This window comes from Geotrypetes seraphini, chromosome 1 (genome assembly GCF_902459505.1).
Source record: "Geotrypetes seraphini chromosome 1, aGeoSer1.1, whole genome shotgun sequence".
Taxonomy (NCBI): Eukaryota; Metazoa; Chordata; class Amphibia; order Gymnophiona; family Dermophiidae; genus Geotrypetes; species Geotrypetes seraphini.
This window is the reverse complement of record NC_047084.1, coordinates 151,650,142-152,165,111: the sequence shown is the minus strand read 5'-3', so window position 1 is coordinate 152,165,111 and position 514,970 is coordinate 151,650,142. Positions and strand designations below refer to the sequence as shown.

Sequence of the window (514,970 nt, the reverse complement as noted above, 5' to 3'; positions counted from 1 at the left end):
TAATATGGTTCAAAGTTGGGATTGCTAATAAATTTTGCTCCAAAGAACGAAGAAAATGCGATGTGTACGGTATCAAAAATTTATTAATGAATTCTGGCTGTCCAGTGTTTCTTGTTTTAAAAGTCAATAACAGAGTTTTATAAATGACATGGTGATGAATGGGAGTGGGCTTTTATCAGAAGAGGAGTTACGTGGTCAAATTTTTTGGCCTTCTAAATGACTTACTGCTGTATTCTGGATTATTTGTAGACGTTTTAACTCTTTTTTGGTAATACCATGGTATAAGGCACAGCCATAATCCAGACAAGAAATGACTAATGAATGAATTAAAGTATTTAAAGCTGATATGTCAAGAAATTTAGTTAGAGAACGTATCATTCGTAAACGATATAAACATTTTCTTATAACTGTACTTATATGATCATGAAAAGTGAGAGATTCATCCAAAGCTTGATACTATGCACTGTCTGTATTGGAATAGATTTGATTTTAATAGGAGAGAGAGAACTATCTTTCTTGAAAGGAAAACCATTGTTTTGGTTTTAGTAACATTGAGAGATAATTTGTTCGAGTTTAACCAGTCATGAATCTTGTTGAGCTTTTTGTTGATGGTAAGAATATCGTTTGGATTATCTAAGTTGAGGGAATGTATTAATTAGCTATCGTCTGCATAAGCGTAGATGGTAAAACCAATTGATTGTCCTAGCATGATTAATGGAGCCAGAAAAATATTAAAGAGAAGTGGGGAGAGTATGGATCCTTGTGGTATGCCATAGTTGTTAGTGAATGTGAAAGATTTTAAGCCATTAAATGATACTTTTGAAGTATGTTCCTTGAAATATGAAATAAACCAATTAAGGATTTGGCCAATAATCCCTATTTCCTCTAGTCGATGAATTAGCAAAGGATGATCGATTGTATGAAAAGCAGAAGATAAGTCAAGAGAAATTAGTAAGCTAGAGTTATGGTGGTCCAGGTGGTAATTGATGTTAGTGAGAAGACCAATTAAAGAGAGTTCAGTTGAATGATGTTTTCTAGATCCAGTTTGATTTGGGTGTAAAGCATTGGTGCTTTCCACGAAATCGGATATGCGATTGAAGACGATCTTTTCAGTAACTTTTGATAAGAAGGGGATTTTAGAAATGGGGCAATAATTTTTACATTTGGCCACACTCATTTTCGAGTCTTTTATGATTGGATGGATAAGGGCTTCCTACCAGGATTTTGGAACAGACCTTGTTGTCAAACTAGTAGAAACGAATTTTAGAATATGGGGACCGAATGTTGCAAAGTATCGTTTAAGAATCGTTGGAGGAATTGAGTCGGTGCCTGTATTTTTTGTGTTCATGGAATTGATTATTTGCTGAAGTTCCAAAAGTGAGGGGAGTCTAAAGTTAGCACATTTTGAAAGAGGTACGCAGAAATCTTTCATGACGGAGCCAGAGGGAGTAGGTGATGTTTAATTTTTGGAGGGTTGAAATGTAGATCTGATGTTTCTGATTTTAAGAAGTAATCAGCCAAGTATTGAGCTGATGGAGCAATAGAGAGTTGGGGCGTTTTGAATGGTCTGTAGTTAATGATCGTACAATCTTATACAGGGTTGAAGTATTTTTGGCAGTGGAGATTTGTTTAGTGTAATACAAGGATTTGGCTTTAACTATTTTAGCTTTATAGTGGGAAGCATGGTCCCTATATTTGAGAAGGTCAGAGATAGATTTTGTAAGTCTCCATTTTCTCTCTAAGGAGTGAAGCTGTTTTTTAATTAGAGTAATTCAGGAGAGAACCAAGGACTTTTCTGATAACGATAAGAAATGAGTTGGGTTTGATAAGGTGCAAATTCATCAAGGAAAGTGAGTACTGAGTTCCACGCTGAAAGAAGATTGTCACTGTTAATGTCAAGGGGCGAGTCAGGACAGAATTTAAAATTAGTAGAGACAATGGTGGCTGTTAAATTAGAATAATTTTGGAATCTTATTGGTATGAGGTTCTGATTTGGTTTATTGAAAGACCAATGGTAATTAAAGGTTAGAAGCGAGTGGTCGGACCAAGGTACGGGATTAGACATCAATTAAAATTTGCATATTGAAGCTACTAACACAGTATCTAGAGCAGGGGTGTCAAAGTCCCTCCTCGAGGGCCGCAATCCAGTCGGGTTTTCAGGATTTCCCCAATTAATATGCATGAGATCTATTATCATACAATGAAAGCAGTGCATGCAAATAGATCTCATGCATATTCATTGGGGAAATCCTGAAAACCCGACTGGATTGCGGCCCTCGAGGAGGGACTTTGACACCCCTGATCTAGAGTATATCTAGCTCTGTGCGTGGATGACGGTATCAAGGAAGATAAGGTCATCGAGGAAGGATAGCATATCAGAGGTGAAAGGGTTGGTGAAATCTTCAAAATGAATATTAAAATCACCTAATATGATTGGATAAGAGGACGAAGTACAGAAATCAAAGATGGTAGATTGGAGCAAATTAATAAGAAAGAATATAAGAATAGCCTTACTAGGTCATACCGATGGACAATCTAACCCAGTATCCTGTCTTCACAGTGGCCAATCCAGGTCACTAGTATCTGGCAAAAATCCAAATAGTATCAACATACCATGATACTGATCCAGAGCAAGCAGTGGCTTCTGCAGTAAGATGGAACTGGAGTTACTCAAATCCTCAATCACATCACATAAAGACCTAGTTGAAATCGTAGCAAATGATCTGTCATCGAGAGGAAAAGGGTCTCTGAAACCTGCTCAAGACCAACTGCTTTCAAACAGGTCTGTGACGTAATGGTCACAGATTTCAATCACTGACCCTAAAAAACCTCTTCTGTAATCTAATGTACAAATTATTATAACATCTATTTTAGCAATATTTTAGTTCAAATCATTTCAAAATGCACATGTAATTTCTCTTAAATATCAATAGATAATCCAGAAGAAATCAACACTTATCTGATATACTGTTCACAGCCCAATCCCAATTCACTGGATGAACCAGCTTCATCAGGGGTTACAATTATGTAGGCTGCATCTATTAGATTAAGTGAAAATATAAATTAATTCTGGATACCCAAATAACACTCTATCATACTCTTTTGTACTCACTCACTGAGATCACGCCAGTTGCAGCTTTTAGCAAATAAGTATTTAATAATGGTGCTCAAATCTTCAGCACGTCTAGTCTGCGCATTGAATGCTCTGATGAAATACATCGGGCATGCGCACAAAATATCTGTGTCTCCATGATACCTAACTATCGACGCTTGCGCCTACTATTTACAAACAGCCAAGGCACTGCCTTGCTGGAGAACCAAACAAAGCAAACTGCTAAACATTTATTTAACAAAATTTCTCAACTGACTATTTTATATACCGCCCAATTGGCCTTCTAGGTGGTGAACATTGTCTTAAAAACATATATGAAATAACAATACATCATTTAAAACAATAATTATTATTAAAAACATTTAAAAACAAAAAAGGGAAAAAGGGTAGAACTACAATTTATAAAGTAAAAAGAGAGAACATATAGGGAAAAAACAAAAGGGAGGGTATCTAAAAGTAGAATAAAACTATGTAGCCCTAAAAAGGGCATTTAGGTCTTGAAAGCATCAAGAAAAAGAAATGTTTATAAATTTGTCTTAAATGGTGAAGAGAGTTGAATCTTCCCGTAAGTGGACCGGAATATTATTCCAAAGAGATGGAGCACTGGCAGAGAAAATAGTAGACCTCATTGTGTTGATAATCTTCAGAGATGGTACAGATAAAAGATTTTAGAAGAAGGTCTTAAAGTCTTAGAGGAACTATAGGGAATAAGAAGGTTATTAATAAATTCGGGTTGACTAGTTTGTCTAGTTTTAAAGGTTAGTAAAATAATTTTGTATGTGATTCTATGTTCCACTGGCAACCATTAAGCTTTATAAAGGAGGGGAGTAACATGGTCTAACTTCTTTGCATTAAATATAATCTTTACTGCAGTGTTCTGTATAATTTGGAGTCGTCTTATTTCTTTTTTTAGTTATGCCCTTATAGAGCACATTGCAGTAACCAATAAAGGAAATCAGGAGAGAGTGGATCAAGATATTCAGAGAAGTAGGCTCTAACAATTTGGATATAGATCTAATCATTCCTAGCTGTTAAAAACAGCGCTGAACCACTGTGCTGATATGAAGATGATGATTGAGCTTACTATCGAAAGTGATTCCTAATAGATTTAAAGAGGGCACAACTTGAAGAGATTGAGTTTTAAATGTAATGGGAGTTAATAGAGAAAGTCCTTCTTTGTTGGGAAAAATCATTAATTTGGACTTTTTGATGTTCAAAGAGAGCATGTGTAAATCTAACCAGGAGTTGATTTTTTCCAATTTTTTTGTTTATAAGATTTATTTCAGTTAAGTTGTTTAAATCTATTGGATGAGTTAATTGCACATCATCTGCATAGGCAAAACATTGCAAAACCAATGGATTGTCCTAATGTTAGAAGGGGTGCAAGGAAAATATTAAAAAGTAATCAGTTGTAAATGGGTCTGATGATGTTTTATTGAAAACTATCTTGGAAGAACGATCTGTAAAGAAAGATGAGAACCAATCCAAGACCTGGTCTGTGATTCCAATGTCGTACAGACGCGGGGAAAAAGGGAGAAAACAAATGTATATCCTGGTTGAAAACTTATCACGTGTGTGTTCATATTAAAGGTACTCTTAAACTGTCAACCAAAAATATGTCCAATAAGCAGTCGCTCTCAAAAACTACTAATGCACCCATACCCCACTCCGTTCAGTGTCATAACTAATAGCAATGCTCACATACACAGAACACCCCAAATCAGATAAGTAGACCCCCTAATCTTTCCCCTTAAGTTATAAGAAAACATATTTCTGAACACATAAATACTATGCATGCATGAAAATATTATAGAAAAGCACTCCATTTCAACTTAGTGTTCAGCCCTGAAGGTTTTAAAGATTTTTAACAATCTCTTCTTCTTGTCTTCTCCCCCCCTCACTTTTAACAGGCTCTTTGTCTATATTAATAGACTCTTGTATCCCAAATCCTGATAATGTTCCACCAATGGGTCTACAATTCTTCCACATTTGATGTTAGATTTATGTTCAAGCATGTGTGTACTGAGGGACCTAGTGGATATTTCAATGTACAGTTTTATACCACATAATCTGACCTACAACTCAAATGACTCTTGATAATGTATTTCTGACCATCCATTGGATTTATAAATTCTTTCAATTGAAGAACATTAAACAGATATTACAAGACAAACATTTAAAAAAACAAACAATAAGTAGGAGGGGACAACAGACTTTGTGCAATAGAAGGAGCCAAAAGGATAATGTTTCCAAGTTTATTTTGGTTTTGATATACTGCTCATTGAGTATCTGAGCAGTGTACAATTTAAAAATGGGGGGAAAAAATTAAAATGACTTATAAAAATAAGACAAAGATGACATATTCCTAAGGATACAGATAGGTAAGTATTGAAAGGAGCAAGGGATGAACTACAGAGGGGTCCTTTTACTAAGGTTCAAGTAAAGATGAAATCTTATTTTTAATTTAAATTGCAACAACTGAACTAATCTGATCGTGAAGGGTCAGTTGTTTGCAGAATACAATATAAAGCGGTAATGATCTGTCACCAATTCTTGTATGGAATCATACCAGAATTGTTTAAAAATAATATGCTTAGTTATTTACCAAGCAGATCATTACGTTCTGAGAATTTAGTTTTACTGAAAACAAATGCTAACCCGAGGTTGGTGGAAACTGGTAAAATGACTTTCTGTTGTGCAGGAGTTAAAATATGGAACTCCCTTGTGGGCCAAATTAAAAATTGTCATGAAAGGGGCCTGTTTAAAAAATTGCTAAAGAGACAATTATTTGTAGATGTTTTTTTCTAGTCTAATTTTCTCTGGTTTAGATGAAGAATTATTCATGATCTTTTTATTCAAGCTTTTGCTGCTATTTTGCAGATATATTTTTGATTGTTTGTTTTATTATATTCTTTTATAATTTACTAGCTTTATAGCCCGTTACATTAACGGGTGCTAGAATATATGTGTGTATCTGTCTTTATATTTTCCTCTCTCTGTCTCCTTAGCCGCTTTCTGTCTTTCTTTGTTTGGCTGTCCACCACCACCCCTTGCGTGCTCCCCCTGTACATTCTCCCTTCCTTTTCTCCCCTTCACTGCTCCCCTTATCCTGCAGCAGCCTTTCTCCCTTGTTTTACCTCCCCCCGTCCATCAGCACCTCTTCCTGCTCCCCCTGTCCAACAGTAGGCCTCCCTTGTTTTTTTCCCCCCCTAATCCATCAGCACCTCTTCCTGCTTCCCCTGTCCAGCAGTAGGCCTCCCTTCCTTCCCCCCCTGTCCATCAGCACCTCTTCCTGCTCCCCCTGTCCCCCTGTCCAGCAGTAGGTCTCCCTTTCTTTTCCCCCACCCTATCCATCAGCACCTCTTCCTGCTCCCCCTGTCCCCCTGTCCAGCAGTAGGCCTCCCTTCCTTCCCCCCCTGTCCATCAGCACCTCTTCCTGCTCCCCCTGCTCCCCCTGTCCAGCAGTAGGTCTCCCTTTCTTTTCCCCCACCCTATCCATCAGCACCTCTTCCTGCTCCCCTTGTGCAGCAGTAGGCCTCCCTTTCTTTCCCCACCCCCCACCAGAGCAGAATCTCCCATCTGTCTATGCCCCCAACAGTGCAGCATCTCCCATCAATCCATCCTCACCTCTTTCTCCTCCTGTCAGCCACTGCCGTTCGCCATGTGGTCGATCCGCTGCCGACAGGCGGGGTCCAGCTCCGGCGTGTCGCTCGCACACAGCAGCGGGAGCAGCGCCACCAGCAGCAGTGCCGCCATCGGGAGCCCTTCTCGAGGGAGCGGGACAGGCTGCTGAGGAGCTTTGGGGCCTGAGATGGCAGAGATGGAGCGGCCGAGCTGAACTGGCGTCCCCCACCCCTCCCCGGTGCCAGCGCCGCTCTCCCTCTCAGCGAGCCGGGCTGGAAAAAAAAGGAGACTGTGACGTATAAGCGCGCATGCGCACTCATGGCCACATCGCGACGGATCAGGGAACACGGCTTTAGAGTGCGCATGCGCGCTTACCATTTTATTATATATGATGTATGTAATTCATGCAAACTGCTTAGTTCTAAAGGTATAGAAAATTTTAAAATAGAATAAATAAAATAAACTTCCTATCAAAAATAACTCTAAGGATTTTTATGATTTTCACCAGAGGAATAGGATTACCCCTCGACAGTATTGGAGTTATCAAGTCTTCCTCCTCATTGCAACTAAAAAGAAGAGCTTTTGATTTAGTGGTGTTTAATGAGAATTTGCTCTCTTCTAACCATGTACTAATAGACTCTAGTTTTTTTTATTAATTTGTAGGATTTCTTGAGGATTCTGTGGATCTAGAGTGTGCAGTAATTGAATGTCATCAGCATATTCATAAACAGTGAATCCAGTGGATTTTGCCACAGTAAGAAATGGAGCTAGGATTAGATTAAAAAGTAGTGGAGATAGTAGTGAGCCTTGAGGACTCCAAAGTCTAAATTGTGTTGATTTGAGGTTGACTCTGGTAGAATTACTTGATAGGTACGATTTGAGAAATAAGACGTAAACCCTTCAAGACCTGTTCAGAGATTCCAGAAGCTTTTAATTGATAAACTAGTAGAGAATGATCCATAGTCTCAAATGCAGCAATAAAATCTAGTGAGATAAATAGAATGGAAATTCTGTGATCAATATAGTATTGAATATATGTGAGAAGGCCTATTAATAATGATTCAGTAGAATGATTCTGTCTTAATCCTGTTTGATTTGTAAAATAAACATTTATTATATCCATCCACAATGGTCTTGACACAACACAGCACTGCATGAAATACACCTGCTTCAAGGGTCACATATACTGAGTAAAAGTGTAATGAATGGAATAACATCAACATCGCTCTTGAAAGAGAGCCTTTGTGGATTGATGATGGGTTCAATACACATGAAATGTGCAAAAAACCCAAAATCAGCATAAATCAGCTGAGGGGCCTTAGACATTTGGGCCAATCAGGGCCTTAAGTCCCTTCCTAGTGCATCCCAAGATGCACCGGGGAGGGGATGGAGGGGCCTAAGACTGGCCCAGGTGGCTAAAGCCCCTCCCATAAGAGGAGATTTAGATGCCTGGAATAATTAGGGCCTTAGGCCCATCCCGGTGCATCCCAGGATACACCGGGAAGGGGAAGGCCTGCCATTTTGAAGAGGCGGGCCTGCTGGCAGAAGGAAGTGAGTATCCTTCCTGTCGGCCTTCTTAGAAAGGTGCAGGGGTGGATGGAGGAGGATGGCCCAGTAGATAACTAGGCTTGGTGTGGTGGGGGGCTATTGGGGGGGAGAGGATAGCATGCTGCCAGTGGGCACCGGGGGGGTCAGAGGAGGGATGGCCCACTAGACTGCCAAGCTTGGTGTGGTGGGGGGCTGTCAGGAGGGAAGCTTGCTGTGCCCATTAAAAGAAAGCATCCCCTACTCTCTCTGCTTGCTGGTTCAGGCAGGGAGAGCAGGGGCTGCTTTTTGTTTTGACAGGCAGGCACCGCTCCTCCCCCCTTTACCAGCGATTTTCTGCACACTTAGCATGCATATAATTTGCATGCTGTTATGCTGAGAATCACCAGTAAAACAAAAATCGCTCCCACTGTGATATTTTTTTTTACCATGGTGTCAGAGCTTAGAGAATTTGTCCCTCAGTCTCTTAGGATGACAACTCCTACACTTCAATAAAGTGTTCCTGTCAGTAGGTTTAATAAACAAACTAATGGGAAAACTAAAATATTCTTGTTTGATCACTAGATCCACAAATCTAATCTCATGCTGTGAATGATTCATAGTGAAATTCATTTATCACAGTTGTTCACCCACCTGCCGAAGGCAAACAGATGTTTTAATGGCCTTTTCCATAATAATAGAATGTCATCAATGTACCTGTGCACTGCTCATACAATGTGTGAATGGAGATTTGCTAATCCAGATTTTTTCAAAATGAGCCATATATAAGTTAGCTTCTGAGGGAGCAAATGTTGCTCCCATAGCAACCCCTGATTTTTGTAAATAAAACTTCTCATCGTAAAGGAATTCATTTTTTTTCATAGCCAAAGTTGCTAACTGCATCAAAAAATTTGTAGGAACTAGATGAGGCCTAATTCTAGTTTCTGAAACTTCCCTGATGATAAACAACAAAAGAGATCCAACAAGGTCTGCAGTGCAAATACAGCAAGCAAAAAACAAAAGAAAACTGCAGACTAATATGTACAAGATGCAGGCTATGTTTATTGTACCAAATATTTAATGCAGTTACTGATATCACCTTTTTACCTTTATGCCCACTTCACCAATTCGATTGTGGCTTATGCTGTGATTCATGTTGAGCATGCAGCACTTCCTTATATACACTTGAACAGATACCAGCACATCAGCACTTTTATTGCCCCTATATTCGTCACTCTTTCTTTTTTTTTCTTTGTTATGTACTTCATATCACTTATGTATTCCTGTTTACTTCCTATTTATTCCTATTGATTTATATATCATATCTTGATCTTATGTATGTTGCGAATGTTTTCATAGCACTTGCACCTACTCAAGTATAATATTATTTATATAATTTGTTCATCACCTCGTCACTCATGCACACCAACTTTGTATCTATGATGTATTATCTGCACTTTCTCAGTTTTACTACTTATATTGATTAGGACCCCTGAAGAAGGCGTGTTCTCCCAAACACGGATCATGTCGGGTCCTTTGGTCAGTAACTGCATTAAATATCTTGTACATATTAGTCTGCACTTCCCTAATGATATCCAGAGCTCCATTCTGTGGAATAGAAGTGTATAGAGATGTTTCATGAATGGAAAATCTTTTGGAATCCCTTCAAGGATCTCGATCATATGTCTAGAATCTTTAATAAATGAGGGAACTTTGAACACCTCAGGTCTAAAGAAACAATGTACAAAGCAAGACAAAAGTTCTAAAAGAGAAACATGGGATGCCATAATGGGGTGTCCAGGTGGATTTTCCAACCTTTTATATACTTTTGGTAAAATGTACAATACCAGTGTAATGGGATGTGGCCTCTTCCCGCTTTTCTCTCCTCTCAGAAAGAATCAAAATAAAAATTTATTGCCAGCATCATCCAACAATTCTGTATGTGGTGCAATAAAACACACAAAATTAACAAACAGACTAGAAACATATAAAATTTCAATTAAGAAAAAAATTCTCATACAGGAGAAATCAATAAACCAAATCTCAGCTGCTTAGTCCCCAAATATGAGGGAAACCAAAGAAATTTAGGACGAAAATATGAGTTACTTTATTAATTCTGTGTTTTTCCTTTTGTAACAGATTCCAAGCATATATACATCCTTAGCTTGAAAGTGCTTTTTAGCTACAGGGGTTTCAACCTTCAATTGAACAGGAAATGTGTTATTCAGAAAAGTTTGCAATTATTTAGGGTAAAAAAAAAAAAAAAAGACATCTCTAACATGATCAAATTTTAATAAATACTTTACAAGAAATCTTAAAAAGAAAACACCATTTTTTGGGGGGTCTCTCTTATTCAGCATTAAAAATTACTTATGCTTTACCACATTTGAGTCTCCCTAAGTATGTAGATTTAAAAAAATCATACATTACCTCCCTCCCCCAGAAAAGAAAATGAAACAGTTTAGCTCTTATGATTAAAAAAACATTCAAATATGATGCCTATCAGTCTTAAAAGCAAACACTACAAGTAGGAGTCACCTCCATGGAGGTCTCTAATAAGTCTGTAACATTCAAACTATCAAGTGAGACAGCTGAAAGACCATCACCTGATGATGGCTGATCCTTAGCTTGGCACTTTTTATAAGGCAAGTAAAAAACACTATTCAATGGGGGAAGAACTTCAACAGGAATTTTAAAAAAAATATTTCTAACATATATTTTTTAATAAGATCTCTAGATGGGACATTTTAGAAAAATTCAAGATTCTTAAATTGAACCTCGTCATCTTCATGTTTTTGATGCAAACTTGAAAAATCTTGAATTATTTTATGTTGTACACCTGATATTTCAATCAGTTTTTCCCCAAATTTTGGAAGATTAAAGAACATAAGAATTGCTGCTGCTGGGTCAGACCAGTGGTCCATCGTGCCCAGCAGTCCGCTCACACGGCGGCCCTTAGGTCAAAGACCAGTTCCCCGAGTCTAGCCTTACCTGTACGTACGTTTTGATTCAGCAGGAACTTGTCTAACTTTGTCTTGAATCCCTGGAGGGTGTTTTCCCCTATAACAGCCTCTGGAAGAGCATTCCAGTTTTCTACCACCCTCTAGGTGAAGAAGAACTTCCTTACGTTTGTATGGAATCTATCCCCTTTTAACTTTAGAGAGTGCCCTCTCGTTCTCTCTACCTTGGAGAGGGTGAACAACTTGTCTTTATCTACTAAGTCTATTCCCTTCATTATCTTGAATGTTTCGATTATGTCCCCTCTGTCTCCTCTTTTCAAGGGAGAACAGGCCCAGTTTCTCTAATCTCACTGTAAGGCAATTCCTCCAGCCCCTTAACCATTTTAGTCGCTCTTTTCTGGACTCCCAGAGAGCCAGTTTTGAAAGCAATCACTCTATTTTTAACACCATCCAAGTCTAAGCGATCATCTGCCAAATAGCTTCTAAAGTCTCTGGTGAAGATGGAAAGCTTCTCCCAGTTTCCAGCTCTCCAACCCCACTAGAGGCCCCATCCATGGGTTCAGAGAAAAGTCAAACTAGGGATCCTTTGAGGCATATAACTCACACCTACCAAAGAAACTTGTACAGCTGTCATGTTATCTCACTGCACTATGGGACTGGAGACAGGCTCTCTTCTCAGTAGTAGTGAGCTCATGGCAGCAAGCTGGGGAGGAATTCAGACAGGGGGACTTAGCGAACACCTTTCTGAAGGCATAGGAGACTTCTCCAGATACAGCAGCAAGGAAGCCCCCAGTACTCCCGAAGGAGCCAAAACTGGCATACTGAGTTACTGTTGTCTGACCAGGTGTTTGTGTACTGATTACGATTATTCCAGTATTCTCCCTATCCTTGCCAGTTGTGATCCAATTCAATATTAAAAACAAAGAAGAAAGAGAGGGCATAAGGTACTTAGCCTGATTTCATGCTATGGTGGCCATCTTGAATCTCCTTAAAGAGTAGTTTTAAGAGCCTCCCACCTAGTGTTGTTTAGTACTGTGACAATGTAAACTACAGCAAAAGCAATGAAAATATGAAAGCTAAAGAAATGTACAGCTTCTTGGGTGTAATTTTTCAGTGGCATTCAATATGGAATGAATAAGGATATAATTCCCTTTAATTGACTTCCAAAATGATAACATGCCAACACAATATTTAGAATAGTTGTCAATCATGTAGTGTGTGTTCTATGTGGGTGGGCTTACTGCTTTCTCAATCTTTTATATAATGCGCAACCCATTCTCTTTGTGTTCTTGGCTCACTCCTGAAACAGAGCAAGCACAGTGTCTGAACACCTTTCCATTTCATTTCAAATTGTTCTAGATCCCTTGAAGTCTACATTCCACTGAAGTCTCCAGGGACCTCCCTACGGCCAACTCCAAAGGCTAGAGAGCTGCATGGGTATAGAAGAAGTTCTATCAGATTCCTATGGGAGTGTAGTTAAAATAGAAACATGATGGCAAATAAAGGCCAGATGGCCCATCCACTCTGCGCATTTGCACTATCCACTATCAATTCTCCCTAAGAAATCCCATGGGCCTGTCCTATGCTTTTTTGAATTAAGACAGTCTTTGTCTCCATCACCTCTACCAGAAGACCATTCCATGCCTTACCACACTTTCTGTAAAAAATTATTTCTTTAGATTACGCTTAAGCCTATCACATCTTAATTTCATCCCATGTCCTCTCACTCTCTCTGGAGTTTCCTTTCAATTGAGACAGACCTTATGCATATTTATGCTACATAGGTATTTAAACATCTCTAACAATTAATAAATTGTAGTGACAGAAAAACAACAAATTATGAAAATGTCATTCACCAGCAGTTGACTCAATTTCTCAGATCCCTCATTCAGTCAAAAAGGTGGAGAAAAAGCCTCAATTACTTTATCACGTAGCAATCATCGATGATTTTTAAGCTAGCATTTTTTTTTGTCATTGGCAGAAAACTCACATCAAAAGGAATGTAGGGATCTAGAGTGATTCAAAAACCACTACTGTGCACAGTAAAAATAGTATATTTTTTAATTTTTTTTTTTTTTTTAAAAAGCCCATTTTTCTAAAGGCAACAAAGCAAAAATAGATGAAAGGTAGAAAAAGAGAAACTTAGCTCTGGCGCCAGAACACTTGCTGTTGCTTAACCAGCTCCGCCAATAGCAAACAACCTTTTCTTCTTTTCAACGGCGTTCAGGGTTACAGCTCAATCAACAGCGGCAGGCCAAAAACAACTCCTACAAGATCTTGTTTCACCAACAATCCGATGTTTTCTTCAGGGATTCAGAAAGCAACTCCAGCTTCCATCTGGGCAACACTTGAGCTTACAATACTCAAGCTTTAAGGTGCATGATGGCACAGGACGGCACATCGCAGAAATAGTAAGAGACGGATTTAATTCCGGGGGCAGTACTTCTGGTATGATGTCAGCCCACCAAAAATCAAAATCACAAAAGAATTGAAAAACTAGAAAAAATTGAAAATATCAAAAAAAAATTTAAAATCACACCACTCAATCTTCAGATTCAAACCTAATGGCCAGATTGTATTCTGAAAATAGATCCAACGCTGAATAAAGGTGCTGTAGTCACATAGTACAAGGAGTGTCCAGCTCTCAAAGACCAAAGTTAAGGTGCAGTCCTCTTTCAACATGGCTCGACCCAGCGGGGTTTCAGGGCAATAGCAACTTCCTCAGGAACTGAACAGGCCAACACAACTGTAGGTCAGTGGGTTAGGCATTTGGGGCATTGCAGGACAGTGAACTTTTTGTCTTCCACTTGACTTGCACTTTAAAGCACCCAGGAGCACCCAGGTGATGGTGTGCGGCTGGCAGTGAGTGGTAATCTCTGCTCAGTGTTTGCTGGCTTTGCTATTCTAAGCACCAGAGCTGCTCTTTGAGTGGCTCTTTAAAGCTTTCAAACTCGTGCTGAGGGTGCGCCTTATCTTAAAAATTTAGATTTGAGATTTATATATTTTTGGTGGAGTCTAGGGAGTTAACTTTCCTGCAGTGTCCTAGGCACACCCAACTTATATTTTGGTATCTTTTAAGAATATTTTGTTTTAGGGTTTTTGCTATAGTAATCCCTTATATATACTGACATTTTGTCAACATTTGCTTATTTCTGATCTGATATGTCTTGTTCTTAAAAAAAAAAACCCTGCAACTGTAAGATGCTAAAGATTCCGATTATTGTATTGTAAACTACTTTGTTATATCAGACTGACCATCAAAAGTGGTATATTAAATATTTATTTATTCATTCAATTTTCTATACCGTTCTCCCAGGGAAGCTCAGAATGGTTTACACAAATTTTATTCAGGTACTCAAGCATTTTTCCCTGTCTTTCCCAGCAGACTCACAATTTGTCTATTGTACCTGGGGCAATTGGGGGAGGGGGATTAAGTGACTTGCCCAGGGTCACAAAGAGCAATGGGGGTTTGAACCCACAACCTCAGGGTGTTGAGGTTGTAGCTTTAACCACTGCACCACAATTTTCTTTAAAATCGATAAGGACTCCTCAGACCCTATGTAATTGCCATGCTCAAAGAAAGACAAACTTTTAATCCAGTTCAAGAAGTCATAATTGGTACATACTCTTATGTGAAATATCAGTGGCTCTGGTTTCTGGGCCAACATAAGCCAGCCAAAAAGCAGCTGCCGGCAAACATTTGAAACAGAAATGTTATGGTTGGATTTTGTTTGCAGGGTGCACCAGGAGCAACTCTATAAACATGCTCCCCCAGATTCTGTATACCACAACTAAAATGTTGCATGTGCAAATCTGTGAGTATTACGATTTGCATTCGCAAGCCAGTCATCACTGATAATTGCCAAATAACCTGCAATTATTGGCACTAATTAGAATTTATGTGCCCAACTTTCTAAGTGTATTCTATAAAGTGGTGCATGTAAATTCTAATGCTTGGATCTCAAAAGGGGGCCATAGCCAGGGGAGAGGTTTGATAGGGTGTGGGTGTTCCTAAAAGTAAGATGTACAGAATATGCCTGATCCATGCACAATTTTAGGTTTTCAATGTAAAAGAGAAAAGGAGGTGCTACTTGGAATGGTCAGTGGTAAAAGGAAGCAGTGGAGACCAAAGACCTGTTGGCTGGATACCATCAAGAATGATAACGGTTATCGACTAAAGTGCTTGGTGCAATTCATTACAAAAAGACAGCCATTTCTGTGGCAGGTCCTCTGAAATGGAATACATTACCAGGATATTTAAGATTATGCAAAGATAAGATGTCTTTATAGAAAGCAACTAAAAACATTTGTTTGTGAAAGCTTTTTAGTAGGTAGCGGTGTTTTAGATTTGATCAACTGTTTTAGCTAAGTTTTATTAGCTATGTGCTAGTTTTAGTAGAAGTGGGATGAGTTGAGAGGATTTGGTAGGAAAATGTTATTGTTGACTATGTCTGTGTATACTTGATTGTGTATGTTTACGTTGTAAGCCGCTTAGGCACTAAGCGGAGAAGAAATTTTTAAAATAAATAAAGCAGTTAAAAGAAGCCGTGGAACACAGGGAAGCATGGTGAGGACTGGCCTTGGAGTATCCAAGGGTCAGACACGACTGAATGGAAGTAGTAGTAGTTTCAATGTAAATGGCCACGCCTAAATTTTAGTTGCGTGGATGGGTGCTACCTGCATTCTATTAACAACACTTAATTCTGGATGGGATTTATGGAATACTGCAAAGCACTGATTTTTTTCAGTGACATTCTTAGGGTCACTATACCTAAATATAATGCACTTTGAGCTACCCTGTAAAATCATCCACTAAGTCTTCTCTCCATATAGACAGCCATGGCCCTTCAATCAGTATGCTTATGTTTATTGGTATTTTGATATGCTGGTCTATCTTACACTGTTGACAAAAGGAACAAAATCAAAACCTCTTAACTCAATCTTAAATGCCATTGACTTTAACCTCTCAGCTTTGAGATGTCTCCTAGAAAGTTTCTGAACACAGGATTATATTCAAATAAATAACAGTAAGTGGAATAAAACAAAGCACTAAAACCTTCCATCTTTTAGCAATATTTGTAGCAGCCAACTTCCATTCTTTCTGCCAACTGTCTTCTCGCTGCTCCTCTGAGGCAGGCTTATGAAGGTTGCCAGCTCCACCTATTCCACAGCTAATTAGACTGAGAGCTTACAGCTGCTTTCTGGGCAGGGTAATCTGAGCCCTCTTTAATGACTTTGGCTGACATACCTACCTCTATCACTCACAAGTTTTAGAGCTGCAAAGCACAATCACTTACTTTAGTGATTCAGTGTACAATGACGAATGAAAGAAACTAGCTTAATGGGAAAAAAAAAAGTTCTTGAACAAACATCATTTAGTAAGTTAGGAGACCTGCTCTAGGGCAAAAAAAAAAATCTGTTACACAAAGCATATGAACTCTCAAGTGGGTTACATTCCCCAAATTACAAGCCAAGGAATCGATACTTTTTCTTCAGCTCTGACTCTCTTCGGCTTTTCCTTCTGCAAGAGAGCTGGAAGGTGTCTTTCTGATCTGTTCCTTTAAGTTTTTATTTTTTTCAGGGTTTAAAAAAAAAATCTGATTTTGAGGCTTGCAGTGCTCAAGAGGTCCCCAGTATCCCTGGGGCAACTCTGCCTGGCAGAGAATGCAGATCCTTGGACAAGCTGCCTGCTGCTGGCAGAGCAACCATAAAGAAACCTGTCTACCCAACCTACACTAACAGTTAAAGAGCTTGGGGATCATTCCCCCTGGGAGCAAGGTTTGCTCCTGATTTATCAGGGGCTTGAGTACAGGCTGTGAATATACTTTTGTAACCCGTTCTGGGTTCCTTTGGAAGGACAGGATAAATGAATAAATATATCAAATAGATTGTGAACCCACTGGGACAGACATGGAAAAATGCTTGAGTACCTGAATAAATTCATGTAAACTGTTCTGAGCTGTCCTAGGAGAACGGTATAGAAAAATGAATGAATAAATAAACTGTGTTAAACCCCTCCTCAAACAGGATAATTGTCTCCTTGTTTCACACCAAATTACTTTTAAAATCCTTACTGTTATTCATAAAATCCATTATTTAGGCATACCTCTTTGTCTTTCTTGGTATTTAATTCCATATAATCCCTCAAGGAGTTTACAATCATCTAAATCCAATCTGTTAGTTATCCCCTCCCTTCAGCGTTATAGGCCCCACTGTTTGGAATGCTTTACCTCTTCAATTATCAAGTTTCAAGTTTATTCATATATTTGATTAAATGCTTATCCTAGGATACTAAGCGTTGTACAATGAAAATAAAAACTTTATAGACAAACAAATAAGTCAGACAGTTTTCTTACTTAACTATTAAGACCTTAGTGGTACAGTGGGAGGGGAGGGAGGGGAGAACTACAATATTTATCAAGGAAAGATACATAAAAGGAAAGTACATTAGGGTAGGGAAAAGTTAACAAATTTGCTGGACTAAATAAAATAGTCAATTATAGGCATCTTTAAAAAGAAAGCATTTTAGATTGCTTTTGAACTTCTGTATATTTTGTTCGGATCTTATATATATATATATATATATATATATATATATAGGAAGAGAATTCCAAATCATAGGCGCAGTTACTGAGAAGATTGTGGTACGGCGAGTACCTATTATCCTTAGAGATGGGACACTAAGAGTATGTTGAGAAGTGGATCTAAGAGCTCTAGGTGGGTCATATGGGATTTCCCATACTTACTTCCATTCTGCTCTCAAAACCTTTTTCAGATGTTTATAAGTCTTAATCTATTATTTAATTCATAGTATAGTATAGCACTATAACACATCAGGCGACAACCACATGTCAAAGTATGCCAGCAATCTGTTACTTTTATCTCCTTATCTTCCTTGTCCTATACTAAATGGAGTTCCTCTTTTCTCACTTCTATCTTTTCCTATTTATATCTATTCTTCTAAAATGTTTTTGTTTTCTGTTTATTTTTATTATGTAAACTACCCTGAAGGTCTTGTTCTAGGGCAGTATATCAAATTTTTAACAAACTTGAAACTTCATGAAGATGGAACACCGGCACCAACTTAGCATGGAACCTAGGTTGTGTGCAGAGAACTATTCCGTTATGATGAAACTTTGTGTAAGGTGAATCAGCTATTTTAGGGCTTGCAGCTGCCTTTAGAATTCAAGACGGCCTGAGATAGGCACGTGGGATCTCTCGGAGAGAGTGAAAAAGATAATGGTTACTGTGGATGGGCAGACTAGATGGGCCATTTGGCCTTTATCTGCCGTCATGTTTCTATGTTTCTAAAAGGAGCTTTCATCAGCTGGATGAGGACGACATTCAGATCCCATGACAAAGTGGAAATTGTGATTGGAGGTTTTGTCAGAAGCAAACTTCACAGCATACCCTGAAGAATGCCACAGCATGATGGCCGAAATGTTGGTTCCAATTATTCAGATGTGGCAAGACCTGGACAACTACAACAATCATGCTACCAGCTGCAGGAGCCTAAGAGAGTTTGTCCTCGGGGGGGGAAAATGAAGTTACTCATCTGTAGCAGATGTTCTTCAAGGACAGCAGGACATACATTCTCAAATACCCTCCTACTTCCCCTATGCTTTTTTACCTAGCTGTGATCCCTTGTGACTGAAGCAGGCATGAAAACACTTGCACATTGAAGAAGCCGCTGCTCGCCCCTCCAGTGTATTTAAATGACCTCACACCGACAACCCAATTGCAGTATATAATATATGTTTAATAGTAAAAGTCAGCTTACATTGATGCATCCAAATAGGATATAGCAAACAGCAGTTAGGCTAACGGAAGAATAGTACAGAGTACCGGTAAGTCATGTGCCATCCAGTCCATTCTAAAGCTTAAGCCAGCAGGTATGCTACTTTTATACCCTAGTTTAGTAGCCTAGGGTTGAGTGTGCTACCTGGTTACTAAATACATACTTAGTTGCTATTGGATTGTTGTCAAACTTAGTCATTTTTGTTGATTGGATGGTATACAATTCTCTCAACTCTGGAATGATCTCTCCTTTTTTTAAGGAGTTCCAGTTCGTTTCAATTTTTCTGTAAATCTTTAAAAACTACTCTATTTGCCAAACATTTTGAAAATTAATTCTTTTGAAATTTTGCTATTATCTTCTATGTATCATTTGTAAATCATTCCCTGTTTATGTAATGGCTGTAAACCGAGTCGAGCCTTCTCAGAATGATGACTCGGTATACAAAGTTAAGCTTTAGTTAGTTTAGTTTACATAGTGGCAATTGAGTCATAATGAAGCATGGTGTCACTTGGTGTCAAATATGACTTCTCTATTTCCCCTGACAATGCATTCTTAATACTAAGGTCAATGATCCCTGAAGGTGGGCATCCTCACTCCCCCCACCCTACTAATCTTGCTTGTAGATTGCCAACAGCTTTATTTACAGATGATGTCATCTTGACCTGACATTGTGGCTTTCTTGTGGCCCAAGCATTTCTTGGAATGTCCCAGAATAGAACATCATTTGTCACAGTCAGCAGATGTTTGCCAGCTTCTAGGGCAAAGATGAAGTCCTCTTGCAAAAGTATTACTTATGCTGACAGGAAAATATGCACTTTTTGCACAGTTCATAGACCTTATGGTAGGTTTGATTCAGCAGCACAATGCCCCTCCTAAGGGTCTTTTTCCCTCTCAACATGTGAAGTAGGGGGCTTACCAAAGGCTTCTAGAAGTAATACAATGCTAGGCCTCATCCTTGCTGGGGCTTCATAGATAACATCACCCACATGTAAGAATGTATGTCCTGCTTTACTCATAGAACACCTGATACAGGTGCGTAACTGCGCACTGCACCCAGACTACGCCTACCTTGAAACTATATGCTGTTGCATTTAGATACCATTTTATGAAATAGCACATATGTAGAATATTGGCATTTATTTGGGTATGCGTACACATACATGTGTGCATATTCTGATATTCTTGTCAATGAGGTTCATTCTTAGCACCCTCTTTATAGAATTATCACCATAAAGCCTATAAAATATACCTTGAGCTATACTTTGTTACATTTCAAAATAATTTCAAGAATTCAGTTGAAAAGAAACCTGCATATTAACGCACACTAAATTATTTGATAATGTAAACCCCTACAAACTCTTTTTTAGGGGAAACAGCATGTCTCTCAATTCACAGAGAAGATCCAAGACTACAGAAAAATCTGAAAGAAACAGGGCACCAAATAAAGGAGTGCAATGGCCAAAGGAAGTAAGTCCACTTTTGCTGAAAAATAAATTATTTCCTATCAAAATAAATAGTGGACCTGCCTAGCCTCTTCAGGATCCCCAAAATTTAAGAGGCAAAAAAGCAATACATTTATTCTAGAGAGATCAAACATAAGTTGTTGGTTTTTTTTCTATTTCTCATATTTTTTCTGCTATTGCATGGCAGTCTAGTGGTTAGAAGGTTCAAAACCTCCTTTACTTACCCTATTTCTGATTTTGGTCAAGTCATTTTATTGACAAGCAAAAAGGAAACCCAACTAGTCCGCAGTAATGTGGTGTAACCAAAAAAACAAAAAGGAAATTGTGGAGCTGATGTTTGTGATGAAGGGATTTATTGAGTCAGCATAAAGTTGCAGATACATATGCAATCAACATTGACTAGCTGGGGCAGTTTTGTCCTGCCATAAGATTTTCTTCAAGCAGAATTTCCAGCAAATTTTGCTAGCTTCCACATTTGTCGTACTTTAACCCTTATACCTTAGGACCCCTGAGGAAGATAGTTAGTTGAAACACACAGCCCGTACTTTCCAAGTCAATGTGGATTCTGTTGATTGCTTATATATCTACATCTTAATGCTGACTCAATAAATTCCTGCATCGCGAATATCAACTCTGCAGTTTCCTTTTTGTTTTTAAGTCACTTTATTGCCTTTTGTCTCAGGCACCCTACTCATTTGGCTGCGAGTTCTGTGGTTTAGGGATGTATTGAACTTAAAAACTAACTAACTAGCTAAAATGTAATTTTATAGACCGGGTCTTCAACCAAAAGGTGCTCGACTTGGTTTACAATAATGTAAATATAGTACAGAAATTTAGAAGAAGAATGTAATCTAGAATGGCTTAATTTCCAAAATGTTTAGCAAAACAAAAAAGTTTTCAGAACTTTCCGAAATAAAACAAAGGGACCTAGACTTCTAAGTGAAAGCGGTAACTCATTCCAGAGCTCAGTTAGTTTGAAAACGAAAGAGTGTCTGAATCTCTTGAAAGTTCTGTTTTTACCCCTAAGGGAAGGAAATGTAAGTTTTAATTTATTTGAACTCCTAGCGAGATGAGATCTGTGTACATTCCAATCTAAAGGAACCACAGTAATAAAAATGCCAAAGAGAATTTTAAATGCAATACAAACGCACTTAAATTGAATTCGAAGATACACTGGAAGCCAATGTAATTCCTTGAGCAATGGGGTTATATGGTCGAATTTACTCTTAATTGGAAAAGAAAGTTTATATATTATACTTGGAAAGTGTTTAACAATAAATTATAGTTGAGTTTTAATGACTTTCAGAAGCATAAAGTTTCAATAGACTCTTAGCAAATGATCCTATTTGGATCAACTTCACACTTCATTAATTCATAACTTTATATTAATTCATCATTCAATTTCCATTAAATAAATAGAAAAAATGCTGGGCCCCTGATACCCCCAACACCCTCCCATACCTTCTACTGAAGATCAGCAGGAGGGATGTCCACTCCTTTGTGCCAGCAAGCCTGCCTCTTCAAAATGGTAGGCCTTCCCCTTCCTGGTGCATTCCTCCTGCTGATCTTCTTTTTAAAAAAAAAAAATATATATATATATATATCTTTATTAATTTTTACACGTAAAACAACACTTAATATCCTTACATGACTTATAAAGAGTTATAACCCTCCCTCCTACCCCACATTATCCATCAAATTATCCATTGGTTATCAGAGTTTATGATAAGTGCTCTATATCAAATATATCTTATCCACATATTAAACATTTACAAACCTTAAGAAACTTACATAATCCTTTCCCCCCCCTCTCAATCTCACAAGGAAGATAAGAATTCATGTAAAAACTTTATTCCCACCCTCTCCTTTCCCTGGATATGCAAATTAATATATCAACAAAAATCAAACTATAATAATTCTACAAAAGACATCAATGGGCCCCATATTAATTACTCCTGCTGATCTTCAATAGAAGGTATATAAGGGTGTCGAGCCTGGCATTGGTGGGTGACCCACCAGACCACAAGGCTTTGTTTTTGGACTCACCAGGTGAGGGGGAATCAGGGGAATTTTTTTGTGGTGTTGGGTCTGAACTGCTTTATCCTTATTTTCCTGTCAGTGCCTGAGCCAATCAGCACTCAGGCTCTGACAGGAACGTAAGGCTATGAAAGCTCAGACCCTGCCAGAAATTTTTGACCATAAAAAGCAGGCAAAAAGTTATTCCCCCCCCCCCCCATTACAAAACCGCTGAAACGGTTTTTAGCGCAGGCCGGTGCGCTGAATGCTCTGTGTTGCTCCTGTCACTCGGAGTTCCTACGAGCATTGGGAGCAGTGCAGAGCATTCAGCGCACCAGCTTGCGCTAAAAACCGCTTCCACGGTTTTGTAAAAGAGGGGAGAGGGGTTAGAGCATTACACAGAGTACTCGTTATAATACTAATGAGCTCCTTGTAATGCATTAGCTTAGGACTCTTGGTGGTTGCTACAAGGATTTTTCCCAGCACTTGCGTTCCAGTAAGGCAACAATAAAGATGTGTAGACCACAACATGTCCCAAGAGAGGCTCACTGGTTTGCAACTACCCAGCGAGCCTATCTTGGGACATTTTTTGGTCTTTGTTTCTTTATTGTTGCCTTACTAGAACGCGAATGCTGAGGAAAATTTACATGCCAGGGACCTTGAAATAGCTATAATGCGAAACAGAGCCACTGTCAGGTCTGGATGTTTAATATTCATTTGCTTCAGCTTTGGGGGTTTTCTTTCCTTTTTTCTTTTGTTTTTGCTGGTGGAATTTTTTGATTGGTGAAAAAGCGTTCTGGATTGTTTTTGCTTTGGATATTATTTTTATTATATCCTTTGTTTAAGAAGTGAAAAACTGCCTCAATGTATGTCTACATGAAGATGGATAGTTTGTAATTTAACTTTGTGGAGTTTTTTTCAGAGACCAGTGACTGTGACTGGCCCTAAATGCAGGACACTATTGTGCTGAAGTATGTTGTATACTGTAGGCATTTTCTCTGAGGTCTTTTTAGAGAATGACATGGGGACAACTTTGCCCCATTCCCCCAGGAACTCAATTTCCCCGTCCCTGTCGCTGTCCCTTTCCCTTTGAGCTTAACCGCACAAGCCTCAAACACTTATGATTTTAAAATGTTTGAGACTTGTGCAGATAAGGACAAAGCTTGCAGGAATAGGACCGAGAAAGGAAAAGAACTCGCCGGAATAGGACGGGAAATTGAATTCCCAGGAGGATGGGGTAAAATTTGTCCCTGTGTCATTCTTTAGGTCTTTTTTTCTCCACAAATTTTTATCAGGTGTAGTTATCTTAACTTGGAGATCTTTACTACATTTTCTTTTGTGGATTGTTATTTATCTATTGAAAAACTTGCACCAGTCAGGTAAAAGGATAAACATGTCACACATGGATATTTCTTGGCTAAAGCAAAACTCCATATGTGCACATTCTAGTATTCATCAAAACTCACCTGAGCTGAGAAAAGAAAGGAGAAGTATACACAAGGGTTCCAGTTTCCTGCTTTCATTATTTTGACATCCACCAGACAGGACTAAGGGCTAGATTCACTAAGCCTGCCGATTGTGACTCCCGACCACTTTGCGACCCCGACCCGATTCACTAACCTTCCTTCCGAGCGTATCTGTACCCGATCCCATCTGTGCATGCAAATAAGTGGATCCGCGCATGCAAAGTAGGAAGGACCTCGATTCACTATCGTACCCTCTTTGAAATCAATAAATACATTGCGATCCAATAACTTTGCTGTTACTGCTCCTACCTTATGGAATTCATTACCTAATTATCTGCGCAGTGAGCTCGATCAAAAGCAATTCAAAGTTCTGTTAAAAACATTTTTGTTTAAAAACGCTTTTGGTTAATAACTGTCCTTTTAAGGACACAGCCTGGCTAAAGCCAAGCTAAACTAATGCAAACTGTTACCCTCCCCTTGGGTTTTTCCCTTAAACGTAACACCTTTTCTATCACAAATGTAGTTCTTCCCTACTATCCTACAGTATGAAGTAAGTCCATATTTCTACTATGATATTAATTAGTCTGTGTTGTGATTCTGAATCCCTTATTTTTATCAGTTTTTATTTGCTTTTATGTAATTATCGATTATAATTTGTATCTTGGTTTTTACATGTTCTTAAGAAATTTTTAAATTGTAAGCCGCTTAGAAATTTGAATAAGAGGTTGAAAAAATATTTTTATAAACTTGAAACAAATTCAGGCACACCGGCTGGGCTGGCCGATACAAAACCAAGCGACTGCTGAGGACCAGTTGCTCACGTCCTTTCCTGCTCTCTGCCGCCCTTCCCCATAGAGTTTGCTTTCAAAGAGCAGCTGCGGGTGCCTGGCCTTCTGCGACTCCAGCTTCACCGCCACCTCCTCTCCATTGGTTATGTTAATGTCCCCGAAAGAGCCCGAGCCCATTTTCCTGACTTGTATTTCCTCCCGACTACGGCTTTGGAGCTGCTGCCGCTCACCATGGTCTCTGGGCTCCGACGGCGAGAGCCCCGACTCTCCACCGCCCTTCCCTGCAGTGCAAGCCCATGATTTTTACCCGCGGGTTTAAAGCGGGTCTGCACTGTTCCAGAACTCGCTGCAGTGCAGCCCCACTTTAAACCTGTGGGTTAAAACCACGGGCCGTGCTCATCCCCCTGCATGTTTATGCCAGCAAAGGCTGTCAAGCACTAACCTCCCCTCCCCAGCATTGCCAGCCAGTTAGGGCCTGTACTAGACTTGCAGGGCAGAAAAGTCATCTGTTCCTGTTTTTTTGGTACCATCTACACATGCGCAGACCATCTACAGCAGTGGTCTCAAACACGCGGCCTGGGGGCCACATACGGCCTGCCAGGTACTATCTTGAGGCCCTCAGTATGTTTATCATAATCACAAAAGTAAAATAAAACAGTTTCTTGATCATCTGTCTCTTTAGCTATAAATGACAATATTGTTATTAAGACATAGCCAAAAGGAAAGATTTATAAACTAGAGGGCACTCGGAAAAGTTGAAAGGGGACAGATTCAGAACGAATGCTAGGAAGTTCTTCTTTACCCAACGTGTGATGGACACCTGGAATGCGCTTCCAGAGGACGTAATAGGGCAGAGTACGGTATTGGGGTTCAAGAAAGGATTGGACAATTTCCTGCTGGAAAAGGGGATAGAGGGGTATAGATAGAGGGCTACTGCACAGGTCCTGGACCTGTTGGGCCACCGCGTGTGCGGACTGCTGGGCACGATGGACCTCTGGTCTGACCCAGCGGAGGCATTGCTTATGTTCTTATGCAAAATTGTCATTTCTTTAATAAGACATTAACTATTTATTTCTGAGGCCCTCCAAGTACCTACAAATCCAAAATGTGGCCCTGCAAAGGGTTTGAGTTTGAGACCACTGATCTACAGGCAAAGAAGATGGTCTGCACATGCATCAGGATCGCTCTACAGCGATCTGTGCAGTCGCTGTGGGGCGTGCCTCCGATTGAGATAATTTGCATATTGAGGCTTACTAAATCGGTCGGGGGGGGGGGGGGTTAGTGAATCTAGCCCTTAATAAAGACCTTGGTTTTCTATCACATTACATACCATGAAATTGTACTGCTTTGCTACCTTCTTATCACCCATCTATATCTCTCTGTCTCTCACCCACCAACCCTCCCTGTTTCTCACCTTACCCAACCCTCCCTCTTCCTATGAGACTACCATTGGAATGTTTTTATGTTTCATTTATACTGTACATATTGATATTCGTCAACATTTGCTTATCGGTATTTGTGATCTGAAAAAGAAGGATTATTTCCAAAAGCGAATCAAAAAATGCATTAAGGGCCCCTTTTACAAAGCCCCAGTAGCGATTCTCCTGCAGCAAATGCACCAAAGCCCATAGGAATTGAATGGACTTCAGTACATTTGACATGGGAGAAGGGGCCCTAAATTAGTCCAATAAAAAAAAGGTATCACCATATTTCTTTTATGTTTTATTTTGTTTCTATACTGTAGCAGAATGCTCAAGATTTTTGGCAGCTCAGTGATACATCTGCATAGTTTTGTATATGATTGTACCTTAATATGAAAATAAAAGCCAGTTCTCATACGGCTTCAAAGCAAAATAAAATAACAACTTTATTTTTATACTGCAATACCTTGACAGTTCAGTGCAGTTTACAACAAGAAAAACTGTGAAAACACAGTGATGATATATCAAGTTACATTATTAATAAAATCACAAATTTCTTGCAGTTGACAAGGCATTATACAAATTTACCAAACAGATAGATTGTCAATGATTTTCTAAAATCCTGGTAAGAAGGGGAAGTCATAATCAAACCACTTAAACTCATTCAATTTACCCACTTGAAAGGATAAAGTCCTTTCAAGGAATCTTTTATATATACAACCTTTTAAAGATGGAAAAGAAAACAAAGACATACCAGGGGTACGATGATTAGCTTCAGATAATTCAAAATGCTTTAGAACAGTGTCTTTCAACCTTTTTACACCCGTGGACCGGCAGAAATAAAATAATTATTTTGTGGACCAGCAAACTACTAAGACTGAAATTAAAAAAACACATTTCCACCCTGTCTCCGCAAGCTTGGTCCCCGCAAACCATCATCCCATCCGCACAAGCCTCAATTATGATTTTATATTGAACGTATTCCAGTACCTCCCCTCTTTTCCCCATCTTAATCCAGCAGATACCTTCCATTACCCTATTCCCTCCATTCCTTATTAAGCATCTTCTCCTTGTCTCCCTATTCCCCCTTCACCATGTCCAGCATATCCCCTCTGTCTCCCTACTCCCTCTAGCCATGTCCAACATCTTACTTCTATCTTCATACCCCACCCTCCTGTTCAGCATTTTCCATGTCTCTCTGCCCCCTGCAAGGTCCAGCATCTGTCTTTGTGTCCCTATTCTTCCAACTCCCACCTACTTCCAATAACTATCCTCCCCCAAGGGGATCCACCATCTCCCTTCTGTCACACCAATCCCCCCCCCTCCCCAGGTCTACTATCCCCTTCCCACAACACGTGGGAATCCAGCATCTCTTATTCCCTCCCTTGGCTTCTGGCCCCAGAGTGACTCCAGTGTCACAATGGCTGGTCTCACCATAATTGACACTAAATCGGAAGCAGCCTGGTTCTTAACTCGCATCAGTTTACTTACAGTTCCCTTGCCCAGAACTCTGGAAGCAACTTGAAAGGCTTGTTCTTCATTCAGAGTTAAGCCCAATAATGCTGCTGTCTGCCTCCCCTGCTCGCTGGGACTTGCCTCAGACAAGCGCTGAACTGCAGTGGCGGGGGAGCCACCCATTCCATGGGGTTTAGGGATGTCTCTCCCGAACTCGACTGCTATCAGCCCTGCCTTCAATTGTGGTCCTGCTAAATCAGACGGCTAGAACGAAGACAGAAGCCGCGGGACCTTTCCTCTTGCCTGCATTGCTATTCGCTATAAGTTCTGCTGGTCTCAATCCTGCCCCTCAAACACAGGAAGTCACTTCAGAGGGGGGCGGGATCAGGATCGGCAGAGCCTATAGCGATGCAGGTAAGAGGAAAAGTCCTGCGGCTTCTGTGTTTCTTTTTGCTGTCCGTTGTAGCAGTACCGCAGCCGATCCTAACGCCAGCCCTGGAAGGGAAAGGGGAAGAGATGCCCGACAGGAAATTTAATCACATTGATCTTGCCGGCCTTCCGCTGACCGGCAGGAATTTTCTGCAGACCGGCACCAGTCCGTGGACCAGCAGTTGAAGAACAGTGCTTTAGAAGATAGCTTGGAGCAAAACCAAGCAGTGTTTTATAACATAAGCAAGCAAATTTAAAAATTATTCTCGCTTCTATCGAGAGCCAGTGTAATTTTTGATAGTAAGGTGTTACATATTCAGATTTTTTTCAAATTAAAAATTAAACGCACTGCTGTGTTTTGAATAACTCATCCTTTTAATAGTTTTCTTATAAGAACCAAGATCCAATGTGCTTTCCCTTCTCTGTTTGTGTCTGAACTACACTTGCAATTTCAACTCCTTTACCATCTCCATTATATACACATGAATTTTCCTGTGGTTCTATTACAGTTAGATGGATTTTTCATATGTGCTTAACATATTCCATTTTACAGAACAGAAGAAATTGGTTCCCTGACTCAGGTCATCACTTGAATGAACTGGTGCCTAGAAATACACTTTTAAATAAATTGGAACATCTAAAAGCTTCAACAAGGTTTGATAAATGTAAACATTATGTGTAGGAAAAGCATGGGGATTATGGCCGATTCTCTAACTGCAACTCTCCAAATATTTTCAGTCGCCGATTGTTGCCTGCCCTTCCTCTCATCTCCTGGTCTTATGGCTTTAAATCTTCAGGCAGTTGCCACGCAGCATTGATGCTGTACTCCACTATCCAACTAGGATAATTCTTGATAAATGCCAGGAGGGAGGTCGGTTGATTGGAAGGTGTTGCGATCTCTTCGGAGAGGAATTGGTTAGTGGAGAGGGTCCTGCTTATATTGTGACTGAGTTGGTAGGAAGAGGGTCCTGCTCATATTGCTACTTGCCAATATATTTACCACGCAGTATAAAGGCAATTCCATAACTGAGCATGTGAAAGGTAGAGGAGGGTCATTGGGGTGGGCAGACTAGATGGGCCGTGGCCCTTATCTGCCGTCTATTTCTATGTTTCTATGTGCAGTTACACATATCCTCCGTACATATGATGTGGGCCATGCCGGGAAGGCCGTGCCAGGAGGGGGCGAGGGCCGAGCCGATCGGGGGGGGGGGGGGCGGCCGTGCTTGGGGGGGGGTCGCATTTGTGCGTGGGGATACATTTTTTTTTACAGACCTGCCTGTCTTTTTTATTTTATTTTTTTTATGGGGCAGATATTTTGCGTGTGTAACACCGACAGGTCTCAGCAGTCGGGTATGCTAATAGTAAACCTGATTAAAAATAGCTAAGCAATTGTTAGTGAATCAGTCGCTTGGTCATTTTGCATGGGAGGATCGCTAAAGGCTTTAGTGAATGGGGTTGGAGGGAAATTTGGTCGCAAAGGGCTCGCAAACCAATCGGTTAATGAATTTGGGCCTAAGTTGCCTAACTTGAGGTGCTAAGTTAGAGAAGTGTCTCCCCCTAAATGTGTGCAGGAGCCGGAGGGCAGATGCTGATCCCGCCTCCAGCAATTACTGCACAATTTTGCACTTCATGCAAAAACAAGCCACGCTTTAATAAACAGGCCCCTAAGTTCAAAGAAGTAATTCATCCATATTTTAGAGCAGTGTATATTGTGTTAGTTTTATTCGAGGAGGAGAACTGAGCACCAGCCTTTTTAAAATTGAATTGTGCTAGATGCAGTGTTTTCTGGCACTCTGTCAAATGATAATCTGAATTAAGTTTCAGAGACTAGGCTAAGCACTTTCTGACTGACTGAGACATTTCCTGTAGGGTACTTTAGTTTCAGGAAGCATTTTATGGATGTGCTCAGCTATAATATAATTTCAAGGCACGGTTGTTTTATCTATTCAGTCTTCTAAATGAGTAGACGGCAGACATCTCAGCTGAAATAATATTTCAGGTCATACTGGGGAATCCTGGCATTCTCATTACTGTCTTTATAAAAAGCCCAGTTCACATGCCTTGTACCTCCTGTACTTGATTTATCCCACAGGTGGCAGCATGGGCTGGGCTAGACGGAGCCTTGGTCCAGCCCGTAGTTGCCCAACACAGAATCAGAAAATAGCGAACTTGGGGATAAGACTGGAGATTGATTTGCTTAGCTCCTCCGGTCATAAAGGTGTTCCACTACCTCTGATTTATCCTGTTTAGCTCAAATCATGGGGGGTCAGCCTTACAATAAATAATAATTTCCAAAACTTCTTTTGTATGTTTTGTTTAAAGGCACTTATCCTCCCCAAATCCCCTTTGCACTGGCATGTGCATGCATCTGGAGATCAAGATGACAGCAGATCATTTCCTGTTGTTTAGTATCATTAAAATCCGTTCACTTACTGAGTTGCAAACTGTCCAGGAAACCAAAGCACCAAGCTTATGCAGCTGTTTGTTTTTCAAGTCTTTCGAGCCTGGTGAGGATCAACAGACCCATTTGCAGGATTTGATGTTTATTACATTTTATTGACTGCCTTTCATAATAAACAACAAAGCAAGTTACATGTCACTAAAATATCCAAAATAGAGAATGACATGGGGACAAATTTTTCCCCATCCCTGCGGTAACTCATTCTCCCATCCCCATCGAGTTCTTTTCTTGTCCCTGCCCCATTCCTATATATTCTGTCCTCATAAGAACATAAGAAATGCCTCCACCGAATCAGACCATTGGTCCATCCAATTCGGTGACCCGCACACGCGGAGGCCAATCCAGGTGTTCCCTGTTTATGTCCTAGGTGTTCCCTGATGAAGACCCTGTTTTCCCGTATCCCTCAATGTGATTTGCAAGCAGGTGTGCGTCCAACTTGCACTTGAATCCCATACACTTTAAAATCATAAGTAGCAACATTCTAGAGCTCAGATTATGATATCATAATGCCTCATTCCACCAATGCCTAAGTTCCGTCCTCATCTGCACAAGCCTCAAACACCTTAAAATCGGCACGTGTTTGAGGCTTGTGCGGTTAAGGCAGAGCTTACAGGAATGGGGCAGGGACAGCAACAAAAGTCCCGGGGATGGAACAAGGAAACATTTGCCCCCGTGTCATTCTCTAATCCAAAACAATAAAATACAAGTAGAGCCCCCCTCCCGAAACAGAAACACAGACTAGAGAAAAGAAGGTAGGAGTTGAGAGTATAATATCGTAAAAGAAGGGCTGGCCTTTGAGCATGGCAAGCTGAGTTCAAGTTTCAAGTTTATTAAAATATTTTTTAGACCACTTATTCTGGTTTCAAAGCGGTTAACAATATAAAATTACATAAAAACAAATAATAAATTGTATAAAAACGTATAAAAACAGGGATAATAAATAAAAGGCGAAGACATACAGACTACACAACAATGGGATAGTAGGGAAGAACTACAATTAATATAGAAAAGGTAAGACATAGAAGGATAAAACAATCGGTTAGGTAAAAAGTCATAGAAATTTAGATTTAAATTTAAATATTGCCCCTTAAAAGGGCAGTTATTATCCAAAAGCATCTTGAAATAGAAATGTTTTTAATTTAGTTTTAAATTGTTTTATATCAGATTCGTAGCGCAGATGAATCGGTAATGAATTCCACAGAGTGGGGGCAGTAACAGCAAAGTTATTGGAGCGCAACGTATTAATAGATTTTAGCAAAGGTATAACTAAAAGGTTTTGGGAAACTGAGCGGAGAAATTTTGGAACCAACTCCCCCCTCAACTCAGACAACAGAACTCATTATTGACATTCCGTAAAATGGTAAAGACCCTCCTCTTCAACTAAAGGTCACCCTCAGTCTACTCCCCCCTTAAGCCCCATCTCTCTCTTCTCTCCCCTGTCTATCTTCTCCCTAAATTTCAGTATAGTCCTCTCTTAGTCTGACAAATTGTATCTAAACTCAAATAACTTGTACTTAAACTAAACTACTTATACTTAAACTCTACTCTTAATTTGCTGTATACTCCCTGTATTTAAACTACTGCACAGTCTTGTATGTCCAAACATTTAAACCTATTGTACTTCTTATATGTCTAATTACTCTCCATTGTGTATGTTCACTTGTAGACCGTTCTGAGCTACTGGGAGGAGGGATAAAAATCTAAATAAATAAATAAATATACGGGATTAGAAGACTGTTAATGAAATTGGGTTGGTTGTTCAGTTTAGTTGTGAATGTTAAAAGTAAAATTTTATAGCTAATCCTGTGTTCGATAGGTAGCCAATGAGCCTTGATCAAGAGGGGGGAAGACATGATCATATTTTTTTGCCCCGCTAATGAGTTGCTGCATGATGAGGCATATTTAGGGAACTGCCACCAATGGCGTAGCCAGACAGCCAATTTGGGTAGACCTGAGCCCAAAGTGGGCAGGCATCTCTCTTTCCCTCCCCAGCCTTCCTCTCAGCTCGTTCAGCATTTTTGTTTCTCTTCAGGTCACTAGCAGCGGTTCCTACATGCTGCCAGCATCCTGTGGCTGCTGGTTGGGTGGGCCAAGCTCACCCAATGGCTACACCTCTGCTGCTAGCATCACCTGTTGTGATATTTAGCCAGTAGACCAGGTCACAGTGTTGCAGTCATCGGCACTCAGTTTGGGGCTTCAGGAAGCTAAAGCTTCGTGGGCTAGTTGGATCCACAATATACGTGAAGGATAATTCTGTAAATTAGGCACTAACATTTATGTCCATGTTAAACACATAAATGTTTAGAATTCTAGAATATATAATAAGTGTGTGTGTGCGCATGCACATAGGGTTACCAGACATCCGGATGCACTGTGGAGGGGCCTAAGGCTCTGATTGGCTCAGGTTGTTTAAGGCCCCTTCTATGGGCCAATCAGAGCCTTAGGAGGGGCCTTAAACAACATGGGCCAATCAGAGCCTTAATCCCTTTCCTGGCACATCCTAGGATGCACCGGGGAGAGGAAGGCCCACCATTTTGATGAGACAGACCTGCTGGCAAGAGGGAGTTGGCCTCCCTCCGGCCAGCCATCATAAACAAGGTAAGGGGGAGGTGGCATGGTGGGTGTCAGGGGACGTTGTTTGCGGTGGGAAGGAGTGAGTATCTCTCCTGTTGCCAGGGCTGTCAGGTGGGGCGAGGCTTGGAGGTGGGAGGGAGTGGACATCTCTCCCACTGCAGGGGTAGGGTGTCAGGGTTGCATGATAGCAACAAAATTTTCTGACAGATCTGATCAGGCACTGATCAGGAAGTGAGGCAACGACAGCCCAGACCTGTCAGAATACTTGGTGATTATTGAGAATCGCTCAGACTGCTCATTTTAATATTAATGACCTTGTTGTACTACATTTGCATGGCTGTATCGTAAACTGCTAGAAAGCTCGGAAAAGACCACGGTAAACCGTTTGAATAATTTGTCACTAAAATACATGCATGCTAAACTGGGTAAAACCGGTGTGGTGAGGATGTTAAAGGCACATTTTAGTTTTGAGAATCTGCCCCTGAGAGACAATGTTGGTAAGAAACAGAGAGATAGGGCAAGGAGGGATAGAAACAGAGAGATAGGGCAAGGAGGGATAAAAAAAAAATTAAAGATTTAAAGAAATGTCAAGTGTATAGAAAAGATGAGGATGGGAACTTGAAGAGGGAAGGTTGGAGAGAGAGTCAGCTTGGTTTAATGTCAGGTGGTGATGGGGGAGGGGGTACTGAACGCTCAGAAAGGAGACCGCTACTGAGGGTAAGGACAAAATATCCTGCCTATTTATTCACAAGTTATGTTTCCAGAATAAGTAACTCCTCATGCCTGTGGGAAAGCCTGTGGACATGGTTGATAAATAATAAAGGTTGCCTCCCACACTTGGCAAAAACAAGAAGGCAATCCAGGTGCAGAAATGTTAAAAGAGCACAAACTTGGGATCAATGATTTAAAATTAAACTGGCCACAACAGCACCACACACGGTGCTGTCCCCATTAATTTCCTATGACAAATAGCCTGACTAGGCCAAGTTTTGCCCTACCCTGGGCTGTGTCAAGGGCAAATTTTTTTAGACTGATTTTAGTCTGTTTCCTGTGTTGCTGATCTGGATTTTGCAGACTCATTTGCCTGCTTGTTTTCTGGCACCTCATTAATTTCCTGATAGCACTGGTTTGAGACACCAGAGCATCTCCATTGCTGGGAAACATTTTACCGATAAAAGGCATTCTGGTGGAGGGTTTTGAGTAGAGCTGTAGAGGGTTATAAGGAAATATAATTGTGAATGGCGCATAAAAAAGGGGGCTGTCAATTAATCTGCTATTAATCTTTTCTATAGTGCTAAGGTTACCATCTGGCTCCAGAAAAGGAGGACGGATTGAAACATCCGGGATTTACTGCCATTGCTTTCCATGGAAGTAAAACCCAGATGTCTCAGTCTGTTCTCCTTACTTCCATCTGAAAAACAAAGGCAAAAACTGCAGTGATGATGTACAAGATGCCAAGTCTTTAATGAACAATCATAAAAAATAAATATCGTTATAAAGCAGTTTGTATCCAAAAGGATTGATGAACCTGGACCGACGCGGTCCATGTTTCGATAATCATTGAAGTTGTAAATCGTAACAGCCGAGGAGGGGACTTTAGACGCTATCTGGCTCAGCACGAACAACACTGGATTGATCGTCTGGGTGCTTTAGCCCCAGACGGTCTTAATAAAAGTCTCGAGTGGCAACACTTTTACTAATGTGGCTTTAGGTAAGACTTGTTAGGCAGTAAAGGACCAATACTGTGGTCACAGCTTTCCCTTTAAGACTTGATTGTGCTTTAAGGGGAAGTTACGTCAGCACATAGAAAATGCACGCTGATGTTAGCTGATAAAATGAACGCCGGCGCCATTTTGCCGATGTCTGAGAATCTTTGGCAGTCGACAGTAAAACAGTGAGTAATACCCTGCTTAAGAATAGTAATACGGGGTGATATGTTACTAATTCGTCTTTATCTTATCTTATTTTATTATAGATGCTTTGATGCTTTTGCCACTGGCCCTGAAGCAGTGAACTAAGAGTAATATTCACGAAACGCTGGCCACGTCGGCAGCTTTCAGGCATCGCATTGCATATGGCACTATATAGACATCAGACGATTGATTAACAGCTGACTAATAACGGAAAATGTTGAGATAAGTGTTTCAGCTCTCAAATATTTTTCTAACCAAGGGAGGACCGTATCTATAAAAATTTATGAGATAGATTTTATAATTAAGTTATTACAAATGTTTAAATAAACTAAGTTATTATAAAAGTTAAAACAAAAATTTGATAAAAATTTAGATTAAGTATGGTATTAAGGAAGAACTTAGCATAATTAGTACAATGTCAGGTTTTTGCCGATGACTGGAGCATGGAGCAGAAAACACTACGCTGACTGTTCGGTCTGTGATAAGACTGTGCGTAGGCTCCAATTCTGAGGCTTTTTTCCAGAAAAATCAACTACTAATAGTTATGATATAATTGTGATATAGAATCTTGCTACTTCTAGTCAGGTAGAAACTAACGCTTCATCCATCATGATGTGGCTTTCTTCAGGATTCCCATTTTTTGCCCTGCATCACGTAGGAGCCCTTATGGTTGCTCAGCATTTACTGTTTTTAGCCAGTTGTTATCCATCAGGTTTTCTTGCATTGATACATCACAGATTAGAACCCCTGAGGAAGGAGTGTTTCTTTGAAACACGGACCGTGTCAGGTCCGCCCTTATCTGTCCTTTTGGATACAAACTGTTTTAAGATTTTATTTTTATGTTTGTCCAATAAAGACTTTGGCGTCCTATACACCATCACTGCAGTTTTTGCTTTTGTTTCGCGGCTTTTTTCAGAGCATGCAGTGAAGTGTGCAGTTTGTCTTTGTAAATGGTGGGTCCATTGCCCTGATTGGGAATAGGGCAATCCGTTGGTCATGGATTTGACACATCAGTTTCCACCGGACAAGATGCAGTGAGACCCGGAAACCTGCAACAAGCAAAATGCCAGCTGTGGAAACAATGAGCGAACAATTTTAATCCCAATTAATCTCATGATTAAAATAATTTCTTTCTTTATTGACTTTTGCGTTTAAGCATAGAGACATAGAAACATGATGTCAGATAAAAGCCAAATGGCCCATCTAATCTGCAGTAGCCATTATCTCTTTCTCTCTTTGAGAGAGCCCACGTGCCTATCCCACGCCTTCTTGAATTCAGGCACAGTCTCTGTCTCCACCATTTCTTCTGGGAAACTGTTCCACGCATCTACCACCCTTTCTGTAAAAAAGTATTTCCTTTGATTACTCTGGAGCCTATCAACTCTTAACGTCATCCTATGCCCTCTCATTCCAGAGCTTCCTTTCAATTGAAAGAGACTCAAATCATGCGCATTTACGCCATGTAGGTATTTAACATCTCTATCATATCTCTTCTTTCCCGACTTTCCTCTAAAGTATACATATTGAGATCTTTAAGTCTGTCCCCACACACCATTTTAGTAGCCTTCCTCTGGACTGACTCCTTCAATTTTATATCTTTTTGAAGATACGGTCTCCAGAATTGTACACAATTTTCTAAATGAGGTATCACTAGAGGCTTATACAGGGGCATCAATACCTCCTTTTTTCTACTGGCCATACCTCTTCCTATGCACCCTAGCATCCTTCTAGCTTTCGCCATCACCTTTTCAACCAGTTTGGCCGCCTTAAGATCATCACATACAATCACACCCAAGCCCCGCTCTTCTGTCGTGCACAAAAGTTCTTCACCCCTTAAACTGTACCGTTCCTTCGGGTTTTTACAGCCCAAATGCTTGACCTTGCATTTCTTAGCATTAAATTTTAGCTGCCAAATTTCAGACCATTCTTCAAGCTTTGTTAGGTCTTTCTTCATGTCATTCACACCATCTGGGGTGTCTACTCTATTGCAGATTTTGGTATCATCCACAAAGAGGCAAATCTTACCCGACAACCCTTCAGGAATATCGCTTATAAAAATGTTAAAAAGAACAGGCCCAAAAACAGAACCTAGAGGCACACCACTGGTAATATCCCTTTCCTCAGAGCGATCTCCATTGACCACTACTCTCTGTTGTCTTCCACTTAACCAGTTCCTGACCCAACCCGTCACTTTGGGGCCATCCCAAGAGCACTCAGTTTATTTATTAGCCATCTGTGTGATACACTGTCAAAGGCTTTGCTAAAATCTAAATACAGAACATCCAATTCTCTGGTCACCCAGTCAAAGAAATTTATCAGATTTGTCTGACAAGACCCACCTCTAGTGAATCCATGTTGCCTCTGGTCCTGTAATCCACCAGATTCCAGAAACTTCACTATTCTTTGTTTTAAAAGTGTTTCCATTAATTTGCTTACCACAGAAGTCGGACTTACTGGCCTGTAATTCCCTACTTCTTTTTTTTTTTTTTTTGAGAGGGACCACATCCGCCCTTCTCCAGTCTTCCGGTACCACTCCTGACTCTAGAGAAGCATTGAAAAGGTCAGTCAGCGGAGCCACCAGAACTTCCCCAAGTTCCTTCAGCACCCTCGGATGTACACCACAACATGACTCCCCATTATATAGCAGAAGATCTCCCCATCGATCACCCAACCAGACCACTCAGATCACTGCTGGAACGCCGACTATATCCCATTGGCTCATCAGCTTCAACTAGAAACTGCTCGGCAATGATCCTTCTCTCATTATGTGACAAAACAGTGGAACCAGCTTCCCCTGGACATTCGATACTGTTCTTGAATCATCGCATACCTGCTTTGAGACGTTAAAGGCCAGGCTATAGCTGTCTGCAACTGAAAATGACCACCAAAGGCTCATTGTTGATTACAACATACTGTTCTATACAGGTACCTTTCCAACACCTACCACGGCCCTATTAGTCTCAGGTCTCCAGTTTAACTGAGAATGTACCTCTGTCACCCTTTAATTCAGTGCCTCGAGTATATTGTGAATGTACTCTAATCAGATGACTCTGGTTCATTGTGAATGTACCTCTGTAACTTGTACTACTTCTAACACTTATCACGGTCTCATTAGTCTAATGTCTCCAGTCTAGTTGTAAATGTACCTCTATTTATTTATTTAAAAACTAGTGTTTTAGCCCGTTACATTCGTTACAGTAACGAGTGCTAGAATAGCCCCACCTATACCCTGATCCTGACTCTGACCCCACCCATGCCCCGGCTCTATCATGTCTGTACCCTGCCTCCCACTGATCCCTTGTCCCACCACCTCACCTTTCACCATTTCCTTTGTACCCTTTTGGCCCTCATAGATCCTCCATTGCATTTATCACCTGACAGGGTCTTTACTTACCCAAGGAGCAGCAGCAGTCCTGACGTACCAACCTTTCCTTCCTCAGTGCACAAAGCAGCAGTGGCCTACCATTTCCATCTCTCCCTTTCCCTCTTTCACACCCTCTACCATCTCTCTCTGGCCTTGTTTCACCCCTTTTGCCATTTTTCCCTTTCCTGTTCCCCTCTATCCCCTACCATCTCTCCTGGTTCCCCTAGTAGCCCCTCTGTCCTTCTCATCCATCTGTCTCTCTTTCCTTTCCTCACTTGAGTCCAACATCTCTCCCTGCTCCCACTCCCTCCCCCGAATCCATCACCGAATCCAGCCTCTGCGGAGCTCTCGTAGCTTCTCCTCGTCCTCCTCCAGCCAAGCTTCAGCCATCTACACTGGCTCTGGCTCGGGGGAGAGAGAGAGAGAGAGATTTGCACGCATGCACACTCCTACCTGCAGTGCCCTACAGCGCACGGAAAACAGAACATGCAGGTGGGAGTGCGCATGCGCGCTTAAAGTTTTATTATATTAGACACTTTTATCCCACATATCCAAACAATCTATGCGGGTTACAGAAGTACATGCACAAATCAATAAACAACACGATTTTTTATTTTTATTTTTAAACCAACAACGCTAAAATTGTATATATAAAAAAAGCAAAAGCTAATGATTCAACAGCTCAATTGAACAGATCTCTGTTTCCAAAAGCTTTCTGAAAAAAAAAATAAGCCTTCAACAACTTGAAGGATAATAGCACCAAAATCTGACAAATATTAATAAGTAAAGCATTCCATATACACGGTCCAGCAACACTAAAAATTCTCAAACATATTTTTGGTGACAGACTTCAATGAAGGAGTTCCCAACAAATATTGCAACTCCAGCCTAAGCGATCGAGAGGGCATAGATGTAGACACCAGAACACTGACTGCCTTTGGTAGAACGTTTTGAATGGCTTTATATACTAGTACCAGGATCTTGAACTGAATTCTCCAAGATACTGGAAGCCAGTGAAACTTGGCCAATAATGGAATTACATGCTCATAACCGGAAATGCCACCAATTACTCTCGCTACTGCATTTTGTGCAACTTGCAATGCCCTTAAAGTTTTCTTTGGAAGTCCACAAAAGAGGGCATTGCAATAATCCAGGTGCAGCTGTAACCCTTAATCCAATTCTCCCTTATTTTGTGAATGTTCCCTTAATCCACTGTCTCCAATATATTGTGAATGTACTGATATAACCTATTCTGGGCTCCTGGGGAAGACGGGCCAATGTTCTACAATCAGCATACCAAAAATATGTATCACTAGTGTGTATAATTCCACATCCCCTTGTGTCTGAGTAAAGTGGATTGTACGAATGGGGAGGTAACCTGCTCTGACATTGCAGAACAAGATGTTTCAATAAGTTTAATTTAGGTGGAATTAATATTCACATGATGGTAAAGTCCATGATGAAGACACCATAGCGAAACATGGGCCTACGTCAAACAGCAAGCTTGTGAGATATGTGCCAACATGAAAGCAGTTTAGGTTAGCGTCTTTTTGCATATGGATCATAAATCCTCAGTAGCAGCGAGAGGCTGCCAGATGTTTTTGACAACTGGATCACCTTCTCCTACTACACAAAGATGCTTTTGCACTGAATCAGTCAACTATATAACACTTTGGGACTTCAGTTTTGATTTATTGCACAGTTGGACTGCTGGCACACAGATTAGTGCAAATTTTACACATTTTATAAACATTTCATCAGTTTATTTTGTATATTATCAATTAGATTAGGCAGCAATTATTGAAATGCAGTGATGGAAACTCTTATTGTGGTTTCCATAGCAGGTTCTGCACGTTTTCACTGAGCACATTTATTTAAAGGTGGTAATATAATTTTTATAAACAGTCCCATTTTTTATTTCAGCATACTTTATTAAGGGACTAGGAGAGTTAAATTTTCCTCCTAGTAGTATATATAATTAAAATACAAGATACAAAATATAATTTTAAAAAAAACTCTGACAAAAAGTACCTATTTGTGTATATTAACTTCTTTCATAAAAGTGCAGTCTGATTTAAACTAATCCCAATTTGTACTTTTCCGTACTGTTAAAGACCTTCTTCTTCATAAATCCAACTCTATTACAACTCCTTACCACCTTTAAAGTACTTACCCCCTGAAGGGTTAAGTCTATACATATGCTTATTGAGAAATGTTGCTTTGTGTGCTACGTGCAGATTTCTGAGAACTGGCTCACCACAAACTGCCATACATCCTTTTTCATGAACTTACAGGGACGACTGAAGAAACAAGTTATACATTATTCTTCCCTTTACCTCACCCCCACAGTATTGTATGGTCTTATCTTTGTTCTGTGATTAATGTGTCTTTTCCGAGGACTGGCTCACCACAAAGACAGCTACATCCTGCTTTGAGAAATGCCAGTTTGCACGTATGCATGAGCCTCTGCTAAATAGCTACACCCCAGACAATGTATATAAGCCAAGAAAGAACGTAATAAACTTCAGTATGTTTTGGATACCTACTTTGTGTTGGTGTGTCTGATTCATGCTCCTGATATCAGTCTTTGTGTATCTCTGATAGAAGCCACCTAGACGAGTTAGCATCAGGGGGTCTTAAGAACATTCGCAAGGAAAACTCTCACTGGGAGTGTGAATTTTTCCTTTCAATTTGGGGGCTTCGTCCGGGATCGTGGGGTCACCCCCTCTGAGGTAAGGAATTTTCCTTATGGGCTCTGACCATACCACGATCCTATATTTAACGCGAATGCTAAACGGTTTACTTTTGTGTCAGGGACACGTTTGAATACTGCAGTATATACTTACCTCACTCTGTTCTGGGAACAGAGATGAGAAAACACGTCCGGGGGACGTGAGAAATAGATTTTTAGGAAAATAATAAGATCTAATTTATTCCCCGACTTCGTCCCGGCTTCTATCAGAACTGCATTCTCCTTTTTTTTTCTCTGTCATTTCCCTCTTTGTTTTATTCTATCGTCTGTCCTTTTCTCAACTGATTAGGACTAAGTGGGAGTTGGTAAGCCCCACTAATCCTTGTGTTTACTCTCGGAGACCGTGGTAAGTGGTCTCATTTAATTATATTTACTTATTGTCTATTTTATGGGGGCCCATAAATCTAAAGAGTTTCCCAAACCCTTTGATGGTGAAACCTGTATGGATTATGTTGCACGATGTAGTGACACAGGGTCATATTTGGTAGTCCCCTGGGTGGACAATATAGCCGGATGGACAGAGGGCATAGGCAGTGTTAATCCTTTTCCCCGTACGGGAGACAATGACCCCTTTCATATGGACATGGTTAAGGGTCTATGCCTAAAAGACACAGAAGTGTGGCCCTGGTATGGACCCGACCCCAATTGGGACAAGGATTATATGGAAAAGGGAGGAATTCACTGGTTAGAAATTGCACCGCACTGGTATGAGCGAAGCCGGGGACGATTAACGTCCAAAATGAGAAAGCAGGAAGCCGAACAATGTCATAGACTTGAAAGACAAAAATTTAAGTCCAACCCTACCCAAACGGGTCCTCCAGTGGGGAGGGTCCGACACACGGCTGGCTCCACTACCGTCCGTCCTCCTCCCTATGTCCCACGGGCGGCCGCCCAGACCAATACTCTATATCCGTCCCTTAACCAAGGGACTTTCTCAGATGAAGATGACCTTATTACGATTGCCGCCATTGCTGCCCAGCCCGATCCTCCCCCGGACCGCAAGGCTGAATCCTCAGAAAAAGTATCCCCAAAAGAGGAACACCAGCCTGACCCCGAGCATATACACCAAACTCCCCCCAGTCGTATACCGGTTGTCCATAAACCTGGGACCTCACGGTACGACCTCCGTCCACAGTTACCCTTTATGACGGTAGGGGATATAGTCGTAAAAAAGGCGCTAGACCTGACCGAACTTGACAAGATTATCAAACATTGCCCCAAACCTATCAATGCCCCACAGGGCACGGTCACCTACCTAAAAAAGGCATGCAAGGGTCGATACTTTACCCAAGAGGATATGCGTTTGATTATAGACGGTGTCATCGGTACCCATACTAGTTGGAATTGGGACCATGTTAAAACGATTAGTCAAATCTCCGGCGATCGAGTTACCGCTGGGGAATATGTAATGAATAATCCCACTGAACTCGACAATATGTGGACGGAAATAACCGTCGAGATGACAGCCGTTTTTAAGGCGAAATCATCTCTCCCCATTGCAGTAGCGTGCAAACAAAAACCAACCGAAACCGTCACCGATTTTTGGAAACGGTTTATCGATTGTTGGAAAATGGAGGCTGGACTCAGCGTTCAGAACGCGGACTCCCTTATCATTTCCACCTTCATCTCTAATTTGACTGACAAACACGGTCTGCCAGTGAAACAACTTATTTCCTCTTGGACCTCCGATACGATTATCGAGTTCGAAAAACATCTCTTTGAAAAAGAGGCAGCCGGGTGCTTCGAGGTCAGAAAGCCCACTGTTGTTGCTTTCCAGGCCTCCAAGCCCCCGGCCTACAGGAGATCCCAAGGACCCACCCCCGGACACCGTAATCAAACCCCAGCCCGGAGGAATGACAGGGATGAATGCTGTTTTAACTGTGGGAAAAGAGGCCACTGGGCTAGGGATTGCAGGGCACCCCCACGCCAACAAACCCCACGTCAACAAAAACCCCCCACCCATCACGACTATAATCATGCCGCCCCTGCTGATGGTTTCCGAATTCCACCCGAGGATCGCTCACAACCCCGTTTCCCCGTACAATGGGACCACCATCATAGTCGCTGATGTTGCCCTGAAGGACACACCCCGACTTTCACACAAATTACTGATGGCCATCTCGATCTCCCCTTTATTCTGCTCAAGGTCGGAACCCGTCTAGTCACTTTTATGGTAGACAGTGGAGCCACCTCGAGCGTAATAGGAGGAGACCTATACCGTGGCCCTCAGCGAAAGTCCACTCCTTCCATGGGAATTAATGGGGTTATTACCAAAACTTACAAGACCGATCCATTACCTGTCTCTGGTATCACCGGTCCCGTCCTGTTAGATCATTGTTTCTCACTGATCCCTGATTGCCCAGTCAACCTCCTCGGTCGGGACCTAATCATCGCCCTCGGCATCTCCATCCACACTAAGTCTCATGGCCTGGACATAACCTCAGACCTTGTCCAGATCGTATCCCCAGACCATTGTACCGCGCCAACTTATAGGTGGACGGTGACTGTTTTTCCCGTCTCACCCCCTCCACTCGAATTTTCAGAACTACCCCATGATCTCTGGTCATCTGGGGACTATGACACCGGATACATTGATTGCACTCCGTACAAAGCAACCCTCAAAGAGGGGGCATCCCCCGTTTACCAGAAACAATACCCCCTGTCTATGGAAAAGATAAAGGGGATTAAACCCATGGTTGAGGATTTTCTCCAACACGGCATCTTGCAACATACGGTATCTCCGTTTTGTACACCTATTAACCCCGTTGCCAAAGCTAATGGCCAAGTCCGCTTTGTGCAGGACTTGAGGGCCATTAATAATTTGATTGTACCCATAGCGCCTCTTGTACCAGATGTAAACACACTGCTTTCATCCATCCCTCATGCCGCGTCCTGTTTTTCGGTGATTGACCTGAAAAACGCCTTTTTCTCCATTCCAGTACATCAGGACACGAGACCTCTTTTTTCCTTTGTTTTTGAAGGGCAGCAACTGACCTGGACACGTATGCCGCAGGGCTTTGTTGATTCCCCCGTGGTCTTCAGCATAGTCCTGCAGGCTACACTGAAGTCCTGGAACCCCCGCCAGGGTTCCGTCCTTTTACAATATGTTGATGATCTTTTGTTGTGCAGCATGTCAAAGGAGGAGGGGGAAGTGGATGGTTTATCACTGTTACAATGGTTACATGAATGTGGACACAAGGTGTCGCTACAGAAGTTACAATGGTGTGCTGAAAGTGTTGAATATCTGGGTTTCGTCCTGTCCTGTGGCGAGAGGCAATTGAGCCCCTCACGGGTTAAATCCATTGCGGGCCTGGTCACCCCGCTTACCAAGAAGGACATGCTATCTTTCTTAGGTATGGTCAATTATTGTCGCCAATGGATACCCGATTGCTCCTATTATGACAACATTCTTAGGTCAGCCACCCTTCAGGACGAACCCGATCTTATCCGATGGAATACTGACATGTACAATGCATTTGATCAGTTGAAATGTTCTTTAATGAGAGGTCCTGCCTTGGGACTGCCTGATTATGCTAAGCCTTTTCACATGTTTGCCCGACAAAATTGTAAAACCATGGCGGGAGTTCTCGCTCAGGACCACGGTGGCAAATTGCGCCCCTGTGCCTTTTTTTCCAAGGTCATGCCCATCTCTGTCCAGGGAATGCCAAATTGTTTGCGCTCTTTAGCTGCTGCGGCCATGATGGTGGAGCTAGCAACCGTTGTTACCCTGGGACACGACACCGTTTTACATACCACACATAACGTTCTTTCTCTCCTCAAGGGTTTACATACCCAACACATGTCGGCCCAACGACTCTCAGGTTATGAGGTCATCCTCCTGTCCAACCCCTCCCTTCAGGTCAAGTACTCTTCTTGTACGACTGGACCTGCACCCATTCTCAATGCCCTCCTGGGCCTCAAATCCATTTCCGATGAAGTTTCACCGCCCCACGACTGTTTAGACACTCTTCAGTATGACACCTCGCCTCGCCCTGATTTGAGCTCCACACCTCTCCCACAGGCACCCTCGGTTTTTGTCGACGGTTCCTGTTTTCGGCCTAACGACCACACCTTTCTCGCTGCTTATTCCATTGTCCAGCTGCCTGATATTGTCCTTGAGTCACAGTCTTTGCCAGTGCAGTCAGCTCAAGCAGCGGAACTGGTTGCCCTAACTCGGGCCTGCCAACTTTTTTGTGGACAAGCTGTCAACATTTACACTGATAGCAAGTACGCTTATGGGGTAGTTTGGGATCATGGACGCATTTGGCAAAGAAGGGGATTCGTTACCGCCGATGGTAAATCCATCTCCCATTCCACCCTTATACATGACCTCATGTCCGCTGTTCTTTTGCCCTCCGAGTTAGCTATACTACATTGTAGGGCCCATTCCAATAAGACTGATGATATTTCCAGAGGCAACGCCCTCGCTGACACCGTTGCCAAGGACACTGCTCGCTCATCCCTCCCTTCTCCCACTACACTGTTTCCTGTTATACCTCCCTCATGCCCAAATACCCACATGCTCGTCGAACTTCAGGCCCATGCCTCCTCGGAGGAATTGCAGGACTGGATCTACCCTGTAATGCAGAAGAATCCATCTACTGGATTAATCTGCAAAGAGGGGAAACCATGTATACCACAGAACAGCTCCCCGATTATTATTGAACAATTTCACGGTATAGGTCATAGCAGCATCAAACATACCACAGACGACATTTCAAAACACTTCTACATTACTAACTTGAAAATGTTGGTTCGAGAGTACATCTCCAGGTGTTTGATCTGTCTAAGGGCAAACCCCACCGACCTACACAAGGCCCCTCACCAACATCTCCAATACCCAACTACCCCGTTTACCCACCTGCAAATTGACTACACTCATATTCCCAAAGGACAAGGTAAACAAGAGTATGCACTGGTCATTGTAGATATGTTTTCACGATGGCCCGAAGTTTTCCCCACCAAATCTGAGGACGCTAAGACCACTGCAAGAATTATCACAAAAGATGTCATTCCAAGGTGGGGATGCCCTTTAGTTATTGAATCTGACCAGGGCCCGGCCTTCACCTCAAAACTCTGTAAGGAAATTGCAAAAATGCTGCAAATACAGTGGAAATTTCACATACCTTATCACCCACAATCCTCGGGGGTAGTAGAAAGAATGAACAGAACAATCAAAGATAAATTAAGGAAAGCCACTGCAGGTACGTTTGAAAGATGGAAGGAAGTATTGCCTTTTATACTTGCCGAGATCAGAATGACACCCCACAAACATTTGAAATTATCACCCTTTGAGATATTGATGGGTAGACCTTTTCCCACTCCTTGGACAAATCAGCCCATGATAGTACAGGAAGGTGACCTTGATTCAATTAGAGAAAGATATGTCAGGGACCTACTGAAAATTATGGGTGACAATTCAGACAAAATTGCTCTCAAGTCTCTTTCTCCCCCACAGGAACCTACACACCCCTTCCAGACGGGAGACCTGGTGGTGATCCGACAACTGGGAAAGACTAAGAAACCTCAGGACCTTGCCTATGGTCCCCCTACTACGGTGATTGCAGTTACCAGGACAGCCGTGCTGACAGACGATTCCCCCGCGTGGATACATGCCAGCAGGATAAAGAGAGTCCCGCCCATTCCGGAACGAACAACAGAGGTACTAACGGGTGCAGACAGCACTGACCTCCAACGATCAGAAGAAGATGACATCTCTGACGTTGCGTTCCTGCATCAGCCCATGCCATATTAAGACCACTTTTCTGGCATACCTTCTCATTGTGACTATTGTACATATAAGGGCAGAAGTATCCATTACACAGGACAATAGCCATGTCACCACTCTGTGGTTTAACTCATCCAACACGCATGTGGCTACTTTCACTTTTGATTATTGTGACATAGTCTCTTGTCTCGCTACTCATTTGCAATGTACCATGTACCGTAGCCCCATATATGTGTGTGTGACCGATGATTACTGGGGACAGGATTGTGCATCATGGGGAGCTGTAGGGTGGAACACGGGAGTTGATTGGGAATATAAACCTCAGAGTGCTTTAGATAAAAGGGATAAGAATGGTAGAACACTCATTTCCCGGATGACCCTAACGGCACCAGGCACATGCCAACCCAATGGGAGAACAGGACATAATATGAAACTCGTATTAAATATAGAAAACCCCAGTGCTTCTGATGGGGGCTTATATATACTAGGATGTTTTTCCAACGCACTAGGGCTGTATCTTGGGGGGGATGCCGTGGGAGCCCGTGGAAAATTTCATATTAAGGATATGTTTAAATCTAGCGAATGGGCTACACTAAAACCAACCACTCCCGATGTGAATCCCCTCCAACCGCACATTCAGACTATCAACGGGATGGTGGCCATGGCAGATCCCACATTTAAAGATACCTATGCAGCTGAGACTGGGTACTCTGGGATTAATTTGTGGTTGGAATGGATGAGATATACGGCTGTGTCTCATAACAAATCAAACTGTTATGTTTGCGGGGCGGCCAAACCCCATCTAGGGACCGTTCCCCTAACCCTCCCTGACGACATTGCCCTCTGTCTTTTTGCCCTATACACCAATACCTCCTATAATAATACTATTTGTGCGTATTGGACGGATACATATCCACTTATCATCAAAACCCCTAGACCTAGCGAGAATCTTCAGTTCTATCCTGGGAATTATACTTGCTACAATGGTTCCACTACAGGTAAGGACCTTGGTATTCTGGGTCCCACATACTGCCACATTTACAGTAACCTCACCGGTCATGTCCTTCAAAATATGACCCAATCACTGGGTGATATTTATTGGATATGCGGGGATATGCGAATTCGCTCTAAATTGCCCACATCCTGGAAGGGGGAATGTGCCCTAGCCAAGGCCATAATGGGGGTCCATATATCCCCGGACATATCAGAATCTACGGATCCTGCCCACGCGCCTAAAAAAACCCCAGCATTGCGACGAAGAAGGGAACTTAAGGGAAATTTTGACCCCCACGTATACCTAGACGCTATCGGTGTACCAAGAGGGGTCCCCAACGAGTTTAAAGCACGAGATCAAGTGGCGGCAGGATTTGAGGCCCTCATTCCCATAATTACGGTCAGTAAAAATGTTGATTGGATTAACTACATCTACTACAATCAGCAACGGTTTGTTAACTATACTAGGGATGCCCTACAGGGCTTAGCAGAACAATTACAAGCTGACTCCACCATGACCTTCCAGAATAGAATGGCACTAGACATGCTCCTAGCCGAAAAGGGTGGTGTTTGCTCCGTCATTCCTAAGACAGACACATGTTGTACCTTCATCCCTGATAATACTGGACCTAACGGTAAAACTACCCTCGCCATCCGTAAACTTACTGACCTCTCTGAAGAATTGAAGCGTAATTCCGGTATCTCAAATCCATGGGACCAATACTTCGGATGGTTGGGAGGTTGGAAACAGGGCCTGGTCCAACTAGCCATTATCATATGTATCGTACTTGTACTCCTCTTTCTTTTCTGTGGGTGTGCAGTTCCTTTAGCTCGTAGATATTGTTTCAAGCCATTCGACATACAAGGAGCCATGTACACACCCCACCCCTCCTCATCTGATGATTATACCGCTTACCTCCTGTCTTATAAACAGCGCAAAAATAAATGTAAGAATCATATTATATAAGAATAAGATTCTTAAGAGGGGATTGAAGGGTTAAGTCTATACATATGCTTATTGAGAAATGTTGCTTTGTGTGCTACGTGCAGATTTCTGAGAACTGGCTCACCACAAACTGCCATACATCCTTTTTCATGAACTTACAGGGACGACTGAAGAAACAAGTTATACATTATTCTTCCCTTTACCTCACCCCCACAGTATTGTATGGTCTTATCTTTGTTCTGTGATTAATGTGTCTTTTCCGAGGACTGGCTCACCACAAAGACAGCTACATCCTGCTTTGAGAAATGCCAGTTTGCACGTATGCATGAGCCTCTGCTAAATAGCTACACCCCAGACAATGTATATAAGCCAAGAAAGAACGTAATAAACTTCAGTATGTTTTGGATACCTACTTTGTGTTGGTGTGTCTGATTCATGCTCCTGATATCAGTCTTTGTGTATCTCTGATAGAAGCCACCTAGACGAGTTAGCATCAGGGGGTCTTAAGAACATTCGCAAGGAAAACTCTCACTGGGAGTGTGAATTTTTCCTTTCACCCCCCTCTTCTACAAAACTGCAATAACAGTTTCTAGCACAGAAATTGTCAGGGAAGACATGAAGTCTGCAAATCAAGTGGAGCAAGCTTCGTCCAAAGCAAGGCAAATCATAGGTTGCATACGCAGGAGTTTCGTCAGCCGTAAACCTGAAGTCATTATGCCATTGTATAGATCCATGGTGAGACCACACCTGGAGTACTGTGTGCAATTCTGGAGGCCACATTACCGCAAGGATGTGTTGAGACTGGAATTGGTCCAGAGAATGGCCACCAGGATGGTCTCGGGACTCAAGGAGCTCCCATACGAGGAGCGGTTAGGGAAGTTGCAGCTCTACTCACTCGAGGAACGTAGAGAGAGGGGAGATATGATCGAGACATTCAAGTATCTCACGGGCCGCATCGAGGTGGAAGAAGATATCTTCTTTTTCAAGGGTCCCGCGGCAACAAGGGGGCATCAGTGGAAAATCAGGGGCGGGAAACTGCAAGGTGACACTAGGAAGTTCTTCACTGAAAGGGTGGTTGATCGCTGGAATAGTCTTCCACTTCAGGTTATTGAGGCCAGCAGCGTGCCAGATTTTAAGGCCAGATGGGACAGACATGTGGGATCTATCCGCAGAGATAGATAGGGAGGGTCATTGGAGTGGGCAGACTTGATGGGCCGTGGCCCTTATCTGCCGTCTATTTCTATGTTTCTATGTTTCTAAGAGAGCCACGCTGAATGGCCCGCACTGCTCCCGACGCTCATTAGTTTTGCTTCTTCATTAGTGTGTCTGGACCTTCTTTTTTGAAATTTGTGATTTTCCTGACCACTTCAGGAGTTTGCAGACATTTTATGGGAACACCTATTTAGGTATGAAGTGGTCATGATTTTTTTTTTTTTTTTGAAGAGCCTTGCTCCTGGAAAAATATTGATGGGCTAATAAAAAGTTTCACAGTCTACAAAATTCCAGTAGTCCTTTCTAGAGAAGTCATAAAGGGTATTATTTCTCTTCTATTGTCCTACTTTTGTCCTAGTTATCATTCACTCTATGTCATTCAGACTCATAAAGCCTTGTGTAGAAGGACTGCAGAGCCAGAGAGCTGATGGGGGAAAAGGTGGCAGAAATCCAGGATAATAAATTATTGAAGTGACACTATTGTCATTCAGAATCAGAATCACTGAGAATGGGCCTGAGTTAGCAGCTCAAGTCTAGTGAGTGAGGAAATAGCAATGAAATTCCAGACTACTAATGTAACCATAGTCTAAAAATATATAATGCCCAACAAACTGTGCATGAATGATTTTAAAATCCTATAAAAAGCTACATAAAATTCACTGGACATAGGAGAAGCCTATATTCTGTGATTCTTCTTCATACCAGCAATAAAGAGTTTGGAAGCGGCCACCTTCAGCAGTTATCCTTGAAAGGAAAGTCTGTATTCTACTGGTTCTACTCCAGTCATGTTCCAGGCCCTATTCTGGGCTCAATTTCTGAGGCTCATAAATAGCTGAATATCTAGAGGTGTGTGGCCCATAATATTTTCTCTCTCATTCTGCCAAAAATAAAATATATATATAATCTTGGCCACTCTGGGGACTGCATATAACTATCCCACAGAGATGACTTTCTGTGCTGTTTTTATTGTGTAACTCTAAAGTTTGAAGGCTTAAGGTTGTATCGGTGCTGCTCATGAGTATAAGTTGCCTCTGCAAGAGCTGCTGGGCTTAGTTGTTGCAATGAGTACTAGAGAATGACACGGGGAAAAAATCTGTCCCCGTCACCGCCCCATCACCGGCCCACCATCCTCTGCACCGCCCCGTCACCGCTGATCCCTTCACCGCCCCGTCACCGTCACCGCCATCCCTTTCACCGCCCCGTCACCGCCACTGCCATCCCATTCACCGCCCCGTCACCGTCCCCGCTGCATCCATATAAGCCTTTTTCCTTTCACTCCCTCCTTCCAATTTGAGCCGGGAACACTAGCGATCGCACGGTCCCCGCGGCCACTACCTGCCTGCCCGGTCGATCCTGGTGTTTGGCCGGCTCTCTCCCTTCTCCTCACCTTGGTTTGTGGGTTTTCTTTTTCGGCAACCTGTGCGCTTTCCCAGGGAGCCGCACACGCGCGGCTGCTCAGTGTTCGATCTTCTGCTCTGCTGCAACTTCCTGTTTCCGGTTGCGTCAGAGCAGAAGATCGAGGCTGAGCAGCGGCGGGTGTGCGCGGCTCTCTGGTAGCGTGCGGGTCGCCGAGGAGGAGGATCTGCGGACTGGGGTGAGGAGAGGGGAGAGAGCTGGCTGGACACTGGAATCGATTGGGCGGGCGGGTGTGAGCTGCGGGGACCGCGCGATCCTTCATGCCTCACTGCGGGGGACAAGACCATTCACCGCCCCGCGGGCGGTGAATGGCCTTGTCCCCGTCGCCGCAGCGACTGCTAGTTTTCTTCCCCGTTTTCGGCGGGTGACCCGCGGCTAAAATGCGGTGGCCGCGGGTAAACCGCCACCGTGTCATTCTCTAATGAGTACCTCTGTTTCCCCCTCCCCCGCCATCCCCCTCCCCCGCCATCCCCTCAAGCCTGGGTGATTTGATAGAGGTCTATAAAATAATGAGTGAAATGGAAAGGATAGATGTGAATCACTTTATTTAATTGTAGACTTACCAAACATGTTTGGATTATATATTTTCTGCATTAGTTGAACTTAATGGTTCGAGCAACAGGCTGAGAACCAGAGAAACCAGGGTTCAAATAGAACCGCTGCTCCTTCAGATCTTGGACAAGCGAGGGGAGTGTGTGGTGCAGTGGTTAGAGCCACAGCCTCAGCGCCCTGAGGTTATGGGTTCAAATCCCACACTGCTCCTTGTGACCCTGAGCAAGTCACTTAATCCCAAATCCAATACCTTTCTCAAATTTGTTTCAAAAGTCTTGAAATGGACCCAAATTCATTGAAAATTTCCTGCATCAAACTCTTTAAAGCACTTTCAAGTCACTTAATCCCCCCCATTGCCCCAGGTGCATTAGACAGATTGTGAGCCCACCAGGACAGACAGGGAAAAATGCTCGAGTACCTGAATGTAAACCACTTAGGCTATAAGTGGTATATAAATACTTAAATAATACAAATAAGTCACTTAACCCTTCATTGTCTCAGGTACAAAATTCAGTTGTAAGCCAAGAAAAAGTTTAGCACTGGGACTGTACATCGATTAAAAAAATTTTAATTGCACAATTAATCACAAAAATCTTTAATTGTGCGATTAATTGCATAAAGTGCCCCTTCACATTTCCTAAGATGTTCAGAAAAGAAATAAAGACTATACTCTTCAAGAAATCCCTGAAAAAGTCTTAACACCACGACTACCTTCTTCCCATCTCCTTCCTGTCTCCCCGATACAAACTCTTTACCTTCACTAGAAAATCCCGCCCTAGCCCCACCCCCAGCCCCGCTCTAGCCCATCTCTAATTTCTTCCATTCATTTTCATGTACACACAATATCTTATTAATTCATAATGGTAAACATAAAATATTTTTAAAAAACCACAAAGCACACTATAAGAGAAAATGTTAATTATCATTTACGAGTTTCAAGGTTTTTTCAAAGATGTCAAGGCAGATTACTTTAAAATATGCAATGTCACCTCAGAAACTATAGAAAAATAGACAAATATAGTGCAAAATATAGACAGCAGATATAAATTCTCAAAACAGACACATTTTGATCACTAAATTGATGATAAAATAATTTTCCTACCTTTGTTGTCTGGTGATTTCATGAGTCTCTGGTTGCACTTCCTTCTGACTGTGCATCCATTTTTTCTTTTGCATCCAACATTTCTTTCATAATCCAGCCCCATCCCCTTTGGGTCCAGGTGTCTCTCTCTTTTCCCTCTGTTACTCTCCCCAGATCCAGTGTCAGTTCTCCTTTCTACTTTTGTTCCAGGTCTTCCTCTCTCTCCCCCTCTGTCTGAACCTCCCATAGTCCTGCATCTGCCTCCTGTCTTTCTCCTTTTGTCCAAGCCTTTTTCTCTTTAGTCTTTCTAATATGCTTACAACCCCCTCTCCCTTTCTCTGCCTCTTTCTCTCCTTCTTTGCTTCCTCCCTCTTTCCCTCCCAGCAGATTTTAGCATATCTCTCTCCTCCTTTTTTCCCCTCAGATCTATTATCTGTCTTTTTCCTCCTTCCAGGTATGGTATCTGTCTTCTCTCCTTCCCCCCTGCTCTGGCATCTCTCTCTCCGCTCCCTTCCTCCTGTTCTTACCTGGTCTTCCTTCTCAATTTATTTTCTGCCTCTGTCTAAATTCTTTTTTACTATTCAGTCCTCAATTTCCCTTTTTCACTGTGTCTGCCTATAGCTTGCCACCTCTTTCCCTCACCCCTTCAAGAACTCTATCCTCTTCCCTCAATCCTGCATGTGCCACTTTTTCTTTCTCCTCCCCACTTCCTTCCAGCGTCTGCTCCCCATGTCCCTCACACTTCCATTCAGCGGCTGTCCCTCCTCCCCCACACTTCCATTCAGTGTCTGTTTCCCTCTCTCTACCCCTTACAACTACTGTTCACCCTCTGTCTCGCCCCTTCCATTCACTGCCCTCTCTGCTCTTTCCATCCAGTGTCTGCCCTCTCTCTCTCTTCCATATGGCATCTTCCCTTTTTCTATGCTCCTTCCATAAACTATCTATCCTGTACCCCTTCTTTCCTTTGTACATGATTGATTTCAGCTCTGTCACCTCTCCATTTTTCTCTCTCTGTCACCACCCCCTCCCCTATGCTCTGGAATCTCTCTCTTCTCCTTTCTTTCCTTCCCACCCCACGGTCTGGTATCATCCCTTCCCTGATTCCCTGGCATCTCTCTCCTTTCCTTTTCTTCCATCTCTCCCTCCCCCTCCATGCTCTGACATCTCCTCCTTCCTTTCCCCCTTCCTTTCCCCTTGGTCTGGCATACCTTCCTCCTTCCCTCCATGCCCTGGCATCTCTTCTTCCCTCCAAGCCCTGGCATCTCTTTCATTCCTTGCTTCATCTTTGTTCTCCCTCCAGTTGGGTACAGCAACACTCTCCCCAATTCTCTCCCCCTCTGCTCCCTTTCCTCCTTCTGTCACCCAAGGCCTGGTGTCCTGAACTTCATCAGGTAGCAGCAGTGTTTACAATTCACTGCTATTGCTGGCTTCTGGTCTTCCTCTCTGTCGGGTCCTGTCTTCATGAAAACAGGAAGTAGGCATGACCCGGCAGAGAGGAAGGCCTGAAGCCGGCAACAGCAGTGAATTGTAAACGCTGCTGCTGCCCGAAGAAGGTAATGGCACCAGGCCTTGGAGCGCCCGAGGCAGACCGCTTCTCCCCCCTCCCAGCCGAACCCCCACTGACCCTCCTATCTCTCCCTCCCATGCGAATCCTGCTGACCCTCCCAGCGAGATGACCGAGCAACAAACCTCCCTTCAGCTGTGTTGGCAGCCGCAGCACGCTAAACAGGAATTTATGCTGCATCAGTGGCAGCATCAACAACAAGCGTTGCAGAAATTGTTGGAGCTGCAAGAAAACTCTGGCTTATAATACCTGAATAGTACAGAGGCCAGTGCCTCAGGGAAACTCACTATTTCCGGTGTGATCAGAGATGACCCTGGAGGACATTCCTGATTATTTTTGTAGTGAACTTTGAAAGATCTGCTAGAATGGTTGACCAGCCAGAGATATCCTGAACCATGTACCTAGGGACCTCTTAATGTGTAGCAACCAAGCCATTTTCCCAGATGCCTTGGTGAGCTACATATGCCAAGATCAAAACCACCATTTTGTAGTGAGTGGGGTGTACTCCAGATGTGTATTGCCTGCAGTTCAAGAAGGGGTCCCTTTATCTCAGAGAAAGTCTCAGAAGCTTCTGTAGACTTAAGGATGTTCGCTGGAAATAGTTGCAGCCAGAGACGAAGATGGGAATGAAGATGGGGAAGATTGTTCTCCTGGAGCTGTTCATAGAGGGTGATATTGTTTTTGATACTATGATCACATTAGTTCATATTATCAAAAACTTCACTGGTTGCCGTTCGAGGCTAGAGTGTTGTTTAAATTTGGATGTATTTGTTATAAAGTTTTATTTGGGTTAGCTCCATCTTGTTGCTCGGTGTCAGGTCAAAAGCGCGCCGGGACAAAGGCGCGCCCAGACAATTGAGCACAGCGCGGAGGCACACGCCGCTCTAAATTACTGTTTTTAGGGCTCCGACGGGGGTGTGTGTGGGGGGGAACCCCCCCACACTTTACTTAATAGACATCGCGCCGCGTTGTGGGGACGTTGTGGGGGGTTTGGGGGGTTGTAACCTCCCACATTTTACTGAAAACTTCACTTTTTCCCTGTTTTTAGGGAAAAAATTAAGTTTACAGTAAAATATGGAGGGTTACAACCCCCCAAACCCCCCATAATGCCGGCACGATGTCTATTAAGTAAAGTGGGGGGGTTACCCCCCCATGCCCCCCCTTCGGAGCCCTAAAAACAGTAATTTAGAGCGGCATGCGCCTCCACGCTGCACTCAATTGTCCGGGCGCGCCTTTGTCTTTCGCGCCGTTGTCTATGAACCTTGTTGCTCATTTTAGATTTTTTACATGTAAAAAAAATATACTTAGATCCGGTTGGTTTTATTTTCTTTCAGCGAAAACATATCGCTTTAAGAATTCTTAGATAGGACTCTGGTGTTTCAAGCAGGAGTAATGAATTCATGTTTGAATGCTCTTATTTTGCCAGCCCTCACTTATGATCAATTTCCGAAAGATCTTAAAACGTATCTATTTAAACAATACAATATTTAATTGATAAGTGGATTTTTAAATTATTTTTATGGAATGTTTATAGTTTCTTATCTATTTTAGTATAAATAATTTGTATTGTGCATATCTTACTTTGAATAAGTTAGGGTCGCATTTTGTTAGTCAGTATCTTTTATTGAATTGTATTACTTTCTTTTATAAGACATTGTTATTTGGATCTGTATTTTAATTACTTGTTGTAATTACTATTGTGTAAACTGCCAAGGACTGATGGTTTGGCGGTATATAAAAATAAACTATTATTAGTATTATTATTTTCTGCACATGAGACAATGATTGTATTAGCTCCCCAAACTAACACTAGTGCTTGAACTGGCAGAGGTTATCTGGGACTCTCTAAGGAGAGGAAGCTGCCCGTGATTACTGGGAAATGGACGGGCAAGGCTGGCCCCAAAACTTTACAAGAGAAGGAACTAACACTGAGTCCAGGAAGATAAAAGGGGGAACTGGAATGCTTAGAACCACCTGCAGTAAAGACCCGAGTGTCAGCCTGAGTGGGGGACCTGGATCAATCCATGTATTTCAACTGTGTGGAAAGGGGGCATTTTGCCAGGGTGGGAGAAGATGCTATGGATGTGAGTCCAGGATGCACACTTCTGCAATTTTGTGGATTTTTCCCACCATGAGACACAAAACTTTGTACTTCAAGTGGAGCTGAAAGGGACTCCTGTCCAAGCATTAGTGGATTCAGGGAGTATGAAGGTTCACATTTGGAGGGGGATCATGGATTACTGGTTCTTTACAGTCTCTGACGGAGTCTCCACTCCTGTGATCCCATCTTGTAGAGCTTCAAAATTCTATAAAGTATTTAGGAGCCAATTTAGATACAGCTTTAACTTTTTCATCCTCAGTTGATCTCAGTAGTTAGGTCTTGTTTCTATTCTCTGTGTATGATACACTCTAAACGGCTATATATAGATACTTCCTGTTGCAAATCTCTCATTTAAGTGCTGGTTACGTCAAACTTGGACTACTGTAATACTATCTATTTGGGACTTCCTCAGGCTTCTCTTAAGAAATTACAGACAGTTGAAAACACAGCCATTAGAGTTATTACAAACGCTAATGGCTTTTCCTAAGGTGTGCTAGCGTTTTTAGCGCATGCAGGAAATTACCGCATGCTACACTTCTAGAACTAATGCCAGCTCAATGCTGGCATTAAGATCTAACGTGTGCGGCAATGTAGCGCGCATTATTCCACGTGTTAAAGCCCTAACGCAGCTTAGTAAAAGGAGCCCTAAGAGGTATTATCATGTAACTCCATTGTTTAGGAAATATCATTGGCTTCCAATACAATTTGGGCTGATGCATAAAGCACTAACTTTGGCTTTCAAGGTGTTGACCAGTAGGCAGCCTGTTTATTTTGCAAGATTACTTGTTCCATATAAACCTCCTCGATCACTGTGGTCGTCGACTTTGACTAGATTGACTCTTGTCTACTCATTTGGTTATATTAAAATCTACTCAAAACTCTGCCTTTTTCACATTGGTGCCATAATATATGGAACTCTTTCCCTAATGAACTTCACTGCGAACCTACCTCAACTAAATTTAGAGCTTCTTTAAAAACCTATTCATTTGAATTGGCATTTCTTACTTAGTTTTGTTTATATCATATGGTTTTAGGGCATTGGATCATACAGTAACTAAATGGATGGTTTTTGGGGTGTTTTTTTTCTTTGTTATCCCTTTTTATTGTACCTGTACTATGATTATTGGCGTTCTTTTCCTTTTTAAATGATGTACATCGCACTGATGTTGTAACAAAGAGCGGTATATAAATAATAATAAACATAAACATTTAAAGGCTTCAGGCTAAGTCTGAACAGACAGTGTTGTTACCTTTTGTTCAAGGGGACCAGAGGCAAAACCCACTTGCTCAAGTCACGATCATAATGCCAGTGGGACAAGCCACAATAAACGTTGCAGTGTTACCTTCGCTCCCTTACCAAATTGTATGCTCAGCTAACTGCTTCACCCGAAAAGCCAAGAAAGGAATCTTTATCCATGATCTTCCCATTGGAGGGTCCCAACCTATATGTGAAGAATTCTAAAATGTCCAACCAGGCAGCAACATTGTGTAGAAAGATTATGCTTTATCTAGAATTTAAGGGCTGCTGCGGATGGAAACTGCAATGCAGGTAGGCCACTCAAGAAACCCAGATCCCTTTGAGTGCAGATTTCAAGAGAGCCCACTTAAAAACTTGAGTTCTTTATAAAGGCCTGAGCTAAGGTGCAAGCAGTAGATGGGACACCTGTAGGCGACCAAGATCTTTATACAGGATGGCCAAGTGAACCCTAGAAGGGGAAGAGATAGAACAATTGTTAGTACCTCAGGTTGGTTTCTGCTGGATGGTAACCACAGTGGTACTACATGGATTGTTATAGGGCTTAATCGTGAGATATGGCATAGATGATGGGTAACAAATGGGTGATAAAATTTTTATATTCCCCTATCATGGAACTGTGAAGAGCTAAAAGAAGAAAACAATTAAAGATGATTCAATTATAAATGTCCTAATAAGCATTCAGGTTTCTGTAGCTGAAAGCTGGGAGATATCCATGGCAATGTAGACCAGAAAACATAACTGGGAAGACTGTATGAGCCAATTGGCTTTTGCCATCATCTGCTATGGTTACTATGGTACTATGTAATTTGCCCTTTCAGGCACTCCCAGCAGGTTTTCAACATCTCAAAGTCTGCTGGATCTCAGAACAGATTGGCCGAGTGCCTCCTCTTTTTAATCATAGAGATATTTATACTTTCCTTCAATATTTACTTCTGCTGAAGCAGTTGTTCTGCTGTCATTTTCTTAAAATTAAATATAAGTATGAGGTAATTGCCTAAATAAATGAAAGTACCCATAAAACATGGGCATATGAAGACCTCCAGGGGTTCTAGTCATCAGTACTGGGTGGTCCACTGTGGGTGAGGAGTACATACAGGATACTGTATTTAGGTCTACAAAGTGTTATTTTTCTTATGAGACTACATAAATGCTCATGAAATATTTCTATATACATAAAATAAACGTTAGGTAATCCTTAGTTTGAAATGTTAGCAGTAGGACCATTTTGTATCTTAAAATGTCTTTCAAATATAAACTTGATAATTATTAAGCTAACGGAAGGTATATTGTTTCAAGTTCTATGCTCTTTGCTTTCTAAAAGAAAAAGATTTAATGCTATCAAACCCTTTTCACCCTACTTATGGAATATCTTCCCCCCCCCCCCCCAGATAATGGTTCGAGTACAGAGTGCCTTAAAAATGACATTTTATGCAAACTACAAGGATGAAAAGGCATTGCTTATGTTTGACTTATTCTTGCTATACACCACCTTGAGTAAATTCCTTAAAAAAAGCATTATATAAACCCACCTAAATACATAAATCAAAGTGAGAAACATGACTACTTAAGACAAGCAGGAATGAGACAGGAAGCTTTCTATCAAGAGAGAAAGATGAGAGACCAAGAGCTATAAATTTGTGATTCCACCAACAGAGTCAGAAGTGAGAAAGAACAAAAGTGAGAGAAGGTATGTGTGTGAGTGTGTGTGTTTGTGTGTGGTGTAGGGGTGTGGTGCATACCTGGGAAAGGAATGAGATGACATTTAATGTGAGCAAGTGCAAAGGGATGCATGTGGGAAAGAGGAGCCCAAACTATGGCAATGTGATGCAGGATTCCACATTAGGAGTCATCTCTCAACATTACTGTGTGGTGGCATATCCAGTGTGAAGGGTTCTGGGATATTAAACAATCTGACCCTTGTGAATGCCACTGCAAGCAGACTAGATGACTCCTAAAGACCAGTACTTAAGACCAACAAAAGACCTTGCAGAGTATCCTCAAGCTTTGAACTTTCAAAAGATATGGTATTCTCCATGCAGGTAAACTGGGAAAATCACTTGTTTTCAAAATCACAGGTCTCTGGAATGACCTTACTATTAGAGGTCTGCACGGGAACGGGGATCGTGGGAATCCTGCAGGTCCCGTAGGAATCCCCCCCAACCCACGGGACTCCCACGGGGACGCCCCTCTAGCCAACGGGATTCCCACAGGGATGGAAGGCTTAGGAAGCAGGGTTTGTACATATAATATAATGGACAAGTCAGCCTTAGTAAAAGAAGGTTCCACCAAAGAGATTCCACAAGGAAAACATCAGCGCAAACACAAAAGAAACTGTGGAATTCATGATCCTGTCAGAAGTAATTGCTGCTTTTTATGGGGACAGGCAGGGATGGAGGTAATTTCTCGTGGGGATGGGTGGGGACGGGTGGGGACGGAGAGGATCCTGGCGGGGATGGGCGGGATTTCTGTCCCCGAGCAACTCTCTACTTACTATCCCGCTGCGGAACCTGAGCTCCTCCATTTATTCCGCAAGCAACTAAAAACCTGGCTCTTCTCTAACATGTAATTTCTTTTCCCTTACTTTTCCACTCGATTTATAAACTTATGTAAACCTTTTCCTACCCTTTCTCATTTTTAAGTTCTTGTAAACCGTGCCGAGCTCTACTTCGTGGAGATGATGCGGTATATAAACTTAAGGTTTAGTTTAGTTTAGTTAGTTTAAAGACAGGTGCTTAAGTATAACAAAGAAACTCAGACAGAATGGTTCCATCCACAAGAATCAAACCTTCTCAATTGAGGGCCATTGTTTTAAACAAATGCCAAATTATGACATATAAAGATACTGGAAAATACCAGACGCACACAATATTCAAATTAAATTCTATAAAAGACAGACTAAAACCTCCACTCTTTTCTCTTAAGAGCATAATAGTCTTACTGGTTTAGACCAGTGGTCCATCTAGCCCAGCATCCCGCCTTTACGGTGACCAACCCAGGTCACAAGTACCTGGCAAAAACCTATATAGTAGCAACATTCCATGCTACTGATCCAGGGCAAGCAGTGTCTTCCCCCATTTCTGTCTCAATAGCAGACTATGGATTTTTCCTCCAAGAACTTGTCCAAACTAAACCAAATTGACAAGTTAAAAAGTGATAAATCACCTGGACTGGATGGTATATATCCTAGGATACTAAAAGACCTGCTGTCAGAACAGTGGCTACCTGTCAACAAGCGCTGCATATTCAAAGCCCTGGTAATAGCATACAAAAGATCCTACCCACACTGTCACCCTTACTTACATCACATCCAAGTTACACCAGTTCACCCTTACCCACCCCCTCCACTCTGAAGCAGAAAGGCTACTAAGTATCCCCCCAGGAAGATCTCTCTAAAGGGAAACTGCATTTAAGTGTTCACACAGCTTTGGAACTAACTGCCTGTATAAATAAGATCTCAGGACTCATTGATGGCCTTCAGAAAAGCAGTGAAGTCCTTCCTCTTCAACTGAACAGACACCAACAAACAAACTCCTTCTTACTCCCTTCTTCCTATGAACACTTGTTCTGCATCCTGCCTTTTCTTAATTTACTGTGACTTCCTTTAATGTACTGTGGTTTTCCTTCTGCATCCATCCATGTGCTTATGATGATCTCGAAAATGTCTTTGTAACGTACTGTAATATATTATGAGTGTCATTTTGTATCCTGTTCTGAGCTCCCAGGAGGATGGGATAGAAATTGAAGCAAATAAGTCAATCAAATAAATAAATGCTGGTCTTATTTCAAGAAAGATATAGCGGCACTAAAAGAGGTTCAAAGAAAAGCGACCAAGATGTTAAAGGGGATGGAACTCCTCTCCTATGAAGAAAGACTAAAAAGGTTAGGGCTCTTCAGCTTAGAAAAGAGACGGCTGAGGGGAGATATGATCGAAGTCTACAAAATCCTGAGTGGAGTTCTAAAGGAAATATATTCTGTACTTTTTCATTTTGGTCAAAATTCTGCTATTAATCTCTGATATTTTGCAAGACTGAATAAATACATTTCCATACATCAATTAGTTTATTTAATACATAGAAACTTGATGGCAAATGAAGACCAAATGGCCCATCTAGTCTGCCCATCTGCAGTAACCATTATCTCTTTCTCTCCCCGAGAGATCCCACGTGCCTATCCCAGGCCCTTTTGAATTCAGACACGGTCTTCTGGGAGACTATTCCATGCATCTACCACCATTTCTGTAAAAAAAGGATTTCCTTACATTACTCCTGAGCCTATCACATCTTAACTTCATCCTATATCCTCTCATTGCAGAATTTCCTTTCAAATGAAAGAGACTTGGCTCATGCGCATTTATATTACATAGTTATTTAAACATTTCTATCAAATCTCCCCTCTCCCGACCTTCCTCCAAAGTATACAGATTGAGATCTATAAGTCTTTTCCCATACGCCTTATGATGAAGACCACACACCATTTTAGTAGCCTTCCTCTGGACCGACTCCATCCTTTTTATATTTTTTGAAGGTGCAGCCTGGAACCCTCCACAACTTACTTTTTAAAGTCTGGTGGTCTACTCTAGCGGTGAAGCAGGGCAGCAGTGATCTTTGCCCTGTGCAGAGCCGCAAACAAAAATGGCTGCCATGAGTTCCCGCTGTAGTCTCATGAGGGGACTTCAGAAGCCACATGTTGGAGACCATTACCCTGGCCTTTTATTTGTCCTCTTTGTGGGTTATTTTATAGTGATTTCCGATAGATTAATTAAAATCAAAATGACTTTTCATTGGTTGTTTCCTAATCAAATTCACATACTGCCCCCCCCCCTTTTTTTTTTAGTAAACTGCGGTAGAGGTGTCTACTGTGGCCCGGAATGCTAAATTCTCCGACGCTGATCTGACGCTCATGGAATTCCTATGAGCATCGAAGTTGTTTTGGAGCATTTAGCACCCTGAGCCGTGGTTAAAAGTAACCTCTACCATTGTTTAGCCACCTGCTGTTTTATTTTTATTTATTTATCGTTATACTTATGTTTTTATAGTGTGTTGAACCCTAGCGTTATTTATTGCTATATTTCATATGTGTGGCAATCTTCTATTGTGTTTGTTCTGGTATAATTTTATTTGATTTGAAAACACTTGTTACGTCTTTAGGCATTTGATGTTTTATACTTAGGCCTTCTTCTATCAAACTGCGATAGACGTTTTTAGCACAGGGAGCCGCACTTCTCCCGACACTCATAGGAACTCAAATGAGCATTGGGAGCAGCGCAGACCATTCAGCACGGCTCCCTGCGCTAAAAACTGCTATCACAGTTTGCTTGAAGAGGACCTTAGTTTATCATTCCGCTTAAGTTACCTAGTTTTCCAATCTAGTTTGCCTTTTGCAATATTGTTTACTGTTTCTTTTCCTTCATTCATTCACATATTTTACATGTTTGACAATCTTATGATTCTTTTACATTTCATCCCATATGTTTTCTTGATTTTACTTTCCCTATTGTTTTTATTTATTATTATTTTTTTAATAAAAGTATTTCTTATTGCGTCTGATATGTGTGTGTGTGTGTGTGCATATATATTTTTTTTCCAAAAGCATTTGCTATATTGTTTGACATGTTTTATTTTTATGTTCTTTTGTGATACTTTAGACCAGGGGTGGGCAAACCTTTTGACATGTGGGCCACAATGGGTTCTTAAATTTGACAGAGGAGCCAGACCAAGAGCATCTTTCTATCCCTCCATCCCTCCCATTCCCCAGTGCAGCAGAACCCTTGCCCATCTTCCATCCTTCCCTCCCTCCCATCCCTCATGCAGCAGAACCCTTGCCCAGCTTCCATCTTTCCCTCCCTCCCTCCTATCCCTTGTGCAGCAGAACCCTTGAGCACCCGCTCCCGCCATGCAGCCGAACCCCCGCTAACCCTCCATCCTTCCCTCCCATCTGAACCCCGCTGACTGCGAGCCCTACATACCTCCCTCCAGAGCAGTGTTGGGCCGGCAGCACTCTAAACAGACTGCTTCGAGGTCTTCTCTTGTCGGAGCCTTCCGTGTGCCACGTTACTAATGACATCATCAGTGATGTGGCAGAGGGAATTCCCCGATGAGAGAAGGCCGCGAAGCAGCCTATTTAGAGTGCTCCCGGTCCAACGCTGCTCTGGAGGGAGGTATATAGGGCTCGCGGTCGGCGGGGTTCAGATGGTCGGTGGGCCGGATTAAAAAACTAAATGGGCCATAGTTTGCCCATGTGTGCATTAGACTCTTGACAAAGGCAGAATAGCCGAAACACTCTCATTGTTGAGTCTATGCTGCTGACCAATGAAAGTTTGCTTTGGATTGCCTACTGCTGTATGGTTGACATATTTCCCTCATGACGCTTGTATCTGGCTCCTTAGTAAAACAGGGCCATAGTTTTAAATACCAGGATGCTGATTAGAACTTTCCTTACCAAATGGTGGCTTCTGAAATGTGTGATCTACAGTATACAGTATAATTCTCTCAAAATTGCTTTCTCCTGTGAACCTGCAGCCATATTTGTTACAGAGAACAATTTTTCCTAAGAAGTATGCCATCTATCATCATAAGCTATATTTCTCAGAAATTGCCTAATTTATTTTAAATATAAACCTATTCCTTTTTTTTTTTTTTTTTTTTGCAAACAGTTCCTATAGGAATAATTTTCCATAATGGATCCCACTCAAACAGTTTACTTCTCTCACTAAACCCAATTACATGACTAAAAGGAGCTGGCTTTTCCTGAAAAGATTGATATATGACCTGTCATATCTTACAGTATTTTTCCAGTTTGCATTAATTATAGATTTGACATTTCTTGTTGACAACAGTACTTTTCAAAACAGGACACCAGACAGCTCAGTTCATATAAATTACATAAAAAGGTATATGTTTTAAAAGAGAATCTCAAGCTCTATTGAACAACACTGGGTTTTAATTGTGCTTATTATACTTGCTGTGTGTGGCAAATCTCTGGAGGGGCCCTGCTCAATTTAAAATGGCTAAAGAGAGCAAGGATGCTAGCAGGACCATGATGCATGTGGTATCAGATCCCGAAGCGTTTTGTTATGAGTCATAGAATGCATCTGCTCTCTGGGATGTGCCAGGTAGCACCTGATGACCCAGATTTATCACTGTCAGAGACAGGATGCTGGGGTCAGTGGACCCATGGTCCAACCCAGCATAGCACCTCTTATGTTCTTATGACACTGATTTAAAGTGAAGGGAGGGTTCTGCGACTTTTCCCTCCCTTATGATGTCTCACTTCCAGCTCACCACACAATTATTTCCCACATACTCACCTTTATAGGACCCCCAGGGACCCCTGAAGAAGACTTTTTGTCGAAACACGGACCGTGTTGGGTCTTGTATCCCTAGCGGACTAGGTCCTTTAAGGCTCTTTTGTGGATGATTTCAGTGTACCTTTGGAACTTTGACACTTTCAAATAAAGTCCGTTTAGGAACATCGTCACTCCACAGAGGTTTTTTTTATTTTCTCTGGATTTTCTTCTTTGTGGATATTTTGGGGTCAATTCCTTTTGTTTTTTGGCTTATTGCTACTCTGTTGCAATTTGTGCTCATATATTTGAATGTCAGCATTACTGAACAGGATTCTGTTGTTCTTATGACGTGATCTGAGATCATCAAGATTTGCCTTTATGCACCTCAGTTGCTCTTTCTCCTGAGCAACTCAGTAGTACCCAATGCAAGAAAGCAGTGATACCAGTGAAAACAGACTTTTTATGAATACTTTATTTTTGTGTGCACATAAAGCTAAAACGTTCGATCAGGTCACACCCCTTTTAATTACACTGCTACCAATTTCCCACAGAATCACCTATAAAGCCCTACTGCTTACATTCAAAACAAAAATCTCACACACCCCAGGATTCATTGACAGATTACTTACCCCTACTACTCTTCCAAGAACACTTCGCTTCAGTAACCAATTTCCCCTACATGTCCCTTCTTTAAGACATACCGTATGTTCTATGATACCACTTGGAAACAAATATTCTGTTACCGCCCCGACCCTTTGGAAATCGCTTCCACTATATTTACGGGAAGAGACAAATCTAAAGCAAACTTTCTTATTTAAGGATGCTTAAGACCTTTGACATCCATACTTCTCCCGATTCCAACAAAGGAAGAGCCATCCATCCATTTCTGTTCTTCTATTTCAATTGTAGTTCAGCCCTCCTCTCCATTTGTTCCAGTATGTCGTGTTACGTCTTATGTCCTTGTTCTATCCGTCAAAAATTTTTAAACTTTTTATGTTGTAACTTTGTACACTGCGTAGACAGCTATTATAAGCGATATATCAAATTTCAATAAACTTGGAAACTTGAATGGGATTGAGAAACACTCTGATTTTAAGAGAGTCACCTAGTCAAATACTTACTTGCGGTTTTGGATATCATGGAATAAAGTTGGCATTAAGTTGAAAGGCATGACATGTTTATTTGAGGTTTGAATATTATCACTAACTATAATGGTGTCATCCATAAAAGTTGTTCTTTAGCCCCATCATTCACCTCTCTAACAGATGGTTCACTGAAGACCTGGCTGAAGATCTACCTAGAGTTTCAACCATACACTTTAATTTCAGTGAGAACCTATCTGCCTCAAAAATGTCCTTCTGAATGTTGTCTTACTTATCCAGACACTTTGTATCAGAGTTCTGAATATTTTTTGCTTGTACAGTATAGTAATATTGAATTTTAACTTATCAGGCATTAACAAAAGAAGTAGCATTTTCCATCCTGAGCTTCAAGTTACATCTCTACAGAACTCACAGCAGGTATTTGACCTTTAATACTGATGGTTCACATTATACAGCAACAGTCTCCTGCTTTTCTGTTTTTGCTGCCCATTCTCACTGGTGGTATGCTCCTCCTACCCCTTTGGGTTTAGAGGTGAGGGTGTGTGTGGGTGTGGAAGAAAGATCATCTGCTTCTAATTCTTACAGCTGGCTTGAATATGTAGAACATCAAATAGTGACCCTATCTTCAGGAAACATAGAAAGAAAAAAAAAAAAAGTGTGCGTAACTGGGTCTACATTTAGCTTGCAGTAACGGAAGTATTTAAAAAATTTTATGCTTGTTTTCATGAGAGAGCTAACTGTGACCTTATGAGGACAGCTTTCCGAGTAATTTACAGTGTGTAGGTGGAAAGCATTTTGCCCATTTAAGTTGGCTGCCAGAAAATTACTCTTCCTTAATACATAGAAACATAGAAACATGATGGCAGATAAAGGCCAAATGGCCCATCCAGTCTGCCCTGCAGTAACCATTATCTCTTGCTCTCTCTCTCTCTAAGAGATCCCACGTGCCTGCCTATCCTAGGCTTTCTTAAATTCAGACACAGTATCTGTCTCCACCACCTCTTCCAGGAGACTGTTCCATGCATCTACTACCCTATCACCTCTTAACTTCATCCTATGCCCTCTCATTGCAGAGCTTCCTTTCAAATGAAAGAGACTCGACTCATACGCATTTACACCACATAGGTATTTAAACATCTCTATGATATCTTCCCTCTCCCGCCTTTCCTCGAAAGTATACAGGTTGAGATCTTTAAGTCTGTCCCCATACGCCTTATGATGAAGACCACATACCATTTTAGTAGCCTTCCTCTGGACCGACTCCATCCTTTTTATATCTTTTTGTGGGTGCGGCCTCCAGAATTGTAAACAATATTCTAAATGAGGTCTCACCAGAGTCTTATACAGGAGCATCAATATCTCCTTTTTCCTACCGGCCCTATCTCTCCCTGTGCACCCTAGCATCCTTCTAGCTTTCACCGTCACCTTTTCAACCTGTTTGGCCACATGCAGCTGTTTGAGATGCGAATTTGGAAAGGGAAATGTTACTTGAATTTTGTTAATTCTCTCCACTACTTTGGATTTGTGAACCACTCTTATAGTCTTGGATTTGTGAACCACACGGGAATGTGTCACACAGCTATGAGTTGATTTTAATTAATTTTACTCCTCTTCTCTTCCTAATCATAACTGGTGAAACACAGTGGGCCTGATATTGAGAGTGTGAGAGGCAGTGGTTGGCGGTGATCCCGGATGTTCAATGTGAAGGCCAGATCTGGATACCAGTATTGAAGTTCCAGGGTAAAGTTCACCACTGCGGAGTTAGCCATCCAAGCCAATATCACAGGCCAACAAACAAGCAAAAAAAATTTTTCTTGATGCCTTGGGTTTTTTGACCTCTTCCTGGGGTTATTTGGGGTTCTAATTCAGAAAATTGCATTGGATAGACCCCATCAGCTCTAGTTTCTTAGATATGGTTGAATGTATTAATTTTGTTACCATTATTTAAAACAGCCAAACATGAATCTATATATATAAAATCGGAGGTATGTATGTGTGTATGTATGTGTGTATGTGCCACTACCTGGGATGATATGTTCTGGGGGTTTCGCGGCCCACCTGCACACGTGGACGGAGCTACAAACAGAAAATCAGATTTCACCCATTCAGGTCAATGGAAAAAATGTAAACAGCTGCCATTCTCACAGTAAATCAAAAACGGCTTGACCGCTTTAAACGAAACTTGGTATGCAGATCCCTCACTACCTGGGGTGATATGTTCTGGGGGTCTCGCGGCCTACCTGCACACGTGGGCGGAGCTACAAACAGAAAATCAGATTTCACCCATTCATCTCAATGGAAAAAATGTAAAAAGCTGCCATTCTCACAGTAATTCCAACTATAAAACACTTTCTATGACACAATAACCACTAGGGACATCGTTTCTATTCTACCACGGACACCATACATATAGAGTTTGTATGTTCTAACTGTGTTTGTAACTGTTTCCTTCATGCACCCCAGTTCATAATGTTATTACCTTACATGAGTACTCACATATGCTGAACTAGGAACACAGGTCTATGTTGCTTGCTCAAGGGTGGGTTCACCCAAGAATTTATATGTTCTTGCTCCTGGGGGTGAAACTAAAAATGTTGTTTATAATCAAGTTTTGTGTTAGTTGTATTTTATTCATTTTGTCAAATATTTCACATTATAATTTGAATATTGTACTTTTTATAAAGCTGTAAAAAAATAATTTCATTCACCACTATAAAGTATCTTTTTTTGAATCCATTTACACTGTTATTGCTATAATTAAATACCCATGCAACGCCGGGGCTTCAGCTAGTATTGCTATAAGATTCAGGGATGATAATTACAGACCTGAGGTCAGAAATAGGCTATGATATCAAATCATTCAACTGACCTGCATTGGTAACAAAATTCATGGAGAGTGATCAAAATAAAGTTTATAAAATTACTCAGAGATGTGGAACTCTGTAAGGAAGGCTCTGTAAGGAGCTCTTTATATTAGTTTCATTTTGTTGTGCTTCCTATTCCCTAGAGCTGTTGTAAGAACATGTTATTTTCAAGTCTCAGTGTGGATATTAGAGATTTGTTTCACCCACACCTGACTCTTGTTTTTACTGTTTGTTTCTTCACTAGAATCATTTTGTCAGTCACGAGAGCATTTTTCCAACTGCATTTCATCAGGAACCTATTTGAATTATACTACTCGGGTCCCCTGACGCAGGGAACGAAACGAGGCCACGTTGGGACCCCCAAGTCCTGCCTAAGCTAAGTGTTATTTCAGCACATATTACAACATACAGTGACTCTCAAATGCGTTAAAAATTTCTATCATAAAAGTTTTTTTGAGACTGAGCTAAGCAATATTCTGTGGAGTTAGTGATCAAAGTTTTTATAAAACAACAATGACTAGAAGGTGAACTCTTCGCCGAAGGGAGGTATTCAAGCCTTCCTTACAGAGTTCCACATCTCTGAGTAATTTTATAAACTTTATTTTGATCACTCTCCATGAATTTTGTTACCAAAACATGAACATTGGGCATAAAAAGATTGGCCTCTGAGGGAATATATGGTGGTTGGAGGACAAAATGTAATCAATGAACCTTTGGTAGCATGAGATAGAATCATACTGCCACGGTTACATATAAAGCTAGGCCTGATGAAACAATTTGTTTCCCATACTTCAAGCATTAGTATACCGTATACTGCTTTGCAGACATTGCCCCCTTTTCTCATCTCTGTAGAGGTATTCAGTGATTTACTTACCTGAGGGCTTATATTTACCCAGTTGAAAAAGAAGGATGCATTTATTTTGACCTGTTTCAAGCACATCCAGGGTACAAAAGGTTCTCTGATTGACCACTGGAGGGATTACGGCATGGGCCCTCATGAATCCCCCCTCTCTCGTCTAGTCTAGTCTAGTCTTCAGTTTATATACCGGGTCATCTCCTAACAGAGCTCGACTCGGTTCACACATAACTAAAACCAGAATACATAAAGAGATGCAAACATGAAAAAGAGAATGTTAAGATGCTATCAATTTGTCAGAAGGGGACACTAGGCTCCCTGATAACATCACCTATTATGGGCATTCTCAAAGCAGCAAAGCAAGCAGGTCTGAAGGATATCCTAGTGGTTAGGTTATAAACCAAGAGACTAGGTTCAAATCCTACTTCAACTCTTTTTTTAACCTTTAAATTGTGAGCCCTCCACAACCTACTGTACCTAAATATTACTCAAATTCTTAAAACCAGCTATTAAATATGTAATACAAACAAGTGTTATCTGAATCAATTCAATTTTAATCTTCTCTCCCACAGTTCATTTCATTAAAGTAGTTTTACAACTTACCAATACTTAATTTATTAATAAATATCAGAATAATTTAGTCAGTGAACATAATCCCCATCACTCACACTCACACTCACTTCCCAACTTTCACACACATACTACAGTCATTGTGATTACTTTTATCCAACACTGGATCTTGGTTAGTTCATGAGTTCATTAGTCCAGAATCATCTAGTCAGAGAGGCTTCAAAGTGAGAGTTGCACAACAGTCTAGCACATGAAAATTACAGTTTCTTAAACACAATCGGCAGGCCTCTCTGTCCTCATGATGGTCCTGTTCTTCAATTCGTAAAGCTTTCAGCTCAACACAAGACTGTGTTTCGCCACCTGTATCTTCAGGAGCTGTGTTTGCAAGGCACAACTTTACCTACAATACAAAAAAAATTCACATACATTCCCTTTCATTCATACTAAAATCTCACCAAAATCTTTAAAACACCTTTCACCTACCAGTAAACTAAGCATGACTCTAGCAGGGACCCAGGGTTCGGCACAAGCCGGGATCAGTTGACAAGCAGGAAACACACCGTCTACCAGGAAATCAAACTGCATGACCTCACTTACTCTCCATACACCTTATATCCCTGTTCAAACAACTCCTGTTCCAGTTATAACAACTTCCAGTCCACTTCTTTGTTGAATACAACCATATTCAGCCCCCATTCCTGTTACAGCAGATTCCATTCCACTTCTTTGTTGAGTCCATAAGGATCAATCGTATTCCACTCATAAATTAATCTGTTCCGTTCTAAGCAGTACCTCAGAAATATTACCACCACTTAGTAAAGACATTTGAATCAAAACCACAAACCACATATCCTCTACCTTATGAGCATTTGTTTGCCAATGCGGAACAAGAGGGGTTTCCTCCTTACCCAATGATGTTACCTAAGATGTTGAGCCACCCTAAATTTGATCTTTCATCGCGTTTGCCCCAGATACCATTTATCACATGGGTAAACAACCTGCTTAGTGTCACATTCCGTGTGTGCTCTTAAGAAAAATTCACGATCACTCCCAGGGACCACAACCCTGTCAGTTACCAAGGCAAACTGGCAATATACAGCCCCATATACAGTATTTTAAAGGGCTCCGACGGGGTGTGTGTGTGGGGGGGGAAACCCCCCCCACTTTACTTAACAGAGATCGCGCCGGCATTGTGGGGGGTTTGGGGGGTTGTAACCCCCCACATTATACTGAAAACTTCACTTTTTCCCTAAAAAAGAGGGAAAAAGTTAAGTTTCCAGTAAATGAGGGGGTTACAACCCCCCAAACCACCCACAATGCTGGCGCAATTTCTATTAAGTAATGTGGGGGGGTTCCCCACCAACACCCCCCGTTGGAGCCCTTTAAAATACTGTTTTTCTTCAGCGCGCTTCCGCCTTGCCTCAGTTGTCTGTTCTGGGTTGTCGTCGCGCGCTTTTGTCTATGAACCATCTAGGTGTCTGGACAGATTTTTTAAATGCAGCAGTTCGTGCGGGTTTTCAAGTTCGAGGTCGCATCTGGAGTGCCTCTGAGCATGCGTGGGTGTGATCAGTAGAGTGGGCAGACTTGATGGGCTATAGCCCTTTTCTGCCGTCATCTTTCTATGTTTCTATGTTTCTATTGTGTTACACCTTCGCATGCTCAGAGGCCCTCCAGACGCAGCTCCGGGCTCGAGGAGAAGAGGTTTGGGGTTGGGGCTAGGGCAGGGCTGGGGTGGGGCTGGGGGTAGGGCCATGTGTCCAGATTTTTGCCTTACAAAATCTGGTAACCCTATAGATGACACCTGTGTGGATAGATGTTCTGTCTAAGATGATCCATGATGTGTTTCCTTTACCCTGGCCTCTACATTTAATATTATTTTTTAACATATAATGCTCTTCCTCCACATTTTCTAGCACTGTGCTTGCCTTAAAGTCATCTATTTTTCTTCATTGGGGCTAAATCGCTAACAGCCCTATTACTAGGGTTACCAGATTTTCCATTTGGAAAATCCAGACCCCCCTAGACCCGCCCCCAGGCCTACCCAGTTCTACCCATCCCTGCCCCCTTATGCCCCAGTCCCACCCCAAATCCCGCCCTAGCCCCGTCCCCGCTGCCTGCTCTCATTGGGCAGGAGCGTGGATGCGATGTGATGACATCATGTGCACACAGTGATTTGCTCCAAGCTTTTCAAAACCCGGACAAAATGCCGGGGTTTGAAAAACCGTCTGAACCCCCAGACATGTCCTCAAAAGGAGAAAATATCCAGGGAAATCCAGACATCTGGTAACCCTGCCTATTACCAATCATGTTATTATGCTGACAGTGTCCTACACACAGAGTCATGCATCATTAGCCCCTGAGAGAAACATCGCACAGCCATAGTATTGCATGTTGATGTGTCGCTGTTCACACACTTCTGCTAATTCTAACTTTCTGGATCAGCCCCTCCAGTTAGTGTTCCAGTAGAAGAAAGTCGTTGTGGACTGCTATATGGGTGGGCTGCAGTTGACAAACCTGTTCCTAATTATTTTACAGTTTTTAGGAACAGAAGTTGGTGTTTGATGTATTATTCATAATAACATAGTACATGATGACAGATAAAGACCATATAAGAACATAAGAATTGCCACTGCTGGGTCAGACCAGTGGTCCATCATGCCCAGTAGTCCGCTCAAGCGGCAGCCCTCTGGTCCAAGACCAGCACCCTAACTGAGACTAGCCCTACCAGCACACGTTCTTGTTCACCAGAAACTTGTCTAACTTTGTCTTGAATCCTTGGAGGGTATTTTCCCATATAACAGCCTCTGGAAGAGCGTTCCAGCTTTCTACCACTCTCTGGGTGAAGAAGAACTTCCTTACGTTTGTACGGAATCTATCCCCTTTTAACTTCAGAGAGTGCCCTCTCGTTCTCTCTACCTTGGAGAGGGTGAACAACCTGTCCTTATCTACTAAGTCTATCCCCTTCAGTACCTTGAATGTTTCGATCATGTCCCCTCTCAATCTCCTATCTAGTCTGCTCATCCATATCAGCTGCTCAGCTTTACAATATCTTCCTTTCCCTTAGATATCCTTGGTGATAGCCCACAGTTTCTTGAATCCAGAGCTTCTATTCCACTGAATGAGGTCCACCTCTTCTGCTTTTTTTCTTAGAGACATTTTTATCTAAACAACCCAGATTATAAGTGAATATGAGGGGGGTGCTGAAAAGTTCTCACCCCAGCCAACCAACTTCCTATAAATGCTGAGCATTATTTTGCCACTGTAGCTGAAAAGAGTGTTATCTTATTTCGTTAAGTGCCAATTTGCAGAAACGAGATTCTGTGTTTTGACATTGTTTCAGATCATTGATTGAACCATATCCATGTCGTTCTCTGCTTGGTTGGGCTGAGAACGTTTCAGCATCCCCTCGTATTCTAGTAGAGGAGATTGCCATCTTTAAGACACGTAGGAACAGTGTTTCTTGTCTAAAAGTTTTTCACAAGTTTTGTAAGGGTTAATTTGGGATATGTTCCTCTCTTGTAAATGCCCATGAGTGGGGTGAAACCATTGCTTGGCCATGGTTAGGAGTGTACATGATTAAGGACATTTGAAATAGTTAAAGATTCCCTAGATTTGGATAAAAAGAATGATTTGAATAACTTATAGTAATCTGAGTTGTAACCCATTTGTTAGAATTACTTGGATGTGATGATGAATGTAGCTCCTACAGCTGTAATGGCCTGATTCTCAAAATAGTATCCCAATTGTAGGCGGCAGTAGGCATCCTACTACTGTCTAATGGACCAATTGGGACACATGTTAAAAAAAAAAAATCGATGTGGTAAGTGAGGCCTACAATGTAGGCACCTTGACTCATGCCTATGGAAACACCTAGGCACGCCAAAGGACACCTAAGGCCAGCATAGGCATGGTTTATGCTGGAAGTGGCCATAAGCATCCATATATAAGAATAACATAAAATATTTATGCATCAGTAATCTGTGTTCCATAGATGTATTGATTATTTTTCACAGATATTTCCTTATTTTTTGTACGTGGAATATGTAACACATCATATTTGTTCAAATCTTTTCAGAAAAAGGGAAATCATATTGAGAGTGGGAGGAGAAAAGCAGATGTGTGAAAGGAAAGAAATCATCTAAAAAAGATATTTTGCTCAATTTAAAATATATTTTATTTCTTAAAGTAGGCTTTAGCTAAGGGAAACTGAACAAAGTATGCAGTAAAAAGAAAAAGAAGTTGATTTCAAATAACAATCATTCAAAGAAGAGCTTGCAGTAATTGATGTCATCCCTACAAGCATTTCTGTTATTTCACGACTCAATAGTTGCATACTTTTCAATCATAGGAAAGTCAAAATAATATGTTTGTGACATTTTCTTAGCTGACTTTTGACTGAACATGATATTTTGCCAAGTTTCTGTCAATTACCCGACCGCTTTGTAACTCATTGCCAAATAGTTGTCAAGTCTTGGTCCCATCCATTGGCACCAACTTATTTTAGACATTATCTGCCAATGCATTACGAAGACATTGGCTGTGAAGTTCAAAGAAGTGCCAAGCTCAAGTTTTCCTAATTAGAGACCTCCGCTGGCATTGCCACACATTGCAGTGTGTATTGGCATCCAATCTAACCATAAATACACAGGTTCACACACGATGTTTCACATCAAACACCATCATAGAAAAAAAATACAAGATTGCACCATTGCTGAAAGAGTCAAAATCCGGGATGGCTGTGATGGTTTTAACCTCTTCTCTGAAAACAGAAATGCTCTCAGGAGTGCAATGGGTTTCCAAGTTTGTTTCTCAATTTACTGAATACCAATTATACCAACCAAACTGGCTATAATCTTAAAATACACTCGGCAGTTTCCTCTGGAATAATTATATCTATGGTAAACAAATGTTTTTGGTTAGCCTAAGAAAAGAGGTACAAGCTTTTGTGATGTACATACAAACTTCCCTTTGTTAGCGATTGTCCAACTGTTTCTTCAAATTTCAAAGATTTTTTGAATCAGTTTGAAAACCTTTCCTGAAGAGAAAGGATCAATGGGTAGCAAAATCAACAGCAGATCAAACTAAAATCTGCCATAGATTTCCAAGAGTGAAAGGCTTTTAAAACTTTTGTGTTTGTGATTTATCTTTAACAAGCTAAACCAGGACTCATATGAAAAGTCGATATGTAGCACTGGGTGAATAATATGCAATGGAGGTAAAAGATAGTGCATATATTCTCCATGACTGCAAGTAAATGGTGTAGAAGTTTGGAAATTTTGGAGTTTGCAGTTTAAAATTATCTGTGCTGTGTTTTACTGTGTTCTACAGTTGGAGTGTGAACTTCTGAACTCTGTGTGTGTGCTAATCTGCCTGCACCTGGGTTTCCAAGGGAACTGGAAGTTAGATGCAGACAGTTAGGCACCTTTGAAACTGCCTTTGGTTTCCAGCAGTTTCCAGAAGTCACAGGGCAATGTGAAAAGCCAAGTCAATTCTTGGGACTCCCTGGAGGGTGGTCTCAAAATTGTGACCTCATTTCAGAGGAGTCTTAAGCCCTGGCTCTGAGTGGGAAGTTTGTCGGTTGACAGAGCAAACCAATTGATCACATTAAGAACTAAATTAATTTTGGGCCTATCACCCACTAGTTGGACCTGGACTTTGGACTTGCAATAAGATCTATCCAACAAGGAGGATCCCAGTGTATCTAAACTATTTACATCTGATTGGGACTTAAATTCAAGCACTCCCTTAAAAGCTTTTTGTATAAGGACGCTTTCAATGCATAGAAAACATTACCTACAAGTACTAAATCCTAGTTTTTAATGAGTATTATGTGTAGGTCACCAAAATATTCTTTATTTTACTTATATTCTGGATTTGAGATCCTACCATATATGTTTTACACGACCCCACCATATGTGTTTTTCCTTAAATGTTTCTTTTTCTTTTCTTAAAAATTGTATTTCCCCCCCCCCATTTGCCTTTTGTACCAGTTTGTAACAGAATGCCAAAATTTGTTTATATTATCTTGTTTTGTCCTCCCCAATTTGTTAATTATTTTAAAAACAATTGTTATACGCATTGAAATATATGATATTGCGTAGATAACAAATCCTAATAAACTTGAAACTTGAAAAGGTTTGAGCTATTCAGCAACTTACTTGTGTGATCTAACATCATTGGGAGAGTGAGTGGAAGTCTGGTGCATGCTTGCTGTGGAATCCAACCGTGGAAGTTGGCTCCTGCTCTGGTCCTCAACAAATAAAATAACTTTCTGTGCCCTCTGCCAGCATTTAGGAGAAACAAGGGGTTACAGATATTTAACTCATTTACTTTTCCAGACTATTCTTGTACCCACTTGGACATTTTTTTAAATGATAAGAGAAAGCAAGAGTCATTAAAATACCATGTAAACCACGTTTTAAAAAGCATTCCCATAGGTAAAATAGTGCTTTGAGCAAACACTAAAACAGGAGACAAACAATTCTCACAGCAAACATCAGAAAAACAGTGGGAACCCCCCCCCCCCCTTTTTATGAAGTTGCATTAGGCTTTTTTATCACCATACACGGTGGTAAAAGCTCTGATGCTCATAGAATTTCAATGAGCATCGGAGCTAATATCGCTGAGACCTGGGTAAAAAAAAAAACTAGCACAGCTTAATAAAAGGGGGCTTCTATCTGAATGAAAAAAATAAAAATTGATTAATAAAGCAAAGTCTCAAATATGGATAACAGTGGTATGATCTTCTAGGACAGGTCCCAACCAGTGCCTTCCTCAGTCCTATTTTGTCACAATCAAAGCAAACACAGGACAGACTGCTGAAAAGTTCTCAGCCCAACCAACAAAGTTGGGATAGTCTCCATCGAGAGCTATACACATAGGCCCAGATTCTCTATAAGGTGCTATTGGCGGCTGCCTAAAAAATGGCCGCCGATTGCATGTCAATCACGCAAAGGCGCCATATAGAGAATTGCACCTCCAGGAAAGATAGGCACCGGAAATGTAGGCCAGGGTTTTGCCTTTCTTTCTTGTGAATCTCTCCTACATAGAGACATGATTGCAGATAAAGGCCAAATGGCCCATCCAGTCTACCCATTCACAGCGTCCATTATCTCCTCCTCTTCCTATTGGCTAAGGCTCTTAACATTTGCATCTCCTCTTCCTATAGGCTAAGGCTCTTTACACCTGCATTGTGATGTCATAGAACTTTAGAAACATAGTAACATAGAAACATGATGGCAGATAAAGGCCAAATGGCCCTCTTGAATTCAGACACAGTCTCTGTCTCCACCACCTCTTTCATGCATCTACCATCCTTTCTGTAAAAAAGTATTTCCTTAGATTACTCCAGCGCTTATGACCTCTTAACTTCATCTTATGCCCTCTCATTCCAGAGCTTCCTTTCAATTGAAAGAGACTCAACTCATGTGCATTTATGCCTCTATTATATCTTCCCTTTCCAGCCTTCCCTCCAAAGTATACAGATTGAGATCTTTAAGTTTGCCCCCATACGCCTTATGACGAAGACCACACACCATTTTAGTAGCCTTCCTCTGGACCGACTCCATTCTTTTTATATCTTTATGAAGGTGCGGCCTCCAGAATTGTATACCCGTCCAGCATTAGCCAAGCCCATAGTAGCATAAAGCACCATAAAGCTCCTACGTAGGTGCGATTCCGGTGCCTTTTATTTAGATGCCAGGAGGCACTTTAACTTTAATGTTTTTTTGCCATTTTAAACAGCATTTCTCAATCAACTTAGGCGGCAATAGGGCACCTACCAGAGCCTAAGTTTAAGCGCCATTTATAGAATTTCCCTTTAAGTCCAACGATTTTCAACGTTTTCATTCTCTGTTTTGCCAACGGAACAAAAACAGTGGAAAATCACTGGACTAAGGGCTTCTTTTATCAAGCCGCGCTAGCGGTTTAACATGTGTAATAGCACGCGTTAAACCGCCGGCCGCGCTAGCCGCTAACGCCTGCCTTGAGTTTTTTGGCCAGCGCGGGGGTTAGCACGTGATTAAAAGTCACGCGCGCTAACCGCGCTAGCGCGGCTTGATCAAAGGAGCCCTAACTGTTTAGCCCTCGATGGAGACTGCCCCAACTTTGATGGCTGGGCTGAGAGCTTTTCAGTGGCCCCTCATATGATGGGTCCTCTCCTAGATCATATCACTGCTTCATGAATAAATTTTTATTGTTTCATTCAGATACTATGGGGTTTTTTTTTTCCCTAAAAAGTGCTTTACCATTGGAAATGTGTTTTTATTAAATTGCCATTCCAATCAGTAGGCAAACCTAAGCAGGCAGTGTCTCTGCCAGGCGAGGACTGGCAGAGACACTGAGACTTTAAACATCAAATCAATTGCTCCTCCTGCAGTTAAGTAATTTTCACACCTGTGGTATTTAAAATTTTTTTGAAAAAGTCCGAATTATTTGAAGTGTCTGACTGTGGGTAGGAGGGGGGATCAAGATCAAGACCTTTCCCTTTATAGTGCGGCAGCAATTAATTGTTACGCACGGGGATCTGAGGCTCTCCCCTTATTATTTATTTAATGAGGTTTGATGTAAACAAAACTTTCAATGAATGAGTAGCGCAATTTAATTTATTTTGAACACAAGTGAGAAAGTTATTGGATTTGATATCTGTAATGTAGCCACTTGGTCCTCAGTTTACGCATTCATGCTCACTCCCGTTTGGAATCTTTGTCCAGAAGAGATGGTCACTTTGGCCAAGCAGCATTATAACATTTATTTCCTTCATTGGTCAACTCTCCCTCCATCCCATTTCAATAAACTAGGGAGTCCCATATGTGAGAATATGCTGCCTGTTTGTCCTAGGATAAAGCACAGTTACTTACCGTAACAGGCGTTATCTATAGACAGCAGGCAGATGTTCTCACATCCCACCCACCTCGCCTGGTTGACTTCTTAGATTGCTTACGGAACTGAGGTACCGTGAGCTGGCATCGGGCAGGAAGGCACTCACGCATGCAAGGTGCGGGCAGTTGTGAAGTTTCTTAAAATTTAAAATGACAGTTCATTTTTCATGCTTTCCGTACTGGGCTTTGTGGATGACGTCACCATATGTGAGAATATCTGCCTGCTGTCTCTGGATAACACCTATTACGGTAAGTAACTGTATTTTTTGTGTCCTTTTATATACCGTTCTGAGTCTAACTTTTCACTCATTTTTAAAACTAGATTGTTTTTGTAGTTGTACTCTCATACATCTTTTGGTCGTTTATTATTGTTACTTATATTCATTTAATTTTTGATTTTTTTATTCTTTGATCCATTATTTATTACCTATTGTTTTTATTTTTATTGCCCTCGAGAAATAAGGTTTTATCATGTTATGTTTGTTCATCAGATGTTATCATTTGAATTCTTATCCACTTTCTCACATTCGTCGAGTGGTTTCTTACCTGGTATGTATTTTCGTCTCTCAGATTCACTATGATATATGCACTCTCTCTAATTAGCTGGAAAGTCATGTTTTTCTTCATTGCTTCCCACTTTCTTCTCTTTTTATATACTCACTTTAGAAGCCCCATAATTAGCTCTTCTTTCACCATTTTTGAAGGTATCCTCAAGTCACACCGATTTCATTCATTTCTTACTCATGCTTTTTATGTAATATACCATGTCCACAGTGTTCTCCACACAGCTCAGCTGAAGTTTTCAAAGTCGTAACATCTCCTTGCAACATCTATCTTACCATGATAGCACTATGATGTCACTTTGGCAGCACTTCCATTTTTTCACCAGTTGTCCCTCACACTCTTAGGACCCCTGAGGAAGGCTTGCAAGCCAAAACATGGACTGTATTGGTTCAGCTGCTCCTTATAGCGGATGGACTTGCTTTTATCATTCTAATAAAGATCATTTCAAGAACATTGTATTCCACAGTCTGCCTTTTTTTGGAACAAGTCATACTCTGCATGTACTTCTAAACATAATAAAGACACGATGGGACAATATTATCAAGTAGAACAGTGAAATGGGTTGATCAAGATGCAGATAAACAAAGGAATTCTGAATGCGAAGAGAATAGAACCAAAGTTAGTGGTGCTTAGAAGGCAACCTCAAACAGTGCCTTGCAGACTTCTACAGTCTGTGCCCTTCCCCGTGTCCTTACCTCTTTTATGTTTTTCTGCCTGAGAAAATTGTAACTGTTTCCTCCTTTCCCTCTATATCATGTTTGTCACTAAGCCACATGTATAAAGAAATTTATAATGCGTTATAAGTATTTTAACTTTTTACTTGTGTCTTATTAGTGTTTGTTTTTAAAATGTTGTTTTAAAATTGCTTGTTCTCTAAAAAGTCTTTTTTTTTAATTGTTCATCGCTTAGAATGTTTTATATAGGCGATTCATCAAATAATAAACTTGAACTTGAACTTGAACTGATCGTGGTTGGACAGATTTGTATGGGCTGGAATGAAGTTTCGCTGATAGCTTCATTAGTTGGAGACGAAGGCTAGAGCTGGGCAGATGTCTGCAGTAGAAAATGACACGGTGACAAAATTCATCACCGTCCCCGTCCCCGCGGATAACCGCGGGAAATAATCCCATGTCATTTTCTAGTGTCTATTTCAACCTCGGTCCTTCTACACCAGCATTCTTCAAAGCAAAGCTTGCGGGTCAGTGGTTGTGGCAATTCATACTCTGATTCTTATGTGAGCCAAGGATAATGAAGCCATTGTGACATCACTGATGTGATTGGCTCTTAGACACTGGTGGAATGAGGCATTATGACATCACAATATCTGCTCTGGAATGTTGCTGCTTAATCTCAGCATTCTTCAAAGCAAAGCTTGCGGGTCAGTGGTTGTGGCCATTCATACTCTGATTCTTATGGAGCCAAGGATAATGAAGCCATTGTGACATCACTGATGTGATTGGCTCTTAGGCACTGGTGGAATGAGGCATTGTGACATCACAATATCTGCTCTGGATACCAGAGACTGTCATTCTGTAGTGTCTGTTTCAATCTCAGTCCTTCTACACCAGCATTCTTCAAAGCAAAGCTTGTGGGGCAGTGGTTGTGCCCAATTATACTCTGATTCTTCCCTCTCTCCTTAAAGAATGACATGAAGATGGTTTCCCGCGGTTATCCGCGGGGACGGGAACGGTGATGACATTTTTTCACCGTGCCATTCTCTAGTCTGCAGTCTGTGCTCTGAAAATGGCACGGGCAAATCGAGATCAAAGCGTGCATATCTAGTATCGCATCATACGCAAAAAAAGAATGGGATCCTTTTGTTTAATTCAAATAAAAATAATATTATTAATAAATATGAAAGTGCTCAGTCAAAACACCACGTCTACACCGGCAACAGCGTTTCAAGTAACTTTTGATACCCGAAATAAAAATAGCACTCACACTTATCTTTGCTGTGATGTTTCCTCTGGTGAGTAGTTGATCTCTAAGCAGCTTGAAATCAATATTGCTGTTGTCGGGATATCCCAGTGTGCAAATCAAGTTAAAAGTGAATGAGAATGCTCCTCACGCTCAACCCCCAAAATATGTGTATCTGCTAAGGACTCCTTTTACTAAGCTGCACTCACTACAATGCCGCACGCGCTAGACGCTAGCGCCTCCATTGAGCTGGCGTTAGTTTTTCCGCTTATCGCGGGGGATAGCATGCGCTTATCTGCAGCGCGCACTAAAAACGCTACCGCAGATTAGTAAAAGGAGCCCTAAATTCTTAAAAATAGCAACACTCCTAAAGTAGATTACAAACATTTTTTTCAGATTTACTCCAACTTCTAATATGCTTCAATAAATAACGTCATTATTCATCCATTTCTTGAGATTTTCGTATACTCTTCAATCATGACCTCAGGGCTGCACTCGAATGATCTATTTCAGTGTTCTTCAACCACCGGTCCATGGACCAGTGCCAGTCCACAGAAATTTCCTGCCGGTCCACAGGGCCAGCACGTGCATCAGGCCCAAAACAGTGTCCTGCACCTGAACTGGAAGACTGCAACGTCAGAGGGAAGACTTCCAGATGAGGCGCGGGACGCGCAAGGAGCCGCTGCCCGCAGCTTTGTGCACTGCATCAGTGAGGAAGAGGGAGCCGGCCTGAAGAAAACACTGGGGGCGGCATAAAATGGCCAGGCGGGGAGCAAGCCAGAAAGTAAGGCATAGCATGGAGGGAGGGAGACAACAAAGGTTAGGGGGGGGAATGATTTTATTTTTGAATTTAGTGATTGAATTATGTCAATTTTGAGAATTTACATCTGCTGTTAGTGTGCTTTGTGTAGTTTAATTTTGTGGTTAACCATTATGTGTTGTTAATAAGATTATATTGTGTATCTGTGAAAAATGAATGGAAAAAAATAATGTTACAATTAGTACTATTATGGGGGCGGGGTCTGGGGTGAAGATTGGGTAGAGATGGGCGGGGTCTGGCCCACGACTTAGCCCAGTGTTCTTCAACCGCCGGTCCACAAAATAATTCTTTTATTTCTGCTGGTCCATAGGTATAAAAAGGTTGAAGAACACTGATCTATTTCATGTACAATTCGAGTATACTGTAGCAAGCCTCCTCATTGGTCAAATTTATTCTTCCATTTTATAAACATCAATATCATGCCAGTAAGCACTTATCTTAGCAGCAAGGAGGGACTCCGACCTGAATTTGCGGGTGGGCTTTTCACGAGGAAGACTAATGATCTTCAGAACTCCAATAGGAATAGGAAAAGAATCATATTATACCGCATGCCAGTGGTGTGCTAATGGGGGGGCAGTCCGCCCTAGGTGCCGTCATGGTGAGGGCGCAGGCAATCGTTCTCCTCTTCACCACCCCCTCCACTACTGCACATATGCACCGCTTTCCTTTCCCATACCTCTGCAACGTTCCTGGGGCGAGTAGCAACCCCCCAACCTGCTGTCACGCCAGCCTCAGCTCTTCCTCTGACATTACTTCCTGGACAGAGGAAGAACCGACACTGGTGCGACTACAGGTTGTGCCAGAAATGTTACGGAGGTACGGGGGAAGGGAAGTGGCACACATGTGGCAGGAGGGAGTGGGGAGGGAGCATGGGGGAGGGGGACGGGCGTCTCTCACCCTTGGTACATCACTGTCTCATGCTATGAGTCATAGTACATCAAGCCTGTGGTGTGTCCCATTAAATCAGCCTGGTAGGCTGCATGCAAATACATCGCACTTCGCCAATCCTATCCCTCTGTCGGCAATTCCTCCACTCCAATAGTCATCAACAGACAGTCAGAAAACAGCTTTGCAAAAAAATACGATCACGTGTCCCCCCCCCCCCCCTTTCTTTGTAAAGCATATTGGCTACCGGTTGAATATAGAATTAATTATAAAATCCTCCTTCTAACATTTCTCACACTCTTAGGACTCCTGAGGAAGGATTGTATAAGACAAAACACAGACCGTATTGGGTCAGCTGCTCCTTATAGTGGATGGACTTGCTTTTATCATTCTTAATACCTTACTGTCCATCAAAAGCCCTCCGTTTGGTATCCCAAAACCTCCAAACAATCCCCTCCCTAAAACAAATTAATACACTTAGATCTAATAATTTTGCGGTGACCGCTCTTTCCACTTGGAATTCTATCCCTAATCATCTTCGCCGCCAAGAAGCATCTCTACCTAAATTTAAATCAAAGTTAAAAAACTTTCCTGTTTCAAGATGCTTTCAAGATATTTTATGGCCCTTAGGGCTAAAACCCTTACAGCTAATCCCTCCTCAGACCCCCTTCTTATTGTTTGTCCCTTTTTTATTCTCTTTACTTTGAATATTGTAGTTCTTGCCTTTCTCTCTGTAAGTCTTTTAATGTTTGTTTTAAGAGCATAAGAACATAAGATTTGCCGCTGCTGGGTCAGACCAGTGGTCCATTGTGCCCAGCAGTCCGTCTTAGGTCAAAGACCAGTGCCCTATTTGAGTTTACCCTTACCTGTGTACGTTCTGGTTCAGCAGGAACTCATCTAACCTTTTCTTGACTCCCTGGAAGGTGCTTTCTCCTATAACAGCCTCCAGGAGAGCGTTCCAGATTTCTACCACTTTCTATTAATACTCCTTAACGTCATTAAAAAAACAAAAAACATACACCCTGTCATCAATACTTGTCAGTTTTAACCAGTTGCATTTTTGCGATACAATGCTCCCCCGGTCATTATGGTCGGCAATTCACGGTCCCAGTCATTCACGGTATTTTCTGACTACAAATGACCGGGCAGGAGAGGGTAGCTGGAGCGCCAGCAAGTGAAGGAAATCACTCATGGTATGCTCCAACCACCTTTTCCTTCACTAAAGTCGGGCTTCACTAATCAGGAGCTGCGTATCAAAGCAGCTCCTGATTGGTGAGGCTTGACTTTAGTGCAGGAAGAGGCGGTCGGAGCATATCGCGAGTGATTTCCTTCACTCGTCGGTGCTCCGGCTGCTCTCTCCTGCCGCTCCAGCTGCCTTCTCCTGTCTCCCCAATGAAAACTGTATTCGCGGTTTTTCAAGATTCACGGGGGTTCCTGGAACGGAACCCCTACGAATATCGGGGGAGTACTGTACTGTAAAACTTTGAATTGCACACCGCTCAGAAGCCTAATTGAGCGGTATAAGAAATTTGTAATGAAACTTGAAATTCTGCACTTAGAACCAGCATTGCTGTTATCCAGGAGGCTGCTAATTTACCTGGTACACCACAGGGTTAAACCCTATAAGAAGTCTGTTACTGTACATTTGGCGGAGGTCACATAGCTCCAGCATTAGGTAGTTGCAGTTTATTTTATTTTGCAAGCAAGCTGGAGAGTCTGAGGCTACATTGTTCACCCTTCTGCAGACAGATGGCACATGTTATGTATCGCAGGTAACTGGTTTCTGCTGCCTTACTGGTTGCCACTGCTGAATCTATTGCATGTTCTTTTTACATCTTTAAGGCTCCTTTTTGCAAAGTCACACTAGATCTTTAACATGGGTTTTAACATGCAGATACTATAAACGGCATCCCAATTGTAAGTAGCGGTAGGCGTCCTATCGCTGTCTAACCAGCCAATTGGGACACATGTTTTCTATAAAAAAAAAAAAAAGAACCTGAGGCAGGCCACCTACACTGTAGGTGTCTCTCACAGGTGCAGGGAGTCACCTAGGGACGCTTAAGCTCACCCAAGGCTGGGCATGACCTTAGATGAGCTTAAGCGGTCCTAGGCATCTCCCTAGGGCTGCGATAGGTGTCTGAAATATAGGCCAGAAAAATGTACCCATGGAAGTGGCTTTAGGTATCTGGCCAATCTGAGTCTTAGGCCACACCCAGTGCATCCCTGCCATTTTTATGGGGTTCGGGGGGGCATTAGCTTGGGGGGTGCCTGGCGCAGGGCAGGCCATGGTGCAGGGGTGTTCTGCATGGAAGGAGGGATTGGGCATCCCTCCTGCCATTTTTGGGGGTTCATGTGGGGGCAGTGACTCGGGGGTGCCTGGCACAGGAGGGGCCATGGTGCAAGGGTGTTCTGCATGGAAGGAGGGATTGGACATCCCTCCTGCCATTTCTTTTGGGTTCGGGGGGGGGGCAGTGGCTTGGGGATTCCTGGTACGGGGGGTTATGGCGCAGGGGGAGGGCTTTTTTCTTTTTTTTTAATGGGACAGATTGTGCATTTGTAACACACACAACATCTGTGACTTAAAAAAAAAAAAGAAGCCCTAACAGCAGTGCCAGGAGGCTGCTTCCCCTGTCAATGCTGTTGGGGCTCTGAGCATGTGCCAATAGCTCACTGAGCGATTGATCGGTCACGTTTGCATGCAAACTTGATAGCGCATCAATCGCTACTGGAGAATCGGGCAACAGTGATCGAGTTGGTATCTGTAGTACATCTAGTCCTGAATCTCTTACCAAAGGAATCAAGCTGAGACCAAGATGCAATCGATAACTGGAACTTAGTTTGAACTTGATTACAGAGTTAATTCTCAAACTATTTACAGCTCACTCTCTTAGAATACTGACCCTGTTTTCAATTTAAGATAAAGTCAATTTTTATAAAAACCCTCACTTTCATTATGCTCCCCAATCTCTTCCTTCAATTCCTTTTTTGTATGCAGTGATCCGCTCCGGGTCTCATCCTCTTTTCTCAGCCCAGGACTACTCTACCTTTCCTGCTAAGCTGAAACACTCCACGCTGGCTCTGCAGTAAACAGGGTTGCTCACTCTCAGTTACCCTTGTCCTGTCCTATCCTGATGACACCCTTGGGAGAGCAAAGTCCCAATTATATTCCTTGGTGAGCCTCTTCAAGTCCCACTCCCACTCCTCACACATACAGCCACTTTGGGAAAATGTTAAAGACATATATTTTTTCTCTGTCATTCTTCTGATCGCTATTCAATTGTAAATCCAGATCCTTACTGTAATTGGGCTGGATTCCTGAAATAATCTTATTGTATGCCGCACTGAATCCTTGTAGAAATTTATGGGATATAAGAAATTGTATGGTATGATATGCTCTTCTGCCAAACCTACACGGACATTCCCTCTACATGCTGTCAACACTTTCAAGAGTCTCTCTTGGTACTAGGGCTCTGGCAGGAGAATCAGGATAATAATAATAATAATTTATTTCTTATATACCGCTATACCGTGAAGTTTGAAGCGGTTTACATTAAAGATTCATTTTGTCAGTACATGGGATACAAGTGGGTTACAATACAAGTGGTTTACTATCAAGGTGCATTTTGTCAGTGTAAGGGATCAAGTTTCAAGTTTATTAGGATTTTATATACCGCCTATCAAGGTTGTCTAAGCAGTTTTTACAATCAGGTACTCAAGCATTTTCCCTCTCTGTCCCGGTGGGCTCACAATCTATCTAACGTACCTGGGGCCATGGAGGATTAAGTGACTTGCCCAGAGTCACAAGGAGCAGCCCGGGGTTTGAACCCACAACCCCAGGGTGCTGAGGCTGTAGATCCAACCACTGCGCCACACACTCCTCCATACAGGTGGGTTACCATAAAGATACATTTAGTCAGTACATGGGTTACAATAAAGATACATTATGTCAGTACATGAGATTCAAGGTGGAAAGTATAATTAGTTTCGGGCCTTGGAATTAGGGGGCGAGGTGGAAGGGTCATGGCGAGGAAGAGTTGGGTATAGGAATTTAGAATTTGTTAAATAGTCGAGTTTTCAGGGATAACCAAAAGCCCTGTTCTCATTCATCTTCTCCCTTTTACACTAACTCCCTTTAATGGAATTCACTTCCTTATAATTTTAGACAAGCAACTGTTGATCTAGAGCAGGGGTAGGGAACTCCGGTCCTCAAGAGCTGTATTCCAGTCGGATTTTCAGGATTTCCACAATGAATATGCATGAGATCTATTTGCATGCACTGCTTTGAATGCATATTCATTGGGGAAATCCTGAAAACCCGACTGGAATATGGCTCTCGAGGACCGGAGTTCCCTACCCCTGATCTAGGGGATGCTTGGGGTCCACTATGTTGAAACTGTGGCAGGGCCATTCATTACCAGGAGTTCTATGATTGTGTAAGAACTTTTGAAGAGATTTGGTTTGTTTCGTCTTTGTTATAGTGTTTATGGTTTTTTATTAAGTAAAGTTTTTGTAATCCACCTCGGTTATAGGCAGACTATCCCCCCCTTTTTATGAAGCTGCGTTAGCCTTTTTTATCACCATCTGCGGTGGTAAAACTGCAGACGTTCATAGAATTCCTATGAGTGTCGGAGTTTATACTGTTGCGGCCAGCGATAAAAAGCCACCAATGCTTAAACATTAATAGCATGCAAATTATATGCACCCTAGCATTTGTCCAATTTTCTAATATTATGAGGGTAATTAGGAAAAGCCATCTTTTTCCTTATCAGGCTGTTCAGGTCTGGAATAATCTTCCTCTGAGTATAAGATGCTTAGAGTCATATGTCAGTTTTCGAAAGGAACTAAGATTTATTTTTTCTCCGATATGTGTTACTCTGAATAACATCATATTAATTCTATATAATTTTTTTTTTTTTTTTTGTAATCTGATGTAATTCCCCTTAATGTAGGGAACTCTTTATTGTAATCCACATTGAATCTGAATGGAAAAATAATGGAATAGAAGACTCTATTAGATTAAATTAATGGGATCGGAACTTCCTGAGACATGCCCACATGATCTGTACGATAGGTACAACTCTTGTCTGCATGTCTAGGGAACCCCTGATCCCACCTTAACTTTAAAAAAAATCTCTGGTGGTCCATTGGACCCCTGCCCGCCCTGATTCTGATGCGATCCTACCAACCTGACTGTGACCCCAATCACCTCTCAGTCAAAAAGAAAAAATACCTGGTGGTTCAATGGGCTAGATCTGACCCGGCCCTGATCTCTATCAGGTCAGGTTGGATTGGGTCAGGCTGGGTCCCAACTCAACAGGGCCCACTTCTTCAAAATAGTTGCACCCCGCTCCAACCCAGTGCATCCTGGGATTCACTGGGTGGGATCTAAGGGAAGGGCTTGGATTGGTTCTTTAGTTTGGAGGCCCCAACCCACATGGTCAAGGGGGGGTGGGATCTGTGGGGCCACCTTGACCCAACCACATTAGCATGGATTGGGATTTTTTTTGGCTGGGGGAAAGTGGTATTGGGGTTGGGTTGGGTGGGGGGTAAACTGGACCACCAGGGATTTTTGAGCTCAGGAGAATGGGACGGGGTTCTGATGGACCACCAGGGATTTTAAATTTTGGTTGGGGGTTTGGGGGGTGTGCTATAACTTTCCTGTCAGTGCCTGAGCCAATCAGGGTTTTTTTTGCAGCCCATTATTCTGGGCATTGTATGGAATCTGCAAATGAGCTAGTTTTAATACTAACAAGTTCATTAACATAGGACTTCTAATCACAGCTTTCCATGCACAGTAAAGTAGTGGCTGAAAGCCTCTGTGCACTGGCCTCAGAATAACGATTCATTTAGATTGGATAAAACAAGTCTAAATGAAGCGTTGCCAGTGTTGTGCACTTTGTGCACCTGCTCCCGAGTTTTTGGTGGGCTAATAACCTGGCAGAGCTGCTGACATGGAGTATACTGAGGCCTGAGGGGAGGGGAAGTAGATTTTGTTTTAGGTGGAGGGGGAATAGGGGGCAAGATGATAATGAGATGAGATAAGATGTGTTTGTGTGTTTTATTTAGGAAAGTAGGATATGTTAGGAATGCAGAAATTGTCCCCATCCCCATGGTTAACCATGTCATTCTTTAAGGAGAGAGGGAAGAATCAGAGTATAAATGGGCTCAGCCACTGACCCTTTAGCCTTGCATTGAAGAACTGATGTTGAAGGTAGAAGGACTGAGGTTGAGATAGACACTAGAGAATGACACCGGATGGTTAGAACATAAGACCATAAGCGTTGCCATACTGGGACAGACCAAAGGTCTATCAAGCCCAGTATCCTGTTTCCAACAGAGGCCAACCCAGGTCTCAAGTACCTGGCAGAAACCCAAAGAGTAATAACATTCCAGAGCTCAGATTGTGATGTCATAATGCCTCATTCCACCAATGCCTATGAGTCAGCCTCATCAGTGATGTCAGAATGGCTTGACTGTTCTATACTTGGCTCAAATAAGAATCAATGGGCACAGCCACTGACCCTAAAGCCCTGCATTGAAGAATGTTGGTGTAGAAGGACTGAGGTTGAGTTAGACACCAAAGAATGACACGGGATGGTTTACTGTGGTTATTCGTGGGGTTGAGGATAAATTCTGTCCATGTGTCATTCACTAGGTGGTAATAACCAAAGTAGTTTACATATATTATATGCGCTTTGTTCCTTGTGGGCTCACAATCCAAGGATTACTTTGTTGTACCTGGGGCAATGAAGGGTGAAATGACTTGCCCAGGATCAGAAGGAGCTGAGAATTGAACCTAGTTCTTCAGCCCACTGCATTAATCATTAGGCTACTCCTCCAATGAAGAGGTTAAGGGATAGGCAAAAGAACTGGCTGATGTGATTGGGAGGTGGTGTCTGGTCGGCGGGGTAGTCTCTGAGGGGAACAGTTTTGGTGGTTTGCTTCTTTCCATTGCTGTTGTGTGGTTGTGATGGGTTTGGTTGGGAGTGGGAGGTTACAGTTGGTGTGTTAGGAATGGAAGTATGCCCATGTGACCAATTTGTGGGGAGAAAAAGAGTGAAATGACATCAACTGGACTCTGAATGACAAATTAATATCATGCTCAACCTGCTATGCTTTAGCTGGTTCCGCAAACCTAGAAATTCAGTGTCAAAGCTTGGACATAGCCTGGCATTGAATTTCTGGGCAAAATTCCAGTGGAGGTGAGGAGTGGCCTAGTGGTAGAGCTGCTACCTGTGCACCCTGAGGTTGTGGGATCAATTCCCACCGCTGCTTCTTGTGACCCTGGGCAAATCACTTAATTCTCCATTTCACCAGGTACAAAATACGGAATATGTAGCCACAAAAAGGCAGTATACAAGTCCTATTCCCTTCCCCATATAAAAATAGCACTGAGGGAGAAGATCCTGCTGAATCAAACCTGCCATAAGGTCTATGAACTGTGCAAAAAGTGCATATTTTCCTGTCAGCGCAAATAATACTTTTGCAAGAGGACTTCATCTTTGCCCTAGAAGCTGACAATGATCTGCTGACTGTGACAAGTGATGGATGTTTTTATTAAAGGACATTCCAAGAAATGCATGGGCCACAAGAAAGCTATAATATCAGGTCAAGAAGATATGGTCAAAATGACATGAAGTGTAGTTAAAGCTGCTGACAATCTACGTGTCCACCCTCAGGGATCATTGACCTCAGTATTAAGAATGCATTGTCAGGGAAAATAGAGAAGCCATATTTGACAGCAAGTGACATCAAGCTTCATTATGACTCAACTGCAATTATATATCACCCAATCATTAAATATGATAAAGTGTAAAAATCCAATAGAAATTAAGTATGTAATTAGTAGCTACATAGAAAACATAGAAACATAGAAAGTGACGGCAGATAATAATAATAATAATAATTTTATTTCTTATATACCGCCAAAGCCATAGTAGTTCTAGGCGGTTTACAACGAAGAAGGGCTGGGCAATCAGCGAAAATGGTACAATGTTACAATCAGAGAAAATTAGGTGATAGAGAAAAAAAAAATGGTACAACAAAGAGAAAAAAATGGTACAACAGAGAGAAAAAAATGGTACAAACAGAAAGAAAGATGGGTACAATTATGGCAATGAAATGGTACAGTGAAGAAGGTCAAGACAATCTGCGTAAAGGACATATAGAGATAGAGGGCCAGGGTGGGCATAGGGTCTTAGGGTATGAATCGGGTGAAAAGATTAGTTTTTAATAGTTTCCTGAAGTTTAAGTAGGATGAAGAGCGTGAGATGATGTGGGCCAGCCAGTTATTGTGATGACCTGCTTGGAAGGCAAGAGTTCTATTTAGATATCTTTTGTAACGGCAGGTCCTTAGGGTAGGGTAGCTAAACAGCTAAACAGGCCGAAGCCCATCCAGTCTGCCCACACCAATGACCCTCCCTTACCTCTCTCTGTGAAGAGATCCCACGTGTTGATCCCATTTAGTCTTAAAATCAGGCACGCTGCTGGCCTCAATTACCTGTATTGGAAGACCATTCCATCGATCCACCACCCTCTTGGGTGCAAGACTCCGGACCCCAGGCTACTAAGCTTGGTTATAAAAGGTCCAGCTTAGTTCCTTAAAAGGTAGGACGGATCGGACATCACAGACTGCGGGCACTCTGTATGTTATCATCCATTGGCCTAACTGCTGTTACTAGTCTTGCTTGGATACAATTTATTCCATGTAAGCTGATTTTTGTTTATTACTGTTAAACATTATATACAGCAATTGGGTTGTCAGTGTGAGGTTGTTTAAATACATTGGAGGGGCTAACAGTGAGTGACCTCTTCAGCACCACCATTGATTTTTTTTTTTTTTTAGCTCGTCCTCCCAAAGGAGCTCAGAATGGGTTACAAATCAGGTACTCAAGCATTTTTCCTATCTGTCCTGATGGGCTCAAAATCTATCTAATGTACCTAGGTCATATCAACTCTATTACTTTTTATTTGCAGAGCCCTAGTGTTATGGCAATGTGCTCCATTTGTATGTTGTATTTTAGAAACATTTCTCAAATACAACATACAGTATATACCAGTGGTCTCAAACTCAAAACCTTTGAAGGCCAAATTTTGGATTTGTAGGTACTTGGAGGGCCGCAGAAAAAATAGTTAATGTCTTATTAAAGAAATGACAATTTTGCATGATGTAAAACTCTTTATAGTTTACTAGCTGATGCCCCGGCGTTGCACGGGTATTTAATTATAGCAATAACACTGTAAATGGATTCAAATAAAGATACTTTATAGTGGTGAATGAAATTATTTTTTAACAGCTTTATAAAAAGTACAATATTCAAATTATAATGTGAAATATTTGACAAAATGAATACAATACAACTAACACAAAACTTGATTATAAACAACATTTTTAGTTTCTCCTCCAGGAGCAAGAACATATAAATTCTTGGGTGAACCCACCCTTGAGCAAGCAACATAGAGTTGTCCATGGGAAAAACAGGGGGATCTTAAATCCACTCCACAGTATGTAATAGTCTGTCCCTGTGATTTGTTGATTGTGATAGAGAATGCAAGTCTCACTGGAATTTGCAATCTCTTAAACTGAAAAGGAAGATCTGTAGGAATAAGTGGCATCCAAAAGTTTCAGTATTGATTTAAACAACTCAATATGTGGAAACTCAGGTTGAAAAGAAACTCCATGCAGTTTTTTCCCGGTTCAGAATGGAACCTGTGTTCCTAGTTCAGCATATGTGAGTACTCATGTAATGTAATAACATTATGAACTGGGGTGCATGAAGGAAACAGTTACAAACACAGTTAGAACATACAAACTCTATATGTATGGTGTCCGTGGTAGAATAGAAAAGATGTCCCTAGTGGTTATAGTGTCATAGAAAGTGTTTTATAGTTGGAATTACTGTGAGAATGGCAGCTTTTTACATCCTTTCCATTGACATGAATGGGTGAAATATGATTTTCTGTTTGTAGCTCCGCCCACGTGTGCAGGTGGGCCACAAGACCCCCAGAACATATCACCCCAGGTAGTGAGGGATCTGCATACCAAGTTTCGGTCAAATCGGTCAAGCCGTTTTTGAATAACTGTGAGAATGGCAGCTTTTTACATTTTTTCCATTGACATGAATGGGTGAAATCTGATTTTATGTTTGTAGCTCCGCCCACGTGTGCAGGTGGGCCGCGAGACCCCCAGAACATATCACCCCAGGTAGTGAGGGATCTGCATACCAAGTTTCGGTCAAATCGGTCAAGCCGTTTTTGAATAACTGTGAGAATGGCAGCTTTTTACATTTTTTCCATTGACATGAATGGGTGAAATCTGATTTTATGTTTGTAGCTCCGCCCACGTGTCCAGGTGGGCCGTGAGACCCCCAGAACATATCACCCCAGGTACTGAGGGATCTGCATACCAAGTTTCGTTCAAATCGGGCAAGCCGTTTTTGCGTTGGCAGCTTTTTACATTTTTTCCATTGACATGAATGGGTGAAATCTGATTTTCTGTTTGTAGCTCCGCCCATGTGTGCAGGTGGGCCGCGAGACCCCCAGAACATATCACCCCAGGTAGTGAGGGATCTGAATACCAAGTTTCGTTCAAATCGGTCAAGCCGTTTTTGCGTGATCGCGGCACATACACACATACACATACACATACACACATACATACCTCCGATTTTATATAATAATAATAATAATAACTTTATTCTTATATACCACCAACAATCTTGCGACTTCTAGGCGGTTTACAATAAAGAGAAACTGTACATACAGCGAATTACAGAGTATAGCAGTGTATATCTGATAATGGGAACATTAATGATAATAACAACAGTTCGTATGCTGCAGGGCCTTGAAGTGCCATGCGGCTTACAAAGAATTAGAAAAATTCCATAAATTGAATGGGGTATTCATAGTTTGTGATTGGGGGTTAACAGTTTACAAATTCAGTTTGGGGAATGATATTGCGATATTACCTAGGTGATATTACCTAGGTGTTTCGAGAACAGATACGTTTTTAGGTGTTTTCTAAATTCTCCATAGTCATTTGTGTGAGTAATTAGTTTTTCTAAGTCTTTGCCCCATAAGGCTGCTTGATATGATAGAAGATGTTGGTGGTATCTCTTATATTTGCATCCTCTAGCCGGTGGGGAGACGAACTTCAGGTGTATACTTCTCTCATGTCTGTTGGATGGGAATGAGAAGAGGTCTGTTATGTATTTAGGGGCTAGACCATATAATACCTTGAAGCAGAGACATCCCAGCTTGAACTTCGTGCGTGCCTCCATTGGCAGCCAGTGCAGGAGTTGGTAGGAAGGGGTTATGTGATCGGACTTCTTCAGCCCGAAGATCAGCCTGACTGCTGCGTTTTGTATCAGTTGCAGTCTTTGCATTTGCTTCTGGGAGATTGTCAGATGGGTAATGTTGCAATAATCAAGGTGGCTTAGTATAAGGGATTGTACTAGAATTCTGAATGCTGGAGCGTGGAAGTATGCTCTAATGGACCTAAGTTTCCAGAGAGTGAAAAATCCTTTTTTGATTAGGGAGTCCACATGGTCTTTCATGGTTAGCCCTTGGTCTAGTATTACCCCGAGAATCTTCATCGTTGGTTGAATGGGGTAATTAAGATTGTTTATGAGTAATGATTTTGTCGTATTATGTGCATGTGGCGAGGCTATAAAGAATTTAGTTTTATCTGCATTGAGCTTCAGTTTGAATTCTGTGGTCCATTGTTCCATCAGGTTTAGTGCTTCTGTTGCTATGGGGGGTGATTTCGGAGGGTGACGCATTAAACGGGATAATGATTGTGAAGTCATCTGCATAACTGAATACTTTTATATCTCGCTTGGTCAGTTGCGTACCTAGTGAAGATATATAGACGTTGAAGAGTAGTGGGGATAGTGGGGACCCTTGTGGAACGCCTGATGGGTTTCTCCATGTTTTAGAGAGGTTGTGGTTGAAGCGCACTTGATAGGTGCGGGTCGTAAGGAATCCTCGGAACCAGTTAAGCACCTCACCTCCGATTCCGATTGCGTCTAAACATTGTAGCAGTTTTTTGTGATCCACCAAGTCGAAGGCTGAGCTCATGTCGAATTGCATGATTAAGGCATTATAGCCCTTGCTGAATAAGTTGCGTATGTATTCTAGGGTCGCTGCAATTACCGTCTCAGTGCTGAACAGAGGTCTGAAGCCAGATTGGGTTTCATGTAGCAGCGAGAACTGATCAAGGTAGTCCATCAATTGGGTGTGTACTAAACCTTCCATTAATTTTGCGAAAAATGGGATGGATGCTACCGGTCTATAGTTAGTTGCTGATGTTAGGGATTGTTTACGATTTTTTTGGGATGGGGTGATTATTATGTGACCGTTTTTCGATAGGAATTTTCCGTTTTTGAAGTTATTGGACATATGACTCCATAGTGTTAGTTTAAAGTCTAATGGGGCTGCTTTCATAATGTTGGGGGGACAAGGATCCAGGATACAGCTTGATTTGGTATATTTGTTGTAAAGCTTTTGTGAAGTTATTCCATTCTATTTCCTGAAAGGAGTTCCAAAACATGTCCACTGGTATTTTATTTTCATGTATATATATAGATAAATCTTTCCTTTTGGCTAAGTCTTAATTATAATATTGTCATTTATAGCTAAAGAGACATATGATCAAGAAACTTTTATTTTACTTTTGTGATTATGATAAACAAAGCGAGGGCCTCAAAATAGGACCTGGTGGGCCGCATGTGGCCCCTGGGCCACGAGTTTGAGACCACTGGTATAAACAATGTACTGTTAATATATGATGTGTGATATAAAAGTCTGAGAATGTGAAAGTTGTGAAATGTTCCTTGGAAGGGCTCATGTATGTATTTCTCAGGGGGGGGGAACTAGCCAAGGAGGAGCGGGGGAAGGGGGTGCTATGCAACCAATAATCTTTTACAATGGTTCTCTACCCTGTCCTAGGAGAGCACCAGAAGTCAGATGCTCACGCTTTCCACAATGAATATGCAGGAAATAGATTGCACATATGGGCTCCACTATATGCAAATCTATCTCATGCATATTCCTGGTGAAAAAAGCCCGACTGGTTGTTTCCCAAGGACATATTTGAAAATCATTGGTCATTTAGAATAGAGTACTTAGCTGGGGAAAGTATTGCTGATTCTAGTCTCTGCTATGATACAGTTCTTAAAAACTGCATGAAAAATGCAATTACAGGACATACGCCAATATATTTTTGGATCAAGTTTCACATGTTGTTTTCCACAGAATAACTAGCATATTTCTTTGCTTGGGTTCTCCTTAGAACGGAATACATTTGTTTCACTGAGTTGTTCCTTATTGTGTTAAGGTTAGTGACCTGTATATGTCTGAACAGTGAATCTCATACGCCCCAGCACTATATGAACCAACTTTGACCATGGGAAGGGGTAAAACACGGACCTTGCGGATCTCCACCGCAGGTCCTTAAAAATCTTCATTTATTGACAACTGAGGTTTCAGATTTCATGTCTGCAGGTCTGCGTTTTAGCCCCTCATTCCACCGCTGTAACTATTGCCGTTTCTGACCCCACGGATCTGTGCTTGACAATCTTATTAATAATAACTAATTTGAGGAAACACTTCAGCTAAGGGAGGTCTGCGTTTTACCCCAGAGCTGCAGCAGGAAAATGTATTTTTGGTTGGTTCAATCCGATCTTGAACTCAAATCAGCAGTTCCCAAGACAGCTGCCCTAACCTCTAGGCTACTTTCGTAGCTTGTGAAATGATAAAGTTTTGCCACTTTTAGTCTCAGCCTAGGTTATGGCTCTGATAGACCTCCTTGTAACTTTAGCTCTGACAGACCCTAATACTTCTTCCTCTCTATGCTGAGACTAAAGGTGGCAAAACTTTATTATTTCATAAGCTACATAGCCTAGAGCAGTGTTCTTCAACCACCGGTCTGTGGACCGGTACCGGTCCACAGAAATTTCCTGCCGGTCCACAGGGCTGGCTCGTGCATCAGGCCCAAAACAGTGTTCTTCAACCGCCAGTCCACAGTGCGCTCAGTGCAGCGTTATCTATGAGTCGGCTCCCTCTTCCTCACTGATTCAGTGCACAAAGCCACGGGCAGTGGCTCCTACGCGTGTCCTGCGCCTGAACTGGAAGCCTTCTCTCTGACATTGCAACGTCAGAGGGAAGGCTTCCAGGTGAGGCACGGGACGCGCAAGGAGCCACTGCCCACAGCTTTGTGCACTGCATCAGTGAGGAAGAGGGAGCTGGCCTGAAGATAATACCAGGCCAGCATAAAATGGCCAGGCGGGACCAGGCCAGAAGGTAAGGCATAGCATGGAGGGAGGGAGACAACAAAGGTAGGGGGAATGATTTTATTTTTTAATTTAGTGGTTGAATTATGTCAATTTTGAGAATTTACATCTGCTGTCAGTGTGCTTTGTGTAGTTTAATTTTGTGGTTAACCATTATGTGTTGTTAAAAAGATTATATTGTATATCAGTGGCGTACCAAGGGGGGGCGGTCCGCCCCGGGTACCAAGCCCTGAGGGGGTGCTCCCGGTCCGGTCCAGTTACCCCCCCCTGCGCCGGGTGTCGCGTCTGGAAACAGCCTGCAGCAAGATCGCGATGCCAGAGATCTTTGCCTGCTTCGACTGTTTCCTCCGCCACGGTCCTGCCCCTCCTCTGATGTCAGAGGAGGGGCGGGACCGCGGCGGAGGAAACAGCCGAAGCAGGCAAAAATCTCTGGCATCGCGCGATCTTGTTGCAGGCTGTTTCCCCAGGGCAGTAGCGTACCAAGGGGGGCGAGGGGGAGGTCCATCCCGGGTGCCGCCTTAGGGGGGGGGTGCACAGCTGGCCCGGTCCCTATCGCGCTCCTACCCTCCCAGCGAAAGCAGCATCGGCGCCATTATCGAAAAAGGTAATGGCGCCAGGCCTTGGAGCACCAAGGCAGACCGCTTCTCCCCCCTCCCAGCCGAAACCCCGCTGACCATCCTATCTCTCTCCCCCCCCCCAAGTGAACCTTTCTGACCCTCCCAGCGAAAGCAGCAAACCTCCCTCCAGTAGCGTCGGCTTTATCCTCCCTCTGCCGCATCACTGATGACGTCATCAGTAACGCGGCAGAGGGAGGAGAAAGCCGCGAAGGAGGTTTGCTGCTCTCGCTGGGAAGGTCGGAAAGGTTCACGGGGGGGGGGGGGAGATAGGAGGGTCAGCGGGGGTTCGGCTGGGAGGGGGGAGAAGCGGACTGCCTCGGTGCTCCATTACCTTCTTCGGGCAGCAGCAGCGTTTACAATTCGCTGCTGTTGCCGGCTTCAGGCCTTGTTCTCTGCCGGGTCCTGCCTACTTCCAGTTTTCATGAAGACAGGACCCGACAGAGAGGAAGGCCTGAAGCGGGCAACATCAGTGAATTGTGAATGCTGCTGCTGCCCGATGAAGTTCAGGACATCGGGGAAGGAGCAGGGAGAAATCGGCTGCTGGCTTGGGGGTGAGGGTAGGGAAAGAATCGTGGAAGTGGAGAAATCGGCACGATGGCTTTGTGCAGGCTAGGGGGAGAGAGAAAGAAAGGAAAAAATAAAGAGGGGGGCCAGGGGGAGAGAGAAAGAAAGGCAGAAAGAAAGAGGGGGACCAAGGGGAGAGAAAGAAAGGCAGAAATAAAGAGGGGGACCAAGGGGAGAGAAAGAAAGGCAGAAATAAAGAGGGGGTCAAGGGGGAGAGAAAGAAAGGCAGAAAGAAAGAGGAGGGCCAGGGGGAGAGAGAAAGAAAGGCAGAAAGAAAGAGGGGGACCAAGGGGAGAGAAAGAAAGGCAGAAATAAAGAGGGGGGTCAAGGGGGAGAGAAAGAAAGGCAGAAAGAAAGAGGGGGGCCAGGAGGAGAGAGAAAGAAAGGCAGAAATAAAGAGGGGAGCCAGGGGGAGAGAGAAAGAAGAAGGATCAGAAGAAGGACCAGAGACTCATGAAATCACCAGACAAAAAAGTAGGAAAAATGATTTTATTTTCAACTTAGTGATCAAAATGTGTCCGTTTTGAAAATTTATATCTGCTGTCTATATTTTGCACTATGGCCCCCTTTTACTAAACCGCAATAGAGTTTTTTAGCACAGGGAGCCTATGAGCATCGAGAGCAGCGTGGGGCATTCAGCGCAGCTCCCTACGCTAAAAACCGCTATCGCAGTTTAGTAAAAAGGGAGGGGGAATATTTGTCTATTTTTGTATAGTTGTTACTGAGGTGACATTGCATAAAGTCATCTGCCTTGACCTCTTTGAAAACCCGCGGAATATAAATGATAATTAACATTTTCTCTGCGTACAGCGTGCTTTGTGTTTTTAAAATTTTATTGTTGGTAGATCATTTTGACTTGGCCACAAAGGTAAGGGGGAGGGAGGGAGGGGAACTGCTGAAAGACATCTAATAATCCTTGCAGGCTTGACTGCAGGGAATTATTTTTGTAAAATCATGTTTTGTTATGTGACTGGCATTATCTAGACTTTAATTTCTATGAATGAATAGAATGAAAATGATATAAAATTACTTGCTTGTTTTTATGTGCGTGCGCTGAAGGAAAGTGGAGAGAGAGTGGGCTGAGGATGCTGAAGGGAAATGGGGAAGAGAGTGGGGAGAAGACGCTGATTTATAAATTGACAATTGTACAGAATATTGTTTCTTTTTATACTTTAATATAAACAATTCAAGGCTTGTGTGGATGGAATCAGGTGGTTTGCGGGGATGGGGACCGAGCTTACGGGGATTAGTCCAATAAAATTGTATTTTTTTATATCTCATTATTTGTTTTATTTTTATTTGTTAATTTATAAAGTGGTGATTGTTATGTATCAGTTTTTTCAAATTTACATCTACTGTCTTTATATTTTGCACTGTATTAGAGGACATGTGTTACTGTTTTTTGTGGTGTTGCATTGTATCCAGGGTCTGGTTTCTTGGCGGATCAGTTTAACTTTTGTCTACATATTTCTATTTTTAGTTTGTGATTATTCCATTTTGGGCGAGGGTGTATCTCTGTTCTGTGTGTATGAAAAAGACATAGTTTTCAGTTGGCATTGACTACAGGACCAATTGACTGTGCGGGATCTGGCTTGTTTAGTTTTACAATGTATGTGTTGGTGTTCTAGTGCTCACTGCAGTGTTTAAGATGCAGCCTTTTCCTAGGTACACTCTTGTGGTGCGATATGTAGATTGGTACTAAAAATCATATTTTTCATATAGATGGGGGGGTGTCAAAAAATGATGGGCCCTGGGTGCCACATACCCTAAGTACGCCACTGCCTGCAACTACTCCATATGTACTTCTAATGTCATGACAATTTAGACATAATTTATGTTTTGTTATGTTTGGAATAATGGTTACATATATGAGGTTCAATAAAAGAAAATTTTCACTGCCTGTTTCTATTCTGACCATTTATTCCAATTCATGGTTATTGCAAAAAAAAAAAAAAAAAAAATTTTTACATGGGGGGGGGGGGGGTGTCAAAAAATGATGGGCCCCGGGTGCCACATACCCTAGGTACGCCACTGTTGTATATCTTTGAAAAATGAATGGAAAAAATAGTGTTACAATTAGTACTATTATGGGGGCGGGGTCTGGGGTGGAGATTGGGTAGAGATGGGCGGGGTCTGGCCCACAACTTAGCCCAGTGTTCTTCAACCTGATGCCGGTCCACAGAATAATTCTTTTATTTCTGCCGGTCCATAGGTGTAAAAAGGTTGAAAAACACTGGCCTAGAGGTTAGGGCAGCTGTCTTGGGCCCAGCTGATCTGGGTTAAAGACCGGGTTAAACCAAGCAAAAATACATTTTCCTGCCGCAGCTCTGGTGTACAACGCAGACCTCCCTTAGCTGAAGTGTTTCCTCAAATGAATTATTATTAATAAGACTGTCAGCACAGATCCGTGGGGTCAGATACTGCAACAGTTACAGCGGTGGAATGAGGGGCTACAACGTGGACCTGCAGACATGAAATCTGAAACCTCAGCTGTCAATAAATGAAGATTTTTAAGGACATGCGGTTGAGATCCACAAGGTCCGTCAGATCCACATTTTACCCTTTCCGTTTGACCAGCAACTTCTCTGCATCTCATGTGAAGCAGCAGATTGCAGTTGGTTGCCAGTTTAGACACTGTGCAGTCCCTCTTTTCTGCTCTCTCATTAGTGCTCTTAAAACACAAGTGCTGGAGGGAGCTCAAGGCCAGCTGACATGCTTCCAGGGGAACTTGACATCTCCCCGCAGGACCTGTCAAGCTGAACGTGGGTGGGGTGAGCTCGCGCACATCTGCAGGCTGATGACTGGAACTGAACTGCTAAGTAAACTACAGGAAAAGTTTTTTATTTGACCCACCCCAGGGTACGAGACTGAGGTCATAGGATAGATTAATATTACTACAATTATGAAATCTCGTATCAAATGTTTGTCTAAGGACAAAAAGATCTGACCTACCCGTGTGGGTTGCCAAGCATTTCAGGAAGTTCTACACAAAACCCTCGTTAGCCTCCTATTAGTTTAACAAGTTCTGGCGTGCAGCATAGCTGTGTGTAGTGGATTGCTATCCTGATTTGTGGTTTGTGGTTTGCCACCCATGTTTGCTTGAAGCAAATGCATTTTATTTTATGAATGGTTAAGAATGCTGGAGAACTCTTTAGCAAAGATACTGCATTATGAAGGATTTTTGTGCTGTAGTTGGGGTAGTTTGATTAAAAACAGTTTCTTGATAGCATACAGTACTTGATTCAGAAATGTATTGACTTTTGCGGAAGGTGCAATGCACTTTTGACACAATTGAATAAGAAATACATGCCACAGTCCAGCAGGTATGTTGTTAAATCTCCTTCTGAGTGCATAGCTAGTGAATCTGTGGGCTAGGGTTAAACTCATTTTCGGCTTGAAAAAATATGACTCTATCTCAGCACACCTCAAACAACTCCACTGGCTACCCATTCCGACCCGAATAAAATTCAAAACATCCTGCATCATGCATCATATAATCTATGGAAATTCAGCTGCCCCTCTCATTGAACTCCTATCTGGTGCATGGTCGGCCTCTTGCAGACTACTTAACAGGATCCAACTGAATCTCCCCTCAACGGAAAATCTCCAGTACAGAATTTTCCAATCCATGTTCACCTTCCTGGGAATCAAAATCTGGAATGATCTCACAGAGACAATAAAAACAGAAGCTAACCACGACCAATTCCGGAAAAAAATGAAAACTCTTCTCTTTGACATACGCACCTGTATTGTATAAGATCTCCACCTATATTTCTATGTGATCTCCATACGCACCTGTTCTTCTACTTAGTACGACTAGGTTTTCTCACTCTCTCTCCCCCTTCTCCCCTTTCTTCCCATTTCAAGTCGCCTAGAGCTTGTTTAGGTTTGTGCAACTCACAAATATTAGATTAGATTAGATTCCCCAGCTAGCTACTCTCTTTGGATTGGCTGTGAATCATTCACAGCCCATTAGGCACAGGGAGTCCCAACCATCATGCAAGGGTGATACCTAGAGGCTAATAATCAAAGTTGCTTGGACAGATCTTAGGCCTGATGTTCAGCAGGACGTATCCAGATAGTAGCAATACCAAATTACTTGTTGACAGGGATAATTTGCAATCTTTAATCTTTATTCTGCTCTTCCTTACTTTTGCCTTTGTTGTAACCTCTCTATCAGGAAGTCTAAGTTCCATGCAGTGGCATAGTGAGAGTAGGAGGCGATCCCCGCACCCTCCTCTCTGCCCCTCTCCGCTCCTTCCTCGCCCCCATGCCACACTTGCACCATCCCTGCCTCCCCATGCCTCTTTAAATCTTCACCAGTGTGAGCAGCTTCTCAGGCTTGCTGCTCGCGCTGGTGTTGGCTTTCCCTATGATGTCACTTCCTGGCCCTGTGACCCAGAAGTGATTTCAGAGGGAAGCCAGGCTAGCGTGAGCAGCAAGCCGGTGAAGTTCCTCAAGCTGGTGAAGATTTAAAGAGGTCCTGGGTTGGAGGGAAGGGAGGGCGTGAGCATAGCATTGGGGGCGGAGAGGTGCCCATGCCCCCCCCCAAGACAGCACCTGAGGCAGTCCACTCCCACTTACTATGCCACTGCTTCCCAATTTTCATAGTATCCTTCAAAGATGCCTCTCTCTGGACTATGCACTGCTGAGAGGCTGCTGGCTTTTCCCCAGCTTGTAATTTAAAAGTAGCTCTATCTCCATTTGAAATGTTAGAATCATCATTCTGGTTCTATCTCAATTAAGGTGGAGCCAGTGGCGTACCTAGCATATGTGACACCCAGGGTCCATCATTTTTTGACCCCCCCCCTCCATCTGTATGAAAAACATGATTTTTAGTAACAATCCACACGTCACACATGAATACCTAGGAAAAGGCAGCATCTTTACATACTGCAGTGAGCATTACAACATCAATACACCCATTGTAAAACTATACAAGCCAGATTAGTACAGATCAATCCTACACAGTCAATCCTAACAGAAAACCATGTCTTTTTGAACACATAGAACATAGAAAACACCTTTGCCCAGTATGTAATCACAAACTAACCCCTCCCCCTTTTACAAAACTGTAGTATGGATTTTAGCCACAGTGGTAACAGCTCAGGTGCCAATGCTAAAAAACGCTCTACAGTTTTGTAAATGGGGAGATAGAATAAAAATATGTAGACAAGGTTAAACTGAAGCACCAAGAAGCTGGACTCTGTATACAATGCAACATCACAGAAACAGCGATGTATCTCACCTAAAGCAAAAAATAAATAAATAAATATAATTTTTTTTCTACCTTGTCTTCTCTGGTTTCTGCTTTCCTTATCTTTTTGTCACTCTCTTCCTTTCATCCACTGTCTACCCTCTCTCTGCCCTTCTATATGGCATCTTCTCTCTTTCTATTCCCGTTCTAGAAACTTTATGCAACCCCCTTCCATTTCTCCCTTCACCCCCCATTAGTCTGGTATCCATCTTCTTCCCTTCCCTCCTCCAATGGTCTGGTATCTCTCCTCTCCTCTTCTTCCCTTCCCTCTCCCACACCCACATGGTCTGGCATTTCACTCTAAACTAAACCTTCCCCCCACTTCCATCAGAATCTTCCCCCTTTCTCTCCCTCCAACCCAATTCCTTTATGTCTCTTTCCCCGCAATTCCATCAGCATTTGCCTCTTTCTCTCCCTTCACCACGCTTCCATACTACCCTGACCCCCCTTTCTCACCCTTCACCACGATTCCATACCACCCTAACACCCTTTCTCACCCTTCACCATGATTCCATACCATCCTGACCCCCTTTCTCACCCTTCACCATATTTCCATACCACCCTGACCCCCCTTTCTCATCCTACACACCCTTCCATAACACCCTGAACCCCTTTCTCACCCTTCACCATATTTCCATACCACTCTGACCCCTTTCTCACTCTTCACCATGATTCCATACCACCCTGACTCCCTTTCTCACCCTCCACACCCTTCCATACCACCCTGACCCCCTTTCTCACCCTTCACCATGATTCCATACCACCCTGACCCCCTTTCTCACCCTTCACCATGTTTCCATACCACCTTGACCCCCTTTCTCACCGTTCATCATGATTCCATACCACCCTGACCCCCCTTTCTCACCAACACCCTGCCCCCTTTCTCACCCTTCACCATGTTTCCATACCACCCTGACCCCCTTTCTCACCCTTCACCATGATTCCATACCACCCTGACCCCCCTTTCTCACCCTCCACACCCTTCTATAACACCCTCACCTCCTTTCTCTCCCTTCACCACCCTATTATGCTCCTTTCTTTCTCCATCCCAAATCAGCAAGGTCCCACAATGACTGCTTCTGCTCCGGATGGAAGAGGTAAGTGATGTCGGAGGGGACTTGGCCGGCAGACGCAGGGAGTTGCAGCAAGATCCCGCGATGACTGCGGCCGGTACACCCCCCCCCCCCCCGACATCACTTACCTCTTCCGGAACAGAAGCGGTAGACGGCGCAGTCATCGCGGAACCTTCGTTCACTTTAGCGCGGCTGCCGACTCTGCTCTGTTATAAGTACGGCAGCCGTGCTGAGGTGCCGATTGGAGCAGCGCGGGAGGTTCCGGATCCGGCTGTCTGTGCACCCCCTTGGAGCGTGCACCCGGGTGGACCACCCCCCTCCCGCCCCCCCTTGGTACGCCACTGGGTGGAGCCCATCTTTTTGGAATAGGCTTCCTCTTCTGCTGAAGGTTGTCCTGTTCTTCACAAATCTAAATCCCTCATTTTTGCACCATTGGCTCATCTATGCACTAAGACTAAAGCTCTTCAGGCCTTTTGGCTTCTGTGCATGAAAGAGAGAGTTCTACTGAAAATGCTGCTCTTGAGGTTCTGGATTGCAACTTTCTTTCTAGTAGTGTCAGAACTTTTACTGCAGCGGCCGGTGATAAAAAAAACCCTAACGCGGCTTGATAAAAGAGGGCCTAAATTTGGCTTCCGTAACCTCCCCCAACATTTTCCTACATCATTGATACCAAAATGAACTAAGACAGCCAGCATCTTCTTAGCACTGGTAAAATCTTACATAGGTGAGTTGTGATGTCTGCTACCTGGCAGGCAAGTGACCAAGCGATCCTCGTACTCACCAGCTACCTAAATGCTTAATAATCAAGTCTGCAACTAAAATGGCTGTTTTAACTCTTCCCTCTTTGGCAGAAGCCTCTGGAGATACCTCCTCAGTGTAGAATAATATTGTGTCCCTTGGAGGGCAAGTGCTGGATACAGGTCCCCATCCTGCTTCATTAAAGTTATGGCCTCCTTTTAGGTCACCTTCCTCCTCTAAGGTAGGACTTTTTTTTACCATGTTTCTGTAGGTCTCCTCTATACACCTCTCTGTCTGCCTCAGCTCTTCCAAGTTTTGTACTCTAGTCTCAAGAGATTGAACTTGTTTTCTGAGAGCTACTCGTAGTAGTAACATATGACCGCTCACCAAATGGGAGGTAATCATACATGTTTATGTTTTTATTTATTTATTTTATAATTTGCTCCATCTGGAAATGTTAAGACAGATTACAAAATTAAAGCATACACAATAAAATAAAGACAGTACCAACAAAAAAAGTCTCAGAAATATAGACCGTAAGTAAAATATCAACAAACAATACACCCCAAAATTATAAGATCTTTATAAACAAAATATTCAAAAACTGGAAGGCTTTCTGAAAAAGAAATATCCTCAATGATTTTCTAAAAGCCAAATAATTAGTCCATGATCTCAGCACAGTTTGTAATCAATTCCACAATGTTGGCCTAGGTGGTGGCCAGGTAACAAATTGAATACTGAGATTCTTCAAGATGCATTTGTTTAAAAGATGACACTTCAAGACCTTCCTGTGTTGACCTTAAGGACCTAACTGGACAATAAAGACTCGGTGTAGCAGCAAGAGAGGTAGCTAGTTTACCACGCATAGGGTTACCAGATTTCCTCTTTAAAAATAGGAGGACACCTGGCCCCATGCTGTTGTGCCCCAGCCCCTCCCCACTCTGCCCCCAGCTCCACCCCATTTTACCCTCAGCCCCGCCCTCACACTAACTGTGTGTCTCCTTCCCTGAGCTCAGGGCCATGTCTAGATGTCCTCTTTGCAAAATATGCACATGGGCTTTCCCTTTGCAATTCAGCACAAAGGACTCATGGACTTTGCAACTGGACAAGCTCAGGTCTGCAGAGATGTTTTCAGACCACGGGCCGGGGGAAACAGTTGCCAGCTGTCATCATTGGCATTCTGTTCTTTTTTCCATTCTAGGGTTCCAATAGGCTGAATGAGGCACTGCTAAAAAATATCAATGACGCCCGAAAAATCCATCTTGTTCCGTGTCACCTGGGAGACAAATTTGTGCTGCGCTTTGCTGTTTGCTCGCGTATTGTAGAGTCCCGCCACATTCAGGATGCTTGGGCCCACATTACCAAGACTGCAGTCAAGCTGCTGAGACACGAGGTGCTACAGCAAAAGTGACAGTCTGTATACAGGCAGGTGACAGCAACTCACTGAAGGATAGATTTGCTAATTGTGTGTTAACATGCATTAAATCAGGTTTGTCCAACCTATTTTGTAGGCAAGAAGGGCTCCTGCACTAATCCTGCACTAATCAGTCAGCGTACACCAATGTCCATGTGCTAACCGATTAGCACAGGGAATGCCTACTCTCCATCCCCAAACATGCCCCCATGCTAAAAAATAAAATGTGTTTTTTAGCACATGGGTGGTACACACACAGTCTCCAGTTAGTGTGCAGCTCCTGAGCATTGCCCGCTAACAACATTTTTAAGGAGCAGTAAGCACTCATTAGTGTTTACCACCACTTAGTAAAAGGGCCCTTAAATGAAGTCAATGTAAAATGTGAATAGATCTATGTGAGTGACAAACCTTGTTGTTGGTCTGAGCACAGGTAAAACTTGTTCTATACTATTTGGATTTGTATGTGCATAGCTATTTAACATATCAGGATCTGTCTATGACATGAGATCTTTGAACTCCAACTGAACAGCAGGGCTAACTATAAGAACCATGTCAAAATGCAGAAACCAAACCAATCTTGTCTCTTCCCCATTGCATGCATGAACATGAAGTTCTAATTATCTTATGAAAAATTGTATTATATTGCAGATGTCACATGTGTGAGCAGAGGACATCCAGACATGGCCCTGAGCTCAAAACCTGGACAAACTGCCAGGTTTTGGAAATTCCTCCGGACACCCGGACAGTCCTTTAAAGACAGACTCTCCATATAATGCAGCTCCACAGAAACAGAAACAGTGACCCGTCCCCTAATATTGTGCAAAATATAAACAGGTAAATTTGAAAAAAACTGACATAGCAACAATCATCACTGTACAAATTAAAAAATAGAAATAAAATAAAAAATGGAAAATACCATTTTATTGGACTAATACATTTTTCAATTAGCTTTCAGAGGCCAAAACCTCTTTCAATACAGTATACCATTGTTACGGTATCCCACCCTGACCCGAGGAAGAGGATTTTGATCTCCAAAAGTTAGTAAAAAATGTATTAAAATTAGTCCAATATAACAATTACCTTATTTCCATTTTCTAATTATAAACATTTATCAATACAGCTAAAATACTACTTTATTCTAAATCTAAAGCAGCAACAAAAAATCTTTTCTCTACCTTATGTCGTTACTGCTTTAATCATCTTCTTTACTCTCTTCTTTCCATCCAGCATATGTACTCTCTCTCTTCTTTGCATCTGCCCTCTCTCTGCTCCTTCCATCCACTGTCTGCTCTCTCTCTTGCATCTACTATCTTTCTCCCCTTTCCATATGGCATTTCCCCTCTTTCTATGCCCCTTCCATAAACTGTCTATCCTGTACTCCTTCTCTCCTTTGTACATGATTCATTTCAGCTCTGGATCTCCTCTCTTTCCTTTTCTTCCCTCCCTTTCCCCCTGGTCTGGCATCTCTGTCTCCTTCCCTTCCTTCCCTCCATACCCTGGCATCTCTCTCCTCTCCTCTCCTTCTTTTCCATCTTTCCGTCCTCCTCCTCCATGCTCTGGATCTTCTCTCCTTCCTTTCCCTTCCTCCCTCCCTCCTTTCCCCCTGGTCTGGCATTTCTGTCTCCTTCCATTTCCTCCCCCATGCCCTGGCATTTCTCTCTCCACCTCCATGATGAGGCATCTCCCCAACTCAATCACCAATTTCCAGTCATCTTCTGCTCTGTTCCCCTAAACCCTCCTCTAGTTACATCCATCTTCTACTATTTTCCCTTACCCACGAGTCTCATCATCTGATCTTTCCAGGGTCTCTGGACAATTTGATATTTCTTCTTCCTCCATGACCATCATCATTCCCTCTTTCTCACTATCTGTCCTGTGTAGCTTCTACTCTCTGTTTATGCATCCCTAATCCCCCCCAGGGTTCAGCACCTGTCCATGGTGTCCCCATCTCTCCTGTCCAGCTTTTCCCCCTCTTTTCCCTTTCTCCCCCTACACCCCTCATCCACGAACAAGCATCTCTTTCTCTTTTTCTATCCATTTTTGGATTTAGCATCTTTCCAACTCTTTTCATCTCTCTTTTTCTCTCTTCCATCTGCTCCTTCACATCCCCTAACCCAACATCTCTCTTGCTCTCTTCCTCTCTCCGTGACTTCAGCCTTTCCCACACTTCCCCACTGCTTTATCTAATCTCCAGGCCATCTCCTTCCCTCCCTGCCTGCAATGCGGTAAGGCTTCTTTTTCTTCCCTCACCCCAAGATTGGCACCCTCCATTTGTGCCCCCTCTCCCAGGTTTGATAACGCCCCCTATTTCCTTCCCCTGTCCTTTCTCTGTTTCTTTTTCTCACAACCCCTACATTGGCAGCACAACGTTATGAACTGGCTGCTCTTACCGGCATCGGGCTTTCATCTCTGCCGGGTCCCGCCTATTTCCTGCTTCTGCAAAGGCAGGACCTGGCAGAGGCGAAGGGCCGATCCTGCGGCTGCTACTGCTTCTGCTGAAGGGGAAAGAATTCATTTGATGCACCTGATTGGTGTAGCCTGACTTTAGTTCCCAGACGAGGTGGTAGGAAAATACTAAAAATGATCCCGTACCCGATTTTCAGCACTCGCCAGTGCCCCAGCTGCCCTCTCCTGCCTCTGATCTGCTCCTAAACCACATTCACCTTTTTTTAAAATTTGCGGGTGTTAATGGAACGGAAGCCTGTGAATTGTAGGGGAGTACTTTATTAGTAATCCCTTCCATCCGTGAAATTGTCTACGACACTACCCGTAAGACAATCTTTTCAGTTATGGCCCCTCACTTTGGAGCGCTATGCCCCTTGACCTTAGTTTAAAATCTTCTTTGGAGAAATTCAAATCTAAACTCAAAACTTTCTTTTTTAGCTTTTGATACTGAACTGTCTACAGGTTATAGAAGGGAAGGGAGGGGGGGGTTATTCTTTATGTATTATTATTGACAGATTATAAGTTTTTTCTGTGGTGGATTAATGATTATATATATTGTTCTGTACTTTTGTTGTCTTGAAAAATTAATCAAGTTTAAATCTAATATAATAAAACGCTAGGCCGCGCATGCGCACTTCCTATGTGTGTGCCGGTTTTCTGTGAGCTGTAGCGACACATAGGAAGTGCACATGCACTGCTTACGATCTGTCCTGCTCCCTCTTCAAAGACGTAGCGGTCACCGCCTCTCCGCTCTCTCTCTTCCTCCCCACCCCCGAGCCGGATTTCGACCGCCCTTACGGGTTTTAAGTTGGGCACTGCTTCTCCTGTGGTGCGGCGGCCCGAGTCGGATGTCGGCCCGAGTTGGATGTTGGCCGCGGTGGCCCGAGTCAAAAGTCTGCCGCGGCGGCTGTCGGTGGCTGCAGGCCGCGGCAGCCAAACCCGGAAAACACATAAGTAGGGCATGGAGTTAAGAAGCAATGTATGGGGGGGAGGCAAATACTGCACAGGGAAGTGGGGTGGGAGGGAAATGCTGCAACACACGGAAATGGAGGGCAGAAAAGGGGTTGATGGACAGGGGAAGAGTTGCTGATGAACAGGGAGGGGGGGGGGCAGAAAAATAAAGACAGGCCTACTACTGGACAGGGGGAGAAGGAGGTAAAACAAAGGGAGAAGGGCTTCTGCTGGATAAGGCGGGCAGTGATGGAGTGGTGGAGGACACAGGGGAGGTAGAAGGAAGGGAGAATGGACAGGGGGAGCAGGCAAGGGGTGGTAGTGGACAGCCAAGGAAAAAAAAATAAAAAAAACAGACAGAAATACAGAAAGCGACTAAGGAGAGAGAAAAAAAAATAAAAACAGACACACACATATATATTCTAGCACCCGTTAATGTAACGGGCTATAAGACTAGTAAATAAATAAATAAACTGGCTAGCTCACTTGTGCAATTCTGCTAGAAACAAGAGGATGGTCCTCTGAGCAACAAGTTCATATCTCATCAAACTAGAGCTACTGTGGTGATGTCACCCTTTTAAAGTATGCCTGACTGAAAACCATCTGCAAAGCACCTCCTTGGTCCTCTCTTCATACTTTTACTGTTTTTGAAAGAAGTCTCAGCATAGGACAATGAAACCGAGGCAGAGAAAGACCTCCTTGTTTGCTACTGTTTGGGTTTTTGCCAGGTACTTGTGACTTGGATTGGCCACCATGAAGACGAGCTACTGGGCTATATGGACTATTGGTCTGACCCAATAAGGCTATTTTTATGTTTTTATGTAAGTGGTTCTGTCCAATCTGTTATTATGAGCTTGAATCTTTTGCAATTGACTATGTGGACTGCTCTAAAGACTAAGGCATAAATATTCAGCCTGCCATGCTCAGCATTTTTATAAATGCTGACTGCTGCAGGCTGAATTAAGAGCTGGACATTCAGTGCCAGGATAGGCCAGGCCATATTTGATCAATGGCACTGAATATTTGGGTCTTGGATGGCCACCAGAGTTATTTGAGGGGTCAATAGAGAATGACACGGGGACAAATTTTTCCCCTTCCCCATAGGAACTCATTTTCCCATCCCGTCCTGGAAAGTCCTTTTCCTGTCCCTTCCCCATTACCACAAGCTCTGTCCTCATCTGTACATGCGTCAAACACTTTAAAATCATAAGCGTTTGAGGCTTGTGCAGTTAAAGCAGAGCTTACAGGAATGGGGCAAAGACAGGGACAGAGATAAAACTCATGGGGACGGGATGGGGAAATTGAGCTCCTGCGGGGACGGGGAACATTTTGTCCCCTTGTCATTCTCTACTGGTCAATATTCAGTGCCAACACTGAGATAACTTATCAGATCATAGTTTGTACCACTGCTTGTGTGGTTCCCACATGGCCAGATAGCTGCAATGAATATCAGTGGAACCTGGATAAGGGAAAGGGATTTGGACTTGTATACTTCCTTGTTGTACAACCACACTCAATGTGGTTTACATATAGGTACTTCAAGCATTTTTCCTATCTGTCCCGATGGAATCACAATCTATCTAATGTATCTGGGGCAGTGGAGGATTAAATAACTTGCCCAGGTCACAAGGAGCAGTGCAGGGTTTGAACCTACAACCTCAGGGTACTCAAACCACTGCACTACACTCTCCTCCAGTACAATATCAGAAGTGAGCCAAGTATAGAACAATGAAGCCTTTGTGACATCACTGATGAGGTTGGCTCTTATTGGTGGAATGAGGCATTATGACATCAGGGAAAGAGACTGGGACTTGTATACAACCAAAGAGGTTTACATACAGGTACTTCAAGCATTTTCCCTATCTGTCCCACTGGGCTCACAATCTATCTAATGTACCTTGGGCAGTAGAGGATTAAGTGACTTTCCCAGGATCACAGGGTGCTGAGGCTGTAGCTCTAACCACTAAGCAGAGGGTGTGGTGGCAGTTTGCTGATATTCAGTCGCACTCCTTGGTTAAGCATCGCTGAATATCAGTGACTGGTAAAGGAAGAGCAATTTAACCAGGCAACAGCCTTTCTGAATCAGTAAGAAAATATGAAACCTTAAGTTTGGAAGTAGAGAATGACATGAAGACAAATTTTTCCCCCGTCCTAGCAGGAACTCATTTTCCCATCCTGTCCCCGCCAGTTCTTTTCCTGTCCCTGCCCCATCCCTGCAAGCTCTGTCCTCATCTGCACAAGCCTCAAACACTTTAAAATCATAAGTAGCAGCATAAGTGTTTGAGGCTTGTGCGGTTAAGGTAGAGCTTACAGGAATGGGGCAGGGGCAGGGACAGGAAAAGAACTCAAGGTGACAGGATGGAGAAATTGAGTTCTTGTGGGGATGGGGACAAATTTGGGAGTCACCCTGACTTAATCCACAATGTTGCTCACCTGTGACAGAAGGCACACTATTTTTCCCACTTCCCTGAGAGTTGCTTATTTTGAGCTTTAAAAATAGCTGCTTGGAAAGAGCCTTGGGCATGCTCAAAACTGTATACCAAGTTCCGAACTCTGGAAGAGACGTTCCCCACCTGGCAGTCCCTCACTAATGTGCTTTAACAAAACACCTGTTACAGGTGAGCAACATTGCTTTATTGACACCTCATACTCTGATGCCACTATGCCCAATATTCAGGCCTTTGACCTGTAGAATCTTGATCCACTAGTTCAGCATATGTTGGATACTCTTCTTACGGGTCACTGTACTGCTCCAATGACAGAAGATATGCATGCATGTCCAACAGAAGGCAAAGCAAAACTAACTCCCTGCTGCTTGTTAAATGCATCCTGTTTGTTGCGGCTGGTGTCCCTTTAAGAGACTGCAGGAGGAAAAGGAGCAGTTTTGGAGTGAAATTACTACTAATTATTTCTATAGGTCTACTAGATGCACACAGCCCTGTACACACTATATGCAGGTACTTTCTCTGTTCCTAGTGGGCTCACAATCTTAAGGTTTTGTACCTGGGGCAATGGAGAGTTAAGTGACTTGCCCAAGGTCACAAGGAGCTGCAGTGGGAATTGAACCCAGCTCACCAGGATCAACCATTAGAAACCAGCAGAAGTGTAGTAACTAGAGAATGACATGGGGACTCAATTTCCCCATCCCCATGACTTTTGTCATTGTCCCTGTCCCATACCTTTAAGCTCTACCTTAACTGCATGAGACTCAAACACTTATGATTTTTAAAGTATTTGAGGCAAGTGCAGATGAGGACGGAGCTTAGGCATTGGTGGAATGAGACATTATGACATCACAGCCTGAGTTCTGGAATGTTGCTACCTATGATTTTAAAGTGTTTGAGGCTTGTGCAGATGAGGACGGAGCTTACAGGAATGGGGCAGGGACAGGAAAAGAACTTGCAGAGACGGAACAGGAAAATGAGATCCTGTGGGGACAGGGAAAAATTTGTCCCCATGTCATTATCTAGTAGTATCTATTCCCCTCATAATCAGCTGCTCTGGTCTTGGGAAGGGGAGGCAGCATAGCATGAGTGATCACAGACTTGACATTTAGGAGTGAAAGGTATAGCAGAGGCAGAAGAAAATCATGAGCACTAGGAAGAAAGGTCAACCCGGAGTCAAAGTCCAGAGAGTGAGAGTGTGTGATTGGAAGACTGGGTTCCTGCTTTATTAAATAATAGTAATAATAAATCTGTAAGGACAGCAGGAAGGAGCCACTAGAGAGTGTTCAGAATGTGTGAGAAATAGCAGCTTCCTATAGTTGTGCGGTTCCGCATTTGGTGATCTCAGCTGCCCCGGGCGAAGGGCTGTCAGTGAAGGGTAATGGGACGGTAACGGCTCTTGGTGTCTTGATACTGCTGCAGTGTTATCGCTGGGACTCACTGCTCAGAGTATTAGTGACTAGTGGCTAGGAGCATGCATGGGTTGATTAATGGCCTTCACTCCTCCCGAGTCCACTTCACATATACTGTTAATATATGCAGTCCACCACTGAAGTGAGCCCTATGCCTTATAGCAGTGGTCTCCTGTGTGTGGCCCCCAAAGTCGTTCATTGTGGTCTTCAAACAGTCAGCTGAAATGCTCTTCAAATCCTGTAAATGTGTTAACTTCAATTCTGCCCATTTGATATAGGAACTGAGAGGAAATAGATTTAGTAGATAAGGACAGGTTGTTCATTCTCTCCAAGGTAGGGAGAACGAGAGGGTACTTTCTAAAGTTGAAAGGGGATAGAATCTGTACAAAGTTCTTCTTCACCCAGAGAGTGGTGGAAAACTGGAAGGCTCTTCCGGAGTCTGTTATAGGGGAAAACACCCTCCAAGGATTCAAGACAAAGTTAGACAAGTTCCTGCTGAACCAGAATGTACGCAGGTAGGGCTAGTCAGTTAGGGCACTGATCTTTGACCTAAGGGCTGCCGCGTGAGCGGACTGCTGGGCACGATGGACCACTGGTCTGCCCAGCAGCGGCAATTAGTAGTCTGTATACACTTGAAATCTTTTGGTGGCCCTCAGAGTTTTCTCGTATTCACTCCCTTACACAGTGGCATAGTAAGAGTGAGCAGTGCTCGGGGCAGTGGTGGCCCTCACCTGCCCCCTCAATGCCACACCCCCTCATCCCTTTCCCCGTACCTTTGTAACATCTCCGTGAGCAGCATGCCCATGTTGGTGTCAGTTCACCCTTTGACATCACTTCTTAGGCATAGGTCCCAGAAGTGACATCAGAGAGAGCGCTGATGCCAACGCAGGCAGCAACCTCATACCAGGGAAGTAAAAAAGATATGGGGGAAGGAGCGGAGCGGGAAGGGGGCAGAGAGGAGGAAGACTACGCCACTACCCTTATAGTCTGCTCTTTTTGCTTGGACAGCAGGTGCAAATTAATGCCAAAAGTATATTGCCACGGGTAACAGATTCTGAAATACGTTTTCTACAGGAGTAGCTACTGTTAAGATATATTGTGTTGGAAACTTGTATGTTTAGTTGTACACTGATAAAGAGCTTCATAAATCACTTCCAGCATCATTTCTTGAGAGTTACCAGGTCATATCAAAAACTGTAACATACTAGCCATCATCACGTACAATCTATATGTCAAAAGCATGGAGCGATGATCTCATGTACCAAAGAGGGGGCCCAAGACAGCCACAATCAACCTGCCATAACAGAAATACTTGTTGACTTAGGGGAATAAAAATAGTCAAATCTTCTGTTAATAAAAAGTGATTCAGCGGCCTTCCCTGTTCAGACTCACATGACACATTTCCACTAACTCTTTATTCATTACATTTCAAATAAGCCCCATTATCCCTTTTCCCTATATTCAGAATTGCATGGAAGTCTTGAAATAGGTGAAGAAGTGATTGATGAACTAAAGTCAAGAAACTAAATATACTCTGGTGCCTTATTTAAGTCCCTACTCCATATTAATCAATGAGGGAAATGGATAAATACTAAAAAAAAATAGATACCTTTTATTTATTGTGCAAATAGTAAGCAGAAAATAGGGAACACATGTATAGAAAGCAGGTTTAGAAAAAGGGATTTTATGGCTATTACACATTTTGGCAGGGATCAGTGACAGAAAGCCTGCGATGTGGTTCACATCGTGGAAATGGATTTTCAGGACACCAGACGTAAAATCAATAATTGCCCTGGTAGAACGGTGGGTACCATTGTAGCAGTCTTCTGAGTCTGCAGCTGAGTGTAGAAATGAAGATAACAGCCAGGACAAAAGGGGGCCATCAGTGTTGCCTAAAAGTACATAAAACAATGATATAACATCACTCACAGTACTATTGCCACCTTCCCTCATATAACAAAACACAAGAACTCATTCTCTTCTATTCCCACCCAGATCTCTATCTTGAATATCATGGTAGGGCCTGGAAAGCTTGATCACCAGTGGTGTGGTAGGGGCGGACCACCCGGGTGCCATCTTAGGGGGGGAGCTGGCACCTCTCCTCCTCTCTGCCCCTTTGGTCCTTCCCTGCCCTTGCCCCACTGTGTGCGCCTTCCCTCCCCCCATGCTTCTAACTCTTTCCTGCTGCTCACGCTAGCCTTGGCTCTCCCTCTGGTTACGGGACCAGGAAGTGACATCAGAGGGAGTGCCGAGGCGGTGCAGGCAGCAGGTTGGAGATGCTGCTTGCACCAGTGAAATTAAACAGGTATGAGGGAAAGGAAGGGGCAAGTGCCTGCACGGCAGGGAAGCGGGGAAGGAACGGGGGAGGAGTGCCGCCACCCGGGCACCTCCCACCCTTGCTACACTACTGTTGGCCACTATTACAACCATTACGCAGGCTTTTTGCATGCTGTGAGTTGTAGATGTTTTTATTAGCTTGTGTGATTTTGTGTGATAGTTCTGGACAGTTCTTTATGTACTTGAATGAATTCTGCTTACCACTCAAACAGTTTAATATGCCACTGTGTGTTCCTTGATACATATAGAAGTCATTTTATTAAGCAGTGGTAAAACTGGGCCTAACACAGGACTTTCCCACATGCTAAGCCAGGTTGAATAGGGTATTTTTAAGGGCTTTTTCTGTTGTTAATTGCAGATCTGGCACCAATGTTCCCATTTACCCATGACACTTCCAAAGAACTAACATGGGAGCACTTATTCCCTCTTATTTAAGAGGTGCTACGTGCTCCCACGTTAACTCTGTCTTATTCAGTTAATGGACAGCTAATTAAAATGTACTAGCTGGATAAAAGAGACCACCCAATCTCTGCCCACTTCCCAAATATATTTCTCAAAAATCAGAAACATGCAAGTTAGTGTGTGCAAACAGGTAAAATAATGCAAAATGTTTTAACTAGGGCTGCATTTTTAATGCAATTAAGGCGAGGGCTAACTTTATGGGGTGGGGGGATACCGGTGATTTTCAGAGGGTTCCGGCAGGAGGGACTGGGCATCTCTCCTGCCTGTAGTCTTTGCAGTGATGGGAGGGTGGGGGATGGGTTGCCGTGGCCACAACCGCTAAACTTATCGCGGCCCTTGCCGCGATAAGCTCAGCAGCTGCATCTGGTTGATATAGGCCAGACACTGTAGACGTGTACCTCGGGCCTAGGGAGGCACCTAGGCCACCTAGGCCCGTCTAAGGCTACTTCTGGGCGAAGCCACTCCTAGCCTTAGGCGGGCTTACACTCCTCCCTAGGCTCCTGGAGGTGCCTACAATATAGGCGGCCTGCCTTGGCATGTTTTTTTTAAAACATGCGTCCTGATTGGCTGGTTAGGCAGCAGTTGGCCGCCTACAATCGGGACGCTGTTTATAGAATTTGGGTCTTTGTGTTCATACTGCTATGAGCACTGGTGATAGTTTAATAGTTTTGAGATTTAAAGGGAGAGACTGCTGGCATTTTTCTGATTGGAGGCTGAGACAAGAGTTTTTGAGTAGTTGTAACAATGTACACTTGAGGCATAGTGCTGAAACACAGCCGTGTTGGGACTATCAATAAAGGATTCTATTTTGGACTTGCAGTTTTATGTCTGTTATGGCCAGCTCTTTGTGTCTGTCATGGCCCAATTTGCTCTTTTTGATTTGTTATTTTAAAAGCAAAGTGCCATGATCCTCAAGAGGAAAGCTAGCTCTGATCATATACTAGTAGCTTTTGTACTAATGTTTTACTAATGTTTATTAGCAGGAGAAGGTTGTATACAAATTTTGGAGAAAATTATCTGATCAAGTTAAAGGAAAGACTGTGTTTATGCTAGATATTCTTTTACACTTGATATTCTGTTTCTTTTTTTTCTAAAAGTATGAGAAAGTTTAAAATGTGTACAGGTAACGATCACATAAAGCTAGAAGGAGCTGAGACACAGTGCCATGATTCTGGATCAGGTTTACATCAGCCTCAAACAGGAGCAAATATACTGTAGATATGAATCTGAGGCATGTTTGAGGCAACGGAAAGTCATGTATATCTCTGAGTTAATAGATGTTTTTATGAATACTTGTAGATGGAAAGGAAAGCTGTGATGGAATTTTTACCTGCATGCTACAAATGTATCTTACCAGCCTAAGACATTGCAGGGCCTCATTTGCATAAATCAGTAGGAGCTGAAAAGTGGGGCCTTGTGTGCGAAACACAGTTACTCAATAGTAGGGCCGGTCCTGGGTTGTCATTCAGAATTTTTTACATTGTTCTCCCTTCAGAGGACAAAAAGAATTTGGATGAAACGATCCCAGAATATGGGAAACCATTCTACAGACATAGCATTTTCCTCGTATGAGCTAATGGGAGAAACTCTTCAGAGCATTTTGTCCGGAAAATTTAAGACGTCTGCAACTACTCATTCACTTTTTCCCCTTTACAGTATGAAAAGCGTTTTTGTCTTACAGCTACAGAGGATTAGATTAGGTCAGTGTTTCTCAAGTGTCTACTGCCCTGGTACATATGTACCGTATACATACACACACACACACGCATCTTGCAATAAAGCAGGGTTTTTTTGGTTTTTTTTTTTATTCTAAGGTCCACTGACCTATTCACAATGCATTCTCGTGCTCAGGTTTAATCTAGAAAGAGAAAGATACATACAAAAATATATAGTTCCCAAACAGAGAGAGGCATTAGCAGGCTTTACAGTTCACATTTTGTTAAAAAAAAAGGATTAACATTTGCACAAAGTGAATCTGACAAATGGTTCATACATCTATTGTCATTGTTACGTGAATATTAAAAATTGCAGACTTAAAGGATCTTTCTAGACACTTCTAAATTCAGTGATAGTAACACGGGTTCTTTTTTCTTTTCATTTATGCATTTTAGTTGTAAACAACAATGTAAAAACAATAATGAAATATGCATAATTTTGTAAAAATAGTTCATGTCTATTAAATTGTACGATAGGGCTTAATACATTTGATCAGTTTATGGATCACAGAATAACACTGATCTCACCAGAACTTCGGGCATGCTTTTACATAAAATATATTAAATAAAAAAAAAAAATTTATAGACTTAAACAACCTTTAAGTAAAAACCATGAAATCCACAGTTTAACAATAAATCCAATTCTATGTATTTACAACTTCATTCACATACTGTATACCAATTCAGTTTTTCACATAATACAGAAATATATTTTTTAGAATGTATAAGCATTATACATAAAACATATATTACATATATATAGTGTGTATACATGGATCTATCAGTATATATGCATTTATACACATAAATCCCAAGCAAAACCTTTTTTTCACAGCACACCGGCACAGTGTTTGGATAACATGTATATTTAAAGAAACACGTATAAGGCAAAAAAATCCTGTTCATATATTGCTTCCTTCGTTTCCCTTTATCCTCTTCCGTTTGTGCACAGTAAGGTACATAGTCTTGTTTACTCACAATTAACATCAAGATTGCTTTCTTCATTCAACTGAAAAAACAAGGAGCTCCTTTTATTAAGGTGCACTAACTGACTTAGCACGCTGCTAAATGCTAAGATGCTCATAGGAATATAATGGATGTCTTAGCATTTAGAATGCATTAAATTGGTTAGCGCATCTTAATAAAAGGACCCCCCCCCCCCATGTGATTTTAAGAAGAGGAATGGATAGTCTGACAGAAAATGTATACATAATGCAAAAACTAAAAAAAAAAAAATATCTATAGAAAAGCCATTTACTTCCACCTGCTAAGAAGAAACTTGCATGTAAGCGCATCACCTGATTTATGGACATTTGTGACTGAATGGGCCATCAATGACTTAAGAAAATAGTTGCACCCACTCCTAGTAGATGTCACGTATGCAAAAGGAAACCCAATGAGTGTCATTAAGTAGGTTTGAATCTGTATGCTTATTCATGAAAATAGGGGCTGTACATTCTCATAGGGTAGGGAGCAATGCCACTATTCATTTAATTAAAAATCTCATATTCCACTTATACCTAAGTGGATTACAAAAAAAAAATCAAACAAACATAATCATAAGATACAAAAACAGTATAAAACATAACAAAACAAAAGAATATACAGATAACATTTCCATGAATCACTTCATTCCTTCAGTCACTGCTTCTTACCACTTAACAAGCTTCTATAAAAAGAGATGTTTTAAATAAATTTTTAAACTCTGAAAGTTGCTAATCATTCTCAATTGTCCAACTAGATTATTCCAAAGCTTCACCACTGCCACCAATATAGCCACAGCTCTGGTACTAGCATACCTCACATGCTGTAACTTATCAAGTTAGTTTCAGGGAGAGAGGATGATTTTCTAACATAACAGGAAGACACCAATTTTTTGCCTGTTTTATAAAGACATGTGAGTACCTATGAAACTGCTTTAGGCATTTGGGGGAAATTCTATAAATAGCGCTCAACATTCGGTTCTGGATAAAATTAGCCATAAGCATGATTCTATATTTCTACAGGACTAATTCAATGGTGTTAGCCACCAGAGCTTATTGTGGGTCCTGACTGAATATAGGCTGGGACCCACATTGAAAAAAATGTCAGGGGAAGCAGACACCTGTCCTAATTTTCACCTCCACTTCCACCAGTACTCAAAACATCCCCCTTTACAGTGCACCCACCTATGAAGGAAATAGAAGGCTGCCTGCACCCCCACCCCCATAATCCCCCCTCCCAGGGCCTACCTGGAGATGTCCCTGAGGGTCTAAGGGGAAATTGTGCAGGTATGAAGTGTACACTACCATCAACCTGCAACAGTCATTTTGGAATGCAGGCCGAAGCCTAGTAGGAGAAACCTGATTTCTCCCTGGACCACAAGGAACTTCTCCAGGTGGGCCTGGGGTGTGGGGACTCGGATAGCCTTCTATTTCTTTCAGGGAGTGGAAGGATGAATTGCAAGGGTGGAAGTCTGCCAGATCCTAGGTGAGTTTAATCAGGCACTCACCAATAATCAGACAGATGCATGGTTAAACCTGGTGCATAAAGTAAGGGCTGCTTTTTTTCTGTTCTAATTTTCAGTGATTACCTAGCTGTTTCTGCTAACTGGCTAGGTCCATATTTCACCCTGTGTCTGTCCCTCTCCATCCCTAACCTTGCTGGTTACATGTTGGCTGTTCAGCAGCAATATCCATGACATCCCGTTTGTCTGTCTTGTTTGTTTAGATTGCAAGCTTTCAAGAAGGGACTGTCTTTGTGACTCTGTACAGCGCTGCGTACGTCTGGTAGTGCTATAGAAATAATTAATAGTAGTAGTAGTAGTGTGAAGAGTTTCAGTCTTTGGGAAGTAGAGCTGAGATTGTGTTGTTATGCCTCATTCCACCAATAAGAGCCAATCTCATCAGTGATGTCACAATGGCTTGGTTGTCATGTACACCCCTCTGACCTCCAACCCAGTCAGCAGATTCCCCTTAACCAGTGGTCTCAAACTCATGGCCCGGGGACCACATGCGGCCCGCCAGGTACTATTTTGAGGCCCTTGGTATGTTACCATTGTTCTGGAATGTTGCCCATCTCATTGCTGTAACTCATGCAAGCGCTTTCCTGCGTCTGTATGTGATTATGAGGTGGAGTGCAGAGGTCAAGCGCATACAGACGCAGGAAAGTGCTTGCGTGAGGTTACAGCAGTAAGGTGGGCAACATTCCAGAACGTAAGGTAACAACTGGAGGCAGTGCAGCTTGTGCGTGTTTACGTAATCTCGTGAACTCTTGCAAAGTTTGGCGGTGATTGCTTGATGTAAGATGGCGGTTGTGTCTGGTGCTGGAGGAGGTGAGTGCTGAAGGCGGTTGAGGATGCGACCACTGGACACTTAAGGCACAAGTTTTCCAGGCACAAGTCGGATATTTATTCTCCCCTCTACAAAAAAAGCCGAGAGGACTACACCAAAATCTTGTCTCTTGCAGTTGATACTTTAGAATCTAAATCACAATTTTGCAAGAGGTAAAACTCTTTATAGATTATAAATCTTTCCTTAATTGCTTCTGATCATTTCAGCTATACTCAGCTGAAAGCAGTGCAACATGCAGAAAGTGAAAAACTATCTAAACTTCACTTTCTGCATGCTGCACTGCTTTCAGCTGTGTATAGTTGAAATGATCAGAAGCAATTAAGGAAAGATTTATAAACTATACCGAGTTTTACCTCATGCAAAGTTGTCATTTCTTTAATAAGACATTAAGTATTTTTTTCTGCGGCCCTCCAAGTACCTACAAATCCAAAATGTGGCCCCGCAAAGGGTTTGAATTGGAGACTGCTACCCTTAGCTGTATCCATGACATCCTGTTTGTCTTTTCTGTTTAGATTGTAAGCTCTTTCAAGAAGGGACTGTCTTCTTTGTGACTCTGTACAGCGCTGCGTACATCTGGTAGTGCTATAAAAGTAATTAGTAGTATATTGAGAACGTACTCTTTATAGAATTGAGATAGCATCAATTCCTGTGCCTAATTTTGGGCGCCGGATTTACACGTGCTGAAACCTGGTGTAATTGTTGGAGCCCAAATTAGGTGTTGAGACAGTTTTCTGTAACACGTGTAACTTTTTGGAATGCACTTGACACAGTTATGTACTGAGTTAGACAGAGTGCAGCCATATGGACACACAAATTTTAATGGGTGCCCATTAACAGAAATAATTGGTTGTTAGTTCGTTAGCCAATTAATTTGCTCACATATCTTGAAAGTGAACCCAAGTTTTGGCCTGTAAATTTAGGCACCATATAGAGAATCCAGGGTTAATGCATGAACATAGGCTTTCGTAGAAATCAGTACGTCGTGGGAGCAAGCGCTCCAATGCCCATTCAATCCCTATGCACGTCAAAGCATTTAATGCATCGGCCCACGCTATTGGGCTTAGTAAAAGATGGGGCTAAAACATTTTTCATTTCTATACGCACTAAAGCATGTGTTATTGAATTTTAAGAAATTCGCTATCTGGAGGCGTGGCGTGGGCAGAGAGTGGGCAAGGAAGCTTCCGCTGGCTAGCGTGTTATTATTAGCATGCGCAAACTGGCTAATGCAGGGTTAATGAAAGAGCACCAGGAGGCGGTAAGTGCTCCAGCATTAATATTTAGCAGGTAATGCATGCTAATGGGAACATTAGCGACCAACCTGTTAAAAAAAGTTGGAAAGTCCTTAAAAAGGTGCTGCGTAAAGTCTGTAATTATTGTGCAGTAAAATCTTGCATTAAAATGCATCAATTGCAAACTTTAGCAGACCCCAGTAAAAGAGAAATATGGAAACAGAGAAATATGATGACAGATAAAGGCCAAATGGCCCATCCACAGCATCCACTATCTCCTCCTCTCTCTAAGAGATCCCATGTGCCCGTCCCATGCTTTCTTGAATTCAGACACAGTCTCTGTCTCCACTACCTCTTCCGGGAGACTGTTCCACACATCTACCACCCTTTCTGTAAAAAAGTATTTTCTTAGATTAGTCCTGAGCCTTATCACCTCTTAACTTCATCCTATGCCCTCTCATTCCAAAGCTTCTTTTCAAATGAAAGAGACTCGCCTCATGCGAATTTATGCCATGTAGGTATTTAAATGTCTCTGTCTCACAAGAAAAAACAAAGAGTTAATAGAAAGAAATCCCAAAATTTAACTACAAAATATTACTCACCAGAGATGGGTTACACTCCCCCGATAACCATTTCACAAACCAGTGGAGAAAAAGCCTCAAAAATTTCAATGCAGCAGTAAACAACTTCAATACTGTTTATAGTCCAAGCTGCTTATGTACTACTATCACTGGCAAAAAAACTCCACCACCACTGAAATGTAATTATCAAAAGGGTAATATACCCATCACTGTGCACAGGAAAAGCAAAAAAAGTTTTACTTAGCTTGGGACCAATGGTCTGTAATGCCGTGCTGTACTGGTAGAAAATGTCTGGCCAGACTGTTGATGAAAACACCATGGCACCATTCAGATGTACAATCCAGAATCCATGCCCAATCCTCCAATAAGTGCCTTGTTTCACCTCTCAAAGGGTTCCTCAGGGAATGTATCAGCTGGAAAACTCCACTCCTCTTCCGTGCACACCGGCCCAAGAAAGCCCCTTGCTAAAAAGGAACTGCAGGATCCAATTTCCAGTAGCACTTCCGGGTTACAGTGTCATAGCAACAGCCAAAAAACGGCGGCCATTCGTCCATACAACTGCCATTCATTCTTCAAACTGTCACTCATCCAAAGAATGCCACCTACTCCACCCGCTGATTAAGGCCATTAGGCCAAATAGTATCCTAAAAGAAAATCCAGCGCTGTTCATGCTGGTACAAAAGTCTCTTCACATTGCCCCTCCGTGGGGTAACAAGAATGTGTTCTAACACAAAACACACAAAATCATCAAAATTATGCCATTCTTTGGCACAATGGCGGGTCAGGATGTCAACTTCTTTTTTGTGACCGATATTGGACCGGTGTTCAAATAACCGAGTCTTGAAACATCGGCAGTGTGACCAATATAGGTTAACCCGCAAGGGCACATCATCCCATACACCACTCCTCTTGTTTCACATGTTGTAAAAGAGCGCAATTTCACCACTCTTCTGCCAGGAACTTGTGCAGCCGTGCCCTCTTGCATTCTTTGGATGAGTGACAGTTTGAAGAATGAATGGCAGGTATATGGACGAATGGCAGCCGTTTTTTGGCTGTTGCTATGACACTGTAACCCGGAAGTGCTACTGGAAATTGGATCCTGCAGTTCCTTTTTAGCAAGGAGCTTTCTTGGGCCGGTGTGCACAGAAAAGGAGTGGAGTTTTCCAGCTGATACATTCCCTGAGGAACCCTTTGAGAGGTGAAACAAGGCACTTGTTGGAGGATTGGGCATGGATTCTGGATTGTACATCTGAATGGTGCCGTGGTGTTTTCATCAACAGTCTGGCCAGACATTTTCTACCAGTACAGCACGGCATTTCAGACCATTGGTCCCAAGCTAAGTAAAACTTTTTTTGCTTTTCCTGTGCACAGTGATGGGTATATTACCCTTTTGATAATTACATTTCAGTGGTGGTGGAGTTTTTTTGCCAGTGATAGTAGTACATAAGCAGCTTGGACTATAAACAATATTGAAGTTGTTTACTGCTGCATTGAAATTTTTGAGGCTTTTTCTCCACTGGTTTGTGAAATGGTTATCGGGGGAGTGTAACCCATCTCTGGTGAGTAATATTTTGTAGTTAAATTTTGGGATTTAAATGTCTCTATCATGTCTCCCCTCTCTCACCTTTCCTCCAAAGTATATATGTTGAGATCTTTAAGTCTGTCCCCATATGCCTTACGATGAAGACCACATACCATTTTAGTAGCCTTCCTCTAGCGACTCCATCCTGTTTACATTTTTTGAAGGTGTGGTCTTCAGACTGGTACACAACATTCTAAATGAGGTCTCAGCAAAGTCTTATACAGGGGCATCAATACCTCCTTTTTCCTACTGGCCATATCTCTTCCCTATGTAAACTCGCATCCTCCTAGCTTTTGCCATCACCTTTTCAACCTATTTGTCCACCTTAAGATCATACTATCACTCCCAAATCCAGCTTCTCTTTTGTGCACAAAAGTTCTTCACCCCCTAAACTGGTACTATTCCCCAGGTTTTTGCTGCCCAAATGCATGACCTATAGCAACAGCCACTAAGTGTCTTTATAAAATGCTAACAAATTGTGGCCATATTGAGGGTGTTGACATATATGTCTGCTTGGGAGAAGGTCTAAATTAGAGCGCACACATTTATTTTAGAGAACATAAGCCTGTAAATCACTGTTCTGCCCAAGCTCCTACACTAAGCATACCTAGAGAGTAATTCTATAACAGGGCAACCAGATTTAGACGCTAGGAAATCACCTTTTTGAGCTTATCTTATAAAGAAAAGTAGATGCTACTTTGTCTTTATGAAATACTAATACAAATGACCAATAGCACATTTGTATTGTTTTGTATTTATTTGCTATACCGCCGTTCACATAAGTATTATACAGTGTACATGATTATGTATTGTGTAATAATCTGAGGTGCAGTCACATTGTAGTCACCGTAGAACACAATTTTTTGAGACCACATGGGTCCTTTCTTTGGGAATCCTCCAGTAAGGAGGCATATTCAATTTGAAAAGCTTGCAATATGCAGAGCATCCAGTTTTCTACAGGACCAGTGTGAGGATTATTATTCCGCAAAAGTTACACATATATGGAAATAATATTTAAACAAGCTGCATGGTTGCAACTAGGCAGATGCTTTTTACTACACACTCGTACGTTAGTTTACAAAGAGAAATTACCTGCTTATAGGCACCTGCATACATTGTGCCCGCTGGGAACAGATGCAGATGGATGTAATAAGGGCAAGTCTATAATCCAGACACCATAGGCAGTCAGGGGCTTAGCTCTTTGAGGAGGCTCAAATGAGGTGGGATTAGAATAAGGGTTTGGGCAGAGACCTTTTGTGCAGCTCACAGCACCCCACCAGGTTCCATAACACCCCTCACCTCAAAAACTACAAGGAGGGTGCTGGCGCAGCAGTGATTCTCCAGCACTGCCAGTGGCCTCCTCTGTACTGTTCTTCTGCCTTGGTCCACCTCCCTCTGAAGCAACTTCCTGTTTCCGCTTGGGCTGATCACAGCAAAGGAACCGTGCAGTGGAGACCGCGGGCAGCACTAGAGAATCACTGCACCTCTTTGTAGTTTTTGTAGTTAGGGGGCTTTGGAACCAGGTGAGAACATTTGGTGGAACTGGATGGACGGGCGGTGAGGGGGGATGAAGAAGGAAGAGATGCTGAATAGGAGTGGCAGAAAGGAGAGGAATGGGGAGAGGAAGGAGATGGTGGAACATGGATGGAGGGGAGGGGAAGGCAAGAGGGGAGGGGGAGGGATGGAGATGGCAAATGGACGGAAGGAAGTCGGAGAAGAGAGGGAAGAGATGGTGCACATGGAAGGAGAGAAGACAGGGAAGAGATGATGCACATTTAATTATTTTAAATATTCAGTATTAGAACACATCCGATTACACAATGAAGAGGAAATATTAAAAGAAAATTATATTAACATAAACAAAGGTGGATATTTTATATGGATACAATCTGGCCAAAAGGGCTTAATCAGAGATGTGAATGGTGCACTTTTTATTAAAATTCACAATGATTAAAGCAGTTTATGTTATCGTAACGGAAGTGCTAACACCAAATGAAAACGAAGAAACCCATAAACTCTGTGCTAGTGTCTTGCAGTTGTTAGTGCACGGAATTAGTTGTAATGAAAGTAATACTGAGAATTCCCTGGCACAGCCAAAAATTAGGTGAAACAAGGTCCTTGTCAGAAGAACTAAAACTTAAGTGGATACAAAAAAAAACAAGAAAAATGGAGCCAGTGTTTGAAGCAAAAACAAGGGACGCTGAGGCAGGCATGCAAAGCCGTTGTTAGATCACTGCTATTCTTTAAGTTAAGTGAATGATTTAGATACTTTAACACTGTGTACAGGGGTGGGCTAAGCCCCTATTTGAGATTTGGTATTCTGAGTGGAGTTTTTTTATGTCCGTGACCAAAAAAGAGCAGCTTAAAATCTATGTAAATTGTCTCGATGTAATAATTGAGGCTTTTTTGCCACTATATTTATTAAATACGGTTCTCTATAAGGTGAACCTACTGCTGGCTAGTAACATTGTTGCTAAATTGCAGATAAGTGTGTGGCTTCTATGGTTCTTATTTTGCATAAGTGTGTGGTAAACTTAATCACCACAGTTGATAAACACATGTAGTACTTAAGTAAGGCAGAGGGGCAGGACGTGAGACTGGTAGTAGTGTTTTCCTACAACAAGTCTGAGAAACCTCTAGTGGCTTGAATGTAATAATAATACATTTATTCTTGTATACTGCCCATCCGTGAAGTTCCGGGCGGTTAACAGAGAAGAACTGTACAGTCAGTGACATATACATAAAATTTGTAAAACATAATAATAAGATAAAAATGCATGATTATTTGACAAACTTATCAAACAAATAAATTTTTAAAAACTTTCTAAAAACACAGTAAGAATCCATTTAACAGTAATTGCTTCCATTAGGTCCCCCTTTGAAAATGTGGAATCAAGGTGATCAGGTAAACCATCTTGAACTTTTCCCAAACTAGGAACTTGTTGAAGGACCATAGATCTAGAATAGGATGAATCCCCCTCTTTTCACTGTGAGAGGGTTTGACCACTCAGGTCTCTAAGTTCTATAGTATTTCCCTGATCATCTCCGCCCCCATACCCCACTTAAGCTCCACCTCAGACCACACCCCCATACTAGTACTAATTGTAATAGCATTTTTTCCATTCATTTTTCATATAGACACACAATATAATCTTATTAACAACACATAATAGTTAACCATAAAATTAAACTACACAAAGCACACAGTATGCTTCTCAACATTCATTCCTACCTGAACACCTGGCCTTGGTTACACATGCAAAACACAGAAAATCCCTATGCAAATACAGGACCACAAACTAAAAGTACTAATATATACAAAAGAAACCCTAAGATGTAAGACTCTGCATGCAGTACAACCCCAGAGAAATAGAAACATATGCATTTCTTCCTGAACAGTGCAAAATATAGACAGCAGATGTAAATTCTCAAAACTGACACATTTCAATTACTAACTTGAAAATAAAATAATTTCCCCTACCTTTGTTGTCTGGTGATTTTATTTTTCTAAACATCTTTTCCCAGTCTCTGACTGTACTTCCTTCTATCTGTGTATCCAGGGTCATTTGCTGTTTTTCTCTCCTTCACAGCATATAGTGAGTTGTAATAGTCAAGTTGAGAAAATATGACATTTAGACTAGAGAGTTGCGCGGGGACAGAAATCCCACCCGTCCCCACCCGTCCCCGCCAAAGTCCCACCCGTCCCCGTGAGGACTCCCACCCGTCCCCGCGAGGAATCCCCTCCGTCCCCACCCGTCCCCGCGAGGAATCCCCTACGTCCCCGCCTGTCCCTATAAACTACAGAAATAGTTATTTCATTTAATTATGCTACTGAATTAAAGGCTCTGGTAGAAACCCATTTAAAAATAAGCAAAAAGACTTTATTAATTTGGAAATATTAATTGGGAAGAATACATACTTTGTAAACGGGTTTCTACCAGAGCCTCTAATGTTTATAAATTTTTATCAACACAACTAATATACTACTTTATCCTTAAGCAAAAAAAAAAAATAATAATAATTTTTTTCCTACCTTTATTGCCTGGTTTCTGCTTTCTTCATGTTCTCATTCAATTCCTTCCATCCACTGCCTCTCTTCTCTCTGTGTCTTCCATTTGCTCTGTTACTGTGCCTCTCCCTTTCTCCCCCCTCCCAAATTGGTCTGGCACCCATCTTTTTCCCTCCGCTCCCCCCATAGTCTGGCACCTCTGTCTTCTTCCCTGCCAGCGTCTTCTTCCCATTCCCTCTTCCCCATTTCCTTTCAGTGTCCTTCTCCCCCACCATCTTTCCCATGTCCTGTCAGGCAGCATCCTTCTCCCCTCTCTGCCTTCCCCATGTCCTTTCAGCGGCATTCTCCACCCCTTTGTCTTCCCCAGTGCTTTCAGGGTCCTTCCCCCCCCTTCCTCCCGTTTACCCCATGTCCTTTCAGCGTTCTTTTCCACCCCTTTGTCTTCCCCAGTACTTTCAGCGGCCTTCTCCCCCCTTAAGCGTCTTTTCTTCTCCACTCCACCTTTCCTCCCTCCCTGCCTCCACCTTTGTGGCGCTTTTGCACCCGACCGACAACAGAACAGGCCCGGTCGGACAAATCTCCCTGTCCTGTAGCCGCGAATCTAAATTACCTTCTTACAGCAGCTGGAGTAGTGAAGCTGCTGTAAGAGGTAATTTAGATTCGCGGCTACAGAGCAGGGAGATTTGTCGGCCGGGCCTGTTGTCGGTCGATCGGGGGACCTGACCGGCTGTGCACATTCTCCGGGGCGGACCGCCCCCTCCCCCCTCTTTCGTACGCCATTGCCTTCTTCCTACCTGCCCTGTCGCACACAGCCGACCGGAAGTCTTCCTGATGTCAGCGCTGACGTCGGAGGAAGGGAGGGCTTTGCTTAAGTCCTCCCTCCGACGTCAGCGCTGACATCGGGAAGATTTCCGTTCGGATGTGTGCTGCGACAGGGCAGGTAAGGAGAAGGAGACTACCCTCGCGGCTCGACCAACTCCGCTGCGATCCAACCCCGCAGGAACCCCGCGACTCTCGGAGGCGTCCCCACGGGATCCCCGCGACCCTAGGGGGCGTCCCCACGGGATCCCCGTGACCCAAAGGGGGAACCCGCGGGATCCCCGCGGGTCCCGCGGGATTCCCGTCATCCCCGTTCCCGTGCAGCTCTCTAATTTAGACCAAAACAGCAAAGTGGTGTTCAAAGTAACATGGTCTAATCAGCCATAGTCACTTCATACTGTGGGAAATTTTCTTCAATAAGTTGGAAATTGGAGGTGCATAGGAGAGAGTTGAATCCAGAATGATTCCCAGCACTTTCGATGTTTTATGGTTGACCCCAGAAGGTAAATTCAAGGAGTTTGTGACTGTTTGTTGGGTTGTGTGGAACCATAGTAGGTTGGTTTTGATGGCTTTGCATTTGAATTTGTTCTCGGTTGCCCAAGCTGAGATTATGTTTATTCCATTCAGAATTTTTTCTGGTGGTTTTGTGGATGTTAGATCTAGATGAATGAATAGGAATATGTTGTCTACATAGCTTAGTAGTTCTCTTTTCTCAAATTCAAGACCCCCAAGTGAGCTCATGAATAGGTTAAATAAGATGGGGGAGGAGGGGGAGCCTTGAGGTACTCTGCAGAATGACTTCCAGCTTTTCGATAACGTTTATCCTTACATATCACATATTCCCTGTTTGTCATGAATGAGTGGAACCAATTAAGTACCAGTCATCCTATACCAATTTCAATGAGTCTCATAAGTAATAGGTCATGATCTACTGAGTCAAAAGCTGCTGAGATATCAAATTGGAGTAAGACAACTGTTTTGGTCCAAATGTCATACTTTCTCAACTTTACTACAACTCACTTTATGCTGTGATAAATATAATAGAAATATGACAATTACAACTGATACAAAATACAGCAATGAAGTTGATTTTCAGGCTCAAAAAATTTGATAGATTATCAGATTACTTTCATAAACTTCACTGGTTGCCAATAACCTCCTGAATTTCATTTAAAGTTCCTGCACTCCATACCATGTACGCAAAACCTGCTCATCTGAGGCATTAATTCATATCTTCTCTGAATTCAACTCCTCTTTGGCTTGAATAGCTAATACCTTGCTAATGATTCTCCCTTCTCCTAGAGGAATCAAATACAAACGAATATTCAACTCTTATTCACTTATGTTGCTATTAAAATCTGGAAGAAAAGAATCCTGCTACCTAAAATTCAGAAGAAGTCTAAAAACATATCTCTACCGCAACCTGTTTGAACCTTACCCAAGGCAATGCCTATTGGACAGCTCCAATGAATATGAATCCAACTCTCATCCCTAATGCCTACCAGTCTATAACTGATTACAGTACGGTAATCCCGCTCATCTACAACAAAACTATCAGCTCCATTCCAGCGGTGCCCAATATCAAATCAAATTGTAAAAAGTTTGCTGTTATTCATCTTTACCTATATTGAAATCTCTGTTCAGTCTATATAATGAGTTTATTGTAAATCTGATATGACCTTCAATTGGAAGTACCCACCTGCTCTAACAAGGGTTCTCTTACTTGTAAATCACCTTGAACCTATGCAGGTATAGTGCAATTCATAAATAAAAGATCAGATTATATTAGATAAGTAATTATAAAACTAAAATAATCAATCTTAAAAAATACATTTTAAATTTTCAAAAATTTATAAAAGAGATATCTGAAAAAAGAATCATTCCATGTAAAATCTTAAATACTAAATATCCCCCCTTTTACAAAACCATAACGTGATTTTTTGGAATCGGCCACAATGGTGACAGCTCTGACGCTCATAGGAATTCTATGAACGTCGGAGCTGTTACTGCTGTGGCCAGCGCTAAAAACCATGCTATGGTTTTATAAAAAAGGGGGGGGGGAGGGGTTATGCTAGTTTAAACTGAATTCATGCCTTCACAGGGAGCCAATGTAAATCCCTCAACAGAGGAGAAGCTCTCTCAAATCTACTGTGGCCCAAATCAACCTAGCTGCTATGTTATGCAATAATTGTAATGTATACAGTAATTTAACCAAATTTCTATTATACAGAGTTACAATTGTCAAACTGAGAAATAAGAATGGCCCAATAGTTCTACTGTTATCTTGTAAGTCTATTTATTTGTACCTCAAAGGCCAATTTAGAATCTTAGATTATATTCAGTACTCTAGAATCTGGATTGATTGTCAATAAGCAGAATTTCCCCAGTAGATAAAATAATGCTAGTTACATATAATAATTTAGTATCACTAAATCAGACTAATGCAGTCTTTGGAATGGTCTGACCAGAGAGAGTACATTTTTGTAAGAATGTACTACTATTTTGAAAATTACTTAAGGCTCATTTTTTCATCTTAGCTGTCCCTCTGACATCCAATAAAATGTTTGAGAATGACTACAATTTTTTGTTGAACAATGTAAACAAAGCTGATTGATGTTTATAATATATTGGAAAATGTATGGTAAAATTTGACCTCTACTGTGTATGTTTACTTGTAAGCTGCTTAGGAGATAAAGGAATAATAAGTTCTTTAAATAAATAAATAAAATAAGAAAGTTAATATGGGTATATTGATCCACCAACTCAGGGCTCCACTGGATTAGCATGCGCTAGCCGAAAAACTACCACCTGCTCAAGAGGAGGCGGTAGCGGCTAGCGTGCGGGGCATTATAGCGCACGCTATTCCACACGTTAAGGCCCTAACGCGCTTTCGTAAAAGGAGTCCTCAGTGTTGGTCTTTAATAAATGTATAGTTTAAAAGCTCAAGTACGAAACCAAAATAAAAATGCCATCAGCATATGAAAAATCATAAACTCCTAAATTTGATTTAAAAAAAATAACCTAAAGAATTTTAAAAAGTGGTAAATAATAAATGCAAAAGAGGGTCCTTGTGGGACTCCACCCGATGCCTTCGACATAGAAGTTGAAACACCTTTTCTATATACACAGTAAGTCCTATTTTTCAAAACACCTGCAAACTAATTCAACACATTATCATTAATTTCAATTTCATTCAATCTCTAGCGTTTTTATTCCTATCTGCCACAAATCCTTAGTAAAGGACCCTCCAACTATGTTATCTAAGTTATTTATCTGATACTAGGAAGTGGTCAGAATATATTAAACATTAACTCCTAATTCTGTAATATTTGTACCTAAATGTAAATGCAATTTCAGCACCAAAATTACAGAATTCTAGCACTTCTGCTTGAATTGTACTTATGCACATAAGTGGTAGTTGGGCGCTAAGCGCAGTTCTAATTGATGCATGTAACTTGCTTAGTGACTTGCTTGAATGATTGGGGTTATACACATTGGAATATAGAAGGGGCTCCAACACTTGCATAATTTTGATTACTTACAGAATACTATAATTATGTGCTAAAGTGCTATCTGGATAGCATAGGCAGGGCAGGAAATCATCTAGATAGAGGTGATATTCAGCACTGCCATATCCAAATAACTATCTGGTAACTTAGCAGAGGAAATTTGTTGGCCTAAGTTATCTGGATCAGCACCCAGAAAGTGGTGCTTGAACATCACCATTATCTGGATAACTCTGGAAGTCAGTGGAATATCTCATTCAGCACCTCTACATAACATAAAAAAGCATAACATAAAAATCCATTTCTATTCCGCAATGCCATTCAGCTCAATATGGTTTACAAAAAATAATGGACATACAATTAGATGAATTACATGAATTGTATACAAATCTAATAAAGAAATAAGTTTTCAATTATTTCCTGAAATGTTGATAAGAGCTGGAGGTCGATATCATAGATTTAAGATCCCTATCCCACAATGCTACTTGATACGAATAAAGACGCTGGTGATATTTTTATATTGGCAATCCTTAACAGATAAACCAAATAGAGTATGTGTGCTTCGAGGATGCATAGAATTTGCAAAAGTGAATGAATCTACAAGATAATTGGGTATTTGACCTGAAAACATCTTAAAACAAATGCATCCAAACTTAAATTTCACTCGAGCCTCAACAGACAGTCAATGTAGTTCATAAAAAAAAGGAGTAACTTGATCAAACTTTTTCAAATTAAAAATCATTTGAATGGTTGCGTTCTGGGTGATATGTAATCTACAAAGATTATTTTGAGTACCAGTGAAGTAAACAATATTGCAGTAGTCCAGCTGACTTAGAACTAATGATTGTACCAGCAATTTAAAAGATAAAACATCAAAGTGTGCTCTACTGGTGCTCAATTTCCACAGCACCAACCTGATTTTTCATAGTTAAGTTCTGGTCCAATATCACTTCCAGAATCTTAATGGTAGATTGAATAGGATATGTTATGGCATTTAAAAACATGGATGGTGTCAGTATGATTTTGACATGGTGATGCAAAGAAAAGTTTTGTCTTCTTCAAATTAAGTTTCAATTTAAATTAAATCATCCACTGTTCAATAATCTGGAATAAATCAGCAACTAACTGACTGATATGTGAAATTGAAATTGGATTTAAAATAGTGATGTTATCGGCATAACTAAACAACTTAATCCTAAGAATGGATAATCTAGAGCCCAATGAAGACAGATATACATTGAAAAGTAAAGGGGAACATGGAGAGCCTTGTGGAACACCACATGGGTTACTCTAACTGCAAAAGTAGTCATTATTAAATTGAACAGTGTCTTATATTAATTTGGGGTCCAAAAAATGCCCTAGGGTTTACTTTCGGGGGAGGTCTTATTTTTCTTCATGTACAATAATCTTCTCTCCCTTCCTCTCCTCTACCCCAACCCAATTCTTCCTCTTTCCTTTCTCCCCCCATGTGCAGCATCTTTCCTTCCTTCTCACCCATCTCCTTGTGCAGTATCTTTCTATCCCTCCCTGCCATCCCCCTGTGCAGCAGAACCCCACTGACCCTCCCACCATGAGACTGGCATACCTCTGCCCGAGGCCTCCAAAAACAGCAGTGGTGGCAGCGTTCAGTGATGCGGCAGAGGGAAAGCTCTGGCGGGGAAGGCCGTGAAGCAGCCCATTCAGAGCACTGCCACCGCTGCTACTTTAGGAGGCCTCAGAGCAGAGGTATGTCAGGACTTACTGGGGTGGGAGTTGCTGAATCAACGAGTCTGATTTTTTCGGCGCATCGGGCAGGGATGGAGTCAGGGAGTGTTGGTGACATTCAGGGGAAGGGGATCAGGGGTTGATCTTAACTAGGGCTTATTTTGGGGGTAGGGCTTATATTAGGAGCATTTTTGAAAATCATGCTAGGGCTTATTTCCGAGATAGGTCTTATTTTCAGGGAAACAGGGTACTACTACAATTAATTATTTCTATAGTGCTACCAGATGCACGCAGCGCTGTACACAGTCACAAAGATTTCCTGCTTGAAAGAGCTTACAATCTAAACAGGCAAGACAGACAAACAAGATGTCATGGATACAGTTAAGGGGAATGGTTAATCAGCTGGCTGGGTTGGAGGGCAGAGGAGTAGGGTTAAGGATTGAAAGCTATATCAAAAAGGTGAGTTTTCAGTCTGCTTTCATAGCACTACACAACAGTAAAATCCATTTTATAAATGAACACATATAAAAAAAATGAACAGCATCACTAGTGGCTTTGTATATATCAGTAGCGCTATATTCAAAAATAAGATGTAATTTTTGGAATCTGCATGCGGAATCTGTGCAGGTCTGTGCGAAGCTAATTAGGGAACTGTCCTAAGAAACTCAATTTTTTTTGCAGTTTGAGGTGATTTTGAATAGTAGAGTGGTAAGCATTTTTCTTCCGTTCAAGCAGTCCTCCAAACCTCAAGCCAAAACAAGAAGTTAGTCAGGGATTACACATGGTGTAAATGCTGACTAGGGAAGAGTTTGGCGTAGTGGTTAGAGCTACAGCCTCAGCACCCTGAAGTGGTGGGTTCAAACCCTGTGCTGCTCCTTGGGACCCTGGGTAAGACACTTAGGCCCAAATTCTGGATAGGACACCCGGGAGAGGTGTCCTATACAGAATCGGGCCTACACTAAACCCCGATTCTGTAACCAGCGTCCATGTTACAGACGCTGGTTAGAGAATTGGGTTAGATTAGACACGGCCGCTACACTTATCGTGGCAAGGGATATGTATAGCGGCCGCCTGTCCAATCGCTGGCAGGAGGATGCCCAACTCCTCCTGTCGGAACCCCCCGGACCCCCCTTCTCCCCCAAACTGGTAATCGCTGGCAGGAGGAAGCCCAACTCCTCCTGCCAGAACCTCGGACCCGGACCCTCCCTCCCCCCCAAACTGGTAATCGCCGGCAGGCCTTAGGATTAGTGGGGATGGGCGGACCCGCTATGCCTAAGGCCTGATTGGTCCAGGCTTCTAGAGCCTGGGCCAATCAGGCCTTAGATTTAGTGGGGATGGGCCGGGAAGGGGCGGGCCCATCTCATTTCCACGAGGCGGGCCTATCGGCTGGATGGCAGCAAGACCCGTCCAGCCGACCAACATTTAAAGGTTAGTTGGGGGAGGGAGGTTAGTTGGGGGGGGTCGTCGTTAGCATGGGGGGGGTCCGGAGGGGGTCTGGGGGGTTCCGGCAGGAGGAATTGGGTCTCCTCCTGCCGGCGATTACCAGTTTGGGGGGAAGGAGGGGTCCGGAGGGTTCCGGCAGGAGGATTTGGGCATCCTCCTGCCGGCGATTACCAGTTTGGGGGGGAGGGGGTGTCCGGGTCCGGGATTCCGGCAGGAGGAGTTGGGCATCCTCCTGCCGGTGATGGGACAGGCGGCCACGGCCGCTATACTTATTGCAGCAGGGAGATCTCTTGCCGCGATAAGTATAGCGGCCGCGTCTACTTACAATGTAGACCAGCATTTTGCTGGCCTACATTTTAAGCATCTCTTCCTCTACTAGGGAGATGCGTAGGGCCGCCTAGGTTTGCCTAAGGCCCTCCTAAGGCCCTTAGGCGAGCTTAGGCATCTTGCGGGCCTCCCTAGGCTCCCGGAGGCGCCTTCAATATAGGCGGCCTGCCTGGGGAGCATTTTTTAAAAAAAACGTGCATCCCGATTGGCTGATTAGACAGCTGTAGGACGCCTACAGCTGCCTAAAATTGGGACGCACTTTGTAGAATCAGGGCTTTAATCTTCCACTGCCCCAGATGCATTATATAGATTGTGAGATTGCTGAGATAGAGAGGGAAAGTGCTTGAGTACCTGATATAACCTGTTCTGAGCTCCTTTGGGAGGACAAGCTATAAAATTAAGTATATAAATAAAATGTAAATGCCAATGATAAAAGTGTTGCTGTATAAGTGTACTGCCATTATAAAACAAAGTACCTAAGTAGCAACTTTTCTAACATGGCTACTTATTTGAATAAACCAAACTATACTCATAAATCTGCACCTATGCCCTTATCTGGCCAAGGAAATAAAAAGACTTGAAATGCTCCAGAGGAACGCGACAAAAATGGTAGGGGGTTTGCGCCAAAGGAAGTATGAGAAGAGACTGGAAGACCTCAACAACTCTGGAGGAGAGGGAAGGGGTGATATGATACAGACATTTAAATATTTGAAAGGTATTAATATAGGACCAAATCTTTTCCTGAGAAAAGAAATTAGTAAAACTAGAGGATATAAATTGAGGTTGAGGGGTGGCAGACTTAGGAGTAATGTTAGGAAATTCTTTTTCACGGAGAGGGTGGTAGAAGCCTGAAATGCTCTCCCGAGGGAGGTGGTGAAGAGGAAAACTGTGATGGAATTCAATAAATCATGGGATGAACCCAAATGACCTAACTTTCATGGTCTGAATCCTGCAAAGGAGATGGTTTGGATAGGCCGGAGTGAGCTTCAATAGCAGCTCCAGTAGTTGGAAACTAAGGACAGTACCGGATAGACTTCTAAGGTCTATGGCCCAGAAATAACAGAGAAAAAGACATTTTAATTTAATCATGGAATTGTAATGCATGGGATTACAGGGCAGACTGGATGGACCTTTCAGGTCTCTTTATCTGTCGCCATTTATTATGTTACTTGAAGTTACTCAAGTATGAAGCATGATAATTTCAACACATTTTAATCTCATATAGAGTACTTCATCCAGCCCCATGACAACTGTCACATTCTATACAAGAACATTTTAAAACTGGTTTTTCACTGCTTACTGTTCTCCTTCTTGGCCTTTTTTTAAGAACACATGATGACAAAAGGGTAAGGTTCTAGGCCAAGATTCATGGCATGTTAAACAGTTCACCTACTCTCACCATACTTTTTCCAATTTAGGCTGGTGAATGTTGTATCATTTTTTTAAATGGGGGGAGTATGGAAAAATTGTCAAGTTCAATACTCATCCAAAGGATTGAATGTATAATTTGAAATGTCTACATTGAAGCCACGATGACTAAAAATATGTCCCCCCTTTTCACAAAGCTGCGCTAGCGGCCGCTGCTGTGGCAATCGCTCCGCCATCCATAGGGAATTAATGGATGTCGGAGTGCTTGCCAAGTGGCAGCCGCTAGCGTGGCTTTATAAAAGAAGCTCATAATTAGAGTGGAGAGAAAATACTGAAAAACAATTACAAAACCGTCTTCTACAAACTGGAACTTCACACAGAAAAGACTCCCATTATATGGAGCAAAAGGACCTCGAAGGGGAGGTCCGAGCAATGGAGGTTGGCTGCACTCTGAATGCCGAGCCATTGTGTCGCTGCTAAAAAACTTTTTTAAAGCATCTTTTTTAGCAGTGAATGATTCGAAGCTCGCAGCGTTTTTTTGGCCTGGGCAATAAGTTGTTTTGCTAGTTCTTCCTTATGAACTGAGAGCATTCCTGTTTTGTTTATTTACAAGTATACTGGCGCCATCTACTGGATTTTATCTATACACCCCTGAGGAAGGCTTTTCAAGCCGAAACACAGACCGTGTTGGGGTCCAATACAAAAAGGACTAAGGACTCTCTGTAAAGCTTGCCTTATGTTTTAGTTATTTGTATTTACATGTTTTAAAAAAAAATTAGATGTTCTCAATAAATTGATTGTCCTTGAGGCTTTTTGTCTTATTACGGATAAGTGCTCCATTACTAACAATATAAGTGGACTTAGAAGTAGGATCGTGTTTTGCTGGGAAGCAATGGTATTATGAAAGAGAAATATGATTGAGTTTGTGGAGAAGATGCACCTCTATTCATGGAGTTATTTTTAGGACCTATGACGGGAATTATTTTTGAGAATCCTGTACTGTTGAAAAGTCTGCATAGGTTCACTTGAGGTCCTTTTTGCTCTATATAATGGGAGTCCTTTCTGTGTGTTATACCATTTTGTGTTCCTTCAGCAAAACTATTTCAATGGGACACTGCCTGTAAATGAACTTATTCATATTTTATAACTAAGCTCTTTTGATGAGTTATTGTCTTTTCGTAAGACTGTGAAAACTTATATGTTTTGAATTTAGTAATTCTTGGTTATTGAATGGGCATTATTGCTGTAGAGACTAAGGGCTCCTTTTACTAAGCTGCGTTAGCATTTTTAGCGCACGCATTTTAGCGCGCATTGAACCCGCGCTATGTGGCTAGCACGTGGGGCAATTTAGCGCACGCTATTCCGTGCATTAATGCCCTAACGTGGCTTAGTAAAAGGAGCCCTAAGATGTTTTTATGATGTCTGTTTCTTTTAATATGTTTTTTTTATTCTCTGTATGTGGAATTATTATGAATGTATTTTTGTTACCCATTCTGGGCTCTTATGGGAGGACGGGCTAAATAACCAACTAGACATATAAATAAATTGTAGGAAATGATTTTGTAATTGTTTTTCAGTAACTTGAAGTCATACCAAGATGGCTGAAATGTCGGTCAAGCAGACTTGGATGAACCACTACCCAGACAGCTGCAAGAATCTTGACAGTTTCAAATCATATGTGTATTTGGCTATGAAATCTGTTTAGCTACTGCCACTGAATATCCAGATATAACTGTGAGACATTTGACCTTAGACTTGCTATTTCTCATACCGCTTAGAATATCCCAAACTCTGCCCTCAATTTATTTGGATAGCTTTGGCTATATCAAGATTTAGTTATCTGATTCAAGTGCCACAGACGTATTTTTTTTAAAAAACCTGCTAATATTGTCATTATCACTACCATGGACTTTATAAATGCTTTTGAAAAAAGACCTCGTGTCATGTTTTGGTGATGTCTATTTTACAAGGTTGAGGCTACAATCAAGACATGTTATCAGTGGTATAGTAAGGGGGGTACGAATGGGCGCCATCTTCCTAAGTGCATTGCACCCCTCCTCCTCTCTGCCCCTTTCCTTGCGTCCCCCATTCCTTTTTTCCCTCCCTGGCATGAGGTTGCTGCCCGCATTGGCGCTCTCTCTGATGTCACTTCTGGGACCCATGCCTAGGAAATGACATCAAAGGGCGAGCTGACACCAGTGTGGGCATGCTGCTCATGCCGCAGAAGTTAAAAAAGTTATGGGAAAGGGATGTTTACGCAACAGCGGGGGCAGGGAAGAGAGCGCCACTCACCCTTACTATGCCACTGCATGTTATTTTATCAGTAACTCATGCTATTTTAATACAGCTTTATTTGATGCAATTAGACTTAAAGGATTAAGATGAGTTACTTTACTTTTTATTAGTAATTGATGTTATGAAAATACTATACAAGTTAGAGAAACAATATAAATATTAGAAGCATAAAACGCTATGTAATAATAATAAATATTAGTTAGTGTAAGTGAAGTGCTCAGTCACCAACCGATCCGTGCATAAAGTATTACTAAAAGTACAAGCGCCAGTTGTACTCCTAGGGACTGAGAATGCAATGATGGTCCCAGTTGCACAACCGGCGTTTGTACTTTTAGTAGTACTTTATGCACGGATCGGTTGGTGACTGAGCATTTCACTTACACTAACTAATATTTATTATTATTACATAGCGTTTTATGCTTCTAATATTTATATTGTTTCTCTAACTTGTGGAGTATTTTCATAAAATCGATTGTTTAACACAAGGAAATACTAATTAACTCCTTTATATTAGTGAATTAGTAATTGATGGACAGATTATGCCACTGAGTCATAGCAACATGCACAGTGAGGGATCCGCCCAAGAGTGCTTTGCCATTGCCTTCTCCCATGCAATGTGTGGCCCCACTATGTCGCTAACATAGGGCCCTTCAGCCTACAGCATATAGCATTACCAGGTGGTCTCCCATTGAGGTACTAGCCAGGTCCAACCCTGCTTAGCTTCTGATAGTAAGAGCGGGCCTACTCAGGGCAGCCAGGCTATTAGTAGTTAAGGCTCCTGTTTATCAAGCCATATTAGAGTTTTTTTTAAATCTCAAGCTGCTGTGGTAAAAGCTCCGATGCTCATAGAATTCTTATGAACGTTGCAGCTTTTACTGCAGCTACCCGTGATAAAAAAAACAAAACCTTAAGAGGTTTGATAAAATGGGGCCTCATTGAATACAATGGGACCTGTGCTAAAACAGCATGAACCAGTGGTAAAATAATATCTTGACAGTAGCCCAAGTTGATAACTACATCCCCTATTTACTAATTATTATGGTTAACAGTAAAATAACACTTCCTCCCTAAATGAGATTGCATATACGAACCAATCTGAGTACTCACTGTTATACAATTTTTAGAACATATGTCCCCCCACCCCATCCTTTTACTAAGCCATGGCCAGGAGCGCTAAATGTTCCAACGCTGCGTTGGAGCAGCGTCAGAGCTTTTAGTGTTCTGGGCCAAGAGTTGCCATACTGGGACAGATTGAAGGTCCATCAAGCCCAGTATCTTGTTTCCTATAGTGAGCAACCCAGGTCACGAATACCTGGCAAAATGCTAACAGATTTTATGCTGCTTATCCTAGGAAGAAGCAGTGGATTTTAGGAGTATGATGAACAACATATGAATTTGTATTAGTTTGTTTTAAAGTACTCTTTCAGATAATTGATTTAAAAAAAGCAACACCCCAGAGTTGTTCTTGATACAGAAGATGAAATAAACAAATGTCTGCATTTTTGTAAGAGACAGAAAGAAAAATACATAGCACTCCATAAGAAAGTACAGTGGTGACAACAAGAATTTAAATTTTGAAATGGTTGAGTTCCAGACCATCATCTCAACCACAAAAGAGGAACATTTTAGTTTTACTATAATGCCACATTTTAAAGTTCTTTGGACATGTCTGTGTGTGCAGTAAGTTATTGAAGCCTTTCTGATTAGGAAGGTCAAATCCAATAGCCAGTAATATTTTCAGTGATACAAAATAATCCTTCATAACATTATTTGATAAGCATATAGATTTATGCCTTGGATTGTGTCAAATATCCCTCAGAAGTACACACTAGATATGAGAATATGTGATTTTTTTTCTCTCTCTCTTTTTCACGCACACAATGGGGGTAATTTTATAACTGTCTATTTGAGGACTCCAAAAAAGTGCCTGATTTATACAGTCAACGTAGGCATCTATACACATTTATGAAGTAGAATCTGCCTCAATATGTTTATATTATGTTCTATGTAATTTCTATAAGGGAAATTTATTCTTTTAATTTGTATGAGAAGGATGACCTTATGCCATTACTGTCTAATTGTAACCTTTTAATGATTGCTGTGCCTCGCCTTCAGTTATAATAATGGTTAAGCGGGTTACCAATGTGTAACAATGGTTAAGCAGGTTATAAATGTGTAATTAAATTAAATCAATTTAAATAGTGCAGAAATGCCCACACAGAAATTTACACCTGCTTTTGAAAAAGATGTAAATGTATGTGTGTATTTTAGAAAATGCACACTTATACCACAACTTTACCTCAGCTCCGCTCGAACTAGGCCCCTGGGCCTGATTTTATAAATGGCGTCTAACTGTCTAACTTGTAGGTGCTGGTCCATGTGGTTATAGTTCAACCACTAGGCACCCTTTGTAGAATCACGCCTAGTGGTGCCTAGTCAACGCTAGGCATCGTTGAGATAGGCGCTATATATTAGGCCAGATTTTACCTGGCCTAAGTTACCAGTGCCTAACTCACACAACTAGCGATGCCTAAGTTTACCATGCCTATTCTCCACCCCTAACCATGCCTACTTTTCAGGTAGACATCACCAAACATTGGAGGGGGCCTTGACTTGGGCATTGTTGATGATAAAAAAAAATTATTATGTTAAAAATTATTATGTTTTTTAATGATGTAGTCAATTACTGCATCATTTAACCAATTAAAAATGATTTAGTTGAACGCAAATTTAAGTTAGGCATCTGCCTAGCCTAACCTAGGCACTATTTGTCGAATCAAGCCCAAATTGCATAAAAACGGGTACACTCTCTCCATGTGCCTAATTTTTTATGCATGAATGAGTGTGTAATTTTATACAGACTTTATAGGAAGAAATGTTTTTATAAAATTACCCCCTGAAAGGCTACAAAAGCTTAGAACCCCTTTCATAAAGCTACGGTAGCAAGTACTGATGAGGCAAATGAAACACAGCCCACAGGAACTAAATGGGCTGCATCACGTTTGCCACAAGTTTGCTACTGCGGCGTCGAAAAACAGGCCTTTTGGATTTGTAATAGGACTTCTGGATGGATAGTATCATACAACTTAAAATGAAATGAACTACCACCCTCTAAGCAGGTAACAATAGATCAGACAGCAGACAATAATCAATATAAACATATCACCGTTGTTTATTTCTTTCCAATCATTTTACCTGTTTTAACGCTAGATCTCTGATATATTATTTGTTTATGTGTTTAGTAAATCTGTGCTAACTAGCTCGTAATCTTTAAGGAACAGATTCTGTCTATATCATAAGTGTCTGTAAGGTGCATTGTACATCTGGTACCATTACACTAATCACAATAATAGTAACAGTAATAATAATAATAATAATACTATCTATTCTGTGTTTTCGGAATGGCATTAAAAAGCAACTGAAGGATACACAATGATAGGCAAATCTCAAATTTTTCAAACACGTTAACAAACACAGTCTTTGTTATCAAACTTAGATGATCATATTTTGCAAATAATTCTTGGTTCAAATGCAGTCTATATTTTACCAGACCTCACGGGAACTACTCCAGCACTGACTAAGCTTTGTGGACAACATCAACACTGGTCTATTATTTACTGAACAATTTCTAAGAGCATATCCAACATTTTATTAACTCCAAATTGCAGCTCATCTTATTCATTAAATTGTAAAATATTTTTACTTAGGGCTCCTTTTACTAAGGTGTGCTAGCGTTTTTAATGTATACACAAGATTAGAGCGTGCTATAGTGCGCGCTAGCCGACAATTACCACCTGCTTAAAAGGGGGCAGTAGCGGCTAGCGCGCAGGGCATTTTAGCGCGAGCTAAAACCGTTAGCGCACCTTTGTAGTTTATTCTAGAACAAAGCTTCACAGTCCAGGCTGGTAAGAGGACTCTTAAGTGACGTGAATCGTTTCACCTGAGGCTTCCACAAGGACTGTCCCCTTTAAAAATGGTCACCATCTTCTTTTTTCTTTTTTTTAAATTCTTTATTCATTTTATAACTTACATCAAGTACATCAATATTAATATTAACATTGTAACATAGATAATTCACTTGAGATTTTACAATTGATCTTTATCAAATTAAATTTATCCCCCTCCCTCCCAACATTTATATATTTCATAAAATCATTTTCTTCAATAATAAAATCCCCCCTCCCTATTTTTCATTTGTACTAAACAGGGAAGAAAAATGTATACTTATTCTTTACAATAGTCTGATAATGGCCTCCACACGTCCTGAAATATATTAAAATTTCTTTTTTGAATGGCTAATGTTCTTTCCATTTTATAAATATGGCATACTGAATGCCACCAAAATCTAAAGTTCAGTCTATTCCAACTTTTCCGATTATGTGTTATTTGTTGTATGGCAACTCCTGTAAAAATGAGCAATAGTTTATTATTATTAGAGGATCTTTGGCTCTTGGCCCTCATCTCCATGCCAAATAATACTGTGTCATATGTTAATGCCACATAATTTTCTAATAAGCTATTTATCTGGCTCCAAATTGATTTCCAAAATTCCCTAATAAATGCACAATACAATAATAAATGGTCTAAAGTCCCTGCTTCAAGATGACAATGCCAGCATTTATCAGACTTAGAGCTATCCAATTTTTTTTAACAAACAGGGGTCCAGAAGGCTCTATGCAACAAGAAAAACCATGTTTGTCTCATAGATGCAGACATTGTACATTGGAAAAGTTGAAAGGGGACAGATTCAAAACGAATGCTAGGAAGTTCTTCTTTACCCAACGAGTGGTGGACACCTGGAATGCGCTTCCAGAGGGCGTAATAGGGCAGGGTACAGTACAGGGGTTTAAGAAAGGATTGGACAATTTCCTGCTGGAAAAGGGGATAGAGGGGTATAAATAGAGGATTACTGCATAGGTCCTGGACCTGTTGGGCCGCCGCGTGAGCGGACTGCTGGGCATGATGGACCTCAGGTCTGACCCGGCGGAGGCATTGCTTATGTTCTTATGTTCTTATGTAAGACCAAATGCGTGGCCACTGAGATGCAGTATTTGAATTCTTAATCTCAATGCTCCAAATTTCTCTAAGACCAGTCCTTGGTTTTTTATTTATTAATTTAGATATTAATTTATACCACTGTGCAGCCTGGTGTCCCAGGAAGTCCGTCTGAAAGCATAAGAACTCTAAACTATATTGACTATTAAGATTTTTCCATTCAGGGAACCCCACCTGAATGGCCTGCTTCAGTTGCAACCATTTATAACTTTGTGATTTATCAAGACCAAATTTATGTTGCAACTGTGAAAAATCAAGCAGTTTACCATTGGATATAACATCTTCTAAAATACGTATTCCTGCTATCATCCAATGCTTCCAGATGACCTTAAATCCGCCAATTTGGATCTTGGAGTTAAGCCATATGGTTTGATTTGTAGAATTTTGTATTGGAATAGGTGTTAAATTATTAACATATCTTATAGTTTTCCATGTATCTGTTAATATTCTGTTTTCTTTATACAACCTAGGCATTTTGATGCTAAGAACATGACACAGCCTCAGAGGAAACAGGAGCTGCCATTCCAACCTCAGCCAATCTGGGAGCTGTTCCATGAGTTCTGGGAGGACCCAATGCATACCCTGGCGCATGATATAGGACTGATACCTATAAAAATTTGGAAAAGTTACCCCTCCCTCTGTAATTGGTTTTTGTAGAGATACTAAGGCAACCCTAGCAAGTCTACCCAGCCAAATAAATTTTGTAAGAATACTATTCAATTTTTTATAAAAAGACCCCTGAAAAAAAACTGGTATCATACTCATTTGGTAACAAACCACAGGAGAAATCATCATTTTGATAGTTTGGACTCTCCACCAGGATAAATGTAAAAGATTCCATTGCTCACATAATTCTGTAACCTTCTGTAATAATCATTTTTCATTCATTTTTATTGTTTCTTCCAGTGTGTTTTTTTATCCATATACCCAAATATTTTATTCCCTCATTTTTCCAGATAAAGGGAAATGAATTTAATAATCCTTTAGTACAATAGACATTAAGTGGAAGAACTTCAGATTTTTTCCAATTTATTTTATAACCTGAAAATTTTCCAAATTTCTCAATCAATTCAAGTAAGCAAGGAATGGTTGTCTCAGGATTCCTCAAATAAAGCAGTCTATCATCTGTATAAGCAGAGACCTTATATTCCCGATCTCAATAAGGAATACCCTGTATCTCTTTCGCTTGCTGAATAGCTAAAAACGCTAGCGCACCTTTGTAGTTTATTCTAGAACAGTAGTCTCAAACTTGTGGCCCGCCCGGTACTATTTTGAGGCCCTCGATATCTTACCATTGTTCTGGAACATTGCCCAGCTCACTGCTGTAACCTCATGCAAGCACTTTCCTGCATCTGTACGTGATTGTGAGGTGGAGTGGAGAGGACAATCGCTTAGACGTAGGAAAGCGCTTGCGTGGTTACAGCAGTGAGGTGGGCAACATTCCAGAACATGCAGAAAGTGAAAAACTATCTAAACTTCACTTTCTGCATGTTGCGCTGCTTTCGGCTGTGTATAGCTGAAATTATCAGAAGCAATTAAGGAAAGATTTATAAACTATAACGAGTTTTACCTCATGCAAAGTTGTCACTTCTTTAATAAGACATTAAGTATTTTTTTCTGCAGCCCTCCAAGTACCTACAAATCCAAAATGTGGCCCTGCAAAGGGTTTGAGTTTGAGACCGCTGTTCTAGAACAAAGCTTCACAGTCCAGGCTGGTATGAGGACTCTTAAGTGACATGAATTGTTTCACCTGAGGCTTCCACAAGGACTGTCCCCTTTAAAAATGGTCACCATCTTCTTGACAAGAAGTTGGAGATGGCTGGCGAGATGGTGACCATTTTTAAAGGGGAAGCCTCAGATGAAACATGATTATACCGGCCTGTATTGTGAAGCATTGGACTAGAATAAGCTAAGTCCAAATATTTTACTGTTTAATGAATAAGATGATCAGTAATTTTTTGTCAATCTTTGATTTTTGGAATGATCTTCCGCTTCTTTTAAGGAGATCTGGTTCACTTCAATTTTTCGTAAATCTGTAAAAACCACTTTATTGGCTAAACATTTTGAAAATTAATTTTCTTGAAATTTTGTCATTATTCCTTATGTTTTTTTTTCTGTTAAGTTAACTATTGTAAACCAAGTCGAGCTTTCTTAGAATGATGACTTGGTATATAAAGCCAAGTCTTAGATTAGATTAATTTGGAGTTAATAAATGCTTTAGAAATGTTTCAGTAAATAATAGACCAATGATGATGTGGTATATAGCACTTACCCTCCCTTTTACAAAGCCTTGGTAGTGGCACAGCAAATGCTCCGAAGCCCATGGGCATCGGAGCAATTAATGCAGCAGCAGCTGCTACCGCAGCATTGCACAAGGAGCCCTTAGGCAGTGATGAGATTGTGAGCTGCTGGAGTGGTATTGCCGAGGTCTGGTAAAATATAAAATGAATTTGAACCAAGATAAGAATATAAGAATAGCCTTACTGGGTCAGACTAATGGTCCATCAAGCCCAGTAGCCCGTTCTCAAAGTGGCCAATCCAAGTCCCCAGTACCTGGCCAAAACCCAAAGAGTAGCAACATTCCAGAGCTGAGATTGTGATGTCATAATGCCTCATTCCACAGTGCCTCAGAGCCAACTTCATCAGTGATGTTACAATAGCTTAATTGTCCTATACTTGGCACACACAAGAATAGCCTTACTGAGTCAGACCAATGGTCCAATGAGCCCAGTAGCCCATTCTCATGGTGGCCAATCCAGGTCCCTAGTACCTGGCCAAAATCCAAGGAGATCATCTAAGTTTGATAATGAAGATTTAAAAAGCAACTTACATCTTGGATTGATAGTGGGTAAATACTGCCTCCCTCAGGAGGACGCATTGATTTCCATTAGCAGTATTTCATAAGCCAATATCCTCAGTTAGCTATTGCCGTCCTCTGGAGGTGGGGGAAGGAAGATAGGGAGGAGGGATGTCAATAATTTAGTGCTACATGCCTCATTCTGTTTTCATGTTTGCCATATATCCATATATAGGTATATATGCCCCATACATACACTCTTCCAGAAGATATATTTAAATTAATAAAAAATAATGAGGATCACAGGAGTCTGTAAAGAGTAACAGTTTGGTTCTTTTTGTTGGGGGTTTTTTTTTTTTTTTTTTTTTTAAATATAACATGTTTCCAAATAAAATGCCCATTGGAATGATAGTATTCAGTCCCAGGAACTATACAATGTAACTGGTTAGATCCAGAAGATATGAAGTTACGTCTATGATCTGATCAAGAATACCTGCCCTGGCCACTTTGCGGATGTTTCTATCCACTTGTTCACAGTGTGCACCCAGATAGCCTTTTTTGCATAAGCACTTATTTGGTCGGACGCAGACTCCTCCGTGACAACATGCTGGCTCACATTTTGCTGTAAAAAAACACAACACACACACACACACTATAAAGCCATTTCAAAAACCAATTTCTTTTTTCAAGTATCTTGGCTATGAATACAGGACATAAAAGATCTAAACATTACATAGTTATGACCTTATTCAAATAAAAATGGAGCAATAATCAGCAGTAGTGACAACTATATTTTTTAAACACTGTTTTCATTCACATTCATCCACTGGGATATTTAAATAACTTCTTTCATTTACTTCATTTGTTTTCACAGACCTAAGCAACACCACTTAAGACTCAAAAGCTCTCATTGTCTCAAAGCTTTACGTGTCTGATCGTCATCGGTCTTTTCTTCACTGTTTTGCTTTTTTTTCCATTATACTGCAATTTATAAATAAACTTATTTAAATATTATAAATAAAGGAAACTTAGCTTTAAAAACTTAAGGGGCTCATAATCAAAACTTAAACACGTCTAAAAACCTGCCAAGTTTTTAGGTCATCCAAGTGCCGATAATCAAACCTATTTTTTTGGATGTATCCAGGGACTTTTTAGGCCTCTGAATGCCGCTGTGTGCCCAGAGCTGAAAGAGGTGTATTTGGAGGAGTGGTTGGGGCAGGATGTGGGCCAATCTAGACTTAGTTGTCCTGCAGGGATAATCGAATATTTTACTAGACTTCTGGACAGAACTTATACTTTGTGACTTAGACAATTTAAAAACAGGTATAAGTGCCCAAAAAGTATCCAAAATGACCAGATAACCACTGCAGAAACAAAGTAAACATCTCCACACACTCCCTCAGCATTCACTGGCTCCCTCACATCACCACAAAGATCGTAATAAAAACATACATACCTGTCTCCAGAACATCAGCACCTAGTATAGGAAATCCTAGTAGAGTTGCACATAGCTCTTTGACAGCGCGTATTTGTCTTGCGTGCATTTGACTATTAGCCGGGGGGGGGAGGGGGGAGGTGAGGGCTAGTTAACAATAGAGAGGAGGACCCAGGCCCATAAGCCACTCTAACCACAACATATGTGAGGAACATGTGCGCCCACCAAACCCCCCCAAACCCTACTGTCTTATCTGGTGGCACTTGCAGCCATAAGAGCTACTGGGGTTGTAGACAGGTGGGTATAGTGGGTTTTGGTGGGCTCACCATAAGGGAGTTGTGGTGAGATGTTTATGTGGCACACTTTTTGTGAAGTTCACAGCAGTGCCCTGTAAGATGCCCCAATGCTCTGTTGCCATGTCTGGGTTGCCAGTCCATCACAATGCTGGCTCCTCCCACATCTAAATGGTCTTGTTCTGTACGTTTGGGACTTGAACAAAATTTTGGTCGAGAGTGTGGTCTAAAGATAGATGACCTAGTGGTCTGGACAAACAATAGCCTGGATGTCCAGATAAACAATTCTAAAAACAAAAAAAAATTTTAGACGTATTTTTTGAGAATGGGCATTTTCCTGCTGCCGACTTTGGGCGTCTAGTGCCATATGTCCAAATTGGACTTAGACGTATGTTTTGAATAGAATGCTAGGTATAATCAAGAGGAGTATTACAACCAGAACGAAAGAAGTTATCCTGCCGTTGTATCGAGCGATAGTGCATCCGCATCTGGAGTACTGCGTCCAATATTAGTTGCCATACCTTAAGAAGGATATGGCGATACTTGAGAGGGTTCAGAGGAGACAGACATGATTGGAGAAACTGGGGCTCTTTTCCCTGGAGAAGAGAAGACTTAGAGGAGATATGATAGAGACCTACAAGATCATGAATGGCATAGAGAAAGTGGAGAGGGACAGATTCTTCAAACTTTCAAAAACTATAAGAACGAGAGGGCATTCAGAAAAGTTGAAAGGGGACAGATTCAAAACAAATGCTAGGAAATTTTTCTTCACCCAACGGGTGGTGGGCACCTGGAATGCGCTTCCAGAGGGCATGATAGGACAGAGTACGGTATTGGGGTTCAAGAAGGGATTGGACAATTTTCTGAAGGAATAGGAGATAGAGGGGTATAGATAGAGGATTACTACACAGGTCCTGGACCTGTTGGGCTGCCACGTGAGCGGACTGCTGGGCACGATGGACCTCTGGTCTGACCCAGCAGAGGCACTGCTTATGTTCTTGATGACTTTTCTCCTTGTGTATGCATGGGGAAAAAGAGGAAAGGAAGATCACAGCAACTCCCTCCAGTAACTGCATCATCTCCAACTCTCAGGCAACCAACTCTTGAGAGTTATGGTATTTCTGTTACTACCGCAGGAGTATTCCTTTCAGTCTCACCAGAGATTAGATCCAACATTAGCACCAACAGGGTTTCTTTTACCTCTGAACAAAGGCTTCATCCATCTCAACCCAGATGTGCCAGCAGTATAGAGTAGCGCCTGGTTGTAGGACCCAAATGTATCCTGGCAATGGAGTCGTTGGAGGGTCCTCCTGCTTAAACTTCCTCCCTGTTGGTTGAATCATCCTCTGCTCCTGAGAAACTGCTACAGCAATCTTTGGCTGGAACAGAGCAGGGTCGGGTAGTTGAATCATTGGATAATGTGGTTACAATGTTGTAGAATCCTGAGATAGTGACTATGGAGTCACTTTGGGACGCCATGCAGGTGCTCAATTAATCATTACATTACGGATTTCTAATCCGCCTATACCTTGCAGTTCAAGGCGGATTACAAAAGATTTGACTGGACATTTCCAGTGATGATCACATTACAGAGGATTTTACTGGACATTTTCCAGTGAGGATACAATTTTTTTTTTTTTCTTTTTTTTCTTGGGGATCTTATGGGTTGGATAGAAAACTGACAGTGCCTAGCTGTGTGATTTTAGCAAATGGAATACAGTTAGAGTAGGCAAGATTACAATCTTTTTATGGTCTGTTTACTTGAAGGGTGATTAGGTGTGATATTTGGGGGAGGATTATCTGGTGGTAGATGAGTTCAGTCGAGGTAGGTGAATTATCTGGAGGTAGGTGAACTTAGCTGGAGGTAGGTGAAGTGGTTTAAGGTTTTTGGATGAATTTTTTAAAAAGCAGGGTTTTGATTTCTTTACGGAATGTTTTGAATTCGTCCGATGTTGTCAGCAGGTTGGAGATGGTATGGTTGAGTTTTGCTGCTTGTGTTGCCAGAAGGTTGTCAAACATTTTCTTGCGTTGTGTGCCTTTGAGTGGAGGGAAGGCAAAAGGATTTGGGGTTCTTCTTTGTCTTGTGGTGGAGATCTGGTTTAAGCGGTTGTTTAGGTAGGATGGGGAAGAGCCTTGTACTGCTTTGAATAATAGGCAGTGGAATTTGAATTGAATTCGTGCTTGTATGGGTAGCCAGTGGAAGTCTAAGAAGGCGGTTGTTATGTGATCATATTTTCTTTAATGAAGTTGTCTTCTAAGTTTGTCAGTGATTTGCTAGTTGTTTCCAAGACGATGGAAGCTCAGGCCCAGACTCTGGATCAGCATTCTACCATATTACAATCTTTCGAGAAGAAAATATAAGAATTACATCTATTGAATGGAACAATGATCAGGCAGGCTTGAATATCTGGAAAATCAATTAAGAAGGAATATACTGAGATTTTTTTAATTTTCCTAAATCATCCTTAATTGGCTCTGTGGACATGGTGAGGAAATATTTTCTGGAGGTTTTAAAAATGCCCACAAAGACTTTGCCACCGATAGCGAAGGCTTATTATTTATCTCTGGCAAAAACATCATCTCCTGTGAATCCACAGATGACTTCTCCTGGAATGAATTTGACCAGCTTCTTAGAATCATCTTTAGAAATGATTACTCAAAGGACTACATTGATAGTGTCCTTTGATTAGTCTAATGTTTGTATTACCATAATATGGGAGAATTACTTTTGGGTTCAAAAGTGAGGATATTTCCTGATGTGTCTATAATGACTCAGAAAGATGCCAAGATTTTCTGGCTTTTAGACCTAGAGCTAAGGCTTCTGGTTTTAAATTTCAATTACGATTTCTTTGTTCATGTGTTTTTACGATTTCCTTGTTCATGTGTTTCATGTCTATAATCCCAAACAATTTTCTGAGTTTCTTTCTGCTAAAGAAGAATTAAATATAAACATATGACATCATTGTGCTATTAAGACTGGCTTGGAATACTTCCCAGTCTAGGGAAGTATTAGGGTACATAGTTTTCCTTACTCTTCATTAGGATACATTATTCTTGATTAGGGTACATAGTTTTCCTTATTCTTCATTTCTTTCTGGCTCCCCCCTGATATTATTATTATTTTTTGGACAAATTTGGAGCTAAAATTTCTTCAATTTATTAATCTTGAAATTTTATTTCTATTTTCTTGTATCACATGATTGTTATTATTGTAATATTGAATTAATAATAATAATAAAAAGAATCAGTCCATACCCCAAGACAGCGAAATCCCAGAAGAGGAATGATTGATTCGTCAAAGAGGATTAGAAGAATTTGGGGTTAATTTAAAGTAGAGAATGACATGGTGACAAAATTCATCATTGTTCCCATCTCCGTGGATAACCGCGGAAAACCATCTCCATGTCATTCTTTGAGAGAGAGGGAAGAATCAGAGTATGAATGGGCACAACCACTGAACGTCAAGCCTTGCATTGAAGAATGTTGGTGTAGAAGGACAGAGGTTGAGATAGACACTAAAGACTTGGGATTGTTTCCCGCAGTTATCTGCAGGGACGGGAATGGTGATGAATTTTGTTACCATGTCATTCTCTAATTTAAAATTCCAGAAATCCAGAGCTGTTGTTTTGACTGGATTCAATTTAAGTTTACGGGAAGCAACCTAAGTAGCAATTGCATGCAAACAAAATTGTAATGGTTGTAAATCAATGCAGAGTAGAGACATGGGAAAAAGAAGAAGAATATAATCTGTGTAAATGTAGAATCAAATGTTGTAAGATTGAATCAAGTTTGCAAGAGGACTAAGGAAAATATTAAACAGGAGGGGTGATAATACCTGACCCTTGTGGAACACCCCAATTCAGCTTATAGGTTGGTGACCATCTGGATCCTGAATAGACACAAAAAGAGCGTTGAGAAAAGAAAGTTGAGAACCAGCTTAAGACTGTACCTGATATACCCAGTCATTTTAGTGTGCTACAAAGAAGAGAGTGATCTACAAGGTCGAAAGCAGCCAAGAGGTCTAATGAAATTACTAGAATACGGTAACCTTTTTCAAGAGTCCTGTGAAGATTACTTAGGACCAAAGTGATAGTCGTTTCAGTGCTCTATCTTAAATAGAAGCCTGTTTGATAAGGGTGCAAAATCCTGGTTTTTGTGATTAGGTCAAGTGAATATAAACCACTTTTTCTGTGAATGTTGAAAGGAAACAAAGATTGGAGACTGGGCAAAAATTGGTGGGCTGAGTGGGATCAAGAGAAATGCCTTTGAGAACTGGGGTTATCCATGCTTTATTCCAGATGGCTGGGATATAACCTTTGGTCAGACTATTGTTCACTAGTACCAGTACCAATCCTAGGAGACTATGTTTAGTCACTTTAATCCAGGGGGAAGGCATGAGGTAATGCACATATTATTAACAGTCACAGTTAACCTCCCTCTATGCAATCTATACAATTTTCAGTTCTCTCTCCATTGCTGTAGCTTGCTGATTCTCCTCAGCCATTTTTCAAGTTTCAAGTTTATTTAAAATTTGATTGGATCGATTTTACAGAGCTTCAAAGCGATGTACATTTTAAAATTAATAGGAAAACAACTTAAAATAATATACAATTACATAGACATGACAATTAAACAAGGGGAGAAAAGGAAGAACTACAATTGTTATAGGAAAGAAGAGAAGGCTTTTGTGGTATATAAATAAAGATTTATATTATGTTAAAGTTGCAAGGAAAGAAACTGAAAAAATTTCCCACGTGGCAGAGTTGGTAGGTAAAGCTTGAGCCGAATCAGTCATTGGACCAAACAAGGGAAGTGACTAGGCCTCTATCTACACCTACATCTCTCTCATAATACTAGGCCTCTATAGTGCCAAAAACTTGGCAAAATTCTTCTTGAAAATATTATTTGTCTCAGCAACACACTTCCAACTTCCTCTTTAAAGTTGGGAGTGTGTTACAGAAAGAATGAATTTTGTTCAAGAAGAATTTTGCCAAGTTTTTGGCACTATAGAGGCCTAGTATTATGAGAGAGATTACGAAATCTTTTGAGAAATTGAAACGAGGGCTATTGAGTATTATTGGATGAAGAGAGCAGAGCTGAAAAATGTGAACTCTTAGTTTCTTTCTGCAGATGGTGAAAGGAGTCTTATTAACTTGAAGCTGGCCAAAGAATCTTTGTTTTTGTGTTTTGTCACAGATGCTTGGCCCTACTAAGTCAGCATTTTGCTAGGCATAAATCAGAAGTATACCAAGATGTAGTGAGATGTAAATGTGAACTTGACTTTTTATAGTGTTGAACAGTCATTGACAAGATGGCCGACTGAATTGAGATATATCATACTTCGGCTTGGTCTTCTAAAGTTAAGGAAATGAAAACTTTAGGGAAAAAGGAGCTAAGAGTTTTGGGATCAGAACAACAGTAATAGTTAGGACATTGACTTTGGGAGCGTATAGATGGACGAAAAGACCTGGGAGAATTGGGAAAAAAATGTAGATTGAAGGAGACTAGAAAGTGCACTATTTTATCTAGAATGGTGGTTCCCAACCTTGTCATAGAGGACCATCAGCCAGTCAGATTTTCAGGATAGCCCAAATGAATATGCATAAGAAAGATTTGCATATATTGGAGGTGACAGGCATGCAAATCTGCCCCGTTGTTATGATATTATTATACACTGTGGGGCTAATTTTCAAAAGAAAAAAGTCCAAGAAGTGGCATGATTGGGCAGTTGGATGTTTTTTCGTCAAAACTTTCTAATTTGCTATTTTCAAAACCTATTTTCTAGATGGATTTCTATATTGTTCTTCTGCAGTTCATATAAATCTCAAGGAGGCAAGTTAGAGGCATGGAATGAGCGGCACTAGGGCAGCCTTATTACTTGAATGTTTTTCTGCCATAATTGAACATTTTAGAATACGGCCAGGGCACAGTTTCGACATCTGGGGCTAGACCTGTTTTAACAATTAATAAGTGCCTAAAGGTGCTAAAACTGACCAGTTGACTCCCCCACATTTCCCCAGGGGTCACTGACCCCTTTCCACCCCCCCCCCCCCAAAGATATGAAAGAAACAGTATAAATCTGCCTGTATTATAGCTGCAGATGTTATGGACAGTCCTAGTAGAGCAGCAAGCAGGTCTCTGGAGTAGCCTGGTAATCAGTGCAGTGGACTACAGAGAAGGACACCCAGGCTCATAACCCACTCTAACTAGTACATTTGTGATGAAGCATCTGAACCCATCAAAACCCACCAAAATCTACTGGACCATCATATCAGTAATACCTGCATGCATAAGAGCTACTGCTGTGGTGTATAGTTAGGTCTAGTAGGTTTTAAGTAAGTTTTGGAAAGCTCCCCACATAATGTGAGATGTTTTTATGTAAAGTTCTCTGCACTGCTCTGCTGTGATGACTGTGTGGCCACTCCTACATCCCAATGGCTTGTTTTATTTTTTTCAATAATGGTTCAAAAAGATAGACGCACATCTGAAAGATGCTATTTTCAAAAATATAAGACACATGTTCCTTAGGCTTTGGTGGTTGGCATCTTGATTGTAGCAGGTTTCCGGATCTTGCCGTGTCTGTGTAGAAAGAACCGACGTTCCAGTCATCATGCTGTTCCAGTCATATACAGTATATAAAGACACACTGCAGACCTCAGCATACCCTGAAGAAAGTCACAGCATAATGGCTGAAATATCGGTTCTTTCTACACAGACGCGGCAAGACCCGGAAACCTGCTACAATCATATAAGACACATGTTTTGCAGTTTTGAAAATAGTCATGTTCACTACTGGATTTTTGTGCGTCTTCCACAAAATGTCCAAATTCGGATTTGGATGTCATATCAAAAATGCCCCTCTGTATTTGTGTTCAGTATTTACCAATTTTTGCAATTAACAAAAACCTAAATAAAAAATATTGAAGTATGTAGCTGAGTATCATTATTATTTTGCAGCTCTAGAAGTCAAAGTGCAAATGTCTGCATGCTACTGTAAATCTGAATTTTTGAAACCCGAGTTGTACATTTCACCATGGCTGTTATATCCTTCTGAAGCTTGGAGACATTTGTGTTTTGAGATGAGTTTTGCAATGGGGGAGGCTCTTTTCTGCTCTGTTTTTGCTCCTACTGGGTGTGAAACATTTCATTTTGTTGCTCTTGTTTGCAAATACCAACCAGTTCTGCAGAACTCTCCTTCCCAGCCCCGATTACAGCAACATTTTCCTGTTGGAGTGCAGTGGCCATTCCTACAGTGGCGTGGACATTCAGATGTCAAGAGTTCTGGAGGCTGAAATGGTCTTTTGCAGTCTTCAGGAAACAAAGGCCTAAATAAAAGAATAACGTCAGATGAGCATTCATTTTCAGAACTCATATTCTCAAAATATACTGAAACATTTTTGGCCGCAAGGAAAAAAAGAACAAGGTTTAATAGCAATATTGCAGGGAACCTTGACTCTCAAAAAACAGGTCAATTCACCCTCCAGTACAGGGCTACTCAATTCCAGACCTTGAGAGCCACAGGCAGGCCAGGTATTCAGGATATTCACAATGAATATGCATGAGTGATATTTCCACACCAAGGAGGCAATGCATGCAAATCTCTCTCTCATGCATATTCATTGTGGGTATCCTGAAAACCTGGCCTATTTGTGGAACTTGGGGACTGGAATTGAGTAGCCATGCTCTAGTGACTCTGGTCTCCTGGAGGTTAGAGAATGATATGGGGACAAATTTTCCCCATCCCTAAGGGAACTAATTTCACGTCCCATCCCGGCGAGTTCTTTTCCTGTCCCTGCCCCATTCCTGCAAGCCAATTGCACAAGCCTCAAACACTTGAAAATCATAAGTGTCCGAGACTTGTGCGGTTAAGACAGAGCTTACAGGAATGGGGCAGGGACAGCAACAAAACTCGCATGGACGGGACAGGGAAATTGAGTTCCTGTGGGGATGGGGAAAATTTTGTCCCAATGTCATTCTGTACTGGAGGTGAAGAACAGCTTTTCCCAAATGCAATATATACTGTTTTGATGAGATGGTGTTATACTCTACTGCAGTTAAAGAAAGCATTTCCAAAACTTACCCCTCCCTTATTATTAGTGCACTGAATGCTCCATGTTGATCCCAACGTCAGGAGCAGCGCAGAGCATTCAGTGCGGTTCCCTAAACTAATACACATATTCCAACAATGGGGAACTTCCCAAGTGGATTGCTTCATTTCTCCATTTCAGGGGAGCACAATCTTCTCTATGCTTTCTCACCATTTCCAGGGTGCTTCAGAAAGTTATCACTGATAGGGTGTCACTCATACTCATGGTACCCAGGTGGGCCAGACAGATATGGTCTCCACTGCTCCTCGATCGTCGGGGGGTTCCTCCAATTTGTTTGAAGGACCATCTCTCTCTTCTCAAGGGCCAACTACTACACTCTAATCTCTGCAGTAGCAGTCTCATGGCCTGGAAATTGAGAGTTCATTTTTTAAACATCCTTCTTTTTTCTCAATCAGTTGAGATAGTTTGCTTTCCGCAAGACGTCCTTCCACTAGAAATTCCTATTACACTAAATGGAAGCGTTTTTCCCCTATGGGCACATGTGAAAGGCCAACAGCCTCTTCATTTTCTGTTGGACTTTATCTTCACCTGTCTCTTACACTCCTCTGTGAGGCTTCATTTGTCAGGAATATCAGCATCCCGCTCATTACTGCATGGCAAATCTGTTTTACAACATCCTCTCATTTCCTGTCCTATGAGAAATCTTGCCGATCTTTGACCTCCACTTCGAGTCCCTACTCCATCCTGGGACCTCAAGATAGTTGTGAAACAATTTATAACAGCCTTTTGAACCATTAGGGTCTGCATCGCTTACTTTCCTTTCCTGGAAAACTGCTTATCTTATTGCACTCCTATCAGAAAGCAGTTATGAGCTTCAAGCTTTAGTCACATATTATCCTTACTTACCTTTTTCTCCAAATAAGGTGCTGTTACGGTCTTATCCTCACTTCCTTCCCGAGGTGGGTTCAGACTTCCAGCTTAACCAGACCATCATGTTACCATCATTTTTTCCACCACCACACTCCTCTGGGGTGGAGAAGAACCTTCATTCCTTAGGTTGCAGAGGACCGCTCTTCTTTTCTACCTCACCTTCTCCTCTCCAAAAATCTACTCTCAACTAATCATTTCCTACAACTGACCTACCTGTGGACAACCAATGACAAAGAGAGTCATTTCATCTTGGATTACATTGAATCCATTTTTTCTACACCAGAGCTCATATTCAGCCCCCTCTTCCGCACATACATTACGAGCTATAGCAACTTCAACAGCCAACTTGAAGTCAATCCCAACCCAGGATATTTGCAAAGCAGCTACCTAGTCGTCTGTATATACTTTTACCAAACACTACTGCTTAGACCAGAGGTCTCAAAGTCCCTCCTTGAGGGCCGCAATCCAGTTGTGTTTTCAGGATTTCCCCAATGAATATGCATGAGATCTATGTGCATGCACTGCTTCCAATGCATATTTATTGGGGAAATCCTGAAAACCCGACTGGATTGCAGCCCTCAAGGAGGGACTTTGAGATCCCTGGCTTAGACCAAAGTTTAGCTGAAGATGTTCGCTTTGGTCTATGCGTTTAAGTAACCTCTTTGCATTATAGACTGTTTCCACCTCCCGTATGCTTTTTCAGCTTGGGACTCACCATCAAGTGAGGCTGGATATTCCCTGCCTGTCTCCAGAGAAAGCAAAGTTGCTTACCTGTAACAGGTGTTCTCCGTAGACAGCAGTGGAATGCAGCCACACTTGCCCGCCCACCATCCCCTCATCTCCTCTAGGAACAAAACTGACAGGATAGGGGAGGGGCTCGAGTTGTAGGGCAATCCTGCACATGCTCAGTATGCTTAAAAGCTTACTACAGGTAGGGGAGAGTACCGACGCTGTTGGCTCAATCAGAGACTTCACCAAAATGAGGATGCCAACAAAAAGCACAGTTACTTACCGTAACAGGTGTTATCCAGGGACAGCAGGCAGATATTCTTAACGTATGGGTGACGTCACCGACGGAGCCCCGGTACGGACCTTTTTAACTAGAAAGTTCTAGTTGGCCGCACCGCGCATGCGCGAGTGCCTTCCCGCCCGACGGAGGAGTGCGTGGTCTCCAGTTAAGATAAGCCAGCTAAGAAGCCAACCCGGGGAGGTGGGTGGGTCGTAAGAATATCTGCCTGCTGTCCCTGGATAACACCTGTTACGGTAAGTAACTGTGCTTTATCCCAGGACAAGCAGGCAGCATATTCTTAACGTATGGGTGACCTCCAAGCTAACAGAGAGGGAGGGGGGATGGTTGGCCATTAGGAAAATAAATTTTGTAACACAGATTGGCCGAAGTGTCCATCCCGTCTGGAGAAGGTATCCAGACAGTAGTGAGTAGTGAACGTGTGAACTGAAGACCAAGTGGCCGCCTTGCAGATTTCCTCAATAGGCGTGGAATGGAGGAAAGCCACAGAAGCAGCCATAGCTCGGACCCTGTGGGCTGTGACAGCTCCTTCCAGTGACAGGCCGGCCCGAGCATAACAGAACGCAATACAGGCAGCAAGCCAATTGGACAGCGTTCGTTTAGAGACAGGACGACCCAGACGGTTGGGATCGAAGGTCAGAAAAAGTTGAGGAGAGGAACGGTGAGCCCTGGTACGGTCAAGGTAGTATGCAAGGGCACGTTTACAATCCAGTGTGTGTAACGCCTGTTCTCCAGGATGAGAATGGGGTTTCGGGAAGAAGACAGGCAATACAATAGATTGGTTGAGGTGAAAAGCCGAAACCACCTTGGGAAGGAATTTAGGATGGGTACGCAGAACCACCTTGTCATGGTGAAAAACAGTGAACGATGGGTCGGCGACCAGTGCATGCAGCTCACTGACCCTCCTGGCAGAGGTGATGGCAATGAGGAAAAGCACCTTCCACGTGAGAAGTTTGAGCGAAGTAGTAGCAAGAGGCTCAAAAGGAGGTTTCATGAGGGCTGACAAAACCACATTGAGGTCCCAGACGACAGGAGGAGGCTGTAGAGGTGGTTTGATGTTGAAGAGGCCTCTCATGAACCGGGAAACTAGAGGATGAGCCGTGAGAGGTTTTCCGAGGATAGGCTCATGAAAAGCAGTGATGGCGCTGAGGTGAACTCTGATTGAGGTAGACTTGAGGCCAGCATTGGATAGAGAGAGCAAATAGTCCAGTACAGTCTCCACCGCCAACGAGGTGGGATTGTGGTGGTGCAGGAGGCACCAAGAGGAAAACCGGGTCCACTTCTGATGGTAACATTGGAGCGTGGTGGGTTTCCTGGAGGCATCCAAAATGCGACGGACAGGCTGAGACAGGTTTTCTGGAGAGGTCAGCCCGAGAGAAACCAAGCTGTCAGGTGGAGGGAAGACAGATTGGGATGCAGTAGAGACTGATGCTGCTGCGTAAGCAGAGTAGGAAACACAGGAAGAGGAATGGGCTCCCTGGAGCTCAGCTGAAGCAGGAGGGAGAACCAGTGTTGCCGGGGCCACCGAGGAGCGATGAGAATCATGGTGGCCCTGTCCTTGCGGAGTTTGAACAAGGTCCGCAACATCAGAGGAAGTGGAGGAAAGGCATAGAGGAACCGATCCGTCCAGTCGAGCAGGAAAGCATCCGGGGCCAGACGATGCGGAGAGAAGAGTCTGGAACAGAACTGGGGCAGCTGATGGTTGTGAGGAGCTGCAAAGAGGTCCACCTGCGGAGTGCCCCAGCGCGCAAAGATGGAGTGGAGTGTGGGAGGGTCCAGGGTCCACTCGTGAGGTTGAAGGATGCGGCTGAGATGGTCAGCCAGGGAGTTCTGTTCGCCCTGGATATAGACCGCCTTGAGGAAAAGATTGTGGGCCGTGGCCCAGGTCCAGATTCGGAGGGTCTCCTGACAAAGGAGACGAGATCCGGTGCCGCCTTGCTTGTTGATGTAGTACATGGCGACTTGGTTGTCCGTGCACAGGAGAAGAACCTGAGGGTAGAGGAGGTGCTGGAAGGCCTTGAGAGCATAAAACATGGCTCTGAGCTCCAGGAAGTTGATGTGATGTTGACGCTCCTGAGGGGTCCAGAGACCCTGGGTGCGGAGATCGCCCAAGTGAGCCCCCCATGCATAGGGGGAGGCATCTGTGGTTATGATCATGGAATGAGGGGGTAGATGAAAGAGAAGTCCCCTGGAAAGATTTGAGGAGTTCAACCACCATTGAAGAGATTGCTGAAGAGACGATGTCACAGAGATGGGATGAGAAAGAAGATTCGTGGTCTGTGACCATTGGTTGGCAAGGGTCCATTGAGGTATCCTGAGGTGGAGTCGCGCCAGAGGAATCACATGGACTGTCGAGGCCATGTGGCCCAGAAGGATCATCATCTGTCGAGCAGGGATGGATGGATAGAGTAGCACCTGCCGACAGAGGTGAAGTAGGGTGCGGTGCCGGTCGGCAGGGAGGAACGCCCTCATCAGATTGGTATCGAGAACTGCTCCGATGAACTGAAGGCGCTGTGTGGGAAGCAGATGCGACTTGGGATAATTGATCTCGAATCCCAAGAGATGGAGGAAAGAGATGGTTTGATGAGTGGCTTGCAGCACGAGTGGAGATGTAGTTGCTTTCACCAACCAATCGTCCAAGTAGGGGAACACTTGTAGGTTGTGGGATCTGAGAGAAGCCGCTACCACAATCAGGCATTTGGTGAACACCCTGGGTGATGATGCGAGACCAAAGGGCAGTACCTTGTACTGATAGTGGTGATTCTGTATCTGGAATCGGAGGTAGCGACGTGAGGCCTGATGGATTGGAATGTGAGTGTAGGCCTCCTTGAGGTCCAGGGAACATAGCCAGTCGTGTTGAGATAGAAGAGGATAAAGTGTGGCAAGGGAGAGCATTCTGAACTTCTCCTTGACCAAACACTTGTTGAGGTTCCGGAGGTCGAGGATAGGACGAAGATCTCCTGTTTTCTTGGGTACCAGGAAGTAGCGGGAGTAAAATCCCTGACCTCTTTGGTCTGGTGGAACTTCTTCGATGGCATTGAGGAGGAGAAGGGATTGGACCTCCCTGAGGAGGAGTGGAGTCTGGGAGGAGTGAGAAGCAGACTCTACGGGAGGATGGTCTGCTGGAAGAGTCTGGAACCTTAGTGAGTATCCGTGACGGATAATGTTGAGAACCCACAGGTCTGATGTGATGGCCTCCCAGCGTTGGAGAAAGATGGTGAGGCGGCCTCCGATAGGTTGAGGAAGAGGCATCGACGGTTGGAGACTGGCTATGCCCTGGAGAAAGGAGTCAAAAGGGCTGAGGAGGTTTAGTCTGAGGGAGAGGCTTGGTTGCCTGATGAGACTGAGAGCGAGCCTGAGTGTGCTGTTGTTGGCGAGGCCGGCGAGATTGCTGTTGAGGAGGATTAAGCGGTCTAGCAGAGAAGCGACGTTGATAAGAGGACTGAGGCCTGTATGGTCGCGCAGATGGAGTCTTCTTTTTAGGCTTAATGAGGGTGTCCCATCTGGTCTCATGAGCCGAAAGTTTTTGTGTTGTGGAATCTAGAGACTCCCCAAAAAGTTCATCACCAAGGCAGGGCGCGTTGGCGAGGCGGTCTTGGTGGTTCACATCGAGATCAGACACCCTCAGCCAAGCAAGGCATCGCATGGCTACAGCTAGTGCAGAAGCTCGGGAAGTGAGCTCGAAGGAATCATAAATCGAGCGCACCATGAATTTTCTGAGCTGAAGGAGGTTGGAAATTTGCTGTTGGAATAGTGGGACCTTACGCTCAGGTACATACTTTTGCAGAGCAGAAAGTTGATGGACCAGGTGTTTCATATAAAATGAAAAATGAAAGGTGTAGTTGTTGGCTCTGTTAGCCAGCATGGCATTCTGGTACAGGCGCTTTCCAAATTTGTCCATTGTTTTCCCCTCTCTGCCAGGAGGGGTGGAGGCATAAACACTGGAACCCTGAGATTTTTTGAGAGTGGACTCTACGAGGAGGCTCTCATGGGGCAATTGGGGTTTATCAAATCCCGGAATAGGGATGACCCGGTACAAACTGTCCAGTTTTTTGGGGGCACCTGGAACGGTAAGGGGATTTTCCAAATTTTTGTAAAACGTTTCCCGTAGGATATCATGTACGGGCAGTTTTAGAAATTCCTTGGGAGGTTGGTCGAAGTCCAAGGCATCTAAAAAGGCCTGGGACTTCTTAGAGTCGGACTCAAGTGGTATCGAGAGAGCCGCGGACATCTCCCGAAGGAATTTCGTGAAGGAGGATTGCTCAGGCTTGGAGGTGGTTTCAGCCATGGAGGGTTCCTCATCTGTAGAAGAGGCATCCTCCTCGGTACCGAGTGGGGATTGTTCCCATAAGTCTGGGTCCCTAATGGCAGGCTCAGTATGGCGGGTTTTAGAAAGGGACTTGCCAGAGCGCATGGATACGGTGCCGGGAGATGAAGACCGGCGTCGATCCCTGTCCCGGGAGGAATGGTGCCGATCCCGGTCCCGGGAAGACCGGAGTCGATCCTGGGCCCGGGAGGGGTCCTCTGCAGAGCAAGTCTGAAGTTCAGGCTGTGCAGATAAGACCGGCATGGAGGTGTTCATCGGTACCGAGGGGGTGGACACCGATGGAATGGTGCGAGGCTCGGGCCGGTCTGGTACCGTAAGGAGCGGTGCCAATAGAGTCGGAAGGAGCTGTTGGAGTTGCTTTTGTAGCTGCTCCTGTAGTTTGTCCTGGAGGATGGCCGAGATGCGGTCCTCCAATGGGGGCACCGGTACCGTTTTAGTTTTCTTCGGTACCATAGGTGCTGCTCGACGCTCCGGCGATGAGGAGGCCGATGACGAGGCACTCACCGAGATCGGAGCGGAGCGTTTACGGGATCGGCGGGACGCCGGAAGGACCGGAGTCGCCGCAGTGACTGGAGGGCGCTCTAGGGAAGTGGAAGGCTTCTTAGCCGGCTTACCTGGCGCTATCGACCCCGAAGGAGGATCAGGCGGTGTCGATGTGGTCGGTGCCGATTTAGGCGGTGCCGTCGACGTCGGGGCCTGATCCATGGTAGAACCGGTGCCAAAAAGGATATTTTGTTGGATTTGCCGGTTCTTAAGAGTGCGTTTCTTTAGAGTAGCACAGCGGGTGCAGGTGTCAGCCCGATGCTCTGGACCCAAACACTGAAGGCACCAATTGTGTGGGTCTGTTAGTGAGATCGGGCGTGCACACCGCTGGCACTTCTTGAAGCCCGGTTGGGGGGGCATGAAGGGAAACATGGCCTCCGCAAAATCAAACCCGGAGGCTTGTATGATTACAACAGGCCCCGCCGGGGCCGGCTGCAAAAAACAAAAGAAAAAGACACGAGGTTTTTTTTTGTTTTTTTTTTAAGGGAAATTAAAGTCGAAAGACAAAATATAGAACAAAAAGGGATCAAAAAATCGCGAGCGGGAAGGCAAAAATCGAGTTTTCAACTGCCGTTGAAAGCACATGCGTCTTCTTCGCTCCGCGGAAACGAAGAAACTGGAGACCACGCACTCCTCCGTCGGGCGGGAAGGCACTCGCGCATGCGTGGTGCGGCCAACTAGAACTTTCTAGTTAAAAAGGTCCGTACCGGGGCTCCGTCGGTGACGTCACCCATACGTTAAGAATATGCTGCCTTCTTGTCCTGGGATAAAATATAGCTTCTGATTAAGAGACTAAGAAATATTATATGGTTCTGTGAAGTTTAGTGTATGCACAGAATTATACAAATAATAAAGTAGGAGATCACATGCAATGGCATATCGAGGGTAAGAGGGGCCCGGAGCGGTGGCGCCCCTCCCTAGCCCTCTTCTCCACTCCCCACCTCCATCTTTTCCTGCCACATGCGTGCGACCCTTCCCTTCCTCTTTAACATTCCCAGCACGAGCAGCAACCCCAACCTGCTGCTCATGCCAGCATCGGCTCTTCCTCTGACGCCAATTCCTTGGCAGGAAGTGACATCAGAGGAAGAGCCAACGCTGGCACGAGCTGCAGGTTGGGGTTTCTTCTCACGCTGGGAATGTTAAAGAGGTATGGGGGAAGAGAAGGAGTGAATATATGGTAGTGGGGAGGGGGAGGTGTAGAGAGGAGGACAGGTGCCAGCACCCCTACCAAGATGGTGCTCAGGGCGAACTGTCCCCCCGCCCACCCCCCTTACTATGACATTGATCACATGAGACATTTCAAGCAGAAAAGAGAGACATATGAGGGAAAGATAAGGAGTGAAGTCGCATCTTTGAAAGAATCATTAAAGGAATAAGAAAGGGAGAAAGGTGAAAGATAGAAAACAAAGAACAGAAGTGGGGTGGAGTAGTATGTACAGGCAGCATGAGCACATTAAACTGCTGAAAAGTAAGGAGGAACAGAGACAAAAGTACAAAACAGGGAGATCAAGTATGGTCTGCTGCATAACAGAGAGTATGAGACTAGATGCACCCAGAGAACTTTATTTACTGTTATATCCTACGTTTTTGTATAATTTCTTTTTTTACTGCCGGGCCAAATAATTCTGCAAACTTTGCCTCTGCTATTCAGCAAAATACAAATAATTAAAGAAGGAAATTTAAAGTAAATAAAAGAAAAATATAACAAAGAGGCAATTCAGTTCAAACAGTTTAGATATTCGATTTCATTTATTAAAATGCATCTGAACCACCTATCGTTGCACATCTAGGTAATGCACAAATTTAACACATATAAGTTAAATAAAGTATTAAATAGAGTATACCAATAAAATAATTATAATACAGAAATTAAACCAAAAAAGGATTCTCTTAGCAATGTGGGTCATAGATTAGAAATGTGTCACAGCTGCAGCCAGGGTGATGCTAAACAGCTGTGCCAAATCTACTGTGAGGCAGAGACAGTGGTCAGGAGATAAGTGGTACTGGAATAGATAAATATGGCAGAGTATTATAAAATATGCTAACATTATTATTTTATGTAATTTAATTGACTTAGAATAAAGGCTGACCAAAACTGCATTTTTCAATTTCAGGTGAAACAGAAACCGCTACTGAAACTGGCTCAACAGTTTTGAACAGAACCAAAACTGCAGCCAAAACTTATTGTTTGGTTTCAGCCAAAGCTGGGACTGAAACTAAAAAAACTAAAGATTGAATGTATGAATGTGGATCGATTAAGCCCACTGAGGGTTGTCAGACCTTGCATTTGGCAGCCCTCTACTAAATCCACAGATTATGAGCCCCAAGACCTGCAAGCAACTGGGAGAGCCATTTGAACGAAGACTTCTCAACAGGTCTGGCATGTTTACGCTCCCAAGTCAATGCAGATAGAGTTAAACATCCTCTGAAACAGGAACTTTGTGAGGACATGTAAAAAAAAAAAAATCATGATTTCATACACTGGTGGTACATTGGTTTATTCTGTTGATTTCTATGATGTATTTCTGCAAACTTTAATAAAAATCATTTAAACATAAAAAAAATCATGATTACTAGCATTTATTCGTACCCAAACTGTGCACAAGTAATAAGAGAAAGTAGCATTGAGGTGTTTCCCATTTTGTATTTTGTTATAAAACTGATGTAAGGACAAGCATGATATAGATTCTGAATAGGATATAGCACTGTGTATGTCTAGTGCTATAGAACTGATTAGGAATAGTAGCAAATGAGTCCAGATGCTGGTCTACACTGTGAACATTATACCACCCTGATGTACAATCCAGAATGAAAAAGTACATTGATGTCACTGAACGCGAGAACACAAATCTTAAAATCAAGAGCAATACATTTCTCAAATTATTTTTAAATATATAGAAACTTCATTTCATTGTAATATCATTTCCCTAGTAACTAGTGCTAAAAGACACATGAAGTGCTGTACATCAGACATGCATGAGATGGTCCCTGCTCAAAAGAGCTTACAATCTAATTATGAAAGACATACGGGATAAAAGGGTGAATCTATGTATGCTGCTCACGTAGGGAATTATAAGGGGACTGACGCGAAGGATAGGGTAGGGGACTATAGAGGGAATGCCAAACAGATATGGGTGCTTTACAAGAATACCAAAAAAACAAGTAAGGATGTTTACAAATAACCACTCAATAACAAAACATCCAATAATATCCACAGCACTATGTACTATATCCAAATGGCAAAAAATGAAGAAAAGACCTCAGTGTCCAATAGGGCCCCCCACATAGACTTTTCTGCTTCAATATCACACAAATTTTGAAGTAGGGAGACACATCCTTGGTCTGAAAAACTCCAAAGAGCAACTGAGAAACATTTAGGGGTCCTTTTATCAAGCCGCTCTAGCGGGGTTAGCGAGTCGGACATTTCATCACGCGCTAAACACTGCGGCAGGCTAAAAAACTAACGCCTGGCGTTAGCGGTTAGCTAGGCAGGCGGTTTAATGCATGGTATTACACGCGTTAAACCTCTACCGCAGCTTGATAAAAGGACCCCTTAATCATATAAACTGCAATTATCATAGTCTCATAAAGTGTCTAAAGAGCATTTTTTATCAGTAATTTATAGACTTGAAAGAATAAATGCTGAGAATTTGGGGCCCACTGGCATTTTATGTTATCTCATGATAACTGATAATAATTGAGTGTTGACTATGAGTCAGTTTTTGTTTATTGTGGTACATATCCAGGGAATTATTTATGTCATAAATTGATTTTTGAATATTCACACTGGGGGGGGGGGAAGATATCATTACTTAAAATAGGTTAAGGTTTTTATGGTAATATATGTTTTTGTGTTTTATTGAATGATTATTGGGTGAGTGGGGGAAATTGGTTGTTTATGAACATATGAAAGTTAAATGTGCTTTTATTATACCATTATATGTTGAATTTGTTGTATTGCACTGTTGAAGTTTTAAAATCAATAAAGAATTAAAAAAGAAAAATTATGACAGATGCCCCAAAATAATGCCAACTTATCTTTCAGAAGTTTCCTAGTGCTGGACTTATGTTGAAGCAGAAAAAAAATTGCCAAAATGAAGAAAATGCTTAGTATTGAAAAGCTGTTAGACCATAACCGCAGCGTCTTCTTAAAAGTCCATTTCCAAGAAAGCCAGGGTTAAGACTTAAATGCACTTTCAAAAAAGTGATCTTTCAGCCTGGATCTGAATACTGCCAGAGACAGAGCCCGACATACTGAGTCAGGTGGGTTGTTCCAGGCATATGGCACAGCATGGTAGAAGGGATGAAGTCAGGAGTTGGCTGAAGAGAAGGGTATCAACAAGAGAGACTGTCCTGACAAATGGAGTTTCCAGGATGGAGTATAGGGAGAGATAAAAGAGGAGAAATACTGAGGAGCAGCAGAGTGAATACATTTGTAGGTCAATAAGAGGAGTTTGAACTATATGCAGAAACGGTCAGGAAGCCAGTGAAGGGACTTGAGGAGAGGAGTCGCGTGAGCATAGCAACACTGGTGGAATACGAGGCATGCAGAAGAATTATTCTGAAGGGTAGAGAGAAGCAAGTTGCAGTAATCCAGGTGAGAGATGATGAGAGTGTAGATAAAGCTCTTGGCAGTGTGCTCAGAAAGGAAAGGTTGGATTTTAGTGACGTTGTAGAAAAAGCAATGACAAGTTTTGGCAATCTGTTGGATATGCAAAGGAAAGAGATGATTCAAAGATGCCTCTGAGGCTGCAAGTCAAGACAGGGAGGATGAGAGCGTTATCCACTGAAATAGAGAACAGAGGAAGGGGTCCATGGTGCGATCTCATCTGGAGTATTGCATTCAATTCTGGTCTCCTTATCTTAAGAAAGATATAGTGGCGCTAGAAAAGGTTCAAAGAAGAGCGACTAAGATGGTAAAGGGGATGGAAGGGTGACACATACACATCTAACCACAACAACCTTATAGGTCATGGTAAGTCCCTCAAAACACCCTCCAGAACCGACTAGACCCACCTGCCTACCACCCCAATAGCCCTTATGGCTGCAGGTGCCACTTATATGGCAGTATATAAGGGTTTGGAGTTTTTTTTGGGGGGTGCACGCTTCACCATGCGTGCAGTGGTTAGAGTGGCTTATGGACTTGGGTCCTCCTCTCCATAATTCACTAGCCCCCCCCCCCCCCAGACCAGTTAAGCCACCTCTGTGCAGCTCTACTAGGCTTTCTTACTCCAGGCTACCAGATGCTGATGTTCTGGAGGCAGGTATGTAAAGTTATTACGATTTTTATGGCAGTGGGGGGTGGGGGGGGGTGTCAGTGATCACTGGGGGAGTGTGTAATGGTCAGTGCTTTGTTCCTACAGTGGTTATCTGGTCACTTTGGATATCTTCTTGTGACTTAGACCTGGTTTTAGAAGGCCTAAGTCACAACATTCAAGTTCCGTCTAGGCAGTGTTGTCACACTTTCAGTTATACATGCAGTATGACTAAGTCTAGGACGGCCCACATCCTGCCCAAATTCCACCCTCACCACTCCTCCTAAAACGCCCCTTTTAGCTCTAGGCATAAAGCAGCACTGTGAAGGCCTAATCATTTTTAGATACGTCTAAAACCCAGTTTGATTATCGGCCGGTTTTTAGACGTATTTCCGTTTTGATTATGAGCCCCAAAGCCAAATACAAAATTGTTCCAGTGTGATAAAAAATCTTTCTTCCTCCACTTGATCAACAAAGTAGTAATGAGCATCATCAGAAAGTTATTTGCAACTTTAGTGGTACAGATAGTCATTGACTTACGACCTATGCGACTGTTTGACTTTACGACGTGTTTCCCCAGCCCATACTAATTACAGTATTGTACAGTATTTTTACTCCTCTCCGCGTACCTTTTCCCTGGCGGTCCAATGGTGTATCCTGCCTGAGCCCCTCCTGCCGATGTCAGAACCCGGGCCGGCATGCGCAGGAGCGAGCTTTTAGAACTCCTGCCCTGCTGACTAAAACACTTGTCGCCAGTTCTTACAGGCCTTGTGGTTCTCGTGGCACTGATATAACTGGACTTAGTGTTTCAGATCAATCTGGTATGTTGGGAACAAAAGGTTTGACTACAGTATAAATGGTCGTGGAGCCAAGCCTGAATGTTCTCCCTATAGATAAAGTAGTCACTTTAAATGATGTATAGTTAACTGTCAATAGAATTGAGTCTTCATTGCAAAATACAGTATTGAAATTGTGCCAATTCTCCTCTGATACAGTAGTTAAAATAAATGAGCATGAAACTCTAATAACAGCTAGGAAACAAACTAGATAAATTAGATAAATCAGTGAATAATTCACAGACTACTGCTTCTGCTAATATTAAAGATAGTATAACGGTTTATGCCAACATGGAAAAAATGGAGAATTATATGAGAGCTAAAAATCTTTGTTTTTTAAACTTTCCAATCACTCATTACTTACCTCCATTGGAGCTATTAAGAATGGATATGAGGGAGATTTTGCAATACTCTAATGTGGATACCTTTGAGCCCGATAACCTCTATTTACATTCTGAGGGCTTCTAGGGAGGGATGAGGGAGAAATAGATAAATTAGTATCACCAGATAGTTTGGATCTGTCTCATTTTCTTGAGTTCTCTAAGGACACAATTACAAAACGTGCTACACTCTTGGTAGCTTTAAAAACGGAACTAGAGAAACAGGTTATTTTGAAATTGTACTTTGCTAAGAAACAAGCTCTGTTTTGTGGCCGAGTGTTAATATTTCCTGATGTTTCTAAGCAGACTCAGATAAAGAGGAAGCAGTTTCTATTGCTCAGGCCTAAAGCCTTAGCAGTGGGCGCGACCTTCTTCTTAAAAGTCCCTTGTAAATGCCTTATTTCATTTGCAAGTGACAAATATGTGTTTCTGGATCCAGTCCAGTTAGCAGATTTTCTTAGAAATAAACCTTTGCAGATAGTTTCTTAAATTATTATTTGTTTTGCAGGAGAATGTAATTGATGATTTAAAGAATGCGCCACATCTCTTAGCCTGCCAAGATGTTAAACTTTGTTACTTTACCTTTTTTAAGCTTTGGCACTCTCGGCCATTTAATGTGGACTTGATCATTGATAAACCATTGTCTTTGACTCTATTTGATGAGCATTTATTTGCTATGTTTGAATTGGATATACTTGTGTTTTTGTTATGTAAATATAATAAATAAATCAGTCTTAAAAAAGGCATTCCTAGGGACTGCTATAGATATATACATCTGCCTGCTATTGGTGATTGCATGTGCAAGCAACGATTTTACAAAGAACATATACATGACTTTCTATAAGCGACACTTGCAATGAATTTCAGCTGCACCCACTTAATGTGGCTGGTTCTAAAATCACCTCCTGTGCGGTATGTATTTCTAATCTCCTGTAACATGCTTTCAGCTTTCTTGATTGAAAAGCATGAAATCAATAAACAATGATGACAAGAATGATGAAATGTGCATTAAACATCTCTCATGATAATGCTCTTCGTGGTTTATTTTCTTGAGCTTTAGGGATGACTATTCACTCGTTTTCTGCCCACCTGGTGGCCATAAAACTGCTTTACGGATTCCTCACAACTTACTACTTGTCATGTGAATGTACTCTGCATGGTTGCTTTTCAGTTATAATGAATGAAATAAAAACACACTTTGATTTAGTAACCTGCCAAAAGAGCTAGTCCTTGTTTCCAGACATACTGAAAGAGAACAGAATGACAACCTCCCAGCTTTTAAAATTTCAGGCCCCAGCAATGCATCCACTTTATTCTTACTCGGTGTACTTTGTTTCTGACCTTTTAGTCTTCAAGAAATGTTGTCCTGTTTGAAAAACTAGTCCCCAGAGAAGCTTGTATCAATGTTAATAGCTATAAGGTCAATGAAATGCTAAACAGTTTGTATTACTGTCAGGGTGGTCATGAAAACAACACCTGCTGTATGAACACTTGACAGCTGGGTCAACAGGCACTGTGGGAATTTATCAACTCTGGGGCTGGTTGGAGTGGGAGGGGGGGGGGGGACTTGCAAAGAATTTTGAATGATGATTTGGGAAAGAGTGGTCTATTGGGCTGAAGTTGTTTTATTTATCTATGACTATTTCCAGCATGGCAAAAGAGTGGGTTGCTTGTTTTCACCAATGTTTTGGTGCCTGCAAACTAAACAGTTTAAAAACACATGGGGAATGAGAAAAAAAGAAAAAAAAGCTCAAGAAAAAATTAATACTCAGTGCCATAAAACGGTGAGAGAACTCAAACCTGAAGGTCCACAGACTAGCATCACAATAAAACATGCAACTTTTTCCCACCAACTAATTTCACTTGTGCTTGATAAAATATTGCTTCTCAGTCTTTCTATTGATAACAACGCATTATTTAAATACTGTCATTTTTTTCAGGGTATTTGTAGGTTTTGTGCAAAGTTTTATATTATTTATTAGGATTTATTTACCATTTTTTAAAAAAGAAATTCACTCTGCAAGAATAATTCAAACACAGGCAACAGACAATTGGTACTACATTAAAAATACAAAATAACAACATTACATCACATTACATTACATATTTCTATTCTGCCTCAACCTTGCAGTTCTGGGCGGATTACAAAAGAGACAACTGGACATTTCCAGGATAATTACAGAGAGAATTCTGGTCATTTCCAGGAGAAGTTACAAGAATAATGGAGCTGTATATTTCAAGAGCTACAAGATGCTGTACAAATAGGAAATAGTGCAGATCCAGTATATATACCGTTAGGGAAGCAGTTGACATGCTTGAGGCTAAAGAGAAGGGAACTGGTGAAGGGGGGAATTGCGTTGAGGGGGGTCTGTTTGGGGTTAAGCCATCTGTATAAATTTTTTGAATAGGTGGGTTTTGATTTCTTTGTGAAAATATTTGTAGTCGTTTGTTGTTATCAGCAGGTTGGAGATAGTGTGGTCCAGTTTCGCTGCATGCGTCGCCAGCAGACTGTCAAATATCTTCTTGCGCTGGGTGCCTTTGAGTGGGGGGTAGGTAAAAGGGGTCTTAGTTCTTCTTTGCCTAGTGGTGGCGTTTTGGTACAGCCGGTTGTTTAGGTAATTGGGGGCTATGCCATTTATTGCTTTGAATAATAGACAGTATAGTTTGAATTGAATTTGTGCTTGTATTGGTAACCAGTGTGAGTCCAGGTAGGCCGCGGTGACGTGGTCAAATTTTCTCAGTGAATAGATTAATCTGAGTGCAGTGTTTTGAATTGTCTGTAGTTGTTTGATCATTGTTGCAGGGCAAGGCAGATAGTATGTTGCAGTAGTCCAATAGACCTAGTACTAGGGATTGGACTACTAGCCTATATTGCTCTTTGTCGAAGAATTTTCTGATTTTTCTTAAATTGAGCATGGTTAGAAATGCTTTCTGGGTGGTCTTGTTGATTTGGGCCTGCATTGTGCAGCATCTGTCTAGTGTTACTCCTAGGAGTTTTAAGGTAGGTTGTATAGGGTATTTGGAGGCATTTATTTCTAGTTCTGTGATGGAGGGATTCTTATCCTTTTCAAGTAGTAGAAATTTTGTTTTGTCAGTGTTCAGCTTCAGTTTGTGGTATGGCATAGTATGCAGTGAAAACAGTGGTGAACAGATGAAACTGCTATACTTTATTGCTCAAAGCGACTTGACAAGTACAAGTTTTGGCCCTCAGGCCTGCATCAGGAATCTCAGTGTTATCACATAAACAATCAAAATCAATCTTATGTGCATGGTCTTAAGTCATACACTCATTGTTACATCTGGCTTACACTATTGTGGTTTTTCTGTGGTTTGCATCTGTTTATTAGACTCTGGCATTAACATTGCATCAGCACTTAGGATTGATGTTAGGATTTATGTGATAACATCGAGACTCCTGATGCAGGCCTGAGGGCTGAAACTCGTACGTGTTGAGATGCTTTGAGCAATAAAGTATAGCAGTTTCATCTGTTCACCACCACTGTTTTGTTTATCTTTTTTAATCTTGTAGAGGTGGTTCTTCTGTTGTGTGACTATGGCATAGAATGCTACGTTAAAAATGTCAACACAATATGTAATACAACATTTTAATAAACACTCAAAACCTATATAGGAAACTCATCACACCATAACAGCCCTAATCCATGTATGAAAAGACAGTACTAAACATATTACACTAGGCCCCAGAGCACCAATATACCTGCTATTGGGAAACTTGAACAAGCTTGTCTGTTGCAAATTCCTACATATAGTCTGCATGCTAGCAGAATCATTTACTTCACTCACATGTGCAGAGCATGGACAGACCCTCACCTGTAGGGTGGCCCAAAAAATCAAGTTAATGGGACATGACCTCCACAAGTCTATTTTTGTTGTATGTCTAGCCACTGTTAATTGTGTGAAATTATAAGCATTCTGGGTGAACATTTAGAGGTCGCTCAATAATTTTTAATTTAATACATAAAATACAAGTACAGAATTAGCTGTAGGGAGGTACAGGTTAGCTGTAGGGGATGCCAGGGGAGTTCTGGTGGGTGTCAGCAGTTTAAAAGGGGGGTGTTGGCTGTTCTGTGGGGGGTGGGTCAGATGGTAGCAGGAAGGAGTGGGCATTCCTCCTGCCAGGGAACTTTGCAGGGAGGGTTCCCTTCTGCAGTTCTCAGCTGAACGCGGCAGGGGGATTCCCTTGTCGCGATCAGCTGATGGCAATGCGATTCTCTAACCAGCGCCTAGGATATGGGCACCAGTTAGAGAATCAGGTTGGTTAGGTGGCGTTAGGCATCTGTCTGTTAGGGCAGGCGTGATTCTATATGGGATGCCGGTGTGTGATTCAGAGCAGCTGCTTAGGCGGCTGCTGAGACCGGCGTCCTATACAGAATCTGTCCAAAGTGTAATTTCCTAATTGCTTCTGCCTAAAAAGTATAGAAAATGTCTGTTATTTCCATAAAACTTTGCTTCTGTGACCAGGATAGTCAAATTTTACAATGTGAAAACACTGAATTTTCATCTTTTCATTCTTATAAAGACAAAAAAGCAACAAATGAATCACAATTAACATGTATTTATATTGAAGTTATAAAAAGATGACCATAGACGATTTAGAAGTGAGTAGTTTTTCGAGATTTGCGATTATATTGTGTCATTTTCACAAATCAGCCCCCAGATGTAGTCTCCAATCGTTTTCTTGGTTGACAGCAGCATTCAAAGTCTAGTATATCCTAGTAGAAGTGCTCACCTTGCTCCTCTGAGTGAGCTGCCATGTTCTCCTTGAATGTCTCAAGATGAGTATCAAAAACATGGACTTTGAGAAACATCCCACAGCCCATTTTACTGTAATTTTTCACCAGATTCTCAACCAACTCCACATATTTTTTGGCCTTGTGATTGCTCAGAAAGCCCTGAACCACTGTAACAAATCTGTACCAAGCCACTTTCTGCTTCCTAGTTAACTTCTTGGGAAATTTCTTGCACTTCAGGATCTTTTTTATCTGTGGTCCCAATGAAGACACCAGCTTTGACCTTTGCCTTATACAGATTAGGGAAGATGTCTTAAAGGTACTTGAAGGCTGCTGACTCCCTATCTAGATGCCTGACAAATTGTTTCATTAGGCCTAATTTGATGTGCAGTGGTGGCATCAGTACCTTCTGGGGTGTCCACCAGTTGTTCCCATTTGACGTTTCTCTCTATAGAGAACTTGGTCTGCTGTGGCCAAGTCCTGCCTTTGATAGTGCACCTTTGTGTCCCTGCTGTCCTAAAGGCAAACAAAGCAGGGAAACTTGGTAAAACTGCCTTGGAGACCAATTAGGAATGCCACTGAAGTCTCCGATGACCTCCCAGCGGTACTCATCATACTTCAAGGCGTCTTGATGCTGTTGTAATTCTCTTTCTGGTGCACTGAGTGAGCCAGTGGAAGAGACAGGTACTTGTTCTTGTTATGGAGCAGCACAGCTTTGATGCTGCTGGATGAGCTGTCAGTGAAGAGATACTACTCTTTTGGGTTATAGAAGATTCCAATTGCCTCATACAGACTGGTCACATTGTGAAAGAAGCAAAGCCCATTTTGATGGATGAAGAAGCTGGAAAAAGCTTGGTGGCACTTCCTATGATCTGTTACTTGCACACTTTCATCCAACAAGTTCTACTGCTTGAGCCCTGGTGTCAAAAGCTTGGCACTAGACTTGGTGAGACTAAGATTTCTGATCAAGTTGTTCAGGTCTTTTTGGTTTGGACGGTATGGGTTTCTCATATCAGCTGAGCCACTGATATTGTAAACTGGATCTACAATGTCTCCCTCACTCTCTGACTTCCTGCTGTCTTCTGAAGACAGCTGTTCTCTCTCTGGGGGAGTGTGGCATGTCTGTGGTATTGTTTGCCTTGTGGCAATAACATACTGCGCCTTAGTAAAAGGGCCCCTAGGTTTGCTCAGCTTGAAATCAATTTGGAATGTTCTACAAAAAAGATACATTTCAAAATATCAATGTCCTGGTCACAAAAGCAAAGTTTGAGGGGATTGATACCCATTTTCTATACTTTTGTGGCATAGGTAATTAATAAGGAACACTTATTATCCAGGAACAACAAAAAAAGATTTTTGTTATGTGGAGGGGCATTCTCAAAACATACCTCTAAGTTTGATTTGGACGTATGGTGCTAGATGTCCAAAGTCGGCAGTAAGAAAATGCCTATTTTTGAAAGGCAAACCACCATATGTCTAGAAATAATTTTAAAAAAAAAAAAAAATCCTCTATCTGAAAATCTAGGCCATTGGGACACCCAGAGCACCAGGAAGTTTATCTTTAAGTCCCAAACACCCAGAACAAGACCATTTGGATGTGGGAGGGGCTAATCCTGTAATGGACTGGCCACCCAGACATGGCAACAGAGCAGTGGGGCACCTTAGAGGGCACAGCTGTGAACTTCACATAAAGGGTGCCAGATAAACATCTAACCAGCACTCCTGTATAGGTTATGGTGAGCCCCCAAAACCCACTATACCCATCTGTCTACAACCCAATAGCCCTTATGGCTGCAGGTGGCATCTATATGGCAGAAGAGTTCAAGTTCAATTTATTTGATATACAACTATAAAACTGAGGTTAAAATCTGAGTGGTTTACAATATAAAAGTATATATAAAAAATAAAAAGGGGGCAGATTCTATAAAGGGCACATAACTTAATTGGCAAAATACTCTAAATAGCCTCAATAATTGGGGAAAAATTTAATTGGGCGCTAGGCGCTCAAATAAGCGCCTAGCGCCCAATTAAATTTTTCCCCAATTATTGAGGCTATTTAGAGTATTTTGCCAATTAAGTTATGTGCCCTTTATAGAATCTGTCCCCTTTTTATTTTTTATATATACTTTTATATTGTAAACCACTGAGATTTTAACCTCAGTTTTATAGTTGTATATCAAATAAATTGAACTTGAACTCTTCTGCCATATAGATGCCACCTGCAGCCATAAGGGCTATTGGGTTGTAGACAGATGGGTATAGTGTGTTTTGGGGGATTCTATAAAGGGCACATAACTTAATTGGCAAAATACTCTAAATAGCCTCAATAATTGGGGAAAAATTTAATTGGGCGCTAGGCGCTTATTTGATTCTATAAAAGACATGTGCTTATTGCATAGCGCTTAGCAGTGCCTAATGCTTAAGTGGGCATTTCTATGGATAGAGTGTGACTTAGGTGCCACTAAGCATGATTCTCCAAAAACTTAGGTGCCTGAAACGTAGGCCTTGAAAACCCTGGCCTACATTTCAGGTGCTGCTAGCTGCAATTCTGTAAACAGCGCTCATGTGCGATTGACATGCAGCCGACATCATTTTTCTAGCCGCCGTTTATAGAATCAGCCCCTCTGTATTATCAATTTATCTTACTTATTTACCCATATTGACACTAACACATTAGTTTCATTTTCTCATTCACAGGTTTTTAACACAGCATCATCATAGTGATAATCTAATATTGAAATGTCCAAAAGAAAAACAAGATTACAAGCTTGGACTCGTTTACATCATTTGGTGGGATCAGGCAGAGAACCACCTGTAGCTAAACTTTTAGTTAGAAACATAGAAACATAGAATATGACGGCAGAAAAGGGCCTTCGGCCCAACAAGTCTGCCCACTCAAATAACCCTCCCCCCTAAGTTCTTCTTTGAAGTGAACCCACATGTTGATCCCATTTGTTCTTAAAGTCAGTCACGTTATTGGCCTCAACTACCACTAATTGTTAGGAATTTCATTAGATATAGGTTGTATTTGAGAGACATCAGTGATCAAGAAAGATGAAATTACAGCACTGATGAACTGGTCAATGACCTAATGACTAGATTACTTGCTCAGTGGTACAGAGCAAATCTAAAATTCAGTGGTCCTGTAATAAAAAGCTATGTTAGGATTAAAGCAAAGTTGAAATCCATATGGGAACAAACCAGCAAAATGTCTGTGGGCAGAGCAAAACTGGAGGAGAAAGACAGATTTATGGAGAAGCTCAGCACATTGATGGACATATTTACCTGCGACTGAGAAATAAACAGTTGTACTGATGTGGGATGCAATTGTGTCTGTGTCAGTGGAATACACATACTTTGTGACTGCAGAAGACAGAAGAAGATTCCTGTGATTGACTTAAACCTTTATGAAAAGGTCAAAGAAAGCTGGAGTGTTTGGACCAGTTGATCTCCCTGAGACCAGAAGACAAGAACATCAGAAGGAAAGGCACGCAAAAAGGAAGGAGGATGACGAAAAGCAGAGAATGAAGAGTGAAAAAAGAACATCAGAAGAGCAAGAGATGATGGAGAGATGTGTCCTTGAAGTGGGGAAAGAGAGATTTAGATGATGTGGCAGCAGAACCAATGGGGGAATCTCCTATTGACTAGAAAAAAACTAGGAAGAGGCCAAAATATAATACTGAGGATATGACCAACATAGAAACATAGAAAATGACGGCAGAAAAGGCCCTCGGCCCATCAAGTCTGCCCACTCTAATGACCCACCCCCCAACTTCACCCCCCAAGAGATCCTACATGCCTATCCCATTTTTTCTTAAAATCTGGCATGCTGCTGGCCTCAATCACCTGCAGTGGAAGTTCATTCCAATGTTCAAACACCCTTTCGGTGAAGAAATACTTCCTGATGTCACCATGAAATTTCCCGCCCCTGATTTTCAGCGGATACCCTCTTGTGGCCGTGGGACCTTTAAGAAAGAAGATATCATCTTCCACCTCGATACGGTCCGTGATATATTTAAATGTCTCAATCATGTCTCCTTTCTCTCTACGTTCCTCGAGTGAGTATAGCTGCAATTTACTTAGCCTTTCCTCATACGGGAGATCCTTGAGTCCAGAGACTATCCTGGTGGCCATTCGTTGAACCAACTCAACTCTCAGCACATCTTTTTGGTAATGTGGCCTCCAGAATTGTACACAATATTCCAGATGAGGTTTCACCATGGATCTGTACAAAGGCATTATGACTTCAGGCTTCCGGCTGATGAAACTTCTGCAGATACAACCCATCATTTGTCTAGCCTTGGATGAAGCCTTCTCCACTTGATTGGCAGTTTTCATATCTTCACTAATGATCACTCCTAAATCTCGTTCTGCTGTAGTCCTAGCTAAGATCTCACCATTTAGGGTGTAAGTTCTGCACGGATTTCTGCTGCCAAGGTGCATGACCTTACATTTTTTAGCATTGAAGCTTAGCTGCCAAGTCGAGGACCAATGTTCCAGTAAGAGTAGGTCCCGTGTCATACTGTCGGGCAAAGTGCTTTTACCTACTATGTTGCATAGTTTGGCGTCATCGGCGAATAATGTTATTTTACCTTGAAGCCCCTGAGTCTGGTCTCCTATGAATATGTTAAAGATGATTGGGCCCAGGACCGAGCCCTGCGGCACTCCACTGGTCACCCTCAACATTTCGGAGAGGGTACTGTTAACCACTACCCTCTGAAGTCTACCGCTTAGCCAGTCATTGACCTATGCAGTTAATGTTTCTCCTAATCCCATCGAATTCATCTTGCTCAATAACCTGCGGTGTGGGAAGCTATCAAAAGCTTTACTGAAGTCCAAGTACACAACGTCCAGCTTTTGATAGCGTCCCACACCACAGTTATCAATTGTGACTGATCTGTGTCCGATTCGAGCAAAACCAATCGATTCTGGAAGCAAGAATATTCTAATGGAGGCGATTGGAGGCACATCCCCTTCCGCCGACATGGATCACTAGGTAGCAATCCCGACGCATGTGCAGACCATTTACTTTGCCTACTTTGTAGATGGTCTGCACATGTGTTTGCTGTCTGTTTTTTTTTAACCTTTTTTTACTGGCTCCAACTCTCCTGCTCTCTGCTGCCCTTCCCTGCAGTACAAGCCAGTGGTTTTAACCCGCAGGTATAAAGCGGGTTAAAACCACGAGCTTGTACTGCAGGAAAAGGTGGCAGAGAGCAGGAGAGTTAGGGGAGGCAAAGAGCAGATCGCAGTGGAGAGTCGGGGGAGCCAGAGAGAGAGTCGGGGGAGGCAGAGAGCAGGTCGCGGTGAAGAGCAGGAGAGCCAGAGAAAGAGAGTCGGGGAGGCAGAGAGCAAGGTTATTTCAGGGCTGCAGGGCTGGCAGGACAGTCGGAAAGGAGATGAGCGACTAATCCCCAGCAGTCGCTTCTTGTTGATCGGCCAGCCCAGTTAGTGTTCAAGATTTTTGTTTAGCGAATCGCGTCCCTGCCCACTTTGCATGCCGTTTCCTTCACACGTATCGGAATCGGATCGGTACACAGGTTAGTGAATCAGGTCGGAGGGAAATCGGGTCCTGCAGGCCTCCACTGAGCCTGCCGTATGACCTTGTGGTTCGGTGATAGGCCAGGACAGGAGGGATCCCTCCTGTCTCCTGTCCCAGCTGACTCTGACAATTTTTTTTACAACCCTCCAGCCTCCCCCCCTCCCCCGTGTACCTTTTTGAATCCTTGGTGATCCAATGGTGTACCGGGCAAGAGCGAGCTTTCTGCGCTCCTGCCCCGTGGCTGCATTGAGCCCCTCAGAGTCAGCCAGGACAGGAGACAGTTCAATGTGCAAATTCTCTGTGTCCCCGGTACAGTGTCTTCATGAGCACTGTGGTTGGAGCTCCAGCCTCAGCACCCTGAAGTTGCGGATGTAGGTGCATGCACGAATACAGGGCGGTACTTGCAGAGACTTCCCAGGAAAGGGACTTTGGAGTTCTGATCGACAAGTCGATGAAGCCGTCCACACAATGTGCGGCGGCAGCAAAAAGGGCAAACAGAATGCTAGGAATGATAAAGAAGGGGATCATGAACAGATCAGAGAAGGTTATCATGCTGCTGTACCGGGCCATGGTACGCCCTCACCTGGAGTACTGCGTCCAGCACTGGTCGCCGTACATGAAGAAGGACACGGTACTACTCGAAAGGGTCCAGAGAAGAGCGACTAAGATGGTTAAGGGGCTGGAGGAGCTGCAGAACAGCGAAAGATTAGAGAAACTGGACCTCTTCTCTCTCGAACAGAGGAGATTGAGAGGGGACATGATTGAAACATTCAAGGTACTGAAGGGGGATAGACTTAGTAGATAAGGACAGGTTGTTCACCCTCTCCAAGGTAGGGAGAACAAGAGGGCACTCTCTAAAGTTGAAAGGGGATAGATTTTGTACAAACATAAGGAAGTTCTTCTTCACCTAGAGAGTGGTAGAGAGCTGGAACGCTCTTCCAGAGGCTGTTATAGGGGAAAACACCCTCCAAGGATTCAAGACAAAGTTAGACAAGTTTCTGCTGAACAAGAACGTACGTTGGTAGGGCTAGTCCCAGTTAGGGTGCTGATCTTAGACCAGAGGGCCAACGCATGAGTGGACTGCTGGGCATGATGGACCACTGGTCTGACTCAGCAGTGGCAATTCTTATGTTTTTATAAGGTACTCAACTTTCAACCATCAGACTTTTGGCCACTAAACTTTTGGGCGCTCAGCTGGCAGTGTCAAAAATTCCTCTCTCTGCTTCTCCCCAACACTGACCTTCGGTACTCATTGCCTGGGGCAGCCCACATCTCCCTTCTGCTCCAAGGATCCTGACCAAAGCAGAATGCAGGCACGGGCCCTGCTTTCTGCTGACCAGTGCCAGTGAGAAGTTAGATTGTAAGTTCTTCTGAGCAGGGACCATCTACAAATGTCAAAATGTACAACACAGTGTATGCCTTTCAGCGTTATATAAGTGATAAGTAGTAGTACTAGTATCCAAAACTCTGTGCTCAAACCACAGTGCCAAAAAGTTAGGGGTGTTCAAACGATGGATGCTCAAATAGCAGCACCAAAACTCACATACGTACCTAATATATATTTGCAGATATTCAACACTATCTGTAAATATAGTTAATATTGTAAAGCTTATGCTAGGCACTTTTTATTGATTTAAGTTGTGCACCATGATGTACATCAAGATAACGTGCAATGAAATTCAATAGCTTACATGCTGTCAACAATATTTAACATATAAGCCCCAAAGACCATAGATTTGATGATTATGAAGAAACTAGTGTTTAATAAAGAAATACAGTTACATGCTGAGGTGCCTGTTTTCAAATGTCTGAAAACCTATTACTAAGCTATAATGCCCAAATGAAAAAAACAGCAAGAGGCTTTCATGAAATGTCCTTTTATGTTACCCTGGGTTTGATCTAGAGTTCAATCCAAAGCAGAAAATGAAAACATATAACAGTACAAAAATCTTTCCAGCAGGCATGGAACACAGGACATTCCCCTTGTCCACACTCAAGATATGTTATCCAGGAACACTGCAGTGGGAGGTCTAGGCTTTCAGGTATATCGTTTTGAGACCACCCTACATTGCCGAGGCAACAAAACAGAAAAACCAAGGTCAAATGAGGCAGATGCTTGTAACTAGATACTAGCAACAGATATGAGGTATAAAATTCACTTACATCTATCACGGATGACTTACAGAACTCAAACAAAGCTGGCGAGAGTTGTTCTAGAAAATTATTTAACACTGGGAAATGTAAACAAAACATCTATAATGGCTTTGATGAGTGAGTTTCTCCAGCAGTGTATCTACTTACTAATTTCTCTGGATAAAGGAGGTAAAGCACAATCATCACTTTGAAACCACATGAGACCTTACAATTATGAGTTAGTTGCCAATGCAGTCTTGCCTGATCAGCTGATAGGAAGAGGTTAAAAAGCTCTGAAGAGCATTACTCTTAAGGTAAATTTAAAGGCACAAACACATTAGCCCACAATATGGGGGAAATACAATGGCCTCCAAGTTTAGGGGCTGGAAAGGTCTGCAAAGCTCCCTTTACAGAATATTAGCTTAGCCCGCAACTAACTTTAGGTGTGAGTGCTTAAGTCTGCCAAAGGCTGGTGCAAAATGCTTGTGCCCAACTAGTACCAGTTAGGTGCATATTGTGACCGGGCCTGTCCCTGAGTAGGTGGGAAACCGGGCTCAGACCACAGATAGATTTATTAATGCGCCTTTTATATGGCTGGATGAACAAAAACCCGGAGGACGGATTTCTTAGGAACTGGAACCAGGTTTATTAAAGTTTTCAGAAAAAAAAACACACAAAAAAACATGTTGGAACATATAGCACGTTCTTCACATTTTCCTTCACCAAGCATAACAGGGGCTTCAGTCCTTGTGCCCTGCCTGGAGCTTCCTGGTCCATAAAATAAATCAGGTTAACATCCCAAACCTCCCAACAAAAACAAAGCAAAGGGTTGGCTTTCAAATTCTCCCACACAAAAAAATGTGTCCAGGGTTAATGACTGTAGCCAAGCCCAACCTGGGCTAACTTCCAAGATCTTCTTACCCCTCCAAGTCCTCTAGAGGTAAGTTAACTAAACAGTTCTCACAATTACTTTTCACTTGGGCAGAATTACCCTGACCTGCTTCAAACACTGCTAGTGTCCAGGACTTCAATTAGCATAGACTGGATTATTGAGAAAAGGGCAAGACCTCTCATATCTCATACTCCCCCAAGTCCATGTCTTCCCCGGGCTCACTCTCCCCAGGAAGGCTGTTCATTTCCCAGTTCATGGATCCATAACCCTGGCTGGTTCTCCACCCTGTGTCCTCGGGCTGCTTCTCCCAACCCCCGTCTTGCCTGGGTGTTAGCTCCTTGCCAACCGGTCCTTTCCACCGCCCTACTCTTGGTGCACCCTCCCGGGGTTTGTATGGCCAGGCATGGTCGCGTCCAGGACCTTCAATCTCCCACCTGCTGAGTTGTTTCCTCGATAGCATACGGGGCTGGGGAACAGGAACTCCCTGGAAGCTGTAATCCTTCCTGCTGGTGGCTGGCTGATTGTGATTAGCACCACCTGAGCCTCCAACTGACTTCCCCTGGTTTGTATTTGAGGCTTTCTGACGTGCACACCTCGAGTGTTAACCCCACCCCCTCCTGAGTTGGGTTTAGGTTTCAGAGCAGGAGGAAAGGAGTAATAGGGGGAAGAATTCGGTTCAAGTGCCCTCCCCCTCTGGCTCTTAGGCTGGGTTATGACCGGGTTTTTCTCTTCCCTTCCTGGCTGTGCCGGCTCCATGCCAGGTTTTCCTGGGACCAGGGCATGATGCATGCTGGGTTTTGTGGTTCTTTTGGCTGGGACAGGGGCTTCCCTGTCACAATATATAGAGGCATTCTATAACATCACCCCTAAATTCTGCACATGCTCCTGACTACTGTTCCCTCTCCTGGGCGAGGGTCCTCCAAATGAATTCTTGCCAGTGGTTGGTGGTGTTTTAATCTTGTATCTTCCATCACTAGGAACAGGCAAATGCCTGGGGGGTCCTGCAGAGATTGCATGTCTCTCACTATATACTTAAAATGTGATAGTCAAACAGCGCCTTTTACTGGCAGAACTATAGAGGCAGGACTCTCAGCTTAGAGCAGTGGTCTCAAACTCAAACCCTTTGCGGGGCCACATTTTGGATTTGTAGGTACTTGGAGGGCCGCAGAAAAAATAGTTAATGCCTTATTAAAGAAATTACAATTTTGCATGAGGTAAAACTTTTTATAGTTTATAAAACTTTCCTTTAACAGTTAAAAGGAAAGATATATAAACTATAAAGAGTTTTACCTCATGCAAAATTGTCATTTCTTTAATAAGATATTAACTATTTTTTCTGCGGCCCTCCAAGTACTCTATTTTTTTCTGCAGCACTCACATTTAAAGTTCAATATCTTTTCTTTCTCAAAACTGGCACATTTCAATCACTAAATTGAAAATAAAATCATTTTCCTACCTTTGTTTGGTAATTTCATCAGTCTCTGGTTGCACTTTATTCTTCTGACTGTGCATCCAATATTTCTTCCCTTCTTTCAGCCTCCTGTATGCTTCCTCTCCTCCAGACCTCATTCCCTCCCCCAACTTTTTCTTTCTTTCTCTGTCTGTCTTTCTCTGATTCCATGCCCCATTTTTTGCTTTATTTCTGGATCCCTGTCCCCCCTCCTTCTTTCTTCCTTCCTCCGTGCCCCATTTTTTGCTTTTTTTTCTGGCTCCCTGTCCCCACCCCACCCCACCTTCTTTCTTTCTTTCTTCCTTCCTTCCTGCCCTCCCCCATGCCACCGCTGCCGCGGAATAGGCTGCTGCTGCTGCCGCTATCGGGAACAGGCCATCTCCCTGCTTCTCTTCTGCACGGGGCCGACCAACTCTCGCTGCCCGATGTCAATTCTAACGTCGGAAAGGACGTTCTGGGCAGCCAGGCAGCAATTGGCTAGCCAGAACGTCCTCTCGACGTCAGAATTGACGTCGGGCTGTCAGAGTTGGTCGGCCCTGCAGGGAAGAGAACAGTGGACCGCCCCCCCCCTTGGTACGCCACTGGAGCAGCAGCGTGTCTGGCCGGCTCGTTCATTCAAAGCCGCGGGTGGCGGCTCCTTGCGAGATCCGCGCCTGCGTCTGAAGCCTCTCTGATGTTGTGACATCAGAGAGGCTTCCGATGCAGGAGTGGATAGAGCAAGGAGCCGCCAACCCACGGCTTTGAGCGAATGAGCCGGCTGCTGCTCCAAAAGGAAGAGAATGATGGCCTCCAGACTGCGGGCCGCAAATAAAACCTGGAGAGCCACATGCGGCCTGCGGGCCGCGTGTTTGAGACCGCTGGCTTAGAGGGAACAGTGCCCCTGACTCATGCATATTGTAAAATTTAGATATACGTTATAGAATAGGGTGTAAGGCAGATCTGCACTTAACTCCTATTACGCCAATTAAGTACTTGTTGACACCAAGTTATTGATTGTTAGCACGTAATTGCCTAATTAGTTTATGTACGGATCTGGAATCCATGCCCAAACTTGCGCATCCAACTTTGGCAACTTTTACTGAATTCTCCCCTAAATCTCTGAATATACATTTCTTTTTTGCAGATCTCATTTAAAACAATGGGATTTATTAACTCATTTAGTTGAGGAAATGCTTGGGTTCATATTTTCATCAGCTCTTAGAGCAATAGTAGCAATGTTTTCATGCATTTGGGATTTATTTACTAATATTAACAGCAATTATAGTGCTTTAGTAAATACAGCCCTCACTGCTAAGCGAACTTCATGGGCATTACAATTCAACAGTACATAAGAACATAAGAATTACCGCTGCTAGATCAGACCAGTGGTCCATTGTGCCCAGAAGTCCACTCACGCAGCAGCCCTTTATTTATTTATTTAGATTTATATCCCGTCCTCCTCAGAACAGGTTACAGAAAAACAAACACCCGCTAGTCAGAAAAACTGGGCAAAAATATATTTTTTATTGTGTTTGACCATTTGCCAAAGTCTGGCCTGATCAAAGACCAGTGCCCTAACTGACACTAGCTTTACCTGCATACGTTCTGGTTCAGCAAAAACTTGTCTAACTTTATCTTGAATCCCTGGAGGGTGTTTTCCCCTATAACAGCCTCCGGAAGAATTTTCCAGTTTTCCACCACTCTCTGGGTGAAGAAGAACTTCCTTACGTTTGTACGGAATCTATCCCCTATTAACTTTAGAGAGTGCCCTCTTGGTCTCTCTACATTGGAGAGGGTGAACAACCTGTCTCTATCTACTAAGTTTGTTCCCTTCATTATCTTGTCATGTCCCCTCTCAGCATCCTCTTTTCAAGGGAGAAGAGGCCAAGTTTCTCTAATCTCTCACTGTACGGCAACTCCTCCAGCCCCTTAACCATTTTAGTCGCTCTTCTCTGGACCCTTTCAAGTAGTACTGTGTCCTTCTTCATGTACGGCGACCAGTGCTGGATGTAGTATTCCAGATGGGAGCATACCATGGCCTGGTACAGCGGCATGATAACCTTCTCCGATCTGCTCATGATCCCCTTCTTAATCATTCTTAACATTCTGTTTGCCCTTTTCGCAGCCGCCGAGCATTGCACGGATGCAGTGGCGTACCTAGCATATGTGACACCCAGGGCCCATCATTTTTTGACACCCCCCATCTGTACAAAAAACATGATTTTTAGTAACAAGCCACACGTCACACATGAGTACCTAGGAAAAGGCAGCATCTTACATATTGCAGTGAGCAGTACAACATCAATACACCCATTGTACAACTAAACAAGCCAGACTAGTACAGATCAATCCTACACCGTCAATCCTAACAGAAAATCATGTCTTTCGAACATACAGAACACAGAAAACACCTTTGCCTAGTATGGAATATGTCATCACAAACTAACCCCTCCCCCTTTTACAAAACTGTAGTGTGGATTTTAGCCATAGTGGTAACAGCTCTGACGATCAGAGAATTCTGAGCATCAGAGATGCTACCACCACGGCTGGTGCTAAAAAATGCTCCACAGTTTTGTAAAAGGGGGGATAAAATAGAAATACATAGACAAAGGTTAAATTGAACCAGCAAGAAGCTGGACTCTGCATACAATGCAACACCACAGAAAGAGTGACACATGTCTCCTAAAGCAATAAATAAATAGAAAATTTTTGTTCTACCTTTGTCTTCTCTGGTTTCTGCTTTCCTCATCTTCTTGTTACTCTCTTCCTTCCATTCACTGTCTGCCATCTCTCTGCCCCTATATGACATCTTCTCTCCTTCTATGCCTCTTCCAGAAACTGTATGCTTCCCCCTACCATCTCTCCTTTCACCCCCATTGGTCTGGAATTTCTCTCCTCTCCTTCCCTCTCCCACACCTCTCTTCTGCAATCCCTTTATTCCCTCATTTTCCTTTTCAATTTATTTTCTGCATCCATCTAGATTACGTTCTTACTACCCTCTCATCAATTTCCTTTTTTACTGTCTACCTACAGCTTGCCATCTCTTTCCCTCACCCCCTCCAATATTTCCCTAACTCAATCCTTTCCCTCATCATGTGCCCTCCTTTTATTTATCCCCTCTTTCCATCATGTGCCCTCTTTCTCTACCCCTTCCATCTAGCTAAAGAAGCACTGCCTGGGCTTTGCAGTCCCCAGTTATGTCTCTAGCAGGATATATATTTCAAATCTGATATATTCTAATGACAAAATAGAAATAAAATGATTTTTTTCTACCTTTTGTTGTCTCTGGTTTCTGCTTTTATCTTCTTTTCACTCTTTTCCTTCTAGCGTGTGCCCTGTCTCCTCAATCCAGCATCTGCCCGTTCCATCCACTGTCTGTCCCTTCCAGAAACTGTTTGTTTCCCCCTGCCATCCCCCCCTTTGGTCTGGCATCCATCATCTTCCCTCTGTTCCCTCATGGTCTGGCATCTTTCTCCTTTCATCTCTCTTTCCCTCCCCCTGTGGTTTTTAGCATCTCTCTCTTCTCATTTCCTCCGCTCAGATCTGATATCTCTGTCTCCTTCCCCATTCTCTGGCATCTCCTTCCCCTCTCTCTCTCTTCCCTTTCCTTCTCTGGTCTTCCTTCTTTATTTTCTGCCTTCGTCCAAATTAAATTCTTTCTTACTATGCAGTCCTCAGTTTTCCAAGTTTCCAAGTTTATTATATAATTTGATTAATCGCCTCTTTTCACTGTGTCTACCCACAGCATGCCACCCCTTTCCTTCACCCCTCCACTATCTTACTAACTCTATCTTCTTCCCCATCCAGCATATGTCCTTTTTCTTTATCCCTCCTTCCATCCAGTATGTGTTCTCTTTCTCCACTTCCATTCAGCATTTTCTCTCCCTTCTCCCCACTTCCATCATCTGCCCTCTTCTCTCTCCCCACTTCCATCATCTGCCCCTTCTCCCCACTTCCATCATCTGCCCTCTTCTCTCTACTTCCATCATCTGCCCTCTTCTCTCTCCCCCTTCTCCCAACTTCCATCATCTGCCCTCTTCTCTCTCCTCCTTCTCCCCACTTTCATTATCTGCTCTCTTCTCTTTCCCCCTTCTCCCCACTTCCATCATCTTCCCCCTTTTCTCAATTTCTTCATCCACCACAGGCCCATCTCTCTCCCTTCCTCTCAACTTTCCATTTTTGGCAACAAGATCGGCAACGCCCCCCCCCCCCCCGCAATGACATTTAAGATCGGCAACGGGCTTCCTTCTACCCCCAGCATGAACAGAACTTCAGATCGGCAACACGGTGCTCAGTCCAAAGCTTCCCTCTGACTCAGCCTCCTGTTTCTGCCAGGCAGTTCAGTCAGAGGGAAGCTTTTGACTGAGCACCGTGTTGCCGATCTGAAGTGCTGTTGATGCCGGGGGTAGAAGGAGGCCCTTAAGTGTAATCGTGGGGGGGGGGCATTGCCGATCATGAATTGCGTCATTGCCGTTGCAGCCGATGGCCCCAATGCGATCTTGCCGGCTCTGCGCGGACCGGCACCAGAGAACCTGGACCTGGACGGCTGTGCACCCCACCCTAAAGTGTGCACCCGGGGCGGACCGCCCCCCCGCCCTCCCCCCTTGGTACACCACTGCACGGACGGCTTCATCGACTTGTCGACCAGTACTCCCAGGTCTCTTTCCTGGGGTGTCTCTCTGAGTACTGCACCAGACATCCTGTATTTGTTTATAAGATTTTTGTTACCGACATGCATCATCTTATACTTATCCACGTTAAACCTCATTTGCCATGTCTCGGCCCATTTCTCAAGCGTGTTTATGTCACGTTGCAGGTCTTCGCAATTCTTCTGCGTCTTTACCACTCTGAATAATTTCGTATCGTCTACAAATTTAATCACTTCGCTCGTCATACCAATTTCTAGGTCATTTATATATATGTTGAAGAGCACGGGTCCAAGCACCAAACCCTGCAGCACTCCACTCATAACACTTTTCTAGTCCAAGTATTGTCCATTTACCCCCACTCTCTGTTTCCTATCCACCAAACAGTTTTTAATCCACATGAGTATTTCACCCTCGATTCCATGGCTCGCAATTTTTCGAAGTAGCGGTTCATGCAGGACCTTGTCAAACACTTTTTGAAAATCCAGATATACAATGTCGACTGGATCATCCTTGTCTATCTGCCTGTTTATTCCCTCGAAGAAGTGCAGCAAGTTCGTCAAGCAAGATCTTCCCTTGCTGAAGCCATGCTGGCTGGTCCTCATCAGATTGTGTCCATCAAGGTGATCAATGATGCAGTCCTTTATCAGCGCCTCTACCATCTTTCCCGGTACCGAGGTCAGACTCACTGGTTTGTAGTTTCCAGGATCTCCCCTTGAACCTTTCTTGAAGATCGGCATGACATTCGCCTCTTTCCAGTCTTCAGGAATCCTTCCTGATTTGATTGACAGATTGGCTATTAGTTGAAGCAGTTTAGCTATAGCCCCTTTCAGTTCCTTGATTACCCTTGGATGGATGCCATCCGGTCCCAGGGATTTATCATTTTTAAGCCTATCAATCGGCCTGTATACCTCTTCTAGGTTGACCGTCAATCCTGTCAGTTTCCCGACCTCGTTTCCTACGTATAGCCTGTCGGCTTCTGGTATTTTGTGTATAACCTCTTTGGTAAATACAGACGCAAAAAATGTGTTCAGTTTGTCGGCGATGGCTTTGTCCTCCTTTAGCACTCCCTTTATTCCATGGTCATCCAACGGCCCAACCATTTCCTTCGCAGGACGTTTCCCCTTATATATCGAAAGAACGGCTTGAAGTTTTTCGCCTCCTTGGCTATTTTTTCCTCATATTCTCTTTTGGCCCTTCATAGAAACATAGAAAATGACGGCAGAAAAGGGCCACGGCCCATCAAGTCTGTCCACTCTAATGACCCCCCCCCAACTTCTTCCCCCAAGAGATCCCACATGCCTATCCCACTTTTTCTTAAAATCTGGCACGCTGCTGGCCTCAATCACCTGCAGTGGAAGATCATTCCAATGATCAACCACTCTTTCAGTGAGGAAATACTTCCTGGTGTCGCCATGAAATTTCCCGCCCCTGATTTTCAGCGGATGCCCTCTTGTGGCTGTGGGTCCTTTAAGAAAAAAGATATCATTTTCCACCTCGATACGGCCCGTGATGTATTTGAATGTCTCAATCATGTCTCCCCTCTCTCTACGTTCCTCGAGTGAGTATAGCTGCAATTTACTCAGCCTTTCCTCATACGGGAGATCCTTGAGTCCTGAGACCATCCTGGTGGCCATTCGCTGAACCGATTCAACTCTCAGCATGTCTTTTTGGTAATGTGGCCTCCAGAATTGTACACAAAATTCCAGATGAGGTCTCACCATGGATCTGTACAATGGCATTATGACTTCAGACTTCCGGCTGATGAAACTTCTAATGATACAACCCATCATTTGTCTAGCCTTGGATGAAGCTTTCTCCACTTGATTGGCAGTTTTCATGTCTTCACTAATGATCACTCCTAAGTCTCGTTCTGCTGCAGTCCTAGCTAAGGTTTCACCATTTAGGGTGTAAGTTCAGCACAGATTTCTGCTACCTAGGTGCATGACCTTACACTTATTGGCATTGAAGCTTAGTTGCCAAGTCGAGGACCAATGTTCCAGTAGCTGGTTATGTACTGAATATTAGCAGTTAGGCGTCAATATACTATTTAATTGGTTAGTGTTCCTGTTTGGCCAGTCATATTGCTTGAATATGGATGGATGGATTATGCCACCAACTCATGCTAATATGCACAGTGAGGAATCCACCCTGTGACATTTCAAGGCAGAGTACAGGAGTGGTTTGACATTGCCTTTCTCCTGTGCAGTGTGGCTCCACTATGTCATTGATGCCCAACATAGGGCCTCTCAGCCTACAACACTTGGCATTCCCAGGTGGTCTCCCATCCAAGTACTAGACAGGCCCAACCTGCTTAGCCTACTCAGGGAAGCCAGGCCATAGGCACAGCTTGAATATAGGGAAAGTATAAATGTTTAAAACAATGACACATATGTGCAGCCTTGTGTACTTATGTGTGTAAATTGTCCAAATCTGCTTAAGTACCATTCTGTACAGTAGCACATATCTTACATAGTGCAAATTTTTCAGATAGGCATATATGTACCTAGGTAGAGTTGGGGCGGAGCATGGAAGGACTCACTTTTTCAGAATTTTCATAATTTTGTAAAATCCTGTAAGTTATGTATGCTTTCTCCAGCATTCAGGCATGAGCTCTACATCTGGCATAATTGCTCAAAGTAAACCAAAAAGGCAGGTGATCTACAAGTCATATGGAGCAGGACAGAAATCCAAAAAACAAGAAGGCCAAAATCAAAGGACGATACAATAGTAAATACCTTTATATTTTGCTTTCCCTCTCAAATACTCTACACCAGGGGTGTCACAGTCCCTTCTCAAGGGCCGCAATCCAGTCGGGTTTTCAGGATTTCTCCAATGAATATGCATGAGATCTATTAGCATATAATGAAAGCAGTGCATGCAAACAGATCTCATGCATATTAATTGGGGAAATCCTGAAAACCCGACTGGATTGCGGCCCTCAAGGAGGGATGTTGACACCCCTGCTCTACACTGTTGTAGTTTCAAGCAGTCCTGTTTCACAGTGGGCTTTCTTTAAGCCTGCCTGTGGTCACATGACCTCCTAATTAGTATGCATGAGGGCTTTGAGCTGTTACTATCCCTTCCAAACACTCCATAACATATTATAGGCCCCTGAGGCAGCCTGAATAGGCAAAACTCAGCTGAGTTGGGGGCAGTTTTGACCCCTCTGCCACTGTTGATAACAAAGGTGTTTACTTTTAGATCTTCCTTTGATTTTGGTTGGCTAGTATTCTACACAGGAAAAATAGTGCACAGTCCTATACTGTATAGCAGCTACCAGCATATCAAGTTCATAAGTTTATTAAAAGTTTCCATCATGAAAAGAAAAGATATAGACAAGACCACCCATACCCTCAGTATTGTTTTTAGTTATTAAAAGTCACCTATTATGAATAGAAAAATATAATCTCATGATCAGGCATCTCAATAAGAATAAGCACATTCAGGTAATGTACAGAGGAATATTCTTCTACTGTAATAGCTGTTATCTTGATCTGTATCCAAGGGCTAAACTTTCATAAGAGAAACAAAGGGGGGTATTGAGAGGTAATAATTTTTACATTTTATTTTCAGAGAATACATATGCACAAAGAAAATTCCTGGCTTGCATTACCACAAAGTCCAGCAGATGATATTTTAACCCACACCATTCAGGGTCTGAGATGATTATAATTTTAAATTATCAACAAAAGGGTTGATATTTTAAGCAATGTCTATGACTATGTTTACTAACTTTTAATCCTGTTTTTTATGTTTAAATCTGTTTATTAAGTTTTCAAAATAGCAAGTAAACAAACACTCATGAACAGTGAACAAGAACTATCACCTCCCATGCCCCCCCCCTCCCACCCACCCATGGGAACAGTCAATGCCACATCTAACATTCAGATAGTTAATTAAGCAACCTGCTACGTACAGAGGGTTGTAACGTAGAACAAAAAGGCAACCAGCATGTGAGGTAAAAGGAGCCTGCTTTAGAGTCCATATTAGAAATAGCCAAGCGTTCAAATCCCGCCAGCTGAATCAATTGAGTCCTCCAATGAGACACGGTTGGAGTGTTAGAGGACAACCAACATTGTAGAATAGTCTTGATGCCCATAACTACAGCTTTCCGAGCAAACGATGCCATACCCGGACGGACCGGGTGCAAGGACAGCTTCAATGTAAAGAGGAACGTGTCCGTAGGAGTCCAAGTGCAATTGCAAAAAGATGCAAGGTGGTGACATACACGTGTCCAAAAAGCCCGTATACCCGGACAAAGCCAGAACATATGACCCAGGGATGCTCTAGGCGTTCTACACTTAGGACAATGATCAGTGGTGCAAAGACGAGCATGAAAGGCTCTAACCGGAGCAAAATATGTCCGGACCAGGAATTTGTAGTAATGTTCTTTCTCCGCTACAGACACCAAGTATTTCGTTCCCAAGGAAACACTCCGCTTTAGCATATCAGCAGAGATAGGGATATGTAAGTCCTGAGTCCATTTAACTGCTAACGCAGCATAGTCCAAATCACCAGCCAAGTCCTGCAAATAACGATGATGAAATCGTAAGGGTATAGGCAATTGTGCAGTAAGACACAGTGCTTCTGATAGTTGCTCTTGTACAGTCTCAGTCAACGCAGAACCAGGAAGGGAATGGACATAGTGTTGTAGTTGAATGTAAGGGAACCAGTCACCAGCACCAAAGGCGGAAGAGTCACATAACTGCTGAAAGGGCTGGATAGAACCATCATTTTGAAGTACATGGTGTAAATAAAAGAGACCCTTTCCATCCCATTGAGGATGTGACTCCAGTCCCATACCAGGAAGAAAATCCCCATTACCAGCAATAGGGAGACAAGGAGTCACATCGGGTCTGATAGCTAACTGAGTACAAAGATATTTCCATGCTTTTCAGATGAGAAAGAGTAGAAAATTCCCATAATGAAGTTCCCTTGGAGGTAAACATTGTACATGAATCAGATAGCTAAAATGATTTGGAACAAAAGCTAAACATTCTATCTGGGTAGCAGAAAAGTAATTAGTCTCACAAAACCAATCATGCACATGACGAAGTTGACAGGCTACATTAAGGCGACCAATGTGTAATAACCCTAAGCCTCCCTGTGTAATAGGAAGAGATAAAGCATGAAAAGAAATGCGAGATCGTTTACCACCCCATAAATATAAAAGCAAGGAACGTCGGTGTAGCCGAAAATGGTTGTGCTGAAGAAAAAGAGGCAACGTTTGAAAAAGATAGAGCCATCGAGGAATGATCATCATGTTATATAGGGCTATCTTACCCATCAATATCAAAGGATAATGGCGCCAAGCCTTCAAATACTGATCAGTCCTCGACAGCATAGGGAGAATGTTAATAGTGTATAGAGTGGACAGGTCCCTAGGTATAAGAATACCGAGATATCGAATAGAGGAGGAGGCCCAAACCAAAGGAAAACCCCCCGGCCATGAATCTTGAACGGAAAGTTGCAGAGGAAGCACCAGGGATTTTTGAGTATTTAGGGTAAGGCCAGAAAATAGATGAAACTCGTCCAAAAGCTCTAGTGCACGCGGCAACGATCTGTAAGGTTGAGCTAAAGTGAGCAACAAATCATCAGCAAAAGCTAACACACGGAGTTGAGAAGAACCTTCCGGCAACCCTACTAGTACATCGTCTCGCTGTATAGTGCGAAGGAAGGGCTCTAAGTAGAGCAGAAAGAGTAAGGGGGATAGCGGGCAACCCTGACGCGTCCCTCGCCCTACCGGAAAAGGACGAGTGAGGCAATCATTTACTAGTATCGAAGCAGTCGGTTCACAATACAACGCTCACAGAGAAGACCAAAACCAGCCCCCTATCCCCACATAGTCCAGAACCCGAAAAAGGTAATGCCATTTAACCTGATCAAACGCTTTGGCGGCATCCAAACTCGCCAGAATGCCTAAAGTAGATGTAGATTGAGCTTTGGACGCCGCCAACAATACCCTCCGAACGTTTACCACCGAATGCCTTCTCTGAACAAACTCAACCTGTGCAGTAGAAATAACAGTAGGTAACAAAGGGGTCAGACGGTTGGCCAGCAAACGGGCTAGTATTTTTAAGTCCACATTGATGAGAGAGATGGGGCGATAAGACTCTACATCATCTCTAGATTTACCCGGTTTGGGAATCAGAGTAATAGTGGCCTGGTTGGCATGGATGGGAAAGGAACTTTCTCCAACGCCACCATAAAGTAGCCCAGAAGAGGTTCACATACCTGTAGAGATAACATTTTATAGAACTCAGTTGTAAACCCATCAGGGCCCGGAGCTGTGCAAGGTCGCAAATTCTTAATCGCCTTCTGGATCTCCGTGCCCTGAATAGGCCGATTTAAAGCTGATTTCTGCAAGGCAGTGAATTTAGGCATGCCAGCATCCTCTAAGTAATCGATAATTTCTGGACCAGTATAGGGGCCAGGGGAAGCATAAAAGTTAGAAAAATGTTGGAAAAACGCATCAGCAATATCCGCAGGCTTAGTATGGTAAGAAGCATCAGGCGCCCGTATGCGGGAAATATAACGATCGTCTTGCCAATTTTTAGTCATGTGAGCCAACAATTTACCCGTTCTATTTCCAAAACGATGGAACCGATACTTCCTATAAAAAAGGGAGCGTTTAATCTGATCGTGGAGCAAAGCATTAAGTGCCACCTGAGTGGAATGCAGCTCTTCCCGAAGGGCTCGGGTAGGGTGTTGCAAAAACTTATATTTTATACGGGAATACTGTTTTTCCAAATGTAAAATACCATGCGATATTCTTTTATGGCGGGCTGATACGTAAGATATAATCGCCCCCCGAAGGACCGCTTTTGCCGTGTCCCAAAAAAGAGCAGGGGTGGATTGGTGCTGACCATTAGTAAGAAGAAAATCTTCCCAACAGGTCTGTATATACGCCAGAAAGTCAGGGTCAGTGTGTAAATAGGAAGGAAACCGCCATCGTGAAGACCCCATAGGAGGAGAACCCCAGGTCACATCAATCCACAGAGGGCAGTGATCCGAAACTTCCAAAGGCCCAATGGTAGCCTCTGTAATGCTGGAAAATAAAGATTCAGAAATCAGGAAGTAATCTATCCGAGAAAAAGACCCGTGCGCCCGAGACTGAAGTGTGTAATCTCTCTCAAAGGGGTGAAGGAGCCGCCAGGGGTCAATCAGGCCCAGAGATTTGCACAAAAAGGGAATGCCCTTAGTCAGTGTACCCGATGGAGAAGCAGCTGGAGCAGAGCGATCAAGCGAAGCGTCCATTACTTGATTAAGGTCTCCCGCCACTATCAAGGGGTAAGAAGTATCCAACAGACCTAAAGTAATCAAGGAATCAAAATAAGTCTGAGAGTAGGAATTAGGCCCATATGTTATCAAAAGTCTAAAGTCTGAACCCTGTAGTGAAACATGTAAGAGTAAATTGCGACCCTACGGATCCTGGTGACATACAGTAACAGCACACTTCAACCCTTTACGAACCAGTAAACAAACCCCAGCCCGCTTCCCTCCAGAGGACGCATAAAACACTGAGCCCACCCAACCCCTCTGCAGTTTCTTGTGTTCCTCATCGGTCAATTTAGTTTCTTGAAGGCAGGCCAAATCAGCTTGATGGTGTTTTAACTGTCGTAACAACTTGGAACGCTTCATCGGTGATGCAATACCAGAAACATTCCAAGAGAGAATATGAAGTGTGCTGTCACCCAGGAGGCTCGAACAAACAGTGTAAACAACACAATACTAGTAATATCCGCACCCAGGTGCCCAGCCTCACCCAAGTGCAGGTCATATAATACCCAACTCGTATAGCAGAAGAGAAAATACAAAAATACAGTGGAAACCACAATAAACCCAGTAACCAAAAAAATAAAGCAAGAGACTGTTCCCAACCCACCCGCCAACCCTCATCCCAAATCCCAGAAAACTCAAGAATCATATCCCCGAAGGAATATGAAGGAGGTCCGTGAAGACACCTCACGGGACCCCAATCCTCCTGACAAGTTATGAAAATTAAGTATAGTGAGCTTGAACACCAACTTCAATACAGAATATCAATACAGGAGAAATGTAAACAGCAAGCTAACTGAGTAACAGACCCTAGCTAAATCGAGCACAGTCAGGGAGGGTCCTTAGAAGAACCAAGGTGTACTTTGATGAAATCCTGTGCCTCTGTGGCCACCGAAAAAGAGTGCCATGTGCCATTATGCTGAATCTTCAATAAGGCTGAATATACAAATAAGAACCGATGATGAAGTTCCACCAGCCGTGTGCAAAGTGGGTAGAAAGCTTTGCGTTGGTTAGTAAGTGCCAGGGAATAGTCTTGACTGAGACGAATAACAGAATCCCTCAATTTCAGGGGCTCTTTCTGAAGCCGGTATTGATGAAGAATTTCCTGCTTGTGTCTGTAATTTAAGAATTTGGCAATCACCACACGGGGTCTAGCGTCACGACCAGGCCGCACGCCCAGGCGATGGGCCCTTTCCAGACAGAGCGAGCCTGGGGTCATAGTATCAGGGAATTCCAGCTCAAGCCAATCCTCCAGTTCCTTAAGCAAGCGAGCATCGGGAATAGTCTCAGGGACACCCAGGAAACGCAAATTGCTGCGACGAGACCGGTTTTCAAGATCATCAAGCTTATCAGCCTGTTGTTGCACTGTTTCTTGCAAGGCCGCAATGTCCATTTCATGTGAGTTCACAGTATCTTCTACATTTGAAACCCGTTGTTCTAGTTCAGTAGTTCTGGTAGCAGTCTCAGTTAATAAGTGTTCCAATTTTGATATGTGAGAGGTGAGAGTATCAATATGTGGTCCCAGCACTTGGGCAATAGCGCCCTTTAAATCAGCCAGCGCTGTGTCTGTAAATTCAGACACAGCCGTACCTGAGGCAGCCGCCATTTTCGTGTCCCGAGGCTTCGAGAAGGGGCGTTCTGAAGCGGCGATTTTCTTGCGGGCTGACTCTTGGGAGCGAGTCACATACTTTTCCATGCGTGCCCGCACAGTGCCGCCGCCGAAAAATCACTTTTGTTGGCCGATTTGGCTAATTACAGCCACGTGTGGAGGAGCGGGGTCCCGGAGCCGAGAGAGAGCGTGTCTCTATCGGCGCATAGCGTCACGTGACCCCCTAATCCTGTTTTTTAAAATCTTATGACATATATGTACTTCGCTGATTGTTCATTTTTTTATGGTGTAAACTGCCTAGAACTCTTGGGTAATGGCAGTATAGAAAGCACAGTTACTTACTGTACCAGTTGTTATCCAGGGACAGCAGGCATATATTCTCAATAGGTGGGTGACGTCACCGACGGAGCCCTGCAGCGGACAGCCTCGCAAGCAGACTTGCTTGAAGATCTTTGTAAGAGCTTGCGAGTGCCTTCCTGCCCGAGTCAGGGCGCGCGTCTCCTGTGAGGTACCTCAGTTCATATAACTGGCTAAGAAGCCAACCGGGGAGGAGGGTGGGTCGTGAGAATATCTGCCTGCTGTCCCTAGATAACAACTATTATGGTAAGTAACTGTGCTTTATCCCGGACAAGCAGGCAGCATATTCTCAACAGGTGGGTGACCTCCAAGCTAAGCATAAAGGGATGGAGGGAGAGCTGACAAGTTAAAAAAAAGAGATTTTGTAAAACAGACTGGCCAAATTGGCCATCCCTTCTGGAGAAAGTATCCAGGCAGTAATGAGAGGTGAAAGTATGAACCGAGGACCAAGTGGCAGCCTTGCAGATTTTCTCAATAGGAATTGATCTGAGGAAAGCTACAGATGCCACCATTGCTCTAACTCTGTGGCCCGTGACTCGACCCTGCAGAGGGAGACCAGCCTGAACATAGCAGAAAGAGATGCAAGCAGCCATCCAGTTGGAAATGGTTCGCTTTGAGACAGGATACCCCAACTTATTTGGATCAAAGGAGATGAAAAGTTGTGGGGCTGTTCTGTGAGGTTGAGTGCGTTGCAAGTTGAGTGAGGTTGAGTGGGGTTGAGTGAGGTTGAGTGCGTTGCAAATATCCAGCTTTCTTATCTCACTTATAACAAAAAATTGTAACTATCTTGGAAATGTCCAGTTAGCTCTTTTGTAATCCGCCTAGAACTGCACGGTACAGGCGGAATAGAAGTCACTAATGTAATGTAATGTAAAAGCCAAGGCACGCTTACAGTCCAAAGTATGGAGCGCCACTTCTCCAAGCTTCTCAATGAGGCTTTGGAAAAAATACTGAAGAACAATAGATTGATTGATATGAAATTCTGAAACAACTTTAGGCAAGAATTTTGGATGAATACGGAGGACCACTTTGTCATGGTAGAAAACTGTGAAAGGTGGATCCGCAACTAAGGCTTGTAACTCACTGACTCTTCGAGCAGACATGAGGGCAATCAGGAACACCACTTTCCAAGTAAGATACTTGAGATAAGCCTTGTCAATTGGTTCAAATGGAGGCTTCATCAATTGAGCCAGGACGACATTGAGATCCCAGACCACTGGAGGTGGTTTGAGCGGTGGATTAACATTAAAAAGTCCTTTCATGAAGCGGGAAACCACAGGGTGTGCAGACAGAGGTTTCCCATCAAGAAGCTGATAAAAAGCAGCAATCGCACTGAGATGGACTCGGATAGATGTAGACTGGAGTCCAGATTGTAAATAATCCAAAACTGAAGCCAAGGAGGTAGACATTGGCTCCATTTGGCGAGAAGAACACCAAGTAGAAAATCTAGTCCATTTCTGACCATAACATTGCCTAGTGGACGGCTTTCTGGAAGCTTCCAAAATATCCTGTACAGATTGAGAAAACTGTAGAGAGTCAGTTAGGTTGAAAGGTACCAAGCTGTTAAGTGTAGAGACTGCAGATTGGGATGACGTAAGGATCCTTGACTCTGAGTAAGCAGAGAGTGAAAAACTGTTAGAAGCAGAGGTTCCCTGGTGCTGAGTTGAAGTAGAAGGGAGTACCACGGTTGTCTGGGCCACCGAGGAGCTATCAGAATCATGGTGGCATGTTCTGTCTTGAGTTTGACAAGAGTCTTGAGAATCAGAGCGAATGGAGGGAAGGCATAGAGAAACTGACCTGTCCAGTCCAGGAGGAAAGCATCTGCCTCGAGATGCTGGGGAGAGTAAATCTGGTAGCAGAACTGAGGCAGCTTGTTGTTGAGGGGAGACGCAAAGGGGTCTATCCGAGGGGTCCCCCATTGAGCAAACACCTGACGTAGAGGGGAGGAATTGAGTGTCCATTTGTGAGGTTGCAGAAGACGACTCAATTTGTCCGCCAGACAGTTGTGCTGACCTTGAATGTAGACAGCTCTGAGAAAGATGTTTTGATGGATTGCTCAATTCCACAGCTTCAGAGCTTCTTGACAAAGGGAGTGAGATCCTGTACCTCCCTGTTTGTTGACATAGTACATTGAAACTCAAAAACAAGGAGAAAATGACTTACAGTTCAGTTGCATGGAAAGAACTGTAGCCCTTTCTACCAGAGTCTGCTCTTAATCAGCATTCCCTAGGTACAAGGGGCTGGGAGAGAGTTCATCACATGATGAATCACAATGTTGTTTACAATAGAATAAAGTGTTATGGGATGGTGAAAAACTTGATGGAATTACGGTGATCTTGAAGGCATGCACAGCTAGATCAGAGAGCTGCTAGTTCTTACAACCCTGAGGGAAGAAAGTGGGAGAGAGTGGCACAGTGATTAAAGCTACATCTCAGCACCCTGAGGTTGTAGGTTCAAACCCATGCTGCTCCTTGTGACCCTTGGCAAGTCACTTAATCCCCCCATTGCCCCAGGTACATTAGATTATGAGCCTGCCAGGACAGAGAAAAAGGCTTGACTTTTGCTCATGTAAACAGTTCTGAGCTCCCCTATGAGAACGGTATAGAAAATTGAATAAATAAAAGAGAAGCATGCTTGGAGAGCAAGCAACAATTAGAAAGAGTCCTATGAGACACAGGGAGCTGGACCATGAGCTCAGAAAGAGTCTATTACAGAGAATTACAAGATTACAGGAATTTGTAGTACAAGGGCACAATCTCATTTAAAGGCAATGCATGACTTATACAAAACAGCAAGCAATCTGCCTCCATGAATATGGGAACAAAACACTCTCCCACTTGGTATCAATAGATATCATTAATTTCTCACCTATCAACATTATAAACATGCAAAGTCCATTAATAAAGCTAGTTCATGAAAGTTGATAACTCCTTGCACGTCTCAAGTTAAAGGGTTATTGCTTATTTTCATGGTAAACTCCTCTCCATACAGGTAGATCCTAAACTTGTCTACCACTCTCCTCTTGAGAACTAGAAACTGGATAGTTTCTTTTAGTCTTAGATAAACTCTGACTTGCATAAGCCACTGGCCTCAGTTCATCAGAAAGTGGTTGATACAACACCATTCTCAGTCCTTCCAGACAAGCATTTGTATGCAGTTCATAGGGAGAACATGTGACAGCAAATGCAAGTTCAAAACCATTGCACAAACTATGATAATCCTGAATGCATTCTCACAATCTAGAGTCCATTGGACACCAAAATATTCAGACACTTTAAAATACTTCTCTCTTTCACCCCTCATCCCATGTTTCTGATTTGTGGATGGGTACCCATGCATCAATCCTAACAAGGGGCTCACAATTTCTGAATAATGTTTTACAAACCTCCTATGGTATCTACAGAATCCAAGGAAAGAGTGTAAGTCTTTAAATTTGCTAGCCATGGTTATCCAGGTCCAGGGCTATTCCCCTTTGTGACACATGTCTCACATACTTCACCTCTACTTGGCAGAATTTACATTTAACTCATGACAGTTTTAACCCACATTGGGCTAAGCAATCTTCAATAACCTCTCTCCATGTTCTTCCAGTGTTTTTTTTTTTCAAGTACAATCACATTGTCTAAATACACCAAAACTTCCGATAGATTCATGTCCCCCACAGTTTTCTCCATTAACCTTTGGGAAAGTTTCAGGAGTTCCAGACACTCCTTGTGGAAGTCTATTGAATGGATAGAACCTCAATGAACTTATGAATGCATTTTTTTTCCTTGTCTGCCTCACTCATGGGGATCTGGTTGTACCTACTAAGTAAGACCAAAACAAAGAACCACTGACTCCCAGTCAAGGAAACCAGGGTGTTCTCTATTCTAGGGGTAGTGTATTGATCAGGGGTAGTCTTTATTGACACATAATCTCACTGACCCATTATTTTTCCTCACAACCACACCAGAAGAAGCATAAACTGTTATTATATATATTATATATATAAGGGCTGTGAAACTCAGAAATAATCCCTGTATGACCCTCCTCCAGGTGTTTTCTAACATCAGCTAAATCAATGGGGCAATCCTCTGGGACCCTTCTCTGAATGAGATGTCATCTGTGAGGCATATATGGTATTCTATCCCCCACTTACTTTGAATAGCAGACCCTTAAGTATTAAATAGGCCTATTGTACTAGAGAAGAGAGAGATGAGGGATATGGCAAAAGTACATGAATATTTGAAAGGTATATAAGGCATTAGAAGCAAATATGTTTTAATAGAAAGGAAGTTCTAGAACAAGAAACCATGCTATGAGGCTCAAATTGGGTAGATTCAGGAGTAACATCAGAACATATTTCTTCACACAAAGGGTGGTGAATGGATGGAATATCACTAAGAACCTCTCATGAAACTGAACAAGACTTATGGTATCATCAATATTTTTATAGTTCTTTTGAGATGCTGTATCACAAGTTTTAATTGTGCACATTGAGTAAAAGGGAACATAATATTACCTTTTTGGGTCAATAATCCTGTAGAGTTTTCCACTATGAGACTGTGTCATGCTTTTGCTGCTTGATAAAATATAGACTTCACCTGTAAAAGATTCAAATATAGCAATGAAAAGTGTATTCCGTAATCTGTTTATTCATTTTTAAAATCTAATTGGCCTGGTTGAACGTCCCTCACAGTTTGGGTTCCAGTCCAGGTGCACCCCTCCACCACACATGAAACCTAGTTCCAACTTCCCCAGCCTCACTTTTACACAACCCTAATCCCTCAATTTAATGTAATTTATTTGATGCAGTCATTTATATTCCACTTATTCCACATTCCACATATTCTCGAACTGAAAGGTATGACAGGATATAAATATAGCTATTATTATTATTATACCCCAAAGGATTTAAAGCAGGTTGGAAGTGCACATTACATTAATTACATTCATAAACAGAAGTAAATCAAAAAGACTGTCCTAGCTATTTGGATATCCGGAATATTTTTAGCTGTGATGGCCAGCATTTAAAAAAAAAAATGTTGATTGTTGAGAGTGAATATTGATCTGCAAGTTTTAAGATGCTAGGAATTATTAAAAAGGGATGGCAAATAAGTCTAAGAATGTTATTACACCTTGAAAATTATGTTCAATTCTGGTCACCGTATCTCAAAAAAGATATACTAGTAACAGAATTAGAAAAGGTTTAAAGAAGTGATAAAGGGGATGGAACTCCTCTTGTATGAGGGAAGGCTAAAGAGGTTAGGGCTCTTCAGCTTGAAAAAGAGATGGCTGAGGGGAGATATGACTAAAGTCTACAAAATCCTGAGTAATGTCAAATGGGTACAAGTTGATCGATTTTTAAGTTCATCAAAAATTACAAGTGTCCCTGTAATGAAGTTACAGGGAAATACTTTTAAAACCAATAGAAGGAAATAATTTTTTCACTCAGAAAATAGTTAAGCTCTGCAGCATGTTACCAGAGAATGTGGTAACAATTAATGAAGCTGGTTTTAAAAAAGATTTGGAAAAGATCCTGGAGGAAAAGTCCATAGTCTGCTATTGAGACAGACAGAGGGGAAGCCACTGCTTGTCCTGGGATCGGTAGCATGGAATGTTGTTACTATTTGGGTTTTTGCCAGGTACTTGTGACCTGGATTGGCCATTGTGGAAGCTGGATACTGGGCTAAACTCAGTATGGGCTAAACTGGTCTGACTCAGTATGGCTAGTCTTATGTTCTAAATATCACATAATCTGTTTCTCATTATTTTGCATTTGGTTCAATAGCCTGCCTTACAAATGTATTCTTACTGTCTTTCTATTTAAGCAAGCCCCTCAGTTACTTAGTTCATCACCAGCTCACATAACCTGCCTTCTCCAGTACTCATCCTAGGTTGCCTTCTTGCATTGATCCATAGTTAACAAGATTAACCTTGAATTCTTGATCTAATCACCTCTGCCTCTCCCTCCTTCCATCTGCCCAGCTGACTCTCCGATGACCCATGTTGTCTTTTCTTCCTTTTCTGAAATCATGGAGAAGGAAACTGCACATTTTCTCACCTCCTCCAAACTTATTACCTGTTCCTCTGATACACTGATCACGGTCTCTCCTACTATCATTCCCACTATCTGCCATATCCTCAACGTATCCCTCTCTACTGCGACTGTACCTGACACTTTCAAACACACTGTACTTATGCCTACCTGCTCCTCTAATTATTGCCCTGTCTTCCTCCCCACCTTCTTAGCCAAGCTACTTGAATGTGTTGTTCAGAGCCGTTGTCTTGACTTTCTTATATCACAAGCTATTCTTGACCCTCTTCAATCGGACTTTCACCCTCTCCATTCTATGGAAACTGCCCTTAATAGAGTCTCCATTGACCTATTCCTGGCCAAATCCAAAGGCTACTACTCTGTCCTCATCCTCCTTATTTATCTGCGACATTTAACACTGGAGATCACCACCTACTCATTGATACACTGTTCTCACTTGGATTTCAGAGTTTTGTTATCTCATGGTTTTCTTCCTACCTTCCCCGTCACAGTTTTAGCATGTGTTGTGGAGGATCCTCTGCTGCCATTCTGCTGTCGGTCGGTGTACCTCAAGGCTCTGTCCTGGGGCCTCTTCTTTTCTCCATCTACACTTCTCTTGGAGCTCTAATCTTCTCCCATGGCTTCCGGTACCATCTCTATGCTAATAACCTGCAAATCTACACCTGAAATTTCCAGGCCCGAGTCTTGGCCTGTTTAACTCACTTTGATACGTGGATGTCTCGCTGTCACCTAAAATTAAACATGGCCAAGATGGAACTCCTTATCTTTCCTCCAAAACCTGCCTCCTGTGTGTCTGTCATAACTTAGACATTGTAAGCTCTTTTGAGCAGGAGTTCATCTCTTGCATGTTTAATGTACAGCGCTACGTGCATCTGGTAGTGCTTTAGAAATAATAAAGAGTAGTAATAGTAGACCAGCTGCAGAAAGAGGAAGACATTATCCCATGTCTTCCTCCACCAGGGTCAACTGCTAAATTGAGCCATGTGTTTCAAGGCAGCAGTCAAGACTTGAGCAGCAGAGGAGGAGCATGGGGAGAAAAAGGGGGAACTGACCAGCACATAGTTACTATGCACCATAGGACAGCCACTACTGCCACAAAATGCCTCGCTCCTGGTCTCCTAAGGCAACACCTGTATTCCAAAGGCTGCACTCTAATCAAACCAGAGGAGGTCAGAATACAGTTGGCAGGTGTAGAAATGCAGAAGAAAGGAAATTCTTTGATAAGTGGTTTTTAATTATTTTGAATGGCTGCTTCAATTACACATACCAAAGCTTCTTGGCGATCTTCCAAAAATTCTTCAGAAGAGAAGACATGATGCAGTAATAAAAAGATGGATACAAGTGATCAGGCTGAATTTAACAGAGTTCATCTTTTAGCTCAGCTAACTGAGCTACTCTTTTTAATCTACCTTAGAATCTCTGATTAGAAATGAAGGTTGCAAGATGAAATCGCTGGTATTACAGCGATTCAGAAATCTTGTATTAGATTAGATTCACATTTGGAATATCATTGTGTGTGGCACATTCATGTTGACTATGTGCATGGCCAGAAATAAAACAAACTGAAAAAAGTCCTTTTTGATGGCTCTGCTATAAATGGGCTTAGTGTACGGGAAAGGTGAGTCAACTAACAGGAAACTCTGGAATGAGGGGGGCATAGGATGAAGGTGAAAGGAAACAGGCTCAGAAGTAAACTCAGGAAATACTTTTTCAGGAAAGGGTAGTGAATGTGTGGAACAGCGTCCTAGTAGAGCTAGTGGAGACAAAAAGTGTATCTGAATTTAAAAGAAATCTTGGGACAAGTACACTGGATCTCTAAGGGAGAGGAAGGGATAGTAGATGGCATGGATAGGCAGATTAGATAAGCTATATGGTCTGGAGGAAGGGCTGTGGCTCACTGGTTGAGCTGCTGCCTCTGCACCCAGAGATCTAATCCTTGGGCTGCTCCTTGTGACCCTGGGCAAGTTACTTAATCCTCCAGTGCCCAATGCTTTGAATATCAGCTTTGAAATGCCAAATTTACAAAAAGGCAGTATACAAGTCCCCTCTTCCTTCATTTTTCTCTATTTCTATGAAAGGCCCATGTATGAGTGCGCTAAACCCATTTCTTAGAACAGCTTAGTAAAAGCACCTCTCAATTTGTTACACCACATGGAGATAATTTTATAAAGTGATTTCTGCACATATGCAACCACATATATGAGTAAACTGATCCACTTCCTGTTTATATGAAAAAGATTTTGCTTTAGTTGTTCAATCTTTAATTCTTTCCCAATTAGATTATTGCAATTCTGTATATATTGGTTCCACACAAAATTTACAATCAAGATTTCAACTACTGCAAAATATGAAGTGAGATTGATTTCTAAATGCGATAGATATGACAGGGTTATTCCTGTTCCTCAGACTTCATTGGTTGCCATTAAAAGCCAGCATTGGATATAAAATTTCATGTTTAGTACACAAGTCTCTTTTTGTGCAAGCTCCAATTATGATATGTTACATAGATCATTATCCAAGCATACCCCCAAAGCTGTTGATCAATGTATACTCTCTTTTCCTTCAGTAAAAGGTCTTCTATTCATTCAACCTTTAGGGCTCTTTTTACTAAGGTGCGCTAATGGATTTAGCGTGTGCTAACAATTAGCATGTGCTAAATGCTAAGAAGCTCATAGCCTATAGCGGGAGGGGCCTTAGGCGCCTGGACCAATCAAGCCCTAGGATCCTGTGGGTTGGGCAGGGGAGGGGCAGGCCCGCCTCATTTGGACGGAGGTGGGCCTGCAGGCCAGACGAGCGAGGAGTCGTCCGGTCCAACTTGAGAAAGTAAGTCTAAGGGGGGGGTTTCCGGTGTGGGGGGGTTCGTTTGGGGGGGGTCCGGTAGGAGGGGTTGGGCACCCTCCTGCCGGTGATCTTAGGGGGAGCCGTTAAGGGGGCCAGTAGGAGTGGTTGGTCACCCTCCTGCCACGATTGTTGGGAGGGCCGTTGGGGGGGTCGGCAGGAGGGGTTGGGTACTCTCCTGCCACAATCATCGGGGGGGGGGGGTTCTGTCAGCAGGAAGGATTGAGCACCTTCTTGCCGGCGATTTTAGGGGGGACTTGGGGGGGTGGGGAGAGGGGTTGGGCATGTTAAATCTGATTCTGTAACCGGCGTCTGCAATATGGACGTCGGTTACAGAATCAGGTTAACTTTGGGCGGATGTAGGCCCGATTCTGTATAGGACTCCCGGACCGGCGTCCTATACAGAATCCGGGCCTACGGGCCTGATTTTGTATAGGACCCCGATATTGGCATCTGCCTAAGAAGCGTCCACCAATTGCATGTAAATCATGCAGCAACGTCCTATTCAGAATCAGGTCTACACTCCCGGACAGATGCCTTAAATACAGGCATCAGGCATATTTTTGCACTAGGTAAAAGTTAAAATCTTTACCATGACTTCAAAGATAAGTCTAATTTAAACTTTCTATATAAGCTATTTAAACAAGTAATAAGATTTTCCACACAAGTTCATGAGCGTATAACTCCATAAGTTTGGCATCTTGTATACCTGGAATGCCACTTCTGATGGCTCTGTAGCACTGAGATATTTCAGCGTTACGATGATTATTTGAATTGCAATATTTTGTCCAAGAAAATGTGATTCAGAATATATTTGGTTTGGATATATGATTGGAGGATTTTAAATATAGGCCAGCATTTTGCAACCCTACATTTAAGATGTCTGCCTCCCGTCTACAGAGACGCATACCAACGCTTAAGCCTGCTCAAAGTCACTTCTGGGCAAAACCATGCCCATGCCCTGCCTTGGGCGTGCTTAAGCTTACCTGCATGCATCCGTAAACACACAACAGATACCTTCCTCACAAGTGTCCTTCCTCGGCAGCATTTTTTCTAACAGCATGAGTCTACTGCAGCCTAAAATCGGGATGCACAGTTTCAGAATCAGCCCCTAAATCTTTTAGCATACCTTAGTAATATAAAAAAAGGCTTTACTTAGTTCTTTTTCATCCCAAGCTGCCTCTATCTGGAATTCTTTGCCTTTAGAGGTTACACAACCTTCTTACACAACCTTTCATTAAAAAAACCTTTAAAACCTTTTTATTTAATAAGTTTTTATTATATGTTGTTTCTTGAAAATTTGATGCAAGTTTGTATTGTAATCTTGTTATATGAAATCATTTCTATAAAACTTTGTAGACTGCTTAGGACCATTTGGAATAGGTGGTTAAAAAATGTCTGAATTAGATTAGATAAATTACCGTATTTTTCACTCCATAAGACACACTTTTTCCACCTCCACAAGGGGGGTGGAAATAAGAGTGTGTCTTATGGAGCGAATACCCACCCATCCCGTTACCTTATTGAGTTCCTCCGGCGGTCCTGTGGTGCTGCCCTTCCCTCTGGCTGACTCCTGAACTAGCTGCAGCAGCGTCAGAGCGGGTAAAAGTCAGGCGCGAGATTTTCACGCTCCTGCCTTGTCCCGCGTCACTGTGTTAATGGCTGCCATCAGTTCTTGCGAGAACTGATGGCAGCCATTCACGCAGCGATGCGGGACAAGGCAGGAGCGCGATAAGCTTGTGCCTTGCTTTAATCCACTCTGATGCTGCTGCAGCTAGTTCAGGAGTCAGCCGGAGGGAAGAGCAGGACCACCGAACCGTCGGAGGAATTAAAATAAGGTATGCCTGCTTGCTTGCTTGCCTCAGGGGTTGGGGTGCCCTGTCTGCCTCGGGGTGGGGAGTGGGGATGAGGAGTACAGAAGGAAGGAAATGAAAATTGACATGGGGAGGGAAAGAGACAGAGCAAAGAAATGCTTAAGGAGGAGGGAGCATAGGGACAGGGATATGGAATAATGCTGGAAAGGGGAGGAATAAAGATACAGAGATGTGATGCTTAATGGAAGGGGAGGAAATGGTAGACATGGATAGTGAAGAAGAGAAGAAAGATTGTGCACATTGGGGGGGAGCTTGCCTGGCTGCTTGGCTGGAGGTGGGGAGCCCTGCCTGTCACTAGACCACTAGAGGGGGGACAGGGTATAGAGCCTGGCAGGGAGGGGGGACAGGTAGTAGAGCCTGGCAGGGAGAATTTGGTTCAGAATGTTTTTTTTTCTTGTTTTCCTCCTCTAAATCTAGGGTATGTCTTATGGTCAGGCATGTCTTATGGAGCGAAAAATACGGTACATCTTTTAAAATTCTGATGGGTGTAAAAATACACTCCATGACATGATGTTGTGTACTTTGGATTTGGGCATGCACAGGGGCATACCTGCACAAACTAAGTGCTGGTTAAGCCTACATTCCAGGATAATTAGTGGCCAATGAACACTAGAATTTACAAAGACAATCAGGCATTTACTTGTCTTTATAAAATATGGCCCCTGAATGCACTTCTGTAGGTATTTACCCATGGTTCCCTGTTATAAATTACCCTCCACATATCAAGCAATATACATTTTTAAAAGGATATTTAATTTGCATTCTAGAGAGAATTTTTCTTTCTGCTATACCTAATTCATCTTCTCCAAATCCCAAAATGTGACCGGAAAAGAAGCCTCTACAGGAACCACTGTTGCCAAGACATAACGGTTTCTCTTGCCACTGTTTGGTCACAGGACTTTGCTGCAATTGTAAAAAATTTCTGAAATCAAACACACATAAAGAGAAATATATTACTATGTTTATAATAAGACAGAAAAACAGTACAAAATAAGTTTTGTAAAACTCCAGAAAACAAAGCCTGTACTTTATACTTGTGTTAAAAAATGTATATTCTTCACTCATCCATCTCTCTAAATATAAAATAATCCAACATAAGAAACAAGAGCATTTATTTATTTCAATTTCTATCCCGTCCTCCCAGTAGCTCAGACTGGGTTACAAGCAAACATTCACAGTGGAATACATTTGGACAGTACAAAGACTATACAGCAACTTAAGTATAGGTTACGAATGAAGATGTGAGTGCAGAAAGGAAGGTGGAATTTAAGGGGGCAATGGGGGTTGATTGCAGTTGAAATTTTAGTTGAAGAGGAGGGTCTTTACAGCTTTCTGGAAGGTAATCAATGAGTTCTGTAATCTGATTTGTGGGTGGAGTTGGTTCCAGAGTTGGGGGATGAAGTAGCTGTAGGAGCGTTTGCGGGCAGTTTCTGACAGGAGAGACCTTCCTGGGGGGATGCATAGGCGTTTCTCCGTTTCAGAGTGGAGGAGGTGGGTGGGGATGCATAGGGTTAGCTTGGATCCTATGTAGGCTGGGGTGGTGGCGTAAATTCTTTTATGTGCTATTACCAGGGCCTTGAATGTGCAGCGTTGGTGGAGGAAGTCAGTGCTCTGTGCAGAGGGCTGGGGAGATGGGGTCGCAGTAGTTGAGGCTGTGTAGGGGGTGGGTTGCTGCATTTTGTACACGCTAGAGGCGTTTGAGATCATTTATGGCCACTCTGTTAAATAGGGAATTGCAGTAATCCATCCTGGAGAGAACATAGGCGTAGAGGAGTTGGGCTAGGTCTGGTTTGGAGATGTAGGGTGTAAGGAATGAAGTGGCCCCCATTGGCCATTTCTAGAGCTATTTTCCTTTTTTTTTTTTTTTACTAGCCCAATTGCGCAATGTTTTTTTTTTTTTACCTATAGTTTTCATATTCTAAATGTAGCTTAGTTAGGAGTTATATTTTTAAGGAAAGGTTATACAGTGTTTATTCCATGGTGCTCACTAGATATGATCCATTCAGTACACATTTCTGTCATAATTTTTTTTTATACAATCAGTACATAATTATGGTCTCTCTGAAGTGCCATAATATTTGTGTGCAGCACACAAAAACATATCTTTTTGGACAGTCCGATTAAGAACCTTAAGTAACTGAATATTGTCTCTCTTTTGCCATAACTATACCAAGTAAATGCATTAATATTGTCACATTGCCACATTCAGTACAGGCAACCTGGTCTCTCTCTCTCTCTCTCTCTCTACATTCAGTACAGGCAATATGGTTTCTCTCTCTTTTTCTATCTCTTATTTGGATCACACTGGAGTACAGCTGCTGAATGATATCTGGATTCTTTTCAAGCCGGTGTATCCCTCCCTGTATGCACAGACATCATTTCATCCCAAGGGTGAAAACCACCAGTTTCCAGTGACTGTCAGATCCTGTGCAGACATCATTTCATCCCAAGTGTGCATCTCACCAGTTTAAAGAGACTGTCGGTTCCTGCTGGACTAATTCATCTTCCTGCACCCTGACTGCAAAGACTTCTCTACCTTCTCACACATTCTGTACACAATGTTTCCTGTTCGTTGGATATACGGATTCATGATAGCCACCTTCCTAAGAACGCTTTGCTGTACAGTTCAACCTATTTACTGAACAATACCTGGTGTAGTCATTCACCTCTGTCCTCCATCAGCATTACTGGGACAACCTACTCCACACCTCTGGTAACTAATGATTATATGGACATTCCAGACTTTATTTCATATGCTGTGCATCCACTACCTCTTGGTATGGGGAACGAGACATTTCACAAGCTGCTGAACTTTACTGAACTCTATGCTTACATTGAACAACTTAAGAAAATGGACAGATTGCACAAACTGTAGAAAATTTGCTACGAGACGCTCATGTCTCAGTTTGGGAACTTTTCTTTGGGTATTCGCCCACTGCAAACCACGTATTTAGTGTTTTATGTATTGTTATGATTTTCCTTTGCTGTAAAGTGAAACACATGCACATTTCTTTACAACGCATATCCCACAAAGTTCCTTCTAGCTTTTAAGACAGTTATACAGGTATTTCCAGTATCTTCTCTGACACTTGCTAATTTGGTTCTAATTTGGTTAATTTGGCATGGCCTATTGCATTGCATACCAGGGTCAGACATAATATATGATCTCATATCCCATACTCGCATACACTTGATAACTTAATGCCTGAACCTCCTGAGAAAGCTTCCTGCATCCCTTATGCACAGTTTATTCGCTCAACGGCAGGTAAGATATAGCATACTGGTTTCCCCGTCCAGATGACTATACAACCTAAGACAGAGGTTTGAACTCATAATGGGAACTGTTTATCTTCATAGCTTGTGGATTTTGCAGGACAGGGGACATGCTGATATAATGTTGGAGGTAAGAGAGGCATCAGCAAAGTGCAGACTGAGGGTACCGCAAGCTTGCCTTCATTTCAAAGAATAAAAGTAAAAATAAAAAAAAGTATGGGAGATGTCAGCCCTAGCATTGCTAGCAATCAGCAGTTTTGGTTGCCCTAACCAATGTCAGCAAAGGCCTATGGGAAATTATATCAATCTGACTCTGGAATGTTGATGCAGAATTCTGTGCTCCTGCACAGAATTCACATACATTAATCATCCAGCCAGACTGGATTGTTTATCAAGAAGATAGGCTGCTTGAATGGGACAAAGAAGCCAGAGACTAATCCCATCTACCATGCCTGCAAGTATCACACCCTCCTTATCAATTAAACTAATATTGTTTCAAACAGTTTACAAATTCTAAACAGAAAGATACTGGGAAATACAATAGTTTCTATATTCAGAATAAGATTCCAAGCTATAAAAGCCTCCTCTCTGCAACATACATGGATCTATCTCTTTCTCTATCTATCTCTCTATCCCTTCTCTCTATCTCGGGAACCCGAAGCTTAGATCATCACTCCCATCCCCCTTTTCTCTCTCTCTCTGCCTCTCCCTGGAACTTCACGCTTCTCTCTGGACTCTGTAAGGCAGGGAAACTGCTTTGCTCTCTCATTAACTGTAATGCTTATGAATATTGCTTTTCTGTAAGCCTATTTCTATAATATATTCTTTATGCAATCACCTCTGGCTGTGCTTCTTATTTGAGTCTACTTCCTGGTGAATCTTTGGTGACAGTATTGAACTCGGGACCTGGCGTTTTGTAAGGGTGCCTAACATAACCCCTACAAACCTAACATTGTGGGGGCGTTATCAGTCCTTAAATTTGATTTGATCCATTTCAGTTGGCGGAGGTAATAGAAGAAGGTGGAAACTACTTGAGATATGTGGGTGGACAGAGACAGGTGGCTGTCTAAAGTTACTCCTAGGCTGCGTACCTAATCTGCTGCTGTTAGTGACTTGGAATCTCAGGATAGTGTTGGGCATGTGTATTTGGTAGTTTTTTTCCTGATCCATAAAAGTTCGGTCTTGAAGGTGTTCAGCTGTAGTTTGTCATCCAGGTTTTCATGTAGGAAAGGCAGAGTTGGAGGTTGGCAATTTGGGATGATAAGCTTTCGCCTAGTGGGAGGAGTAGCTGGATGTCATCGGCGTAGGAGTGGATTTTAATGTTGTACTTCTGGGCTATATCGATGACAGGTCTGATGCAGAGGTTAAATAGGAGGGGGGATAGAAGGGCGCCTTGGGGAACACCGTATTTGATGGGTTTGGGGGTCAAATTTGTGTGGCCCTAGTAGGAATGTTTGGGTTCTTTGGTGAAGGAAGGAGGTGAACCACTGGAGGGCAGAGTCCTTGATTCCAAGATTACAGAGTCTGGATAAGAGGAGGTGGTGGTCGACAGTGTCAAAGGCCGTGCTGAGGTTAAGTAGGACCAGTAAGCATCGCTGCCTTTGTCGAGAATCAACCATCTGTTATCTATGATATCCAGGAGTACTGACTCTATGCTGTGGCCTGTTCGGAAGCAAGATTGTGTGGGGGATAGGGCAGCTTGTTCTTCTATGAAAGGGTGTAATCGGCGAAGCACTATTTGTTCTAGGAGTTTGGAGACAAATGGGAGGTTGGAGACTGGGTTTGTTAGGGTCGAGGGTGAGTTTTTTGAGTGTGGGTTTGATAATAGCTGACTTCCAGCTGAGTGGTACTGTTCCTGTGGAGAGAGAGGAATTAATGATGGGGAGGATAGATTCCGCCATGGCGTCTTCTGTGGATAGTAGGAGGCTGGATGGGCAGGGGTTGAGGATGGTGCCGGAGGGCTTGAGTTCTCTCAGGATTTCAAGAATCTCAGCATGGGTGGCCATGTGAAATTGGGATAGAGTGGTAGAGGATGGAGTACTGGTGTTGGGGGTATGCTGGTGGGTGGTTGGTGCTAGTAGCAGTGTCAAGATTATTGCGGGTGGTTTGTACCTTGGACTGAAAGAAGTCCGAGAGAGTCTCACTATCAAGTTCAGTTGAGTTGTTGTGTTTTTTTTCCTTGAGTGTTAGTGAAGAGTTGGTTTGTACGGGCGAACAGTTGTTTGGATCTGGCTGGGACTTTCTGTAGGATGTGAGAGTAGTAGGCTTTCTTTGCTTCTAGGATGGCGGCTTTGTAGGTGGTAGATGTGTTTTCCCAGTGAGCTCTGGATTCTGAATTTGGGTGTTTGATCCAGTTTCTTTCTGTTTTTTTCAGTGATCTTTTTATGGATCGAAGGTCACTAGTATACCAGGGAGCAGGTATTTTGTTGATGGTTATTTTTGTTGTTTTTTGTCTGAGCTAGGCTGTTATAGAGGGACTGGATGTTGGAGTGCCAGGTGGAGGCTGCTAGGTCGATGGAGTGAGGATGTTGAGTGTAGGTTTTGTTTAGATTGTGAATGCCTGCGGCCATGACTGTAGAGTTGACTGAGTTAGGGATTCGATGTTGGGTGGGTGGGATAGGGCCTTTTAGTGGGGCTGGGGTAGTTTCGAGCGGGAGTTGGAACTCAATGAGGTGGTGGTCTGACCATGGGTGTAGTGGTGCAGATTGTTTGTTGGGGCTCTGCAGTCAGGTCCCTATGGGTAAAGATTAAGTCTAAGGTGTTGCCTGCTGAGTGTGTGGGGATGGTTACAGCTTGGTGTAATCCCAGTTCGGTGAGGGAGGAGAGGAAGCTGTCACTCATTAATTTTTGTCATTTTCTAAGAATGTAGGCATATTAGAACAGGAAAGTTCAGGTCAGCATTAAGAACTTGTCATCCTTTCTGTAGGGTTTAATTCAAGCTTCTCATACTGTCATGTCACCTGTCAACAGGTAGCTTCCCATAGCCTCTCAATGCTTTAGGTCCTAGATATATTTTATGTGGATTATCCAATTGTTATTTTTAAATAAAGCCTGCATCTTGAACATCACCATCTTCACAGAATTTTTTGTTTTCGCTGGAATTTGTACTTTCTATGGGACTAAAAGGTCAATTTTTTGTTTGTTTTCCAGAAAATATTTTCTAGCATTCTGTTTACAGGAGATTTGTATTGCAGACTTCTAAAAGTCACACTGGTCCTGGAGAAGGCAATCGTCATACTCCTGGACACCAGCAAAGTCCACAGGTAAGTTTTACTCATGGAGTTTGCATCAATTGTTTTGAAACTCAGTTAAACCACAAACTTGCATCCAGTGGCATAGTAAGGGTGAACAGCGCTTGGGACAGTGGTGCCTCTCCCCCTGGCCGCAAGCACCTCCTTCCCTTTCTCCGTACCTTTTTATCTTCTCTGGCATGAACAGCATGCCCACATCAGTGTCGGCAGACCCTTTGACATCACTTCCTAGGCGTGGGTCCTGTATGTGATGTCAGAAAGAGTGCTTATGCCGGCAGCTGGGGAAGTAAAAAACGTATGGGGGAAGGCAAGGGGCGCATGTGCGTGGCAAGGAGAGAAGCGGGGTGCTGAGAGGAGGAGGGGTGCCACACCCTTGGGAAGACCAAGCCCGGAGTAGACTACACCCCTCCCACCCCCTTAGTTTGCATCTTTTTTTATGAACAGATACATAAGTTTTAGTGGCCAACATAAAACTGGACATTCAAAGCCGGTGCCTGGACATAATCTGGCATTGAATATCTTCTGCCGGTTAAATATCAACCAGAAACATGTCTATGTTTTCTGACATCCTCAAAAAGCTTAATTTCCTTTAAAAATACAAAAGTGATTATATTATTTAATTCTTCAATCCACATCAACAATGCCTCCCCTATATTTAGGTAAAAGTTCATACACAGTTGAACTATATGCACATTCTTTTCACATATGCACTTGCAAGATACGCAATTTAAAAAAAATCATTTTCTGTGCATAACGCATGATTTTATCTGCAGAAATGGATTTGAAAATGGCCTTTGGAGCAATCTTGTGTTCTGCTAAAGTAGGGAAATTACAGTAACATTTCACAAGTGCTGTGAAATGGTTGATGGCATTTGGTGAAAATTTGAAAAAAAGCTGATTGTTCTGCATTCCACCTCTCACAGCCCTCTTGTAGGAATGTACATTCATTAGGGCACACTTAGGGCTCCTTTTATAAAGTTGCAGTAGTGATCCCCCCGTTGCAAATGCAATGAAGCCCTTTCAATTCCAATGGGCTTTGGTGCATTTGCTGTGGGAGAATTACTAGCACGGCTTTATATAAGTTTGTTAGTGTGCTTTAAAATATTTAGGGGTGCTTTTACTAAGCTGCACTAAGACTAACACGTGTTTACCACAGCTAACAATGCCTTACCACAGAGCCTGTTCAGGCATCCCATGATAATTTTGGGATTGGCGCATGCTACCCATACGCTAAAACTAAAATGTATTTGTTTTAGTGCTCTCTGTGCGAATCAGTTAGTGCAGCCACATTGCCTTGTGGTTAGGGTATGAGTCCCCACTGCCTAAAAAAATTGGTGGTAGAAGGGGCTTACGTGCTAATGGGAAAATTAGCATGTGGCCATTATTGCAGAAAACTTTTTACTGCAGTTTGGTTAAAGGGCCCCTTAGTGCATGCTAAATCAATTTAATGCTAACTAACCTACAAATTATTATATGTTGATTATTTCCAGATTATTTTCCTTTCACTGGAGTTCCTTTCTACCCTAACCCTTGTTAACCGTGTCGAGCTTTGCGAATGTAGAGATGATGCGGTATACAAACCCAAGGTTTAGTTTAGTTTAGTTTAAAACCTTTTTGTGCATATTATATTTTTAATTCAAATGATGTGTGACATGAACTGAAAAAACTCTCACAACTGGGGAAAAAGGCCCATGAGTCTTATTTATTTATTTATTTATTTAGATTTATATCCCGTTCTCCCAGTAGCTCAGAACAGTCTACAAGTAAACATACACAGTAGAAGTAATTAGACAAATAAGATGTACAATAGGTTTAGATGCTTGGACATACAAGATTGTGCAGTATTTATCAGAGTACAAACAATTTTTCAGAGTACAGACAATTTATCAGAGTACAGACTAAGAGAGGACTATACAGAAATTTAGGGAGAAGTTAAATAGGGGAGAGAAGAGAGAGGTGGGGTTTAAGGGGAGGTGTAGACTGAGGGAGATCAAACCAATATTTTTTTTACCTGTTTATATTCTTGCAGCCTTGTGATGCAAGTAAGTTATTTAACATGAAAATAATTTATATAATGTAACTTTTTTTTAAAAACCTACCCATGCCGGTCTCCAAACACATAGCTTCCATAAAGTCTTTCAGATTGGCATCCTCGATACATGAATCCACCAATCATGTGACCGCTGTTGAACGACTTGAATTCTAAAAGTGAAGGCTCACGTTCTAAAAAGAAACTAACATAGCATTAGGTCTAAATCAATTTATTTTAAAAAAAATCATATGAAGAAACAAATAGAAAAGATAATAAGTGCTACTATGAGTGTGGTTTAACTAACATCAACCATTTTCAATCAACTAGATCAGTGGTTCCCAACCCTGTCCTAGAGGACCACCAGGCCAGTCGGGTTTTGGGGATAGCCCTAATGAATATGCAGGAGAGAGATTTGCATATAATTGAGGTGACAGGCTTGCAAATCTGCCCCATGCATATTCATTAGGGCTATCCCCAAAACCCGACTGGCCTTGTGGTCCTCCAGGACAGGGTTGGGAACCACTGAACTAGATGACTGTTTTCCCTGAGTGATCTATCTAAAATACTGGAATATTTTGTATGTATAAATGTGCATATGGAAAGGTTTGTGAAATAATTCAGAGTCTTTGCAAAATCCATGACATCTGACAATTCTATAAACTGGTGCCTAGAGGTACATGCCATTTATGTTTATTAAGAGATTAATATAGCACCTTTCAGAACTAGAATCAAAGTGGTTTACATTTAAAATCAAGAGACAAGAAAAAAACTACAACAAATAGATAGGACAGATGAAAAATAAGCATAGAAGGGTACAGATATGGGAGAATGGAAAGAATTGAACTGCAGACTACACTGTTGAGACCAGTCTTACATGCTTACTTTAAAGGTCACAGTAGAACGGTGAGTCTTCATGAGCATTTTGAAATGTTGATAATAACGGTCAGACCTAATATCTGCAGGGAGGGAATTCCATAGAGAAGGAGCAATACAAAAAAAAGTAGAATGATGAGTGAAAGACAGACCAGAAGACCAGAGGGACATACAGATGGTGTTCAGGCATATAATGAAGGGGTTGGGAAGGTCTATAGGGAGTAAAAGAGAGGAAAAATATGGTGGGAGACCAGTGTGGAGAGCTTTAGGCCTAAAGTAAGAATCTTATATTTAATATGATGAGTAATGGGAAGCCAGAGGTGATGAATTAGAAAGAAGAGGGAGGGGTGAGATGACACATTATGGTGATGGCATGTGAAAGAAAATGAATAGTTCTGGACCAACTACAATTTTCTTTGAAGAATAACTGGAAGACCAGAATAAAAAACATTAGAAAACGAAGGATGTAAATTAAAGAACTAAGGCCGGTACTGGACAGACTTGCACGGTCTGTGTCCCATATGTGGCGATTTGGTATAGGATGGGCTGGGGAAGGCATCAATGGGAATTCCATTAACTTGGAACATGAGGATGTTACTGGCCAGACTTATGGTAGATATCCTGCAAATAGGATGGTTGGTTAGGTTGGAGAGAGCCTGGACGCCAACTTCAGCATTTGGAACCTAGGTCAATACCAGGTGGACTTTACAGTCTATTTTCCAGAAATATCAAAGAAGAGACAAGTTAATTTAATCATTAATTTTTAATAGGTATAACTAATGGGCAGACTGGATGGACCGTTCAGGTCTTTATCTGCTGTCATTTACTATGTTACTAAATTACTATTACAGTAGTTCATTTTAGATGCCACATGATTGTAAATAAGGGTGGCACATGCATCATTGTCTAAATATGGATGCAGTGAATGGATAAGGTGTAAGAAAGCAAAACAAGACTGAACTATAGAAGATACCTAGGAATTAAAGGAAAGCTAAAAATCAAAAAGGATGCCTAAGTATTTTAGAGATTCAACCAAGGTTAGTAGTGAACTATGAAGGGTAGGAACGACTGTAGGATGGAAAAGATGACCAGTGATCCAAAGGGCCACAGTATTCTGAGGGTTAATGATCAAATGATTAGAAAATTACCAGTGCCCTATAGTATCAAAACGGAATTGTAAGGTGATTAGATTCAAGTTGAGGGGATCTTGGGAGGAGATAAGAAGAATATCATTAGCATGCTTATAAAACTTTATTGTGTAGTTAGCAGACTAAGAAATATGTTAAAAAGGAATGATGATAGAATTGAGCCCTGAGGGATGTTATTTATTGAGAATAAAGCACCTATATGCACTAGGCAGTATTATATAAGGTAGTACTTAAGTACCATATTGCTTAACTGCAAGGAGTGCATATACATGGTCAGAGCATGGGCGGGTCATGGGTGTGTCTCCCAGTTACTTGCATTGTTTATTGTATATTCTGCTACATCCACAGTTCTGAGCAGGTTACACAAAAACATAATGAAATAATGACACACACTACCCCCCCCCTTTTACAAAACTGTAGCATATTTTTTTAGCACCGGCTGCAGTGGTAACAGCTCTGACGCTCATAGAATTCCTATGGGCTTTGGAGCTGTTGCCACCATGGCCAGCGCTAAAAACCGTGGTACGGTTTTGTACAAAGGGGTAAATGAAAAATAAAATACTTATACAATTTACTTTCATCTATTATAACCTGGTTCTTTTAGCAAAAATACAATAAATACCGTGTTTCCCTGAAAATAAGAAGGTGTTTTATATTAATTTTGGGCCCAAAAATGCACTAGGGCTTATTTTCAGGGTAGGTCTTATTTTTTTCATGTACATGATCATCTCTCCCTTCCTCTCCTTCACCCCAATTCTTCCTCTTTCCTTTCTCTCCCCCACATGTTCAGCATCTTTCTTCCCCTCTCACCCATCCCTTTGTGCCTTCCCTCTGCAGCATTTTTCTATACCTCCCTCCCATCCCCCTACGTAGCAGAACCCTTTCTGTCCCTTCCTTCCTCCCTCACATCCCTCGTGCAGCAGAACCCTTGTACAGCTTCTAATCCTCCCTTCCATACAGCATCTTTCTGTCCCTCCCTCCTTCCCTCTCATCCCTCGTGCAGCAGAATCCTTGCACAGCTTCTATCCCTCCCTTCCGTGCAGCAGAACCCTTGAGCAGCCCCCCATGTGCCTTCCATGTACCGCGTTACTGATTACAAGTTCAAGTTTTATTATTTTTAATATACCAACCATCAACATGTATCTGGCCGGTTTACAATGCTAAAATTTAAAATAAAAAGTAAAATAATAATTATATATATAGGGGAGGAGTGAACATTAAAAGATGAATGACAAGTACTTACATGAACTTGAGGATAATAAGGGGAAGGAAGTGTCAATAAGTACATTATTAAAAACAAAATTTAAAAGAAAAGGGATGGAGGGGATATGACATCAGGAATGAGGATCACTTCGTAGAAGCGGTTGAGATGATTTGCTGGCATTTGGAAAGGAGGTATTTAGAGGTTATGGTATTCATCTTGAAATAAGAATGTTTTTAGTTTAGTCTTGAATTTGTCGAGAAGATTTTCATAACGGAGTTGAGGTGGCATGGCGTTCCATAAGGTTGGAGCAACTATGGAGAAGTTAGTTTTCCTAGTATAGTAGAATTCTGATCTGCTGATCTCAGGGTCCAAGAAGGACAGAGAGGGATGATAAGTTTATCGAGAAAAGATGGAAGACGTGAGAGTTTGATTTTAAAAACCAGCATTAAGGTTTTATAAGTGATATGGTGCGTAATGGGTAGCCAGTGGGCTTCTTTCAGGAGGGGAGTAACGTGATCATATTTCTCTACTTTATGTATAAGTTTAATTGCTGTATTTTGTATGAGCTACAAACAATGTAGTTCTTTTTGTGGAAGTCCATTATATAGGGAGTTACAGTAGTCTAGATGGGAGATGACCAGTGAGTGGACAAGGGTTATGATTGCTTTTGTTTCGAGGATTGAAGTTAAGGAACAGATAAGCCGAAGTTTGTAAAAACAAGTTTTTACAACGGAGCTTATCTAGTCGTGGAATGTTAAGGTAAACGGTGCGGGGAGGCCAGGGGGAACACAGAAGCCTTCCCGGGAGGGGGGGGAGGTGCGCAGTCCTTCGGGGTGGGGGGTGGGACAGGCCTTCAGGGGGACAGGCCTTGGGGGGATTCAGGCCTTCAAAGGGTTCAGGCCTTTAAGGGGGGAACAGGCCTTTAGGGGGGGAACAGGCCTTCAGGAGGGGGTGCAGACCTTCAAGGGGGGGGGACAGGCCTTCAAAGGGGGGGGGGGGGACAGGCCAGGGATGATGGCACAGGCCTTCAGGGGGACAGGCAGGCCTTCAGGGGGGACAGACCTTTAAGGGTGGGACAGGCCTTCAAAGGGGGGACAGGCCAGGGATGGTGGCATAGGCCTTCAGGGGGGACTGCCAGACCTTTAAGGGGGGGGACAAGCCTTTAAGGGGGGGACAAGCGTTCAAGGGGGGACAGGCCTTCAGGGATGGGGGGACAGACCTTCAGGGGTGGGGTGCAGGCCTTTAAGGGGAAGTGCAGGCCTTCAGGGGGGACAGACCTTCAGGGGAGGAGGGCCCTGGTGTAGAAGTACATGGAGGGAGGAAGGGAAGGGAGGTTCAAGAGATGTGCATATGCCGGACTTTGGGGGGAGGGGGAAGAAATAATGGGTCTAAAAATAGAGGAGAGGGAGAGAGATGATGGACAATGGGATTTAGGGAGGGAAGGAACAGAAAGAGAGAGAAGTTGGACACAAGGGATGGTGTACTGTGGAGAGAGGGATAGAGATACTGGATAGGAGGGTAGTTAGAAAAAGAAAGGGAGAGATGGTGGACCCTGGGGTGGTGGGGAAGGATGAAGAGATGCTGGATGAAAGGGTAGTTAAGAAAAGGTAGATCTGGGGAGGGAGATGAAAAAAAGGACAGATGCCAGACCTCTGGGGGAGGGAAGGGAAACGGAAGAGGAGGACAGAGATGGCAGATGGATGGTTAGCACGAAGAAAGAAGAAAGAAGGAGACCCTGGCAAACAAGTTATCAGAAGACAACCAGAGCCTGGGACCAACAAGATTTGAATAATGACCAGACCAGAAAAGGTAGAAAAACTAATTTTATTTTCTGTTTTGTGATTACAATATGTCAGATTTGAAACGTGTATCCTGCCAGAGCTAGTGTTAGACCGCAAACGTGAGCTAGGATTTAACAGAGAGAGGAAAAGTCTTTTTTGTTTTTTTATTTTGTTTACACCACAGCACCAGTGTGGTTAGGAGAAGGCAAACGGGGTGAAGAGGCTATAAAATAAACCCACCAGGGGATGTTTGAAAAAAAACAAACACCCAATTGGGCAGGAAAATCGAATCAAAACAAATCGAAAAACCAATTCAATAGGCTGAATCGAATCGAATCAAAATTTTTTTTCCTGAATCGGGCAGCACTAGTAATGACCATATGAAGTGATTGCTGGCCATTCCTATAGTCTATCAACCCCAGCATCCTGTCCTTAAAAGTGGCCATTCCAGATTTCCTGGAGTACCGATCATATTGCAGACAGGAAAGGCCATTCCATGTTGATCATTCCCAGAAGTGGGAGACCCTTAAGGCTCTCCAGCTAAATAATGTTTAATGGACCTACTCATCAGAAAATTTAGGAGGTCAACCTCTTTCAATTAACAGAATGCTCTGGAACCAGGGGTCATATGATGGATATAAAAAGGGGCAGACTCAGAAGTAATCTAAGAAAATATTCTTTACGGGAAAAAATAGTAGGCACATGGAACATTCTTCTAGTATTGATAGTGGAAATAAGGACTATATCTGAATTCAAAAAAGCAGTATACAAGCCCAGAGAATCTCTGAGAGTGAGGAGGGAATTATAGAGAGCTTAGTAGTTGGCATGGAAGGGCAAACTGGATAGTTTGCATAGTCTTTATCTGCTATCATTCTCTAGTTTTTATGCAAAATGTATGGTAGGCATTTGAAATAGCCTACATAGAAACATGATGGCAGATGACCTTCCAGAAAGTTGTAAACACCCTCCTCTTCAACTAAAATTCCAACTGCAATCAACCCCCATCACCCCCTAAAATTCTCCCTTCCTCCTGAATGCACTTCTCCATTCTCAACCTATATTTAAGTTGGTGTATAGTCTTTGTATTGTCCATATGTATTCCACTGTGAATGTTCGCTTGTAATTCGTTCTGAGCTACTGGGAGGATGGGATAGAAATAAAATTAAATAAATAAATAAATAAAGGCCAAATGGCCCATTCAGTCTGCCTATCTGCAATAACCTGAGGTAGTAGAAACCAGTAGTATTATAGAATTAGAGAATGTTTGGGAGAGGGGGGACATGATTGAGACATTTAAATACATCATAGGACATGTCGAGGTGGAAGATGACATCCTTTTTCTCAAAGGACCCTCGGCCACAAGAGGGCATCCGCTTAAACTTAGAGGGGGGAAATTTAGTAGTGACACCAGGAAGTATTTCTTCACGGAAAGAGTGGTAGATCACTGGAACAAGCTTCCGGTGCAGGTGGTCGAGGCCACCAACGTGCTTGACTTCAAGAATAAATGGGACATCTACGTGGGATCCCTACAAAGGTCGAGTTAAGGAACTGGGTCATTAGCATTCAGACTTATTGGGGTGGGTCAGTAGAGTAGGCAGACTTGATGGGCTATAGCCCTTTTCTGCCGTCATCTTTCTATGTTTCTATGGATGAGTTGTAAAGGACAGTTATGAGGTTTAGAGCTTACAGTACTGCAAATAATCCATACTTCACAGTCGATCTTGAGGATAGATTTGGAAAGGAGTATAATTAAATGAAAAAATACAAATCCTAGAAAATCAGAGAGATAAAATCTCAACTTGAAAGACTGGATGTGCAATTACTTATTACAAGCCATCATTCGCCATGTAACTATGTTAGAGATAAGGGGTGAAACCAACCAGGTATTGAACATAAAATTAAGGCATTATCATTGGAATTTGACAGTTTAATAAAGTAGGAGTTTATATATCAAGGTCACATTTTTACAAGGATCCACCAGAAATAGATACATTGCTTCAGGTTTGTGAAATGTGAACATACCACTCCTGTACATTTATTCTTGAATTTTCTTCCTTATTGATATTTTGTTTCATGACCTACTTGCGAACCCTGTCATCCTCTTGCACTGGGTTCCCCATCCGCAGAATGAGAATCACTGGCTGACAACATGAAATGCCCTTTAATCACTCTTAGAAAAATAAATTGACTTACACTATAGAGAACTTACCATAGTCCTTGCCCTTTACTATCTGCAAAATTCTTACTGAGGACCTGTTCTTTCCATTTGAGTCTGTGCATAGTATCGTTAGGTTGACATTCTCATCTCTTGGCTGATGATCCACAGCACACCTGTATAGTGAAAAATACAGAATAATTTTTAAAACTGAATGATAGTCATCAAAATCCTGGTTTTAATGATTACATGTCCATGTAGACCAGTGGTCTCAAACCCAAACCCTTTGCATGACCACATTTTGGATTTGTAGGTACTTGGAGGGCCGCAGAAAAAAATAGTTAATGTCTTATTAAAGAAATGACAATTTTGCATGAGGTAAAACTCTATAGTTTATAAATCTTCTCCCCCCCAAAGGCCTGTTTGAACCCCCCTTCTTTTCAGCATCCTCCAGTTTCCCCCTAGCCTCCCAATCTTAGTTTCAGCTAATTACCGCAGCCTGTAGAGAGGATCGCCGGTGCTATAGCGTTCCTTGCAGGCTGCCATTGGCTTCCGCATCACGTTCCCTCTGCTGCGGTCCCACCCCTCCTCTGACGTCAATACCAGGATTGCGGCAGAGGGAACATGCTGCTGAGGACAACGGCAGCCTGCAAGTATCGCTACAGCACTGGCAATTCTCTCTGCAGGCTACGGTAATTATCTGAAGATAAGAACGGGAAGCCGGGGGGGGGAAACCAGAGGACGCTGCAAAGAGCAGGCATCACTAGTATAAACAGCACTAGTACAGACCTTGGGCCGCAAAATGGTACCTGGTGGGCCGCATGTGGCCCCCAGGCCACGAGTTTGAGACCACTGATGTAGACTGTATTTAGGGTCCCTTTTACAAAGCTGCGGTAAATGCACTGAAGCCCATTCAATATCTATGGGCTTTGGTGCATTTACTGTGGCTTTGTAAAAGGGGTCCTTAGTTTTGCAAAATTAATTAGTCTAATATGTACCGTATCTTTAATCTTCTTAATACATTTGTGATAAACATTTGCAAATTCTGCTGCTTTCATTAAGTTACTGCAGAAAAGAAAATAGCATTGACCTGGTGATGAAGAAGGCACAGCCCTTAAAAGCTAGCCCCAAATGTATTAGGGTAGTGCAGCAAAAAGGTATCACCTACATTTTATTTCTCACTTTTATTTTTACATTATTAGAACTATATTGGTTAATATAATTGAGGTAGTTGTCTTCTGTCTTTTTACAATTTACAACCAAGCAAAACAGAATATAAAGAATAAACAAAAAAACATTAAATCCAGAAATCCAAGAACAGAAAAATATAAGGTGTCAATACGAAAATTAATTTCCAAAGATAAAAAGGCAGTCATTCTAGAAGCATCTACATGTGGAAATAGGAGCATTTATACTGAGCCGATTTAAATCTAAATTAAAAACATTCTTATTTAAAGATGCATTTATTGTTTAACCATCCTTGTCAGGACATTTTACAATTTGCTATTTTGATAGGTTTTTAACATCACCCTTCCTTTTGTTTTTACCCTTGATATTGTAGTTCTTCCCCTTTTTTATTCCTATTAAATCAGTAAGTTTATTTGTCCTATTTGTGACCCTTTATGTATAAGTCATTGTAAAAACCCTACTTTTTTATGTACATTGCCTTGAAATTTGTATAGACGATCCTATCAAATTTTTAATAAAAATTTGAAAACATGTATATATGGCGGTATCAACAATTGACATGTCCACATATGAGGGCCAGCTTCTGTATGTGCAAGATGCTTAGAGGCACTGAGGGGCATAATCAAAAGAAATGTCTAAGTCCGTTTTTCGCCTAAGTCGCTTGTCACCCAAAGTCAGCTAAGTAAAATGTCCAGTCCCGAATAATACATCCAAAATTTTTTTTTTTCTGAGAATCGTCTAACTGTAAGTCCAGCCGTTTGATTACCCAGACTGCAAAGTTGTCTATCTTTATACCACATTCTCGGCCAAAATTCGTCCAAGTCAAAAACGCTTAGAACAAGACCTTTTGGACATGGGTGGGGTCAGCAAAGTGATGGACTGGACACCCAAACATTGCACCAGAGTAGTGGGGTACCTTACAGGGCACTGCTGTGAACTTCACAAAAAGTGTGCCACATACACATCTCACCACAACAACCTTATAGGTCATGGTGAGCCTCCCGAAACACCCCCACAACCTACTAGACCAACCTGTCTGCCACCCCAATAGCCCTTATGGCTACCGGTGCCACTTATATGGCAGTACATAAGGGTTTTGGGGTGCACATGTTTCACCATACATGCAGTGGTTAGAGAGCCTTATGGCTTGGATCCTCCTTTCCATGGTTCACTAGCCCACCCCCCAGACTACTTAAGCCACCTCTGTGCAACTCTACTAGGCTTTCCTATATCAGGCTTCCAGGTGCTGATGTTCCGGAGGCATATATGTGACATTTTTATTACAATTTTTTTTTTGTTTTGGGGGAGGGTCAGTGATCACTGGGGGATCTGGTCACTTTGGATACCTTCTTGTGACTTAGACCTGGTCCAAGTTCCGTCTAGGCAGTGTTGTTAAACTTTCGGTTATACATGCAGTACGACTAAGGACCTGTTTTACAAAGCCGCATTAGAGATTTAAAGGGCTTCGGGGCTGTTGCCACTTGGCAGCCGCTAGTGCGGCTTTGTAAAACATGCTGTAAGTCTAGGGCGGCCCACGTCCCGCCCAAATCCCACCCTTGCCACTCCTCATGACACGCCCCTTTTAGCTCTGGGCGTACTGTGAAGCACTGTGAAAGCCTAAGTCATTTTTAGATACGTCCAAAACCCAGTTTGGTTATCGGCACTTGGACGACTTGGCTCACTGATCATTCAAGTACCGATTTAGGCTGGTTTTTAGATGTATTTCCGTTTCGATTATGAGCCCCCTAGTGTCTTTATTTGCTGTAGGTGTATGAGTATTTTTAAAAATAAAATTATGGCGCCTGCTGTAATTTGCCTGCATCTTCATACATATTTTATAGAAGACTCTGCAATAGTGCTATGTACATTTAGTGGTGCTATAGAAATGATAAGTAGTAGCAGTAGTTTAGCAGAGCCATTTGGAGAAAGTGTGGGGAGAATGTGGCACAATGGTTAAAACTACAGCCACAGCACCCTGGGGTCAAGGGTTCAAACTCACATTGCTCCTTGTGACCCTGAGCAAGTCACTTAATCCCCCCATTGCCACAGGTACATTAGATAGATTGTGAGCCTACCAGGACAGACAGGGAAAAATGCTTGAGTACCTGAATAAATTGTTCTGAGCTCCCCTGGGAAAACAGTATAGAAAATTGAATAAATAAATAGGGAGAAAAGTTTCAGCCTCTGATAACCAGAGCTGGTATTGTGACATCACAATGCCTCATTCTACCAATGCCTAAGAGCCAACCTCATCAGTGATGTCACAATGGCTTCATTGTCCTACACTTGGTTTACTTTTACTACTTTTGATTTCTAGAGTGGCACAGTGGTTAAAGCTACAACCTCAACACCCTGAAGTTGTGTTTTCAAACTCATGATGCTCCTTGTGACCCTGGGCAAGTCGTTTAATCTCCCATTGCCCCCCAGGTACATTAGATAGATTGTGAGCCCGCCAGGACAGACAGGGAAAAATGCTTGAGTACCTGAATAAATTCATGTAAACTGTTCTGAGCTCTCCTGGGAGAACAGAACAGAAAATTGAATAAATAAATAAATGTGCAAAAAATTAGGGAAACTATGAACTTCCTGATTTTGATGTTACAATTTCTATGTCAACACTGCATTCAAAATGAAGCTTTTTCTTAAGACAGAATAAAATCGACCAACTCCAAGAGTTGTGATTCAGAAAACAGTTGAATATAACCTACTTTTCAACAATTTCCTAAATATCCCATAATTGTTAGCCTAGCAAATTTTCATAGACACTGTATTCCAATAGTGAAGAATCACCAGTGGCTGTCACACTCTCTCTTACTGATCCAAGTTTCCAAGTTTTATTTGTTATTACTGTGCTTCCCCAAAAATAAGACTGTCATATTAATTTGGGGTCCAAAAAACGCATTAGGGCTTATTTTCGGGGGATGTCATTTTTTTCTTGTATTATAATAATCATCTCTCCCTTCTTCTCCTCTACCCCAATTCATCTTCTTTCCTTTCTCACCCCCCCCCATGTGCAGCATCTTTCCTCCCCTGTCACCCATTCCTTTGTGCAGCATCTTTCTATCCCTCCCTTCCACCCCCTTGTGCAGCAGAATCCCACTGATCCTCCCACCATGAGACTGACATACCTCCACTCCAAGGCCTCCAAAAACAGCAGCGACGGCAGCTGTTTTTGGAGGACTCAAAGCGGGGGTATGTCAGGTCTCACTGGGGTGGGGATCGCTGAATTGACAAGTCTGATTTTTTTTTTCGGTGAATCAGGCAACACTAGTGTCAAGGATAAGAACATAAGAATTGCCGCTGCTGGGTCAGTCCATTAAGCCTAGTAGTCCGTTCATGCGGCGGCCCTCTGGTTTAAGACCAGCGCCCTAACCGAGACTAGTCCTATCAGCATATGTCCTTGTTCAGCAGGAACTTGTCTAACTTTGTCTTGAATCCTTGGAGGGTGTTTTCCCCTATGACACACTCCGGAAGATTGTTTCAGTTTTCTACCACTCTCTGGGTGAAGAAGAACTTCCTTATGTTTGTACGGAATCAAACCCCTTTCAACTTTAGAGAGTGTCCTCTCGGGGATATTGGGGGTGGGGGCTTCGGGGGTCGATCTTAACTAGGGCTTATTTTTGTGGTAGGGCTTATATTAGGAGCATTTTTAAAAATCATGCTAGGGTTTATTTTCAGGACAGGTCTTATTTTCGAGGAAACAGAGTATATACACTTCTCCCTCTGTATTCGCGGGGGATGCGGACAGAACATAGGCGCGAATATGGAAAAAATGCAAATAACTTTTTTAACGTTATTCACGGTTTTTAGAAAAAGCTGTCTTTTTTGTATTGAAATCGCGAATAACTTTTCTAATGTTATTTGTGGTTTTTTGAAACAAGCCACTATTACTGCTACAGTTTTTCTCAAACTGAGCTCCCATCACCAGTCAGTCCTCGACCCCGACCAAGAGAGCAACGTGCAGAAGAGAACTCGAGCAAGGAAAAGCTCCTTCTAGCAGGAACCCCTCCGACCCAGGACAGAGGAAAAGCTTTTGCCGGTATCCGAAGCGGGCACTCCGTTTCAGATTTCCCGATTGCACAGTAGCTTGAGAAAGACGCGCACCAAGCGATTCCCTGGGAAACTCTAACGCTCTGGCATGCAAATGATGCCAGTAACTGCACCGTGGTGGAAGAGGGGGAGGGGGGACGCACCTTTCTGAGCTCGGCTCTGCCCGAGCAGGAGCAGGAGGAGCAGCAAGTGGTCAGCTTTCGGTGGTTCCCGCTCACCGCGATTCCCAGCGATTTTCTCCATGCATGCTGGGAAGAAGCTTTTTTTTCTATGGATGCTGGGAAGTAGCATTTTTCTCAGTGCACACTGGGAAGCATGGAAGCATTTATAAGCAGCGATTTTCAGAGTTAATGGTAAGCAATAAACTTTTTTTTATCAGTTCAGTACGGTACAGTAAAAGGACAAAGTATTTTAATGATGATGTAATTTTGGGGGGGCGGAGTCAGCGGCCAAAAAATCGCAAATAAGCGAATCCGCAGATACGGAAACCATGGATACTGAGGGAGAAGTGTACTGCCTATCAATGAAGATTGTCTAAGTGTTTTTTACATTCAGGTAGTAAAGCATCTTTCCCTAGTAGTCCTGGTAGGCTCACAATCTACCTAACGTACCTGATCTCATCTCCCCCATTGCCACCTGACTATTCTTTAAGGGGGCATGTCTATGAAGGTCGGCAAAACTTAGATGCCAAGAAACAGCATTTCACACAAAGCTTCTCAGAGTATCTTTACATTATCTTTACATTCTTTCAGCTCTCCGACGCTGACAGCCTTTCACAGCTATAAATGCTGTTGTGTCAGGGAAATCACAACTTTTATTCTCTAAAGATAATCTCCCAGTTTAACACTGCTTCACACAGAGTCCTTTAGCTACAGCCAATAAACTTTGCCCTACTATCCCTTTGGGCCTATTATATACGTTAGCCTGTAACCCGTTCTGAGCTCTTTGGGGAGGATGGGAGGGAAAACAAAATTAATTAATTCTATAAAAGGCAAAAACAGAAGAAACAGGCAATCCCACAGCAAAGGAGATGAAGACCAATGGACTGTACTTGAATCGATTATTGGATAATACAAAAGGACTCAACATGATACGTGTTTCGGCTAAGGGCTTGCATCAGGAGTCTATGAAATGGAATCAATGAATGATCTTCCAAGTAGAGAATGAAACGGGGACAAATTTTTCCCCGTCCCCACGGGAACTCATTTTCCCGTCCCATCCCCGTGATTTCTTTTCTTGTCCCTGCCCCATTCCTGCAAGCTCTGTCCTCACCTGCACAAGCCTCAAACACTTTAAAATCATATGTGTTCAATGGTTGTGCGGTTAAGACAGAGCTTTTAGGAATGGGATAGGGACATGGACAGCGAAAAAACTTGCAGGGATGGGACGGGGAAATTGAGTTCCTACGGGGATGGGGAAAAATTTGTCCCCGTGTCATTCTCTACTTCCAAGTTAATTTCTTCTCAATTATAGGCTGATGTAAAATTTCTAAAATCTAGTAAAGCGTTGTGAAAATATTTGCTATAACAACATCTGTCTGCCCAGATTCTGTTATAGAATACTGCCATGAGTTGGCATTAAGATGCCAACTTTTAGGCATGCCCACGTATGCTATGTCAATAACAAGTATAAATGCACACTCCTAAGTGTGGCACTTTAGTGAATAAAATACAGTATTACAGTATTTAGATTGCCCTAAATTTATAATAAAAAATTCCAAATGCTACAGAATACAGCCATTAGATTAATCTTCAGATTGAAAAAAAGTGATATGATTACACATTATTTACGTGAATTATACCGGCTACCTATAGAAGGGAGAATACTTTATAAATTCTATTGAGCTGGCGTTAGTTCTAGCCACGTAGCATGGGTTCAGCGCGCGCTAAAATTCTGCGTGCGCTAAAAACGCTATCACAGCTTACTAAAAGGAGCCCTATATGTCACATCTTGTTAAATTTTCTAATAATCCATCTGTGAACCTAAGAAACAATGACACTTTTTGGTTTCCAGTCATTAAGAATATTAGATACAATAGAACTTTTAACTCCACATAGGCATATCAAACAGCAAAAGTGTGGAAAGCATTACCAACTAATATTAACCAGCAATCTAATTTGAAATGTTTCCTGAATGGAGTAGAATGGGTATAAGTGGATTGATTTTTCACTCTGTCAAAAATTACAAAGACTAGGGGACACTTGACGTTACATGGAAATACTTTTAAAACCAAAAAGAGGAAATATTTTTTCACTCAGAGAATAATTAAGCTCTGTAACGCATCCAAAGGGGAAAATTTTATAATGCTTCTATCAAGTGCTTATTTTTATGCATTATCTACTACTAGAATGACTGGCAGGAGGGGTTCTGGCAGGAGGGAGTGGGCATTCCTCTTGCTGGCCACTTGCGGGAAGGGGGGTTCAGGGGTTTCCTGCCGCTGCCACTCAGCTGATCGCGGCAGGGATATTCCCTTGCCGCAATCATCTCAGCGGCAACATGATTTTCTAAATGGCGTTTGTGACATGGACGACAGTTAGATAATCAGGGTGTTTAGGGTGCCCGTGTGCAATTCTCAAAAGCCACTTAGATGGCTGCTGAGGCCGGACGTCCTAAACAGAATTAGGTCCTAAATGCTGGTTGGATACATAAGAACATAAGAATAGCCTTACTGGGTCAGTCCATCAAGCCTAGTAGTCCGTTAAATCCAGGTCACTAGTACCTGGCCAAAATCCAAGGTGTAGCAATATTCCATGCTACCGATACAGGGCAAGCAGTGGCTTCCTCCGTGTCTCTCTCAATAACAGACATGGACTTTTCCATCAGGAATTTATCCAAACTTTTCTTAAAATCAGCTAAGCTATCTGCTCTTACCACATCCTCTGGCAACGCATTTCAGAGCTTAACTATTCTCTGAGTGAATAATAATTTCCTCCAATTGGTTTTAAAAGTATTTCCCTGTACCTTCATCAAGTGTCCCCTAGTCTTTGTAATTTTTGACGGAGTGAAAAATCAATCCACTTGTACCCGTTCTACACTACTCAGGATTTTGTAGACTTCAATCATATCTCCCCTCAGCTGTTTCTTTTCCAAGCTGAAGAGCCCTAACCATTTTAATCTTTCCTCATATGAGAGAAGTTCCATCTCCTCTACCATCTTGGTCGCTCTTCTTTGAACCTTTTCTAGCGCCACTATATCTTTCTTGAGATAAGTAGACCAGAATTGAATGCAATACTCCAGATGAGGTCACACCATGGAGCAATACAGGGGCATTTTAACATTCTTAGTCTTGTTAACCATCCCTTTTTTAATAATTCCTTGCATCCTATTTGCTTTTTTGGCCGCCGCCACACAGTGAGTGGAAGGTTTCATCGTATTGTCTACAATGACACCCAGATCCTTTTCTTGGGCGCTAATCCCCAAGGTGGACCCTAGCATCCAGTAACTGTGATTCAGGTTATTTGTATACCGCCAATATCTTCATGAAGTTTACAGCGGCTTACATAAGTAATTATGGTGGTACAAATTAAAAATTATGGTTAAAATATTTAGGAATTATTAGTAACAAATTCATGAAATAGATAAGCCTTTAGGTCTTTTTTGAAACATTTAAAATTAGATTGCAGACATTCAGCGAGTTGCACAGGCCCAGGCTGGAGCACGAAAAGCTCACTCCTGCCTTGTGCGCTGCTGGCCTCGACATAATGAGGAGGCAGCCACCCAGCAAAGGAGGGATAGGAGCACAGAAAGCTTGCTCCTGCCAATACACCGCTGGACCACCAGAATTTAAAGGTGCTGGGAGAGGAGGGAGCTGAGACTTCCTACCACTTAGACCTGCCCTGTACCCTGTCCTACCACTAGACCACCAGAGGGGGTACAGGTCAGGGCCTGGCAAGGCCTGATAGGGCAAGGAGGGAAGGGGGCTGGGTTCAGAGCCTGGCAGGGAAGGGGCAGGGTGCAGAGCCTGACAGGGAAAGGGGAAGGGTGCAGAGCCTGGCAGGGAGTGAGGGGGGCTGGATGCAGAGCCTGGTATATATTAGTACACAATTTGGTTCAGAATGTTTTTTTTCTTGTTTTCCTTGTCTAAATCTGGGGTGCGTCCTATGGTCAGGTGCGTCTTATAGTGCAAAAAATACAGTAAATGGTATTAGAGCAATTCAAAGATCTTGTATTAGATTAGATATATTAAGGTTATCAGGAAAACCTGGCCAGTTGGTAGTATTCAAGAACTAGTGCACCCACCCTAACCTAGGGAATCAATTTCGAGAATATACTAAACGAGTGTTTCTCAACCTTTTTAAGCCAAGTACCCCCTAAGCCTAACAAATACCAACTGAGTATCCCCAGCCAAACTCTGCCCCAAACCCAGCCAAACTCCGCCCCAGAACCGCCCAAACTCTGCCCCTGACTCCACCCTATAATAATAATACTAATTGTAATGCAATTTCTTCCATCCATTTTTATATACACACAAAATAATCTTATTAATACATAATGGTATCCACAAAATTAAAAAAAAACACAAAAAACACTGTACGCAGAGATAATGTTAATTATCATTTATATTTGGGGGGTTTCAAAGAAGTCAAGGCAGATGACTTTAAAATATGCAATGTGCCTCAGTAACAACTGTAGAAAAACAGAAAAAAATAGTGCAAAATATAGACAGCAGATATAAATTCTCAAACTTGACACATTTTGATCACTAAATTGAAAATAAAATATTATTTCCTACCTTTGTTGTCTGGTGATTTCATAAGTCTCTGGTTGCACTTCTTTCTGACTGGCCCAACAACTGTCCCTTTCTATTCCCTCCCTTCATCCTTCGAAGCTACGCCAAAGCCTGCCTGCCCCCATACCGACCTGCCACCAATTCCTCCTCCCCCCGGCCGCTTCCACCCCTCTCCACCGCCGCCTGCCTGCCTGCTACCTTAAATTACAGACCCGCTAGTGCCGCAAGTACAGGAAGGGAAGGGCCAGACGCGTGCAGCCAATTGCATGCTCCTTGCCCACAAGCCTTCCCCCCCCCATGTCAATTCTGATGTTGGAGAGATGGTCCAGGCCAGCCAAGCAGCGATTGGCTGGCCCGGACCTTTTCTCCGACGTCAGAATTGACATTGGGGGAAGGTTTGTGGGCCGGCGGCGTGCAGTTGGCTGCACGCATCTGGCCCTTCCCTTCCTGTACTTGCGGCACCAGCGAGGCTGTAATTAAAGGTAGTGGGCGGGGGGGAGGGGGCGAGCTTTTAGCGGGCAGCCCATGTACCCCCAATGAGTGGCCTACGTACCCATACCGCTCGTTGAGAAATCCTGTACTATACTACTGTATATGCAGTTTAAATTCTTTATTGATTTTCCAAACTTCAATAGTGCAATACACAAATATATAACATATAATAAGTCAATAAAAGCACATTCAACTTACAAATATGCATAACCAACCATTTCCTCCCACGTACCCAATGATCATTCGATAAAACAAAGAAACATAAATTTTCCCATTAACCTTACTTACCCTTTTCAAATTAATTAATAGTTTGGGGCACAGTAATTTATTTAAATTGGTTTGGGGCCCGTTGACATCTTTTATTACTTCACTATAGTAGGTCTTTAATTATGAGTTAGTTTTTTTTATTTTCATACACATCCAGGGTAGGGTGTGGGGGGGGGGGGCTATTTCTGTCCTAATTTTGACCTTTGAGTATTTACACTTGGGGTGGGTGGGAGGATGGGAGGGTATTACTAACTGTATATGCAATTTATATTCTGCTTATTTCAAAAAGAATGCTAGGTGGATTACAATTTCTAATCAAACCCCATTACATAATAAAGTATAATTGAATCAGCACCACCAATATCAAAAACTTGAGAAATATAAAACGCATCAAACTTCCCTATTTTCTGGATAAAAACACCTCCAATGTGATATGACTTTGGAAATAGAGTCCATGAATGCATAGAGTATTCTGCTTACCTGCCTGGATTGTGTAGTCCATGTGCAAAAATCTCTGGGGGCTGATTGGTGCTGTTGAAATGTGGATTGTTCTTTGGAATGGCATAAGGGTTGTTACACATGTCTGTGTCTACATCAAGCCGTAGTACAGAGCCTGTAAAATCACTAAGAAAAATGGGTAGTAATTTAGTTAATTCAAGATGTGTTTAAATAAAAAACAAACAAAAAGAACTGTACAGAAAGTAATTTATACTGTGTACAAATTGTAGATTACTTTTACCTCATGTCAATTAGGTAACACTAAACATTTGCCAATATGTTGTGTTCTAGTCTGCGTTGTAATCTTGAAGACTGTGTATAATTTTTCTCACAGCAGGCTATAACCTCATACATTTTGGACACTTTTGTGGACTCATTTTTTGGTAAATGCCCAATGAATATAAATAGCTATTTTAGAAAGCTGTGCAGATCTATAACACACTCCCCCCTCCTCCCACCCTTTTTAGTAAGCTGCGGTAGAGATTTCTACTGCGGCCCAGAGTACTACATGTTACGATGTTGCTCCGACACTCATAGAATTCCTATGAACGTCGGAGCAGCGTCAGAGCATTTAACAATATGGGCCATGGTAGAAACTTCTATCTTGGCTTATAGTTTATTGGTTTATATCCCGCTTTATACAAAGCTGGTTCCAGAAAGTACTTACATAATATAATCACATCACATGCAATATAAATAAATCAAACAAATAAAACATATCGGCGGCCAGCGCTTACAATTATCATAAAACTTCAGTTCCCATATTTCATCTTACAAAACAAATACTTTTTCAGCAATTTCCAAAAATTGTGAAAATTTCCCTGCTCCAGGATGTATAGAGGAATCTCATTCCATGTCTGCGGGCCTCTACAATAAAACATACTTGCCCTCGACACTTGCAAACACAAGTGTTTAACAGGCTGGACAAACAGATTATCATTTTTCCACCGAACGGAGTTTTGGAGGGGGAATATAAGGCAGAATACTATCAACCAGGTATCTTGGTGCTAGCCCATGTACACATAAGTATACCATAACCAGCAACTTATAAAATATCCAGAAATTTAATTTCAATCAGTATAATTTAATGTAGTATTCTGACACATGTTCCCGCTTAGTTGGCTTAGTATAAGAGGGCTTCAGTTTGCAAGGAGACATGCTGTGAGTGGGCTGGAAAAGTATGTATTTCCAATTTTGCAGCAACACTACATGAATATTAAAAACAAACAAAAAAAATGGACATGGCCATTTATGCCTGCTCCAAAGTGCTCATTTGGATTTGAGGTTTATAAAGCAACAGAGATGGCAATTGTTCATACCACTGTGATGTTTAAATAGAGGCTTTTTTTTCACCCCTATTTAGCTTTTTAATTGGCTCTTCCTGGATAAAATCTAGCAATTACTTGTGTAAGTGCGGACACATATCTCCCAGGTCATAGTTTATGAAGCCACGTATCAAGCTAAGTTGAAAATTATATTCTTAACAATATTTAATCCTGAAAATTATTTAGTAGGATTTACTTTAAATTATGTAGTATCTAGCTAATTTAAAAAAGAGTCCGGTGACGAATTATCACCCAGAGCTCCCCGCTAAAAGAATTGATTCAGCGGAGGAGGGGGTGTAACTGAGGTCTCTGAAGAATACTTGTTAAGCTATAAGAGCCATACAGTTACTCACAGCACGTTTTGATAACACATATGGAGGGGCATTTTCAATATGACAACTATAAGCCAATTTTGGATGTTTGGGGGAAAATGTCCAAAAAGCCAGTAGAGAAAATGGCCATTTTCAAACCAGAAAAATGTCCAACTTTTTGTTTTGAAAATGGACACTTCCTAGATGTGTTTGTCCCCAGTGTGTCTATCTTTTTGAACCATTTTTGAAAAAACAACCCCCAAACCTGTCCAAACGAAAAATTCACAAAAAAACAGCCATTGAGACACAGGAGGGGCCAGTATTCTTAGCATACTGGCCAAACAGACATCTCAGCAGAGTAGTGTGGCACCCTAGTAGTGAACTTCACTTAAAAGGTCCCAGATAACACATCTCACCATAACTCTTTACATTGGCCCAGATGCACAAAAGCCAGCGATCGTCACTAAACCTGTTTTTGAACAATTTTAGCAACAATCACCGCCTGGTTTTCTGCACGATTGTTTATTCCCCTATCTGACCATGCAAATAAGCTCATTAATATTAAAATGTCATGTAAACTAGTAGAGCGACTGATGCTGTAATATGGCTTCCTGATGCATGAAAAAAGTGATTGCTTTTACGCCCTCTTTTACTAAGGTGTGCTATGCTTTTTAGCATGTGAAAAATAGCACGTGCTAATCACACGCTAAACGCTAATGCGTGCATGTTATCCTATGGGCTTGGAGGGAGCAGAAATGGCTGTGTAGCTGTGAAGCTCCCATCCCCAGGCACTATTTTGACGATTTTCTGCTTTAAAATTTATTTCCTTCAAAGCAGAAAGTCTGAGATTTTACCAAACAATGGCTTCTAATATGCAATCCAAGCCTGAAACAGCTTCAAAAACAGGTGGGAAGGCAAAAAGATTAAAAGAGATCCACCCACTCCTACCAAGACTCCCCTGCCTGTGGACATGATAGAGCTAATTGAGGAGCTGAGAAACATTAGATTAGTGTTGAAAGACAACACAGAGCAACTGGTAGCGGTGAAGGAAGAAGTGGCAAACTTGGGGCAGGAAATGGAAATGGTGCATACCAGAATGGATCAGTTAGAAACCCGAATGGAGAAAGTTGAAAATGAGCAGCTGTAGTGCAAAAAAGATCACAGGATTATTCAAGAAATGGAAAAAAGGATGGTAGATTTTGGTAACTTTACCTTTATCAAACTGCAGATTTATAGCAGTAGGATTACAAGCAATATAAAAAAAAAAGCACACACAATTCCACATCACATTCAAAGTTTACTTTTCTTCCAGTTCTTGTGTGAAATGTCCTTTTCTCTCTGCCAGCAGTTTTCCACTGATAGAAACTATTCAGTAATCATTCCTCATACCTTAAACCATCCATCTCTTCCATGTCATCCAGGGTAATCATCCCATCTCCAAGGAAAACGTACAAGAAGCCAAATGGATCAAACAGAAGCTGTCCACCCAGGTGTTTTCTGTGAAGTTCTGCTACTTCTAAAAACACTCTTCCGGTTCTCATATCAACCTGATTAGGATTTTTCCTGAATTAACAAAGGAATGAATGAACTCTTGCAGCTCACAAACTTGCATGTTCAACAGCGAAATATAACAATGGCATTAAAATCAGATAATCCAATTATAAAACTAAAAAATGTATAATTACTGGGTCTTATATTCAGTTCACGGCAGTAAGCAGTTTATAGGCCTCTCACAGCCGTAGGCTGAACAAAGCCCGGATATTCAGTGCTGGGACATATTCTGTACCCAAAAGTTAACTGAGTACCAGACAATACAGGCAGTCCCTGGGTTAAGAATGAGTTATGTTTTAAAAACTATTCTTAAGTTGGATTTGTATAGAACATAGAATTTGTAGATTTTAAGATTCTTAAGAACATAAAAACATAAGAAGTTGCCTCTGCTGGGTCAGGCCATAGGTCCATCGTGCCCAGCAGTCCGCTCCCGCAGTGGCCCATCAGGTCCATGACCTGTAAGGTGATCCTTTGCCTAAAACCCTTCAATCCCCTTTATCCCTCTATCTGTATAGTTACATTATCCTATCTATACCTCTATCTGTATCCTCAATCCTCGCATCCATCAGGAATTTATCCAATCCTTCTTTGAAACCCCGTAATGTACTCTGTCCTATCACAGCCTCTGGAAGCACATTCCAGGTGCCCACCACCCTCTGAGTGAAAAAGAATTTCCTAGCATTGGTTCTAAACCTGTCCCCTTTCAATTTCTCCGAGTGCCCCCTTGTTCTTGTGGTTCCCGATAGGTTGAAGAATTTGCCCCTCTCCACCTTCTCTATGCCCTTTATGATTTTGTAAGTCTCTATCATGTCTCCTCTGAGTCTCCGCTTTTCCAGGGAGAAGAGCCCCAGCCTTTCTAACCTGTCTGCGTATGAAAGGTTTTCCATACCTTTTATCATTTTCATCGCTCTTCTCTGAACCCTCTCAAGTATCGCCATGTCCTTCTTAAGGTACGGTGACCAATGCTGGACACAGTACTCCAGGTGCAGGCGCCTGCTTACCTCTGCTCCCAGGTGTCAAAAGGACCAACTGTCCCTACCAATGTTCCTTCTAAGGTAGGGATCCCCAAAGTCCCTCCTTGAGGGCCGAATCCAGTCGGGTTTTCAGGATTTCCCTAATGAATATGCATTGAAAGCAGTGCATGCACATAGATCTCATGCATATTCATTGGGGAAATCCTGAAAACCCAACTGGATTCGGCCCTCAAGGAAGGACTTTGGGGACCCCTGTTCTAAGGTAAAGCATTCACAACTACACACTGTTCTTTTTTTTTTTTTAATCAATTTTAAACATACAGTATTAATCTTGTACAGAAAAGAAAGTATTAGCTAAGAACAAATCAATATAATCTATATCTAGAAACTACACATTTACAATGGTATCTTAAATAAAAGGTACCCCCTATAAGCAAAACTCAGGTTTTAACATCAAGAATTGTCTTCTTCATTTTTGAGTCTCATGCGAAACATCTGGATAAATCTGAGTTTTTAAACCCAAAAACTCTTGTGTCTATTTTGGAAGAACATCTTCATTATCTAAAATTTATCAGATAGAAGGGCAACCAAAGCTACTAAAGTAGATGGTTTAGCAACTTCTTTATCGGATGTCTCTAATATGGTTAAAATGTCTCATAAATCTACTTTTGGATTTTGATCATTAGTTTGCTGGTTTTGTAATTTTCGTCTATTAAATAATAGACTAAGGAGAAAGGGGAACTGATTTCTCTGGAATTGACAAAATTTCTAGGAAATACCTTTTTAACATTTCCCCTCAGTGTTACCATAGGTACTTGAGGGAAATTCAAAAAATGTAAATTATTATTTTGTGCATTATTCTCCAATATTTCTATCTTTCTTCTTAGATCTATAGGTTCTTTAATCTCAGCAGTTTGAATTGAATGCAATTCAATTAAATCCTTATCCAATTGAGGATTTAATAATGTCATTTCAATCTTTAATTCTTTTACTTCATCTTCTTGTTTTCTTATTCTTCCCTCAAGACTCTGAATTTGTGAGGGCAAAGATTTCCTCAGATTAACCACCAAGTCCCACAAAGCTTCCATAGTAACTTGAGGAGGTTTATCATAGGAAATTTTTGAATTTGTATAGTTGTTAATTTCTCACGACACTGTCTTTCTTCCTGACCATCTCCACTAGGAGCTTGCTCCAATTCAGCTGATGATAAGTTTACAGATTCTTCAGTTGACATCTCGTCTTCTATAGGGCAGTCCAATTTTGCGGCCGTCACTATAGGTAGCTCAGGGTCAGGAGGAGATTTAGAACTCGACTCCTCCTGATCCCGCTTCAGAGAACTGGTAATCTGAGGCTGAGAAGGAGGAACTCTGGTAGTAGGACTTAAGGTGGTTTCAAGCCCAAGGTTATCTACCACTCCTCTGCTCATGAGTGGTGTCTCCAGCGGGCCTCTCTCTGCTGCCATAACATTCTGGAGTCTTGTTAAAAAATTATCTAATGACCCAGAAATGGCTGGTATTGGCCGCTGGGAAATTCCAGCAGCACTTTTACCCCTCCATTTTGGCATTACTAAGCCACGTCTTTCTCCAATCCTGTAAAAACAGGGAAGTAAAAAAAAAACACAATAAAAGAAAAAAATAGATTTAACAAGAACACTCAGATGCTTGAAACTTGTAATTACTTAAGGATCTCTAAGGTTTCAGGGTCTTATTGCTCCAAGAGAAGAAAAAGAAAAAAAATTCATCAAGCAATAAATTTTTTTTACCATCCCCCAAAGTCCTCCCAAAGGAACTCCCTACTGGCTTGGCCTTTTTCAGCTCCCTCCCCTGAGTGACATCACTCAGGGGGCGTGGCTAAGATAGTCCAGGCCAGCAGTGCAGCAAGAGCTTCCCTCCAAAGTTCTCCCGGAGGCAAATACAGAGGAACAATTAGAAGCAGGTAACAGTTCTCAGGCAGCAATTCTCCCAAAGAAACCTCTGTCTACACACTGTTCTTAATGTGGTCCTGCATCATGCCTGAATCTGCTGCAGGAGAAATGTAGGAGTCTATGCCGTTGCAAATACTGCTCAGTGAAATAAAATGAAGCTGCAGCAACCACGTTCTTAAGTACGAGTCGTACTTAAGTCGGGCGTCTGTAACTCGTAGACTGCCTGTATTCAGACTGGTGCCTGGTTAACTTGGTGCATAGAGTTAGGGCAGTCTTTTTGCTGTCCTAGTTTTATATGCTTACTTAACCAGTTAGTGGACTGAATATTGCTGCTAACTAGCTCAGTAATGGCTTTACCTAAGCTCTGTCCCCTGGACCTCCCCTAACCTAGCAAGTTCTTTGAGAGTATATTTGACTCCTCTCACCTTGGGTTCTGCATCCTTAACCCTATATGTCATGTCTATATGTCCAAGTTAGATTGTACGGTTTTCTGAGCAGGGACCGTCTATAAATGTCAAAATGTACAGTGCTTCTGCGTATGCCTTTCAGCGCAATATAAGTGATAAATAGTAGAAGTGGTTGGTTGTTTCAGCAGCACCACCTGGTTAAGTGTTGCTATATGGCCTCAATGGGGTTTAACAAGGTAGCAGCCTCTCCTGCCTGGTTATATTCCTTTGAATACTGACCCCACCATAGCCACTCAATATTTATGGGCTGATGCACTGAGCATTTTCACCATAGACACAAAAGGGAGACTCTTGCTATATCTAGTTCTTTTTATAACAAATATTATATATTGTATTTTCATAAACACTGATTATTGGAATAAGATACTCATATTTTAATAATTTTGAGTAAAATAAAGAGGGGAGCTACCCCACTCTTATTGATATTTCATTGAAGTCCAGTTAAAGCTCAAATTATTTTTAAGGTGTGCTCCATGACTTTTCATATTCTTCATGGTTTCTCCCCTATGTACTTATTATGTTTGATTTAGAAAGACACTTAAGGATAAATTCTATATATGGTGTCCCAAAAATCAGCACAGGATAAAAAAGAGATTTACTTATCCTGGTAAGCTCTTTTCCAGTGGATAGGTGAGACATTCTAGGCAGTAGGTTATTTCCCTATAGCCAAGTGCTTCTGCAGAAGGAATCCACTCCGGATTTTTCATTCTGCCTCTGTTATACTTCACTGGGCTCTCTAGCTCCACCCTCAGTTAGTACCCAAGCACGTAAAACCACCCAATACTCGTGAAGTAGAGGAACCTGTAGCAATAGGTGCAAACAAATTGTTCTGCTCAAAAAGTAATTAAAAGTAAGTACCATTAACCACCAACATAGGCTTCAAAGGAGCTCAGAAACTACCCCCAATAAATTCTTCCCAGCCCTCAATGGCTGATAGGCATCCAAGAATCAGCTTGGAGAAGACTAAAGAGTCTGAAAACTGTAAGCAGGCACAGGAAGGACAGGGCTGGAGTCTAAAATGTCTCACCTATCTACTGGAAAAGAGCTTACCAAGGTAAGTACATTATTTCTTTTTCCAGTGCAATAGGTGAGACATTCTAGACAGTAGGGACTTACAAAAGCAGTTCCCCAAAATGCTAGAGTGGGCTTGATGTACTGACCCTTACGACTGAGGACCCAAAAGCAGAGTCCTGTCTTGCTGCCATGTCCACTCTGTAGAATTTGGCAAACGTATGAAGAAAAGACAACGTTGGGAGACTTTCTATCTTCGGCCGGTGCAGGAGGAAGCAGGCCCGGCGAAGACAGCGGCGAGAGGGAGAGAGGAGAAGCCGGAGTGAAGCAGGAGGCAGCGGCAGGCAGCGAGTGGTAGCGTGGGGGAGCGTGAGGGAGCTCCGCCCACCCCCAACGCGTCACCGCCAGCGTCACCACCAGAGCGCCGGACTCCCCCTTAACAGGAGGAGAGCGCGGCGCTACACTTTCTATCTTCGGCCGGTGCAGGAGGAAGCAAGCCCGGCGAAGACAGCGGCGAGAGGGAGAGAGGAGAAGCCGGAGTGAAGCAGGAGGCAGCGGCAGGCAGCGAGCGGTAGCGTGGGGGAGCGTGAGGGAGCTCCGCCCACCCCCAATGCGTCACCGCCAGCGTCACCACCAGAGCGCTGGACTCCCCCTTAACAGGAGGAGAGCGCGGCGCTACACTTTCTATCTTCGGCCGGTGCAGGAGGAAGCAGGCCCGGCGAAGACAGCGGCGAGAGGGAGAGAGGAGAAGCCGGAGTGAAGCAGGAGGCAGCGGCAGGCAGCGAGCGGTAGCGTGGGGGAGCGTGAGGGAGCTCCGCCCACCCCCAACGCGTCACCGCCAGCGTCACCACCAGAGCGCCGGACTCCCCCTTAACAGGAGGAGAGCGCGGCGCTACACTTTCTATCTTCGGCCGGTGCAGGAGGAAGCAGGCCCGGCGAAGACAGCGGCGAGAGGGAGAGAGGAGGAGCCGGAGTGAAGCAGGAGGCAGCGGCAGGCAGCGAGCGGTAGCGTGGGGGAGCGTGAGGGAGCTCCGCCCACCCCCAACGCGTCACCGTCAGCGTCACCACCAGAGCGCCGGACTCCCCCTTAACAGGAGGAGAGTCAACGGCGCACAGCCGTTCGGCGCGCGGCGAAGGCGAGCGGTAAAGGCGCTCGCCTTAGCAAGAGCGCCTTTGCAAAGGAGCCTGCAGAAGGAGCCAGGAAGCTGGGCCGACTAACAGGGAGCCCAAATACGTAAGTTACATTCCGGTTATTGTTCTTTTGTTTATTATTACCTAGCCACACAGCACACAAGGAGACAAACACTCTCAAACAGCTCAACAGCACCAACACAACCAAGACCAACAATCAACAGGAGGACTGCTATCAAGAGGGCAGGACACACACAATTGAGAAGGAGAACAAGACATGAGTGCCCACGGAAGCCAGAAGATGAGCTTTCCAGTCTTCTGCACCGGCTGCAACATGTATGACTACCTCCCCTCGGGGACTAGGGCATACATTTGCAGCCGATGCGAGGAGCTGGACAGCCTGAAACTGCAAGTTCGGCTGTTGGAGGGAACTGTGATGGAACTCGAAGAACTCCTTGCCAGGAAGGAGGAAAACTGCATGCAGGAGAAGTTGCTAAGGGAGCCCGATACCAGCGAAGGGATCATGGAACTAGAAAGATTTATCGAGGAAGCCCACCAGCAACACGTAGAGATCCCAGGGCTGGAAAGCTGTACCCAGGATACCCAGACAGAAGACCTGGAAGAGAGGAGAGAAGACATCCATGCAAACACAGAAAAAACCGAAGATGAGGTAGGAGACATCCACACACCAGGAGAAAGGGAGAGAACACAGGAAGACGTCCTCCCATCTGAAGAGCCGAAAACTATTTCAAGAGTAGCACTGGAGGAAGAAGACTGGCCTTATACCATAGATGTGGACTTACGACCCCCGAGAAACCCCCGAATAAAGAAGATGGGGATCATCGTAGGTGACTCCATTATACGTCACGTGGACAGCCACACTGCAGGAGGAAGAGAGGACAGAATCGTCACCTGTCTGCCTGGAGCAAGAGTGAAGGATGTGGCCAACAGGATCTCCAGGATCATAGACAGCGCAGGGGGAGAGGATACTGCTGTGCTCATCCACGTGGGAACAAATGATGTGAGCGGACGGAAGTATGACAGGGAAGAGATGAAGGGCCAGCTCTGCTCACTTGGAAGACAGCTGAAGATCAGGGAGGTGAAGGTGGCCTTCTCCGAGATCCTCCCAGTACCAAGAGCGGATGGAAAGAGACAAGGGGAATTGCAAGCTATTAACGCCTGGATGAGACGATGGTGCGAAGAAGAAGGCTTTGACTTCGTGCGCAACTGGACGGCATTCTGGGGAAAAAGCAAGTACTACAGAAAGGATGGACTACACCTCAACAAGGAAGGAGCAAGAGTATTGGCAGGCAACATGAAGAAGGCCATCGAGAAGGCTTTAAACTAACAAATAGGGGAAAGCCGACAGTCGACCACCAGTCGATGGCACGGACGACAGGATGCCCCGATGAAGAAACCATGGGCTACTACTCATACACAGGAGGGGACGACCTCACAGCAAATAAGGAAGACAAGACAGGAAGGGACAACTCAGACACAGGAGGGGATGACCGTACAGCAAACAAGGGAGACAACACTGGAGCGGTTAAGGAAACCGTGAAAGAAACAGTAGAGACAGTAAAGAGTAGGAAGTCCAAAAAGGTAACACGAAGAGAACTCAAATGTATATATACGAATGCTAGAAGTCTAGGAAACAAAATGGGGGAACTAGAGACAATAGCAAGACAAGATAAGTTGGAAATCATTTGCATAACAGAAACATGGTGGAATGAAGAAAACAAATGGGACACAGTGCTACAGGGATACAAACTATATAGAAGAGATCGAGTAGGGCAGAAAGGTGGAGGTATTGCCCTATATGTTCAGGAAGGAGTAGAATCTGTTGAAGTGGCTACGACGGAAATGAAAGAGAAGCTAGAGTCCCTCTGGATCAAGATTCTTGGCCAAAACAGCGCAGACACAAAAATTGGCCTTTACTATCGTCCCCCAGGACAGGCGGAGGAAACTGACTCAGAAATGATAGAGGAAATCAAACAAGAATGCAAGACGGGCAATGTAATAATATTGGGAGACTTCAATTTCCCGAGGATAGACTGGAAACTAGGAACCTCCAACTGTGGCAAGGAGGCCAAGTTCTTGGAGGCGCTAGGGGATTGCTTCCTGGAACAAATGGTAAAAGAGCCGACAAGAGGCAACGCCACCCTGGACTTGGTACTAAATGGCCTCACGGGTCCGACAAAAGAAGTGGAAGTTACGGTACCGCTGGGGACGAGCGATCACAATGTGATCAGCTTTAAGCTTGACCTCGGGAATAGAAAACATGCCAAAACCTTAACCAAAACCTTAAACTTTTAAAAGGGCAAATACGATCGCATGAGAGCCATGGTGAAAAAACGACTCAAGAAAAAGGTGGACAAACTTGAAACGGTAGACCAGGCATGGTCCCTACTGAAAAATACTATCACAGAAGCACAAAATCTCCACATTCCGAGGATCTCCAAAGAGGGGAGAACAATAGGTAAGGGAGAACCGGCATGGCTTACCAGACAGGTGAGGGAAGCCATAAAAGAAAAGAAGGACTCTTTCAAAAAATGGAAACACATGAAAACAACCGAAGCATGGAAAAAAACATAAAGATGATCAGAAGAAATGTCACAAGGCGGTGAGGGATGCCAAAAAGGACTATGAGGAAAAAATAGCGCAAGAGGCCAAAAACTTCAGACCCTTCTTTAGATACGTGAAAGGGAAAAAACCCACAAAAGAGGCGGTGGGACCCCTGGACGACCAGGGAAGAAAAGGGTACATCAAAGAGGATAAACAAATTGCAGACAAACTAAATTCCTTCTTTGCGTCCGTCTTTATGGAGGAGGATACCGCAAAAATACCAGAAGCAGTGAAAGTGTTTAGTGGAGTAATAGAAGACAGCCTCACCACAGTTGAAGTGGAGTTGGACCAGATATACTACCAGATCGACAAACTTAAAAGTGACAAATCCCCTGGACCGGATGGAATTCACCCGAGAGTTTTAAAGGAACTGAAGGTTGAAATCGGAGAGCTATTGCAAAAACTTGCCAATCTGACAATCAGAACTGGACAGATACCAGAAGACTGGAAGATAGCGAACGTCACGCCAATTTTCAAAAAAGGATCAAGAGGGGAACCGGGCAACTACAGACCTGTGAGCCTTACGTCTGTCCCTGGAAAGATGGTTGAAGCACTGATCAAGGATAGCATAGTCCAGCACCTAGATACACACGACTTGATGAAACCCAGTCAACATGGGTTCAGGAAAGGGAAATCATGTTTAACGAATTTACTTCAATTTTTTGAGACCGTGAACAAGCAAATTGATAGTGGAATGCCGGTGGACATAATATATTTGGACTTCCAGAAGGCGTTCGACAAAGTTCCACATGAAAGACTTCTCAGGAAACTACAAAGCCATGGAATAGAGGGAGATATACACAGGTGGATAGGCAAATGGCTGGAAAACAGAAAGCAGAGAGTGGGCATAAATGGGAAGTTCTCAGACTGGGAGAAAGTGACTAGTGGTGTGCCCCAGGGCTCGGTTCTTGGGCCGATCCTATTTAATATTTACATCAATGACCTGGAAGAAGGAGTATCCAGTGAGATCATTAAGTTTGCAGACGACACAAAGCTATGCCGGGCAATCAGATCGCAGGAGGATAGCGAGGAACTCCAGAGCGACTTGTATCAGTTAGAGAAATGGGCAGAGCAATGGCAGATGAAGTTCAACGTGGAGAAATGCAAAGTAATGCATTTAGGTAGTAAGAATAAGGAACACGAGTATAGAATGTCAGGCGCAACTCTGGGTAAGTGCGAACAAGAAAAGGACCTGGGTGTACTGATAGATAGGACCCTGAAGCCGTCGGCACAATGCGCGGCAGCGGCAAAGAAAGCAAACAGAATGTTAGGCATGATAAAAAAAGGAATCACGAGTAGATCGGAGAAAGTCATAATGCCGCTTTATAGAGCAATGGTCAGACCACACTTGGAATACACACTTGGTCTCCCAACCTAAAGAAGGATATAAAACTGCTGGAGAGGGTGCAGAGATGAGCAACGAAGCTAATAAGAGGTATGGAGAGCTTGGAATATGAGGAACGACTCAAGAAACTGGGACTGTTCTCCCTTGAGAAGAGGAGGCTGCGAGGGGACATGATCGAGACGTTCAAAATGCTGAAAGGCATCGATAAAATAGAGCAGGAAAATAAATTATTTACATTGTCCAACGCGACACGGACAAGAGGATATGGTTTGAAGCTAAGGGGGGACAAGTCCAGGACAAATGCCAGGAAGTTCTGCTTTACACAGCGAGTGGTAGACGCCTGGAATGCTCTCCCAAAGGAGGTTATTAAGGAATCCACTGTGCTAGGATTCAAAGGCAAATTAGATGCACATCTCCTTACGAGAGGCATAGAGGGATATGGGTGACTAAAACTACATCAGGTGTATACCTGACTGGGCCTCCGCGTGTGCGGATCGCCGGACTCGATGGACCATGGGTCTGATCCGGAGATGGCAGTTCTTATGTTCTTATGTTGCCACTTGAATTTGAAGTCCAAGAGGGAAGCATCTCGAAAGGCTCAAAAGGAGCCTTGGCAAGGCTAGACACCACCAGGTAGAGGTCCCAGGAAGGGAAAAGTAGTTTAACTGGCGGGCTGACATGAAGAGCCCCTTCAGAAATCTAGCGATATCAGGATGTGATGCCAACGAGGATCAATGCTCCCGAGATCTAGAACAAGAAAGCCCAGCCACCTGGGCCCGAAGAGAAGCCACAGCGAGGCTGTTATCCAAACCAGCCTGAAGAAAGGCGAGAATCAGCGAGATCAGAGCTGAATAAGGGTCCACCTGGTCCTGGGTGCACCGAAGTTGCCTTCCACACCTTAGCGTAAGCTGAAACTATAGACAACTTCTTAGACTTTAGAAGAGTATCAACAACCATAGCAGAATATTCTTTGTGCTCTAAGGCTGCACACTCAAGAGCTATGCTGTAAGAGCACAGTGATCCGGAACTTCCATGGCCACTGGACTCAGAGGGAGGAGGTCCGGATAGGAACTTAAGCTGAAGGCTGCAACTCCTGTGCAGACTTATCAGATCTATGAACTACGGCCCGCAAGGCCAATCTGGAGCCACCAGAATGTTCCAGCCCAAACAGGCCGTGATCTGTCAAATGACCTGGCCAAACATCGGCCGAGGAGGAAAAACATACAAGAGAATCTCCTGAGACCATGGCTGTATCGGTGTCGAGCCCCTCACTTCTGGGCTTGGATCTTTGACTAAAGAAGCGATCTGCTTTCTTGTTTCTTGCCATGGTCATGAGGTTGAAGTGGACCTGGCCCCACGCTGCACTATTGCTTTGAATGCCACTGCAGACAGGGCCCGCTCGCCCTGATCCAGAATCCTACTGCTGAAGAAGACTGCTTGAACACTGTCTACTCCTTCCATATGCACTAGGAGGTGACGTTCTACCTAAAGGAAAAAAAGGTGGGCTTCCTGAGTCAGAGGAGTGTTCTTGGTCCTTCTCTGGCAATTGACTTAGGCTATCGCCGTCACATTGTTGGAGAAGACCCTGACTGCTTGGCTCCCCAGAGTCTTCTGAAATCTCATCAGAGTTAGCCGAATGGCTCTAAGCTCCATCCAGTTGATTTTCCATTTTCGTTGAGAGGGCATCCAACTCCTCTGAACAGAAGAATGATTACAATGGGTTCCCCAACTCCTAAGGCTGGCACCTGTCATCACCACGATCCAGGAGGCAATGTCAGTACGCCCCTGTGGAGCAATTGGTGGAGAAGCCACCAATCCATGCTTACCTGGGCTTCCAGAGTCCAAGGCAGACAGGCCTGCAAGGCATCCCTGTGCGGAGTCCATTGAGAGAACAAAGCATGCTGAAGAGGACACATGTGCATCCTCACCCACGGAACTATATCCAATGTGGAACCATGGATCCCAGAACTTCAAGCGAATCCCATGCCAAAGGAGCCGGCCGCTCTAGAAGGGAAGAAATCTGGGCACATAGCTTCTGCATGCAGGCTTCTGGTATACAGACGTGGCCCGCTGCCATTTTGGAAAGGAATTCCAGGTATCCTGAAGTTGACAATCCAGCACAGGTTCTCCCGCACAGGTTTTCCAGCACCTGGAGCACCTGCTCTTACCGTGTGCCGTCCATCAGTCAGTGAGGGAGCTCTGATCAGCCAGTAGTCCAAGTAAGGGTGAACCTGTAGACCCATCTTTCGCAGGTAAGCCACCACTACCACAATCACCTTGATGAAGATCCGGGGTGCTGTCGCCAGCCCAAAGGGCAGAGCCGAGAACTGGTAATGCTGTTCCAGAACGTGAAAATGAAAAAATTTGAGGTGGGCTGGAAAAATGGGAATGTGCAAATATGCCTCTGTGAGATCCAGAGAGGCAAGAAATTCTCCTGGGGCCACTGCTGCAATGACCAAACAGACGGTCTCCATTTGGAAGGGGGAAATCTTGAGAGTCATATTCATGAGCAGAAGATCCAGAATAGGCCTCCAATCTTCTGAGCCTTTATTTGGAATGATAAAGTATATGGAGTATCTGCCAGAGCCCAAGAGGTCGAGCAGTAATACTGGCTCTATAGCTTGAATATCCAGCAAGCGCTGAATGGTGTCCTAAACCTTGAGCGTTTTGTCCGGGCGACCTGAAGGAGGATCCACGAACCAATCTGTCAGAGGTCGAGCAAATTCCAGCTTGTAGCATGACCAAATAATGTCCAAGACCTATCTGAAGGGAGCATCCCTTGACCTGGCACCATTGTGCCTCTTTAGCAGAGGGCGCAGAACTGGAGGTGGAAGGCTAAGTTTCTATAGAGACTGTGTCTGAATTCAAGAGGGTCTGGGATAGGCACAGGGGATCTCTCAGATAGAGAAAGAGATAATGGTTACTGCAGATGAGCAGACTAGATGGGCCATTTGGTCTTTATCTGCCATCATGTTTCTATGTTTCTATAGAGACTGTGACTATGTTCTATGTGTCTGAAAATCACAAAGGCTGCCTGCCAGGCTAGCTGAGTGTTTGGTCACCTGCTTCAGCAGAGGAGAGGCTAAATTGGATGCTGTGCCCCTCCTGGCTACGCCTAGGGCACCTAACTGCAAAGTAGGCGTAGTTAGGGGTGGTATGAATTAGGCGTCGGTAGGCCTAATATACAGGTGCCTTACATTAGGAAGCCTAATGGAGCCTAAGTTGAGATAGGCGCTGCTACGAGTAATTCTATAAATGACGCCTAGTGGTTGATTGACAACCGCACTGAATGGTGCCTAAGAGTTAGGGGCCGCTGGGCACCGTTTATAGAATCTGGCCCTTTGTGCAAAGAATGTGCATTCTTCTTAATGAGTTCACGTCCTTTCCTGTTATTGCACACATGAGTAATGGCTCACGCAAGCTCGCATTATCAGAATGTACACTTGTTAAGAAGAGCCTGCCCTTTTTGCACATAGTGGGCTAGATTTTATTAAATGGTGTCGAAAATTCAGCACTGATATAATTCGGCGCTCAACACTATTTTATCAAGGGTGCTTCAGAATGAGCGCTCTTTATAGAATAGCACTGAACACTGAATTTGGCGCTGAAATTTGGAAGCCAAATTTGGCACTCAACTTTGGGCACAAGGACTTGTGCCATTTGAAACCTGGTGTAAATCCTGGTATGCAAATTGGGCACAGATCTCCACTATTCTGTAACACTAGAGTGTGGTACAGTGGTTAAAGCTACAGCCTCAGCACCCTGGGGTTGTGGGTTCAAACCCCCGCTGCTCCTTGTGAGCCCTGGGCAAGTCACTTAATCCCCCCATTACCCCCAGATACATTAGACAGGGAAAATGCTTGAGTACCTGAATAAACTCATGTAAACTATTCTGAGCTCTCCTGGAAGAACAGTATAGAAAATTGAATAAATAAATAGTGAATGCCCCTCCTATGACCACACCTCCTTTTGGGTTGCAAGCAATCCAATTTATGCGACCATTGTTACAGAAAAGCATATAGCTAGAATGGCGCCTGAATCATAATTAGTGCCAAGTAAGTGTTTCATGGCTCTAAAAATTAAGGGCTCCTTTTACAAAGCTGCGTTAGGCTTTTTAATCACCAGCTGTGATGGTATTAGTTCCGACGCTCATAGAATTCCTATGGGCATCGGAGCTAATTCTGCTGTGACTGTTGATAAAAATGCCTAACGCTGCTTTGTAAAAAAGAAGGGTAAATCATGGAGCCCATTAACAAATTATTTTGGGCACCCAAATTTGAGTAGACTATCTTGAATCTGGAGGAGTGTACATATTCACTCTGGAATGAACCTCTCCGCCCCCCCCCCCCAAAAAAAAAAAAAAATGACATGAAACATTTTTGGCTGCTCATGCCTTACATCATATTCTCTCTCAGGTGTCTTTTCTTCAAGCTGAATAACCTTAACCTTTTCCTTTCGTGTATTCCAGATGACTGGACATTCCCAAAATGACATAGACAGTGGATAAACATTAGTGTATGGACTAATAAAGAGACAGGAACACAAAATATTTGAATTTACAGACTTATGACTTATTTCCATTATGTTTACAATAGCCGTAAATGATAACTGGTGAATAATACAAAACTTTGCTAAAATAATTACGATTGGAACCAGTGTAACGTAAAATTTATTACGATAGGAAAAGGTTAAGCTTCTTTATTCATAAGACTTCTGCTCCATCCTCTTTATTTTTGTCGCTCCTGTCTATACTTTTTCTAGCTGTGGTATGTCTTTTTTGAGATGTGGAGACCAGACATAATCCTTAATCTAATGCATGCAAAATATGCAAGTGGCATTTTTACTTTACTGGTACCTGGACACTGTATATTCAACAACTCTAAGAATGTGATCATGTGGTCCAATGGCCCACCGCTCTTGGTTGGTTGTATAGGATACATAGAGCTTTCCATTTTTCTTGTAATTGGGATGGAATGCAAGGCTTAGCAGGCCTCTTTCATCTCCTCCCTGCAGTCAAACGAAAAACACAAAGAATTGTGAAGTTAATTATGTTCTTTATTGTGTTTCAGCTGGACACCCTCCCCTTCCCCCCCAATTCTCTCTCTGTCTTTCTTTCTTTCTTTTGGATAATCTTTGCCCAAACTCTTTTCTTTCTTCCATGACTACTACACAAAAAGGATTATAAAACATTTCTCTTCTGAGGGGACTGTTTAAGAGCTAGGACAAGACAAGTTGGCCTTGTGTGGTTATCTATGCACAAGTCTCTTAGACCACTTTTGTTGCAGTGATTTGTGTATGTAATCTTTTGGTAGCCATGATGACAAGTTGAAGTGCTGTGAAGAATTCTTTGCTAAGTTACTGGGGTTTCTGTAGTTTGTAGAAGACAAATAGAAAGGTTCATAATCGGCAGTCACTTCCAATCCAAGTATCCAAAAAAACCTAAAACACAGTATCAGCTGCCAACTCCCACTGTCTTGGCAATATGTTTAGAAAACAGTTAAATTGCTTGTATAATATGTAAAGACTTTGTTATACCCTGGAGACAGCTACATCAGTTGTCACAACTATGGTGGTCTGTTCATCTTAGGGAACATGGTAATGCAGGTAATGAGAAGCTACATCATTTTAGCTGTTTTGCAGAGAAATCATTTTCCCATGTGACCATTCACTGCATGAGGTTTCCAGCATTTGTTATTTTTTTTTTCTTTTAAAGCAGAAAACCCTTAAAACAGCTTTCTTTTACTTTTACTTATACCATACAGATTAGTATATGCTAAATGCCATGTTGCCATTCTGTTTCTGAGCACACACAAATATAATTATATAGCAGACGAAGCACAATCTTGCCACTAAACATGCCTGAATGTCACCAACAGCCTTCAAATTCACTTTGCTTTATTTTTTTAAAAAAACAAAAAACAAGTTCACCACACAGACTGTTTTCTTCCTTGAGCAATGCAAAATTAGGAAGCTGGAGATAAAAATAAGCATTTTTTCTTGATCCAAGAATGTTCTTTATTCAAATCAGATGGATACTGAAATTAGAGGTGGGGGGTGGGGGAACATACTTAGAAGTGATTTCACATGGCATTAATTAATCTGTAGCACTGATCAGAGTCTCTTGCATCACACAATTTTTAAGAACCTTTTACTTCTCAATGACTGGGGCACTCATTTTCCATATTACATGGTCACGTAATTCAAGAGGAGCAAAAGAATTCTTGGCATGTGTGCTCATTACACAATTCTCTGGGCTAGTAATTAAGGGCTCCTTTTACAAAGCTGGTGAGGTAAGTTCTATGAGCGTCAGAGCATTTACCTCTCCGGCCCGCAGTAGAAACCTCTCCTGCAGCTTTGTAAAAGCCAGCATGAGTTAGATTTTATTAATGCTGATCAGATATGTTCCCTTTGTTTTCTAATAATTTATTTTAATTAAATCATCCGATACAAAATTGTAAAAAGAACCAAAAATAAGGACCCCGAAAGCTATTTTTTGGATCTGAAAACACATTACAATTTATCAGGTGATGGAATCTGGGCTTAATGCATTTTAATGCTGGACTTTCCCCCACACTTGAGTCCAGATTCAATTTGACATAATTAATGACATTTTTATTTATATTTTTCTGGGCAAACACACTGTTTATATTAGTGCGTGGTACTGGTAAAAAGTTAACATGGGAGGGCAGTAAGTGATCCTATGCTAATTTGCATCATCCAGTTAGTGCGCTAATGCAAATGTCCTAGCCGGATTATGCCGCCATATCCAATCCCCCTCCCTAAATAAAAAAGTTAAGAGTGTATGATTATAGTGTGCTAACAGGTAAATTGCCATGTTTTGCAGTAAGTCATTTTCCTACATTATTTACAGGTACTCATCGATTTACAACCGCAATTGGTTCCGACTGACAAGTCGTAAGTTGATCGGGACGTAAGTCAGCCTATGGTAAATTAAGGCGAGAATATTAGACTAGGTAATGATATTTTATTACTGCTGCATAGCAAGACTTGGAAGTGTGGGAGACTGGCGTCGCTAACAGCTGGCGGGGGAAACTGTCGAAACGCTTCGTAAAGTAGAACAGTCTTAACCTGCATAGGTCGTAAGTCGACGAGTAACTGTATTTATTTTAAAAATTTCTATTCCACTTAATGCCTAAGCGGATTACAATAAAACATACACAATTTATTGCATCAATAAGACATCAGTACATCACAAACATTAAAACCACTATAGGTAGTATGGATGTGGTGAGTTATGGGTATATCTGTCTGGTGTGGATGGTGGCTATGCCATTTAGGGAGTTAGGGTTGTGCATGTCAGTGGCTAGCAATTATGGTTGGGTTTATCTGAAAAACTCTGGTGGTGTTGGGAACAAGGTATTTGCTGCTGGCTACCTGCCTTTTTTGATGGTACGGTTCCCGTTTCTTTTTCTTATTTTCTTGCTCTTTTTCTTCCCTCCACTTGGTGGGAATGATTCTATGGTGGGGTACCAGCATGGGGTATTATTGATGTTTGGTGTTGCATTCAGTTTACTGTTTTGTCTCGGCATGTATAATGGATCTTTACTGTTGTATTGATTTTACATTGAAATTGCTAGATAAGTGTGTTTTTCTTACCACTATCAATAACAACATATTAAAAAAAAAAAAAAAAGAAAAACCCTACTATCGGACTGCCCTGATTCTATAAATGGTGCCACACACCTAGGCACTGTTCACCACAGTTGTCAATCAATTGCTAGGTGTCCTATAGAATCACGTATAATGACGCCTAACTCAACTAGGTAGGTTTCAAAATGTTAGGCACCGGAATATGACAAAATAACATAGTAAATGACAGCAGATAAAGACCTGAACAGGCCATACAGTCAGAGGCGTAGTATGGGTGAGCGGCGCCCGGGACGGTGATGCCCCACCTTCTTCCCCGCCCCTGCCATGCGCGTGCCCCTTCCTTTTCCTGTACCTTTTTAACTCCTCTGGCATAAGCAGCATTACCCATATCGGTGTTGGCTCGCCCTTTGACATCACTTCCTAGGCGCGGGTCCCAGAAGTGACGTAAGAGAGAGCACCGATGCCAAGCGGGAAGCAATCTTGCGCCAAGGAAGTAAAAAAAAGTACGAGGGAAGGCAAAGGGCACGCGTGCATGGCAAAGAGAGGAGTGAGGGGGGGAGGGCGGAGAAGAGGAGGGGTGCCGTACCCTTATGAATACCGCACCCGGAGCGGACCGCCTCCCCCCCCGCATCCCTTTTCTACACCACTGCATAGTCTGCCCAGTAGTCACACTCATTATTTATTCATGGTTAAATTGTCTTTTATTTAATATTTCTGGACAATAGACCATAGATGTCCGCCTGGTGCTGTCTTTAGGTTTCCACTGCTGGAGTTGCCACTGAAGCTCACTCCAGCCTATCCAAATCATAGTGTCACTGGAGCTTCCATCAAAGCCCTCCCCAGCTCATCCTAAACCAAATCACCATATACAGGAAACCGACCATGCAGGATTGCCCAGTGCCAGACTTTGTTTTATACCATTCATTTTCTAATTAGAGATCCTCTGTGTTCATCCCATGCTTTTTTGAATCTTGCCACTGTTTTCATGTCCACCAGCTCCCTCGGGAAGGCATTCCGGGCATCCACCACCCTCTCTGTGAAAAAGAATTTCCTAACATTACTCCTAAGTCTGCCACCCTGCAACCTCAATTCATGCCCTCTACTTTTACTATTTTCCTTTCTCTGAAAAATGTGTTTTTATATTAATACCTTTCAAGTATCTATACGTCTGTATCATATCTCCCCTGTCCCTCCTCTACTCTAGAGTATACATATTCAAGTCTTCTAATCTCTTCTTGTACGTCTTTTGGCGCAAGTCCCATACCATTTTTATCACTTTCCCTGGACTGCTTCAAGTCTATTTACATCCTTAGCCTGATTCAGCCTCCAAAACTGAACACAGTACTCCAGGTGGGGCCTCACCAATGCCCTGTATAGGGTCATCAACACTTCCTTTCTTCTCCTGATTATGCCTCTTTCTACACAGCTCAGCATCCTTCTGGCTACAGCCACTGCCTTGTCACACTGTTTTGTTGCCTTCAGATCCTCAGACATTATCACCCCAAGGTACAAGACTGATTGATGTTTTTTTCCCATTTTATTACATGTAGGTGTTTGTAATGTGATGTAAAATGTTTTGTAAACTATGACCACTATTGTGTTGTAAGCTGCTTAGGACATAAGCGGATAATAAGTTTTTTTTTTTAATAAATAAATATCAGCTTCTCACCTCTCAGCACAAACAGTTCTCTCGGATTTCCACTCCCCAAGAGAATCACTCTGCACTTCTTCCCATTGAATTTTAGTTGCCAAACATTAGACCATTCTTCTAACTTTTGCAAATCCTTTTTCACATTTTCCTCTCCCTCCGGGGGGTCCATTCTATTACAAATCTTGGTATCATTCGCAAACAGGCAAACCTTACCTTCCAACCCTTCAGCAGTGTCGCTCACAAATATATTAAAAGAATCGGCTCCAACACTGATCCTCGTGGCACTCCACTACTCAACTTTCCTTTCTCCAAGCAAGTTCCATTAACCACCACCCTCTGGCTTCTGTCTGTCAATCAGTTTCTAATCCAGTTCACCACTTTGGGTCCTAAATTCGGCCCGTCAAGTTTATTCAAGAGCTTCCTATGCGGAACCATGTCAAAGGCTTTGCTGAAATCTAATTAAATTACATGTAGTGCACAATCTTGATCCAATTTATTAGTCATCCAGTCAAAGAATTCAATCAGATTTGTATGGCATGATTTACCTTTAGTAAATCCCTGTTGCCTCAGATCTTGTAACCCTTTGGATTCTAGGAAATTCACTATCCTTTCCTTCAGCAATACTTCCATTATTTTTCCAACAACCAAAGTAAGGCTTACCGGCCTGTAGTTTTCCGCTTCAGCTCTGTGACCACTTTTGTGAAGAGGGGCCACATCCATTCTTTTCCAGTCCCATGGAACCTCTCCAAGGTGTTATTGAACAAATCTTTAAGGAGAACTTCTCAGAGCTTCTTCAATATCCTGGGATGGATGCCATTTGGTCCCATGGTTTTGTCCATCTTCTATTTTTCAAGTTGTTCATAAACACTTTCTTTCATAAACGGTGCAGTATCCACTCCATTCTGACATGTAACTTTGCCAGCCAATCGTGGTCCTTCTCCAGGACTTTCTTCTGTGAACACAGAGCAGAATTATATGTTTAGTAAGTTAGCTTTTTCCTCATCAGTCTCCACATAGCGGTTTGTAGCTTCTTTCAGTCTCACAATTCCATTTTTTTGCTTTTCTCCTTTCACTAATATACCTGAAAAAAATTTTGACATCCCTTTTTTTACATTTCTAGCCATTTGCTCTTCCGCTTTCACCAGACGTATCTCTCTCTTGGCTTCTTTCAATTTCATCCGGTATTCCTTTCTGTGCAATCCTCTTCTTGGTTTTTTAAATATTTCTCAAATGCCAACTGTTTTGTCTGGCCTAATGTACAGATGCCTAACATAGACACCTTCCGATGCCTAAATCATTCCACGCCTATTCTCCACCCTTAACTATGCCCACTTTTGAGGTAGGCACTTCAATATAATCGCTGCTAGGTGCCTCGCTGAGTTCCATGTGGAACTCAAATTAACAATCCAAAAAATTTTTTTATGAGCTTTAAATGGCATTTTTAATTACCAAACCAATTAATTAATTTTGAGTTCTGTGCAGAACTCTGCTAAGCAACACCAATCTAGCCACCTAATGACCCTTATCTTAGGCACCCTTTATAGAATCACAGCCTTAATGTTGTTTAGTAAGAGGGTCTCTAAGTAAACTCTACTTATGCCCACAACCTTGAAAGCAAAAAGGAGCATTTTGCCAGTCTCAATAAACATGAAAGGAACATTTTAATGAAGATAAAGGGCCTGATATTCAAAATGATTTCAACGGCCAGGAGAGGCCCCTGGCTGTTTAAATCACTTGTTTGGGGCTAATCAGGGACATTTGGCAGCATTTAACTGAACAGAAATGCTGAATATCCCTTCTAATTGCCCATGCTGAAACCGGCTAGTTCGTGGGCAGTCCAGCAGTAGAGTTAGGGCAGTGCAATAGCCTAGCCAGTCAGCAGAGATTCTCAGCCTGACAACTGGTTGAGAAACTACATAAACCCCTCTTTAACTATGGCGCGCTAGCCGATTTAGCGCGTGCTAAATGCTCACACGCCCATTATATTCTATGGAAGTGTGAGCATTTAGCACACACTAATTGTTAGCATTGCGCTAAATCAATTAGCAAATGTTAAATTGGTTAGCACGCCTTAGTAAAAGGACCCCAAAGTTAAGACAGAAAAATGGCTGTCTTAACTTTATGTGGTAAAATCAATCGGGCACCTGCCTGATTATTGGCCAGATTCCAGTTAACTTCTGGGTCCTCACCTAATGTTGTGCCATCCCTCTCCTTCCCTCCCTGCCAACCCCCTGAAACCCCCTCCCCCAATGAAACTCTCTCCTTCCCTTTCCCCCATTTGGAAGCAGGGCAAGACTCCTTCCTTCTTACCCCTGAATGATTTTCAAGCAGCTCCACTTCAGATGCCCATTCCCTCTTCAACCCCCCTAAGAATCAATAAAAGACTTCCTCCTCTAGATACCCCACTTCCCCCACCCCTACCCTGCTTAAATGCAAGCCCCTCCCCACAATGTCAACTGACTTGCTTGTCCACTTGCCTGATGGTCCAAAAGGAGAAATGGGCAGGAACAATGCCCACTCACTCCTGACCTTTGTGGCAGCCTCTCAAATATGGCTGCCATGACCTCTAGCAGTGAAACTGGCAAGTAACTCTGCTGACACTGGGATTTGGTGGGCTTGCATTTCCAAGGGATGGGGGAGAGGCAGGGGGATCCAGGGGGTGGGATCTTTTGTTCAGTGGTATAGCCACGGAGGAAGTGCTTCAAAAATTTGGGCCTCCAACTTTGAGCTCAGGCCACTCCAATATTGTAACAGCCAATACAAGGCTGGTAGGGGCACTCAAGATCTGCCAGCCTAAGAGTTTCCCTGCCAGAGTCTAGCTGTGCTGCCTGAGCAGCAGGGTTCTCTGGCAGCTAATATGCATGCTCAGTTTATGTATCTGAACTGAGCATGCTCAGAAGTGTGAGAGTTTGAGGTTTGAGCAGCCTGCTTATTTTCTGCTGCTTAGGCTTGAGCACCCTGCCAGCTAAGGTATGATGGGGGGGGGGGAGGGGGCAAGGTAACAGCAGCAACAGTGGGGGAGGGAGTCACCACCTAGGAAAAGGATCTAGGTGTTATCGTTCATAGTATGTGGAAACCATCTGCTCAGTGCACAGTGGTCCTAGCTTCTCTCCTGACTCTTGCTCAATCTATTGGATTCACCCCTTTTGCCTACACCGATGATATTCAACTTCTCCACCCTATCAACCCAGCTAACATTAACAACATCCAAGAAATTAATCTTAAACTAGACAAAATTAGCTTATGGCTTTGAACCAATAGACTCTCATGAACATTGCAAAATCTCAAGGGATTCTATTCCCACTCAAAAACAATGACTCCCTAACTGGACAAATAACTATTGACTCTGCTCCCATTCAAATTGAGTCCAAACTCAAACTTTTAGGAATCATCTTTGATAAACACCTCAACTACCATGACCAAATTAGCTGTCTGACCAAAACCTGTTTCTACAAACTCTGTCTAATTCGCTCCATAACTTCAGTCCTAGAACCTACTCCTATCCAAACTCTAATTCATTCATTGATCATCTCACATATAGACTATTGTAACTCACTCTACCATGGAATAACTCAAAAGAAAACCCGTTGAATGCAATTAATTCAAATACGGCGATCAAACTCATCTATAAAGCCCAAAAATATGACCACGTTACCCCGCTACTCCGAGAGTCACACTGGCTACCAGTCTCTCATGGAACGACTTATAAGATTGTCCTTCTAGTCTTCAAAATTAGGACCTCCCATCTGCCTGCCTTTCTAGACAAATATCTAACCCCACATACTCCTGCTAGGCCGTTAGATCCACTAATCAGAACTCACTGACAGTCCCCTCAATCAAGGACTTATACTATACTAGAAACACTATGGGGCTCATAATCGAAAGATATGGCTCTTTTGATGGCTACATCTGGCTTGTGGCAGGTCCGGGTCCTCCTGCCTTACTACCCACCCGGGTCCTCCTGCCAGGTCCGGGTCCTCCTGCCCTTCCTTTCCCCCGGTCCGCACCGCTGCTGCTAATCGCCGCTGACAATGTCTTCTTTCCGACGTCGGAAAGAAGACATTGTTGGCGGCGATTAGCAGCAGCAACGGGGAGGTAAGATTGCAGCGGCGCGGACCGAGGGAAAGGAAGGAGAGAGGCGCTTTTTTTTTCTGCGGCAGGGAGAGAAGGATGTAGGCAGGCAAGCTGGCTGGCTTTAGCGCGGCAGGGAGGGAGGGAGATCGGTAGGCAGGCAGGCATGCTGGCTTTGGGGGTGGACAAAATCTGGAAGGTAGTGGGGGGACATAAGAAGGAGGCACTGGGGGCACTAAGGACACAGGAAGGGGGCACTGGGGGCACTATGGACACAGGACGGAGGCACTGGGGCACTGAGGACACAGGACGGAGGCACTGGGGCACTAACGACATGGGAAGGAGGCACTGGGGGCACTATGGATACAGGACGGAGGCACTGGAGGCACTAAGGACATGAGAAGGAGGCACTGGGGCACTAAGGACATAGGACGGGGTCACTGGGGGCAATAAGGACACGGGAAGGAGGCACTGGGGGCACTAAGGACATGGGAAAGAAGGAGGGAGGGAATAGAAAGGGACAATTGTTGGGCCTGAGTGCAGAAAGAAAGAAATGAAAGAACGGATACACAGTCAATTAATAGATGTCCCCTTTTGATGAAAAAAATAAATGGTCACGTTACCTCTGACTTGCTTTCTCTGCAGCAGAGTCGGCAGCCGCGCTGAGGTGCAGGAAGGTCTCGCAATGACTCGTCTGCCGGCTCTGCTCCAGAAGAAGTAAGTTACGTCGGAGGGGGTGGACCCAGCAGACGCAGTCATTGCGGGACTTTGCAGCAACTCCCTGCGTCTGCTGGGTCCACCCCCTCCAACGTAACTTACTTCTTCCGGAGCAGAGCCAGCAGACGAGTCATCACGGGACCTTCCAGCATGTGGCTGCTGAGTCCGCTCCAGAGCAAGTACGTCAGAGTGGGGTGGACTGGCAGCCGGCAGCTACAGTCATCGTCGGACCTTGCTGCATGAAGGGAGAGAAAGGAGTAGGACTGCTGGAATGGAAGAGTGGTGGAGGGAAAGAAAGGGGGCAGGGTGATATGGAAGGGTGGTGCTGATGGAACTGATGTACAGAGAAAGGGGAGAGACATAAGGGGGAAGGATATTGGAGGGAAAGAAAGGGGGCTGATGCTGATTGAAGAGGGGTGGATGACGAGAGAAAGGGCAGACATTGGATGGTAGTGGGAAGCCTATGCTGGATGGAAGTGCAGATGGGAGAGATAAGAGAGCAAATGCAGGAAGGAAATGGGAGGAGAGAAAGAGGGGAGCAGACGCTGGATGGAAGTGGACAGAGAGAGGAGAAGGTACTAGAGGGAAGGGTTGGAGAAAGAGGGTACATGATGAAAGGAGGGGATAAATAAAAGGAGGGCATATGATGGGGGGCACATGATGGGGAGAAAAGGAATGAATTAGGCAAACACTGGAGGGGTGAGGGAAAGAGATGGCAAGCTTTAGGTAGACAGTAAAAAAGGACATTGATGAGAGGGTAGTAAGAACGTAATCTAGACAGATGCAGAAAATAAACTGAAGAGGGAAAAAAGGGAAAGGGATTGCAGAGGAGAGGTGTGGGAGAGGGAAGGAGAGGAGAGAGATGCCAGACCAATGGGGGTGAAAGGAGAGATGGAAGGGGGAGGCATACAGTTTCTGGAAGGGGCATAGAAGGAGAGAAGATGCCATATAGGGGAAGAGAGAAGGCAGACAGTGGATGGAAGGAAGAGAGTTACAAGAAAATGAGGAAAGCAGAAACCACAGAAGACAAAGGTAGAAAAATTTTTCTATTTATTGCTTTAGGAGACATGTGTCACTGTTTCTGTGGTGCACTGTATGCAGAGTCCAGCTTCTTACTGGTTCAATTTAACCTTTGTCTATGTATTTCTATTTTATCGCAGTATCCGGCTTCGGCATCACAACATTCACAGGTGATCCATCGCCCTACCTTGCAGCATCCGCGGAAGAACGGGCCGCAGGCACAAATTGAGGCTTCGGTCTAGCTAAAGTTGGTAGCCCCCGCAGCCAACATACAGCCACAAATTGAGGCCCCCACTTCTGCCTAACTACAATCAGTGGCTCGTCAGCAAAATGTACTGCCACAAATTGAGGCCCCCACTTCGGCCTAGCTACAGTTGCAGCCCCCGCAGCATCCGTGGCCGAAAGGGCCTGAAGCCGCATCCACACGCAGCTACAAATCATGCTACTTTCCACCAGTGGCCGAACATCAAGCCCCCGACTTGGGCCTAACCTGCCTTGACAGCCTGTAAGGGTCCATCCCACCAGCTATACCTGTAATTGGCTATCCTGCCCTTTTATTGAAGAACCCTTTTATTGAAGAATATGGCTAAAAGAAAAGAAGATGAGGAGTATCGTACTTTTCAGCAGGAATGGACAGAGGAATTCGCCTTTGTGGAGAGAGCAGGTTCTGCAATGTGTCTAATATGCAATGATAAAATTGCATCGATGAAACAGTCAAATATAAAGCGGCACTTCGACACAAGCCATACTACATTTGCATCGAAATATCCTGCGGGGGACAGCAGGAAGAAAGCATATCAAGAGCTACTGTGCAGAGTGCAAGCTAGTCAGCAGCAACTCCGTGTTTGGACCCAACAAGGTGACTGGAATTCGGCTAGCTTTGCTGGTGCTTTAGCAATTGTGAGAAATGGAAAGCCATTCACAGATGTAGAGTATGCCAAAACATTCATGCTTGATGTTGCCAATGAACTTTTTGATGACTTTTCAGATAAAGACAAGATAATCAAACGAAAAAAGACATGCCTCTGTCGGCAAGAACTGTTCACGATCGTACCATCATGATGGCAAATCAAATTGAGGCAACACAAGTGAAGGACATAAATGCAGCACCATACTTTTCTCTCGCTTTGGATATATCAACAGAAATAAGCCATTTATCCCAGTTCAGTGTGATTGCAAGGTATGCTGTCGGTGACACACTACGTGAGGAAAGTCTTGCTGTTTTGCCTATGAAAGAGACAACAAGAGGGGAGGATTTATTCAAGTCTTTCATTGAGTTCGTTAAAAAACAAAATCTACTGATGGATAAACTTGTTTCGGTGTATACTGATGGTGCTCCATGCATGGAGGGGAAAAACAGAGGATTTGTAGCGTTTCTTCGTGAACATGTAAAGAGACCCATCCTAAGTTTTCACTGCATCCTACATCAGGAAGCGCTTTGTGCTCAGATGTGTGGTGAGAAATTTGGTGAGGTGATGTCGCTGGTCATTCAGGTAGTCAACTTTATTGTTGCCCGAGCTTTGAATGATCGCCAGTTTAAAACACTGCTGGAAGAAGTGGGGAATAATTATCCTGGTCTGCTTCTGCACAGCAATGTGCGTTGGTTGTCAAGAGGGAAGGTGTTCAGCCGTTTCGCGGCTTGTCTGAGCGAAATCCGCACTTTTCTTGAAATGAAAAACATCAAGCATCCTGAGTTAGCTAACACTGAGTGGCTCTTGAAGTTCTATCTCGTAGACATCACTGAACATCTGAACCAGCTCAATGTGAAAATGCAAGGCGTTGGAAATACAGTCTTATCCCTTCAACAAGCAGTGTTTGCATTTGAACAAGCTTTTGAACTCTTCATCGCCGACATTGAAACAGGTCGTTTACTACACTTTGAAAAACGGGGAGTTTAAAGATGTATGCACAGCAAGTGACCCTGCTCAACATCTTGATCTTCAGCAGCTAGTGGGCTTCACATCTAATCTCCTGCAGTCATTCAAAGCGCGCTTTGGAGAATTTCGTGAGCGCACTCGTCTTTTTAAGTTCATCACCCATCCACACGAGTGTGCAGTGGACAGCGCCAACCTGAGTTACATCCCCAGTGTCTCCGTCAGAGATTTTGAGCTACAAGCTGCTGACCTGAAGGCCTCAGACATGTGGGTGAATAAGTTCAAGTCACTGAATGAAGATTTGGAAAGACTTGCACGACAGCAAGCAGAGTTGGCGAGCAAACACAAGTGGGGAGAAATGAAAAAACTTAAACCGGCGGACCAGCTGATTGTCAAAACTTGGAACGCGCTTCCCGTCACATACCACACACTGCAGCGTGTGAGTATTGCCAAGCAGAAACCGATAGTGTGGATGAAATGTGGTCGACTCTGAAAGCCACCATACAGGAAGCGACAAACCGTTATGTTAAGCTAGTAAGTAAACGCCGTAGAAACAATAAACCACAGTGGTTCACTGCGGAGATCTCAGACCTCATCAAAGAAAAGAAAAAAGCATTCATCTCTTACAAACAATCAAGGGAACAGGACTCCAGGGCAGAATACCTGACCAAGTCAAAAGCCGTCAAAACAGCAGTCAGGGAGGCTAAATTCAACATGGAGGAATCTCTAGCAAAGAACATCCAGAAGGGAGATAAATCATTCTTCAGGTATATCAGTGACAGAAGTAAAAACTCAGGGGGAATAGTACGTCTAAGGAAACCAGACGGAGACTATGTGAAAAAGGACTCAGAAAAAGCCCAACTGTTAAATGAATACTTCTGCTCTGTCTTCACCCGAGAAGCTCCGGGGCATGGCCCTCAGTTACAGACAAGGGCTGACTCAGTTGACCCATTTAGCGATTTCAAATTTACACCCAACAGTGTCCACGCTGAGCTGTCCAAGCTCAAGGTTTACAAGGCAATGGGACCGGACAACCTGCACCCCAGGGTACTCAGGGAGTTGAGTGATGTCTTGGCGGAGCCGCTGTCGGCGCTCTTCAACCTCTCCCTTAGTTCAGGTAGCATCCCGTTGGACTGGAGGAAGGCTAACGTCATTCCACTCCACAAGAAAGGCTCCAAGACAGAAGCGGCAAACTACAGACCAGTGAGTCTCACATCAATAGTGAGCAAACTAATGGAAACTCTTATCAAACACCAATTAGATACGATCCTGAATAAAGAGAACCTACGGGATCCCCGTCAACATGGATTTACTAAGGGGATATCCTGCCAATCCAACCTGATCAGCTTCTTTGACTGGGTGACGGGGAAGCTAGATGTTGGAGAGTCCCTGGACATCATATACCTGGACTTTAGCAAAGCATTCGATAGCGTGCCTCATCGCAGGTTACTAAGCAAGATGAGTTCCATAGGATTGGGCGACACATTGACGAAGTGGGTTGGGAACTGGCTTGGAGGTAGGGTTCAAAGGGTAATGGTGAATGGCACCCCCTCTGAAATGACGGAGGTGATCAGTGGAGTGCCCCAGGGCTCTGTCTTGGGCCCGATACTGTTCAATATCTTTATAAGGGACTTGGCAGAAGGGCTCCGAGGTAAGATAACATTATTTGCCGATGACGCCAAACTAAGCAATGTAGTGGGCAAAAGCACAATAGATAAAAATTCAATGCCCGACAATATGATGCATGATCTACTCTTACTAGAGAGCTGGTCTAAGACATGGCAGCTCAGCTTCAATGCCAAAAAATGCAAAGTTATGCACCTGGGTACCCAGAATCCATGCAGGACTTATACCCTTAATGGCGAGATCCTAACAAGAATGGTTGCAGAACGAGACTTAGGGGTGATCGTCAGTGAGGACATGAAGGCTGCCAATCAAGTGGAGCAAGCTTCTTCCAAGGCAACACAAATCATAGGTTGCATACGCAGGGGTTTCATCAGCCGTAAGCCTGAAGTCATTATGCCTTTGTATAGATCCATGGTGAGACCGCACCTGGAATACTGTGTGCAATTCTGGAGGCCACATTATCGTAAGGATGTGCTGAGGCTGGAATCGGTCCAGAGAATGGCCACCCGGATGGTCTCGGGACTGAAGGATCTCCCGTATGAAGAACGGTTAGATAAATTACAGCTATACTCGCTCGAGGAGAGCAGAAAGAGGGGAGACATGATCGAGACGTTCAAGTATCTCACGGGCCGCATCGAGGTAGAAGAAGATATCTTCTTTTTCAGGGGTCCCACGGCAACAAGAGGACACCCGTGGAAAATCAGAGGCGGGAAACTGCACGGTGACACCAGGAAATTCTTTTTCACCGAAAGGGTGGTGGATCGCTGGAATGGTCTTCCACTTCAGGTGATTGAGGCCAGCAGCGTGCCTGATTTTAAGGCCAAATGGGATCGACACGTGGGTTCTATTCGCAAAGTAAAGGCAGGGGAGGGTCATTAGGGTGGGCAGACTGGATGGGCCGTGGCCCTTATCTGCCGTCGATTTCTATGTTTCTATGTTTCTACTGACAATGTGTGGCTCTACGTATGCATGTGAGCTGTCTTTCTCACATCTAAGGAACATTAAGACCAACCTATGATCACGTTTAACGGATGGAAGTCTCAACGCCTGCAAGAAACTTAACCTCACCATGTATCAACCAGACTACAAAGCCATCAGCAAAACCATGCAGCACCAGAAGTCGCATTAATGGTAAGAAGTACTTTATTCATCAATGGTTAGGAACAGCATAACAACGTTATTAAAAAGAATTCAGGTTAAAGGCGGAGCTTATCCAAGATGGCGGTCTGAGAGTGTCTGCGGAGACGCCGTCGCGCTCGTGGTGAGGGTTCCTTCTGAACTATGGTGAAAAGGAAGTAAAAAAATTCGGGTGTTCCCCATTGAGGCAACGGCACCTTCGGGCCCGATGGATGTCTTCATGGAACACGGCTTGCGAACCCCACAGCCGGAGGTTTCCACGGCTGGAGAGACGGCGCAAGCTGAGGCGCCGGATCTCTCCTTCGAGGCAGTCATTATATCTCTGGATGAGCGAAGACCACCTAGCTAGACCGCCTAGCTGTGCTGTTGTGACGGAGGAGTCGTTTGTCGACGTGCCGGCTCGGGATGCCCTCTTGCTGTCCTCTCGGAGTGGGAGGACCAACCCGGGAGGGGGAAAGGAGGAGCCTTCAGGATTGCAGCAAGCGGTGAAGAGATCTCAGCAAGCTCAAGGAGACTCTAAGCACTCAGGAGGCTACAGGTATTTTGGGAGCCTAAGAAGTTTCTTTGATTTCTGAAGTGGTCACTGGTACTTTGGGCACACCAGGGAATTCTGGAACTGAGATTGTTCTCTTGCAAAGGCCTAAGGTAATTACCATGGAATCCATATGGGAGGCCATATCAAATATGCAAACCTCACTGGGGAGTCAAATTCAACAATTATCATCACGCTGTACTACTGTTCTTTCAGAAAATTTGGAACTTAAAAATAAAATATCAAGTCTGGAGAATAAAACATGTGACATTGAGATTAAAGTAAAAACTTTGGAAGTACAAGCTCTGACTTGGGTCAAGGACAGTGCTAGTTTGCACTTTAAACAGGAAATGCTGGAAAATTCTATTAGGAGAAGTAATCTCCGGATTATTAATTTTCCGAAAGTACAACCTATAACTGCCCTAGCTATGTTTAAAAGATATTTGTCAGAAATTTTGAAAGTACCAGAAACCTCATATCCACCTCTCTCAAAAATATATTACCTCCTAACAAGAGTCAAATCTCAAAGTCCAAACCCAAATCAGCAGAATTTATCTGTTGATAGTTTGGATTTGACATAGTTTCTAGAGAGGTCGGATACTGAGATTCAGGTCCCAGCCACATTAATAGTACAGTTTGCAATTGATTCAGACAGGGATTGGATGCTTAAGATGTTTTTTAAGCATAAAGATGTTCCATTTATGACAAATATAATAAGGATGTACCCTGATGTATCTCGTTCAACCCAGAGAAGAAGAAAGCAATTTCTAATATTGAGACCTCAGGCTGTACAGTTAGGGGCAACCTTTGTCCTAAGATATCCCTGTTTTGTGTTATGATATTTGGGCGGAATAGATATGTATTCTATGATCCACAGCAGTTAACTAAGTTTATTTCTGATAGAGTGTCTTCATGAGCTTCTCTGTTCTCAAGTTAGCTCTAAAAGATTTGTTCAAGAGCAGTCAGATCGCCTCTTTAGTTTGCCTTATACTTACTTTCTTGGTTGCCTTATTTCAGTTTTTTCTTCAGCTTCGTCTCCAAAATTGTGAAATTGTGGACTAATAATGCGTTGTATAGGTTGTTATCCTCTAAGCAGTTTGGAATTTGATTTAATTTCAATGTACAGTACATTGTATGTTTGCATATTGACTTGTAATTATTGTCAATTATTAAAATTTATAAATAAAGAATGCAAAAAAAAAAAAAAAAAAAAAGAATTCAGAGACTTATTGTACTTTAAAAGTGTTGGTCTTACCTAAAATGCACACATTTAATTGTATTTAGGTTTAAAATGTAATGCCATGAGAGCCATACAATATGTTTAAACTTTAAACATATTGTATGGCTCTCACAAAATTACATTAAAAAAAATGTGGCGTTTATGGCTCTCTCAGCCAAAAAGGTTCCCTACCCCTGCTCTTGTCCTTGTTGCTGCAAACTATCTCTACAAAATGGGACTGATGGGTACATAGATTGCCAATGGCACTCACAGATAAGCACCATCAAAAGGGAAGCTAGGGAACAGAATAGCATGAATTTGGCAGAGAGAGGGAAGTATGCATATATAATGTATTCCATAAGCATCATGAAATGTAAGCATCCACATTTACAACTACTATAAATACCAACCAGAATGGAAGGAAATCTCTTTTGAGCTGAAGCACCAATCTTCAAAACTCCCTCACTGGACCCTACCTGCCCTTCCAACTATCACCAAATCTTCCTCCTCCTCCCTTTCTTATCCAAGCTACTAGAATGTGCTGTTCATTGCCATTGTCTTGACTTTCTTTCATCTCAAGCTATTCTTGATTTACTTCTATCAGGCTTTCACATTCTGCATTCTACAGAAACTGCCCTTGCTAAAGTATCCAATAACCTGTTCCTGGCCAGTTCCAAAGGCCCCTATTCTATTCTCATCCTTCTATTATTATTATTATTATCCTTCTCGATCTATCTGCTGCTTTTGACACTCTTAACCACCACCTACTTGACACGCTGTTCTCACTTGGATTTCAGGGCTCGGTTCTTTTCTTCTTATCTCTCCCATCACACTTTTAGTGTATCCAGTGGTGGATTCTCCTCCACTGCTATCACATTATCAGATGGTGTACCTCAGGGTTCTGTTTTTGGACTTCTTTTTTCCATCTATACACATTCCCTCGGTGCTCTGATCCTTCTCATGGTTTTCAGTATCACCTCTATGCTGATGAGTGTTAAGTGACTTACCCAGAGCCACAAGAAGCAGGCTGGGATTGAACTCACAACCGCAGGGTACTGAGGCAGCAGCTACAACCACTAGGCCACCCCTCTACTACCCTCCAGACTCTGTCTCTTCTATCTTGCAGCACTGTATGTCCGGAACAGACAGCCTGAGTCAGTAATCAAGCTCTGTCTTTGGCAGTATTCAAATTTAGACTAAAAGCCCACTTTTTGGGGAGTGCTTTTAACTCCTAATTCCCACTCACTTGTAAAGTACTCATGTCTGTTTTATCATTCCCTCCGTGAGAAATTCCCTAACCCCTATTTCTTTATTTTCGTTAGACTGTAAGTTCTATTGAGCAGGGATTGTCTCTTACATGTTAATGTACAGCACTGCATACATTTGGCAGCACTATATAAATGATAAGTAGTAGTAGTAGTAGTGATGCTTGGTGTTGCTGCATTCATTTACCCTCCTTCATACCCTCTCTGCTCTCCTCTGGCCCTAACATTTACCCTCCTTCATACCCTCTCTGCTCTCCTCTCTCCCTAACATTTTCCTCTGTATGACTTGCTCCTGCCCTCTAAGTCCCCACTGTACAGTACCACATTTCTTCTCTTCCCACCTTACTCTACAGCTCTCTCTGTCTCAGTGGCTCTAGGTGCCATGTTGGTAAGGGCGGCAGCACCCCTCCTTCTCTCCGTCGCCTGCCTCTTCCCACTCCTCCCCATCACCAAGTGCACACCACTCTTCCCTTCCCCCATATCTCTAGTTGAAGTTGTTGTTTGTGGCGTTCAACCACATGCTCCTCACGACCCTATTGGATCTCCCGCTGACGTCATTTCTGTGTGCTGCGCATAGGAAGTGACATCAGAGGGAGAGCCGACGGGGTCGTGAGGAGCATGTGGTTGAACGCCGCAAACAACAACTTCAACTAGAGTATGGAGGAAGGGAAGAGTGGTACATGCGCGGCAGGGGGGATCAGGGAAGGAGTGGGGGGTTAGAGACGAGGGCGGGGGAGGGGTGCCACCGCCCCAAGCGCCTCTCACCTTCACTATGTCACTGCTCTGTCTTCCTCTGTATCTATGGGTTTGTTCCTCTACAATTATGGTTTATTTATTTATAGTCCGTCTTTTGCAAAGCAATTTACAAAATCACACACACAAATATAAAATAAAATACATCTTAACCATGGGTTTTGTGGGTGTCAGTGTCTTGTGTGTCTGTAAATGTGTCCCCATGCTAGTTAGTGTGTGTGAGTCTGGGTTGGTAGGTGTATCCTTGTGCTAGCGTTTGGGTATGGGTGTGTCCCTGTGCAAAAGCAGGTGATGAGTGCTTTTCTGCTTTTCTCAGGTGATACACTTAATATATTGTATTCCATGAGCAAGAGCTGCAGCAATATTGAACAATGACAGAATTTTATGAGCTGGCATACTTCCCCTCTGTGCTGAGAAACATTGACTGCACACACATAGCTATTAGGCCACCTGCAGACAACCAGGCAATATATCAGAACAGAAAGCCCTTTCATTTCCTTAACATACAGGTGGTCTCCAATGCTTCTTACATAATAACTGAGGTGTGTGCTTCCTATCCAGGCTTGTGCCACAAGGCCAACATTCTGTCACAGTCAGGCCTACATGAATGCTCTGACGGTGGCCAGATCACTGGGGGATGGCTTTAAGGTGAGCACACTACCCCCTCCACACTCAGTACTAACAATCCACACAGGCCTCCCTGTACTTGACCAACCAGCCCTGGAAGCATCAGGGACCAGCAATGCATAGGTTTGTTAACTCTCAGACCATCAAGCGCACAAGCACTCCTATACACTGGGTTTTTTCCCTGGTGATAGAGGTTCTCTTCTCAAGACCTGGCCCATACTGCAGAAGAAAACTACATAGAGCCCAAAGGTAGACCAAGGTTACAGATAAGTGAATATTTATTTATAGTGCCCCTATTTTCAATTTCTCCCTCCTGCTATTGCCTTGTTTTAGGAATGGTGGATATGCAGAGGTTCCTAAGAGCCTGTGGCCACCTCATAAGGGGGTTATCCACTTTATTTCATCACTGAGGCCTGCCTGGCCTCCTCATGCAAGTCAGGGTAGATAAGGCTTAGTGGCAGACACCACAATACTTTTAAGTGTGAGTGCTTATGCTATGTTGAAGACTGGTGCAAATACTGGAACCTAAAGTTGCCAGTTGCGCAAATAAGTGATAATACTCTATAACTTAACCACCCCGATCCACCAATGTACACTCCTGTTTTGTAGCTGCGTGCAATAGCATTTAGGTGTTAAGTTTATAGAATAGCGATCTATGTGCAGATGTACACCTAACTTTATGTTTATTAATATTTATAGACTGCCCTTTGCAAAAACAGCAGAGCGGTTTACAAACTAGTGTGTCAAGTAGCACCAATTAACCCCATTTAAGGACTATTATTGGTATTTAAGGTCAATTGGTGCTTAATTTAACATAAGAATAACCATACTGGGTCAGACCAATGGTCCATCTAGCCCAGTATCCTGTTTCCACAGTGGCCAATCCAGGTTACAAGTACCTGGCAAAACCCCAAACAGCAGCAACATTCCATGCAGAACCCCAAAGAATAACAAGATTCCGGAATCCTACAGAGTAACAACATTCCATGCTATCGATCCCAGAGCAAGCACTTGCTTCCCTCATATCTGTCTCAATAGCATACTATGGACTTTTCCTCCAGGAACTTAAGATAGGTACGTAACTGGCACTATTCTATAACTTGTAATAGGTCACATTAAACTTCACCTGCCATTTAGATGCCTAGTCTTCCAGTTTTTCCAAAGTACTCCTGCAATTTCTCACAATCCTAACATTATTCAACAACTTTGAATAATTTTGTGATCCCTTCACTCATGTTCCCCTTTCCAGATATTTATAACATATAGAATTAAAAGAAATAAAACAAAGGGCATTATTTTAATTCTATATATTGTCTCAAACAGTGGACTAATACAGCTACCATACCATTTCTCTCCAGATATTTATAAATATTTTAAAAAGGTAACAGCCCCAGTACAAGAACCCTGTGATACTCCACTACTCAACTTTCATGTTCTGAGCGAAAAATCCATTTAATTCTACTCTGTTTTCTAGCTTTTAACAAGTTCTCAATTCACAACAGGACATTGCTTTCTATCCCATGGCTTTTTAATTTCCTCAGGAATCTCTCAAGAGAGACTTTGCCAAAATCTTTCTGAAAATCCAGATATACTATATCGTATACCCCGCAATTGTCTGTTAGGAATCATTGCAGCTTAATAGTATTATTGTGGATTGTGGTGTTTTGTTTTTTTTAAAGTTCCATTCTTGGTTTGGATATCTGAAAACAGGCATTTAGGCATTCATATTTCATGAACGTCTAAATTCTGCATATATAAAGTCAGGATATGAATGTTTAAAACATCATTGCGTCTAAATGGCATTGGGGTGTGGTTTGGGCATATTTTGGACAGTACTAGGGAGGGGATAAAATATGAACGTGCTGGAGCATTGGTCAAAGACTTGGCAACTAAGTTTCAATGCCAAAAAATGCAAGGTCATGCACCTTGGCGGCAAAAATCCATGCAGGACTTACACCCTAAATGGTGAGATCCTAGCAAGGACTGTAGCAGAACGTGACTTGGGGGTGATCATTAGTGAAGACATGAAGACTGCCAATCAAGTGGAGAAAGCTTCATCCAGGGCTAGGCAAATCATGGGCCGTATCCATAGAAGTTTCGTCAGCCGTAAGCCCGAGGTCATAATGCCGTTGTACAGATCCATGGTGAGACCCCATCTGGAATACTGTGTTCAATTCTGGAGGCCGCATTATCAAAAAGATGTGCGGAGAGTTGAGTCGGTTCAGCGAATGGCCACCAGGATGGTCTCAGGTCTCAAGGATCTCCTGTATGAGGAACGACTGGGTAAGTTGCAGCTGTACTCACTTGAGGAACGCAGAACGCAGAGAGAGGGGAGACATGATCGACACGTTCAAATATGTCACAGGCCGTATCGAGGTGGAAGAGGATCTCTTTTTCCTTAAAGGACCTACGGTAACAAGAGGGCATCCGTTGAAAATCAGGGGTGGGAAATTTCATGGCGACACCAGAAAATATTTCTTCACCGAAAGGGTGGTTGATCGCTGGAATAATCTTCCACTACAAGTAATTGAGGCCAGCAGCGTGCCAGATTTTAAGAAAAGATGGGATTGGCACGTGGGATCTCTTCATGGAGGTAGTTAGGGGGTGGGCCATTAGTGTGGGCAGACTAGATGGGCCGTGGCCCTTTTCTGCCGTCATGTTCTATGTTTCTATGTTTCTAATTCTGATTTCAGAGGAGGAAGGACGTCCATGTCTGAACATGGATGTCAGCTTGGAAAAGAGATGGCTAAAGTCTACAAAATCCTGAGTGGAGTAGAACGGGTACAAGTGGATCGATTTTTCACTCTGTCAAAAATTACAAAGACTAGGGGGGGGGCGCTGTGGAGCCCGACTAGGATGGTCGTGTGTTAGATCAGCTCCAGCAACCCTTCCTATTATTTTCCTCTTCTGTACTAATTATCTGCATAAATTGTTGCTAAACTCAGCAGAATTTACCTTATACATCATGGCTTTTGCAAAAGTGGGCAAGCGACACAAACTGGAGCCTCAATCGCCTGCAAAATCCTCCATGGATAAATCTGAAAAACCTGAGGCTCCCTTCATGCTAGATTTATGGGAGGCGATTAGATCTCTGCAGGACATCATGACCGACACGAAAGATGCACTAACGGAAGTTAAAGATGAATTTACCACCATTCACACTGATCTCTTAGCCTTTAAATCTAAAGTCGCCGAACTCGAAATTAAAGCGGCCACATTTTATACTCGTGTTCCTTATTCTTACTGCCTAAATGCATTACTTTGCATTTCTCCACATTAAACTTCATCTGCCATTTCTCCGCCCATTTCTCTAACTGACACAAGTCACTCTGGAGTTCCTCGCTATCCTTCTGCGATCTGATTGCCCGGCATAGCTTTGTGTCGTCTGCAAACTTGATGATCTCACTGGATGTTCCTTCTAGGTCATTGATATAAATATTAAATAAGATCGGCCCAAGTACCGAGCCCTGGGGTATATCACTAGTCACTTTCTCCCAGTCGGAGAACTTCCCATTTATGCCCACTCTCTGTTTTCTGTTCTCCAGCCATTTGCCTATCCATCTTTGTATATCCCCCTCTATTCTATGGCTTTGTAGTTTTCTGAGAAGTCTTTCATGTGGAACTTTGTTGAACGCTTTCTGGAAGTCTAAGTATATTATGTCCACCGGTTCTCCACTATCAATTTGTTTGTTAACGGTCTCAAAAAATTGAAGTAAATTCGTCAAACATGATTTCCCTTTCCTGAAGCCATGTTGAGTGGCTTTCATCAGGTCGTGTGTATCCAAGTGCCGGACTATGCTATCTTTAATCAGTGCTTCAACCATCTTTCCAGGGACAGACGTAAGGCTCACAGGTCTGTAGTTGCCCATTTCTCCTCTCAATCCTTTTTTGAAAATTGGGGTGACATTCGCTATCTTGCAGTCGTCTGGTTCTAATTGTCAGGTTGGCAAGTTTTTGCAATAACTCTCCAATTTCAATTCTCTAACAAGTAGCTTTATATTTACATGCCAACTTTGTGCTCAAATATTTAGAATATTGACATTTAAGAGTCTATGTGGTATTATAAAAATAGGCACCCAAATGGCATAGTACGTATTTGTAAGGGAGAGTTCACATGGACAGGACATAGGCAGGGGCAGACATTTATTTAGGAAACATTCAGGTACCCTCGTTTATGCTAGGGCTATGGCAGGTGTAAATGGGAATAACTGGGGAAGTTTAAAAAAGGAGTTAAAAACATTTTTTTATTTAAACAAGCTTAAGGGTCTGCATAAGAATTAACCTCCTCCCCCCTTTTACTAAACTGCAATAGCAGTTATTAGCGCAGGGAGCTGCGCTGAATGCTCTGTGCTGCTCCTGATGCTCATAGAGTTCCTATGAGCGTCTGGAGCAGTGTGGAGCAATCATTGTGGCTCCCTGCGCTAATAACTGCTATCGCGGTTTAGTAAAAGGGTGTGTGTGTGTGGGGGGGGGGGGAGTTAAGAGTTAAACAGAATGCAGGGAATATATTTTAATGAGTCTGTGGGGTTTTACAATATTTAAAGAGATTTGAATTATTGCAGAACTTTTATCTTGTAAAATATAATGTTATTTTCTAAAATGCAATGTTTCATAAAATGTATTGGTTTTCTTGTATTTTGTGCAGTTTTATTTTTTTTATTTTGTTATCTGCTGAGGATGTGAAGATCAAACAGAATGTAAATACAATAAATAAAATTAAATAACCCCCCCTTTACAAAACCACAATATCGGCTTTTAATGCAGGCCAGCACACTGAAGCTCTGCGCTGCTGCCGGCACTCATAGTGTTCCTATGAGCATTAGAAGCAGCGCACAGAATTCAGCATGCCGGCCTGCGCTAAAAAACACTTTTGTGGTTTTGTAAAAGGGGGGAGGGTAAACAAATAGACAAAACACTAAAACTGTGGGCCTTAAATGCACACTTGAATCCTATATGGACACTTAGGCACCCAAGTGTCTCTACAGAATATTCTCTCGTCCCATGTTATCAGGATGCCTAAATGGAGGCGTTGTGTTGTAGTAGTGCCCCTCTATTTTTTGTAAATAGATTTCTTTGATGCTAAAGGTGTGCACTGCTAGTTCTTTGAGTTTGGGTGCTTCGTCAGGATTTATCATTATGCTTTGATTGCAGCTGTTCTTTACTATTCCCCCAATAGCTGCCACCCTAGGTAATCAAGTGGTTGTGCTTCACAATTAAGCCAGCTCTGATTTTTTTAAAAATCTCTTTTGAATCATGGCCTTAAGACTGCTGCATCAACAACTTGGGACACAAAATTAGAACTATGCACTTCTCAGTAGCACCCTCTAATGAGAAAACAGCAACAGGAGAAATGGAAAATATTTATGGGATTTGGAAAGAAACATCTGCATGGTTAGGATATTTTGCACAATAGCAGTTTTACAGCACATCAGCTGCCTTTTAATCGTGTCAGCACAGTTCTATGGCAAAGAAACCTAATAAAAAATAGCTTTTTAATAGGTTTGTTTTACATAATTGCAGGCCAATCCAAGCAGCATTTCCTATTTTAAAATGATTTTTAGACATTCTTTCTCCTTACTCCATTCACTACAGAGTAGCTATATGGTCCGTGTAATATCTAAATCTGATTCCCCCCCCCACACACTGTATTGTAGCAATGATTTTGTTAATAAAATGAGTCTGTCTGCTTCTTTGGATATGTTATATTTGTCTGCTTGTCACTAAGGGACACTGCAATAAGTGCTTGCAGCTGAAAATGGTTTACTGCAGGATGCATTCAGGTGTCCTGCGCTATGTTCCAAATCTATGCATTAACCACTAGGCTACCCCTCAAATCTGCTTGCTCTGTATCTTTTCTAATTCTGCTAAATCTTTTCTGAGATGCAGCAAATTCCAGAGTTTAATTACATGTGTGTGAAGAAATATTTTCTCTGATTTCTTTTAAATTTACTACTTAGCAGCTTTATTGCATCATGCCCCCTACTACTCTTGTTTTTGGGAAGAGTAAACAAGTGATTGATGTCTACCTGTTCCACGCCACTCAATATTTTATAGTCTTCTATCATATCTCTCCTCAGCTGTCTCTTCTTCAGACTGAACTGCCCTAACCTAATTCACCTTTCTACATAGGAATGCCATCCTATCCCCTTGAAAAGCAAGTGAAAATATGAGCATACATTTAATTTTTCCTTATTATTTTTGACAGACTAACACATTAGTAAAACCATACAGAATTATGAGAAGTGGATAATACTGTAGTTGCACAGTTATATGTTTTTTTCTTTATAAATCTTGGGCTCCAGAGCAAAAGATATAATTTATTAGAAACTATGCCACTGTTATATGATTCAAACAGCTTGTTCTGGATGAAAGCAGTAGAAAAAATATTTGTAAAATGCATCATCATCTATGTGGCTTTCCATTGCTCATGCCTTAAGACTAATTATCAGGGATTTCCTGTCTGGAAAAATAAGATACTTTTTGGGTAGGATTAATCTCATTAATAAAATTCTCTCTGAAGTTAAGACCCCTTTGTGAAAACCAAGGGAAAAAAAAGCAAATGATGATGACAGAGATGATGAATAAAACATCTCAGGTCAGCCATGAGAGAAAAATTAGTTCATGGAAAACATGGATTGTGGCAAAACCAAACAAACCTAAAGATGGAGCCTGGCACAGAACCAATTTCTATCTATCATGTGAGTGGCAAGGGTATTATAAAATAAATTGGAGAGAAACTATAATAATAAATTCACCAACCTTATGAAATATCAAATAAAGTGAATTGAATCATATATTGCTTGATTGAATAAAATACAATAAAATTTGAATTAGAATTAGAGTGCTCAGTGTGATATCTTATTCAAAACCATCAGGTTTGTAGAATAGAGATGTATTGTAACTCCATCATTGCACTCACCTGCCTACCAATCCTTCAACAATTATTGAATCTGGATTATTCAAGTTGACTTATAAAAATAAGACAATATGAAAAATACTTAGCTGAATCCAGATGAAGATGATTATCAGGTAAAGGATATAAAGTCCACTGTCATTGAGCATGTCTTCACAAGATGAAAATGGAAGTATGCATACTTGTTGGTTGTTATAGGTGCTGACAATCGTGCAATGAACTAATACATTTTGATGTAGCTGGTTTTGAAGCAATGAATATATACAAATGAGTCCCCAAAACAAACAAAAAACTGCTGGAACTTAACAAAAATCACCATACATTCCAAAACTCCTCAATGTGAAAGGATAAAAAGTTCAAAATTTCCTCAACACCGATCGTGTTTCACCAAGAATTGCTTCAAAACTAAAAATTGACAAAAACATAAAATAATGCAGTTATCAAAAAGCTAACATATACAAAAAATGTCGTATAAACTCAAAATGAAGATTACCTTCCAATCTCCTAATGGAGGGAACACGCCGCCAGAGAATCTTAACAAAGATAACTGAATCAACGTAAGATGTATGGACGTTTATAGAAACGTCAAATGATCACGTGATGAATAATGTCATAATGATATATTGTTACTTACAACGGAGAACAGATGATTGTCAATCATCTAATGGTCCATTCTATTTCTTTGTTAAGACCATTAGGTATTACTGTTTTCCAAGTATAGATTAAACGTTGTTCATGATATATGAGAGTATGAGAGATATCACCCTGTCTATTGAATTTAAATTGCCTGATTACACAGAACTTTAGATCATTCAATGAATGACCAACTGAATACCAGTGATCAGTTAAAGGGGCTTCTGATTTATTAGTGCAGATACTGCTCAAATGTTCCGCTATTCTCAATTTAATAGCCCTCTTAGTTTGACCAATGTATATTTTGTTACAAGGACAAAAAATCCCATATACTACTTGGGAAGTGTTACAATCAGAATGATCTCGTAAGTAATATGATTTGTTCATATTAGGTATCTCTATTTGATCAATGGTCAAAGAATGACAACAATATTTGCATTTACCACAACATGTGTGTCCCCTTGGAGTAATATTATCTTGATCAATGAAATTACTATTGAAATATTCTCCTAAATTTTTATTCCTTTTGTGTGCAAACATAGGGACCTCAGAAAACACTGAATGAAAACTCAATATGTTCCAATGTTTATGTATGATTTTCTGAATGTGAGAGGTTTTGTTGGAAAAAGGTAAAACACAAGTCATTCTTGAATTAGTCTGATTGGATTTATTTTTAGGCAACAATAGCCAATCACGATTGGCATTGTTGGCTCTCTTGTGAGCAATTTTAATACAGTGATCAGGATACCCCCTGTCGTGGAAACGTTGACCCATAATCACTGCTTGAGATTTATATTCAGCAGGAGAACATAAACGTTTCAATCTTAAAAATTGACTATTCGGAATACTATCTTTAAGTTGTTTCGGATGGAAACTTCTGTAGTGGAGTATGGAGTTCCTATCAGTACTTTTCCTATAAATAGTTGAATGGAAATGACCCGATGTTAAAGAAATCTGAATATCTAGAAAACTGATACTGGATCTATCCATATTAGCACTGAATTGAATATTGTGGTCACTCTCATTAAGTTGGCTTACAAACTGATTCAATTCCACTACAGAACCTTTCCAAATAAAAATAATATCGTCAATGAATCTTTTCCAAAATAAAATTTTAGAAAAAAATGTAGAATTGTAGACATGTTTATCTTCAAATTGGGCCATAAATAAACATGCCACGGCAGGAGCTACTGTTGCTCCCATGGCAACACCCTTACTTGGAAAACAGTAATACCTAATGGTCTTAACAAAGAAATAGAATGGACCATTAGATGATTGACAATCATCTGTTCTCCGTTGTAAGTAACAATATATCATTATGACGTTATTCATCACGTGATCATTTGACGTTTCTATAAATGTCCATACGTCTTATGTTGATTCAGTTATCTTTGTTAAGATTCTCTGGCGGCGTGTTCCCTCCATTAGGAGATCGGAAGGTAATCTTCATTTTGAGTTTATACGACATTTTTTGTATATGTTAGCTTTTTGATAACTGCATTATTTTATGTTTTTGCCAATTTTTAGTTTTCACTGTTTCCTCCTGATGAAGCAATTCTTGGTGAAACACGATCGGTGTTGAGGAAATTTTGAACTTTTTATCCTTTCACATTGAGGAGTTTTGGAATGTATGGTGATTTTTGTTAAGTTCCAGCAGTTTTTTGTTTGTTTTGGGGACTCACTTGTATATATTCATTGCTTCAAAACCAGCTACATCAAAATGTATTAGTTCATTGCACAATTGTCAGCACCTATAACAACCAACAAGTATGCATACTTCCATTTTCATCTTGTGAAGACGTGCTCAATGACAGTGGACTTCATATCCTTTACCTGATAATCATCTTCATCTGGATTCAGCTAAGTATTTTTCATATTGTCTTATTTTTATAAGTCAACTTGAATAATCCAGATTCAATAATTGTTGAAGGGTTGGTAGGCAGGTGAGTGCAATGATAGAGTTACAATACATCTCTATTCTACAAACCTGCTGGTTTTGAATAAGATATCACACTAAGCACTCTAATTCTAATTCAAATTTTATTGTATTTTATTCAATCAAGCAATATATGATTCAATTCACTTTATTTGATATTTCATAGTGGCAAGGGTATAACACAAAACGTCTCCCACAACATTGACCCTCAAAAAAAGCATCTGCAATAATAAGGAATTGCACAGAAAATTATTCAGTACTATAAAATAAAATAAAATAAAACAAGCAAATTAAAAAACCTCTGAAAAATCTCTCACTCATGCACATACAGTAAACACACTCTAAAATGTATTATTATTTGGGTCAATGTTCTGTTGGTAGAGATCAGCATTTCTTCAAACGCTGACTGCTGTCAGCTACAATATGGCTTCACGCTGAACATTTGGATCTATCTGGGTACCAGCACTGAACATCTGGGTCTGGCAGCACCCAGAAGTTATGCAGGTACATCCAATAAGCAAAGCTGTATTCAAATAGTTAGCCATGCAAAGTTAGATCTGCTATTTAAGCATGAGGTTATACAGTGTATAGACAGTCTGCCAAAAACTGGAGGAGGTAGCTATTGGCACAATGCAAATGCTGAGATGAACATTAGCAGTATATTTGAGAAATTTAGAACTTATCCAATATATGCTGACATAGAAGTGAGGTTCATTCCTGTCATGGCATGTACAAAACAATCCCATTTGCAGACATCCCAATTAAAATCATGAAATTACGCCCCCCTTTATCAAGCTGTGTAAGGGTTTTTTATTGCAGACCGCTGCGGTAAAAGCTTTGACGCTCTTAGTAATTCTATGAACGTCGGAGCTTTTAAAATGGCTAGCCCTGTTTTAAGCATGTGGGTTCCCTTGTGTTGAGGTCACTTTTTAGCGCAGCTTCAAAATGGCCAACATTTTCCTATTAATGGTCCCATGCTAATTGCAAAATTAGTGCATGTCATTAGCACGTGAGCCTCCAATGTTAACTGCTCAGTAGACATCAAGAGCTCCCATGCTAATCCTGTGCTAATCAGTCAGCAAGTGCCAATGTCCATGGGTTAACCAATTAGTGCAGGGCATGCCTACTCTCCACCCCCAAATATGATATGCCCCATGCTAAAATATAAAATGTATTTTTTAGCATATGGAAAGCATGCACTGAACCCATAGTTAGGCTGTGGCTCCTGTGCACATGCCACCAGTGCCACTTGTAGGTAGTGGTAAACAGTGGCGTACCTAGCATATGTGACACCCGGGGCACATCATTTTTTGACACCCCCCCCCATCTGTATGAAAAACATAATTTTTAGTAACAATCTACATGTCACACATGAGTACCTAGGAAAAGGCAGCATCTTACATACTGCAGTGAGCAGTACAACATCAATGCACCTATTGTAAAACTAAACAAGCCAGACTAGTACAGATCAATCTTAACAAAATACCGTATCTTTCGAACACACAGAACACAGAAAACACCTTTGCCTAGTATGGAATATGTCATCACAAACTAACCCCTCTCTCTTTTACAAAATTGTAGTGTGGATTTTAGCCACGGTGGTAACAGCTCTGATGCTCATAGAATTCTGAGCATCAGAGCTACTACCACCACGGCTGGCGCTAAAAAACGCTCCACAGTTTTGTAAAAGGGGGATGAAATAGAAATACATACACAAAGGTTAAATTGAACCAGCAAGTAGCTGGACTCTGCATACAATGCAACACCACAGAAACAGTGACACATGTCTCCTAAAGCAATAAATAGAAAATTTTTATTCTACCTTTGTCTTCTCTGGTTTCTGCTTTCCTTATCTTCTTGTTACTCTCTTCCTTCCATCCACTGTCTGTCGTCTCTCTGCCCCTATATGGCATCTTCTCTCCTTCTATGCCCCTTCCAGAAACTGTATGCCTCCCCCTTCCATCTCTCCTTTCACCCCCATTGGTCTGGCATCTCTCTCCTCTCCTTCCCTTTCCCACACCTATCCTCTGCAATCCTTTTCTCTTTTTTCCCTCATTTTCCTTTTCAATTTATTTTCTACATCCGTCTAGATTACGTTCTTACTACCCTCTCATCAATTTCCTTTTTTACTGTCTACCTACAGCTCATCACCTCTTTCCCTCACCCCTCCAGTATTTCCCTAACTCAATCCTTTCCCCCCATCATCGCCACCCTCCAATCTTCAGGTACTACAGATGATTTTAGCAACAGGTTACAGATCACTAACAGCAGGTCAGCAATTTAATATTTGAGTTCTTTTAGTACCCTGGGATGTATACCATCTGGTCCAGATGATTTGTCACTTTTTAACTTCTCGGTTTGGCTTAGTACATCTTCCAGATTCACTGAGATTTCTTTCAATTCCTCCGCATCATCACCCTTGAAAACCATTTACGGTTCTGGTAGATCTCTTACATCTTCCATAAAGACCGAAGCAAATAATTCATTCAGTCTCTCCACTATGGCTTTATCCTCCCTTAAGACTGTCTGGGTGTCCGGGTGTTTTTTCATAAAGCCAGCAGTTTATTCAAGTTTAGGAGCTCAGGGCGAGCACGCATGCATGTGACATCATCACATCACATCCACGCATACTTGGAAGTCCTCTAGACGTGGGCCCAAGCTCAGGAAAGGAGAGGTGAAGAGGTTCCTGTGGGGACAGGGTTGGGACGGAACACGGCGGGTCTGGGTTAGAATGGGGCATGGGGCATGGTTGGGATGGAATGGGTCATGACTGAGGGTTGGGTCATATGTCCTTTTTTTTTTTTTCAAATTCTTTATTTATTTGTTACAATTAAATAACAAACACAAGAATCAATTTCTACAACAGCACAAAATGCTCATCAAACAATACAAAAGGAAACCATTTATCAATGATCTAGCCCACTTTATTCTGACTGCAAGTGCCGCAACTTAAGAAATCAAAGTAGCTAAACCAAATATTAACTTCTTTAACAGGCAAAAAACATGTGGCTCACTTTTTAATTCCAACAAACATCCTCCCAAGCAAAGAAAACAGCAACTGGCATCCAGCGCTTCCAGGTGGGGAACTTCGAGGTTTCATTTAAAAGAACAGGGAGCCGCAGTATGTGGCCCGCAATTGCGAGCCCACAAGTCTGAAGGGGCATGGCCAAAGGGGCAGGACACACCCTTTTTGAGCCCCTTTGGAGTCCATGAGGAATCTTGAGCAGGACAGTAGCAATTCCTACCACCATGGGCAAAAGAAAGGCAAAAATTAATCCATCAGTTAACAGGTATGGGTCCAATGGTTCGTCACCTTTTGGTTCCTTCTTTACCATGGATGGAAGAGCAGGTAACTTTAGCTATACAGTCTGCCTTCCTCTCCTCTGGGGAACTGTCACTCCCCCCCAGCCATTAAGCATTGAATATTCATATATTTGGGGGCCAGTGCTTACTTAACCTGCCAAGTCAATATTCAGTGCTAGCCGATTAAGTTAATAGCAGCCAAAGATAGGCCTGCTATTTATATGGTCTGATTTGGCTGCTAAACTTCACCAACCAGTGCTTGAATATTTGTGGCTGGTCAGCTAAGTTGCACAACATAGGCAGCTAGCGGTTAGCCACTAAGCATGAATATTCGGTATAGATAACTGGCTATCTCCTGCTGAATATTAGGGATTAACTATCCAAATGCCATTTAACCAGGCAGAATCTATTCCTAGCTTGTTAAATAGGGTTGAATATCGTGAGGAATGGGTTTTCTGAAGTCTAGGGTGGGCTATTAATGGAAGCACTGTTTCTCTCCTTTTCCACAACTCCCTGCAATGACCACCATCCACTATTTCCCTTCTCTGCCTTACCCCCCTACTCCCCCCCCATGATAACAAATATTGATCTCCTCCACTCCACCCATGGTGACCAGATCTCTCTTCATATTTATTCTCATGCATCTGTGCTCAAGGCCCTGCACCAGTCCAGAGCCAGGACTAGTAGAGAAAAAGAGAGATCCAGCCATCACAGCAGGGTGGAGGGTAGAGAAGAACAATGCCAATCTAGAAAGTAAGGTTAGCCTTTTTGCAGATGATACCAAGATTTATAACAGAGTGGACACCCCAGAGGGAGTGGAAAGCATGAAAAAGGATCTGCAAAAGAAAGGTCTAGAGCAGTGTGCTTCAACCTTTTGACACCTATGGACTGGCGGAAATAAAATAATTATTTTGTGGACCGGCACTGGTCCGCGGACCGGCAGTTGAAGAACACTGGGCTAAGTCATGCCCATCTCCACTCAATCTCTGCCCCAGACCCCGCCCCATATCAGTACTAATTGTTAACACAATTTTTCCATTCATTTTTCATATATACACACAATATATATTGTGTAGGAGATACGCTAGCCTCCAGCGATCATAACATGGTATGGTTCAACCTTGGGAAAGGATCCCCTAAATCAATTACAAAAACAAAGGTGCTCCAATTCCGGGGCACCGACTTCGCACGCATGGGGGATTTCGTTCATCAGACGCTGCAGGACCATGCAGGGACCAGCAATGTGGAAACTATGTGGTCGTACCTAAAATCATCCATACACGAAGCAACTAATCGCTACATAAAATCAGTAGATAAACGACAAAGAAACAACAAACCCCAATGGTTCACTGAAGAGATCTCGCACCTCATTAAGGAAAAGAAAAAAGCATTTCTTTCCTACAAACGTACGCAGAGAAGAGAAACTAAAGTAGAATATAAGACCAGATCTGCAACGGTCAAAACAGCAGTTAGGGAGGCCAAACTTCGAGTGGAAGAAACTCTGGCAAAGAACATTAAAAAAGGGGACAAATCCTTCTTTAGGTATATCAGTGATAGGAAAAGGAATACAGACGGTATAGTACGCCTTAGACAACCGGACGGGAACTACACGGTGGCGGATTCAGAAAAAGCAGAACTACTAAATGAATATTTCTGCTCAGTCTTCACCTGCGAAGCACCGGGACACGGACCACAGTTGATGATAAAACAAGACGTGGATGACCCGTTTCAGAATTTTGAGTTCACACCTGGGGACGTTTACAACGAACTGGCAAGGCTAAAGGTAAACAAGGCCATGGGACCGGACAATTTACACCCAAGAGTGCTCAGAGAATTGAGAGACGTTCTGGCGGAACCGTTAGCAGTGCTCTTCAATCTCTCACTAAGTACGGGGAAAGTTCTGTTAGATTGGAAAACAGCCAACGTCATTCCTCTACATAAAAAGGGTTGCAAGGCTGAGGCTGCAAACTATAGACCGGTAAGCCTCACCTCAATAGTGTGTAAACTCATGGAAACACTAATTAAGTATAAATTAGATACGATCCTGAACGAGGGAAATCTCCGGGATCCCAGCCAACATGGATTCACCAAGGGTAGGTCATGCCAGTCAAATCTAATCAACTTCTTTGACTGGGTAACAAGAAGACTGGACTCAGGAGAGTCCTTAGACGTCATGTACCTGGACTTCAGCAAAGCGTTCGACAGCGTCCCACACCGCAGGCTGCTGAACAAGATGAAATCGATGGGATTAGGAGAGACTCTAACTGCATGGGTTAAAGATTGGCTTAATGGCAGACTTCAGAGGGTGGTAGTTAACGGTACCCGCTCTAAAATGTCGGAGGTGACTAGCGGAGTGCCACAGGGTTCGGTCCTGGGCCCACTCCTCTTCAACATATTCATTGGGGATCTGACTCAAGGGCTTCAAGGCAAAGTAACCTTATTCGCTGATGACGCCAAACTATGCAATATAGTAAACGGCCATAATCTACAAGATGCTATGGAGCAACTTTAGAAAGTACTTTGCGTACTTTAGAAAGTTGGTCCTTGATGTGGCAGCTGGGCTTTAACGCCAAGAAATGTAAGGTCATGCATCTCGGTAACGGAAATCCTTGCAGAACTTACACCCTGAATGGAGAAACTTTAACCAGGACTACGGCAGAACGAGACTTAGGAGTAATCATCAGTGCTGACATGAAAGCAGCCACTCAAGTGGAGAAGGCTTCATCTAAAGCACGGCATATGATAGGTTGTATCAAGAGAAGCTTCGTCAACAGGAAACCTGAAGTCATGATGCCATTGTACAGAGCCATGGTGAGACCTCATCTGGAGTACTGTGTGCAATTCTGGAGGCCACATTACCGTAAGGATGTGCTCAGAATTGAGTCGGTTCAGCGGATGGCCACCAGGATGGTCTCGGGGCTAAAGGGTCTCCCGTACGAGGAAAGACTGAGCAAATTGCAGCTCTACACTCTTGAAGAGCGTAGGGAGAGGGGAGACATGATTGAGACATTTAAGTACATCACGGGACGGGTCGAGGTGGAAGAGGATATCTTTCTTCTCAGGGGACCCTCGACCACAAGAGGACATCCGCTCAAACTCAGGGGAGGGAAGTTTCGTGGAGACGCAAGGAAGTACTTCTTCACGGAGAGAGTGATCGAGCATTGGAACAAGCTTCCAGTGCAGGTGGTCGAGGCACGCAGCATCCCAGACTTCAAGAACAAATGGGATACCCATGTGGGATCCCTACGGGGTCATGCCAAGGGATAGGGTCACTAGGACTTGAATGACAGTATAATGAGGGTCAGTAGAGTGACAGTATAATTACAATTATACTTAAGGGGTCAGAAGACTTAAGAGGGTGGGTAAATAGTGTGGGCAGACTTGATGGGCTATATGGCCCTTATCTGCCGTCATCTTTCTATGTTTCTATGTTTCTAATATAATTATATTAACAACACATAATGGTTAACCACAAAATTAAAATACACAAAGCACACTGTATGCTTTTTAACATTCATTTTTACCATAAAATAGATAACCCCATGCAAATGCAGGACCAAAAACTAAAATATTTACAAACAAACCCTAAGATGCAAGACTCTGCAAGCAGTACAACCCCAGAGGAAAAGAAACAAATGCATTTCTTCCTGAACAGACAAATCAATCACTAAACAAAAAAACTGACAAATCAATCACTAAATAAAAAAAATAAAAGCATTTCCCCTACTATTGTTGTCTCTCTCTCTCTCTCCATGTGCTATCCCTTCATCACAGCAATTGGGTGAGGCTGGGTGTCCTGCCCTTTCTTGTTTACAAACAATGCCTTGCGAAAGCCAGCTGTCTCTCTTGTTTCCATCCCCTCTGCAAAAAACACTAGTGCTCCAACCTGGCCGTTTTATGCTGCCCGCAGCCGGCTCCCTCTTCCTCACTGCCTGCGGCTGGCTCCCTCTTCCTACTTCCCCTTTTCCTCACTGCTGGTCCGCGGCCGGAACGTGCCTCTGGTCTGAGGAGATCAGTGCACAAAGCCACGTGCGGTGACTCCTTGCGTGTCCTGCGCATCATCCGGAACCTTTTCCTCTGACGTTGCACCACCTGCAGTTTTGTGCACTGATCTCCCCAAGCCCGAGGAATGTTCTGACCGCGGACCGGCAGGAAATTTCTGCGGACCGGTGGTGGAAGAACACTGGTCTAGAGTCTGGCAACTAAAATTCAATGTGAAGAGGTGCAGAGTGATGCATCTGGGGAGTAGAACTCTGAGGGAACTGTATGTGCTGGGAGGTGAGAGGCTGATAAACACAGATGGAGAAAGGAACCTTGGAATGATTGTGTCTGAGGATTTAAAGCAGGGATCTCAAAGTCCCTCCTTGAGGGCCGCAATCCAGTCGGGTTTTCAGGATTTCCCCAATGAATATGCACTGAAAGCAGTGCATGCACCTAGATCTCATACATATTCATTGGGGGAAATCCTGAAAACCCAACTGGATTGCGGCCCTCAAGGAGGGACTTTGAGATCCCTGATCTAAAGGCATCTAAACATGTGATAAGACGGTGGCTGTAGCCAGAAGGATGCTAGGCTTTATAGAAAGAGGAGTAACCAGCAGAAGAAGGGAGGTGTTGATGCCACTGTATAGGTCGTTGGTGAGGTCGTACTTGGAGTATTGTGTTCAGTTTTGGAGGCCGTATCTGGCAAAGGATATAAAAAGACTTGAAGTGGTCCAGAGGAAGGTGATGAAAATGGTAAGAGGTTTGAACCAAAAGAAGTATGAGAAGAGACTGGAAGACCTACATATGTATACTCTGGAGAAGAGGAGGGACAGGGGAGATATGATACAGACGTTTAAATACTTGAAAGGCATTAATATAGAACCAAATATTTTCCAGAGAAGAAAAAATGATAAATTTAGAGGGCATAATTTGAGGTTACAGGGAGGAAGACTTAGGAGCAACGTTAGGAAATTCTTCTTCACGGAGAGGGTGGTAGATGCCTGGAATGCCCTCCCGAGGGACGTGGTGGAGAGGAAAACGGTAATGGAATTCAAAAAAGTGTGGGATAAAAATAGAGGATCTTTAATTAGAAAATAAAGGATGTAAATTAAAGAACTAAGGCCATTATTGGAAAGACCTGCACGGTCTGTGTTCCATATTTGTTGATTTGGTGTATGATGGGCTGGGGTGGGCATCAATGTGAACTCCACTAATATGGAACAGGAGGATGTTACTGGCCAGACTTTACGTTAGATGTCCTGCAAACAACGGGATGGTTGGATAGGCTGGAGTGAGCTTGGATGGCAACTTCAGCATTTGGAACCTAGGACAATACCAGATTTTACAGTCTACGGCCCAGAAATATCAAAGAAGAGCCAAGTTAGTCTAATCAAGTATTTTTTTTTAATGAGTATAACTTATGGGCAGACTGGATGGACCATTGAGGTCTTTATCTGCCGTCATTTACTATGTTACTATCCAGGCTCACTGCTGTCTGCAGGACTTAACCAGGCTGCCTTTCGTGGTCTGAAGTATCAGCCCTATTGTTTCTAAAAATTGCCCAAGCATTTATTAGAAACAATATGGTATATGTTTTTCTGTTAAAAACTAAAGAGGTATTTTTGGAGGGGGAGGGGGGGAATTTTTAAGATCTAAATTTGTTTATAATCTTTAAACTTTGTATCTAGTGGTCATTTTATTCTAGATTAGGGCAATCATAGTCCTTGAGGGCCACACCCAAACATGCTTCCAAGATTTCCACAATGAATATGCTTGAGATTTCCACAATGAATATGCCTGAGATTGATTTGCATGTACTGTTTCCATTGTAAGCAAATATATCTCAGGCATATTCATTGTGGAAACCTTGGAAGCATGATTGGGTGTGGCCTTCAAGGACTATGGTGGCCCACCGCAGATCTATTCTGATTGTGACACTAAATTTTGAGTTGACATCCTTGTAATCTGACTACTTAATCTTTTGTACTTTGCAAATAACCTGGCAGGTATTGATTGGAAAAACATTTTTGTACTACATTGTATACTGTTGGGTAGGTACTCCTTTGGTGAATGGACCTCTTAGGCCAGGGGAACTGTCCCTGAAGTGTGGATTTTACAGTGCAACAGATTCCCTTTATTGTGTCACTTAACAAATCAATATAAAACAACTAGATCTGTGTTGTGTCAAGAACTGGTCATCTTCAGGAGAACCGTACATGAAGATTTATTGTAATCATTTACCAGTATACACGTGGAGGGGTATAATCAAAAGAAATGTTTAAATTCGATTTGCACCTAGGGTGCTAGTCGATCAAACTCAGCAGCAACAAAATGTCCATTCTTGAAAAGTACGTCCAAAATGTTTTTTTTCAAAAATCGTCTACCTGTATGTCCAGGTACGTCTACCCCAGTCCCTCTTGCCTCCTGCTGCCACCTCACCAAGACATCCACCAGCAGGAGGGATGCCCAGTCCCTCCTACTGGTACCCCCTCCCAACAGAAGGGCATGCTCCCTGACTCCCCCCGAAGCCCACCTCACAGTACCTTTTTTAAGTTGGCCGGCCAGAGAGATGCTTCCTCCCTCCATCCAGCAGGCCTGTCTCCACTGAATGGCAGGCCTGTCCCTTCCCGGAGCATCGTGGGATGCACCGGGGATGAGCCTAATGCCCTGATTGGCCCAGGTGCTGGTCTCTCCCATAGAAGGGGCCTTAGGCACCTGGGCCAACCACAATCTTAAGCCTCTCTCCCAGTGCATTCTGAGATGTGCTGGGAGTGGCCTAAGACTCTGATTGGGTGGTGGCAGGAGGGACTGGGCATCCCTTCTGCTGGTAGTCTTCACGCGGGGGGGGGGGGGGTGAGGGGGAGGCCAGTTCCCTGCCGTGGCCAATAAACTGATCGCAGCTGGGGAGATTCCCTTGCTGTGATCAGCTCATTGGCAACCCGATTCTCTTACCGGTGCTTAGAGAATTGTGGTGTTAGGCGATTCTATATAGGATGCCCTTGTGTGACCCTCAAAAGCCACTTAGGCGGCTTCTGAGACCGGGTGTTCTATATAGAATCCTGCCCTTAGTCCTGGTTTTACATCATCTAATTCACAATGTATAATAAGTTCAAAAATACCCCTTTCAGCTCTGGGCGCCCAGCTGGATTCAGAGGCCTAAAAAGTCTCTGGATACGTCTAAAAACCTGCCTATTTGGGCGGGTTTTTAGACGTATTTTTGTTTTGATTATGAGCCCTATACTGTACATTATATAGTATAAATCTGTTTAAAAAATGCTCAGCTATAATCTAATCTAATCTTATACTTGTTAGAAAAACAAAATCTAAACACTGAAAATCCAAAATACATAAACTACGGTAATCTGTTCATTTTCACAAATCTATTCTTTAGCACCATGTCTCAGCAATCAAGGTATAAATTGGATATATTAGATGAGCAAGGATTCACATGGCAAAGAAATGTAAAAGGAAGCATCCAATTTCAATACTGTTTGACAGCTGGAAAAAAATAATATGGGGAAGGAAAGAAATAAAAACCCCTTAGTTAACCTCTGGGGGTTTTAAGATTGATGCAGTCTCTGTTCCATTTTCAGAAACACATTTTTAGGTTGAGGATTTTACTGTAGCACATATTTAAATAATTATAGGGATGAGGGTTCACTTCCCCAGCAGTTTCCCTCTTGCAGGGATCACAGAGTTCTCTCACAAGCCTTGGCTGCTACTAGTAATGTGGTTCTGATTGAATTTTTAGCAGAAGGATAGCAAAGCAGTGCAGTAGGAGTAACAGTAGGTTCCTCTTTGTTCAGTGTCCAATTATTAGAATAGCCATCAAAGAAATTCAATGTAAGGATCTTCCACTGCGGAATCTCACAGTTCAATCATAAGAACAATAGAATAGCCTTACTAGGTCAGACCAGTAGCCCGTTCTCATGTTGGCCAATCCAGGTCACTAGTACCTGGCCAAAACTCAAGGAGTAGCAATATTCCATGCTATCAATACAGGGCAAGCAGTGGCTTCTCCCATGTCTTTCTCAATAACAGATTATGGACTTTTCCTCCAGGAACTTGTCCAAACCTTTCTTAAAAACACCATTACGACGATGCACTAAATATCTGCCAAGAAATTAGTGCCCCGTCCCTACATTCTAGAGGTTGCCCAAATTTAGACCCCCTTTTATCAAGCCATGTTAGGGTTCTCTATCGCTGGCTGCTGTGGTAAAAGCTCCAATGCACATAGAATTCTGAAGTATTGGCGCTCTTACAGTAGCAGCCAGCAATACAAAACCACTAACACAGCTTTATAACTGGGGGCCTTAGGCATCCAAACCTGGGAACAGACCCCAGATCCATACACAAACTAATTAGTTAATGATCTGTTAACAATTATTGAAGTTAATTTGCAACAATTAAGACTTATCTAATCTGCTTTTGTGCTACTCTATAGCACTGCACATCCAAAAGCCAGATGCACTAAACAGGATTGGTACGATCGTGGGGGTCTGCTCCACTCCGATTTTTGTCTGATTCTAAAAGAGCTTTTGATGCACTAAAAATTTTGCATGCAAATGATTTGTGTGGAGATTTGTCATAATCCCCGTCTCTCCCGCCCAATTAATCGCTGTGAGAGCGGCTTTCACACATGCGCAGAGCCGGCAGGGGAAGCCTGAACAACTGAGAGGCAGGGGAAGCCACAAAACAGCCTCCTGCCACTCAGCTGTTTGGGGAAGGAAACCTTTTTTTTTTAATGGGCATAGATGCTGTGTGTGTGTGTTATACATGCACAATATCTGCCCCATTAAAAACAAAGAAAAGAAAAAAGCCCCCTTAGCCCAACTGATAATGGCCCTCCCCAACGTCTCCCTGATGAATCGGCACCAGGGAAGGACCCCCACACATCAGCGAAAATCAGCATGAGGGATTCCCACTCCCTTCTGACTTGCCGACCCCCCCCTTCATGTGAGAAAAAGTCAGCAGGAGCGAAGCCCACTCCCTTCTACTTTGCCGACCTACACCCTCATATGAGAAAAAATTTGCAGGAGGAAATGCCCACTCCCTAATGCTAATGGAGGCCCCCCGCACCAGGCACCCTCTAAACCAGGGGTGTCCAATGTTGGTCCTCGAGGGCCGCAATCCAGTCGGGTTTTCAGGATTTCCCCAATGAATATGCATTGAAAGCAGTGCATGCAAATAGATCTCATGCATATTCATTGGGGAAATCCTGAAAACCCGACTGGATTGCGGCCCTCGAGGACCGACATTGGACACCCCTGCTCTAAACCATCCCCTACCCTCCCTCTTTCCCCCCCAAACAAAAGCAGGAGGGATGTCCACTCTCTCCTGCCACCGGATACTCCCACGAAACCCCCCCCCATCCCTGAACCCACCCGGTACCTTTCTCACAAGACTGCATCCCTCCTGCTCTGAGGCCCACCAGTCCAAAATAGCAGGCCTTCCCCTCCTTGGTGCATCATGTGATGCATGGGGAGGGGCCTAAGGCCCTGATTGATCAGATGCCTAAGGAACCCTCCCAAGGCATCTAAGCCAATCAGGGCTTTAGGTTCCTCTCTCTGTATCCCTTGGGAGGGGACTGCCCACCATTTTGGACTGGCAGGCCTAAGAGCAGGTGGGACCACATCCTTCCTGCTCTCAACATATGAAAAAAGTACCAGGTGAGTTCGAGGGCTAGAGGGGGGAGACGGGGGAGCATACGGTAGCAGTAGAGAGTGGACATCCCTCCTGCCAGCTTTTTTGGTGGAAGGGGGAAGAGGGTAGGGTAGGGGATGGTTTGGTAATGGGCTGCCTGATGTGGGGGGGGGGGGTGAGGCTGCATTGACAGGAGTGGGCATTCCTCCTGCCATTTTTTCTCATGTGGGGGGTGGAGTCGGCAGGAGTGGGCATCCGTTCTGCGGTTATCGCTACCGCGGGTGGGGGGAGAGGGGTCAGTTCCCGGTGCATCAGGGGGATGTTGGGGAGGGCTGTCATCAGCAGGGGGAGGGATTTTTTCTTTTCAGTGGAGCTGATATTATGCGTGTGTAACAAGCACAGCATATGTGCCCATTAAAAAAAAGGACAGATAGCTTAGCTGGTTTTAAGAAAGGTTTGAACAATTTCCTGGGAGAAAAGTCCATAGTCTGTTATTGAGAAAGACATGGGGGAAGCCTCTGCTTGCCCTGGATCGGGAGCATGGAATGTTGCTACTCCTTGGGTTTTGGCCAGGTACTAGGGACACTGTAAAAACAGGCTACTGGTCTTAATGGACCATTGGTTTGACCCGGTAAGACTGTTCTTAACTATAGTTAGACAGATAAGCGACTGGTCTTGACCAGTCGCTTGTTTTGGATCGTTAAAACCCCTGGTTTTGGGGTTTTTTTTTGTGCATAGCCAAGCAATGTTTGTGTATCAATTGCATGGCTAGTTTGCATGGGGTTTTAGCTAATTTCCATGTTCGGATTGGAAAATGGGCAATTGAGGGGAAAAACAAGCATTGAGCCATTTTGTGCACTAGGTCGGCAGATGCAATCTTTGCTAAAGCAGTCAAAACTAGTTTAGCGACGATCGCTGACTTTAGTGCATCTGGGCCCAAATTGTCTCACATGCAACTCAAAAAGGGGTAGGGCCAGGGGAGGACACGGGCAGGCAGAGGCATTCCTCAAATTTAGGTGCAGTGTTAGTATATGTCCAGCTAGCCATATTAGTGCAATTGAAAATTGATTTGAAACAGGTTTCTTAACTTATTGGGTAAGAAAGTTAAATGGAGACTCTACTTATATGGTCTTTATAACAAGTATATTGCAGGTCAGCTCCAGGGGCAGAAATGGCAACAGGGATGCTGCCAACTTTGCAAAGGCATTTTATTTTAACAGACTTTTAAAATGTTCCCAAAGTTTAGTCTGCGCATTAACACATCTAAACACTGTCTGAGAGTGGATGAAGACTGTCAGTTTGGTACAGTCACTTGTTCAGCAATGTTTCTGTGGTGCACACAGCAGCACATGATTTGATAATCACACGTTTTACACCACAATTATCGGAAAAAACAGAAGCAACTATGATTAACATGGTCACCGTCCTGCCTCTCATCCTCTGCTTTTTTCAGGTTAGAGCTTAGTTCGCTAGTAAGGAAATTGCCCTGGCAATGAAACAAGACTGATGTTTCTACCAAAATGTGCAATTTCTTTTTGCTTGGAAAATGTTGGAATAATTTCAATAAATAAAGCTATAAAATACACAAAAACAGAGGCAGGATTTAATAGTCTCAAATTTACAAATATTTATTTTAAAAATACATCGTAGGTTCAGCTGAATATTCATACTTATTTTTAAGAGCAAAATGCAGGGCTGGACTGATGGTTCAGTAACAGCCACAGTCACTGCCATGCAGAAGATCAGGGTTTCAAACATAAAGTGTTCATAGGGAAAGTTTAAGGGTTCCTATGAAGTTGATTATAATAAACTAAGCATCATACTTTACATTAACCTTTGATGGTTGGGTTCATAGGAAATTATAGAGCTTTTGGTTCTGAAACAATATAGGTTATATAGTAAAAGTGGCATAGTCAGCGGGGGCCTTGGGAGCCTGAGCCCCAAACTTTGGGCTCAGGCCCCTTCCAAAATTGTGGGAGTCAATACGTAGTTGATGGGGTGCTCAAGCCCTGCCAACCAACATGTTTTGCTGCCGGAGCCCTGCCCTTGCTACCTGAGCAGCACGAAGTCAGCTCTAGAAAGATATAGTGACACTAGAAAAGGTTCAAAGAAGAGCAACCAAGATGATAAAGGGGATGGAACTCCTCTCGTATGAGAAAAGACTAAAAAGGTTAAGTCTCTTCAGCTTGGAAAAGAGATGGCTGAGAGGAGATATGATTGAAGATTAGGAAAGCTGGGCCTATTCATAGAAGAAGAAGACATAGAAGAAGATGACGGCAGAAAAGGGCTACAGCCCATCAAGTCTGCCCACTCTGCTTACCCACCCCCTGTCTATGCCCTAATGACCCAATTTTCTTATCTTGACCATCGTAGGGATCCCACATGGGTATCCCATTTATTCTTAAAGTCTGGCACGCTGTCTGCCTCAATCACCTGCACTGGAAGCTTGTTCCAATGATCAACCACTCTCTCTGTGAAGAAATACTTTCTGGTGTCGCCATGAAATTTTTCGCCCCTGAGTTTGAGCGGGTGCCCTCTTGTGGCCGAGGGTCCCTTGAGAAAGAAAATATCATCTTCCACTTCGACAAGTCCCGTGAGGTACTTAAATGTTTCGATCATGTCTCCCCTCTCCCTACGTTCCTCGAGAGTGTAGAGCTGCAATTTGTTCAGTCTCTCTTCATACGAGAGACCCTTGAGCCCCGAGATCATCCTGGTGGCCGTCCGCTGAACCGATTCAATTCCTGTAAACCGATTCAATTCCTGTAAACCATGCCGAGCTCTACTTCTGTGGAGATGATGCGGTATATAAACTTAAGGTTTAGTTTAGTTTAGTATTCTCCCTTGAAAAGAGCAGACATGATCGAAACATTCAAGATAATGAAGGGAATAGACCTAGTAGATAAAGACAGGTTGTTCACCCTCTCCAAGGTAGAGAGAACGGGTACAAGTTGATTGATTTTTCACTCCATCAAAAATTACAAAGACAAAGGGAGGAAGTGACATCACCTGTGATGATGGCATGTTGAATTTGGAGTTCCGCATATCCCAGCATATAAAAAACAGTCGCAGCAGAGCAAATAGCATTAATCTGGCTCCCAACTGTGGGATTTTAGCACTGTAGTTCTCGGGGCAAAAGCTAGTGAACCTTGATGGTGGCAACAAATTGGAAATCGCTGAGGGAGTTTATCTACACGCTGAGCAGTGTGGGCATCTCATAAATGGTGGCAGTGGAGGAAACACGAGTGGAGGGACAGTGAGTGGCAGAGCCCTCAGTGATTGTGACCTTGGAACCAGTAGTAGCGGCTCCTCCCAACATAGCAGATCCTCTGGTTGAGCTGAAATCTATGCTCCAGGAAATCCATTTAGATATTAAATCGGTGCGCAATGAGCTCACAACTTTGGAGGCGGATCTTAGAGGGGAGATTGCTGATTTGGGCCATCAGGTGTTGGCAACTGAGGAGCGCCTTGAGAAGCACCAGGATCAGTTGCATGAGGTGGATGCTAAAATGAAAAATCTGCTGACTCACCACACCTATGTCGTGGACAAGCTGGAGGACTTAGAATATTAGGGGCGCTGCTCTAATTTGAGAATACGTAGTGTTCCTGAAGTGGCAGAGTATTCTGATTGTGAATGGATAGTCCAGCAGGTGGCCAGCATGCTGCTATCTACAGATACAGTGTCAGTTCCTCCAGATAATATTAAGATTGAACGAGCGCATCGTGCTTTTGTGGCTATGAGGGGCAACCAGCTGCAAGATATTGTTGCCTGCTTTTCCAACTTTAAGGTTAAAGAAGCTGTGATGCTTTGAGTGGCCAGGGATCAACCTAACTTGAAATGGGACACATTTAAAATAGAGCTCTACCATGACTAGGCCTCGTTGACTTTGTGGAGGAGAGCTGAACTGAAACCTATCTTATTCTAACTGAGGGAGCGCAATGTCAAGTATCGATGGAGACATCCTTTTGCATTGCTTTTCTACCTTGAGGGGAAATTGTACACCATCCAATCTTTAGAAGAAGCTGCTCGGCTCTTCCTCTCAGTGCCATTCACGCATAAGTCTCCTTCAGCGAGCAGAGAGTCTGGTCAATTGTTGGTTGTAGGTGGAGGGTGTCCCCCTGGGCCACGATGTCGGCGAGTGGCTAGGGGGAGGGGTGCCTCACCAGACAGTCTCCTGGAGTTTCATTTAGCCTGGGACTGGCTACTTGAGCGACAAAGTCTTCCAAGTTGGACTTGAGCATTTGTGTTTCATCGGCCTGATTGCAGGATCCTGGCCTGGGGGACTTCTGTGGGTGGAGGGGGTTGTTGGCCTTTCCTTCCATTGACTGCCAACTTGTTGCTTTGACTGCTGGGTCTTTAGCATTCTCTGCAAGCCTTGAATGGGCTATCTGATGGGCTCATACAAGATTGGGACAATATATCCAGGTGCTTCTGGACTTCTTTGCAGGATTCGTGTAATGAGGGTCTTGCAGATTGAGCCTAATGTATATTTTCTATCTATCTCTCTATCTGAGAGCTTGTTGCTCTGAGGGAGGGGTTCTGGCTTGGGGGCTGGGCGATTGGGGGCTCTGCTCTACAGTGGGGCTATATTTTTGTTTTATAGCATTATTGTGGGACTTTTACAGGCTTGGGGTGAAGTGCAGAATTTGGTTGGGGGTATGTGGACACTCCTCCTTCCTCTGATGACCGAGGTGAACCCACTGTGTTTGGGTGGACCTTGATTTGAGTGTATTAGAGATGGGGGTAAAAGGGGGGTTGGTGGGGTTTGAGTGGGAAGAGGGATGGGATGGGTTGGGATTGTGTCGGTTATTTAGGAGATCTAGAATGGTGTGGAGGACCTGAGCGAGTACTTACTAGGGAGGCCAGAGCTCCAGGCACAGAGGTGTCGGTTGACAGTGAGTAATGGGAGTTAGGCCAGAGCTTAGGCTCATCACGCTTAATGTCCGAGGTTTAAATATAGCCACTAAAAGGCGACTCTTATTCCGTGAAGCACGACGGTTGAAAGCACAAATTCTCTTTATTCAGGAGACGCATCTTAGACCCCGCCATGAGCACTTATTGCAGAACCCCCAGTTCTCAGGGCTTTACTTGGCCTCTAGCAAAGAAAATAAGAAAGCAAAAGGGGTTGGGATTCTGATTGCGGGTGAGGTACACACAGAGTGCAAACGGGTGATCTGGGATACTGAGGGCCGGTATTTAATTCTAGTGATACAGATTGAGGGGGAGTGGTACATGCTTGTGAATGAAAATCAGGGACCCTTCTTCCAGAGGCTGGAGAGTCAGATACAGGGGTGTGTGGAGGGGACATTGGTGACTGGGGGAGATTTTAATCTCACATTAAACCCCCTTGGTGGACAACTCTACTCCTGTAATAAACTATGGAAAATTGAATTGATTGAGTCTGTGACCCTAGTTGTCCCATTGGAACCTTTGTGATTTATGGAGGAAAGCTTATCCTAAAGAGCGGGACTATACATATTTCTCCCTTGTGAATAGCTCTTCTTCTTGGATAGATTTGTGGTTGGGAGGGGAGGAATTGTTGCCACGAATGAAATCTTGCTGAATAGGGAGTAGTACACTCTCTAATCACTCACTGGTTGTTTTAGTCTTGGAAAGACAGGGGGAAGTACAGCCGAGGCCTCCTTGGAGATTTAATGATGGACTGCTATTGGAGGCGGCTAACGTGGAAACTTTGAGCAAAGCCATGATAGAGTATATGGAGTTTAATGATGTGGAGGGGATTCAGCCTGGCCTGTTGTGGCAAGCTTTTGAGGCGGTGATTTGGGGTCGTGTGATTGTGATGGCAGTGAAAGAGAGGCGTTCTAAGGAGCGGGAAGAATGAAGATTACAGGAAGCATTGCATGAGCTTGAGGCCAAGGAGAAGAGATCTGAATTGGCCATCAGTGAACAAGAACAATTACATGTCCTTAGGGTGTGGCTTAAGTCGAGGAGGAGGAGGTAAGGCGGGAATTGCAAAAGACTAAACAAGCTTATTTTGAATTCAGTAATAAATCGAGCCGTTTGTTGGCCCATAACCTTAAAAAGAAGACCCTTCGAAATTTTATACCCTCTATTGTAACGGGGGTGGGGGAGAGTGACCCGGTCAAAGGATATTGGGAGGGAATTCTGAGATTATTATCAAGCTTTGTATGAGAAAGGGGAGGACGCTGGGACAGGAAGAGATCGAGGGTTATCTTGCCCTGGTGGAGATGCCCTCTCTGGTGATGGGGGAAGGGTCACAATTATCATTACCAATAACACTGGAGAAGGTTCAGGAAGCGATTGCAGCTCTCCCGACTGGAATCTCTCCTGGGCTGGATGGATATATTAACAACTTTTATAAGTGCTTTCAGGGTATTCTGGTCCCTATTTTGGTTAGAGTCTTTAATGCGTTGGGAGGGGAGACGATATTGATGGAATTCTGGTGACTTGCAGCAGTGCCTCTGTTGTTAAAACTGGATAAGAGCAGTACGTATTGAGGATCTTACAGGCCGATATTGCTGCTAAATACTGACTATGAAATTTTTACAAATAGCCCAAAGGCTACAGCGAGTGTTGCCAACACTGATACATCAGGACCAGGCAGGTTTATTTGCCAGTATCAAACCTTTGATAATATAAAAACTGCATTACACCTGATTTGGTATGCACAAAAGCAGAGGATACCTGCACTGGTCTTGTCATTGGATGCAGAAAAAAACTTTGATAGGGTTAACTGGGACTTCTTGTTCAAGGTTTTGACTAAGATGGGATTTGATGAAAAATGTATTTATTGGATTCATTTGTTGTGTACTGTACCTATGTCCAGATTCAAAGTAAATGGATTTTTGATGGAGCCGGTTGAATTACGTCAGGAAACTCGGCAGGATTGTCCCCTGTCACCACTTCTATTTGCGATAGCCATGGAGCCTTTAGCTTGTTTGGTTTGGCAACAAGGGGCTATACGTGGCCTGGAGGTACGAGATCGGTCTTATAAGATTCTGCTTTTTGCCGATGATGTGCTGTTATTTCTTAGAGACCTGAAGAGCTCATTATCAAGTTTGATACAGGCGTTAGAGGAGTGTTGGGGTTTCAAGTTAATATGGGAAAATTGGGAATTTTGAATCTTACCCTTCCGCCTTTACAGGTGCACCAACTTCAGTCGTGATTCCCCTTTCGTTGGGTGGGTAAATCAATAAAGTCCAACCCCTCTGCGTTGTATGAGACTAATTATCCGACTCTCCAGGACCGTTTGTTTCAGGAGTTAGATAGATGGGAAAGTATGATGATGGGGTGGCTTGGGCGTGTTGCAGCTGTAAAAATGATGCTGATGCCTAAGCTACTCTATCTTTTCATGGCCCTGCCGATTGCAATTCTAAGGGGTGTTCTTTCATAATTTGAACAGGAAGGTTTTTGCGTATATTTGGAGGCATAAGCCACCCAGGGTGAGAAGAGCCTTATTGTTTCAGTCCAAACAGAGTGGAGGGATGGGAGTGCTCCATTTTCTCCTTTATCAGAAAGCAGTGTTCTTGCAAGAAGTGGCTGCATGGACTGGGTATGAGGATCAGCCATGGATGCATTTGGAGCAGGCTTTTATAACAGATATTTCTTTGTGGAGGCTACCTTGGGCCCCAGTGCCCATATTATGCTACTATTTGACAATAATCAATCCCTTCTTAAAGGCGATCATAACAACCTGGTATAACTTCAGAAGGAAAATGTTCCTGGAGTGTAGATATTTCAAGCAAACTCCAATTAGCCTCTTATCTGATTTTGTTCCGGAGGGAGAAGAACCTATTCAATTTCATTGGGTCAGGGCAGGTCTGCGGACAATTGGGCAGGTTTGGGTCTAACAGGAAGTAGTATCCTTTGCTCACCTAGAAGAAGAATACGGGTTATTGACTCTGATGTGTTACCTTATGTGCAATTGAGACAGTTCTTGTATAAGCGGGTGTTTTGGGGATTTGGTCTTGGGAGAAACCAAGTTGGAAATAGCCTGGCGAAGGCGAAGGGGAAGGGGGCGGGGAGGATTATCTTGCTTCTATAGGGCTTTGTTGTTATGAGAGGCTCCAGTGGATAATTATAAAGAGATATAGGCTCAAGAGGTGGGGAGAGTGGTGGATGCCTTGGAAAGGGGGAGGATTTATAAGTGTCTCTTTTCCCTGCCCCTTTCAGCTTCCTTAATTGAAAATGGGTTTAAAATGTATTACCGCTGGTATCTGACACCTCAGCAGCTATCCCTTCTTTCGGCCCAGCACACAGATTTGTGTTGGAGGGCCTGTGGACAATTAGGGTCGTTTTGGCATATTTGGTGGATCTGCCCCAAGGTTAAGGAGTATTGGAATATGATGTGACAGTTGATTGTTCAAATCCTATGGAAACATTATTCCACTTTAATGGAGTGCTGTTTGCTTAACGCGCCTCTGCAGAGTTATACACCACAAGAGCATCAATTGGCCCTGTTTGTTGTCATCTTAGCTAGGGTAGAGTTAGCCCGCTTTTGACATACAGATAGGTTGCCAGAGCGGAGGTACAGTGGTACCTTGGTTTACGAGCATAATTCGTTCTAGAAGCATGCTCGTAAACCATAATACTCGTATATCAAAATGAGTTTCCCCATAGGAAATAATGGAAACTCGCTTTCATACGTTCCCACCCCCTGAGGCCAGCGGTGTTGCTCTATCCCCACCCTCCCACGAGAACTGGCATTGCTCCCCCCGAAGGCCCCCCCTACAATCTGGCACCCTCCCCCCTGCGATCCGGCACCCCCTCCCCCAGTGTTCTTCAACCGCCGGTCCACGGACCGATGCCGGTCCACAGAATAATTCTTTTATTTCTGCCGGTCCATAGGTGTAAAAAGGTTGAAAAACACTGGTCTAGAGTATGAAGAGCTGATTCTCCAGGATGAGAATGAGGTCTTGGAAAAAACACTGGAAGTACAATAAATTGTTTGAGATGAAATTCTGAAACCACTTTAGGTAAGAATTTAGGATGAGTACGGAGGACTACCTTGTCATGATGGAAAACTGTGACATGTGGATCAGCAACTAATGCTTGCAGCTCACTGACTCTTCGAGCAGATGTGAGGGCAATTAGAAAAACAACTTTCCAAGTAAGCAGCTCCTGATTGGATAAGGCCCAACTTAGTGCAGGAAGAGGCGGTCAGAGCATACCGCGAGTGATTTCCGGCTGCTCTCTCCTGCCTCTCCCACTGCCCTCTCCTTATTGGCAGTTCGTGGTCGGAAAATACTGCGAATGACCAGGACCACGAACCGCCAACCGCGAACAACTGGGGGAACACTGTATTGTTTCTTTTTATACTTTAATAAAATACGTTCAATATAAAATCATAACTGCGGCTTATGCAGATGGGTCAGATAGTTTGTGGGGACCGAGCTTGCGGAGACAGAGCGGATATGGGTTTTTAAAATTTCAGTCTAAGTAGTTTGATGGTCCACAAAATAGTTATTTTATTTCTGCCGGTCCACGGGTGTAAAAAGATTGCATAACACTGCCGTATGGTACAGCAAAGCAGTGCTGTCGTTTTCAGTGTGTCGCTCACCATAAAAACTAAATGTTTTTATGCGCTATCTTTTTTATGTGAAGTTAAATTTGAAAATTAGCACATTTAGCATTCAGGGTTTTTTGACCAATGATTAAGACATGACCTGCTACATCAATTACTAAATGACGGAGTGACTCCCCCACGCCGACCCGACTCTCTCCTTCCTCTGCCATTGCTGGATCTCTCTGCAAAGTAGGTACTGGTGGTAGTGGAGCTGCCTTTAGTTCAAATTTGGTGGTTCAGACTGCTGTCCAATAGTGACCTGCAGAAGAAGTGTCGGGGGGGGGGGGGGGGGGGGGTAAGGAGTTGGGGTGGTAGAATAACTCTCCCACGCCAGCCTGTCTTAACACCAAGTTCTATGTAAATTTGAGTTCAAATATCACAGACAGAGAATGAGAAAGGGACTTCTTTTTAAAAGACCAATTAATCTTAGTATACTTATGTTTTTATTCTGGAAAATGTGAGCGCCAGGTAGGTTATGCAGAATTTTAAGAAACACAATAAAAATTATTGTTGTTTTGAAAGAAAACCATCAGAGTAGGAGGTAGAAACAAAATCTTTATATGGCTAATGAATGTAAGATGCCAGATTTTGAGACTAAAACGGTCTTTTCTTTATTAGTCTCAAAAGCTATGCATCTTTAAACATTTATTAACCTTATAAAGGTATCGCCTCTTTTCAGTGACTGCTGTTCTCCAGAGATGACCTTTACTTTTGGCAGGCTAACTAATGCAATATGCTCTTTTCTTTTCTATTTATTTCTAACGTCTAATTGCTCATAAAACATTATTTTCTTTCTCCCTCCTTGTCACCTTAACTAGCAAGGCAATTTACCAGCCACCATTTAACCAGCAATAATTCTCTTCTCAAAATATACTAAAATTGTGATCATAATTACACCCCCTCCCCTAACCTAAACTATCAGCCAGTGGTTTTACAGCTATTTTAGGAGCTATTTATCACGATTGTGCTTCTTTCATCCAATAAAATATAGTTTTGATCAGGAAATACAGCATGACTAAGAAAAATGAAAATGCACGTTTGTGAGTATTAAAAAAATTAGCATTTTAGGAAGAAACAATGTAGCATTTCTTATGCTGAAATTTCCTTTTTGCTCATTCCTACCAGGGCCGGTTTTAGACATGCTGGGGCCCAGGGCAGAAATTACAGAGGGGGCCCCTGATCCCCTGTCCTCTCTGCACCATCCTCCGATATCCTCACCTCCCATTACTACCACACATAAAACAACTTTAAGAACCTCTTTTACGAATGCAAAGCACGGGTTTTAGCACCGGCAGCGGCAGTAACTGCTCTGACGCTCATAGGAATTCTATGAGCATTGGAGCAGTTACTGCCGTTGCCGGCGCTAAAACCCGTGCTTTGCGTTCGTAAAAGAGGGGGTAAATGACTTCTTTACACACAAAACACAGACAGACTTTACCAAATACCGAACAAGGGATCATAAACAGAAATTGAACTGGGAATCCCATGAAATTAAACTCAGCAAGTATTACAACACTGGAGAAATAAATACAGATATGCACTTCTTTCTGTACTGAATACACAGGGATCCCTTGCCCAAGTCTACCAAAAATTAGCCACCTCCTTTGCTGTGGCTGGTGGGGATCCCAAAACCCTACCATTTGAAGACCACCTCTTCCGATCTGGCAACCAGAAATCTCCAAGCTCTGCAACTAGCAGCAGTGTCTATGAGCTGCCATCAGCTACAGAGCTTGAAGAGTTCTGGTCGCCGGACTAGAGGAAGAGGTCTTCAGCTGGCAGGGCTTTGGAAAGTCCACCAACTTAGGTATTTACATTTTGCATTTGGGTAGGAGGCAAGGGGCATGGTGGGAAGAAAATTTAGTGCCCACCTAATTTGGGCTCAGGACCACTGACCACCCTCAGCTGTCTGTTAAGGCTCTGTCTAGACACATTACAAAGATCTGTAACACACATATCCCAAAGCTAACATATTCCGGGTAATGCATTTAAAATAAAACACTTTTTTCTACTTTTCTTGTCTGCACATTTTATTTTTCTGTCATGTTGGTCCCATTTTGTCTCTTTTGCTTTCCTGTGTCTTTTGATAATACCCTTTCCAGTGGTTGCTGTCCATATGTATTTTCTCTACTCTCCTGTATTGTTGAATCCCGCACTGCTCCTTGTGACTCTGGGCATGTTACTTAATCCCCATTGCCCCAGGTACATTAGATAGAGTGGGAGTCTGCTGGGACAGTTAGGGAAAAATACTTGAGTACCTGAATAATTTGTAATCAGCATAGAATTGTAGGATATGCGGAATATAAATTATTAGAAAAAGAAAATCCCCTCACTACTCCTATCTTTGCCAAGCTTCCAAGTTAAGAACATAAGAAATGCCTCCACTGGGTCAGACCAGAGGTCCATCGTGCCCAGCAGTCTGCCCACGCGGTGGCCCAATAGGTCTAGGACCAGTGCAGTAGCCTTCTATCTATACCCCTCTATCCCTTTTTCCAGTAGGAAATTGTCCAATCCTTTCTTGAACCCCTGCACCGTACTCTGCCCTATTCCGCTTATCAAGTTTCTAAGCAGCATACATAAGATTAAAAATTCTCTGTCACAGCTCCCACACTCTGGAATGCCATGCCATTCCACCTCTGCCATGAAAATTCTCTCAATAAACTCAAAGCCAACCTCAAAACCTTTTTGTTCCAGGACGCATTCCGCAGCGTTTTTCTTCCTTCCTCTCATGAGAACCGCTTCTATGAAGTGACTACCCATTCCCTGATGTCCCTTCCCATCCCCTCATACCTCTTATTTTTATTTTATGATGTAATTACTCTTCTTCCCTTCCCCTCTCTCCTTCTGTATCATTTATGTCAAATGCAATTGTCTCAACCTTGTTCCCACCACCCCTTTTTATTTTCAAAATTTTATGTTTTATATTATTTTAGCATTGTAAACCGACCAAATACATACATGTCAATGGTCGATATATCAAAATATGAATAAACTTGGATAAGAAGCACAGATATACTGATCTTTTCTTTTAACTCTTCCTGCCCTTTTTTACTTTTCTGTCTCTCCCTCCACTCAAATTTCACCCTTGTCCTTCTTTTTACTTTTCAGTCACTTACCAGCTTTCCTTCTTCCTTTCTCATGCTCTAGCTCTCCCATTTCTCATCTCATGCCTTCCCCAGCCTCCTAGTGCCTTATATATTTCATCTACACCTCTAAACTTACAATTCTCCTCTCATTCATCTCCTTGTCAACCTCTCAGTCCATGATTCCACAATTTCCAGAATATCCCCTCCCTCCATTCTTGTTCCTTAATAGACCAATGTCCACCTACAAAAATTTTTTTATTTAAGCCTAATGTGGCTTTTAGTACATTACCCTATATCAAATTTAAATGAAATGCCATGGCTCCAATGGAAGGAGTTGATATGCCAAGGGTTTTCAGCCAGGCAGAATTAACACAAACAAATCAAGGAACAGATTTTTCTAATCTGACAGGGCTATGTCACACTGCTACAGAAAAATAACTGTCTTAAGCAGTACTGTGTTTGCATGTTTTCTATTTTCATTGTGTTTCCTAAAACAAACACTGAAATAGTAACTAACAATCATCCTAGCTTTCCAAATAGGAGAACTACCCTACTGCCATAACCTTTGCTTATTTTGTCAAAACGAGAAAGTTTTCCTAGAAATATTTTCCTCCTGTTAGCAAACTATCCCTCTTTTTACAAAACCACGCAAGAAGTTTTTAATGCTGGCTGGCGTTCTGAATGCTCTGTGCTGATCTAACGGTCATAGAGTTCCTATGAACATCAGAGCAGTGCAGAGCATTCAGTATGCCTGCTGGTGCTAAAAACCTCTTGCGTGGTTTTTTAAAAAGGGGGAGGGGGTATGCTTGTTACAAGATCAACAACCCTTTTAGAAGATGAATGTAAAGCATGAGAAAATACCTGAATGTAGTAGGTTGGCAGCTAGAGTGCAATCCCCCTCTTTCAGTTCTCCTGAAGCACTGGGCCTTCAGATTCTATGGTATGTCCAGCCTCTGGACTCCCACCAGTGGTGTACCTAGCATATATGACACCCAGGGCTGATCATTTTGTAACCCCCCCCCCCATATGAAAAACTTGATTTTTTAAAATAATCTACAAGTCGCACAACAAGAGTGTACCTAGGAAAAGGCAGCAGCATCTTGCATAATGAAGCGAGCACTAAAACATCAATACACCCAATGTAAAACAAACAAGCCAGATTAGTACAGATCAATCCTGCAGTCAATGCTAACAGAAAACCATGTCTTTCATAGACACAGAACACAGAAACACCCTCGCCCAGTATGGAATAAGTAATCACAAACTAAAAGTAGAAATATGTAGACAAAAGTTAAACAGAACCACCAAGAAGCCAGACTCTGCATACAATGCAATACCACAGAAACAGAAACAGTAATGCATGCCCTCTAATATTGTAGAAAATATAAAGATAGCAGATATAAATTTGAAAAAAAAAAACCAAATCACCTTACAAATTAACAAATAAAAATTTATAAAAATGGAAAATAAGATAATACCATTTTATTGGACTAATACATTTTTCAATTAGCTTTCAGGGGTGAAAACCTCTTTCTTCAGGTCTTTCTTCTGCTGTTACAGTATCCTGTCCTGGCCTGAGGAAGGGGGATTTGGTCTCTGAAAGTATTTGTATTTATTTATACCTCGCCTTTCTCAAGGTGGGTCACAATACAGTACATAGAGTCACATATAGTACAACAAATCAAACATCAATAAAACATAATACTGATAATGTAAAGCCTCCTAAAATTAGAAAGGGAATACCAGTGCTTCACATAAAAAAACTATAAATCAAGTCCCATATTTCATCTTACAGAAGAGGTGTTTCTTCAACATTTTCTTAAAACTACTCAAACTTGTTTGCTGTTGTAAATATCCCGGAAGCTTATTCCACTCCCGAGGACCCACACACAAAAATATGCTAGCTCTAGACACAGCTAGCTGCAGCTGTTTCACTGTTGGAATATGTAGGTCATCGTGAGTCACTGAGCGCAACAGTTAGTAAAAATGCATTAAAATTAATCTAATAAAAGGATCACCTTATTTCTATCTTCTATTTATAAAAATGTATCAATAAAGCTACAATACTACTTTATCCTAAAACAAAAAAATAAATACCATATACTGTATACTTGAATATAAACTGAGATTTTTGGGCCAATAAAATGGCCCAAAAATGTGGGTCTCAGTTTATATTCAGATCAGCGCTGCCCCCCCCCCCCCCCGAACCTGTTGCAGGCTTCTGCTTGGTCTGTCATGAGACTTGGTGGTCCAGCGGTGTGCCAGGACAGGAAGGATCCCTAAGGTCTCCTGTCCTAGCTAACTCTTCTAACTTTTACCTCCCTCCTCCTCCCCTTTGTACTTTTTAAATCCCTGGTGGTCTAGCAGGGATCCCTCCCGCCCCTGTCCCAGCCAATTCTTAGAATTTTTACCTCCCTCCCATTTCCCTGCGTACCTTTAGAATCCCTGGTGGCCAAGTGGTGAACTGCGACAGGAGCGACTTTCCTTCACTCTTGCCCATGCAGAGCCACTAGCTGATTGGCTACTATGAGAACTTGTGGCAGCCAATCAGCTAGTGGCTTTGCACAGGCAGAAGCGAAAGAAGGTTGCTTCTGCCCATGCAGAGCTGCTAGCTGATTGGTTGTCGTGAACTCGTGGCAGCCAATCAGCTAGTGGCTCTGCACAGGCAGGAACGAAGGAAGGTCGCTCCTGCCATGGTTCACCGCTGAACCACCAGGAGGTGGGAGGGAGGTAAAAATTCTTAGAATTGGCTGGGACAGGAGGCTGGAGGGCCCACCACTGGATCATCAGTACTTAAGGCAGGCCCGGCAAAGGCCTACAAGGCATCGGGAGGAGGGGGGGGAGGACAGGGTACAGAACCTGGCAGGGAGGGAGGGGGCTGGGTACAGAGACTGGCAGGGGAGGAAGTGAGTGAGTGGGCTGGGTGCAAAGCCTGGCAGAGCAGAGAGGGAGGAGGAATAGGGCAGAGCCTGGCAGGACAGGGCAAGGCAAGACACTGCACTTGAATATCCCCCCCTCCCCATGTGTGAAGAGAAGGTAGGGTTATACTACTGTCCCCGGGACAGAATGAGCAGACAGATGAAATGTTTTCAGAGATTAGAAAAGCTGGCAAATAGGCCAGCAGTATAAATTCAGTAAAATTCAGAAAATAATACAACTTCATTTTGACCTGTTGAAGGTACACCCCTGCTTTGAGAATGTTAAAATGCTGTTTTCTTTTGAAAGGAATAAAAATTTGAGTGACTAGCTGAGCCCTTTTGAATTACATGAAGAGAGGATCAGGGAGATGGATATATCAAAAATTGTGAAAAATGCACAGTATGTGGAATGATGCAGGGTACTAAGGAATTTGTGTATCCTGTCACTAATAAAAAAAATATTCTCTAAGTCTTAGTATTAGTACTAGTCCAGTGGGGTGATTTATCTAATTTGGTGCACTTGTCCACTTTTATATGTTGGTCAAACCTCGAGATCCATTTGGGTGAGGCTCTTGGGACATCAGTCTTGCCTTATTACATGGAGGATGGAAGAGTCTTTAGTGGCACATTGCTTGTAGTGAAAACATGATTTTAGGTCTCTCAGATGTGTTGTTTTGGAACAGTGTGAGCAATCTGAAAGAAGAGGAAACTGGAGGAGGTTTCTTAGACAGCGTGAGCAAAGATGGATATTTGAACTGGGGTCTTAACCTTAGGGCTGAATGGTCAGCGTTTTTTTGATGAATGGGGATTTAATATAAGATGAAATTGGACATGATTGGGTAATCTGGCTATGTGTATGAATGAATAATATTACAAAGTAGTATCTAAGTAGAATGGTGCAGGAGAAACTATGAGAATCTGCTATGTGAATAAATGAATGACATTACAATGCAGTATATGACTTGAGTAGAATGTTGAAGGAGGAATCATGAGAATTTGCCTTCGATTAGAACATAAGAACATAAGAATAGCCTTGCTGGGTCAGACTAATGGTCCATCAAGCCCAGTAGCCCGTTCTCACAGTGGCCAATCCAGGTCATTAGTAACCCAAGGAATAGCAATATTCCATACTACCGATACAGGGCAAGCAGTGGCTTCCCCCATGTCTTTCTTAATAACAGACTATGGGCTTTTCCTTCAGGAACTTGTACAAACCTTTCTTAAAACCAGCTACGCTATCTGCTCTTACAACATCCTCTGGCAACGCGTTCCAGAGCTTAACTATTCTCTGAGTGAAAATTTTTTTCCTCGTATTGGTTTTAAAAGTATTTCCCTGTAACTTCATCGAGTGTCCCCTAGTCTTTGTAATTTTTGATGGAGCGAAAAATCGATCCACTTGTACCTGTTCTACTCTACTCAGGATTTTGTAGACTTCAATCATATCTCCCTTCAGCCGTCTCTTTTCCAAGCAGAAGAGCCCTAACCATTTTAGTCTTTCCTCATACGAGAGGAGTTCCATCCCCTTTACCATCTTGGTCGCTCTTCTTTGAACCTTTTCTAGCGCCACTATATCACTAGAGGAAGAGGAAGCTATATAGGGATTGGTTGGAGTGGGATCCTTGTGATTGGTCCAGCTCTTCTGCCATGCACATAAGTTCTTCACCCCCTAAACTGTACCGTTCCTTTGGATTTTTGCAGCCCAAATGCATGACCTTGAATTTCTTTGCTTTAAATTTTAGCTGCCAAATTTCAGACCATTCTTCAAGCTTCCCTATGTCTTTCTTCATGTTATTTATCCCCCTACTCTATTGCAGATTTTGCTATTATCAGCAAAGAGACAAATCTTACCTGACAGCCTTTCAGTAATATCGCTTATAAAAATGTTAAAAAGAACAGACTGAAGAACAGAACCTTTAGGCACACCACTGGTTATACCCCTTTCCTCAGAGTAATCTCCATTAACCATTACCCTCTGTCACCTTCCACTCATTCAGTTCTTGACCCAGCTCATCACTTTGGGACCCATCCTGAGGGCACTCGGTTTATTTATTAGATGTATGTGTGGAACACTGTCAAAGGCTTTGCTAAATACACCACATCTAAATACACCACATCTAGCGCACACCCTCTATCCAATTCTTTGGTCACCCAGTCAAAGAAATTGATCAGATTTATCTGACAAGACCTACCTCTAGTGAATCCATGTTGCTTCTGGTCCTGTAATCCACAAGATTCCAGAAACTTCAACATTCTCTGTTTTAAAAGCATTTCCATTAATTTTCTTACCACAGATTCAGACTTACTGGCCTTTATTCCCTACTTTTTCCTTACTTCCACCTTTGTGTAGAGGGACCGCCTTTCTCCAGTTCTCTGGTACTGCTCCCGGCTCTAGGGAAGCATTGAAAATATCAGTCAGCAGAGCCACCAGAACTTCCCTAAGCACCCTTGGATGTACACCATCTGGTCTCATCGCTTTGTCTACGTTTAAATTTAGCTAGCTCCTCAGTAACACAACTTTCTGAAAATCGATCAGAGTAGGGTCTACCACTCCTCCATCCCTATTCATGTTTGTCTTTTGCGGTCCCACTCCCAGCGCTACAGCCGTGAACACAGAACATAAATATTTGTTAAGCAATTCAGCCTTTTCTTTATCAGCCTCTACAGCAGTGTTCTTCAACCGCCAGTCCATGGATCAGTGCCGGTCCAGAAAAAAAATGTTGCCAATCCGTGAAGGATTCGGGTCCCCACCGCAACAAAAGGTGCCGGCATCAGGTGACTTGCAACTTCCTGTTGCCGTCACTATGCCGGGACTCCTGCTTTCGCCGAGACTCCTGCTTTCAAGACAAATTTGGACAAGTTCTTGCTAAACTGGTGAGACTGGACTCATTTGGAGCACTTATCTTGACCTCGGGTCTGACGTGTGAGCGGACTGCTGGGCAGGATGGACCATTGGTCTGACCCAGCAGCAGCAATTCTTATGTTCCACCGCGTATGCCGGGACTCCTGCCGCTTATGCCTCCTGCCTTTGTCTCCGCACCTCCAGACCAGCAGCGGCAGCTCTGTGTGCTTTTAACTTCCGCACACAGCTGTCCCTAAGCAGTAGTTTAGTCGTGGTTTCATGAGACAGCCTCGGGTCCTTTGCTAGGCCGGCCTGCTTCGATGATGTGATGTGGGCCGGCCTACCAAAGGCCCCGAGGCTGCCTCATGAAACTGTGGCTAAACTACTGCTTAGGTTCAGCTGTGTGCCGAAGTTAAAAGCACACAGAGCTGCCACTTGCCTAAAGAGAGGAAACATTTGCTGGAGCGGGAAGGGAGAAGGGGTACTCCTGGACAAGGGAGGGTGAAGGGGGTACTGCTGGACAGGGGAGAAGGGAAAGGGAAGGGAAGAGAGTTACTGTTGGATAAGGGGAGGAGGAAAGGGAGAAGGGGTACTGCTAGAAAGGGGAGGAGGAAAATAGGAAGGAAACAGCTGTCAGGGAGATTAGTGAAGGGGAAGGAGTCAGGATGGAATGGAGAGATCAGATGAGGGAAAGGTGAGAGACAGAGGAATGAGAAAGTAGAGAGAGATTGATGCTGGGAAGGGGGTCAGATGAGAAATAAGGAGAGAAGAACAACGATGCTAGATCTGGTGTAGGAGATAAAAATGAAGAGAGCAGAATGAATTATGTAAAAATGAGAGAGGGGGCACAGGCTGGATGGAAAGGGAAGAGGGGCATAGAAAGAAGGCAGATACCATATGGAAGGGGGAGAAGGCAGACAGTGGATAGAAGGGGCAGATGCTGGATTGAAGAGACAGAGGGTAGACGCTGGATGGACGAGAGTGAAAAGACGATGAAAGCAGAAACCAGAGATGACAAAAGGTAGAAAAAATAATAATTTTATTTCTATCTTGTGATTAGAATATAGCAGATTTGAAATATGTATCCTGCTAGAGCTGATGTTAGACATAACTGGGGAGTGCAAAGCCCAGGCAGTGCTTCTTTAGCTTCCAGCTGGCTTAGGGCTCTCTCTGACCAGGGGGCAGTTACCCTAGTTGCACTCCCCCTAACACCATTCCTGCCATGTGTGACTACGGTATTCTGTGTAGCATTCTGTAATAATTTGGCTTATTCAGTTTTCTTGATAGTAGAGGGGATATAAGTGAAGGGGAGGGGAGACGGGGGTTTTGTTGATCCTTGCCCTGTATTATTTGTATTTATAAAATGACAATTGTACAGAATATTGTTTCTTTTTATACTTTAATAAAATATGTTCAATATAAAATCATAACTATTTGAGGGATGTGCAGATGGGATCAGATGGTATGCGGGACCGAGCTCGCAGAGACAGGGTGGCGATGGTTTTTAAAAAATTTTCAATCTTAGTAGTTTGCCAGTCCACGAACTAATTATTTTATTTCCACTGGTCCTTAGGTGTAAAAAGGTTGAAGAACACTGCTCTACAGTACTCCCCTTCACTTTTGAGTCTCATAATGCCACTTTTGAACTTTTTCCTATTACTGATATATCTAAAAAAGTCTTGGCTCTCCGTTTTACCATGTCTGCTATTTTTTCTTCCATTTGTATCTTTGTTTTCCTGATTACTCAACCAGCCTCTCTTAACTTTTCCAGATATTTTTGCCTGTCTTCCTCTTTTTGTGATCTTTTGTAGTTTATTAAAGCTAACCTCTTATTCCTTACCTTCTCAGCTACTACTTTTGAGAACCAAAGTGGCCTTCTTTTCCTTACTTTTCCTTACTTGTCACCCTAACAATAATTCCTTTCAGTTTTGCCCACTTCATTTCTACTCCTTCCAGACATTCCCAACCAGACATAATCCCCCATCCGTTCAAAGTTAGTTTTTTAAAGTCTAGAACCTTTACTTTTGAATGAGCCAGAATGGGACAGATTCTTCAAACTTTCGAAAAATAAAAGAACAAGAGGGCATTCAGAAAAGTTGAAAGGGGTCAGATTCAAAACGAATGCTAGGAAGTTCTTTTTTACCCAACGTGTGGTGGACACCTGGAATGCGCTTCCAGAGGACGTAATTGGGCAGAGTACAGTACTGGGGTTCAAGAAAGGATTAGACAAATTCCTACTGGAAAAGGGGATAGAGGGGTATAGATAGAAGATTACTGCGCAGGTCCTGGACCTGTTGGGCCACCGCGTGAGCGGACTGCTGGGCACGATGGACCTCGGGTCTGACCCAGCAGAGGCATTTCTTATGTTCTTATGTTATATGAGCCCTCTCTATACCTGTCTTAATATTAAACTGTACCATGAAGGGATCACTGGATGCCAGATGATCACCTACTGTAACATCAGAAACACTTTCCGTTTGTAAGCACTAAAAGCTAGATTCACTAAGTAAACCGATCGGTTTGCAACCCCTTTGTGACCCAATTTTCCTCCGACCCGATTCACTAACCTCTGTGCCAATCCGATTTCGATCCGTGCATGCAAATGAGGGGAAACGACTTGCAAAGTAATAATAATAATAACTTTATTTTTGTATCCCGCCATACCCGGAAGAGTTCTAGGTGGTTCACATCAATTAAACAAGGTTACAAGTGGTTTACATCAGTTGAGCGGGGTTACAAGCGGTTCAATAACAAATTGATCAAAGTTGCCAGGGGGGGGGGGTGAGGGAAGGATGTAGAGGGGAGAGGAGTTGTTAGATAGAAGGGGCGTTGGGATCCTGGTCTTGGAAGAGGCGGGTTTTGAGTAGTTTTCTAAAGCCGAGGTAGTTGGGGGCCTTGAGGGCCATTTGGGATAACCATGGGTTTAGCTTAGTGGCTTGGAAGGCGAGGGTTTTGTCGAGGAATTTTTTAGAGTGGCAAAGTTTAAGGGAGGGGTAGGCGAATAGTTGGATTCTGCGGGAGTCCTTGATGCTGTGATTCAGGGCGAAGTGAGGGATGATGTAGCTTGGGATAAACCAAATACTGTTTTATAGCAAAAGCAGGCGAATTTGAATAGGACTCTGGATTCTAATGGCAGCCAATGGAGTTTGTGGTAGAAAGGGGTGATGTGTTCCCATTTTTTCAGGCCGAATATGAGGCGGACAGCAGTGTTCTGGATCATTTTGAGTCTCCTGATGGTTTTTTTTGTGGAGCTTAAGTAAATGATATTGCAGTAGTCCAATATGCTAAGGATGGAGGATTGTACTAGCAGGCGGAATGAAGTGTCGTCAAAGTATTTTTTTATGGTGCGGAGTTTCCAAAGCACCGAGATACTTTTTCTGACGGTATTGTCCGTGTGTTTGTCAAGGGATAGATGTTTGTCTAGTGTGACGCCCAGTATTTTTAGGTTTTGTTCAAGGGGGAAAACGGATCCTTTTACTTGAATTGTGGTGTCTTTGATTTTATCTTTGGGGGTTGCTAGGAAGAATTTTGTTTTATCCGGGTTTAGTTTTAGTCTGTATGATAACATCCAGTGTTCTATCTGATTGAGTATGCTTGAAAGGAAGGTAAGGAGCTCTGATGTGAAACTGGTTAGCGGGATGATTATAGTGATGTCATCTGCGTAGATAAAAAATTTGAGCTTGAGGTTTTGCAGAAGGTTTCCTAGGGAGGCGAGGTAGACGTTGAACAGGGTGGGAGACAGGGGGGAGCCCTGTGGCATGCCACAGGAGTTCTCCCAGCTATATGAGAAGGCGTCGTTTTTGAATACCCTGTATGATCTGTTCCGTAAGAACCCGTGGAACCAGTTAAGGACCTGGCCCAAGATGCCTATGTAGGTGAGGCAGTCAAGGAGAATGTTGTGGTTGACCAGGTCGAATGCACTGCTCAGGTTGAGTTGTACAATCAAGGCGCTGGAGCCTTGGCTGAAGAGTGTGTGAAGGTGGTCTAGGAGAGAGGCTATAATGGTTTCGGTGCTGTGGTTGGAGCGAAAGCCTGATTGATTGTCATTTAGGATATTGAATTTATCAAGGTATGTGGTAAGTTCGGCATTAACCAGCCCTTCTGCTATTTTGGTGAATAGTGGGATGCTTGCGATCAGTCTGTAGATGGACGGGATATTGGGTGGTTCTTTTGTGTTTTTTATGATTGGGGTGATCGAGATGTGGCCTTGTTCTGCTGGGAAGCTTCCGGTAGATAGTAGGAGGTTAACCCATGCCAGCATATTTGCTTTGAAGTGGATTGGAGCCGTTTTCATAACGTTAGGGGGGCAGGTGTCTAGTCTACAGAAGGAGTTGGTATATTTGTTATAGAATTTGTTGAAGGATTGCCAATCGATAGTAGTGAATTGATCCCAGTTTAGGTCTGCTCTGGACCCCGGGTCTGGTTTGGAACTGCTGTTGTCTTGGAGGGTTGGAAAGTCCCCGTGGGGATTGGCAGGGGTAGTTATCGAAGATCTTAGTTTCAGTATTTTGGAGTAAGTAGGCAGTATTTTGGAGTAAGTAGGCAGGGACGGGATTCACTAAACAAATCTGAGACACCGACTCAGCTGGCCGATCAACAGAAGAAGCGACTGCTGGGGACCAGTCACAGATGTCCCTGCCGACTCTCCTACTCCATTGCTGCCCTGCTCTCTGCCCCGATCTTCCAGCCCTGCTCTCTGCCCCGACTCTTATACCCGATCTCTGCTCCAAATCTCCTGCCCCGATCTTCCAGCCCTGCTCTCTGTCCTGACTCTCCTGCCCCGATCTTCCAGCCCTGCTGTCTGCCCCGAGCTCTGCCCCAACTCTCCTGCCACGATTCGAGCCTGTGGTTTTAACCCGGGGTTTACTTCTTTCATGAGGGATTCAAGCTGAAGACAGCTTGCACATGGTACGACTCCCTCTGCCTGGGTAACATTTTCTGTCTGCACAGAGACAGAAGTTGTAACCTGAGCAGCAGCTTTGGTGACATGATATTACCCAGCCATACTTTGGTTGCTGAAGTACTTACACCTGGAAGAAAAATGAAAGAACAGAAAAATTCTACCAAAGCAATGCCCTGTTCCTGGTTTGCGAAGAGTTGAAAAAGATCCACCTTGGGGTGGGCAGGAGGGAATTAACCTCAAGGGTCATCCGTGGAATCTGACCTCTAAGAAAGTCCTCAGAGTTCAGTCTCAAACTAAGAGGCTGAAACTAGCCGGAGATCTCTCCTCAAGGAACGCTTTTCAGTTAGGATGAGAGGATTCACCCACACACACATATGAAGCATAGCGCGCTTGGCCTGACTTAAGAGTTTTCCAGGCATCTCTCCCACTTACTATTCCCCAAAATCTCAAAAAGGTCCTAAACAGATCCAAAGAAGCCTTTTAGTCAACAGCTCTCTCCTCAAGCAAATATATGCAAATTATATATGCAGTTCACAGGTTTAATGCTGAGCCTCTACAACCTCTCGCTTGGAACCAGACTTACTGAGGGTTAGGCACTAGGCCAGCATGCCTCCCTTAAAGGGTCACCTGTGGAGTCTGATCTCTACGAAAGTCCTCAGAGGTCAGTGTGACAGTGGGATGGGCCTAAAGCCCAATTTGTATACCTATAATTTCAAATTATAAGTCACCTTGAATATGTTTGGCCATAGTGTAACTTGGAAATTCCAGATTAGATTAGATTTTTGTCATTCTCTTCTTTCCATCCACTATCTGCCTTCTCTCTGCCTCTTCCTTAAGGTATCTGCTGTTTTTCTATGCCCCTTCCAGAAACTGTCTGCCTCCCCCTTCCATCTTTCCTTCCTCCATTGGTATGGCATCTATCTTCTTTCCTCCACTCCCTCCCATGGTTTAGCATCTCTGTCTCCTTTCCTTCCATCTCTCCCTCCCTCCCCCCCCTGTGGTTTTTAGCATCTCTCTCTTCTCATTTCCTTCCCTAAGATCTGTTATCTCTGCCTCCTTCTCCCCCCAGATCTGGTATCTCTGTCTCCTCTCCCTCCCCCCATGCTCTGGCATCTCTCACTCCTCTCCCTTCCCTTTTCTTCCCCAGTCTTCCTTCTCAATTTATTTTCTGCCTATATCTAGATTAAATTCTTTCTTACTATCCAGTCCTCAATGTCCCTCTTTTCACTTTGTCTGCCACAGTATACCCCTCCAGTATCTCACTAACTCAGTCCTCTTCCCCCATCCAGCAGGTTTTTCTTTATCCCCTCCATTCATCAAGTATGTGCCCTCTTTCTCCACTTCCATTCAGTATCTGCTCCCTCTTCTCCCCTTCCAACTGACATCCAATGTCTGCTCTCTTTTCTCTCTCACTCCACTTCCATCATCTGCCCCTCTCTCTCTCTCCCTCCACCCAAATTACATCGAGTATCCTGCCATTTCACCTCCTGCTGCTGCTTTCTCACATGCTCCTGATGGCACACAATAAACCTCAAGAACCACTCAACCGCTTCCCCTTGTTGGTCCATCTCCCTCCCTTCCTCTCACCCTCGCAGATGCCTTTCAAAAATCAAAGTTTTCCTTTTCAGAGGGGCCCTGGCACAGCTGCCTGGCCCATCCACCCAGGTTGAAACAGGAAGTTGCATCAGAGGGGAAGCTTCAGACTGGGCAGCCGCCTACAACTTATGAGAATGGCTACCACGCTGGGGCCCCTCTGAAAAGAAAAACTTTGATTCTGAAAAGAGACCATGAAGGTGAGGGACAGGGAGGGAGATGGACCAACAAGGAGAAGAGATACTGGACCGCGGGGCCCCTGGAGCTGTGGGGCCCAGGATAACTGCCCCATTTGTCCTCCCCCAATGCAAGCCCTGATTCCTACAATAATCAGAACGTTTTATTTTGGCTTTATACTTTTGTATATTGATGTGCTGGAAGGAGATGAACTTTCTGCATTTTTTAAATTGCAAAATGTTTAAAAAAGGATTTGTACACATAAGAAAATTAAAACAGGAGATTATGTAGCGCTGTGTGTGGGATAGCAGGCTATAGTCTATAGTGCGCCTGGAAAAAGAAGTTGGCACTCTCAAGCATACTACACACATTTCAATAATAACAGGGTATAAGGCATACAATTTCAAGGAACACCCACAATGAAAATTATTCTTTCCAAACAGAGAATTGTTTTGGAATAAGTTAGGTTAATTGGCAACAGGGAGCTGCTCTCAAGGAAACACAGATCATAAATCTACACGCGAGTATGCAAAATGATAAAGCACTATCTTTTCTCCCTACTCATTTCCTCACATCTACCACAATCTGCTCCAAACATCAACAGAAATTATAATGTTTTGTTGATCTAAACTCAGTTACAATAAACAGCCCATTCCCTTTTCTGTCCTGGTTGCAGTCTGATATCTACAGCAGGGTTTCACAATTCCGAGCTTTAATTCTTTTTTTTAATCAGTTTCAATCTCTCTCTCTTTCTCATACACAAAAGATTCCAGGCTACTTTGGCTTCTTTATGCTACTTAAAATTGTCTTGATGTTTATTTTTACCTACCCACTATACTGCTTAAAATTGGACCTCCCAAAAATACTTGATTCTTAATTTTCAGTACCGTAATTCACTTTTTTTTTCTTTTTCAAACTTTAGCATAATACAAAGCTACACTGAAGATGGGGACTAAAACTATGCCAGGGTACACCTGGCGGGGCCTCCGCGTGTGCGGATCACCGGACTTGATGGACCCAGGGTCTGATCTGGAGATGGCAGTTCTTATGTTATGTTTGTCTACTAATTTTCCTTCAGTACAATTTAAAGAAAGAAAACAACCAAGATTTGCAAAGCAATGCAGAACCAATTAAACTCCTCCCTCCCCAAATGCTTTTTTCCACTGAAATATATTAGTGTCCGTTTCCACCTACCTCAAGATGAAGGTAGAAATGTGAAGTAGACAAACCAGTGGACTCCCTTTTGCAAGGGCAGATTGAGCCAGTCCTGATTTTACTCTCTGGCATGTACAGACCTCTAATGCTCCTTTTCTTAGGGAATGTGGAACTACAAAGTCCATATAGGCAAGGGTATAAATCTTAGAAACATAGAAACATGATGACAGATAAAGACCAAATGGCCAATCGAGTCTGCCTATCCTAAGTAACCATTATCTATTCATCTCTCTAAGAGATCCCACGTGCCTATCCCAAGCTGTTGTGCACATAAGTTCTTCATCCCCTAAACCAGGGGTATCCAACCTGTGGCCCTGTGAAATATTTTGTGTGGCCCCGGTCATGGGCGATGCAGTGTTTTCCTCTGCTGCCCCGGGTGTTTACCGTGTTGCCGGCTCTCTCCTCTGTCTTGCTGCAGCATTTGCGCAGCCCCAGAAACATTTTTTTCCGGCCAATGCGGCCCAGGGAAGCCAAAAGGTTGGACACCCCTGCCTTAAACTATATCGTTCCCTCGGGGTTTTGCAGCCCAAATGCATGACCTTGCATTTCTTACTATTAAATTTTAGATGCCAAATTTCAGACCATTCTTCAAGCTTCGCCAGGTCTTTCTTCATGTTATTCATCACATCCAAGGTGTCTACTCTATTGCAGATTTTTGTATCATCTGCAAAGAGGCAAATCTTATCTGACAGCCCTTCAGCAATATCGTTTATAAAAAATGTTAAAAAGAACAGGCCCAAGAACAGAACCTTGAGGCACTCCACTGGTAACATCCCTTTCCTCAGAGTGATCTGCATTGATCACTACCCTCTGTCACCTTCCACTCAACTTGTTCTTGACCCAGCTCGTCACTTTGGGACCCATCCCGAGGGCACTCAGTTTATTTATTAGATGTATGTGTGGAACACTGTCAAAGGCTTTGCTAAAATCTAAATATACCACATCTAGCGCACATCCTCTATCCAATTCTCTGGTCACCCAGTCAAAGAAATTGATCAGATTTGTCTGACAAGACCTACCTCTAGTGAATCCATGTTGCCTCTAGTCCTGTAATCCACAGGATTCCAGAAACTTCACCATTCTCTGTTTTAAAAGCGTTTCCATTAATTTGCTTACCATAAAAGTCAGACTTACCAGCCTGTAATTCCTTAATTATTCCTTACTTTCACTTTTGTGAAGAGGGGCCACATTCGCCCTTATTCAGTCCACCGGTACCACTCCCGACTAGAGACTCATTGAAAAAGTCAGTCAGTGGAGACAGCAGAACTTCCCTTAGTTCTTTCAGTACCCTCGGATATACACCATCAGGCCCTATCGCTTTATCTACCTTTATTTTATCTAGCTCCTCACGAACACAACCCTCTCAAAATCGATCAGGGTCTACTCCTCCATCCCCATTCACGTTTGTCTTCTGCAGTCCCACTATTGGTGCTTCAGCCGTGAACACAGAATAGAAATATTTGTTAAGCAATTCAGCCTTTTCTTTATCAGCTTCTATATATTTCTCCCCTTCACCTTTGAGTCTCACAGTGCTACTTTTGCACTTCTTCCTATCACTAATATATTAAAAAAAATGTCTTTCTCCCCATTTTACAATGTCAGCTATTTTTTCTTCTATTTGCATCTTTGCTTTCTTGAATACATGACCAGCCTCTCTTAACTTTTCCAGATATTTTTGCCTGTTTTCCTCTTTCTGTGATCCTTTGTAGTTTATGAAAGCTAACCTCTTATTCCTTACCTTCTCAGCCTTCTTCTGTCTTGGAAGGAATTACACACCAATGTATTACACACCAATGTAAATATATTCACCATTCCCTCTTTCCAAATTGACCCACAGTGCCTCTTCCTTGCCCTGCAGATCCTGAAATTGTGTTGCTTTAATATGATTTTTAACAAATAACGCTACTCCCCCTCCTTTTCTTTCTACTGGTCTCTCTAGTATCTAGTCTTTTACCCCATTGCTCAAAAAGCCTTGAGGGAGCTGCTTACAAGGAGAACCCCTTGATCAAAAAAGTCCACCTGCTCAACAGTAGTGCTTCTCAAGTCAGGCTTAGAGTACCACCTAGGCCAAGGCAGGCCAAGAATGGAGGAGTAGCCTATTGGTTAGTGCAGTGCCCTGTGAACTAGGCAGGGAACCAGGTTCAAATTACCCTGCAGCTCTTTGGGTCTGATTCTATAAACGGCACCTAACTTTTAGGGTCCGCTCTGCATAATTGTCAATTAACCACTAGGTATCCTTCATAGAATCATGCCTGGCAGTACCTAAGTAGACTTAGGCATTACCAGTGGCGTACCAAGGGGGGGGCGGGAGGGGCGGTCCGCCCCGGGTGCCAGCCCTGAAGGGGTGCTCCCGGCCTTGCCGTTCAGTCCCCCCACACCCCCGAAGGACCGCTCGCCCCACTGACCTTCCTGCACCACCTGTGAAGCAGCAAGCAGCAGGATCGCGAGGTCAGCAGGGATAGCTGACGTCGCGATCCTGCTGCGGCTGCTTCATAGGTGGTGCAGGAAGGTCAGTGGGGCGAGCGGTCCTTCGGGGGTGGTGGTGGTGGTGGGGACTGAACGGCAAGGCCAGGAGCATAGGTAGTGCTGCTTCATAGGTGGTGCGGGGAGGCCAGGGGGGCGAGCGGTCCTTCGGGGTGGGGCGGGTGGGCAGGCAGGCAGGCATTCAAGGGGGAGGGGGGTGACAGGCAGCCAGGCCTTCAAGGGGGGGGGGACAGGCCTTCGGGGGTGTGTGCAGACCTTCAAGGGGGAGGGACGGGCCTTCAAGGGGGGGGCAGGCAGGCCTTCAAGGGGGGACAGGTCTACAAGGGGGGACAGGCCTACAAGGGGGGGGGCAGGCCTACAAGGGGGGGGGACAGGCCTTCAGAGGGGGTGCAGGCCTTCAGGGGGGGTGCAGGACTTCGGGGGGTGTGCAGGCCTTCAAGGGGGGGGACAGGCCTTCAAGGGGGGGACAGGCCTTCAAGGGGGGGACAGGCAGGCAGGCCTTCAAGGGGGGGACAGGCCTACAAGGGGGGGACAGGCCTACAAGGGGGTGGGACAGGCCTTCATGGGGGGGACAGGCCTTCGGGGGGGTGCAGGCCTTTGGGGGGGGTGCAGACCTTCAAGGGGGGGACAGGCCTTCAAGGGGGGGACAGGCAGGCAGGTCTTCAAGGTGGGGGGACAGGCCTACAAGGGGGAGGGACAGGCCTTCAAGGGGGGGGGACAGGCCTACAAGGGGGTGGGACAGGCCTTCAAGGGGGGACAGGCAGACCTTTAAGGGGGGACAGGCCTTTGGGGGGGACCCTGGTTTAGAAGTACACGGAGGGAAGGGGGTGTTCAAAGAGACGTGCATATGCCAAACTTTGGGGGGGGGGGATGAAGAAATAATGGGTCTGAAAATAGAGGAGAGGGAGAGAAATGATGGACCATGGGATTTAGGGAGGGAAGGAACTGAAAGGGAGAGAAATTGGACACAAGGGATGGTGTGGAGAAGGGATAGAGATACTGGATAGGAGGGTAATTGGGAAAAGAAAGGGAGAGATGGTGGACTCTGGGGTGGTGGGGAAGGAGGGAGAGATGCCGGATGAAAGGGTAGTTAAGAAAAGGTGGATCTGTGGAGGGAGATGAAAAAAAGGAAAGATACCAGACTTCCTGGGGAGGGAAGGGAAATGGAAAGGGAGGACAGAGTTGGCAGATGGCTGGTTAGCACGCAGAAAGAAGAAAGAAGGAGACCCTGACAAGCAAGTTATCAGAAGAAAACCAGAGCCTTGGACCAACAAGATTTGAAATATAACCAGACAACAAAAGGTAGAAAAATTAATTTTATTTTCTGTTTTGTGATTATAATATGTCAGATTTGAAATGTGTATCCTGACAGAGCTGGTGTTGGACTGCAAACGTGAGCTAGGATTTAACAGAGAGAGGAAAAGTCCTTTTTGTTTCTTTATTTTATTTACACCACAGCGCCAGTGTGGTTAGGAGAAGCCAAAGGGGGTGAAAAAGCTATAAAACCCACCAGGAGTTTTGAAAAAAATCACCCAACTGGGCAGGAAAATCGAATCGAAAAACCAATTCAATAGGCTGAATCGAATCGAAATTTTTTTTCCTGAATCTGGCAGCATTAGTTTGCGCTACTGTCTTAGACTTTAGGACCTGGGATTGGGGAGAGATGGCATCCTCAGTACTTTATAATGCAAGTGAAACGAGGATTTGGTCAGACTTTTGAAGGGTCTGCAGAAAAAAAATATTGTATAGGCCGGGGACATGAAACAGCAGGAAATGGGAACTTTTCTTCCTTCTATTTTTGTGAATGGAAAGGCTCAGGATGTCAGAGAGTTCAGTTAAAATATGTGCTTTATAAGAAAATATAATAATGTGTTTTATAAAGTTTATAGCATAGCTGGCCTACCCAGTGAGGTGTTTCTAGTGGTGGTGGCGGCAGCGTGTCAATGTGTTGAAAGGAAGAGGTGGTCTGGGAAATTCTGCTGAGCAAACTCCGGGCCCATTTCCACCCCCCAGTTAGTCCACTCTACTCAACTGGTTCACACACTGAGTGGGTCTTTGGGTGTTGTGTTGGGATCTCTTCCAGTGGTTTATCAGTATCTCCTTCTGGTCCAAGGAAGGAAACTTTGTTATCCTTAGCATTGACCTACAGAATATGTTTGTAACAGCGCTGCTTGTGTGGCATTAGGCTATGTAGTGATCGAAAGAAAAAAACAGACCTTTGCACATTTTTGCACTATATGGTGGGTGTATGAGGAGATTCATATTTCCTGCACAGCTAAGTCCATGTGAAGTTACCTTGTGCTGTATTTGACATCTAGCAAGGTCTCTGTTTGAAAGGAAAGATCTAAACTTAAAAATGAAGTGGCCAGAAGTTATGGTAAAAGCAGATAGTGTAGCTGGTTTTAAGAAAGATTTGGACAAATTCCTGGAGGAAAAGTCCATAATCTGTTATTAAGACATGGGGGAAGTGTCTGCTTGCCCTGGATCGGTAGCATGGAATGTTGCTACTCTTTGGGTTTTGACCAGGTATTAGTGTCCTGGATTGGCTACCATGAGAATGGGCTACTGGGCATGATGGACCATTGGTCTGACCCAGTTAGGCTATTCTTATGTTATGTTCTCATCTGTAGGGGCCTTTGTTTTCACTTCTTATTTTAATGTATTTTTTTTCTGGGAACTTATCAGTGTTTTTTATAATGGAAACAAAAATGGAAGAGAATTAATGTGTGTGGGATGAGGGGGTAACTAATTTCTTCAGCTAAATAATTCAATCCACTTCAAACAGACATAGGAGAACTCACGCACCATTCACACACCCTCCAACCAAAAACGTCAAAAGGAAAAAAACTGTTCGACAACCTCCTAGCCATTCGAGCTGCAACACTCGACCCCCAACCCTACAACCAATTGACATCGACCACATACTGCAAAACCTTCAAAAAGAAATAAAAACCCTTCTATTCAAAAAACACATAAAACCGAACTAACACAATCAGAACTGTCCCATGCATCACCTGCAACTACTCCATATGTACTTCTGATGTCATGACAATTCAGACATAATTTATGTTATGTTATGTTATGTTATGTTTGGAATATAAGAAAATTTTCACTGCCTGTTTCTATTCTGACCATTTATTCCGTTTCATGGTCAGTACAAAAAATATTTTTTTACATGGGGGGGGGGTGTCAAAAAATGATGGGCCCCGGGTGCCACATACCCTAGGTACGCCACTGGGCATTACTAGGCATCCTAGAAGTAAAACACCAATTATATAGGCCAGGGTTTTCCTGGCCTAATTTACCGGTGCCAAAATACAATGCCTAGTGATGCCTAAGTCAACCATGCCTATTCTTCACCCATAACCATGTCTACTTTTCAGGAAGGCATTGCTAGGCGTCGGAAGACGCCTTGACTTAGGCATTGCTAGGTGCCATGTGGATATCCATGCGAAACCTAAATTAGTAATTTAAAAAATTATTTTTTAATGTTTTTTAATGGCGTGGTCAATTAAGCCATTAGAAATCAATTAAGTTGCAAGCACATTTTAGTTAGGCATCGCTAGGCATCTGCGATTAGGGCATCTAACAAAGGTGCCATTTATAGAATCAGGCCCTTTGTGTCTCCAGACAAGTCACTTAACCTTCTGTTGCCCAGATACAAAATAAGTACCTATATACAATATGTGAACTCCTTTGATAGTAACCAGAAAAAGGCAGTATATCAAATAGTTTATTTACACTTGCTGTACCACCCAAACTATCAGACCAAAGCAGTTTACAATCCAATAAAATGTAAAATATAGGAAGCTTATAGTTTTGTGGGCTGTGGCACTGAAAGATTCATTACCGGATGTTAACACTTGCTTGCAATTAGCGTAGATACAGGATTCTGTAAACAGCAACGTTATCGGCAGCTGCCTAAAAAACAGCCATCAATTGCATGTCAATCGTGCAATGGCACTGTTTACAGAATCGTGGCTTTCATCAAGGTAGGTGCTGGAAATTTAGGCCAGGGTTTTAAAGGCCTACATTTCCGGTGCATACCTTTGACAAGAATCGCGTCTACGGAAGTGCCTTAGCAAGCCTACGGTTGTTTCTGGTGTTAACTACGCCTACTTTGACCTTAGGCTCTCTAAGGCGCATCCATAGACACGATGAAGATGCTGTTTTTCTAGGCACCGTTAGGCTCCAACATTTAAAAAAAAAAAAAAAAGTTTAAAAAACATTTTTCAGTGGCTTTTAACCAATTAAGTTAGGCACTAATAGGGTGACTACAAGCGCCTAACTTAATTGATAAAAGCCATTTTAAAACGTTTTAAACATTGTTTTAAATAAATGTTGGCAGTTAGAAAAACAGCACAATCAACAGCGCATGGCATGTTTCCATGCCACCTACAATATTCTATCCACACCTATTCTCTGCCCATGTCCTGATTAATTCCTGCTCCCTAACACAAAAAGCACATAACTCCTGAATTAGCTCATGCTAATCGCTAAAGTACCATGCTGACAACTGACATGCTTATGAAGTAATGGTCCTTTAGCAATATGCATGCGCAGAGTTTCTTGGTACGGTTTGATTAGCTGAGTGTCAGACATTGCTGGAATTTTTTTTACCTTTTTGAGTACTTCTTTTGCGGTTCTAATAAGCAAGCCTATTTACAATCGCCGTTTTGAGATTGGATACCTGTGATGAATAAACACACTTTTTTTTAGGCATTTTGGACCCCTGATGCAGGCAGAGACACTGAAACACAGCCCATGTCGGGTCTTTTAATTAAAGCACTATTTTATCTAGCATTTGAAGGCCCTTTGTGCTTTTTTTTTTTTTTTTCCTTTTATATTATTTGTACACTTTTCCCTCTATATTGTGCTTTGTGAGTAGTGGTAAATTGCTCACTAAGGCTTGGATTCGGTAAATGGTGCCTTAATTTGGATGACGGAATAAAAATCAGTGCAGAGTGCTATTCTATAGACCCCATTCCTATACCCAAATTTGAGCATCAGTATTTATGCCAGCTGAAACCTGGTGTAAATGCCAGTGCACAACTCCTGGCATTTGGGCGCAAGAATGGTAGTATTCTATAACTCTGTATGCAAATATTTGGAATACCACTGGCCACACCACCTTCTGAGTTGTATGCTAGGTAATTTAGGCATGTGGGATTATAGATTAGTGTGCAGGAAGATGTGAATGTAAAATCTAATTAATTCCAAGAATTAATTTTTAACATTTGTTTGTTAGCTAATTAATTTGTGTGCACACCAAAACTTTTGGTGCCCAAATTTGAGCGCCATACTTACATAGTGTATAATATACTTTGTACTGTAATTGTTTAAACATTTAGTATGATCTCAGAAAATATGTTAGTATAATTGGGGGGGTTCTTAATAAATTCATAATATGTGTTCACAGTGTCCTATCTTAACCTTGACACATTCACAAAGTCTTCAACACACTGAGATGTTGGCACAATGAATTCTGAGTTCCCTTAATTAAGGGCTCACCTGTTTTGCGAACTCAATGCACTGGGGTAGAGAATGACACGGGGAAAAAAATCTGTCCCCGTCACTGCCCCGTCACCAAACTACTGTCCCCTTCACCACCCTGTCCCCGCCATCCCCTTCACTGCCCTGTTCCTGAACCCGCCGTTCCCTTTATCGCGAAGCCTGCCTGTGCTGTCCTGCAGTCGCATGTGTGTGGGCGGAAGCTTCTCCTCTAACAGTTGCCATTTTATAAACACAAATAAAACAGAGCAAGGTTCAACAAAATCCATCTCCCCTCCCTTTCACAAATATCCCCTTCACTATTGTGAAAACTGAACAAACCAAATTACTACAGAATGCTACATAGAAAAATCAAGCTAAGAGAATACTTCAGTCACACATGGCAAGAACAGTGTTAGGGGAGAGCAACTAGGGCAACTGCCCCCTGGTCCGAGAGAGAGCCCTAAGTCAGCTGGAAGCTAAAGAAGCACAGCCTGGACTTTGCGGTCTCCAGTTATGTCTAATACCAGCTCTAGCAAAATACATATTTCAAATCTGAAATATTCTAATCACAAAATATAAAATACATTTTTTTTTCTTCTTTTTGTTGTCTGGTAATTTTATTCTTCAAATCACATTGGTCTCAGGCTTTGTTTTTAGGTACCTTCTGTCTTCATCGTGGCATGGCTGGCTACTGAAGGTAAAATAGGCACAAGAAGAGCTGGGGAGAAGATGCCGAGTCTGACACGGGCGCAATTTTTTTTTACCACAGGAGTAAGACTTCACCGCTCCCACGGGGCGGTAAAAGATCTTGTCCCCATTCCTGCGGGGCATTGAAATATCTTGTCCCTATTCCTGTGGTAAACCAGTTGCAATTGTCTCCATTCCTGCGGATTTACTGTGGTGACCCGCGGTTTACCACGGTAAACAGTCCCCATGTCATTCTCTATGCTGGAGCTCCATCCTGTTGAAAACTAAAGTACTCAGAAGAAATGTCTCGAATTTCAGGCAGAAATTTCTACTGCAGTAGAACTTTTTTGAGTTACACTTCTCCCTCCAAATTCAAGGGTTTAGGACTCGCAACTTTGGTTATTCACAAGTTTCTAAACTCTGACTCACCCCTGCCTCCTGGACCTCTCTATGCAGTACCTGGTGGCCTAGCACAGAAGCAGGGCAGGAACGATCTTCCTAGGCTCCTGCCCCGTGCAGAACCATCAACCAAAATGGCTGCTGTGAGTTTCTGCTCTAGTCTCGTGAGACCACGGGAACTCACGGCAGTCATTTCTGTTGACGGGTCTGCATGGGGCAGGAGCGTAGGAAGATCACTCCTGCCTCACTTCACCGCTAGACCACCAGCTAGGGTGTGGAGAGATCTGGGAGGCAGGAGGGTGGCAGGGGTGGGACAGAGTCAGCCCTAAAAGTTATTCGAGATTTTTCCATATTCGTGGACCGGCTCTGCCCCTAACCCCCACGAATAAGGAGGGAGAGGTGTATTTTGAAAAATGATGGGGGGTCCTGTTTCTTTCCAGCCACCGTGTAGAATTCAGGGGTAAATACTTAATGCACCTTGGTACAAGATCTTCATAGGTACTTGTGTATCTTTATAAAACATCAGCAGAAATTAAGCCTAGATTAAAACAGCAAATTTTTATTTCTAAGATAATATATAGAACTAGCTGATGCCCCGGCGTTGCACGGGTATTTAATTATAGCAATAACACTGTAAATGGATTCAAATAAAGATACTTTATAGTGGTGAATGAAATTATTTTTTTACAGCTTAATAAAAAGTACAATATTCAAATTATAATGTGAAATATTTGACAAAATGAATGCAATACAACTAACGCAAAACGTGATTATAAACAAAATTTTTAGTTTCACCTCCTGGAGCAAGAACATATAAATTCTTGGGTGAACCCACCCTTGAGCAAGCAACATAGAGTTGTGGGCCCGAGACCCCCAGAACATATCACCCCAGGTAGTGAGGGACCTGCATACCAAGTTTCGTTCAAATCGGTCAAGCCGTTTTTGAATTAATGTGAGAATGGCAGCTTTTTACATTTTTTCCATTGACATGAATGGGTGAAATCTGATTTTCTGTTTGTAGCTCCGCCCACGTGTGCAGGTGGGTCGCGAGACCCCCAGAACATTTCACCTCAGGTAGTGAGGGATCTGCATACCAAGTTTCGTTCAAATCGGTCAAGCCGTTTTTGAATTACAGGGAGAAAGGCAGCTTTTTACATATTTTCCATTGACATGAATGGGTGAAATCTGATTTTCTGTTTGTAGGTCCGCCCACGTGTGCAGGTGGGCCGCGAGACCCCCAGAACATATCACCCCAGGTAGTGAGGGATCTGCATACCAAGTTTCGTTCAAATCGGTCAAGCCGTTTTTGAATTACTGTGAGAATGGCAGCTTTTTACATTTTTTCCATTGACATGAATGGGTGAAATCTGATTTTCTGTTTGTAGCTCCGCCCACGTGTGCAGGTGGGCCACGAGAGCCCCAGAACATATCACCCCAGGTAGTGAGGGATCTGCATACCAAGTTTCGTTCAAATCGGTCAAGCCGTTTTTGAATTACTGTGAGAATGGCAGCTTATTACATTTTTTCCATTGACATGAATGGGTGAAATCTGATTTTCTGTTTGTAGCTCCGCCCACGTGTGCAGGTGGGCCGCGAGAGCCCCAGAACATATCACCCCAGGTAGTGAGGGATCTGCATACCACGTTTCGTTCAAATCGGTCAAGCCGTTTTTGAATTACTGTGAGAATGGCAGCTTTTTACTTTTTTTCCATTGACATGAATGGGTGAAATCTGATTTACTGTTTGTAGCTCCGCCCACGTGTGCAGGTGGGCCGCGAGACCCCCAGAACATATCACCCCAGGTAGTGAGGGATCTGCATACCAAGTTTCGTTCAAATCGGTCAAGCCGCTTTTGCGTGATCGCGGCACATACACACATACATACACACATACATACACACATACATACCTCCGATTTTATATATATAGATTAAAGGAAATAAAACAAAACAGAAGAAATAAAGGTAATACCTTTTTACTGGACTAACTTACCACCCCTTTTTCTAAGCTGGGGTAGAGGATTCTACCGCGATCTGAAACGCTAAATGCTCCATGCTGCGCCAGAGCGTCAGAGCATTTAGCACTCTGGGCTGCAGTAGAAACCTCTACCGCAGCTTAATAAAAGAGAGCCTTAGTGCATTGTTTAATGTTAGTGCAATAAAAAAAAGTATTACCTTTATACCTTTTGTTTTATTTTTTAAAATTCTATACAGTATATTATCTCAAAAAGTGGACTAACATGGCTACCACACCTTTTAATTCTAAAGGGATCAGGCACATGTACATGTTCATATGCGCATTTTATATAATTTGCAAATAAATCATTACTCCACCCCAGCCTGTCCCAAATCTAGCCCTATATCTGACTCACATAAAAGTACACATGTGCTGGCCATCCTGAATACTTTTTTATATGCGTAACCCCCTGTAAAAGGATTTTTACATGCATAAAACAGGCTTTATGCATGAAAAGTCCTTATAAAAATAACCCTTTAGAGCAGTGGTCTCAAATTCAAACCATTTGCAGGGCCACATTTTGAATTTGTAGGTACATGGAGGGCCACAAAAAATAGTTAATGTCTTATTAAAGAAATAATAATTTTGCACAAGGTAAAACTCTTTATAGTTTATAAATCTTTCCTTTTGGCTAAGTCTTAATAATAATATTGTCATTTATAGCTAAAGAGACATATGATCAAGAAACTTTTATTTTACTTTTGTGATTATGATAAACATACCGAGGGCCTCAAAATAGTACCTGGGGGGCCGCGAGTTTGAGACCACTGCTTTAGAGGGTAATTTTATAACATTGCCTAGGTAGAAAGACCAAGTAGGTGATTTTATAAGGACAACACAGGCCTCCGTTTCACTGCATGGTGCAATCTCACATTAAGTACTGTGCGCAAGTCTGCTCATTGTATCTCAAAAAACATAGCTTGGAATAAGAAAAGGTTCAAAGAAGGGCAACCAAAATGGTTAAGGGGATGAAACTCCTTTCCTATGAGGAAAGGCTTAAGAGGTTAGAGCTCTTTAGCTTGGAAAAGAAATAGCCGAGGGGTTAATATGATAGAGGTCTACAAAATCTTGAATGGAGCAGAATGGGTAAATGTTCATTCTTTCAAATAGTACAATGACTAGGGAACACTTCATGGAGTTACTTAATAATAAAATGAATAGGAGAAACTATTTTGTCACTCAATAACAATAAATTAAGTTTTGGATTTCATTCCCATAGGAAGTGGTAAACAGCAGTTAGCATATCTGGGTTAAAAAAAAAAAAAAAAAAAAGTTTGGACAAGTTTCTAGAGGAAAAATCCGTAATCTGCTATTAAGGCCATTCCTTATTTCCGGGATCGGTAGCATGGAATCTTGCTACTCTTTGTGATTCTGCCAAGTACTTGTGGGCTGGATTGGCCACTGTTAGAAACACAGAAACAGAGAAAAATGAAGGCAGATAAAGAACATATGGTCTATCCAGTCTGCCCGTCGATCCCATCTACTCTTCCTTTCACTCCTTTAGAGATCCTATGTACGTATCCTAAGCTTTTTTAAAATTCAGACACTCATTTATAAATTTAAAACATTTATCTTCCGCTTTTAGCCAAAGTGGCTCACAATTCAACAAATGTGGAGGGGCATAATAAAAAAAAACCGTCTAAGTCCCCTTTTGGCCTAAGGCCTTAAACGTTGAAAGTAGAAGCAGGGAAAATGTCCATAATAAAAAAAAAAACATCCAAATGGAGGATTTTTTTGATAATGGCCTGCCTCTACATTCAGCTGTTTAAACGCCCAGACCACCACTACATCTACACTTATACCCCCATGACATCTACACTTATACCCCATAATGAACCAAAAAAACGCCTAAGCCCCAAACGTCCAACACAAGGGTTCTTAGGCAAAGGAGGAGCCAGTCCTTCGACTAAAAGCTGGATTCTGTAACTGGTGTCTCTCAAAAACAACACCGGTTACAGAATCCACACCAACCCCGTCCCCCCCCGACATCGAGGCAGGAGGAAACCCAAGCCTTCCTGCCCCGCGGCACCAACCCCCCTCCTAATTATGTTCGGGGCAAGAGGGAGCCCAAGCCCTCTTGCCCTGCAGCACCCTGACATTCCCCGACATCGGGGCAAGAGGGAGCCCAAGCCCTCTTGTCCCGGGCACCCGAGGCACCCCCGATTACGATCAGGCCAGGAGGGAGCCCAGGCCCTCCTGGCCTCTCGTCCCCCCATCCCCCTACACGATCGGACAGGAGGGAGCCCAACCTCTCCTGCCCAGGCGGACCCCCTACCCCCACCCCCCACTACAATACGGGCAGGAGGGATCCCAGGCACTCCTGCCCTCAACACAACCCCCTCCAAACGACCCCCCCAAACCCCCGATCGGCCCTCCCCACTGACCCCCCGCTGACTCGCCGACCCTCCCCACCCCCAATCCCACCCCCCATACCTGTAAATTGTTGACCGGACGGATGGGTGCCAAACTCGCCCATGTGCCTAAGGCCCACCCAACCCGGGCCATGTGCCTAAGGCATCGCCCACAGGAGGGGCCTAAGACTCCCGGGCCTATTCTGGTTGGCCCAGGCACCTTAGGCTCCACCTGTGGGTGGGGTTTCAGACACCTGGGCCAATCCGGCCTCATTCTACAGTCGGCTGGCCAGCCGGATGGGTGGGTTTGGCACCCATCCGTCCGGCCAACATTTTACAGGTATGGGTCGCGGGTCGGAGGAGGGGCCGATCGGGGGTTCGGGGCGGCAGATGTTGGGGGAGGGGTTGTGTCGAGGGCAGGAGGGCCTGGGATCCCTCCTGCCCGTATTGCAGTGGGGGGTGGGGGGTAGGGGGTCCGCCTGGGCAGGAGGGGTTGGGCTCCCTCCTGCCCGATCATGTAGGGGGGTGGGGGGTGAGAGGCCAGGAGGGCTTGGGCTCCCTCCTGGCCTGATCGTAATCAGGGGGGGGGTGCTGCGGGTGCGCGGGGCAAGAGGGCTTGGGCTCCCTCTTGCCCCGAACATAATTGGGGGGGGGGTCGGTGCCATGGGGCAAGAGGGTTTGGGCTCCCTCTTGCCCTGATGTCGTTGGGGAACGTCGGGGTGCTGCGGGGCAAGAGGGCTTGGGCTCTCTCCTGGTCTGATCATAATAGGGGGGGTGCCACAGGTGTCGGGGGCAAGAGGGCTTGGGCTCCCTCATGCCCCGAACATAATTGGGGGGGAGGGGGGTGTCGGTGCTGTGGGGCAAGAGGGCTTGGGCTCCCTCTTGCCCCGATATCGTCGGGGAATGTCGGGGTGTCGCGGGGCAAGAGGGCTTGGGCTCCCTCTTGCCCTGATGTTGTGTGTGTGGGGGGGTGGTGATGTATCCCGGCAGGAGAGATGCCTCATCTCCCCTACCGCGATGCCATCACTCCTCTACCCGAGCTGCCGCGACCCTCGGCAGGAGAGATAGGGCATCTCTCCTGCTGTGAGTCGCAGCAGTTTGGGTAGAGGAGTGATGGCATCGCGGTAGGGGAGATGAGGCATCTCTCCTGCCGCGATCATTGCTGTAGGGGGTAGGCAGGTTGCTGGGACCGCTGAGCTGATCCCAGCAGCCACGATAAGCTCAATGGCTCCTTTTTCGGCACTTAGACCTGTTTTGACTTCGTCTAAGTCAAAACGTATAAGTGCCGACTAGGCAACCTGCCTAAGGTTTTGGTTATACCTGCTGCAAGCCTAGGTGTAGGTCGGCCCACCTCCCACCCACCGCCCGCCCTTTCCCCTCCTCTAAACACGCCTCTTTTCCCTCTGTGCGTTTAGTGGCAGGGGAAAGGCCTAAACTGGTTTTAGATATGTCTAAAACCAGCTTTGATTATGGGTACTTGGACGATCAGGCTTTTTGATCGTCCAAGTAGCCATTTAGGCCACTTTTTAGATGGTTTTTTTTTTTATTATGAACCCCATAATCTTTAAAACACACAAGTCTCATAGTTCTTCCAGCGAACAAGAGTAAAAACAATATAAGAGGTAACTTACTAGGCATTTTATCATACACTGTCTCAACAAAATCACATATTCCACTCAATGTAGGAACAATTAGTGTAAAAAGTTAATGAGCAAAAAAAAAAAAAAGAGTTTTCAATATTTTTCAAAAATGTAACTGGTTGCCACAAAATCTCAATATACTTGTTAGGGCGTTCCAGAGAACGAGCCCAGCAATAGAAAAACATGATTTCTTTGTCTGCTCATAACGCACTGTAAAGGAGTGGAAGGGATAGTTGATGGCATGGATGGGCAGACTGGAAAGGCCATAAGGGGCCAGATTCAGTAAATGGCACTGGGAAAAATCCGTGCTCAGAGTGGACGCTTCAGGATGAGAGCTCTTCATAGAATAGCATCTAGAGGGGATTCTTGCACCTAATTGTGGGCTTGAGAACTTATACCAGCTGAAACTTGATGTGATTTTCACACATATTCCCCAAATTCTATAACTCCTCATTTAATTTTTCACAATGCCCCTGATCCACTTCGTCCCTACCATGGCCATTCCCTCTTTGCGAGAGGATATGGTGTTCCACAGGGTTCCGTTGGGGAGGCTTTTCCCTGAATTCACCACTCTTTCCATAAATAAATGTTTCCTCTGATTACTTCATAGGCCATCTCCTTTCACCTTCATCCGATGCTCTCTCATTCCAGAGCTAGTATTTTGTAAAGGACACTCTGTGTATAAAGAAGAGTGTGGCGTAGTGGTAGCTCAGCACCCTTAGGTTGTGGGTTCAAACCCTACACTGTTTCCTGTGACCCTGGGCAAGTCACTTACCCCCCCCCCCCCTTTTACAAAATCATAGCACGGTTTTTAGCGTTGGCCGAAGCGGTAACTGCTCCGACGCTCATAGGAATTCTTTTTTTTACAAATCTTTATTGATTTTCCAAACTGCAACTGTGCAAAACAAATATATATATATACATATAATAGTACAAGAAGAGCACATTGATACTACAGACATAAATAAGCAACTATTTTAACCCTCCCTCCCACCCAATAATCAATAACTTTCCCATTTTAAGATTGCAATGCAAATCCCCCTCCCATTCTGGATGTGTATGCGTATGTTAAAAGGGCCATAAAACAAAATCAGTTATCAGTCCTTACAGAATTTTGTCAATGGTTCCCAAACATCCAGAAATTTCCTATACTGTCCCTGTTATATGGCCATCATAAGTTCCATTTTAAAAGTATGACACAGAGATTCCCACCAGAAAGTGTAATTTAACCGATCTCAGTTTTTCCAATTCCTCAAAATAAGTTGTATGGCAACCCCTGTCATTATGAAGAGAAGTTTGTTATTGCAAGAAGATATTTGACTTTTAGCTCTCATTAACGTACCAAATAGGATGGTATCGTACGTCAATGCCACTGGATTTTCCAAAAGTTTGTTCACTTGATCCCAAACGGATCTCCAAAATTTAAGTATCAAGGGACAATAGTACAATAGATGATCCAATGTCCCAACTTCGAGATGACAGTGCCAGCATCTATTAGACTTGGAACTATCTAATTTCTGTAATCGAACAGGGGTCCAAAATGCTCTATGTAACAAGAAAAACCATGTTTGTTTCATAGATGCAGACACCATACATCTCATCCTCCAAGTCCAAATACGTGGCCATTGAGACGCAGTAATCTGATGCTTTATCTCAATTCTCCAAATGTCAAGAAGACCAGTCTTTGGTTTCTTATTCACTAATTCAGATACTAATTTATACCACTGAGCGGCCTGATGTCCCAGGAAATCTGTCTGGAAGCATAGGACCGGCAAAATCAGCTTTAATCAGCAAATATTACAAGGCAGAGGGGGAGCAACTGATTCACAGGTCCATCCCTTACGTTGCCAAGTTCCGGAATCTGCTCATAGGAATTCTATGAGCGTTGGAATTGTTACCACTGTGGCCGGCACTAAAAACCACGCTATGGTTTTGTAAAAGGGGGGGGGGGAGGGGTTAATCCTTCACTGCCTCAGGTACTTTAGATAGATTGTGAGCCCTCCAGGACAGACAGGGAAAATACTTGAAATACCTTAGGTAAATCGCTTTGAGTATGGTTGTATAACTACAAAAAGGAGGTGTACTCGTTCCAATCCCTTTCCCTTTACAGGATACTATCTTAGCACAGATTATAACAGTGCCTAACTTGAGCATCATTTACTGAATCTGGCCCTTTTTTTTCGTTTACTCCACTGAAAAATGTTTTTGTGCACAGTGGAAGGAGGGCATCTGCTCCTATGAATGCTTGAAGAAAATAAATGAGCTGATTTTAATGATATCCAGAACATGTGTGTGTTATTGATTTCCATGGAAAAAGCCTGGGAACCCCTCGGAATATCCAGCAAATACCATCTGACACACTTCTTTTTTTTCCCCTATTCAGGCACTTTGCAGCTGGAATAATTCTCTCTTGGGCTTTTCTAACCTCTACCATTTCCTTCCATCCATTCAGAGGTATTCCAGTGTGTTCTAGGTCACTGATAAGATAATTTATTTATCTCCTTCCTGGTTGCTCGACAGGTCTCCTTTCATGAGGCTGATTGCTAAAGACTGCTGACAGAGTGCCCTAAAGACATGACTTGCAGTTAGCTCTTAATCACCGACATTGTGCAAGCTACTGTTTTAATAACACATATTTACAGGTTCCATATTGTGTAAAGCATTTTCTGAGTATTCACTTCTCAAAGGCCAACAGCATCATCACCTGTCCCTATATCATTCTCCATGTCAAGCATAGGATTGTGTGATAGATAATTTTGCATTTCAATGAAGAAAGAACTGAATGGCATCCAAAGGTTAAAGGATGTTGTCTTCCTTAGAAACAGCCCATTCCTGCTCTGACAATGTGACACATTAAAATAGTAGATAAGGAGAGAAAGACTAATCCCCTCATTCTATAACATCGGTTTGCAACCCCTTTGCGACCCTATTTCCCTCCGACCCGATTCACTAACCCAATCATCCTCCGATCCGCGCATGCAAATGAGGGGGAACGCCACTGAAACGTAGGCAGGCAGCGAGTCACTAACAAAAACCTTGCAATACCGACTGGGCTGGCCGATCACAAACAAGCAACTGCTGGGGACCAGTCGTTCACTGCTTTCCGACTGCCATCTCCTGCCCTGTGCCTGCTGTCTACTCCGATTTTCCAGCTCTCTGCCCCTGACTCTCCTGCTATCTGCCGCGATTTTCTTTTGCCGGCCTGCTCTGCCCTGAATCTCCTCTCCTGCTCCCTGCCCCGACTCTGCCAATTTGCTCCTGCCGGCCTGCTTCCTGCCCCGATTCTCTGCCTGCAGTTCGAGCCCATGGTTTTAACCTGCGGGTTTAAAGCGGGTTAAAACTATGGGCTTGCTGGACTAAAATTTTTAAAAAAGTCGCTTCTCTTCGACGCATGCGCAGACCATCTACAGAAGGTCTGTGCATGCATCGGGTTCGCTGCAGAACGATCCGGGCGCTCAGTTGGGGGGGTGATTCCGATCACCCTCATTTGCTTCAGGGCATTTCGTGAATCAGCCTCCTGGACATGGATTGGATCAGATCCCGCACGGATCGGATCGGATCGGATCTGTGCCCTTAGTGAATCTAGCCCTTAGTGTCTAATGTTAGATGCCAAGTGTATATGTATGCAATAGAATAAGAACAGTTATGCACATCAAAAGCACCAATAATTAGCACTTATGCATGTAAATGCTAAGTGCTGTTCTGTAAAGTAACCACAGAGAGGTGGCGAACTACACATAAAGGAATCCACAAACAAAAACAGCGCAGACCAGGAAACTGTAGAAACTGGTTTATTCTAAAATGCTCAGCATGGCCATGTTTCACCTTCCAAAGACTGTATCAGGGGCTACACTGTTCAATTAAAACTAGGGTTACCAGATGTCCAGATTTCCCCAAACATGTCCTCCTTTATGAGGACATGTTCAGGGGTCTGGATGGCTTTTTAAAACCAGGCACTTTGAAAAGCTTCCTGTAAAAATCGGATCGGGAGGAGGCATCTGCACATACACGGATGCCGTCTGGGGGCGGTGCTAGGGGGCGGAGCGGGACACAGCCGGAATGAGGCAGAATTGGGCGGGCCTGTGGGTGTGGCCATGGGTCTGGATTTTCCTTCAGGAAAATCTGGTAACCCTAATTAAAACATACATAACAACTAAGGTCATATAATACCTCTAATATATTGCAATCATGCACACAGAAACAAATTAAAGCAAATGATATAAAAATGAAATCCAAAATATGTACAAATCTACTATTAAGTTAAAATTAGAATAATTAAAATTAAAAAAACCATAAATGATCATGCATAATAACTTACTTAAAAGAAACATAAACCGGGTGATGACACCCATCCAGTATATCCAATTACAAAATGAGCAACCTGTGCTTCCATGGAAGCTCTTCTTTTTTGTTTCTGTTTTCATGCTTTCTAAAACCAATAAAATTTTCTTGAACTAAAAAAAAAAAAAGAAACATAAACCTACAGGGGTCTCTCACTATTCTCCTCCCTAATATTTTAAATCAATTCAAAGCCCCAAATAGCAAAAATATTAACAATTGAATCCAATAAAAATAAGCCAGTGTTACTTCTTAAACCACACAACTGAGTCAATCCAAATTCAGTTACTCAAAAACAGCAGCAATGTCTTTTAAAAAAAATCCCTGAAACAGCAAAGATCATTCAAACTGAGCATAAAATCAATATGTAAAACAATTCCAAGCAAACAATACAGAGTTACTCACAATTAGCAGCAGTACTTCTCTGCTAGACTTTATAAGATCAACATTATAAACCACAGGGACTGTTAGAGGCACTATAGATTTATTTATTTCGTTTTCTATCCCGTCCTCCCTTGAACTCAGAACAGGTGACAAAAGAACATTCACAGTCGATTACAGTAGATACATTACAAAACATAAAATAGCAAACTTACATTCAAAATACTAGAGCATTTTTCATACACCCTCTCTTTTAAAACATCCCAAGTAGAGAAGAATGGGTACAAGTGGATCAATTTTTCACTCCGTCATAAATTACAGACTAGGGGACACTCGAAGTTTCAGGGAAATACTTTTAAAACCAATAGGAGGAAATATTTTTTCACTCAGAGAATAGTTAAGCTCCAAAACTCCCTCAAAACCTGCTATACCCACCTGTCTACCACCCCAATAGCTCTTATGGCTGCAAGTGGCATCTATATGGAAGCAGAGTAGAATTTTGGTGGGGTTTGGTGGCCTCACCCTTTCCACCATAAATGTAGTGGTTAAGAGTGTCTTATGGACCTGGGTCCCCTGTTTATGATTCACTAGCCCGTCCAAGAAGATACTTAAGACACCTGTGTGATGCTGTAATAGGCTTTCCCATACCAGAGGCTGCTGTACTCTTTAAATATGATATTTTGGGGGTGGGTCTGTGAGCATTAGGAGAGAGTGGACAGGTCATACCTTAATGCATACAGTGGTCATCTGGTCAGTTTGGGCACCTTTGGAGCACTTAAACGTTTCTAAAACAGGTCTGACTCCAGGCATCTAAGTTCCGTCTAGGACTTCCTGGGGAATCTTCAAATATTGCTGCAGAATGGCCAGGTCTAAGCCTGCCCAATATCCACCCATAACGCACCTCACAACACGTCCCTTTGAGATATGGTTATTTTACTTAAGAGCTATTATTTATTTATTTATTTAAAAATTTATAGTCCACATATCCAACAATTCTATTCAGATTACACTTCTCCTTACGTATTTGCTGTGATAGGGGATTAACAGAACTGCAAATACAGAAAAACCGTGAATAACTTTTTCATATGTTATTCGCTGTTTTTTAAATTAAAAACCATCGTAAATATGGTGAAACCGTGAATAACATGGTGGGAGACCTTGCCTATTCCTGAAGGAGAGGCAAAACACGGTGCAGAAAGTGCTGGGAATCAGCGATTTTTTTCTGTAAATCCTTGGAATCGGCGATTTCTCTATGCAAGCTGATATAATTTGGGGGAGGAGCCAGCAAGCTAAAAACCGTGAATAATCAAAACCGCGAATGCTAAAACCACGAATACGGAGGGAGAAGTGTATATCATGAGCCACATAATAAAATCACAATAAACATAATACATACAATAAAACCAATCAATACGTTCAAACAATAAACATTAAAATGCAATTCACTGGAGCCAATAGCAACATGCTCTCTCACTAATAAAACATACCAGAATGATTAGTTGACATATAAAATCGAAAATTAACTCACAGAACTACCTAGAAAATTATGAATATTAAATCTTCTGACAGATACTGAGCCAAAAAAAAAAGGCAAATTGCACCTGCTCATGTTGCAAAAGTTGTTTATGTCAATTTCTTGTACACTGCTTTGGGTGAAACTCATCATAAAGACAGTTCATAAATCTCATTAAATAGATAAATAAAATTAATATGTACTATAAGGAGATGGTAGGAATGTATCCACTTGGAAGGCGGACTCTCCTCCTATATACATAAGCATGGATTAATGAGAGAAAGCTAACATGAATTTAGTCAAGGAAAATCTTGCCTCACCAATCTACTGCATTTCTTTGAAGGGGTGAATGAACATGTGGATAAAGGTGAGACAGTTGATATTGTATATTTGGATTTTCAAAAGGTATTTGACAAAGCACCTCATGAAAGACTTCTGAGGAAATTAGAAAGTCATGGGATAGGAGGTAATGTCCTATTAAAGATTAAGAACTGATTGAAAGACAGAAAACAGAAAATAGGTTTAAATGGTCAATTTCTCAATGGAGAAGGATAAATAGTGGGGTTCTCCAGAGGTCTGTGCTGTGTCCGCTGCTTTTTAATATATTTATCAATGATCTAGAGATAACTAGTGAGATAATTTGCTGATGACACAAAGTTATTCAAAGTTGTTAAATCACAAGAGGATTGTGAAAAATTGCAAGAACACCTTGTGAAATTGGGCATCAAAATGTCAGATGATGTTTAATATGAACAAGTGCAAAGTGATGCATGTGGGAAAGAGGAACCTGAACTATAGATATGTGATGCTGAGTTCTATGTTAGGAGTCACTGCCCAGGAAAGGAATCTAGGTGTTATTGTTGAGGATACAATAAAACCCTCAGTTCAATGTACAGTAATGGCTAAGAAAGCATATGGAATTATGAAGAAAAGAATGGAAAACAAAGATGAAAATGTTATAATGCCCTTGTATTGCTCTATGGTACGGCTGTGCCTTGAATACTGTGTGCAATTCTGGTCGCTATATCTCATAAAAGATATAGCAAAATTAGAAAAGGCACAGAGAAGGGTGACAAAAATGCTAAAAGGGATGGGACAACTTCCCTATGAGGAAAGGCTAAAGTGGCTAGGGCTGTTCAGCTTGGTGGGGGAAATGATAGGAGGTCTATAAAATAATTAGTGGAGTGGAAAGAGCAGATATGAATCGCTTGTTCACTCTTTCCAAAAATACTAGGACTAGGGGGCAAGTGACGAAGCTACTAAGCAGCAGATTTAAAACAAACCACAGAGAATATTTTTTCGCACAATGTGTAATTAAACTCTGGAATTCATTGCCGGAGAATGTGGTGAAATCAGTTAGCTTAGTTGGTTTTAAAAAAGGGTTGGATAAATTCCTAAAAGAGAAGTCCATAGGCCATTGTTGAGATGGCTTGGGGAAATTCACTGCTTATTCCTACAATACGTAGCGTAAAATCTGTTTTATTACTTGGGATCTAGCTAGGTACTTTTGACCTGGGTTGACCACTTTTGAAAACAGGATACTGGGCTTGATGGACCTTCAGTCTGTCCCAGTATGTCAATTATGTTCTTATGTTCTGGTTGGCTTTCTTATTTTCACTGAGCCTGGTAGCTAGGGATTCCCATGTATGAGAAACTGTCCTGCTTGCCCTTTGATAAAATTAAGTTACTCACCTGTAGCTGGTGTTGTCTGAGAACATACTCTATTGCCTCTCCTAGGAGCTGCATTCCTCATGTTTTTTTATTCAGCTGTGGGTACCATGTGACTTATGTGCAAGACAGAAGAGTGGGACTTGGGTGTGATTGTATGTGATGATCTTAAGGTGGCCAAACAGATTGAAAAGGTAACGGCAAAAACTAGAAGGATGCTAGGGTGCATAGGGAGAGGTATGGCCAGTAGAAAAAAGGAGGTATTGATGCCCCTGTATAAGACTTTGGTGAGACCTCATTTAAAATATTGTTTACATTTCTGGAGGCAGCACGTTCAAAAAGATATAAAAAGTATTCCGTGCGTTAAACCGCTACCGCACCTTTGTAAAAGGACCCCTTAGTAAAAGGACCTCTAAGACTTTATATATTTCACATCTATTCAATCTTCAAAAAGATATAAAAAGGATGGAGTCGGTCCAGAGGAAGGCTACTAAAATGGTGCGTTGTCTTCGTCATAAGGCATATAGGGACAGACTTAAAGATCTCAATCTGTATACTTTGGACGAAAGGTGGGAGAGGACAGATACGATAGAGACGTTTAAATATCTACGTGATGTAAATGTGCATGAGACAAGTCTCTTTCATTTGAAAGGAAGCTCTGGAATGAGATGGCATAGGATGAAGTTAAGAGGTGATAGGCTCCGGAGTAATCTAAGGAAATACTTTTTTACAGAAAGGGTGGTAGATGCATGGAAAAGTCTCCCCAAAGAAGTGGTGGAGACACCTGGGATAGGCACGTGGAATCTCTTAGAGAGAGGAAGAGATAATGGTTACTGAGGATGGGCAGACTGTACCTTAAGAAGGATATGGCATTACTCGAGAGGGTTCAGAGGAGAGCGACGCATCTGATAAAAGGGATGGAAAACCTTTCATACGCTGAGAGACTAGAGAAACTGGGTCTCTTTTCCCTGGAGAAGAGGAGACTTAGAGGGGATATGGATAGAGACTTATAAGATCATGAGGGGCATAGAGAGAGTGGAGAGGGACAGATTCTTCAAACTTTCAAAAAATAAAAGAACAAGAGGGCATTCGGAAAAGTTGAAAGGGGACAGATTCAAAACAAATGCTAGGAAGTTCTTCTTTACCCAGCGTGTGGTGGACACCTGGAAAGCGCTTCCAGAGGACGCAATAGGGCAGAGTACGTTATTGGGGTTTAAGAAAGGATTGGACAATTTCTTGCTGGAAAGGGGGATAGGTGGGTATAAATAGAGGATCACTGTACAGGTCCTGGACCTGTTGGGCCGCCGCGTGAGCGGGCTGCTGGGCACGATGGACCCCAGGTCTGACCCAGCAGAGGCATTGCTTATGTTCTTATGACTGGATGGGACCAATCAGCCCCAGGAAAGAAATCAGGATAAGTAGGGCTCTGAAAGGGTCGTTTCCAGCAAAGAACACTTAGAAACAGAATGGTTGGGAAGCTTCTTACTCCAAATTAAAGATTTGCCCACCTTTAGAGTACTCAAGGAATGCACAAAGGTGAACTAAAATCCCCAGATCTCACAGTGGCTACCAGTGTTATTCAACACTACCTATTTGGTGAATTCTGAGATGCAAGGTGGGCTTGTCATAGGAACTGAAGAGCAACTGTTTCTTGGCTAGAAGACATGCACACTTTGGCAGACAGAATTCTGAGAATCCTGATTCCTAGCTCTGGAGGACCCAGCCCAAGAACAAACTCCAGAAACCTGAAGCTATAAGGGACCTGTCTCTTACAGGGCATAAGCAGCTTCAGGGTGGTTAGGGGAGGACACAACAAAAAAAAATAAAAAACAAAAACAAAGTGGTTAGTGAAAGAATACCAAATTCATCCAGTCACAAAATTCCAATAGACAGAAACTGAAAGAGAAAGCTTTTTAATTTAACCTTATTATAATACAATGAATTAAACTAAACCTAGGAAGGAAAAAGCCTTAGAACCTACCCAATCCAAAAGAATGTTAACCTCTGGACATTTTCCAAAGCGTAGAGTGCTGTTTCTCTTTCTCTGGTGTTGAACTGCATATGGCTTCTTGATGTTTGTTTGATTTTTGTCTACATTATTTAAGTTTGTGGTTGCTTGTAGTTGCATTTTCCTATGTAGGGGTTTTGTTGTGAATATGTTAGCTTTGGGAAATATGCATCTCAGATATCTGTATTATATTTAGTGACTTACAAGATAGCTGATGGGGAGGAAGGGTGAGTAGTCTTTATAGATTGTTTCACCAAGATAACCCAGATATCTAACCTTGGTTTATATTTGAGTCAACCTTTTTCCCCCCTTTTTAGAGGGAAAAAAGGATACCTCAGTTTATGTTCAGATTGGTTTATATTCAAGTATATACGGTAACTTTTGGTGACTGCCACTGGATAGAACTCATTGTCCTGTTTTCCTGATGAAGCTTCAATAGCAAAACTCCGTCCACCATTGGTAGGACCCTGCGATTTTTTTAGCATCTTTCGAATATTAAGATAAATGGACTACTTTCACAATTTATACAATTTTAAGAAATGAAATGTTTTGGATAAGTTATTTAAAAACACACCGAAAATTGTGATTTGGGCTGTTAAAATACCGCTTTAAGAAGACATTGTAATGTGGAATTATTACTTTCAAGGAGAGGGTTTTTTTTTTTTTCAGCTAATGATGTGTTTTACCTGAGAATGTCCAGAAATTAATATTTTTTGGACTGGGTTCTGAGGCTTTTTCTTCCAAGGTTTAGTTTAATTCATTGTGTTATAATAAGATGAAAAGACTGTTTATGTTCTTCAAACGATAGTATTATTGACAATGGATTACTGCAACATAGTGCTGTTGGGCTTGCCTCAGACTTTGTTGAGTTCTTTACAGGTAGCCCAGAATTCTATCATTAGAACTCTATTTAGGTTGAAAAAACATGATCATGTGTCTGAGTTCTATTATAAGCTGTACTGGTTGAAAACTGAGTTTCAGATCCGATATAAACTTTTACTTTTGACCTATCTGAGCACACAGGGTCATGCCCCTAGATACCTAATCAAGTATGTAAGCTCATACATTTCCCTACCACAATTACGCTCTTTAACGCAGTGTGACCTGATGATACCAGCGAGGAGAGAGGTCAGATTGAAGGCAGTCAGGACTTGGGTTTTCTCTTGTGTCGCCCCTGAAGAATGGAAAAAAATTCCATCCTATATTAAGAAGCAGGGAAGAGTGGGGGAATTAAAAAAATTTCTAGAAAGATACCTGTTTTGTCTCATGAAGTATGCAGGTTGATTTTGGATTTTCTTTTAAAATCATGTGTGGCAGTGCACTGATATATAGTGTGGAAAAGAATATGTAATTATCCAGTTTCGTAGATGTGAAAGATTTTGGTTTATGTATTGTAATATTTTTTATATTATTTTAGATGCTTGTGTGCAATTTTATTGTGTATGTTATTTTGTGCTCCACCTTGATAAAGGCAAAATATAAATAAATAAACAAACAAACAAATAAAAGTTTCTGCCTAATGAAATTATGTGATTGGATAGAACAGGGCAGTAGTTATACACATATGCATCCTTATGGAAAAAAAAAAGGAACAAAGCGACTTTCTGCAGTCTTAGGGGTCCTTTTAATAAGGCACACTAACCGATTTAGTGTGCGTTAAATGCTAAGGCATCCATAGAATATAATGGCCATGTTAGCATTTTGCGCACGCTAAATCGGTTACTGCGCCTTAGGGCTCCTTTTATCAAGGTGCACTATGGGGGTTAGCGCGTCGGACATTTCATCACGCGATAACCCCCGCGGCAGCCTAAAATCCTAATGCCTTGTCAATGGAGGCGTTAGGTACTAGCGCGGCAGGCGGTTTAACGCGCAGTATTCCGTGTGTTAAACCGCTACCGCACCTTTGTAAAAGGACCCCTTAGTAAAAGGACCTTTAAGACTTTATATATTTCACATCTATTCAATCTCACATATAAATATCTATATCTACATAAATACTAAATAAATCATTATTGTAACACATTGGCATTATGTAAAATATATTATATATGTAAAATAATATAAATATATTATTATTTTTGCAGCTAATTATTCATTTTCATAATTGCTCCCATATTACAGAAAGCATCACTTCACTATTAGAGTTGTTGCATTTATATTATTTATATTATTAGAGTTGTTGCATTTATTAGAGTTGTTGCATGTATTTTTGAAAAAAAAAAACCATATATTTTATCTTCCACACTTCCCTGCCTCCCCATTTTCGGGAAACAGCTGAACAAAACAAACAAACAAAAAAATCACATTATTTCGATAAGTGTGCATGAGTAAGTCTAACCTTTATTCCACTTTGAACAAGTTTGTGTATATCCAAAAATGGTTCTTTCATCAGTTCTCTTTCGGGAGTCAAAATTTTCACATAGCCTTCCTTCTCCAGTATGAAAAGGCGGTGTGATGCATCTCCACAATGCACAGCTCCAGTAGGCTGCCTCAGCCCTCGCACAACTTCCTGGACACAGTAACAATTGTGTTTGTGTTTCCTTCAATAAAAAAATAAAAATAATAAACCACCAGTAAACAACCTTGCAATGTATCAACAGAGATTTAGGGCTCCTTTTACGAAGGTGCGCTAGCATTTTTATCGCATGCACCAGATTAGCATGCGTTATAGTGTACGCTAGCCGAAAATCTACCGCCTGTTCAAAAGGAGGTGGTAACGGCTAGCACGCTCGGCAATTTAGCATGCACTATTCTGCGCGTTAAGGCCCTACCGCACCTTTGTAAAAGGAGCCCTTAATAATGTAATTTAATATCATTATTTATAATCCACCCTTTCATTCAAATGAAAGTGCAGAATACAGCATAAAAGCATAAAAAATAACAATATAACACATAATAAAAACATATATCACAAATTATAATACATTTAATATAAACATGAAAGACAGAATAAGACATAAATAAACCCTCTCAAAAATCTCTGATACCCTATACAAGAACCAGTCTTAAAATTTCTTAAAGAGCCATGTCTTTACAAATAGCTGAAGAAATAAATAATCCCCATTACTTTTTCTTTCAGCAAATGATTCCAAATCTCTGGAATTGCTAGAGAAAAATATTGGAGGCAATTCTACAGTATAATTTGGTGCCAAGAAGTAGGAACCACAAAGGGGCATACTTAGCGCCAGTTCAATAACAGCACTTAGGCATGCCTAAGTTGTTATACAGTAGAATATTAGTATAAATCCACCTCAGTATGCCAAAAGTTAGATATGGTCACTTATGCCAGATCAATGGCTGATGCAAGTGGGCATATCTAGGTGAGCCAACCAACCTGTACACCTGATAGTATTCTGTAAGTTGTGAGCATTATTTACTGACATGCCTATGGCCCTTCCATGTTCTATGACCCCCTTGCTATAGCACTTAGGGACTGATTCTATAAACAATGCCTAAATTGGCCAGCGCCTAGAAAAATGGCACTAGCCACGTATCAATCACACTTTAGCACCGTTTACAGAATCGCGGCTAGCAGAACCTATGTAAACACTTAGGCCCAGATTCACTAAAGATAGCAATTCAATCGCTGTTGGCTGATTTTGAAACAGCGAAGGGAGGAGCCTGAGGCACCTGAGCTAATAAGGGCATTAGGCCCCTCCCCACTGCTAAAACCAGGCAGACATGTCGGAAGACATGTGGTCGACTTTGAAAGCAACCATACAAGAAGCAACAAACCGCTATGTAAAATCAGTAAGTAAACGGCAAAGGAACAATAAGCCACAGTGGTTTACTGCGGAGATCTCAGACCTGATCAAGGAGAAGAAAAAAGCATTCATCTCTTACAAACAATCAGGGAAGCAGGACTCTAGAGCAGACTACCTGGCCAAATCAAAAGCCATCAAAACAGCAGTCAGGGAGACTAAATTCCTCATGGAGGAGTCTCTAGCAAAGAACATCCAGAAGGGAGATAAATCCTTCTTCAGGTATATCAGTGATAGAAGAAAAAACTCAGGCGGGATTGTACGTCTTAGGAAACCAGACGGAGACTATGTGGAAAAGGATTCGGAAAAAGCCCAGCTATTAAATGAATACTTCTGCTCAGTCTTCACCCGAGAAGCACCAGGGCTCGACCCTCAGCTACAGACAAGGGTTGGCTCAGTTGACCCGTTTAGTAACTTTGAGTTTACGCCCAGCAGTGTCTACGGTGAGCTGTCAAAGCTCAAGGTTAACAAAGCAATGGGGCCGGACAACCTGCACACCAGGGTGCTTAGGGAGCTGAGTGATGTCTTGGCGGAGCCACTGTCCGCGCTCTTCAACCTCTCCCTTAGTACAGGCAGCGTCCTGTTGGACTGGAGGACGGCTAACGTCATTCCACTCCACAAGAAAGGCTCAAAGATGGAGACAGCAAACTACAGACCAGTGAGTCTAACATCGATAGTGAGCAAACTAATGGAAACTCTAATCAAACACCAATTAGATAAGATCCTGGATGAGGAGAATCTATTGGATCCCCGACAACATGGATTTACTAAGGGGAGATCCTGCCAATCCAACCTGATCAGCTTCTTTGACTAGGTAACGGGGAAGCTGGATATTGGGGAGTCCCTGGACATCGTGTACCTGGACTTTAGCAAAGCATTCGATAGCGTACCACACCGCAGGTTACTGAGCAAGATGAGTTCTATAGGATTAGGTAACACATTGACGAAATGGGTTGGGAGCTGGCTTGGAGGTAGGCTCCAAAGGGTGGTGGTGAACGGCACACCCTCCGAAATGACGGAGGTGATTAGTGGAGTACCACAGGGCTCAGTCTTGGGCCCAATCCTATTCAACATCTTTATAAGAGACTTGGCAGAAGGGCTTCGAGGTAAAATAACATTATTCGCCGATGACGCCAAACTGAGTAATGTAGTGGGCAAATGCACAACAGACGAAGATTCAGTGCCCGACAACATGATGCACGACCTACTCCTACTGGAGCGATGGTCTAGGACATGGCAACTCAACTTCAATGCCAAAAAATGCAAAGTTATGCACCTGGGCAGCCAGAATCCATGCAAGTCTTATACCCTTAATGGCGAGATCCTAGCAAAAACGGTAGCAGAACGAGACTTGGGGGTAATCGTCAGTGAGGACATGAAGTCTGCCAATCAAATGGAGCAGGCTTCGTCCAAGGCAAGACAAATCATGGGCTGCATACGAAGGGGTTTCGTCAGTCGTAAGGCGGAAGTCATTATGCCATTGTATAGATCCATGGTGAGGCCCCACCTGGAATACTGTGTGCAATTCTGGAGGCCGCATTATCGCAAGGATGTGCTGAGACTGGAGTCGGTGCAAAGAATGGCCACCCAGATGGTCTCGGGACTCAAAGATCTACCATACGAAAAATGGCTTGACAAATTACAGCTATACTCGCTCGAGGAGCGCAGAGAGAGGGGGGACATGATCGAGACGTTCAAGTATCTTACGGGCCGCATCGAGGCGGAGGAAGATATCTTCTTTTTCAAGGGTCCCACGACAACAAGAGGGCATCCGTTGAAAATCAGGGGCGGGAAACTACGAGGTGACACCAGGAAATTCTTTTTCACTGAAAGAGTGGTTGATCGCTGGAATAGTCTTCCACTACAGGTGATTGAGGCCAGCAGCGTGCCTGATTTTAAGGCCAAATGGGATCGGCACATGGGATCTATTCACAGGGCAAAGGTAGGGGAGGGACATTAAGGTGGGCAGACTAGTTGGGCCGTGGGCCCTTATCTGCCGTCTATTTCTATGTTTCTATGTAACACAGTTACTAACAGGTCTACAGCAGTCGGGTTTTAGGATAGTAAAACCCGATTCAAAATAGCCAAGCAAATGTTAGTGAATCAATCGCTTGGCTATTTTGCATTGGGTTTTACTAATTTGCATGGGTTGGATCGGATCGGACAATAGGGATAAACACGTGGTGGGACATTTAGTGAATTGGTGGAAAATCATGCTTAGTGGCACCTGTCATGTTCCGCCCATAGAAACGCCCACTTAGGGGTTAGGTGCCGCTAAGCACCATGTGAAGGGGCACCTATCTTTTATAGAATTGGATAGGTGATTATTGCTTATTACCCAATGAATTTTTCCCCAGTTATAGAGGCTATTAAGGGTATTTGCTAATTAAGTTAGGCGCCTAATAGGCGCTTAACTTTAGGCACCCTTGATAGAATCAGCCCCTTACGTTCTACTTTATAGAATAATGCCAAGTGTATATCTATCTATCTATTGGCACCAATAACTGGTAATGATGTGTGTTTGTGTATGTATATTATATATATATATATATACATATATATACTATGCATATGTATGTGCATTAAATATATATTGTGATACTCAGACTATGCCTGCAAGCTATGTCCCTCCAGAAGCATACACTGAGCAGCCTGATACTCATTCCTTTTCCTGCTAAAACTTTTCCCTTTACACATGTGGGGGAAGGGACTAACTTAGTTAGAGAGTTCCCTACACCTGATAGGGAGGGGCATGCCTGTAGGTGGATGAACAGGTAAGCCACACTTTTTGAACAGAATAAGGCTAGAGAGAGGCAGATGAACAGGCTGAAGGGGCTGAGAACTCTGGACGGGATAGAGTCAAGCCATGGAGATGCCTTCTGAGATGGGAGCTCAGAGTGAGCAACTCATGGACATGGAGCCAGCTGGAGAATCTGATGAAATGGAGGTATGTTACTCCACTAGAGCCAACAAGCAGCCATGAAGAAGTAAAGAACTTTTGCAAGCTGGCTTTGTTTTTTGAAAAGGTCTGTTAAGCTGGTAACTCCCTTTTCAAAGTCTACAGGATTTACAGAGGCAGAGAAAGTTTTTCTCTTGTTTTTTGCTATACTGTTTTGTTTTCTCCCATTGTGTGTGAGCGGGGCTGGGGCATTTGCTGCCTGTTTGCAGCAGGACGAGTGAGGAAACTCTGCTTTGCTTCAGTGGTGGGTTTAAGTGAGATAAGCGAAGTTACTTACCTGTAACGGGAGTTCTCCGTTGACAGCAGGATAAGTCAGCCACACGTTGGTGATGTCATCCGACGCTCCGAATTTAGATTTGCTCTCCTTGAGCTCAAAGTAAGGCTTTTGGGGAAGAAGCCCCCTCTGAGCATGTGCAGGTTGCCCTATATAAGGACGTGCTAGCCCCTGTGATCCCCAGTGTTTGCCTTAGCTTGGAGATGACAGGGTGGCCTGTAGGGGAGGTCATGGTGGTTCGTGTGGCTGACTTATCCTGCTGCCCACGGAGAACTCCCGTTACAGGTAAGTAAATTCGCTTTCTCCATGGACAAGCAATCTAAATCAACCACACATTGGTGACTCTCCAGCTATGGGGTGCAGAGGGGCAGAGAGTGGGGCCCCTGCTGGGGTGGACCCTCTGCAACCTGATGTTCTGCTGAGGTAGGGTGAGACTGCCAGGTTGTTGAGATAGAGATGTGAGACCAGGCAATTTTGTTTTGCTATTCAAGAAATGTGAACTTTATTTTGCTCAAGGCAAAGAAAATAAGTACGGTAACCTCTTTTTTTTTTTTTTTTGCCAACATGGCAATGCATGTGCTAAACAAACAAGTTTTCAAATCTGTTCTTGAAAACCCTTGAAAATGACAACAACATGGTGGTGTAGTTTTTTTTTGTTTGTTTGTTTTTTAAATACAACGAGAACCATGCATGTGCTAAACTAACAGGTTTTCGTATCTGTTCTTGGAACAAGTGAAAATGACACCAACATGGTATTTTGCATAAACAAAGGGAACATGACCAACATGGTCTAAATGAAACAAAAGTCCATCTAGTGACCCGAAGGGTCTCTGGTTGTGGGCTGTCTTAATCATTCTGGTGCTGATGTCCCCTCTCCGGCTTTCTTGTGTGGCTGTTGCCACTTGTAGGATGCTGAAGCCAAAGTTGTTGGAGGTCTGCAATGGGCAATCCAGGCAGTAATGCTTGGTGAAGGTATGTGGGTGGGCCAGGTTGCGGCTCTGTAATGTCCTCTAACAGAGTGTTTTGCCGGCTTGCCAGTATTGCTGCCATGGCCCTCAATTTGTGTGCTGTGGCCTTGTTGGTAAGAGTCAGCCCCTCTTCTTTGCAGCAGTAGGCGATGCAGCTTGAGATCCAGTCAGATATTGTGCGTTTCCCAACTGGTGCCCCCAGCTTGTTGGGGGTCAAAGGAGATGAACAGTTGTGCTGCTTTTCGCATGTTTGTGCATTTAATGTATAGGCAAAGGCTGGGGTGGGGGTGACGGACTGGAGGTTTTACCCACCCCTTTGTGAATTTCTGCTACCAGTGCGCATGCCGAGATGGGTCCGCCTTCTACCTTGCTGTGGAAGGTCGATATGTTGCTCAGGTAATTTTCCTGAGGTTTGTCCTGAGGCATTAGAGGATGGTTGGTCCCTTTGCAGGGAAGGAGTTTTCCCTTCTGAGGTGCACCAGTTCTGGGATTTCTTAGAGTGCATAGGCCTCCTCTTTTTTTTTTTTTTTACAGGTTTCTGGCTGCTATTATGCCCTCCGTGATCCTTTGCTGTATATAGAAGGGACTAGAGTCAGCCTTTCGACACCCCAGCTGTTTGGGCCAGGGTCCCTGGTCCTGGGTAATAATAATAATAATAACTTTATTTTTGTATACCGCCATACCCAGATGAGTTCTAGGCGGTTCACATTAATTAAACAGAGTTACAAGTGGTTCCATACAAGATTGATCAGAGTTGCGAACAGCGAAGAGAAGTAAGGGGGAGAGGGGGAGTCAGGGGGGTTCAGTAGGGGAGAGGTGGAGGTTAATGAAGGGGTATTAAGGGTCCTGGTCTTGGAATAGGTGGGTCTTTAGTAATTTTCTAAAATCAAAGTAGTTGGGGGCCTAGAGGACCATTTGGGCTAGCCATGGGTTTAGTTTGGCGGCCTGGAAGGCGAAGGTTTTGTCAAGGAATTTTTTTGAGTGGCATAGTTTTAGGGAGGGGAAGGCGAAGAGTTGAATTCTGCGGGAGTTCTTAGTGTTGTGGTTTAGGGTGAAGTGAGGGGAGATGTAGCTTGTGGCTAAACCAAATATTGTTTTGTAACAAAAACAGGCGAATTTGAATATGATTCTTGATTCTAGTGGGAGCCAGTGGAGTTTGTGGTAGAAAGGGGTGATGTGATCCTATTTTTTCAGGCCAAATATGAGGCGAACAGCGGTGTTCTGGATTATCCTTAGTCTCCTGATGGTTTTCTTTGTGGCGCTCAAGTAAATGATGTTGCAGTAGTCCAGTATGCTGAGGATGGAGGATTGTACTAGTAGGCGGAATTAAGTGTCGTCAAAGTATTTTTTTATGGTACGGAGTTTCCATAGCATCGAGATACATTTCCTGACTGTGATATCAGTGTGTTTCTCAAGGGATAGGTGTTTGTCCAGTGTGACTCCTAGTATTTTTAAGGTTTGTTCGAGGGGGAAAATGGATCCTTTTACTTGAATTGTGGTGTCTTTGATTTTGTCTTTGGGGGTTGCCAAGAAGAATTTTGTTTTGTCTGGGTTTAGTTTTAGTCTGTAGGATAGCATCCAGAGTTCAATTTGACTGAGTATGCTTGCAAGGGAGGTGAGGAGTTCTTGCGTGAAACTGGTTAGTGGGATGACTATGGTAATGTCGTCTGCGTAGATAAAGAATTTAAGCTTGAGGCTTTGCAGGAGGTTTCCTAGGGAGGTAAGGTAGACATTGAACAGGGTGGGGGATAGGGGGGAGCCCTGTGGCACACCGCAGGAGTTTTCCCAGGTGTAAGAGTAGGAGTTGTTCTTGAATACCCTGTAAGATCTGTTCCATAGGAATCCGTTGAACCAGTTAAGGACCTGGCCGAAGATGCCGATGTAGGCAAGGCAGTCTGGGAGAATGTCATGGTCAACTAGATCGAAAGCGCTGCTCAGGTCTAGTTGTAAAATCAGGGCACTGGATCCCAGGCTAAAGAGTGTGTGTATGTGATCTAGGAGGGAGGCGATGATGGTTTCGGTGCTGTGATTGGAGCGGAAGCCTGATTGGTTGTCATTTAGGATATCGAATTTTTCTAGGTATGTGGTAAGTTCGGTGTTTACCACCCCTTCTGCTATTTTGGTGAATAGTGGGATGCTTGCGATTGGTCTGTAGCTGGAGGGGGTGTTGGGTGGTTCTTTCTTGTTTTTTATGATTGGAGTTATCGAAATGTGGCCCTGTTCTTCTGGGAAACTGCCAATGGATAGTAGGAGGTTTACCCAAGCCAACGTATTAGCTTTGAAATGGATTGGAGCAGTTTTCATAATGTTGGGGGGGCAGGTATCCAGTCTACAGAAGGAGTTGGAGTATTTGTTAAAATGAGGACTGAGCGATTCAGAAGCTTCATTGTTGGTTGTAATGATAGGTGCTTCAGGGAAGGTAGGCTACACTTGTCTTGGCCAGCACATGAGAATCCATGCACTTTGTCCTGACTGGTCTTCTAGAGTCTTCCATCGATGAGAGGTGTTTAGGGGGGCTATAGCATGTTTTGGACCTCAAAGAACATGAAAGTGTCCCCTCCTTGGCTGTGGAGGCATCCTGGAGCAGAATCTGTGCTCCATCTCTGTAAAAAGGAACCGTGTTACCTCTAGGTGGAGGGCTTAGTGAGGGTTCAAACTCCGGTTGAGGTGGTCCATCGGGGTTTTTTGGGTGGCCTGGAGGTAGGTTGCTTGAAAGGAGGCATCCTGCATAGGGTGAGGGGGCCCGTATACCCATGTTTGTCAATATAGAACATGGCTACCTGGTTGTTGTTTGTTTTCGTTTGGTTCTTTGTTTTTGTTTTTGATCAGGGCAGTCTTGTTGTTGATCTGGGGCGGAGGCTTGAATAGTCTTGCCTGTGGTCCTGAGTTTCTGGAAGTTGATTTGTCGCTTTGCCTTGGCGGGGTTCAGGATCCACTAGTGGCAGAGGTGGGCTCCCCCACCCTACTTGGTGGCATTTCTCATGGAGCTGCTGTAAGGACTTGACTCTGTAGAGGTTGCAGTAGTCTGTCCACCACTTGGGTGCTTTGTGGATGGACTGGTCGACGATATTTTGAAACCTGGGCCGAGTGTGTTGGTTTCATCTTCTCTGAAGGTACCTCTGAATAGTCATGTTTGAAGCATGACTAGCAGGACAACAAGGTTGGATGCCACTGAGTGGCCCCGGAGGTATAGCAGGGTCCATGCTGTTGCCCCTTGTATTGGTGAGATGTGTTACACTATTGTGGATATTGTCTCCCCTCTTGCCAGGGTGGGAAGGCTGTGCTGCGAGTTGTGCAGATCCTTGCTCCAATGAAGCCCAGTGAATTCGTAGGTCTTAGAATGGGATTCTTGGCACTCACTAGGGAATATAGAAAATTTTTGGTTGTGTTGGCTGCAGCTACCAACTTCGGGGCTGAGGCTTCTACCAGTAGCCCATCGTCCAAGTAGGAGAAGACATCTAACGTGGTTGGCTGCTGCTTCTGCCATACACTTTTGTGAGGACTCTTGGGCTGAAGAGAGTCTGAATAGGAGGACTAGGAATTGGAAGTGATGGGATTGCATCCAGAAGCGTAAATTTCTGTGTGATGGATTCATTGGCATATGTGAAAATCCAACCTGTAAGTCCAAGGCGGCTAGCCAGATGTATATCTGGATTAGTGGTGGAATGTTTCTGAAGATGTGTATGTGTGTGTAATTCTCCATCAGGATGCACTTGTTGAGATCCAGGATGGCCTGAAGTCTTCCGTATTCTTGGGGATGAGGAGGTTTGGAGAGAAGCATCCTTGGTTGTACTCTGCCTGTGGAACTGCTACTATCCCTCTTGCTTGAGGTTGCGGTTCTGCGGGTTTGTGTTGGTTTGGGCCTAGATGGTGGCTTGGAGTGGAACCTGATTCCACAGTATTGATGTCTCAGAAGGTACGGATACCTCTTCAATCCATCTGATGTTATTGTCTTTCAGGCTTTAACAAAGATGGCGAGGCGGCTCTCAACTGGGAGGGAGGCCGGTGGTGAGTGGTCAAAAGAAAAACAAAAACAAATTGTGGACCCGCACTGAATGAGCAGGAGGCGTTGTTGCTTATGTATTTACTCTGCAGTAGGACTGCTATTTTGACTAGCCATCATATCGCCTTGAGGCATTGTGGTGCATATGGTACTGGTTGGAGTGTTGTATTCTCAATGCCATGTCTACCGTCTCCTTCCCTTTCTTTCCAAAGAGATTTTCTCCAGGCAAGGGGCTTCCGCAAGCTGGTCCAGGTATCCTCTCTCAGAGGCCTGAAGTCCTCCACCATGCCAATTGTTCTGATGCAATTGCTACTTCCACGGACGAGTAGGGTTTTTTGTTTGTTCTGAAAGATGGGAGTCATGTGTGCCCTTCTGCAGGTTTTCCTTTTTTTGAGGGGGGAAAAACAAGGTCATAGTGCCTATTCAGGTGCTCCACATGAAGCCTTGGTAGAACTTTTGTTTGACTATGAAGCCTATTCACTGAGTTCTTTCCAGGTCATGGCATGCATACAGGCGCTCCATGCTTTCTTGGGTGCTGATTTTTCCATGATGGATTGGCAATCATGGTATGGACTTGATATTTTTGGGTCAAGTGTTTTGGCGACCACTGAGATGGAAAGTGGTGTTTTTCCATCTTTTCTTTCCCCCCCCCCCCCCTTTTTTTATGGCAGTCCAGGCCATTTGTGGACTAGGAATGCTGCCAAGGAATTTTGGTGTTTTCCAGGCTTATGTCAGGAGGGACAGCGTTTTGGACACCTTCTGGAGGAAATTCTAAGTAGATTTTATCCTCCAGGGTAGAATCCAGTTGGGTATTTCTGTTATGAGGTCAATGAGGATGTCAGTTGAGTTCCACTGGGCTGGTACGAAGGTGTCTTCTCTGGCTGAGGTGTAGTCTCATGGACAGTGGGATTCATTGCCTGGTCTAAGGCATAGTCCTCCGCCGTGGTTGACTCAGAAGGGGGGGGTCGCCCCCATTGGGAGATCTGATGATGTTGAACCCCTCTTATCCAAGAGGTTCATGGGGTTTTTGTAGCTGCGCTGCTAGTCCTCAGAGGTGCTGTGCATAGGTGCTCCGGTGTCTGATGAGAAGGAGGGAGGAGTTATGTATCGATGCTTTTTGGCTGTGCATTCTTCTAGCATGGTCTGCAGTGTGATCCTGTAATCCATTCATTTCCCTGACTGGCTGAGTCTGAAGCAGAGGATTAGGTAAGGCTTTTGAATGCTGGCCCTTTAAGGAAGTGGGTCCAGAGCTGGTGCCCTGTTCTGAGGTCCTGTGCTGGAACCTTGTGTTCTGTTCTTCAGGCACTGGCTCTATAAGGGGTGTAACTGGCTGTGGTGATGAACCTTGTGTTCTGTTCTTCAGGGCACTGGCCCTTTAAGGGGCGTAACCGGCTGTGATGAACCTTGTGTTCTGTTCTTCAGGGCATTGGCCCTTTAAGGGGCGTAGCCGGCTTTGGTGATGTCATTGGCAGGCGGGGCCGGCTGCTGCATCGACGTCAGAGTTCTCTCTGAAGCTATGGAGCCAAGCTGCTTTGGCGCCTTGAGGCACCGATGGATACTGTCCCCGAAGTAGGTGCAGAGAGTGGGAGGATCCTCGGCCGCTTGAACGCTGTATCAGGGAAGCTGCGAGTGTGGGTGGAGGGAGAGCATCAGATGACGTCACCAACGTGTGGCTGACTTAGACTGCTTGTCCATGGAGAATTTTTGTTACAACTTTTTCCATTCAGCAGAGTCACTCTTCACCAGCAGTTAAGCTGCTGGCAACCAGTGTTCTAACACTGGAACGAGCTAGGCAAACTGCCATATAAGCCTATCTCATATCAAAGAGGAATTGATTATTGCACTGTTACATATGAAACTGTTCAGCTTATGAACTGCAGGCTTGTTGGAGCCTAGAACTGCCTTAAACTTTCCAAGGGAACTGTTCCTGAGAGAGTTGGTGTTTGAACTGGGGAAGTTTTGTATTTGATTTGTTTTTGTTCCCTGCTGAGCTGAATCTGAAGTTGTCTTTTTCATTATATTTTTGGCTTGGGAGCCATAAGCCTTGTTTTTCTCTGAAGATAATAAAGGGCCAAGAACTAAGAACTGAAATACTGGTGGTGTGTGGTTTCATGCTCACGTGCCTTTTTTCTGACTATTCTTATGAGGCCCAAATTGATCCCATAGGCTATTAAATTCTGCCATAGGTTACCCCATGAGCCATCGTCCTAAGGGGGCCTATGACAATATATATATATATATATATATATACACACACACACACACACAGTGAGGAGGAAAGGTTTGTGAACGCCACTATTCTGTGCAAATTTCAGTGCAAGAAACACTCAGAGGTACAAACAAACAATCCAAGAAACATTTTTTAAATGAAGTACATGCACATAAATACTATAGTTGTTGACTAGTCCAAAAATAATACAAATAAGCAAAGTTTGTGGTTGTTAAAGCCTTTCTTCAGTATTTTGAGTGTCATCCTTTGTTGTCGATTACAGTTTGGATAAGGAATTGTTGTCTGGATGGGAACGTCTGGAAGGAGTGGAAATGCAGTGGGCAAAATTGAAAGGAGTAATTGTAAGAGCAACAAACCTTTTTGTGAGGCAAGTAAGTAAAAGTAAGAGGAAAAGAAGGCCGCTTTGGTTCTCAAGAATAGTAGCTGAGAAGGTAAGGAATAAGAGGTTAGCTTTTATAAAGAAGAAACAGGCAAAAATACAGTAAAACCTTGGTTTACAAGCATAATTCGTTCCAGAAGCATGCTTGTAATCCAAAGCACTCGTATATCAAAACAAATTTCCCCATAAGAAATAATGGAAACTCAGACGATTCATTCCACAACCCAAAAACTTTAATAAAAAATACTATATGTACTTGTTTTGCAAGACCTCGCTTATTTAGAACAGTCACTTCACTCCTGAGGCGTCAGAAAGAGAAGAACCATCGGCTTAGTTGTGGTGATGTGACGCGTGTACAGTATACCGTATGTACTCATATTGCAAGACTTTGCTTGTTTAGAACAGTTACTACACTCTTGCAGCATCAAAGAGAGAAGAACCATTGGCTCAGTTGTGATGTGTTTATACTGTATGTACTTGTATTGCAAGACATTGCTTGTATATCAAATTAAAATTTAATGAAATGTTTTGCTTGTCTTGCAAAACACTTGCAAACCAAGTTACTTGCAATCCAAGGTTTTACTGTACAGTCAAACCTTGGTTTGTGAGCATAATTCATTCCAGAAGCATGCTTGTAATCCAAAGCACTCGTATATCAAAGCAAATTTCCCCATAGGAAATTATGGAAACTCAGACGATTCGTTCCACAACCCAAAAACTTTAATACAAAATACTATACGTACTCGTATTGCAAGACCTCGCTCATTTAGAACAGTCACTACACTCCTGCAGCGTCAGAGAGAGAAGAACCATCGGCTCAGTGGTGATGATGTGATGCATGTATACTGTATGTACTTGTATTGCAAGACATTGCTTGTATATCAAGTTAAAATTTAATGAAATGTTTTGCTTGTCTTGCAAAACACTTGCAAACCAAGTTACTTGCAATCCGAGGTTTTACTGTATCTGGAAAAGTTAAGAGGCTGGTCATGTAGTCAGGAAAGCAAAGATGCAAATGGAAGAAAAAATAGCAGACACTGTAAAATGGGGAGACAAGACATTTTTTAGATACATTAGTGATAGGAAGAAGTGCAAAAGTGGCATTGTGAGACTCAATGGTGAAGGGGAGAAATATGTAGAAGCTGATAAAGAAAAGGATGAATTGCTTAACAAATATTTCTGTGTTCACGGCTGAAGTGCCGGGATCAGAAGCACAGGAGACAAACATGAATAGGGATGGTGGAGTGGTGGTAGACTCTGATCTATTTTCAGAGGATTGTTTTTGTGAGGAGCTAGCTAAATTAAAGGTAGACAAAGTGATGGAGCCGGATGGGATACATCCTAGGGTGCTGAAGGAACTTAGGGAAGTTCTGATGGCTCCGCTGACTGACCTTTTCAATGCTTTTCTAGAGTCGGGAGTGGTACTGGTACCGGAGGATTGGAGAAGGGCAGATGTGATCCCCCTACACAAAAATGGAAGGAAGAAGTAGGGAATTAAAGGCCAGTAAGTCTGACTTCTATAGTAAGAAAATGAATGGAAATGCTTTTAAAACAGAAAATGGTGAAGTTTATGGAATACGGTGAATTACAGGAACAAAGGCAACATGGATTCACTAGATATAGTTCTTGTTAGACAAATCTGATCAATTTCTTTGACTGGATCACCAGAGAATTAGATAGAGGGAGTGCACTAGATGTGGTGTATTTAGATTTTAGCAAAACCTTTGACAGTTTAGGGGGCAAAAAACCTTTGTGCAGAAAAGAGGAGTAGATCTTAGGAGTGACATTATGTGATGATCTTAAGGTGGCCACACAGGTAGAAAAGGTGGTAGTGAAAGCTAGACGGGTGCTTGGGTGCATAGAGAGAGGAATGGCCAATAGGAAAAATGAGATAATGATCCCTATGTATTAGACTCTGATGAGACCTCATTTAGAAAACTATGGGCTCCTTTTTACTAAGGTGCACTAGCGTTTTTAGCACACGCACGAAATTACCATGTGCTATACTGCGTGGTACGCGTCTAGAATAATACCAGCTCAATGTTGGCTTTAGGTTCTAGCATGCGCGGCAATTTAGTGCGTGCTATTCTACGCGTTAAGGCCCTAACGCACCTTAGTAAAAAGAGCCTTAGGTATAATTCTGGAGACCCACCTTAAAAAAAGACATAAACATGATGGAGTCAGTCGAAAAGGTGGCAACTAAAATGGTCAGTGGTCTTTATCATAAAGCGTATAGGGACAGACTTAAAGATCTCAATATGTATATTTTGGAAGACAGGTGGGAGAAGGGAGATATGATATAGATGTTTAAATACCTTCATAGCATAAATGTACAGGAAGCTCTGGAATGAGGGGATCTAGCATGAAGTTGAAAGGAGACAGACTCAGAAGTAATCTGAGAAAATACTTCTTCATAGAGAACATTTCTAATCTCAATAGCAGGGGTGTCATTATGGAGTAATTTAATAGAACTAGGGTTAGCAGATGTCTGGGAAAAACTGGACGTGTCCTCTTTTTAGAGGACTATCCGGGTTCCCAGATGGACTTTCCAAAACCTAACAGTTTGTCTGGATTTTAGAAAGCCAAGAGCTGCAGCCTTGTCTGAAGAGCCTTCAGTAAGCATCTGCGGATGACATCACACACATCTGCGCATGCTAGAGGCCCTCCAGCCGTGGCCGGAGGTGGACCAGGGTGTGACTGGAGGCAGAAGGGGCGGGGTTGGGGCAGAATGGGGCGGGGTCATGCATGCGGGTTTCTATTTCAAATATGGCAACCCTAGACAGGACCATTAAGATTACTTTCAGATATTCAGAAATTTAAAAAGATACTGAAAACAATTCTGTTCATGGAGGCTTTTAACTGAATAAGTAGTGATATTTTTATGAGTATGTTTAGTATGTATGCCACATTATGATTACGACTGTATTTTGTAAACCGCTTAGGTTTAAGTGGGTAAGAAATTTTTAAAATAAATTCAAGAAAGAGGAAGAGGAAGGGATATTAGGCGGCAGACTTGATAAGCCATATGGTTTTTATCTGCCATTGTTTTTGGTTTGGGGGTTTTTTCAATGTAAACACAGGTAAGAATTGTTTGCTTTTTTCCTGCTTGCTGGAAACCAGAGGAGAGGATCACAATAGAGATTGAGAGGAAAGATAGGAAGAATTACATGCTTCACTATGCTGGGGATTTTTGGTTTTTTTTTTTAATCTTTATTTTTATTAAATTGTATTTGCTTTTCTTTACAATCAGTTATGTCATGTTCAACCAGAAAATGTCACAGTAACAGTTATCCATATTCATTTAATAGCAACCCATTATGTGAAATTTACCCAGAACAATGTATATTATAATAACTTTTAACAATATAAAAAAAAACAATAAAAAAAAGTTATAGCATGCTCTAAGTAAAATTTAAGTCTGGATTTAAAGGCATATAAAAATTTTACTTAGTCAAAGGCTAAAACTTTTTTTTAGCACGGGTTTTATTAGATAAACCATTGAATTCTTTCATTCATAATTGTCACTGCTACATCTCCTTGACTATAGTATATTTCCCTTAGGTTAAAACAGTTTGGCTGAGATTTAAAATTTAGTATCAAAATTGTTTTCAGTGTTCAGCAAGTTAAAGGGAAAATGAACATCCCATTCTTTACAAGAAACTTATTTGTCTCAGTGCACCTATAAGCAGCCAGAAAACATTTGATTGGCACAGATTCTATAAAGGAATGTCGGTCCAGTCCGTTCTCTATTCATGTGTTCACGATGCATGATTCACTTGTCCATAGTTGCACCAATTGCAACCAATATTCCCCATTCACACTACTGTATTTGCATATTTGCAGACCAGTGCTTAAAACCCCCCAGCTTTTTGCTTTCACTTTCACCTCGATCAGGTTTTGCTACCAGATATGGCCCCCAAGTGTCTGGAGAGTGAATTACAGGTACTTCAAGTGCTGTTCCATGTAGGAATCTAACCCTATTTTCTCAATAGAATCCACTGTTCACTTTCCGTGGTTTTGAGGTGCAACATGTACTGCTAGAACCTAACCTCTATTTTCCCACAGACTCAACGTTTCGTTATTCACAATTTCATGGTATGCATTTTTGGAAAGCATGAATAACGAAAGCAGACTTATCTACTTTCTTTTACAGAATGTAAACTGAGTATATTCTGTGACAGGTCCAGGTCCAGGACCTGTCAGGCTGTCAAAGAGTGTTTTTTTGGTTTTTTTTAAAAAATAAAAAGGAGGTGGTACTACAGGTCCCATAAGGTCTTATACTGGTGAATGCAATGAGCTAGGTTGGTGGTAGGGACTCCTGTAAATCTCTACAGATTGTTCCCTATTAATAGAATGCCTCAGAAAAGAGCTCTGGTTCTCTGATGAGAGGTTAAAGTGTAAAGGAAATGGTAGTTTCCCTTTTAGTATACAGAGACTACAACTCCCATAGGCAGTGGCGTACCAAAGAGGGGGGCGGACCACCCCGGGTGCTCACCCTAGGAGGGTGCACAGCCATCCGGAATCTCCCGCCCTACTGTGCAACAGGACCTGCACCTCAGCGCAGCTGCCGGTGCACCACCTCCAATGTACGTACTCTGGAGCAGAGTCGGCAGCCGCACTGAGGTGCAGGAAAGTTCCGCGATGACTATGTCTGCTGACTTTGCTCCGGAAGAAGTAAGTTACGTTGGAGGAGGTGGACCAGCAGATGCAGGGAGTTGCGGCAAGGTCCCGCGATGATTGCATCTGCTGGGTCTACACCCTCTGACGTAACTTACTTCTTCCTGAGCAGAGCCAGCAGACGTAGTCATCACGGGATTTTCCTGCACCTCAGCGCAGCTGCCTACTCTGCTCCAGAGCAAGTACATCGGAGTGGGGTGGAACGTCAGCCGGCAGCTACAGTCATCACGGGACCTTGCTGCATGAAGAGAGAGAAAGGAGCAGGACTGCTGGTATGGAAGAATGGTGGAGGGAGAGAATGGGAGCAGGGTGGTATGGAATTGTGGTGCTGATGGAATTGGTGTACAGGGAAAGGGGAGAGAGACATAAGGGAATAGGATACTGGATGGAATTGGATTTGAGGGAAAGAAAGGGGGTAGATGCTGATGGGGGAAGGGAGAGACAAGGAGTAGATGCTGATTGAAGAGGGGTGGTTGGAGAGAGAAAGGGCAGACATTGGATGGTAGTGGGGAGGGTAGAGAGAAAGCCTTTGCTGGATGGAAGTGCAGATGGGAGAGATAAGGGAGCAGATGCAGGAAGGAAATGGGGAGGAGAGAAAGAGAGGAGCAGACGCTGAATGGAAGTGGACAGAGAGAGGAGAAGGCATTGGATGGAAAGGGTAGAGAAAGAGGGCACATGATGGAAGGAGGGCACATGATGGGGGGAAAAGGATAGAGTTAGTGAAATACTGGAGGGGTGAGGGAAAGCGGTGGCGAGCTGTAGGTAGACAGTGAAAAAGGAAATTGATGACAGGGTAGTAAGAATGTAATCTAGACAGATGCAGAAAATAAACTGAAAAGGAAAATGAGGGAAAAAAGGGAAAGGGATTGCAGAGGAGAGGTGTGGGAGAGGGAAGGGAAGGAGAGGAGAGAGAAGAGATGTCAGACCAATGGGGGTGAAGGGAGAGATGGAAGGGGGAGGCATACAGTTTTTGGAAAGGGCATAGAAGGAGAGAAGATGCCATATAGGGGCAGAGAAGAAATGGATGGATAGAAGGAAGAGAGTAACAAGAAGATGAGGAAAGCAGAAACCAGAGAAGACAAAGGTAGAAAAAAAATTTCTATTTATTTATTTTTTGCTTTAAGAGATATGTGTCACTGTTTCTGTGGTGTTGCATTGTATGCAGAGTCCAGGTTCAATTTAACCTTTGTCTACGTATTTCTATTTTATTCCCCTTTTTACAAAATTGTGGAGTGTTTTGTAGCACCAGTCATGGTGGTAGCAGCTCTGATGCTCAGAATTCTATGAGCATCTGAGCTGTTACCTCCGTGGCTAAAAACCACACTACAGTTTTGTAAAAGGGGGAGGGGTTAGTTTGTGATTACATATTCCATACTAGGCGAAGGTGTTTTCTGTGTTCTGTGTGTTTGAAAGACATGGTTTTGTGTTAGGATTGACTGTGCAGGATTGATCTGTACTAGTCTGGCTTGTTTAGTTTTACAATGGGTGTATTGTTGTTGTACTGCTCACTGCAGTATGTAAGATGCTGCTTTTTTCCTAGGTACACTCTTGTGTGACATTTGGATTGTTACTAAAAATCATGTTTTTCATACAGATGGGGGGGGTGTCAAAAAATGATGGGCTCCGGGTGTCACCTATGCTAGGTACACCACTGCCCATAGGACTTCCAGGCTATAGTTATTGCCTCCAAGAATCCAGGAAAGGGAAAAGAAGTTAGGGAAAAGCTAGCCCAGCTGAAAGAGTTATGGGAGAAGAATTCTAGAAGGATGGGGGCAGAGAAGTCTTGCTAAATCTCCAGAGAAAACACTGCCCATACTAGGAAAAGCTGGGGAGGAGCCCAGAGGATCCTAATCGGAAAGAAAATGAGTTTGGCGTGTGAGCTGATAGTAGGGTTACCATATGGCTCCAAAAAAAGGAGGACAGATTGAGATAGCCAGGTTTTACTTCCATTGCTTTCAATGGAAGTAATAAAACCCAGATGTCTCTATCTGTCCTCCTTACTTCCATTGCTTTCAGTGAAGTACAAACCTTAAATTTTTTTTTTTTTTATATTAAACTTTTAAAAATTGTATAAATTGTATTTCTCCCTTTTACCTACTTGTTTCAGTTTGTATTAATAGAACATAATGATTAGTCTGTATAATAGTTTTATTTGTATTTGTATTTGTCATCCCTGGCTTTTACAATTATGTAATACGCATTGAAATATTGGATATTGCGTAAAATCAAAATTTAATAAACTTGAAACTTGAAGTAAAACCCGGATATCTCAATCCGTCCTCCTTTTTCTGGAGCCATATGGTAACGCTAGCTGATGGGAACCTCCATGAGAGGGGTGGAGTGTAGTTCCAAAGCCCCATAAAAGCTCTCCCTAAAATAAGTTTAAAGTGAAAACTTTGATGCTTTTTTTTTTTTTTTTTGGAACTGAGGCTAACAGCCTGTCCAAGGGGTGATGGATGCTCAGCATCAATTGGATTGGATTTATTAGATTTGATATACTGCTTTTACAAAAGTGTTAAGTGGTGTACAGCAGAAACAAAGCATGCATAAATAATGATAAAGCCCAAGGTAACAACTATGCAAAAAAAAAAAAAAAAAAATTCTACATCTATTCATCATAATAATGCTGAAATAAAATTGTCTCAACCAATTTTTGAAAGACAACATAAGACAAATCAGTTTGAAATTTGTCCAACTACGAGTTCCAAAGTGCTGGACCTGCATATAAAAAAAGCTCTATTTCTACTTGACAAAAGTTTTATTACCTTTAAACTACAGTAGGTAGCTAAAGTAAATCTTTTTCCAATGATTGCAATGATATTAAAGGGATGGACTGAAACAGTTTCTTAAACAAATACTCAGGTTGTCTCATGTAGAGTGCTTTAAAAGCTGAATTCAGTGCATTTTGAAATAGGCAACCAATGTAGTTGGTACAAAATGGGAGTAATGTGATCAGTTTGCTTACCTCCACTGTTCATCCGAGCAGTTGTATTTTGAACACGCTGCTAACGCTACAAGCTTGCCTTGCTAGAGCCCACAGAAAGAGAATTACAGTAATTCAATCTACTAATAATAAATGCATGGACTAATTTAGTCAGATTCCTTCTAGTTAAAATAGCCCTTAACTGATCTAATATTCATAAATAAAACATGATGACCACATGGCCTATCTGAGTTTTAAAACTCAAAGATTCAAGGCCCTTTTGCTGGCTAAGAAAGCCATTTTGACTTTTTGGCGAGAGCCGCATGCTCCCTCTTTCTCTCGATGGCAGGGGTCTCTTTATGACTTAGCTCTCTTGGAAAGACGGGCTGCGGGCACTCGGGATGAACGAAGGTGGTCTCGATTTCAGGATGTATGGGAGGAGTATTGGCTGTCCCTTCCCCATCACGAGAGGAGTCTACTATTGAACTGTTAGCATCTACTGGGGTCTTCTGTCCTCTTCTGTACTCTCCCTCTTCAGACTCATTCTTACTTAGATTCTCTTATGGGGTTCATTTCTCTTTCTCTTTATTTTTTTCCTCTTCTTCTTCCTTTTTTGACCTAGTTTTCCTCCCCATTTGCCTATTTTTTGTCTATTTTGTGTATTTCGTATATATATTTCACAGGTCGGGAGTAGGGGTGGGTGGGGGGGTTGGGGGGTGGTTTGGATCCGGTTTTCTACGGTGTATTCTACTGTATGTTATAGTATTGGTGTGCTACGATATGTCCTGGGGGGGGTTTGCCGAGGGTTATACATGGAAAATTGTATTGAGCACCTCTTGTTCCTGAGACATCTCATCTTGGTTGTGTTTATGACCTTTGCTCTCTGTATGCCCGGTAGGGCGGTTTTTTCTGGATTGATGGATGTCCCTTTACTCTGTTATGTTATGTGTGTACTGGTTTGCTCAATAAAGAAATATTATATATATATATTTAAAAAAAAAACCCAAAACTCAGCACAACAAACTTCAAGTGTAGTTATTTTCTGAACTAGTAAAGGCTCAAATTCTTCTGCTTACATGAAAACCACATAGCTGAAGAATTTTCAGCATTCAAGACAAGATTATGCTCTGACATCCAGCTAGTTAACATTTGCAATTTATAATTAAAATCCAACATAATCTCTTCTTGATTATCTTTCATAAAAATAACTAGCTGGATGTCATCAGCAAAAAAGTGAAAGTCCATACTCCATGTTTATTGTGAGCTTATTACAGAGACATATACATGTATATTTAACATGTTTGTAAATACATTAACAATTACATACAAAGCCATAGTGGCCAAAATAGAGAGAAAATATTATCTCTCCAGAAACATGGCATTTAAAGTTTTATTACAATAGAAAGAGACTCACATTTTTTTTTTTTGTTTGCTAAACTTGTTAAGCACAGTTACTTACCTGTAACTGGTGTTATCCAGGGACAACAGGCAGATATTCTCACAGATGGGTGATGTCATCTATGGAGCCCAGTATTGACAGTGCTAAAGTGTACTGTCACTTTAAGCTTTTAGCGAAGCTTTGAGACTGCCCGCACAACGCATACACGAGTGCCTTCCTGCCTTTTGCCGGCTTGCAAGGTTGTCAGTTCAATGCCCAAGTGAAGAAGCCAACTAGGGGAGGTGGGTGAGCTGTGAGAATATCTGCCTGCTGTCCCTGGATAACACCTGTTACTTTGCTTTATCCCAGGACAAGCAGGCAGAATATTCTCACAGACGGGACTCCCTAACTTAACAGAAAGGGATGGAGGGAGAGTTGGCCTCTAAATAAATGGTACAGTACCACTGAATGAACTCAGACATACCATGATATATAAGAACACAGGAACATAAGAATAGCCTTACTGGGTCAGACCAATGGCCCATCAAGCCCAATAGCCTATTCTCATGGTGGCCAATCCACATCACTAGTACCTGGCAAAAACCCCTAGAGTAGCAACATTCCATGCTACCGATCAAGGGCAAGCAGTGACTTCCCCCATGTCTTTCTCAATAACAGACTATGGACTTTTCCTCCAGGAAATTGTCCAAACCTTTCTTAAAACCAGCTATGCTATCCACTCTTACCACAACCTCTGGCAGTGCATTCCAGAGCTTAACTATTTTCTGAGTGAAAAAATATTTCTCCCTATAGGTTTTAAAAGCATTTCATTGTAACTTCATCGAGTGTCCCCTAGTCTTTGTCATTTGTGACAGAGTGAAAAATCGATCCACTTGTACCCGTTCTACTCCATTGAGGATTTTATAGACTTCAATCATATCTCCCCTGAGCCATCTCTTTTCCAACATCCCTAACCATTTTAGACTTTCCTCATATGAAAGGAGTTTCATCCCCTTTGTCATCTTGGCCGCTCTTTGAATCTTTTCTAGTGCCGCTATATCTGTCTTGAGATAAGGAGACCAGAACTGAATGCAATACTACAGGTAAGGTCGCACCATGGAACAATACATGGGCATTATAATATTCTTTGTCTTGTTAACCATCCCTTTTTAAATAATTCCTAGCATCCTGTTTGCTTTTTTGGCCACCCCCACACATTAGGCAGAAGGTTTTATCGTATTGTCTACAATGACACCCAGATCCTTTTCTTGGGCACTAACCTCCAAGGTGGACCCTAGCATCTGGTAACTGTGATTCAGGTTATTCATTCCAATGTGCATCACTTTGCATTTGTCCACATTAAATTTCATCTGCCACTTGGACGCCCAGTCTTCCAATTTCCTAAGGTCTGCCTGCAATTTTTCACAATCCGCATGCGTTTTAATAACTTTGAACAGGGTTCCCTGCTTCAAATTAGAACCAGCTGATGGGTAGCCATTCAATAATAGTTTAGAAAAGGATTTTCATATAGCACTCTCAGAACCTTAAAATAGAAACTATTTATACATTGGCCTAATAATGTGAATAAATAGGATCATTGAACATGATCAAAAGCTTTCTCAGAGTCAAAGCTTATCCCAAAGTAGGCGTATTTTCCTAATATTTATTACTGCTTGTCTTCCTTGAACAAAATCAACTTGCTCTTTACCTATCAACTGGAGTACATATTTAGCTAATCTATCTGCCATAACTTTTGCAAAGATTTTTAAGTCTACAATGAGCAGGTATGATTCTGGGTACATTTGGTCTTTCCCTAGCTTAGGGAGAGCCGTAATAAGGGCTTGATTGGCTAAGTCAGGAAATCTAATATCTTTTATTGCCTGTGTATAATATGCCTCATAGGGGCCCATCAGCTGTGATTTTAACATTTTGAAACATGCTTCACTAAAACCATCTAGACCTTGGGATATACAGTATGTAATTTTAATTGTAAAATCACTCCCAGAATTTCCACACCAGAAATAGGAGAATTAAATTGTTCCAACTCTGCCTGGCAAAGCTGAGATAAATTAAGCCCCTTCAGAAATTGATCAAGTTGATTGATGTCCAAGAAACATCTGAGCTATACAAATTGCTATAAAATTTTAATATTGCTCGTTCAGTCTCAGTATATTGTTGAAGAAATCTACTTGTACCTGACTTACCTTTTAATGCCACAATAGATTGTGACCCCTCCCATGATCTTGTCAAATTCACTAACATCTTATTGGGCTTATTCCCAAATTGATACATTTTATATTTATAATAGAACAAATGATTTCTAGTCTTCTTCTGAATGATATTATTCAGTACCAATCGTGCACTATTAAATCTATTTAAATTGGATTTAGCCTCTAGATCTAAAATGGCTGCTGCTAGTTGCTTCTTTTCTGCTGTTATAGGCAATAATGTCCCTCCCCTCAAAAACACTTTTGTAGTTTCCTACAACAAAATAGGCATGTCTTTATATTGGTGGTTATTCTGACAATATTCCTGGCACTTACTATTCAGATATAAGGCAAAATTCTTATCAAAATATAATTATACCAGGAATTTCCATATGTGCATCCCGACTTCATGTGCCCCATTGCCATCCAGGTCTAGCCAAATCAGAGTATAGTCAGATATTTCCAATGGTTTAATTTCAGATCTACACACTATGGGGCAAATTCTATAAATGGTGTCCCGACTATAGGTGGCGGTGAGCCTACTACTGCTGTCTAACCAGCCAATTGGGATGCATGTTTAAAAAACATAAAACACCCCGAGGCAGGTCACCTAAACTGTAGTCATTTCTGTGAGCCTAGGGAGATGCGTAGGGCCATTTAAGCTCACCCAAGGCTAGGCATGGGCATGGTTTCACTTGGAAGTGGCCTTAGGCGAGCTTAGGTAGCCCTAGGCGTCTCTCTAGGGCCACAATAAGTGCCTGAAATGTAGGCCAGCAAAATACTGGTCTACATTTCAAATAGATGTGGCCGTTGAGCTGATTGCGGCAAGGGAATCTCCCTGCCGTGATCAGTTTAGCAGCCGCAGCAGGGAACCCATCTCCCCTGAAGGAGGGATACCCACTCTAGCCCAAAGTGTGATTATCTTAAGGCCACTCTGTCCCACATGTTTTGGGAATGTCCTCAGGTACGCATTTTCTGGTCTTCTATCTTCTCTAAGATTGGATGTATGGTGGCACTGTAATAGTTATAGTTTGTTTTGAGTCTTTGACCTTCAACATCCTGTACCTAGAGGTCTTAGAGGTTTTCTTCAAAGGGCTATTCTCTTGGGTATTAAAGTTATTCTTTTTCACTGGATGGGACCCTCCATCCTACTTACAGCCACTGGTGCTCCCTTATGTTACATCTTTTGACTATGGAAACCATGCAGCTGTCTGATTGGGATACTAAACAGGGATGAGTGTTGCTTACTACCTGGCAGTCCTTTTTGGATACCTTGACTCCACATGCATGCAGCTGTGTCTTACTTGGTTGCCCCTGAGTTATGTTTTTGTTGTTCTTCTCTCACGGTCCTAGGGTGGGAGTTGGGTAGGGGGTTGGGTGTAGGGATGGTTGGTCAATTACTTTGTTGACAGTTGTAGCACTGTCTTTGCTTTTGTATATTGTACATGGCACCTTTTCCTTGTGTCGCCTTGTTGTTTTTGCTTCTGTATTTTCTTGAAAAGTTAATAAACATGATTAAAAAAAAAAAGAACAGGCCCAAGATCAGAACCTTGAGGCACACCACTGGTAACATCTCTTTCCTCAGAAAGATCTCCATTAACCTCTACCCTCTGTCATCTTCCACTCAACTTGACCCAGCCCGTCACTTTGGGGCCCATTCTGAGGGCACTCAGTTTATTTATTAGACGTCTGTGTGGAACACTGTCAAAGGCTTTGCTAAAATCCAAATACACCACATCTAGCGCATTCCCTCTACCCAATTCTCTGGTCACCCAGTCAAAGAAATTGATCAGATTTGTCTGACAAGACCTACTTCTACTGAATCCATGTTGCCTCTGGTCTTACAATCCACCGGATTCCAGAAACTTTACCATTCTCTGTTTTAAAAGTGTTTCTATTAATTTGTTTACCACAGAAGTCAGACTAATTGGCCTGTAATTTCCTACTTCTTCCTTACTTCCAAATCCGCCCTTCTCCAGTCCTCCGGTACCACTCCTGACTCTAGAGAAGCATTGAAAAGGTCAGTCAGCAGAGACACCAGAACTTCCCTAAGTTCCTTCAGCACCCTCAGATGTATACCATCCGGCCCCATTGCTTTGTACCTTTAACTTAGCTTCATTCTCACAAACACAACCCTCTGAAAATCGATCAGGGTCTACCACTCCACCATCCCTATTCACGTTTGTCTTCTGCGGTTCTGCTCCTGGCGCTTCATCTGTGAACACAGAACAGAAATATTTGTTAGGCAATTCAGCCTTTTCTTTATCAGCTTCTACATATTTCTCCCCTTCACTTTTGAGTCTCAGAATGCCACTATTGCACTTCTTCCTATCACTGATATATATAAAAAAAAATGTCTTGTCTCCACATTTTATCATGTCAGCTATTTTTTTTCTTCCATTTGTTTCTTTGCTTTACTGACTACTCAACCAGCCTCTCTTAACTTTTCCAGCTATTTTGCCTGTCTTCCTCTTTCTGCGATCTGTTGTAGTTTATGAAAGCTAACCTATTATTCATTTGAGAACCAAAGCAGCCTTCTTTTCCTCTTACTTTTACTTACTTGCCTCACAAAAAGGTTTGTTGCTCTTACAATTACTCCTTTCAGTTTTGCCCACTGTATTTCCACTCCTTCCAGATGTTCCCATCCAGGCAACAATTTCTTAAGTAGATGGGTGGGAATGGGATCATGGGTGAGAATTGCAGAGATGAAGAATGCTGCTATCATGTAGTAGTTAAGAAGGCTCACATCACAAAAAAAAATAGGAGATACTACCTTCACAAACGTGAAAGCAGAAAGCACACAACGAAGGTGACTAATCAATGTTCAATTTCTTTTATTCAATGAAATGGCTTGACACGATTGTGTTTCGGCTCCTAAGGGCCTGCCTCAGGAGTCTGGGTACTGATTGACGATATGAACGTAAAGATATACAGTCTTCTATCTCAGATGCTCTGGTACAATCTTAGACATCTGCATCTGCAGTCAAAAGTGCATGCCGCTGTCTTGTATGTTTATATATTTTGCTTTAAATTGAATTTTAGCAAATTTCCCCTGACGCAGCCTTAGGGCGAAACGTGGCCATGTTGGGTTTGGTTTATCTAATAAATTGCAGTCTTCTTTATATCATTAGTCTGATCTGTGTTTGTGCCTGTGAGAATATTCGTAGATCATCATCTCTTCGTGTTGTTCCACTGATAGATGGATATAACCCATTTGTTCTGGTCTGGTCTGGCATAGGCATAATGGAAATATATCCTTAAAAAACTGATAGTGTGCCTTGACAATTTATGCACCTTGTCAGTGTGTTGTGAGATGAAAAAGATTGAAAATCACAGATTTAGGCCATGAAAAACATCTAAACTTATTAATGGGCTATAATCATGTTATAACACCCATTGGAAGGAAAGTCAGTAATGAGATATCTAAAATTAGGTGCCCGGAGAGTCGAAGTTTATGTTATAAAAGAATGTACATGCCTACCTTTCCTTTATAGAACACTAGCCTATACATATATGCACTTATGGGGTAATTCAATAAATTGGTGCCAAGATTCCATTACAGAACACTAGTGTATGCTAGTACTGGTGTGCTCTCTTATACCATGTCAATGGCAGAAGTAAGGTGGCACAACAGTGCGCCAAGTTGCAAACATAATTTATAGTTTTATATAAACTACTAGTCTTATAGCCCGTTACATTAACGGGTGCTAGAATATATGTGTGTGTGTCTGTCTTTTTTTTTTTTTTTCTCTCTCTCTCTCTCCTTAGCCGCTTTCTGTATTTCTGTCTTTTTTTATCCTTGGCTGTCCACCACCACCCCTTGCCTGCTCCCCCTGTCCATTCTCCCTTCCTTTTACCTCCCCTGTGTCCTCCACCACCCCTTCTCTGTTCCCCTTATCCAGCAGCACACACACATTCTATTGCCTTGCCTGGTGGTGGAGATGGCCCTGATCCCTGCTATTTAAAAAAATACATGGCACAGTTGCTTAAACTCCTTCAGTACAGATTCGCAAATTTACTTTAACTTTGGCAACGTTTTTTTAGACTTACCTTAAATTAAGAGGGAGCTGCTTAAAGGCTAACGGCTCCCTTAGTTATTTTTATAATTATTTTTTTGAGTTCAAACCCGTCGTTGCGGCTCCGCGCCTCCATGTATGAACAGCCTTTATTTGGCAGTGGGAGTAGCTGAGAGGGAGCATTAGAGGTGGATCGCCAGCCGCACCGTGGGAGAGGCAGGAAAGGAAGGCCGCCGCAGCCTGTTTGATGGTTTATCTGGGTAGAGCTGCACCCCTGGCGATTTTTAGGGTGGGGAGTCGTTAGCATTTATCCTAACTTTGTTCCTTTAGGCAGCCCCGGTCAGCATTAGTGTTTTGCCGGTCGCCAGCGCTCAGCCGCACCCTGAGAGGCTCATTTTTAAGTTCAAAGCCGCTGCCGCAACTCCTCTCTCGATCCCCGCCTGGTGCGGTTCGAGAGAGGAGCCATGGCGGCAGCTTGAGCATAAGCCCGATGCACCCAGAATTTAATAGACCTCGGCTTGGATTCAGTGTCAGCATTTAGGGTTTCGTCGGCCACCAGCACTCAGCCGCACCGTGAGAGCCGGGTGAGGAAGGCCGCCGCAGCCTTGCGGCTTCCCCCCAGCCTCGCGGCTTCCCCTTCTTTTATTTTTTTTTGTAATTATCTTTATTAACAATTGCAAAGCATTTTTTAGTTCAGGCGGCGGCTTGAGCATAAGCCCGATGCGCGGACCTCGGCTGGCGGTAGCGGTGGTAAGCCCGATGCGTGTAAGCGCGCATGCACACTCTCATGGCTGCGACGGATCAGGGAACACGGCTTTAGAGTGCGCATGTGCGGCTAACATTTTATTATTATAGATGGGCCATATTTTTTATATGACACCTAAAAAATTGGTGCTGAAAAGAATAGCACTTAGTGAGATTTCATAAAATGCCTCTGAAATTAGGCACAGTTTATAGTATCAAGTTTGGTGCTTTTCCGCATGACTAATACTTAGCAACACCTATTTAGGACAATGAAACCAGGCCTGGTAGAAAGTGATATCAGAGGGAGAGCTGAGGCCGGTGCGGCTAGCAGGTTGGAGATGCTGCTTGCGCCGGTGAAGAATTAAAGAGGTATGGGGGAACGGAAGGTGTTCACATGGCAGGGGAGCAGAGAAGAGGGTTGGGGCGCCACTGCCCTGAGTGCTAGCTACCCTTGCCACTACCTTGCACCAGCCATAGAGCTAATCTGTTAGCTCCTAAATTTATTTATTCATTCAATTTTCTATACCGTTCTCCCAGGAGAGCTCAAAATGGTTTACATGAGTTAATTCAGGTACTCAACCTTATACATCAGTGGTAAGGCTGCGCTTGACTTTCAAGAAGGCAGAGAAGTATTTTGCATGGAGTGACAATAATAATAATAATAATTTTACTCTTTTATACCGCCATAACCAAAAGTTCTAGGCGGTTTAAAAAGAGCTGGACAATCAGTGAAATACAATAATACAGTAAAAAAATACAAATATTTGTAAAATAGAATTTCAATAATAAAACTCATTAAGTAATAAACTTATCGAACAAAGTGGTCTTAATTTCCGAAAACTGCAATAGGATAACATAGCTTGCTGAATACATTTACCTAACCAAGATTGTTGCCTACCAGTTTGAAATGCTAGGGTCCTATCTAAGAAGGTCTTATATCTACACCCATTAATTTTTGGATAAGCAAATATGTAGAAGTTTCTAGTTTCTCTTGATAGTCTATGTAACACAAAATGAGGAAAAAGGTAAGCTGGAGACAATCCAATGACTAATACCTAAAATAAATGAGCCTGGATAACAGCCTCACTAGTTTTGATTATTAGGAGTAAAAGGAGGGAGATGAGCCCCACAGCAATGGTATATTTTGGACATGTTGTGTCAGATATAGAGGGTAGGTGAGGAGTCGTGTAGAAAACATGGGGGGATAGAAACTGGCATTGGTCTGCATATGGAAATTTGTATACTAGTCTACCTAGAATGGTAGAAAATCAAAGGAAGAATCTCATCTGGGAAGACTACAAGGCCAACTGGTATTTATCTTTGAAATGTAACAGCTTTGATGTGGCATTCCATGGGAAGTGGGATATCAAGTTCAAGCTGGTTCCCTTACTTCTGGTTTCAATAACTGGAACACTGCCCCACATAGCAAGTTAAGGTATTTTGCCCCCACCATAGGCACTGCTTGTGGAAACATCTGGATATAGGGTGTCCTTCTATAAAGTTGCTTGTCTAATTAAAGCCAGTGGGTGAACTCTTCATGGAAGCTTTTTTGATAAATTTTTCAAGAAGTTTAAATTGATGTTTGAAGTCCAGTACAGCACAGCACAGCTTCCATGATACTCTGAATGGACAGCACTATGCACTCTGGATGGAATTTTACACTGAATGACTCACCTTGAATTTCATTTTACATTTCTTAAAGCTGTTTCAGTTAAGTTTAATTTTAAAGCTATACTTTTTTCTGTAATATGCTTGGGCTTCTTTTGACTTTATAAAAAGAGGCCTTGTGATTTTTCACTTTTCTATAATAAGAAGGTACTGGTAGGTGTTTATGATGGGGAAAACTATTAAGCAGTGGTAAAGCACAGTTACTTACCGTAACAGGTGTTATCCAGGGACAGCAGGCAGATATTCTTGACTGATGGGTGACGGCACCGACGGAGCCCCGGTACGGACAATTTTAGAGTGATTGCACTCTAAGAACTTTAGAAAGTTCTAGCTAGGCCGCACCGCGCGTGCGCGAGTGCCTTCCCGCCCGACAGAGGCGCGCGGTCCCCAGTTAGGATAAGCCAGCTAAGAAGCCAACCCGGGGAGGTGGGAGGGACGCAAGAATATCTGCCTGCTGTCCCTGGATAACACCTGTTACGGTAAGTAACTGTGCTTTATCCCAGGACAAGCAGGCAGCATATTCTTGACTGATGGGTGACCTCCAAGCTAACAAAAAGAGGGATGGAGGGAAGGTTGGCCATTATGAAAATAAATTTTGCAAAACAGATTGGCCGAAGTGTCCATCCCGTCTGGAGAATGAATCCAGACAATAATGAGATGTAAAAGTATGAACTGAGGACCAAGTAGCAGCCTTGCAGATTTCCTCAATAGGAGTGGAACGGAGGAAAGCTACAGATGCTGCCATAGCTCTAATTTTGTGGCCCGTGACAGAACCCTCCAGTGTCAGGCCCGACTGAGCATAACAAAAAGAAACGCAAGCAGCAAGCCAATTGGACAGAGTGCGTTTAGATACAGGATGACCCAGCTTGTTAGGATCAAAGGACAAAAACAGTTGAGGAGATGATCTGTGAGGTTTGGTGCGATCAAGATAGTAAGCCAGAGCACGTTTACAATCCAAGGAATGCAAAGCCTGTTCACCTGGATTAGAATGAGGCTTTGGGAAAAAAACAGGTAGAACGATGGATTGATTAAGGTGAAACTCAGACACAACCTTAGGAAGGAATTTAGGATGTGTACGAAGGACAACCTTATCATGGTGAAAAACAGTGAAAGGTGGATCAGCCACCAGTGCATGGAGCTCACTGACCCTCCTGGCAGAAGTGAGAGCTATCAGAAAGACCACTTTCCAAGTTAGAAATTTAAAATGCGTTGTGGCCAAAGGCTCGAAAGGAGGCTTCATTAACGCAGAAAGAACCACATTAAGATCCCATACAACAGGAGGGGCCTTAAGAGGTGGTTTTACATTGAAAAGGCCTTTCATGAACCTTGAAACTAAGGGATGAGCTGAGAGGGGTTTTCCATGGATCGGCTCATGAAAAGCTGCAATGGCACTAAGGTGGACCCTTATCGAAGAGGATTTAAGACCAGAGTCAGATAAGGACAAAAGATAGTCCAATACCAATCCCACTGCTGTAGATATGGGATTATGGTGATGTAACAGGCACCAGGAAGAAAACCGAGACCACTTCTGCTGGTAACACTGAAGAGTAGACGGTTTCCTGGAGGCATCAATAATAGAACGGACAGGCTGAGAAAGGAGAGCATGAGGTGCAGTCAGCCCGAGAGATACCAAGCTGTCAGGTGCAGAGACTGTAAGTTGGGATGAAGAAGCGTTTGCTGATTCTGTGTAAGTAGTGAAGGAAACAGAGGAAGAGGTATGGGTTCCCTGGAACTGAGTTGAAGTAGAAGGGAAAACCAATGCTGTCTGGGCCACCGTGGAGCGATGAGGATCATGGTGGCTTGTTCCCTCTTGAGCTTGAATAAGGTGCGCAGCATGAGCGGAAGAGGAGGGAATGCATAAAGGAAGAGATTGGTCCAATCCAGAAGAAATGCATCGGGTTCCAGACGGTGAGGAGAGTAAAGTCTGGAGCAAAACCGGGGCAGCTGATGGTTGTGGGGAGCTGCAAAGAGATCCACCTGAGGAGTGCCCCATTGGGAGAAAATGGACTGGAGAGTCGAGGGGTCGAGAGTCCATTCGTGAGGTTGAAGAATTCTGCTGAGATTGTCTGCTAAGCAATTCTGTTCCCCTTGTATGTAGACTGCTTTCAGGAATAGGTGACGAGCAGTCGCCCATGTCCAAATCCTTTGAGCTTCCTGACATAAAGGACGGGATCCCGTCCCTCCTTGTTTGTTGAGGTAATACATTGCAACTTGGTTGTCTGTGCAAATGAGAAGAACCTGAGGAAAGAGGAGATGTTGGAAAGCTTTGAGGGCGTAAAATATCGCTCTGAGTTCCAGGAAATTGATGTGGTGCTTCTTTTCCTGGGTGGTCCAAAACCCCTGAGTTTGGAACTCGTTCAAGTGAGCTCCCCATGCATAGGGGGAGGAATCTGTGGTGATGACTAGTTGATGAGGAGGTAGATGGAACAGTAGACCTCTGGATAGATTTGATGAGTTCAACCACCAAAGAAGCGACTGTCGAAGAGACGAGGTCACAGATATGTGTTGTGAACAAGGATCCGTCGCTTGTGACCACTGAGTCGCTAGGGTCCATTGAGGAGTGCGCAGGTGGAGACGTGCAAAGGGGGTGACATGCACTGTGGATGCCATGTGCCCCAAAAGTACCATCATTTGATTTGCTGAGATGGAAGTTCTCTGGAAAACCTGCTGACAGAGATGAAGGATGGTGTGAAGGCGGTTTGGAGGAAGAAACGCCCTCATTTGAACAGTATCCAGAATGGCTCCAATGAATTGAAGTCGCTGAGTTGGAATGAGGTGTGACTTGGGTAGATTGATCTCGAACCCCAACAGTCGAAGGAAGGAAATGGTCTGATTGGTGGCTATGTGAACGGACTGAGGAGAAGGAGCCTTGATGAGCCAGTCGTCCAGATAAGGGAAGACTTGAAAATTGTGGGAGCGGAGATAAGCTGCGACCACAATCAGACATTTGGTGAATACCCTGGGAGAGGAGGCTAAGCCGAAGGGTAGCACCTTGTATTGGTAATGATGTTGGTTGACAAGAAAGCGAAGGTATTGTCTGGACATCAGATGAATTGGAATGTGAGTATACGCCTCCTTGAGATCGAGGGAACATAGCCAGTCTTCCTGAGAGAGAAGAGGGTATAGGGTGGCAAGAGATAACATCTTGAACTTCTCCTTGACCAGACATTTGTTGAGGTCTCTGAGATCTAATATTGGTCTGAGATCTCCGGTTTTTTTGGGGACAAGAAAGTACCGGGAATAAAATCCCAGGCCTTGCTGGTCTAGAGGAACTGGTTCGATGGCATTGAGAAGGAGGAGGGATTGAACCTCCTGACCGAGAAGGAGGGACTGAGCCTTGTTGGAAGCAGACTCTTTTGGTAGACTTAACGGTGGAGGAGTCTGAAAGTTCAGGGCATATCCGTGAGCGATGATAGCAAGTACCCACTGGTCGGAGGTAATTGCTTCCCATCGAGACAGAAAAACCTGGAGTCGACCTCCTATGGGCTGAGTTTGAAGGCATGAGGGAGGAAGACTGGCAATGTTCTCGAGAAGAGAGTCAAAAGGGCTGTGTAGACTTAGGTTGAACAGCCGGTTTTACAGCAGGCTGTTGTTGTTGACGAGCCTGTTGCTGCTGTTGACGCTGCCTGCGAGGTTGAGGAGGATGAGTCTGAGCTGGGCGAGCAGAAAACCTTCTTTGATAAGAAGGCTGTTGCCTGAATGGACGAGGAGGAGGAGGCTTCTTCTTGTTTTTCAACAAGGAGTCCCACCTAGTCTCATGCGCGGAGAGCTTTTGTGTGGCGGTATCCATGGACTCCCCAAACAGCTCATCCCCAAGACAAGGCGCATTGGCTAGTCGGTCTTGATGGTTTACATCCAGTTCCGAGACCCGTAGCCATGCCAACCTTCTCATTGCTACAGAAATAGCAGTGGCCCGTGACGTCAGTTCAAAAGTATCATAAATGGAACGGACCATAAACTTCCTTAGTTGCAAAAGACTAGAAGTACATTGCTGGAAAGCAGGAAGTTTACGGTCCGGAATGTACTTTTGAAAAGAGGTCACCTGTTGAATGAGATGCTTCAGGTAAAACGAGAAGTGGAATGCGTAATTACCTGAACGGTTGGCCAGCATGGCGTTTTGGTAAAGGCGCTTTCCAAATTTATCCATGGCCTTTCCTTCTCTGCCAGGAGGAACAGAGGCGTAAACACTGGCACCTACAGACTTCTTCAGGGTTGATTCCACCAACAAGGATTCATGGGGAAGTTGTTGCTTATCAAACCCTGGAATTGGAATGACTTTATAAAGAGATTCCAATTTTCTTGGGGCTCCCGGGATGGTTAAGGGAGTTTCCAAGTTCTTATAGAAAGTTTCCCTCAAGATATCATGGAGGGGCAACTTTAAGAACTCCTTAGGAGGATGATCAAAGTCCAAGGCATCTAAGAATGCCTTGGACTTTTTAGAATCAGACTCCAAAGGAATTGAAAGGGTGTCTGACATTTCCCTTAAAAATTTGGTAAATGAGGAGTGCTCTGGCTTAGTAGCAGGGTCTTGCACCGATACATCCTCCTCTTCAGATGAATAATCTTCCTCGGTACCGAGGTGATCATCCGAGTCATCCCACAAGTCAGGGTCCCGTACCGATTGGAGACGGCCCTGAGAAAGTGGAGTCGAGGTGCCAACATGTTTAGTCTTGCGTACCGATTTCCCCGAACGGTTGGAGACGGTACCAGGAGAGTGTAGAACGGTACGGGGCTCAGAGAACGGTACCGGTTCAGAAGTGTCCGGAGCAGAATGTCGTTTCGGCTCCGCTGAAAGAATAGGCATGGACATGGATTTGTGCGGTGCCGACAAAGTCGATGTCAATAAAAGGGGTTGATCGACGGTCGGCACCGAAGGCTCACTGGGTACCGACACTGGAGGATTCGGTGTCAACAGAGCCGGGAGCAAATGTTGTAGTTGCTGTTTAAGCTGGACCTGGAGGATAGAGGCAATGCGCTCATCCAACGTAGGTCCCGATTGCACCGGTACCGGTTTTTTCTTGCTCGGTACCTTCGGTGCCGCTCGACGCTCGGGTGAAGTCGATGCCGATGACGAGGCAGTGACTTCAATGGGAGCGGAGCGTTTACGGGGCCGGCGCTCAGTCTGCAGGACTTGGCTCACTGCATGCTCGACTGGTGGCCCTAGGACAGTAGGGGAAGGCTTCTTAGCCGGCTTACCTACAGGGACCGACGTCGGCGATGTATCTGTCGGTGCCGAGACAGTCGGTGTCGATTTGGAGGAAGTTGCCGATGTCGATACTGGTGCAACTTCCATGTCGGTGCCGAACAGAATTCGTTGTTGAATTTGTCGGTTTTTTAAAGTTCTTTTTTGTAAAGAACTACAGCGGGTGCAGGTGTCAGCCCTATGGTCCGGACCCAGACACTGAAGGCACCACTTGTGCGGGTCGGAGAGAGATATAGGGCGCGCACACCGCTGACACTTTTTGAAACCCGGTGACGGGGGCATGAAGGGAAAAACCGCTGTAGCAAAATCGAAGCCAGAGGCTTCGATGGTGCCAACAGGCCCCGCCGGGGTAGTCAATAAAAAGTGAAAAAAATAAAACAATTTTTTTTTTTTTTTTTTTACAAACGGTAAAAGAACAAGAAAGAAATAAAATGAAGAGAAAAATACGCGCGAGCGGGAAGGCAAGTGAACAGTTAAGGAAAAAACTTCCAACAGCCGTTGGAAACACGCGTCTTCTTAGCTCCGCGGAATTAAGAAAACTGGGGACCGCGCGCCTCTGTCGGGCGGGAAGGCACTCGCGCACGCGCGGTGCGGCCTAGCTAGAACTTTCTAAAGTTCTTAGAGTGCAATCACTCTAAAATTGTCCGTACCGGGGCTCCGTCGGTGCCGTCACCCATCAGTCAAGAATATGCTGCCTGCTTGTCCTGGGATAAAGTAAGCTACAGCTTAGTTTAAGAAACAGATGTCTTTGTATTGTGTTCAAAAGAAAAGGAAATGTATTTCTGGTTTTATTTCTACAGTGTTGAAGTACTTGCTGACCCTTGCTGTGACTGGTGGGGATCCCCAAGCACCGCCAGCAGAGGACCTCCTCTAGAGACGGCCAGAACTCCCCTCCACCAAGCACAGCAGTCGCTGGCAACATCCATGAGCCACTGAGGTGCCAGCATCTGTGACTCAGGGATGCTACTGCTGCCTGCTAAGCTTGGCAAAAGGGACCCCCAGCCAACTGCAAAGGAAGTCCTCAGCTGACAGCTTGGGGGTTCTCATCAGCTGAGTATTTATATTTTATATTTACATTAGAGGCTCTGGTAGAAACCCGTTTACACAGTATGTATTCTTCCCAACTAATATTTCCAAATTAATAAAGTCTCTTTCCTTATTTGTAAATGGGTCTCTACCAGAGCCTTTAATTCAGTAGCATAATTAAATGAAATAGCTATTTCTGAAGTTTATAGGGATGGGCGGGGATGGGTGGGGACAGAGGGGATTCCTCACGGGGACGGGTGGGGACAGTGGGATTCCTCTCTACTTGGCAGGGCTCTCTATGTTTTGGATTGGTTTAGTTGGAGTTTGTTGGATGACATCCATGATTTGGTCTCATCAAGGCAGGTCCGGAGCTTTTCGAGCTGGGAGTTCCATATTGATCCTAGTGGGACATAAAGCTGGATGTCATCGGCAAATGAATGTGGATTCCATGGGCTGAGGCAATTTCAATGACTGGCTTGATGTAGAGATTGAAGCAATGGGGATAATAGTGCTCCCTGGGGTACACCGTATTTTGGTGACTTTGGTGTCAAGAGGTGGGAGTTGACGAAGACACTTTGTTGTCTTTTTATCAGAAAGGACTTAAACCAGGATAGTGCTGTGTTGCTGATCCCGATCTCTATTAGTCTAGATAACAGGATGTTGTGATACAGTGTGTCAAAAACTGTGCTCAGGTCTAATAGGACGAGCAGCACATCTGTGCCTTTGTCCATGTAGTTCCAGAAGTCATCTATTATGATGAGCAAGACTGTTTTGGAGCTATGATGTTTCCTGAAGCCTGATTGTTGTGTGGCTAAGATGTTTTGGTTCTCTATGAATGTGGTTAGTTGATTTAGGATTATCTTCTCCAAGGGTTTTAACATGAATGGGAGGTTGGAAACTGGTCTATAGCTGCTAGGAACCGATGGATCCAAGGTTAACTTCTTCAGTAGAAGGTTGATTACTGATGATTTCCAGGAAGTTTGTACCTCTCCCTTGTGTAGTGAGGCATTGATAAGCGGTAGGATTGAGTTGATGAAGGGACCTTTCACCGATTTTAGCAAGGTGAGAGGGCAAGAGTCGTGAGTAGAAGTGGTAAGGTGTAGTGTGTCTAGTACCACTTCTAGTTTGTCTGGTGAGACTTCATCAAAGTGGTCAAGGGTTATGACTGGGGTTTGTGTGTAGGGAGTTGAGATTGGTGTTTTTCTTCCTGGTAGGATTGGTGACTTGTCAAGGTTTAAACGAATGTTGTCGATTTTATCCTGGAAGGAGGAGAGGGTTTCTGAGTCTATCATGTGCGGCTGACTGTGGGTGGTCCCATGGGCAGCTGAAAATAATCTCCTAGTTAGGGAGAAGATGTCCCTTAATCGATTTGGGAATTTAGCAATGGGTTGGAAATAGTATCTTTCTTTGGCTTCTGATATGGATTGCTTATAAAGCTCTGATAGCTGTTTCCAGGTATTTTTGTGAGTCGGTTGTTTGGATTTAAACCATGATATCTCTGTTTTCTGTACCTTCCTTTTCAGTTCTGAGTTCAGGGCTGAACCATGAGGAGGAGTACCTCTTTTTGTTTGTTCTTTGTTGTTTAGTGGATGCCAAGCTTTTGTAGAGCCTGTGCACCCCTGTGTGCCAGTTCTCTGCCAGATCTGACATGGGTTGATGGTTGTTGAGTTGTTCTGCTGGTTTGAGAAGTCCAGCTTTCAAAGTGCATAAGTCTACTGAAGTGGGATCCAGGTAGGTTTGGTGGTGGTAGGAAGTTGTTGAATGTTTTTCCTTTGGACTATATCACTATTGAAGGTAATGAGAGAGTGATCGGACCATGGGACTGGAGTTATAACTTCTTTGCTTTGGTAGTGGATAGGTGAATCATCTATAACAAAGATGAGAGCCAGAGTGTTTTTTTGAAGCGTGTGTGGGGAAGGTGGACTTTCCATTCAAAGCCGAGGTTGTATAAGGTATTGACAAAATCCAGTGGTTGTCCGGTCACACTGGGGAATTCGGGGAAGTTGAAGTCTCCTAGGATCCATATATGTTGGTGAGAGAGGACTAGTTTTCTTATCAGTGTGAGTAAGTTCTCCAAGATGTTAGATGGCAAGTTTGGGGCTCTGTAGATCAGGAGAAAGATACTTTTTTCATCTTGGCTCATGGAGAAGGTCAGGCATTATAGGCCATCGAAGATGGATTGGCCCAAAATTCGAGGGGTTAGCTAGGATTTTATAACCCTGCTTCCCTTTTTGTCTATGTGTGATGATGTGAAGGCTTGGAAGTTGTCAAGGCAGAGCTGTCCTAATGGAAATCCATCATTGTCAGGTAGCTAAATTTCAGTGATGAGAAGTATGTCATACTTGTGGTCGGATAGGAGATCTCATATGAGGAGAATTTTGTTGTTGAATGATCTAGCGTTGATCAGTATTTAGGGTATTTTGAGGTTTTCGTGGTTATACGGGGATTGGGATTAGGCATGAGTGCCTCTTGGTAATCTTTCATCTGCGAGGCTCCCCTAAGTCACTGTATCTCCTCTGGCCCATGATCCATGGGATTGCTGATGTGCTGGTAAGGCACATCATGAATAGTAGTAATCTGGCATGAATATTGTTAATCTTCAGATGGAAAGAGAAGATGGCAATGATTCTAGCAGTTTAGTGTAGTGGAGAGAGGCAGAGACTCTCTAATTTTTTCCCTGGGAGTAGGGAGAAGAATTGGTTGTAAAGCAGGTTGTTTTATGGCCCCCCTCTTGGCCCTGGAAGAAGAGATGATTGGCTTGGGTTTAAGGCAGAGTGTTGACCTGGAGGCTTGATGGGAGGGGATATGGAGGGTTTTGCCCCTCTGCCTGGATGGGTGGGAGTGTGGATCTTCTTGAGGCTTCTAACAGGGCAGAGGAGCTGGGTTGGGACTTCAGGCAGAGGGGATGTTCAGGGCTTTGGGTTGGGCTAGAACAGAGGTGATAGATGTATTCCCGCTACGCTGTCTGCTGTAGTCTACAGGGGCAGAGGTTATCTGGTGTGCCAGTCTAGCCTTCCCTCTCAGCCCCCATGGCCTCTTTGGACCTCACAAAAAGCTTCACAAAGGGCTCTTTGGCATGGCCCTTCGGTGGAGCAGGCCTGCCTGATGCGTGGCCCTTTATGGGCCACTGGGAAGTCCAAAGGCATAGGGCCTGCCTCCCGCTGGCCATGTGAATGGATCGCTGGTGGAGAGAAGAGGGATGCTGTTATGGATTCCCTTCCTCCTCTCTCTGCTGGTCTTTGTGTGCAGTGTCCAGTGTCAGGAAGCTCTTTATGGACCGCTGGGAAGCCCGGAGGCATAGGGCTTGCCTCCCACAGGTCACGTGGGTGGATCACCAGTGGAAAGAGGAAGGATGTTGTTCCAGATTCCCTTCCTTCTCTCTGCTAGATTTTGTGTAATGTCAGGACAATTTTTATAGAGGTAACTTAATTAAAGATAAGAACTATATCCATCACAGATTGGAGTATTTAGAAAATCAAACTAGATAACACAATTTGAAATTCCTTAACTTTGCAAGGTCTCCACTGATTTCTCCTACAAAAATGGTTAAAAATATCTATTTAAGATGTTTAAAATGTCTGTGGAGGCTTTGCCTCCTATAACTATAACCCAATACATCTTGGGAATAGGAAGATCTGGAGTTACAGAACATCACGATCAAGGAGAGAGAGTTATGAATCTACCATCTTTTTTGGAGTCTTTCTTGGAAGTAGTTACCCAGAGAACTACCTTGGTGGTAACCTTGCATTAGAGCCAAATCATAATACTGTTGTATGACTTTACTTCAGATATTTGAATGAGCTGTTTATGGGATTATAAATAAGGATTTTTCCTGGACTTAGCTAGAGATACACAGATGAGCCGGAAGGCCTTTCTGGCCTTAAAAGCCAGAGTTCAGGCCTTGGGAACTAATTGTGTTTTACATTTTCCTTGTAACTGTTTATTAGTTTTTGAGGGTAAACATTTTCATTTTCTGACCCCAAGCAGCTGGAGGACTTTCTAAAGAAGATGTTAATGTTATATGATAACTATGTTCACTTCTAGAAGGCTGACTGGGAATCTCTGTTTCTGGGTGGCAAGTGTTTCTCAATGATGAATATTATTTTTGTCCTTACTATTGATACCTTATTCTTGGATCTAATTTTTCTGTTTACTGGAAAAAGTTGTAAAAGGAGGCGGTAGTGGCTAGCGCGCTCAGGAATTTAACGTGTGCTATTGCGCGCGTTAAGGCCCTAGTACACCTTTGTAAAAGGAGCCTTAAGTTTATATACTGCATCCTCTCCATAATTATAGAGCTCGGCACGGTTTACAAGAGCTTAATATAAGGAACGAACAACAACTTAGTGAGGTTGGAGGGTGAGTAGGGGGAAAGAGAGCATTACATTACATTAAAATACATGAAAAACACATGAATAAAATATAATGTCCTTATTGTGGAAGGATTCAGTTGAAGACCAAACACGGTCCATGTTTCAGCCTCCAGATGGAGGCCTATCTCAGGGGTGTGGTTATTGGTCCACTAGGTGTCACTCCAGTGCTGGGAATCTGAACTTTAAAAATAAAACTTGTGACATATGTGGGACTCTAAAACATATGGAGGACTCATAAAGAAGCCAAAAGCTCAAAAACAGGGTATGCAAAGTTCAGATTCCCAGCACTGGAGTGTCACCTAGTGGACCAATAACCACATCCCCTTGGAGGGGGACTGGTGCAGCAATAATTTTGACTAAGGTAAGTCTTTGCTATATCTAATATAATAAAGAGCTAGCCGCGCATGCGCACTCCTATTTGCGTGTTCTGTGCGCTGTAGGTCTGTGGCCTAAGGAGTGCGCATGCGCGCTAATACGTCACCAGCCTATCGCCTCCACCAGCCTATCGCCTCCACAAGCCGGACCGCAGCCAGACGACGTTCTCCGTTTCTCCTGCCGCCGACGCCGATCTCCGTTTCTCCTTTGCCGCCCACCCCCTTCTTTTCCCGCGGGCCCGAATGGCGATTCAAGCAGCGTGTACATCAGTCTCCACACGCTGCTTCGGGCCCTTCTACTGCCCTGATTTGCTCTGCCGCGTCTCTGATGATGTCATCAGGGACGTGCCAGAGTAAATCAGGGCAGTAGAAGGGCCCGAAGCAGCGTGTGGAGACTGATGTAAGCGCTACTGGAATCACCACCTTTGTAGTCCGGCCCGCGGGAAGGGAAAGGGGGGGGTAGAGGAAACGCTAATGCTGCTGCACAGGGAACTGGTGGGGGGGAGGGAAATGGAGGGGAAGGGAATGCTGCTTTGGACGGACAGACAGACAGAGAGAGGAAGGGAAACACAAAGAAAATAAGAAATACACAGGGGCAGGTGCTCAGGGAACTGGTGTGGGGGGAGGGAAATGGAGGGGGATGGAATGCTGCTTTGGACAGACAGAGAGAGGAAGGGAAACACAAAGAAAATAAGAAAGACACAGGGGCAGGTGCACAGGGAACTGGTGTGGGGGGAGGGAAATGGAGGGGGATGGAATGCTGCTTTGGACAGACAGAGAGAGGAAGGGAAACACAAAGAAAATAAGAAAGACACAGGGGCAGGTGCACAGGGAACTGGTGTGGGGGGAGGGAAATGGAGGGGGATGGAATGCTGCTTTGGACAGACAGACAGAGGGAGGAAGGGAGACAGAAAGGAAAGAAGAAAGACACAGAGTCAGGGAGATACACAGAAAGACAGACAGGCAAAGGGGCCCAGGGACAGAGACAGACAGAAAGGACAGCGGGAGCCGCGTCAGGAGGGGTGCGGGATGCGGCAGTGGGAACTTTTCCAATGGGTGCAACTGAGCAGCTGTCGGGAACCTCTGATCAGGGGCAGAGCAAGGTAAGAGTATCATAGGGATAAGAAGGAGGAGGGAGGATAAAAAAGGAAGGGATGCCTACTGCTGGACAGGGGGAGAAGGAAAGAGATGCTGATGGACAGGGGAGGTGAAGAAAAAGGAACGGAGGACTAATGTTGGACAGAGGGAGAAGGAAAGAGGTGCTGCTGGACAGGGGGGAGGTAAAACAAAGGGAGAAGGGCTGCTGCTGCATAAGGAGAGCAGTGAAGGGGTGGTGGTGGACACAGTGGAGGTAAAAGGAAGGGAAAATGGACAGGGGGAACAGGCAAGGGGTGGTGATGGACAGCCAAGGAAAAAGAAAGGCAGAAAGAAAGAAAGCGGCTAAGGAGAGAGAGAGAAAAAAAGACAGACACACACACATATGTTCTAGCACCCGTTAATGTAACGGGCTTAAAGACTAGTATTTATATAATACTCATATGCCTGAAAAGATAAAATATATACACACACTTCATATATAAAGTACAAATTTAAGTTATAAACACTAAAAAAGCTATTAACCTTTTCCTATCATAATAAATTTTACGTTACACTGGTTCCAATCATAATTATTTTAGCAAAGTTTTGTATTATTCACCATTATCATTTACGGCTATTGTAAACATAATGTAAATATGTCATAAGTCTGTAAATTCAAATATTTTGTGTTCCTGGCTCTTTATTAGTCCATACAGACTGTTTATCCACTGTCTATGTCATTTTTGGAATGTCCCGTCATCCGAGACACACAATAGGAAAAGGTTAATAGTACACACCAAAGAAAAGGGGAACTTGTGAGGAGTGCTGCCACGCTGATCTAATTGATCTCATTGATCTACTTGATCGGGTGGTATTCTCAGGATCCCCGGTGTGCCAAAAGGAATGTATATTGTATTTTGGTAACCAACAGCGCTAAGATATTTCAGAATACAACCAGCTTAATGTATACCTTGGGGCTGATATTCAGACCATGGTAGGCAGCCTGGCTAAGTCTCGTGGTTAGTAGTGAGCCCAGATATTCAATGCTAGCCCATTTCCGGTGGTCAGCATTGAATATCCAGGGGGTTTTTGGCCAGCGTTAACCGGCTATGCCAATATTCAGCTCTGGTCATTTAAGTTAATAGCGGCCAAAGATAGGTCTGCTATTAACAGCCCAATCTGGCCACTAAGTTTGGCTGGTCTGCGCTCAATATTGGAGGTTATTGTGTGAAATAGCCGGCTAAGTTTTACCTTGTAACCATGAATATTCAGCAGAGATAACAGCTATCTTGTGCTGAATATTCACGGTTTTCCAGTTAAAGGTTATTTAACTGGTCAGCAGCTGTTTCTGAATGGTAAAATAGCCTTGAATTTCAGGGGGGGGGGGCGCTTCTAAATATTAAGGAGTCAATATTGAAAGTGATTTAACTGTGCAATTTTCCACTTTTCCTATTAATAACCAGGTTGCCCTTAGTAATATGAAAAAAAATAGTGCCTGAGCACTTACTAGCACCTATTTTGTAAGTGGTAAGGTCTCACATGCTAATCCTGCATTAATCAGCGCATGACAATATAGCTGCACTAAGGCCCAGATTCTGTAAATGGTGCCATTATCAGCGGCTACCTTAAAAGCAGCCGCCAATCGCACGTCAGTCATGTGACAGCGCTGTTTAGAGAATCATGCCTTCGGCTAAGGTAGGCACTAGAAATGTAGACCAGCGTTTTCAAGGCCTGCCTGTCCGGAGCCTACCTTGATATGAATGGCATTAGACGCCAGTAGGCACCTCTGGATGCATGATTCCAATGCTTTGTAATTTCTTTTAAGTTAGGGTTACCAGATTTTAGGGAACAAAAAATCTGGACCCATGGCTCAGTCCCCAGACCTGCCCTGTTCCACCTGAGGCTCGCCCCGTTCCACCCGAGTCATGCCCCATTCTGCCCCCCAGCCCTCTCATCTTGGTCGCTTGTCGGGAGAACATCTGTGCATACGCTGGTGTGATACGATGATATCGAACGCATGCGTGCATGCGCATGATGTCACCGCGTTGCATCCGCACATGAACAGATACCGTCCCAACATTGCTGCTAACTGGAAAGCTTTTCAAAGCCATCTGGACCCCCGGACATGTCTTTGAAAAGGAGGACATATCTGGGTAAATCTGGATGTCTGGTAACCATCTTAAGTCTTCTTTATACAGCGTTTTGAACTTAATTTAGGAGCCAGTAGGGCGCTGTTTAGAGAATATGGGCTTAAATGATTAGCACAAAAAATGCTCTCTTTGCCCCCAGACATGCTCCCTCTGTGGAAAAATAAAAAATATTAGCGTGTAGTTTGTGCATGCAGGTTAATGCTGCCTGATTCATGATTCGAATCGATTCACCAATTCATTTTGGGTGAATCGATTAGAATCGATTCAAAAACAAAAATAAATTGGCCTCCTGATTCCCTGTCTGACCCTCCCCCCTCGCCCCCTAAAGCAGGATCGGCAGCGCTGCCTCTTGCTGGACGGCCACTGCCGTTCCTCCTTTAAAGGCCGAGTGGGCAGGGTCAGTTGTGAAGTGCTGCAGTGTCCAGCTTCCCCCCTGGCCTCCCGCGCCTCCATTTACCTGATTCCAGCAGAGAGCAGCCTGCAGAGAGGATCGCTGGTACTTTAGCGATCATTGCAGGTTGCCATAGGTCTCAGGAGCTGTCTTCCCTCTGCCGCGATCCTGCCTCTTATATCAGAGGAGGGGCGTGATCGCGGCAGAGGGAAGACAGCTCCAAAGGCCTATGGCAACCTGCAATGATCGCTAAAGTACCGGTGATTCTCTCTGCAGGCTGCTCCCTGCTGGAATCAGGTAAATGGAGGCATGGGAGGTCAGGGAGGAACACACAGGCCTTTCGGGGGGGGGGGGGTAGTGCAGGCCTTCAGAGGTGGGGTGCAGGCCTTCAGGGGTGGTGGTACAGGCCTTGGGGGGGAGGAGTGCAGGCCTTCAGGGGGGGGACAGACCTTCAGGGGAGGATGCCCTGGTGTAGAAGTAAAAGGAGGGAGGGAAGGGGGTGGTTCAAAGAGACATGCATATGCCGGACTTTGGGGGGGGGGGAAGAAATAATGGGTCTAAAAACAGAGGAGAGGGAGAGAGATGGTGGACAATGGGATTTAGGGATGAAAGGAACAGAAAGGGAGAAATGGTGGACCCTGGGGTGGTGGAGAAGGAGGGAGAGATGCTGGATGAAAGGTTAGATGAGAAAAGGTGGATCTGTGGATGGAGATGAAAAAAAGGAAAGATGCCAGACTTCTAGGGCAGGGAAGGGAAATGGAAGGGAAGGACAGAGATAGAAGATTGATGGTTAGCACGGAGAAAGAAGGAGACCCTGGCAAGCAAGTTATCAGAAGACAACCAGAGCTTGGGACCAACAAGATTTGAATAATGACCAGACAACAAAAGGTAGAAAAAATAATTTTATTTTCTGTTTTGTGATTACAATAAGTCAGATTTGAAAAGTGTATCCTGCCAGAGCTGGTATTAGAGCGCAAACGTGAGCTAGGATTTAACAGAGAGAGGAAAAGTCTTTTTTGTTTATTTTGTTTACACCACAGCGCCAGTGTGGTTAGAAGAAGGCAAAGGGGGTGAAGAGGCTATAAAAGGGGTGAAGAGGCTATAAAATAAACCCACCAGGATGTTTTAAAAAATCACCCAATTGAGCAGGAAAATCGAATCGAAAAATCGAATCAATAGGCTGAATCGAATCAAATTTTTTTTTCCTGAATCAGGCAGCACTAATGCAATTACAAATTTACCAAAGGACACCTGAGCACATCCCATGGTAAGCCCTATTCAAGCAACTCTTACCACAGCTTAGTAAAAGAACTTCTAATACATTTAACAAATCCTCCACCATCTACTATGCTAGAAAAAATCCAAAAGTTTAAAAGAGATTTAAATATAGTAACATAAAGTAAACATAATAGTAAGATAATTCACAACATAGGCATTGCAATTTAAATATTAAAAACTATTTAATATACTGTGACTTTCAGAAAACACACACACACTAGCAGAAGGAGAAAACATCTGGAAGGCACAGCTGCAGAACATAAGCAGCCTGAGTCTTGATTCACTGTCAAAAACCACAAATGATTTGTCAGTTTGTCTAGATTAAACAGCATTTATCTTTATGAACCTGCTGATCTCTTCCACTTTGTCATATTCCTCCATATGGTCCAGATAATTGGAAGCCGGGCCCCGCACTTGTCTTCTTGGAAAATCTGGAAAGCAGAGACCACCTTCTTTCCTTGAATAGTAGAAGCAAAACTCATCAGCTGTGGTCTGTGGAAAACCTGAAAGAAATTTTCAGCAGAATCCTGTTATCACTCTGTGTGTTCTCAAGTCTGTGAGCAATATGTACCCCCCACCACTGCTCTAAATCCCAAACACACCTTTTCTGAAGTAAGATAATGTAGACATTAGATAGAGAAATGGCCCAATTTACCTGGCTTTACAGTTTATTAAAAATTTAATATTTGGCCTAGCCTGACAGGATTCAGGCAGTTTATACAAACATAAAATGGAATAAAAGAAAGGAACCCCATAAACATAAAAGGAGAGACCTAAATCATTCACACCAAGAGAAAACCTCCCACACACATTCCACCTCACATCATGTCAGTAATAAAATCAATATTGAGTCCAACTATATCTCCTTTTAAGTCCTAGATGCTTTCCAACTAATGCTTATCAATTTAGATTATATTATATCACCAATTTATACCTTTGTATATTTTGGGAAGGTATGAAGGCAGTTTTACGTGGTCATATTATTTCTATTGGAGTACATCGACGGCGAGAACGTGGGCGAAAACAGGAAGCTTTACGCCAACAATTGCATTATTTAGAACAAAAACATAAGCGGGATCTTTCTCCTACTTTGCTGAAGCGTCTAGATAAGGTGCGAAAAGATCTACAGGTGATGCAATTGGATGAATTATCAGACCAATTACAGTCGGTCCAACAAAAACATTTTGAATATGGTAATCGGGCGAGCCGTCAGTTGGCTTATAAGTTGAAGGCTCAAAAATTGAGGAATGTGATTACTAAGGTGACAGCCTCTGATGGTTCAGCCTGTTATACGCCGGAATCTATTGCAGGTGCTTTCCTTTCATTTTATCAACATCTTTATACTCCTGAACAGGATGTGTCTCAAGTTCATATTGATAATTATTTGGCTCAGACACAGCTTCCTGAATTGACATCTGAAGAAGCAGAGTGTTTGTCAGCCCCTATTTCGGAAACTGAAACTCAGTGGGCAATTTCCACTTTGGCTTATGGGAAAGCACCTGGGTTAGATGGCTTTACGAATAGATTCTATAAATGTTTTAGACATTTGCTTGTAGGCCCTCTTACTCGGGCCTTTAATAGTCTAGAAATGGGTATGGAGTTGCCTTTTTCATGGAGATTGGCGGGTATAACACTTATTTTGAAACCGGATCATATCGTCCAATTTCGTTGCTAGACACTGATTATAAAATCTTCACAAAAATTCTGGCTCGTAGGTTGCAATGTTATATGACTTATTTAGTACAGGATGACCAAGCGGGTTTTATTGCGGGGAGACAAACATTTGATAATATTCGTAGATTGATTCATTTGATTTGGTTTGTACAACGTGAAAAGATGCCAGCATTGCTTCTGAGTGTTGACGCTGAAAAGGCCTTTGATAGGGTGTCGTGGCCATTTTTGTTGAGCACTCTATCAGCTATGGGAATTAGAGGAAAGTTTTTTATGTGGATTCAGATTCTATATACTAAGCCTTTAGCAGCTCTCCGGATTAATGGGGGGTATACAGATTCATTTCAGTTAGCCAGAGGAACAAGACAAGGCTGTGCACTTTCGCCATTACTTTTTGCGCTGGTGATGGAGCCTTTCGCTTCTCATGTTCGAGCCCAGCAGTCTATTCATGGCATGGTTTGTAATGGACTTTCCACAAAGTTGTTGATGTTTGCTGATGATGTTATTTTTACTGTAACTGATCCTTGTGTTACTCTCCCGGGTATTATTGGTGAATTGTCTGCCTATGGCGCTGTATCCGGATTTCGGACCAACATGGATAAGTCTGAGATATTGAATTTGTCAGTACATCCAGGGGATTGTGCTTTTTTGAAGGCTAATTATTCTTTTAAATGGGCATCTAAATTTATACGTTATTTAGGGGTCAATGTGCCAACGCGGCTTTGCTCTTTGTTTGAAGTTAATTATCCAGCGATTTTGCAATCCCTTTGGGTTGATTTGGATAGATGGGAGAATGTTTCCTTATCTTGGTTTGGTCGCATACAAAGTGTAAAGATGATGGTTTTGCCGAAGCTACTTTATCTTTTTCAGGCTTTACCAATTCCTTTGTCTGCTGCTTTCTTTCGTGGGGTGGCAAGAAAAATTTTTAAATACATTTGGAAGAGTCGACCCCCACGGGTACCTAGGAATGTGTTGTATCAACTTCGCTCTCAGGGGGGTATGGCTGTACCCTGTTTGCGGCGTTACTATGAGGCAGCTCAATTGAAGTCTTTTTTGAGTTGGTGTAAGGATAGATCAAAAAGCTGGGTTCGAGGGGAAAAAATTTTGGGATCGGAAGAGCTTTGTCGGGTGATCCCTTGGTTAAAAGTGGAAGAGGCTCGACAAATGTTTAAGGGGGCTAACCCTTTTTTGCATCATACGTTTGTGATGTGGATTCGGCTGCGCAATAGGTTTTTCCCTTCTCGATTGTATTTTCGTAGTACCCCGTTGTGGGTTGCGTGGGGTTTTGCACCTGGAAGATCTGATTGTCGTTTTCGTGTTTGGGCTCAAATGGGTCTTATGGATTTGGGAGATTTTGTGGAAGATGGACGATTATTATCATTTTTGGAATTGAGGGAAGCTTATGATTTGCCGCCGACTGATCATTTTCGCTATCTTCAAGCAATAGATTTTATTAGTCGCAGGGCTTTTGATGATATTTGTTTGGAGGAAACCACCCTGGAGTGGGCGATTATGGGTAGTAGTGGTAAGGGGTGTATTACTAGATTCTATAAAGCTCTTATTCAACAACAGGCTCCCCCGGTAAAATATCTGTCTCTTTGGGAGGGACTTTTACGCCCAGTGCCGCCGATTATTAACTGGGAGCGGGTGTTTAGTCGCCTGCTTCGAGTTTCTATAGCCAGCTCTTTGGTGGAAAATGGATATAAGATGCTTTATCAATGGTACCTTACACCCCAGCGTCTTCATCTTATGTATCCTCAAGTATCTAATTTGTGTTGGAGACGCTGTGGTCATTTGGGTACCTTTCTTCACATCTGGTGGGATTGTCCGAAGGTAATCCCATATTGGGATATGGTTTTTGAATTGTTGTCTGATATTTTACATACCACGATTTCTCGAGCTATGGGTAGTGCTCTTTTACATCTACCTTTGGTTCCATTGTCTTCTAATACACATAAATTGGCTTGTTATATCTTTACTGCTGCTCGTCTTTTATTAGCGGCATATTGGAAACAGGCCTTTCCCCCAGGTCGACTTCATTTATTACGAAAAATAGATTTTATTTTTCGTATGTCTAAATTGACGGCATTGACAAAATCACGTCTTACGCCCTTCTTCAAGGTGTGGAATCCTTATATTAGGTGGTGTGAATGTCCTTCATGATCTGAGTGTTTAGCTACATTTTTGTAACCCTATGTGAAAGTTGATTTTGGGGTGGGTTGGGGGGGGTTTATTTTGACCTATGTGATTCTTTTTTGCATTGTACTGAAGATTATAGTACGACTTTATCTTTTCACTAATTTGGGGGAAAGGGGTTGGAGAGAATGTGTCATTGTAGATATCTGTTTGCTGAACCTCTGTGTTTTTGTTATGTATATTTGAAAACTTTATCAATAAACAAATTTATAAAAAAAAAAAAAAAAAAAATTTATACCTTTGTTATGTTATATTGTTACTTAATAATGGACTTATAACCCACCAACACCCTTATTCTCCCTTTTACTAAGCTGCAGTAGAGGTTTCTATGAGTATCAGAGCAGCGTTGGTGCATTTAGTGCCCTAGGCCGCGGTAGAAACCTCTACTGCGGCAAGGTGGGATACAAAAAGACCATACTGAAACATAACATCAGGAACTACAGAAACACATATTAAAAAGAACTAATTTTAAAAACAACAAATACGTCTTCAAAAATTTTCAAACGCAAATATAACTGTTGGAGGAGCAAATTTTAAGAGGAATGCCATTCCACAATTGCACAGCAAGATGCAGAAAAGAATGAGAGAAAAATTATTTGAAATCTCTCATGTAATTCCAAAAGTAAATGTTTACATCATCTTGTTTCCACTGAGGAACCTAACAGTTTAATCAATAAAAGTAAACTTTCAGAACACTGGCATCCTAAAACCTTAAAAATTATACAATCCACTTTAAAGATTGGAAGCCAGCGTCGGCTCTTCCTAAGTCACTTCCTAGGCACAGGTCCAGGAAGTAACATCAGAGGAAGAGCCGACGCTGGCGCGAGCAGCAAGTTGAGGCTGCTGCTCGTGCTGGGAACGTAAAAAGGTACGGGAGAAGGGAAGGGGTATGTGGTAGTAGAGGGAAGGGAAGGAGTGGGGGGTGGAGAGGAGGAAAGATGCCAGTGCCCCCACTATGATAGCACCCAGGGCGGACTGCCCCGCCCCCCTTACTACACCACTGTTCTTCATGCCACCCTCTAATCTCTATGAATCTAAAAGATGTACTAAGCCAAATCGACACGTTAAACAAGTGATAAATCACCTGGATTGGACGGTATACAGCCCAGGGTACTAAAAGAACTCAGACATGAAATTGCTGACCTGCTGTTAGCGATCTGTAACCTACCACTAAAATCATCTGTAATACCTGAAGATTGGAAGGTGGCCAATGTTACCCCGATTTTTAAAAAGGGTTCCAGGGGAGATCCGGAAAATTACAGAATGGTAAGCCTGACTTCAGTTCTGGGCAAAATGGTGGAAACAATTATTAAAAAATTAAATTGTGGAACACATAGACAAACATGATTTAATGAGACAGAATCAGTATGGGTTCAGCTGAGTGAGATCTTGTCTCACCAATTTGCTTAACTTCTTTGAAGGTATGAATAAACATGTGGATAAAGGTGGGCCAGTTGATGTAGTGTATTTAGATTTTCAGAAATGTAGCAACATTCCACGCTACCGATCCAGGGCAAGCAGTGGCTTTCCCCATGTCTTTCTCAATATCTGACTATAGACTTTTCCTCCAGGAAATTGTCCAAACCCTTCTTAAAAACAGCTACGCTATCCGTTCTTACACAACCTCTGGCAACGCGTTCCAGAACTTAATGATTCTCTGAGTGAAAAAATATTTCCTCCTATTGGTTTTGGCCAGGTACTAGTGACCTGAATTGGCTACCGTGAGAATGGGCTACTGGGTTTGATGGACCCAGTAAGGCTATTTTTTATGTTCTTATGTAATCAATCCATCCACCAAAAATACATTAACCCCCCAGATTCTATAAATGATGTGCAAATTTATGTTCGCAAAATTCCGCACCATCCCGAGATGCATGCATAATTAAACTGTCTGCTTCACTTTCTCTCCCAGAGCCATGATGTCACATTTGATATGTTTGGTGGGGTACCTAGCAGTATCATTTTTGCCAACATGGATAAACATAGGCTTGATAAGTCTCAGCGAGTTCTCCATAATATCTCAGATCTTAGTGCTTGGCAGACAACACCTCCCCAGGATATCATGTCTAGTCAGCAGATGGATGCCTCTATAATGCTCAGAAGGGAATCACTAACCACCTGACCAGTGGTATCACACCACTATTTTTCACTTCCTAGTAGTCATTTATGTAGCAACTTTGGGGATTTTGAGCCATTCAATCCAATGTGACCCTGTTTCACAATCCTATATCATTCCAGCAGAGTAAAAAGAACAGATTGGTTAAGAACTGGGCTGATGGACCTGATAATTCTTGGTACCAGAAAGCACGCTTTCACTACTTTGGAAACCTGATCCTTGAAGGAGAGCTGTGAGTTGAAAACAGCCAAAAATCTTTAAAGGAAGTGCATCCAGTCCTAGGGATGCCATGATGTAAAGAATATAAATATCCTATGAAAATTTGGTGGGATGCATTTAAGGTGACTGTATATGGTGTCATTAATTACATCGCTGGAAAAGTAAATGAACAGAAAACAGATTTTTCACTTAAAGCATGAAATTAAGAGTCTTGAAAATATTTACTTGGTCGAAGGTTTCCGCTTTACCATTTTCAAACTGCAGAAGTGATAAGGTAGTATCGAGTAGAACGCATTGGGATCTGTTGTTTAGGAAGTATGTGAACCAGAGTAGTTCGTACTCGGATGCCAAGCTCCGTGAGTCAAGTGAGGAGGAGAGGATGATCAATGGTGTCAAAGGATGTGCTGAGGTCTAGTAGTACCAATAGAACATTGCTTCCCTTGTCCATGAGTTTCCAGCAGTCATTGATGATATCAAGGAAGACAGTTTCAGTGCTATGAAATTTCCAGAATCCTAACTGGAAAGTGGATAGGGCTTTTTTGATGTCAATGGAGTGTAGTTGGTTGAGTACCATTTTTTCCAGGATTTTTGAAATGAAAGGTAGATTGGAGACAGGCCTAAAGTTGCGAGGTGTGTCTGGGTCAAGTGTGGGTTTCTTCAAGAGTGGTCTAATGATTGCTGATTTCCAGCTTGTAGGTACTTAACCTATTTGTAGTGAGGTATTGATAAGCGGAAGGATTGAGCATACAAAAGCATCTTTCACCTCAACTAGGAGGTGTGATGGGCAGGGATCTAGGATGGAGCTGAAGGGAATCAACAATCTTGGTAAGGTCATTGAGTGAGACATTTTTAAAGTGGGTTAGTTATTCAGTTTTGCGGGTTTGAGTGTTCTGTTTGGACAGAGGGGTACTAGTGTTGGCTGTGTGACAGTGTCCAGTGGGAACGTGTGGAAGGACATAATCAAAAAACGTCTAAGTCCCCTTTTGGCCTATGATCCTATGTGCCCAAAGTAGGCAGCAGGAAAATGTTCATTCTCAAAAAAAAGTCCAATGTGGTTCGGGAATGTCAGTATCTCTTCTGCCGCAACCGTTATTGGGGCAGGGGGATGGGCTGCTTGTGCTGATCAGCTCAGCAGACCTATCTGGAACTTAAACCTGTTTTGACTTGATCTAAAAACGTATAAGTTCCGTCTAGGCAACCTGTCAAACTTTTCAATTATGGCTGCCGGACGATTAAGTCTAGGTCAGCCCACATTCCACCCACCTCCCGCCCTACCCACTCCTCCAAAACCGCCCCTTTTCACTCTGGGCACACAGAGACAGGGAAAAGGCCTAAGCTGGTTTTAGATACATCTAAAACCCTGTTTGATTATCGGTATTTGGACAACCTGTCTTTTTGATAGTCCAAGTGCTGATTTAGGCAGGTTTTTAGACTTTTAAAAAAAATTATGTACCTCATATTGTCTATTTTTTTCAGTGACGAAGTCGGAGAGTGATTCACTGTTGAGGCTGGTGTTCAGGTGTTGTCTCCTTGTGGTGCTGAGAATATCTTTTTGGTTAATGAAAAGAAGTTCTTTGATCTGGTCCTCCAAAACCCAATTAATGCTAGATTCTTTAGCCCCCAGTTACTCTCAGACCACATCTTCCTCTTCCTCCAAAACATAAAAGCCATGGTACAATCATGAGCTATTTTTATTCAACTTCAATTACATTCCTCTGAACGGCTGTGAAGAAAAAAACGTCTTCCAGACTGAGAAAATACAAAGAACTATCATCTTCTAGACTGAAAAAATACAAAGAACTAGCCACTTTCTACAAAAAATCGCTACATGCAGCAAAGAAAAAATTCTATGCTAAACGTATTGCAATTACAAAAAACTAATTCGCCCTAAACTCTATTGTCCGCTCCCTTTCCCCATATGCTAGAAGAAATACTACAAGTCAAGATCAACCCTCCGCTCAAGCTCTGCCTCAGCGCCTCAACTGCCTCTCCGCTGCAGGGATCTTGGTTGGGATGGTGTGGGAGATGAACTCCGCCTCCCGACATCCCTAGCAGCGCTAAACTTAAAAAAACCTTCTCTTCAGAGCAGCTCCACTACCAACGGGAGCTGCCCCAGCACTCAACTGCCTCTCCGCTGCAGGGATCTTGGTCGGGACAGTGTGGGAGACGAACTCCGCCTCCCGACATCCCTAGCAGTGCTAAACTTTAAAAAATCCTTCTCTTCAGAGCAGCTCCACTACCAACGGGAGCTGCTCCAGTGCAACTGCTTCTCCACTGCAGGGATCTTGGTTGGGACGGTGTGGGAGACGAACTCCGCCTCCCAACAACCCTAGCAGCGCTAAACTGAATGAGCGAAACCGCGAGCCTGGAAGGAGCTGTGCCCGACTTTGGTTCTCCTTATTCTAACCTGCATTCGCACTACGGGACAACCTATGGTGCACTTAACTTTTAAACTGCTGCCACTGAATCTGATTTAGTGCCACCTGATTTACTGCTAATTTAACTATTAATTTAACTGTTAATTTAACTGCTATTGAATCCAATTTAGTGCTATCTGATTTACTGCTAATTTAACTATTAATTTAACTGATAATTTAACTGCTGACATTGAATCTGATCTAGTGCTATCTGATTCACTGCTAATTAATTAACATAGAAATTGGGAGTAACAGAAACACCAAATAGCCACTAGGACAAGGAGTCATTTTAATCTGCAAGCATGAATTTCCTACTGATTTTACTATTCTATTTAATATACGATAACATTAAGGATGTTAAGTCACTCTATCCACAACTACACTCAGCCCATTATCCTGACCTGCCCATCAGGCTTATAATTAACCAACAGGAAGACAGAGCAAACCATATTAATGTAATCTCGAGCAACGGAAGACATCAACGTACCCTATTAAAAAAAAAAAAAAAAAGGATAAAGGAAATAAAACCTATCAGAACCACTACATTTACCAAACCTATCACATCCACTTCCATTCCCTGTGCATATCTTAACACCAGATCTGTCAGGAATAAATCATTTTTAATTAAAGATTGGATCATCAGCATGCAAATAGCCTGTCTTTTCCTAACGGAAACGTGGCTATTGTCAGAAGATGACCCAATAATAAATGATCTCATACCAGATAATTTTAAAATTCACATTCTAAATCGTGACGGAAAAAGAGGGGGAGGATTAGCAATTGTTTCTAAGGAAGGATTTGTAGTAGAACTATTGGATTCCAAAATGACCAATCATTTAGAAATATTAGCCTGTAAAATTAGCAATAAGGAAATAGAAGATTCCCTTTCTTGTATATTATTCTATGTTCCGCCAAAAAGCTGGTCAAAAGCTAAAAAGGACTTTTGCGAATTTGTTCTACATAACTCAATCACTTCATCTCATAATTTAATTGCAGGAGACATAAACCTACATTTAGATGAAGTGGACAATCCAGAAGCGAAAGACTTTAAAAACTTTCTATCTCTACTTAATTACAATCTCCCTTTACCCACAGAAACACATGAAAAAGGCCATCATTTAGATGTGGTAGCGATGTCCACAAAGGAGATCTTAGACCCTTCCATCTCTCTTTCGGACGGTACTTGGTATCACGATATCTGGTCTGACCATTTCACTTATTATTTCAATCTAACCTGGACTCAGCTAAAATCTAAGACTCATCACGGACAAAAAGAGAACATCTTACATTACCTTACAAGGGGCCATATCAATCCAGAGGAATATTGGTCACAATATGATCCACAGGCAAAGATAGAAGAAGGAGTTGATTTCTATGATCACTGGATGAAAACTAGCACATCCATTTTAGATAAAATTACCCCTAAACGAAATAGTAAAAACTGCTCAAATAAATACAACAAATGGTTTGACATCGAACTCCTAACAATGAAACAATCAGTAAGATGATTAGAAAGAATCTGGAAAAAAACGGGAAAACTGTCAGACCGAAACAGCTGGAGATCCAACATAAAACTCTACAAACAACAAATAAAAGAAAAACGTAAAACATTTTACTCATCCAAAATTAACTCATCTAATACTAGCTCAAAAGGATCTAATACAAAAGAACTGTTTAACATAGTTACAAATTTATTTGACACCACATGCTACACTCAACCCATGCATAATATCAAGCTACCCTCAGCAAATAATCTAGCACAACATTTCGATTCAAACATTAAAAACCTAAGAAATAACTACTAGACAATTGTTGCATGCAAACATCAATCAACTGATATACATGGAAATGAAATACCAGCGGACATGATTTGGAGTTCCTTCCACAATTTAGAATGGAATACCTACATCAAGTTATATAACAAGTATTCTAAATCATACTGTATCCTGGACTTATATCCCCCAGAAATTATGAAAGCAGCGCCATTAGACTTTAAACTATCACTGATGAATTATTTAACCAATAACCTAATCAATGTAAAATTCCTCACTAATAATGGTCATATCATAATAACCCTAATTCCAAAAAATCGTAAAGAATCATCAATATCAGTAACCAACTATAGACCAGTAGCATCCATTCCATTCATTATAAAAATCATGGAAGGATTGGTACACACCCAACTGATGGAATATCTCGACCAGTTCTCTCTTTTGCATGAAACTCAATCTGGTTTTAGACCTCTGTTTAGCACTGAAACAGTAATTGCGGATATCCTTGATAATTTGCGCTACTTGTTTAGTAAGGGCCTCAACGCCCTGATCATGCAATTTGACATGAGCTCTGCCTCTGACTTGGTGGACCAGGGGAAACTGTTACAATGCCTAGATGCAATTGGAATCAGAGGAGAGGTATTAAACTGGTTTTGAGGTTTCCTTATATCCCGCACCTACCAAGTCCGTTTTAATTACGATCTCTCTGATACATGGAGCAATTCATCTGGCATGCCACAGGGGTCACCATTATCCCCTTGCTCTTCAATGTTTACATGTCCTCATTGGGTCGCAATTATCCCAGCTGGGGATAAAACTATTTAGCTACGCTGATGACTTCACGATAATTATCCCATTCACTACCTCTATCTCAGAAGTCATTCCCAAAGCAACAGAAGTACTAAATCGGATTGAGCAATGGATGACTGAATTCAGACTAAAGCTAAACTCAGAGAAAACAAAATTTTTTATAGCATTGCCACACCCATTTGACACTAAAGCATCAATGTGCATCAATAACCTTAGTTATCCCATTCAACCCACTATGAAGGTATTGGGAGTAACATTGGACCAGAGTCTGACCATGAAAGACCAGGTAGACTCCTTGATTAGAAAGATCTTTCTCACCCTCTGGAAGCTTCGATCCATTAGAGCTTATTTTGATGTCTCATCATTTAGAATTCTGGTACAACCCCTTATACTGAGTCAACTTGATTATTGTAACATCGCCTACTTGGCACTCTCCCAGAAGAATATGCAGTGATTGCAACTGGTACAAAATGTAGCAGTTAGGCTACTTTGTGGACTGAAGAAATTTGATCATGTAATACCTTCCTATCGACTTCTACACTGGCTGCCGATGGAGGCACGTGTGAAATTCAAGTTGGTTGTTTTTGCTTCAAGGTACTTTCCGGCTTAGCCCCTAAATATATAACAGACCTTTTCTCTATCACAACCAACAGACATAGGAAAAGCTCACATCCGAACTTTGTTTCTCCACCGGTTAGAGGTTGTAAATTTAAAAGTCATCACCAACATCTTTTCTCACATCAAGCAGCATTATGGGGTAAAGATCTGGAACAACTGCTCATGCCTATATTTATAGGGAATTCAGGAAACGCCTAAAAACACATCTGTTCCTGAAGTACTTAGGTAACTGACCTATACAATTTTAGTCCTCAACAAATGATCTTTAGAACTGTTATTCACTAACTCTGAACTTTGTTTATTCCACTCAATCTGTAATACCTTTTAATCATTGTAAACCGCATAGAACTTCACGGACCTGTTGTTATTATTATTATTATTATTTTGAGGATAAACTCAAATCTATACGTGCAAAATTTAGCTACATTCCTACACTTTCGGCCCAATCTTCACCAGAGTCTGATTTCTCTATTTCATTCAGTTCCTTTACTGATTTCCAACTGCCCTCACTTGATGAACTGAAAAAAGTAACACATTGTCTTAATCTACCAAATCACTCCTTTGAAAGCTTACCTCAAAAAACACTTTTCCATCTTTTGCCCATTTTTATTAGACATTATCCAGAAAAGCCTATCTTCTGGCCTTATGCCACCTTCATGGAAATCCACAATTGTTTTTCCTAAACTTAAACAAATACACATACCAGAAAACCAAATTACCAATTACCGACCCATTGCTAATTTACCTCTTCTAGCAAAAGTAACAGAGAAACTAGTCTTTAAATCAGTTATCCAACTTTGCCGAAAAAACCAATGCCCTTCAACCCTACCAAACAGGATTTCAAAGACATCATTCTACTGAACTTTCTCTCTTCGGTTTGACTACCTCAATCCTCTATTTCAAAGACCACCACAAATCTTCTATTCTAATCTCCTTAGACCTTACATTCGCTTTTGACACCATCGATCATTCCCTTCTTCTCTGCAGACTTGAATCTATTGGTATATCCAGCACTGCTCTACAATGGTTCTCCTCTTATCTTCATAACCAAAATTAAAGAGTTTCAATAATAGTATTTCTTCTATGATTGCCCAAACCTATGGGGTTCCCCAGGGCTTGATCCTTTCCCCCCTCCTTTTCAATATCTTCCAGACCCCCCTCCTCACCTTAGCCCAATCTATCGGCTTCATAATATTCACCTATGCTGACAACATTCAATAACTTCATCCATTAAACTCTACATCCCCTGAAGAAATAAATAAGATCAACCTCAAACTTGACAAGATCAGTTCCTGGCTCCAACAAAATAAACTGGCTCTTAATATTCTCAAAACTACCAGTGTCCTTTTCCCTACCTCTAAAGATGAACATCTCTGTGCTTCCATTAGCATCGATTCCACTCCTATTCAAATTGACAGCAAAATTAAACTCCTTGGTGTTATCCTCAATAAAGATCTTACATTCCATCAGCAAATCAGTGTCATGACACAAAAATGTTTTTAGAAACTACAACTCATCCATTCTATCTCATCTCTACTTGATCCTCCATCAATCAATATTCTGATTCATTACTTTGTCATTTCAACCTTAGATTACTGTAATGCTCTCTACCAAGGTATAACCCAGAAAGAAATTCGTCAGATCCAATTACTACAAAACATCGCGGTAAAACTAATCTATCATGCAAAAAAATTTGGCCACGTTTTCTCTCCTCCATACAGACCACTGGCTGCCTATTACATATCGTCTTACTTACAAAATACTACTATTTACTTTTAAAACAAAACATTCTCACTAATCAGCTTTAATCAATAAACTTCTAATTCTGTATGCATCCTATAGGACTCTTAGATCTAGTAATCAAAATCTTCTCATCATTCCCTCGATAAGAGAACTCTTCTACAACACGGTTTTCAGCATTATATCTGCTTAATTTCTCTTCTCCTCCCTGTTTCTTACTAAAAAAAAATATAAAAAAGCACAAAAAAATCCTTCTCTTTCCTCTGTTAAATCTTATTTCCTCTTCCTGCATTTTTGTTTAAAATACTGTGTTTTAGGTGGTATAGAGCCTATATTTCTGGTGCCTGTGGCTCAGGGTGACTAAAGTAGGGAAAATCTGTTATAAATCCTGTGTTTTAGGGTAGCACTGATAGAACCTGCAGTTTTGTTTAAAATACTGTGTTTTAGGTGGTATAGAGCCTATATTTCTGGTGCCTGTGGCTCAGGGTGACTAAAGTAGGGAAAATCCTGTTATAAATCCTGTGTTTTAGGGTAGCACTGATAGAACCTGCATTTTTGTTTAAAATACTTTGTTTTAGGTGGTATAGAGCCTATATTTCTGACTCACTAGTTTTTAGCCATTGTGTCTGATTAGGTGGAGAAGGGAGGGGCTCTGTTTTACTTCTAAGGTTAATTGCATTATCTTTGGGACATTGCTGTGAACAAGGCTGCCCTGTAAACATCTAAAAGCTAAGTTACTCAGCATTTCATATTCTGCTCTTTTGACTGGTTTTCAGCATTATATCTGCTTAATTTCTCTTCTCCTCCCTGTTTCTTACTAAAAAAATATAAAAAAGCACAAAAAATCCTTCTCTTTCCTCTGTTAAATCTTATTTCCTCTTCCTGCATTTTTGTTTAAAATACTGTGTTTTAGGTGGTATAGAGCCTATATTTCTGGTGCCTGTGGCTCAGGGTGACTAAAGTAGGGAAAATCCTGTTATAAATCCTGTGTTTTAGGGTAGCACTGATAGAACCTGCAGTTTTGTTTAAAATACTGTGTTTTAGGTGGTATAGAGCCTATATTTCTGCCTTACTAGTAGTCTTACTTATAGTCCCACCAACCCCAGGGACCACTATTCATATATAGAGACCCATATAATCAGGACTACTCAAATCAAGTCACTTCACAACCAATCAAGATGACCTTTATTCTATGCAATCACTGTGGTGCTTTAATTCCAAGACATACTATTTGGAGGCTTAAGGCTTGCCCCATCTGTCTTCAACTTGCCAGTATTAAGGAGGAGCTCTGCAAACTTAAACAGGAATTGAGTACAATTAAAGCAGCTTCCATCACTCCACAAAATCATACCAACTTACCACCTCTACCTCAAAGAATAAAACAGCCCAGGAATAAATGGGTCATAGTAGGCTCAGGAAGACTGCGACATGTAACACAGAAACATCCACCTTCACTAATATTACCTCTACAGAATTCCTTCGCTCCACTAGTGCACTGCGATACTCAGGAAAACAGAAGGGAGGTGGGACTGGAACCAATGAAGGTAACTCAAGAGAACAAGCGCACCCTAAGTACAAATAAAAAAGCCAAAAACAGAAAACTATTACTGTTGGGGGATTCCATCATCAGAGGCATTAACCTTGGAACACAGGGCGAGGAGACCAAAATAGTGAAATGTCTTCCAGGATCCTCAGCTACCAGGAGTTCCAGGCAAATACTGACTATAATTAAGGAAGAAATTAAGGATTTTAACACTGATGTTGTTATCCATCTGGGAACAAATAACCTGGCCAACAACTCCACACTTGCAGCACAGAAAGCTTTTCGGGAGCTTGGTGAGGGCGTGAAACCTTTTGTAAAGACTTTAGCTTTTTCTGAAATACTGCCTGCATATGGAAAAGGAGAGCAAAGAGTGAAAAACACAGAGGACTTTAATAGATGGCTCAGAGCCTGGTGTCATCAAGAAGGCTTCAGGTACATAGGAGGATGGGGAAATACATGGAAGGACAAGAAGCTATATTGCACTGATGGGCTACATATTACTACAGCAGGAAAAAGAAACCTTGCAGAGAAATTTAGACAATATTTTTCTAGGCATTTAAACTAGAAGGTGGGGGTGGTGTATGTACGAAGGACAATTATAGAGACCACCCCCGGCAAAAGAAAAGATGTGATAGTAGTAAAGGCTGCAACATAAGCAATATCAGCAACTCATTTCTTAGTATTGCAACGGAAAGTGAAACGACACAAAAATCCATACAAAAAAGGAGATTATCGCTGAAAAATAGCTGGAAAGCGATGACCACAAATGCTCGCAGTCTAAGCAACAAAGTTCATGATCTGCAAGCCCTGATATTAGAGGCAGATCTAGATATTGTTGCTATCACAGAGACATGGTTCAGTGAATCACATGGATGGGATGCAAACATACCGGGATATAATCTTTTTTAGGAAGGACAGAGATGGTCATAAAGGTGGAGGAGTAGCTCTCTATGTAAAGATCAATATCCAAGTGACCGAAATGCAAGGGACCTGGGGAGAGGAATAAGCGATATGGATTGCTCTGAAAAGAGAAGATGGAACTTCTATCTACGTGGGTGTAGTCTACAGACCTCCGACTCAATCGCAGCAAATTGATAAGGATCTGATTGTGGATATCCAAAAGTTTGGAAGGAAAGAGGAGGTTCTGCTGTTGGGAGATTTCAACCTGCCGGATGCGGACTGGAATGTTCCGTCTGCGGAATCAGAAAGTAGTAGGGAGATTGTGGATGCCTTTCAAGAGGCTCTGCTCAGACAAATGGTGACGGAACCCACAAGGGAAAAAGCGATATTGGATCTGGTCCTCACAAATGGAGAGAGTATCTCTAATGTTCGAGTGGGTGCTCACCTGGGTAGTAGCGATCATCAAACGGTTTGGTTTGATATAACAGCTAAAGTGGAGAGCGGCCGCACGATACTTAAAGTCCTAGATTTCAAACGTACGGACTTTAATGCAATGGGAAAGTACCTGAAGAAAGAGCTGTTAGGATGGGAGGACATAAGAGAAGTGGAAAGACAGTGGTCTAAGCTGAAAGGAGCGATAAAAATGGCTACGGACCTTTATGTGAAGAAATAGAGATAGGAGGAAGTCTGCTGGGGTTCCAGTCTCATTTGGGTACTTTGTCAAATTAAAGTTTCCTAGGATGGCGAACAGGTTGTAAGAGATCATCACTTTGCCAAGGATGGATAGAAGGTTATCTAGGACAGCCATCAGTTTATGGGGTGTACTGTATATCAATGCTATGGTAAGATCTTTGTTATGGCCCCGCTGAGAAGATGAGGCATTCAAGTGAGCTTAGTGTGATAGCATCTATTAATCTTGGGTGAGGTTGGATTTAATGATGGAAGCTACACTTCCACCTCTGGTATCAGTGCATGAGCATGCTAGGGCCTAGTAGCCGGGAGAGGGGGTAGGTGCAGAGCATGCCAAGGGTGGCTCAATTGTTGCTTTTAAGTCAAGTTTCTGTGATTAGGAAGATGTCTTAGCTGTTGTCTGAGATGAGATCATGTAGGATGACATCTTTGTTGTTTAAAGACCTCACATTCACAAGGACAATCTTGAGGCTTTAGGATGCGAGTAGAGGTAGAATGATAGGGATGTGTCTAAGGTAGTGGGGTCTGTGCACTGCAGATTTTATAAAGGGGGGGGGCTTATTTAGCTCACTATATCTGCCCTGGCCTGTAATGACTGGGATGGAGGCATACATGTCGATGGGATGGAGGCATACATGTCGCTCTCTTCTGAACCCTCTTGAGTATCGCCATATCCTTCTTTAGGTACGGCGACCAATATTGGACGCAGTACTCCAGATGCGGACGCTGGGAATAATCAAGAAGGGTATTACAAGCAGAACGAAAGAAGTTATCCTGCCGTTGTATCGGTCGATGGTGCGCCCTCATCTGGAGTACTGCATCCAATATTGGTCACCATACCTAAAGAAGGATATGGCGATACTCGAGAGGGTTCAGAAGAGAGCGACACATTTGATAAAAGGTATGGAAAACCTTTCATATGCTGAAAAGATTAGAGACAGGCTATTTTCGCTGGAGAAGTGGAGACTTAGAGGGGATATGATAGAGACTTACAAGATCACGAAGGGCATAGAGAAAGTGGAGAGGGATAGATTCTTCAAACCTTCGCAACTACAAGAACGAGAGGGCCATTCAGAATAATTAAAAGGGGGACAGATTTAGAACCAATGCTAGGAAGTTCTTCTTCACCCAACGGGTGGTGGACACATGGAATGCGCTTCCAGAGGGTGTGACAGGACAGGGTACGGTATTGGAGTTCAAGAAGGGATTGGACAATTTGCTGAAGGAAAAGGGGATAGAAGGGTATAGATAGAGGGTTACTATACAGGTCCTGGACCTGATGGGCTGACGCGTGAGTGGATTGCTGGTCATGATGGACCTCTGATCTGACCCAGCAGAGGCACGGCTTATGTTCTTATGTTCTTACATGTTGTCGTAGGGTGTTGTTGTTGAGACATAGAGAAGTAGGAGCAGGGGTAGAGGCATTTGCACTGATAAAAAGTAGTGTGGGGTACAGTCATAATGGTTAAGTGACATATAACTTGGGAATGTGGTGATAGGAATAGACAGTGTGTTGCAGTAGAAGGCAGTTTCAGTAGTGTGCTGAATAGGTGAGAGTTTCCTTTGGATTGTGTATCACCTTGGATCCTGTGTCGATTGGCTTGGCTTTCTTGTTACGTGATGGTTCTGGGAGGTTTCGGCAAGGACCTTTGCTTGGTCCACTTGAAGGGCCTCTGGTGGGAGATCCCGCATGAGCGTGAGCCTTTTAAAGGGCTTTCATGCTGCCCTGGTATTGGTGGGCAGAGCTTCTTGCTTGCTGATGCAGGCCTGGTTGAGTTCGCACCAGTGGGGGAGGAAGGCTACGATAGACCGGCCTTCCTCCTCACCTGCCGGCTTGAAGAGGGAGTCCCAATGTCGGCGTGAGCCCTTTAAAGGGCTTTCCTGCTGCCCCTGCAGTAGGATACTTGCTCATCTCTCGTTCTGTCTTTCTCTCTCTACACACACACACACACACAGTAACATAGTAACATAGTAGATGACAGCAGATAAAGACCCGAATGGTCCATCCAGTCTGCCCAACCTGATTCAATTTAAATTTTTTAATTTTTTTCTTCTTAGCTATTTCTGGGCAAGAATACAAAGCTTTACCCGTTACTGTGCTTGGGTTCCAACTGCCGAAATCTCTGTTAAGACTTACTCCAGCCCATCTACACCCTCCCAGCCATTGAATCCCTCCCCAACCCATCCTCCACCAAACGGCCATATACAGACACAGATCATGCAAGTCTGCCCAGTACTGGCCTTAGTTCAATATTTTATATTATTTTCTGATTCTAAATCCTCTGTGTTCATCCCACGCTTCTTTGAACTCAGTCACAGTTTTACTCTCCACCACCTCTCTCGGAAGCGCATTCCAGGCATCCACTACCCTCTCCGTAAAGTAGAATTTCCTAATATTGCCCCTGAATCTACCACCCCTCAACCTCAAATTATGTCCTCTGGTTTTACCATTTTCCTTTCTCTGGAAAAGATTTTGTTCTACGTTAATACCCTTCAAGTATTTGAACGTCTGAATCATATCGCTCCTGTCTCTCCTTTCCTCTAGGGTATACATATTCAGGGCTTTCAGTCTCTCCTCATACGTCTTCTAGCGCAAGCCTCCTATCATTTTCGTTGCCCTCCTCTGGACCGCCTCAAGTCTTCTTACGTCCTTCACCAGATATGGTCTCCAAAACTGAACACAATACTCCAAGTGGGGCCTTACCAATGACCTGTACAGGGGCATGAACACCTTCTTCCTTCTACTGACTACGCCTTTCTTTATACAGCCCAGCATCCTTCTGGCAGCAGCCACTGCCTTGTCATACTGTTTTTTCGCTTTTAGATCTTCGGACACTATCACCCCAAGGTCCCTCTCCCCGTCCATGCATATCAGCTTCTCTACTCCCAGCATATACGGTTCCTTCCTATTATTAATCCCCAAATGCATTACTCTGCATTTCTTTGCATTGAATTTTAGTTGCCAGGCATTAGACCACTCCTCTAACTTTTGCAGATCCTATTTCATATTTTCCACTCCCTCTTCGGTGTCTACTCTGTTACAAATCTTGGTATCATCTGCAAAAAGGCACACTTTTCCTTCTAACCCTTCAGCAATGTCACTCACAAACATATTGAACAGGACTGGCCCCAGCACCGAACCCTGAGGGACTCTACTACTCACCTTTCCTTCCTTCGAGCGACTTCCATTAACCACCACCCTCGGGCGTCTGTCCGACAGCCAGTTTCTGACCCAGTTCACCCTTTTGGGTCCTAATTCAGCCCTTCAAGTTTGTTCAACATAGTAAATTGACTTTCATTTTAAAAGCCCTATTCAGGTTTAAGCCACCACTTAAATGTTTATCCTGCATAAACATCGAAGTCAGTCTGTGATATACAGTACACGTGTTAGACCTATGTGTGTGTGCAAATGGCAAGGGGGCATGGTCTGGGTATGCTTTGGGAGACACAATGGCATGGAAAGTTCATAGATGTTGAGGGGCAGATGCACAAAACAAATCAGGTTTGCAGTATCTCATTAAATGTTACCGTGTGGCCAATGAACAGAGGCTTTTAACCACTGCCTTACCACAGAAGCTATGGCTGAAAATGCTATGCTAATGAGCTCGTTAGTATTAAAACAAGCTCATTAGCATTTCCATGCAATGCTCAGTATGATGGTTCATGGAAACCCCACTGGCCTAATGAGTAAAACTACCAACAGCTTTGAGCAATCATTAGGGTCCCACACACACTCTTCTCTGCTTACTCTCCCTTGCTGAATACCTGGTGCTGCCCTTTTCTCCTTTCCCCGTTTTGTTAAATGGGAGCCAAGACAGTGAGGCACCGAAGGAGGGAAACAGGAGCAGATGCAACTGCTCAAAAAGCAGCAATGAGTGGGGATAAGAGGTAAGGTGGAGAGGTGTATACAGATAATCTGGTAAAGAATTTCTGACAACCAGCAGAAACATTTTAATTGGATTCTGGAATAAAGAGGGAGCCAATGAAGATTTCTGATGGAGAGGGGAATATGATTATGGGATTTAGTCTGAGTAAAGCGGTATGTTGTGCATATAGGAAGTGGAAAGCCTGAGTCTTTGCAATGCAGTTGAAATATCACAGTAATTGAGGCTAGAGTAGACAAAGCTGTGGGATTTGGAGTTTAGCAGAAGGGATAATAAGGGCATAAAGAATGCAATGGAAGAGGAAGTCATCAGAATTACTGAAATGCTTGAGAAAAAGGATAGTTGAAGATCAAGAAGGATTCCACAGTAGCCGATAGAGGAAGAAAATGTGAGATGAGAGGGAAACTTGATGCTCTCTTTCAGAAACTCTCTACTAGTCCGAAAGAGAGACCTACCTAGAGATGTTCAGCTGCAGAAAGATTATATATGTCTGAAGACTTTTCTTTTTCCAAATTTTTGACTATCTGATCGCTGTGTATTATATTTTCTCTTTTTGTATTTTCTCATAGCATACTCTTTTGTTAACCGCATTGAACTTAGAGTTATGCGGTCTAGAAATGTGTTGTTATGTTATATAAAGGAAAGAGCACTGAAGGAGTTAAAGGAGAAGGCATATCTTTTCTCTCAAGCTTATTGTATTTAAGTGTGATAATGTATAGCTTCTTGAAATAAGTATTACAATCCATGAGACATATTTCATATGTTTGTGTATGTTCCATTTTATGTATGTTTATACTGTACACTGCCTACAATTGAAGGATAATGTAGTTTAGAAAATGTTTAAATAAATAAAACATACATTTGGCTAGCATCAGAAAAGTGGTATTATTGAAGGTAAAAGCTGAAGAAACAAAAAAATAAAACATGGATATTTCTACTATACTGTAGAGAGCTATTGTTTTTCTGTAAAAAAAAAATGAACTTTTTGTTCTGAAAATAAGAACATAAGAATTGCCGCTGCTGGGTCAGACTAGTGGTCCATCATGCCCAGCAGTCCACTCACGCGGCAGCCTTTATGTCAAAGACTGGTGTCCTATTAGATTCTAGCCTTACTTGCCAACCTTGTCTTGAATCCCCGAAGGGTGTTTTCCTCTATAATAGCCTCCAGAAGATCATTCCAGGTTTCTAACACTATCTGGGTGAAGAAAAACTTCCTTATATTTGTACAGAATCTTTTCCCTTCTAACTTCAGCGAGTGCCCTCTTGTTCTCTTCACCTTGGAGAGGGTGAACAGTGTCTCTTTCTCTACTAAGTCAATTCATAAGAACATAAGAATTGCTGCTGCTGGGTCAGATCAGTGTCCATCATGCCCAGCAGTCCACTCACGCAGAGGCCCCCAGGTCAAAGACCAGTGCTCTAAATGAATCCAGCCTCACCTGCATATGTTCCAGTTTAGCAGGAACTTGTCCAACTTTGTCTTGAGGCCCAGTTTCTCTAGCCTCTCATTGTACCCTTTCCAGTAGTACTATGTCCTTTTTCATGTATGGCAACCAGTGTTGGATGCACTATTCCAGGTGGGGGCGTACCATGGCATACATGTGTGGGGGTGGGTGTATGTTTGGTGGGGGAGGGGAAATTCCTCTGCACATACTGATAAGGTGAAACAGGTGCATCCCAAGCTCCTTCACTTAACATGGTGGCAGATCTGAGCATCTCTTCCCAGTATCGGTGAGTATGAAGGGGAGGCAATCTGTCCCACTACACATTCATTTTCAGCGTATGTTTTGGGGTGCATTTACCTGGTACTCTTGCCCTGCAAAGGGAATGGGGGAAAAGGGAACAATTCATCAGCAGAGAGGATAAAAGCCCTTTCCAGTGCCTCCTCATGCATTTTTGATACTGAATCTTTACGGTGGGGAGGTTAGGATTTTACCTCTTGAGTCAGTCTGAGGCACCTTCCTGCAATGAACCACTTTCCTTCCCTGTCTGTTCCTACTGAGTTGTAAAACTTTCCATCTGGAAGGTGACTAAGGAGTGTAAAGTCTTGGCAGTAATATACTGAGGCCTTTAAATCCTTAGGGGTTGAAAGTGGTTTGCCGCTGGGTGGTGATAGCAGGACACATAAGCACCAGGGAAGGAAAAGGGAGTTTAGAGGGTCCATTGTTATCAATGGACAACACTGTCTTTCAGGGCTTCGGTTAAGTTTTGGTTTAATAAAAGCTGTGACCTTTCTTAACCCAAGTCTAGTGTACATGCATACTCATTTTGTTGTCTGTTTTTCCAAGCATAATGACCAGGATTCTTCCTGCCTGTTAATTTCTGTATCCTCCTACAAGACATATGTGTTGCACCTTGAAGAATAACTTTCTGCTAATGTTTTGGAAGCAAAACTGTGGAAAGATATATTGTGATGAATTAGTTTTCCAAGATTTTTCCAATTCTAGTTTCAGTTAAAAAATTTTTAGTAACTGCTACTACTATTATTATTTCTATAGTGCTACCAGATGCACGCAGCGCTGTATAGTCACAAAGAGTAAGAAAACAATCCCTGCTCGAAAGAGTTTACAAACTAAAAATGTAGCCCTTTTATTTTTTAGCACTCTTTGCAGCAATACCCATAATGGATGCTTTCCTTCAGACTAAAACTAAACCCGGACAAAACAAAATTCTTCCTGGCCACCCCCAAAGATAAAATCAAAGACACCACAATCCAAGTGAAAGGATTGGTTTTCCCACTCGAACAAACACTAAAAATACTGGGAGTCACACTAGACAAACACCTATCCCTAGAAAATCACACCGATCTCACTGTCAAGAAAAGTCTCTCGGTGCTATGGAAACTTCGCACCATAAAAAAAATACTTTGATGACACCGCTTTCCGCCTACTAGTACAATCCTCTATTCTTAGCATTCTGGATTATTGCAATATCATTTGCCTGAGCTCCACAAAGAAAACCACCAGAAGACTAAAATTGATTCAAAACACAGCCGTCCGTCTTATTTTCGGCCTAAACAAACGGGAACACATCACTCCTTTCTACCACCAATTACATTGGCTACCGTTCGAATCCAGAGTCCTTTTCAAGTTTGCCTGCTTCTGTTACAAAACAGTATTTGGATTATCACCAAAATATCTCTCTCCCCACTTCGATATGATTTGCACCAATAAGAAATCCAGCAGAATTCAGCTGTTCGCCTTCCCCTCCATAAAACTATGTCAGCTCAAAAGATTCCTCGACAAAACCTTCACCTTCCAGGCTGCTAAGATGAACCCTTGGTTAGCCCAATTGATTCTCGAGGCCTCGACCTACCTTGACTTCAGAAAACTCCTCAAAACATACCTTTTCCGCGAACAGGACCCTTAACCCTCACTCCCCTGCAATAAGCCAACTTCCTCCCTCCCCCCCCACTCTCCTCCCCCCCTGTGCTTCTCTCTCCCTCCCTCTTCCCGGCCAATCCAACCTGTCGCTGCCTGTAACTCGGATAAATTTCTGCTAAAATGTACCATCATTTCCTTCCTCGTTGCTTGTAACTCCGACAAAATGTTGTAAATCCGTGTGCAGATCGGATCCTAATTAATTGATGTGAACCGCCTAGAACTCACTGGGTATGGCGGTATACAAGAACATAATAATAATAAAATATCACACAGATGTGAAACCTATTGGACCAGAAAAAAAATCACTGCACCTGATTATGCAAACATGTACTCTAATGATTTCAGAAACCTGAATTTAGAATGCAGTTTTGGTGAAAACTTAATAAATGTTATGGGTGCTTCTGTTAAGAATGAAGCAGCCGCCTTCAGGCTTAAAAGGATTAACTATAACTAACTAGGGGATTGCTCTGGAAAACAAATTATTTATGGTAATCTACAGACAGGACAATTTCCTGATAGGTAATTCTCATCTGAAAGTCACTTGCTTAGAATGGTTCATCAGCATCCGGCTGATGCAAAAAAAAAATAAAAAATAAATAAATATATATATATATATATATATATATAAATATATATATATATATATATATATATATATATATATATATATATATATATTCCAGCTGATGCTGCTACAAGTCATGCAATATCCTTTGTTTGCAAAGTGCACAGTTCTCTGTCCAGCACTAAAGTTATGCTTTCATCTGGTTATCTTTCAAGGCAACCTGGGTGGTCAAAGAAAGCACTTGACATCTTGATGCACTTCAGCAGTTTTACATATACACAAACTTTGTAGAAAAATAAATGTGTCATTCGTCACCACATATGTTGATCTGGGGAGTGAGGTTCCTGAGGCTCCAGCTCCTGGGTTGCTTAAGTCAGTCTCTCTCTGTTTTTCTGCTTGGTGTTTTGTCTTTTTGCTTTGCCATCTAAAGACCATTTTCCTCAATATTTTATAAACTTATCATAAAGGAAGGTGAAACAGACATTTTAAAAACACATGGTAATAATTTGAATTGGTTACCACATATATTTAAAGGGGGAAAATAAAGTTTCCAAGGCCAAACATTTACAATATCTAATCTGTTATCACCACTCAGCAGGCAGTCTTGGCAACTGTGACCTATTCTGCTTAGCTTTAGGGAATGTGATAAAGAGCAAGAAACAGCTGGTTTGAAAAAGCCTTTGCAATATCTCTGCAGTTTATAAAAGCAATAATAATATTTTTGTACTTGAAGAGGCTTAGATACATGTTAAACCGCATCAAAGAGGAACAAGAAATTCTTTTCAAAATGTTTTCTTAAGTGAACAAGAAGGTACTAGAGAAAGCCCCTGAGCTCCTCAAGATTGAAATAACACCCTCTCTTTCCTTCCAGCTTCTGTTCTGTAAATTGTGAAGTATCCAATGATATTAGACTCACCTAATTTTTAAGTCATGCTGTACTTCCCTGCCCCTCCCCCCAAAAAAACATACTGAATAGAGACTTAAATAAGTGTCATAAGGACTGTTTTGTTACAATTTTGTATGATTTTTATGGTATACATTTGCATGTATTTTTGTAATCTGCTTAGGTTTAAGCAGGATATAAGCTTTAGGTTTAAGCAGGATATAAGCTCCTTTACTTAGAAATTTCTTCTGTGCACACTTGAAAATTCTACACAATGGAAACCTGTGTGCATGTGCAAACAATTTGAAAACATCATTCCAAACCTATTCCAGCTATACTGCAATTGTTGATGCTTATTTTGGGGGTTCAAATATTCTGAATTTTATAATGAAGAAATGGAGAATACCGCTGTCAAAATTATCTTCAACGCAAAAAAATTCGACCAAGTTACGCCTTTGATGGTCAAAGCTCACTGGTTGCCTATTCCCCATCGCATCATCTATAAAATAATGCTGATAACCTTCAAAACTAGACAAACAGAACAGCCAGAATTCATCAACAGACAATACCCCTAACTTCACAATGTACTCTCTGATCATCAAATCAAAATCTACTAACAATTCCATCGCTAAAAGTTATCAATACTATGTGCAATAATATTTTCTCTGTTACTGCTCCCACACTCTGGAATTCAGCACTAGCATACTTAAGAGAGATCTGTACATTAGATAAGTTCAAAACCAGCTTTAAAACAATGTTTTTTAACGATGTGTTTGCAGTATGATTGTCCTTTTAAGGACATTTTAAATTGATTTTTAGCCCAGTTTCTGTGGCAATGATAGCAAATCAGGTCAAATTTTTACTCCTTTCCTTCCATTTTTTTCCCCTAACTGTTCTTACTTTTCTGTTCATTGTAGTTCTACCCTTTTTCATCTCGTGTGAGTTTGATTTGTGAGACCCTGTAAAAGTCTTTATTGAACAAAAAAGCACAGTTACTTACCGTAATGGGTGTTATCCAGAGACAGCAGGCAGCTATTCTCACATATGGGTGACGTCATTGACGGAGCCCTGATGCGGAAGCCTCACAAGCAGACTTGCTTGTAGAAAGTAGAAGTTTCGAGTCAGCCATACTGCGCATGCGCTTTCCCGCCCAGCACAGGGTGCGTCTCCTCAGTTCAGATAGCTAGCAGAGAAGCCAACCAGGGGAGGTGGGTGGATTGTGAGAATAGCTGCCTGCTGTCCCTGGATAACACCTGTTACGGTAAGTAACTGTGCTTTATCCCAGGACAAGCAGGCAGCCTATTCTCACATATGGGTGACCTCCAAACTAACCAGAATGGGATGGTGGGAGTGTTGGCAATTTAGGAGAATAAATTTTGTAATACTGTCTGGCCAAAATGGCCATCCTGTCTAGAGAAAACATCCAGACAATAGTCAGAAGTGAAAGTATGAACCGAGGACCAAATAGCAGCCTTGCAAATTTCCTCAATAGGTGTAGATCTGAGGAAAGCTACTGAACCTGCCATTGCTCTGATCTTATGGGCTGTGACTCTACGCTGTAGGGGTAATCCAGTCTGGGCATAGCAGAATGAGATACAAGCAGCCATCCAGTTGGAGATGGTACGCTTAGAGATAGGATGTCCCAACTTATTTGGATTGAAGGAGACAAAAAGTTGAGGAGCAGTTCTGTGTGGTTTGGTACATTCCAAATAGAAGGCCAAAGCATGTTTACAGTCCAGAGTATGAAGAGCTGATTCTCCAGGATGAGAATGAGGCTTTGGAAAGAACACTGGAAGAATAATGGATTGGTTGAGATGAAATTCCGAAACCACTTTAGGTAGGAATTTAGGATGAGTAAGGAGAACCACCTTGTCATGATGGAACACAGTGAAAGGTGGATCAGCAACTAAAGCTTGCCGCTCACTGACTCTTCGAGCAGAAGTGAGGGCAATAAGAAACACCACTTTCCAAGTGAGATACTTCAGATGAGCCATAGACATTGGTTCAAATGGATGCTTCATCAATTGAGTAAGAACAACATTGAGGTCCCAAACCACTGGAGGTGGTTTGAGAGGAGGTTTGACATTGAAAAGTCCTTTCATGAGTCTGGAAACCACCGAATGAGCAGAAAGCGGTTTTCCTTCAATAGGCTGATGGAAAGCAGCAATTGCACTGAGATGGACTCGGATCGATGTAGACTTGAGGCCAGAGGTGGATAAGTGCAAAAGGCAGTCTAAAACAGAAGATAAGGAGGAATGTTGAGGCTCCTTATCGTGAGAATAACACCATGTAGAAAATCTAGTCCATTTTTGGTGATAGCATTGTCTAGTGGTAGGCTTCCTAGAAGCCTCTAAAATGTCTCTTACAGATTGAGAAAACTGAAGAGGAGTTATGTTGAGAGGTACCAAGCTGTCAGGTGTAGAGACTGCAGGTTGGGATGAAGCAAAGATCTCTGACTCTGTGTAAGCAGAGATGGAAAAACTGGTAGAAGGTATGGCTCCCTGCTGCTGAGTTGAAGGAAAAGGGAGTACCAAGGTTGTCTCGGCCACCGAAGAGCAATCAGAATCATGGTGGCATGCTCGTTTTTTAACTTGACAAGAGTCTTGAGAATGAGAGGGAATGGAGGGAATGCATACAGGAAGAGATTCGTCAATTCCAGAAGAAAAGCATCTGCCTCGAGGCGATGAGGAGAATAGATTCTAGAGCAGAACTGAGGCAGTTTGTGGTTGTGGAGAGCTGCAAAGAGATCTATCTGAGGTGTTCCTGACTGTGAAAAAAATTTGATGAAGAGGCGAGGAATGGAGTGTCCATTCGTGAGGTTGCAGAAGACGACGCAAGTTGTCCGCCAAACAATTTTTTGCCCCTTGGATGTAGACAGCTTTGAGGAAGGTGTTGTGGCGGATTGCCCAGTCCCAAACCTTCAGAGCTTCTTGACAAAGGGAGGAAGATCCCGTCCCTCCCTGTTTGTTGACATAATACATGACGGCTTGTTTGTCTGTCCGAATGAGGACTACCTGATCTTGAAGATGTTGAAAAGCTTTGAGAGCCTTGGAAATCGCTTTGAGTTCCAACAGATTGATGTGACACTGACGATCCGTACTGGTCCAGTGGCCTTGAGTACGGAGACCATCGAGATGAGCGCCCCAAGCGTAGGTCGAGGAATCTGTTGTGAGGACCTTCTGATGAGGGGTTTTTGAAACAGCAAGCCTCTGGAGAGATTGGAAGAGAGCATCCACGAGTGGAGAGACTGTCTCAATGAAGGAGTGACTGCAATGTGTCGAGAAAGTGAGTCGCAAATCTGCATCCACTGAGATGCCAGGGTTCACTGAGGAATTCTGAGGTGAAGTCTGGCAAAGGAGTCACGACTTCAAGGTAAAACTGCTTTATTTGCTGATGACGCTAAACTGTGCAATGTAGTGGGCAAAGGCACCGTGCCCGACGCTATGACGCAGGACCTACTTTTACTGGAACAATGGTCCACAATTTGGCAACTGAGTTTTAATGCCAAAAAGTGTAAGATTATGCACCTTGGCAATGGAAACCCATGCAAAACTTACACCCTAAATGGTGAGACCTTAACAAGAACTGTGGCAGAACGAGACCTAGGAGTAATCATTAGTGAAGATATGAAGACTGCCAATCAGGTGGAGAAAGCTTCATCCAAGATTAGACAAATGCTGGCTTGCATCTGAAGAAGTTTTGTCAGCCGAAAGCCTGAAGTTGTGATGCCATTGTACAGGTCCATGGTGAGACCTCATCTGGAATATTGTGTTCAATTTTGGAGGCCACATTATGAAAAGGATAAGCTGAGAATGGAGTCAGTTCAGCGAATGGGCACTAGGATGGTCTCGGGGCTCAAGGATCTCTCCTATGAAGAACGTCTAGGTAAGTTGCAGCTATACTCTCTCGAGGAAAGCAGAGAGAGGGGAGACATGATAGAGACGTTCAAATATGTTACTGGCCATATTGAGGTGGAAGAAGACATCTTTTTCTTTACAGGACCTACGGTAACAAGAGGGCATCTGTTAAAAATCAAGGGTGGGAGATTTCATAGTGATATTAGGAAGTATTTCTTCACTGAAAGGGTGGTTGATCATTGGAATGATCTTCCATTTCAGGTAGTTAAGGCCAGCAACGTGCTAGATTTTAAGAAAAGATGGGCTAAACATGTGGGTTCACTTCGAGGAAGTGCTTAAGGGGTAGGGTTCTTGAGTGGGCAGACTTGTTGGGACGATGGCCCTTTTCTGCCGTCATATTCTATGTTTCTATATGTAATGTGGAGGCCATGTGACCCAGGAGTACCATCATATGTCTCGCTGATATGGAGGAGCAGGAAGTAGAGAATGACACGGTGGCGGTTTACCCGCGGCTACTGCGTTTAGCTGCGGGTAACCCGTCAAAAACGGGGAATGAAAATTAGCAGCCTCTGCGGGGACGGGGACAAGGCCATCACCGCCCCGTGGAGCGGTGAATGGTCTTGTCACCGCAGTGAGGCATAAAGGATCGTGCGGTCCCCGCAGCCCCCACTCGCCCACCCGCACGCCGGCTCGATCGTTTAACCAGCTTCCTCTCTCCACCTCACCTTAGTTTGCCGGCTTTCTTTTTCGGCGACCGGAACGCTTTCAAAAGAGCCGCGCACGCCCTGCTGCTCAGTATTCAATCTTCTGCTCTGACCCAACCGGAAACAGGAAGTTGCAGCAGAGCAGAAGATTGAACTTTGAGCAGCCGCGCATGCGCGGCTCTTTGAAAGCGTGTCGGTTGCCGAAAAAGAAAACCGGCAAACTAAGGAGAGCTGGAGAGCAGTAGCATACCAAGGGGGGGGGGGGGGGGCGGGAGGGGCGAAAAAGGAAATGGCGCCAGGCCTTGGAGCACCGAAGCAGACCACTTCTCCCCCCTCCCAGCCGAACCCCCGCTGACCCTCCTATCTCTCCCCCCCAAGTGAACCTTTCCGACCCTCCCAGCGAAAGCAGTAAACCTCCCTCCAGTAGCGTCGGCTTTCTCCTCCCTCTGCGGCATCACTAATGACGTCATGTGGGATCCCTACGTGGGTCAGAGCAAAACACTGGCTAATCTTAAGGGGAGGGTCTATAGAGTGGGCAGACTTGATGGGCCTTGGCCCTTTTCTGCCGTCATCTTTCTATGTTTCTATGTCATCAGTGACGCGGCATAGGGAGGAGAAAGCCGCGAAGGAGGTTTGCTGCTCTCGCTGGGAGGGTCGGAAAGGTTCACGGAGGGGGGGAGATAGGAGGGTCAGCGGGGGTTCGGCTGGGAGGGGGGAGAAGCGGTCTGCCTCTTGCTCCATTACCTTCTTCGGGCAGCAGCAGCATTTACAATTCACTGCTGTTGCCGGCTTCAGGCCTTGTTCTCTGCCGGGTCCTGCCTACTTCCTGTTTTCATGAAGACAGGACCCGACAGAGAGGAAGGCCTGAAGCGGGTAACAGCAGTGAATTGTGAATGCTGCTGCTGCCCGATGAAGTTCAGGACATCAGGACATCGGGGAAGGAGCAGGGAGAAATCGGCTGCTGGCTTGGGGGTGAGGGTAGGGAAAGAATCGTGGAAGTGGAGAAATTGGCACGATGGCTTTGTGGGGACTAGGGGGAGAGAGAAAGAAAAGAAAAAATAAAGAGGAGAGGCCAGGGGGAGAGAGAAAGAAAGGCAGAAAATAAGAGGGGTCAGGGGGAGAGAGAAAGAAAGGCAGAAATAAAGAGGGGGGTCAAGAGGGAGAGAAAGAAAGGCAGAAAGAAAGAGGGGGGCCAGAGGGAGAGAGAAAGAAAGGCAGAAATAAAGAGGGAGGCCAGGGGGAGAGAGAAAGAAAGGCAGAAATAAAGAGGGGGGCCAGAGGGAGAGAGAAAGAAAGGCAGAAATAAAGAGGGAGGCCAGGAGGAGAGAGAAAGAAAGGCAGAAATAAAGAGGAGAGCCAGGGGGAGAAAGAAAGAAAGAGGGGGGGGGGGCAGGAGAAGAAAGAAGGACCAGAGACTCATGAAATCACCAGACAAAAAGGTAGGAAAAATGATTTTATTTTCAACTTAGTGATCAAAATGTGTCCGTTTTGAGAATTTATATCTGCTGCCTATATTTTGCACTATGGCCCCCTTTTACTAAAACGCAATAGCAGTTTTTAGCGCAGGGAGCCTATGAGCGTCGAGAGCAGCATGGGGCATTCAGCGCAGCTCCCTGCACTAAAAACCGCTATCGCAGTTTAGTAAAAAGGGAGGGGGAATATTTGTCTATTTTTGTATAGTTGTTACTGAGGTGACATTGCATAAAGTCATCTGCCTTGACCTCTTTGAAAACCCGCGGAATATAAATGATAATTAACATTTTCTCTGCGTACAGCATGCTTTGTGTTTTTAAAATTTTATTGTTGGTAGATCATTTTGACTTGGTCACAAAGGTAAGGGGGAGGGAGGGAGGGGAGCTGCTGAAAGACATCTAGTAATCCTTGCAGGCTTGACTGTGCAGGGAATTATTTTTGTAAAATCATGTTTTGTTATGTGACTGGCATTATCTAGACTTTAATTTCTATGAATGAATAGAATGAAAATGATATAAAATTACTTGCTTGCGGGGACCGCGTGTTCCGGCTCACACAAGGAAGGAGGGGGTGAAAGGGAAAAAGTTTCTCTTCCTTGGAAATAGATTCTGAAGTGACCTCATCAAAGAAGACCAGCACCAAATGTACAAGAAATCCCTTAAACAATGTCAAAAGAGCCCAAAATAGAAAACTGCTACTGCCTTGAGACTCCATTATTGAAGGAATCAACTTGAAATCACAGAAGAGACAGGAAAAGGTTAAATGCCTCATGGAATCCTCAGGTACAAAACACAAACCAAATTGTGAATGAAATCAGAGCAGACAGTAAGAATTATAAAATTGATGTCATTATCCATCTGTGAGCCTTACGTCTGTCCCTGGAAAGATGGTTGAAGCACTGATCAAGGATAGCATAGTCCGGCACTTAGATACACACGATTTGCTGAAACCCAGTCAACATGGGTTCAGGAAAGGGAAATCATGTTTAACGAATTTACTTCAATTTTTTGAGACCGTGAACAAGCAAATTGATAGTGGAATGCCGGTGGACATAATATATTTGGACTTCCAGAAAGCATTCGACAAGGTTCCACATGAAAGACTTCTCAGGAAACTACAAAGCCATGGAATAGAGGGAGATATACAAAGGTGGATAGGCAAATGGCTGGAAAACAGAAAGCAGAGAGTGGGCATAAATGGGAAGTTCTCAGACTGGGAGAAAGTGACTAGTGGTGTGCCCCAGGGCTCGGTACTTGGGCCGATCCTATTTAATATTTATATCAATGACCTGGAAGACGGAATATCCAGTGAGATCATTAAGTTTGCAGACGACACAAAGCTATGCCGGGCAATCAGATCGCAGGAGGATAGCGAGGAACTCCAGAGCGACTTGTATCAGTTAGAAAAATGGGCAGAGCAATGGCAGATGAAGTTCAACATGGAGAAATGCAAAGTAATGCATTTAGGTAGTAAGAATAAGGAAGACGAGTATAGAATGTCAGGCGCAACTCTGGGTAAGAGCGAACAAGAAAAGGACCTGGGTGTACTGATAGATAGGTCCTTGAAGACATCAGCACAATGCGCGGCAGCGGCAAAGAAAGCAAACAGAATGTTAGGCATGATAAAGAAAGGAATCACGAGTAGATCGAGGAAAGTCATAATGCCGCTTTATAGAGCAATGGTCAGACCACACTTGGAATACTGTGTCCAACATTGGTCTCCAAACTTAAAAAAGGATATAAAACTGCTGGAGAGGGTGCAGAGACGAGCAACGAAGCTAATAAGAGGTATGGAGAACTTGGAATATGAGGAACGACTCAAGAAACTGGGACTGTTCTCCCTTGAGAAGAGGAGGCTGCGAGGGGACATGATCGAGACGTTCAAAATACTGAAAGGCATCAATAAAATCTGTATTGATAATGCAGATTCCCCACCCGAAATCTGAGATATTGGCGGGAGGCCGGATGAATGGGAATATGAGTACAAGCCTCCTTGAGATCCAGAGAGCATAACCAGTTGTTCTGATCTAGGAGGGGATAAAGGGATGCCAGGGATAACATGCAAAATTTTTCTTTGACTAAAAATTTGTTGAGAGCCCTGAGATCCAGAATGGGCTGCAGATCGCCCGTCTTCTTTGGAACAAGGAAGTAACGGGAGTAAAACCCCCTGTTCTGCTGTTCCAAAGGAACTGGTTCAATGGCATGGAGACGAAGCAGAGCTTGAGCTTCTTGAAGAAGAAGGGCGGTCTGGGATGGACTGGAAGGATACTCTCTTGGAGGAAGCTCTGGTAGAACCTGAGTGAAATGAAAAAAGTATCCTTCCCTGATGATTGACAGCACCCAGAGGTCGGATGTGATTGTCTCCCATGCGTGATAAAAATGATGGAGATGACCTCCAATAGGGGGAAGATAGTTCAGAGACAGAACGGTGAAGATTATGCTCTGTTTTAAACAGTCAAAAAGGCTGCGTAGTCTTAGGTGCAGCAGAAGGTTGAGATTTCTGTTGCTTCTGATTCTGCTGTTTCTTGGGAGGAGGGCGAGTGTAAGGAGCCGTTCTCGGAGCAAAATGCCTCTGGTAAATAGGAGGAGGGCATGTAGGCTTGGCAGGAGCTGGCTTTGGCTTAGGTCTGACAATAGAAGCAAAGGATTTTTCGTGCTCAGACAATTTCTTGGTGGATGTCTCAATAGATTCATCGAAGAGGTCATTGCCTGCTCAAGGAATATTAGCCAAGCGGTCCTGAAGATTAGGATCCATGTCAATGGTACGAAGCCAGGCAAGGCGGCACATTGCTACAGAACAAGCAGCCACCCTGGCAGACAACTCAAAGGCATCATAAGAAGACTGAAGTAGATGTAATCTGAGCTGTGATAGAGAAGCTATGACTTCTTGAAATTCAAAATGCTTTTGAGTGTCTAAATAACTGAGAAATTTAGGCAAAAGAGCAATGAGGAACTCAAAATAAGTGACAAAATGGAAATTGTAATTAAGGACTTTAGAGGACATCATGGCATTTTGATAGATGCAATGTCTGAATTTGTCCATAGTTTTCCCTTCCCTTCCAGGAGGAACGGTAGCAAAGATGACTACACAAGTATGGATTGGTGAATAACTGTTAATTCTTAAATCCTTTGCAATGGAGAGTTTTATATCTGGAGTCTAATTTGCCTGGAACAGATGAAATTGCATAGAGTCTCCAGGCATCTGTTAAAAGTCTGAGACAAAAGCTTGTGAAGAGGAAACTTAAGTGACTCTGCTGGAGGTTGAGGAAGATGCATGACTTCGAGATACTTCTTAGAGTATTTGGAACCAGCATCCAATTGAAGGTCCAAGTCAATAGCTATCTGACGAAGAAATGAAGAGAAAGATAGCTGATCCGCCAATGCCTTGCCTCAAGAAGGACTTGAGGTCGTCGAGGCAGCCTGGGTCGAAGATGAAGCTTCGGCAGGAAAAAAGGCATCAAAAGAATAGGGAGACTTTGACGAAGCAATCGAGACCGCTGAGTCCTCGAGGTGTGGAAGTGGAGACTTCGATCGAGGAGTTGATGGTCTAGTAGAACTAGGTGTAGATCGAGGCTTAGTTGAAGAAGGATGCTCTTTGGAAGAAGAGCCATGCCTGGATGTATGCCTCGAGGAAGGCCTCGCTCGTCGGTGAAAATGGTGCTTGGAAGCAGGTCTTGAAGATCGAGGAGACTTCACCCCAGAGATGGAAGCAGTCGATGCCACCAAGGAATGGATAGGGCTGGAAGCTGTAGATTGAAGATCCAGAGGCTTGATGGAGGAACCTCGATGCAATCCCAAAGACTCTGCTCCTTGTATGGAGTGTGAGGATTCCTGTTGAGGCACTTGCAAAGAATCTGCTCCTTGCTTCATGTGCATAGATGCCAGACGAGACACTCGCAGAGACTCTGCTCCCTGCATAGAGTGTGTAGGTTCAGACTGAGGCATAGGAAGAGGCTCGACCTTGTGGCAGTCTGCAGAATGCCCAGGCTGGATTAGAGTAACAAGCTTCGGTCCCATATTAGTGAGGAACTGAATGAATTGCTTCTCTAACATGGTCTGGAAAGAAGCCAGCAAGAATGGATCCGCGTCTGAAACCGGACCACCTGCTTTGGCTGGAGGTTCCACAGAGGCAGTGGAAATGTGCTTCGACTTGGAAGTCTTAGGCACCTTAAGCACCACCGCTGGAACTTTCTGCTGAGCTATCTGACCTGAGGATACAGGGGAAGATACAGCAGACGTCGTCGAGGAAAGAGCCACTGCAAACGAAGGTCTGATGAGGCTCGAGGTCGAAGCAGCGGAGGCAGGAGGACCCTCGATCGAAGGTGAGACCGAGGTCGGCTTCGGAGTCGAGGAAGTGGTCGAATCCATCCCGAAGAGCTTCTCCACTGAAAGTAGACAACATTTAAGGGCTCGAGGTTGAAGAATAGCACAGCGCTTGCACGACTTCGGATGATGATCTGGCCCAAGGCACTTGAGGCACCTACTGTGTGGGTCCGTGAGAGAAATCGCACGTTGACACTGGCTACACTTCTTGAAGCTTGTTGCTGGCCGGGACATAGGAGGAAAAACAGCCGCCGCAAAGTCGAAGCCCCTGGGCTGCGGCTGAGCGGTCTGCCCCAGCAGCCAAATGGAAGAAATAATTTTTTTTTTTTTTAAAGTAGAAATAAAAGAAATACAGCGATTCATGAAGAAAAAAAAACACAAACCGCAGTGAGAGAAGGCACGACGTAAGTAAGTTAAATGCAGAAAGTCAAAGAGGGACTTCTTGGCTCCACGGAAAACTGAGAACTGAGGAGACGCGCCCTGTGCTGGGCGGAAAGGCACTTGTGCATACGCGGTGCGGCTGACTCAAAACTTCTAGTTTCTACAAGCAAGTCTGCTTGCGAGGCTTCCGCATCGGGGCTCCGTCAATGACGTCACCCATATGTGAGAATAGGCTGCCAGCTTGTCCTGGGATAAATTTAGTTACTAATTTTAATATATCTGTACTACCCTGCTTTCTGTTTTTTATTTATTGTAAAGCTGCTCTGTAATTTCAAAAGGCGGGATAACAAATTTTTAATAAACTTGAAACACAACCTTTAATATTTTTTTCTCAAATTGTGTTACTTATTCCTGAAGGAATTATGCACACATTTTTTTAAATATTTGCACATTTAAAAATTTTGTATACTGCAGGGCTTATAATCGAAAGAGAAAAATGTCCAAAAACCGGCCTAAGTCGGCACTTGGACGAACATTTCCCAAATACGTCCAAGTGCCGATAATAAAAACGGGTTTTGGATATATTTCTAAACGACCTAGGCCTACATAGTGCTGCTGAATGACCAAAGCTAAACGGGGCATTTCAGGAGGAGTGTCGAGGGCAGGAGTTGGGCGGGATGTGGGCCGGTTTAGACTTAGTCGTAAAGCACGTATAACCGAAAGTTATACAGCAGACGATTGACAGAACTTGGACATTGTGACATGGTCTAAGAAACAAAAACCCACCTAAAGTCACCAGATAAGCACTGCAAACACATACAACAGACCCCCCACACACTACCCCAGTGATCCCTCGACCCTCCCACCCCCATAAAAATATTAATCACACCTTTAAAATTTAGCCTCCAGACCATCATTACTTGGCCACCTGGCATAGGAAAGCCTAGGCGTCCAGCACAGAGGCTGCTTAAGTCGTCTTGGGGGTGGGTTAGGGACTCATGGAGAGGAGGACCCATGCCCATAAGCCCCTGTAATCACTGCATTGATACTGAAATATGTGCACTCTCCTATACACAAGTTTCATGTTTATTAGGATTTTATATACCACCTATCAAGGTTATCTAAGCGGTTTTTACAATCAGGTACTCAAGCATTTTTCCCTATCTGTCCCAGTGGTCTCACAATCTATCTAACGTACCTGGGGCTACGGAGGACTGAGTGACTTGCCCAGGGTCACAAGGAGCAGCGCAGGGTTTGAACCCACAACCCCAGGGTACTGAAGCTGTAGATCCAACCACTGCGCCACACCCCCAAAACCCTTTTGTACTGGCATATAAGTGGCTCCTGCAGCCATAAGGGCTATTGGGGTGGTAGATAAGTGGGTCTATAAGGGAGCTGTAGGGAGGAGAAGCCATGGCATGTCTTGAGTGTTCAGTCCATCACTTTACAGACCCCTCCCACGTCCAACATGGCTTGTTCTAGGCGTTTTGGACTTGGACAAAAGTTGGACGAAAATGTGGTATAAAGGTGGACGATTTAGAGGCTTGGACAATCAGTTCGGCAGGACGTATAATTAGATGATTTTCAAAACGAGAAAAAAGTTGGACGTATTTTTAGAAAATGAGTCTTAAGCTGTTTTTTACTTTGGACGACTTGCGAGATGGACGTAAACGGACTTAGACGTCCCTTTCGATTATGCCCCTCTGCGTTTGTCAAAATAATAACAAAATCATGAGCTCTTAATAATAATAAATTTAAAGAAAAATGCAGAAGCATGGATTTCCAGATACCTCATAATAAACATGCATTACAAACATTTGCATGCTTACTACATCCATTGTATGCAAATTTCTCTCATGTATGCAAATCTCTCTCATGTATATTTGTTTTTAAAACATGCAGGGGTCCTTTTACCAAGGTACGCTAAGCAATTTAGCACACGATAATTGATTTAGCATGCGCTACATGCTAAGATGCACTGACCATTATATTCTATGGGCGCCTTAGCATTTACTGCATGCTAATATTTAGAGCGTGCTAAATCGATTAGCGTGCACTAAATCAGTTGAAGAAACATTTAAAAAAGCATGGCTCTTTCTACCATTCTGTAGAGAGTTACTGTTTTGCTGTTGGGTTTTTTGTTTTTTTTTTTTAAAAAGCAGCACAGCCAAAAATACGTGTAGAAAACAAGTTCAATTTCATTGTACAGATACCAGATAAAACTCATCACATAACATCCATGTGTGTGAATGGTAAAATGCAAACTACTTTATCACTTTTCTTTCTAGATGGTTTCAGTAAAGATGCCCTATCATATGATAATGCCTTAGAATAACCTTTTTCAATACAAGAAATTGGATAACCTCTCTCTGCAAATCTATCGTTCATATCGATAGACCTTTTCTGAAACCAGATAGGATCAGTGCACAATCTCTTTAACCTTAAGAATTGGCTATATGGTAAATTGGTCTTCAGTGATTTATTATGGCAACTATCGTATTGTAAACCAGCTAGAAAAGAGCAAGGTGATACAGTAGTTTGCACTTTACGATTACTTTACTTTAGTGGCTTGGACGATCAGATCGGTAGGACGTATAATTAGACGATTTTTGAAAGTAAAAAAAAGTTGGACATATCTCTCGAAAATGTGTCTTAGGCTCTTTTTAACTTTGGACGACTTGCGAGATGGACGTAAACGGACTTAGACGTCCCTTTCGATTATGCCCCTCCACATGAGTTTCTTATTATTTAGCGCAGGCTAGGTTCCTTAGCACGCCATGATTAAGTAAAAGAGCCACATGATGAGGTCAATATTCAATGGGATGGCAGCTGCATTAAAAAAAGTGAATTTCTCCAGTTATGTTCATGTAGATCTTCAACCATGCTATCCATTTAAGTCAAACTGTTGAAAATATAGGCCTCATTTTACAAAACTGCGATAATAGTTTCTAGCGCAGGAATCCGTGCTGAATAGCCCGCACTGCTCCCGATGCTCATTGAGTTCCTATGAGTGTTGGGAGCAGCGTGGGTCATTCATTGCGGCTTCCCGCGCTAAAAACTGATATCGCAGTTTCGTAAAAGAGGGGGATAGTGTGGATAAGTTATCCTTTTAAATTAGGATAACTATTTATGCAACTGTACTTAAATGACTAAAGTTATCCAGATACGAGGGTAAATTAAAGGCAATTGTTAAATTATGCGATAACCGGAACAGAGTTAGTGAAATGCAACATATATACTCGTATATTGCCTGTAGGATAGTTCAGCCATACACAATGTAACGCTCAGCCTTTAGTTGTGTGGCAGCCACGAGGTCAAAAACATGGATGCTCCATTGCAAGATTGCACCATCGAAGAAAATGCAGAGGGAGTGAAATGGACAGAGGGAGTGAAACCTGTGGAAATTCAGTCAGATATTGACTCAGTGTGGACATAGCATGGGCAAACAGTAAACAGTGAAAATTACTGTGCATTGCTGCGAAATGAATGTAAACCTTCAATTCATAGCATAAGAAGAGGATGCAATATTCTCTCGCACCGAGGATGTGTCTCCAGGGGCTTCTGCCCAGGAGGGAAAAGTTAGGACAGCTGTTGTAGTTGGTGATTCGATCATTAGGCATGTAGATAGCTGGGTGGCTGGTGGGCATTTAGCACGTGCTAATCTTTAGCGCACCTTAATAAAAGGACCCCTATGTTTGTTGCAAGAATTCAGTGCTGCCAGCAGCTCAAACTTCCTCTCAGGGTCTACTGAATTATCAAACCATAAGCCACAAAATTCAGAGCACAAACTATGAAAGGCAGTAGACCATTCATCCCTAGTCTACTCTCTCTGATCTCCCTTATTCTTCCTCTTCCCCACATATACTGTCATTTTTTCGCAAATATGCAGTCCATCTCCCCTGCCCCCCATACATACTCACTCTCCAGCAACATCGAATGGGTTTTATGAGGGAGAGTAATTTTGATACTAGTTTTGTTTTGCAGTCTGTTCCTGCTCCAGGTAAGAGTCAGCTAGGTAGGCAGATTTATATATGGATTTATTTTACATTATATTTTTATGTTGTACCCATTGATTTATTTAGTATCTTTCAAGTTTTATATACCATTTTATTATTCAACTAGTGTTTAAGCCCGTTAGATTAACGGGTGCTAGATGACCACCTCTCCTGCTTTTGAACCTGGGCAGGGGCAGAGGCAGAGCCGGGGCGGGAGGGAGTGACGGTGGGAGAGCAATTTCAAAGCCTCGGAAGCGGCGGCTCCTTGACCAATCCGTGCTTACAATGTCCCCACACTCGCAGTCTGGCTGGCTCCCCCACCAAAGCCCTTCGCAGTGGCAGCCCCTCCCGCATCCGTCCCAAGCCTCTCCGAAGGCCGGCTCCCACGAAAATGGTACCCCTCTGTCCAAAGCCGCGGCGGCAGCCTCCATCAAAACACATTTCAAATCTGACATATTGTAATCACAAAACAGAAAATAAAATTATTTTTCTTACCTTTTGTTGTCTGGTCATTATTCATATCATGTAGGGGTCCAAGGCTATGGTTGGCTTTTGATAACTCGCTTGCCAGGGCCCCTTCTTTCTTCTTCCCTCCCTCCATCCCTGCAGCTAAAGACAGGCACCTCCCACCTGTGGTCTGAGACAGGAGGAAGCAGTTAGGAGAGGGTCTGAGGGCAAAGAAGGGCTCAACACCGCACAACCACCTTTCCTTCCCTCCCTCCATCAGGTGCAGTGAATCCACCAATGTTAAAAGGAGCCGCGTCGAAATCGGAGGCCTGCCACTGCCGTAGAACGTTCCCCTCTGCCTTGGTCCCGCCCCTTCTCTGACCTATCGGACCGCGGCAGAGGGAACGTGTTACGGTGGTGGGAGGGCTCCAATTTCAAAGTAGCTCCTTTTAACATAGGCGGAGCTGAACTGAAGGGAAGGAACGGTGGGGCAAATTTCGGCAATGGCAGGAATTGTTTGGCGGGCCAAGCACCGGTTTCTTTAGGCAGCCCCGGTTGTTTACTTGGATTCAATGTGAGCCGGGTGAGGAAGGCTGCCGCAGCCTCGCGGCTAGGTAGGGGGACAACAATGGCACTTATGCTCAAGCCCCCGCCGCAGCTCCTCTCTCGATCCTGGTGCGGTTCCAGAGAGGAGTCGTGGCGGCGGCTTGAGCATAAGCGCCATTGTTGTCCCCCTACCTAGCGGCGAGGCTGCGGCGGCCTTCCTCAACCGGCTCTCACGGCTGGCGGCCGGCGAACCCTAATGCTTACATTGAATCCAAGTAAACAACCGGGGCTGTCTAAAGAAAAATGGTAATCATATTCTGTTCTGAAAGCCCCCGCCGCAGCTCCTAGGCGGTTGAGGGGGGAAGGTTATGGTCGGAGTTGCTAGGCTGCAGCGGATGTGTGAGTTGCGAGTGTGGGGCCTGTAGCGGCGCGAGGTGGAGAGCAGGCTGTGGTGACGTAGTAGGCGCTCATGCGCACTCGTGTTTCCGCGACAGGATCAGGGAACACGATTTTTTTAGTGCGCATGCGCGTCCTACCATTTTATTATATTAGATGGTTTCATGCCATACATGAAGCCCAATTTTTTGTAAAGGTTACTACCTAGGCTAGAAAAGGGAAGTCAGAGTCAGAACATTCACAGTTTCACCCTTATTTTACAAAAAGTTTTCCAAATGTGGAACCTTTTGTAAAATACCAATGAAAATGAAGTAAAAATGCATGTATTATGAAGGTATGTATAGTAGGCAATAAAAACATTTTATTAAGGAGGACATGTCTGGGGAAATCCAGATGTCTAGTAACCTATGCAAGGGCCAGCATGTACATGCAGTAGATTTTGCTACCCACAAATAGAAGTACTAGATTTAGCACAAGTGCATTTTTAAGGGAAGTCAATTAAGAAGCCAAGCTCCAAAACATACTTTAAAAAAAAATAAAAAAATTTTGAGGTAGTGATTTTAAACATAAGATAGGTAAGCATTTTGAGGTAGGCGCTTAGTCCAAGGTGCCTATCACAAAGTAGGCATGGTTAGGGGGCAGATTATGGGTGTGCTTTGTTTTTTGTTTTATTTTATTTATAACCTGCCTTTCCCAAGGCGGCTCACAATATAAACATACCTAGTAAAAATACGTAAAGCACAGTTACTTACCGTAACAGGTGTTATCCAGGGACAGCAGGCAGATATTCTTGACTGATGGGTGACGGCACCGACGGAGCCCCGGTACGGACACTTTTAGAGTGATTGCACTCTAAGAACTTGGAAAGTTCTAGAGACCGCACCGCGCATGCGCGAGTGCCTTCCCGCCCGACCCCGGCGCGCGGTCCCTCAGTTAAGATAAGCCAGCTAAGAAGCCAACCCGGGGAGGTGGGTGGGACGGAAGAATATCTGCCTGCTGTCCCTGGATAACATCTGTTACGGTAAGTAACTGTGCTTTATCCCAGGACAAGCAGGCAGCATATTCTTGACTGATGGGTGACCTCCAAGCTAACAAAAAGAGGGATGGAGGGAAGGTTGGCCATTAGGAAAACAAATTTTGCAAAACAGATTGGCCGAAATGTCCATCCCGTCTGGAGAAAGCATCCAGACAATAATGAGATGTAAAAGTATGGACTGAGGACCACGTAGCAGCTTTGCAGATTTCCTCAATAGGCGTGGAGCGGAGGAAAGCCACAGATGCTGCCATAGCTCTAACTCTATGGGCCGTGACAGAACCTTCCAGTGTCAGTCCGGACTGAGCATAGCAGAATGAAATGCACGCAGCAAGCCAATTAGATAGCGTACGCTTAGAAACAGGACGTCCCAATTTATTCGGGTCAAAGGACAGAAAAAGTTGGGGAGATGATCTGTGGGGCTTAGTACGGTCTAAATAGTAAGCTAAAGCCCGCTTACAGTCCAAAGTATGAAGAGCCTGTTCTCCGGAATGGGAGTGAGGTTTGGGAAAAAAAACAGGCAGTACAATAGATTGGTTGAGATGGAACTCAGAGACAACCTTAGGGAGAAACTTTGGATGTGTACGCAGAACCACCTTGTCATGATGAAAGACTGTGAAAGGTGGGTCAGAAACTAATGCATGGAGCTCACTGACCCTCCTGGCAGAGGTGAGAGCAATAAGGAAAAGCACCTTCCAAGTGAGAAATTTGAAAGTGGCAGTAGCCAAGGGTTCAAACGGAGGCTTCATCAAGGTGGAGAGGACCACGTTAAGATCCCAGATCACAGGAGGTGCTTTGAGAGGTGGTTTCACATTGAAAAGACCTCGCATGAATCTGGAGACCAGGGGATGAGCTGAGAGGAGTTTCCCCTGGACCGGCTCATGAAAGGCCGTAATAGCACTGAGATGGACTCTGATGGAGGTAGACTTGAGGCCAGAGTTAGACAGAGAAAGCAGATAATCCAATAGGGTTTCTACTGCAAGAGACTTGGGGTCATGATGATGTAGGAGACACCAAGAAGAAAACCTCGTCCACTTTTGATGGTAACATTGCAGAGTGGCTGGTTTCCTGGATGCGTCCAGAATGGAGCGAACAGGCTGAGATAGGAGAAGATCAGCTGAAGTCAGCCCGAGAGATACCAAGCTGTCAGGTGTAGAGACTGTAGGTTGGGATGGAGGAGGGTTTCCTGATCCTGCGTAAGCAGAGAGGGAAACAGTGGAAGTAGAAATGGATCCCTGGAACTGAGTTGAAGTAGAAGGGAGAACCAATGTTGCCTGGGCCACCGTGGAGCAATCAGGATCATGGTGGCTCGTTCCCTCTTTAGTTTGAACAAGGTCCGAAGCATGAGCGGTAGAGGAGGGAAAGCATAGAGGAACAGGTTGGACCAATCCAGAAGAAAAGCATCCGCTGCCAGACGGTGAGGAGAGTAGAGTCTGGAGCAGAATTGGGGCAACTGATGATTGTGAGGAGCTGCAAAGAGGTCCACCTGAGGAGTGCCCCATTGGGCGAAGATGGACTGTAGAGTCGATGGATCGAGAGTCCATTCGTGGGGTTGGAGAATTCTGCTGAGCTTGTCCGCTAAGTAATTGTGTTCTCCCTGAATATAAATCGCCTTCAGGAATAAGTGGCGAGTGGCGGCCCAAGACCAGATTCTCTGAGCTTCTTGGCATAAGAGGCGAGAGCCCGTTCCACCCTGTTTGTTGATGTAGTACATGGCAACCTGATTGTCTGTGCAGAGTAGAAGGACTTGAGGAAATAGAAGGTGTTGGAAGGCCTTGAGGGCATAGAACATTGCCCTGAGTTCCAGGAAATTGATGTGATGCTTCATTTCCTGAGGAGTCCAAAGGCCCTGAGTTTGGAACTCGTTCAAATGGGCTCCCCATGCATAAGGGGAGGCGTCGGTGGTGATGACCAGTTGATGAGGAGGCAGATGGAACAGAAGACCCCTGGAGAGATTTGAGGATATCAACCACCATTGTAGAGACTGACGAAGAGATGATGTCACAGATATGTGTCGTGAACAAGAGTCTGTCGCTTGAGACCACTGGGCAGCCAGGGTCCATTGAGGAGTGCGCAGGTGAAGACGTGCCAGGGGTGTGACATGAACTGTGGAGGCCATGTGACCCAATAGAATCATCATCTGCTTTGCAGAAATGGAGTGCTGAGGCAGCACCTGCTGACAGAGAGATTGGAGATTGTGAAGACGGTTGTCCGGTAAGAAGGCTCTCATCTGGACAGTGTCCAGCACCGCTCCAATGAATTGAAGTCTCTGTGTAGGGAGAAGGTGAGACTTGGGTATATTGATTTCGAACCCTAGTAGTTGTAGAAAAAAGATGGTCTGGTTGGTGGCCAGAAGAACAGCCTGAGATGAAATGGCCTTGATTAACCAGTCGTCCAGATAAGGAAAAACCTGAAGGTGGTTCGAGCGTAGAAAAGCTGCTACCACAATCAGACATTTTGTGAACACCCTTGGAGAGGAGGCAAGACCGAAGGGGAGCACTCTGTATTGGTAATGACAGTGATTGACCATGAAGCGAAGGTACTGTCTGGAGGCCAGGTTGATTGGTATGTGAGTGTAGGCCTCTTTGAGATCGAGAGAGCATAGCCAGTCATTGTGATTGAGGAGAGGATAAAGCATAGCTAGAGATAGCATCTTGAATTTTTCTTTGACCAAGCATTTGTTGAGGTCTCGCAGATCTAGAATTGGTCTGAGGTCTCCTGTTTTTTGGGGAACTAGAAAATAACGGGAGTAGAATCCCTGTTCCCTTTGTTCTAGAGGAACGTCCTCTATGGCGTTCAGAAGTAGGAGGGATTGAACCTCCTGAAGAAGGAGGGAAGACTGAGGAGTGTGCAAAGCAGACTCTTTTGGTAGACTTTGGCCCGGAAGGGTGAGAAAGTTGAGAGAGTAGCCGTGGCGGATGATGTTGAGGACCCATTGGTCCGAAGTGATAACTTCCCACCGGCTGAGAAAGAAAGAGAGTCGTCCTCCTATCGGTTGAGGGAGGAGTGGAGATGTTTGGACGCTGGCTATGCCCTGGAGAATTAAGTCAAAAGGGCTGAGTCGATTTTTGCTGAGGAGGCTGCTTGGCTGGTTGTTGCTGCTGAGGTCTAGGCGTTTGCCGCTGTTGTTGACGCTGCCTCCTAGGTTGTTGAGTGGCAGACTGCAAGGGACGAGCCACAAAACGCCGTTGATAGGCCGATTGCTGTCTGAATGGCCGTGGAGGTGGAGGTTTCTTCTTGGTCTTAAGAAGGGTATCCCAGCGGGTTTCGTGAGCCGAAAGCTTCTGGGTCGTTGAGTCCATAGATTCTCCAAACAGCTCATCCCCTAAACATGGGGCATTAGCCAACCGGTCTTGATGATTAACATCAAGCTCGGAGACTCGGAGCCAGGCCAAACGGCGCATGGCTACAGACATGGCTGTTGCTCTGGAGGTAAGCTCAAAGGTGTCATATATAGACCTTACCATGAATTTTCTAAGCTGAAAAAGAGATGAAGAGCATTGATGGAAAGCCTCACGTTTCCCCACAGGAAGGTACTGCTCAAAGGAAGCCATGGAGTAAGGAGATGCTTTAAATAAAAAGAAAAATGAAAAGCATAGTTTCCAGATCGATTAGCAAGCATCGCATTCTGGTAAAGTCGCTTACCAAATTTGTCCATGGCTTTTCCCTCTCTGCCAGGAGGAACAGAGGCATAGACACTAGCTCCTGAGGACTTCTTGAGGGTGGATTCTACAAGGAGAGACTCATGCGGGAGCTGTGGTTTGTCGAACCCAGGAATAGGGATAACTTTATACAGGGAATCCAATTTGCGGGGGGCTCCCGGGACAGTAAGAGGAGTCTCTAAATTCTTGTAAAAGGTTTCCCTCAGGATGTCATGTAAAGGGAGTTTCAATAATTCCTTTGGAGGCTGGTCAAAATCAAGAGCGTCTAGAAAGGCTTTAGACTTTTTAGACTCAGCCTCCAAAGGAATGGAAAGAGAGTCACACATATCTCTTAAAAAAGAGGAGAAAGATGTGGAATCAGGTTTGGAGGAAGTGTCTTGAAGAACAGGCTCGTCTTCCTCTGACGAACACTCCCCTTCTGATAGAAAAGGTTCTTCAGAATCGCCCCACAGATCAGGGTCCCGAATATGGGAACCACGGTCCCGAGACTCAGGGGTGGATGGTTCCAGGTGTCGGGACTTGCGTACCGATTTACCCGACCTCATCGATGCGGTACCGGGTGATGTTATCGGTTGCACTGGAGCCGAAGTCTGTACTGATTGGTGATGAGATCTGAGCTCCGGCGCGAGGACAGGCATCGATACCGATGAGGCCGAGTGTACCGGTACCGAAAGAGTGGATGCCGACAATATAGGCTGTTCCACAATCGGTACCGGTGGCCCAGTGGGGGCCGACACCGGAGGGCTCGGTGTCAGGAGAGCTGGAAGGAGGAGTTTGAGCTGATCCTTAAGCTGTGCTTGTAAGATGGCCGCAATGCGATCATCGAGGGAGGGCACCGGTACCGCCTTTTTCTTCTGCGGTACCTGCGGTGCCGCTCTACGTCCCGGAGATGAGGAGCCCGATGTCGAGGGACTCACCTCGATAGGGGCGGAGCGCTTCCGCTGGCGCCTCACGGTCGGCAGGACTGGACTCGCTGCAATGGAGACCGGAGGACGATCCAGCGGGGAAGGCATCTTAGCCGGCTTACCTGCATGCTGCGACGCCGGCGCGGTATCGCGCGCCGTCGATGAGGTGGGTGCCGATGAAACAGGGACCGAGACCGGTGTCGAGGACGCGGGGTCGGACATGTCGGTGCCGAAAAGCAGTCTCTGTTGTATTTCACGATTTTTCAGAGTCCGCTTTTTCAAAGTGGCACAGCGGGTGCAGGTGGAGGCCTGATGTTCCGGACCCAGACACTGTAGGCACCAGTTGTGTGGGTCTGTAAGGGAAATAGGCCGTGCACACCGCTGGCACTTCTTGAACCCGGGCTGGGGGGGCATGAACGGAAAAACGGCTTCTGCCAAATCGAAGGCCGAGGCCTCGATGATGGCAGTAGGCCCCGCCGGGGCAAATCAAGAAAACTCGAAAAAATAAAAGAATTTTTTTTTTTTTACAAAATAAAGAAAAAAGGAAGGGCAAAAAAACCCGAACAAGTTTACGCGAGCGGGAAGGCGAAGGAAAAAATTTTCAACAGCCGTTGAAACATGCGACTTCTTAGCTCCGCGGAAACTAAGAAACTGAGGGACCGCGCGCCGGGGTCGGGCGGGAAGGCACTCGCGCATGCGCGGTGCGGTCTCTAGAACTTTCCAAGTTCTTAGATTGCAATCACTCTAAAAGTGTCCGTACCGGGGCTCCGTCGGTGCCGTCACCCATCAGTCAAGAATATGCTGCCTGCTTGTCCTGGGATAAGATACATATAAAAACAGACGTAGAAAGTGACCAGCGCTTACACAAGTACAAATGCCTTAATATCCATATTTCATTTTACAGAACAGATGTCTCTTCAATAACTTCTTAAAAGCATCAAGATTACATTGCTTTCTAACGTACAAAGGTAGCCAATTCTATTCCTGGGGGCCCCTGCAGGAAAAGATGCTCACACGTTGTATGTAGGCGCACACATTTAGGCCAAGAAAACCCTGAGATAAATACGGAGTGCCTAAAAGTTAGGACACCTAGCGATGCCTAAGGCCACTTAGATTGCATTAAGTGTGATTCTGTAAAATGTGCCTAACTTTTATAGAATCACGCCTAGTGCCGCACTAGTCGGTGCCTAATTTTTAGACGCCATATACAGAATTGTGCCCAAAGTGTCTTCAGCAGCAGACTGGCTAACCTGAAGAGGACCTTAAACAAGGACTGGGCGATCAAAGCTCCCAGCTAAGAACAAATCCTCAGATGAGTGAAACATTCATTGCCGGTTTCTCTACATGATGCCAACGTTGGCAGCTGCCTTAAAAGTAGCCGCCGATCGTGTGTCAATTACTTGATGGTGCCATTTAGAGAATCTTGCTTCTGGGAAAGATAGGTGCTGGTAATATAGGCCACGGTTTTCAAGGCACCAGTAGATGCCTCTGGAAGCATGATTCCAGTGAATTTTGTTTAGGCACTGGAAACCACTTTGAATTTAAAGCTAATTGCCATTTCCAATGCAATTTTCAGCTTAACTTAGGTGCCAGTAGGGCGTCTAGTCTACCGGCGCCTATGTTAAGCTATCATTTGCCTGAATTTTACTTCACAAGATTGGTAAAAAAGGATTAGATCTTCCACAAATTGAACATTAGGAGAGTCTTGCTCCATTATTTGGAGAAGACTAATGACTTTCAACTTTCTGATCATCTCTTTGTCCTGACTAATTCATCTCGGCCAGGTGAGCCAGCTTCTAAGTCCTTGATCAACTGTTGGATTCATATGGCCATTTCTGTGACTTACATCGCCAGCTTCTTTTATGGTCCACTCGACTAGACGTGTTGCTGCCTCGTGGACGGAGTCTCGAATGGTTCATCCGGTTTTACTGAGTGGATGTGACGGCTCACTCTGATGCCGCTTTTGGGACCTCATTGTTGTTGATAGACTCTTCTGTCCCTCTATAGAAGCTGCCATTGCTTTGGTTCATCACCTACAGTATGGAATCCAGAAGGGACAAAACAGAATGGAAGATTAATCTTCTTTTTGTTAGGCCCTGTAGGATTCCATACGACCCGCCCTCTCTGTGGAAGCTCCATTGTTTTGGAATCGCCTGCTTTCTTTCTGCCTTGGTTATTCTCCTTACAGGCTTCAGGATCTTCCAGCAAGTCGACAGATCCTGGGGGCAGTTCGCTCTTCTGTGAATATGCATCTTGCCAATGGCAGTTTATGTGGGTGCTTGCTGCACACAGCAGGTTAGTACTACATTGTTCCTCAATGTCTTTTCTGTGTTACATTTTGCCTGTTTATTACTTGTTTTTTAAAATATTTTGCAGAGCTGTTCATAACAGGAATTGTTTATGTTGCTGGGGAGGTTTCCCCGTGCCTCCTTATTTGTCATGGATCATAAGAACATAAGAATTGCCGCTGCTGGGTCAGACCAGTGGTCCATCTTACCCAGCAGTCTGCTCACACAGCGGCCCGTAGGTCAAAGACCAGTGCTCTAAATGAGTCCAGCCTCACCTGCGTACATTCCAGTTTAGCAGGAACTTGTCCAACATTGTCTTGGATCCCTGGAGGGTGTTTTCCCCTATAACAGACTCTGGAAGAGCGTTCCAGTTGTCTACCAAGCTCTGGGTAAAGAAGAACTTCCTTACATTTGTACAGAATCTATCCCCTTTCAGCTTTAGGGAGTACCCTCTCGTTCTCCCTACCTTGGAGAGGGTGAACAATATGTCTTTATTTGCTAAGTCTATTCCCTTCAGTATCTTGAATGTTTCGATCATGTCCCCTCTCAGTCTCCTCTTTTCAAGGAAGAAGAGGCCTAGTTTCTCCATTCTCTCACTGTACGGCAACTCCTCCAGCCTTTTAACCATTTTAGTCGCTCTATTCTGGACCCTTTCGAGTAGTACCATGTCCTTCTTCATGTACGGCGACCAGTGCTGGACGCAGTACTCCAGGTGGGGTGGCAACATGGCCGGTACAGCGGCATGATAACCTTCTCCGATCTGTTCATGATCCCCTTCTTTATCATTCCTAGCATTCTGCTCGTCCTTTTTGCGCCACTGCACATTGCGCAGACGGCTTCATCGACTTGTCAATCAGAACTCCCAAGTCTCTTTCCTGGGAGGTCTCTCCAAGTACCGCACCGGACATCCTGTATTCATGCATGAGATTTTTGTTACCGACATGCATCACTTTACACTTATCCATGTTGAACCTCATTTGCCATGTCGATGCCCATTTCTCCATCTTGATTATGTTACGTTGCAGATCTTCACAAACCCCCTGTGTCTTCACTACTCTGAATAACTTCGTATCGTCCGCAAATTTAATCACCTCACTCATCGTACCAATGTCCAGATGGTTTATAAAGATGTTGAAGAGCATGGATCCAAGCACCGAGCCCTGCGGCACCCCACTGGTGACACTCTTCCAGTCCGAGTATTATCAATTTACCCCACTCTCTGTTTCCTATGCTCCAGCCAGTTATTAATCTATGTGAGTATTTCACCCTCGATTCCATGGCTTGCAATTTTTCGATTAGTTCCGATATGGTTGCTTGGCTTTGGGACTGAACTGTAGGGGTCTCTAACTCACTCTCTAAGGTAGGAGGAGTACATACTCAAAAAAGTGTTTGGATTTCTGTAACTCCTGGATTGTGGGAAGGGATTGAACACGTGGAGTATGGAATCTGAACGGGACATAACAGAATGGTGTTTATTTCATGGTGCCTAAATATGAGCCTCACAAATATTACTAGCACATGGAATTTTTGCAAGGTTCATAATTTTGGTGCAGAACAGGTGAGGATGTGTGTTTTTACTTTCTGTTTTGCTTGGACACATCCGTTTTTTACTTCCCATCTACCTTAAAACTTGCAAGAGCCTCCTTTACATGAAAAACTGACAAAAAATCCTCTCCTCAAAACCTTCAATGCTGCCCCTGATCTGGCAAAAAGTCTTCAACATTAATGACCATCATATCCTTCTGCACATTGCAGTTCTTCCATCTGAGCACTGAAAAGGAATACAGAGTCATTTTAGATATGATGTCTAAGTCTGATTTTGGATGTTTTGTGAAATACGTCCAAAAATTGGGTAGGAAAAATGTCCATTTTTGAAACCGCAAAACATTTATCTTTTTCGAAAATGGACATTGCTTGACATATTCACCCTTAATGCACCTATCTTTTTTGGCCATTTTCAAAAAACAAAATGTCCAAATGAAAAATACACAAAACGAGCCCTCCAAAACTTACCCAAAAACAACTGTATCCTACTGTCTATAATCTCTTCAGAAAAGACAGGGTAGGAAGAAAAAGAGGGGGAGTAGTGTTATATGTTAAACATCATATTAAAGTCACACAATTGCAGGATCAGCAGGGCAAAGAATAGGCACTGTGGATCAATTTGGAAAGAGGGAATGGTTAATATATTTACATTGGTGTGATATACAGGCATCCTTCCATGACGGAAGAAATGGACAGAGATTTAATAGTAGACATTTAGAATATATCTAAAAAAGGGGAAGTTTTACCAATAGGTGATTTTAACCTGCCGGATGTTGATCTGAGTATCTCTACTGTGGGGTCTTCAAGAAGTAGGGAGATCCTGGATTCTCTACAAGGAGAACTGGTTCAGCAGTTGGTAATGGAATCCACATGGGATGGAGTCAAACTGGACTTAGTGCTTACAAATGGGAAGTGTTTCTGATGATAGAGTGGGTGATCATCTGGCATCCAGTGATCACGTCATGGTACAGTTTAATATTAAAACAGGTACAGAGAGGGTTCATTAAAAAATAAAGGTCTAGACTTTAAAAAAAATAATTATTTTGTTCGGATGGGGGATTACGTCAAGGAATTGTTGTCTGGCTGGGAACGTCTGGAAGGAGTAGACATGGAATGGGCAAAACTGAAAGGAGTTATTGTAAGGGCAACAGGCCTTTTTGTGAGGCAAGTAAGTAAAAGTAAGAGGAAAAGAAGGCCATTTTGGTTCTCAAAAGTAGTAGCTGAGAAGGTAAGGAATAAGAGGTTAGCTTTCATAAACTACAAGAGATCACAGAAAGAGGAAGACAGCCAAAAATTTCTGGAATAGTTAAGAGAGGCTGGTCAAGTAGTCAGTCAGGAAAGCAAAGAAGCAAAGATGCAAATTTGCATTTATGGAAGAAAAAAATAACTGGCATGGTACAATGTGGAGATGAGACATTATTTTAGATATATCAGTGATAGGAAGAAGTATAAAAGTGGCATTGTGAGACTCAAAGGTGAAGGGGAGAAATATGTAGAAGCTGATAAAGAAAAGGCTGAATTGCTTAACAAATATTTCTGTCCTGTGTTCGCGGCTGAAGCGCCAGGAGTGGGACTGCAGAAGACAAACATGAATAAGGACAGAGGGTTGTGTTCGTGAGGAGCTAGCTAAATTAAAGGTAGACAAAGCGATGGGGCTGGATGGTGTATATCCAAGGGTGCTGAAGGAACTTAGGAAATTTTGGTGACCTTTTCAATGCTTCTTTAGATTTGGGAGTGGTACCAGAGGACTGGAGAAGGGTGGATGTGGTCCCTCTACACAAAAGTAGAAGTAGGGGCGTGGTAAGATGGCGGCGGTGTGAGAACTGCTAGTGAGAGGCTGATCTGGAATCCGACGAAGCTGGTGCTTCCTTTGTAGATATCTTACCTTGTATATCTATTTTACTATGCCGCATTCTAAAAGGAAGGGGGTGTTAAGGGCCTTTCCCTCGCCGGCCCTATTTTCAACGCCCGTCCAGCAGACCGTCGATCGCTTCTTCGCGGTTCAATCCCCGGTTGCTCCACAAGCCGGAGGAAGTGTCCCGGCATTGGGGGAAGACGTAGGAGAACCTCTCCCCCTTTCGGGGTTTGAAACATCCTTATCCCCTCCGGCTCCATCAAAACCTGCGTGTCCAGCGTCTGTCGGGGCTCTGTTGCAGGAGGACTACGATCCTGGAAGGGATTCTACGGGGCTTCCTGGAGAGGGTGACAAGCCGGTAATGGCAGGGCAGCTGAAGACTTTAACAACATCTACAGAGAGAGAATTCACTCCTCTCCCACGGAGGCTTCCTTGGGAGACATTTGGTCACTCCTTCAGTGGCTGGAGATTTCGTCGAGCAAAACAACTGAGGAGGTAATTAACATTAATACCAAGATGGACAATCTTACTAAAACTGTTGACTCAATGAAATTGGAATTCTCAACCCAAACTATACAAATGCAGGACGATATAAAACAATTGCAAACATTTAAGAACGCAGCTATTAAAGATAACTCCTTCATTCATAGGAAATTAGAACAAATTGAAAACTATAATAGGAGATTGAACCTTCGTATTCTGAACTTTCCATTCTCCCCTGGAACTTCTCCTATAGTCTATTTGAATAGATATTTAATTGAAAATTTGAATATTCCCTCTGACAAAATTCCTCCAGTAAACAAGATATATTATCTTCCAAATAAAAAGATGCCTCAAAAAGAATTGGATAAACAAAATGAAGGAGAGAATCAGATTGATTTTGGGAATGTGACTGCGTTATTGGAACAAACTTTGAATGCAGAGACAGAGAGAGCAACTCTTCTAATTTCCTTTGTTTTTGAGCAAGACTTAAATATGGTGTTAAGATTATATTTTAAGAATTCTCATAAATTATATGGAGAACAACGGATTTGGATGTACCCAGATGTCTCTAAAGTCACACAAGAACGAAGAAAGGATTTCCTATCTCTGCGTAAAGAAACTCTTAAGTTGGGGGCTACGTTTCTATTAGCTTATCCCTGCAAGTGTTTGGTGAGGTATTTGGGAATTAAGTATACCTTTTTTTCTCCAGACCACTTGAGGGAGTTCCTGAAAGTCAAAAATATCATCATCAAGGACTGATTATATGATAGATTATGAGTAAAGATAGTAACCGGTTTCACATTAAGCCTTTTCTTTAGAATTTAATACCACTTTAATATCTCCAAACTTTAAAAAAATTCCATGCCCCCTATTATTGTGATCTAAGAAAGGGATAAATAATATTTCTGTATTTGATTTTTGGTTTGAATGGTAAAATGGTTTCCTTCCTGTGTTACATGGAACAAGATTATTCTTGTGATTTGTTGTGAAAGTTTAATAAAGATAATTATAAAAAAAAGAAAAAAAAGTAGAAGTAGGGAATTACAGGCCAGTAAATCAGATTTCTGTGGTAAGCAAATTAATAGTAATGCTTTTAAAACAGAGTGAAGTTTCTAGAAACCAGTGGATTATAGGACCAGAGGCAACATGGATTCACTAGAGGTAGGTCTTGTTAGACAAATCTGATCAATTTCTTTGACTGGGTGACCAGAGAATTGGATAGAGGGAGTGCTGTATTTAGATTTTAGCAAAGCCTTGACAGTGTTCCACACAGACGTCTAATAAATAAACTGAGTGTCCTCGGGATGGGTCCTAAAATGATGGGCTGGGTCAGGAACTGGTTGAGTAAAAGACATCTCTTTTAAATAATTTCTTTCTGTCATTCTTAAATTGTCTTTAGTTTATAATCTTCTCTCTGCTTTTTCTCACATTGTTATTGCTGCTAGGTTACTGCTGCTAAGTTATCAATTTATCTATGCTGCTAGTTAAATAATTTCTTTCTGTCATTCTTAAATTGTCTCTAGTTTATAATCTTTTGTAAGCTGCATAGAACTTATGGTTATGTGGTTAAGAAGCACGATATTATGTTATGTTATGGTCAATGGAGTTGCTCTGAGAAAGGGATGTTACCAGTGGTATAATTCAAGGTTCAGTTTTTGGGCCTGTTCTTTTTAATATTTTTATAAGCTTTGCCTCTTTGCGGATGATACCAAAATCTGCAATAGAGTAGACACCCCGGATGGTGTGAATAACATGAAGAAAGACCTAGCAAAGCTTGAAGAATTGTTTGAAATGTGTCAGCTAAATTTTAATGCTAAGAGATGCAAGGTCATGCATTTGGGCTACAAAAACCCGAAGGAATGGTACAGTTTAAGGGGTGAAGAACTTTATGTGCATGACAGAAGAGCGGGACTTGGGTGTGATAGTATGTGATGATCTTAAGGTGACTAAACAGATTGAAAAGGTAATGGCGAAAGCTTGAAGGATGCTAGGATGCATAGGAAGATGTATGACCAGTAGGAAAAAGGAGGTATTGATGCCCCTGTATTACTCTGGTGAGACCTCATTTAGGATGGAGTCGGTCCAGAGGAAGGCTACTAAACTAGTGCATGGTCTTTGTCATAAGGCATATGGGGACAGACTTACAGATCTCAATCTGTATACTTTGGAGGAAAGTTGGAAGGGGGAGATATGATAGAGAAGTTTAAGCACCTACGTGACGTAAATGCACATGAGTTAAGTCATTCATTTGAAAGGAAGCTCTGGAATGAGATTTCATAAGATGATGTTAAGAGGTGATAGGCTCAGGAGTAATCTAAGGAAATACTTTTTTACAGAAAGGGTGGTAGATACATGGAACAGTCTCTCAGAAGAGTTGGTGGAGATAGAGACTGTGTCTGAATTCGAGAAAGTCTGGGATAGGCACATGGGATCTCTTAGAGAGAGGAAGAGATAATGATTACTGCAGATGAGCAGACTGGATGGGCTATTTGGCCTTTATCTGGCATCATGTTTCTATGTTTCTATACCAACATATATACATGTATGTCTGCCACATTGATCCCACTGATATTTTATATGAAATAATTTTTATTATATTTTTGAGAAAATACAAAAGAAATAGTGTAACAAAGCAGTCAATAAAGGGTATGGGGAAATTCTATAAAAGGTGCCTAAATTTAGGTGCCAACTTACCCACTCTTTTACTAAGATGTGCTAACAATTTTAGCATGCGCTAACAGATTTAGTGCGCACTAATGATTAGCGCGCACTAAATGCTAACGTGCCCATTATATTCTATGGACGCATTAGCATTTAGCGTGTGCTAATCGTTAGCACACGCTAAATCAGTTAGCATTCGCTAAATTTGTTAGTGTGCGCTAAAACTATTAACGCGCCTTAGTAAAAGAGGGGGTTAATTAGTAAATTGGCTTCAATAATGAGCTTTAACAAGATCATAATTGAAAAAAATAAAATTTAATTGGAAGATAAGCAACTATCTACTTAGGCACAATTCTACAAAAGATATGTGCCTAGCACATGACGCCAATTGGTGCCTAACACCAAAGTAGACGTGTTTAGGGGTGGAGAAAGACTAGGCACCACTAGGCGCAATTCTATAAAGGATAAAGGCACCTATAATGTAGGTCTTTAAAACCCTGGGCTACATTACAGGTTTCTAAGATTTAACTTAGGTGCCGTTTAGTGTGATTCTATAATGAGTGCCTAACTATGCGCCTATATTTTTTAGGTGCCATTTGCAGAATCTGGCCCTATATCTATACTACATATATATTCAAACTTTCTAAACAGAAACAAAATATCATCATAATGGTAAATAATGATAACAAATAAAACATAAGAAAACGTACATGAGCGAAAAAGAAAATGTAATATTAGTTGGTTGTAATTGAAGTTAAGGTTCGATCTGATAAATACTCATCTAGTTGCTTCCATTTATGGCGATGTTTACAAGTTGGAGGTAAAGACTTGAAAGCAATGTCTTAATATTGCCTATATAATAAAACAGTGTTCCCCCACATGAAAAGAGTTGTGAGTTGTCTTTCCAGTGTTGAATGATCAATTTCAATGCAACAGAGATTAAGAAATCAAATAATTCAGCATCGAATCCCATTGGTATTTTAGACATATATAATGCAAAATATGTACTGTCACCACAAGTAGCTCGCATATATTTTAGAAAAAACTCTATGTTGCCAGATTTTCTTCTAAAATACCAATGGAAATTGACATGTCCTGACCTGGATTTCAATTTGTAAGTTCACTTCTCCCTCCATATCCATGGGAGTTAGGGGCAGAGCCGGCCCACATATATTAAAAAAGTTATTGAACATAGGTCTTGTTTGATCTGTGGCAAAATAGAGGCACCTATGGTGCAGCACTGCTTAGATATCAATCACAAATTTTTTGAAATGCGCTGCTGGATTATAGAAAAGTTGTATCCTTCTAGAAAGGGGGGTGATTTCAAAGCGTACCTTAGACAAAGGGAACAAAAATGGATATTTAGATTAAAAACTTGCACTCCACATGGCTTAAATGCTAGGATAGAGTGGCGCGCATTTTTTTGAAGAGATAACCGGAAGTAACTAGGATTGGTTGGTTCTTCCGTGTTTCATAAATGGTGATTGGTGTGGTGCTACTTCCTTTTTTCCTTTATAAACTCGGATGAACGCCGAGCCGCCATTTCTTTAGGAGAGAATCATTGAAGCGGTAGCTCGTAACTTAAAGTAATTAGTTTTATGGTAGGGGCATAATTTTTAAAAAGTGTCTATTCTCGAAAGTTATTAGATGCATTGTGTTTTTCAGATAATCCCCTGATGCAGCCGAAGGGCGAAACAGGGCCTGTCGGGATATCTCTGTGATGTACAAATGAGATTTAATGTAACTTTCCAAGTGTGGTAGATGGTACTGCACTGGACCTTTAACTGCAGACTGTGGTGATTTTGTAATATCGGAAGAGATTACTAAGATAAGTGCTTATTTGTTATTTTCACTAAATTTTGAAAAAGCATTGAATAAGGATCACTTTAAAAAAGAAAATAGTGAGTTTAAAGCGGTGCTGTATGAGACCAAGGATGTATTTCTCTATGACAACGATATCTTTGTCATAGATGGTTTCACAGGAATGTTCCTGAGAAACACTGAGGTCTCTTCCGCTTTTATAAACTGAAGAATATATGACACATAATTTCCGATATTAGGAGTGTATGAATATCATTTTGGTGTGGTTATGTTTTGGTTTAAAATCATGAATAACCAAATCCGCGGATGCTGAAACCGTGGATTCGGAGGGGGAAGTGCTCTTGCTAAAAACCTGCCTTTAAATGTAAAACAGAAGACTCTTGCGAAACAAAAATTACACTAAGGGTAAAGCAACTAGATAACTGTAAAAAGCATTAGGGGTACTTCTGCTGGCAGGGGTTGCTGAAAAGAAATCCAAATAAAGGATTAATTGTATGATATGACAATAGAACTCATATCAGTCCTTGAGTCCCTTTCCCAGCTACAAGGGCTTTTAGGCAATCCCTAACGAATATGCTGGCATACATTGAAAGCAGTGGGGTGTAATTTTAAAAGGAGCCAGTTAGGTTTAAGTGCTAAGAACATGCATAAATATTAGTATTTTAGTCATTTACACATACAGGTGGGTGTAAATGGCCTCTTATGTATTAACAACTAACATGAACGTAAGCACAGAAGTGTCATCTTTGACTCTTCTCTCTCTTTCTACTACTACTACTATTTAATATTTCTTTAGAGCTACCAGATGCATACAGCACTGTACATCAAACACACAAGAGGCAGTACATGCTCAAAAGAGCTTGCAATCTAATGATGAAAGACACATGGGACAAAAATGGTAATCAATATATGCTGCTCATGCAGGGAAATATAAAGGGAGGGGCTACAGAGGAAATTATTGTAGTTCTACCTCATCACACTTTGTTTAGAGTTGTGTCTGTTAATGTCCATGACAATTAATGTTATGTTTTATTGTTGACTACATGCATCCCCTTTTTTATTGTATATCGCCTAGAAATCGTGATTAATCAAAAATTTTAATAAACTTGAACTTGAAACTTGATAACTTGGTAGGGTTAAGACTTAAATGCAATTTTGAAAAAGTGGACCAGAGCCATAGCCCAATATACTGAGTCAGGCAGGTTGTTCCAGGCATACGGCGCGGCAAGGAAGAAGGGATGGAGTTAGGAGTTAGCCATAGAGCAGAAGGGTACAGACAAGACAGACATACCCAACGAATGGAGTTCCCAGGGCAAAGTGTAGAGAGAGATAAGACAGGAAAAGTGATTGGGACTTGTATATCAACTTTTAGCAGTTATACAATCACACTCAAAGCAGTTTATTTACAAGTATTCCAAGCATTTTTTTCTTATCTAATGCCCCTGGGGCAGTGGAGGATTAAGTGACTTGCCTAGGGTCACAGGGAGCAGAACAGAGTTTGAACCCACAACCTCAGGGTGCAGAGCGAATACAGAAGCGGACAGGGAGCCAATGAAGTGACTTGGGGAGGGGGGTAACATGAGCACAATGGCCTTGGTGGAATACATGGCACACAGCAGAATTCTGAATAGATTGAAGGAGAGAGAGATGGCTTTGCGGAAGGCCTGCGAGAAGCACGTTGCAGTAATCTAGGCAAGAGGTGATGAGAGCATGGATGAGGATCTTGGTAGCATGTTCAAAAAGTAAAGCCCAGATTTTAGTGATGTATTGAAAGAAGTGACAAGTTTTGGCGGGTCTGTTGGATATAGAAACATAGAAACATGATGGCAGATAAAGGCCAAATGGCCCATCCAGTCTGCCCATCCACAGTAACCATTATTTCTTCCTGTCTCTAAGACAGCGGTCTCAAACTCAAACCCTTTTCAGGGCCACATTTTGGATTTGAGGGCTGCAGAAAAAATAGTTAATGTCTTTTAAAGAAATGACAACTTTGCATGAGGTAAATCTTTCCTTAATTGCTTATGATAGTTTCAGCTATTTACTGCTGAAAGCAGTGCAACATATAGAAAATGAAGTTTAGATAGTTTTTCACTTTCTGCATATTGCACTGCTTTCAGCTGTGTATAGCTGAAATTATTATAGCTGAAATTATCAGAAGCAATTAAGGAAAATTTATAAACTATAAAGAGTTTTACCTCATACAAAATTGTGATTTAGATTCTAATCTAAAGTATCAACTGCATGAGACAAGATTTTGGTGTAGTCCTCTCAGCTTTTTTGTAGAGGGGAGAATCAATAACCGACTTGCGCCTAGAAAACTTGTGCTTTAAATGTCCAGTGGATGCGTCCACAACCGCCTTCAGCTCTTACCTCCTCCAGCACTGGACACAACTACCATCTTACATCAAGCAGTCTTTGCCAGGAGAGGTGCCAAATTCCGCAAGAGTTCACGAGATTACGTACACATGCACAAGCTGCACTGCCTTCAATGGTTACCTTAGGTTCTGGAACATTGCCCACCTCACTGCTTTAACCTCACACAAGCACTTTCCTGCATATGTACATGATTGTCCTTTCCATTCCACCTCACAGGCACAGGAAAGCGCTTGCATGAGGTTACAGCAGTGAGGCGGGCAACATTCGAGAACAATGGTAACATATAGAGGGCCCATGGGCCACAAATTTGAGACCTCTGCTCTAAGAGATCCCACATGCCTATCCCACGACTTCTTCAATCCAGACACAGTCTCTGTCTCCACCACTTCTTCCAGGAGACTGTTCCACGCATCTACCACCCTTTCTGTAAAAAAGCATTTCCTTAGATCAGGGTTAGGCAATTCTGGTCCTCGAGAGCCGGAGCCAGGTCAGGTTTTCAGGATATCCACAATTGATATGTATGAGATAGATTTGAATCTCAAGGAGGCAATGCATGCAAATCCTTCTCATACATATTCATGGTGGAGATCCTGAAAACCTGGACCTGGCTCCGGCTCTCGAGGACCAGAATTGCCTACCCTGCATTAGATTACTCCTGAGCCTATCACCTCTTAACATCATCATATGCCCTCTCATTCCAGAGCTTCATAGAAACATAGAAATAGACGGCAGATAAGGGCCACGGCCCATCAAGTCTGCCCACTTCAATGACCCTCCCTATCTATCTTTGCGGATAGATCCCACATGTCTGTCCCATCTGGCCTTAAAATCTGGCACATTGCTGGCCTCAATAACCTGAAGTGGAAGACCATTCCAGCGATCAACCACCCTTTTGGTGAAGAAGAACTTCCTAGTGTCACCATGCAGTTTCCTGCCCCTGATTTTCCACTGATGCCCCCTTGTTGCCGTGGGACCCTTGAAAAAGAAGATATCCTCTTCCACCTCGATGCGACCTGTGAGGTACTTGAATGTCTCGATCATATCTCCCCTCTCTCTACGCTCATCGAGTTTGTAGACCTGCAACTTCCCTAACCGCTCCTCGTATGGGAGCTCCTTGAGTCCCGAGACCATCCTGGTGGCCATTCTCTGGACCGACTCCAGTCTCAGCACGTCCTTGCAGTAATGTGGCCTCCAAAATTGCACACAGTACTCCAGGTGCGGTCTCACCATGGATCTATACAGTGGCATAATGACTTCAGGATAATGACTTTCAAATAATGACTTTCAAATGAATGACTTGACTCATGCGCATTTACATCACGTAGGTATTTAATCTAATCTAATCTAATCTAATCTAAACCTTAAGTTTATATACCGCATCATCTCCATGAGAATGGAGCTCGACACGGTTTACAAGAACTTAAAATAGTGGGTAGAGAAGAAGAAAAAGGATTACATGAACTTATGTGTAGAAGGGGGGAGAGAAAGGGGGGAAGGATAGAGCTACAATTTGCTGAAAAGCCAGGTTTTCAGTTGTTTGCGGAATAACTGAAGGGAGCTCAGGTTCCGCAGCGTCTCTATCATATCTCCCCTCTCCCTCCTTTCCTCCAAAGTACACATATTGAGATCTTTAAGTCTGTCCCCATATGCCTTATGACGAAGACCACACACAGAACGGCTGGCTAGGCAACATCATCAAGCACTCCTCATCCTATCTCAACTTCAGAAAACTAATTAAAACCTACCTGTTTAACCAATTTGTAACCAAGAACTCTTAAAGCCTTATCCCCGTATACTACTTACATGTACTCGAAGTCCCTACATTGTAACTTTTACTCTATCTCTCTCCCTCCCTACAAATATTCATGTATTCAAAGACTTCATTGTTATTTTTTTCGCTGACTGTCTTATTGTAAACTGCCTCGAACTACTATGGCTTTGGTGGTATATAAAAATAAAAATAAAATTATTATTATTATTTTAGTAGCCTTCCTCTGGACTGACTCCATTCTTTTTATAACTTTTTAAAGGTACGGCCTCCAGAATTGTATACAATATTCTAAATGAGGCATCAATACCTCCCTTTTCCTACTGGCCATACTTCTCCCTATGCACCCTAGCATCCTTCTAGCTTTCGCCATCACCTTTTCAACCTGTTTGGCCACCTTAAGATTATCACATACAATCACACCCAAATCCTGCTCTTCTGTCATGCACCTAAGTTCTTCACTCCTTACACTGTACCAAGCCCTCAAGTTTTTGACGCTCAAATGCATGACCTTGCATTTCTTAGCATTAAATTTTAGATGCCAAATTTCAGACCATTCTTGAAACTTCACCAGATCTTTCTTCATGTTATTCACACCATCCTGGGTGTCTACTCTATTGCAGAGTTTGGTATCATCCGCAAAGAGGCAAATCTTATCCGATGACCCTTCAGTAATATTGTTTATAAAAATGTTAAAAAGAATAGGCCCAAGAACAGAACCTTGAGGCACACCACTAGTAACATCCCTTTCCTCAGAGCAATCTCCATTGATCACTACCCTCTGTCACCTTCTACTCAATCAATTCTTGACCCAGCCCGTCACTTTGGGACCCATCCTGAGGGCGATCAGTTTATTTATTAGACATCTGTGTGGAACACTGTCAAAAGCTTTGCTAAAATCTAAATATACCACAGCTAGCGCACAACCTCTATCTAATTCTCTGGTCACCCAGTCAAAGAAATTGTTCAGATTTGTCTGACAAGACTTACCTCTAGTGAATCCTTGTTGCCTCCAGTCCTGTAAGCCACAGGATTCCAGAAACTTCACCATTCTCTGTTTAAAAAGCATTTCCATTAATTTGCTTACCACAGAAGCCAGACTTATCGGCCTGTAATTTACTACTTCTTCCTTACTTCCACTTTTGTGGAGAGGGACCGTCCTAAGGTACCACTCCCGATTCTAGAGACTCAGCGGAACAACCAGAACTTTCCTAAGTTCCTTCAGCACCCTCAGACGTACACCATCCAGCCCCATAGCTTTGACTACCTTTATTTTAGCTAGCTTCTCACGAACACAGCCCTCTGAAAATCGATCAAAATCTACCACTCCTCCATCCCTATTCATGTATGTTTTCTGCAGTCTCCTGGCACTTCAGCCATAAACACAGAATAGAAATATATGTTAAGCAATTCAGCCTATTCTTTATCAGCTTCTCCATCTTTCTCCCCTTCACTTTTGAGTCTCATAATGCAACTTCTTCTTATCACTAATATATCTAAAAAATATCTTATCTCCCTGTTTTACCATATCAGCTATTTTTTTTTCAATGTGCATCTTTGCTTTCCTGACTACATGACCAGCCTCTCTTAACTTTTCCAGATATTTTTGCCTGTCTTCCTCTTTCTATGATCTTTTGTAGTTTGTGAAAGCTAACCTTATTTCTTACCTTCTCAGCTACTTCTTTTGAGAACCAAAGCAGCCTTCTTTTCCTCTTACTTTTACTTACTTGCCTCACAAAAAGGTTTGTCACTCTTATAATTACTCCTTTCAGTTTTGCCCACTGCATTTCCATTCCTTCCAGATGTTCCCATCCAGACAATTCCTTGACATAATTCCCTATCCGAACAAAGTTAGTTTTTTTTAAAGTCTAGAACCTTTGCTCTCTATACCCATGTTAATAGTAAACTGTACCATGCAGTGATCAATGGATGCCAGATAATCACTCATTGAAACATCAGAAACACTTTCCCCGTTTGTAAGCACTAAGTCCAGTATGACCCCCCATCCTGCATGGGTTCCATTACCAACTGCTGGAACAGTTCTTCTTGTAGAGAATCCAGGATCTCCCTACTTCTAGAAGACCCCACAATAGGGATAACCCAATCAACATCTGGAATGTTAAAATCACCTATTGGTAAAACTTCCTCTTTTTAGATATATTCTAAATGTCTACTATTAAATCTCTGTCCACTTCTTCCAATTGTAAATATATTCACCATTCCCTCTTTCCAAATTGATCCACAGTGCCTCTTCCATTCCCTGCAGGTCCTGCAATTGTGTAGCATTAATATATGTGAAGAGAAAGAGAGAGTTGAGTTAAAGATGACCCAGAGGTTGCGGACCAACGAGACAGGGAAGATTAGAGTTATCTACCAAAATAGAGAACAGAGGAAGGGGAGAGGCAGTTTTAGGAGGAAAGATAAGGAATTATGTTTGGCTATGTTTAATTTTAGATGGTGGCACGACATCCAGGTAGCAATGTCAGACAGGCTGGCCGAAACTCAGGTCTTTATTCTCATAGAAATTTCAGATGTAGAGATTTGCAAGTCGTGAGTATAGAGATGGTACCAGAAGCCGTGGGAGGATAAAAGAGCACAAAGGGAGGATGTGTAAATGGAGAAAAGAAGTCCTAGGACTAAGGCCTGATATACGCCAACCAACAGTGGAATGACAGTGAAGGAGGATTCTCCAGAGCATATGCTAAAAGTGTGACGGAAAAGATAGGAAGAGAACCATAAGATAACAGAGCACTGGAATTCAAGTGAGGACAGTATCGATGAGTAAGTGGTGATCTACAGTGTCACACGCCGCAGATAGATCCAGGAGGATGAGGACAGAGTAGAGGCCTTTGGATATTGCCAGGAGCAGGACATTGGAGACTTTAGCATGGGCAGTTTCCATAGAATGAAGAGGATGAAAGCTCGATTGAAGGGAGTTGAGAATAGATTGGGATGAAAGAAAAGGCAATGGCATAGGACCGAATGTTCAAGTAGCTTGGACAGGAAGGAGAGGAGGGAGATGGGGCAATACAGACCACCAAAATCTGTCATTTCTTTCTTTTTAATATCACCAAATTCTGGCCCTTCCTCTCTGAGAACAGTACTAAAATCCTTATCTACACCCTTATCACCTCTCACCTAGAATACTGCAACTTGCTTCTCTCAGGTCTTCCACGTAGCCTAATGTGCACTGGTAGTTTGTTCCACAAACTGGACCTGCAATTGAAAATGTACATCTTTCCTCGATGCTGCAATGGAAAGGTGACATATGCCCAGGGCAGGATTAATTCTTCGAGGGCCCATAGGCACACAAGCACACTGGGCCCCTCTGTCCCTGCCCCGCCCATGCCCCACCCCATTTATCCGTTTTCTTATTTACTTCTTTATTTCCACTTTTATTTCTTTTCTTTTTTTAAATTCAAAACAAACAAAGATTAGCATACCAGTGCACAGTTTTTCTTCTATGCAACCCCAAAAACATCTCTGAACAAATCCCCTTTCCTTCCCTTCCCCTACTTCCCCAGGACTTTAACTCTGAATCCTTTCCATACATATATAAAAATGTTCAAATATATTATAAAACAGTAATACTATCTGAAATACTGTATAAGTCTATATAAATAACCAACTTTACAACGCCTCTCAACTGCCTCACTCTATGTCAACCAACTGTAACCCATTTGTATGGATAAACAACCAAATCTGTAACTTCTCTAGTACATTCCACTCCATGTATGTTAACTTGTAACGAAACAACAAGGCAAGCAGTCCACCAAAGAATCCAACATGAAACAAAAGAAGATCAGCTGAAAATAAGGAGATTCAAATCAGGTTTACAAGGTGCTCCCAAGAACCATGCCCGATGCGCCAACAAGGCTAGTCAACACTAACAGAAAACAACATCTTGCATACACACACAACACAGATACATCCTCACCCAGTATGGAATAAGTAATCACAAACTAAAAATAGAAATATGTAGATAAAGGTTAAACTGAACACCAAGAAGCCAAACTGCATACAGCGAAATACTACAGAAACAATGACACAAAGCCTCCTAATACTCTGCAAAACATAAATACATTTGAAGAAACTGACAAACAATCACCACTTTACAAATTAACAAATAGAAATAAAACAAAAATTGAAAATAAGAATATACCATTTTATAGGACCAATCCATTTTTCAATTAACTTTCAGAGGCCATAGCCTCCTTCAGGTCAATATAGTATACTGCTCAGGTCAATATAGTATACACCCTCTCCCCTATACTCTGGCATCTCTCTCTTCTCCTTTCCTTCCTTCCTTCCCACTCCACCCCAAGGTCTGGCATCTCTATCTATCTACCTTTCCCTCCCCCCATGCCCTGGCATCTCTCTCCCTCCATGTTATGGCACCTCCTCTCCCTCCTTTCCCTCTGGTCTGGCATTTGTCTCCTTGGTTTCCCTTCCCTAGCCCCATGCTCTGGCATCTCTCTCCTTTCCTTCAAACTCCCCCTCCTCCTCCATTATCTGGCATTTCCCGTCCTTTCTTTCTCTCCCTCCCTCCTTCCTTCCTTTCCCCTGATCTGTCATCTGTCTCCTTCCCTCCCCCATGCCCTAGCATCTCTCCCTTCCCCTCCATGGTCTGGTATCTCCTTTCCTTCTTTCCTTTCCTTCTCTTCCTTCCTCCCTCCCTCCCATGGACTTAGCATCTCTCGTTACTCTCCCTTTTCCTTCTCCCTCCTTCCCTCTCTCTCCCTAATTGGATTCAGCAGTAGCAGCATTTTTCTTTGCCCCCTTCCCTGTGCAGCAGCAGTATTTCTCCCCCTTCCCCCTCCCCTGTGCAGCAGCAGCATTTCTCCCCTCCTCCCTTGTGCAGCAGCAGAATTATTTCTCCCTCTCCCCCCTTCCCCATGTAGCAGCAGCATTATCTCCCTCCCCCTTCCCTGTGCAGCAGCAGCAGCAGCATTCCCCCTCCCTGTGCAGCAGCAGCAGCATTTCTCTCCCCCTCTCCCCTTCCCTGTGAAGCATCAGCATTTCTTCTGTGCCTCCCTCCGGTAAGTGTTTTGTTTCTGGTGGCTCCCTTGCTATCTGTTCAAAGCCACGAGCATTGGCTCCTTGCGCAATCTGCAGCTGCATTGGAAACCTTCTCTCTGATGTCGTGACGTCAGAGGAAACGCTTCTGACGCAGCCGTGGATCGCACGAGGAGCTGACACCTGTGTCTTTGAACAGGCAGCAAAGGAGCCGGCCAGAAACGAAGTACTTGCTGGAGGGAGGGACGAAGGAAGGAAGGGAGTAGGTTGTGTTGGGGAGAGGGAGCTCTCTATTCTGCTGCTGCTGCTGGTTAAGGAAAGCAGCAGCAGCAGAATAGAGAGGGTGGTTCCGGTGGTGGGCCTCCACTGACCATTTCGGGCCCTAGCCCCTTGCCTACTGACCCTACCTGTTAATCCGGCCCTGCATGTGCCCTCCTACCTCAAAGCCCTTTAAGAACCTTTTAAGAACATTTTAAGAAATTTGCTAAGACTGTAGCTTCAACCGCTGCACCACACTCTCCTCTATGAATCTTTTAGACCCAGTTTGGGTGCAAGATATTCATAAAATTGCACTTATTTTGCAAATACCGTATATAGTCGAATATAAACCTAGATATAAATCACTATAAAATTACCCTCAGTATATGCAAATGTATTTCATGCATATTTGTTAATCAATACAAATGGCGGACGTTATATAAAGAAAATCTTCCCCTATTCACTGTTTTAACACATCCCATACAATTAGTTATTTTTATTCAATCTACCTCAGTTTTTACCATAAATATTATTGCATCATTGAAGAGTAAAGCTGTATGTTTATGATAGTGGGTGGTATTTATATTTATGGTAAAAATTGAGGTAGATTGAATAAAAATAACCTTGGTTTGTGATTAAATATAGTAGTCATCTTCTTCTAATTATATGGTATGCTTATTTGTTAGAGATAGCTTGAAAACTGACCAGCTTGGAGGGAGGAGGGACCAAAGACCAAATTGAGCACCACTGATCTATGCAGCTGTGACAAACAGTGGAGAGGAGGAGCAACCTAGTATTTAGAGCCTAGTAATAGGCGCAGACCCAAGGCTCAATTCTGTTTTTGCTACTGATACCCCTTCTTACCTTGGGCAAGTCATTTCATCCTTTATTGTCTCTGCTACAAAACTAGATTGTAAGCCCTCTGAGACAAGTAAACATAGAAAAATGAAAACAGATAAGGACCATATGGCCTATCTAGTCTGCCTATCCATGACAACTACTCTCCCTTCCTCTTCCTTAGAAATCCTATATACTTATCCCAAGCTTTCTTTAATTCAGATACAGTTTTCTGCTCAATCACTTCCACCAGGAGGCCTTTCTATTAATTTACCACCCTTTCTATGATGAAGAATTTCCTCAGGTTACTTCTGAGGTTGTTCCATTTCACCTTCATCCTATGCCCCCTCATTCCAGAGCTTCCTTTCAACTGAGAGAAACTAGCCTTCTGTGCATTTATGCCACAGAGGTATTTAAACGCATCTATCATTAGGATTTACCCAGACATGTCCTCTTTTTAGAGGACTGTCCGGGCGTCCTGTTGGCTTTTCAAAACCTTTATCTGGGTTTTCAAAAGCTTCCAGCTTGGGACTGTTTCAGGAGGGCATCTGCACGTGAGCAGATGCAACATGGTGACATCACATGCATGCATGTGACATCATTGCATCACATCTGCACTTGCGCAGATGCCCTCCTGATGAAACTCCAAGCACAAAAAGAGGTTGGGAGGGGGCTCTGAGGCAGAACGGAGTGTGACCTGGTTAAAATAGGATGGGGCTGGGTGGAACTGGGTAGGCCTGGGGGCAGGGCCATGGGTCTGGATTTTACGATCATAAATTTGGTAACCCTATCACATCTCCCATCTCCTGTCTTTCTTCCAAAGTATATATATTGCATATGTCCATGTACACTTTATGACGAGTAGGAAATACCTACTATCACTCACCTGGAGCCTGCTGTTGAAAAGGCATGAGTCATTAAAATACAGTCGAATAGATAACTTTGAATCCTTGCATTCTTTACCTGGTATGTGTCCTCTGCAAGCATAATATAAAGTTTTGCAATAGTCTTTGCAGAGTGAGGGCAGGACTAGCTCTCTTTCAGGTGCTTCCCCTCTCCCAGGAGAATGGAAGAGGCTCTGAGCATGTGGGGAACAGTAGGCACACTTGATTTCTTCCAGCAGTTTCATGCATTCAGTGTCGTTGGCAATAGAAAATACCTGCAAGTCAGAGACAAACACACAGCCTGAATTACTGTTTCACTCACACATACAAAGATTCAAGAAAGTCATAATAACTTAAGCTCCACGATTGATCATTCACATGTTTCACATATTTGTGGATCATGCTTAAAGTAAAAATGCTACGTCATATAGTAGTAGCAGCAGTGATGAACATTTCATATGCAAAACAAGGCTTCACTGTGGACTAACGGGTTGATACTCAAAGCTCAAAATTGTACTTAACCATATATGTTCTAACTACCATTTATACCCAAATATTCAATGCCTGAATATCTGGGGATAAAGCTGGTAGCAGCCACAAAAACATTGACCACCCTGGTTGAATATCTAACCCAGCAATTTTAACTGCAATTTTAACAGACAAAGAAGAATGGAGACATTAGAGTCAGTGTATTGTTATTAGGCACCTTAGGTAAACCTTCTGCCTTGTGCCCCCCTCAATTATATTTCAGGCATCTGAATCCCTTCTCTGAGGTTTTGGTAATTAAACTTATCAATCACAAATAGCCCAAGACTGCTCCTCCCAAAATAAATCTGAGAAAGTGTGGTACAGTGGTTAAAGCTACAACCTCAGCACCCTGAGGTTGTGGGTTCAATCCTACGCTGCTCCTTGTGACTCTGGGCAAGTCACTTAATCCCCCCCATTGCCCCCACCAAGATACACAGGGAAAAAATGCTTGAGTACCTGAATAAATTCGTGTAAATTGTAGACAATATGATGAAACCTTCCGCCCAATGTGCAGCGGCGGCCAAAAAAGCAAACAAGATGCTAGGAATTATTTAAAAAGGGATGGTTAACAAGACTAAGAATGCTATAATGCCTCTGTATCACTCCTTGGCGTGACCTCAACTAGAGTATTGCGTTCAATTCTGGTTTCCTTATCTCAAGAAAGATATAGGCACTAGAAAAGGTTCAAAGAAGAGTGACCAAGATGATAAAAGGGATGGAATTCCTCTCATATGAGGAAAGACAAAAAAAGTGGAGAAGCATCCTACAGATATCGAGCAAACGTAGGGAAGGAAAACGTGCCCCCAGTCCTCCTCCTGGAACGCAGGAAGAAACAGACTGGTTGACATGAAAGGATTATACCACCTTAGAGAAAACAGAACTGTTTGAACCAACACTCCAGAATCCGTAATTTGCAAAAAAGGATTCCTACAGGACAATACCTGCAACTCAGAAACCCGCTGGGCCAAAGCCATGGCCACTAGAAACACTGTTTTAAATGTCACATCATTTAGAGTCACATTAGACAAAGGCTCAAACAGGGCCTTCTGTAACCCCCCAAGAACCAACTTAAGACTCCACTCCGGACAGGGTCTCTTAACAGGTGGACAAATATATTGCCCTCCTTTCAGGAAACGACCTACATAAGACTGAGAAGCAAGGGAAAGTGAGACACCCTGCCCCTATAACAAGCAATGGCCAGCATCTGAACTTTAAGAGAATTATATGCCAATCCCTTGGCCACTCCATCCTGCAAAAAAGAAAGAATGTGAGAAAGAGAAGCCTGGAAGGGTGAAATACCCTGAGATCCATACCAAGTATCAAAAACCCGCCAGACTCTAGCATAAGTCGCAGATGTAGTGTTGCCCCTGTTTGAGACTCATATATGTGCTGCTTGCTTTACTCACATTTTTTTTGAAGTTTTGTTATTTGGCGTGCTAGATTTTTTTTTGAGGTGGTTCCTTCGAGGGCTACTATAGTGTTTCTCACTGCTGAGTGAACTGATACATTTTGGACTTTGCTTAATGGTTGTTTATAATTGGAGTTTTTTGCCATATGAAGATGAACTGAGGCTTTTTCTCCACTTTTTTTCTTGTTGTTTGTGTGTTAAGTGAATGAGCAGGTCTTTGTATGAGTGCAGTGGGTAGGCCTGGTAGTGTCTAGGTAGGTCCCTCCTATGTTTCCAATAGTACCTTAGCATTCCCCCAAAACTTCAATAATTTATCCAACTCTTCCTGAAACATGGATCCCAGGAAGGGTAGCATACAAAGACTTTGAAGCAACATCTGCTGCCCAACTGTGAAGCCATAAGATTCTGTGTGAAGCTACACCAGGGCAATGTTCTTCACTGAGGCTCCCAATAAGTTACACAGTGTGTCATCACCTTTCTGTCCTGAAAGGTGGTCCACTGAAGGGCAATCTAGAACTTTTTCAGCCCAGAGAAACAAGCTCTAGCCGCCAAGCCACTGTAAACAGACACCTACAATGCTAGAGCTGAGAGATCAAAACTGCATTTCTGGAGGCTCTCTATTTAGCAGTCTTGCAGATCCTTTTTCTTCTTAGCGACAGCTGTCACCGGTTCATCTACTATGGAGAATTTTAATGATTCCCTGTCCTCCAGAAGAATAGGGCACAGCTTGTCCATTGCCCAGGCTACCTTATACAGTTATCTGGAAAATTTCATTCTGCACATACCATGTCCCTGATGTCCTGATTCATGTGAAAGGATTTTGATCGTCATCTCCTCTCGGTAGAAGGCATTTGATCTTTTCTCCTCAGAAGAGTCGCTCTCAAAATTACTCAGATTTCCACAGTGTCTAATCAGCTCAGATACCTCCCCTTCGTCCACTGGGTACTGGAGGGGAAAGACCTTGTCATCTGCTGGCCCACTGTAATCTCCCTCAGACAATCCTGGGCTCAGAACCAAATTCACCCCTGGACAGCCCCCTACCTACCCAGCCTTGAACATAGCCCAAATACTCTCAGAAGGAAAACCAACTTCCCCAGGCATATTTTTGTCACACAAAAAAAATAGACTGGCCAGGCCAGGCCAGGGGTCCTCAATGTGGCAGCTGATTGGTGTTGCAAGCTGCCTCAGTAATGACAGTGGTTCCTGCTATAACCAGAACCACTTCTGAACTAGTGCTTTCATTTCCAGCTGCAAAATGTGGCTCATTGGGAATCTTTTCACTCACCCCCTTCAATGTGGCCAGACCTGAAGATTTAGCCCCCCCCCCCCCCAACCTGCATTGTTCCCTAGGAGCCTCCACACCTTTCTACCCTCAGGCTCGTCATCAATGGGAACGATCAGCACTCAAACAGAGGCTGCCTGCCAGACAGGTGGCAAACCTCAGCACTAAAACTCCCACTCATCTACCAGTGTCAGAGCAGAAGCCTGAGATCTCTCACAGACTTCTTGCATGCTCCTCTGGATGTTTTTTGGTTCAGGCTGTTCAAAACAGGCACTCAAGATTCCAGAGCGAAAACCTCAAAGCCAAAGCACAACAGTCCTCCTAGCATTAGGAAAGGGAGGCCCAACTGTCCGGGTAAAGAACCCCAGAGGTAAATGTGGCTCTAAAGGACCAAAACCCAACTAAACTACTAATCTCGACCCCGCCTCCCTTCCTTCCCTTCCTCTCCCTTCTCACCTTTTTACCTCATCTCCCCCGGTTTTTCCTTTTCCCTTTCTGCACTCCCTTGTAACTGTTATTGGATCATTTTGTAATTGCTACTGGTTATACTATATACCTGATAACTAACTCTCTGAATTTTCGCTGCATATGTACAGTCTCTTCTCTTGTAAACTGCTCTGAACTGATTTGTGGTATTGCGGTATACAAAAATAAAGTTATTATTATTATTATTATTAAAACCCCAATATTTCAAGAGTCCTGACAAGAAGCAGTCAGAGTCAACAGGAGAGAGAAAAGACTTTTAAAAAAATATATATATATGTATCCACAAACAAAGAAGAATAATTCAAAAGAAAGAACCCAAGTAATAATAATAATAATAATAATAGCCATAATCGTTCGAGGCGGTTTACAATAAGAAGATAAGTATCCTGGGGCCTTCTCCACCAGGGCCTACTGTAGGTTGCACAACCATCATCTGCTGGAGGTTGAACAAACTGGCTGCAAAACAACAAAAAGATTGTGGGGAACAGAAGATCAGATGTACCAGTTTGTAGTTTAATAAGCATCCATAGTGCTACCAGATGTACGGAATGCTGTACAGAGTCACAAAGAAGAAAAAAACAGCCCCTGCTCAAAAGAGATGTTCCTGAGATGACATTGCATATTTTAAAGTCATCTGCCTTGACCTATTTGAAAAAAAAAATGAATATAAATGATAATTAACATTTTATCTGCATAGTGTGCTTTGTGTTTTTTAATTTTGTGGCTACCATTATATCAGCAGTCTCAAACACGCAGCCCGCGGGCCACATGTGGCTCTCCAAGTTTTATTTGTGGCCCTTTTGGAGCAGCAGCGTGTCTGGCCGGTTCGTTCCATTCAAAGCCGCAGGTTGGCGGCTCCTTGCGCTATCCACTCCTACATCGGAAGCCTCTCTGACATCACAACATCAGAGAGGCTTCAGACGCAGGCGCGGATCTCGCAAGGAGCCGCCACCCACGGCTTTGAATGGAATGAGCCGGCCAGACACACTGCTGCTCCAGTGGCGTACGAAGGGGGGGGCGGTCCACAAAGCTGGCCACCCTCCACTGTTATCCCTAGAGTGCGGCTCGTCTAGAACAGTGGTGCCCAACCTGTTTCCCTTCCCTTCTCACCGCTGCCATTGGGGAACAGGCCGGCACCATGCTCTTTGATCTCCCTGCTTCTCTCGCCGCCCGACCTCAATTCTGACGTCGAGAGGACGTTCTGGCTAGCTAATTGCTGCCTGGCTGCCCGGAACGTCCTTTCCGACGTTAGAATTGATGTCGGGTGGCGAGAGTTGGTCAGCCCCGTGGAGAAGAGAAGCGTGGAGATCTCAGCCTGTTCCCGATGGCGGCAGCAGCAGCAGCCTATTCCCCGGCGGCGGTGGCATGGGGGAGGGCAGGAAGGAAGAAAGAAAGAAGGGGGGGGGGCAGGGAGCCAGAAACAAAGCAAAAAAAATGGGTCACGGAATCAGAGAAAGACAGACATAGAGAAAGAAAGAAAAAGTTGGGGGAGGGAATGAGGTCTGGAGGAGAGGAAGCATACAGGAGGCTAAAAGAAGGGAAGAAATATTGGATGCACAGTCAGAAGAATAAAGTGCAACCAGAGACTGATGAAATTACCAAACAAAGGTAGGAAAATGATTTTATTTTCAATTTAGTAATTGAAATGTGCCAGTTTTGAGAAAGAAAAGATATTAAACTTTAAATGTGAGTGCTGCAGAAAAAATAGAGAACTTGGAGGGCCGCAGAAAAAATAGTTAATGTCTTATTAAAGAAAAGCACAGTTACTTACCGTAACAGGTGTTATCCAGGGACAGCAGGCAGATATTCCCACACATGGGTGACGTCACCGACGGAGCCCCGCAGCGGACAGCCTCGAAAGCATCTTGCTTGAAGATCTCGAGCTTTCGATTGCTGCATCGCGCATGCGCGCGTGCCTTCCCGCCCAAACTAGGGGGCGCATCTCCTGAGAGGATCCTCAGTTCAGATACCAAGCTAAGAAGCCAACCAGGGGAGGTGGGAGGGTTGTGGGAATATCTGCCTGCTGTCCCTGGATAACACCTGTTACGGTAAGTAACTGTGCTTTATCCCAGGACAAGCAGGCAGCATATTCCCACACATGGGTGACCTCCAAGCTAAATCAAAAGGGAGGAGGGAAGTTGGCAATTTAAGAAAAAAGATTCTGTAAAACAGATTGGCCAAAATGGCCATCCCTCCTGGATAAAGTATCCAGACAATAATGAGAAGTAAAAGTGTGAACCGAGGACCAAGTGGCAGCTTTACAAATTTCCTCAATAGGAGTTGATCTGAGGAAAGCAACAGAAGCCGCCATAGCCCTGACTTTATGGCCCGTTACTCGACTCTGTAGAGGAAGACCAGCCTGAGCATAACAGAAAGAAATACACGCAGCCAACCAGTTGGAGATAGTACGCTTCGAAACGGGATGACCCAATCTATTTGGATCAAAAGAAATAAAAAGTTGAGGAGAACTTCTGTGAGGTTGAGTACGTTGAAGATAGAAAGCCAACGTACGTTTACAATCCAAAGTATGCAAAGCCGCCTCACCAGGGTGAGAATGTGGCTTAGGAAAAAATACGGGTAGAACAATAGATTGATTGATATGAAAATCAGACACTACCTTAGGTAAGAATTTGGGATGTGTACGGAGTACCACCTTGTCATGGTGAAAAACAGTAAAAGGTGGATCCGAAACCAAAGCTTGTAACTCACTAACTCGACGAGCTGAAGTGAGAGCAATCAAGAAAACAGTTTTCCAAGTAAGATATCGAAAATGAGCCAAGTCAATAGGTTCAAAAGGAGGTTTCATCAGTTGAGCCAAGACCACATTAAGATCCCATACCACAGGAGGAGGTTTGATCGGTGGATGGAGATTAAAAAGACCTTTCATAAAACGAGAAACTAGAGGGTGTGCCGAAAGTGATTTCCCCTCTAAAGGCTGATGAAAAGCAGCAATTGCACTAAGATGAACTCTAATAGATGTGGATTGGAGACCCGACTGGGATAGATGAAGTAAATAATCCAAAACAGAAGCCAAAGAAGAAGAAGTTGGCTGAAGATTATGAGTGGAACACCAAGAAGAAAATCTGGTCCACTTTTGACTATAACATTGACGAGTGGACGGTTTTCTGGAAGCCAGAAAAACATCCTGAACAGACTGAGAAAAATCAGCAGAATCCATCAGGTAGAAAGGAACCATGCTGTCAAATGAAGAGACTGCAGGTTTGGATGAAGTAAGGATCCCTGACTCTGAGTGAGCAGAGAAGGAAAAACTGGCAGAAGAAGAGGTTCCTTGATGCTGAGTTGCAGAAGAAGAGAGAACCAATGTTGTCGGGGCCACCGAGGAGCTATGAGAATCATTGTGGCATGATCCGACTTCAACTTGACAAGAGTTTTGAGAATCAGAGGAAAAGGAGGAAAGGCGTAAAGGAACTGATTCCTCCAGTCTAGTAGAAAAGCATCCGCCTCGAGACGAAGAGGGGAGAAGATGCGGGAACAAAACAGAGGAAGTTTGAAGTTGTTGGGTGACGCAAAAAGATCCACCCGAGGAGTCCCCCATCGGTTGAATACTTGACGAAGTGTGGGGGAGTTGATCGTCCATTCGTGAGGTTGAAGCAGACGACTCAATTTGTCTGCAAGGCAATTCTGAATACCCTGAATATAAACGGCTCGAAGAAAGATGTTGTGTGAAATCGCCCAATGCCACAACTTCAGAGCTTCCTGACACAGAGGATGGGAACCCGTTCCCCCCTGTTTGTTGACATAATACATTGCTACTTGATTGTCCGTCCGAACAAGGACTACTTGGTCGTGAAGGATGTGAAGGAAAGCTTTGAGAGCCAGAAATATCGCTCTGAGTTCCAACAGATTGATATGACATCGACGATCTGTGGCCGTCCATAATCCTTGCGTACGGAGACCATCTACGTGGGCTCCCCATGCGTACTCGGACGAATCTGTTGTGAGAACTTTCTGATGAGGAAGATGGTGAAACAGCAAACCTCTGGAAAGATTTGAAGAGAGCATCCACCAGCGGAGAGACTTCTTTAAAGAAGGCGTCACCGTTATATGGCGAGAAGGTGGATCTAGAGCTTGTTGCCATTGGGATGCCAGAGTCCACTGAGGGATGCGAAGATGTAGTCTTGCTAAAGGAGTCACATGTACTGTAGATGCCATGTGACCGAGAAGGACCATCATTTGACGCGCTCTGATAGTTGATAGGGAAGTTACATGATGACAAAGGTTTAAGAGAGTATTCTGTCGGTTGAGAGGAAGAAAAGCTCTCATGCGGACGGAATCCAACACCGCCCCAATAAATTGAATCGATCGAGTTGGAACTAACTGAGATTTTGGGAAGTTGATATGAAACCCCAGACTTTGAAGAAAAGAAATAGTCTGAAGGGTCGCTTGCGTAACCCCTGAAAGAGAAGGGGCTTTTATAAGCCAATCGTCGAGGTAAGGAAAAACTTGCAATCCCTGGGCTCGAAGAGCCGCGGCTACCACAACCAGACACTTGGTGAAGACCCGAGGGGAGGTTGCTAAGCCAAATGGAAGAACCTTGTATTGAAGGTGAAGGTTCCCCACCTTGAACCTGAGATATTTGCGAAAATTTGGATGAATAGGAATGTGAGTATAAGCCTCTTTGAGATCCAGTGAGCACATCCAATCCCCTTGATCCATGAGGGAGTACAGGATCGGGAGAGAAAGCATGCAAAATTTTTCTTTGACTAGAAATTTGTTGAGAGCTCGTAGATCCAGAATGGGTCGCAAATCCCCCGTCTTCTTTGGAACCAGGAAATATCTGGAATAAAACCCCTGGTTGTGTTCGGGAGGAGGAATTTCCTCCACTGCTCGAAGGTGAAGAAGAGCTCGAGCCTCCCGAAGAAGAAGAGGAAGTTGCGAGGAACTGGAAAGACACTCTCTTGGAGGGTGATCTGGAGGCACCTGAAGCAGGCGCAGAGAGTATCCCTCTCGGATGATCGTAAGGACCCAAAGGTCCGATGTAATGGTTTCCCAGACAGATGAAAAAAGGGAAAGGCGACCTCCGATGGGTAGGGAGGAATTTGGATGCAAAGAGGTTGGAATGCTCATCACTGGACCGTCAAAAAGACGGAGCTGTTTTGGTTGGAGCAGGTGTCTGAGGCTTTTGAGGACGTTGTTGTTGTGGCCGCCTAGGTGGAGGCCTAGAAAAAGCCGGTGTGGACTTCATGGGGTAACGACGAGCTGGAGGTCTGTAAGCTCTAGTCACAGAAGGTTTTGGTTTCGGACGAAGCAGAGAGGCGAAGGAACGCTCATGCTCAGAAAGCCTTTTAGTAGCTGCTTCAATAGAGTCATCAAAGAGCTCAGAACCTTGACACGGCAGGTTTGCTAAACGATCTTGTAAATTGGGATCCATATCTACAATCCTGAGCCATGCAAGACGTCTCATAGCCACTGCAAATGCCGAGACTCTGGAGGATAGCTCAAAAGCATCGTAAGATGCCTGCAACATGAATAGACGTAACTGAGACAGAGATTGAATAATGTTTTTATATTCAGAAAGGCGTTCTTTGGGCCAGTCTGGGCAAAATGATGACAACTGCTTCAAAAAATGATTAAAATATGAAGTAAAGACATAGTTATAATTCAAAATTCTATTTGTCATCATAGAATTTTGATAAAGTCTGCGCCCAAACTTGTCCATAGTTCGCCCTTCGCGTCCTGGTGGAACTGTTGCAGACACCTTAGATGGGTGAGCCTTCTTCAGGGAAGATTCCACCACTAGGGATTGATGAGAAAGTTGAGATTTCTCAAACCCTTTACATGGAACAGTACGATACCTAGACTCCAGCTTCGATGGAATAGCTGTCACAGAATAAGGAGTCTCCATGTTACGTAGAAACGTCTGCTTCAGCACCGGTGTCATGGGTAGACGTAAAGTCTCCTTAGGAGGATGAGAAAGTTCCATATCCGCCAGGTATTCAGGCGTGTATTTTGAATCGGAATGTAAATCAATATTAAGAGCCTGCCCCATGTCGAAGACAAATTTAGCAAAAGAAGCAGACTTCGAGGTCGAGGCTTCCTCAGGAGAAAGAGAACGAGAACGATGTGTCACTGAAAAAGATGGAGAAGCCTCGCGTGAATACTGAGATAGAGGCTCAGATTCAAGATGTAAAGTGATGGAAGATGTTCCACTGCCTGTCAGAGGAGGAGTGGCTGAATGTTTCCGCTTAAGGCTCCGAGTCGGAGAAGTGCGCGGAGTACGAGGCTTAGTAAGAGGAGATTTTTCTCGAGACAAATGCCTCGAAGGTGGTGTCCTCGACCTCGAATGCCTCGATGATATTGAAGAGGCAATGGTAGTATGAGCTTTAGAAGTAATATCAGAATGCTTCGAGCTCTTTGTAGAGGTAAGCTTCGAAGATCGAGACCTGTGCTTGGATCGAGGTAATGCTTGTTTAGCTCCATGTTCAGACGAGGAGTCCGACGAGGAAACCCTGGATCGAGACCTGCGACGAGGAGATCGCCGAGAGGGTGCCGATTTATGCTCAGGCTGGAGTTGCGCAGACAGAGTCGAGGCCGGTACCAACTGAGCCACTATTGAGGAAATTTGCGTAGTCAGAATTGACTTCAGCATATCCTCAAACATGGGGACGGAGACCAAAGGACTCGGAGTCACAGGAGGTCTCGTGCGTTCCAAGGAGGGCGACCTCGATCGAGAGTATTCCCTGGACTTGGAAGCACGTTTTGAAGGTCTGGAAGACGGAGTCAAACCTGGGGCCCCAGGCTGAATGGAGGTAGACTCTGTCGGCTTCTTAGAGATGGTACCTGAAAAGGAAGCAGGAGACTTACCCCCCAATCCAGGCTTCGAGGACATCGTCGAGGCCTTCGAGGCCGAGGACCCGGAGGTCTTCGAGGCCGAGGCCTGTCGAGGAGGCGAGGTCGAGGTTTTAGTACTCGAGGTTGGACCCGGAGTCGAGGATTTTACAGATGCCTCGACCGAGGCCACAGCTTTTTCAGGCTCCATACGAGGAAAAAGCTCCAAAAATCTGTCGCAGCGGCGTTTAAAAGCACGAGGTTGAAGAGTGAGGCAGCGAATACAATCTTCGGGGCGATGAGTCGACCCGAGACAGATCATACACCGACTATGTGGATCAGTGATGGAAATAGTTCTACCGCACTGATAACACCTTTTAAACCCGGTAACAGGCCGGGACATAGATAGGACAAAGTCCGTGTCGAGAACGGAGAAGAGAGGCCTAGGCCTCAATCTTCCAACCCGACGCTAAAGAAAAACAAAAAGATGTCTCTTTTTTTTTTTTTTTTTTTTAGAAATAAAATAGAATTAGAAATAGAATTAGAATTACAAACACAGCGACCGAAAACAATAAAGAGTACTCAGCCGCGGTGAAGAGAAGGCACAACGCTACGGGAACCAAGTCGACAAGTCTTCTCGGCTCCGCGGAAAACGTTGAACTGAGGATCCTCTCAGGAGATGCGCCCCCTAGTTTGGGCGGGAAGGCACGCGCGCATGCGCGATGCAGCAATCGAAAGCTCGAGATCTTCAAGCAAGATGCTTTCGAGGCTGTCCGCTGCGGGGCTCCGTCGGTGACGTCACCCATGTGTGGGAATATGCTGCCTGCTTGTCCTGGGATAATGACAATTTTGCATAAGGTAAAACTGTTAAAGGAAAGTTTTATAAACTATAAAGAGTTTAACCTCATGCAAAATTGTAATTTCTTTAATAAGACATTAACTATTTTTTTCTGCCCCCTCCAAGCAGAGGGTTGGAGTAAAGGGTCAATTTTCTGACTGGCGGGGAGTCACGAGCGGTGTGCCACAGGGATCGGTGCTGGGGCCGTTGCTTTTTAACATATTCATAAATGACCTGGAAAAGGAGGCAAAGTGTGAGGTTATAAAATTTGCAGACGATACCAAACTGTGCGGCAGAGTTAGGACCAGGGAGGAGTGTGAGGACCTACAAAGGGACCTGGACAAGCTGGAAGACTGGGCAAACAAATGGCAAATGCGCTTCAACGTGGACAAATGCAAGGTCATGCATATAGGGAAAAAGAACCAGTTGTTCAGCTACAAATTGGGGGGGGGTATTGTTGGGAGACAGCAGACTCGAGAGAGACTTGGGTGTGTTGGTGGATGCATCACTGAAGCCATCTGCACAGTGCGCAGCAGCCTCGAAAAAAGCCAACAGGATGCTGGGCATCATAAAGAAGGGCATAACAACCAGAACACGGGAAGTCATCATGCCATTGTATCGAGCGATGGTGCGTCCGCATCTGGAATACTGCGTTCAGTATTGGTCGCCACACCTCAAGAAGGACATGGCGGTACTTGAGAGAGTCCAAAGGAGAGCAACGAAAATGGTAAGAGGGCTGGAACACTGCTCATAAGCCGAGAGGCTGGAAAGGCTGGGGCTCTTCTCTCTGGAGAAAAGGAGGCTCAGGGGAGATATGATAGAGACCTTCAAGATCATGAGGGGCATAGAGAGGGTGGATAGGGACAGATTCTTCAGACTAAAGGGGACAGCAAATACAAGGGGGCATTCTGAGAAACTGAAGGGAGATAGGTTCAAAACAAATGCAAGGAAGTTTTTTTTCACCCAGAGGGTCGTGGACACTTGGAATGCACTACCGGAGGAAGTGATCAAGCAGAGTACGGTCCAAGGATTCAAACAGGGATTGGACAGATTCCTGACGGATAAAGGGATCGTGGGATACTGAGGGAGGAGCTGGGATGTCCACGGTCCAAGGATTCAAACAGGGATTGGACAGATTCCTGACGGATAAAGGGATCGTGGGATACTGAGGGAGGAGCTGGGATGTAACACAAGTATAGAATGTTAACCAGGTAATGAGTATAAACCAACCAGGTCGTGCATGTGCAAGACTGGAGGGCTAGGACTTCGATAGGAAGGCAGGACTTAAACGAGATACCAAGGTGGCAAGGGAGCCCCTTCTAGTGATTCAGACAGGTCGTGACCTGTTTGGGCCGCCGCGGGAGCGGACTGCTGGGCAGGATGGACCTATGGTCTGACCGGCAGAGGCACTGCTTATGTTCTTATGTTCTTAAGTACCTACAAATCCAAAATGTGGCCCCGCAAAGGGTTTGAATTTGAGACCACTGCATTATATTGTGTGTATATAAAAAATGAATGGAAGAAATTGCATTACAATTAGTACTATTATTATGGGGGTGCGGGTGGGGTCAGGGGCAAAGCCTGGGCAGGTCTGGGGCAGAGCTTGGGCGGGGGTACTTGGTTGATATTAGTTAGACTTAGGGGGTACTTGGCTTGAAGAAGTTGAGAAAAACTGATTTAGACAGGCTTGAATCTATTTCTCTCAGTCTACAGCTTCAGGCAGGATTACCATATTTGTGAAGACATAAAAAGAGGGCATATGACTCCGCCTATATTCTACCCACAGCCCTGCCTACATTCCACCCATTTCCTTGGTCCCCCTTTCCATTCTCTGTACCCTTTTGGTTTTTCTCTCTTTCTCTCTCCCTTCTTCCAAACCTCCTCCCCCTTGGGTGCTTCTTTCTCTCTCCTTCCAACCCCCCTCTCCTGTGGGTGCTTCTTACTTTCTTTTTTCTTCTCTCTCCTTCCAACCCTCATCCCCCACCATGGGTGCCCCTCTCTCTCCTTCCATCCTCCTCTCCTGCTGTTTCTGTCTCCCCCCCCCCATCCAGCACAACCTTACTCCATGCTCTTCTCTCCTTTCAATAATTCTTCTCCAGGCATCCCTTCTCCCTCCATTCATGCTGTTTCTCCAGTCCTTCCTTCATGTTGTTTCTCCAGCCCCCCTCTCCTCCCTCCTCTGATGCTGCTTCCCCTCAAGACCTCTCTAGCTCCTGACTCCCCCACCTTACTCCTCCCCGGGCCTGGCCGCTGTAATTGAATCTTCAGGCAGTTGGCAACAGAAATGAGGTAAGCCTGCTACCACCAGCCTGCCCCGAAAGCCGCCTTTCTACAACATCTTCCTGTTCCCATGTACGCAAGACTTGCAGAGAGGCAGTTTCCGGAGTAGGCCGGTGGTAGCAAGATTACCTTTGTTGCTGCCAGCTACTCAAAGATTCAATTATAGCAACTGGGCCTGGGGAAAAGTAGGTGATGGGTTTCCCAGACATCTGGTAACCCAAGCTTCAGACAATAGGGATAGTGAAGGGGCTCTCATTCAGATTTGATGGTGAGATGGCAGGAGAGGATCTAAAGACAATTTTGGCGCCAAAAACAGGGCTTAAATGAATCTTCTTTGGGGGTGCAGCTACTGCCACTAGTCCACCAGAAAATTCAAGAGATATCCTTGTTTCTACTAGGATCACCTTCCAGAAACCCTTGACCTGGGCTCTGACAGTTGTTGAAGCCAGCAGGTCTGCACAGTGTATCAATTCCCTTTCAAACTCCCTAGCTCAAGCAGGTGCAGAGAGCTCCAAGCATAAACAGACAGCCCTAATTACTAAGGCTGCAGATAGACAAGGCTGCAGAAAACCCACAGCACTGTTAATGAATTGAACAGCTTGTAAGAAGTCATGTGAAATATACGCACTCATACTTACAGTACATATTTCCATACTGCTATACGATTAAGCGTTGTTTAATTTGTGTGAAAAAAAAAAAATTAGCACAAGTCAAGTAGGGAGCTCTGGGGTCCCTACAGATGGAATGTCCTTCCCTTATTCCCCCTGCCTCACCTTTTAACATTCAAGGGGATCATTGGCATGGCAGCAGTTCTCAAGCACTGCCCACGGCCTCCTCCAAACTCTTCCTTCACTGCAGCCCACCTCCTCTATGATGCTACTTCCTGCTTCTAGTTTAGCGGGCTGCAGTGGAGGAAGAGCACGGAGGAGGCTGCGGGCAGAGTTTGAGAACCACTATTGAGGTGGGGAGGGCTTTGGACTGGAGGGGGAAGAAGAGAAGGACATTCCTCCTGTGGGGGCCACCCTGAGTTGCTCCTCTTGACCCCCCCCCCCACACCTAACGGTCCTGATTTTAAACTGAATCGCTGGATGGGAGGAGGAGGAAGACTTCCCTATGAATGTCCCCAGCCTTGCCCTTTATGACTGTATTGTATAATATTGTATTGTATTGTATCACCAAATGTACTGTCCAATGTAACTTTTGTGAATGTTGGCTTGTAACCCATTCTAAGCTCCTGGGAGGACGGAATAGAAATCGAATGAAATAAATTAAATAAATAAATAAATAAGATGCTGGATGGGAGAATAATTGGAAAGAGAAAGGGTGGACCCAATGGTGGTAGAGAGGGAGAGAGCTATACTGGATGGAAGGACATTTGGTGGGTGAGGAAATCGGGAAGGGGCAGGTAGGAAAGGAATTGGGGGACCCGCCTTAATTTCTGTTCTGGGGCCCAGCAGGTCTAACACCAGCCCTGCCTAAGAGTCCTGCTCCTTCCGACCACCCTCCACCTCAGAAAAGCTGCTACTGGTCCCAGAGAGCTGCTACTGGTCCCACTGTCCACTCTCCCCCTGGAGAGTTAATGGTGCCTTGCCCTCTCCTAGAAAGCTGTTGGTGCCACTTTCCCCCCATTCCCAGAGAGCTGCTGGAGAAACAAATAAATAGTGAATAGAGAGGAGGCCCTGGAAACAGCTGACAGCACAGAGCTGTACTGCAAGCACAGGGAAAAAGAAGCAGAATCAGAGAATGAGAAGATTAGAAAGAAAATCACCAAACAACAAAGATATCACATATTTTTTTATTTTTAGTTTAGTAATTGAAATATGTCAGTTTTGAAAATTTACATTTGCTATCTCTATATTGCACTGTACATGGGGTACTTTTTGTGATTATTAATGCAGTATTAAAATTGTAATCAATGTACAGCCCTACTATTTAAGCTTCTTTTTAATCATTTTACTATTGTTATGCTGATAACAAAATTATAAGTTTAATGTCATCTGTGCAAACTATTATAGGGTAGAATACAATATTCTGTTGCTAATAAATGACATCCCTTACCACAATTATTTATTTTATAAGCGCTTTTACAAAATTTGCAGCAGATGTTTGTTCTCCTCTAGGCATTTCCAAAAGATACTATTATTTTGTAGATCTACTTTCTTCAATCTCATTGATATCTAATATCACCTACTTAGCACTTTAAACTGTAATGATATTGACCTTGCTTTTCTAGGGCTCATCTAAAGTGGCTCCACATCTTTTCCCAATTGTTATAGCAGTTTGTTCATTCAATTCCAGCTCCTGTGCATTTTTAAAAAAACTTTCCTGAGATATTAACTGGTTTGGATTGTAATCCCTATTTTTGTTACCACTGTGGCATTTAACTTTTGATAAACTTTAACTTTATGATAAAATGAGGAAATCAGACAGAAATTAAAAATAGGGCTACATGTTGATTAAAATTTTAATCTCAATAAATCATGCAATTAATTACAGGAATGTTGGGGGGGTTTTCATTGGCGCTCCTTATGATTAGGGTTACCAATGTTTGGGTTTCCCTGGACATGTCCTTTTTTAGAGGGTTCCCTCAGGCATACAGGCGGTTTTCTGAATTCATCTCTCTAGTCCGGTTTTCACCATTTTGAGGGGTGGCGGCAGCAGCCTACAAAAGAAATAACCTGGCTGGGGTTGGCGTTGTGCTCTGGAGCTCCTTCCTCTTCTGGCAGCCTTCCCATCTGGCCCTCTCCCTTCCACCTGCACCCACACCAGCACCCCCTTCCTCGCGGCCCTCTTCAGCTACTCAGCAAGGGCGGCGATCAAGACAGGCTGCCGACGTCAGGGCTGCAAGTCCCACCTACTATGTTTCAACTTCCTGTTTCTGCATATGTGAGACTCACAGAGGGAAGGATCTGACGTTGGCAGCCTGTCTTGATCACCGCCACTGTTGGGAGGGAGAGGTACTGAACCTGACTATGTCAGGAAAGAGAGCTAGTTTCCCTGGCTATACTGAAATAAAGCCCACATAGCCTGCTATTTTGGTATTTTGTTGGTGTTTGCAATTGCACCTGATGCTTCAGATCTGTTACAGCTGGATGACTGTTTATTGTTGTTTCCACATGGTTATTAACTCAAGGGTTGATCCATTCCATTCAGTATTTTATAGACTCACAACTGAAAGTCTGATATATCATGGGCACATCACAAGAAAGGATGGGGGTGCCATGGAGGGCAAGTCACATGGAGTGCAATTATAGCTTGCTATAACCCTGACTATACACAGCAGGCAACTGCCTAGGTGAGAGTGGGGCAAGGGTCATGTGTCCTTTTTTTGGCTTCACAAATATGGTAACCCTACTTATGACAGCTCCTTATGACTCCTTATGACTCTGAGAAAGTCACTTAGCCCTCCATGATTCACAGTCACAAGGAGTAAATAATATATCTTTAATCTCATGATTAATCACGATTACAAATTTTAAGCAAAATACAGCCCTAAAAAAATTAAAGAAAAAAATGTAATGAAAAAGATAATAAGATAAAAATACATAATACAAATTAAAGAATCTAAAACAGCATGCAGAATAGCTATAAACAGCATTACAATTTTCAGAAATGCAAGCCTCAGAAAGAAAGAAAAAATAAACAAGTTGTAAAAATAAAAAAGTAAAATGGTGCAAACGCTGTTTAAAAATGCAGGGCTGACCCAAGGTAAAGCTTCACCACACATATCATACACTACTTCCCCTCCTGTGCACTCCAACATGATAGACACTTCCCTACTATGCATCCTCCTATGGTGAACTCCCATCCACCCCCTGGCCTCCTTCATTAATGTTTAATTAATATGAAAGAATCTGCATTTATATCAAATGGTTTACTATCCATATCTAAAGAAGGAGGTTTAGGCCTCTGAAAGCTAGTGAAAAATTGTATTAAGTTAGTCCAATAAAAATATATCACCTTATTTTCATTTTTTTGTTTTAGTTTTAATAATCCATAGAATGGACTAATACATCTAACACACTATTTTATCCTAAATTAAGTGTTATCTGGTTACTGTATTTAGGGGCCTTTTTTCTAAAGGGTGTTAAGGGCATGAAAACGCTTATCACAAAATGCATTAAAACGTTTTGCTGTAATTGCTCCATTTCAATGTTCTAACCAGTGTTCCCGCTAAGGTGCGCTGGCCTGCGCGCGCGCACAAAATATTACATCGCAGCGCAAAGTTTCTCTTCACAGCGCACACACGCGTCGCAAAGGTAAGGGGAGGTAAGGTAAGGGGACGCATTGGGGGGATTGCACTTCCCCACAATTGCCATGCTTCGGTTCCTCTTCTTCCTTCCTTCCTCCCCCCCCCCCCCCCGCGGGACCCTGCGGCACCATCAACTCTTACTCCCTCTAATGTCGGCCCTGCAGCTCCAGACTTCCTCGCACCTTCTCCCCTCCCCCTTTGGATCGCTATTATTTTAAATGTTATAGCCGCGGAGCTGTATCCATCAGTGGAGATGTCTAACCTCGACCTGCCCCGGAACTCTTACTGCAACAGTGACTTCCTGTTCCTGCCTAGACGGGCGGCTGCTGCAGTAAGAGTTCCGGGGCAGGCCGAGGTTAGACATCTCCACTGATGGATACAGCTCCGCGGCTATAACATTTAAAATAATAGCGATCCAAAGGGGGAGGGGAGAAGGTGCGAGGAAGTCTGGAGCTGCAGGGCCGACATTAGAGGGAGTAAGAGTTGATGGTGCCGCAGGGTCCCGCGGGGGGGGGGGGAGGAAGGAAGGAAGAAGAGGAACCGAAGCATGGCAATTGTGGGGAAGTGCAGAGCTGCAGGGAAGAGTGTTGCGGTACCCAGCTGGAGGGAGAAGGAAGATGAGGGAGGGAATTAAAGGAGATGCCAGGGCTTGGAGCATAGGAGGAAGGTATGCCAGTCTAAGGGAAAAGGAAGGGGGAGATGTGAGAGCATGGAGGGGGAACGAAAGATGGAAGAAAAGGAAAGGAGAGAGATGCCAGAGAATCAGGGAAGGGGAGATACCAGACTATGAGGAGAGGTGTGGGAGAGGGAAGGCGAGGAGAGAGATGCCAGACCAATGGGGTGAAAGGAGAGATGGAAGGGGGAGGCATACAGTTTCTGGAAGGGGCATAGAAGGAGAGAAGATGCCATATAGGGGAAGAGAGACGGCAGACAGTGAATGGAAGGAAGAGAGTTACAAGAAGATGAGGAAAGGAGAAACCACAGAAGACAAAGGTAGAAAAAAATTTCTATTTATTTATTGCTTTAGGAGACATGTGTCACTGTTTCTGTGAAGCATTGTATGCAGAGTCCAGCTTCTTGCTGGTTCAATTTAACCTTTGTCTATGTATTTTTATTTTATCCCCCCTTTTACAAAACTGTGAAGCGTTTTTAGCACCAGCCTTGGTGGTAGCAGCTCTGATGCTCAGAATTTTATGAGCATCAGAGCTGTTACCTCCGTAGCTAAAATCCACACTACAGTTTTGTAAAAGAGGGAGGGGTTAGTTTGTGATTACATATTCCTTACTAGGCGAAGGTGTTTTCTGTGTTCTGTGTGTTCGAAAGACATGGTTTTCTGTTAGGATTGACGGTGTAGGATTGATCTGTGCTGGTCTGGCTTGTTTAGTTTTACAATGGGTGTATTGATGTACTGCTCACTGCAATATGTAAGATGCTGCCTTTTCCTAGGTACTCATGTGTGACGTGTGTTTTGTTACTAAAAATCATGTTTTTCTTACAGATGGGGGGGGGGGTGCCAAAAAATGATGGGCCCCGGATGTTACATATGCTAGGTACGCCACTGTATGTAAAGATACCAGAAAGCTGGCGTAGCAAAAACTTCTAAGTTTTGAGTATTTAACCCTCCCACAATCTCACGGGCACTCGTTTCAAGTTTATTGAGATTTTGATTTAAACGCAATATCAAATATTTTCAATGCGTATAACAAAAATAAATTTGGGGAAATAAATAAAACCATTTGAACCAGTGTTCCCGCTAAGCTGCGCTGGCGTGCGCTGGCGCACAAAATATTACATCGCAGCGCACACGTTTCTCGTCACAGCGCACGATCGGAAGAGGCGTACGGCAGATGGCAGGGCGGCGAGAGGAGAATCGGGCGAGTTGGCTCATAACTTGCTGGCGCCCGATATTTTTGGCTCACGGTGAAAAAAGTTTGCTCACAACACCCGCCCGCTTAGAGGGAACACTGGTTCTAACCGCACATTATTTTTCATATATGGAGGAGGCATGCCATGGGTGGGGAATGGATGTGGAAGCATTATTCAGCTAGCTAGCGCTTTCTCTTTAGCTTGCGCTAACTAGATAGCACAGACTTAATGTAGGTATGCTTAACACCTCCTGAATAAGAGGCAGTAAGGGCCGGATTCTATAAATGGCAGCCGCCCACAAAAGCGGTGCTGATTGTGTATCAATCACACGGCAGTGCCGTTTATAAAATTGCAGCTACCTCATAGAAAGGCGTCAGAAATATAGGCTAGGGTTTTCAAGGCCTGCATTTCTAGCACCTATCAGTGATGAGAATTGCAACCTGAGGCACCTACCAATGTCTAAAGCTACTTCTGGCATTAACAACACCTCTTTTACCTTTAGGTGTCAGTAGGTGCCTCCATGGTCGCAGTTCCATCTGTTTTTTTTCTAATGACATTTTAATTGCTTTTAAATGACGCAATCAATTATTGCATCGATTAAAAGCAATTAAACCAATTAAACTCAGCACCGTTAGGGCACCTAATGGCATCTAACTAGTGGTGCCGTTTATAGAATTTGGGCCTAAGCACTCATGTGTTATCAGTTTGCAGGTACCATGTGCTAATGACAATATTAGCACATGGCCTGCAAAAAAACCCCAAAACAAAACCTTAAAGGAAACTGTTTTTGAGAAATGCCACACTGAGCACATGAGAAAATCCTGTGCTAAGCCCAGATTCTAACCCCCTTTAGTAAAAGGGCATCTTCATTTTTCTACTTTCGTTGGACTGTTTCTGGTTTCTGTTTTCCTTTGTTTTCTTTTAACTCTCTTGCCAGGGTTTTCTATCCATTTGTCATTTTTCTTTCTCCTCGACTCTTGTTCACTTCCTCCACTACATCCCTCTCCAATATTGATCTTTTCCTTTAATATTTATTCAATTTCCGCTGTCTCACTATCCAGATTTCATCCATTCTTACTATCCAGTGTTCAATTTCTTACGGCTTCTGTCAACAACTTTCTATCTTTTTCCATCATCCTGGTTCTCCCATCTGCCTTCCTCTTATTCCCCAATCTTTCACTAACTCTGTACTTTCCCTGTTTCCATCTAACATCTCTCCTCTCTCTGTTTCTTCCTCTTTTCATTCATCTCCCCCTTTCTCCCTTCTATCCAGTCATCTCCACTCTCTCTCTCCCCCTCTTCCATCCAGCCATCTCCCCCTCTCTCCCCCCTCTTCCATCTAGCCATCTCCCCTCTCACTCTCATTCCCCCCTTCCATTCAGCCAGCTGATATAGGGGAGGCTGCAAACAAAGTGCCCCTCTGAGAAATCTGGTCACATCTGGATGAGCCATAAGCATAGAAGAACCACCATGCACTTTAAAACATGAAAGACTAGCCACTTGAACCTTGGAAACCTTGAACCTGGAAAACAATAAGGATTAAGAAGCGAGAGAAGAAAGAACCTCAGAACTCATATTAAGCAATTCTTATTGGATCATGAATATAAGGAACAATTGGGACTTTAATTGATTCATCATCAAGTTAAGTGAGCTTTATTGGGTCTGAATGGCTTCAAAACTTAACATCATTAAGAGCCTTGAAGATTGATTGATGGACTCTATTTAAAAGCTTTAGATAGTACCTGTAGCTTTCCCAGCCTATGATTTTGCCATTAGTAGCACTCTGCACTTTGTATTATTTGTTATTGTAGATTTTAAATATAGATGAAATAAATTTTGTTAGTTTTTAGGATATGAATTGAATTAAAGAAATTAATAAATTAAACATTTAATTAATTTTATGTTTTGGTATTCTTAGTATAGCATTCTTGAGACCTGCCTGAAGGAAAGCTAAAATTACCAGAATGGGAGCACTTAATGGCTCCATGTGCTCCCTTGCACACCACTGCTGGAAAGCCTTCCAAGCCTTGCCGTAAGCTGCCCTAATAGAGGGTTTCTTAGACTTCAAGAGAGTGGAAATGACTACATCAGAGTAGCCCCTTCAAATCAAGGCTGAGCACTCAAGAGCTATGCTATAAGACCAAAATGCTGGAGATTCCCCTTGGGCACCGGACCCTGACTGAACAGGTCGCGATGAGGAGGGAGCCTGAGCTTCCTTTTCCACTGAAGAGAGACCATATCTGCATATTATGGACAGCGAGGCCAGTCTGGAGCCAAGAGGATCACCAATCCCGGATGAGTCGCTATCCTGTGAATGACCCGACCCACCAAAGGCCAAGGGGGAAAGATGTAAAGAAGTTCTTGAGCCAGCCAGGGCTGAACCAATGTATCTAGCCCCAAACTTCCTGGCTCTGTCCTCCAACTGAAGAAGCGCTTGACTTTCAAGTTTCTTACTGAAGTCATCAAGTCCATCTGGGGCATGCCCCAATGATGCACAATGAGACAGAATGCTCTCTGTGAGAGTCCACTCTCCTGGGTCCAGGACTTGGCAACTGAGAAAATCTACTTGCACATTATCCACTCCAGCCATGTGCGCTGCGGAGATATCTTGAAGATGCGAGCCCACCCACCGGAACAGCATCTGAGCCTCCCAACTCAAGTGAGAGCTTCTGGTGCCTCCCTGTCAATTTCCATATGCCACCACTGTGGCATTGTTAGAAAACACTCTTATGGCTTTTCCTGCCAGAATGTTTTGCAGTGCCCTCAATGCCAGCCTTACTGCTCAAAGTTCCAGATGGTTGATTAACCAACCCTTTTGATGGGAAGTCCATCGACCCTGGATGGAGCGGTCCCCTCAATGAGCACTCCAGCCGTCAAGGCTGGTATTGGTCATCAGAGAGGGGTAAGCATGTAAGGAATAATATAGATTGCCAATTATTGGGGAACTGTTAAGCATCCATGGCACCATGGTGGTTACGCTTATCTGGGTCTTGCAACATCTGAGTAAGCAAAATCATAGTAACATAGTAGATGAGGGCAGATAAAGACCTGAATGATCCATCCAGTCTGCCCAACCTGATTCAATTTAAATTTTTTTTCTTCTTCTTCTTAGCTATTTCTTCTTCTTCTTAGCTATTTCTGGGCAAGGATCCAAAACTCTGCCTGGTATTGTGCTTAAGCTCCAACTACTGAAGTCTCCGTCAAAGCTCACTCCAGCCCATCTACACCCTCCCAGCCATTGAAGCCCTCACATTATATAGGTCTTAAAAACAAGAAAAATCCTTTTCAAATTTAATTCTAAGTGAGTCAATGTTGCTGAAATAGCAAAGGTGTGACATGGTCTATAAAATCAACAATATAGTAGAAAGAGTGAACAGGGAATGGATGTTTATCCTTTCAAAGACTATAAGACACTCCACAGTATTAATAGGTAAGCAAATTTAAAACCAACCAGAGACTATCTTCACTCAACACACAATTAAATTATGGAATATGTTGCAAAAATATGTCAAGGAGGTTAGCATACAGTAGTTGGGTTTAACAAGAGTTTAGACAAGCATCCAGAGGAAAAAGTCCATAAATCATTGTTATTCATGTAAACTTGGGAAAGTAACCCTTTTATATCTGGGTGGGAACAACAAAGAATGGATCTAGGGGCCAATGTCCACAAATGGGTTAGTTGTCTACTTTGTGGATTGACTTAATACATTTATGTTTTTATTGATCCTTTTGGCTATTCTTCACTTGGAAAGACCATTGCCCCATCCCACTCCTGTTTTTTTATTTATTTAGTTTTACACATACCAAGACTGTAATGAACTGAACTTCAACACCAGGGTATGTGGAGTATGATCTCACTCTTTCAAATTTACTGATAATACTCTTTGTATTACTTGCATTGTGCCAGAGTGCTTCCTTTTGGAGTTAATAAGATGTTACTAATCTAATCTAATCTAATCTAATCCTTAGGTTTGTATACCGCATCATCTCCATGTTCGTAGAGCTCGACGCGGTTTACAGTAGGAGAAATAGGAAGGAACTACAACAGAGGGTTAGAGGTAGAAGTGTGAAGAAAATTTAGAGGACTTGGGATGCCAAGATATAAGAGTTTCCTTGATTCCTAAGTTGGAGGGAGACTTACATTTTTTGAGAAAAGCCAGGTTTTCAGATGTTTGCGGAAAACTTGGAGAGAGCTCAAGTTCCGAAGAGGGGAGGTAAGGTTGTTCCAGAGCTCAGTGATTTTGAAGTGGAGGGAGGTCCCTAGCTTTCCTGTGTGGGAAATGCCTTTTAGCGAGGGGAAGGATAGTTTTAATTTGTGGGAGGATCTGGTGGTATTAGGGTTTGAGGAATTCCAAGAAAGAGGGATAAAGGGAGGGAGGATACCATATAGGATTTTGAAAGTTAAACAGGCGCATTTATAGTGGACCCTGGCGATTATCGGAAGCCAGTGGAGCTTGGCCAGGAGCGGGGAGACATGGTCAAATTTACTTTTAGCGAAGATGAGCTTGGCCGCGGCATTCTGAATCCGTTGGAGTCTATGGAGGTTTTTCTTAGTTAGGCTTAAGTAGACAGAGTTGCAATAGTCCAATCTGGAGAGGATGATGGATTGGACAAGGAGGGTAAAATGTTTTTGATAGAAGCAGGATCTAACTTTCCTCAGCATGTGAAGGCTGAAAAAGCATTTTTTTTTACCAAGGATTGGAGGTGGTCATTGAAGGACAATGTGGAATCAATGATGATGCCCAAGACCTTGCTCGAGAACTCAAGCTGCAGAGAGGAGCCAGAGGGTAGTGGGATGGAGGTGGGTAGGTGATCTAGTTTTGGACCGAGCCAAAGAAGTCTTGTTTTGGACTCATTCAATTTCATTTGCACAGTGTGGGCCCAGGATTGTAGGTTCATTATACAAGAGGATATGTTCTTAGACAGGTCGGTGAGGTTCGAATCGGTCTCGAGGAGAACGAGGATGTTGTCTGCATAAGTGTAAATTGTTTCAAGGGGGGATAGGTGGAGGAGTTTTAGGGAGGACATATAGATGTTGAAAAGGATAGGGGATAGTGGAGAGCCTTGCGGGACTCCACAATTCGGTTTCCAGGGGGAGGATGAACGAGAGCGGCTGAATTTAGAGAACCAACCTAGGACTGTTGAGTTGATACCTATCTCAGAAAGTTGGTAAACAAGAATATCATGGTGAACAACATTGAAAGCAGCGGAAAGGTCAAATTGTAGGAGGACGGCAAACTTGTTTCGAGAGTGAAGTTGTTGAACCCTTGAAATCAGGGAAGACAGTAGGGATTTGGTGCTGAAGTTAGGACGAAAGCCATATTGATAGGGTAAAAGAATAGAGAATCTCTCTAAGTATGATGAGAGTTGGGAAGAAATGATGGACTCTAGCATCTTGGTTAAGAGAGGGATATTTGCAATTGGGCGATAGCTGGATGGTATGGAAGGGTCAAGGTCAGATTTTTTCAGTAGTGGGGTCAAGGCAATATGACCCATTTCTGGGGAGAAATGGCCCAACTGAAGGGCGGAGTTTATGAGAATGGTGATAGAAGAAATAGCCTGAGTGGGAATCTTCTCGTATAGGTAGGAGGGGAATGGGTCTAAGGAGCAATTACAGAATTTCAGTTTGAGGTAGAGATTGAGGACCAGGGATTCAGATACGCACTCAAAGGTGGTCCAGGATCTGTCAGCTGGGATAGGATTGGAGGCCATTAGGGTGGGAGTGGAATCGGTGGGCACTAGGAAGTTGTAAGAGACTGAAGGAGGGAAAGAGCATCTCAAGGAAGAAACCTTATCGTTGAAGAATTTTGCTAGAACATCGGCTGAGGGAGAGGACGGGAGCAAGGTGGGGTCTCTTTTGGAGGTTAGGAAGCGCCAGATGTTGAATAGAGTACTGCTTTGATTGTTGGACCTGGAGATTTTGTCACCATAGAAGTTCTTTCTTGCTTTTTTTAGTGCTGTATTGTACAGCTTGATATTGACTCTCCAGGACTGTCTGTCTATAGGACATTTTGATTTTTTCCATATGCGCTCCAGAGCTCGACATTTCTGTTTTAGCTCTCTGTGATATGGGAGGAACCAAGGGGCCTTGCGGGGATAGGAGATGGATTTAGTGGAAAGGGGGGCGAGGGAAAGATAGGTGGATTTGGAGAGAGCGACCCAGTTATGCCAATTAGTACCTGAATCTGCAGGCTTAGGGGCAGAGGAGAATAGATTGAGAAATTTAGACCAGAACAGGTCGCTTGTGATTTTTTTGCGGAAGGTAATGGGGTTGGAAGTACGGGGTGGAGCCCCAAGGTGCGACATAAAGAATCTTGTGGTGCACTTATAATCTGGTCTGGCCACTGTCAGAATACTATTAGAGATAGGATGCTAACCTCAATGTGTATTTAGTCTCACCCAGGCCGGCACAATTTATGTTCTTATATTAAAGAAAATATTTGTTTGTTTGTTTTAAAAGAAACAGTTTAATCATACATTAGTTCCTGCTGTTGTGCCGATGCTCAAAGTTTCACGGTAGAATCAAATTTTACCATGAATCTTGTGCCACAAAATTACCACTGTCTGCTCAGAATAATGGCCATGCAAATTTTAATTTGCTGCACTATTCTACGCTAATGCTCTTGCTGGCTCAGGCAATGCATGTGTTTTGCAGCGCTATGGGAGGGATAACAATATGTGAGATGGGGTCAAGTAGAGGGGTGTGAATAGGGTCAGAGGGGCATGTAGTAGGCTTGGCTGAGGACAGAAGTTGTGCGGTTTCTTCCTCCATTATTTCAGAGAAGGAAGAAAAGCCATCAGTAATTGAAGGAGGGTCGAGAGAATGGGACCAAGCAAGGCAAGGATCTGCGGGTGCTTCCTGAGTTGTTTGGGTGAAGGAAGAAGGGATGGTATGAGCTTGAAGGTCAGGAGAGTGGATGATGGAAAGGGGAGAAAGATGTGACTTAGCAATGAATTCAAGGGCAATCTCATGGAAATATTCAGTCATCGTCTGGGAAGAGAGAGATGGAGGAGTTGGGGGGAGAGGTTGTGCTTTGAGAAGGGAGTTCAGCATGACAAAGAGATGGTGGGGGTTGGAAGAAAGGGAGTTAGTTAGCTGGATATAGTAGTCTTGCTTCACCAGAGTAAGAGCAAAATGAAAGGAGGTCAGCATAAATTTAAAGCGAAGGAAGTCAGTATGTGCACAAGATTTGAGCCAAAGACGTTTGGCACAGCAGATACAGGAACGTAAGTAAGCCAAGTTTGAGGTTTGGTATACCTGACAGAGCAGGGAACTGGGAGAGTAGAGGAAAGAATAGAGTTTGTACGACGAGTCAGCCTCATGGACAGACTTGGATAACATAGTGGAGGCAAGGAGAGGTGAAACAATGGCTGAGAACATGGAAGGATCAAGGGCTTGAAGATTTCAAAACCTTTTGGTGTTTACTGGCTCTGGCTGTGGGGGAGGGTGAGTAATTGTGAAGGTTATCAAATGATGATCAGAGATGGGGAATAGTGAAGTAGAGAAGTTGGAGAAGACAAGATCAAGGCAGTTGTCATACCTGTGAGTGGAGGTTGGGGAGCATAGCTGGAGGTTGAATGAGGTTAAGTAATTTAGAAGCATAAGTGTCTCATAGATACTGACACTGTACATTTCAACCTCCAAGTCCAAATTCGTGGCCAACGAGATACAGAAATATACTGTTTTATCTCGATGCTCCAAATATCTCTAAGACTGTTTTTTGGCTTCTTATTCAAAAATTCAGAAATTAATTTATACCACTGGGCGGCTTGATGCCCTACTAAATCTGTCTGGTAGCAAAGGATCTGTAAGCTATAATAAGTTTTTAAGTTTTTCCATTCAGGGAACCCACTCTGAATAGCCTGCTTCAACTGCAACCACCTATAATATTGAGACTTTAAAATGCCAAATGATTGTTGCAGCATCTATGAGACAAATATGGTTATTTTTATTGCATAGGATTTTTTGGACCCCAGTTCGATTACAAAAACTAGACAATTCTAAATCTAATAGATGCTGGCATTGTCATATTAGTATAGGGACTCTGGATCATCTGTTATTTTTTTGTCCACTGATACTTAGTTTCTGGAGGTCAATTTGGGGACAAATAAATCTTATCCTTGAGTCTTCTATCCTCTTAACCTATGAAGCCATAATTTGTGGTATGTTATTACACGTTAAGCCTACTTTAGATAAATATAAAAGCCGTCTTTTCTTTATGATGACTGGAATAGCTATCCAAATGATCACACATAACTGGAAAAGTCATGACAGAATCAATTACACATTTTGGTGGGCAAATGTATGGACCACATATAAATATGAGAGAATGAATACGGAATGTTTGGGAGTCTAGTGATTTATTTAATAAAGTGTGGAGCTCATTGACTATATTTGTTACCTCACATTAATGGTTGTATATCTCCTTTTCTTAGACTTCCTTACACATCTAGGGAGGGGGAGAGGGGGTTGGGAACTGGATTCTGAAGTTATACATTACTTAATTATCTAATATAATAAAATGTTAAGCGCGCATGCGCACTCCTACCTGCGTGTTTCCTGATCCGTATGTTCATGGCCAGAAGGAGTGCGCATGCGCGCCTACAGCTGCCCCACACTCGCGGTCCTCCAATGCATCGGAGCCGGAGAGAAGGGGGGTGGGAGGCAAGAAGTTCGGCAGCAGAGACGCCATCCCTTCTTTGTTTGCAGTTCCGAGCCGCTGAGGACTCTCCCGAAACCCATGGCAGAGGGTTGGCTGCTGCCCCTGCGCGGGACTGGCGAGCTGAAGGTGTTCCGGCAGCCGGCGGCGGCTCAAACCTGTGCAGGCAAAAATCCCTCTCCAACCTCTCCTGTCTCACTGATGCCGAAAAGAAGCCCCACCGCACATCCTTGGCACCCATCCCGGCCCCGCTATCGCGCTCCCTCTCGCGAAAAGTTCGCAAAAGGGTTCCGGAGACTGCGGGAGCAGGAGAGGTAGGAGGAGGAAAGGAAGAGAAGAGAGCCACAGACCCATCTTCCTCCTCTTCTGCACTGCCCTAGCGCCGCAATACCTGCTGCCTCACTGGGGGGCCCGACCTCGGTGGTCAGGTAACCTGCTGTCACTGACGCCTACACCCTAGGCCCGCGGCGGCTGCGTTCTGCGTGAGGCGGTTTTCAAGTCTCAACAGGATGGCTTGCGCCGAGCCCCTTCTCAAATAAGCCTGTTTGGGGAAGGGAAATATTTTGCTTTAATTTGGGTGGTGTGTGTGCTGGGGAATCAGTGAACAATCTTATATTACTTTAGGTAAAGGGGGGGGGTGTTGGGAAGGGGGAAGGGAACAATCTTGCTTCCATTTGAGGAGAGGGATGTGATTTGTTGGGGACAGGAAACAATCTTGCTTTGATTTGGGGGGAGGGTTTTAATTGGTTGAGAACAATAAACTATCTTGGTTTTCTTTGGGGGGAGGGGTGTGATTGGGAGAAAGGCTACTGCTGGACAGGGGACATGGGAGGTAAAAGGAAGGGAGAAGATACAGAAAGAAAGACTGACAGACAGCCAGGGAGAGAGATAGTAAGATGGGGGGGGGCCCAGGGAAGAGACAGACAGAGACACACAGGGGGACAGAGACAGAAAGAAAGAAAGGGGGGTAGGGAGAGAGAACAAAAATATAAAGTAAGAAAGAAAGAAACGCCTCAGCGACCCATTGTGCTAAAAGTCTACACATCTATTCTAGCACCCGTCAATGTAACGGGCTTAAACACTAGTAATAATATAATCACACAATTTGTCTTATGGTATTAATAAGTGAAGGGGGGAGAAAATGTCTGTTTTTATGTATAAATTGTGTAATTAATAGTGTGTTTTATGCTTTATTTTATGTTAAATTAATTGTACTGCACTTTCAAAGTTTGAAAATCAATAAAGATTAATTAAAAAAAAAAAAAAAGAAGAAGCATAAGTGTCAGAGGGATTGTCAGTGTGAATGTTAAAGTCCCCAAGAAGGAGGGAGGGTAAAGATGAATCAAGGAAGCTGGAAAGCCAGGAGTCAAATTCAGTGAGAAAGTAGGAAGGGGAATTTGTTGGGAGGCCAATAAGTTTCCACTATTTGGAGAGGTAAAGGAGTGAATAGGCGGATGGAGGAAAGGCTGTGTGATTGAGGTGGAAGAAGAGGCTGGAATCTGCAAGTTGAAAGAAAAAGTCCAACATCTCTGCCTCAACCAGTCAGGCTTTCAAAATGCCGCTTCTGCCTGCTGGCCAGCCAGCCACTGCTGCTACTTTGGGAGGGCTCGCAGGTAGGAAACAAAATGCCAAATCCACACGGGGGGGGGGGGGGAGGGAGGGGTGTCAAACCCAGAGTAGGGGTATGTGTGTGAGAGAGGCCAGATCCATGGCAGGGTGTGTGTGTATGTGTGTGAGAGACCAGATACATGGGAGGAAGAAAGGGAAGGGAACATGGATACTGGACCTGCAGGGGATGGGGGAGGTGGTAGAGAAAGAATGTGAGTGTGACCCAGAGGAAGAGATGCTTGGCCAATGGAGAGAGGAAAAGAGATGCCAGATCATGGAGAATGGGGAGGAGATTCAAGGTGTGAGCAAGAGAGCTGCTAGTGGGGTGGAGCAAGGGGGAGGGGACATGGATGCTTGTCCTACAAGTGGGGGGTGTGGAGGACAATAGAGAAAGGAAGAGAGAGAGAGACCCAGGCCAGAAAGGGGCATGTGTGGGAAGAGAGGAAGAGATTCTTGTCCAGTGGACAGAGAGATGCCAAACCATGAGGATCAGGGAGGGATTCAGGGTGCTAGTGAGAGAGTGGGATTTAGAGGGAGACAGAAGTACAATTCAATTAGAGTGAAAGAGGGAACTGAGGAGACTGGAACCTGAGAAAAGAAAAGGCAAGAAGGAATTTCAGGCCTTAAGACAGGGGAATTCTACACAAAACACTACAAATAAACTTTGCAAAATTTTGAAATATAGTGTACAGAATTTTCACATTTTTTGCACAGAATTCCACCAGGAATATCATATGTAGAACTGAACACTCACTGAATAACTCTCAAAACCTCTAAATATCATCTAAGGCTGCAAGCATATTTTATTTCTCATCAGCTCTGAAAATGAGAATATCTCTGCTTTTCCATTATACTAGCCCCCTCTTTTACGAAACTATGTTAGCAGTTTCTAGCGCGGGGAGTCACGCTGAATGGCCCGCGCTGCTCCCAACACTCATAGAGTTCCTTTGAGCGTCAGGAGCAGCACAGGCCATTCAGCGCGGCTCTCTGCGCTAAAAACTGCTAGCGCCGTTTAATAGAAGAGGGGGTAAGTAACTCCACTTCTGTAACTGAACTTTGAACTTCTTGTGAGTGTAGATTTCTTTGCCCAGCATGAAAAATGAAAGATTTCAACCTTTCCTGAGAGAACACCTGAAATATGACAAGCGAGGACCCCTCTTTTCTCTCACTTTACCCTTTTCCCCTACAAAAACAACATGATCTAGGAAAAATAATGATTAACACCATTAAAACAAATCTCTGCTCCAAATCATTTTTGTGCAGTTCTTAAATCCAAACACTAAAATTGCATTTAAATTTATAGAGATGGGACATTAAACCAGAACCAGAAAAAAAACCCTAAAGATAAGAAAACGAAAAACACTGTAAACCCTCTCCCCACCCCTTCTGTTGCCACTGGCACACTTCTGCCAATTGTAGTCTTCACATACAGTTTTGGAATTTACTTTGGTCCCTAAAACTCTTTAAAAGGTTAAGGAACAGGAATCAATAAATTATCAGTAGTTCTTAAGGTTCGTGCCTTCAGCACAGCAGGAGAGTAACATTTTGTTCTGTGTGAAGTCTACAGAATACACACATAGATTTTTACCCGAAGGTATGGACATCATTCTAGCTTTGGTTTCAGAAAACATATATTCTTAACTAAAGCCAATTAAAATGATTTCCTAGACCAACGCTGCAGAATGTGCCAGCACCTCTCATTTTCACCGCATCTTTAAGAAAAAAAAAAATCAAGGTAAAAAAAAAGTGAAAACTAGTTTCCATTTTGAATTTTAGAAAGTTACAAGACAAGACCTTCAACTGTAGCAATCAAAGTTAAGCATTTGGTAGCCATTATGAAAAGCTTCTAATATGCCTCCTAATGACTATGCCTGCTGTTCACTAATTTGCAACATCTGCAAAGTCATCTCAATCTAGTCTTCGGTTTATATACTGGGTCATCTCTCATTGGAGCTCAACTCGGTTTACAAGTAGTCAGGAGACTAGAATAAACATTTAATAAGGTAAATTAAAGGTAAATGTAGTCTCCTGTGCACAAGTACCAAATTGTGAATGACTTATGGGGGTCTTTTTTTCTTTTTTGCAGACTGGCTTGCCATTGCCTTCCCCAGTCATTTTTATCCTCTATTGAAAGTGGATGGATGGCTGAGTTGGATAGTGGTTCTCAACCCTGTCTTCAGTGACCACCTGGACAGGTAGATTTTCAGGATATCCATAATAAATATGCATGAGAGATATATGCATACATGGAATATTGTTACTCCTTGGGTTTTGGCCAACTACTAGAGACCTAGATTGGCCACCATGGGAACGGACTACTGGGCTTGATGGACCATTGGTCTGACCCAGTAAGGCTATTCTTATGTTCTTAACCTAATATATTACATCTCATACATATTAATTGTGGATATTCTGAACACCCAACTGGCCAGGTGCCCCCCGAGAACTGGGTTGAAAACCACTGAGCTAGAGGCTGGCTACCTGACAGATATCCCAGTGTGGGATCTGACCTTAGGTTACGCAACCTAGACCTCACAGGTACCTGGTAGAATTACAAGTTAATCAGGAGTGAGGCTTGTGATTAATAAAAAACTGTAAAAAGAAGGAAGATGATAAGAAAGATGAAATATGGGAACATTTTCTCTGTCATCACCAATTAAGATTATCCACCCTTTACTGTTTTCATTAACAGAAATTAAATGCAACTGTAGTAGGTTGAGAAACACGCTCTAAGTGGACAAAAACCAGTTATTCCTATAAACTATCATAAGCCTACAAGGATGCTCAGCTGTTGCACAGAACATATGCTTTCTCTGTCTGTGCTAAAGGACTGGATTATGTAATTAAAGAGTTCAGTTTCAGTTTTAGGTTAATATGTAAATAGATCATTGTACGGAAGCACCTGTTAAAGGGACCCCGCAGGGGTTATTTGTTTAGTTGGATATGTTCAACAATACCTTTTGTCTTCCAAAGAGCGAGAGCAAACAAATGATTGTAGAAGGACACACTTGAAAACAATTACTTTTCAACCATGCCTTGACAGCCCTTAGGGCAAAAGCGAGGCAAGGTAGTGGGACTTGCAATGTCTGCCTTATTGTGCAATCTCGTATCCAGAATCTCTGCAACCAAAGCAAGTGAATTATATGATCTAATTTTTTTTTAAAGGTCAAATGTCCACAGTGTAAAATAAGTAGGCTGACAAACGCCTAGTAGAGTTATTACCTGAGGATGAATAATTGGAGGTGTGTTTATTCAATTACTGTACTACACAGAAGTTTTAATGATAATTTCTGAAAAAAGATCCTATTTCTGCCCTGAATCTCTCAAACTAGCGATGCATATGCCAGGAATAAAGGCAGATCTGCAGCTGAAAACCTGCAACAAGACAGTTCTCAGTCATCTGGGAAAAGAAGGAGGGGCGGGGGGGGGGGGGCTTTAGGGCAAATGCTCCCTCAAAAGGCATGAACATTTGGACAGAACAGCGGACTGAAGGAGAATGATGTTCTCCAGTTTCAACCCATTAGTGAACCAACTAACAAACACAATGGTGGTGTTGTTGTTATTCTTTTACCATAAGCAACAGGGCTCTGTGTGTGGGCAGCAGTTTAGTGGGGAGGAGGATAAGTCGACCCCTTTTTTGTCCTATTGATTTTTTTTTTCCTATTTGCATGACTTGAGCAAATTAAATGATGCAATATGGCTTTTTGTTACAAAACAAAGTGAGAGATACCACCCAGACACATATGTTGATTCGTAGAAGCTGTTTACATGAGAATAGAGTGAAATCTACCGTGAACCAAGCATAAAAATTCGATTCAGCCATGGAGGGGGGATTTTTTTTTTTTTTTTTTTAATTATGCCTGGCCCAGTATGACTGAAACAGCAGTTTTCCAAGAGAATTTCTCAAACCTTGACAACTACAGTGCTGCAACAGAGGAATTCTTAATTCCTATCGGGTGGGTGGGGGGGGGGGGCGGGGTGGTGAAGACACCTGATTGTCTATCTCACGAGCAGTGTTTCCCTAATTAGAATATTTAAGCCATTTCCTTATGCGTGTACATCACTAGACGCAATTCAGGGAAAAGACATGGGCTACCTCCAAATCCAGCTTTCAAAACAATGGCGCTTTTAAACCTTTATCAGACAGGGAGGGAAGGGGGGGGGGGGGTTATAGTCTTTAAACCAAAGTTCAAACAAAGAAGTCTTCTACTACTATTTATCACACAAGCGAAATAATGCTCGAAGTTCGCCTAAAACAGTTTCCAGCTTGCAGTTATCAGATCTTCCTTTCCTCTTTTTTTTTATGGGTGGAGGCGCAGAGAGGGCTTCCTCTGGTCTCTCAGGTTAGAGCAGCAGCGGCCGCGGCGGCACAGATAACCATGGTAACAAGGGAGGAGGCGGAGGCTGCCGCTGCAGAGGGAACCCACGAGAAACAACGATGCTCCGCAACTCCGAGCTGCCCTCCGGCCTAATCTGTGGCCAACTTAATGCTCCAGCCAAAGGAAATTACATCGCGCCTTCCCTTTCCAAGCAGTTTAAAAACTTTTTTTTTTTTTTTTAACCACGCCATTTACAAGTGCACCGGGAGTCCGAGAGCACGCAAGCTCCCTGGCTGAGGCACTGAAAGGTTGCAAATGTTTCCTTTTCTGCTACTTAAGCCCCGACTGACATCTTACCCAAAGGTGCAACCAAGCCCACGCCAGGTTTTTCTTTTGGTTACAATAAAAATGGCAATTCCCACACCGCCAGTAACTCTTCGGCAACCAAAGCGTTAACACGTCACGCCTGTCACAGTCCCGCGTGCAGCTGAAAGCCGGGAACTTCGCCCTCGTCTCGCGGCAGAAACCCCCAACTGTCAGCTCCTCCTGTGGTATGACTAGATATTGGAGGCGTCCGGGTTTCCTCCTCCCCCCCCCTACTCAGGGGGGGCGCCTTACCTTAGGGTGGTCGTGCAGCCCTTGAGGGTCGCTCCTGGAGCAGCAGGAGAGCCGCGGGTAGAGCCCCCGGCAGAGCCCCCCGCTCAGCTCGAGCGCCAGCTTGCGATCTCGCCTCCTCACGCGCCTCGGCGGGCTCCCGTCCATGCACCGTCTCCTCCTGGGACCCGCGTCGCCGTTCTCGCACGCGCAGGAGCCGAGCGCCACGGCGAGGGCCAGCAGGAGCTGCGTGGGGAGCATCTTCCTCAGCCCTTTGTCAAAAGGTTGGTGCTGCTGCTGCTGCTACTACTGTGGGGTCAAAATAGTGACACTAATAAAATAAAATAAAAATAAAAAAGTAAGGGGGAGTCGAATTTTAAAAGCCACTTTCTTGTTTTATTTGTCTTCGTGGGAAAATGACTACTTTTTTTTTCTCCCCCCCTCAAAAGAAATAGGATGCTGCCAAGAAAGGTGTGCGATTGCCTTTTGATGCTGCTGGGACCCCCCCCCTCCAAAAAAAAAGTTGTCTGGCGGGCTGGGAAAGTTTCAGTGGTCGCCACATGGGCTAGGTGTCGGTAGCTGGGTGAGGGTCTGACGGGGTGAGACGGCTCCCTGGATGTTTAGGTGAGACAGTAGCACTGGGGCGTCTCTGCCTGCATCTCCGAAGGGCTCTCATGTTTCCTTCTTCTTTTCTTCTTCTTTTTAACCGGAGTGCGGGGAGGTGCTGCCACCGCGCGCCCCTTGACGTCACTGTCCGCCGCGAGGCGGGGTGGGGGTGGACGGGGGGGGGGGAAAGGAGCCCGAGATGGGCGCGCGCCGGAGAAGGGCTGACTGCTGAGGCTCGCGCTGCTGACTGCTTGCTAGGGAAGGGGGGGGGGTTGCTGCCTGCAGGGTAAGGGAGGAGGGAGAAGTTGCTGGCAGGACGAGGAAGAGGATGGGTCCCGTCCAACCTGCTGCTGAGTCCGTCCGTAATGAGGATAGTTTCCAGACGCAGAAAACGTCATTTTAGCATAGCATTCTATTCCATTGCAGGAGCTCTAACCTGCTGGTTGGCCAATTACATTTTCCCTTAGATTAGATCAATAGCAGATAGGTGGTACAGGACCTTGGACCTGGAGATAGACGGTGTTTTGGCATTAGACCAGGGGTGTCCAATGTCGGTCCTCGAGGGCCGCAGTCCAGTCGGGTTTTCAGGATTTCCCCAATGAATATGCATTGAAAGCAGTGCATGCAAATAGATCTCATGCATATTCATTGGGGAAATCCTAAAAAACCCGACTGGACTGCGGCCCTCGAGGACCGACATTGGACACCCCTGCATTAGACAAATGAAAAAAAAAATTGTATGCCAAGTACACCATTTATTGCTGCCGGCTACTTCAGTCACAGTTTCTAAATTCTGACGAAAGATATGTCATAAAAGTGGCCAACCTGCCAGTGCTTGAACTTGCCATTCTCCATTATAATGAGATAAACAAAAAGGTTGTAGCTACACCAGCTTTCCAGACTACATAATTTCCTTCTTCTGACACTACATCCAAAGAAGGAGCCTGTGTGGGCTGGAAAACAAAAACAGTTTTCTATAGGACCAATATGGTTACTAGAACTTATTTTAGTGACAAAAGAAGAAAAAAACACGTTATAAAGTGCACACTTCACTCACCAACTCACCCAGTATGGTAGTTGTGGTGGTGGGTGAGGGAATAGACTGCTGCCTAAAAGCTCTACCAGTGGCACCGGGTCAGCAGAAACTTGCAGTAATAACAAAACTTTATCCATTCCTCCCAGTCTCTAGAGACAGTGGGGAGAGTGGCATCATTGTCTGGTGGCAGTCTACAGCAGTGGGTGCAATGGCACAAGCTTCCTCTGCAGCTCACACTCTGATCCTACTTCTTTCACTAGTGTGTGACATACATGGTTGTACATGTACCATACACATGCATGCACGCATACTGAGTAGAGAGGTAAACCCAAAGAACAAAAGCAAAAACTGCAGTGATGGTGTACAGGACGGCAAGTCTTTATTGGACAAACATAAAAATAAAATCATAAAACAGTTTGTATCCAAAAGGACAGATAAGGATGGACCCGACACGATCCGTGTTTCAAAGAAACCCTCCTTCCTCAGGGGTCCTAATCTGTAATGTATCAATGCAAGAAAACCTGATGAATAAAAACAGTAAATAGCTGACTCAAACGTAAGGGCTCCTACGTGGTGCAGGGCAAAAACCTGAGAGGTAAACCCTCCATAATAGACACTCCTTTTCCCTCTGGCAGAATTCATCTAAAAATGGGCTTTGCAATTTTCTGCATAGCACACACAGATTTGTTTTTTTTTTTTTAATATTAAATTTTCATCCTTTTTCTGAAAAAATAGCTGAAATATGGTGAAGGAAGACTCCTCCCTTTCTCCTCCAGAATAAACACCCTCTTTTATGAATGCATAGTGCTGGTATTAGCGCCCACAAATCTGATGGATTTCTTTCACTGGGTGACCAGATAATTGGATAGAGGGAATGCGCTAGATGTGGTGTATTTAGATTTTAGCAAAGCCTATGACAGTGTTCCATACAGACGTCTAATAAATAAACTGAGTGCCCTTGGGATGAGCCCCAAAGTGACGGACTGGGTCAGGAACTGGTTGAATGGAAGGCGATAGAGGATAGTGATCAATGGAGATCTGAGGAAAGAGATGTTACCAGTGGTGTGCATCAAAATTCTGTTCTTGGACCTGTTCTTTTTAACATTTTTTATAAACGGTATTGCTGAAGGGCTGTCAGGTAAGATTTGCCTCTTTGTAGATGATACCAAAATTTGCAATAGAGTAGATACCCTAGATGGTGTGAAAAACATGAAAAAAGACCTAGTGAAGCTTGAAGAATGGTCTGAAAATTGGCAGCTAAAATTTAATGCTAAGAAGTGCAAGGTCATGCATTTGGGCTGCAAAAACCCGAGGGAACAGTACAGTTTAGGGTGTGAAGAACTTATGTGCATGACAGAAGAGCAGGTCTGAGGTGTGATTGTATGTGATGATCTTAAGGTGGCCAAACAGGTTGAAAAGGTATGTGGAACCAAGGCAGGATTAATTCGTCGAGGGCCCCTAGGCACACAAGTACTCTGGGCCCCCTGTCCCGCCCCAACCCACAATGCGCCCAGGCGGAAACAGGAAGCTGCGTCAGAGGGAAGCTTTGGGCAAGCAGCACCGCTTGCACAATTACAGTTCCCATTGCCTTTCTTACCCGCGCTGCTTGCTTGTCTTACTTTCCGTTAATGGGAGGGGGGGGGGACATGTTGCCAATCGGGGTGGGGCCCACGTTGCCGATCGGGGGGGCCTGCGTTGCCAATCGATGCTGGAGGGGCCCATCGCCGTTTGGAAAAACAATGTTGATGCCCTCCTTCATCAGGCCCCCCTGACCATTTCGGGCCCTAGGCACATGTCTGCTTGGCCTATTGGTTAATCCTGCCCTGTGTGGAACAATCTCCCAGAAGAGGTGGTGGAGACAGAGACTGTGTCTGCATTCAAGAAAGCATGGGATAGGCACTTGGGTTCTCATAGAAAGTGGAAGAGATAATGGTTACTGCGGACTGGCAGACTTGATGGGACATGTGGCCTATATCTGCTATCATGTTTCTGTTTCACATGACCCTCCAGGCAGTTTACACTCCAGGACAAGAAAATATTTTAGTGAATTCTCTGTCACCAACTAGAGCCTCACAAATGGTCCCTAGACAAAGCAGTTCTTCAAAGGCTGTTCCATCATTGGGGAACCCCAGTCATAGACCTCTTTGCCTCACAGAACAATGCAAAGTGCCCATGTTTTTGTTCCCTCCAGCCAGCACAGCAAGACATCACCTGAGATGCCTTCATCATTCCATGGACAAGGAATCTACTGTATTGCTTTCCACCAGTTCTCCTCCTCTCCAGAGTCCTCTCCTTCAATAGGTCATACAAGACTCTGCCCATCTGCTCGTGATTGCTCCTCGATGGCCTAGACCAATGATGGCGAACCTTTTAGAGACTGTGTGCCCAAACTGCAGCTCAAACCCACTTATTTATTGCAAAGTGCCAACACAGCATTGGGCTGCTGGGCAGAGGGGCGGGTGATGTGAGAAATGTTCTCATGTGCATGGAGAGGGGGAAGGGAGCAAAGCGTCCCTGCGTCCCACTGGCTTTCTTGTACAGTGTTTCCCCCAAAATAAGACACTGTCATATTAATTTTGGGTCTAAAAAATGCACTAGGGCTTATTTTCGGGAATATCTTTTTTTGTGTACAATGATCATCTCTCCCTCTCCTCCACCCCAATTCTTCCTCTTTCTTTTCTTCCCCCCCCCCCCCTTGTGCAGCATCTTTCTATATGAACATACATAGTTCTACCATCCTTTTTTCCTCCGCCCCATTCTTCACCAGTAGAACAATGCCTGCATACCTTGGGCTGCAGAAGAGCACTACTGTTTTAACTAAAAAAGAAAAAAATGACAACCATCCATCATACTGCTCAGCTTTTAATCACATGCAACCCATCAAAACTGGGACTACCAGCTTCCAAGCAAACAATAGTAACATTGAATGGCAAGCTTTTCTCTGAAATACATCACAAGCATTAATGCAGAGACCAGTTCAGCAAATGATTTGTGAATATTCTGCAACCATTCATTTTCATGCCCGTGACCTTTTCAATTTTGATTTCTGACAGCGTTCTAGCTAAATAGTAGGCGCCATCTTTGAAATTTTGTTGAATATGCAAGCTTGAATGACGTGCCACTAAGTAAGTGCACTATTCTTAAAACAGTTTCTTTAACACACATACAGATGGAATTTTGAACTGCTTGACAGCTTTTCAGCGTGGGTTTGACCTCGCCTTGTGTTAACAAAGGACTTGTTCACTTGTTTATTACAACACTACAGTGACCCCTGATGCAGGCGTTTTGATTTGCCGAAACACGATGCTGTCGGGTCCACAGTTAATGCTTGTCCTTTTGTTATGGAATAAACAAATTTGTTTTTATATTTATTTATTTTTTACTTTTGTGGAGTGTTCATTGTCCGTTCTCACTGTTTTTTGTGTGTATTATTGTGTCATATGCCATGTAGTCTGGTTGTCCTACAATAAGCCATTTTAATCTAAGTGCATGCTAGCGCTTATTGCAGCTTAGTAAAAGGACCCCTAATTGTATGTTGAAACAGCATTAGAAGTGATTGGTATGAGTTGGGTATTATAGTACTGCTGAGTGATGGCCATTAATTTATAAAATAGGAAAATCAGCCATTTTTCCAGGTGCAGTAAAAAATGGCTTTAGCGCGTGGGAGAGATCCATGTACAGGCACATTGAGGACACTTTTTACCAAAACTTAGGGGTCCTTTTATCAAGCTGTGGTAAGGATTTAACGCATGTTAAACCGCCTGCCACGCTAGCCGCTAACACCTGCATTGAGCAGGCGTTAGTTGTTTAGAGGGCCACGGGGGTTAGCGCGTGATGAAATGTCCAACGCGCAAACCCCACTAGCGCGGCTTGATAAAAGGACCCCTTAGTAGAAGGACCTGTTAGTAAATAGACCCCCTTAACTTGTAAAACCTTTGAGGCAGGAAAATATCTAATGTGCTTGGGTTTGGGAAAGACAAAGAATTAAATCCAAAAAAGTAAATGAATGACTCTAGTACACACATTTCATAAGAAATAATTGTTTTTGCTATCATACAATGGCTTTTGCAGAAAAAAAAATGGTTTTGTTAGTAACTACTATACCACCCCCACCCACCCCTTTTTACAAAACTGTAGCGCAGATTTTAGCGCCGACTGCAGCGGTAACATCTCCGACACTCATAGAATTCCTATGAGCGTTTGAGCTGTTACTGCCGTTGGCCGGTGCTAAAAACAATGCTATTGCTTTGTAAAAGGGGGAGATAATGCAGCACAAAATAGTGTCAGCACGCACTGTGGCATATTGATATACAAGCTGTAGACAGCTGAAGAGTTGTGGCAAAGTATATCAAATTAGGATGAATTATAAGTATGGCAAACTGTAACCCGTTCTGTCTGTATATTATGTACGTTAACCTATAACTCACTCAGTATGCTAACCTGTAACTTTGGCTTTATGTTACAGTATGTATGTTAACCTGTAACCTGTTCTGAACTCATTGGGGAGAACAGGATATACAACTACATGTAATTAAATAAATACATCCTATATAATAAAACCCTAAGCGCACATGCGCACTTAGGGTTTCGTGTTCCCTGCCACCGTGTTTTCTGATCCGTGGCAGGATTTTATTTTAGAATGCGGCGGCAGGAAACACTCTGGCCACTCTCCTCCTCCTGCCCTCACTCACCAACCACTGGAGAAGCGCAGGCAAGCTCTCTCCCTGCATGCGTCCTGGCCGCCCCGATTGCCCTCCGTGGCTGTATTTGGCGGCGGCGGCAGCAGTGGCTCTCAGTCCTTTCTGCCAGGTGTTGCCGGAGGAGCGTCTCTAATCTTCCCTCAGCGGACCCGGGGGGGGGGGGGGGCTGACGTTGCGCCTTAGAGCCCAGGCACGAGCTGGCCATGGCTCTCGGCGCAGGCCCGAAGGCGGGTCGCTGAACGCAAGAAAGCACCCCGTGACTGGAAGCTTTTGTCAGCCCACTGAACGCAGGTACAGTGCGCGGCCCCCTTTGCTTCTCGCCTCGCTGTGAGGAGGGGGGAAGCCGCGGGCCTTTAAATGCTCTCCTGTTTCTCAGCCTGTGCAGTCACTGATCCAAGTTTGGGTTTGGAGCTGGGGCTGAACATTTGGGGACATGTGAGGGAAGGAGACTTTACTAGCACCCGTTAATGTAACGGGCTTAAACACTAGTAAAATAAATGAAATCTCTCCCTCCCCAAACATATTAGGACATGGTACATCATATACAGGCAGTCACCGGGTTAAGAACAAGTTATTTTTTTAAAGCTGTTCTTAAGTCGAATTTTTAAGTAACTCGGAACTTGTAGATTTTAAGACTCTTGCTGCTTACCTCTGCTCCCAGCTGACAAAAGGACCAACTGTCCCAACAGTGTTTCCTCTAAGGCAGGAGTGTCAAACTCTGGCCCGTGGGCCAAATCTGGCCCTTGGTGTAATACTATTTGGCTTGCTAGACAATAACAAATGTGTACTTAAGCTGGCCCGCAGGTAGACATTTTTTGTACCCAATCGGCTCACATATGTCATCACATTTTACAAATGCCATATCAGCACCATGGGCTGTAGGTTCATGAACAGGATGTGTTGCACCTCTCTTCTCGTGGCTGCCACACTCTGCTCCGATGAGACGTTCTTCATGTGGATGGTGGGGAAGCTGGTGAGGGTGGGGGGGTGGCAGCTCTCCAGATCTCCTCCAGGGTCTTGTCCAGGAACAGGGACAGGGGACAGGGGCTCAGCCAGATCTCCGGGAGAGGGAAGGGAAATGGAAGGAGAGGAAAGAGATGGAAAATCGATTGTTAGCACAGAGAAAGAAGGAAATGAGAAGAGGAGACTTAGAGGGGATATGATAGAGACTTACAAGATCATGAAGGGCATAGAGAAAGTAGAGAGGGACAGATTCTTAAAACTTTCGAATAATAAAAGAACAAGAGGGCATTCGGAAAAGTTGAAAGGGGACAGATTCAAAATGAATGCTAGGAAGTTCTTCTTTACCCAACGTGTGGTGGACACCTGGAATGCGCTTCCAGAGAGCGTACTAGGGCAGAGTACGGTACTGGGGTTCAAGAAAGGATTGGACAATTTCCTGCTGGAAAAGGGGATAGAGGGGTATAGATAGAGGATTACTGCACAGGTCCTGGACCTGTTGGGCCGCCGCGTGAGCAGACTGCTGGGCACGATGGACCTCAGGTCTGACCCAGCAGAGGCATTGCTTATGTTCTTATGACAGGAGACCTGGCAAGCGAGTTATCAGAAGACAACCAGAGCCTGGGACCAACATGATTTGAATAATGACCAGACAACAAAAGGTAGAAAAAATAATTTTATTTTCTGTTTTGTGATTACAAAATGTCAGATTTGAAATGTGTATCCTGCCAGAGCTGGTGTTAGACAGCAAGCATGAACTAGGACCTAAAAAAGAGAGGAAAAGTCTTTTTTTAAAATTTTGTTTACATCAAAGAGCTGGCGTGGGGTTGGAGAGGTTGTAACTCTATACAGTGGAACCTCGGTTTGTGAGTAACGCGGTTTGTGAGTGTTTTGCAAGACAAGCAAAACACTCAGCAAACTTTTGTCTCACAAACCGAGCACTAACCTGATAAACGAGCACTTATAGCTGCAGGAAGCGCCGCTGTAGGGGGATTCCTCTTCCGTCCGCCGGCCAGCCTTCCACTCCGGGTGCCTTCCACATGTTGGAGAGCCTCTATCTGAGCCCACGCAGCTGAGTGCCGTCCCACTTGCACGTTGCATATGACCACGCACAGCGTCAATCATCGATGTTGTACATGATCATATGGCATGGGCTCAGATAGAGGCTCTCCAACATGCGGAAGGCACCCGGAGTGGAAGGCTGACCAGCAGACGGAAGAGGAATCCCCCTGAAGCGGAGCTGTGTGGGCTCAGAGGTTCATTAGTGGCTGGTGGACAGACGAGGCATTCCCCCCGAAGCGCACTGCGGGGTTCTTCAGTGGCTGGCAGATGGAGGAGGCATTACTAGAGACCCGACACCTGGCACCCGACAGGTACAGACCCCTGGGCCACCCCTCGCCACTTCCTCGGCACTTTTTGGGTTTTGGAACGAATTGTCAACGTTGCCATTATGGCCTAAGGGGAAAGTTGCTTTGATATACGAGTACTTTGGATTACGAGCATGCTTCTGGAACGAATTATGCTCGTAAACCAAGTAACCACTGTACTTCTACTAAGACTAAGAGGTCCTTTTATTAAGGTGCGCATTTAGTGTGTGCTAATTTTTAGCGCACGCTAAATTGGTTAGCGTATCTTAATAAAAGGACCCCTAAGTATGATAATAAAAAATTTGGCCCGTGACTTAGTCTATGTTTTAGATTTCGGCCCCTTATGTGATTGAGTTTGACACCCCTGCTCTAAGGTAAAGCATGCACGACCACACATTGTTCTTAATGTGGCCATGCATTATTCCTGAATCTGCTGAAGAAGTATAGGAGTCTGTGCCCCACTGGAAATACTGCTCAGTGACATCAAATGAAGCCTCAACCCCATTATTAAGTACAAGTGATCCATAAATCGGGTGTCTGTAACTTGGGGACTGCCTGTACTTAAGAATTAAGAGAAAGATCGTGTGGAAGGTTACTTCATCCACTGTTACTGTATCTGAATACAACTTGCCTTTGAGCTACAACTGAAAAATGCTTGAGCCAAATCCAAACAAATAAAGAATGAATGACTTTGGTGCCTTGGTATTGCTGCGGTGATGATGTCTCTTTCCAGCTTTAAGGCAATTCATGTCTCCATCATGGTGCTCAGAAATATTTTGACTTCTCTTTGAAGAAGACTTACATTTCATTTGAGCAGCTGGAACTTGTGTCATTCTGGATGGATGGATAATATCCCCATGCTCGTGAGCTGTGCAAAAGGAATCCACTCCAGCTTTTGAATGCCTCCTCCTTAAACTAAAGGGCTTTGCTGCCCCCTATGGACGTTATGGGTAGTCCTATTAGAGCAGCAAGCAGGTTCCTGGAGTAGCCTAGTGGATGGCCCATATCCTACTCTATTATCCTCATACTTATGGTGGAATATGTGAGCCTTCCCAGATCCCATTGTACCTACATAAAGGTGGCACCTGCAGGCATAAGGGTAGTAGATGCGTTAAATAGTCTCCTTGTAGAGGTGGTGGAGACAAAGACTGTCTGAATTAAAGAAAGCATGAGACAGGCATGTGGGATCTGTTAGGGAGAGGAGGAGGAGGTAGTGGATGCTGCAGATTGACTGACTAGATGGGTCATTTGGCCTTTCTTTTCACAACGGTTGTGTGGCCAGTCTGTTAAAAAATGCTGGTCCCTTCTACATCCCAGTGGCTTGTTTGGTGCGATTTTTTGGGGGACATTGTTTTTAATGGTTCAAAAGATAGATGTACTGTGCACAAACACATTTGAGAAATGGCCATTTTTTAAGCAAAAAGATGGATGTTTCCCCTGTTATGAAAATGGTCAAATTCACTACTAGATTGTTTTGCGTGTTCTGTAAAACATCTAAACTCGGATTTAGACATCATATTGAAAATGCCCCTCTACTTCATCTTTGTCTGTATGTTCAGTAAAGTTTGTTCTTTTTAATAGCTTGTACCATTTTGTCCAGCACTGAGATTGAGCTTTCCCATCTGTAGTTTCCTAGACCACTCTTGGAACCTTTTAAAAAATTGGTATTATATTGTCCAATTTCCAGTTTTCACTTACTGTGAATGATTTTAATAACAGGTTACAGATTGCTAGTAGTAGATTTGTAATGTTATTTTTGCGTTCTTTCAGTACTCTAGGCAGGACCAGATTAAAGGGTAAGCCCAGTAGGCACGTGCCTTGGGCCCAAAAACATCAGGGTGGCACGCCGGTGTTGTGCTATGACCAGGGTCGGCATTAGGGGAGGGCAAACAGGGAAGCTGCCCTGGGCCCCTCTCTTCCCCTTGTCGGACCATCTCCTTCCCTCCCCCTAACCTTTGTGGTGCTTTTCCAAACCAGTTTTCTCTCTCAGAGGGGACCTGATGTGGCAGACATTCTCACTAGTTGCAAGTGCACGGCTGCCCCAAAGCTTGTTGTCTGACACGATCCGGAGGAACCAGAAGTTGCATCAGAGGAAAAGATTCAGAGTATCCACGTGCAACTAGTGAGAACAGCTTCCCCATCAGGGCCCGTCTGAGAGAGAGAACTTTGGTTTTGGAAAATGTCCACAAAGGTGAGGGGAAGGGAGGGAGATGGCCCAATAAGAGGAAGAGGTTGAGTGTCGCTTTAGGTTTATTGTGTGGAGAAAGAGAGGGACAGACGCTGAATAGAAGTGGGAGATGAGAGAGGGAGGCAGATGTTGAATGGAAAGGGGGTATGTGACAAAGGGAGACATGCTGGATGGAAGTGGAGGGGTGAGAGAGGGGACAGATGTTGAATGGAAGTGGGGGGGTGAGAGAGGGGAGCAGACACTGGAAGGAAGTGAGGAGGAGAGAGAAAAAAGAGCACATGCTGGGTTGGGGGAAGAGGATAGAGTTAGATATTGGAAGGAGTGAGGAAAAGAGGAGGCAAGCTGTAGGTAGACACAATGAAAGAGGGAAATTGAGGACTGAATAGTAAGAAATAATTTAGACAGAGGCAGAAAATAAATTGAGAAGGAAGACCAGGGAAGAAAAGGAGGAAGAGAGAGGAGAGAGAGATGCCAGAGCATGGGGGAAGGAGAAGAGACAGATACCAGATCTGGGGGGGGTAGGAAAGGAGAAGAGAGAGATGCTAAAATCTGATGGGTGGGAGGGAGAGATGGAAGGGAAGAAGATAGATGCACACCATGGGGGAGCAGAGGGAAGTAGATGGATGCCAGACCAATGGGGAGGAGGGAGAGTTGGAAGGGAGAGGCAGACAGTTTCTGAAAGAGGCATAGAAAGAGAGCAGATGCCATATGGAAGAGGCAAAGAGAGGGCAGACAGTGGATGGAAGGAAGAGAACGATGAGAAGATAAGGAAAACAGAAACCAGACAACAAAGGTAGAAAAAAAAAATTCTCTATCTTTTATTTAATTCTTTTTGCTTTAGGATAAAGTATTATTGTAGCTGTTTTGATAAATGTTTAGAAATAGAAAATGGTGATCCTTTTTTCCATTTTATGAAAGATATTAATTTGGCTCCAGAGGTCTCTTTCACCTCACTTTTAACCATCTTGGCTATCTTCTGGCCTTCCTATCACCTTTTGTAACATGTGGAGTATCTCGTTTGGGCTTCCTGATTTAAACTTCTAGTCCTTGCAGTTGCTCCTTTTAGCTTTTTTTTAAAAAAATACTTTTTCTCAATTTCTCATAACTGCTTTTTTGAAAGTTAAATACTTAAACAGTAGATTTCCTTGCCCCTTCTTTTACAAAGCTGTGCTAAGCTTTTTAACGCAGGCTAAACGCTAACACATGCATGTTATCCTATAGACACATTAGCGGTTAGCACACGCGTTGATTTAGCGTGCACTAAATCTGCGCTAAAACGCTTAGCGCGCATTTGTAAAAGAGGGCCTTAGTTTCTCCACTCTGGTTATTAACTCAAATTTGGTCATGTTATCATCACTATTGCCAAGCAGTCCCAGCACCATTACCTCTTGCACCAAGTCCTATTTCCACTGAGGTCTAGATCTGAAATAGGTCTTCTCTTGTCAGTTTCTCAACCAGCTGCTCTATGAAGCCATTGGATGATTGGGAGTGGAAGCAACTCTTTCCTTGACACATTCAAAAGAGTTTGCTCAGTTTTGAGGTACTCAAGCTCCCACATCACCCACCGAACTGTCTCCTATGCATCTAGGATCTTGACCTCCCTAGTATTTTCTGCTGTGACATTTATCCAGTCAATATCGGGGTGATTGAAATCAAACAAAAAGTTATTTCTGCCAAAACATGGAGAAAAAGATAAGTGGTCTGTTATAGAAATATTAGCTTATGAAAATACAAACTTTGGTGAGACCTCAGCATTCTGCATTCCTAACAATTTCAAGTAAAAAATCTTGGCAAAAGCAGAAACAAACCAAACATCAGTCTCACCACCAAGACAAAAATATATATACATGAGGAGGAGAAAAAGACCACCCAATAGGTGGACAAAAAAACTTCTCCTTTACAAAGACACCATGCTTAACTTTTAGTCCTTAAAATCGTATATATTAAATTATCCTCTACCACAGGAGTGTGAAACTCAAATACATAGTGGGCCAAAATTAAAAACTTGGAGAAAGTCGCGAGCCAACCTTGATGCTTATTGAAAAAATGTGTACAAATTCAAAAGGAAACTGTAGACCACATGTTTAAAAAACAATGACGCAAGGTACAACTAGCCCATGCACCTTATTTATTAGTAAAAAGTCCCCCATGTGAATTAGCAACATATGTTTGAAAAAGTGTAAAAATATAATCATAATAAAAACCATTAATGAAGCAGAGAAAACGAATAGGAATAAGGAAAAACACTAGCACCAGAAAAGAATGAGTACCAGAAAACAAAATGCCAAAATTAGAACATGATCAAAAGATTATATAAAACAACAGATTAAAAAGAAGAAAAAATGATGAAAAATCAATACTTACCAAAAAAGCAAAATATTACACTGCGGGCCAGATTTGGCCCATGGGCCTGAGTTTGACACCCCTGCTTTATCAGATATGCATTAGAATAATTGTATACATGTATCAATGATCAAATAAATTCTTCAAAAAATATTAATGTTTATAATACATTTAAGATTATAATATAATAAGCTAATATTTGTATGACAGACCACTTATCTTTTTGCCCACATTTTGGCAGAAATAACTTTTTGCTTGATTTTTTTTCCCGGCTATCCTATTTTTGTTTTGTGGAATTGAAATCACCCATTATTATATTGTTGCCAGATTTTTAAGTTTCCCTAATTTCTGTTAATATGTTGTCACTTGTCTGTTCATCCTAGCCAGTAATATAAAACCATCAGTATTCTCTTTCTCTTCACACATGAACTTTCTGTTGTAAGGATTCCACATAGCTTTTTCCTGTCAAATTTTTATTCTGTTTGATGCAATTCCTTCTTTAACACATAGGGAGTAATTCTATATAGGGTGATATGATAGAGGACTATAAAATACTGAGAGAAGTGGAAAGAGTA

At 43.1% G+C, this 514,970-nt stretch overlaps 1 protein-coding gene across 6 annotated transcripts; it reads right to left on the bottom strand.

Annotated features, from left to right (window-relative positions):
• Positions 1-116,682: 116,682 nt before the first annotated feature.
• HHIP (hedgehog interacting protein) lies at positions 116,683-501,956 on the bottom strand. 6 transcript variants are annotated; one of them, XM_033940011.1, is made up of 15 exons: positions 501,220-501,956; positions 466,365-466,560; positions 397,715-397,871; positions 351,651-351,852; positions 256,402-256,553; positions 241,908-242,081; positions 238,865-239,008; positions 227,713-227,834; positions 220,565-220,688; positions 212,733-212,863; positions 205,694-205,775; positions 158,386-158,534; positions 149,975-150,103; positions 119,544-119,577; positions 116,683-116,812 (listed from the first exon to the last, which is right to left on the bottom strand). In XM_033940011.1, the coding sequence occupies exons 1-14, from the start codon at positions 501,454-501,456 to the stop codon at positions 119,573-119,575; spliced, it is 2,004 nt and encodes a 667-aa protein (XP_033795902.1). In that variant the 5' UTR covers positions 501,457-501,956; the 3' UTR covers positions 116,683-116,812; positions 119,544-119,572. The 6 variants fall into 6 exon arrangements, 4 of the variants coding, with proteins under 4 accessions (XP_033795902.1, XP_033795901.1, XP_033795900.1 ...); XR_004539039.1 differs by lacking the exon at positions 119,544-119,577 and adding an exon at positions 119,074-119,208 and having other exon boundaries at positions 116,693-116,812; XR_004539033.1 differs by lacking the exon at positions 119,544-119,577 and adding an exon at positions 149,515-149,619 and having other exon boundaries at positions 116,707-116,812.
• Positions 501,957-514,970: the final 13,014 nt, after the last annotated feature.

What these genes read in the sequence shown, in the direction of transcription:
- HHIP (XM_033940009.1), bottom strand. Translation starts at nt 501,456, where the DNA reads ATGCTCCCCACGCAGCTCCTGCTGGCCCTCGCCGTGGCGCTCGGCTCC. An exon ending in ATTTGGAGAAGATGAATTAG is followed by an intron (nt 205,776 to 212,732) that starts GTATAGCAGAAA and finishes AATCTTTTACAG; the next exon opens with GTGAAGTCTATATTTTATCA. An exon ending in AGGATTATTGACCCAAAAAG is followed by an intron (nt 158,535 to 205,693) that starts GTAATATTATGT and finishes TCTTTTATTTAG; the next exon opens with GCCTTTGTTTCCTGAAGACT.